The sequence below is a fragment of the Schistocerca piceifrons genome, chromosome 1 (genome assembly GCF_021461385.2).
Source record: "Schistocerca piceifrons isolate TAMUIC-IGC-003096 chromosome 1, iqSchPice1.1, whole genome shotgun sequence".
NCBI classification, from domain to species: domain Eukaryota; kingdom Metazoa; phylum Arthropoda; class Insecta; order Orthoptera; family Acrididae; genus Schistocerca; species Schistocerca piceifrons.
This window is the reverse complement of record NC_060138.1, coordinates 933,079,926-933,656,641: the sequence shown is the minus strand read 5'-3', so window position 1 is coordinate 933,656,641 and position 576,716 is coordinate 933,079,926. Positions and strand designations below refer to the sequence as shown.

Below are 576,716 nucleotides of genomic sequence, written 5' to 3'. Positions count from 1 at the left end.
AAAGTTAGAGAAGCGGTTGAAACTTTAAGAACGAATGTAAGTTCCTTCTCTAGATTGTCACACAGATGACAAAATGGTAGATATCGAAATAGACGACAGAGGGATATAGAAACAATTAAAGTCGCTCAAAAGAGGAGAGGCCGCTGGACCTGATGGGATACCAGTTCGATTTTGCACAGAGTACGCGAAGGAACTAGCGCCCCTTCTTGCAGCGGTGTACCGTAGGTCTCTAGAAGTGCGTAGCGTTCCAAAGGATTGTAGAAGGGCACAGGTCATCCCCGTTACAAGAAGGGACGTCGAACAGATGTGCAGAACTATAGACCTATATCTCCAACGTCGATCAGTTGTAGAATTTTGGAACACATATTATGTTCGAGTATAATGACTTTTCTGGAGACTAGAAATCTGCTCTGTAGGAATCAGCATGGGTTCCGAAAAAGACGATCGTTTGAAACCCAGCCCGCGCTATTCGTCCACGAGACTTCAAGGGCCATAGACACGGCTTCCCTGGTAGATGCCGTGTTTCTTGACTTCCGCAAGGCGTTCGATACATTTCATGAACAAAGTAAGAACATATGGACTATCAGACCAATTGTGTGATTGGATTGAAGAGTTCCTAGATAACAGAACGCAGCATGTCATTCTCAATGGAGAGAAGTCTTCCGAAGTAAGAGTGATTTCAGGTGTGTCGCAGGAGAGTGTCGTAGGACCGTTGCTATTCACAATATACATAAATGACCAATTGGATGACATCGGAAATTCACTGAGGCTTTTTGCGGGTGATGCTGTGGTATATCGAGAGGTTGTAACAATGGAAAATTGTACTGAAATGCAGGAGGATCTGCAGCGAATTGACGCATGGTGCAGGGAATGGCAATTGAATCTCAATGTAGACAAGTGTAATGTGCTGCGAATACAAAGAAAGAAAGATCCCTTATCATTTAGCTACAATATAGCAGGTCAGAAACTGGAAGCAGTTAATTCCATTAATTATCTGGTAGTACGTATTATGAGTGATTTAAAATGGAATGATCATTTAACGTTGATCTTCAGTAAAGCAGATGCCAGACTGAGATTCATTGGAAGAATCCTAAGGAAATGCAATCCGAAAACAAAGGAAGTAGGTTACAGTATGCTTGTTCGCCCACTGCTTGAGTACTGCTCAGCAGTGTGGGATCCGTACCACATAGGGTTCGTAGAAGAGGTAGAGAAGATCGAACGGAGAACAGCGCGCTTCGTTACAGGACCACTTAGTAATCGCGAAAGCGTTACGGAGATGGTAGATAAATTCCAGTGGAAGACTTTGTAGGAGAGACGCTCAGTAGCTCGGTACGGGCTTTTGTTGAAGTTTCGAGAACATACCTTCACCGAGGAGTCAAGCAGTATATTGCTCCCTCCCACGTATATCTCGCGAAGAGACTATGAGGATAAAATTAAAGAGATTAGAGCCCACACAGAGGCATACCGACAATTCTTCTTTCCACGAACAATACGAGACTGGAATAGAAGGGAGAACCGATAGAGGTACTCAAGGTACCCTCCGCCACACACCGTCAGGTGGTTTGCGGAGTATGGATGTAGATGTAGATGTAAATAGAGAAGATGGTTACAGCATCAAGGAATATAGATAATGCCCAGGAAGCCACCTCTACGGCACAACGGTATTATTTGATAAACTTTCTTACCCTCTTGCTCTGCCAGTTCTGCTTTCTAGTCAACACCTGCAGACTTACATGATCAAATTTGATTGATGTTCGGATAAAGGAAACTGTTAACTCTCTTTGTTCGTTTGATTTTTTTCCACTTCTGTGTGCGAACTAGACTCCCTTTACGACAGTACTGCTTACAATAACTCCACATAACTGCAAAAGTGTTATATGTGTAGTGTCTGTTCTTTCGGACACCAGGCATTCATATAATTGATCCGCCTGGATGGGCAATGGATCCACCAGCCTTCTTCAGTGGTTACGCACATGTACGTCCGACCTCCTGCGGGAATCTCAGAGGAGCGAGCGTGGAGGAAACGGACAGGGGCTACGGATAGGTGGCGCCCGGTGACAGTGTGGGTCGGCGAGAGGCGTACCGAGACAGTCTGAGCAGTTACAGTAACACTGTGTTGCGAATGGCGCAGTGGTTAATGCACGTGACTAGCAGGCAGGAGATAGGTTCGAATCTTCGTCCGGTGCTGATTTTCACTCGTCGCCGCTGATTCTGCGCAATGTTCCAGTGCACCTGACGTCGATAGTTCCTTTCCTTTCATTTCTCCCCGCTCAACCTTCAGTTTACATATGACTACAAAAGCCTGTGATATGAGATAGTCATCAAGTCAAGAAGGAAGATGCTTCTACTGATTAAGGTATTCGATGTTGAGAACAGGGTTTCATGTTGTCGTGTGTTTCTCCTCCTAAGAATGAAATGTGTCAACCGTTGGACTTGTCATATGTACAAGAACAGTTAAGGAAACATCTGTATATCCAAGACTAATCGTTGGCAGGATTCACACGACAAGTTTCGTATATTATTGTACGCATAAGACACTCGACGTATAACCCGTTGTGAAAAAGCTACTAAACATTTTGAAAACTCCAGTAAATATAGTTACATCATTATGAATCATGCAGTACAGAAACCGGTTGTTGCATTACTGACTTCATAAGTGCAGCATTTTAGCTGCATGTCACTTCTATACTAAAATTTAGGACACTTTAGGACAAACGTGGGACCATCTACAGACATTTGCATTCAATGAGAAAGATCATAATCTGAAAAACGTGTTCAATGATTGCAAAAGATTAACAATCACCATACGACAACAAACATTTCGTCACACAACCTGAGCTTACTTACGAGAGTATTAACTATAGGCCATGCCTTTATCAAAGATCACTTATATTGAAATTACTGTTATCAATTTGTTGTATCAAAACTGTAAAATGTGAGAAAGCTACGGAGCTATACATGAGGAAATGCGTTGTCATGACGAAGTGAAAGACTAGAATGAATCGTATCACGAACACAACCTCAAAGAATAGAGTAGACAATCCAAAGACGCTCCCTATGGATTAATAAACGACTATACAAATTGTTTTGTTGAGACTAGAAATACAGCTTGCATGAACATTGATCAAACAATGTTCATGTAGAAACTATGTCCCAAATCGACTGTCATGACCACAGAAACTAGTGGTTCTTTCAGATACGGTGTACAATGGACCATTGGTAATGTCAATACAGCATGTGAGCCATTGACAGATTGTTGTTTAAGATGAGAGCAGACCCCCCACGCCGTCAATGCTAAATTCTTTTAACTTTTAACCCACTATTTATAAAACTATTGAAGATATCACTCCCAGATTTTTACCAATTGATTATCGGAATGTATTTAATTCACTGATGTAGAATCGAAAAAGTACACACAGTGGAAATTGAGATACAATTTTTTTTTATAAATATGCATTTTTATTTGAACAATCTGGTGCAGGCGGGCACAAGCTATGTACAGGGTTTGTGTCTCTGGATAGCCTATGAAAGTATGTTGCCCACACTGCTCTTTTCATGCTTTCCAAATCATGTGTGTTTTCTCTTAAGTCTTTGCCATAGTATTGCTGAAATTCGTCAATAACATTACCAGGAAGCCTTCCAGCATATTCTGTACTTTTACCATCTGACAATTTGGTGTCGCCAAGTTTCTTTCTCAGCTGCGAAAGGCCTGCTCTCATCCTTTTATTTACATGGCCTACACAAACAGGTTTTGTAATAGGCTCATCATAGGGTTTGCTTTTTAAAGCAGTGTAGAAGGTTTAGAGTCTCCTTCTCCCAGATATTTCATATATGGAACACCTCATTCTGATTGTGATCGATGAAAAATAGCCATAGCTGCTTCAACCTCTATACTACGACATGATCCCTCATAGTTCTATGTACACAAAGGCCTATGGATACACTTTTTATCTTCATTATCACCAACTAAGGTGCAACCCTGGCGATATTTGGTAACAAATTCAAAGTCTAGAACCTTACCAGTATCAACACTTGTTGCAGTAGCAAATCCATTTTGGAAAGTGTGGCCCATATTTTGCCATGACCTATCAAATGCTACAGTAATGTCTGTTACACCATCATTCTCACTGACTGCTTCCACAGCCTCAGTTTTCATGGATTCTGTTGCAACAGAGTGTATGCAGCTGCAAATAATTTCTGTGTACTTCTCATATTGTATTGGAGGGTTTGGTAGATTCAGTAGAGCACAAAGTAGTCGACCACCGCTACTACGTTTCCCAATACACCAAAGCCCATATACTAAACTCACATTGGCTTCTTATAGTTCATTGTTTGAGCATTTGGCAGAAGTTAGAAATGATTTTTCAACACCACAATTTTTGTATACAATGTTAAGTTTACACACTATTCCATTCCTAGCAGTCACATCTTCTGAAAGCAATTTATCTCCACAACTTAACTTGCATGCTAAAGTCTCTTTCAGCACTGCTGTTAAAATATTCAAATCTATAATTATATTCACACCACTGCATTCATGGACAGGTAAAACATATCCTTCACACTGAGCTTGCAATTTCCTTTTCGATACATTAGGAAGAGTGCCAACAGTCTTCTCGCCCTTAGAGCTATTATTTTGCGTCAATTCACTATTATCCACAACTGGTGAAGTCCTGTAGTATCTATTGCCTTTGGTTTGGAGTCTCTTGAAGATACCTCTTGGTTTTGTCATTTTAATAAGAGCAACAACACACAACAGTTTCACTATAAACACAGCAGACTACCAAACATGTAAACATTTCCTTTGTTCTCAAAGATATACAACTGTATGGGCAAAGAATATAAATAATCAGCGCAGCCAACCCACGGTAAGCAATTCCAAAGAGAAAGTAGAAAACCCACAGCCTTCTAAAGCATCTAGTTTCTGAGATTTGAATACAAATCTGAGAGGATGACAAAATCAATGTAGACATCGCGATGTGTCAAGTACAAGTTCAAAAAGAACATTAAAAATACATTTAAAAGGAATTTTTTCGAAGATTATGCACCAACATGTCCAGGAAAGTCCCAATATTCATATAGCAGAAGAAAAAGAAATTTATTTCCTTCCTCTTTTTTTTTAAATTTGGGGTCTGATCTCATCTAAAAAGCTGTAAACCATCACCTTCTCAATATAATGCGCATTAATGGTTGTTATTTTAGTTTTCATTGCCTGTTCCTGAACTTATGATAGGTCTGAACCATAGCAAGCACTGTTCCAGGTTGATGGGCAGGGGAAGAGTGGCTTGAAGAGAGAACTTGAGAATTAAATTGAGTTGTCGCCAACGCGTGCCCCGAGCGTAAGAGTAATGCGAATGCTCCTGGTATTTAAAAATGATTCGAGACACCGAAACAAGGCAAATTGCAAAATATTTTACTGTATTTTGCAACAGACAACTTTTCTCCCCTTCAGATACATTTAGCGAAAGATTTGCTGGTTTACACGTGGTCGACAGCGTTTTATTTTTTTCGATGTACATAAAAATTTATCAGACAAATATACAATTTTATGAGACAATGTAGGCAAGACAACGTCATCCAGTTAGGACTTCTAACTAAAAATTAAATGAAATGGCTGGGACTACGTAATACTGTGCTCTTCGATAGACTTGAGCTTCAGATTTAAGACATGTACAGTTATTTCAGCAAAACATTCGCTGTAAATGCTAGAGAACGTACAGTGTCTTTCATACAGTGTCAGGTACGGTCTAAGTAAGAACTGAACGAAATAAACACTGTCATCTCGTTAGATAGAAAATATATGAGAAATTGAAGTAAAATATTGGCCCATTTTCATAAAATAGCTCGTAAAAAATCTTATTTCGATGCAGCATACCTCACAATTCCCTACGTGGTATATGCAGAGGTTTCTAAGTGTCATTATTATTCACTTCATTTCTCTTCACGAATATTGCGTGTGCCAAGTGCTTTCCGCAAAATATATGTCGGTGCGTTTCAACTGTTTTTACAGACGACCTAGACTAAGTCTTCAGGATTTATTAATCAACGTAACGTAAAAACTAACGTTTTTCGTACAGTAATTTTCAGTATCCCGTTGAAACCGAAATGAATGCCTCACAACTCTTTCACATTCTTTGAAAAAACTTGCTAAATACCCAAAAATCTTCTGCAGTGCGGAGCAGCACGTAAAATAAGAGAGCAGGAGGTGTTTCCCTTATTCTTTCAAATTATCCGTCCTTGGATTCGGTTTCCTATAAGTGAAAGTACTTGATCGTTTCGTTACATATCGTTTTTTTTATCTTCATTTGTAGAAGTTTACTGATTAATAGGATTCCATTGGTGCATTATTAATTACCAAACCATGTGCTATGTTGTCTTTCTCCTTTTTGTGTATAGTCATTAACTTGCGTTTTATGCAGAGTGATCTCCGATGCAGTGAACTCAGTGGAAGACAATGGTTTTTTTTTTTCTTTTGTACAGTCATGGGAGCGTTGTCAGTTCACACTTCAATGCCTAAATATTCTTATATTACGTGTGTGTGTGTGTGTGTGTGTGTGTGTGTGTGTGTGTGTGTGTGTGTGTATGTGTGTGTGTGTGTGTGTGTGTGTGTGTGTGTGCGTGCGCGTGCATCCGCCTACAGTCTTTTGTGGTACCAAGATTCATTCCGAACAAACTGTACTTTGAACAAGTCGGCTTCAGTGGCACGTACGGCTACCATGATTTAAAAGTCTCATTCTAGCATTATATCATATTTCTCGAAGTCCAGGGAAGTTTCTTCATATGACGATATGGGCCTGCTCGACTCCGTGAATCTGCAGCACACCCAGTTAGATTTTTCAGTTTTGTTTAGTTGAATGTCTGATCCTTCTCCAATAGCTTCGATGCGACATTACAGTAGTTTCCGCGCAGTAGGATGTCGTAAGATTGCGAAAAGTCGTAGAAGATTTCGATATCCGAACATTTACGGCATTGCGCAGTCGCTTGTGCTTTGTTTCGGGCTCTACAGGCCAGTGGTCAACCGACAGCCTGATATCTTCCCGCTACCACCTTAAGCCTAGAGGATTTCCTTAGGCTTACAAAGTTCAGAGCCCAGGAAGCAGTCTGTACGGGCTAAAGGTCGTCCTCTGTAAGCTGACCTATCTCATAGTGCCACTGGAGTCAATAACGTGTGCTGAACATTGCTTAGATGCTCTGAGACTAAAATTAATTTCTAAGTTTTTCGACACATGTCTTACGGGTTATGACCGAGTCACGCTAAGAGACTTCTGCAATCGTGCCCGAAATATGGAAACATAGTACACTAAAACACCGTCAATACTTTTTTCCATCAGTTAAATTGTGTTGCAGCAAGATTTTCACTATTTAGCCGTGTTACTTATACATCATATCTATTTGTGATCTCAGTGAAACAATGTAACAGAATTATGGTTTACAAAACTTATTTCCACTGTCTAGGATTCCTGCAGCTGGTAGAAACAATTACTGTACTTTGAGTACAAATCAGACACAGATCCGACAGTGGCACACATCGGCATCTACATCTACGAATAGCTATTACAAAAATTCTCTATTATTCTACTCTCGAATAGCGCGTGGAAAACACGAACACCTTTCCGTGAGAGCTCTGATTTCTATTATTTTATTATGATGATCGCTTCTCCCTTTGTATGTCGGCGTCCGCCTTTGTTGTACTGATGTCCGCCCCATATCCATTAACTGATCCATGTTATTCTCTCTCCTATTCCGCGATAATACAAAAGGTACTGCTCTTCTTTGACCATTCTCTATGTACTCCGTTAATCCTATCTCGCAAGGATCCCACACTACTCAGCAGTATTCCAAAAGCGGATGGACAACCGTAGTGTAGGCAACCTCTTTCGTAGATCTGTTGCATCCTCTAAGTATTTTGTCAATACATAGCAGTCTTTGGTTCGCCTTCCCCAAAAAATTTTCTATGTTTCCTTTCTGATTTAAATCGTTCGTAACTGTAATTCCTAAGTATTTAGTTGAATTTATGGCCTTTAGATTTCATTGATACATCATATAACCGAAGTTTAACGGAATCCTTTCAGCATTCATGCAGATGATCTGATATTTTTAATTATTTAGGACCAACGGCCAATTTTTGCACCATACAGATATTTTTTGGTACATTAGTTTACAATATATTCTGATCTTCTGATGACTTTGCTAGATGACAGACGAGAGCGTTATTGTCAATCAACTTAAGATGGCTGCTCAGATTGTCTCCCAAATCGTTTATATAGATGAGGAACAGCAGAGGGCCCATAACACTACCTTGGGGAACGTCAGAAATCACTTCTGTTTTACTCAATCACTTTCCGTCAATTACTACGAACTGTGACCTCTCTGACAGGAAATCACGAATCCAGTCGCATAACATAGACCATATTCTATAAGCATGCAATTTGATTACAAGCCGCTTGTGAGGTACAGTGTCGAAAGCCTGCTGGAAATTTAGAAATACCGAATATCTTTGAAATCTCTTCTTAATAACGCTCAACACTTACTGTAAATAAAGAAAAAGTTGTCTATCACAGAACGGTATTTTCTTAATCCGTGTTGACTGTCTATTAATTGACCGTCCTCTTCAGATGATTCATAATTTTCGAACACAATATACAAAGCGCGTTCAAAAAATTTTGCACAGTTGTCTCTAATTTTTTTATTTTTTGCAAGAGGAGAATGAAATTTTTTAAGACATACTTGGAACATTTAGCTATAAGTTGGTACATAAAATATTTTCTTTTATTTCCAGGTGAGCCATAACGGGCTGTGAAGCAGATGTCAGGTTGATCGGTGATGCAGTTCCTCTTCAAGACCGGCGATGACTCTGTCACATAGATTCACAGGAAGTTGCTCCCTGTTTATGAGGAGGACACAGTGGATCGCAGCAGTATCCAGAGGTGGTTGCAGAGGTTTAAAGACTTGTGGATTACCCACAATGGGGCAGACCATCGACGGCAGTGAGTGATGTGAATAAGGACACCATTGATCAAATTATCCAAAATGATGGATGTGTAGCGACACGACAGCTTGCTGACTCGTTTGTCATTGGGTGGTATGGTATCACTGGTACAGTTACTAGGGTACAGAAAAATCTATGCACGTTAGGTGCCTAGATTAATGACAAGAGAAATGGAAACGATGAGAAATAATGTGTGCAAGGGTCTCATAAAGACCTTTACTGAAGAGTGAAAACAGTGTTTTGACTGCGTCATTACCCAGGATGAAACATGGTTGCTTTCGTCCAAACCTGAGAGCAAAACCCAATCCATGGAGTGCCGTCATCCGGGTTCAAATGGTTCAAATGTCTCTGAGCACTATGCGACTTAACTTCTGACGTCATCAGTCGCGTAGAACTTAGAACTAATTAAACCTCACTAACCTAAGGACATCACACACATCCGTGCCCGAGGCAGGATTCGAACCTGCGACCGTAGCGGTCGCTCGGCTCCAGACTGTAGCGCCTATAACCGCACGGCCACTCCGGCCTGCCAACCGGGTTCCCCTCGCAAGAAGACACCAAGCCTTTGACGAACAACAGGCAGAAAGATGATGGCCTCGTTCTTTTGGGATCAGTGTGGTGTCATTTTCATTGACTATTTGGAACATGGCTCCACAATTAACCGAGACCTTTACTGTTTGTCACTGGACAAGCTGCGACGTGCCATCAAGACCCACACACCACGGCATCTGAGTCAGCTAATCAGACTACACCATGACAACGCCAATCCCCATACAGCCCTAATGACGCAGGAGAAAATCAGAACAATGGGTTGGAAAATTGTTCGTCATCCTCCCTATAGTCCGGACTTAACTCCGTCTGATTTTTACCTCTTTGCTCGTCTGAAGGCCCACCTGCGTGATAAAATACTTGCTAGTGAGAAAGACCTTATTTCCTGTATCAAGCGATGGTCTAAAAGTCAATCCCCAGAATTTCACCAAAGTGCATTTACATCATGGAAATAACGTTGGGCCAGATGCGTCACAGCTGATGGAGGCTATATTGAGTAGGTTCAATGTATAGCAAAATGTTCCAATATGTCCACAAAAATTTCATTCTCCTCCTGCAAAAAATGAAAAAAACCTAGAGACGACTGTGCAAAACTTTTTGAACGCTCTTTGTATGTTCCAAAATCCTACTGCATATCGAAGTTAACGATATGTACCCGTAGTTTAGTGGAGAAGGCATTGATTGTGTCTTGCCGCTAGCGCACTTCTGATACGACCAGAATCTCATTACATTTTATGCCATGTTTCGTGGCAGAGTTTCATGGTGGAAACTAATATAAGCATCTCACATTGAAATCCACCCTAAATTTCAAGCCTCTGTAAAGGATAGCAAATCTTGTGGATTTTACATTCGTTTAAATTTGGCATACTTTTTTCGTTGTTTTTGCAACAGTGTTCTGACCCGTTTTGTGTACCTGGGGTAATCATCTCCGTCGTTTGTTAATTTGTTTGGTATAAATCTCTCACCTGCTGTCGGCACCATTTCTTTGAATTCAAGCCGCATCTGGTCTACACTTACACTTTTAATTTGGAAGGAGTGGAGCTTGTCTCTCAGGAAGGCGTCAAGTGAATTTTTATTTGCTTTTTGAATAGGTATATTTTTCGTTTGTTTTGGGATGACAGCCCTGTGTTCACTAGTCCCTCTGTCCGTTTTGATGCTCATAATCACCTGAGGAGGATTTATTCCTATGCCTGTTTTCACAACCGTTTACTACTCGAGTGGGCTCATGTACTAAATGCTCGAAATACGTTTCAAAGAGTGCGTTTAGCACAACTTTGAATGGTGTTTTATACGTACCCCTGGATTTAAACACGTATTCTCGCCAACATATGGAGGGTAATCAAAGTCACCACCAACTATTATTGTAAGAGTCGATTACATGTATGAAATTTCACTCCTGCTTTATTTGAACCTTTCAGCTATCGTATCATCTGAGTTGGGAGATCGGTAAAAGAATCCAATTACCATTTTATTCTGGTTGTCAATAATGACCTCTATCTATATTAATTCAAAGGAACTATCTACTTCAATTTCGCAACGAGATAAACTACTACTAACAGCGGCAAACAAGCCACGCCAACGGTGTTTAGCCTATCCCTTGTGAACGCAATCAAGTCCTTCACAAAAATTTCAGATGAACTTGTATCCGGGTTTAGCCAGTTTTCAGTGCCTACAACGATTTGAGAATCAGTGATTTCTACTAGCGCTTGCAGCTCTGGCAATTTCCCAACGGAGCTACGACAATTTACAACTGTTATGCCGATGGTTCATAGATCTATCGACCAGCGCTCTTAGAGACTGAAGCCCTTTTTGTGTTTCTCCGAGACCTTTAACCTAAAAAACCGTCGAGCTCACGCCACATAGCCCCTACTACCCGTGTAGCCGTCTCCTGTATGTAATGGACTCCTGATCTATTTAGCGGAACCTGAAACCACACCGCTCTATGGCACAAGTCGAGGAATATGCAGCCTACACTCTCACAGAACAGTCTAAGCCTCTGATTCAGTTCTTGAACTCGGCTGTGTACCGGAGGTCTGCTATCGGTCCTGTAGACTATGCTACAAATGGTGAGCTTTGCTGTCATCTCTCCAGCAAGACAGGCAGGAGGATAATACTCTATGAATCAAATAAAAGTCAGCCGCATCATGACACGTCCTTTCTGCGTGCTCACTTTTTCGGTCTCGGAGATCCTGGACCTCCCTGTTCTGGGCTTTCGGGTTCTGTAAGTGGTTCGTACTGAAAACATCATGTTTCATCGCCTGTTATTATGCAATACATTAAGTCTGAGACCCTAGTGGCCGATGTTCTCACGGGTCTGCAATATTCTACTCTACACTACTTTTGATCGCCAGCGATCACAGATGGTCCTTTTGCCAAATTTTCAGTTTGAATGAGATGTACAGTTGTTTTAATGACCTCAGTGAGCTCCACGCAACGAACGTTTCGAAGGATTTTAGCCACTTTTTTAACATTCACTCCGACTCCAACTGTCGATATTCCTCCCGGATGTGGATCATCTTCCGTGCTCTCTCTGTCGACACGAAACCATGCATACGTTTCAAAACCGTGTTTATAACTCACTGATTCACCACCACAAATATTTTGTTTCATTTCAAAGCAATCTGTGGCACTTTTATCCAGTTTCAAACAAAACTTAATGTTGTGACACTTCAAGCTTTCCCGGCGAATATGTTGTAAGCCTGATCCGGCGACAAACCCGTGAAGACTATTTACAAAACTTAATATTGCTACATTGCTCCTTGCGCGACCAAAGTTCAAATCGTGATATTAAAGTTTCATTTTTTAGGGAAGTCTATCATGTCAGCGTTGTTAAATTTGAAAAGGAATGTAGTCGAAATACCACGAAAGTTAATTCGGGTATCCGTTCGCAGGTATTCGAACACAAAATGATTGGTATGTAAGAAGGAGGGTCGATACGCTCTACGTAAACCAGGCTCTCTCTAATTGTATTTCCGTGGTCATAAGGTGGTGTATGAGATTGTACTTTGTGATGCAATGTACTTTCGTAAATAAAGTTTCTCCCACTCCATTAAAAATCGGTCCCAATTTGAAAGTGACCCTCATATATTGTACAGGCGCTCGGTTTAGAAGGTCTCTCGGAATTTCTCAGTGAAATACGTCACTTTCAGTTGATCAACGCTTCTTTAAACATATTGAGATAGTTTGGCTCGATGAACAGTAAGTATAATATCTAATGTGGGCTTAGCACATGACCTCTTTTCCATGATTCTTCCAAGAAAGCTAACAGTAGCAATCGCTACAGGTAGATTTACTTCATTATTCCACCGTAATTCGCTCGAGAAAAGTAGGCGTGGACACGTGAAAGTTGGGACTGATTCCAAGTCAAATGAAACTGGATTAATTGTATTTACGTGCACTCTGTATTTCTAAACAAGTTGCTGACAATGTCTCCTTATGACTAGTGTTGCCTCTTACAACTACATGCGCTATACTCGTATGTAATATCATTTATACACACTGCCTGACAAAAACGTGGAGCACCCAGAAGCATGGTCAAGGTAACTGCGTACACTTACACTCCATCGTTGGGTACGCAGGTGGTCAGAAATGCAATTCTCTGAGACAGGTACAATGGCCTCCCAAGTGCATTACAGTTGTTCGTGATTAGTGTTGTTACCAGGCCTGGTAGGGTTCATAAGGGACGCGAATAACTTCAAATGTTAAGGACACGGAGATGACCCTTCCTAGTACGAGACAGCGCTATCAACAGAGTTTGAAAGAGCCTCGTAGTAAGTATCCATTTGGTCCGCTGGCCCAGTCATGAAGCATCCAGATTTGTGGCGTATTTGGATGTGACGGTATGCTGTTGTGACTGAATGCGCCGCAAATGTTCATTTGTGCTTTGTAATACATATATATTTTTGGCATTGTTTTTGTGTTTTCAGAAATACCGTTTTCATCATCTGTTACGATGATTTGAAAATGTGTCCCGGCCCGATACTAGTCATCGAGTAAATAAAAAATTGAAATTTGCAACTTTAGCCGGTTTTTCGTTGTACTGTCTAACAGACGTTCGTGATCTCCAATTATTTCAACATGCTGGAAGTCCGTACAAAGTTTAAATTTTTTCACTCGAGGCACCAACAGAGCCCAAATGCAGGCAGATACGTAAGTACTCACATTCTTGCACAGTTTTACGTACTGGATGGTTATTATTAAAGTAAAGTTACTCACGGAGGTCCAGTATCGGCTGGAATTATTGTATGGCAGCGAACCTTGGTAGATATGCTAATGTGTAAGCGATATATGCTGGAAAAAAGCAGTTCCGGTTGTGGCCACCATGTGCAGTTCTGGTAGTGACGGTATGACATCCACACAGCCTTTTGACAAGTCATGAAGTGAGTGAACAGTATACTAATCGAGAAGAGAGACTGGGCGTTGTTAGTGAAACTGTTTTATGTGAATGGCACTAGCTACAGTGCTGAATTTAGAGGGTATCGCCGACTGAAAGACCCGATGTCGTTAAATGATTTAAAGAAGATTATAGTGAGATTCGAATACATGGGTGAGCTTGGTGTGGTACCTGCAAGACCAAGGCGTCGTATCTGTGGGGCAGTTATTTGCAAGGTTGCTGTTGCTATAACTGTCCATGCAGCAAGTGTCCTGGGTAGTCCTATTGCTGATGCAGTGTCACGAGAAGTATCCATCCCATAGTCAACAGTATGGAAAATTTGGCTGTCTATTATAGTCTGGTAGCCATACATGATCCACATGGTGCAGCAACTGATACATCGTGATCCGCACCAAAGTTATGAATTTGCTTCTCGATTTCTGGCACAGACAAATTGATGACAAGTCGGTGGGCAATACTGTGTGAAGTAACGAGGTACAGTTTACACTACAGAGTGCAGTGAATACATAGAACTGCGGAATTTGGGGTACTGTTAAACCGCATGTGACACACGGTGAGCCATTCCATTCGCCTTATGCGAATGTGTGATGTTGGTTCACAAGCACCATTGTACTACTTCCCTTTTCTTGGAAGGGAATACACCCAAGGGGCCTGTCAGGTGTACCGCGAAATCTGCGCGTATTTTTTTTCCCTCAATGAGTACCTTTACAATATTGTAGCGACACATGTATGTATCTATCTCTCTCTCTCTCTCTCTCTCTCTCTCTCTCTCTCTCTGTGTGTGTGTGTGTGTGTGTGTGTGTGTGTGTGTGTGTGTGTGTGTGTGTGTGTGTGTACGTAAAATAGTATCTGTTATCGCTGGAGGTTGTAAAATTGTACTATACAACGCTGCCAACACGCCCAGTGATGCAGCCAATCTTACTGTCTCTCACTACAGGTCCCCTCAAGCACTCACTTTGGAGAGAGGCGTATAGCATCGACTCACGGCAAAGAAAAAGTTGTTACATTTATACTGCAAATCCAGGTTAACCTGAGCACTGAGCGTGACTCTTTCAACAAGGAGACTAGAAAATATCTCTTAACTATGCAGACATCGAACCCTACTAAAATAAGAACAAAACATAGAAAATATTGTCTAGTGAGGCTAGTAGTTAACATCTAGTCAAAACAAAAAGAAAGATTGTAATTAGTTAGCTGTGTTTCAGCAATATTTATAGTAAAAAGATAGAGCTCAGTAAATGAAAAGAACACTCCTTCAGTAATGTTATTGTCTTCTGATTTATCTACTCACAATTCTATGGAGAAACGTTAAACGCACTTACTTTTCGACACCTTCTTGGCATCGAGTTCGGCCAAACAACTCCACCAGGCTCCTTACTTTTTTACAGTTGTTCCTCAAAGTGTTCAGTGTAGCTCCACAGATGATTAAGAGATTGAAGAATTGCATGATGGGATTAAAGAGACTATAGACGTAATTGTAATTGTCATGCGGGACTGGAATTCGATAGAAGGAAAGCGAAGAGAAGGAAAAATTGTACGTGAATGTGGACTGGGGGAAAGAAAGCGCAAAACGATTAAGTACAAACGGCCTGGCGACAAATGTTAGGATTTATAATTTTACAAACAGCATACATTAATCATCGCTAACATTTGGTTTATGAATTAGACAAGAAGGTTATACACGTGGAAGAGACCTGAAGACACAGGAAGGTTTCAGATTTGTTATATAATAGTAAGGCAGAGCTTTCGGAAACAGATTTCAAATTATAAAACATTTTCAGGGGCTGATGTTGACCTAAAGCACAATTTATTGGTTATGAACGGTGATTAAAATAAAGACATTGCAAAAAGATAGGAAATTAAGAAGATGGGACCAGGATAAGGTGAAAGAACCGGAGGTTGTTGATAGTTTCAGAGGGAGCATTTGGCAGCGATTGGTAGAAGACGAATGGATAGCTTTAAGAGAAGAAATAGTGGAGACACCAGGGTATCAAAGACGTTAAGCGACAACGCCTAGCAGAAGTTCTTGGATACAAAAGAGATATTGAATTTAAAACATCGACTTTAAATGATGAGAGGAAAAAATATAAAAACGCAGAAAATGAAGCAGGGAAAAGAGAATACAAACAGCTTAAAAATGAAACCGTCAGGAAGTGCAAAACGGTTGAGTAGGAATGGCTATGCCACAAATGTTTGGATTAAAACATACTCTTATTTCACTATTGAAAGTTAATTGGAAAATTAAAGAGTTCATGATACGAAATAGAGGCAGCTGTATGAATATCAAGAGCTCAGATGGAAAACCAGTCCTAAAAGAAGAGGGAAAACTGAAAGTTGGAAGGAGTATACAGAGGATCTATACAAAGGAAGGTTAACTTAAAGACAATTTTATACGAATGGTAGTGGACATTTATGAAGATGAGATGGGAGATATGATACTGTGAGCGGATTTCACAGAGTACTGAAAGACGTAACTCGTAACAAGATTCCAGACGTAAACGAAATTCTATCATAACTGCTGATTGCTTTGGGAGAGCCAGCCATGACAGAACTCGTCCGTCTGCTCTGCAAGATGTACGAGACTCGCAAAACACCTTCAGATTTCCAGAAGAATATAGTAATTCTAATTTGAAAGAAAACAGTTGCTGACAGGTGTGGAAATTACCAAACTGTCAGTGTAATAAATCATGGTTGAAAAATATTCACAAGAAATCTTTACAAAAGAATGGAAAAACTGGTGGAAGCCGATGGCGGGGAAGATCAATTTGGATTTCTGAGAAGTGCAGGAACACTCCAGGCAACACTGACTCGACGACTTATCTTAGAAGATAGGCTAAGGAAAGGCAAACCTACGTTTATAGCATTTTTAGAGTCAGAGAAAGATTTTGACAATGTTGACTGAAATACCTTCTCTGAAATTCTGAAGGTAGCAGGGGTGAAAGACAAGCAGCGAAAGGCTATTTACAACTTGCACGGAATCCAGACGGCAGTAGTAACAGCCAATAGGCATGAAATGAGGGCAGTGGTTGACAAGGGAGTGAGACAGGGTTGTAATCTATCGCCAATGATTACCAATCTGTACACTGAACAAGCAGCAAAGGAAACAAAAGACAAATTTGGAGTAGGAAATGAAGTCCAGGGAGAAGAAATAAAAATTGTGAGGTTTGTCGATGACATTGTAATTGTGTCAGGGACATCAAAGGACTTCGAAGAGCAGTTTAATCTAATGACCAGTGTATTGAAAGGAGGATATAGATGAACATCACCGACAGAAAAACAAGGATAATGGAATGAAGTCGAATTATATCAGATGATGCTATGGGAATCGGATCAGTAAAAGAGACATTTAAAGTAGTAGATGAGTTTTGAAATTTGGGCAGCAAAATAACTGACGATGGACGAAGTCGAAAGGATGTAAAATATAGACTAGCAGTGGCTAGAAAGCGTTTCTGAAGAAGGAAAATTTGTTAAAATGGAATATATAGTTACGTGTTTCGAAGTGTTTTCGAGAGGTACTTGGTTTGCAGATATGCACGGAAGTCAAACAAGAACGATGCACAGGTTAGATAAGAAAACAATACAGGGTTTTGAAGTGAGGTGCTACAGACCAGTGCAGAGGATTAGATTGGTATATCACGTAATTAATGAGGAGCTACTGAATAGACAAGACGTTTGTGACACAACTTGACTGAAAGAAGAGATCTATCGATATGACACATCAAGGGATGATCAACTTAATATCGGAGGTAAGGGTGCAGCGGGAGTGCAGGGGGTTCGAGGGATACGCGTAGAGGGAGACCAAGGGATGAATACAGTAAGCAGATTCAGAAGTAGTTATTCAGAGATGAAGAGGCTTGCAAGGGGTAGACTAGCATGGACAGCTGCATCAAACCAGTATTCGAACTGAAGACCACAACAACAACAACAACAACAACAACACAAAAACCCCTCTCAGATTTAAAAATACTCTCTGGAATCTATCCACACTATCAACAATACCCTACATTTCCCCGTACTTGCCGGTTGAACGCTCCCACCTATCACACTTCTGGCTAATTAGATACTTACCCACACCAAAATACCATGTCTGATATCCTTCCTCTGTACATATACTACATCGTTTTAATTTAAAATTATATTCAAGCCTAACATCCACCTGACAGATGCCTACACCATAATCACCCCGTTGATTACAGAACCATGTCATCAACACCATGAGTGGCACTTCATGAGAATCATCACATAACGAAAATGCTAGTGTATATCTAAAAACTGACATTGTTCGTGAGGTGCAGAAAAGCCACTATCACCGCAATTCCCAAAAATATAAGTTTAAACAACTGAAGATAACGATTCCTCCTAGTAGGAAGTCAAGTTAGCGACATTTGTTTATTTGGGAACTGTAATGAAGACGGCCAGCTCATTAAGTACTACCACCCCGCATGTGCTTCGGAAAATACACCGCTGTCGGAATGTCGTACTGGTAGCGTCATGAAGAAGAAGTTGCAGCGTAGGATGGTATTCGGGTATCTGTGTCTATCATTGGCTTGCTTGCTTTCTCAATGTGCTGCAGCGCTTGCGCAGAGACTCGACGGCGTACGATGAAATCTCTTGAGAGCTGTTGGCTGAATAGAGACATACAGCGGACCACATGATTGATCGGTCCGCGCTCGCCAAGCATGCATCTTCATAACGACGTGGTGGCTAGCATCGAGGCCCTAGTGGAGCTTAAGATAAAGTGCTGCCTGCGACCTACACAGTCACACATATAAACGTATTGCAGTTGTGAACATATACTCACATATCCTCCAGCTAGAATATCAATTTCCTCCTTGTACCCCTTTAATACAGATGTGCTACCATAATTTTTTTTATATTTGGATTCAATAAGTAGTAACATTATTTTGTTCTGTAAATTTTAAAATGCCGTATGTTAATGACAATGGAATCCGTTTTTTTTTCCATTGATGCAAATTTTGTCGAACCTTTGTAATACACTGTATTTTATACTGGGACCATGCCTATAGGAAACTTGTAATGAATGTTAGGGAAGCCTCTTATCGTTTGACAAAGACTGGCGTCGTCTCAGGATGTAGTTGTGTGAGCTCAGAGCGAGTGCAAGAGCTGCGTACAGAGTGGAAAGTTTGCTCCATTTGAGATTAAATCGTTAATTGCGAGGCACAATGGGCATGGCAAGTGCTGCCAGATGTATTAGGCTCCAGGAACATCACAATCCTACGCTAGACTTGGTCATGGATAATTAAAGTGACCCCGCAATATATGGAGTAAAATAAGCACTCTCAAAGTCTCCGACGAAGTGTCAGACTGTTCATTTTCGTTCGCATTAGGATTATTATGAGGCATGGTTTAGTGAACTGTATTTAGAAATAATTATTATTATATGCCAAGACTTTAGCTGCCGATCATTCTTCTACGCCACTGTCATTTTAACTAAGACCCAATTTCGATTTCCTGTTGAAGATATGATTGAAAGTAATTACTAATGAGGCTTCAGTGAGTAAGTAATTATGTTCCATAATAGATACAGATCATTAAGTCTTGGTTGAAGTAAAAGAAAAGTAAATTTAACTGACGTACTACTGACACATTAATATTCAAGTCAAGGCTATAAATTTTCTACATTTCGTTCTATGGTGTTTTTCAGAATGTAATTTTGTGTTGGCTTGCATAGTTCTTGTTCCGGCGCTCCAGATGTGGTGAGCGTTAGTTGTTATCTATACATTAAAGCGCTTTCCGAGTTATTCATGACAGGGAATTACAAACAGTTTCCTTTGCTAATTTTATGAGTACTGTACAAATAAATAAACGTCACTGATCGGCTACGGAATACTTGCTATAATAGAAGGTTTCCACTTGTAAATCGCTTCAGTACTGAGGAATTACTTACTACTCTAAATTATTTCTTTTGATTTTGTTAAAGATTTAAAGCAGTTGCCAACAATTTCTCACCGTTGTTTTCTAACGTGTTTTTGTGTTGGTTACGTGTATCTGACCCTTCTGCTGCCGCAAATTTATTTAAGACATATGTAACTACTGCTGTTCTGATTATCTGTTACTCAGCGAAAAGATCTTTTCCAGTAGGACTGGTAGAAGTTTAATTTTACAGACTAATACATTTCATTTTGCTGTAGGCTATTCGAAATTTTGTTGTTCCGTTTTCCGTTTCGTACTTCATCGTATTTAACTACACTGCTTCACTTATTCAAACTTCAAGTAAGCGGAGAGAATACGACGTTGTTTCTAAAGAATAACATGCTGTATACTTTTCCTCATCACTTGCTTATCAAAATCGGAAAAGAATACCTTAAATACTAGCTTGTAACGATTAGACTCACGCAATCACCGTTAATAAACTCTCATCAACCGATTAGAGGGGGAGAGTTACATTACCCTCTCTAAAATTGGGCCCTCAAGTCGAAATTTATTGAATGCCTAGCATCCTAATTAAGTTAGAGTTAAAACGATTACGGTAATGCATATACTAAGAACGACGTTTAGGAATCTTGCCTTTATGTTCTAATCCTGATGATTATATGGTCGACAAGACTATTTAGGTGCACGAAGTCTTTGAAATCCAAGAAAATGTTGCATAAGACCAAATTGAGGGCAAACATATTCTGCACTTTAAATAAAACGCTTGTCCTGACCACGATACCGGTAGTATTTTGTTCCTTTGAAAGTGGCGTAATACCGAAAGGCGTAAGTATAAACAAAATGAAATAAATGTTGTGGTTAAGACGCGAGTTTTATCACAACACTAAGAGAATCCTAATCAGATGGTTAACAAATAAAACGTATGAAAATATATGTCCTTTGAAATTGTGGTCAGTACACCAAGTCTATTTAGCTTCATACGTATGGTTAGAGGTCAATAAATAAGTATTACATTTAAAGAAAGTTTCTCTGGAATTAACACTGTGACAAATTGTGAGATTCTCTCATGATTTTATTTAATATAACATTAATAAATGCTAGTATCCGAACTAACCTAACTTCATGAGGTTTAAGGTCAGCTATTAACTGTCACCAGAGCACTCTAACATCTGTCATCTTATATTACTCTGTTGTTGTTGTGGTCTTCAGTGCTGAGACTGGTTTGATGCAGCTCTCGATGCTACTCTGCCCTGTGCAAGTTTCTTCATCTCACAGTACCTACTGCAACCTACACCCTTCTGAATCTGTTTAGTGTATTCATTTCTTGGTCTCCCTCTACGATTTTTACTCTCCACGCTCCCCTCCAACACTAAATTGGTGATCCCTTGATGCCTCAGAATATGTCCTACCAACCGATCCCTTCTTCTGGTCAAGTAGTGCCACAAATTTCTCTTCTCCCCAATTCTATTCAATACCTCCTCATTAGTTATGTGATCTACCCATCTAATCTTCAGCATTCTTCTGCAGCACCACATTTCGAAAGCTTCTATTCTCTTCTTGTCTAAACTATTTATCGTCCATGTTTCACTTCCATACACGGCTACACTCCATACAAATACCTTCAGAAATGACTTCCTGACACTTAAATCTATACTCGATGTTAACAAATTTCTCTTCTTCAGAAACGCTTTCCTTGCCATTGCCAGTCTACATTTTATATCCTCTCTACTTCGACCATCATCAGTTATTTTGCTCCCCAAATAGCAAAACTCATTTACTACTTTGAGCGTCTCATTTCCTAATCTAATTCCCGCAGCATCACCAGATTTAACTCGACTACATTCCATTATCCTCGTTTTGCTTTTGTTGATGTTCATCTTATATCCTCCTTTCAAGACACTGTCCACACCGTTCAGCTGCTCTTCCAGGTCCTTTGCTGTCTCTGACAGAATTACAATGCCATCGGCGAATATCGAAGTTTTTATTTCTTCTCCATGGATTTTAATACCTACTCCGAATTTTTCTTTTGTTTCCTTTACTGCTTGCTCAATATACAGATTGAATAACATCAGGGAGAGGCAACAACCCTGTCTCACTCCCTTCCCAACCACTGCTTCCCTTTCGTGCCCCTCGACTCTTATAACTACCATCTGGTTTCTGTCCGCCCCGGTAGCTGAGTGGTCAGCGTGACAGACAGTCAATCCAAAGGGCCCGGGTTCGATTCCCGGCTGGGTCGGAGATTTTCTCCGCTCAGGTACTGGGTGTTGTGTTGTCCTAATCATCGTCATTTCATCCCCATCGACGCACAGGTCGCCGAAGTGGCGTCAAATCGAAAGACCTGCACCAGGCGAACGGTCTACCCGACCACACGACATTTCATTTCGTTTCATCTGGTTTCTGCACAAATTGTAAATAGCCTTTCGCTCACTGTATTTTACCCCTGCCACCTTCAGAATTTGAAAGAGAGTATTCCAGTCAACATTGCTAAAAGCTTTCTCTAAGTCTACAAATGCTAGAAATGTAAGTTTGCCTTTCCTTAATCTTTCTTCTAAGATAAGTCGTATGGTCAGTATGTCTTCACGTGTTACAACATTTCTACAGAAACCAAACTGATCTTCCCCAACGTCGGCTTCTACCATGTTTTCCATTCGTCTGTAAAGAATTCGTGTTAGTATTTTGCAGCCGTGGCTTAGTAAGTTCGGTTCGGTAATTTTTACATCTGTCAGCACCTGCTTTCTTTTGTATTGGAATTACTATATTCTTCTTGAAGTCTGAGAATATTTCGCCTGTCTCATACATCTTGCTCACCAGATGGTAGTGTTTTGTCAGCGCTGGCTCTCCCAAGGCTATTAGTAATTCTAACGGAATGTTGTCTACTCCCGGGGCCTTGTTTCGTCCTAGGTCTTCAGCGCTCTGTCAAACTCTTCACGCAGTATCATATCCCCCATTTCATCTTCTTCTACCTCCTCTTCCATTTCCATAATATTGTCCTCAAGAACTTCGTCCTTGTATAGACCCTCTATATACTCCTTCCACCTTTCTGCTTTCCCTTCTTTGCTCCGAACTGGATTTCCATCTGAGCTCTTGATATTCATGCAAGTGGTTCTTTTTTCTCCAAAGGTCTCTTTAATTTTCCTTTAGGCAGTATCTGTCTTGCCCCCAATGATACATGCTTCTACATCCTTACATTTGTTCTCTAGCCACCCCTGCTTAGTCATTTTGCACTTCCTGTCAATCTCATTTTTGAGGCGTTTGTATTCCTTTTTGCCTGCTTCATTTACTGCATTTGAGTATTTTCTCCTTTCATCAATTTAATTCAATATCTCTTCTGTTACCCAAGGATTTCTATTAGCCCTCGTCTTTTTACCTACTTGATCCTCTGCGCCGGCCGTAGTGGCCAAGCAGTTCTAGCGCTTCAGTCTGGAACCGCGTGACCGCTTCGGTCACAGGTTGGAATCCTGCATAGGGCATGGATGTTTGTAAAGTCCTTAGGTTAGTTAGGTTTAAGTAGTTTTAAGTTCTAGGGGAGTGATGACCTCAGATGTTAAGTCCCATAGTACTCAGAGCGAGTTGAACCATTTTTCTGATCCTCTGCTGCTTTCACTATTTCATCTCATAAAGCTACCCATTCTTCTTCTACTGTATTTCTTCCCCCAAACTTGTCAATCGTTCCCCAATGCCCTCCCTGAAACTCTCTACTGCCTCTGGTTCTTTCAATTTATCCAGGTCCCATCTCCTTAAATTCCAACCATTTTGCAGTTTCCTCAGTTTTAGTCTACAGTTCATAACGAACAGATTGTGGTCAGAGTCCACATCTGCCCCTGGAAATGTCTTACAATTTAAAACCTGATTCCTGAATCTCTGTCTTACCATTATACAGGGTGATTCAAAAAGAATACCACAACTTTAGGAATTTAAAACTCTGCAACGACAAAAGGCAGAGCTAAGCACTATCCGTCGGCGAATTAAGGGAGCTGTAAAGTTTCATTTAGTTGTACATTTGTTCGCTTGAGGCGCTGTCCGTAACTACCTGAACGTCAACTACCCGAGGCGATGGATCGGCCGCCAGGCAGCCCGTGACAGAGCACTTCATCACTGGCCTCCAAGAAGCCCTGATCTTACCCCCTGCGATATTTTCTTATGGGGGTATGTTAAGGATATGGTGTTTCGGCCACCTCTCCCAGCCACCATTGATGATTTGAAACGAGAAATAACAGCAGCTATCCAAACTGTTACGCCTGATATACTACAGAGAGTGTGGAACGAGTTGGAGTATCGGGTTGATATTGCTCGTGTGTCTGGAGGGGGCCATATTGAACATCTCTGAACTTGTTTTTGAGTGAAAAAAAACCTTTTTAAATACTCTTTGTAATGATGTACAACAGAAGGTTATATTATGTTTCTTTCATTAAATACACATTTTTAAAGTTGTGGTATTCTTTTTCAAACACCCTGTATAATCTATCTGACACCTACCAGTATCTCCAGGCTTCTTCCATGTATACAACCTTCTTTTATGATTCTTGAACCAGGTGTTATTACTCTGATGAATACGGAAATATTGATATAGGACCTCTCTCCTTTCCTTATCGTGACATACATCTGATGATGAAAAGCTTGAGAATTTAACAACAAAAGTGAAACATCTTTTGAATTCTGTAGATTAGGTTAGTGTCGCGATACATTTTATTACTGTTTCACTATATTCTATTAAGTTTATCGTGTGGGAAGTGTTTCAGGACTGCTGTGAGTCGTCCTTCATATCCTTAAGTATGTTTGGTGGCGCTACAAACAGTCCACCCTCGAAGTGTTGGCTTACGGAGCGCTTCAGGTAGTTAGTTGGCCTGTTGCTTCGCCGCAGTATTTGCTGTGTTCGTCGCTTAACTAGCGCAACGTAGGAATTCCTTTGCACATTTGAGAATGTAGTATAAGTCTACGTAATGCAGTTCTCCTGTGAACTAAGACCACGGCTCCTTAACGTCGGTACTGTAATGTAGACACTCGTCACACGTACAAAGTTGTTATACTTAACGTTTGAAACAAAACCTGGAGCACTAATGGTGAGACGGTAGTTGCAACAGCACCATCTATTTCTCATTGACAATCATTTAAAATAATTAAGTGTAATTTATGTTTTTTGAGGAAATATTAATGTCCTCAAGTGTGTGGGGAGCGGATGCGATTTTGAAGTTACAGACGACAGTTTGTACCGTTACTCCAGCGTATTCGGCGATGGAAGTGCTTGTTGCTTCCGCACTACACTTACTATTACGGAGTACTGAGGTAAGATGATAGAGCTCAATTCACGTCGTTTTGACACTGGATATCAGAAGAAAGTAAGTCGAACTGATATAAGACGAACGGGTACAACTTTGACAAAACTATATCTGGACAAAGTAAGTCGAGCTGATATGAGACGAGTGGGTGCAATACTCGTTGCTTTGAAAAAATAATAAGTTGTCTTTGTAGAACGCCACAGGACAAACTGTAGGACACGTTTAACGATCTTGCAATCTAAATAAAGACTGAGACTAACATTTATTGATCTGCTCTAATAACTGAAATATGTCACAATGAGATTAACAAAGAGCAAATTTCTGTATAATTCAAATTAAATAACAGAATAATGTTGTCACTGTGGAACTTTCCTAAATCTGCGGCAATCTGTATGGAGATAACACAACAAGATATGGTTTTCTGGGTGGCTAACGTTATCAAAGTGAAAGTCATAACAAATATAACCAAATTAAGCAACTCAAGTGGCGTGGAAATGTAAGCGAGTGACGATTTGCAGACAATATGGATCGAACTGCCACGATTGTGCTACTCCCATTTCCTTAAACAGCTAGCGTGCGTCGACCAACACCATGGCGTTGAGGGACGACACCCTCACTGTCGGACCGGAGCAGAACACTCTGAAGACGACGTCCCGGAACAGAATGCCCAGACTCTAAGTTCACGGTCACTAACTCTTTACTCTCTAATACAAACTCTGCGTGGAGGGGATGCTGTCGCCAATGTGGCGGGCGAGAAATATTAGTCCGTTCACGAAAAAGCAGAGGAAGCAGCAAGTAACTTCTCAGCTTTTGGGTACGAGATGCACATTTTTGAACACTTCGCCAACGCATTGTTTTCATGATTGGTCAACATTGTACGCCAATAATTCTGTCCATAGCGAGGCAATTCCGTTTGCCGAACCAAATTTTTATGACCAACGCATTATACTCTGCCATGCAGGTAAGAATGTGATCCACCAGGTTAGCCGAGAGCGCTAATGCGCAGCTTCCTGGACTCGAGTAGGCGCGCCGGCCCCGGATAGAATGCGCCCGGCGGATTAACGACGTAGACCGGTGTGTCGGCCAGCCTGGACGTGGTTTTTAGGCGGTTTTACACATCCCGCATAGGTGAGTACCGGGCTGGCCCCCACATCCCGCCTCAGTTACACGACCACGCAGACATCTGTAACGCTTCCGCACTATTTCATGGTTTACACTAGACGCAGACAGCTGGCAGCTGGGGTACACTGATTCCGCCCTGGGGGGTATAGGGTGGCGGCAGGAAGGTCATCTGGCCACCCCTTTCAATCAACCTTGCCAATTCCGTTGTAACCACACCGACCCTGCGACCATTGCGGGACAAAGGCGCAAGTGAAAGTGAAAGAAAGTGAATGCAGGTAAGATTGTGCCACGGCATCTGATCCTTCGAGTTGCGCGGAAAGGAAGTGTCACCCAAATGTTCTCCTCGTGCTGTGGGGCAGCCGTGACATAAGATGACGCGGTGAGGAATAGCTGCAGAAAAATGAAATAATATCTGGAAATAGATACGAAACAGTAACGTCAGACTGTGACATTAACTTTTAGATTAAACTGCAAATATATTGTACTCGTAAGTTTCACGTTGAAACACACAATGCTGCTGTACCTAGAATCATGAAATTGGTTTTAGAACCGGTAGTACTCCTTATCCTTCATTCAGTTATCTGTAATAGTAACGGATATACCAGTTTATGATTCATGGTTAACAGTCCCAGTTGCAGGTTGACTCTTACTATAATTGAGTAGGCGTATGTTGATCCTTGATGATTACAGTGGGCTGGGTGTGACAGCTTCTCAGGCCTACCTCGAACGAAAACCTAAAGCTTTTTTGTAAACGCTCCACTTTTGTCACAGCTCCGTAGATGATTAGTGCTTTCGCCTGCAGCCGTTAGCGTTTAGCAACTTTGATTGCTGGCAACGACAATGCGAGCTGTCAGGGATCCTCTTGCGCCTTCTCGACAATAGGCCGTCGATAGACCCATGTACCTCTGTGTAGGTAGGAGACGGTGAGTCCGTCAAAGAAGTTTGGTCGTCTTGTGCGGCGTTTTGTCCATGACGAAGCGTTAGCTCTACAATACTGAAGATGATTGTTGACATCAGGAACAGACCTTCTTTAATCTATGCGGTCTCCGTAGACTGTTAACCAAAATTCAAAGTCTCTTAGCTCATGCTGCCATGTACACTGAGTCTGTTCTGGCAGCTAAGTAATAAAACGCGTACCTGGAAACTGAGACAAATCACATTTTTGCTACACTAGGCCCCCAGTCGTCTCTACTAACGTCGTCATCGAGGTGAACGGCGGCTGGAAACGTGGCAGTAGGTCACGGGCGCAGGCTGGTGGGAGCAATATAATGCTGCGGGAGACATTTTCCTGCACTTGCATAGAACCTGTGGTAGTATTCGAAGATACTCTGACGGCTGCGAACCATCTGCACCCCTTCATGCTTGATGCATTCCCCGACGGCTGCGTCATCTTTCAGCAGCATAGTTGTCTGCGTCTCTGAGCCATACCCTGGCTGCAGCGATTTCAGGAGCATTGTAGTGAACTCATGTTGACGACTCGGTCACCATATTCGCCTAATGTAAACCCTACAGAACCCATCTGTGTCGCTATTGGGCGCCATCACAGCGTACGAAAATCAGCGGCCCCTTATTTAATCGAATTACATGACCTGTGCGTAGGTATCTAATACCACATACTTCTACAAACCTCCCAACAAACTGTCGGATCTCTGATACGCAAAATCCATGACGTATGTCGTTCCATGAACGAACAACCATTCTATTAAGCAGCTGATTATAATGTTTTGGCTTATCAGTGAATGTTTACTGCTAAGCACTGCTCAGATAGCCGGCCGGAGTGGCCGAGCGGTTCTAGGCGCTACAGTCTGGAACCGCGTGACCGCTACGGTCGCAGGTTCGAATCCTGCCTCGGGCATGGATGTGTGTGATGTCCTTAGGTTAGTTACGTTTAAGTAGTTCTAAGTTCTAGGGGACGTATGACCTCAGCAGTTGAGTCCCATAGTGCTCAGAGCCATTTGAACCATTTGAACCACTGCTCAGATATCGTGTCTACACCCTGACCACACGCTGAATTTAGCTGCAGCACTCCGGTGACATACAGGATACTTCAAACAAAACATTCCTTCCCGTGACTATTCGCTGCTTACTTTATAATATCACTGTGGTGTAAGGGAAGAATGACAATTACAACGTGTGATTACTTATGGTTCACCTTTGTTTTTTGAACTATAATTAAAAGTGCCTTTAAACCAGCAAAATTAATTCAGCAGCTGAGACCGATGAGCTATACTGAGGTTAAGAAGCAATACAGAGATGTGCAATAGAATCAAACCAAGAGTCATTAATTAGTGCTGGAGGACTGGTGTACATGTACAATCACAAATCTCCCAATTACATATTTAGTCGTCTCATGGGCAGAAAGTCTTAGTGAAAAACTTAAATAAACCAGATGTAACAAATTTTGCAAGCTCTAAGAAAATTAAAGAAATAGATAGAAGTAAAATTTACCACGTAAAGGTTTAAGACATTTTCCTTTCTACATCGACATCTACATACTACGCGATCCGTTGAATGGTGAGTGGCGTAGAGTACCTACTACCATTACTCGTCATTTCCTTCCTGTTCCACTGGCAACCAGAACGCTAGAAATATATGTTGGCGGCCGTAGCATCGTTATGCAGTCAGCCTAAATTCTCTCAATAGTGCGCCTCGAAAAGAACGCCGCCTTTCCAACAGTGATTCCCATCTTGCTGGAGTAGCTTGTGTCAGCAATTTCTGTTAATCAATAGAACGTAAAACCAGTCCAAATTTGCTAATTTTTACTTTTTACTCGATCGATGACTAGTTCATTGCACATTTTTGACGTAGGTAGAAATGACATTTTCGACTATGTTATGATGATTTGAAAACAACTCATCGAATCAATAGAAAGTAAAAATTTGCAGCTTGGCCCAGTTTTTCGTTCTACTGATTACCATTTGAGTTCCCGAAGTATTTCGGTAATACTTGCATGTTGCGCGAACCTATCGGTGACAGATCCAGCAGACCCCCTCCGTACTTCTTCGATGTCTTACTTTAATCCGACCTGGGTAGATACCAAACACACGAACTGTGCTCAACAATAGGTCGCACTAGTGTCCTTCACGGATAAACTAGAAGTTCGTAAAATTCTCCCGATTAACCAAAGTTGATCGTCCACCTTCCCTGCTAAAAAGCTTACAGGTTCATTCTATTTCATTTTTCTCTGCAACATTACGCCTAGATTTTTAAACGACGTGATTGTGTCAAACAGCACACTACTAATGATGTATTCGAACACTGGTGTATCTTTTCCCTACTCCTCTGCATTAACATACATTTTCCTACATTTAGAGTCATCTGCAGTTCATAAAACCAACTAGAAATTTTGTCTCAGTCATCTTGTATACTCCTACAATCACTCAATGAAGACACCTTCCCTGCTTACCCGTGCCCCAGCGGAGCAGCAGACTCGGCACTCACCGTCTGGCGGTCTCCCGACAGCGGCTCGCCGTCGCTGGACCAGGAGATGCGGGCCGGCGGGCGAGACCCGAGGCTCTCGCAGGCCACCTCGTACGTCTGGCCGGCGCTCAGAGGCCGGTTCTTGCCCAGCAGCCGCGTCGTCACTGGAGCCACTGCGGGCAAACAACAGTACCCGCGGCCAGTCTTGCAGGTTAATATGTTTGAAGAAATTGAGCTCTCTGGACAAAATATTAGCCATACACTCAAAAGATAACACTGGTCGCTGTTGAGCGCTAGAGATGAGGTGGAACTGTGTGCCAATGGTCAGATGACTTAAGTCGTGGGAATGTGAAATGGTGTGTATGTGCCTGTCTGTTATGATTAGATTAGTACTTGTTCCATAGATCATGAATACGATACTTCGTAATGATGTGGAACGTGTCAGGTTCATAAAACGTGTCTATACATTACACAGAATATTACATGACACTCAATATTTTTAATTTTTTTTGTGGGGTTAGGGAAATTACCCACTTACTATATCCAAAACTTCATCTAATGAGTAGGAGTTTCCATTAAGAAATTCTTTTAGTTTCCCTTTCAATGCTATATGGCTATCTGTCAGAATTTTGATGCTATTAGGTAAGTCACCAAAGACATTTGTGGCAGCATAATTTACCCCCTTCTGAGCCAAAGTTAGATTTAACCTTGTGTAGTGAAGATCATCCTTTCTCCTAGTGTTGTAGCCATGTACATTGCTAATACTTTTGAATTCGTTCGGATTGTTAATAACAAATTTCGTAAGTGAATATATATATTGTGAGGCTACAGTGAAGATCTCTAGCTCTTTAAATAAGTGTCTGCTGGATGATCTTGGATGAGCTCCAGCAATTATTCTGATTGCACGCTTTTGTGCAATGAACACTCTTTTACTCAATGATGAGTTGCAACAGAATATGAAGCCATACGAAAGCAGAGAATGAAAATAGGCGTGGTAAGCTAATTTACTGAGATGTATATCGCCCAAATTTGCAATGACCCTAAGAGCATAAGTAGCTGAACTCAAACGTTTCAGCAGACCTTCAGTTTGTTTTTTCCAGTTCAACCCCTCCTCAATGCATACACCTAGAAATTTTTAATATTCTACCTTAGCTACTGATTTCTGATCGAAGTATGTATTTATTAATGTTGTCATTCCATTTACTGCGCGGAACTGTATGTACTGTGTTTTGTCAAAGTTTAATGAGAGCCCATGCGGGATCACTTTAATAAGGATAGGTCGCTGTTTGAAAGAACCCGTGACCAAACCGTGAATGAGATTGCCGATTTGTTGGGTTTGTCAGCTTGGATTTTCCAATCTGTCTATAAGAAATAGTACACTACTCCCAGGCATGTTACACAAAGTACGAACAGTGGACGTAAACAAGTCCTAACAATCAAGAATTGCTACTACCAGCGACTGCAGGTCGGTCCCATCCAGTATCCAAGCGAGTAATCCACGAGATCTACGTGTGGTGGGCCTGTGGAGAAGGGTTAGTCGCAAAAGGTCACTGCAGACAGACGCACATAATGCTGCAAGTTTTCAGTGGGCTGTCATGGTGCCGGTGCGAGAGCCGGTTTGCAGAGCTAATGAAGAAGGTGTGTGGCTTTGAGCAATCGCGGAGGAGTAATATGTCAGAACTTTTGTTGCGACGAACACGCTGTAACCGGTTCTTTAATTTCCTCAGATTCTCAGAATTGACTTCGGAGTTCATGGTCTGACTATGATGGAGGACATGGAACACAATACCGTTTTAGTGTCTCAGAAGACTCTAACAATGGCTTTAACTGCTGAGGTTACTGTCTTAAATTTCTTCGAGGAAGATGATGTTATAAGGTGCCACTTCATTGACTGCTATTTCGTCCCAGGCTCAAATTTGTGATTGCATATTTGATGACCTGTGATAAGGTTTGATACGAAATCGTACCGTCAGCCCCATAACGGAAAAACCAAGACGGCACGGAATTTCCTTCATCCCTCCCTATCCTCTTCAGTTAGGCTTCGAGGAACTTAGCGCGCACAAAACTTTTTATACCCTAACTGGTGGACATGTGTGTTAGCACCAGCAACAAAGATGTCAAGTTGGGCACTGAGTTGCATAATGTTCACTGTCGATCACCCTGGATAAGAGTGTCAGCACATCGCAACACTGGAGTCGTCACAGATGTGCTCGGCCGCCTGCTCAATGGAAGTCATACAGATTTCCTTCTCTTTGTTCTTTAGATGACAGACTCTTCACCCAGCGACTTATCGAGCCTTTAGCCACTGTCCGGAGACCGTAGACATTGTGTGAACTCTTAAGAATATTTTTCGTGGTCTTATTTTACCTGAAACGAAATTCAATATCTGTTCGTTGGATAGAAAGCACCTCATTTGCAGAAGCTGTTTTGAAGACTGGCTGACCGCTGCTATCGACCAGGACTCACTAGAAAGATACGAGAAGACGCGGGAGTGCTTAAGGACGTCACGAAAAAATTACGTATCTCTGGCAGAAAGTTAATGTCAAGCGCATGAAAGCTTGTTGACGCTACGTTTCTTGTGCGTGGCACATTACTTTCCAAGATTTACCTACACAGATGTCCGCCACCATAGCGCATTGGTAGAGTTACCGCGCGGGTTCGATTCCCGGCGGGGGACTGGGTGTTGTGTGTCCATCATCACTCTCATCATCATTGACACGCAATCGCTGAAGTGGCGTCAACTAAAAACTCTTGCAATACGGCAGCCGAACCCCAAAGGGGATATCCAGGCCAATAAATGCCACACGATCATTTCATTTTTTACCTATACAGATGAGTAATTAACTGAATCTTGGTGGAATTCTGGTAACTACTGACGCTAATTCTCCGTCAAAACCTAATTTTGAAACAAATTTTTAACACGTTATCCTGGTTTCCAAAAAACTATATTCTGTATTAGTCAAGTAAAGATATGTGTTTCACAGCATTTTTCAGTTTTATATTCGTGGTAGAAAATTATTACTAGGTATGCAATGCAGCTACGTGGTGACTCGAGTGGCTTTGGAAGGGAAACGCAGGAACAGTGGGGGATATAAAGAGAATCAGTTAAGTGGTCTGGACTTTGACGAAACAGCAGCCGCAGAGATGATTGCATGAAATGTTCGCGACGTTAACGCTAATTAAGTCGAATGAGTTAGTGTGCAAGCCACCAATCTACACGCAGTTGGGGCACATCTGTCCCGTCATAGACGAACAACACACTGGAGTACGAAAGTTCCCCGTGCTGTAGGGCACATTCCGTATTAAACCAGGGACGTAAAGCAAAAACTCTATATACGATAAATCTTCTGACAATACACGGTAGTCGAGCTATATGGTGGATACTCTGGCGATGAGTAAATTGCTCGGAGTACAGAGATAAGCGAGACATGAATATGAACCGAGTCCTGAGTACTGTAACCGTTTGTACCGTAGTACTTCTAGATTACTCAAGTGACTATACTAATTTAACTTCAGTGAACCGCCAAGCATACCATTAACCACTAGAAGCACGCACGAACATCCTCCGACGTGCAAAATAACAGTGTTTGCTGTGTACAGTTCATTGATGTAAGAGATTCCTGGCCATTTGAAGATGTAGTAGCTGCACTGACCGATGCCTTTCATTACTTCTCATGCTGTTATCTATATGTTCAGATCTCGTTATAATTTTTGCGAACCTAAACATTTATTTAAACTAGCATCATCGCAGTTGTTTAACCTCATTGCAAATCAATTACGATTCTCATGTAGATAAGGATAATAGTTATCCGTCTTTTGACTCTAAATAAAACCGAACACGTTTCTTCTATGTGTGTTAGCGTCATCAGAGATCTACAAAGTAAAAGATAATTGTTTGGTTATGCATTTTTTTAATAATGAAACCAGTAGTGTTCCCTGACGGGACATTTAGATTATCTTACTATTTACAAGTACGAGATTGTATTTTTTCAGTTACGTTTATGCAGCCTCTTCTTTTAGTGTTTTCTTGTGTAGACACTAGATAAACACAATATAAGTTTCCAACAGATTGTATGTCAGAACTGGGTGTTCAACATATGTCTTCAAAGCAGCCAGTGGCCACACGAGAAAAACAGGGAAGTGATAAACCAGAGTAACAAAGTTAAGATATCCTTAATGTGCTGCAACTAAATACTGAATGTACCATAACGAAGAACGAAAGGTTAATTTTCTTTTAATTTATAGATCACGGATAAGTCCTAAAATGAATAGTGAAAAATGTTTTGTTCAAAATAAAATAAATATTCACTTCCAAAAGATGGATAATAATTATTCTTTTCTATATGAATTGAAGTAGCAACCGAGGAAGAATGGTAGCAATTACTTGTTTGCCTCTAGAATTATTCCTCTCCATTCCTGTTCTAGCACGAAATTTACAAATATTATTTTACTTTGAACAGATGCCGATATCCTAATCCTCCTTTGGAAAAGAGTTTTCACCTATTTTTGCCCCCGCCTACTCATTCTAGCACCTCTTCATTTCGTAAGTGGTGTCTCCATTTAATTTAGTCATTTATTGAAAAGCCTCATACGAGATGCTTTTCCTAAAATATAAATCTTTGCTGTTCTCCATAACACTGATTTTCTTTCTGTTGGTACAGCTACAATTATTTTGGCTGTTAATTAAAATGAAAACTCTGCTACCAGCTCTAGAAGTCGTCTGCCCTTGACGAAACAGGTCTTGAATGCCTTGCAAAATCATAACGACATGTCCCACTGTCAATAGAAATGACATGCATTTTAATCCTGCTCCCGAGAAATGACCACTTCGTGAAATTTTATAAGCTCATGCGAGTTTTATTTTTTACCAGATCAGGCGTTTTAAAGCCTGCTACCGAGAAACGATCATTTCGTGACATTTTACGAGCTCATGCGAGTTTTATTTTTTATCACGTCATGATAGTACTTAGTATACCACATATAGCGTCATTCGACATAAGGTTCTTAAAGCTATTCCACTCCTATTTTACAATGGGCGTTCAGTAAGTAAGACAATACATTTTTTGCACGTCAAATTTCGGTTCAAACATGCGGAATTTGCTGTGGGACCTCGTGGAATAATCCTACTTCATCCCCTATAGGCTGGATCTCGCACCTCCCTGTTTCCAGCTGTTTGGTTCAATGAAGGACTCACTCCGCAGGAAACAGTACGTGGATGATGGGGAGGTTATTGGTGCAGCAAAACGTTGGCTCCGACGCCGGCCAGTAGAGAGTCGTACCGTGCGGGCATACAGACTCTCCCAGTAAGGCTGTGCAACACCGTTGCGTCGAACGGAGATTATTTTGAAAAACAGGGTTTTGTATCGAAAAGAGTGGAGAGTAAAATGGTGTATAGGAACTCTGGATAAAACCAACCTGCCTTCAGAAAAAATAAAATGTTGTATCACTTATTGAATGCCCGTCGAATGTTACGGAATAGCAAATATAAATTTCACTAGCGTACAACAGCTATGTAACCCGTGTAATAGTGAGTGAATTGTTGTTGCGAATTTATGAATTAATTTACAAAGATAAAATATAAAAACTCGTTTTAAAAAGGCTGATATAGAGAATATTATTAAATACGGAATAAAAGAGGGATACCTTAGAATCACTACGTATAATCAGGGCAAATGTCGCTTATCTGTACTTTCACCCAGTCAGATAACAATAGGATCAACTAAGAGAGTTCTTGTGTAGCCGTACACCCTACAGACATAGCTTCTCCAAAGGTGGCGGTGGGGGAGGGGAGGTAGGGCAGGAGGAGGTTCGCTAGCGCGCTTGCACCGTCCTGCAGTTTACGGCACAGTTTTCTCAATTATTTAAGAAATCTCAAGCTTTTCCTGCAACGATTGTTTACGATGTTACCTAACTGCAGATATAGTTTTGCAGAAAGCAACTGGAGACACTGTAGTTTTAGCCAGCAATGCAGAATTGGTTCATTTATTTCTCAACTAATGGTTTCGGCACAGTTTTACAATCATTGTGGGTTGATATCTTTACAGAATTTTGCGTATGTAAAGTCTCCAATATTTTCTCTGTCGCTTCATCGTACACCAGTTATCGAGCTCCAGAGAGCAACCCTTACAACACTGAGCACGCTGTAAATATTAATGCAATTACCTGCCCGACACCCCTCAACAATCCCCAATATGAATCCCTTCCACCTGTTGTACAACTTAAAACGGAATAACTGTTTAACTGGAAAAAAAGTCGTAAGAGTGCGAAAGAAATTCCACTTTTGAAAGCAGAGGAGAGGGTGGAGTGACGGGTGGACAGAGAAAATTGAGAACTTCTGTGAGAGGAGGGAATATCTGATACAAGACAGAAGAACAAATTGTTGTTGATCTGTATAGGAGAACCAGTTTTAAAGTCAGACTGTGGCAGAGCTTTGGAAGACTTATGATGGAACAAGGCAAAAGTTAGGAGTAACATTTCTTCGGAATTTCTAAAACCTTTAGCGGAAATTGGTACCGAATGATTATTCAGTTTTGTATGTGGATTGTATGGGACCGGAGACATACCATCATGCTTTCAGAAATATCATCCACACCACCCCCTAGACAGCAAAGCATTTAAATGCAAGAACTATCGCAGCTTATTCATCAAAGTTACTGACAGGGATAATTCACAAAAGAACAAAAAAAAATCAGTTTGCATTTAGGAAAGGTAAAGAAACCAAAGAAGTAGGTCATATACTGTGCTTAATAATACAAACTTACACACTACATGGGAAGACTAGAAACATACAGTATGTTCAAGAAACAAGTAGGCACAGTAACACTCCAACACCTGTAGCGAAACGCTTTGTTTAAAAACGGCGAAAGGCGAAGAAAGTCTTTCCTCCCTACTATTGAGGGTGTAAATCGAAGAAACGATAAGGACAGTAAATGAAAGTTTCAAGAGAGCCGTCGAAATTTAGGGTGACAAGATACAGTTGATAAGATTCCTTGATGCTCCAGCTATCTTTAATGACACCGAGAAAGAATTAGAGGACGTACTGAGTGAAGTGAGCAGTCTACTGAGCACAGGATATGGAGTGAAAGAAAACAAAACAGAGGAAAAAGTAATTACGGGCAGCAGGAACATCATAACTGGGAACCACGTTGAAGACGAACAGAAGGAATTCTGCTACCTTGGAATAAACAACGCATGGTGGACAAAGCAAGGGGACATAACAAGGACACTAGCACAGTAAAAAACAGTAACTAAAGGTAAAACGATGCTACTAGTGTCAAATAACGCCCTTAACTTAAGGAATAAATTTGAGGGAAAGTATTTTTGTTGCAGAAAATTGCACTGAAGTGAATCATGGAATGTGGGAAAATCGAAAAAGTGGAAAAAGTATCTTTACAAATATAGGGTTCAAAAAAATGTGAGTGAATTCCTATGGGACCAACCTGCTGAGGTTATCGGTCCCTAGACTTACACACTGCTTAAACTAACTTATGCTAAGAACAGCGCACACACACACATGACCAAGGGAGGACTCGAACCTCCGGCGGAAGGGGCAGCGCAATCAGTGACATGGCGCCTCTAACCGCGCGACCACTCCGCGCGGCCAATTGTAGTGTTACAGAAACATTTTAAAAATTTAGGTGAAGAGACAAGATAATAAATTAGGAGGTTCTTCGTAGAGCCGTCAAGGAAAGGAAGATGTACAAATCACTGGCTAGATGGAGCGTCAGGGAAAATGGTTTTAATGGAGATTTTCTCCGCTGTTGATTACCAACACGTATTTCAATGAAACTTGTACCAAGTTAATTTGTTTTTGTTTTTCTATGCTTATAAACGTGTGCACACAAATGTAAAGAAACAGTAACATATATACGAGGGACAGTCAATGAGTAATACGACACATTTGTTTTTGAAAGCAGGTTGGTTTTATTCAGGATTACAATATACCATATTATTCCCCAATCTTTTGGTTACAGAACCCTATTTTTCAACATAATCTTCGTTCAATGCGACGACATTACGGCACATTACTGGGAGGGCGTGTCTACCTGCAGGTTACCACTATATTGGTCGACGTGGAATCCAACGTCTTGCTTCATCAGAAAACTCCCATCGTCCACCTACTGTTTGCCGCGGAGTGATCCCTGAACTGGGCCAAACAGATGGAAGTCGAAATGACTGCCATCCGGTCTGTTGGATGGATGAAGAAGAACCATCCAATGGCATTTTTTGAGCTCCTCTCGCGTGCGCAGACTTTTTTGAGGCCTTGCGTTGTCTCGGAGAAAGAGAAGTTCGTTTGCATTTATGCGGCGACGAGCACGTCGATGTAGTTTCTTCAGTTTCCCGAGTGTATCACAATACACTTCAGAGTTCATTTTTGCACCATGAGGGAGGACATTATGCAGAATAACACCTTCAGAGTCCAAGGAGACAGTCTCCATGACTTTACCGGCTGAGGGTGTAGCTTTGAATTTTCCTTCGCAGGGGAGGTGGTAAGGTGCCCCTCCATGGATTGTCGTTTTGTTTCCGGTTCGAAGTCATGACCCAATGTTTCATCACCTGTGACAATTAAATATATATAATTAAAAACATTCTTGATCGTAACTTTATTTTAATTAGAGTGACCGGTTTCAGTCCTTAAGGATCATCTTTAGACTCTGAAACAACATACGTACAGACAGAGGGATCCTTACAGTATCGTATATACACTGAAATACAATTACAAACTTCATATACCCAGAACGGCAGGTGGACTTCCATGAAGCAAGTTGCGCCGACCCACGGCGCTGAACTGACTGCTAAATGGATAGGCAGGGAGTGGACTTAAATAGCACGAGTCTCGCTCACTGTTCTGTATATGACGTCAGTGCTAACCAATCAGAGGTATAGTGTGTACTATTAGCATATAATGTATTACAATAGTCTACATTACTAAGGTTTGGAGAAGACTTATAGTTAAAATACATTTTAAAGTTGCGATGAAATAGCTATTCGTCAAAAATATAAACTGTAGTAAATAATTAGCTTAAAATAAACTAGTCTAGGCTGCCCTATGTTATCCGTTCCTTAAAATACGTCCTGTTGGCAAAGATATATGGAGTAGCTGCCAAAGGTTGCTATAGCGATAGAGAGAAGCTACTAGCAAGGGATATGGAGCGAAAGTAAACAAAACAGAGACAAAAGTAATGACCAGCAGCAGTAACATCATAACTGGGAACCACGTTGAAGATTAAGATGAGGAATTCTACTACCTTGGAATAAAACAACGCATGGCGTACAAAGCAAGGGGGACATAACAGACATTGAGGGTTGGCAATAAACGGCGTCCTCTTTCGATGCGACATTCTAAAAACCAGGCACAAAGTGCTGTAACGACAGTAAAGACGATCTATGTCGACGTTAAGGGTTACCGTAAAGACGGCGTCCTCCATCGATGTGACACGTCAAAAGTAAATAGAAAATATAGTAGTGAATATAATAGTCGTTAAAGATTATTCATAGAAATATGAATGGCAGAATAGCGAAATTTAACAAGCAATCTTGCCTAGTACGTGTATGTAAGAAGGAAACACACATACAAAGGGCAGCATAAGGTTTTAGATGTAGAGGGCTCCGTTACATCTTGTGTTAAACACGATATGGTTATAAATTCATATAATAGATGATATTATGTAAAGTAATGGTAATGAGGAAATAACCCATGCAACATTAAAGGATACAAAATCCGTTAAAAGGAGACTGTTAGTGGAAAAACAGTTTGTGATGAATAAAGGGAGGGGGGGGGGGGGGCAGTTGGGGGACAGAACATTAAGAATGCTATGAATAAACTGTAGCGCCATTAATCGTAGAAAAAATGCTATTGATAAAATCACGAGCCAGCATTATTTGTATCAAAAGAAGGTAAACTAAAACATAGACTACAGCAAAAAACGAAAGAGCAGTCAAAATTATAACAAGTCTTCGAAAAGATCAAAGCAATATTTTTCCTTAAAATAAAGAAGCTCGTTCAACAACGCTAGGGGCTCGTTTTTGTGATGTGGTAAATTTCTATTTCTTCTAGCGAATTTAATAAAGATCCTTCAGGGGCAATGTGGAGAATTTTTAAATTATTTTGGATTGACCCTTCAGAGTAATCACAGTCTTTTAAATGTAGGTCCAATAAAGATTTAGTTTGACTAGTAGGACCTGTCTGCCCAATATATTGTTTTTCACAATCGTTACATAAGATTTTTTATGTCATTTAGACCAATGGTACGTCGAAGTCTATTCTGAAGCAAGTTATTGGTGGTAAAATCTATTGTCTATTCAGTATTTTTAAATAATTTATTTATTTAGTCAGAAATATTCCCCATATATATCATTTGGGAGAATTTTCGATTACCAGCCTCAGAACGTTGTAGCTTATTAAACAAACAATCTGTTTCGTTGGGATTATAATCATTTGCATTAGCAATCTGCTTTAGTACTGACATCCCTTTGTGGATTTCATCTGAACTTTATAATTCTATGGATCATTGACTGAAAAAAAATGCTTTTTTATATTTGGGTGGATGATTAGAAGCAGCGTTAATGATGAGATCTACTGCTGTTCTATAGATTGCAAAATGATGTTTATTGTCCCTGTTTGTGATAGAGAGATCTAAAACATACATACTTCCTTGATTTTCGCCATCAACTGTGAAAAATCAGTTTGGGATGTGTATTATTCAAACAGTCTTTAAATATGTCTATTTCGTCTTTAGTCCCATTATAAATAATTAATTATATATATTTAATTACATTATATAAGATCACTGATAATGTTTCCAAAAATTTTACCTGTGACGATGTTCACTGAAAAATTGCTACGATCAGCCCCGTAACGAGAAAGGCATTTCCGCACAGATGATCCTTCGTTGTTCTTTATGATCTTGTGTTAAGCGATGAGAAACTAACCTATCAAACACTTTTTAGTAGTTAAACTGGTGACGAAGTGTTTAAATTAGTGAAGAAGTGTGTCAGTACCACCAATAAAGACTTCAAGATGTGCAAGGAGGTGTTTCACCCGTCTGTCCATTCAAATGAGAGTATGCAAATGTTCCAGCATTGCAAGAGTAATAGGTGTGTGCTGCCATCCGGCAGTAAGGAGATAGGAAGGACAGATTTGTGTGGTCTTCTTGCGTTGATGACAGATGCCTCGCCCAACGGCTCACCGTAGGTGCTTTTTTTTCCTGCCAGGCTTGTGTAGATACTCTGTAAGAGCGTATGAATATCTGGGATGCACTGATGTTCTGCCATAATAAATGTATACTCAATGGCAGGCCTTGCCTAGAAGTGACTCCATTACAGACGCCATTTTGAGAGGTACGTATAGCGCCGTCATCTATTCGAACTTCATGAATTCGTTAGGGCAGAAGCAGAAAAATTCCACGATGTCCCACAAAAAATTATGCGTTTTCTACCAAAACTGTCCGAGGAAAAACTGTTTTGCCTTATTTATTGAAGGCCTCTCGTAAGTAGTTGCACAAATGTTACTGCGATTTTATATTCGCACCAATTTCATGTAAGTGCGACTCTGTCTGCTCGTGAGTGGAATTCTGTCACTTATCACTGGCAAGAACGGAAGAGAAATTTAGTCATCTATAGCCCTAGCGAAGGCAGTTTGTTTAGTAATGACACATTTAAACGGACAATAGCAGATTGGGGGTAGCATTTTGCATGTTGTTATTGACAGTGACAGCTACTAATCCATCAGGCATTCCTTCATAGCTGTACCAGAGGAAAAGCAGTATTCAAGCATACTTCAGTGTTATCCCCTCAGTCAGTCAGTCAGTCAGTCAGGCTCGTATCGCTTGTACGACCGTTTTAAGATCATGTAACCCTCAAAGGGCAAGTACTGTATGGGAAGACAAAGACTTGAATGTTGAAAATTGAGAGCTACGGACGTTGTTTGTAGCTGCTGCTCTTAGATTAAGAGATTGGTTAAGCTGAGGAAGACAGACGGAGGAAGAAATAAAAAACAACTCTCACAGCTTTGTCAGACTGTACTTAGTTTTATATAAGAAACTTATAGATTCTGAAGAATACAGCCGTTATTACTGTGCATATAATTATATTTCATCTGTGAATACAAACACAAAGAAGTGATACAAAAAATGGTTCAAATGACTCTGAGCACTTCGCGACTTAACATCTGAGATCATCAGTCCCCTAGAACTTAGAACTACTTAAACCTAAGTAACCTAAGGACATCACACACATCCATGCCCGAGGCAGGATTCGAACCTGTGACCGCAGTGGTTGCAAGGTTCCAGACTGAAGCGCCTAGAAGTGATACAGTTTTCTGCGATAGAAGAGAGGAGAAATTGTGGAAAACAAATAAATGGATAACCACCAGTCATTTCAGATGAACAAGTTTTGGTGGTATTACTTCTCAAATTACGTTCTTAAGGCACGTTATCAAACTTCCCGAATCGGTTATATAAAAAATTGCAATTGTAATATCTTTCCCCCTGGCGTAAATTACTGCAGACACCATTGAGTGCAGAAGAGGCCGAAGATATGTAAAAGGGCAATCCCAAAAGTAAGGTCTCCTAGTTTTTATAGGTACAGAACTCTGTTTGTGTGGCAGTTGGGCACACTGTCTTGACTTGGCGCTCAGTCTTGGCTTGGGAGCCGTTGAGAATGGAGCTCCCGTTGGATGTCACCGCCAAGTGCGAACTGCGCGCAGATATTCGGTTTCTGAACGCAAAGGGCACTGCGCCGTTTGAAATCCATCGCCAATTTACGGAAGTATGGTGAGTCGTGCATGGATGTCAGAAATGTTCGTAAGTTGTAGAGAGTTTGTAGCTGGTCGGACCGAAATTCACGGCGAACAAAGGAGCGGGAAACCGTCAATTTCTGAGGAGGCAGTGTTGAAGGTTCAGCAAAGCATTAATTAACGCTGACAGGTACTGTGAGACTCTGAAAAAACTCAAACGGACAATTCAGAACCGGAGAAGAGGAATGTTGAGCAAGGGCGTACACATTCTCCATGGCAACGCTCGCCCACGCATCACTCGGCAAACCGTTGCTCTCCTGCAGCAGTTTCAGTGGAACATAATCACCCACCCACCCTATACTCCTGACTTGGCGCCCAGTGACTGTCACCTGATCCCTAGGTTAAAAGAACATTTGACCGGGAAACGATTCAGCTCCGACTACGAGGTGAAAGAAGAGGTTCATAACTTTCTGAACAGCATGGCGGCGAGCTGGTATGACATGGACATACAGAAACTGCCACAGCGTCTACAAAAATGCATCGACAGAAATCGTGATTAAGTCGAACAATAGCTAAATGTTCAAGCTGTCAACTGATGTAAACCATTGTAGAAATAAACTGGTCGATGTACTTATAAAAAAGTTGGAGACCTTACTTTTGGGATTACACTCGTAATATCAGACACTGAAAACACTTACATTCATCTGAATATTCGAACAGAGATCGACGGAATCAAACAAAATACTATCCAAAAGGATTTAGATAGCAAGGAGTCCTCCGCAGACAGAATCCGCCGGTACCCTGGTGCAGGTGGCCTCTATGAAAGAAATCTGTCACAGATGAGATAAATTAAACCTGCCGATATGATTTTTCTGAATTTACTTGTCATAAAAACTTCCGGAGAAATACGCTCATCAAATTCTAGTATCATGCCGTGCAAAAATAAAAAATATGTAGGTTTTCGCATGACATCTCAACCGGTGGCTTCGCCAACTATCATTTACCTTTCAAGCTAACATATAATTCGGGCTGCCTTAAAGATCAGTATGTCATCACAACTAAGATTTCGTACCCACAGTCCTTAAAGTAGATTGGAAACTCAATTAACAAAGCCACAGTTCTGCACTATCGTGAAAATGCTGCTGGAAACTCCTGTTATCGTTCTTTCCATGTTTGCAAATTACATTGGGGTTTATAAACTCTGCCTTCTGCAGAACGCAATATATGCCTTTCTACAATTTACCGAAACATGTTTCAAAACTTATGTGTCGTCTTTCGTGGGCCTCGTTTCATTTCTGTAAAAGTATAATACGAAGTTCATTAATGCTTTTCTATTTTAAGCATAAAAATGAAAACATGTGAATTTTTTTGTAATTACTCGCCTGAAATTAATTCAGATGTGAAAGTGGATTTCTGCAAGTCACCTTGCATTTATAATTTTTCATTATTTTACAGAATGTCGTCTGCAAAGTATTCGGGACAATTTGCTTATTAATTTTGAGATACTTTTCGAGAGTAGCAATGGTGTATGTCTTGTACTTAACTTTTCCGCAATGTTGTGCATCATACGTGTGCTTGTTAATATGACTGGAATGGCTTCTTTCACATCTTTTAGACTCCACCATACAATGTTATAACCTGTTTTCATACACAGACCGAAATTGGGGATAAACTTATGTCACCGTATACCAGCTGGCTATAATTAGACGGGCTAGTTTCCGAGTGCTGCAGTGTGAGTCGTATACGACGCTGTAAAAAATAATACACCAAATGATGATATAGCTCTATAAGCAATTAGTATGAGGTGTGATAACGTTCTACGAGTCGGGGTGTGGAATGTCAGAAGCTTGAACGTGGTAGGGAAACTAGAAAATCTGAAAAGGGAAATGCAAAGGCTCAATCTAGATATAGTAGGGGTCAGTGAAGTGAAGTGGAAGGAAGACAAGGATTTCTGGCCAGATGAGTATCGGGTAATATCAACAGCAGCAGAAAATGGTATAACAGGTGTAGGATTCGTTATGAATAGAAAGGTAGGGCAGAGGGTGTGTTACTGTGAACTGTGCAGTGACCGGGTTGTTCTAATCAGAATCGACAGCAGACCAACACCGACAACGATAGTTCAGGTATACATGCCGACGTCGCAAGCTGAAGATGAACAGATAGAGAAAGTGTATGAGGATATTGAAAGGGTAATGCAGTATGTAAAGGGGGACGAAAATCTAATAGTCATGGGCGACTGGAATGCAGTTGTAGGGGAAGGAGTAGAATAAAATGTTACAGGAGAATATGGGCTTGGGACAAGGAATGAAAGAGGAGAAACACTAATTGAGTTCTGTAACAAGTTTCAGCTAGTAATAGCGAATATCCTGTTCAAGAATCACAAGAGCAGGAGGTATCCTTGGAAAAGGCCGGGAGATACGGGAAGATTTCAATTAGATTACTTCATGGTCAGACAGAGATTCCGAAATCAGATACTAGATTGTAAGGCGTACCCAGGAGCAGATATAGACTCAGATCACAATATAGTAGTGATGAAGAGTAGGCAGAAGTTCAAGACATTAGTCAGGAAGAACCAATACGCAAAGAAGTGGGATACGGAAGTACTAAGGATTACGAGATACGTTTGAAGTTCTCTAACGCTATAGATACAGCAATAAGGAATAGCGCAGTAGGCAGTACAGTTGAAGAGGAATGGACATCTCTAAAAAGGGCCATCACAGAAGTTGGGAAGGAAAACATAGGTACAAAGAAGGTAGCTGCGAAGAAACCATGGGTAACAGAAGAAATACTTCAGTTGATTGATGAAAGGAGGAAGTACAAACATGTTACGGGAAAATCAGGAATACAGAAATACAAGTCGCTGAGGAATGAAACACATAGGAAGTGCAGGGAAGCTAAGACGAAATGGTTGCAGGAAAAATGTGAAGACATCGAAAAAGATATGATTGTCGGAAGGACAGACTCAGCATACAGGAAAGTCAAAACAACCTTTGGTGACATTAAAAGCAACGGTGGTAACATTAAGAGTGCAACGGGAATTCCACTGTTAAATGCAGAGGAGAGAGCAGATAGGTGGAAAGAACACGAAAGCCTCGTTGAGGGTGAGGATTTGTCTGATGTGAAGAAACAGGAGTCGATTTAGAAGAGATAGGGGATCCAGTATTAGAATCGGAATTTAAAAGAGCTTTGGAGGACTTACGGACAAACAAGTCAGAAGGGGTAGATAACATTCCATCAGAATTTCTAAAATCATTGGGGGAAGTGGCAACAAAACGACTATTCACGTTGGTGTGTAGAATATATGAGTCTGGCGATATACCATCTGGCTTTCGGAAAAGCATCATCCACACAATTCCGAAGACGGCAAGAGCTGACAAGTGCGAGAAGTATCGCACAATCAGCTTAACGGCTCATGCATCGAAGCTTCTTACAAGAATAATATACAGAAGAATGGAAAAGAAAATTGAGAATGCGCTAGGTGACGATCAGTTTGGCTTTAGGAAAAGTAAAGGGACGAGAGAGGCAATTCTTACGTAACGGCTAATAATGGAAGCAAGGCTAAAGTAAAATCAAGACACTTTCATAGGATTTGTCGACCTGAAAAAGCGTTCGACAATATAAAATGGTGAAAACTGTTCGAGATTCTGAAAAAAGTAGGGGTAAGCTATAGGGAGAGACGGGTCATATACAATATGTACAACGACCAAGAGGGAATAATAAGAGTGGACGATCAAGAACGAAGTGCTCGCATTAAGAAGGGTGTAACACAAGGCTGTACATCGAGGAAGCAATGATAGAAATAAAAGAAAGGTTCAGGAGTGGAATAAAAATACAAGGTGAAAGGATATCAATGATACGATTCGCTGATGACATTGCTATCCTGAGTGAAAGTCAAGAAGAATTAAATGATCTGCTGAACTGAATGAACAGTCTAATGAGTACACAGTATGGTTTGAGAGTAAATCGGAGAAAGACGAAGGTAATGAGAAGTAGTAGAAATGAGAACAGCGAGAAATTTAACATCAGGATTGATCGTCACGGAGTCAGTGAAGTTAAGGAATTGTGCTACCTAGGCAGTAAAATAACCAATGACGGACGGAACAAGGAGGACATCAAAAGCAGACTCTCTATGGCAAAAAAGGCATTTCTGGCCAAGAGAAGTCTCCTAATATCAAATACCAGCCTTAATTTGAGGAAGAAATTTCTGAGGATGTACGTCTGGAGTACAGCATTGTATGGTAGTGAAACATGGACTGTGGGAAAACTGGAACAGAAGAGAATCGAAGCATTTGAGATGTGGTGCTATAGACGAATGTTGAAAATTAGGTGGACTGATAAGATAAGGAGTGAGGAGGTTCTACGCAGAATTGGAGAGGAAAGGAATATGTGGAAAACACTGATAAGGAGAAAGGACAGGATGATATAACATCTGCTAAGACATGAGGGAATGACTTCCATGGTATTAGAGGGAGCTGTAAAGGGCAAAATCTGTAGAGGAAGACAGAGATTGGAATACGTCAAGCAAATAATTGAGGACGTAGGTTGCAAGTGCTACTCTGAGATGAAGAGGTTAGCACATGAAAGGAATTCGTGGCGGGCCGCATCAAACCAGTCAGTAGACTGATGACAAAAAAAAATGAGGTGTGGGTGCAGGAAAAGGGGAGGAATGATCAAATACATGATAATAGCGGTTCTGGAACGTTATTAGGATGTGGTCGCAAGTTACAACGTGTTTTCAGTATGGTCTTCCGACTCGGCAACATTCTGCATCAGTAACACGGCATGGTCGACAGTTGCTAGCAGCATATTGGGTGTATCTCATCACATGCAATGCTTTAGATCAGGAAGAGTCAGGATACATGTCTGATAAACAAGATCTTTCAGATACCCCAAAACCAGAAGTCACATGCATTTAGGTCGGAGGATGTGAAAGGAAACACACCTTGAAATTGCCTAGAGATGATGTATTTGTTACCGAAGGTTTCTTGTAGCAAATCTTTCGCCTGGCACGCAACACGTATCGTCGCATCATCTTGCATGAAAACAGTGGTGTGGACACAGTTGCGTACTAGCAAAGCTGAAATCACATGTTGCACAAGAAGGTCCTTATAACGTTGCAGATGTCACTGTACACCCAACAGGGCTTCGAGGAGTCATCTCCTCGAAGATAAACGGACCGAGAATGAAGCAGCCTGTAGAACCACACCACACAGTCACGTAAGCTGAATGCAGGGAATGTTCCCGTACAGCATGTAGCGGTGTAGAGCCCCACATGCGATAGTTCTGGCGTTCACTGCATTGTGCCCAGTAAAATGTGCCTCGTCCGCCCAGAGAATATTCCACAGCCCCATGTCATCAATTCCTATGCGTGCCAAATGCGAAGGGCAAAGACACGGCGTTGAAGCCTACCTTGGGGTTTCATTTGGTGCACAATCTGAATGCTGTAAGGATAACAGCGTAAGATGCGCTGAAAATTTTTTTTGAGCAATTGACGAGTGGAGAGAGTTTTCATGACACAGCTCGAGCACCGGCTGCCGAATCTGAGGCATGTGCTGCACGATCGGCTATAGCTACAGGAACTTCATCAGCAACTGCCATGGGAATGGGCCGCCTCCCTCTCCCAATGGCCTCAAATCTGTTGAACATTCTCTTTAGCCCACTGACTGACAATTGGCCTCTTCACAGCTGTTTCTGTTACACGGTATTCCAGCAATGCAGAGCTGACATTGCTGCAGTTCAGATAAAACAATTTTACCACAAGTGCACTGTCTAGCTTTTCTATAGTCATTATGTCTCATACTGGTAACATCAACTTCCTTAAGCCTTTACACCGACAGGCACTTCACAAATCAACACGCGTCATCACGCTACAAACAGGCTACTGACGCCAAAGCTGGGAACACCTCACATTCTGACCGCTTACAGCGCCGCCCATTTTCATCCGGTGGTACAAAGTGGACTATTGTTTTTTCAGCATCCTCCGTAAGCAAACTGATTAATGAACATATCAAGACGTTTCAGCGTCTTTCGGTGTGTACAGCCCAGACCACACTGCAGCACTCCAAACACCATCAGTTTAGTTACAACCACCTAGTATATAGTTACACCAGTTTTTTCTCGTTATGTTTTTATCTATTATGGCGTCAATTTTGAATGTTTCGTGCGAACACTCTGCTACGGACGAATCATTTGATTTTTGTATGTGAGTTTGAGAGGGAGAGAGAGAAAGAGAGAGACAGAGAGAGAGGGAGAGGGAGACAGAGAGAGAGATGAGGTCAGGAGTGAGCAAACGAGGAGCAAGTGAGCCACGGCAGTAACGTAGTATGTCTCAACGAATATGGCGACGTAAATTTCCTCCCAAATCTCGTTCTTTGTATGAAAACGTGGCTAACAGGTGAGGATGGAGTGTGAAAGGTGTACGAGAAACGTATGTAATTACAAACGAAACTACAAGATACAGCTGTGAAGTACACCAGCACGGGAAACCACTATCACTGTTCTCGAGAAGTGTCTCAAAATCAGAAACTCCCTAAGTAAATACTTCCGATTCCTTCATCTACGTATACGTCTACATGACTACTCTGTCATTCAAAATGTAGTGCCTAGCAGAAGGTTCACTGAACCAACTTCAAGCTGTTTCTCTTCCGCTCCACTTTCGAACAGCGTACGGGAAAAACGAATAATAAAATTTTTCCGTGCGAACTCTCATTTCACTTACTTTATTACTATGATCTTTTATCTCTACGTAGATGGATGTCAACAAAATTTTTTTCACATTTGTAGGAGAAAGTTGGTGACTGAAATTTCATGAGAAGATGTTGCCACTACGAAAATAACTTTTGTTGGATGTAAGGTCCGCCAGTTAAGGAAAACACCGTTTTTTCAAAGTTTCCAAGCATGTTTCAACACATCTGTGCAATCATCAGTGGGTTTCTGTTTTATTTAATCTTCACACTCTGTTTGAATGTTTTTTCAGGACCACTTGTGTGTTATTTATTACAGGTACCTTGTTTTTGTGTGGCAAGTTCCGTGATATCTGAAGAACGCTGGAGCCCTCTAAGAGGTTACAGACAATATTTCCGTCATCTTTAAAGTGCTCATTTCGCCTTTCCTATCTAAAGACCTCGGTGTGGTTGGAATCTAAATCTTAGTGCTTTTCTCGACAAACACGCCACAACATCGCTGCTTCATTCGGGTGGTCTTTCTCTTGGTGCACTCAGATTTCTTTGTCCTTCCGCTTCCGTGTTTAACAACGGTTACCAAGAGATGTGAAGTTGACTGCTTATCGTCGAGATATGCGCAAAACCTTGGAACACATTCCATTCTGCAAGTTCCAGCTAGACCACTACTTGTGAAAGGACTCTATCTCGTTCTGCAGAAGACAGAAGGGTTCCCAGAGCTTCATGCTGTCAGATAAATAGAGAGTAATTCTTCTCTCTCTCTCTCTCTCTCTCTCTCTCTCTCTCTCTCTCTCTCTCTTACTCTCTGTCCCCAATCACTGACTTCTGTTTTAAGAGCTGCATCTGCACATCACATTCTATACCGCTTTGTCTCCCAGGACTTTAGTTTAAACTTGACACATCTTCCCACCCAAGACAGGTACGACAGAAGCTTAAAACCTTAGAAGAATTGTAGATATTTATAGAAGACTAATTTCGGATACGAGTCAATGTCTAAAATCAAATGTTGCTACATACCGTTGAAAATAACTAATCAGTTTCCGACAGAAGGCAAGAATTCAACTCAGCTCACTGCGATAATTATCGCTGTGTTCACCAATGCCTATAGCTGCTACGTTTAGCGTAAAAGAAATAAATAGAAATAGAAATAAGCAAACCACAAAATACACTCTGTACTCAGTAAGCACACACAAAAAACTCTCTAAACAAGTAAGTCTTATATTTAAGCTGACTCTAGAATAAAGCAAACGTAACAACCATCGCTGCTAGGAGTTCTTGTCTCTAACATTGCTGATTATTTGATACATTTATAAAGTCGACTCATTCAAATGTTCGTGACATATAGTGAATAAGTCTATACTGTTATACATACTTCCGACCTAAAACTTTCTCCGAATAAAAATGGTGTCACACTCCACATATTTGGTCCTTAGATCTCGTTATTAATACAGGGTCTTCGGAAATTCCCTTTACGAATTTGTAAGACTTGTAGAATAGAGTGAGTACGTAATATGTGAACAGGAATCCATGTTTTCGTTGTACGGCGGTTTCATTTCAGACGTTTCACGCCTCCACGCCGAGGGAAAGAGAAAAGTCTCAGACTTGGTACACCAGATATGGAGTAGGGTAGGTGGATGACGTGTACAACGTTTGCAGGAACGTTGATGGTTGCCATTTCGAGCTGCTATTTTAATGTATCAGTAATGTTTCGACCGTACAGTGTGCTGGGTTCTTTCTTGTTTTGGAATAATGTAAACCCATACTATTTGTGTGAACGCAAACAAATGTGCTTAAGTGATAAGTGGATGTTTCGTTATGTTTCCTTTCTGATTTCTGCCTAATAACTGTACTGTGTCACGACTAATTCAATTCGTCAACAGAAGTGGATAAGTTAAACATATGAACTGAAACGGTCACAGAACGGAAACCACCGGTTTCAGTCAGGTTACGTACTATCTTTACACTGAACTTCCAGTCAGAAAACCGATCAGCTTAAGGTGTATTTAGTCAACCCAAAAATAGCCTGTAATCTGGGTGAAACTGGCTATATTAGTAGTCATTACTAAGGTACAGCTATGTGGAGAGTGAAACCATCATTTAGTTTCATGTATCACAAAATTATAGATCGGTGCTTCTTGAAAAAAAAATTTCATAAATCAACTAACTCAGAAGCCATCGGGAAAAGAGATCTAATCCGTTTCAGTGAAACAATAAATGCTAATTGGCTACAGGGTCATATCTCCCTGGTAATTGGTTGTATGTTCGGTACTCTGTAATTCATAGGAAGAGGTTTCGTATCGTCATACTGCAGGTTCCTTCGGAAATATCTAGAATATTTTAGGTATCGCATGCTGTTTTTATGCTTCGTATGTGAATCTTGAGCGTATAAATTTGTATAGTCAGAAATACAGAACAGCCTGGGAAACGCAAAGCAACTCTCTTTTACAAACATTTTAAATTAGAAGGTGTGTCTTTCTCCTGGGAACGTGCTGCAGCAATTCATGTGGTAATTTATTGGCAGTTTTTGATGATGGCTCTAAAGGAAAGGTAACTAAGTGCTTCAAATAATAAGGCAATTGTATATCAGATACATTGACCGTAACCAAATTGGACGATACAGCGAGGCGCACGGCGCAGACAATAGAGACGCGTAATGGATTTACAGACGTCCTACCTGTTTGCCGTCGTTTCGTTGCCGACAAACGAGTTCCAGGACGTTCATTGTCCAAGCACCAAAAGGAAGCCGTACTACGCCAGTGGGGAAAGAATAAGCGGAAAAAGAGTCTGAGACGAGGAAGGTTAAAAGGAGCGTGGAAGCTCCCTTGTGAGAATAGAGGATCTCACCTGAAGGACATCGTTAAAACGTGAGGTTCCACATTTTTCTTGTAACAATCAGTTGCAGTAAAATCGTGCAAGTGTGTAACTCGATAATTTTAAATGTGTACAACCAGTTTATATGATTTATAGGTAGCCAGTGGGACAGAAATCATAAGCACATAAATTCTGAAGTCCTTATATCAGAAAAAGGAAATATTTCACTTCAGTACCTATTGTTGTTGTTGTGGCCTTCAGTCCTGGGACTGGTTTGATGCAGCTCTCCATGCTACTCTGTCCTGTGCAAGCTTCTTAATCTCCCAGTACCTACTGCAACCTACATCCTTATGAATCTGCTTTGTGTATTCATCTCTTGGTCTCCCTTTACGATTTTTACCCTCCACGCAGCCCTCCAACACTAAATTGGTGATCCCTTGATGCCTCAGAACACGTCCTACAAACCGATCCCTTCTTCTAGCCAAGTTGTGCCACACACTTCTCTTCTCCCCAATCCTATTCAGTACCTCCTCATTAGTTATGTGATCTACTCATCTAATCTTCAGCATTCTTCTGTAGCACCACATTTCGAAAGCTTCTATTCTCTTCTTGTCTAAACTATTTATCGTCCATGTTTCACTTCCATACATGGCTACATTCCGTACAAATACTTTCAGAAACGACTTCCTGACACTTAAATCTATACTCGATTTTAACAAATTTTGCTTCTTCAGAAACGCTTTCCTTGCCATTGCCAGTCTAGATTTTATATCCTCTCTACTTCGACCATCATCAGTTATTTTGTTCCCCAAATAGAAAAACTCCTTTACTACTTTAAGTGTCTCATTGCATTATTATGCATGGTAAATTCATACTGAACGACCGTATCTGTTACACGTCAGATACCAAGGCTCATAATCAAAATCATTAGCGACAAGTGAATAACAGTGCATAATATTGCCAGGGAATCGACTGGTAGGAAAGCAGTATAAAAGTGAATCAGATCAAAATTTCTTCCTCATGTGTACACGTAGCAAAGCGCAGAACAGCGCTCCTCACTGTGACATTAAATGCAGTTGTTTTCTAGCATTGAAACGATGTGGAAGATTACATTCTCCGAACTGCCAAATAGTCTGTGTAATTTCTGGGTCAAAATAACAAACTGGAACTTTCTGGTAGATTAAAATTGCTTTACCTGGTCTCCACTCCGCTTGAGAGTTAAAGATTCATTCTGGAAACAAGGTGATTGACAGCTAAATGTTGACACAACAGCTGCCATAGCAACGCCGAATCATAGTACGAGCCTGCTTTTCCTACCGTGTCTGCCATATCGTTACTCCAGGTGCCGATTACCAGTTTGCGGCAGATGCTGTTTGTGAGTTATAATCTAACTTATGGTACGGTATTGTCATATCTTCCTGCGGCGTTTTCAATTTACGCCACAGAATGTTTGAAATTACTAGCGAAAGTGTACAGAAACGTGATAATTCTTTTATGATATTACAAAGAATTCAGTTATGTAAGTTAACAGAGGATTATGTGAATATATTCAGAAAAAACAACAGAAATATATCTTCCACAACCATATTATCAGGTGTATTACGGAGAACGGTGAACATATCCTCCTTCCACGCTAAATTGTGCTCAGCTGTCAATTACTTTTTCTGATCTAGACATAAATATTGATTTCTATGCTGCACAGTTTTGATGAAACTCATTTTTTATACATACCATCATGAAAGCCTACTAAAATCTCTATACTGTTATTGCTTTCGACTATTTATGCCACCATCTGGCAGACTTTAGTCTAACCTAACAGAAGTTTTAAACAACCTCTTCTGTAAAACCGTGATTTTTCTTATGTGACTTAGAGTTTACTTGCTTTAACACAAATCCCGCAGATAGGAACGGAAAATACTGATTAATTTAAATAAATTTTTTTTAACGTTGGCAGAAGCTTGTGAATTCTGTAAGGGAAAGAGAAAATATTTTTTGAAGTTGCTACGTTTTTATCGGCTTAAACATAACTTCGATTGTCTAGCATAAGAAATGAGAGCACCCTATATTCACTGTCAACCAAACAGATTAAATGCATTCACTATAGATGTTGAGAAGAGGAACGAAATCAATAAGCGATAAGAAGACAGAGACAACTCAAATAAATGCTAAAAAATGTTCGCTTCATCCTCCTTCCCCTAACGCACCATTTAGAGCCTACTCCCCTCCCTGCTCCACAGCTAATACACTTAAGTGCCACGTCATGGCACGCACCTGTAGTTCGGGCGTACATCACTTGATTGCGCCTCTGACGACAAAGTAAACCAGGTGGAAGTCGAGACCGCTTGCGAAAATGAGGCAAGTTTGGCGCTGCTACGTACTAAGTGCAACTTGATGGAAACCAACAAAGCCCTTGTTACACTGAGGCCACTATGAATCGCGGTTGGCAGTTTGCAATCCCTACCGTGTAAGCATCACTGTCAGCCTACAGCTACACCTAGCCTCTAATGTACAAAAGCAGAGTTTCCCTAGGTTGGATCAGGGTCATATTAATGTAGGGCATCATTCATCTTAATTCTTAAAGTACACTTTTGCTGAATAGGAATTTGCGCTTGATGGTATCTGCGGTATTCATGTGTCTGAATGTATCTGCGAGTAAACAGTATTACCATTTTATAGAGTGTACATAGGAAGAAATGATCATCACGATAAAATAAGAGAAATGTGGGCTCGCACAGAAAAATTTAAGTGCTCGTTTTTCCCGCGCACCGGTCGAGAGTGGAACGGTAGAGAGACAGCTTCAAGGTGGTTCATTGAACCCTCTGCCAGGCAATTAATTGTGAATAGCAGAGTAATTTCGTAGATGTAGATGCAAATTATGCTCTTTTAGTCTAACGCGTAACGGTATACGGTTTTGGAATGACCTTCGTAGTAAGATTTATCTGCTGCTGGTCTTTGGCCGAATTTATGTTCTTTGTATCTGAAGCACCTAATGAGAAATGACGGAAAAATTAAGCCCATAATATAAATACGTCTTGATGTCTATAATATTTATTTGTATTGACGCATCATAGCGAAGGGTTTTCATTTCTACAATCAGATAAATTAAATGAATTATCATACAGAATAAAGTGTTAATAAATTACATAACTGCAGCAGAATTGAAATCAGTTGCCTAAATATCTCTGTTGCGAGTATGTTATACCACTTGAAGATACTTATACACGAAGTAATTACACAAATATTAATTAGTGACAACTGAACATAGCACTGTTATTAACAAATCAGCTGCGACCTCGTGGTCCGGAGAACAGATTTTTCCTATATGTAAGCTGTCGCTACAAACCACGGAAACAGTTACATTTAACAAATAATTAAGTGCATCCAAGCAAGTCGTTCATGAGTGATGGCCCCCGAGCGGAAGAGCTCTTAGTCAAGAGCCAAAACCAAGTCTTTTAATCAATGAAATAAATATGTTTCGTTAATAGGCTGATGAACGTTTCAAAAGATTTAAAGAACTCCTTAACACACCTATCGGTGACGTTAACCTTTCACAGAGAGTGGCAGCGAAATGAAGACTGTCTTGCTCGACAGAGCAGTTATCCCTTCACTGCTACGCGAACACTGCATATTGCAGTGAAAACATGTCCTCTCCTCGGAACGAGAGGCCGGAAATGTCACCAATCTCATTACTAAGATTAAATTTAAATACGTTAAACGATTTCCCGTTACAATAGTACATACGACGAACATTCACAAGAAATGCCGAGTAGTTATTTAGTGCGCCCACAATCAAGCTTGCTTCGGCTGGTGACGTCTACAAACATTCTCCTAGGTTAAAACGTTATGCTAGCCAGAACTCAGATCAGCACACTTATCAGTAGTGAATAATATTCTTGCCAGATGGATAGACTTTGTTAACCACTCACCCTAGCTTCAAAATATTAGTTAACTGTGGTTACATGTCTACATAAAACGACTTGTCCAAAACATGGAGCCACATTATTTTCAATTCAAAGTTCAGTATTGTAGCATCGAACTTCCTACAGTTCACTGTTGAGATCTCTTTCAGTTGTGAGGTAGTTTACAATTACTGCACAATCCATGCCTGGCGCTACGAAAACTCCTGTAGAGACTCGTCATAGATCACTAGCAACGGTGTTTTATCAAGTTTTGGATGTGAACTTCACTAGATCACCTAACATTAACCTCCCATTGACCATTAAAAAATAAAAAATTAAAAAAACAATAGTCCAAAATGTTTTCTATATAATTTGCGCTTAGAAGTACATATTACTTTTCCACATAGTCGCCACCCAAATTCGACCATTTGCCACATCGTGAGACAGGTTGTTTATCCCATTATCTGAGAATGGTGCCAATTGCTGCATCAGCCGGTTGTTGACAACATCGCTGAACTCATCCCCGAATGTGAAGCGCTGAGCAACCATCCACGCCTTCGCCTAGGACATGAGTGACGAAGACTTCGCCTCGCAGCCGTGTCCCGGTCCTTGTGCCATAGAGCTCAACGAGATTGAACATTTCCCCCAACGCCGCGCCACGCTGTCTGATTGTGGACGGAAAGTGGGGAAAGACGAGTATTTAAATGGTAATGCCGTCGTACGGCATACGACTTGGTTTCATATTTCGCAATAGCACAGATCACAAGCGAAACAAATTTTCAGTATTGCTTAATTACTTTTTGCTTGGTCAAGATATATAATTTTGATCTGGTACAATCTGTCACCATAGAGACAGAAGGAGACAATTTCACAGATTTTCGTACTCGTTTGCCACATAATCATGACTTATTTAGTATGATAATCGAAAAAAGGCATTCACTCACATATTCAGATAGAAATATTTTATCATGTTTGAAAATTCATTATGGAGAGGTGGAGACTAATAATGGTTGAAATGGCTCTGAGCACTATGGGACTTAACATCTAAGGTCATCAGTCCCCTAGAACTTAGAACTACTTAAACCTAACTAACCTAAGGACATGACACAACACCCAGTCATCACGAGGCATAGAAAATCCCTGACCCCGCTGGGAATCGAAACCGGGAACCCGTGCGCGGGAAGCGAGAACGCTATCGCACGACCACGAGCTGCGGACTGGTGGAGACTCTCCCTAATGACAACAGTGTTGATGTCTTGAACAGTTTTAACGTTAAAGAACGTTTCTTTAAAACGGAAATTACATTTCAGATCAACCTGTTACATTTGTGTATGCACAGGGGCAGACAGTATCGAAAATAATTCGAAAACAGGTTGATAGTGTCCTCAAAAGACGTTTAGAGACAATCCATGAAATTTTTTTTTTTTTCAAGAACACAATGAATTCTTCATACATAATATTTCATGTAATCCTATGACCTTAGGGAACTAGAATTTATTTTGTGAGGTTTTTTTTATTTCTACAATGTGATTTTCTTTTTAAATGCATCCCCACCAAATCACAAATAAGTTGCTTCTGAACCTACAGTGTCTTACTGTGGGTGATGTGTCCACTTAAAATGCAAGGTCTCCAGTCCATTCCAGGTGCTCTAATTTTCGTTTCTGCATTCTCTTTCTTTCATAATTCAACAATAGCAGACTTTAAATCAAAGAATATCTCGAGGTATGCCCCTTGACTTAACTAACATACTTCGCAGTAATGTTCAGTTCCATCAAAAACTGTTGCATCCGTCAGTGTAATATTGCGTGCGACTTCAGAAACTGAATTCAGTTTCTTCACTTGGTAAACGCCTGCAGATTTAAAACAAAATGCTTCTTGATGAACGGAACAGTGAACTCTGTCCGTTGATCGATGACCTTTTTTGTTTTTTCAGTGTGAAATATGTCTTTTAGATTCTTTCTGCATGGTCTTGTAATATCGTTCCACAAAAAAACTTGCAGTACATGTCGATTATACAACTGTATATTCAATATTGAGATTTCTCATCTCTCTCTTCTGTCATTTCGATTCATTTTTAAAGTTTTATGACTATAGATTGCTAGCCTGCCACTTTCTGTGCAAGCGCCCACTGAACCTGTGAAAGAATGTCATACCACCAACAAATAGCAAAGTGTAGACAGCGCTGATACCACGATCCTGCGGAACTGAAGAAAGTCGTGCGAGCCGAAAAATGCCGCACCGCATCGCTAAATGAAAAGTGGCGTTGTACCGAGTTCCTGGGGAAGGAATGAGTAAAGCCGAGAAATTGGGAGCCAGCAGTCCACACACCACGCCCAGGTGCCGTTTGGCAGCTGTGGTCGGCCCTGATCTAGTGAAAGAGGTGAAAGGCTTGCGCCGTGTTCGTACGTTAGGAAGGATACTGAAACACTCCCCAGCCAAAAGTTCTTAGTTTTTCCTTTGTTAGACTGTCAGTATGAGACCGCACACAGTCGTGAAAGAGAATTATTTGTTCCGTAATTGTTTGTTTTTATTGACCTTTCTTGGGGTCTCACAATTAATCTGTCATGTCACAGTATTCTCACCGGTTACTTTTATGAATTCTGTTGTCAAAGTTCTCTGGTGATTCCAAAAAGCTGTAAATAGTATTTTGCAGTTAGACATCATCTGCTTTAATTTCTTGGCCTGTTGTGATCATGAGTATGTAGCCACCTTTTCGACTTTTCCTTAGTTTCAGAGTTCACATACAGCACCCATGTCTCATCTGCAATCATGATTCTGTTCATAAATTCCTCCCGCTTTTCGTGATAGCGCTGAATGAATGTCATGGTCAGTAACGACTGGACCACTGGACCATATGGTACGGTGGTGACTCAACAAAGAGAAACATTAGCCTTGAGAAAGGATCTTGCCACATTATAGAAACAATGGGTTATGAACATGAAATATCCTATTTGTGTTCCCATCGTATTAGTACGGCGCAAAAATGTGATCTTACTTCATTAAGCATTTAACTCCGCTTTTGGCATAACTGGTACAGCTTCACTACAATAATAACGCTGTTCAGTAAACCAGTAAGCACAGAGAAAGAACAATATTGTCAACTTATGAAAAATGTAAGAAATGTTACAAAGTTTTACGATGCAAGCAAGAGATTTAGGCTGAGCGCCAATCTCGCCACTTGGCATGATAGGACATACTCAAAGTTTGTTCTTATGTGATAGTCGGATCTACTACGTTCTCGCAATTGATTAACTTTTTCAGATAAGTCGTTTCATAATGCTAAACTGTCACTATTTTATGGTGTTTGCAAACAAATCTATCCTAATGGCATCCCGGAACTTATTTCATACAAACTATTTGAACGAGCACTTAAAATCATCTGCTTTAATTTCTTGGCCTGTTGTGATCATGAGTATGTAGCCACCTTTTCGACTTTTCCTTAGTTTCAGAGTTCACATACAGCACCCATGTCTCATCTGCAATCATGATTCTGTTCATAAATTCCTCCCGCTTTTCGTGATAGCGCTGAATGAATGTCATGGTCAGTAACGACTGGACCACTGGACCATATGGTACGGTGGTGACTCAACAAAGAGAAACATTAGCCTTGAGAAAGGATCTTGCCACATTATAGAAACAATGGGTTATGAACATGAAATATCCTATTTGTGTTCCCATCGTATTAGTACGGCGCAAAAATGTGATCTTACTTCATTAAGCATTTAACTCCGCTTTTGGCATAACTGGTACAGCTTCACTACAATAATAACGCTGTTCAGTAAACCAGTAAGCACAGAGAAAGAACAATATTGTCAACTTATGAAAAATGTAAGAAATGTTACAAAGTTTTACGATGCAAGCAAGAGATTTAGGCTGAGCGCCAATCTCGCCACTTGGCATGATAGGACATACTCAAAGTTTGTTCTTATGTGATAGTCGGATCTACTACGTTCTCGCAATTGATTAACTTTTTCAGATAAGTCGTTTCATAATGCTAAACTGTCACTATTTTATGGTGTTTGCAAACAAATCTATCCTAATGGCATCCCGGAACTTATTTCATACAAACTATTTGAACGAGCACTTAAAATCATCTGCTTTAATTTCTTGGCCTGTTGTGATCATGAGTATGTAGCCACCTTTTCGACTTTTCCTTAGTTTCAGAGTTCACATACAGCACCCATGTCTCATCTGCAATCATGATTCTGTTCATAAATTCCTCCCGCTTTTCGTGATAGCGCTGAATGAATGTCATGGTCAGTAACGACTGGACCACTGGACCATATGGTACGGTGGTGACTCAACAAAGAGAAACATTAGCCTTGAGAAAGGATCTTGGCACATTATAGAAACAATGGGTTATGAACATGAAATATCCTATTTGTGTTCCCATCGTATTAGTACGGCGCAAAAATGTGATCTTACTTCATTAAGCATTTAACTCCGCTTTTGGCATAACTGGTACAGCTTCACTACAATAATAACGCTGTTCAGTAAACCAGTAAGCACAGAGAAAGAACAATATTGTCAACTTATGAAAAATGTAAGAAATGTTACAAGGTTTTACGATGCAAGCAAGAGATTTAGGCTGAGCGCCAATCTCGCCACTTGGCATGATAGGACATACTCAAAGTTTGTTCTTATGTGATAGTCGGATCTACTACGTTCTCGCAATTGATTAACTTTTTCAGATAAGTCGTTTCATAATGCTAAACTGTCACTATTTTATGGTGTTTGCAAACAAATCTATCCTAATGGCATCCCGGAACTTATTTCATACAAACTATTTGAACGACAACTTAAAATCACAGGTCGTATGCTTAAATCCGCTGAAGAAGCCAATGCGCTGCAAGAGCTGCTTCGATGAATAAAATCTCCGAGAGCTTTGTGTGCATAAAGATTCTGACAAAGGTTGCACGCAATAGAGGGTTTTACATTATTATGTTTGGAGCAAAAATGCCTGTACATCAGCATCCTCGATACACATAATGATGTCAGAAAGGCGTCTATGTTCTTGTAATACATAATTTAATAGTTTTTAAACGAGTCTTGAAATTTAAATATCGTAACTTCCGCCATACACACATTAAACGCAGCGACTAGTATATGTTTCTGATGAAGTTATAAGCTGTTTACCACCAACTGCCTCACACTCTTCGCTCATTCCAAACGTCTTGCAGCCTTTAATATTCAGTTCGGCTCATCCGAAGATACACTTAGCATCGGTTGTCATGTCTATCACTATGTGTTATTTTCAAAACGTTTCCAGGATTCCGTTTCTCTTTCGAATTTTATGAACATCACAGTGAAAAAATTATGGACGAGATAGATAAATTAGCTTTAGCGCAAATGGAACTGGTCCCACAACGCGAGAAATGAGAAAGAACTGTGTATCCAACAGCGAGCAGTTGCGGTGCACTGTGGTGGTTTTCTTGGTCACAACATGGCCCGAAGACAGTATCGAGGGGGCTTCACACAGGGATGAATCAATGGGAAACTGCAAGAAGGACGAAATGTGCTTTCATTTTTATGATGCGCAACAGCATCGAAGAGCACAAGAGGATCATCCCTTGAAACGAGATAATATTCGGTGAATGGACTGGGCAGCCCAGCTTCCAGACTTAAATCCCATCGAACAAATATGGGATGTGGTGGGGAGACGTTTTGCAGCACATCGACGTCCACTAACGGCTCTTAGACAGCTGTCAATCACGCTTGTGCAGGAACGGTACGCCCTCCCACAGGACCACCTTAATCCTTGCGGCCAGTATATAAGCACCTTGCGGAATATGAATTGCTATTTATAGTAATTAGTGAAGTCCAGGGGATCACCATAAATCGCTGCGAAATCGGTTTCATTATTGAATAGAATTGTCATCTCTGTTCGTTTCACTGCGTATTTCTTTCAGTTGCCTGCTATACTATACTACACTATTGCAATTCTTTGTGTGTATGGTCCAAATTTCATCGAGCTATGTTACTTGACAATGACACATCATACAAAAACCACATTCACCTATAACTTTTCCACACTGGCTAATTAATACTCTCTTTTCCTACTCATCAGTTTGACTGGTTTGATGAGCTGTGCCACGAATTCCCCTCCTGTGTTAAGCTCTTCATCTTAGATTATTATTTGTTGCGTGATTCATATCTTTCTCTTCTCGTTACATATTTTATCCTATACAACTCCACCTAGCCCCATCCTTCTGTAGCACCTCATCTCGAATACTTCGAGTCTCTTCTTTTCCAGTTTCTTCACAGTCCACATTAGTAAACTTCTCCTGGCCAGATATGTCCTCTTTTCCTGTGCTAGTCTGATATTTACGTCCCGCATGCTTCGTCCGTCATATATTATTTTTCTTCCAAGGTTGCAGATACCTTAACTTCGTCTACAACGTGGACACACCAATATAGATACTAAGTTTTTCGACGACCTCATTTCTGCTGCATTTCATTATCTTCCTCTTTCTTCGGTTTGCTCTCAATCTTATGTCTGTTCTCGTCAGAATGTACATTCCATTCAACAGGTCCCGCAATTCTTCTTCACAGTCAGTGGCCAACGTCAGCAGTGAATCTTATCCAGATTCTGAAAATTCTTTTTGTTTTCACCGTTGTTTCATTCAATTTTTATAGTGAACATCAGTGGTGAAAACTCTTTGGCTACAAACACTGCATATTGCCCGCCTTACCCTACAACTTACTCTCATTTTCTCAGTGTTACGATCGCCTTGTACCATTTTCATTGTAGAATTAATTCTGTAGGTCGACTGATCCCATGAGCGTTCCTTGATTTTTTTTGCTTCGGTAATCCCCTGCAACGACAGAGGTATCTCTCTGACGTCTTTGCCTATTCCTAAATCCAAATTGATCACCATCCAACAGCAAAGTATCCGCCGAAGAGGGCCGTACATGTAAGGCCCAGGCATAAAATGAACAAAAGTTAATTTGAAATAAGTAAATACAGTTTTCCTTCCTGACAATCAAAAATACGTTGAGTCTTCTGGTTGAACACAGACAGTATTTCAGGACGAAGGCCTAGAAGTAAAGAAAACAAGTTCTGACGTAGAAGTTCTTTGCACAGTTATGACGCAAGTCCCCTCGGAATGCCTTAACACTGTAAGGCCAGTTAATTTAAACTTGTAGTCCAATCATAAACAGTAAATCAAGCAGAAAGCCTGGTAAAGGAGAAAACCTAAGTTCTTAGTTGAAGTTCTTAACGCTTGTGGGATAGAAGCAAAATCGGATCAAAGTTCTTGGCACACCGACTATAGAAACCAAGTCCAACTAAACGCTTTAACACTCATAACAAAGAACGGAGTGTCCTTAAAGTTTTGCACGACTCGTTTAGAAACAATATCTGAGAGAGAACAGAGTTTAAGTTCCTTTAGTGAAAGTTGGTGTCTGGCGAATCCGAATTAAACATAATAAGAGAAATATTACAAGTGCTGTGGTCGATAACCATATCGGATCCTCATCTTCTTCCGGGTAGTCACATTGCACGGACCGAAGTGAGCTGATTGAATAAATGCATAAGCATACGGCGCCTGGCCCAAGAAGACCGTTCAGAGTTAACCGCCTCCCATGGCCCGAGTGCCGGCCTAAGTACGGCCCCCAGCGCCAGCATACAGTCAGATTTGCTTCCTGCCACGTGACCGTCGTAGGAATGAGGTCCGTGGGGCTAATGGTCTCTGCTGGCGCCTCGGTCGCCAACTGGTTGGCCGAATGTAGTGAGACAGCCCTTGAGTATCTGTCGTAGGGAATCTGGCTGACTGCATAGCTTTCATGTAGTGTGGCTTGCAGGGATAGCATGCGAAAGTCCACGAAATTGAGTCAACTTCTCGATGATCTTTTCCGTTTTTCTGTATATTGTTCTTGTCAACAACTTGTACACGTGAGTAGTTAGGCTTACTGTACGATAACTGACGCTCTCATCTGCCTTTGCTTTCATTAGGACGTGTGTATGACATTTTTCCGAATGTTTGATTGTATGCCTCCCGTGTGATTGAGCCTACGCACGAAATTCTATAGTCGTTGGCTTGCCACTTCCCCATTGTTTTTAGTAATTCCCAAGGAATGTAATGTGTACTTCCTGCCGTATTTGGGCGCCAGTCTTCCGAAGATCTATTGGACTCTGATTCTCCCACACCCAAATCTTTTGATCAGTCTACCCAACAAGTTCTCCCTCCCCCTGTTAAAACATTCAATGTACTTTTTTCATCCATCCGTTCTCTCTTCTGCGCTTCACAGCAAAAATCCCATTGAACTCTTAATTTTGATGCCCTTGTCTTTAATTTCACTGAATGTTGTTTTGATTTTTCTATTTGTTCAAGCTGCCCTTCCAACACCGACAGCCACCTAATTTTCTATTTCCTCGCATTTTTCCTGCAGCTATTTCGCTTTGGTTTCCTGCAACTCCTGTTTATTTCATTTGTAAGTGAAGTATTCATGTCTTTCCACGAATAGTTTTGTAGTCCCTTCTTTCCTCACTGAGTGGTAGTATTTCTTCTGTTCCCAAAGATTTTCGCAGATAACTTCCTTGAATCTATGTCATTATTTCTGACTTCAGTGATTTCGCCTTTTGAGATGTCAGTTCATTTCCGACAGAAATGCTTACTACGGTATTCGTTATCAAAGTATGTCACGTGCATCTCATCATGCGTCAATACTTTAGTATCTCGCTTCTTTAGACACTGATTCTTGCGGACGATTTTCTGAAACTTCCAACAATTCATCATCGTTACTAATTTTCGATCCGAGTCAATACTCGTATCATGTCCTGCGTACCCTTTATAATCCAATATCTGATTTGGGCAACTCTGTCTCATCTGGATCTAATCAAGCTGAAATCTTCCCGAGTCTCTTTCTCAACTGTACCTCCTCCTCTTGTGATGTTTTGAATAGTGTATTGGCAATTACTGACTGAAATTTATAGTAGAACTCAGTTCTTCTTTCTCCTCCCTCATTCCTATCACCGAGTCCATATTCTCCCGTATCCCTCTCTCTCTTGCATACCTTCCTCTACTACCACGTTCTGATCTCCCATGGTTATTAGATTATCATCTTCTTTACATAGTGTATTAACCGTTCTAAATATTGACAAGAGTACAGTGAGGCACCTGGGGAGGGGGTGGGGGGTGGGGGTTAATCTGATTTACACAGGTGACTAACATACTAACCTATAATGAGGATAAACACCACGGTGGACCGAGACAGGCGAAATCAAAGAAATCTTATTAGTTCAAAAACTGGTTCAAATGGCTCTGAGAGCTATGGGACCTAACTTCTGAGGTCATCAGTCCCCTAGAACTTAGAACTACTTAAACCTAACTAACCTAAGGACATCACACACATCCATGCCCGAGGCAGGATTCGAAGCTGCGACCGTAGCGGTCGCGCGGTTCCAGATTGTAGCGCCTAGAACCGCTCGGACACTACGGCCGGCCGTTCAATATCCTGATATACTTTATCTTCAACCTCCGCTCGTGATGCTGGCATGGACACCTGAATATTGTCATTGGTGTTGACTCACTGTCTATTCTGACAGTAATAATCCTATCACTTAACTGTTCACAATGTCAGTCTTCCCTTCCTTTCTAATTCATAAGGACTCTTACCAACATTACACCATTTTGTGCTTCTGTCGATATTTCCCCAGGTTCCATTGCACTTCATTGTTGTCCAGTACATCTAGAGTGAGGCCTTGCATTTCCCTTTTCGGATTATCTGGGTTCCTTACCATGTTCAAACACTTGACATTTCACATTCCGAGTTGTAGAATGTCACCCTTTCGTTGAAGTGTTACTGTCTTTTTCTTGTGGTTGCCTCCCTCTTGGCAGTCCCCTCCCTGATATCCGAAGGGGTGCTAAACCGGAATCGTTTGCCCCTGGGAAGATCATCATCACACTTGTTTCAGTTATAAGCTACATTGGTATGTGAGGCAGTGGTTTCCGTTGCCTTCTGCGTTTTCACGCAGCTCATGTTGGTTGATTCTTCCGCATTTTAGGGGCAGTTTCGCACCTCAAGGACAAGACGATGCCCTGAAACTATGTCCGCTTCTCCGCCCTCTTTGGCAAGGCCGTTGGCAGAACGAGGATGACTTCTTATTACTTGGTCCGCTTTAGCTGACGACCGGTATTCAATTAGAGGAGCGTCTAGGATCGAATCCGAGCTCCGAGACGTTCTCGTTAGCAGTGAAAGACGCTCTCCCTAATGCTTGGTCCACATTCGTCCTTCCAGAAAGGAAGTTATCAATGTCAGCGTGCTGTTGGAGATGATTAACAAACATGATGACACATAACGATGCTTGAGCAAAATTTTATGAAAAGACTAAACTCCCTACGAACAAGCCTCGGAGGGCCCAACGGTACAAACCGATTGTGTGTCATCCCCTTAACTGAGAGGTGTCACTGGTGTGGATCGGTGGGTAATGTGTTCAGCACATCGCTCTCCCGGCCTTTGTCAGCTTTCGTGACGGGGCTGCTACTTCTCAATCAAGGAGCCCCTCAATTGGTGTCACAAGGGCTGTGTGCACCCCACTTGCCAACAGCGCTTGGTAGACCCGGACGGTGACCCATCCAAGTGCTAGCCAAACCCAACGGCGCTTAACTTGGGTGAGATGAAGGGAATCGGTGTTACCACTACGGCAAGGCCGTTGCCAAAATTTTATCAGCACGACAAAAATAGCTCACTTTAAGTAGAAATTAGAACGATTTACGATATCAAAGATTAGTTAAAGGAATCATTGCAGGAACATTAACAGACCTATGCTGTGGCACAGGACTGTCCGTTGTAGAAGCTTCAACTATGACAAGGTGTTCCAACACAGTAAGCGCGCTTGCTCTTTGTTCTGCGGTTCATGCGTCACGAAGTTCACTATCGTGTAGATTCAATACACTCAAAACATACCGTCTTAATTTTTTTGCTCTGAAATTAAGAGATACAACGCTGCTGGGCAATGAAACTGCAACAACACGAAGATATCAAATAGCGAGACTTTAGTTGTGCGCATACATTACAGTGGGTAGAATGCACGATTCTTTTTGTAGATATTTTGGAGGTTCGCAAGGTGAGGAATTTAGTACAGTACAGGGAGCCTACATTTCTGGAAGTGACAACGCTTCAAACCGCGCTAGGCATGAGTAGAAATGCAATTGGATGAAAGACACGGGTACGTCATTAAATGCTGCAGCGTCTCTGTGCCAGAACCAGAGTTCACCATTCGTTGTGCCAACCGGTCGCCAACCCATGACTACATATTTTGCTTGGGTTAGATATCTTCCAGACCAACAGCAGGGCTGTATCGAAGTACCTCAAGAGAGTAGGGGCTGCTTCTGTCCATATACGGTTTATGTGAACCAGGAGTGATCTTGTTGTGTACCCAGTGTCACTCCAGACCATCAAGGTAGTTTTTTTTTGAGTCTTCAGTTTTCTTACTGGTCTGATACAATCCGCCACGAATTCCTCTTCTGTGCCAACCTTACCATCTCGGAGTAGCACTTGCAACCTACGTCCTCAATTACTTGCTGGCTGTATTCCTGTCTCTGCCTTCTTCTATAGTTTTCACCCTCTGAAGTTCTCTGTAATATCATGGAAGTTATTACTCATGTCTTATGTCCTATCATCCTGTCACTACTTCTAGTCAATGTTTTATCACATATTCCTTTCATTCTCGATTGTGCGGAGAATATCCTTGTTTCATTCCTTACCAATTCACCTAATTTTCAACATTCTTCTGTGACACCATTTATCAAACGCTTATATTCTACTCTGTGCCGCTTTTCCAACGGCCGATGTAAATTTATTCCTGAGTTTAAGGCCTATGTTTGATACCAGTAGACTTCTCTCGATCAGCAATGTCCCTCTTGCCAGTGCTAGTATGTTACTGATGTCCTCCATACTCCGTCCATCAAACATTATTTTGCTACCTAGTTAACAGAATTCTTTAACTTCATCTACATTCTTGATTCTTAATTCGCATGTTGAGTTTCTCGCTCTACTCATTTCTGCCATTTCCCGTCACTTTCGTTTTCTTCGATTTACTCTCAGTCAGTATTCTGCACTTATTAGACTGTTCATTCCACTCAACACATCCTGTAATACTTCTCCACTTTCATGAAGGATATCAGTGTCATCATTTATCTTATAATTGATATCTTTTCACCTTGAAATTTAATCCCGCTCGTGATCCTTTCATTTATTTCCGTCATTGTATCTGCGATGTATGGACCGAATAATATAGGAGAAAGACAGTATCCCTGCCTTACATCCTTTTTAATACGAGCACTTCGTTCTTGGTCTTCTAGTCTTACTGTTCTCTCTTGGTTCTTGTACATATGGTATGTTCCTCGTCCTTCCCTATAGCTTACCCCCATTTGCCTCAAAATTTCGAACGTGTTGCACCATATTACATTGTCGATTTCTTTTCCTAGATTGTCAAATGCTTTGAATGTCTCTTGATATTTCTTCAGTCTTGTTTCCATTTTCAATCGCAACGTCAGAACTGTCTCTCTGGTGTCTTTATCTCTCCTAAAGCAACACCGATCGTCATCTAACAGATCCTCAATTTTCTTTTTCGTTCTTCTGTATATTATTCATGCCAGCAACTTGGATGCATGAGCCGCTACGCTGATTATGCGATAATAACCGCAATGTTGGCTTTTGCCGTCATCTGAACTGTCAATATGTCGTTTTTATCAGAAAGTCTGATGAAATATCGCTAGTGTGATACCCTCTACACACCAGCGTGAATAGTCGCTTTGTTACCACCTCCCCCAATTATTTTCAAAATTCCGATGGAATGTTGTATTCCTCTTCTTATTTAATCTTAAGTCGACCAAAGCTCTTTTAAATTCTGATTCTAATATTGGATCCCCTATTTTTTCCTTGTCGTCTCTCGTTTCTCCTATCACGTCATCGGGCGGGGTGGCGCCGCGGTATAAAGCGCCTTGCCGTGGGTCGCCGGGCTGCCCCCGTCGGAGGTTCGATTCCTCCCTCGGGCTTTGGTGTGTGTGTTGTCCTTAGCATAAGTTAGATTAAGTAGTGTGTAAGCCTAGGGATCGATGACCTCAAGAGTTTGAACCCATAGGAACTTACCACCATAGCCACCACCATCACAGCATCAGGTAAGTGGTCGCCCTCACAAAGGCCTTCAGTGTACTCTTTCAACCTATTCGCTCTCTCCTCGCATTCAACAGTGGAGTTTCCATTGCACTCTTAATGTTAAAGCGCTTGCTTTTAATTTCATCGAAGGTTGTTGTGCCTTGTCTATATTCTGAGCCAGTCTTTCCGATTACAATGTCCTTTTTGATTTCTTCAGATTTTTCGTGTAGCCATTTCGTCTTTGCTTCTTATACTTCCTACTTATTTCATTCCTTCTTAATACTTATTTCATTCATTTCTTCTGGTGCCCATGCATCTGCGCGATTATCATCTTTGTACGTAGCTTTCTGTTCCACCTACAGTGACTGCACTTCTTAGAGACGTCCGTTCACCTTCAACTGAGCTGCCTACTGAGCTATTCACTACAGCAGTATCTTTAGCCTCAGATAACTTCAAGCACATCTCTTCATGCCTTAGTGGTTCTGTATCTCACTTTTTTGCTCATCGGTCCTTCCTTAGTACTCTCTTATACTTCAACCTATTCTTAATCCTCACTGTACATCTGCTCCTGGGTACGCCCAGCATTCTAACATCTGATTTTGGAATCTCTGCGTGCCCATGACGTAATCTAACTGGAATCTTCCCGTATCTCCCAGCCTTTTCGAAGTATACCTCCTCTTCTTGCGAGTCTTAAATACAGCATTCGCTATTACTAGCTGAAATTTATTGCAGAATGCGATTCGTCTTTCTCCTCTCTAATTCTTACTACCAAGTTCATATCCTCCCATAACCCTTTCCCTTCTCATTTTACAACCGCACTCCAAACCTTCATGACTATTAGATTTTCATCTCCCAGTATGTACTGAATTGCTTGCTCAGTATCCTCAGTTACTTTCCCTATCTCTTCATGTTCTGTTTGCGACTTCGGCCCATATACTTAACTTTTTTTTCGGTCTTGGTTTGGTGTCGATTCTCTTGTCTACGTCTGGGACCCATGACCGCTCTCCCGTGCAAAGACTGCTTTTTTATCCCTCTGTTTTCCCAGTTTTTAGATCTGGCTTACACTTTCATGTCTTCTACTGCGTGTATTTTAATATCCGAGCTTAATTGTTTGACCCCTCTGACTAGATCCACCCACTTTTAGTGGACCCTCTATCTCAGTCACGTAACTTTTGCATCTCTGGACTGATGGCTTCTACGTATATTCCCATAATCCCAATTAATCAATCAATCAACTACTGTCGATTCTGATTCCCTAGTACCCTATGCTCATCTCATCAGAAATCCTTCTCTTCCTTCAATTTCACTTCTGTGAAGCCCACCATATCTAGATTCTTAGCACTCCCCTTTTCAGATTTTTATAACCACCTTGAAATCTGTGGCTCTCCAAGGCCCGATTCGTAGCACCTTACCCTTTCAGTTTTTGTTCAAGATTTTTCTCATGGTCACCTCCACTTCGCAGTCCACTCCAGGAGATCCTAATACGGACTAATACGGGTTCTCTTGCCAATGGAGAGTTCACCATGATACTTTTTCAATTACAGGCCATATGTCGTAGTGAAACACATTATGTGTATTTAATACAGTTGTTTCCATTACCTTCTGCATCTTCATGCCATTGACCATTGCTGATTCTAAAGCCTTTTAGGGGCAGTTCCCACCTCAAGGGCAAGAGAACCTCTGTTAGGCTTTCCACCCTGTTTGACAAGGTTGTTGGTAGAACGAGGGTAACCTCTTTCCGCGGAGGAAGTTGTACTTCACCAGTTATGGAGTTGCTACTCCGGCGTTGGTCTGTGGTGTAAAGACCCACTGCGTGCTCGGCACCCCGCAACTGTGGTTGGGTAGTATTCGTATCGCGGAGTACTTTCGAGTGTGTCGTGGACATAGTGCGGTGATAGAGAGAGACACACAGTGGATTGGTTGGTTGGTTGATTTGGGGAAGGGGACCAAGACCAAGCAGCGAGGTCATCGATCCCATCGGATTAAGAAAGGTTGGGGAAAGAAGTTGGCAGTGCTCTTTCACGGAACCATCCCTGCATTTGCCTGAAACGATTTAGGAAAATCACGGAAAATCAGGATGGCTGGACGTGGGTTTCAAACGTCGTCCTCCCGAATGCGAATCCAGAGTGGTAATCACTTGCGCCACTTCGCTCGGTCACACAGTGGACATGCCTTTAAACCATGTCATTGTGTTATGTTTGACGGCTGGGAGGCGAGAGTGCGCTGGATAGAGAAGCATCTGTGGTTTGACAACTGAGATAAAACTCCGGAGCTGAGGGGGTCGATCAGTGGAGGCGGAGGCGGAGCGTCGTCGCAGATTTGAGGATGACAAGCGGTACCACAATGCCCTGACTGTGGCAGGAACAAAGTGTATTTGGATCGATCACCGCACTATTGGCTATCGAACTACTGGTTACTTGGCTTTTATGAAATTATGAGGAACATGTCACAATAGCAATTCCGAAAATTCCTTCAGTCTTAGTGATCGTGCGGTCGGAAGTCCAGCACATACATAGGTGTACTCTACGATGAAGTCGGTTGTATGAGACAGACAGGGTGCAACATGTGCAACCGTCACCAGTGACGAAGTGGAGGCTGGCATGAGGATTTCTAGGAGACTGTGCATGAGGGTCGTGTGGTGTCTTCTCCTTAGTTTCATCACTGTGATCTTGTATAAGGCAATCGCCCTCACCTGCATATTGATCAGGTCCAGTACACCCTCACGGGGAGGGGGGATATGGATGTCGTGGCGGACCTTGGATATAAGGCCGCACAAATGTTATATCCAAAAATCGCCTGAAATTGGCGCCTCAGCACCACTGTCATAGGGAAGACTTATGCTGCGTGAACCAATTCCGATGCAACATGAGTGTCTGTGAGTTACACGAGCTGGAGGAGGTCAAGGCTGCGTAGGAGGTGCTGGCGAATGTCTGTCCAGGCTGATTATAACAATATTCTGTTGTTCAAGGTCACCATATGACGCACATTGTTATTAAAGGTAAATTCCGACTATCAAAGTTCATCAACCCGAGGCAAGGGCAACTCACCATCATGATGAAGGCCACGTCAGGAGTTCGTGACTGATGGATTGGCAACGGTCGGAAGACTGCCTATGGCATTCCCGTCTTGTATGACCCACTCCAGCGCAACACAAATTTCAGCACCCGATTGTACAAGTAGGAGACAGTCGTCGGCATATACTCGACAGTGAAAGGTGTGAATATGTAGTTTGAGACCTGAAACGTGGGCTGTTTGACTTCGTGTGGGTGGATCCAAGGTAATCACGTTTAGCATCGTGCAGAGGGGGTTTCTTGGCGTACAGAACACCAAATAGGCACCGTTTCCGCCACCCTACCACTGATCCGCGTTTTTGGAGACCACGCTATTAAACAGTCGTCGTAGAACTTCGATGAAAGGCATTGGGGGGATCTAGAGGGTCACTACCGACTGGAGACACTGAATTCGCTTTTGGCCATTTGTAGATTGATTTCGCCCCGTTGTGACATCTGCTCTGGGAAAACTATCAGCGGTAGCACGACCTGTACACGTTCTGCCAGAAGTCTAACGTAGATCTTATAGTTGGTGTTTAATACGGCAAGTGGATGGTACGCAGCAATCGCCTATCCTCGAGAGGACTTGTGGTTCGGTTCTAGTAGACCTGTGCCGAAGCTAGGTGCTACACCAAGGCCGGGGGGGGGGGGGGGGGTCTTCAATTCACGTTACATACCCACGCCATTGAGCCGCAAAGATTTCGCTTAAATTCAATTGGCAGATCGTCAGGGGTATAGAGTTCACGCAATACGGTGGAATCGTGATGTGTCGGTGCCACTCGTCCACTTCTTTCCCATACTGGACCGGCAAACGTTGGATCGTCATTCTGGCGCAACCTGACCAACACCTGAAGAAACACCGTTCACTGGTTGTCAATGCTGCGGCTACGCGCTGACCGCAATCTTGATCTTGTAGATGATACGTTGTTTCTCCAGGCCTCTCTATTAGGTCGCAGTCTCTCGTCACTTTTCCAGAAAACTTTCCGTCACTTAATCTCATTAAATAAATCCTCCAGGGATACTATGGAGATTGTTTTGAGGTGAGACCATCGACTGTTACGGGGTCACGAATAATAATTAATTCAAACACTCAGTAAACATTAAAACTGTTGATAACAATCAGCATTTCAATCTACATGCCACAATTTGATTGTTTCCACACTGAAACTTAAGCAACGACCGATAGCGGAACGGACACGCTATAAGAGCATTAACACGACTGCCGAGCACTGCTGACGAATGCACTATCCAACAAGCTCGGCTCAGTCGCACCACAACAATATCTGGTTTCCAGCGTATTGTCAACAAGGAAAGATTAACCTATATTGATAACCAAGGCTACAACACGATCAATGGAAAACTTCATCGATGGGTGAAAAGCCGAAGAAACTGCCTAATACCGCGTAGGGTTCCCGCGAGCATGCAGAAGCGCTGCAAAACGACGTAGCATGGACTCCCTAATGTCGGAAGTAGTGCTGGAGGGCGCTGACTCCATGAATCCTGCAGGGATTTCCATAAATCCGTAAGAGTACGAGGGGATGGAGATCTCTTCTGAATAGCACGTTGCAAGGGATTACAGATATGCTCAATAATGTTCATGTCTGGGGAGTTTGGTGGCCAGTGGAAGTGTTTCAACTGAGAAGAGTCTTTCTGGAGCAACCTTGTAGCAATTCTGGACGTAATGCACAATGGACATGAATGGATGCTGGTGATCAGACAGGATGCTTACGTACGTGTTACTTGTCAGAGTCGTATCTAAAAGTATCACTGGTCCCATATCACTCCACCTGCAGACGCCCCACACCATTACAGAGGTTCCACCAGCTTGAGAAGTCTCCTGGTAACATAGAGGGAGCATGGATTCATGCGGTTGTCTCCACACGTCCATCCGCTCGATAAAATTTGAAACGAGACTCGTCCGGCCAGGCAACATGTTTCCAGTCAACAGTCGAACGTCGGTGTTGACGGGCCCAGTCAAGGCATAAAGCTTTGTGTCATCCTGTCATCAAGGGTACAGGAGTGGGCCTTCGGCTCCTAAAGCCTATATCTATGATGTTTCGTTGAATGGTTCGCATGCTGGAATGGTTCTCATGCTGGCATTTTTTGATGGCCCCCCATTGACATCTGCAGCAATTTGCGGAAGGGTTGCATTTCTGTCCGTTGAAAGATTCTCTTCAGTCGTCGTTGGTCCTGTTCTTTTTCCGGCGGCAGGGATGTCGGAAATTTGATGTTTTACCAGATTCCTGATAGTCACGGTACACTCGTAAAATGGTCGTACGAGAAAATCCCCACTTCATTTCTACCTCGGACACGTGTCCCATTCCTCGAATTCCGACTATAACACCACGTTCAAACTCACTTACATCTTGATAACCTGCCATTTCAGCAACAGTAATCGATCCAACAACTGCGCCAGAGAATTATTGTTTTATACTGGCGTCGCCGACCGCAACGCTGTATATATAATATATATTCGCGACATGATCATCTTCCACGGTCTACAGCTACACCAGGACATCACATGCGGGGGAAGCACTGATCAGATCATAGCGCTGTCATCCAAGCAAAAAGGATGGACACCGCTCGGCATCCTACAAACGCGGCCGGAGTTTAGAGGACACATTCAATATCTCGTACATCCGAGGGAGACAGCTGGGTGAGTGGTTGGTGAGGAAGGTGTGACCGGGAGTATCACCATGTTTCTCACGTATCAGTGAGATGTAGGTCGCGCACCACCATACAAATCTCTTAACACTGAATAGTCTTTGGGATGTAGCACACACCCGAGGATGCAGTTGTACCTCCCAAGAAATAGTGGTTGAATGGATTCAGATTAAAATCTGGATTGCTCGCAGCGCCGAGTTGTCCCCGGCGTGAAGTATGCATTTACTATTCACGTTCCCTTAGTTGAGAGAGACATTCCCCTCGAAAGGCGTATTTTTATAGGACTTTTTCTGGTTCTGAATGTCTGAAATCGCGCTTCTAAGGTTAGAATTGCTTACACATACGCGCAGCCTCAGCAGATATGCTGCAGAGTACAGAGATGAGTCATAGATGATCTTTGCTGTGCGGAGATGCGCGTCAGGTTTATCTGTTGATCGCGACGAGAGTGGAGGAGACAGTTACTTGAACTATGGTGTTAGGCCTGAACAGTCGAGTTTTGGTTTAGTAGCAGCATGGCAAAACAATGGAGATGTTTGGAATTATATTATGAAGACTGAATCTGTACAGAAAATGGATTGATTTTTACTTTGGTACGATTATATTTTGAAGCATGGTTTACAAGTACTGATTAAATTTGTTTTATTTTTAGCGGAAGTTTGATAATCCAGTATTCCTGTTTCGTCAGACATCCGGTTCAAATGGCTCTGAGCACTATGCGACTTAACTTCTGAGGTCATCAGTCACCTAGAACTTAAAACTAATTAAACCTATCTAACCTAAGGACATCACACACATCCATGCCCGAGGCAGGATTCGAACCTGCGACCGTAGCGGTCGCTCGACTCCAGACTGTAGCGCCTAGAACCGCACGGCCACTGCGGCCGGCCAGACATCCGGGTCAGGAATCTTTTTGCTTTCGATATTTTACTAGAATTTATCGATCATTGAGAGAGAAATGGATTTAAGAACTAGTTTTGTATTTTGGTTAAGGAATGATTGGACATGTGAAGTTCAGATTTTGTAATTCCTGTATTACTGTTACGTGATTCAGAGAAAGCTTAAGTATTTTTGAAGTTTCACTAAATATTTTTAACTCTAAGGAAATGAAATTGGAATAGAGTTCATTTAAACCAGAAGCATTGACCACATCCCAAGAGTCAATTGATTTTCAATTATTTAAAAACAATTATAAAGAATTATGAACCAAGAATACTTGTCTCTGCTTGTCTCTGTAGCTACACTTTGAAGTTGTAGAGTAGTTTCCAACCAGGCAAGACAAATTGTGTAGAAAACAGAATCTTTCTTTAATTAAATTTCACAGGACCAACTGAACTTTGAAAGCGATCAGTTTTCTTTTATCATAGTTCATAGTTAGATTTTGTGATTACAATAAGTTTCAGACGTGGGTGGGTTTTCTTAAGATTTTCGCATCTAGTTTTATCTACGATTTCTCATGGTTGAATGTTGTCATCAACAGTTATCGTTAAAAAACCTATAGATTCAGTTCCTCTTTCTGATGCGTTTTCACTTTCATTCACAAAACTAAAAGAAACAGATGACTTTCAGCTTTGCAGAGGGGTATAGAGACACGTGGGATGCGGGAAGACCGTCAGCAAGACAGATGGTCACTCTGCAAACGACGGGATCACATGTGGATTTATAGGTGGCGAGGAGCGTGTCTAGCTTCACCTACTGCGACAAAGCGATGTTGACATCCTAAGCCCGGATCATCCCATTTAGTAGTTGGATCGTCGTCCGTGCACCAGTCGTATTGGTGTTAATCTTTTCAACCCTGTGTGTTTGTTTTCTGAGCACAGGGTGTGAGGGAGGAGGAGGGGGGAGGAGCGGGAGTCAACCACGTACACTAATGGTCATTGAAATTGCTGCACCACGAGGACGACGTGCTACAAACGCGAAATTTAACAAACAGGAAGAAGATGCTGTGATTTGCAAATGGTTAGCTTTTCAGAGCATTCACACAAGGCTGGCTCCGGTGGCGACACCTACGACGTGCTGACATGAGGAAAGTTTTCAACCAATTTCTCATACACAAACAGCAGTTGACCGGCGTTGCCTGTTGTGTTGCCTCGTGTAAGGAGGAGAAATGCGTACCATCACGTTTCCGACTTGGATAAAGGTCGGATTGTAGCCTATCGCGATTGCGGTTTATCGTATTGCGACATTGCTGCTCGCGTTGGTCGAGATCCAATGACTGTTAGCAGAATATGGAATCGGTGGGTTCAGGAGGTAATACGGAACGCCGTGCTGGATCCCATCGGCCTCGTATCACTAGCAGTCGAGATGACAGGCATCTTATCCGCACGGCTCTAACGGATTGTGCAGCCACGTCTCGAACCCTGAGTCAACAGATGAGGACGGGGACGTTTGCAAGACAACAACCATCTGCACGAACAGTCGACGACGTTTGCAGCAGCATGGACTATCAGCTCGGAGACCATGGCTGCGGTTACCGTTGACGCTGCATCACAGTCAGAAGCGCCTGCGATGGTGCACTCAACGACGAACCTGGGTGCACGAATGGCAAAACGTCATTTTTTCGGATGAATCCAGGTTCTGTTTACAGCATCATGATGGTCGCATTCGTGTTTGGCGACATCGCGGTGAACGCACATTGGAAGCGTGTATTCGTCATCGCCATACTGGCATGGTTACACGTCTCGATCATCTATTGTTCGCATTGACAGCACTTTGAACAGTGGACGTTACATTTCATATGTGCTACGACCTGTGGCTCTACCCTTCATTCGATCCCTGCGAAACCCTACATTTCAGCAGGACAATGCACGACCGCTTTTTCCAGGTCCTTTACGGGCCTTTCTGGATACAGAAAATGTTCGACTGCTGCCCTGGCCTGCCCATTTTCCACATCTCCCACCAATTGAAAAAGTCTGATCAATGGTGTTCGAGCAGCTGGCCCGTCACAATACGCCAGTCACTACTCTTGGTGAACTGTGGTATAGTGTTGAAGTTGCATGGGCAGCTGTACCTGTACACGCCATCCAAGCTCTGTTTGAGTCAATGCCCAGGCGTATCAAGGCCGTTATTACGGCCATAGGTGGTTGTTCTGGGTACTGATTTCTCAGTGTCTATGCACCCAAATTGCGTGAAAACGTAATCACACGTCAGTTCTAGTATAATAAATTTGTCCAATGAATACCCGTTTATCATCTGCATTTCTTCTTGGTGAAGCAATTTTAATGGCCGGTAGTATAGTTTTACAAGTATACAACCCATCATAGCACATCGCCACCCTTTTTTTTACGTAATAGGTCCCAGTATGGAACATATTTAGGGGGCTGGCGCTGTCTGCGGCGTTTCTAGTATCGGGTCATGTGTGTCGTTTGCATTGTCGCCCCACGTCGTCGTTGCGGATGCTTTCTCGTCTTCCAGGTGTTCCTCCGCCCATGGGAGGGACGCATGGGGTGCCAGGAAGGAGGTGCCTTTTTCATCCTGAATGACAACCGTCATACGATTAGCCAGAGTGACGCGCTGGGACACCTCTGTCGGCTGTGGCGGTCCGTCACTATGGCCTCCGCTGTCGTGTTCTGATGTGCGGCGTCCGGACGGGCATTTTTGTCGTCTTCTACTGACTGTAGATCTCATTGTTCCGACGCCGTCCTGGGTCTCTGCTTGTAGCGTCTTGGGGTACGCTGTTTCCGAATGTGAGTCACTACGTAGTACGATGGTGAGAAGCCGCGACATTCCGGCTCAGAAGCCTCGGTAAGCAACCTGAGTGACTCGAATTGTATCTTTTAGTCATCGGCCGCTTAGCCAATAGTCTGCTGAATCGTTTGCAGGGTGAGATCGGCGTCCGGTGCCTTGAGCCAGTCTGAGACGTAAGGCTCGCCGACATAATGGTCTGTGTCGATGATATCAATGTGGCTGCAGGTGCGAAGCGCGTAATTCTGCGTTATACGCATTCGAAATCGGTATGTCCCTCTTTGCCGCACCTGGAACACGTCCTGGGTTGTCCGTAGTACGTAATAACGGCGCGGAATCCACAGATTTGGAGATATGGTGGAACGTGGCTGTGTAGGTCGACCCGGACTTCCCGGACTCCCTGCAGGACAGGAAGTGCTGAATTGCGTCAATTCCTCCTCAGTGTGGCTGTACGCCGTGCCATATGGACGGAGCGCGTCTACGACTTCCTCGGTCAGTAATGAAATAGGTAAACCGAATATACTGTTGACTCTCGTGCCCAGTCCGGCGTAGTTCACGCTAACATTACCCACGTTGCCATCAGCGTGAAAAAATCGGAGTCCCCGATTCTTTTCTCAGATGACTCAGTCACACGTAGCGTCGTTAACGACCTTGACGTAGACCGTGCTACTCACTAAAATAGACCGTGCTACTCACTATCGAGAGACAGATGCCTGTACTCTTGATTGCCGGAATCTTCGTGTTTTCGCGTTGAAATCGTTCCACCTCGAGGGCTTTGAGTCGTGTGCAGTACGACTGTGCAGAATGCAGTCTGGCAGTGTTCGCTCTTCTTGGAGCTTACATACACGTACATGTTCCTGAACACAGAATCGGAACTCGTCTGTAATGGCAAATTTCTACATCCAGTGTTGTCGGTACGGCTCCTTCTTCTGCTGAGTCAAGGAGGTCACAAAAAGGTTCAGTATGCTGGCAGCGCGTGGTGCTCCAGACGCCGCCACCCCTGGTTTCTTCACCTCAATTAAACTTACTTCCTCCCTCAAGTTAAGTGCGCTATCAAGCAGGGCTAATATAACAATCTGGCTGTCCTCCCAAGCACTAGACGTGCGGGGCCGCTGAGATCGTTCATGGCGTTTAAAATGGTCACCCTAAACCCACCGATAACGCATCCGCATGCCAGTCATGGATTTTCGACCAACGCGAACAGTACTTTCGAGAATCGATATCGCACATTGTGGACAGGGCACGATCCTGCAGCCGACGAATTTTGACACGCGCAGGTAGATGATTTACCTACTTACACGCGGCGTAAAACTATCTACTCACTAACAACGGATAGTCTAATATCGTTTAAAAGTGAAAAAACTGCTGCGTAATCGATACGTACCATGTATGTTCCATATCTCTTCGTAAACCACTGGAGCGATTTGAACCAAAATTTGCGCACATATCATGTACTGTCTGCACAGAATCGGCGTGGCGGTAGTAGCCACCTAACTATCAAAGGGATGGGAGTGGAGCTAGAAAAGTGGCGTACCTCATGACGCTCATATAGCCAGACTTTATTCATCTAGTATTTGAGAATAAGAGCACTTAGTGGCTTCTAACCAATTTCATACAAAATTTAACAGCTTTACGACGCTTTCTCTCGCTGACACCCCCCGCCCCCACCCTCCCACAACACACAGAATGTTCACGCTGTATAACTGTTGCATCACGTATGACGAATTAATTTATTACTACTTTACTGCTAACTCTGTTCACAACGGATTTGGCAGAAGACTGTATTCAGATATACCATTGACCGTATCTGAAGAATTATATCATAATATGACACATATTTCAGGATACATGATGTCATAAACTTTGCGATGCGTGAAAAACTGCCACACCATGCACGACGCTCTAATTTATTACTTCTTTCCTACTGACTCAATTCACAACATGTTTCGTAGACAGTATCTACGTACTAAAGGAACGTACAAAATTATGTCATTGTACAACGCACAGTGCAGGAGATGGAACCAAAGTGCAGGGCGAAATTCGTTAGGGATACAGGTAAAATATGTGTTTAAATACGTGTGAAATACATTAACTACATGTGAAATAAATGTGACATTTGCGTACATGGCCAAAGCCGCCGCTAAAAATATCCTTCCAAAGATGGACGCAGACATGGCGGAGGAGGGGGGAGGGGTATTGACAGAGAGAGAGAGAGAGAGAGAGAGAGAGAGAGAGAGAGGAGGGGGAGGGGGAAATCGAGGGATACAGGGGAGAGGATGAGATGAAAAGAGTGAAGGGGAGGAGAAGATGGATTGAGAAACGAGGAGGACGACATGGAAGAGGAGACGGTCAAAGTGTGAGGAGGAGATGGAGAGAGAGAAGGGGATCAAGAGACGGGCAGAAAGAAGTTGTGGAGGAGGTGGACGCAGAGAGGGAGGGAGAAATACATATGGAATTAATACATATACGCGTCACGCCAGGTACTCAGCTAGTCTTTCCTTATATACAGACGGTACATGGCGTTACGTACTTTCTTTGTCTGGTTGCCCTGTAATGATTGACATTTTTATATCCAACCTTGTAGTACACTTCATACCAGCTCGAAGTTTGTTACATGCGGCCTCTCAGTATTACAACTTTATCGGCCAGCGGAGTAGCGTATTGGCATTGCTATAAAAAAAGTAAGACGCTTGAAATCTTAAAAATCGAAGGCGACGGAGCTCAAGGAAGCAGTCTACAGAGAGAACGTTGCTTGTTGGAAGCGAGTCCCTTGCAAAATCCTGCTGTGCAAGCCACCGCCATCCGGCGCACACCTCAAAGTTGCCAACTTTCGCTGTTGCCGCTCAGAGCATTAGATCAGGGGCACCCGCTCCGGAACGAACTTCGTGACCTCCATCCCCATAGTTTCACGGGAATATCCTGCGGAACTGGTGGGGATATTAGGTGCGTGAACTGTGACTCGGCACACACAGCGGGTCCGCTTTTTTCTGGCTACATTGTTGGCCGTCGACAATCACGTTACCGGAGATGGATGAAGATAAATTACATGTAACTGATATGAAGCGGAGGACAGGCATTTCGCTGAACACTTTACCTAAAATTTAAATCTAATTGAAACACCGCCTGTGAAATATGACCTCAAATTAGTAGCGTGAAGAACATAGTTCCATGATTGATAGAAAATACTTTCTCCAGAGAAATCTGTGCCATACCACATTTAATTAACAATTTTGAAATGTGGCTGCATTTTGCATCAACTGATTTTATTCGTGCAAACCTTATTACTCCTCTGTCCTCTCCAAAGAGAGACGTGGTGTGAAGCGGAAGGCAGTCAGGTGCTGAATTTTCTTCTTTTCGGACGTGGATACTTGTTGTAGTTGAATTGAGTGAAATCGCTACATCCTCTTAGCTTAATCAAACACTTTGCAAACGTATTCAGTGTAGTTCGTATAGGGCAAGTTGGTTTTCGAACTCATAGTTAGGACAGGTATATTATTCAGGCTCGGTACATTGTCCAGTTAGAACGGAAGATGGCTTATCTCTTTGATAAGTTCCAAATTCCGCATCCACGTCGCAGGCAATAAACATGCGTCCTTTGCACATATTGAGCATTTCCTCACCCATTCAATGTAAGCACACCGCTTCGGTAATATTATTTTGCGAATACTTTAAAATTAGTTATGCATAATGGTACTGTACGAAATGCCTAGGATTGTTTCTGGGTGTCTATAAACGACTGCTAATCTGTATCTAAAATCACAACAGTTCTTTTATATTTGCAACAGGAATCCACATTCGCCTGCTAGTGATATTGAAACTTCCTTTGTTTTTACTGGGTGTCATATGGCTATGCTTGTCCACTACCTGCACTGGTCACAGTATAATTCCTTATAATATTAAACGGCTCCGCTTAAACCATTATTGCATGGCGTATGTTAGTCTCCTATATTATGTAGCCTTTCAGCTTTACCGTAAGTACGATTTCTCAAGTTGATGCTGAATGAAAAAAATGGTTCAAATGGCTCTGAGCACTATGGGACTCAACTGCTGAGGTCATTAGTCCCCTAGAACTTAGAACTAGTTAAACCCAACTAACCTAAGGACATCACAAACATCCATGCCCGAGGCAGGATTCGAACCTGCGACCGTAGCGGTCTTGCGGTTCCAGACTGCAGCGCCTTTAACCGCACGGCCACTTCGGCCGGCGATGCTGAATGAAGTTAAACCGTTTTCAGATCAGATCTCCCAGAAGTTTATTTCAACTTCTCCAGTATTCAGAAGTTAATTTTTCTGTGTAATTCAGACTTCAGTGTTCAAATGGTTCAAATGGCTCTGAGCATTATGGGACTCAACATCTTAGGTCATAAGTCCCCTAGAACTTAGAACTACTTAAACCTAACTAACCTAAGGACATCACACACACCCATGCCCGAGGCAGGATTCGAACCTGCGACCGTAGCAGCCCCGCGGTTCCGGACTGCAGCGCCAGAACCGCTAGACCACCGCGGCCGGCACTTCAGTGTTACTTCAGGTTCTGTGGAGCTGGGAATAAAGTAATTCTTCGTTTATTCCTGGCTCGATGTTAGGGTAATCTTCAGGTATTACATAATTATTAATGTGGGTTGGGTTTTATTTTACTCGACACCACAGACTGAACGTTCCATTTAGACTGTTATAAATAATTTTATGATTTCCGAAGATCGAAACCAGTAATGTCTAAGGAATTTGTGTAACAGACGCTCGTGGAGGTTTGAAATACGACCTTTCAAATAATTAGGTGCCATAGCGCACCTCCCGCACAAAATGTTTTTAGTGCCAGAGGCAAAAGAACACGGTCACCTGCAGAGAAACAAGGACATTGTCAGGTGACCCTGTACAGTTACTCTTAAAATACTTAATAATCAGTGGAAGGCTATGCAGCGACGGAAGGTGCCACAAGGAAGCGTTATACGACAACCTCTGCCTTGCGTCAGCCGCCACAATTGCCAGTACCAGAGGTACGTACCACGGTTCAGCCGAAGGCCAGAAGTCTACTTCGTTACAACGATAACGCACGAATACGCCAGTGGACGGATTATCGACGACGACTTCGCTTCTCTCCGGGATTCTGACGAGATGGATACCTGGATTCATTGTGCGTTTGTGGACCCTTGTCGCGGACTGGGCGTGAATCCTTAGAGCGGGCGTCACGTATCTTGGCGGGTGGTGGGGGAGTTCTGCGCAGCCAGCAGTTAGTGGTGGTGGTGGCTGTGGCAGTGTGGCCGGGGGGGGGGGGGGGGGGGAGCCAGCAGCCAGCCGTGGCAGTGTAGCCACACTATGTTACCTCTCCATTCGACTGTTGGCTACTGACCGCTGTGCATTGCAGTACTCCTACGCGCTCATACAGGAAAGGCGACGAGCGCAGTAATACCTACCGTATACGTCTTTGTGAGAAAGGCGTTGTCATCGAATCATCTGCCTTTAAAATATGTAGTTACATAAAATGTGTAAAAATAAAAAAGCTATCAACACTGACAAGAATAATAGACTGACTTGCATTGTTTATTGTGTCTGTGGAACAACGCAAGAATACCGTGTTGAGTAACTGGGAAAACTGTTGCGCATTTATTTATCTTTCCTACTGTAACTCAGGAAATACAATCTTCTTGTGCTGCCTTTAAAAATTAAATTTGAAAAGTAGAAGAAACCTCGCGAAAAGATGTATACCTACCGATAATCAAACGATTTTTTAATACACATAAAACGTTTTGCAATACGTGTGAGTACTGGGAAAAATCGCGGCTCAATCAGTATCTCCCTTTCGAACCCAGAGAATACGTTCACCCTGTGATGGTTTACCATCTGTAGTCATAATTATTTATTTGGATTGCAGGGGAAATATTCGCACATGTCAAATTTTTACATGTCAGTTTATTTAAGTGACCTAAGCATACGTCTGAGCAGTCTATAGGTAGAGCATCTTTACGGCGCACAGCTGAAATAATCATATTTCAGAAAATGTATAAAGAGCCTGTCATGCATTAAATAGTTATAATTACAAGAACCAAAGGTACTTTCTGTTTCTAGACACCTTACTTACAACAAATAATCTATAGTTGTTGATATTGTGTTTCTCGTACATAGTTATTGTCATACATAATATAAAACAAGTTTCCACGTGCTGTTTGTTGGGACTAATTTTCGGGAAAGCAAGAACAATTACTTTTTCAGAAATGAAGACAGCAGTCCGACTAGCATAAATACAAACGAAATTTTACATATTTTGACGGATAATTCAAGAATAAAATCGAAGAGTGTAATCGCTGAAGACAAGTTTTAAACAAAGTCCACAACGAAATTGCGTAAGAAACTAAAATATTTTTATAATTACTTTACCAGCCAGGCAAACCTAGACTCAAGTTATATAATATAGGCTTAAGATTTACGATATATGTTTAAATTCTTACTGCACCATTGCAGTACTGTCACAGGTATCCCAAAACATCGTCTTCATCCTCGATGTCTAACAAAGACGAATCCGAATCGTAAAGATTAATTATGAAAGGCTCCATCACCGAGTCTCTGTCGATTTCTTTTTTAAAATCATCTTCCTGGAGTGTTTCCGAATCTCTGACGCTGTTTGCCCATGCAGATATGCTTACGTTGTCCACTGCTTCATATGTGAGTCTTTCCACGTCAGCAATTCGGAACGTGATGTTTCTTTCTGAGATACGGGCTTTAACTTGCGCCCATACCAGCTCAATAGGATTGTAGTGGCAGTGATATGGTGGTAAACTGATCACTCGGTGACCATGCTGTCTTGCCGGTTCATCTATCTCGTAAGTGCGGTATTTTGGCTTGTATGCATTTACAAGTATGAGTAACTCTGCCCTGGTCTGTGACGTTGTGTGAGGAATTCCATTAGACGACAACCATGAAATAATTTCATCCTTCCTGGTATTTGAAGTAGAAGCCTTATTCACTTGTACAGAGTGCACGCTTGCGTTGTCCATGACAATAACGGAATTCTCTGCCATGTAAGGAAGTAGCTGTTGCACAAACCACCGTTTGAATACAGCATAGGTCATTTCTGGGTGATAGTCATCTGATTCCTTCGCCTTCGGTACTTTAAATATTAATTTACTCTCTGGTATGAAGCCTGCCTCTGCAGAACCAGCGTGAAGAACAATAAGGCGTCTCCCTTTTCCCACAGCAACCTTCAGGTCACCAACATCGTCACATGTCTTCCAGCACATTGGTCTTGATGTTTCATCGAAATAATAAATACGTGCTTTTCCGGCTTGTTTTATCTCGTGCATTTCTCTCAAGAACACAGTTCTTCCTGCTAGAATGTCACTTCTCTCTAAGAGCAGTTTTCTTCCGTCATTGCTCTTTCTATATTTAAATCCTATCTCCTTTAATATTCTGAGCATGGTAGATTTGCTGCCGTTGAAACTTTCAGCTTCTTTCATGTAGGAACATAATTTATCTGCCGTAGGATATTCACCTTGGCTATATATGTCGCATATTTTGCGCCGTAACGCATTCTTGCAGATATAGTCGAACTCACTTCCGAATTTCTTTCGACTTCGGCACTAACCAGGCGACGTAAAACATAGGTGATTCGTTCTCTTCAGTAGATTCCTTGGCTTCGCTGACGATCCGTTGCACAGTTCTCAAACCGATACCACACGCCTAAGCTGTTCGTTCTTGGCATTTGGCAAGACTGGGCGACGCCGTTTTGTCAGCTGTGTTTGCCGCTTCCACTTCCCGTCTAAAGAACTGATACACGCAAAATATTATTTCTCTCGCCTGCCTGTGTAATAACGGGTGAGATTTGCTCTTGTCACTCATATTACCACAATGCCTTGCAATAACTTCCGACCAAGCGCCACACACAACGCTAAAACCAGTCGCAAACTTGCTCCGCATAGGAACGACTTTAAATCGGGCGCTCGCTACGGATGACTGACTCCTATTGGTCGGCAGGTCACGTGACTCCCTCGCTACTACGCACCCAGTCCTCACCCGCCAAGTGATATGACGCCCGCTCTAATACTGAAAGCCCAATCAGCACTTGTTAATCGACAACATTTGTAACTGTGGGTTTCTCTAATAAAACTGCAATTGTAGAAGCAGAAAGTTGGTCATGGAGTACATCATACATCATTTTCCAACGCCTAAGTTTAGCGGTTTCGGAAAGAATCACCACGGATCCATAGCCTTTACGAGCTACAGGGACATTGTCCGTAGGAAATCGCAATCATGCAAAATCGGCACCAGCAGCAACTGTACCTGTTTCTGGCACCCCTGCAACAGCCCCAGCAGACACAAGTGGTGCTTGCAAGCCTGTCCGCCCAGCCCACAGTGCCGCCACCGTCAGGAGCAAATAAATTTAGTACGTGAGAACACACGGAATATAACAAAGAAATGTGGACGACTCCGTATAAAGGAATTGGTACAACCAGGTGAACAGGAGCTACCGAAATGATCTTCTGACACTGCTAGAAGTGATCCCAGCGTGAAGCTCTATGAAAAGTGACAAAGGCGAATTATGTGACACTCGTACAGCAGAGCTCACTGTGATTCGAATGCTGTGAAAACCAGAGTCTTATATATCCATAATATGTGATGGAGCAGAACGCAGAATATATCTCCACTGTTGCCCATTCTTAGGCTTAAGAATGGACAACAGTGGAGATATATTCGTTTTCCAGAAATACTACTGGAGAAACTCCTGCTCCCTCCGGCGTTAAAGACAAGCGCCACGACTACGGTCAGGAACGTTAGAGCGGAGAGATAGTTCGCTGACCGATACCTGTATGGGACGACACCGTAACAGCAGCGGCCTCTAGGCGAAGAGAACTTAAGCGCCGCGCCGCCTGCCCGCCTCCCATCCGTTCTACGCGCTCTGCAGCAGCGACTTAGGAACTGTATTGTTTCGCTTGTATTAGGAGTTGTGTATACTGAAGAGATTTTCTTATTTTGTTTGTTGCCCATTGCTTGTGACACACCATTGTAAATTTTCAAAGTATTGGCATTTATTCAACTGTAATAAAAATTGATTAATACGATTTGCTTCAATTGTTGTCTAGTGATTCGAGAAAGTAGGATTCCTAGACGCCCATGTTCGACGAGCTGACAGGACACAACAGCTCTACTTATTACAGGCGCACAGGTCTATTAACAAAATCATTCTATAAAAAAAGGACAAAGAAAGGCGTTTATAAAAAGACCGTACTGAGACAATTAACCATCATACGCGACAATTCAACCTACAAACAACGTTGGCTACACAAAAGCATTTGACAAGTTGCCCAGCTGCAACATTCGGGAAATGATGAAGCAGAAATGCTACACATGTCATTTAATACGTCATGAGAAGGGCAGCTGCAACACGTCCAACTAGATATTTTAGTATTTAATAATTTTCGGTATTTTAAAAGGTTACATGGTAGTACAACCACAAATACACTCGCAAAAAAAGAGAAGTACCTCGAAGGAATTACGGATTATCCGAAACGGAAGGAAATCGGTTGATGTGACATGCATGTACAGACCAACAAATGACAAGAATTTAAGAGAAATTGGATGATTTATTCAACAGAAAGAGCTTCACAAATTGATCCACCTCTGGCCCTTATGCATGCGCGTTATTCGGCTTGGCTTGATTGACGGAGTTAGTGGATATCGTCCTGAAGTGTATCATGCCTAATTCTGTCCAATTTGAGCGCTAGATCCAGAGCTGGTTGGATGTCGCTGCCCACAATACACCAAACGTCCTAATTTTCCAGAGACCTCACCACCATACTGGTCGCGGTAGGGGTTGGCAAGCACCAAGAAAAGCTGTAGGAACTCTTACCGTGTCCTGTTAGACATTGTCCTACTGAAATGTAAGCTCAGGTTGGCCTGCAATGAAGGGCATCAAAACGGGGTGTAGAATATAGTCGACTTACCGCTGTGCTGCAGGGGTACCACAGACGACAACCACTGTGTACCGGTATGAAATGAAACGATATTGCAGATCATCACTCTTGGTTGTCCGGCTTTTTTGCGGGCGACGTCAGGTTCGTATCCGATCGCTGACCGGGAAGTTGCCATTCACGTCTTCGCTGGACACTGGGGCTCAGTTCGAAGCGAGACTCATCCCCGAAGGCAGTTATGCTCCACTAGTGGAATACCAGGTATCAATGGCCAGCGAAGACGTGTGTGGAGCTGCCCCGGGAGCTGCGACCTGTCGCCTGCCATTCGATCTGGCAGCCAGGACTGATGGTGCGGGATGCCATTTCATTACATAGCTGGACCCCTTTAGTTGCCATCGGTGGTACACTTACACCACAGCGGTACGTCGACGATATTCTACGCTCCGTTTTATTGCCATTCATGCCAATCCACACTGGGCTTACATTTAAGGTAGATAATACCCATCCGCACACGGTAAGATTTTCTGCTGCTTTTCTTCGTGTTTGACAAACTTTGATCTGGCCCTAAGATTGCTAGATCTCTTCTCAGATGAGAAGGTTTGGAGTGTTATGGCAAAGTCCTGCTACCAACTTGAGATTTTGACCCTCTAACACTCCAGTTGGTTAGAATTTGGCACGATATCCTCAGGAGGACATCCAACAGCTTTACCACTCAATGTCAAACCGGATAACTGCTTGCGTAAGGGCCAAAGGTGGACCAACGCGTTATTAAGTTTCTAAGTTTGTGAAGCTCTTTTTCCTGAATAAATCATCAATTTTTTCTGAAACTGTAAGTATTTATTTGTCTGTACATGTACGTCACATTAACGATTTTCATCTCATTTGCATAATTCCTTCATGGTGCGTCTATTCTTTTTCCTTTCTTTCTTTTTTTTTTACTTGTAATGTATTTTAATGAATGTAATAGAGGTCATTGGGATACATCCATCTGTTTTCAGAATAGGAGTAGAAGATTCACGGCTGAAACTATAAACCGAAAAGTGAGATAAGCGTTCTCATTACCTAACGGTTGTAAATGTACAGTATGTTAATGCAGCTATAAAATATTAGGGCACCGTTTGATACAAATAAATATTGCCACAGTAGAATTTTATTTGCTCATGTTCAGGTCTTCTGCGTACACCATGCGACCGACCTACAGTACATCAGGAAACAAGATAGAGCTCTGACAAATAAATTGAACTCCAGCTGATGTATGTCCGCAGATATATTACGAACGAAAAAATGATGCAAATAAAATTTTGTAAAACTAGTGCAGTGCATACGGTGTTATATGGTTTCGATCATTGGGTTCTGAACAGAAGTGACAAGAATTAAAACAGTAAAAAGGGAGCTGTTGAGGAGAACGGTTTGAAATAGCTAGAGCTGGAATAAGGAACGACAGTCCCAGGCAAAGGCTATAAGTATTTACTATAGGTGCAACGACAGAACAGAAATGCTACTGCTACGAACAGGTCTTACAAATCGAAGACAAAAGACCAATGAAAATATCAAATTGTCGAGGGAGATGGTGGACAGCCGAGGTAGTGTTGGTTGGATGAGCGAATTCCTGTATGAACAAAACGTATCGTACGATCCACCATAAAGCATATAATTGTTGTTAGGAGGCATCGTAAAACCGTGAAATGCTCAAGAAACCAAGAACATAGAATGACGTACTCCTACATCTATAATATTAGAAACAAATACTGTAGTGTGTAGAAGATCACACATTTGGCATTGGACTGTTCATTAATTTCCTTTTGGACAATAGCACAATTTCAGCTCGGTACCCATTTTCAAGAAATTCGTTGTCATCCTATGACAGTTAGCCACATTGAATCTTATAGCATATTATGCCAAGAAAATCATATGCAGCATCAAATCATGAAGCGAACGCCGTGTCAACATCACTTCTTTGGTATGTCATACCAGCATTAGTTCCCAATTGAACAACTGTCCATGTCGCGAATATGGCACAGCTGTAGACATATGTGATCGCTAACAATACACTGCGAGCAGAACTGGTGTTGAGTTGCAAACTAATGTTGGTATGGGATTCCACATCAGCGGCGTTGATATAATATTTGTTTTATGGTCAGATGATGCATGTAACGTTCTTCACATGAAATGTGACTAACTGCCATAGGACAACAACCAGTCAGTTGAAAACAGTTGTTGTTGCTGGGATCTTCAGTCCAAAGACTGTTTACTTACTGAGCCTGTATAGTTAGCTAGCTGACATTGCAATAGCCTCAAAAAGGGAAGTAAAAAACCACTCAAATGGTGAAAGTGTCACCTTTTAGACCACTGAACAAGACATAGGCTCCTCAATAAGGAAGATTATCGAAAAACACAGTATTTAAACATTGTAATTATCTGTAAACTGTTTAAAAGACATACTCTCGTAACATGCCACAGAACACAACACATCTCTCAGTACCATACGATTCTGAAAAATGAAACTGCATATCACAAGACTACCAACTTCCTAAGCTAATTGCAACATATTCCAAGTAAAAGTATTAGCCGTCGTATATTAATAATAGTCCATACTGTGAGAGTAATTCCTCCGACACGAAAAAGTTAGGAAAGTTGAAGTAGGTGTAACTCGTAAAATCGTAAGCACTGTGCTCTTGTTTCAAGCCTGATCACACCGCAATAATCCGATGCATCTCACGATGCAAATTATTCTATATGTATTTCCTCCACATTTTTCTCGAAAGAAGGATTCATAGGTAAAACAGGAAGTCTTATTGCTTTTGTGACAAAGTATGACACTTACTGAAGTTATCACCCCACAAACACAACAGTTTTTCCGTGTGTAGGAGACATTACAAGTATATTAAAGATCCAGAGATGAACCTGTATCATTTCTGGAATTTCGTGATATTACAATAATCCAGCAGACGAACTGCGCTTTCGGTTTCAGTAAGACCGCAAATGTTGAGTCAGCGCCACGAATCGTTAGCAACAAAAGACGGCGGACAGCAGACCAGCTAAGGCTTCCTAAACAAGGGGTCAGCAACAGGACGAGGAATGCGGCGAGCTTAGCGAACACGCGACCCGGCCCTGGCGACTTCAATTAGGCTCAGCGCCAGCGGAAAGGGGAGGCGGGATTAGCGGCGGCCGCCGCCGCTGTCTCTTCCCCTGCTGGCGACAACTGCGCCGCCACTGCGGCAGCTACAATTCTCCACTAATAATACGCCGCTGGCGTCAGCAGAAACCACCGCAAGTCTGTACTGAACAAGTTGCTGCAGTGGTCAGTGCCTTGTATTTCGTACCCGTGACGCCTAAATCACCATCTGGCTATCATGAGAAGAATTTTCTGTTGTTTCCGTTGACTTTTTTTCCCCCCTAAGTTATTACGGATGAGTATCGAGATGGTTTCACTCATCTTTCACAAGTTGCGTACCATTTCCTTTTCTAATGCTCCCAATGTTGTGAGGGCGCAAAATTCCAACCGTCTTTCTTCTCGGAAGCACTGTGACGCATAACAACTATTCTTTGTCCATACTTTCCTCATAACCTGTGAGCTGTGTAGCGTGTATGGGATGTTCCGATATTGTATACAGGGTGGTCCACTGATCGTGACCGGGCCAAATATCTCACGAAATAAGCGTCAAACGCAAAAACTACAAAGAACGAAACTTGTCTAGCTTGAAGGGGGAAACCAGATGGTGCTATGGTCGGCCCGCTACATGGAGCTGTCATAGATTAAACGGATATCAACAGCGTTTTTTTTAAAATAGGAACCTCCATTTTTGTTACATATTCGTGTAGTACGTAAAGAAATACGAATGTTTTAGTTGGACCACTTTTCTCGCTTTGTGATAGATGGCGCTGTAATAGTCACAAACGAATGGTTCACAATTTTAGAGGAACAGTTGGTAACAGGTAGGTTTTTTAAATTAAAATACAGAACGTAGGTACGTTTGAATATTTTATTTCGGTTGTTCTAATGTGATACATGTACCTTTGTGAACTTATCATTTCCGAGAACGCATACAGTTACAGCGTGATTACCTGTGCCGGCCGGTGTGGCCGTGCGGTTCTAGGCGCTTTAGTCTGGAACCGTGTGACCGCTACGGTCGCAGGGTCGAATCCTGCCTCAGGCATGGATGTGTGTGATGTCCTTAGGTTGGATAGGTTTAAGTAATTCTAAGTTCTAGGGGACTGATGACCACAAATGTGAAGTCCCATAGTGATTAGAGCCATTTGAACCATTTTTGATTACCTGTAAATACCACATTAATGAAATAAATGCTGAAAATGATGTCCGTCAACTTCAATGCATTTGGCAATACGTGTAACGACATTCCTCTCAACAGCTGGTAGTTCACCTTCCGTAATGTTCACACATGCATTGACAATGCGCTGACGCATGTTGTCAGGCATTGTCAGCGGATCATGAAAGCAAATATCTTTCAACTTTCCCTACAGAAAGAAATCCGGGGACGTCAGATCCCGTGAACGTGCGGGCCATGGTACGGTGCTTCGACAACCAACCCACCTGTCATGAAATATGCTATTCAGTACCGCATCAACCGCACGCGAGCTATGTGCCGGACATCCATCATGTTGGAAGTACATAGCCATTCTGTCAAGCAGTGAAACATCTTGTAGTCACATCGGTAGAACATTACGTAGGAAATCAGCATACATTGCTCCATTTAGATACACATCGAGAAAATGGGGGCCAATTATCCTTCCTCCCATAATGCCGCACCATACATTAAGCCGCCAAGGTCGCTCATGTTCTACTTGTCGCTGCCATCGTGGATTTTCCGTTGCCCAATAGTGCATATTATGCCGGTTTACGTTACCGCTGTTGGTGAATGACAATAGAATAAAATGGTTCAAATGGCTCTGAGCACTATGGGACTCAACATCTGTGGTCATCAGTCCCCTAGAACTTGGAACTACTTAAACCTAACTAACCTAAGGACATCACACACATCCATGCCCGAGGCAGGATTCGAACCTGCGACCGTAGCGGTCACGCGGTTCCAGACTAACGCGCCTAGAACCGCATGGCCTCACCGGACAGCCAATGACAATAGAACGGTGCAAAAAATCTGTCATCGTCCCGTAATTTCTCCTGTGCCCAGTGGCAGAACTGTACACGACGTTCAAAGTCGTCGCCGCCATGCAATTCCTGGTGCATAGAAATATGGTACGGGTGCAATCGATGTTGATACACCATTGTCAACACCGAATCTCGCGCAATTTGTCTGCTTCTTATGTGCGGATTAGCCTCGACAGCAGCTAAAACACCTACTTGGGCATCATCATTTGTTGCAGGTCGTGGTTGATGTTTCACATGGGGATGAACACTTCCTGTTTCCTTAAATAACGTAACTATCCGACGAACGGTCCGGACACTTGGATGATGTCGTCCAGGATACCGAGCAGAATACATAGCACACGCCCGTTGAGCATTTTGATCACAATAGCCATACATCAACACGATATCGACGTTTACCGCAATTGGTAAACGGTCCATTTTAACACGGGTAACGTACCACAAAGCAAATACCGTCCGCACTTGCGGAATGTTACGTGATACCACGGACTTATACATTTGTGATTATTACAGCGCCATCTATCACAAACAGAAAAAATTGGTCCAAGTAAAATATTCATATTTCTTTACATACCACACGAATATGTAAAAAAATGGGGGTTCCTATTTTAAAAAAACGCAGTTGATATCCGTTTGATCTATGGCAGCGCCATCTAGCGGGCCAACCATAGCACCATCTGGTTTTCCCCTTTAAGCAAGACGGGTTTCGTTCTTTGTAGTTTCTTCGTTTGATCCTTATTTCGTGAGATATTTGACCCAGTCCCTATCAATGGACCACCCTGTGTATGCAGTGCTTGAGATTTCGATGTTGCGTTCTCAATTTGGAATCTAAATACACTATGTACTCACTTCTCACTATCACTTTTGGCATGAGTGATGACGGTTTTTAAAGACTGCTTATTCTTCAGGACTAGGAATAAATATTGTCTTGTGAGTCGGGTATGAAAGTCGCCAAAAATTTGGGAACTTCGAGACGAGCAATACTTGAGAGCCAAGGGATCCGCACAAACTTAAATATATATGTAAATATTTCATCCGTCCCGGGAATCGGAAATATGGACGATATTTGCCTTTTGTCGATAACGATACTGGCAAGATATCACGTATGTGTCACAAATGGTCGTTTATTTGACTGGGTTGACGTACAAGCTTGAACTTTGTACATCACAAAATGGCTGTTTACTTCAGTATGTCACATATATTTCACCTTGACACGTCTACCCGTTCCTGAGAAAAATCTGTCTTAATAGACTGACGGATGGATGGGCGGACGGACAGATAGGCACACAGCAAGATTACAAATGACAAAAAAATATTTTTCTCGTGTGATACAATTACTAATTCACAGTTTTCGGATTTTTCCCTCACTTGTACTGTGAAACCTTGCTTCTGGGTAAATTTCACGACTCTAGGCCAACGGGGAGAACCCTGTAGATTTTGATAACTCAGTTCGCTTGTATCAAAATATGTGACATGCATGGACGTATCTTTTGTTTGCATTGTCTTAGAAAATAACGTTACACCGCCAAGGGACCATAGACCTGAGTATTTGACATAAATTTCTCAACAAGTTTACCCGTCTTAATAGATGGACGATGAGGTAGTCGGACAGCAAATGACGAAAGCGTTTTCTCTTCGGTTGATATAATCATAAGATCACAGCTTTCGGGTTTTACCTTTACATTTACAGTGAATCGTCGTTTGCTGCCAAATTTCATGATTGTAGGCAAAAGGGAAAGAACGCTGTAGGCTTTTATGAATCATTTTGCCTGTATCAAAGAATGTCACATTAGTGGACATACGTTTTGATTACATTGACTCAGAAGCTAACATTTATTACACCTCCAAGCGGTCATAGTGATAAGTATTTGACATAAATTTCAACTTGATTCGTTTACCAGTTCCCGAGAATAAGGGGTGTTAACAGATGGAAGGAGAGACAGTCGGATAACAAACGACTAGAAATGACAAAAAACTCTTCACAGGGTACAAACACTGCATATTTTGTGGTAACATTGGATGTGTGATACTTCGGATTGTGAGAAGCGAAAACTATGACCCATGATTCGATAGGACACTTCCCTCCATTCCTGGTACGGCTATAGTCTTTTTCAATGTGATACTGGTGCGCAGTAAACAAGATTTTGTAACTTCCAAGTGCTATATTATCCACGTCAACCGCACAAACAACGTACAAAAAGAGGTGACTTCTCGTGCTTCATTTTAGTAATACTGTATTTATCCCAGTGGCAGCGCTTAAGAACTCTGGGGATGTTGGCTGGATAAATTTTATTGTAGGGAAGAGCACATTCAGGTCTTCGTTGTAACAAAATGTTATTCTGGCACTAAATTGCGCATTGCGCGGAAACGTTTTTAGGAGGCAGAAATCCTAGGACGCTAGCCAGACAGACGCGCTGATACCGTTGTTACCGTCTTAGCAACTGAAATGAAACGTTGGAATTTTCTGTAACTGTACATGAAAATATGCATTTAAGTTACGGAAGAAACCTCAGTTCGTTAACTGCTCTCTGGCGACCTCGCTGTTGTGACTCGACATAACATTTTTTTTTTCCAAACTATGGCAGACGGAAGATACTAAAGACAAAGAATTAAGTGTTATGTTGGAAAAGAGGACTGCTGTACTCTTATCAAAAAATACTGTCATGTAACGGAAAGAAATGGTTCAAATGGCTCTGAGCACTATGGGACTTAACTTCTGAGATCATCAGTCCCCTAGAACTTAGAACTACTTAAACCTAACTAACCTAAGGACATCACAAACATCCATGCCCGAGGCACGATTCGAACCTGCGACCGTAGCGGTCGCGCGGTTCCAGACTGTAGCGCCTAGAACCGCTTTTTTTTAATTAAATCTCATTTTGTTCTATATTGTTCGTTGACTTTGTTCGTTGCGGACATCCGATGACACACGTTCTGGTTGCTCGTTGATCCGTTCACTCAGTTTTTTTATTACAGAAGGTAGCTAAACCCTCTGACCGAACACGCTGAGCTACCGTGCCGGCGGAACCGCTTGGCCATTCCGGCCGGCAACGAAATGAGATAAAACTGTCTTTCACATGTCCTTCCGGTAGTAGGAGGTCAGCGACAACTGAAATACACATAAAATGCTTCCTACGATAGATCTTATATCGATGAGGCGAGTTTTCGTCACGGAGGGCGCTCGTAGCAGCGCAGAGACCTGCAGGAGACGGGCAAGCGCTCTAGCAGCGCATGCGCAGTGACAACTGGGTACACAGCACATGCAAAGGCAGGGTTTTATGCAGTAGAGCTCAAATGACTTTCGCCAGTTAACGCCTCAAAATGACAAGAAGACTCTACGTCGAAATATCGTGGCAGCAAGTTGTTGAGCGAAGTTTCATGGAGCACTGAACCAGGATTGTGCACCAATGACAAAGTTCATACGATACCTCCGAATATCGCGTCGGACCTCCTTTTGCCTGGTTCACTCGATGTGGCATGCACTCATCGACTCAACAAGTCATTGGAAGTCCCCTGCAGAGTTATTGAGCCACGCTGCGTCTATAGGCGCCCATAATTGCGAAAGTGTTGGTGGTGCAGGATTTTGAGTACAAACTGACCTCTCGATAATATCCCACAAACATTCGATGGGATTCATGTCGTTGGTTGCCGTTTGGTTGGCAAATGCATTTACTCGAACCGTCCAAAATGCTTTTACAACCAATCGCGTACAATTTTGGCCTAGTCTCATGTTGCATTGTTTTTTGGAACATAAAGTCTATGAATGGTTATAAATGGTCCATTTTTAGTCAATTTTCGGTTACTCTGGATAAGAGGACGCCTTCTATTCCATGTCAGCAGAGCTCACAACGTCACAGAGCCACCAGCAGTTTGCACAGTGCCTTATTGTCAGCACTGGTCCATGACTTTGTGGGGTCTGCGCCACATTCGAGCCGTGCCATCAGCTCTTACCAAACGAAATTAGGACTTATCTGCACAGGCCTCGATTTTGCAGTCGTTATTGTCCAACCGATATGGTCACGAACCCTGTCCGGGGCTATTATGCGATTATTTCACACAATGTTGTTTGCCTGTTAGCACTGCCAACTCTACGCAAACGCCGCTACTCTCGTTCGTCAGGTAAGGCCGTCGGGTTCTGCATTGTTCATGGTGAGAGGTAATGCCTGAAATTTGGTACTCGCGGTGCGCTCTTGGCATTGTGGATTTCGGAATATGCAATTCCCTAACGATTTCCGATATGGTATGTCCCATGCATTTAACTCCAGCTACCATTCCGCGATCAAATCTGCTTAATTCCCTTCGTGCGGCCATAATCACGTCTGAGTATAAAAGACAGGCCTGCAATGCACTGCTCTTTTATCACGTACCTTGTGTACGTGATACTACCGCCATCTGTATATGTGCGTATCGCTACTCCACAACTTCTGCCACGTCAGTGTATTTCAGCGTCCTCGGCGACATAGTGTTGCTCCTTCCTCTACATCTTCGTAATACGCCTTTCGAGATGACAACAACTGCTTTAGTCAGTTGCATCAAACGAACACTCAGTCACTCGACTGTACCATAAATGTTCCACTAAATAACCCACAAAAAAAATAAAAAATAAAAAATGTTGGAGTATTTGCAACAGCGTGTAAGACGTAGAAATCAACGTTCCGGCAGTTCCGCAATTAGGTTTCGCTACGACGTATAAAGGAGGCTTCACCTGGGTAGGCACACTTGAAAACAACTTGTGGAATCTTCCTATCTGAAATGAGGCCATGCTACACTGTATTAATGTCATCCGAGACTCCTGCATTTTAGTTTAGTGCCCGCCGAGCGGTACTCACGTAGCATGTCGATGGTGACGACGGCGGTGAGCGGCTGCTGGTGGTTGGAGGCGCGGCAGAGCAGCTGCTGCAGCAGGTGGTGCCTGCCCAGGGGCGGCAGCCGCACCACGCTGGAGACGCGCCGGCCGGACGCCTGCTGCTGGCGGGACTGCAGGGACTGCCCGCCCAGCCACCAAGTCACACGCGGCCGCGGCCGACCTGCACACCACCACCACACTGATCAGCTGCCGTAGACTGCACCAGCAACAGGTCCTTGCTGTACCAGTCGTCATCACTTAGTTATAACGAAATCACTTAAATTCACTTCTTGACTGAATAATGACGGCATTGTGAGAAGCATAGATTGATATTCACCACATTGTGGAAAAGTCGGAGACAGTCACAACATAACGACTATTAAACAAGTAACCTTTCGGTCAAACCCGAGTCAGAGACATTAGGCATGTGTGTGTGAGCAGCATTGCGTGAATGTGTGTGTGTGTGTGTGTGTGTGTGTGTGTGTGTTAATATTCTCTAATTCAGAACACGGCATTTTGGCAGAAAGCTTACTTGCTTAGCATTCAGAAATGGTCCAAAAATGGTTCAAATGGCTCTGAGCACTATACGACTTAACATGTGAGGTCATCAGTCGCCTAGAACTTAGAACTACTTAAACTTAACTAACCTAAGGACATCACACACATCCATGCCCGAGGCAGGATTCGAACGTGAGACCGCTGTGGTCGCACGGTTCCAGAGTGAAGCGCCTAGAACCGCTCGGCCACGCCGGCCGGCCTTAGCACTCATTTTGTTGTGCCTGTCTAAGACTCAACTTCTCCACTATATAGTGAGTAGCGATCTATCATTTCAATAATATTGTCATTACTCCATCCCGGATTTTCCGTTGTTTGAACTCGTCTTGATCGCTCACGCATCATCTTTTGGGAAATTAAATGATCGTGTGGCACTGAGGGCCAAGAAGCCTCATCCGGGGAAGTTCGGCCACCGGGTCGCAAGTCTTGTTTCAGGTTACGCGACAATGGGCGACTTGCACGTCGGTGATCACATGATGGTGAGGGCCACATAACACCCAGTGCACAAGCGTAGAAAATCGCCAATCCGGCCAGGGATCGAGCCCAGGCCCACTGCATGATAGGCAAACACGTTACTCATCAGCTAAGCAAGCGGACATCACCTTTTGGGGTCAACCAGTGATAGGTAGAGCGGGGAAGCCAAGGCGAAATGGCTACAGGAAAAACGTAAGGAAGTCAGGAAAGAAATATTGGTCAAAAGAACTGACTCAGCACATACAGGGCGAGTCCGCGATAATTTTACAAACTTGCAGGGATGATAGAGAAGAGTAAATGTACGACTTTTAGATAAATGCTCGGGTAAAACCAAAAATCGTTCTGATACCTCTGGCTGTGGAATACACGTACCGATGCTGTTGTTGCTAAGATTACACAGCAAGCAGCTTTCAGAGAAACGCAAAAGTTAAGAACTACGAGCACTGGTTGATCTTCACTGTTGTGAAACACATCTTCTACTGAACAGGTGCCCATAGCTCTTACGGCCGGCCGAAGTGGCCGTGCGGTTAAAGACGCTGCAGTCTGGAACCGCAAGACCGCTACGGTCGCAGGTTCGAATCCTGCCTCGGGCATGGATGTTTGTGATGTCCTTAGGTTAGTTAGGTTTAACTAGTTCTAAGTTCTAGGGGACTAATGACCTCAGCAGTTGAGTCCCATAGTGCTCAGAGCCATTTGAACCATAGCTCTTACTGTATGCAGTTTAGAGCTCAAAAAGCGGGAAATGTTTTCACGTTTTGACCTACACTAGCACCTCTGACAGCAAGATATTGCAATGCCTGTGTTTTTCGGAATACGATGCAGTACATGCATGTCCCAAGGAACATTGCGTCGTTATTCTGAACAACACAGGCTGTGCCGTATCGTATTCAACCTCCGACACCGGGAAAGCATCTTTTAATTAAAATTTCTCCCCTGTACAGCATTATACATAATGGATGTACGAGAACAGACTATAAACACATGCTTGACGACGTATGGAAGTTTGGATGTGGCCACGGGGCGCGCTGGGATAGGCTAAGCGGGAAATCCGGGTTCCAGTCCCGGTCCGGCACAATTTTCCACTTTCGTCATTCCATTATACAGCTGCGAATATATTTTATGTATCTGAGGGAAAGTTGTCTACCTTAAAAGCTTAGCAGCTAAGTACTAGTACATGTATTCCACTCTCAGAGCTACCACTATGACTTCTCGATTCGGTCCTTTTCGGACCAGAGTTTCTTATCTCATATTGATACATTTGCCCTTCTCCACCATCCCTGAAAGTCTGTAACACCAATACTGAATCACACTGTTGAAAATCAATAAAACCTTTGCTAAAATTAAGAGAAAATGCGTCAACGTCAAGAGTACACGAGTAATTTCACTGTTAAACACAGAGGTGAGCTCGGATAGGTGGAAAGAACAGAATGGTGGCCTCTACAAGGGTGATGAACTGTCTGATGACGTGGTGAATGAAAAATGGAACCTAATACTGAAGGTACAATGATCTAGTATTAGAGGCAGAGTTTAACACAGGTCTGAAAGGAATGCCCTTTAAGAAGGCGTGAACAGAATTGATTCGGAACTTCTGAAATCGTTGGGGCAAGCGACAATCAAATGAATTTTAAGGTTTTTGAAACGGTGAGACTGGAGATATACCATCAGGCTTTCGGAATAGTATCTTTCCATCCCGAAGATATCAAGGACAGGTAATGCGAGAAGTAACACACAAGAACTGAACAGATTATGTATAAAACATTCTGACCAGAGTAATATGTGGTACAATGAAAAAAAAAACTGGGCAATCTGTTAAATCACGAACATGTTGTCATTAGGAAAGGTAAAGTCAATCAAAATTTCTGGCAAGATTAATATATGGTACAACGGAAAACAAACTTGGGGTTCTGTTAAATGGCGATAAGGTTTCCATGAAAGGTAAACGCACCGTAGACACAGTTCTGACGCTACGGCAGATAATGAACACAAGTCTATAAAAAAACAAGGCACGTGGATAGGATTTTTGGAACTAAAAAAGGCGTTCGACAACGTGAAAACGTGCTACATCTTCGTCATTCTCAGAACAATAATAAACACATAAAAAAAAGTTGTCCATCACCTCGGTTCCGAGAGTTTCGGAACCTGTACAGACAATTGGAATAGAGATCAACATAAACATCATTTCCGACCTTTTTATTGAACGTGAATACCACAGGTTGCATGTTGTACCGCCATACAGCGAGACCTCCAGAGGTGGTGGTCCAGATTGCTGTACACAGCGGTACGTTTAACACCTAGTAGCACGTCCACTTGCATTGATGCATGCCTGTATTCATCGTGGCATACTATTGACAAGTTCATCGAGGCACTGTGGCTCCAGATTGTCCCACTCCTCAACGGTGATTCGGCGTAGATCCCTCATAGTGTTTGCTGGGCCACGCCGTCCATAAAGAGCCCTTTTCAATCTATCCCAGGCATGTTCGATATGGTTCATGTCTGGAGAACATACTGGACACTCTAGTCGAGCGATGTCGTTATCCTGAAGGTAGTCATTCACAAGGTGTGCACGATGGGGGCGCTAATTGTCGTCGATGAAGGCGAATGCCTGAACAATATGATGCCGATACGGTTGCACATCGGTCGGAGGATGGCATTCACGTATCGTACAGCCGTTACGGCGGCTTCCATGACCACCAGCGGCATACATCGGCCCCACATAATGCCACCACAAAACAGCAGGAAACTCCACCTTGCTGCACTCGCTGGACAGTGTGTCTAAGGCGTTCAGCCTGACCGGGTTTCCTCCAAACACGTCTCCGACGATTGTCTGGTTGAAGGTATATGCGATACTCATCGGTGAAGAGAACGTGATGCCAATCCTGAGCGGTGCATTCGGCATGATGTTGGGCCAATTAGTACCGCACTGCATGGTGGTTGCAAAGATGGACCTCGCCATGGATATTGGGGGGGGGGGGGGTGAAGTTGCGTATCATGCAGCCTACTGCGCACAGTTTGAGTCGTAACAGAACGTCCTGTGGCTGCATGAGAAGCATTATTCCACATGGTGGCACTGGTGTCAGGTTTCTCCGAGCCATAATCCGTAGGTAGCGGTCATCCATTTCAATAGTAGCCCTTGGGCGGCCTGAGCGAGGCATGTCATCGACAGTTTATAAAATTAATAAAATAAATTAAATAAAATAAAATATTAATTATTTTATCTGTATGATTGTCTCTCCTATGAGTCGTCAGGTTTTTTTCGTAAAAGCAATGTTATTCGTAGTTGACCGTGAAATAAAACTGAAATAATCGGACTTCGTAATCAAATCGTTTCCAAAGACTGCTGCGGTAGGTGCGGACTCATAATCTAAATCTCAATATTACAATAATTTGCCAGCCATGCCAAACGTCGTACAGAGGTGATTGTTTTTATAAATATAAATTCTTTTCAGAATCGAGTGCCTAGTATGGTTGCAACTCGCAGTAATTTCCTATAACATGAAATATGGCGGTGTGCCAGACAATAAACTAAAATACGTGCTTCTCGCACCACTTCAACCAGAGCTCTCCTCTCTTAATCAAACATACGAGTAACGTAATTGTGCTTTTGTTTTATCAGCGACACAGCGCTGCAGTTGTGTGCCATAGGCTTATTTATTTGTCACTGATTATTTATTTAATTAATATCTCGCGTTTCCGAGGAAACTCACGCTCGGCATGCAAATGTGCCTTTATATTGCCCCCTGAATTGCGAGGCGAAAGGACACACCTGCAGGCGAGCAATTCACCTAAAGGCACAAGAAAATCTAAGTTATCTACAACTATTTACATGACCTACATTATACACATTATACACATTATATACAAACTTTGAATGACGCGGGTGCGCCGTAAAAGTTCTTATGTTGGCAGATAGAGTGCGCGCATGCGCAGAAGCGTCTGTGTGACTGCCGTTATGTCGTACAGTTAGATAACGCGGCACAGTATTGCAGTTCATATTGTTCGTGTGCGCGCGTTTCTCAGTCGTTGCACAAAGAAAATATTCAACCAAGATTACATATGAAGACTACATTCTATGACAGGTAACTTAGTTTTAAATTTACAATATTCGTTATAACACAATACAACTTAGATTGTTGAATGTTCTTAGTTACATAGTATTGTTTTGAAATACTTCAAAGAAAAATGTCCGTTTTTTTCAGGTGCGTTGACCTATACACATCGTGTCGTTATTACAGTTCATATTCATCTGCTGCACAATAATTTTTTTTTTTTTTTTTACAGGTTCGTATCGTCGTGGTAAAGTTTTTTGATCACAGTAACATCGTTGTATAACAACGTGATTAATACATAAGCGTGTCCATTTCCCATTTCCATTATAGTCGTTGTGATGCAGTTCGTTGTAAGTAAAAGCATTGCTTATTACAGATCAGACGTGACCCGTCGAGTAATTGGTCCACGTGCAGTTCGTTTTCTACATTCCGTGGAAGCTTGGTTGCAGAACCTCGGACGGCACATAGCTGGCGTCGATCCTTGGACAGTCCAGGTAAGAGTGTCCGTCACATTTCGAGAACATTTCATTCCCTGAAGTTCCAACCAAAATTCTTCCACCCGTCGTGTTGTTTTCTGGTCAGGCACTTTGTGTTCATTTAATCCAGTTAACATCTTGAAGTTAGGTACTGTAGTAATGTCACTAGACGATGCACGAATTATGGACTTCACATTTTCAGTTTTTTGCTGAATATAGCTCACCTAAATGTTCGTAGTTATTAATCGAGGAAATCGTTCATCGCGTTTACATAGGTACGATGCATAATGAATGGCATTAACCGTTTCCTTCACATAGGTTTCTGCGTAGTTGCAGAGTTAGTAATGTTCGTTAATGTCCGTGAACAGAGGTTCACTATGCAATGTCTTTTTGGCACTCGTTTCGTTCAAATTTTTACATGATACATCAGTTAAAAAAAAAAAAGTAATTATACATACACACGTCACATATTTTCTTAGTATAAACATAATACAGTTGCACATAAACATGTTTACATCATCTTTACATCGCTATAGGTTATTACATTGTGTCACATTTGATTACATGAATTGCAGATATTTACATCCTCTTTAGCGGTTTTGCTGGGATATTATCGATGTTTTTTGTGATGTCATCTGAAATTAAGATAGGTTAGACACAACATTCATTACATCAGTAGGCAAGACCAGGCGTTTTCACTACTCAATAAATATTCAAAATAGTAAGAGAGAGAAAATGTTCGATTCCTCGCGTTTTGTGCATGTGTGTAGAGGGTCTGTGTGGCCTTGACTACTGATAGATGCTTTTCGTGTTGAGAGATGTGCGTCTAATCTATTTCTCAAAGTAAAAGATCGCTTCACAGATGACGTCTGTCGTTCGTCAGGTGTCATACCAAGTCAGTGGTACCTACAATAACAAATGTTCCGTGAAAAATTAACATGTCATTCACTGCTACGTAATCATAAATTTTACTTTAATATTCAGTCTTCTCGGTGGAGCCGCGGCGTTGAAAGAAAAGTTCTTCTGTCTTCAACTGCGACTCTGGAACGCTGAAATGAAAATTTCTATACTACTTATTATCTGTGTTGTAGCAATAGAGTTTTTCGAGTTGCTTAGCAATATTTTGATGGGTATGACTTTGACATTATTCAGCATGAAATGCTCTACGATCTCGGTGTGCGTATAGCCCAATAATTTTGTTAGTTCTACGATGTTGTAACAGATACGCACCAGGGTGCGGTATGTTAACAATTATATAAGGTCCTTCATATAGCAGACGCCACTTAGCGTTGCGTCGTTTGAGTGCAACAGATTTATGATGAGTACGAAGTAGTACAAGCATTCCTACCTCGAATTTTTGTTTTCTTTTTATTATGTTTCTGTGATGTTTGTTTCGTATTTGTGCGTGATGTGTCAATGTAGTCAATACTTCTTTTATTTTCTGTTCAGGTGTGATTTCCTTGTCTGACAACTTAGGTAATGGTTCTATCCACTGATCGTTCTGTTTGCAATTGAACATGATCTCGTTAGGTGTGTAATTTGTATCGTAAATATTTAAGTTATTGTGTACGTCTTCGAAAAGACTTAGGTAGGACACCCAATTAGTATGTTTCGATGAAATATAGGTCCTCATGAAACGATTTAATTCTCGGAAAAGTCTCTCAGTCGCGTTACATTGTGGACTAAACCTCGAAATAAATATACTTTTAATGTTATTTTCCTTCAAGAAATTTCTCCATTTGTACCCAGAGTAGTATGCTGCATTATCTGATAGAATTGCTTTAGGTTTTCCCACGTGCGTCAGGTAATCACTTGAGAATCTTCGTATTATAGCACTTGCAGTGGCGGATTTTAAAGCATAAAGTTTAACATGTTTAGAAAATATATCGTAAAAAGCTAAGATATATTTGACGCCTCCAGAGCTTGCTGGATGCGGTCCACTGATGTCAGTACACAGAATTTCCAGGGGTTTACTAGGTAAAATAGAATGTAAATCTGTTTTTGTGGATAAATTCTGAGGTTTTGATTTTTGACATATGACACATGTTTTCAGTTCCCTGTAAATTTTTCTTCTCATATTGCTAAAATAACAGTATGTACTGAGCTTCGCTAAACACTTTTTTGTCCCGTAATGACCCCAAACTAAGTGTGTGTGCCAAATTAAATTACGTTCAGACTCCTTGGGAATGCATACACACCAGTTAGTAGCATTTGGATGTCGGCGGTAAAATAACACATCATTGTGTAACTTGTAATACTTAGTCGAAGGATGATTGTGTTTTTCTACCAGTAATGTTATTATCTTATACCAGTGAGGGTCAGATTTTTGTAATTTAGCCATGTCTCTGCACATATCAATATAATATTGGTGATACTGCTTGTCTTGCATTAAGAGAATCCTGTAGTCATTTATATTTTCTAAGTCACTGTTGGTATCATTCATACCTTGTGGAAGTCTAGACAAAATGTCTGCAATGGTGTTGTCCTTACCTCTTATGTACTTAATTTCAAAAGAGTAGTTCTGAAGTGTAACTGCCCATCGTGATAGTCTAGGATGTACAAGTTTACAAGTTAACAAAAATGTCAGGGCCTGGTGATCGGTGTAAATTACTGTATGTTTTCCAAATAAATAATAATTGAATTTCTTGAATGCCCATACTATGGAAAGTGTTTCTAACTCAGTAGTGGAGTATGTACGCTCACATTCAGTTAGAGTGCGACTCGCAAACCCAATAATTCTTATCTGTTCCTGCTCTTTATTCTTTACAACTTGAAATAAGCAACAGCCCAAGCCAGTACGTGAAGCGTCACAAGTCATACAAAAATCTAAATTGAAATCTGGATGGCTCAATATGTTAGCATTCACTAAAGCATGTTTAATTGTATTAAAGTCATTCTGGCACTGTTCCGACCAGATCCAAACTTGATTCTTTCTGAGTAGATTTAGCAGATGTTTACTGTTCAAAAGTGGTTGTGGCAAAAAACGTCTGAAAAATGAACATAGCCCAAGGAATGATTTTAACTGCTTTTTAGTTCGAGGGCTAGGAAAGTTTCTGATAGCATCTAATTTACTGGGATCCGAACGTATGCCCTGTGAATTAATGATATGTCCTAAATACTTTATCTCACTGCAACCAAACTTTGATTTTCTAAGATTGGCTGTGACTCCAGCTTGTGCAAATTTTTCTAAAATTCCTTGAAGTGTGTCAACGTGTTCATTCCAAGATTGTGTAGCTATCAGTATATCATCTACATAGTGTGTGACTGTCTCAACTAAATCGTCGCCAAGCACGGTATCCAGGGCTGTAATGAATACCCCAGAGCTGACATTCAGTCCGAAGGGTAGAACACAAAACTGATAGGTTCGCCCCCCGAACATAAATGCAGTATATTTCCGAGAATCAGGAGTGATACCCACCTGCCAAAACGAATTAGCGAGATCTATTGTGGAAAAATATTTTGCATCTAGAAATTTCTGTAATTGCTCTTCTAAATTTTCAGGTTTTGTGTGAACCGGTAAAATTATTTCATTAATAGCTCGTGCGTCTAACACTAACCTAATGCTTCCATTTGATTTTTTGACAACAAGTAGAGGACTACAGTAAGGTGAGGTGGATGGTTCAATGACCTTCCAGTCTAACATTTGTTTTAATTCTTGCCACACAGCAGGTCGTTGAGATAACGGTACGTTATATGTCTTATGGTAGAAGATCTTGTGAGGCTTAACTTCAATCTTGTACACATACGTGTTGATAACACCTAATCGTTTGGTAAAAACTTGTAAATATTTGGATAACACTTCCTGTAGTTTTATACGTTCATGTACACTGAGAGCTGTAGCTTCACTTATCTTATGATCAAGCAATGTTTTCAAGTCCATTAGCTCTGCGTCAGATGAGCGTGTTTGCATGTCTTGAATGTCTTTGTCAAGTACTAACTGAACCTTGTACCCTGTACAGTGTTTGTCATGCTTTAGAGTTCTCCTGTCCAAATCAATAATAATTACCCTGCTTTTATCATTTAAAATACATTTACCTTTGGAGAAGTCTATAATGCAGTCCTTCTCGCTCATAATATCTATTCCTAATATGCAATTAGTCACAAGGTTTTGTACAACCAGGAATGGCCATTGTACGGTTCCATTACCTATTTTAACGTTTACAAAAACTTGCTTCGTAACCCTACATGACTTATTACCTAGTGCAGTAGTTATTTTACAGTTTTGGGCAGGAAACTCAGGCACAGGTTCCAATTCACACATCTTTTTATAAAAATTAAAAGATAAAACGCTCACAGCTGCACCTGTATCTAGGATAATAGTAGTTGGAATCCCACCTACTACACCAGTAGTGGATGCTAAAACAATTTCATTTGTGTTTAAACGACATTGTGTACTGTCTTGTAAATGTTCATCTGATATATTGTTATTGTGGTTGTATCTTATAAATAAAACAGGTAGTTTTTGTTTAGAATTACTCGGCATATCATTATTCTGCTGTTGAAGTGTGGTGTCAAATAACTGATTAACATTGAAGCCGCCCCCCAAGGATTCTTCAGCCACGACCTGGGGCAAAGTAGTGACTGTTTCTAGTTTGTTGGATTAGCATTTGTATTAGGTACTGACACAGATTGAGGTTGTGCATCAGATGTCATTTCTATTATATTCACATTCGGATATTGCCTATTATGATCTCTAAACTTTTGCGGTTGTTGTTGCTGTTGCGCATTATAACTTACCTGTCGGTCGTAAGGTATGCTCCAATTTTGACCTGGTGGCTGCTGTGGTAAAGCAGAGTTTGAATGAAAGTACTGATCGTTACGAGTCCAACCTTGATGCTGTCTTGGCTCGTAGTTATTATTATTTCTATTTCTGTTTGTGTTTTTGTTATTACCTTTGTATCCGTTGTTACCGTTGTAGTTATTACCGCGGTGCCTTTTGTATGGATTGCCGCATGAAATGTTATTACTGTTGTAACTATTGTTTGTATTGGAATACGCGTGTTGATTTTGATTTCCGTACTGAGACGGCATGTGAGTTTGCTGTTTTTGTTGTACCGCGTATCCAACTGTGGGCGCGCCAGAATTGTGTTGGCAAGCCTGCATGTTTTGCATACCACTAGTGTAAACATTGCAGCTGCTGTTTTGCCGCGCGAAGCGCTGATCTTCAAGTAACATGTCAACCGAATCTAAAGCTGTTAAAAAATAATCTGAATCGTCATCCGGGATATGTAGGAATTTTTCTTTAATGTTGAAAGGCAATTTGGCCTTCAACGCACGGAGTATATCTCGCGTTGCGACTGGTTCGTCTAAAAAGTGTCCCATGTTCAAGTATTTTTCAAAATATCTGCGTAAGTTACCATTTTTACTGTTAAAAGTTTCAGGTTCTAAAATTTGTCTTCTGAGTCGCTCCTGAACGGATTGCGACCAGAATTTGTTCAGAAAAGCACGCTCAAACTCACTGTACGTGGTACATACGTCAGCTTGACTGTATGCCCAGACAGCTGCATCGCCTTGGATGTAACCGACAATATATGAAATCTTTTTCCGGTCACTCCAAGTGCGTGGAAATGCGTTACTAAAAGATTTGAGAAAAATCACCGGATGAATGGTTCGTTTTTCTGGGATAAAAATCTGAAATTGCCTGTGTTTCATTAAGCTTTCGTCTTCCTTTGCATTATGATATGGATTTGTCCCACTGTAATTACTGCTATGTCCAGCTGGCGAGTAATTACGATAATGTTGCTGTGGTTTACCATGATAATAGCTTGTGTTTGTGTTTCCACATCGTGGTATGTGTTGTAGTCGTGGTGTGTTTTGTTCTTGTGTATTTGTCGTGTGCGGTATGTGTGTGTCATACTCGAATGTATATTGGTTCCTGAACTGTGCATTTTGACTGATATTTTCGTTACATTCAGACTGTGGTCGATCGGTGAATTGTCTCATGGGTGCAGTGACGGATTGTATTGCGTCACTGATCAGCTGTTTGTTATTAGTAATGTATTGCGCTACGGAGTCGTGCACAATTGTTGGTAAATTTTCACGTAAGCATCTATCAAAATGTTTGTCTTTGTTCACTACCCAATCATGAAATTCTTTATTAATATTTTGAAAATGAGCTGTGGCATCAGATTGTAAGATGTCAGTCAGGTGTTGTTCAACATTGTCAAATTTATTCTGTACGTCAGTAATTCGTTTTTCAAGGTTGTCATGTACTGAAGGATATGTTTGAATTTGTTCAGTAAGAACTTCACACGTGACATTAAGGTTTTTTATTTGTGTCTGTAAAAGTGCTACGTCAGTTGTAGTCTTTTCTTGTCTCGTATTAAGCTGGGAAAATTTAGCACTGAGTTCAGTCATCTGTTTGGTCAGTGTGGCGTCTATAAGTTCCACACGCTTACATAAAGTGTCATTACCTGTCTTGAGTGCTATGAGATCAGATTTGATTCCGTCATTTTGTGTCTTTAACTGTTCATTTTGCGTCTGTAAGGTTGCCATATTTTCTGCGTTTTGTTTCATTAGCATTTGTAACATGTCGGCAATGTTTACCGTTTGCAAGGTCTCTGCCCCCGCCGCGTCATTAGACGTGACGTCATGCATTAACATGGGCTCTGATTGAGACTTTGAAATTTTTGTGGTGGAAGGCCTATTGTCAAAATTTTCGTCAACACTTGGTTCAATGTTTGATGAATCGTCACTACCGGTTGCTGTCGTAAAGTCATTTTCTAACATTTGTCTCTCGTCCGAGTAGGATTGCGTCTGAATAGTACGTCTTTGATGTTCCATTTTTGCGTATTGTTTTCTAGTTATTACCATGCCACACGTGATATATGTTTCAAGAAAATATTTGACACTGATTTTAAAATAAAATGCAGTTGAGCATGAATCGGTCGTAGCAACAATGGCTGTCTGTTAATTTAAAAATATACTCTGAATTTGAGATTATTGGTAATGGCTGCTGGCCATGTTACATGATATCGTACAGAAGTCGGCCATATTGTACACTCGTGTATTGGTATTGTTGCATACGTTATTGTTTAAGGAAAAATACTGAGAATGGAATTTATCACTGAAACTGTTATGCGGAAAAGAAACACTACAGAATTTTAATGAAAAGCTAATACACTGAATTATACGTCTGGTCAAGCCTGCTAATGCAAAGATGCTGCGTCTTACCTTATTTTGCTGGAAGCTTCTTTGCGTCTTCCAGCAAAATGTTATAATTGGCAAATATCTTCTGATTTTTGTTATTTCTCATATAGTCAAGTCCAGGTCCAGAAAGTTGATTTTTCACATGAAACAAAGAGAACAATGTAACAAATGACAAAATAACAAGTCCGACACGCAGTCGCCAATATAAAATTAATAAAATAAATTAAATTAAATTAAATATTAATTATTTTATCTGTATGATTGTCTCTCCTATGAGTCGTCAGGTTGTAATTATTCGGTATCAGACGCTTGACAATGGCTTTTTCGTAAAGGCAATGTTACTCGTAGTTGACCGTGAAATAAAACTGAAATAATCGGACTTCGTAATCAAATCGTTTCCAAAGACTGCTGCGGTAGGTGCGGACTCATAATCTAAATCTCAATATTACAATAATTTGCCAGCCATGCCAAAACGTCGTACAGAGGTGATTGTTTTTATAAATATAAATTCTTTTCAGAATCGAGTGCCTAGTATGGTTGCAACTCGCAGTAATTTCCTATAACATGAAATATGGCGGTGTGCCAGACAATAAACTAAAATACGTGCTTCTCGCACCACTTCAACCAGAGCTCTCCTCTCTTAATCAAACATACGAGTAACGTAATTGTGCTTTTGTTTTATCAGCGACACAGCGCTGCAGTTGTGTGCCATAGGCTTTATTTATTTGTCACTGATTATTTATTTAATTAATATCTCGCGTTTCCGAGGAAACTCACGCTCGGCATGCAAATGTGCCTTTATAAGTTCCTGTCCCTCTGTGTGTCTTCCATGTCCGAACAACATCGCTTTGGTTCACTCCGGGACGGCTGGACACTTCCCTTGTTGAAAGCCCTTCCTGGCACAAAGTAACAATGCGCACGCGATCGAACCGTGTTATTCACCCTCTAGGCATGGTTGAACTACAGACAACACGAGCCGTGTACCTCGTTCCTGGTGGAATGACAAACTGATCGGCTGTCGGACCACGTCCGTCTAATAGTTGCTGCTCTTGCCTGGTTGTTTACATGTTTGGGCGGGTTTAGTGACATCTCTGGACAGTCAAAGGGACTGTGTCTGTGGTACAATATCCACAGTCAGCTTCTATCTCCAGGAGTTCTGGGAACCGAGGTGTTCCAAAACTTTTTGATATGTGTAGTAACCTGTAGAGAAAAACGAGTAATGTAAGATATGCACAAGAACAAACAGGTAAAATAAGAATGGAAGGCCAAAAATAAAAAAGGCTCTACCATGGGGGTACAATCATTCGCCCCTCATCTTCAACATATGCTATTACACCGAAGAAGCAGTGACGGGTATATAAGAAAGGCAAAAATTTTGTGTGGAAGAATATCAACGATATGACTCGCTAATGTCACTGCTGTTCCCAGTCAAAGTGAGGAGGATCTACAGAAACATTTGGGTGGAACTAACTGTCTAATGAAAACGCACTGTGGACCTGATGTAAACCGAAAAATGCGAAGTTCATGTGGTGCATCAGAACCCTGGGGCCCAATAATTAACAAAATGAAGTAATTGTCCTATTTTGGGGGCAAAAAAAACATATTATGGGCGAAACAATGAGGCCATATAAAGTAGAATAGAGAGGCAAAGAGAGAAGTCCTGGAATAAGCACGTCTTCTTATATCAAATACGGGCCTGAATTTGAATGAATCATGGACTGTGGGGAAACGGGAAGAGTATCGAAGTGTTTGACATACGGTGCTACAGAATTATTTTGACAATTAGGTAGGCTGACAAGAAATCAAGAGGCTACCGGTGGAGTAGGTGAGGAGAGTAACGTATGGAAAGAGCTAACAATCAGAAGGGATAGGATGACAGGATGTACGTGAAGACATGAATGAACAGCTTCCTTGGTATTATAGGGAGCTGTAAACGGTGGAAGCTGTTGGGGAAGATAGAGATTGAAGTGTTTGTGATGAAAACGAAAACTTACAAAAGAAATGCCTCCGAATTTTCTTATGTGAAACTCTAAAGCTTTTTAAATGAAACGAAAAATTATTTTCATTGTAGGAGAGAGATGGGTAAAGTGGCCAGCCTAAGGTATTCCTATTATTTAAGCTGAATAGCAGTAGACGGAAATGTGTGGAAATAAGTGATTATAATCTACAGCTATTGTAACATAATATGGAATTGGTTTCTCAACCTAGGATCAAATTAAGTGCTTAAAAGAATGAAAATTTTACAATCTGGAAACACTGCCACTTTTGCCTATATGAGCGACAAAGCGGTCACTTAGCTTTAAACTTGAAAATAATGGATGAAAAAAACTCTTTTAATAAAGACTTCAATGTATTTTATTGTGAAACATTATTAAAATTACACTTTTCACAGACGAAAGCCAAACTGTGTGCCTCAGCCGCAGTACAGAGTTCGTGGACGCAGAAGGAGCACAGCTGACACTTAAACCGCTGCTCTTCTGGTCTTCAGTTTGAGAATTTATCTCTGCAGTACAAGCAGTCTCCGTCTTCGTCGTTGTCGTCAAAGAGAGCTCTACTGTGGTTGAGTTTCCTGCTCTCCGCACTCTTCATTTTACTGCCTTTCTTCTTTTCGGCTGTGTTGTTTCGTTTTACTTCTTTTTTCCTCTCTTTTTTTATTTTCCGCTTCTAGGATAGTCTTATCAGGAGCCCTTCCTTCGGCCGCTGCTTTTACGTTTTGCTCTTACACAGAGTGGCCAGGAGCCACCGCCGATATGTCCACGTTGCCTTCATTGACGCATTACCACAAAATCTTTATATCCTCTAACATAATGAACGAAGTTTTAATAATTAAAGTGGAATTCTGGACTCAAGATAAGGCTCTGTTAACACAGCTTCATTAAAAAGGCGTGTCACATTCCCTCTCCATAATAAAAACAGATACAGACCACTTAGCTTACAACAGGGTCACTAAAATCCACAAAAATTATCTCCAAGGAGCGACATGGCAAACAATTTAGACTTCATAAGGTGGCTGATCCCTCCAGGGACAATAAGTTAAGTCATAACCCCAATAATCACTTTGACCGCCCTGTCCACTTTTCCCGGCTCTCCCTTACATCTTTATTCTTCTTGTCTATATATTTCCACCATCTGCCACTAGACGGGTCCGAATTGCATCGTGTAACATGGCGGTAAATAAGATAAATACATCGGTGCTTGAGAGACAGCTTGCTGAAATCGAGTTCCAAATGCAAAGATATCGTCCACAAATGGAGCACCCTCAACTTCAGTATGATAATGCCAGCCCACACGCGAGCGAAGCGACATCTTGCAGCGATCCGACCTCTTGGATTCCCTGTCATCGATCATCCTCCATAAAGTCTCTACTTGACCCCATCCGATTTAGATCTGTTTCCAGAACTTAAAGAACATCTTGGAGGACTTGATTTTGATAGTGATGAACCGGTGCAAGCATAGGTGAGTTGCGGCTCCGTCAACAGTGTCAAACATTCTGTAGTGACGGTATCAACAAACTGGTCTCTCGTTGGGTGCAATTTGTTCGTCGCCAGGGTGACTATGTACAGCAGTAAATACGTAGATATGAAGAACGAATATTTGAAGTGTTGATGACGCTTCTTTCATTTAAAATGTTTAGGAGTTTTCAGATAAAAATTGGGAGGCATTTCTTTTCAGCACGCCGTCGTAATTAAAGTCGTTGGGTGCAGAGGCTCCTCTCAGATGGGAGGTTACCGTACCATCGACGACGAGGGAGTTGAAAAGGATGGGGAAAGAAATCGGTCGAGCCCTTATCAAAGGAACTATCCAGGTATTTGCTCTAAGTGATTTAGGGAAATTACGTAAAACCTAGATTTGGACGGCCGAACGGGAATCTGAGCCATCGTCCCCTCGAATGCGAGTCTAGAGTGTTGACAATTGCTCCACTTCGCCCGGTAAATCGTGGCGGGCTGTGACGAACCGTTCGGAAGACAGAGAAATACTACGCCTATATGCCGTGCTGTGAGAAGGACTTGGATTTCACTAAGCGGTACTAATTGGCGGTGGCGTAACTGGCGCCCGATGCAGTCTTAGATTTTGCGCCCTCTCCTAGCCTCTCCCACCCTTCCACCTCCCAACTCCTCCGCCTCCCCGACGCTGCCAGCCTTCCAACATTTCTTGTCCAGTCCTCATTCCACCCCTCCTTCCATTCGCCCTAGTTATGTTAGTGCTTTTGAATGTATCAATGCAGCAAAATCGCAGTGTACGCGGTTTTCATTAACTGTCGAGAACCTTAGGTCACAGCAACTCTATTTGTAACTCGCTAGTTACCTGGTCAATAAGAAGTCTTAAACCTTCCAATCCCAAACTCCAAACTCACCAAATCATCTAAACATGCAATCTGTCAACTACAATGAACCACGTTTTAAATAAATACAAAGTATTAAGTAGAAGGGACACCTAGTTAATTCTTATTTAGTATGATTAGTTCAAACCATTGATCAACACTGTGTTGAAAGTCGAAATGCTTGCAGCAGTAACATGATTCCTTTATCATTGATTATTTGTGAAAAAATTTAAAGCGTATATATACGGTAGCTCAGAATAACAGTATTTAACAATCATTTTCTGAGCATTGCTGGTGAATTAAATAAAAAATTAGTTTCTACATGGAATTATGTAACTCTCTAGGAAAATGCATTTCCGAGATTCATGTCTGAAATACTCCTCTGTGATACAGACAGCCAGCCTGGTGGCCGAGCGGTTCTAGGCGCTACATTCTGAAACCGCTGGACCGCTACGGTCGCTGGTACGAATCCTGCCTCGGGCATAAATGTGTGGGGTGTCCTTAGGTTAGTCAGGTTTAAGTAGTTCTAAGTTCTAGGGGACTGATGCCTCATGAGTTAAGACCCATAGTTCTCAGAGCCATTTGAATCATTTTTTTTTTTTTTTTTTTTTTTGTGATACAGACTAGTGGGAGATTGAGTCAATAATTAAATCACTGAAGACTAAGGATTCTCATGGTTATGATGGAGTGTCTAGCAGAATATTAAAGTACTGTGCTGTGCATGTCAGCCCTGTATTAATGCATATTTGTAATTTTTCCATTAGGAATAGTCAACTTCCAGCGAGATTAAAGAACTCAGAAATAAAGCGGCTTAATACTGTACTGGCCATCAAAATTGCTAGGCCAAGAAGAAATGCAGATGATAAACGGGCATTCATTGGAAAAATATATCTGACTAGAACTGATATGTGATTACATTTTCACGCAATTTGGGCACATAGATCCTCAGAAATCAATACCCAGAACAACAACCTCTGGCCGTAATAACGGCCTTCATACGCCTGGGCATTGAGTCAAACAGAGTTTGGGTGGCGTGTACAGGTACAGATGCCCATGCAGCTTCAACACGATACCACAGTTCATCAAGAGTAGTGACGCCTATTGTGACGAGCCAGTTGCTCGGCCACCGTTGACCAGACGTTTTCAATTGGTGAGACATCTGGAGAATGTGCTGGCCAGGGCAGCAGTCGAACATTTTCTGTATCCAGAAAGGCCGTACAGGACCTTCAACATGCGGTCGTGCATTATCCTGCTGAAATGTAGAGTTTCGCAGGGATCGAATGAAAGGTAGAGCCACGGGTCGTAACACATCTGAAATGTAACGTCCACTGTTCAAAGTGCCTTCAATGCGAACAAGAGGTGACCGAGACGTGTAACCAATGGCACCCCATACCATCACGCCGGGTGATACGCCAGTATGGCGATGACGAATACACGCTTCCAATGTGCGTTCACCGAGATGTCGCCGAACACGGATGCGACCATCATGATGCTGTAAGTAGAACCTGGATTCATCCGAAAAAATGACGTTTTGCCATTCGTGCACCCAGGTTCGTCGTTGAGTACACCATCGCAGGCGCTCCTGTCTGTGATGCAGCGTCAAGGGTTACCGCAGCCATGGGCTTCGAGCTGATAGTCCATGCAGCTGCAAACGTCGTCGAACTGTTCGGGCAGATGGTTGTTTTCTTGCAAACGTCCCCATCTGTTGACTCAGGGATCGAGGCGTGGCTGCACGGTCCGTTACAGCCACGCGGATAAGATGCCTGTCATCTCGACTGCTACTGATACGAGGCCGTTGGGATCCCGCACGGCGTTCCGTATTACCCTCCTGAACCCACGGATTCCATATTCTGCTAACAGTCATTGGATCTCGACCAACGCGAGCAGCAATGTCGCAATACGATAAACCGCAATCGCGATAGGCTACAATCCGACCTTTATCAACGTCGGAAATGTGATGGTACACATTTCTCCTCCTTACACGAGGCCTCACAACAACGTTTCACCAGGCAATGCCTGTCAACTACTGTTTGTGTATAAGAAATCGATTGGAAACTTTCCTCGTGTTAGCACGTTGTAGGTGTCGCCACCGACGCCAACCTTGTGTTAATGCTCTGAAAAGCTAATCATTTGCATATCACAGCATCTTCTTCCTGTCGGTTAAATGTCGCGTCTGTAGCACGTCTACTGCTTGTCTTCGTGCTTCTCCAACTCTACCTTGGCCAGCAAGATCATCATTTGTCTCAAAAATTGAGGGCGTTAGGAGCATTAAGGGCAGGGCCCTCCTACCAGCTCGGGATTCTGACGATCAAAGGCGGCAATCAGATTTGTCACGACATCCATCAGGAGGACATCCAACAAGTCTATCAATCAATGCCAATCCGAATAACTTTTTACATAAGTGCCAGAGGTAGATCAACGCGTTACTGACTGTCTTAGAATGTATTTTATTGACACCGAGTTTAGTAAGAAATTTCCTTCAACCTGAGCTGCACAGAGACTTACGCGCATATACACGTGTAATGATATGGCGAGTAGCAAGTGTCGTAATTTACATATCAGCTTTTCAACGATTAAACATGCGTGTAAGCTATTTGCAGATTTGTCGTTGACTGCGAGTACTACCAGATTCTCCATGGTTTACATTTTATTCGAAAAATATAGAGGCTCTTACATATTTAATACAAGAACAAATAAATTGTTTCCAAAAAGTAACTTCGAAAAACAACTTCAAACGTGTCTTTATCTTGGCGTATAAGGGAACAGTATTAATGGAAGCAACCGAATTTTTATCACATTCCAATGACTGACGGAAGCCAAAAATTTCCATTACGGACGGGTCTGCAGGTCAGAGCTAAGGAAGAAAGAGCTAGATATCACGGTGCAATTTCTGACGAAATCTGCTTGAATCCAAGGAACGTGTAAGGGGAAGGCACCTTATTACCTTTAACCGTTTAACCATTTACGTGAATGTACTGTCCTCCAGGACTCGCTCAGTATACAGGACAAAAGCAGCCAAGGCAAAATCTCCCTTTATCTTCAAAAAGTTATGCGCACCACTTATGTCTCACGTATTCCGTCCTAGGCTTCCCCACAAACTGCTTCAGCACAGTTTACAGCGACAAAAGAGATTGAGCAGCTTCCAGAAACTGCTTTCAGTGTTACGTGTCAGGTCGCGAAACCAAGAGTAACGGAAATACGTTAGGTGGCTGCGGGTCGTCGCTGGAGGAATAAGGGCGACAGTTACTGCGGCGGCAGGCACTCTTACGACGCCTGAGTGTCGGCAAACAGTGGCGCAACTTTGTAGGAAAGTGGTACCAGTAGATTCACTAAACTTCGTTACTTCCTCCGGAGGCGTGAAGGGGACTTTGCGTCCTTCTAGAGCTTTAGATTCTAGTACGATCAGAAAATTATATGTTTTCGTTTCCAATGCTACACATTACCTCGAAAAAATCGCCTTATACTCTAGTTTGTATTTTCGCCAACTGCTTCTTAGTCAACTACCTGTGACTGCTCAGAGGCATAGTGAGTTAAACGTACAGCAGCCAAAATGTAGCACGGCTGTCCTTTCTCGAATTTTCCAAGTCCCTTCTAACAGGCTTCAGGGGCATGATGCTCACGGCGACAGCTCTCCAGACCTATATTTAACTTCTGCAAGATTTAAAGTTACTATATGTACAGTGAGTGAGAGTGGAAACTGGTGTTAAATTAATTTTCGAGAGCCTCTAAGCATTGGCTCATGTCCAAAGCATCAGTCGTTCCTGGTGCTGAGTGGTATCACATGAAAGGTAATAGGCCTACACTCGATCAGAATGCAATATCATATTTGCATTTGTCAATGTTTATTCCACAAAATCTTCGGTACACTTTATCCCTACCGCCTGGCGTATGGTTTGCAGTTTTAGTGGAAGTGTGGGATTCAATGAAAGGAATTAGCGAACTGTTCAGTTTACGATGCTCTCCACATAGAACATGATCGAGAGTGAAAAAACTATTTGACATATGTCAAGACATTCTGGTTGCATGGCTAGCACTCAGGACAGGCATGGCCGCTGTATTTTTCGCGATAGAAAGAGAGAGACAGACCGACAGAGAGAGACAGATCCTGTCTCTATAAGGTATGAAACATTTCGATGTGTCTCGCGACAGGGGCTCTGTGCTCGTGTTGGCTGTCTGCGGCAGTTCGAGGACAAGATGAATAACACATGCGATATCAGCGAGTGTGGTCGGTGTCAGGTTGGTTCCCGACTGAAGTGACAAGGAATCTTTAAGATCTTCCGTGTACTTTCAATGATCACTAAGAGGCAATTAGAAAATACTGGCGATCTACATCCTGAATTTTAAAGACATAGGATGAGAGCCAAAAATGAAGGAAATTTCTTGTGTTTCTGTCCAGATGTCTGGGTTGAGATAACGCGACTCCTCAATGAGTGTCATACTCGTGATATTGTGGCCAGAAGAAGATGAGTATGATAATCGTTAAAATGTCATGGTATTTTAACACAGCCACTCAAAACCCGAGGACTTATAATCAGTGGTACACGCTAAAGAAGTCTACATGCACACAATCTAAAGTAATTTTTCCAGTATTACAAGCGAATGTTCAATGTGTTTAAGCTTTTGTCGTCCAATCTTCAGCTACAGATTGTAAGGTACAGTGATGCTCCAAGTGGACTACATTGGATGATGGAGTACAAACGTTGATGAGCTTCACCTAGGAGGAGTGGTCGATGATACGGTAACTTGTTCTGCCGACAGTCCTCGCCGCAAAGCCGCTTGCATGGCTGCCTCTGTGACAAGTTGCAGGCGCAGGCGCACACAGCGGGTAAAGCCCACATTCCCCGGCGTACGGGTTGTGTTTATACGTCTGAGAGCCTGTTTGCTCGCATCTGTTGGCATGCAAGACGGCGCTGATGGTAGAAGCTGAGTCTCAACTGTTTCAGAGTCCGTCTGCTTCCGGGCTAGATAAATTTGAGCTGTTGTACACGGATCGGTATGCAGCGGAGCGCCCACCGGTAGTTGTAATTGCTGCGGTAACGTTGCTTGAAGTAAACATTTTTAGTACACTGTGCATATATTCCGAGATCAACCACACTTCACAAAAGAGAAATCATCAAATGGGTGAAGATGTTTCGATGATGTGTCAGTGCACCGGAATGTTACACAAAATATATACTCTTTTAGTATCTGAAACGCATCTTTTGATGAACGAGATGGTATAGCTCAGTGCAGTGCACTAAAAACCAGCGTCTAGAGCAACAATTACAGAACTGAGGTCATCATAATACTTGATGTACGGCACCGACTGATACAACGCACTGGATATTGTGAACATTAGGATTGAAATCCGCAACCGATCCCGATACAGTTCCGATATACCACTTCAGCTGAACTACATCGAAGTTTCTCTGAAGTGAGCGTCACCCAATTCCTGCATCATCCATACACAACGCAATATTTCTTCCATTTCTAATGACTTCGAGACCTACGGAACTTGAAACAATAATATACCTCACACACTTTACATGACACCAGTCCGCGGTGTAAAATGTTAACAACTCTTATTTTGTCACCGTCATTTGTGTCTAAACAATTGCAGGTCATAAGACAGATTAAACCTGGGTGTCCGCCAGGAACACGAACCGTGGGTCTTTGCCATTCGCAGTAAGTGCTCTATCCGAATACCACTTATGTTCCCACTCTTCACTTCACCCAGTTTGTCATCTCCTGCCTTCCAAATTAAATCTCAGGGAACTTTCAAATGGACGCACACTCCGCTGCAGAGTGAACTAAAAAATTGTTCAAATGGCTCTGAGCACTATGGGACTTAAGTTCTGAGGTCATCAGTCCCCTAGAACTTAGAGCTACTTAAATCTAACTAACCTAAGGACATCACACACACCAATACCCGAGGCAGGATTCGAACCTGCGACCGTAGTGGTCGCGCGATTCCAGACTGTAGCGCCTAGAACCGCTAGTCCACCCCGGACGGCGCAGAGTGAAAAGTTATTCTACATACAATGTAGTAAATCTTGACAAGACGGTAGTTTTCTGTTTGCGTATTAAGTGGAACGCTGACATATTTAAGATGCCCCCAAACAGAAAAAAAATTAGAGGTTTCGGGTCAGATTGTCTTGCACAACAAAGTAAATGCTCTGCTAGACCTGTAGAGCACATTGATGCGTCAGATGTCGTCTTACATTAGCAACAAAATTTTTTGGTACTCTAATATGCATCTACCACATTTTAGCATAATTAAATTGGAATACAATGGAAAAGTAAACTTCTAAAATATATTTGTATCAAGTAAGACATTTTTCCATAGTGAAGTCAGATACGACACTCACATCAGCAAATTCCCAAACGGCTTGTTTGCAAAACCATGTTTAAAGAACCTTTTTTATTTTTCTTTTGAGGTATACTATCACCTGTGTTCGTTTTCGCTACAAATTGTGATGTACTCTGTACAAAATCAATCCAACATATTAAATGCAACAGTACGTTATATCAGTCAATTGTAATCACACCACAGTGCAGTCTTGTTTATCGTAAACCTGTGCCGTAACACCGAATACTATTTCACTCTAGATTTCAGCGTGGCGTTCTGTCAAGGTAAGTTTCACCTGTCCAGAGGCTAAATCAGTCGTTCCCAACATGAGGGTTTTCACTATTATGGTAGACTCTAAATATCTTCCTGGCTGCTGTCCAAACCTTCCCCAATTCTTTTCGTCTCTACCAGAGTTACGTCATCCACTCTACTCTGTTCCCTAATCCTTGTACTTGTTCTTCTGTTTCCCCCAGTAATTTGAAATGTACGTCCCTCCATTGGTCGTTTAGCGGCCCTCGAATACTGAATGCTTCTCGTGATGAAAGGTTACTTTTCACTGTCACGACTAAAAATTCGGAAACACGAACTGTTTGTAAACAGTTTTATGCGCTATAAAAGCATCATTTTGAAATATTTACTTTATCAAGAGCACTCGAGACCTCTTCTGCTCTTCAATTTATTTATTTTGCTGTCAATCCATGGTAGTATTTAGAACTCGTCGTCGTAAATACATTATAACGGCAACTGTTTTTCTGGTATGGAAAAGTGGTCACTTTCTGTGAATGAAGAAAAATTGTCAGACAGTGAAATTCTTACGAAAACATAATGTCTTCTATCCTGAAAAGCCAACAGCCTGCCAAGAGATTTCGTTGATACATAACTGATACTATTCTAGAGAAAGGTCGGTGACTAGTAGCTATCATTAGACGAAAACCTCTTAAGAATATTGTTTACATTCTCCAAAATTAATTAAATTGAAAGTAGACCATTCACCAAAACGAAGAACTGAAGGAACTACACTACTGGCCATTAAAATTGCTACACCAAGAAGAAATGCAGATGACACATTGGTATTCATTGAACAAATATATTATACTCGAACTGACATGTGATTACCTTTTTCACGCAATTTGGCTTCATACATCCTGAGAAATCAGCACCCAGTACAACTACCTCTGGCAGTAATAACGGCCGTGATAAGCCTGGACATTGAGTCAAACAGAGCTTGGATGGCGTGTACAGGTACAGCTGCCCATCCAGTTTCAACACGATGCCACAGTTCATCAGGAGTAGTGACTGGCCTATTGTGACGAGCCAGTTGCTCGGCCACCATTGACCAGACGTTCTCAATTGGAGAGAGATCTGGAGAATGTGCTGGCCAGGGCAGCAGTCGAACATTTTCTGTATCCAGAAAGGCCCGTACAGGACCTGCAACATGCGGTCGTGCATTATCCTGCTGAAATGTAGAGTTTCGCAGGGATCGAATGAAGGGTAGAGCCACATCTGAAATGTAACGTCCACTGTTCAAAGTGTCGTCAATGCAAACAAGAGGTGACAGAGGCGTGTAACCAATGACACCCCATACCATCAAGCCAGGTGATACGCCAGTATCGCGATGACGAATACACGCTTCCAATATGCGTTCACCGCAATGTCGCCAAACACAGATGCGACCATCATGATGCTCCAAACAGAAAAAATGACGTTTTGCCATTCGTGCACCCAGGTTCGTCGTTCAGTGCACCATCGCAAGCGCTCATGTCTCTGATGCAGCGTCAAGGGTAACCGCAGCCATGGTGTCCGAGCTGATAGTCCATGCAGCTGCAAACGTCGTCGAACTGTTCGTGCAGATGGTTGTTGTCTTGAAAACGTCCCCATCTGTTGACTCAGGGATCGAGACGTGGCTGCTCGACCCGTTACAGCCATGCGGATAAGATGCCTGTCCTCTCGACTGCTAGTGATACGTGCTAACAATCATTGGATATCGACCAACGCGAGCAGCAATGTCGCGATACGATAAACAGAAATCGCGATAGGCTACAATATGACCTTTATCAAAGTAGGAAACGTGATGGTACGCATTTCTCCTCCTTACACGAGGCATCACAACAATGTTTCACCAGGCAACGCCGGTCAGCTGCTGCTTGTGTATGAGAAATCGGTTGGAAACATTCCTCATGTCAGCACGTTGTAGGTGTTGCCACCGGCGCCAACCTTGTGTGAATGCTCTGAAAAGCTAATCATTTGCGTATCACAGCATCTTCTTCCTGTCGGTTAAATTTCGCGTCTGTAGCACGTAATCTTCGTGGTGTACCAATGTTAATAGCCAGTAGTGTAGGTTCTTGATTTCCGTCCTGGGTAGGTGGACACCCAACCAAATGTGAAATATTGTTAGAAATAAGAAGACCGAAAACCATCTCCTTGACTCATTATTTCTTGTTGTAGTTAAATACAGAGAAAACGCGACAGTTCCAGTTTTCTGATCAATAACTGAGTATTGTAAATGGCTACATCTGATACCAGCGTAGACATTGTGTGTGGCACTTTACTGCCCATCGCCTGATTCGAATGTGGGTTCTCTGCTGGGAGTAAGGAAGAGGATGGTGAGGGTGTGTCCACGGATGGCTCCTGGTGACAGAATAACAACGTATATTGATCAACTGCAATACGTTGGTTGTGGGCTCAATGGGCGAGATTTGCTTCCACTCGTAATATTCTTGGCGGCGATGGAGGTGACCGGTGGACGCTCACATGTGAGCCGCTGCTGCTTCTCAAGCTGTGCTGACGTAACTCGAATCGCTCCGGCCTTGCAGGACTTACTGCGGCGGCTGTGACCACGCGCCACTGGCCTCTGATGTGCTCGAGGCTTGAGAGTGGTAGGGGGGGAGGGGAAGGCGGGCCAGAAGGACAGGTCTGTGCCCTGTCACAGCCGACATCCCCGGCGGCGGCTGCCTGGCATTGGCGGGCCAGAGTCTGCGGTTCCTGCTCCGATCACGGCGTTCCAGGACGGCCTGTTGACGGCGTCCGACGCTAGTTTGGACGGCGGCGTCATTCTGGCGCTTCCTGGGTGACGACCTGCATCATGACGATGATTGCGATGGCAGTGACGAGCCAGAACTTGTGGCGGCGCTTAGTGACACAGGCTCTGTGTTGTTCCATCATCTCACGATGGACGATGTGGACGAAGGCTGCTGGTCCTAAAATGTGGTTTTCTGCCACTGAAGTCTACAGTTCCTCTTCTCCAGTTGGTCGGTGGAATAACCGGGTATTACTCGGCTGGCGTAACTGACCTGATTACCGGCCTCGATGTTGACACCCTAGTGTGCGGCCATCTGCTTCTTGTCACGTCTTCTGATGTGCAACGAGCCGGCCCTTGACACAGCCTTCTCCTTCGTGTTGCTGAACTCGGCGCTATGCCAACCCCATTACGCCACAATATCGTAGCACTGAACTGTGCAATCGAATGTAACACACATACGACTCCCGATATTCTTTATTCTTCACATTTTAATTAGCTTTATTACTGCAAAACCCCTACCTTTAAATATCTTAATCACTGTCACCTTTCGACCCTCTACAGTATTACAAATTATTTGTCACTTTAAAAGAGGACTGTTGATTGTTTATAATATAATGTTTAATTGGGCACCAAACTTTGTACGCGGAATTGGGTGTCAGCTGTTATCGTTCAGTTGTAACGGTCTCAGAAAGGTTGTGAACTAGTGGTCTACACGCTACACTGTCACACATGTTTGCTCATGCCTGCAGCAAGCTGTTAAGCAGATGAAGGAATCTGATCACATGGGTAAATGTTGGACTACAAATTAAATCGTTTTGCATTCAATCTCAGATGTATATACCAAATCATCTGTTACTCATCGCTTCCGTCATCTCCGAAAATAGTGATTTTTACGTTAACTGCCAAAATTAGTTGCCCCATAAGCTGGAGTAAGCCAATACCATACCACAGGACCACACTGTCTACACGACCGTGGTGTATTAAGCACATGGTGATATGGTTCTAGGATATTCGGAGAGCAGGTATTGACAATAATACATTTTGTATTTTTCATATTTTTGCTAAAGTACCGAATGGTCAGATTTTTATGTTTACTTGCCATTGCATCAGACAAGCTGCGAGACTGCACTACGGACATCTGGAATCATTGTATCTACAGTGATTGACACAAATGCTGAAAGATGCATCTTAATGGGATCTTAAAGTGAAGTACACAGTCGAGTTGGACACGAACTTTTTACACGGGCGTAAAGCTTTTCTGTTGTCTCTCATCTAAGGTTACGTCGATTTTAGGGTCTGTAAAGGATGACATTCGTTTGGGCAAGGCGGATGTGTACTACATCCCCTGCAGTTGTAGTATGTCATACACTGACCACGCCACCAGGAGGTTTGAAGGCCGGTGTTTTGAGCGTTTACAACAACCGAGCACATCTGCTATTGCCGATCATTGCTTGTCACCGTCATCCTATGAAATACAGCAAGACACAAGACAGAGACTGTGGCGTATACTTACTGCCATTGTGACAGTGTTATTAACGAAGCAGTTGTGATTAAATTCGCAGGTGACCTTATAAATAGAGAACGGAGGTCTTTGCTTATATTGTGCTTGGGATCCTGCTCTTTTTATGCTCTAACAGCAGAAGGTGAGAGGTAACACTCCTTGCTCGATCCATTGGTTAATTTTCAGTGTCCAGAACGTCCTGTATTTGTCATCTTTCCATAGCTTGGTCATCTTTCGTTGCATGGGGCCGCTAGTTGTTCAATATATATATATATATATATATATATATATATATATATATATATATATATATATATATGTGTGTGTGTGTGTGTGTGTGTGTGTGTGTGTGTGTGTGTGTTTTGAGGTACTCTGCAAAAGTTGTCTTAAACTAACTCTCGCCCCCTTTGTAAAGTAGGTGCTCACTAAAGCAGGTTTTAAGTGCCTTCCCTGTCTCTCCTATATAAAAACTCGGACACATATTACATTGTATTTTTTCTACTCCCGATTCGAGAAAACTATCAGTTCAAGATTTCTCATTATGCAAAAAGAGCAACTTGTTGGCATTACTGGTGGTAAAGGACATAGTAATGTCACATGTTTTTAAATAAATTAGGTACACGATACGAAATGTCGCTTATAAATGGGATTTCAGTGTATTTCTCAACAGTAAAGACGTTTTATTATCGTTGGGGAATTTTTATCCGCGTAGGTTCCGTTATTATAAAGTTTTTTTGTACAAGGTTTGCTTGATACCTCTTTTTGCCTGCAACATATTTTAAGTTATTTAGTTCTGTAGCAATAGCCAAATGGGTTAGGAGAACTCCAATTATATAGTCGATCATAGCGTGAAAGAATGCCAGTTTGTGCTTCAAGGGGAGACAAGAAGTGGCACGAATTATGTTATCTGTTGTGGTGGGTTTAGTATAAAACTCAAAGTTAATTTTACCATCTAGTAAATATAGTTTCAGGTCCAGAAAACTCAACTTAATATGCTGACTTTGTATTTCATATGTAAATTTAATTTTGGAGTGGAAGCAGTTCAGTGGCTCGCTAAGTGATCTGATATCCTTCACATCTCAGTTTAATACAGTTGTTCTATTGTCCACTTATCGTCTGTAGAAAGAACTGGTATTCGCTAGAGTTTGGTGGGAATTAATAATAATTATTTCAAATTATTAATGAAGATGTCTGCTAAAACTCCAGCAAGGCAGTTCCCCTCAGCAAGCCCTTCATCTTGTTGATATCGCTTACTATTGAACTTGAAGAAGCTGAATGTCAGAATGATTCTCAAAAATCTTATAAGTTCTTTAATTTTATTTTAATTTAGTTTCTTGTACTTAGTGAAAGTGTAATATGGGTCGTTTCGTCTAGAGGACCGTTAGGATAGAGATTTGTAATGTTAAAAGACGCATGTATATGGACAGTAAGAAAAGTGACGTTCTTTAGAGTGTTGATAACCTCTTTTCAGTTCTTCGCAGAGAATGACGTTCTATATGTATAGTATTTCTTGAAAAGAACTAGTAATTTCTTGGACTGGAAATACCTGGGGCTACAAATTTCATTAACTACTGGACGAATAACTTGTGAACATAAAGATGGTTATATATCTTGATTATAGTTTTTCTATATGTTCCTTGCTGTTAACACACCAGATACACGGATCTGATTGAGTTAACGTAAATTTTGGATCAACATTTAAAATAATCACGCACAATATGTTCATTTCTCCGAAAAATATATTGACATCAAAAATGGTTCAAATGGCTCTGAGCACTATGGAACTTAACTTCTGTGGTCATCAGTTCCCTAGAACTTAGAACTACTTAAACCTAACTAACCTAAGGACATCACACACATTCAGGCCCGACGCAGGATTCCAACCTGCGACCGTAGCGGTCGCGCGGTTCCAGACTGTAGCGCCTAGAACCGCTCGGCCATCCCGGCCGGCTATATTGACATCTGCTAAACCAATATTTAGTAAGTTTCTGTAATATACATTTTATACTTCACGTAAATATATAGCCAAGGTCTAAATATCTATAATATCCCTAGTTCTGTCAGCTTCTGAAGACGACGAATTAATTGGTCGGAACTGGTAAAGCATAATAAAAAATTATTTGCAACTTATAACTGCCTATTATCCTGACAAATTAAGACAAGTATTAAAGTTTGAAACAGGTGCTAGTCTTGAGGCAGTATATCTTACAGTGCACAAATCATCAGCATTTTATTCAGCCAATATTTGAGAATGAAAGCACTTAGCATTTCCAACAAATTCTATACACATTTTCAAACTTTTTTTATAGTTTTTTACAGCTGATACTCCTCACAAGATAATGAAAGAATAAGACTTTGTCGCCAACTACATTTTCACCGATCACACACTTGTATAGGTGGGAGCTCGAATATTGAAAGCAACAGGGGAGGGCGGGAAGGGGGGTTTCCGGGTTAATACTAAATGGTGTATAAGAAGCATCATAGGGAAACCTAAATTGGGCTTAAAATACAGCTACAACTGACGATAAGACATTGAAATCCCTTCACACTCGTCAAAAACATTAAAACATCTTCCTTTCAGAAGAGAGAAAAATGTTTATAGAACTACTTGTCTATCGATATTTATTATGGTGATGGTCTCCGGCAACGAATTTCTCGGAGATAAACTTGGTGCTAGTGATAAACGCCTAAGTGTAATATGTAACACTCGTAATTTTTATCACACCTCATGATCTTACAGCTACCCCGCTACGTGAAGACATGCCTAGAAAATTTCATACGTATATCATGTTTTACCATGTGATTGACGTACCGGTATGTAGTTCCCCATATATCTTCTCGATCAAATACTCCTACCTAAACAGCTGAGCAAAAATATTAGTTCCCGCCATAGCAAAATCCTTCCTGCCATATTCCATCACACACTGTCTACTTCAAACCCTTTCTGGTAGTACAGTTCATCACATCATCAGAAAACTGTCACACCTTCAGTTACAAAACACAGTTAATTATCAATCGTTTAAGACAATAATTAGGTCCTGTCTTGGTTTACTTTTCATAGGATACCCTTTGTCCCATTACAATTGAGTAACTGCTTTTCCCACAATGCTTTTCTAATTTCCCAAAGCCACTCTCTGGGGCAATTTTCCTGAACTTCTCGGTAAGTTATCGTATTTCATTTTTGTATATTCATGAATACATCGGCATGTCCTGCTCGCACAGCAATAACAATAACAATTTTATTATTATTATTATTATTGGTATTAGTAGTAGTAGTTGTTGTAGCTGTAGTAGCAACAGTAGTAACTCTTTTGTATTGCTATTGTGGTCATTACATTTCCTTTACTTCGCGTCTATGGTCACATATTTTTTATATCATCTTACTAACGGTTTCGGTCTATAGTGACCATCTTCAGATTTGTTTTATAAAAACATGTCCTAATAGTCCTAATATACTGGAGCCATAGTGGCATCATCAAATACTAAATACAAAATCTCAGCGCCAGCATCGTCAAATATATATCAATAATAGTATACACAAGAGTTATCTTGTCAGCAGTACTACCATTAAAAACGAACAAAAATTGTGGTCATTAGTTCCTTGTCAGTATGGTTACTTAAAATGACCTATATACCTTATATCTGACTATGGTTTAAAGTAACTTTTCAGTTGTATTGCTAGCGTTATTACTTTGATTTATAATTATTGTTACCAATGTTCTGTCCTCTCGGAATACATAGCGTAACAACGGACAGGTCTGAATTTGCTTCTAATCATTCTTTCTGGCAACATTACCTTCATTCTCCCTAAATGATCCTTTCTGAAGAATATGAGTTCCTATCTCATTAGGTTTTTCTGCAATACGAACGTTCATTCATATTTATGTCAAGAATGATCCTTCCTCCTTTCAGCTCTTGTTTTCCTACTGCAATCCATGTTATTCTTTCAATTTTAGCTTTATCAGTAATTTTGAGGAATTCAACAAACTTTCCAGTTAATTACGTCAAATCCATTGTTTGAAACAACCTATAGAATTTAAACCGGCATTTTTTCATATCAGAATAAACGTGCCATTACTCGTATATTTCTTCCATAGTGCATATTCGAGCTAAAATGTTCCTTTTTACTTTCGTTTATCTCTTTCTGATTTCTTTGATGTCTCTTTCTGGGTTTAAAACGAGTACTTCACCTTCGAAAGGATACTCTGCTTTGATAACTGAGTTAAATACCTGAGTTTAGCGTGTATAATATTTTGTGTATGATTGTTTTTACCATGATTTGTGATGCAAATTGTTTTTATGTGTAACACCCTGACTCCATACAATACCCAAAGTATCGGACCAGTTGAAACAATTAATTAAATAAATTAATAGAGGAGAAATAAATAATGCACATAAGAAGACGAAGTGATCTCATGACTTGTGAGTGCGAGTGCAGAATGACCGGACCTGTATGAAGAGAATGCCATGAATACGTAGCTCCCACCATAATGTTACTTCTACCGACTCTTTTCCGGCAACAGTTGCAGAGTGATGGTTCTCCGATATTTCTCTGATGACACGCCAACAGAAAGAAGCTGGAAACGTGAAACGCTATCAGCGACGATCTATTCTCGGCAAAGCCTAGAAAACATGTGTCGATGTATCATAGTCGACACTGGTAAAAATATTTCCCGTCTCATAAAGGGAAACATTGTCCGTTGTAAGCTGTATCTCAATATCGTTTATTTGTTATGCGATTGGCCGGTTTCGACTACCATATCATTGTCAAGAACATACACATTAACAGAATGAACTATGTCGCACGCGATGCGGCATACAAATTAAAATATCAATCCACATGTGAAGCATCAAATGAAGTAGTCTATATACAATATAACTTACGGACGAAAACGACATCATTAAGTTATACTGTAAACTATTTCATGTGTGGCTTCATATGTGGATTGATAATTTAATTTGTATGCCACATTGCATGCGACATAGTGCATTCTGTTAATGTATGTATACTTGATAATGACATAGTAGTCAAAATTGGCCAATCGCAAGACAAATGATTGATATAAAGATATCGCCTATATTTGACAATGTTTTCTTTTACGAAGTTCTTGGAGACTGTGAACGAGCATGTAAACAACACTTCCCAGTTGCCTATAAGTAATTTATGCGGCACGATTCGTTGATTTGTTACGGCAGGCAATAGTGTGCGAGCCCCGCTGCTATATTTTCGCCGTGAGTAGTTCAACTACATAACATATTTACCCACGACGGTCATTCCCAATGGTATGTCTACTCTACTCGCAACACACTTTCGACAAGTATACGGAAAATTAAAAAAAATTGCACTGTTTAAGAAAAGTTACTCCACTTTGTCCACTTCGACACAGTTTAATCGATTAACTAATCCACAGAAGAGGGAAACTAAATGGAATCACATAGTCAGTCTGCTTCATGCATAACCTGGCAGGGCACATTGCAGTACACCCATCACTTGTAAACTCGGCGCCACACGTGTCCTGCACGCGAAAACGATGTTCGTGTGTTTGTTCCGAGTGACGTTGGGACGCGTTTTACTTCAGCCACGAACAGTACGTCGTTAAGCTCAAGACGCCCTCAGTCACAATAACTACACTATACGACAGTTCATGTACAATACTCTGATTATAAGGGAGAAATGAAGCGGTATCAGTCGAGTTATAGCAAAATGTTCACCGTGGTCAGGTCACCTCGGACTGCCGAGCACGAGTCACGGACCGACTCGCTATAATGAATGTCTTGAGACCAGTTAAATAAAGGAGTTGGACCGTCCCAAAGATCCATCTTCTCGATTTAACTGGTCTCAACACAATCTTCACTGTGAATAACCGGTTAAAGAGTAAACATATAGCATATCAACAGGATTAATTCTTGACTCCAGCACAGTTTATTTATTTATTTGTGTGAAGTTTTCTATTCTGGAAAAGTATATTTACAATTAGTATATTTACAATAGAGGGTATTTGCACTAACTACTAATACACATGCCTATACATCGAGCAATATCAATAACATGTTAGTGCCTCTAAAACTGAATTTGTATGGAAAACCTAGCAGAGCCTCCAGTGCTCGGCGATTCATCTGATCACCTCATTCATCTCGTCATTAATACGAGGGGAGTTAAGTAAGGAAGGAAATTGTTTCCTGAGAGCAGTGTGCTTTTATTCAAGACTTAAAATACACGATATTATTCCCCACTCTTTTCACAACAAAAAACTTTTTGACATAATCTCCATTCAATTCGATGACCAGTGAGGTCCTGTATGCCCGCATGGTGCTATTCTACTGGTTATTGTCGGAGCCAATATCTTAATGTATGAATAACCTCTCCATCAGAAACAACTTCCCACGGAGTGCATACGTCATTGGGCTAAGCAGATCGAAGACGAAAGTTCTGAGAGCCGGGTTATAGAGTGGATGAGGAAGAACAGTCCAATGAGTTTTTGTGAGCTTGTATCGCTCTTGTGTGTAGCCTTGCGTTGTCGTGGAGAAGAAGTTCGTTTGAATTTTTGTGACAACGATCATGTGGTAGTAGTTTCTTTTATTTCCTGAGGGTGGCACAATGCACTTTCAATTTCTCGTTGCACCATGAGGCAGAACATCAAACAGAATAACGCGTTCAGAGCCCCAGAAGACCATGACTGTCGGCTGATGGTGCGGCTTCGACATTTTTTTGTGAAGGGAGGTGGTGTGGTGCCACTCTATGGATTGCCGTTTTTTTCCTGTTCGAAATGATGTACCCATGTTTCACCGCATTGAGGATATTGGATAAAAAGTTGTCACGATCAGCCTCGTAACGCTCAAAGAATTTCGCACAGACGGTCCTTCCTTGCTCTTTTTGGTCTTTTGTTACGCGGCGAGGAACCCGGCGGGCAGACACCTTTGAGTACCCCAACTATGGACGAGAGTGTCAGCACTACCAACAGAGACGTGCAGTAGTGCAGCCGAGTCTTTGACTATGATCCACCGATCAACCTGAATGAGGGTGTCCGCATTTTGCAGGAGTCATAGCTATGTGTGGCCAACCCTCATCGCGGGAGATAATTTTTTTTTTTTTTTTAATGTGTGAAATCTTATGAGGCTTAACTGCTAAGGTCATCAGTTCCTAAGCTTACACTCTACTTAAACTTTATTATCCTAAGGAGAAACACACACACACATGCCCGAGGAAGGATTCGAACCTCCGCCGGGACCAGCCGCACAGTAAATGACTGCTACGCCTGAGACCGCTCGGCTAATCCGGCGCAGTCATCGCGGGAGATGTGACAGCTTTGCGCGACAGTGATGCGATGATGACAGACTCCTTGGCCAACGACTGACGGTGCTTTTGCCTCCGTAGAAATTCTGCAAACGCCTATGATTATCTGCGATTGGGTTTCGCCAAAAGCAACTCCACGCCAGCCGTCTGCTTGGTATGCCCCTCCGTTGCAGGCGCCTATCGGAATTTCATGAACCTACATGGACAGAAACAAGAATATTCCATGTTGTGCCACCACAGGTTCCGCAATTTTTCAGCCGAAATTGGTGAAGGAAAAAAATGTGTTGCATTACTTACTGAACGCCTCTTGTACTTGTGTGACGTATGTGCCATTTGATCATATGCTGCCTGAAAACGGTCAAGGCACGAAACCACAAGAGTGACATAAAGAAGTGGGGTAGATATATTAAACTTATTACAGAAATGGAAGGACTTCAAACTATCACCGAAGACACAAATCCTACTCCTTTTGAAAAGCTATACAGGTTTAAAGATCTGATCTGATAGACGAATGGCTCCGAACATTATCTTATGCTCATACGTAATGACACAGGGGTGTTGAACGAAGTCGGACATGGAAGTGGCGCAAACTTAATCACCGTCTTTTAACTCCTTTTATGACAATGTTTTGTAAATGAAAATGCCGTGGATGACTTAGATACAATGTAGAAAGTTGAGCACTGGATCCACTGATGCACCCCAGAAATATAAATAATATTACTGCTTTTGTAAAACCAAGGTATAAACGACTGCACTCCTCAGCGTATTGTGTAGTGTGTGCTGGGGAGTCTGCAGTGCTGGAGGCAGCGTTTGGAACTGTTTGCTGTAGTCGTTTTGTTCGTTTACTTCCTCAGTTTTTGGGTCGTTTCACTAGTTCCTGTTTGCACAGATTTGTTGCTTCAAATGTTCTATCGATCTGAATGGTGGTGTTGAATAATTATTCCTAATGAGTTCCTTTGTGTATAATATTGAAACTTGTAATATACAGAAGAGGATACTAGAGATCCGGCGCAAAATTTGGCGTGTGCACTGGCTTACATGTGTGTGTGCGTGTGGGGGGGGGGGGGGGGGGGAGGCGTGTGTGGCTGTGAAGTGATAGTGAGAAGATCTTTACATACAGTGTAATGTTGTGCACAAAATACAGTGCAACTCTGAACCTCCTAATCAGAAGTGTAGATAAGCGAGTGAACATTATGAATATGAAAGCGATACACTCAGCTGTGTCATATGACGTTAAAAAGATGATAATTAACAAGCTCCAAATAATGAACATGTTCTATGTAATGGAAACGGACAGCCTTTCCGTTTCGTTAATGTTATTCCGAATCCATACATTTTCAAGCAGACGGGAAAAACAGAGCTGCGCTGCGTTATTACTGTAACGCTGGATACAATGACGCGCCTCTGTGTTCGAACTCGCCGTACAGCGAAATAACACACTGCGTTTTAAATAGAAGGATGGTAAATTTAATGCGGTCTGCTGATACACACAAATGTCGTTGCAGTGTATATTTCCTGATGATACGTTAGTGACTCTGTCCCTTATAATTCCCAGTTATTATCTATACATTCAACACGTTGAACACTATCGAAAGATTTTTTTTCTATTTGGTGAATAGTTTATGACCGTAGTCACGTCTGATACATTTCAGAAGATTTATTCTTTGGCTTTCATTTCATAGAGTGTGTAAAAACAAGGGTCTGATCTCACCATTTTGTTCTTATCTACAGCATAAATCCATCTCTTTCTCCGAGACTGCTAATGAACACTTGCTTGCCGGACGGCAGTCGATCGAACAGTTCGTTGTTGGAATCTTGGTAACGGAACGAGTTTCGTGAGTAGTATTTGCTCGTTAAGGAGAGAGGAGATGGTTATTTGATCAACACTGATGCCTTAAGTTTGTAATGCTTATCTCCCTTGTAATTCCTGTTTTGAAGTATTTTCCGCCTAAATGCAAAATATGTCAGAGTCTCTGATTTACTGTCTATGATTACTTTTTCTTTTTTTTTTTAATGTGTAACATTACTCGTACATCGTATTACGATACTCTATATCAAAACTGTTTAAACGTAGTTGGTAGCCTACTTGGTATTCGCTCTGATACTAGAAGGCAATGTATGTGGTATTTTATATAGTTAGAAGGGTTTTCTAAAAAGAGAGCGAGCTGTTGTGAACGGCTGTTGGCTATACATCCTATTGCTCATGTAAGTTTGGACAACGGAGGAGCTGCTCTCGCGGGTAGAGGCAAAGTGCTTATTGATGTCTTTCAGCGCTACGATATTCGCGTGAGTAGCACTTTGTGGGATACGGTTACCTTGCAGGGCACTGTATACTCTAGCACGAAATCAGCGAGGTGCCATAAGTTAAATGTTTGTTGACAGTAAACAAAATTCCGATAGTATTAACAAACAGATTCGTCGAGTGTTTTCCCTAGAGTGCCGTTTTATACGAAAACGTCATAGAGAGCCGAAAATAAGTGGAAATATACTCAGGAAGTCTCGTCATGTAGCTATGGGTAAAAAATTACTGAATAGGACATGAAAGGAAACTAATGCAGAGGATAAGAGTTAAGGAAGGTATTGACCACGGAGAACTGACCTCCAACGAACTGCCATCAAAAGATGGATTACAGGAGTGAAGGGGAGAGATACAAGAGGACACTTAGTGATCAGTTGCGTCAAAAATGAAAAAAATGAAGCTACCAGTAGGTTAATGAGAGGTACAGCACAGAAAAACGAGGAAAGAGTCCAGTCGATACTTCTCGTAAGACAGGTATAGCAGAAGAGAAAATTGATATGATTGAAAATCATTTATTTGAATGAAATATCAGAAGAACAATACCGTGAACAAAGAATTAGCTTTTCTTAAAGTTAAAATTCACTGAAATACAGTTAATCTATGACTTAGATTTAAAAAGCAACGGGCCTTCAGGTGGTGTCCTCTCTCTGTCTTTCTCTCTCTCTCTCTCTCTCTCTCTCTCTCTCTCTCTCTCTCTCTCTCTCTCTCTCTCTCTCAGCCGGCTGGGGTGGCCGTGCGGTTCTAGGCGCTACTGTCGCAGGTTCGAATCCTGCCTCGGGCATGGATGTGTGTGATGTCCTTAGGTTAGTTAGTCCCATAGTGCTCAGAGCCATTTGAACCATTTTCTATCTCTCTTTCTCTCTCTCACTCACTCTCTCTCTCTCTTTGAGGAGAGCAAATCGGGACCTACTGACCGCTGTGCAGTCCTGTGCCAATGGTGTCATTTGAATACGGTTATGGAGGGCGTGGGGTCAGCACGCGGTTCTTCCGGCCGCTGTCAGTTTCGCAGACCTATGAGTGGCTACTTCACATAATAGTAGGTCCTCACATGGCATCACGAGGCTGAGTGGAACCAGTTCCAGTCCTTCCACCAAGGAAAAGTCCCTAGCAACACCGGGAATTGAACCCGTGTCCTCCACCTGCCAGTCAGCTACACTGACCACTCAGTTACGAAGGCCGACGCCTTCAGTACAGTGTGCCGTAAACTAAGAAGTGTCTGTACCAGAAACGAAGAAAGGCTTAACACAATTTTATTTCTTAAGCTTAGCGCTGCCAGAATTTATCATTAATTTTCATGTACTTTATATCTTTGTTCTACACGCTGCCCTGTAGAATGAGTCTCATTTGGTGTGCAGGATTACAGCGTTGTTTCATCACAACTATGCAGTCAAGAGCTTTTAAATAAGCATCTGGAAAGAAAACTAAAATTCTTAATGAGATTAAATCTATGAAGTTGTGCGCTACATTGTATTATCGTTTGTAAGTTCATTAAATGTTCACCAATAACAGTACACACTGTAATATTGAGAGGGTCATTAGGCAAACTGATTTCATTACCAGCGACCAAATTTATGCCGCATTACGCAAGTTGTGAAATTACGTAATCGCGTGGCACATGCGAGTACGGAATACGCACGTCACTGCTACGACCAATTAGTTTCTGAATGATATACGTCCAACAGGTCTAATGACTACATTGTTTCAAACATTATCGTATACCTTTGAGCTAGCATATTTTTGTGGCTAGCATTTCCCCCTCTTTAACTCTGCCCATGATGAACACTACATTTAACCAATAAATTAAAAAAAAAAGACACAGAACAATCGTACATGAATTCATGGCAGCGAGCTACACACATTCCCTGTTTGGATACGACTGTACCCGGAGCCGATTACCTTTGTTCCCGAAATATATCGGTGCCGTAACACATGAGTGTTTAATCGATGAGATTACAGTGACGTGACAAGGTAAATTTCAGACATGTTGCTATTGCCACCGGAAGTGCGAGCATGCGACAATATTGAAGCGAATCCATCCGTGGAATACTGGGAAGTCAATATCTGCGCCCCCTTTGTTTTGTTTGAGGTAAATATGCAGGACGTCTCTACTGGGATTCCCCCTCTCCCCTCGTCGTGACTGACGGAAATGTGAAATTATGCTACATTTGAGTTTGTGTATAGTCACCTACAGTAAACAGTTGCACTTAAAACGGACGACAGCGTCACTTAGGAAGGATTGCATCAACAGGTTAATCACACGAACTTCACTAAATCGTTAGAACACAGTTTGAGACATTCGATACTATCATCAGGAAAGGAATTAAGAGTCGTGTCACTGCTGCCATACGTAGAAGGAGAAATTTCATATAAATTTAACAATTAGAAACATTCCCGCAAAACTATTAACCAAACAACGGTTAAGTTGATTACGCGAAGCAGGAAAAAGCGCAAGTAGCTTATTTTCCAAGTAAAAAAATTATGGTAGGGACTAAATACGAGGAATCGAGATTTTTAAGAGAAGTTATTGAGGTATGGTTAAAAATTGAATCAAATATTATATCTTTAGCACCTAGAAAAAAAGTCAGCGCTGTTGAATAAAGGTGCGTGATAAATTATTCCTTAACATGCAATGACCGATAAGTCACTGCTGTGATTCAAATCTATATCGCTCAATGAACATACGGTACGAAATACGAACGTAGTAAATTGGTCTCTGAAATGTTGTAAGCGTGCAGTAATATTTAGCATAGCGTCAGGTATGCACAGAAGAATATAGTTATATTTAATACTGTAATATTCTGTGAAAAATATGTAGATATAATATGGGAATAGATTTTCTGACGGCCGAATCCTCGAAAGTCAGTCGTTGGTGAAGAAGTCGATGGAGACTATCGTCGAAAGAGTAAGATTTTATTCTACACTGAAAGGAATGGAAAGTGACATAGAACCAGTGTGATATTTAACAAATTTTGTGGAGACATTCGTCGTGTAATGGACATTGAATGATTAACTTTTGTTCCATTTGGAACTGGTATCTATCATCGGCATGAAGGACAAGAATATGCTCTTGCGTTCGATGAGGAAAGAAATTGCCTCCAAATGTGACGCTAAGGAACTTCTTGGTATCCCCGAAACGCATGGTGTGTCATTCGTGAGGACAACTAGCTGGAGGTTGGTATGAAAGTACACCTCTTCCCGTCACATAGCAGACATGTGGCATGGGTGGAATATCAGGGGACCGGGAAGGCCAGACAACGATCCTTGTACTATTCACAGCGTTTGTGCCGTAGGCAGCTTCTTTACGGCTTCCATAATTCTACTGGAATATGCCAGCGGTACCGTGGCTATGAAGGTTATGGCAAAAGGTCATTGTTCCTAACACTCACTGGCAAGCATTCGACCTCTCTATAAAATTAAAAAATCAAACCTGTAATCATACACACGGCTAATCCCACTAAATGTTTTCAGGGGTTGTTGAGGGTTTAGAAACTTGCTGCTACCTATACCTGGTTGGCTACAGAATGCGTTTTACTCGATCTGACTGCCAAACTTTAAGTGATACTCACTTCTGAACATCACAGAACGCCACTCAATGTCCCACCTGGCTCTGGCTGCATAACATGCAAGTCTCTGTTGTTAGTCGTATGACATCAGCGGTAAACGATTCTAAATCTGAACCCAGCTGACCGTTCTCTGTTCCCAACTGTTCTTGGGAACCATTGGCTGCATATTGGCTGTGGTCACCAGACGATTCACCAGAGCCAGTCGAAAGTAATATCAACTATTTTCATCTTCTTCCGTTACTGTACTACAAGCCAATTGACTGTATGATATGTTGGTATAAAGCTCCGTCGCCCGTCATACCAATGATTATACCACTATCAATCCAAAGAAAATAATAATCTGTACCTGCATGTCCTGTGGCAATACTGTGCTGCTCTATATACCTGAAAAGTTCCAGTAACGTTATACACTCCTAACAGCCACCATAACCTCACATCATTCTATGAATAGGAATGGCTGGTTTTATGTACCGAAAATTCGCAAAAGGATGAAATTTTAATCAACATATCCCACAAGCATGAAGAGCCAACATTACCACTTGGAAAGGCCTCCGTGAATGTGTTCATAATAGAACGTTTTCCATCTCCGTCAGTATGACTTGCCACAGCAAGAATTTAGAGAATTTTTATGCAAAGAGAATTTGAACGTCAACTGTGTAAGCGTACTGTCATATCGCTGGCTTGGTTGCGGAATATCTTTGCGGGCAGCCGCGTCTGTTGAGTCGAGCGCGGAACACGGAACTGTTATGCCGTGTAGTGTGTAGCTCTGCATGTAAGAAGCATTGTTAGTATTCAGGTTGAAGTATTGCTACAAGAGCTACTACAGTAAAGTGATTAAATACGGAAGTAATCCAGAGGAAAGTGCGTCAAGATGTAATTAAAAATGAGCAGTGCCGCCGATAACGTATTTGTGTCTCCTCTCGTTGCGTGTCTCATAGTATCGATCATCCGCGCCATGTTCGGTCTCCCAGAATGAACTGATGTGAATCAGTAGAAATTAGTTATCACAAAAGAGTGCAGTGTCTTGTAGCGAGCGTGAGGACGTGCGTTCGATCATCGCGTTTCCGCATTACCAACAACAGGCCGCGCCGCGACGGTTACGCGCACGCTCGTGCAAGTGAGAACTGAGAACCAAAAAATTAGCTTTACGAACAGTGTTATATCATTAGTAGTGACAAGGAGAACTATTACCAGATATTTGTATGTGTCACGAGCGTAAGAACTTTCGTTCGATCATTCGGCTTCCGCATCATCAACAATCACCCGCGTCGTGTCGGTTACGCGTACGCTCGTCCGAATAATATTTTGTGACCGTTAATCATCAAGATTGTTCATTGGGATAAACATTTACGATCTAGAGTGTAAACAGTGCAACCTGTGGTTTCCATATAGTCTCAGAATATAGATGGTCATACCAGAAATAGGGCAGTGTTGTGTTTTAACGTTGAGTGGCTCCCCTAAACCCGCTTGCATATTTCGATAGATAATTTCAAGCCACCCAACACGAGTGTGAAGCAGGACAATACGACCGCCGCGGGATTATCAGGTACGTGGTGTGGACAGGGCGCACGGTCACGAAAGGAGAAGTCAGTTTAAGGTACTACCCCACCCATTCGTGCTCCCGGGCGTGTAACAACTGTAGTTTGAGCTGTTGCACTGAATTAATGTGGGTGCAGTTGTAAGTAAATAAAAGTGATCATGACAACGCCCTCTTAATGTTCGTATTTATTTATTTATTGTTTACTTAGCATGACCATACAGTATTATGACTTTAAAACTGTCTCTTCTAATGGACAAGGAACTACATATATTAAATAGTATTACAAGACATTGTCAACATCTATGAGTATTTCTGGTCCAGTTGAGTACACCTCTGAATATAGTATGAGAACATTTATCATTACCAACTTCTTTGCAAAAGAAGGAAAACTTGTGTCTGTACCATTTAGGAAGAAGGTTGGAAGAGAGTCCTTCAACTGATAAATAACAGGACTTACGTGAGCACTACGTTTAGTTACTTGCTTACGTTATGCGCCTAGTTTGGTAAGACAGTTCAGTCAGCATTTACATTCTGGGCAACTTGGCACAGGTTTGTTCGACTTGAAAGCTGTTAGTGTTTAAGTGATATTTGCAATAGGACAGAATGGTCGACACATCACTAACATATAATGAGAAAATTAATAGGCCAAAACTCAACCTTACGGGAATCTTCACACTACATCTCCCACTTGACTTGTGAGTTTAGCAAGTAGGATGTCAAAGTTGATAATATTTAAAGCTTTTCTTATGTCCTAAAAGCACTTAATAGTCCTCTGTATAAGGAATCATTGTGTTGGCAATGTCAGCGATCCTCTCATTTTCAGTATATAGCAGAAATTATATCTGTGAAATTAAATACATCTATGTTCAATTATTGTCCATGTTATATTATGTAAAACAACGAAAAGAGTATTCTTGTCTTTACCTTTTTTCTCCTGACCACTGGACTGAACTTTCTCTGTAACTTTTTATCTGTAATTTGGTGTTACTAATAAACGTAATGATCTTAGACCTGTTTTTAGTTATTGATAAAGTGGTGCATTCCTTCCACTAATATTTTTTGGAGTTTGTTGGAAGTGGACAGTTCGGTGACGTGATAATCCTACGCCAACAGAGCGCTATGTAATGTACATTTACCTCGAAACTGCTGTCTAATTTTTTTCTTCCTACTATTACCATAGCTATTGTCATGCAGATCATTTATCGCATTGCAGTTTAATAACATCGCGGTTACTTTTCACGCAGATTTTCCGCTCTTCAACGACGAACCGGTTATGGATTTAGAAGAGAATATGGCAATAACCATAATTCACCCAGGAACGCAACAACTATTACAGAGGGAATAACGACAACTGGAACGGGTACTGGAGAACCAATAGTCCAACAAATTATCAACAAAGAAACCACTATCAACAAGCTGAACAAGAAAAGAGAATACAGATAGAAGAGGTGGAGGTAAGACTTTCAACATTGTTACACTAACAAATAAGAATTATTTCCAAGAATTGCTTTGACAAAGAAATGTACATACACAAGTATTGAGATATTATCCTAACAAATGGTACAAATGTTAAAAAAAAGGGAAAACATCCAACAAGATAATTTTTTATTCTTTGTTTTTATATGGAGAAAATAAGTAAAATATAGTTATTCTTTTATTTTTATTAGAAGAAAATAAGTGGCATATAGTTTTAGTGTTTTTTATACCTTACTTTTGTTCTTTATGTACTGTCCATTTCAGAACTAATGACTCATTTTAATCGATAGTATATTTTTTACTTAAGTCCATAGTCAATGACTTATTTTGTAGTTTATGAGCTGTCTGGTGTGCTCAACTTATTCAGTTTTTCACACATTTCTTTTGCACAAAAATTCCTACATCACATAATTTGATTTTACACATTCACACAATCCTATGAATGTTTAAGCATGAGGTTGGCGAATGTTTTTGCACGAAGGTGATGGACTTGAGTGAGATGGATGTGGGCAAGTATTTGATGTACGGCTTCGTTCGTCGTTCCTTGTTGGCTTTGCAAGTGTGTGTTGCTGTTGTGGAGGTCCCATAATGGAATGGAGCTGTGAGTGCAGAATCTCATGGATTATTGGCTTTGTATGCGTGAAAGTCATCATTATGTGTCACTGAAAGCGGTCGTTTTTCGTTGTAATATTTCGCAGACGACTAGTTTACAATAGGATAGGGATTTGGGAAGGTATGTCGTCTATTCTTCACCCATCTTCTTTCTTGGTTTCAATCTTGCAAATATTCAACTTCTGTTCTTCCTGCTTTTTCTCTGCTTCTTACTTCATTCTTGGTTCTTCTCTGGGCAGGATATGGAAATATTTATTGATAACTAGTCACTTTGAAGTTCTCCTCCTAGTAACAGTTTGATAAATTGTTTGGGCATGTCAATTTTACTTTGTGGAAGTTTTCTTCAGTTTCGTGCACCAGCGTGCTGTTTAATAGCAGTAGTGTGACTTCTACACATATTTTTTTTCCAGTGGTGGCTTGCTCAAGCGGTCATCTCATCAAGCCGTTTTTTGCTCACTCCGCTGAGTGGGGGCATTCGGAGACCCTTCTGGTATTCGGTGTCCTGTCATGTCTCTGCAGGGTTCCGCCACTGTGTGGTTCTGTGTTCTGTCCCAGCAGGGTTCCGCATAGTGGGCAGATTTACGGCCAACTTCCGATGCAAAGTCCTTCTGTTGGTCTCGCTGTCCTTTCCTTTCACTCGACGCTTCTGCCTTGTGGGAATTGTGTCTTGCTAATTACGTCCTTTTCTTTCTTGGTACTTCTCTCCTTGCAACTAGTGGGTCGTTGCATCTTGTCCTTGCTGGAGTTTTTACAATGGTTCTTACAAAAAGTTTTACTTATAATCATCTAACATATATCTAGTCCCTACATTGTTTTACGCCTTCTTAAAAAGCTTTACAAATTTCGGTGCCCTTTCCATGTTACAATTCTAAGATTTTTGAGTCTTAACATCTAAAAGAATCCTCAAATTCGTTTTTTATTTTTTGTGTAGTGTCGTCGTGTATAGCATTTTAGTATTTCATGCTGTTAGACAATCTACACTTTATCCCTTCACCTTAATCTATGGTACTATTGCTGTTATTATTGAAACTACTTTCTTTTTCCCACCTTCCTCTCTCTTCATTCTTCTTTCTCCTGACGATCTTATCTGCAACATAATCTTGAAATATTGTGCTGATTATTTACCAGTAATAAAATTAATTTACAAACTTGTACTGAAAGTGTTTAATACTGCCAGTCTTAGGTAAAAATATCTCTGCTTTATCTCGTAAAATACCCTCTAATTCTCTTTTACTGTGTTCCAAAATACCTTGAACTTCTTGCAATTTCTTTGTCAATTTCTTTATGGACTTCTAACTTGAGTTGAGGCGATTCCCCCTTTTGTGCATACCATTCTTATTCTTCATCCTCTTTATCTCACATCATTCTTAATTGTTTTTTATAACTGGTATTTCTTCTAATTTTAGCTTTTGCTCGAAGAGAAGTGTGACATTCTCGAATGTTACGCTACCTTTCCCCATATCTATTATCGCTCGTCTCTCATTTAAAAAATCTGCACCTATAATCGAATATACAGTTAGTTTAGGTATAATCATGCAGTTGGCTTCGATCTTTCGACCTTGACACGAAAGAGTTATCCTTGTTTGGTCGTAACTTTCGCAGCACTGTTTCTAATAGGACCTCTTACTTTAACCTTACGTGTTTTCAGAACTGGCAATTCCTCATTGACATTACACCACATGAATAAATTTTCTGAGATCGCAGTCAGTTCACTTGCACTATCAATTACAATATTGACTGGGATATGCTTTACCATGGCCTACACAGTTGGTTGAATTTGAGAGGGTTGGTTCAGTTCTTCTTCTTCTTGCATGAACGAATCCTCCACTGAATCATACATGAGTGTTTTTAGGAATTTCCTTTGGGAATTCGAACTTTCTATAAGATAAGCTTCAACTGCTACTTCTCTCCCTTTTATTTCCTCTTCTCTATTTCTTCCTTCATTTACACTTTCTTCAACATCCTTTACTTTTTCCTCATCCTCGTCTATCTTCTCCTTCTTCGTCGCTACTTCCACATAATCGCATCTAAATGCTCTAGTTATTGCTTCATAACTTCCTTCATTATATACGTTGGGTTGTGTGCCCACTCGTAACTTATTTTCAACTTCTGTCGACTGCGCATTATCCTCATTGAATTCGCTTTCCCTGGTTTCCATCTCAAATAGCTCTGCAATACTCATTACTTCGTCCTTTCCTCCTACATTCGTTGTGCGTGCGTCTGGAAATTCATCTTCCTCGACATAATTCTCCCAATTAATTTCGTCCCAACACGATATTGTTATTTTCTTGTCTTCGTTTTCATCTGGTCCCTGCGGATTTGTTTCTTCCTTCTTCTCTTCCCGTGATAAGATTTTTACTTCTCTGTTCGAGGTGCTGCAATTGTCCTGGGTCGTTGCGCCATTCTCTTTGCCATGGGCGCTTGGCTGTCAATTCGAACGTTTATCGGGGTTTGGTGGTCTTACCTACACCTCTTCTATCTGTATTCTCTTTTCTTGTTCAGCTTGTTGACAGTGGTTTCTTTTTTGATAATTTGTCGGTCTATTGGTTCTCCAGTACCCGTTCCAGTTGTCGTTATTCCCTCTCTAACAGTTGTTGCTGTTCCTGGGTGAATTATAGTTATTGCCATATTCTCTTCTAAATCCAGAATCGTTTCTTTGTTGAAATCTATTGCCGTTTCTTGGTGCGAAGTTATCACATGGTTCTTAATTGTTGTTTCTTCGTACTGTGTCTTGTGGATTCCACTGCTTTTTGCTTTCGTTGTCACGTGCGCTTCGTCTTTTTCTTGCGTCATCTTCCGAAAATATCAACTCTAGTTCCCTTAGAATACCTTTTAATGCTTCGACATCATTGCCTCCGCGACCTACTAATGATTGCTGGTATTTCAATTGTAGCTTCATCGCGCATAATTTAATCAACTCTCCGTCATTGTATGGTACATCTAAACATTGATTTTTCTTTGCCATTAATTCGAAAAATTTCACGGGACTCTTCTCTCCTGAATTTTCAAAATATGGGTTCTGTAATAATTCGTACTTCACTCTGTTCTGTGCTTCGTTGGACCAATATCGTGAGAGAAACTTCTCTCTGAAATCTTCGTACGATCAGCATGTCGCTGCAACATTCTGCATGGTTTCTGCGACTGTTCCTGACATGTGTGCACATATAGAGTCTAATTTGTATGCTAACGTCCAGTGTTCTGGTTATCCTTCTCGGAATTGATCAATAAAAGTTCGTGGATGTAATGAGTTTCCTTCTCGAAAGTGTTGAAATTTTCTGACTGTGAGGAAATGATCGTTGTCGTACTTCATCATAGTTCCATACGAAATTCGCGATTCTTCGCCACTTTTGTTTCTGATCATTTCTACCGTCGTTCTTTCAGGTTGTGGTAGATCCATTGGATATTGTCCACTGTAACTTTCGCCTACCCTTGCGTAGTATCGTTGGAGTGATACGCAATAATTCTCTTCCATCGGTTGTGAACGTGTAACTGAATGCATTGCACTGTACTCTTCGCGACCTGGCTTTCCATTGTCAGGTATGTTACTTTCCGCCTGTGACTGGAATCGAAATGCATGATAATTGCTTGTTTTTCCGGTGCTGTTACAGATACGGATGTGGTTGCAGACTCTGTGCTTGTTCGATCCTGTTCACTACGCTCTTCAATGATTTGCAACAACTCTGTTGGCAATTTCTGAAATTGTCGCTTCGTTTGCGCTTCTATTTTGACTATGCGGTTATCATACCTTTTCAGCCCTGCTTTTGTGATACGTTTGTGTAGCACACTGTTTTCAACAACTTCACGCGCTGTACCTGCTGCTTGTCTAGTAATTTCGTTTATCTGTTTCTCTAGTTTCTTGACTTCTCCCTGGGTGTTGTTACGTAAGGTTTTGATCTCGTCCTGAATGTAACTACGCAATGCTTGTACGTCCGCTTGTACCTTGTCAATGTCTGTTCTGAATTGATTGTGAGCTGTCATTAAGTTTCCTATCACTTCTCGAGACTCTTTTGCCTCGTCTTCAATATGACTTAGGTGTAACTGAATTTTTTTGTTTTGTTCTTTAATCTCTCGCATTTGTCTCGTGGTTCATGCATTCTGAATTTTAATTTGGTTCGCAATTTCTTTATTTTGTCTTGTCATGGTTTCCGTCAATTGTTGTAATAATTCTGCCAGATTGGTGTGTCCTATTGCGTTTTCTTCCGACGTCGTACGCTCTGTGTTTTCGCCCAAGTGTTGGTTCGCAACCGATTGCATTGAACTGTGCTGTGACACGTTTCTGCTCGCATTCCTTGTACTCTGTGGTGAGGGAGCTCTGATTACTTGTACTATGGGTTCTACGTATTCAAGACGCAAGTTAGAATCCTCATCGACTGTCTCTCTACTTTCCTGCTCCTCTGTCGTATGCTGACTTACGTTTTCTATGCCTTGACGTACATTATCCTCGTTATGGTGCGTTATATGTCCTATTTCTCACGATACTGCATCGTCTGTTGTAGTGTCCTCTATTCTCCGTCCATTTTCGTGCTGGGTCTCTACCTCAATTCGGTCAAGGTCTCGATCTGACATTGCTAATCTTTCCGAATCCCTTATTTTCTGTTTTAAAAGCAATTCACGCGCCCTACTTCGAGTCAACCTGCGCTCATACGATCTCACGAGTTTCATAAACTTTTTGTTCACACGACTTGACAATCAATTCACTTACTTGTTTGCTCAGAACCAACTTGTCAACGATGTATCCGCCACCTGTGCGCTTGCATTGAGGAGAAAACTTAATTCTAACAATTTTTGAAATTCATAACTTAATTATGCTATTGTCTCTGCTAGAATGTCTCACTATCTATCGCTGCAGCTACTGTTTTCAACTATTAATGCCTTTCAAATTTTTTTTCCGAAATTTTTTTAACAGGATATTTTTCTGACCTAGTTAGGCATGTGGTCGACCTTCAATCATGGTATTTTACCATCGTGGCAGGGTCGCCATTTTCTAACAATCTGCGTAGTGTCTGTTTGTTCTAAGTCGTGTCTCCCTACCACTTTCGCGCAACGACGCGCTGAGCGTGTTTTTTAGGGAATTGACTAGTTTGAACCTGGGACCTGTTGCTGGTAAGGAGACGCCAGACCACACATGATATGTAGAATTCAGAAGAGTTCAGTGAGACTAGCGATAATATAGCCAAATACTTAATGATTTCAGCGTCATCTCCACTGCACTCCCTGTAAAAGAATCTTAATACTAACTAAAATTAGTGGAAGGGGTTCAAGGCTTTCCTATTTTTAGTTAGCTGGTAAAATAACGTCGAAAAAGCAGTTACGTTTACCATTGGAAATTTTATTCTACTCACAAAACATTGTTTATAAATTGCACTATTGATAAAAGGAAATGTTTTAATACAGGATGGTAAAAACCAACTGCGTTCAACAAAAATGTGAACGAATATTCCTGAATGGGTTTCCAAGTTCCACAATGGAACGAAGGATGACCTATGCCATATCACATCTATACTCTAGGTTTAAATTAAGTTTCACAAAAGAGAAAACTATCAAAATGGTCTACCGTGACCCTCAATTATTTTTAATTACTTATCTAACCTGTCATAAATTACAGTGGCTGATGTGGCTTCTCAATAACTATATAAGAGAAAAATCATCGCTTTTCAGATTTTTACTTCAAGTGGCAAATGTGAACACCATGAGCTTGACGATCGACACTAGTATTATGCAAAAAGGGGGTGTAAGAGATTAGACTTCTGCAGTTCTGAGTGAAGCTTTATGCGCTGTTATGCGGCATCGCGTGCGTTCATTACCTTGTCGGTATTCGTCAGGGGGCGGCGGGCAGCACAGCTCCGCTCACCTCGCCGTCTCGGAAGCAACTCCCGCCTAACTTATCCTTACTACAGTTTACCGAAGTCGGTTTAAAAAAATATCTGGCTGTGTTTTCATCTGACCAATCAGGGTCTCAATGTTAACCTTAAGCTCTGCCTACAAAAATTCTGTCTATCCAATGAGAAATGTTATACTTTTCGTGGTGGGGCAATGTTTTTAAAGTTAGCAACGTAACAGAGACGCGAAAAAGTCTCACGCAAAAACTTGCAGCTGGTGTGGTCCTTTTCGTGTTATCGTAAGATCTATACTGTTCTTCTGGAGGGCTCTATCTTTTAACATGGGCTGGGGGGTGGTCCTGACGTAACAGAGACGTGAAAAAGTCTCACGCTAAAACTTGTGGCTCAGGTGGTCCTAGCGGTTAGCTGGCGACGTGGGTGTTCGTCCCTTATCGTCGGGCCTTGCAGCTTAACATGGTTCTGCTCTCGGCTTCTGTTCTCGTTTCTCCCCTCGGAACTGCATCTGTCTCACGGTGGGAAGGTATGACATTCATTTAGGCATTCTTGTGTTAGTCTGTGGTATTCCATTTGCTCACTCGTTACTCGTATTACTTTGGTTAATTTAATGTCACGATTTATTCGGAGCTATGTGACATACTACTGGATTTGCTTATCATGTCAGCGTTTTCATGGAAGGTGTTGGATTTGCCTGACATCTTACAAATGTAACGCAAATGAAGTGTTAATTAAGGCAGGTGTTAATCCACATAAATCAGAAAAATCTCCCTTTGACGACTCTCGACGTGTTAACACATGTCACTCTTACTGACTCTGGTTACTCTAGACACGTTTGCACACGCCTTTAATCCATTCGGCAGGTGCTCTAAACCTGTATATGGGTGCTCCCTTGCCATCGTGTTTGTGCTTCTGAGTTGTTAAAGAGAGCTGACTCCTCAGGTCCCTTAAGCGTTCCGGACGTGCAAATGCGTGAGGAATTAGTAGCCAAATGGAGTGCCCAGATAGCCATATTTTCGCCCTGAGCCCCCAGAAACCTTTCATCGCGTGATTACTGCTATGATCCTTATTATGCTGTGCCGGCCGCAGTGGCCGAGCGGTTCTAGGCGCTTCAGCCTGGAACCGCGTGACCGCTACGGTCGCAGGTTCGAATTCTGCCTTGGGCATGGATGTGTGTGATGTCCTTAGGTTAGTTAGGTTTAAGTAGTTCTAAGTTCTAGGGGACTGAGGACCTCAGATGTTAAGTCCCATAGTGCTCAGAGCCATTTGAACTATTTTTATTATGCTGTGTTTTCATCATCGTTTGTAATTGCGAAAATATCACACCGTGGTAGCTGCACAGAGGAAGAAAGCATGAAGACGGTGAAAGGAAATTATATCAGATGTAAACTTATTGTCATATTGCTGGCTTGGTTGCGGAGTATCTTTGCGAGCGGCTGCATTGCAGAGTCAAGCATGGGACACGGACCTGCTATATTGTGTTGTGAGTAGCTCTGCTTGGGATAGGCATTATTATGGAAGGTCAAGTGTGCTTGCGAGTACTATTATTGTGAAGTGACGAGATTTGGAAGTGGATTCAGTGAAAAGTGTGTACGGAAGTAATTAAATATGAGCAGTGCCGCCGAAAACGTGTTTGAGTATCCGCCCGTTTGCGTGCTGTACCGTATCGTACAACATCAATCGCCGGCGTCGTGTTCGGCCTCCCAGAATGAAACTAATGTGAATCAGTAAAATAGTTTACCACAGAGGAGAGCAATCAATTGCCAGTGTCTTGTAACTAGCGTGAGAACGTGCGTTCAGTCATTGTCTTACCGAATCATTAATAATCAGTCTCGTCGCGACGGTTACGCGCACGCTCGCACGAGTGAGAACTGTGAACTGTAAATTAACTTTTATGAACAGTGTTATATTATTACAAATCTCAAGGAGGACTGATACCAGATATCTAGGTGTACGTGACGATCGTAAAATCTTCGGCATCATCAACAATCACCCGCGTGGTGTCGGTTACGTGTACGGTCGTCCAAGTGATAATTGTGGACAGATAATCATCATCATTGCATGTGTATCTATTACCGAAGGTTCGGCCAGAGTAAGCTCGTGAAATACGTGTGAAAGCGTGTTGCACAATAAACACAGACATTAACATCGTCAAGAATACTGTACAGTAACAGGGGAATGATAATTATGACCTCTCATCAAATCAGCAAGAATGTTTATTGGCATCAACACTTACGACGTAGTGTGTAAACAGTGCAACCGGCGATTTTCTTATCGTCTCAGAATATATTTGTCCATACCAGACGAATAACAGTTGGGTTTAGTGTTGAATGGCTCCCTTATACACGCTTGCATATTTCTGTAGATAATTTCAGGCAAGCCAGCAGCAGTGTGGGGCACAAATAATACGAACGCCGCGGGAGTATCAGGTATGTGGCGCACGGCACAGGGCTCGCTGTCGAAGCGAGAACGGTGTAGGGGTTCCCCACCAGTTGTACACCGGACGTGTTACATAGGTACTAGGCATCACCAGATAAATGAAACTGAAGTAGAATATCAGATGTCTCCACATTAAGAGCACTGCAACAATGTTGCTCGGGGGACTAGCTGGTAAGCTGAAATGATAACATGTAACAGCAATCTAAAGTTTGTAAATAAATTTAATGTCTCGACAAAAAATAAATTAATAAAAATTTAATTGCTTAGCGATAACATCTTGTGACGTAACAACAAACAATTTTCGATTAAAGCTAAGTATCTCTCACAGAATATCTTAAATATTAATGTATGCAACGCTATAGTATTTTTCTGTAAAGAGATTTGAAACGCATGAAATGTATTCGAATTTGGGAATGTGGAGAACCATCAGCTGTATAACGGAATGACAACAATGAAAACTTGTGTCAGACCAGAATTCGAACGTGGTTTTCTCACTTATCACGAGCGGTCGCCTTACCATTGGGTTATGCGAGCGAGACTCATGGCCAGGCCCAAACTTCCATACATCTCAACCATGTGTCTGCAACCTGTAATTCCCGTTCAGGAGAGTCATTTTAATTGAAATTCGCTTGCCTGGTGTCAGCGAATAAGTACGATATTGCAGTGCCTGTGTTGTTACGAAGTACGATGCAGTATTCCTTCGGGAATGTACAATTGTTTCTTGTGACCTAGAAATGCTGATTCCTCTGAAGTAAACCTAAGATGCAACAATAACTATTTGGGAACCTCCCACAGATATTTTTCCAGTCGAAGACCGTTCTGTCCGAAATCTTGTAGGTAAGTAAGGTCCCACCGTAGCCGACAATACAAAACTGTTATTTTATTCTTGTGTCTATCACAACCGGTCATCGACCATAGAAACGTGAGACCATTCCTTCAAACCAGCATCTCATGAACTTTAATGCCTACTGTTATAAAAACGGAGATACACGTAACCTTCGCTCTACTGCAACCATCTTGCGTGTTATAACATGAAGAGTTTATACTACTTACAGAAACAACACAACTAAGAATTACTCACTCTGAGTAAAATTGTACGAAACATTTGTCATGAACGACGAATTAAATACCACAGTTTAAGTGGCTAAAGCATGAACTGTAAGAAAAATAAAAAGTTTCATAAATCTTAGTAAATCGCACATTATGAAGAACTGTCAATCAATGTACTGAACCGGTACGCAGAAATCTTTGAACCTGTAAAGTCTAGGAAGTTTGTCTTTTTTTTTTTTGGAATGAATAACACACACTACCACTTGTAAAGGATTAACGTCTGAAGACCCCATCGCAGTTTTTGCACGTTTCCTGTCGAGTAAGCCCAGATGGGTGGTGATGGGGAGGAGGGGCGCAGATGTTTGTCTAAATAAATCTAAACTCAGTTATAATTTCAGAGATTAACACTAGAGTACCACTTTTAATGTTTTGTTATCAAAATGTTAGGTTATGTATTTTGATTTCCGGTTTGCTTAAACTACCGTAATAAAAAAGAGCACTTTTGCTAAACACTCAGTATGACAAAAACTACCTTTTGAGAAACATTAACTGGATTACGCTGTGTTCGTATTGTATTTGATACTAAATTCATATGTCAATGCTCTGTCGTGTTTGAGTCTAGATTTCACGCAAATTCTCAGCCCATACATGCTTTACAGTTTAATAGTGAAAACAAATTATCAACTTTTTGTATACCATTTAAGGGGCTTATAAAGAGTAAAATGTCAAAGTGGACGATATCGTAAGCTTTTCTTAAGTACAAAAAGGACTTAATAGTACCCTCTATAACGAATCATCCTGTTCGTAATGTCGACGTTCTGATCATTGTGGGTTTACAGCAGAGCATACGTCTGTTAAATCAAATACATCTCTGTTCTACTACGGTTCATATTATGAAACAATTTTCGTGCAGTAAGATTTTCGCCTCTACTATCTGATTGCGTGGACGATTTTCTACATGTTATAATTTTGTCTCATTTTTGATGCTGTTCCTCTTCTTATAATTGCCTCTTGGGGCTTTTGTTTTCCACATTTCATAGCACTAGGAACTGAAACCTGGTTTTAATGCAAATTTGGTTTCATTCAATTGCAGTTAGACGGTCCAAAAGTAAAATTTGGCAATATACCGTAATTTTTCAACTAATTATGCCGTTTGTTGTGGACGGTTTGTTGATGTGATATTCGCGCGCCATCAGTGCGCTGTTGAATGTATATGTATGTCTTTCACAAGCAGAATCTGCAGTGTAATTTTTGTACTGACATTATCATTGCTATGCATATCATTCATCGAACTGAGATTTAATAAAATCCTGGTCGTTCGTCACCAAGCTTTTCCGCTATCCAACGACTACCTCTACGCCTGACGTCCACCAAAATACGAAATTTCAGTATAGTCCTTCAGCTGACACAGCAGAAAGATCATTTCTCTAAAAAGTCTCTTACTTCATGTTATTCTTCTCATACTATTGTTGTCGCCAATGTGATGTGTCCCTCCCCTCGAACAATTACGTTCAAAAATTTCACTTTTCTCATTTTCTTCTCTTTAAGGGATACATTACACCTCTTGTCTGTCCATAGCTTGTTTTAAGTCTTCAGTCATTTATATGTGAGCTGCGATGTGTTGCCACTTTTTCGGAAACTTGATTGGTATACATCTAAGAGTTTATTTGGGGTTAAGTTATTAGTAATCTGATCGTGGACTCTATATTCTAAAGACTTAGATAATGCTAGCAGAATGTAAATAAGCCAGAAGTCTGAGGGTTCTTTTGCAGATTTCTTTTCGTGTGATTATTTTATAAGTTCCTACTTCCAGGCTGTCGGATAGTTATTGGGGGTCGGAAATTGATTACAAATGTCTGTTACTCTGAGCTGTTGTGAATCGCCGAAGAAACTGATCTTTTAACTGTGTCCTGCATTTTCCGAACGCATTACCAGGCAAAAAATTAAAATAATAATAAAGTGAAAAGTAAACATACCAGAATGAAATGATGGAACGCTGTAAATTTGTGACGCTTTTTAAGTAACACAAATTTCTGTTCCTTTGCTTTATTTTTAAGGGTTACTTAAAGAGGTGTCAATGGCGCGATCTCTATGAAATATACATGTATGCAGAATCATAAGTATGACGGTAATCCCTGTTGGTACACAGCTATAGGCCTATTAACAAAAAAACTGATAATTTACAATATATGCAGATTAGAGAATCTTTCTTCTCTGCGATGGTTAAGACAGTAACTTACTATGGAGTGTCAAAACCTATCCACAACACATTACAAAAAATGTTGGTTCGATGTGTGAATTATTTTTCGACATATTCTCTTTCCTTTTCAATTCACTTGGTTCTGGCCGTACATGAGTTTGCCTTTTCCTGCTTAGAAGTTTCTTGGTTGGCCGCGAAGCCACTGTCTTCACTTCAACATCTGAGGAACATCGATGACCACACAAAGCATCTATGAGTTGCCCAAGCTAAGGAAAGTCTGAGGGAGCAATATCTGGGCTGTGTCCCGGCATCGCAGTACCCAATTTCTTCTATGTTTTACTGCTCCGTGATCTACGATGAATTCAGCTCGTTTCACAGATTTCGACCACACAAATCGAGAAACTGTTAGTAGTTCCATCTTGGGAAAAGCTGCTGGTGAAACGGACAAATTTGCGTTGTCACTGACAGATTGCAGGCGAAGTGCGCGGGTCGAATGCTTTGTACATGCGTGCGGTGATACCAACAGCGACAACTTTGTCTTAACCGACAACTATTGCAGCAGTTGTTTTTACTGTAGAAAAACGTTAATTTTTTGAAAGACCTGAGTATCATTTTAAACATTATTTTGTTTCTGAATGTGTTGTGCACAGCACATCTACGTAAGTCAACGGCCGTGCCGAAGTGGATACACCGCTTCCCGTCAGATCACCGAAGTTAAGCGCCTCAGGCCAGTAATTGGATGGGTGACCGTCTTCGTACGCTGCTGTGCTGTTGACGATTTTTCCCTTTGACTTTACGTAGGAGGAACAGGAGCTGTGGTGACGTGGAGTTCCTGATCACCAGTCTTTACACAAATGTCTTGAATTAAATTCCAAATCGCCACTTTGAAAAATTATGGTGTCGTGACTCAATTTTTGTGTAGCTTTCTTTCAGATAGTACTACATTATAAATAACTGTGTTATCTGTAGAAATCAGAGGATCATATTAATATTGTCTGTCAGGTCATCAACCAATATGAACAACAATCGTCCCATCAAACCTTGTGGTTCACAACCGAAGTTCCTTCTACTTTCGACGATTACTCTCCATCCACCATAATATCCTGCTTGGTTCCTACCCTGTCTCCAAGATTTCCAGGCACAAATGAATTGAAGCAGCATAATCATCATTTTCTTCGTGCACACATGAAGTCTAACTTGGTTTTCCTCTTTCTATATTGTACTACAGCACAGGTAGATGAAATTATAGAATAAGCGCAAACTATTTTCAACAAGAAGATAGTAATTTGGAGTTTTACCGAGACAGCCATTGATAGCGTATTTTACTTGCAGTTCATTTTGAACTTTGAAGATCTCCAGTAACTCAAATTTTATGATCTTTTATAACACATTTAACTTCATTTTCCATCCTTACTCCAGCGTAAACCACGACATAGCCAAATAGCATCTATGGCCACAGTTCCCATTACATGCGCTGCCATCACTGATCGATACCTTCCTGTAATTGTCGGACTTGCTATTCGTTCCTTTACTGTTGTTGTTGTCTTTATTTTCTCTCACGTTTCAGTCTCTATCAAGTTAACTGATGTTCATCCTAGTTATTTCTAGTGTATTCCTATCTGCAACAATGCTTAGTATTGTACACCATAACGTTTTACGTTTTTATTACTTCACAATCCTGTATTCAGATTCTTAGGTCAGCTTTTATTACTTGGTTTTCTTTTATTTCTTGGCTTTCTTTCACCTATAAAAACTGCAGCGCTCATCTACAGCTTTGCAGGTTCTCAAAGCTCAGTTATATTAACCGCGCCAAATTTCTTACGGCTTCCATCGCCGAAGATAATATCTAATAACGAATTACTGCAGCAGTTTTTTGCGGTAATAGAAAGGGAGCGACAGGATTATATACTGGGTGCTGTGGGACACACCTGCTCAGGAAGTGTGCAGTGCCCCACAGGCTGGTAGCTGCGGAGAGTGGCGTGGCGTTTAATTCGCTATTATCATGAAAGACCTGTGGCCAGGCAAGGGCCGCGATAACATCGGGCGCCGTTCCTTCAGGCGAACAGCCACTCGCACGAAGGCTTAGGGCTCGCCCCTCGCCCCCTGGGACTACAATAGCAGTTTAAAGAGCCGTTCAGGAGCGCCTCAGTGTACTACCGGGCGGACCCAGTTAGGGAACGTCAGCGGCGCCCTATCTTCGATCGGCACTCCTGGTGCCCGTGCGATATCGCCGTAAGTGCCGAATACTGTGTATTGTTCGAATTATGTAGAATGGACGGTTTTTGGTCATAAAAAAGCTGGCTGCAATAAACTGAGATTATTTAGCTTCAGATGCATTAGATCTGCTTCACCGAGGCGTGTTTGTTGCACTCATTTAATTAGACTATACAGCGTGATTCAGCTGTTCCTACCGCTGTCGTTTTATGAAACCCGCAATGTTATAGCCGACCTTCATAAATCACTCGCGACATTTCCATATTCTCTCGCACGCTACATGCAAACTTTTAGATCTGCAGAAAAAAAACTGGACAATTTTGAAGGAAATGTAATGTTAAACTTCATACTTGGTATGTTTTCGCCAGAGCCCGTAGTTATCGAGTCACTCAACGTAAACGTATGAAAGGAACATTCAAAGCACCCACACTCATTCCACATGACAGCGGTAGGGGAAGCTTGATCATCCTGTACAATAATATATCTTTACCTTAAGATTCACCTGTAAAATCATTTATACACCCACACGCATAAATGCAATTTAGAACGCTGGATAACATTTTAAGTACTGGGTGAAAACTTGGTTCATGGTGTGGGTTCCTGTAGTCATGTCCTAGTTCATGAACCACGGGCAACGTATGAGTGGCCAAGTAAGTGGTCCCGACAGTCGGGATACCAGTTACTTTGGAATAAGGCTGGGCATCTCGGACATATTCTGAGTCGTGGTCACCTTTGTGCTCATACGGCAAAGACTACCAAATCCACCGGTTAGTCCCTCAGCCGTTAGGGGTAAAACCCGATGGGACTCGGGGCAAGTAAGGCTAGCAACCTGCTTCCCTGCTACTTTAAATATGATGCTGGCAACAATCAGAGCAAAATGCCTCGGACCTTTGGAGGTGACGGAGTCCCACCTCTAACTGACAAACCAGGGACTCCTAAGATACGACTTGGCAAACAAATGGTAATGGGATTGGGTGCTATTAATATCAATGCAAGCTACTCTTGGAAGAAGGTAGAGATGGCAGAGGCTGCAAGTAAGATGGGGCTGGACGTTTTAGCTGTTAATGACACTCGGGTAAGGGGTAAGAAAGAAGAAGAAGTGGGAGAATACAAGGTCTACTTGTCAGGAGTCAAAGCAGGAATAGCACAATGGGGTGTAGGGCTTTACATCAGGAAAGAAACGGAACCCAGCCTAGTTGCAATAAGGTATGTAAACGAACGACTGATGTGGATAGATTTGACAGTGTCTAGCAAGAAAATTAGGATTGTGTCAGTACATTCGCATTGTGACGGGACTGATCAAGATAAAATGGATAGTTTTTATGAGGCACTCAGTGATGTAGTTGTTAGAGTAAAGGACAAGGACAGTGTTCTGCTCATGGGTGATTTTTAACGCCAGGATTGGATATCGAACAGAAGGGTATGAAAAGGTTATGGGTAAATTTGGAGAGGATATGAAGGCCAACGGGAACGGGCAGCAACTCTTGGATTTCTGTGCCAGTATGGGCTTAGTAATCACAAACTCCTTTTTTAAACATAAGAACATTCACCGGTATACTTGGGAAAGCAGGGGAACCAAATCTGTCATTGACTATATAATAACAGATCAGGAATTCAGGAAGGCTGTGAGGGACACACATGTATTCAGGGGATTCTTTGATGACACTGATCATTATTTAATCTGCAGTGAAATTGGGATTGCGAGGCCGAAAGTGCAGGAGGTCAGGTCCATATGTAGGAGAATAAGAGTGGAGAAACTTCACGATAAGGAAATCAGGCACAAGTACATAACAGCGATCTCGGAAAGGTACCAGTTAGTTCAATGTTGCCAATTACAGTCATTGGAAAAGGAATGGACAAGGTACAGGGACACAGTACTAGAAGTGGCTAAAGAATGTCTTGGAACAGTAGTGTGTAAAAGTAGGAGGAAGCAAACAGCTTGGTGGAATGACACAGTCAAGGCAGCCTGTAAAAGGAAAAAGAAGGCGTATAAAAAATGGCTACATACTGGAACTCAGGTAGACGGAGAAAGTTATGTTGAAGAAAGAAACAAAGCCAAACAGATAATTGCAGCATCCAAGAAAAAATCTTGGGAAGACTTTGGAAACAGGTTGGAGACATTGGGTCAAGCTGCTGGAAAACCATTCTGGAGTGTAATTAGCAGTCTTCGAAAGGGAGGTAAGAAGGAAATGACAAGCATTTTCGACAGGTCAGGAAAACTGCTGGTGAATCCTGTGGATGCCTTGGGCAGATGGAGGGAATATTTTGAAGAGTTGCTCAATGTAGGTGAAAATACGATCAGTAATGTTTCAGATTTCGAGGTAGAATGGGATAGGAATGATGATGGAAACAGGATCACGTTTGAGGAAGTGGAGAAAATGGTCAATAGATTGCAGTGCAATAAAGCAGCTGGGGTGGATGAAATTAAGTCGGGACTCATCAAGTACAGTGGAATGTCAGGTCTTAAATGGCTGCACAGGATAATTGAAATGGCCTGGGAGTCGGGACAGGTTCCCTCAGACTGGAAAAAAGCAGTAATCATACCAATCTTTAAACATGGAAACAGAAAAGATTGTAACAACTACAGAGGTATCTCTTTAATCAGCGTTGTGGGTAAAATCTTCTCAGGTATTGTTGAAAGGAAAGTGCGAGTATTAGTTGAGGACCAATTGGATGAAAATCAGTGTGGGTTTAGGCCTCTTAGAGGTTGTCAGGACCAGATCTTTAGCTTACGACAAATAATGGAGAAGTGTTATGAGTGAAACAGGGAATTGTATCTATGCTTTATAGATCTAGAAAAGGCATATAAACGGGTTCCTAGGAGGAAGTTATTGTCTGTTCTACGAGATTATGGAATAGGAGGCAAACTTTTGCAAGCAATTAAAGGTCTTTACATGGATAGTCAGGCAGCAGTTAGAGTTGACGGTAAACTGAGTTCATGGTTCAGAGTAGTTTCAGGGGTAAGACAAGGCTGCAACCTGTCTCCACTGTTGTTCATATTATTTATGGATCATATGTTGAAAACAATAGTCTGGCTGGGTGAGATTAAGATATGTGAATACAAAATAAGCAGTCTTGCATATGCGGATGACTTAGTTGTGATGGCAGATTCGATTGAAAGTTTGCAGAGTAATATTTCAGAGCTAGATCAGAAATGTAAGGACTATGGTATGAAGATTAGCATTCCCAAAACGAAAGTAATGTCAGTGGGAAAGAAATATAAACGGATTGAGTGCCAAATAGGAGGAACAAAGCTAGAACAGGTGGACAGTTTCAAGTACTTAGGATGCATATTCTCACAGGATGGCAACATAGTGAAAGAACTGGAAGCGAGGTGTAGCAAGGCTAATGCAGTGAGCGTTCAGCTACGATCTACTCTCTTCTGCAAGAAGGAAGTCAGTACCAAGACTAAGTTATCTGTGCACCGTTCAATCTTTCGACCAACTTTGTTGTATGGGAGCGAAAGCTGGGTGGATTCAGGTAATCTTATCAACAAGGTTGAAGTTACGGATATGAAAGTAGCTAGGATGATTGCAGGTACTAGTAGATGGGAACAATGGCAGGAGGGTGTCCACAATGAGGAGATCAAAGAAAAACTGGGAATGAACTCTATATATGTAGCAGTCAGGGTGAACAGGCTTAGATGGTGGGGTCATGTTACACGCATGGGAGAAGCAAGGTTACCCAAGAGACTCATGGGTTCAGCAGTAGAGGGTAGGAGGAGTCGGGGCAGACCAAGGAGAAGGTACCTGGATTCGGTTAAGAATGATTTTCAAGTAATAGGTTTAACATCAGAAGAGGCACCAATGTTATCACTGAATAGGGGATCATGGAGGAATTTTATAAGGGGGCTATGCTCCAGACTGAACGCTGAAAGGCATAATCAGTCTTAAATGGTGAAGATGATGATGATGATGATGATGGTGAAAACTTGAAAAATATCTTAGTGCAAGGTTAATATGATCAGGAAACATATGTGGATTGTCGGCCTATATTGTATGAAAACAGTAGCGCAGAAAGGATAGAAGAGGAAAGTGAATACTATGAGCCTCTAACGTTGACTGTAAGAAAAAAAAAATTTGCTTGCTGATAGTGTTTGGAGTCCTTAGTGAGGCCTAGAACATTACGCTGTCGTTCACTGCCACTTGTGTTTTCACCACCACCTGTGTGGCACACTTGCAAGCTGCCAACACGATCTCTGCTGGATGCTGGAGCAGACTACAAAACCATTTGAGAGAGGAGCATAGCGTCGACTGAGAGTACACTGACAGTGACGTCATCCGTATGAGTGATCGGAATGAGGGACACGGCGACCTAGTACTAGTTTGTGTGTTCTTGCCTCTCTTCCATATTAGGCAGTGTGTAGGATACCTAGTTAGATGTTACACGGGACTTGATAGCCCAGATTTTAGTCGGTTAAATGAATCAATAAATTTGAAGAAACTATAAGGTGGGTACACCTTTTCGGAGCAGCTCACACATTTTCGTTCTTTTTTCCACATCACTTGAAGCGAATGGATCAGATGAACCTCTAAACAAGAGCTCCATTCCAGTGTACTACTGCAAAATCTCTCTCACCAATGTTCAAGCCATCGACGAAATATTAAACTTCAGCTTTTCTTCGTCCCTTAGAAAAAGAGTCCCAGCACCAGAGACTACCTTGTAGATTTGATTGCATTGTCATCTATCGATTAAATAACCTAACTATCGCTAGTCATTTCCTTATTGTAACACAGGCACACAGTTATTACAATGTTTGATACACCCACGCAATAGGTACCACGCACACATCTAGAAAGACATCAACTTTACTCCATTATGCGTGTAAACAGTGATACACTCTCTAGCCCCACATATGTTCATCGGGAACTATTATCCTGTAAATAGGTGTGAAGTTGCTCCCATCCGAAAAAGATTCCAGGAAGTTTCTCGCAGTCTTTTTTTTTAAAAAAAAAAAAAAAACAGAAGTGGCCCCGTCTAGGAGCAGAGTCTCTGACTAGTAATCAAAACTTCATACGTTAACTTCGCATAATTTCGAATATAAGTCATTAACAATGACGTCCGAAATAAGAAGTCGCCTTCCTTCTGCCAACGAGATTGTCAAACCGGGTGAAGGACAATACCCAGTTTCAGGACACTCTTTCACTAACGATCAACGCCAGAAGGATGCGTAAGGCTGTGGAACCACTGCACTGAAGACAAAAAAAGATGTACGCACTGGACATGGGACCTACAATTGAAAAAGTGTTATTATGCTCCTTGCATTGGCAAAAGATTTTGGATGAATCCTCCTTTCGCAGCTTCGGAAAAGGGCTACCAAGATGGAGGACATCATGGGAAAAAGATGAAGTAAGCAACGGAAAGGGTAACATTCTACGAGTTTGGGCGTGGAAAGTCAGAGGTTTGAACGTGATTAGTTAGAAGGGAAATTCCAAGACTCAATCTGTTATAGCGGGGACCAGCGAAGTGAAACGGTAATAGTTCAAGGATTTCTGGTCAGACGAATATAGGTAACGTCAACAGTAGCAGAAAATGCGATAAGGGTAGCAGGATTAGTTATGAATAGGAAGGCAGGGCAGAGAGTAAGTTACTGTGAACCAGTCAGTGATAGGGTTGTTCTCATCAGAATCGACAGAAACAATAGTCAGGTACACATCTCGACTTCCGAAGCAGAAGACGGATAGAAAGAGAGAAAATATGAGGATATTGAACGAGTAATTCAATGTGCACTGAGAGACGAAAATTTAATAATCGTGGGGACTTTGAATGCCGTTGCAGCGGAGGGAATAGAGGAAAGAGTTACAGGAAAATATGAGTTTGTTGGTAGGAATGAGAGAAGGCGGGGAAAGTGGGTTTTGCAATAAAATCAGAAAAGAAATGTACGTTGAAAAGATTGACTCAGCACATTGAGAAGTCAAAGCTACCTTCGGTGAAATTAAAAGCAAGGGCAGCAAGATTAAGAGTCCAGTGAGAATTCCACTGTTAAACGCAGAGGAGAGAGCGGATAGGTGGAAAGACTACTTTGATGGCCTATATGAGAGACAGGACTTGTCTGATGACGTAATAGAAGAAGAAATTGGAATTGACATTGAAGAAATAGTGGTTCCCGTAAGAGTCAGAATTTGAAAGAGCTTTAGAATACTTGAAAATAAAGAAGTCAGAAGGTGTAAATAACATACAATTGGAATTTTTAAAATCATTGTAGGAAATGACAAACAACCGACTAATCAACTTGATGTGTAGAAGCTACGAAATAGACGACATACTATCAGATATTCGAAGAAATACTATCCCTTCAATTCCGAAGATGATAAATGCGAGAACTGTCAGACATTAAGCTTAATAGCTCATGCTTCAAACTTGCTAACAGAATAATGGAAAAGAAAATTGAGAATCTACTAGATCAAGATTAATTTGGCTTTAGGAAAGGTATAGGCACCAGACAGGCAGTTCTGACGTTGCGATTCATAACGCAAGCAAAACTGGAGCAAATTCGGTACACGACCAGCAAAAAGCTTTCGACAATGCAAAATGTTCTAAATACTGTGAAAGTGAGGTTTAAGCTATAGGGAATGAAGGGTGACACAAATTGCACAAGAACCAGAAGAGAACGACAAGAATGGAAGACCAAGACAGTCGGTAGACAGTGATGCAGTCATTCGCCTCTAGTTCCTCGATGTAATGGCGGAAATAAAGGAAACGTTCAAGAATGAGTTTAAATTTCAGGGTGAAAGGATATCAACGGTAATATTCGCTAAAGATATTCCTATCCTCAGTGAAGGTGAAGAACAGTTGCTAGATATGTTGAAAGGAATGATTAGTCTAATGAATCTAGAATATGGATTGAGAATAAACTAAAGAAAGACTAAAGTAATAAGTAGCAGAAGTGAGGACAGCGAGAAACCTATCATCAAATTTAGTGATCACAAAGCAGATCAAGTTAAGGGATTCTCTTACCTTGGAAGTAAAATAATAGTTGACGGACGAAGCAAGGATAACGCGAAAAGTGGACTATCACACGCAGAAGAATTCTACTGGTATCAAACATAGGCGTTATTTTGAGGAAGAAAAGTTTGAGAATGTTCGTTTGGAGCACCAGCATTGTATGGCAGTGAATCATGACTCTAAGACAACTGGAACGAAAGAGAATCGAAGCTTTTGAGGTGTGATACTCAAGAAGAATGCTGAAAGTTAGATGGACTGATAAGAAACGAATTCAGGAGGTTCTCCTCAGAACCGGCGAAGAAGGGGACCGTATGGAAAGGACTGATAAGAAGTCAGGACAACATGATAGTATATCTGTTAAGTCATCACGCAATAACTTCCATAGTACTAGAGGGAGCTGTAGAGAGTAAAACCTGTAGAGAATGACAGAGATTGGTATATATCAAACAAATAATTGAGCACGTAAGGTGCTAGTACTACTCTGAGATGGGAAGGTTGGCTCAAGCGAGGAATTCGTAGCAAAGGCAAATGCTGGAAACGGAGGTTCGCTCCTAAATAATCTCAGTCGGGCCACCTTATGTCACACAACACGTCTGGTATTTAGTTGAAAAGATCCTGAATCGACAGTACGTCGGATCTCCAGCAGCCCGTTCCTGCTTACTAATGGAGAATGTAACGTAAAAAGATTAGATTCACTTTGAAATTGATTTTCAGTCCACTTTTAATTTCAAAATGGAAATCATGTAGTCTTATTCAACATTTGGCCTCCCTTTAGCTGCTGCTTTAGATTTTCTTGCTCGCACTGTTCCTTTTCCGCCGTGAAATTGGAGCTGATACGTCGCCTTATGCAATACACTACTACATTATGTTTCTGTCACCCATTCCAGATTTTGCTCATTACACGTTATCTTAAAATGCTATTAATTTATGCTACTTTCTTATGACATTGGTCTAATTTTACTGACAGGCGTATTTCACGCCCATGACTTCACTCTGGATTCGGAAGGAAGCAAGTGTTCTGATTATGTATTTAATCCTATGCTTCCTCATTTCTACAAGAAGTCGAAAACTACTGACTAAGTACTTCACCTAAGCGTCGCAAGTCTTTTCCTTAAACAAAACATCACGGTTCACCCTATCACACACAAATTTTATATATGTCATTTGTCTTATTGATAAAAATCAGCTATGTATCATGTCAGTTCTTCAGGCACAATAACAGTTTTCGAAAAATACACAAAAAATCATTTTAATAGGAACACATGATAATGTTGAATTTTCTGTTAAAGCAACAATGTAAAACTGCTCTGAAACAAACTGATGGCAGTATTTACGATCTGTCAGGTTCTTAGATGTCATGGTTTCATCACCTTTCCCTTCACGATGAAATGAGAAACATTTAATCCAGGTGCATCTGGAACCTTCAAAAACTCCCGCGATAATTCTTGCATGTGTGGCAGCCGATCAGATCAACGTATTGCATGTCACACCATAGAAAAACTACTTTTTTCTCACGTCTGCTTTATTTCGTGCCGTGGGCGGAACACTATACTTCCGACGCTCTAGTCAAGTGCAGCATGAGAAATATTTATCACATACACCCCATTATTACTCTAATTTATGGTAATGAAACTGTTAAAGTGGCTTATTAATGCATATTTTTTCACTCATTAGCCGATTGGTTTCCATTGTAGACGTGAATATCAGGGAACAAAGTAAGGGTTATAACTTTATAAATGATAGCCTAGGAAACGAAGTAGGAAAAATACTCCCTGATCATGTTATAATGTTCCTCGTATCCTCGTAGACAACTCGCAAAGGGATTCCTAGACAAAATAGTTCGCAGAAAGTATTTAACGATGTAGCTGACTTAGAATTTTTGGTAAAGGGTCAAGGGCAATTTGTCTCTTATTTATGCTGTCCAGTGTGTCAAACGTGTCGTGAGAACGAGCACTATAAGGAACAAATAACTTCAGTACACATACCTTGGAAGAAATTCTGTAGGGGCTAAAGCCACGAAACTCCTATTCGGGTGGGTGTGATAATGTGATGATGGACTCATAACGCAGGGTGAGGGTGGGTTACAGGAGGTTGGAGGTAAAGATGGACATGGTGGTTCAAGAGATCGACACATTCAGCGGCAGAAGGAGGTCGACAGAGCGTGGGGGTGGGGAGAGGACCAAAAGCAGATGGACAAAGAGAGAATCGTGTTTGAATGCTCAACCGATAAAGCACGTGTCCGTGAAAGGCAAAGGTCCCAGGTTAGAAGACCTAATTGTCCGCGAAGGAAAAAATTCCCAGGTGCGATTGCCTGTCCGGCACGTAGTTTTAATCAGAGCATACTTAATCAGAGCATACTATGCTACAGGAGAAAGTTTAATCTGGAAACCACAACCCCGCCCCATCGGCGGTTATTAAGCCATGCCTCCGCATTATATTTTCTTCCATGTGTACTAGTACACCAAGGTATGAAGATCTTCTCTGAAGTTCCTTCAGAGTGATTGCTCGACATCTAACATCAGGTGCAATTATATCCATTTACAAAACCACCGATGGTACGTACGTATATAAACTGACATCCGGCCATGTCTTCTTGATGCTTAACTGCTTTTGTCAAGCAGTATGTACATTGAATTTTAATTTTTGTCAGTAAAATTCAACATATTTCTCCCATAAATAAATTGAAGCAATCCCAATGTGACGATCCCTATCAAGATTTTCTGCAGGCTTCTCCTTCATTATCAGACGACTGCTGGCAGTGGAAATTCGCTTCCCAAAATTTCGCCAATTGGGACTTTTCCCGTCCCATTCCAAGGGTGCGGAGACGTTTATCTAATATGAGCCCCGACCTTTCAATAGGCTGGGTTTCAAACAGCATGCTTTGCTCCTTGGAATACAGAACGAAAGTTAAAACACACACACACACACACACACACACACACACACACACACACACACACACACACACACACACACAAAGACTTTCGTTCTTCCTCACTCGTAGCTAATCCACTTCTGAACGCAGTTCCTACTGTACACACACACACACACACACACACACACACACACACACACACACACACACACACACACACAAGACTTTCGTCCTTCCTCACTCGTAGCTAATCCACTTCTGAACGCAGTTCCTACTGTAGTCACATAGTGTTCGCCATCCAGAAAATTTCTTTTAACTACTCAGCCAATTCCAGTGACTCAGCACAACATTAAGTCCCTGACATTGATACTGTGACTACTGTACACACGTTTAAAATTATTTTAAATGTTTCGGGTAATACTCCATGTATAACAAACTCATTACTCAATAATTACGCACTATTCAAACTGATCATACATTACAAAAAATACAAAAAAATATTTGAAAAATCACGTTAGTATAACAGAATAAAATAAAATATTTCAAATAGTAACGCTGTGTTATGGTGTAACATAATGTGTTGTATCCCACAGGAAGGTGCTATCAACGTCAAGGAAGACATTAAGCATGGAGGGATGCAAATGATCCACATTAATGTCGACATATCGTACAGCTGCACAGGTCCCATGAAATCCCGTGTGAATGTCCCAACATGGTATGTCACTGAACCGGCCGGAGTGGCAGAGCGGTTCTAAGCGCTACAGTCTGGAACCGCGCGACCGCTACGGTCGCAGGTTCGAATCCTGCCTCGGGCATGGATGTGTGTGATGTCCTCAGGTTAGTTAGTTTTAAGTAGTTCTAAGTTCTAGGGGACTGATGACCTCAGAAGTTGAGCCCCATAGTGCTCAGAGCCATTTGAACCATTTTTTATGTCACTGCCTGCTTCAACTTGAGTCCGTGGCGCAGTGCATGATCCGACCAGCTGCTCATCCAGATAATGGGTATCTGGACACAAATACCGATCTGGTCTGACAAGATACGTGATTCATCTGACAGCGAAACGTTTCAATTCACGTACGGTCCAATCTCGATGACCGTGTGTAGACTGCAGTCGTTACTGATTATTTCGTTGGCTCATTGTGGGTCGTCTACTGTAGAGCCATGTCTCCAACGAAATGCACTGAACAGTGTGCTCCGAAATATTTGTGCCTACACCAGTGTTGTACTCTGTCGTCGGATCTTCCATAGATCGACACCTATCAAGTTTTGTAGATGGTTTTATAGAGCACGCCAGGCTCCGAACCCTATATTGTATAAAGATGCATGGACGTCCGACTGGATACGGTCTTACTCTCGTTCAACTAAATTCGATCACGACAGTAGCACGTGAACAGCCGAACAGCTTTGAAGTGTTCGACATTACCTTCCGAGAAGGCTGGGCGTGGCATTCTGTCCTCCGTCAAAATCTTTTTGCTGTGGGCACGCCTTGCTCGTGCCAAGTCAGCAATCAACATTACATACGCGGGTAGCGGTTACCTAACTCATAGGGGTCAGCCTTCCCGGAGACAGTTGCAACTCGGCGACGTCCTGCGCGGCCACCAAACGAACTAACGGACTAATTTCCTCCACAGGGCCACGTGACTGCGAGAAATGCCTATGGTATCCTCGCACCCGGACCGTAGTTACGATAGTATTCGATTCACGGTGGGGAGTTCGAGTGGATTTCGTGGGCCAGGTGCCAAATGAAGTCGCGATCCATCAGTGAGCCACTCACTTCGGAGCTGCCGCAATGAATACGCCGTCTTTCATGTCAGTGATCAGACAGTGGACTTATAAGATTTACTTTTTTTCCTAGCCCAGACTTGGCTGTGGTTCTTCATACTTTAACTTCGAAAATGTACTGTATTTCTGAGACTTCACCTCGCACTGCGCCCAAGCGTACAAAAGTCTAACTTTGAAGTGTACCTTCAGGACTTTAACTTCGGCTAGCGTAGTGCATCGCCGGTTTGCTTGTTGGTGATAATATTCACAAACGAATATTTATGGTTACGAAGCAAGGTACAAGCATACGGAATCGATTCCCAGGTATGTGAGTGGCTCCAAGACCTCTTAAGTAACAGAACCCAGAATGTTGTCCTCGACGGAGAGTATTCATCAGAGGCAAAGATATCGTCAGAAGTGACCCATGGAAGTGTGACAGGACCGTTCTTGTTTCCTCTATACACACTGTAAATGATATCGCGGACATGGTAAGCAGCAGTCCGCAGTTGTTTGCTGACAATACTGTGGTGTATGGAAAGATATCGTTGTTGAGTGACTGTAGGAGGATATAAGATGACTTAAACAAAATTTCTAGTTGTTGGCAGTAACTCTAAATGTATAAAAATGTAAGTTAATGTAGATGTGTCGGAAAAAGAAACCCATAATGTTCGAACACAGTATTAGTACTGCAACGTTTGACACAGTCACGTCGGTTAAATATCTAGGTGTAACTTCGATAAGCAGTAAGAAATGCTATGAACATATAGTACAAAATACGAATGGTCGAATTCGGTGCATTAGGAGAATTTTTGGAAAGCATGGTTTATGTTTATAGGAGATTACATATAGGGCACTAGAGCGACCCATTATTAAGCACTGTTGGAGTGTTTAGGATCCGCACCAAGTCTGATTAAAAGAACACGTCGAAGATTTCTTACCAGTAGATTCGAACAACACGCAAGTATGACGGAGGTATTTCGGGAGCTCAAGTGGGAACCCTGGGGGGAAGGCGACGCTCTTATCGATGAGCATTATTGAGAATACTTAGAGAACCAACATTGAGGCTGACTGCAGAGCGATTCTACTACCGCCAACGTACATTCCGCTTAGGGACCGTGAAGATAAAAGTAGAGAAAGTAGTGCTCGTACGGAGTTATATAGACAGTCGGTTTTTCTTCAGACTTTTTGCGAGTGAAACGGAAAGGGAAACTAGTATTACTGGTACACCATGCACCAGTGGCTTGTTGAGTACGTATGTACATGTAGATGCAGACGTTTATTCGTTCTTGCATTAAGTGACTGTTTTCGTTCAGGCCGTTCGGCGCCATAATAACATTAATGTTAGTTCATTACTTGATAAGAGACTTTCCTTTCAGGAAGTAATTGTTTTCGTCAAGTGATTGATTCTTATTTTTGTACTACAACGTACGTCAGAGAAGACATATTCTCTCTTACTAAAAAAATACTGTTCTATCAAACCTACATGAACAGTCTTGTCCGCGACATGTTTATGCAGTTTATATCCTTATTTGCCCCCCCCCCCCTCATATCACCGCTACAAAGATTCCCCAGTCTGTTCTCCGTTTATGTTCTCCCCTTGCCGCGTCACGTAATCGCAACGGCGCCAAGTTTTGCTTAATCAGTGTATGTTGCGCCCCCAATATTACGGAACTCTGAAGTGAACTTATTCTCAGTCCATGGACAACAGATTGTGTATGGCGTGACCGTCGGTTTTATGCGGTCAGACACCATGTGAATATTTACTTTCTGGGAGCTGCAGGTTACAAAGCAATTGTAATCGAGAAAGAGGACGGAAGCGACTAGCTACCGAGTGAGACAGAGCTTTGTTAAGACATTGGACTAGCATTCCGAAAGACTGCGATGGAACTTCTCGTCTGATCATCTAGACTTAAGTTTTCCGTACTTTCCCTAAGTAGCATTATGTAAAATGTGGCTTCTTCGGAAAGGACAAGGCCGATTTCCTTCTATACGCTTCTCTAATGACGCCACCGTAGACGAGACTTTAAATCCCCTCCCGTCAATAACCAAATGTTATTGATGGTTCGTGGTGAATGGTGCTCATATTGTAAGACAAATCTCATTTTCTCCAGAATTTAACAATGGGAGTCTCATAATATATACTGCAGGCCTTTAAAACTCATCATATTCCTTTTGAAACATTTAATGTAACAGAGAGGCATTAGTCAACTCTATTAATCCTCACAGAGATTTATTACAGGCAAATAAGCATTTGGAAGTTTTGTTACCTTTTTCGCCATCGTTTCTGGGAAAACAGATTAACTATATTTGGAGGGCGAATATAAGGACATTGTATGGACTACAGTCACAAAAAGGCTAGTTTTCGATCAGCGTTTCGTATTTGTGATTAAAATCTTTCTCATTGTACGAAATAACGAAGAGGATGAAAATTAATGCATACGCCGAGAGCTTTTCTCTATTTTCCCAAAGCAATGTACCCAGAGTGACTGAAATCTTCGTTCACCCTTAAGACACAACGTATTACCAAGCCTAATGCGGTAAAGGAAATCCGTTGACACTGAATATGGCTTCGAGTCGTCTCGGAATGGATAAATAGAGGTCCCATATGGTTATCAAGGTAACCTTACACCATTCTTTCTGCAGAATTCTGGCAAGTAACGGAGACGGAAGTGGATAGCGATCACGGACCCTCCTCTCCAAAGTAGACCACAGAGGCTCAATAATACTGAGATCTTGTGACTGTGGTGGCCAGGGAAGATAAGACACTTCATTTTCGTGCTCACAAAACCAGACCTGGAGATTGCGAGCTGTGTGAACAGGGTCCCTGTTCTTCTCGGCACGTCGCATCGCAATTCGGGGATGACAATCGTACCGTAGGATGTACCTGATGAACCGAAATGGTCACACAGCCCTTGGCAGTAAGACGACTTTGCAGAGTACTCATAGTGTGGTATCACGTATTGGTATTTTCCATACGGCGTCACTGCAACGGAATTGCAAGGTTTTGTAAAACGTGACAGCGGTCACACAGGATCTGGTGAACCCGATGGTGCTCGCCCACTGAGCTACACCTCCAGCAGCTCGCTACATCGAGCGGAGTCTGGCAACCAAATATAGGACAACTGGCGGCAGGCGATTGTCGTATTCACTCTTGCAGCCACTACAGTAACTTCGTCTCTGCTTACTTCGGGGAGCCACATAGTTGCTGCTGCTATATGAGCTGGACTATTTCTTATTGCATCATTTGTATTCAGTGTTCGTACATTTGGAGAAATACAAGTTGAGGTAGTTTTATGTTTGCTGTGTTACTTGTTCACTAATCATTTCTGCTCCTGTCCAGCTTTTCTACGACGACAATTGCCAAACCAGTCTGTAGTCCAGAACGAGATTTTCACTCTACAGCAGAGTGTGCGCTGATATGAAACTTCCTGGCAGACACAACGTAAGTAGCAGTGTGCTCTCTGTAAGGGGTGCTCGTGGAGGGAAAAGAATGAGATGATTCACACAGTTCACACACTGGAGTTGAATTCGGGATGACAGCACTTCAAATCTTCGCACAACGAGACTTTGGTTTCCAGTGGGTTCTGTCAGTCACTTACGAAAAATTGCCGGATGGTCCCTTTGAAATGGACGTCCCTAATTTCCTTACCTATCCTTCGTCCAAGGCAGCATTTGCTCAGGTTACAGCTATCTCGTTGTCGATGAGATGTTAAACCTTAATCCTCCTTCCTTTCCCTGAAGGGGAACCGGTAGGCCTTCGATTTGATTCATCCTTTCCTCGTGATCCGTAGAATCGAGCAGTGAAGGGTTGCGTTGGTATTACGGGAGGCAGGGCTAGGTGGGAAAGGGGGCGGGTGCGGGGGCGATGGCGAGGAGGCGGCAGCCGGCGGCGCCACTCACCGCCGTAGACGACGCACGTGACCTCGGGAGTGGCGCCCTCCGGGTAAGGGCCGATGACGTCACGCGCTGGCGCGCCGCGCTCTTCCACGATGGTCACGTTGCTCGGCGGCACTGAAACACACGAGGGCTGACGTCAGAGCCACGCAGGCTGCCTTACCATTACACACACATTGTTTAGGATTCTAAGTAATCGCATCTATATAGTGCTCAATTTTTTTAAAAAATAATGTGCATTATAAGACTGAATATAAGTTAATTAGTATTTAGGCATGTTGTACTTCTCCAAAAAGAAGAGCCGATAAATAGGTCCTCAGCTGTACAACAATATTCAATAGCACTCGAACAACATGAAGCATTACAACAACTTTTATGAAAACAGTCTTAGGTTGCACAGGAAGAACATTTGTTTGTTGATGACAAGCTTCCGATTGGTTGTTCATTATGTAATCAGCCAGAAATGTAAATCTTGCGTTGCACCAGTCACACAAGCAGAAAATTAACCATGAAATCAATAAGTGTGACTCTAGATAATGTGGCCTCTACACTGCTCGTTGCTATCAGAGCGATCAGTTAGCGATGAGCACATGTGGAGGCCACGTTATCTATTATCACACGTATTGATTTAATAGCCAGTTTTCCATTTATATGACTGGTGTAACGGAAGACTTACATTTATGGCTGACTTGATAATGGCCAAGCAGTCCAGGACCTCACATCAATCAGTAGATGTTTTTTGTGCAACTTCAACCGGTCGCCATGACGGTTACCGTAATCGTGAAAAAATGTGCGGATCCGTTCTAATGGGACCATGAAGTATTCACTAGGTTTAGCACTTTTAACGCTGAAAGCTTTCATTAACAACTTCGTTGTGAGAACTACTTCCAGCAGTATTAAAAAATATTACATGGCCTCTTTTTAGGCGTCGTGTGAAGGGAACGATCAACAACATTCCAATATCTACAGCGGTTGTAGGAAATGTCAAGAGCATCTACTATAGAACTGGGCCAGCAAAGGAATCCTCAAAGACTGTTTCATATTTGAGTTCTAAACGTATACAACTTAACACTCCACAAAGGGGTAACTGTTTTGAATCATTCACAGGTGTGAGACAGCTAGATGAAGGAATCGAATTGCTTACAAACATCTAAATTTAACCAACGGTAACTACATAACAGCGAAATTCGGTTATCGTGAAGGCTAAGAGAATGTTATTTCATTCTTCTCCTCCCCCTCCTCCTCCTCCGCCTCCTCATCGTTAATATTTCCAGCACTTTGTGTGGCAGTGTGCAAGATTTCTTGAGCAATTACTGCTCATTTCAGTCAATGTAATCACTTGCTACACTTTAGTAGACTGTATCTTTTAGTTTAGCCCTAGAAACAACCGGCAGCCACAATGTGACAGCCACAAACAGGACAGAATCTTCACCAAGCTTTCCATTTGGAAGTAGATTTCCTAATCATGTTTCCCACTGGTCAGTAGCAGACGTTCGATATTCAACTCGCTAATGACATTTCTAATCTTCTTACTGTAGGAAACAGAAGTGTATGATGATCTGTTGTCTCTATCGGTTTGTTTAACTTTGTTATCCGCTATCATGTTAAGTAGTTCACGTTTTGATGTCGACTCTGCCGCTAGAAGTAGTTGCCACAAAAAATGGCTGTGTGCACTATGGGACTTAACTTCTAAGGTCATCAGTCCCCTAGAACTTAGAACTACTTAAACCTAAATAACCTAAGGACATCACACACATCCATGCCCGAGGCAGGATTCGAACCTGCGACCGTAGCGGTCACGCGGTTCCAGACTGTATCGCCTTTAACCGCTTGGCCATACCGGCCGGCGTAGTTGCTACAAACAGTAGCTGTAGAGGCCGTTGGTGACATCACAGATGCGTGGACGGAGAGTACACCAGTAAATAATTAATACTTTTTGGTAGAGCGTAGGTTGCTCTGACGGTAAGTTATTACAACAGCTCGACGACCATAAATGTAATACTTGGTCACAAATCCACCTTAGAAATGACGCCATTGCAGAAAGCAAAGTCGGTAAGAGAGTGCATTACGGTTAAGTAAGATATCAGGTTCTGGAAATGTACAAATAGCCTTTTGTACAAATTTCATAGTTCAGTACCCATCAGAGAGCGACTGTAGCGTTATGATCATTTTTAAGAGTTATAATTGTTTTCTGTTACCATATGGAAAACTAAAATTATCTTGTTAAGGATCATTTCAAATATTTACTGATGCACTACCGTTTTAAACAAACGTTCATCAAAAATACATGTCTAATAGAAATCGGTGATTAATATATTTTTCCACTTTGTTCTAGCTGAACAGTATGCACACGTATAATGCTCCATCTACATGCACCATTTCACTACGATCACCATCTTTATTACATAGAGCACCGAAGCAAAACGTCCCTACTGTGACTGAAGTGTTCCTGATTGATACAATTTAGAAGTTATTTCTTAGCTACTGCTTTAAGTATCTTCAAACTCCTTTCTATTCTACTAAATCATGTCCTCGATGCTTACGGCGGATTACTTGTCCTCAGCATTTCACAAATCGTCTGTTTTCAGAGGTGCTTCAGTCTAGTAGGTATAATAAAATTTTATCTGATAGAAATTCTCTTCTATTGTATCCGTAAGCCTGAGTATTTATTTGTGGCCGCCGATTTGCTATATGCAGGGTAAGAGAGCTAAGACAGGTGAGGTTTCCGCCAAGTTGTAGTGAGTAATACGGCAAATTTCCTGACACTCGCCAAAAACTTTTGTTGTCATTTATAGACACCGAATTGCGACACTGACTTTCTTTCTAATGAAACTGTACATTATTTTCTGTCGCATCTGAAGGAAGCTTCTAAGAGAACTCAACGATATAATATGTACGGGACTCGATCAAATAGTATCAAAATGACAACGCCGCAAACCAATGTCGTGCCGTCAGTGCAAGAGGTTCCACAAACGTCTGCCCTGTTGCACCAACACGGAACTCAAACACGGTTCGTGTGTTTATCATCACAACTGCCATACCAAATGCGCGAAATGTTGACATTGAGAACTGCTACACTCCAAACGTGATTCTGGAGAAACAATACTGCACGTTGAATTTCATCTAGAGTTAACGGCGTCACAGACCCGTGTTACAAGGCTTTTCATATATACGGAAGAAGTCGATTTTACCTAATAGAATCCTTATTTTAACCTTCGCAACAGATAAAAGTATAAAAATGGTGAGATTAGTGTAGACCATTTAGCGTTTGCCCAATGACCGTTCCAGTGTTCCCGAAATGACCTCTTAAGAGGGACTGTCGTTACATGTGCGGAAAGAGAGGTACATCCGTCATGTTGATACCACACTGCTTGGCTTATGTCCAGTGGCATTTCTTCCAATATCTGCGGCCGCAGCATGTCTTATGAACTAGAGATACTTCACTGTATATAGATTCCTGTCACTGAAACAAGGACCAAAGATGCGAGTGTTGAAAAATACACATCAAAAGTTGATAGACTAACTGCATTGTTTTATCCACTTCTTCGAGTAAGCTTAAATTCTGAACCGAAGATTAGTGCATACTTCGAAGGTTGACGGGATGGTTTGTAAACCATGCTTCTACTTTAAAGAAAATTTTGCACTGGTATGCCACGTAACTTTACAATTATTGCAGCTAACATTCGGAGAACATCAATCAATTTTTGAAATCATTGCCATGAGGCTGTTGATGTAGCCAAATCTGAAGAGGATGAAATGCAATGGAATGCCTAGTTCGCAGTAAACTCGTCTGGTTTATCCCTCTCGTCCTAGATGCCGCTTACTGACATTTGCATCGTGTGTTACTGGTGCTAAAACGTTAGTTTCGTTTCTGCTACTCTTCTTTTTCCTTGGAGGGTTTTGCTATCCCCACTTGCAGATTCAAGAACTTTTTTAAAATGCATGAAGGCACAATCTCGCCGCGATATGAATCAATAAAATCTTCTCGGGCTTCCAGCCGCGTCAGATGCTTAAAATCCCACGAGCTTTCGACCGATCTCTCCTCGACCCTTCTCAAGCGGTAAACGACTGGCGTGCCGCCGGATCATCGCCGCTATACAGTCGTGCAGCTGGCTGTCACGGCACTGGTGCTCTCTTTCTTGCCAAATGCGGTGATGTATTCGACCCGCGTCGGTCGCGCCCGCCTCAGCATGTGTGCTGGTATTTTGTAGACGCTGTGGCCGAGGTACCCATTGGTTTTCGGGCGAACGAAGACTTTAAGGAAGAACAATGCACTAACTATCTCCACTCCCATCGTCAACCTAATGTGGTCGAGAATGCTGTTCAGGTATTCTAATATTTTCCCCGTCTTTCGTGCCCATGGGGCCAGATGATTAAAGTGACTTCGACGTGAAGATAAAAGCAGCTTGGCTTAGCTGGAGCAGCGTCCAAAGGGATGTCTTCAAATTTCTCCATAAAAAGTTTGGCTTAGGGATAAAACTAACGAACTCCCCGCGCCGTCCAGCTGGTCGAAATGTTGCCTGCCATATAGAAAATACGATCTCAACGTGTGTTTAAACAGCTCCATTGTTTTACTGTCAAATAATTGAGAGAGGAGATGTATACAATTTGGACAGGAACACGAGTAAATAGGGATACCTCCTCAAAACTGTCCATTGTATCATCTTGCCCAAGATGTACACAAATCGGCTGGTAAAATCGTCGGTATCCTTGATGTGATGGACACAGCGACCCACATGCGATGTAAGATGGTTTTCCAGCTATTTTTCCAGTCATAAGTTGGTGATCGAATTTTGTTACAATGGGGCGAAGATCTTTGGCAGTTCATACGGCGTAGGAGGTCCTCGTGCCTAAGGGATGAGATTATTAATAACTGTCTTTTCCAATTACTACTGCTTCAGGAGCTCTGATGTCTTCCTCATTATTCATGACGTCGGGTCTCGTGGCACTTTCCAGTAGGTATCCTCCTGGAGAAGCAACTGAATTTTAGCGTCCTAGTCGCTCTTTTCAGAATGACAGATGCACTGTAATCGTCAGCTCGCAGAACCCCTTGAGGAGGGGGGGGGGGGGAGGGAGGGATTCGTTGCGGAGTGCTGAAGACTGTTAAGTTCAGCTGTAGTCAAGTTAGACGTTGGAAAATTTTGAAATAATCCAGCATGCTTCGCAACGAGTTTCGTCTGCACTCTAATTAGGCATTTTGCGGACTGCTTCTTCAGACCCACTTGTAAGGTCACAGACAGGGATACTCCGAGGCACTGGTGCGAAGTTAGGACCTTTCTTAAGCGCCCAAATGCTACCCGCGAGGATTTCTCTCTGCCACTACACCTAAGCCACCTCCGAAAAATCTTCCGGGGAGATGGCTACAATCACCGCCAGGTATCACATTTTGTTTCTGGTGAGATGTGCAATAGGAACACCACCGAAGAAGACAGCAAGAAACAAGTGTTTTTGTCTTTCTGTGGCTCAGTGTCGAGAAAGATTAGCCGGCTCCTGAAAAGACACATTTCATCAGCGTTCAGGCCACCATAAAAAACTCATGAGGCCTGTGAGGGACGATCTAAGGCCTAAAACTGCTGTAGTGTACAAGATACCAGGTCAATGTGACTGCTACTACGTTGGCGAGACTGTACGCACTGTGGAGCAACTCCGGACGGAGCACGACACTTGCTTACGGCTACAATTAGAAAAAAAATCTGAAAACACTATCAACGACGACGGCGGTCTGCAGCTGAGCACAGCGTGAGACGCGGCCATCGCGAGGCTGAAGCGGGCGCGACGTACGCGGGACGAAAACATTACCATATTTGGCGAGGAAGAGAACACCAGTAACGTTACAGCCAGCAACGCACTTATAAAACAGTGAGGCCACGGCTACACGGCAGTCATTTGCCACTTCACAACGTCCGAGGAGAGCTGGGTCGATAGCTCTTGGAACTTTCACCATCAGACGTGGCTGGAAGCCAGAGTAGATTATGTTAACTCATTTTATTATGTTTGCAAAGACAGATCGAGAGTGGTTGGCACGGGATACTCTTCAGCATCCAACAGCACCGCTGCTGTAATAGTTTGGCGACATTCGCCATTAACGATACTCTCTACTTCGACTGTCGTATATATTGTGAATGTCCCCGAAAGCGTTACGAACAACTTATCTGATTTCTACAACAGCAGAACACTGATTGATAAGCTTCAAGTGCACCAGTAAACATAAGACCCATACCTGCGTTATTGTTTTTTTTCTTTTTTGATTCGCAAGCCTTGCGACTGGTTCGATGCGGCCCACCAAGTATTATTTTCCTGAGCCAACCTTTCCATCTCAGAGTAATGATTGTAACCTACATACTAAAGTATTTCCTGGATGTATTCAACTCTGTTTTCCTCAACAATTTTTACCATCTACAGCTCCCTCTAGTACCACAGAAGTTATTCCCAGATAGCTTAACGGATGCCATATCATTCTCTCCCTTCTTCCTCTTCTCAGTGCTTTCCACACACTCCTTTCTTTGTCATTTTTCGAAGAACCTCCTCATTTGTGATCCTATCCATCGACCTGATGTTCAACATCCTTCCGTAGTTTTACATCTCAAATGCCTCGATTCTCTCTCTCTTTTTTTCTTTTTTACATTTGGTATAGCAGGGCAGACGTTTGTGGAACATCTTCTAATGACGACGGGACAGTGGTTTGCGGCGCTGTTATCTTGGTACTATTTGATGAATTCCCATGCATATTATGTTGTTCAAGTTCTTTTAATGTCATACGGAAAAACGTATAACTCCATAAGAAAAAGAAGTAAAGTCGGTGTCGCATTTAAACGACTATAAACGATTAAAATCGCTTGTGAACGTCAAGAAATTCGCCATATTGTCCGCTAGAAACCGCAATTCAGTATTTTTTTCATTCTTGATGTATTTGAGGTGGCCTATCTGAGTTTTCTCACCGTGTATATTATTAAGTCGACTTAGCGCTGATAAATAACTGCATCGTAGTTTAGAATGTGTATAGAGTAGATCCCTCGTGTCAGACGACTTTTCATTAGAAAATCGGGCCCATCCATGCAATTTAACTGTATCTGGTGAATGTCAGTACTCTCGAGACCACTTGCGGTACGCCGGCCGCGGTGGTCTAGCGGTTCTAGGCGCGCAGTCCGGAACCGCGCGACTGCTACGGTCGCAGGTTCGAATCCTGCCTCGGGCATGGATGTTTGTGCTGTCCTTAGGTTAGTTAGGTTTAAGTATTTCTAAGTTCTAGGGGACTGATGACCACAGATGTTAAGTCCCATAGTGCTCAGAGCCATTTGAACCATTTGAACCACTTGCGGTACACCTGTTGCTCGCTGTCGTCATTCTGTGTGTGATGGCGATTCCGAAAACAATATCCCAATGTGCTTGTTTTCGATTACAGACAGAAACTAATTCCAAACAAACCATTTGAAAAAGAGAATAGTAGCAAGGTATGTGAAGTGAGTTTCATGTTCCGTTTTCCACAAAAGCGTTTTCAAGTTTTTTACGTCCTCTCTCACGTAAAAACATGACATCAATACTGTGGTTCTCTTCAGGACGTCGTCATTATTTATGTGTCATACGCCTAATTACTGTTCCTCCTATCCGTTACTCACAATAAACCTCATAAGAAATTACTCCTCAGACTTCAACGATAGTACCCGTGACTGCCAATTTCTTACATGTTATGGAATTTCCATTAACAAATTTCGTGGAGTTTCTCCTAACATACGGAAAAAAACTCCATGGACTTTTTTTAAGGACATCATCTGTCCGCCAGGGACTGTTATAAGTTTTTATTACACTATTGCAATTTCGGCCTTAGGCCATTACCAAGTGCTGATATTATGGCTTTAAGCCATGTCAACGTAATGTAAGCTGACACATTTGTATGTCGTTGTCAGTAATGTTAAATACATTCGTGACGTTGTTACACAGTGCGAGCACATGTATTGAAACATCATAAATCAAAATAATCTGTACTTGATAATGGCCTAAGGCCGAAATAGCAATAGTGTAATAAAAACTTATAACAGAAATATTATGTCCTTCAAAAAATTTTTATGACTGTGAATCCCAGCTACATGTTTAACCATGGACTTTCTTCCGGAGACATGGAAGTTCTATAACGCCTTCCTCATGAAAGAATGGTTGAAATGCCAGTCTATGAAGCACAAGGTTAACTGAATGATAACTGAAGTCAAACGCCCTAGTAGGCAGTTACGTTGTTGTTTCAGTCTCTTAATCGCTTTCGAATGAAGTAATCAGGAGCAGATGAATGAAGAATATTCGCTCCGTGTTCATGGACGTGCTACCCAATTACTACAGAGTACGCTAAATTATCCAGATTCACTGCAAAGTTTACTGACATTTTGGACGGATATTTTGCCTAACATTGGTTGGTTTGAGAATGGGCACAGCCCGAAAGCGGTCACCCACCAAATAAATATCAATTTTAGCTGAAAATCTGGCTCTCTCTTTTAGCACCATAATTTTTGATTCTTAGTCTGGCTGAGACATCACATTGAGAAAGTATACTATAACACATATTTTTAACACAAGTCAAGTCAGTTAATGAGATGGTATAGCTATCTGTCAACGAGAACATTTCTGCAAGCACTTCAGTGCCAAGTGGTTCAAGTTAACTATCTGTAGGTTGCAGTGTCTATGAAAGATGATCTGTAAGTAATGTCTCTTCTACTTTCCTGTATTTTTCATGTATTGCTCTAGGCTTTCTCTGAAACATTGTAAGAGAGACTTTGCTACTCATTTTATCTATCTGCTGTATTTATTGACATGGAGAGTGTCTTACATGATGTTGTCACACAGTATCCACTACCCAGACGGACAGAGTCTTACATGATGTTGTCGCACAGTATCCGCTACTCAGACCTTAATGCTACCTCTCTTCATAAAGATAATGGGAGTCCAAAGTGGTAACTGAAGGTAACCAGAAAGAAATATCAAATCCTGAAACCACACGAACCAATAAGACCATTACATTTCCAAGTCAAAGTGAGAGTATTAGTGTTCAATTTGATGCTTAGCAGCTGCAGCGTAATCCAAACATGGAGTGTGTTTGCCCTGGTTCGTGTTCAGTTAAATCGTCTAGGACCGTTTCCGTCCACATCACAGAGAGCTGCATGCATTGCCACGACACCGCATGGGTACTCGTAATATCGGCCGTGCCCTGAATTTTGTGGTCTCACGCACCAGAAACATTAGTGACAACCTATAAAAACTGTCACAAAACCTTAGACGCTTTCGCCTAGGCATCTTTTTTTTTTATTTTCTGCCTCAGAACACACCTTTTTTCTACTCCCTGTCATACCACTCAACTCGTGTACGGCAAATCTTAAATATAGAACTTCTTTCATAACATCGTTTGCTCATCGCATCTCTAATGACCTCGATGCCGATGAGACATTAAGGCCTAATGTGTCTTCCTTCCTTTTGTTCATCATCTCATGTACGACAACGTAAATTAACAATTGCTGGTACCGTTTCGTGAAAATACCTGCGCTGTTGCATTGCCCTCAAGTCCACACTACCGTACCTGCGTTTCTAGATATGAAAACACTGACCCCTGAAATACGATTAACTTATATTACTTTTATTACTCTGCGGTCACCTAATATGAGATCCTTCTGTCTGTTTCAAGCCACTAAACGGTAGTGTATCTACCACCCATACACCCTATGTTCAAGTGCTCGCTCTTCAGCTCAAATTTTAAACATCAGTTATCGACACTCAGATTCATAGAAGCTTTATTCGTCCTTCTCCTGACACACCTTCTGCGAACATTCATCGTATGAGCTCAATCTTAGTGTACTAGTAGATCTTTCTGCAAAAATCCTAAGACAATAACCCAGTGAAGACACCCTTTTGCCTTTAATGGAATGCGCTCTAACTGCCCTCTACAGGCGTTTCCTTTTCACAGTTCCTTCATTCAAAGGAAGTTATTAATGGATAACAGAGATATGATAAACGCTTTCGTCTGATGTAGAACAATGAAGAATTCCATTGCCCCTCACATGCTGACGGGCCCCTGCTACCTACAGTAATACTGTGCAGCTTCTGTTTTCGCAGTCACTCTACCAGTCTTGGTAAAAAATATAAAAAATGTCATTAATTTTTTCTAATAATTGTTTTTGCCTTTCATTTCGTCAGGGGTTGTCAAAGAAAACCAAAACTGAGGAGTAATCCATTCCAGGGAATATGTGCTGTATTTTTAGCAATTACGTGGTGAAACACCCGACAGCAGAGTACGCTTTACAAGCATTCTAGCATCTCCACGTCATTTAGCAATCTAAAAAAAAATCATTCAGGTTTCGGTGATAATGTGAAAGACATTCACCGGGAAGCAATCTGAGTGCCCAGAGTAACGGTGAGGTACTGCTATTTGGAGTTCCATGAGACTCTTTCACAGAACTCCCTACGACCGTGTTGCGTTTTGCCGTAAGTACTAAGCTAAGATCTGTGAGATAATTTTTGCTTTCGGTACATCAATAAACCGTTTTTCAGCTAACGCAATAGGTGGATATTCAATTTCTACTTTTCATTTGAATGATGTTAGATTTTCTTCAGTTCAGTGAACCGTTGTGTTTCAAAGACTTTACGGAAGAACAAGGCCACGTGTTTGTCCTTGTATCTGAGCGACGTTTCTGCATGAAGGTAGGACTTAACATGCATGTACACTCAATAATCATTTTGAAGCCAGGGCCCACAGTAGAGTGTCAAAGTTGGGGGCATTTCGATAGCAAAAAATTAATAAAACAGCTATCATCACCTGTAGAGCGATATTCCCGTAGCAAACGAATAATGCGATTAGGGGAAGGCCAGGAAGATCACGTCAGTGAATTTTAGTTTTTTGTCAGCATGGGGTACGTGCGAGAGCAGCATGGAAGGGGAGGCAGAAGGTCAGTGTATAAATGCCACAGACTGGTTGGGTGGTACAAAAGAACAGCCTATGTAATGCTACATAAATAACCTGAGGCGTCTCTTGCAGCTGTTCAAATGTGTATGAAATCTTATGGGACTTAACTGCTAAGGTCATCAGTCCCTAAGCTTACACACTACTTAACCTAAATTATCCTAAGGACAAACACACACACCCATGCCCGAGGGAGGACTCGAACCTCCGCCGGAACCAGCCGCACAGTCCATGACTGCAGCGCCCCAGACCGCTCGGCTAACCCCGTGCGGCTCTTGCTGCTGTTACAAATGACCAAATGTTCCGAATGGATAAAATTTCAGTATATACAAATATAGCTTTAACAAAACTGTTCAAGGCACTCCAGCCACTAACTTTGATTACAAAAGTTAAATGAAAGCGAAGAATTTTAGGGAAAATAAGTAAAAATGTTATTGCGTCGTTACAAAAGACCACGCTGAAGTCAGGGTAAATTTGAGTAAATGTAAGTGAGACGCACACTGGCAAGTAGACTCATTAGAAGTTAGAGACAATGAGATAGTTACCACAAATGCAGCAGATTAGAATAAGACCAGGTGGTCAAGATTTTAACGCTGATGGCACTCGTAGAAATGGTGAAGACATCTAATGTTGATTTTGTGTTGCTGATTTTGTGTTTCTACAGGAAGAATTTGTCATGACTGCTTCATTTCGGCTGCTAGATTTTGTTCGTCCTTGAATTGCTATTTCATTCTCCTCATCCCACACGAGTAACAGTTACGCATGGCCTACACGCAAAGGCTTTTCAGACATAAGCGAAGTGTTGTAAAACATTAGAGAAATGTTATATTAGGTTGCTTTGCAATGTGAAATAAATGCGACTCTTTTTTAAGCTTTCTTCGCAATAAAATGGAAGCAGATAACTTTACTTTCTAAACCTCGCGCATACACTACGGATTGGCTAGGTATGTAACCCGGGAAAATTTTATTGCAGTACCGATTTATTTGACGGTTTATAAAATACAAGTAGTTAAATCTATTGACATTTACTAACTTCATCGTTTTGGATAATGGCATGTGGTTTATGTGGTTGCCAGGTAGATGGAACCGTTGAAGAACACGAGTCTTCATGGTGATTTCGGTGAAAGGAGGTTGGTGTGAGGATTTTATATCGGTAAGAGTTTGCGAGTAAATGGGAGGGGTACGCGGACGACTGACGCTATCCGACTTACATATACCCTAACAAGTAAATAACAACAGGAAATGTGGAAGACCTACTAGGTGGACCTCTGCGACAATCAGTGTGGCGCACTATTTGAATAATGTGGTAATGATCTATATTTTTCCTGCATTATTTCATCAGGTCTATGTAAAATTGATTTGTGTCATTAAATTTTCGTACGTGAGATATAAGTTACCGTCGTATAATACTGTGGCCATGTGTTAGCGGTGTAATTAAGATCCAGACCAATGTTACCTTTCCAAACGAATTCTACATCAGTTCCAGAAGCAAGAAACATTATCTGGCGGGGACAGAAGTAGTAATTCTCACAGTAAACTGATCAGTAGAGTCAGTCTACGTTTGCCCGTGACTATTTTACAGGAAAGTGGACAGCTGGGCTCGAGGATTTAATGGTAATGTGCACACTGATTCCCTTTTCTTCATCAGTTCCCATTTTAACAGTTTTGGTACATTTACAAAAACATTGGAACGCACATTGCGCTAAAGGAATGGCCTATATGGTCTTCAGTCCCAAATCCCACGTAAAATACGTGGGACGCTCACCGACAAAAGGTTGGGATTTAACGTTCCTCCTACGATGAGACAATTAGCCAAGGACACTGTCGAAACCTGAAAACCGTATTAACAAATGATCGAAATCACGTACTGTAATCTGTTGGAACGCGTGATCCAAAGTAAATTCTTGTTGTCTCACTGCACTGCTCAGAGGGTTATTTTCGGATTTTGTTGCTCTTCAGCAATTTTTGACGTGGATTTCCTGTCGTATCAAACAAATAATGTCGATACACCCTTCAGATGTTCATATTCTCTTTTTCATAGCAATACGCTTGTTATCTGTTCATCACCACGATGCAGCCAGGACACGATCTTCGTATACCGGACATTTTTGGGGATTGGTCCTCTGGAAATGCTATCTTTGTTTCCGTTTACAAACAGCTGGTCAGAATTACAGTTCACATCTTAATTTTCTATCAGTTGTTCTAAAGTAAGCAGGGAATATTTTTCAACTGTTATTGATCTCTTCCTCTTAGTTGTTAAAACGAGAACTAGGGGGCAGTTCTACAGTTACCGCAGACGGCGCGCGGGTTTTACTGCAGCATTCCATTCACAGAGATTACATTACGTATGCAAAAAGTGAAATATGAGGGGCCGTCCTCAGGATTTCATCGTGTAAATGAGAATAAGCCATATCAGCGTAGTCGAAGTGTCTGTCTGGTGTAGTGAACTGCAGCTGTGTGAGCAATTCGAGCTAATGTGCCATACCTGGCGTGATTTCACTATTAGGGGAAATGTTGCAAAGAGAAATATGCCGTAAATAACAGGCCAAAGAAGTTGCGAGGAAAATAAATTATATGTTGTAATTTATTAGGAAGATTCTAGGAAATATGTAGCACATGTGCAAAACGCAGGCCTGTTCTTCATTGTTCCCCGAGAGTTTTGAGATTTTTCTGAATCCTGTCTGAAGGTAGAGGTCCAGGATACTTGAAACTAGACGGCGCGATACAAACGCTTCTATTATGTGGATGCCGTATATTTCGGCCATAATAGCAAGATAAGAGACACTGGTGGTCTTTGTCAATAAGGGTACATCATTTTCTTCGTCTGTTCATTACTGGAAAAGGAAACGGAACAACCAGGTAGAAGTGCCTTCCATCGGCAACAGACTGTAAATTTAGTTGCAATTAGTCTAACAAACATTCTGAGGTCGAACAATATGTAAAGAACTCTAGTGGGGAAATTAAGTTGATGTCCCTAGTAGATTCGCTGACATTTATCGCAACAGACTCCTAATTTGGAAGCACTGATAGGTTGACACCAGCGGCAGTTGTAAGGAATCATTGCATAAGAAATCATTAACACATGAATAGTGGCACCTCCGTTTGAGAACGAAAAGTCAGTTTTGGTGCAATATTTTTGAGTGCGCAAGTTATAGCCAGGTGCGGGCCTGTTTACAGTGAGTTACGCTCACCACCAGTTGTGAAGTAAATTAGAGGCCACAGGGCATAGAACTGCCAGGAAAAGTACATGCAGCAGTTTGCATGGCGCAAGTCACAGGCATAAGGTGCCCACTGGCCAACCTAAATGTTATGAGTATGTGAGGCGAAACGACGCATTTAGTAAAACAGCGGCGCACAGCCACATATAAATAGGTGCCCGTTCCTAACTAAGCATTCAATTGTCACAGCTCTCCTGGATGGTGGGGTGTGTCACACCACCGGCTACACACAGCAGCGGATGGGTTACCAGCGTTCCAGTCCATGGAAGTTCACTGGTTCGACCCTCTGAGGTCAATGCAGGGTCCGCAGGCAGCCAGCGGCCCTCCACGCCACAGCTCGCTACTGCAGGCATGCTTGTTGGCTCCCAACACACGCCAGAGGCATCCCGAGGCGAGGGCTGCAGATTCGGACACCGGATTGCGGGCAACAGCTGTCACCACGATCTTAGCCATGCCGGCAAGGAAGCACGCTACAGCCGCCTTGGAGCCGGCCAGCAGGCAGCGCTGAAGTGACAGAGATGAAGACCGTTGACTTGACTGCATATGCATCCTAACGTCGTCACAACTCTGCGGCCATACAAGGCCAACACACAGCGGGATGTTGTATGGGTGGCTGAGGCAGCCATTCCATGCCAAGCCATTTCGCAAACACCGAAGTGGTGTTCTCAGCATTCCCGGACCTGCTGATGCAGACCAAGAGGAACGGCGGCACTGTAGTTGGAAACAATAAATCACTTGTAAAGCTTGGAAGAGTCTTAATATGGTTCCTTCTACTCTTCCCATTACATTTCGTGTTGCTGTTACATTAGGTGTCAGAAATTGCTACTACATTTGGTGTCAGAATAGCGGACGTCGTCTATGCAATACGATGTTCAAGCCCACAGCCTGCATTACAGTCACATATGTGGTGGGTTTTGACCAGTTTTCTTTTGAGCGTTGGACGTTTTCTTTTTTGTACTTTGAGTATGGCTCCTGGCAGGCCATTTTAGATGTTTTGCATAGGCACACTACTTTTTTTTCTCGGAATAAGTGTGAGTGTGTTTGCGGCAGTAAGGTGTAATTTTTCATGGCATTTAATTACTTTTGTATTGGTTTGAGTGTGATGATACTGAGGTGTAGGGAGTTGCGTTATTTTTGTACTTAATTGTTTTGTTTTGGGATTAACGGGGAATGAAAGCAACACAATGGCAGAGTCAGGAACCAGAAGTGGTGTGGGTTTTGTTGGACAAGGTAGCACAGTTGACAGCGCACAATATGCAGTTGAGGAGTGAATTAACATCTAGAGGAGAGCGGGAAATCCCATCGGATCAGTCGTTGTTGCCTAGGATGTCTCCGCATAGATTCATTCAGCTGCCGTGAGTTTGATTATTCCATTTTCTGGCCAGGTATCTGAGGATGTCTGTTCGTTCGTGGAGGACTTGGAAACTTCAGCTGTGATGAATGGTTGATCGTATGAACCGTTGTTACATGTAGCCAACATTAGATTAACTGGTGAAGCGCAGATATATGTAAGGCATTCTGAGGTCTTAAGGAAGGCAGGACAGTTTAAGCAGTTGAAGGAGGGATTTTTACAAAGGTTGAGGTTGAGAAAAACGATGAAAATACAGGGGGAGATGGTAGAGAAATTTGCGGACAGAATAAGAGAAATTAACAAGTTGAGTCAGAGCGATGAAGCGAATGGTGTTCTGTTGCAGGAGACCGAGCAAATGGCTCTTGACGTATTTTTGAGCGGGTTACCTGCGCATATATCACGGAGAGTGCGTGAAGGGACTCGGCCATTCAGCTGGCAATCCAATATGAGGAAACAGACGTGGCAACGGGGGTACGTGATAGACAAACAGTGTTTACAGCTGGTATAAAATGTTATAAGTGTGGTGGTACGGGACATTTGCAGAGGCAATGGACCCGGTCACTGTGGAATGAAGGAAGGGGGTGGTAATCAACAGCGTGGAGGATGGAGAAGTGGAGTTAGTAGAGGTGGACAATCGTTAAACGGCAGAGGGGGCCCAAGACCCATCTAAAGGAGCTCCCGTTTGATCTCTATGCCACAAATACGTATGCAGAGGTGGAATGTTGAATGGTAGGTTCCATAGGAACTAAATAGTTTAAGATTTTGTTGGACACAAGGGCGCAAGTATCAGTAGCTACTAAGAGTTTAATGGGACGAAGGAAGTTAGACCCACCACGTTATAGGCAGCGTGGAGTGGGGGATAAGGAGGTCACATCTCCACATCTTTGGGGTCAGTGACAGTTGACTTTCTCATAGGGAAAGTCCGATTTGATACAGGCATGGAGGTAGTACCATGGGTAAGCGAGGGCTATGACATGGTCCTAGGAGTAGATTTCTTGCATCAACATCATGTCAAAATTGACCTTGGACAACGAACTGTGGAATGTTATTTAAGCTAGGGAAACCTGTTGGCAATGGAGAGCTGTCGCGAGGGGTGCTACAAGTAATGAACAAACCAACTGAACTGCTTACATTAACATTAAGGGTTAATTCGCATGAGTGTGTGTCTGGTGGCACCAGGAAATCGCTTTGGGTAAGTGTGGAGTCGAATCTACCTTTGGGTACAGTATGTGTTATTGAACCTTTGGAGGATAATGAAGTTTTGGGTCCATTGGGTTGTTTTGTGAAATGTAGTATTGTACGTGTACAGGAGTTGAATGACGGGTGAGTAGTTCCCGTGAACGTAGATAATTTTAGCGTTGTAATTTGACAAAAGGAGTTTTAGTAGCAAATTTGGATGTGCCAGATGACAAAGACTGGTGTTCGAGAGGTAGGCAAAGCGATCAGCCACTAACTGCTGATAGAACTGCATTGCGTGACAAAATTAAACATTTGAAAGGAGGAGAAAGAGGGCATATAGAAGAATTATTGTGGGAATTTAAAGATTTGTTTTTTCCACAAGGGCTGTTACCAGCAACTCCATAAGTTCAACATAGGATACCAACAGGGAATGAAGCACCTGTTTACCATAAACCATACAGAATACCGAGGTATTTTCAGCCGATTGTGGAGGATTTCATCGATCAGAAGATTGTGGACAGTATTATAGGGTATAGTAATAGTTGCTGGGAGCGGGCATTTTCATTGTGCCAAAAGGTCTAAGGGTAGAACTCAGAAATACAGGTTATGTTGTGACTGCCGATACCTCAATAATAAGACAGTAACGCACACATACCCCATTCCAAACATATCGGGGACTTTGGATCACTTAGTACAGTGCCAGTACTTTTCTACAATTGATTTGACAAGTGGTTACCATCAGTTAGAGGTGGCTCCAGAGGATCATCAAAAAACTGCTTTCTCTACATTGGGAGGCCATCACCAGTACATCAGAATGCCATTCGGCTTGAAAAACCCTCCGCCAACGTTTCAAAGGTTGCTAGACAGTGTCTTGATGGGTTTGAAACCATGGCAGTGTCTTGTGTATTTGGATGACATTATAGTGATTTAAAGTAGTATGGAGCAACATAGACAGCAGTTAAGGGAAATCTTTATGAGGTTAAGAGTAGCTCGTTTAACGTTGAGCCTGAAGAAGTGTCATTCTGGATTTGAAGAAGTAAAATATTTGGGTCATATTATCAGTAAGGACAGAGTGCGAACGAATCCGAGATTGGTACAGGCTGTGAGGGATTTTCGGGAACTGAAAGCAGTTAAGGAAGTGCCGTTATTCATCGTAATTTATAATTTCTGTCGAAAGTTCGTGAAGGGTTTTGCAGATTTAGCACAGCCGTTGACATGATTGCTACACAAGGGTGTGAAATTTGAATGGACAGAAGAGTGTCGGAAAGTGTTTGACAAACTGAAAGAAGTGTTAACATCAAGTCCGGTCCTTGTGATTCCCGATTTAGAAAAGGAGTTTATATCAGCATGTGATGAATCGAATGAAGCATCAGGGTGTGTTCTTAGTCAGGAAGTTGATGGGAATGAACATCCTGTAGCCTATGCATCTAGGCAGTTGAATTCAGCAGAGAGGAGTAACTCAACAATGAGATTCTTAGCACAATCTATGGATTCACATACTTTAAATGTTATTTATATGGGAGAAGATTTTGGGTAGTGACATATCATGCTGCATTGAACTGGTTGTTGGAGTTGGAGGATCCGTCCACTAGACTAGCTAGATGGGTTGTGAGGCTTAGTGAATCCGACTACAAGGTGGTGTACAAGCCTCGGAAAAAGCACAGTTATGAAGACGCACTAAGTATGAAGGTGGTGAAAGTAGAAGTCATAGGTTATGAACTAGTGGTATGGCAAGAATTACAGGATGTGGACAACGATTGTATCGGTCCCAGCCACAATTTAATATGTACGACGGTCTTCTGTGCAGGGAAACGAAGTTAGGACCAAGGGTAGTAGTGGCAGGGAAGCTGAGGGATGAGGTTTTAGAGGAAGCACATGACCACATGTTGTCTGGTCATGGAGGGTGTAGGAAAGTAGATGTGGATCAGTATGTCAAGAATTGTATACGATGTGAACAGAGAGCAGATTTGAGTCGGATACAGCTACAACGATTGCCAGAAGCAACATGTCCATTCTCTATGTTGGGGACTGATGTCTTAAGACCTTTCTGGCGAACACCATCAGGGGACAGATTCGGTCTGACAATAATAGACCATTTTTAGAGGTATATGGAGATGGTGGCTATACCAAATCAACAGGTGGCAATGGTCGCGCAAGTGTTAGTAAACAACCGGATTTTGAAGTTAGGTGTACCGGAGACAATAATTACTGACCAAGGGACCAACTTCATGTCAGATTTAATGAAGGAACTGTGTAAATTGTTGAACGTAAAGAAGTTGAGGATGAGTGCGTTGCATCCACAGGCGAGCGGAAGGACGGAATGGGAAGATGCTGAGTTTTTATCTGGATTCTCATCACCATCAGTGGGACGAGTATTTTAGGCATATTGTATGCTCTTATAATGCAAAAATCCATACAAATACCGGTTTGTCTGCATATGAGGTAGTGTACAGGCGAAAAATGCCGTCACCGTTTGATTTAGTGAAGCTACAGAAAGGAAGGACGAGTGAAACTGTGCATCAATTCGCGGGAACAATTTGGGATGTTTGGAAATGGGTACAAAAGGCGTATACAAAGACTTTGAAAAAGCAGGAAGGTGCTGTGAAGGGGAAAGGAAGTTTAATACAGTATACAGTGGGGCAATGGGTATTACTGTCCAGCCCCTATAAACAAAAAGGGACCCCAAAGAATTTCCTCATGAGGTCTCAAGGGCCATACCAAGTTGTTGAAACTACATTCCCTGTTAATGTTAAGCTTCATCTGCCAACTAGAACAACAGTAGTACACATTGGGTCGTCTCGTCCATTTAAGGGTTGCCGAGATGTGACTCCAGTCGTGTCTCAGGAAGCAAAGAGGAAGACAGGGAGAGTGGAGAGGTGTTAAGCGCAGGGAAAAAAAATGTCAAATGTGTGTGAAATGTTATGGGACTTAACTGCTATGGTGATCACTCCCTAAGCTTACACACTACCTAATCTAAATTATCCTAAGGACAAACACACACACCCATGCCCGAGGGAGGACTTGAACCTCCACTGGGACCAGCCGCACAGCAGCGCAGGGAAAACCAGGAAGATACAGCATGAAGTACCATATGCTTTGCGATCCAGAAAGCAGCTTTTTTGTTTTCTTGTTTTATATCATTGGGTTTGTGTAGATTAATTAGGCATTGTATTTTCAGATGTTGTATGTGTTTTCGAGTATTGTAAGCCTGCTAGGGATAGCAGGCTTTTTGAAGAGGAAGGAAGGGTGATGGTGATCACTGTCCTCAGGTCAATGAAAAGGGGAGCATTGAACAAGTTGGTAGAAGTAAACAACTGAGGAGGTATTGCTGATCTCAGCAGTTAACAGCCAGTATGCCAAGGTGACAAGGGAGGAATTACGGAGCTGCCATAGAGGGAAGGAAACGGTATGTCCAGCCGGGGTGATACGCACCAATCCGGACACAGGCACAGTGCAGATATTTTTAGGCAGGAGGGAAGGAATAGACTGTCCAAGGAACATCGTGGAGCCACAATTGAGCTTGCAACGGTTTGGGATGCATTGGATCTTCTCCACCTACGAGAAATTGGTAGTAGTAGCAAGTTGTTTTGAGCAGGGAGTATTTGAAGAAGTGAAATGGATACAGCTCGAGGGGAGTGTAATTTTATTCAGCGGAACTGCGTGTAACATAAGAGGACCAACATTCCACCTGCTAGTGTCAATTTCAGGAGTCACGCTATTGAATGTTATGCAGCCACAGCTGTACTGGCCAGAAGCAACTTTGGAGTTTTTGTCAAGGCAGAATCTGACTTGGTTAAATCAGACTCTGGAGCCAGGTCTGTTGAGATCTGAAAACCAGTTCATTTTAGAGCAAGAGAGGGGCATATCAGCTGAACAGCTTGTGCAACATGTCGCTCAGTATAGGGAAAAGGCAACGGCAAATATCGATCATTTTGAGCACCTCTGTGCCAAGTGTCTTCAAAGCCTTAACTTTGTTATGTGTTGTTTTCATTATGATCAGGTGGAGAGCCATTTCCAAGAGGGAACCAAGGGTAGTCCAAGTCCCAGTGGATTGGATACCGAGAGGGTGAGATGAGTAGGTAAGGGGTTGATCGTGCAGTGGTCGTCCACGGAATTTTTAGTTTTTGTTTCATGTCATCTGTTTTAAGGGGCACTAGACCAAACTTAAGTTTTCTAAAAGTAAGGAAATATGTCATAGGTGCCGACCCAAACAAGTTAAAGCACTACCATTTGGGATAGCAAAAGTCAGTTTTGGTGCAATATTTATGAGGGCGCTGGTTACAGCCAGGTGCAGGGCTGTTTACAGTGAGTTATGCTCACCAGCAGTTGTAAAGTAAAAGTGTGTCCACAGGGGCGTAGAACCACCGGGAGAAGTACACGCAGCAGTTTGCATGGCTTGCATGGCACACGTCACAGGTAGAATGGGCCCGCTGGTCAACCTAAGTGTTACGAGTATGTGACGCAGAGTGGTGCGTTTAGTAAACCAGAGGCGCACAGCTGCACATAAACAGGTGCCGGTTCACTAACAAAGCATTGAACTGTGATAACTCTCCTGGACGGCGAGGCATGTCTCACCACCGGCTACACGCAGCAGCAGAACGGGTGCCAGCATTCCCGCCCACATCAGGTCACTGGTTCGATCCTCTGAGGCCAACGCAGGGTCCGCAGCCAGCCAGCGGTGGGGCCACGCCACAGTTCGCTACTGCGGGCAGTCCTGTTGGCTCCCAACACACGCCGGAGGCATCCCGAGGCGACGGTTGCAGATTCGGACGCTGGACTGCGGATACGGCCGCCTTGCAGCCGGCCAGCAGGCGGCCGTACTAGGCCGACACACAGCAGGGTGTTGCACGGGTCGCTCAGGCAGCCATTCCACGCCAAGCCGTTTTGCAGACAGTGAAGTGGGGTCCTTAGCATTGTGGGACCCGGTGACACAGATCAAGAGGAACTGCACCACTGAAGTTGGAAGCAATAAATCACTTGGAAGGCTCGGACGAGTCTTACTGTAGTGCCTTTTACCTCTTTCCACTACATTTCGTGTTGCTGCTACATTCAGTGTCAGAAGTTGCTACTGCACATGTGACACTCATTTATGCTAGTGGTGTGTGGAATAGAGTGTGCAGGAATAACTGCTGCCGTATCTTTAAGGATGAAACCTATAGTACTAGCATGAATGAGGACAGTTACTCATCATGGTCGGAAGTCAGATCAGTTTCTCATTAGCACCCAACTCAGAGGTGCAGAACATAAATAAAATACAGAAACACGCTTCTAGGCGCTGATGACACTGCGCTTTTTAAGTGCTGCCACAACGTAAATTGTATTTTCAGGAACCTCCAGAAACATCTAGGCAAGATCATTCAGCGATGAGCTAAGAAGAAACTAAATACTAACAAGAACTAAGCATTTCTCTTACTACTAAGCACAAGTTTCCCAACCCCCAACTCACATGTGGTGACATGATCTTGACTTGGTGTGACATTGGACTTCATCCTCATAACCATTGTGGTCGCCAAGCGTTGTGGACTGTCTAATTAGTTTAAATCAGGTCATTTCCGATAAAGTCTTCTTACTGAGTTCAACAGAGGAGTGACAGCAATGGAGGCAGCCAGAAACATATGCGCAGTGTATGGGGATAATGTCACTGAATAGAGTACAGCAAGAAAATAGCTTCCTAATTTTAACGAGGATCCTTTTGTCATTAGTGACACACAACGTTCAGGAAGAACTTCAGGATTTGATCAAAATCTTTTAAATGCATTAATCCACACGCAGTCCAAGAAAAACGACCGAGAAGACTGCATGAAATGACGCTAGTTAACGGTAACATTCGCCGGCTTTCTCCTAGACTGACAAAAGACACTCTACAGGACTTGGGTCGAGGAGTCATTCCGTACCCACCTTTTTCACCTTCCCTTGCTCCCACAGATTTTCACCTCTCCCGCTCTCTATCGAACTACCTTCAAGGAACTTTCTTTCCGGATGGAAATGTCCTCCGAACATGGCTCGACGATTTGTTCGACTCAAAGCCAAGTAATTTCTACAGTCGTGGAATAGAAACGTTACTCCAGTTTTTTCAGACCTGTAAATATTGAAGACCAAAGTCTCTGTTGAGTGTTTCTGTTGTATTTACTAAACTTACGAGAAAACGTTACGAACTATTGCACCAGGCCAACAGGATCAGCTCATTATACGTTCACTCCATTCAAAAATTCCTGTAATTCTTTCTCAGTTTTATTTCACGCGAAAACAATATTTTAACCCATAATCTCATTATTTCGCGGCCAAGAACCCCTAAATTCATTTCATAAAAGACCGAAAACGAACCTCACGCGACACTTTAGAGACTTACACACAATTATAGAGTACACAAATAATAACGTTATACACAAACCATATATCTAATTTTTCTGCTCACCTGCAGGGTTGTCAGAAACAGTCTGAAAAGCGAACAAGGACGTTGCGGGATATAGTATGCTGAGAGTTAACTGTTAAGAAAAAAAGTCAGTACGATACGTCGCTTCCTTGTTAATTATCAGTAAGGTTGGGCAATAAGGCCGTTTTCCGCGTGTCAATTCAAACGGCCAGTCAGAGATGGTGCCGCCAAACGCGTGGTACCTTTTGTTTCCTGAAACCAAACAAGAGAACGATACAAAAGTTTAACGTGGGACCGTAGTAAGGATCCAACCCGAACCAAAGGCTGACCTGTCTTTGGGAGTTATCATCTACGCTTTACGCTTTGAGAAAAACTGACACTAATTGCACTAATTGTATGTGGTGGACTGCTTGATTTTTGTCTAACCAATGGCCTGATTGGTTAATTTCAATGCTAATTAACTCGGAAACGGCTTAACTCATCGAATTTCAATTTTGGAAATTATTTCTCAGCACAACCTACACAATACCCTTATATGCTTTTCAGACTGTTTTTGCCCACGCTGCATAGTACAGTCAAAAGTCAGTCTTGTGCAATGGCCTACGGTAAGTGTCAAAGTATGAATGTTACACACTTTCTCTTGCTTCGGCAAACGGAGAAAATGGGTTGGTTCTTTTTGCAGCCGAGTATTCCAAGACGGCTATGTACAGCAAATGGCTGAAATTTTTACGATACATTCCAAAGATACCGATCTCTAAAAACCTTACAGATTTCCTTGATATCTTTACCCGTTTTAAAAATATAGATGTTCAAACTTATCTTACTTCTACACGTACAAGCCAGTATGAGACGAAATTTAAATAGCCAATTACAGCGTAAAATGGCTCAAATTTTAATGGTATCTTATTTGGGCATTTATCTGGAACATCCATCCCTCCGTTTTCAAAACTCCTTCTCCATTATCGAGAAACACCCCAGAAACTTGTTTTTTGGGTACCAAAACTCAGCCGTAAGTTCCGAGACGGCTGTGCATAAAAAATGGCAGTAATTTTTGCGATTTATTCTTAAAACAACGATCTGGAACAATCTTGAAAATTTTCTTCATATCTTCATCGGTTTCCGAGATAGAGATTAAGAACTATCCTATTTGCACACGTAAAATAAGCATGTACACGTACAATACGAACTTAAACTCAAGTGTGAGGCGAAAACGTAGTTTATAAAGTAACATATGACGGATAAATATGCGATAAAGTGTCTCCGTTATCATCTGGGAACTCCATGTTGTAGTACAGAAGGACATGAAAAATGTTTTTGCACGTAAAATTCAGTATGAGATGTAACATATGTTTTGCGTTGTTTCAATTTCACTTAGTGTACTGTCTAAATTCTACTGACCAATACATATCTTTCCACATGTTGTGCTGCAGCAGGAAAAATAAGGGAGCCAGTGGAAAATTCTCCTATCGGAACGCAAAATATGCGAATATGTTCCTCTTTATTTAAAAGATTCTTACTGAAAATTGGGGTACCAGCAGCCTCATTCTCCCTTCAAAAGCCCCTTTAAAAAATTTCCTAAAATTTTGGGCACGCGAACATATCCGTGCTTTTTTTATACTGAGTCGGTTTATGTTACAGAAAGAGAGAAGGAGACAATGGCAGTGTGACAGAGAGAGGAACACACTGGCAGTGGAAAACGTTGACAGTGACAGAACAGTTCTACCTAAATAGTGAAGCACACAGTGTCAGAGGGGAGGAATAAAGAGAAAAAGAATGTGGAAGTTTGTGAGAGCCGGTAATAATGAGAGAGAGAGAGTATATGACAATTACAACCTGGAAGTGAGAGATACTGACTGTGAAAACAGACAGCAGCAGTAGGGAAGAAGGAATCAGATATTAACATTAAGAGAGAGGAAGATGGAGACAATGACAGTGTCTTAGTAACAGGACACAACGATGGGGCTGTGGCTATGACACAGGAGGCACAGTCAAAGAGAAACAAAGAGATAATTTATGAAGGAGATGGGTGAATTGAGGGAGTCAGAAAGGGCAATTAGAAGTGGGTGAGTATAACCGACTTACAGCGATGGATTAGTGAGTGTGAGTGGGTTAAATTTATGGGAGCTTGTGGGAACTATAGGTGAGTTGCATGCTAAAAATGCACAAATACGGTCGCGTGCCTAAATGCGTGGGAAAATTTTTAAATGTGCTGAGAAAGGTAGAATGAGGCAGCTGGTATCGCACTTTTCAGTCAGTGTTTTAAATAAACTGAAGATATTCTCATTTCTTGTTCTCCGGCAGAAGTACTTTTCGCTGGTCAATTCATAATAAAACTTAGCACACGTTTTATATGGAGATTTGAGGTTAGTGTAGCACACCTAACGCCGATATGGAGCATAATTATCCACAACAACGAATAACTGCAAATGATTCTATTGATAATGATGTCTGTGAGCATCATAGGAATCAGTTAACATCTCTTTGGTAATATAAAACTATCACTTTTGAGCCAGAAGCAGGGCTAACGCTCCGTGCACATTAGCAACCTAGTTCTTGGTGAGCGCTTAAAGTAAGCCACGCTGCACAAACTCTACTGCACACGACTGCATCATTATACGAACTTTCGTTAAATAGTTACATGCCTGTTGTCACATTGCAAGCAACATTTAGAAGCATAGCTGGGGCCTTCACAAACACGTTATTTGACGAAGAATTCCGTGTGTATTACTCGATGATACAAGCCTACAGTTCCCTTCACCACGGGAAAACTGCATTAAGGACGGGATCGCGATCCACTCCTGGATGGTCACGGGAACGCGTAACAAGACTAAGCCATCCTCGGCCGAAAATTCTGGAACCATGCCATGTATCTGTAATAAAATTACGACGAACATTAAACCACTTGTGCATCACCTCTGGATTTCACATACTTCCTATTCACGAAAGACTCTTCAGTGGGGTTTTGTTGTAGATGTTGCATTGTCACCAGTCAAACAAGTAGAGGCACTCATCAACCACAAGCGCAGTTGGGTCGCGTTTTGGATAAGACCTTGGACTCACATTCGATACTGACGGGTTCAAATTATCTTTTCTCACCTTCGAACTTCATTGGTCTTATTCGCGAAAGTGAAATGGTGTTCTATGTCTAGATAAAACCAGATTCCAGTGCCGCTTGTTTCCATGTGGTCCTTGGCAGGTGCCCTTTCTGAAAACAACACAATTTTCCAGCCCACTGCTTTATGCTTTCACTAGCTGTTGCCCTGTTTGTCATTTTTTCCCCTAAAATAAGGGGGTGAGTACGCTGAAGAGAAAACGAAGATTTGTGTCTCCAAAATTAACAATGATGTAAGAAGTGTATATCATTTAAATAACCGATGTACAGGAAACAGTACTTCAGTAATGCCTATGTGATTGACGTTTCACGATATTTCTGTTCTTTCCGTTATCGTATTATTAATGGTGACATATATTTTCTTTAATAGTGGTTGATAAAGTCTAAAACATACGGAGAAACATAGCACGTAGAAACAAGCCCTTCTTATCAGTGCGATGCATAGCTGGAACTTGGCTCTGCAAATAGCCACACACAGTCTGACCACCAAATACAAATAAGCCTGTTACTGTACCTTGAGAGTCAATCAAATTCTTCATTTCAGCGAGTCAGTTTTTCAACTATTCGTATCTCGATTTTTCTGGTACATGTGGGCTCAACATTTTCCTTTGTGATGTCTACATATAACGCCATATTTGACATCTGACAGGTTATTGCACCACACAGTATCACCTCAGCCACAGTCTCAACGCTTATTTTACAACTTTTTTCTGTTTGGGATACAATGCTTACCATGCACAAATAACTTCCTCGACAACCGCCGATATTTCGACAGGTGAATATGCCGTCGTTTTCATGTCAGAAATTGGTCGAAATTCGGCGATTATCGAGAACATTACACAGCTCCATTCCCATAAGTAATTCTAACATTCTATTCTCTTGGAATAGATCAAGTTTCACAATGTTTACCATTTACCAGACCGATGGAACTTTAAAATTTACTACTGTATTTTAAAATGTTAGAAATAATTGTCCTTGCTTTTTGTCCTGTCTACAGGCTTCGTCCAAGATTTAGGTTCGCTTTCTGTCATGAGCGTAACATTGATGGCATGAGAATACGTTGCAATTTCTGTCATGGCGTTGTCTGTTTGAATGTAAAATCAGCTTCTATAGAAGCTGTAAAACTGCATAACAGTGCACTAACAAAATGACGTATTACAGGCTCGCACACACACACACAAGCACCAGGAAATTGCTCTGGAAAAGAAAATTTCTAGTCTTCACCGTTTCCGTTTGGAAGACGTCTTTTGAAACATAACTTTCATGGGCCGTAAAAAACGTTAAGGGCGTAAAATAAGCAATATTTGGAAAGTATGATATCATTAATCATATGATCCTAAAGTAATCCTCAATAAGAGTGCCACGAAAATAGATCTCCAGATTGTATCTCGAGCGTTTGCGATTACCAGCCGTAATATCCTGATGTGGTTTCAGTAAGCGAAGATCACCAAACTAACTCCAGATGGAACGTTTTGTTTCTTCGAGAAGTTCAGATATTCATTGTGGAAAGTATGATGTGGAATTATGCTGTAGGAAGATTTCGTTACATTTTATTATAATCCGCTACCGCCGACGTAACTCAGCGAGAATGTGTATCCGCTATGAGCAAGAGAGATGGCTCGGTGAATTACTTTCTAAACTCCTAGCAGTGACCTATCCTCACTTCCGTACTAATACAGGGAATTTCGAAAAGAATATACGTATTACAAAGAATTATTTTGTCCAACCTATCGATCGCTGCGCCTCAGCTCGACTATTGGAGAAACGAATACAAAGTCTAGTTTATATTAATAGGCACTAGGTGTCATTTGTCTTCTGTTTTGCTTGGTAACCGTCATATGTTTAAAATGTCTACTCCGAAGGGGAAATCATTTTGTGTTCTCGAGTTTGAGAAGTGCAGTTCCATGATTGCAGTGCGAAGACTTTTCAGGTCGAGGCACTAAATTGATCCTCAGAATAGGTCGAACATTCGCAGATGGTATCGACAGTTTCTAGATACAGGATGTGTATGTAAAGGAAAGAGTCCTGGCCGCCCTCGTGTTCCTGAAGAAAATGTTTTACGAATTCAAACTGCTTTCCAACGTAGTCCTTCAAAATCTACTCGTAGTGCCAGTCGGGAGTTACAACTGCCTACGACAACAATTTGACGTGTTTTGAGACAGTGGTTGGTTATGAGGTCGTACAAGTTACGGCTGTTAAAAGCTCTGCGTCCTGATGACAAACGGAAACGTGTGGCATTTTATAACGATATTCTTGATGTTATTGACAATGATAACACTTTCGCACAATGCATCGTGTTCACTGATGAAGCCCCTTTCCAAGTTAGTGGTCAGGTAAACAATTTGGGGCCTGCAGAATCCACATGCAGCGATTGAACATGTACGAGATTTGCCCAAAGTCAATGTGTTTTGTGCGATATCCCGATCCTCTGTTAACTCCCCATTCTTCTTTGATGGAAACACGGTTAACGGTCAGCAGTATCTCGCTATGTTTCAAAACTGGTTGTTTCCGAAGCTGCACAAAGACACCTTCATTTTTTCAACAAGACGGGGCACCCCTTCACTGGAGTCGCCAAGTGCGTGAATATCTGAATGAAACCCTACCAAACCGTTGTATAGGTCGTACACCCTCTGACTTCTCCCTGAGGGGTTTCGTTAAAGACAACTTTTATGTACCACCACTCCCACAGAACCTGGAAGAGCTGAAGAACCGGACCCGTACTGCCATAACATCAGTGACGAAGGACATGCTTGCCCAAGTATGGGAGGGATTTGAGTATCGATGTGATATTGTTCGTGTCGCTGATGAAGGACATATTGAAAATCGGTAATCTGAACTTGAGAGGTTCGTAAATATGTGTATAAGGTTTCATATTCGTATGTCTTAAAATTTAATAAATATATGCATTCGAAATTCGTATATTCTTTTTGAAACACCATGCATTATAACTGGTGAAGTAACTATGTCTGTTACACTTTCAGCCGGCCGGCGTGGCCGAGCGGTTCTAGGCACTACAGTCTGGAAGCGCGCGATCGCTACGGTCCCAGGTTCGAATCCTGCCTCGGGCATGGATATGTGTGATGCCCTTAGGTTAGTTAGGTTTCAGTAGTTCTAAGTTCTAGGGGACTGATGACCACAGAAGTCCCATAGTGCTCAGAGCCATTTTTTGTTACACTTTCACAACTAAATGGATGAACCGATTTTGATAAATTTGGTATGGAGATAGCTTGAATGCTGAGGAATAACAGAGGCTACTTTACAAAGTTATATATTTTTGTGTGTTATTATCATTTCTGAATAAGGTGTATGTGAGTAGCATGCAAAAGACGGTGGTGCGATAAGTGTCTCGTAGTATCTATAGATTATTTCGCGACAGCACAAACCGAATGTTGCTGTGTCATTGAATTATGATATTGATTTCCTACACCACCTGGCCTACCTGCAGAGTTTTGGTGGAGATACAGCAATACAATCGAACGGTAAGCCCAAGAACCATATATAAAACTATTTGCTATAAACCTCGCAAACGTAGGTCTGATTTAGCGCATAGTTCTATCAGAGCTCAAGCTGCGAAGGTTATTCGAATTCACCAAACCTCAGAGCAATCCCATGTCGCCCAAACTTGGATGCAGCTTCAGGGACGCTTGAACAATCACATTTAAAGGCTGTACGACAAACAGAGAGGAGTGCCTTTACGTGTGGAAAGGGGGATGCTTTTGGTGAGGTTGTATTTGATTATGATCTATTAACTGTCTATGTTAATCATACTGTAACATTATGTGATTGCCTTATCATTTTAAATCATTCACTAATCGAGTAGTCGCTCGGCAACAGCTACAATTAGCAAATAATGTTACGAGAATGTAAAAGGTGAACGACCTGTGACGTAACTTCTTTATTGTCGAAGCGCCGTCAGAGATGCAGTGAGTTATCGACTTTGAAAACCGCGGGACGAAAAACGGGCAGAAGAAGAACACTTTTACACTTTTTTTTTATGTACGAGATATTCTCGATGAACAGTTACTCATTCTTCTCTTGTCTCTTGTAACTTGTGTCAGACGCGCATGTCTTGCAGCCGTATTATTATCGTTAAAAATAATATTATTTTAGTGTAAAGTAAAAGTGCAATACTAAAAGTGCAATACTAAAAGTGCAATACTAAAAGTGCAATACTAAAAGTGCAATACTAAAAGTGCAATACTAAAAGTGCAATACTAAAAGTGCAATACTAAAAGTGCAATACTAAAAGTGCAATACTAAAAGTGCAATACTAAAAGTGCAATACTAAAAGTGCAATACTAAAAGTGCAATACTGCATAGCAGTAAATTTATTGTGCGACGTGTATGTGAAAACGTCAAAGGAATTATTTTCATTAGGAGAAGAGAAGTGCCAGTCAAAACGGCATCCATGTTAAATCCTTCATTGCAGTGTAAGTTAATCTATTAATTGCCATAAATTCAGCGTTAAATGGAACTGGTGTATGGACTATTTATTTAATATAGAAACTATGTCTCACTCCCTCATGAAGTTATTTAATTTTCTTTGTGTTTCTGCCAAATAGAGAGTCCACAGTCACGAATTCTTTCGTCGAAATCGGCTGGAAGTTGTATGCAGCGAAATATTTTCTCCGCGCCATATTCTACTGGTAAATGCATGATAAACTACGGTCCCTTAGGAAATTCATGTTGAGCTATCCAAAAATAATTATATTTTGAATACGCATTTACTTTCCTCTGCAATGCAACTTCCGACTGATCAGACAATCCAACAAGAAACAGCCGCACACGGGCGGCGTTCGCAAATATATTTCCACCGCTCACAAAAGTAAACATATTGTTATAATTAGCGACTACGAACGGGGACGTTTATAACAGTATGTTTATGTATACACATTACGTAAACATATCGTTATAATTGGCGCCCTAACAGGGACGCAAATTAAAAAAAAAAAACTCAAATGAATAAAAATTTATATAAGATACGCATTGTGGGAATATTCATAAAGAATTGTAGCTTATCTTGTGCTTTTTATTTGTTACATGGAATCAAAAACCATCCAATAAAATTTCCATTGAGCGAAAGAAACGAGATATTCAGAGTAAATTACGGAAGAGAATTTTTTTTTTTTTTAACCCAATTCGTGCGAAAATCTAGTTGCAACGCCGAAGGCAGTCATCAGCAACGTAAGTTAAAATTTCGTTAGCCGTAGCCAAGCTTCCTTAATTTCAGCTGACATTAATTAATTTGTGACTATCTTTACTAGTTGCAGTAAAAATTTGCTTTGAATTCAGTAGATTGCATTTAGTAGATTGGTAATTTCTTCAAGTATTGTTTAAATTCCATTGTTGTGTATTGCATATCATTTGTTTTTAAATGTCCGCTGCCTGTTCACGGAGCTGACCAGCCTTAGTTTTCATTTATTTTGAACAGTGTGCAGTGGTGCAGTGTGCAGTGGTTCATGGTGTGGGTTCCTGTAGTCATGTCCTAGTTCATGAACCACGGGCAACGTATGAGTGCCCAAGTAAGTGGTCCCGACAGTCGGGATGCCAGTTACTTTGGAATAAGGCTGGGCATCTCGGACATACTCTGAGTCGTGGTCACCTTTGTGCTCATACGGCAAAGACTACCAAATCCACTGGTTAGTCCCTCAACCGTTAGGGGTAAAACCCAATGGGACTCGGGGCAAGTAAGGCTAGCAACCTGCTTCCCTGGTACTTTAAATATGATGCTGGCAACAATGAGAGCAAAATGCCTCGGACCTTTGGAGGTGACGGAGTCCTACCTCTAACTGACAAACCAGGGACTCCTAAGATACGACTTAGCAAACAAATGGTAATGAGATGGGGAGCTATTAATATCAATGGGCGCAAATCTGGGAAGAAGGTAGAGCTGGCAGAGGCTGCAAGTAAGATGAGGCTGGACGTTTTAGCTGTTAGTGACAGTCGGGTAAGGGGTGAGAAAGAAGAAGAAGTGGGAGAATACAAGGTCTACCTGTCAGGAGTCAAAGCAGGAATAGCACAATGGGGTGTAGGGCTTTACATCAGGAAAGAAATGGGACCCAGCCTAGTTGCAATAAGGTATGTAAACGAACGACTGATGTGGATAGATTTGACAGTGTCCAGCAAGAATATTAGGATTGTGTCAGTATATTCGCATTGTGAAGGGACAGATCAAGGTAAGATGGATAGTTTTTATGAGGCACTCAGTGATGTAGTTGTTAGAGTAAAGGACAAGGACAGTGTTCTGCTCATGGGTGATTTTAACGCCAGGATTGGAAATCGTACAGAAGGGTATGAAAAGATTATGGGTAAATTTGGAGAGGATATGGAGGCCAACAGGAACGGGAAACAACTCTTGGATTTCTATGCCAGTATGGGCTTAGTAATCATAAACTCCTTTTTTAAACATAAGAACATTCACCGGTATACTTGGGAAAGCAGGGGAACCAGATCTGTCATTGACTATATAATAACAGATCAGGAATTCAGGAAGGCTGTGAGGGACACACGTGTATTTAGGGGATTCTTTGATGACACTGATGACACTGACACTGATCATTATTTAATCTGCAGTGAAATTGGGATTGTGAGGCCGAAAGTGCAGGAGGTCAGGTCCATATGTAGGAGGATAAGAGTGGAGAAACTTCAGGATAAGGAAATCAGGCACAAGTACATAACAGCGGTCTCAGAATGTAGTCAATTACAATCATTGGAAAAGGAATGGACAAGGTACAGGGACGCAGTACTAGAAGTGGCTAAAGAATGTCTTGGAACAGTAGTGCGTAAAAGTAGGATGAAGCGAACAGCTTGGTGGAATGACACAGTCAAGGCAGCCTGTAAAAGTAAAAAGAAGGAGTATCAAAAATGGCTACATACTAGAACTCAGGTAGACAGAGAAGGTTATGTTGAAGAAAGAAACAAAGTCAAACAGATAACTGCAGCATCCAAGAAGAAATCTTAGGAAGACTTTGGGTCAATCTTCTGGAAAACCATTCTGGAGCGTAATTAGCAGTCTTCGAAAGGGAGGTAAGAAGGAAATGACAAGTATTTTGGACAGGTCAGGAAAACTGCTGGTGAATCCTGTGGATGCCTTGGGCAGATGGAGGGAATATTTTGAAGAGTTGCTCAATGTAGGTGAAAATACGATCAGTAATGTTTCACATATCGAGGTAGAATGGCATAGGAATGATGATGGAAATAGGATCACATTTGAGAAAGTGGAGAAAATAGTCAATAGATTGCAGTGTAATAAAGCAGCTGGGGTGGATGAAATTAAGTCGGAACTCATCAAATACAGTGGAATGTCAGGTCTTAAATGGCTACACAGGATAATTGAAATGGCCTGGGAGTGGGGACAGGTTCCATCAGACTGGACAAAAGCAGTAATCACACCAATCTTCGAACATGGAAACAGAAAAGATTGTAACAACTACAGAGGTATCTCTTTAATCAGCGTTGTGGGTAAAATCTTCTCAGGTATTGTTGAAAGGAAAGTGCGAGTATTAGTTGAGGACCAATTGGATGAAAATCAGTGTGGGTTTAGACCTCTTAGAGGTTGTCAGGACCAGATCTTTTGCTTACGGCGAATAATGGAGAAGTGTTATGAGTGGAACAGGGAATTGTATCTATGCTTTATAGATCTAGAAAAGGCATAAGACCGGGTTCCTAGGAGGAAGTTATAGTCTGTTCTACGAGATTATGGAATAGGAGGCAAACTTTTGCAAGCAATTAAAGGTATTTACATGGATAGTCAGGCAGCAGTTAGAGTTGACGGTAAACTGAGTTCATGGTTCAGAGTAGTTTCAGGGGTAAGACAAGGCTGCAACCTGTCTCCACTGTTGTTCATATTATTTATGGATCATATGTTGAAAACAATAGACTGTCTGGGTGAGATTAAGATATGTGAACACGAAATAAGCCGTCTTGCATATGCGGATGACTTAGCTGTGATGGCAGATTCGATTGAAAGTTTGCAAAGTAATTTTTCAGAGCTAGATCAGAAATGTAAGGACTATGGTATGAAGATTAGCATCTCCAAAACGAAAGTAATGTCAGTGGGAAAGAAATATAAACGGATTGAGTGCCAAATAGGAGGAACAAAGAACAGGTGGACGGTTTCAAGTACTTAGGATGCATATTCTCACAGGATGGCAACATAGTGAAAGAACTGGAAGCGAGGTGTAGCAAAGCTAATGCAGTGAGCGCTCAGCTACGATCTACTCTCTTCTGCAAGAACGAAGTCAGTACCAAGACTAAGTTATCTGGGCACCGTTCAATCTTTCGACCAACTTTGTTGTATGGGAGCGAAAGCTGGGTGGATTCAGGTTACCTTATCAACAAGGTTGAGGTAACGGATATGAAAGTAGCTAGGATTATTACAGGTACTAGTAGATGGGAACAATGGCAGGAGGGTGTCCACAATGAGGAAATCAAAGAAAAACTGGGAATGAACTCTATAGATGTAGCAGTCAGGGCGAAGAGGCTTAGATGGTAGGGTCATGCTACACGCATGGGAGAAGCAAGGTTACTCAAGAGACACATGGGTTCAGCAGTAGAGGGTAGGAGGAGTCGGGGCAGACCAAGGAGGAGGTACCTGGATTCGGTTAAGAATGATTTTCAAGTAATAGGTTTAACATCAGAAGAGGCACCAATGTTAGCACTGAATAGGGGATCATGGAGGAATTTTATAAGGGGGCTATGCTCCAGACTGAACGCTGAAAGGCATAATCAGTCTTAAATGATGATGATGATGAGTGTGCAGCCATACTTTCTTTACGGTCCAGAATAGTCTCTTGTTCTCGTGACGTGCAACTCCCGACATTCCGATCTTGTGACGTAGCAGTGACAACCGACTCGCAACCGATAAATTACATCTCTGTCGACAGCTGACGGCCGTAGCTCAAACGAACTTCATTGACTTACTGTTTGTAAATAAGTGAGCTATGGCAGACGATAAAATGTCATCACTAGATTCAAATGAACCGAATGAAACGAGTGAAGTGTCGCGTCGCTTACGGTCCTGCACGATAATTAGTAGGGCTGAGACACCAATCGAAACAATTGTAGAAAGTGAAGTGGGAAATCTTCCGGACTTTAGTGCCTCACACCATACTGTTACTGGTACTGAACTAGACAATGCCAACATAGTCTCTACCACTAGTACTCGTAGCCATATACCCGTTACAAGGGAGGCAGGTGAAAGCAATTCAGGGGTAGTGACAGACGATGTATTCAAACAGCTACTGAGTCAAATAAGTCAAATGATGCAGGACGGAAGTCGCCAATTGAAAGAGGAAAATCGACAAATGGTGAATTTCATTAACAATGATTTGAAAGACGAAAATCGTCAAATGAAGGACGAAAGTAGACGAATGTTAGCCTCGCTTGAACATAAACTTTCTACAGTAATTGAAGATAAACTTTCTACAGTAAGCGAAGAAATAAAAAGTGTTAGAGAAAACGTAGCCAAAAAAGTAGCAAAGCAAGTTAAGGATGCTGTTTCTCAAATGCGAAGTGGAAAAATTTTCGAACTGAATGTCGCTTTAGCTACCATGCAAAGCGAGACAGCTGACATCCGAAACGCAACCAAGAATCTTGACTCCACCGTAACCACGGTTAATCACAGATTAGACAGAGCAACTACGCAGGTAAAAGAACTAACCGAGGGAATGTCAAATTTGACTCTGGAAACTGAATCGAAAGTAAAGCAGAGGCTAGATAGTCATGAGAAAGAATTTAGAGAAAAGTATGAGAACTGGATTGATGGAAAGGACAAATTTGTCGAAGATAAAATTAACAAAGACCTACTAGAGTATGTGAAAGCAACCACTCTTGGTATCTTGTCGGCTCCTGGAAGCTCCGGAGGTACCGTGATGTCTGAACTCGTTAGCATTAGGCGTACCCTTCAGCAAGAATTACCAAATTGGAAGCAAGAGGTAACGGAACAGCTAAATAACATGAAGGCACAAGTGAGTGGTAGTTCCCGAATACAGAGACCGAATTATCCTAACTCGTTGGCCTCAGAGGAGGAAGGTGAATTATTTCGGCAATTCCGAATACCTGTTGTATCTAATGAACACACTTCACCACCACATATTCCAGGTAGTCACCGAAACCACGAATCTGACTCAGTAGTAAAAATGATGAAGGAAGAAAGCATGATAAAGCATCGAGTTTTTCAATCCTTTAACCCGGAAAAAGGAAATTTCCACCCAATTGTTTTTCTTCGTGGATTCTCTGGCATTTTTCCAAGTTCGTGGACTGATAGACAGCGTATCCAATTTGTTACCGGATATATAAGTGGCGAATCGGCAATATCGGGGAACCGAAATGGTTGATAAGTGTTGAACGTATGAGGAGTTTGAGCACTGTTTCCTCAGCAAATTTTGGAGCGAAGTTGTTCAGAAGCGCCTTCGTAAAGAAGTCTATAATGCAGAACAATTTGACCCCAGAAATAGTAGCCTCAGAAAGTACTTCGAAAAATATCTTGGCAATATCAGGTATTGGGATACTCCTATTAATAGTAAAGATGTAATTATGATTCTCAAGTCCAAATTACCCATATCGATTCGTGAAAAGCTGATAGCCATACCAGATGATGATCCAGATACCTTTCTGTCGATATTAGATTACCTAGACCTGATCTATGAGGACATGAGAGCTAACAAAAAGCGGAATACTCCGCACAATTCTTGGCCAAAACATTACGAGAGTAACGGCTATGAAAAGCCAGGGATCGGTTACAAAAATAGTAACGATTGGCAAAACGGAAATAAAGGTAATGGGGATCCGCACAAAAGGAATAGACATAATCAACACAACCGATTCAATCCCGTGTATAACATGACTGGTAACCAGTACGGCAATCAACCGTACAAGCAGAAGTTTGGAAACGGTTTCAGTCAAAAAGGCTGGCAACAGCAGAGCGGATCGCAATGGAATGCACCGCACTCACGCAGCCAACACTTAGATTACGGGCAGCAACAAACAGATGATAACGCCCACACGTACCAACACAACTCCGCGCCAAGTAAAATTCCATGTGTGAGAATTGTGTGTGTATAAAAAGATGAATCCTATGTGTTTTCTATCAGGAGCAAAGAGCCTATGAGCTCTGGACAATAACTTGAGGCCACAAAGATGATCATTATGAACTCTGTAAAAAAAGAATGTAATGAGTATAATGTATAATCTCCATTGTAAACTTTGTAGATTTACTGTCTTAGTTTTTAAATTTTTTGTGTATCTTTACCTTAAGAACTCTCTTTGTCTATGAATGAGATATCACCATATTTGTGTAATCCTAATAATCAGATAACAGGAATACTGTGTTTGATCAATGTAAATATGTAAAGTACTCAATCCCATAATGTTAACGGCGACATGTGAATCTTGGTAATCTCCTTGATTTCCAAGATTCACATGGAAGGCAATGTAACATTATGTGATTGCCTTATCATTTTAAATCATTCACTAATCGAGTAGTCGCTCGGCAACAGCTACAGTTAGCAAATAATGTTGCGAGAATGTAAAAGGTGAACGGCCTGTGACGTAACTTCTTTATTGTCGAAGCGCCGTCAGAGATGCAGTGAGTTATTGACTTTGAAAACCGCGGCACGAAAAACGGGCAGAAGAAGAACACTTTTACACTTTTTTTTTATGTACGAGATATTCTCGATGAACAGTTACTCATTCTTCTCTTGTCTCTTGTAACTTGTGTCCGACGCGCATGTCTTGCCGCAGTATTATTATCGTTAAAAATAATATTATTTTAGTGTAAAGTAAAAGTGCAATACTAAAAGTGCAATACTGCATAGCAGTAAATTTATTGTGCGACGTGTATGTGAAAACGTCGAAGGAATTATTTTCATTAGGAGAAGAGAAGTGCCAGTCGAAACGGCATCCATGTTAAATCCTTCATTGCAGTGTAAGTTAATCTATTAATTGCCATAAATTCAGAGTTAAATGGAACTGATGTATAGACTATTTATTTAATGTAGAATCTATGTCTCACTCCTTCATGAAATTATTTAATTTTCTTTATGTTTCTACCAAATACAGAGTTCACAGTCACGAATTCTTTCGTCGAAATCGGCCGGAAATTGTATGCGGCGAAATATTTTCTCCGCGCCGTATTCTACTGGTAAATGCATGATAAACTACGGTCCCTTAGGAAATTCATGTTGAGCTATCCAAAAATAATTGTATTTTGAATAGGCATTTACTCTCCCCTGCAATGCAACTTCCGACTGATCAGACGATCCAACAAGAAACAACCGCACACGGTCGGCGCTCGCAAATATATTTCCACCGCTGATTATAGCTATATGTTACAGCACAAAAGTAAACACATTGTTATAATTAGCGAAAACGAATGAGTACATCTATAACTGTTTCTTCATGTATACACATTACGTAAACATATCGTTATAATACACGGTGACAGTTTTTGAACTATATGAAATAAAATCGTCATTGCGTCCTAACGGCTTGTGTTAGGCCGTTCAAACTGCGCGGTTGTCCACGGGAGATGATTGGAATTAGTATGCCCATGCATGGTTTGGTTTAGCGACGAAGCTCACTTTCGTTTGGATGGCTTCGTCAATAATCAAAATGGGCGCATGTGGGGACTGAGAATCCTCATGGCGCGATCGAGAAGTCTGATCACCTCAATGGGTGAAACTGTGCTGTGCAATGTCCAGTCACGGAATAATCGGTGCGATATCCCTTGGTGGCACAGTGACTACCGAACGGTACGTGAAGGTTTTGGAAGATGATTTCATCCCCATTATCCAAAGTGATCCTGATTTCGACAAGACGTAGTTCCTACAAGACGGATCTCGACCCCATCGAAGCAGGAGGTGTTTAATTTTCTGCAGGAGCACTCTGGGGACCGCATTCTGTCTCTGGGGTGCCCAGACACTACTGGCATAGGCCTCGATTGGTCGCCATATTCCCCGGATCTGAGCACATGCGACTTATTTTTGTGAGCTATAGACAAGGTGTACAGCAACAACCCGAAAACCACTGCTGAGCTGAGAACAGCCATTCAGGTCATTGACGGCATCGATATTCCGACACTTCAGTGAGTCATCAGAATTTCGATATTAGTCTGCGTCACAACATCGGCAATGATGGCAGGCATGTCGAATATGTCATAATCTAAATCCGAATATCTGTAGTGATATTTAAATGTTCAATAAAGTGTGTGCACACCGTATTTTGTAACTGATTTAGTTTTCTTTTCTCATATAGTTCAATAACTGCCATCCGGCAAGTCAGTCATCAAAAGGGGTGGATCAGAAATGTATGCACCATAACGCATTAAAATGAAACGTGGTGCTCCCTGCCGCCGTTGGATAAGCAGCTGAACAGCAAGTCGTATACTCCTAGCTCACTCATTTGTTACATAGTTTAATTCTTAATTTCTTTGCGTGTTTTTGGTACTTGCATTGTTTAATTCATAAATTTCGGGCGTATTATAGTATTTGAGAGTGTAGCATCGCGTTTTAGTACCTGAATAGTGTAAATTCGCGTAGTCTCCTTCCGCCGCCGAGCAGTGTCAGCAGTGCGCAAGTAGCAGCATTACTGCATTTACTAGGCAATCTTGTATTTTAATAACCGTTTAAATTTTGTTGATTTGTTTGCGCTCTCTGTAGATTAGTTCAGACGTTCTTTGCAAAACAGTTTTTAGCATGGATGGGGACTGCAACTGCTGTGTTCGGATGCAGGCTGAGTTGGCATCCCTTCGCTCCCAGCTTCAGGCAGTGTTGGCTTCGGTCACACAGCTTGAGGCTGTTGCCAATGGGCATCACTGTGGGGGTCCGGATGGGGGTTTGTCGGGGACGGCCAGCTCGTCCCACGCATCCCCTGATCGGACTACGACTGTGGTTGCCCGGGATACTGCCCGCATTGAGGCTGATCCCTCACCTGTGGTAGAGTTAGGGTCGTCTCAAGGTGTGGCAGGGAGCGAAAGACATTCCGGAGGGCTGAACGGAAAGCCTCTCCAGTTTGTCTGACGAACCGGTTTCAGGTTCTGTCTCAGGCTGATACTGATCTTCGGCCTGACATGGCTGCTTGTCCTGTTCCAGAGGTTGCCCCTCAGTCTGCAAGATCCGGGCGGTCACAGAGGGTGGGCTTACTGGTAATTGGGAGCTCCAACGTCAGGCGCGTAATGGAGCCCCTTAGGGATATGGCAGCAAGAGAGGGGAAGAAAACTAATGTGCACTCCGTGTGCATACCGGGGGAAGTCATTCCAGATGTGGAAAGGGTCCTTCCAGATGCCATGAAGGGTACAGGGTGCACCCATCTGCAGGTGGTCGCTCATGTCGGCACCAATGATGTGTGTCGCTATGGATCGGAGGAAATCCTCTCTGGCTTCCGGCGGCTATCTGATTTGGTGAAGACTGCCAGTCTCGCTAGCGGGATGAAAGCAGAGCTCACCATCTGCAGCATCGTCGACAGGACTGACTGCGGACCTTTGGTACAGAGCCGAGTGGAGGGTCTGAATCAGAGGCTGAGACGGTTCTGCGACCGTGTGGGCTGCAGATTCCTCGACTTGCGCCATAGGGTGGTGGGGTTTCGGGTTCCGCTGGATAGGTCAGGAGTCCACTACACGCAACAAGCGGCTACATGGGTAGCAGGGGTTGTGTGGCGTGGGCTGGGCGGTTTTTTAGGTTAGATGGCCTTGGGCAAGTACAGAAAGGGCAACAGCCTCAACGGGTGCGGGGCAAAGTCAGGACATGCGGGGACCAAGCAGCAATCGGTATTGTAATTGTCAACTGTCGAAGCTGCGTTGGTAAAGTACCAGAACTTCAAGCGCTGATAGAATGCACCGAAGCTGAAATCGTTTAGGCACAGAAAGCTGGTTTAAGCCAGAGATCAATTCTGCCGAAATTTTTACAAAGGTACAGACGGTGTTTAGAAAGGATAGATTGCATGCAACCGGTGGTGGAGTGTTCGTCGCTGTTAGTAGTAGTTTATCCTGTAGTGAAGTAGAAGTGGATAGTTCCTGTGAATTATTATGGGTGGAGGTTACACTCAACAACCGAACTAGGTTAATAATTGGCTCCTTTTACCGACCTCCCGACTCAGCAGCATTAGTGGCAGAACAACTGAGAGAAAATTTGGAATACATTTCACATAAATTTTCTCAGCATGTTATAGTCTTAGGTGGAGATTTCAATTTACCAGATATAGACTGGGACACTCAGATGTTTAGGACGGGTGGTAGGGACAGAGCATCGAGTGACATTATACTGGGTGCACTATCCGAAAATTACCTCGAGCAATTAAACAGAGAACCGACTCGTGGAGATAACATCTTGGACCTACTGATAACAAACAGACCCGAACATTTCGACTCTGTATGTACAGAACAGGGAATCAGTGATCATAAGGCCGTTGCAGCATCCCTGAATATGAAAGTTAATAGGAATATAAAAAAAGGGAGGAAGGTTTATCTGTTTAGCAACAGTAATAGAAGGCAGATTTCAGACTACCTAACAGATCAAAACGAAAATTTCTGTTCCGACACTGACAATGTTGAGTGTTTATGGAAAAAGTTCAAGGCAATCCTAAAATGCGTTTTAGACAGGTACGTGCCGAGTAAAACTGTGAGGGACGGGAAAAACCCACCATGGTACAACAACAAAGTTAGGAAACTACTGCGAAAGCAAAGAGAGCTCCACTCCAAGTTTAAACGCAGCCAAAACCTCTCAGACAAACAGAAGCTAAACGATGTCAAAGATAGCGTAAGGAGGGCTATGCGTGAAGCGTTCAGTGAATTCGAAAGTAAAATTCTATGTACCGACTTGACAGAAAATCCTAGGAAGTTCTGGTCTTACGTTAAATCAGTAAGTGGCTCGAAACAGCATATCCAGACACTACGGGATGATGATGGCATTGAAACAGAGGATGACACGCGTAAAGCTGAAATACTAAACACCTTTTTCCAAAGTTGTTTCACAGAGGAAGACCGCACTGCAGTTCCTTCTCTAAATCCTCGCACAAACGAAAAAATGGCTGACATCGAAATAAGTGTCCAAGGAACAGAAAAGCAACTGGAATCACTCAATAGAGGAAAGTCCACTGGACCTGACGGGATACCAATTCGATTCTACACAGAGTACGCGAAAGAACTTGCCCCCCTTCTAACAGCCGTGTACCGCAAGTCTCTAGAGGAACGGAGGGTTCCAAATGATTGGAAAAGAGCACAGATAGTCCCAGTCTTCAAGAAGGGTCGTCGAGCAGATGCGCAAAACTATAGACCTATATCTCTGACGTCGATCTGTTGTAGAATTTTAGAACATGTTTTTTGCTCGAGTATCATGTCGTTTTTGGAAACCCAGAATCTACTATGTAGGAATCAACATGGATTCAGGAAACAGCGATCGTGTGAGACCCAACTCGCTTTATTTGTTCATGAGACCCAGAAAATATTAGATACAGGCTCCCAGGTAGATGCTATTTTTCTTGACTTCCGGAAGGCGTTCGATACAGTTCCGCACTGTCGCCTGATAAACAAAGTAAGAGCCTACTGAATATCAGACCAGCTATGTGGCTGGATTGAAGAGTTTTTAACAAATAGAACAAAGCATGTTGTTATCAATGGAGAGACGTCTACAGACGTTAAAGTAACCTCTGGCGTGCCACAGGGGAGTGTTATGGGACCATTGCTTTTCACAATATATATAAATGACCTAGTAGATAGTGTCGGAAGTTCCATGCGGCTTTTCGCGGATGATGCTGTAGTATACAGAGAAGTTGCAGCATTAGAAAATTGTAGCGAAATGCAGGAAGATCTGCAGCGGATAGGCACTTGGTGTAGGGAGTGGCAACTGACCCTTAACATAGACAAATGTAATGTATTGCGAATACATAGAAAGAAGGATCCTTTATTGTATGATTATATGATAGCAGAACAAACACTGGTAGCAGTTACTTCTGTAAAATATCTGGGAATATGCGTGCGGAACGATTTGAAGTGGAATGATCACATAAAATTGTTGGTAAGGCGGGTACCAGATTGAGATTCATTGGGAGAGTGCTTAGAAAATGTAGTCCATCAACAAAGGAGGTGGCTTACAAAACACTCGTTCGACCTATACTTGAGTATTGGTCATCAGTGTAGGATCCGTACCAGATCGGTCTGACGGAGGAGATAGAGAAGATCCAACGAAAAGAGCGGCGCGTTTCGTCACAGGGTTATTTCGTAACCGTGCTAGTGTTACGGAGATGTTTAACGAACTCAAGTGGCAGACTCTGCAAGAGAGGCGCTCTGCATCGCGGTGTAGCTTGCTCGCCAGGTTTCGAGAGGGTGCGTTTCTGGATGAGGTATCGAATATATTGCTTCCACCTACTTATACCTCCCGAGGAGATCACGAATGTAAAATTAGAGAGATTAGAGCGCGCACGGAGGCTTTCAGACAGTCGTTCTTCCCGCGAACCATACGCGACTGGAACAGGAAAGGGAGGTAATGACAGTGGCACGTAAAGTGCCCTCCGCCACACACCGTTTGGTGGCTTGCGGAGTATAAATGTAGATGTAGATGTAGATGTAGAACTGTTGGTCCGTGTTCCTCTGATGGCAACATTTCACATCCACTACTAGATGAGCCAGAGAAACCTCTAAATCTACTTTTGGACGAATGTAATTAATTGAGGCGTTTTTTTTAATGTTATTAGAAAATATAAAGCGTGCTTTCAGATTCAACATACAAAAAAGTAATAGAGACAGATTCTTTATATACCTACATACTGGTACTGCATACATTTTTATACAAATGTGTCTACGCCACTATATACTGAGACATCTCGTAAAATTACTGACTCACCAAAACTCCTCGTGACAAAACCACTGATAGCGAAGCGGCGGGTAGTAGATTAACGTTTTCCCTAATTTACCTAAATTACTATGATGAGATCCAGAATTGTCTCTTCATTTACACGAAGACTCATCTTCCTCAAGCACGCGTTAAGTTATGATACCAACAGGAGCTTAACTTTGCTCTACTATAAATGATCCCGCGTATTCTTAGTACATCACTGTTCCTATTACCTCCTCAAAAGGTATTAGTTTTGCTGCTAGAGTCTTTTCCCTGAGTCTTAGTCTGCTCCAGTGCTATGTTTCATTAATCTTTCTACATTATATTTAAATGGAAAATCTGCTTGAATAGCAGCTGAAAAATGTCACTTTAGATAACAGCGTCATCAGAGGAAACTGGGTCGCTTGTTTACGTAGATATTTACAACTGCCAGAAGCTTTCAAATTTATCAAGTTTGTGTAGATTTTTAGATTTTCTCGGGATATCGGCGGGAGATGTATCGTTGTGACACGTAGAAAATGCTCACAGCTAGTAGGTTAGCTGCCGGTAACTTGTAGGCATCGTCTCGGACAAAAAATCCTTTGAGCGTCGGGAGGTCTACGGCTTCTAGCAGTACCACCTACCTAATGCAGTGATCGCCACTGTTTCGAAACTGTTACTTAGAAAGAGAAGAAATCTACCAGTATCCCAAACGTAGGTTGCCAGAAAACTAAACTTTAGATTAAAAGACGTAAAGGCTGATATTTACAAATGGACAAAAGCTAGATGATTATAATAAATAACAGTCGAACATATCACTGGACGAAATAAACACACATATTTAAAAAATTACAAACGGTAAATAATAACGACAGAAGAAAAAAGTTGACGGTTTTTGCAGGTATTTTACTAAATCACCAAATAAATAGTCAACTATCTGGTGGATTCAGCTTATTGCTGGTAATCTTTCTTTATACAGGGTGCTCAGAAACAGTCTAAAAAGCTTGTATGGGTGTTGTATGGTAGGCTGTGCTGAGAATTAATTGTTAAGAAACAAATTCGGTACATTGCGCCGTGTCTGAATTAATCAGCATCGAACTTAGACAACCAGACCATTGTGCTCACCAGTTCGCGGTCTGTCTGAGTCGGTATGGCCAAACTTGCGCTTCGTTTGGTTTCCTAAAACCGGACTTAGAGAAATACAAAAATTGCACATGGTACGACACTAATTATCGAACTAGAGTCAAAAGCTGAGCTGAAAATTATCGTGCGCTATCATCTACTATGAGATCAACTGACACTAATTGTATCTGGCGGGCCACTTCAATATGTGCGAGCAACCGCATGATTGGCTAAATTCAACGCTAATTACCTCGGAAATGGCGCAACGTATGTAATTTGTTTCCTAACAATGAATTATCAGCACAGCCTAGTATGCAAATCCCTTACAAATTTTTCAGACTGTTTCTGACCACCCAGTACAAATGGTATGGTGTCGGCCATTGCAAATAATTCATACTCCAAGTTCATTCTGTTCCTCGGTCTTGGCGCCATTGCTGTCACAATCCATAATTCATTTTTTTTCGTAATTTGTAGTGAATTTTATTTATTTTCCAATAATAATGGAGAACTCGTCGTCAACGTTCCGCAAAAATGTTGCCATTTCCTTGTTACATGGACCCACCATCCCTGTGGCGGTGGAGTAAGGACTCACTCTGTATATTGCGAGGATTGAACTTCACATCCCCGTTAAGTCATCTAGACTGTTTTTGTGTTTGGTTTTAGTTGATCAGTTCAAGTGAAAACCTTTCAAAAGGAGATCTGATTTTCTGCCCGATCCTTCATCTTTCAGAATTTGTGCTTCATCTAACGACGACGATACTGACCGTACGTTAGATAGTAATCTTCGCCCACTCCTTTCTTCCTTGCTTCCTTCCTTACTTCGAATTCTCTCACCCCAAGTGGCCTTATGGCGAAAGCGTCGTCTATATAAGAGAGCGATCACTCGGGTTAACAGCGTGCTTCACATAGGAATTACTGCTCAAGAGCTTCTATAAAAATAACTGCAGCAACGGCTGAGAACGGCGAGCGCTTAACGGCATCATCTGTCTGCTCATAAAATTTTCCTTACCAAGTGAGGTATTTGGACTGCAAAAGCGCTTAACCATGCTCTCCAATAAAATATAAATCTAGGCTTTATCCACGACGAATAAATAATACACATAAATGACGTTGGTAACTCAATGCTTTCGACTACCTCGGGACAGTTCGTAGATACTTCGGCGGCATATCAACAGACGGCATAAGACCGGTGATTTCACGTGCAGCTATGACTTCGCACGTCAACAGATATGACACTGTACACACTAAAGTCTGTACTTATGCCTGTGCGGAGAATAATTATTTCACCCTAGATGACGGAAGCTCACGATGTATGTAGTGGATGAATACGTTTTAGGACCAAATAATTCATTGTCTGCATGGCGGGAGAATCAAGCTGGAAATACGACAGTCAAATTGGTCCTATACATTTAAAACTTGGTTCAGTCATAATTGTACCCCTCCAGCTACTGCGTACAATTTTTGCTGAATTATCCGGTCCTTCCCAGGAAGTCCAGGTTGAACTTGATGTCCGAGGAGGGATTCGTAATGAGCAATGTGCTAGATGAGAATCACTTTGGCTTTAGGAAAGATGAAGGCACGAGACAGGCAATTCTGAAGTTGTGGTTATACCGGAAGCAAGACTAAAGAAATATAAATACTGGTTCATAGGATTTGTCGACCTGGAAAAAGCGTTCTACAATGCAAAATGCTACGAGACGATCGAAATTCTGAGAAAAATAGGGGTAAGCTATAGGGAGAGACGGATAACAGACAATATGTACAAGAGCCAAGAGGGAATAGTAAGAGTGAACAACCAAGAAGTAGTGCTCGGATTAAAAAGGGTGTAGGACAGGAATATAATCTTTCGCCGCTACTGTTCAATCTGCACATCGAAGAAGCAATGATGGAAGTAAAAGAAAGGTTCATGTGTGAAATTAAGATTCAAGGTAAAAGGATATCAATGATACGATTCGCTGACGGCATTGTTATCCTGAGAGAAAGTGAAGAAGAATTACATGATCTGCTGAATGGAATGAGCAGTCTACTAAGTACAGAATATGGATTGAGAAGAAATCGAAGAAAGACGAAAGTAATGACAAGTAGCAGAAATGGGAACAGCGAGAAACTTAACATCAGCATTGACAGGCACTAAGTAGATGAAGTTAAGGAATTCTACTACCTAGGCAGCAAAATGACAAATGACGGACGGAGCGCGGAGGACATCAAAAGCAGACAAGCACTGGCATAAGGACGTTCCTGGCCAAGAGAAGTTTACTATTATCTAACATAGGCCTCAATTTGTGGAAGAAAATTCTGAGAATGTACGTTTGGAGCACAGCATTGTATGGCTACATTATCATAAATATCTAGAGTGTTCCACATATCCACGTTGACGTGCATTTGGAACAGATGCTGGATACGTGGCGAACGAACCTCCAACCACATGGCGATTTTTTACAGACTCAAGAACTTGCAGTTCAACAACGCTTTACCAAGATTTCGTCACACAACATGTTATACAAATGACGAATCACCTGAAAGCCAACAGTAAAAACCAAAGTCTCGTCTAAATATTATTCCAGCGCAATATGAAACAACATAAAACACCAAAAAAAGTAAAATAATGTAACAACCCCAGTGACAGACAAAAGCATGGTTGCTCGCTAATTGATACAGGCAGTGAACTCTTTTTTCTTCTTTCAATTCGGATTGTCTTAAGCGCTGGCAGCTACAATGTAGGATGCTGGTATGCTTTGGGCCTCTGTTGTTAGAGGGATGGTGTTTGCAATTATGCGGTTCGCTTCCGTAGCTACAGAGCTACTGCTTGCCTTGTCCCAAAACTATTTCTTTGATCTCAGTGAAATCGTGTCCGTTGTTGAATCTAGCAGTGAGTGAAACATTCAGGGCGATTGAGTGAGTCTCCTCATCCGGCCTCTTAATCGGTGTCGACACCGGCAGGTACTGTTAACTATTTTCCGGATTTGTCTTTCCATCTGATTTGTCTGATAAGTAGCTGAGTGCCAACTCATGATCCACACGTCGCCTGTATCGATACATTCTACACTCACATACAGTCAGGAAGGAGCAAGATTCCAGAGGAACATTCTAACTCTCTTTGTTTCGTTGTCGCGTCGCTGATGATGTTCTGTAGAGCCGCTTTCGCAGCATGTAAACGATATTTTCCTATGAATATATAGGCATACAACTTCTCTACGATTAAAACAATTTCATTTGGGTGTTTTAATTGCAACATGTGATAGTTTGACAATGTAATGGATTCCAAACGTCAGGAGCAGAGTGCGTTTTGGAAAGCCTATTAATTTTTATATATTAAATTCGTAGCGTAAAATTCTTCTAATCACCAATGACCTTTTTGGTGTTGCAGATTTCATAAAAGTTACCATAGATATGTTCTCCACAGCAAGTTGTTGACTGGCTCAATCAAATACATGATTATTCTGTAGCCTTGACTTGGACGAGCCAAACTTTTACGGTATTACAAATTGATTTTCTGGAGATATATGATTCTCTCCTACTGGAACTCATAAACGAAGAAGGGGCTACACCTCGTCGAATCCAGTTGTTGAATATCAGAATGTTCACTTTTCCATTGCGTCTTGTGGACCGTTAACGAATGTAGCTGAGATCGCTATAACGCGACTGTGTTGCTGGCGGGCGGAGCGGGCTACAATTCTACTGATGAACAAAATTTTCAGCGAGTGAACATGGCTGGCAAAGTGAGGACTGTAAACCTCCTGATCACCTTGCCCCCCAATCCTTTGGATTAAGCGCGAAAATGCATCCACTCTGATTGATCGAGTGATGATGTGCAACACGTAACGATGATACGTTCGTCGGATAGTGACACCAAGCTCAGTGGTTCTTAGGTGCTATGGCTTTTGACTGTAACCAACGATATAAATTCTACAACTTATAACACTCCCTGTCTGCTACTGTTACACCATAACCCCAAAGTAGGAGTTAATTTGTAAAACAGAATTATTTTGTTACAGCAGTTATGGTATAAAGCAACAGAGCAGTGTTACCCTCTGAGAGGAATTTTGTTAAGTTGACCGTATTGTTCCTAATGGAAGTGGCTTATCGGAAATGAAAGTCAGAATTACGTTAATATTGGAATAGTGACAAACAAAATTTTGCCTAGCTATATTGTTTACAGAATAAGGGAAACGGTCGCCAGCCTAATTAGGCAAGAGAAAGATTAACATTCTCGTTTATGAAAGTAGGTATAAGTAACTATAACGGACAACACAACAGACAAAACCTAGACTTAGCAACACGCGAGTGCAATGAACTCTACCACACATATGTTTTAAGATTGAAGCTAACAGTTAGCGCAGCAGGAACAATTTTCAAAATTATAACAGGTACAGAAAAACACTATCACTTTCAGGGTTTACACAAACTGAGTGGTCTTTATACTGTTAATATGCACACAAGAGAGACAAACACTTGGCATACATGAGAATGTAACGTTTCACAACTGCAGCTTTCTCACTTTTACTACAACGAAACACAATGTTGACAAAATTGCAAGAAACTGACTCTCCTTTTTAGAATTTACTACAGACAACAACGTGATCATTTACTTTATAAGACTCAGCCTAAAGTTTGAAGTTGGTGACAGCACTTTAAATAACAGTTTCAATAGGAAAATTATTATTGGACAAATAACATTTGCTTTAACTCACTCTGTTACCACATTAGCTTTAACTATCTTTCTAATAAGTTCAAGAGGCACTGTTTAACAAAGCTCTAGGCTTCAACGTACTTTCAGTAAGGACACTCGGTAATCACTTTACTTCAAACGGAGAGGACCCTGATAGGTGTTATGATGAGGAGTAAAATCAAGGTAGGTAAATAAATTCCGATATGAATTACCTTATATTTCAGCACACTAACACATCCATTAGGCTGATCCTTCACTGTACAACAATATAGTATTACGTTACAGTGATTGCGCAATGTGGTGGCAACTGCATGTTGGTAGGTGGAATTACAGGTAGAATTGCCGGACTTTATCGTATCTTCATGGCGATGATTCATACAAATTCCAGAATAGATCCAGCTATTTATCCACCCATCCGAGGCATTGGAAAGAAGCAGCAAAAGCCTCTCTCTGAATCAGCATGATATGCACCTTTACATTGACAGTGCACAGACTGGTAGCTCCTTTCCGACTGGTGGCTCGTCTCCGACTCGCAGCTCGCCTCCGACTGCTGGCTCGTCCCCGACTGACTATATGTTCCACCTTTTCCACCTAGGCCAACCACAATTTGCGCGCGCTACACAGTTCCGTTCCCGAGGGGAACCACACTACCTCTTACATACAGAATAACTAAGAGCCCTAAGTGAGGATCAGCAGTTTACATAATAGCAACCAAATGTATTAAATAAAACAGAACATTTTCACATATTGACACTTCTACAAAAATTATTCACACAAAATTACAATCATATACACTAAGTTTTGTTCCCTCCAAATGGGACAAAGAATTTAAATTACAGATACATTACTTTGCATAGAATCAAATCACGACATCAAAGGTTTGGCAAAGAAAAGAGTACACAATTTTATGTTATCAATTCAAACACATTTACAAAAGATCAACAATGTGACATTAAATAAAGCAAAAGCAAAAAAATAAATAAATCCATACAGCATAAGAGCTGTGGTGTTACAAACTCCAAATGGAGCCGTCACACTTACGAAACTCAATAGATACGCTTCTTCGACTCTTTGCTTGGTTTGAAGGGCAGAATCTATGATTCGCTATGTGCTCGATATGCCGGCAGTTACGTTTATCTGTTAAAAATGCCGGAATATGGCAGTCGGTAACATGGTATTTGCTGGCATGGGGATTCGTTGCAGTATATGGCCGTTGCTGGATTATTCAGCAGAAAATAAGGGAGCATCTGGATAGTGGGTTCCACAAACATAGTAAGAAAATACACATATAGAAAAATAACACAGCTGTCTCGTTTAAGAACGGCGGGAGCTACACAGATAGAAAGTCATTCACAAACAGTAATACTGCCCACTGCACGGAACAGGAACTGCCTCCTAATGACTACCGCGAACCTTCCAAAGAAAGTTTGAGTTCGCAGTTAATAATACGGTCTAACTCTCGCAGGATCCAACAAACACGGCTTCTGACACTAGTCTGCTACTAACTTGAAGGACACAGCTTAGCGCACTGTAAGAGTAATATACATAGCCGATGGATTAAGAAAATATTGGAAAGAGGTTTGCGTGGTTGAGTACTGTGGAGACCTGAACGTCCGGCGTATATTCTTAACTGGCTTCGCTGAGAATTTTTGAGTGAAAGAAGCGCAGTCAGACTTGCAGCAGCGATGGCAGCGATAGATTGCGAATAAGACTGCGGTGTGGTTGCTAAAATTTAATGTTCTGCTCCACTTTACTTATTGCATCGAGAAATACTTGATTACCTCAATTCGTCGTCACTTGCTAACTATCTCTTCATAAAACAGACAGAGATGGACGCCCTATGCTAAGAATATCGGCCTAGGGTCCATCTCGTGTTCCTGTACAGAAGGACTCATCTTTTTCACGATCTGATCTATGCAAGATGAAGGCAGCAAGTGAGGATTAGGCAGCGTGTGCTCGGAGTTTTACCATCTCAGTTCGAGAAAATAAAACGTGACACTGCATTAAGTAGAATTTTATGAACTTTCTAGCGACCACGGTTCCACCCCTAGCCGCGTGAGGGGTCATTAAGAAGGCACCAAGTCGGCAGGCACTGTGCCTGGGTGGAAAGGAGCTTTCAACAAACTAGCTCTGTTCAAACTTTACAAGTCCGTATGAGGGGAGGGGATCGTGAGACTAAGCCAAATGGCCGCTTTCGTATGGGCAACATCAATTACTCCTGTACCTGAGGAATCTATTTATGCCATTTCTTCCTCTTTCCACCGTAACAGAGGGTAAAAAAAAAAAGAAAAAAATCAGTAATCACCTTCTGATAAATCTATACTTGTTATAATTGTTGTTTTTGTGGTCATCAGTCCAGAGACTGGTTTGATGCAGTCTCTTTAATTTTCATGTAGGCAGTATCTATCTTACCCTTAGTGATACGTGCCTCTACATTTTTTACATTTGTCCTCTAGTCATCCCTGCTTAGTCATTTTGCACTTCCTATCGATCTCATTATTGAGGCGTTTGTATTCCATTTTGCCTGCTTCATTTCCTGAATTTTTATATTTTCTCCTTTCATCAATTTAATTCAGTATCTCTTCTGTTACCCAAGGATTTCTATTATCCCTCGTCTCTTTACCTACTAGATCCTCTGCTGCCTTCAATACTTCATCCCTCAAAGCTACCCATTCTTCTTCTGTTGTATTTCTTTCCCCCATTCTTGTCAATTCTTCCCTTATGCTCTCCCTGAATCTCTGCACAACCTCTAGTTTAGTCAGTTTATCCAGGTCCCATCTCCTTAAATTGCCACCTTTATGCAGTTTCTTCAGTTTTAATCTACAGTTCATAACCAATAGATTGTGGTCATAGTCCACATTTGCCCTGGAAATGTCTTACAACTTAAAACCTGGTTCCTGAATCTCTTTCTTACCATTATATAATCTATCTGATACCTTCCAGTATCTCAAGGTTTCTTGCATGTATACAATCTTCTTTTATGATTCTTGAAACAAATGTTAGATATGATTAAGCTATGATCTGTGCAAAATTCTACCAGGCGGCTTCCTCTTTCATTCCTTATTCCCATTCCATATTCACCTACTACGTTTCCTTCTCTTCCTTTTCCTACTGTCCGAGTTCCAGTCACCCATGACTATTAAATTTTCGTCTCCCTTCACTACCTAAATAATTTCTTTTACCTCATCATACATTTCATCAATCTCTTCGTCATCTGCGGAGCTAGTTGGCATATAAACTTGTACTATTGTGGTAGATGTGGGCTTCGGATCTATCTTGGCCAGAATAATGCGTTTACTGTGCTGTTTGTAGTAGCTTACCCGCATTCCTATTTTCCTTTTCATTATTAAACCTACTCCTGCATTACCCCTATTTGACTTTGTATTTATAACCCTGTATTCACCTGACCAGAAGTCTTGTTCCTCCTGCCACCTAAGTTCACTAATTCCCACTATATCTAACTTTAACCTATCCATTTCCCTTTTTAAATTTTCTAACCTACCTGCCCGATTAAGGGATCTGACATTCCACGCTCCGATCCGTAGAACACCAGTTTTCTTTCTCCTGATAATGACATCCTCTTGAGTAGTCCCCGCCCGGAGATCCGAATGGGGGACTATTTTACCTCCGGAATATTTTACCAAAGAGGACGCCGTCATCACTTATCCATACAGTAAAGCTGCATGCCCTCGGGAAAAAATTAATGTTATAATTAAAAAATAAAATAACATAGTTGTTTTAGGATAAATTTTACTGAGTAACTGATATTGTTGCTTACAAGATGTTCTCGCTGTCTGTGGTGCTACACCCTCAAGACACAGCCCTTACACTTCTCGAGCGAAGTGCATCATCTGGGTCTAATTTGACATTTGACAGAGTCGCACAGGAGAATATCACGCTTGGCCTACCAATACGATAACTGCGCTGCCTGTAATGCCGGTACACCGTTACACGTGTCTTCTGAGCTTGGTTTTAGTCCAAGGTTTTTTTTTCTGTATGATTTAATTTATTAAGTGACTGAACATGGTACAGAGGACAGATGTGGGAAGCGCACTCACCGATGACGGCGAGGTTGATGATGGAGTTGCGGGTGGGCGAGCGGCGGAAGTCGACGCGGCAGCGGTAGGAGCCGGCGTCGTCCTCGCGGACGCGCTGCAGCGTCAGGTGGGAGGCGTTGCCGGCGCTGCGGAAGTAGGCGCGCGCGCCCAGCACCTTGTCGTCGGCCCAGTGCTGCGCCGGCACCGGGCTGCGCGCGTCCATGCTGCAACAAGCGGCTCGTTAGCTGGCGGGCCGGGCTGGGGTGCCCGGGCGGGGCGCGCTCTGCTAAACACAGCGGCGACGAGAGTTTGTACGCTAGAGGGCCCCGCAAATGGCCCTACGTGTACTGAAGTGCAATAACTCATCATCCAAAAATACGATTTCAAGCTAATGTAAGGTCATACAGTGTGAAACATTATGCTCGAAATGTCGACAAGAGTACAGTGGGCACTTGGGAGCGGCGAGGGGGGGGGGGGGGGGGGGGGGGGGAATCTTATGTACATAGGTTACTAACCTATAATGTGGATAAAAACCACGGTGGACTGAGACAAGCGAAATCAAAGAAATCTTACTAGTATGAAGAGGAAAAGATGCAGACCTCGCAGACCTCCATATCACCACTCTTGTTCAACACAGAATGTACAAGGTGCACCTAGAAGTTCGGTGAACATTACTGCACCCCGCAACACTATGGCGCACGAACTGTAGTTTTTTTTTTTTTTTAAGTTTTATTCCGGTCACTACCAAGCAATAGTGGCCAGCTCGGCCCGAAGTGATAATCAAGTTGGCCAATGGCAGTACTGCTGACATTACGTCAAACACTCCGGCAGGGCCGGCCGCTGTGACCGAGTCGTTCTAGGTGCTTCAGTCCGGTACTGCCCTGCTGCTACGGTCGCAGGTTCGAATCCTGCCTCGGGCATGGAAGTGTGTGATGTCCTTAGGTTAGTTAGGTTTAAGTAGTTCTAAGTTCTAGGGGACTGATGACCTCAGTGCCAGGATCCAATAGTGCTTAGAGCCATTTCAACCATTTTTTTGAACTCTGGCAGGACGGGTTTACGACACAGCTGAAGTGCGCAGAACAGATAACGCTGTGACCAAGAATGAAGCAACATCTTGTAAACGAGAGCACTCGCGTAATGCCGACAACTCAGACGTTGCAAATATCACAGCACATAGCAACCAGCAACCAGGAATAACCTCACGGGATAAGTAATGTGGAACAAAACCAGTCGTATTACCCTCTCTCTCCCCCCCTCCCACCCCCCCGCCGTCGCCAGTACTATGTCAGAAGCTTAGCTATAACTGCATAAATAATCGAGCCTAAAGGATCGAGATATTTTGTTGTGCCACCATTACGTCTGTGTCGTGAACTGGAGAAAAACCGTAGTTGACAATTTGATGTCTTCATGCCGATCAACTCGTCACAGTCCAGACCAAGGCACACCACCCTCCTGGTGTAGCAGCTGCTGGACTTTGAAATTTCGCCAATACGTGACGCTGGCGTGAGGCCAAGATCCGCCCTCTGAGGGACTTCGGCTGGCAGACTGCAAGCTGTTCACATTCCGCCTAGGGGAGGCGCTCCCTTACGGCTCGTAGCCCCCTAAATATCATCGACACCGCCATGGTGTACTCCTAGTCGGTGACTGAGGCCACTGCTGCTCATCACGGAATATCCAGTGTCAGCTATCGCACTGAAGTGCAGTACATGGGGAACACGACGATGCGCATGGGTGCATAGACAATCAAACTGCGGAGGCCCTCAGCAGGCTACGACTGTTTCTTCGCCTTCTTGCAGGCTATATGGGACTGCGCTAGAAGCTACCCACGATCCAGGGCAACAGATGTCACCGGCTCCGTCTGGGCGTCAGCTGGATCCGCAACCGACTGTGCTGGCACGCGCGTTGAGCGGCCTAGAGGACGGCCGTCGCGCTGTACATTGCTGCTGGAAATAAACACTTCTTAATGCTACTAATGTTTCACTGTAGACTACGTCTTATACCGGCCCTCTCCCACTCCATTTCTCTCACTCATCCTAACGTGTAGCAGCCCTGGATAGGCCTCGTCGCTACGATACGCAGGATGAGTCAGTAAGATGTAACACCCCTTTTAGTTCGTGAACGGCTCCAGATAGTCACAATTGACAGTATACTGAGAAGAACGTGATATTTTGTACGGGCAACGCTCTTATCTGTAGTATCAACAGAGATATTAAAAGCCGGCCGAAGTAGCCGTGCGGTTAAAGGCGCTGCAGTCTGGAACCGCAAGACCGCTACGGTCGCAGGTTCGAATCCTGCCTCGGGCATGGATGTTTGTGATGTCCTTAGGTTAGTTAGGTTTAACTAGTTCTAAGTTCTAGGGGACTAATGACCTCAGCAGTTGAGTCCCATAGTGCTCAGAGCCATTTGAACCATTTTGAGATATTAAAACAAGTACGGCTTTTTAATGGAACCGTACACTTTTCGTATCTTCATTCAGCAGCTCTTGCAAAGACAATAAGCGATATAGCATCTTGAACATTTCGCAAAATAATCCAGGAAATGTACAAAAATTGGAAAGCAATATGGCGAGATTCGGCTATTCTGGTGTAAACACGACCAAGCAGAGCTCATTCGCTAAATGCAACAAGGCAGACCTATGCTATAAAATAAAACCTTATTTCTTATACGTCATAGATATAGTGTCAACTACAATTCTTGTATATGGACCTATGACGTATGCTAGCTTCCGGTGCATCAGGTGGGGCTTAGAAAAACTACTGCAAATGTGTGTACGTTTCCAGGCTTTTCTTGAAACAACTGGAGTTTCGTAAGGTAGTTTTCCATTTTAACACTCCCTGTCACTGCTTATTTGTCAAAGCCTCAATAATGTTTCCGAAAAGGTCGATACCTTAGCTACTCTATTGCTTTCCATGATCGTGTTCCCAAGCTTTGTTCACCTCCAGACGTCATTGTCTTCGATGCTAAATTATCCGCGATATTGAGAGCACTGGAGCAGATGTCATGTGCCGTGACTGCTAAATTACTCGTTTGCTCCAGCTCCCTGACTACCATTCAATTTCTGCGACGCATGTATCCAGACGATATCCAGGTCGTCGTACTACACTTACGAAGGCAGGGGAAGAGGTATCTTTCTGCTGGATGCCTCGGCAAATGGGTATTGCAGGGAACGTAAGGGTGAATGTAGCAGCCAAGAGCTATGTCGTAATACTCAGTTAGTTTAGTGTACCATCATTCTGCATACTGTACCTCGCTGTTGTACAGTGTTATGCATAAACAGGAAGAAGACTGGCTGGAAGTAGTAGCATCACCCTTATCCTGTTACTTTTTCTCTTTTAGATCAAATGTTTACTCGTAACTGCGCAAGTAATCTATAGTGATCAAAGACTCATTACGACAGGAAGAGAGAGAGAGAGATTATCTCTGTCTCGTTATATAAAAACTCTGTGGATCTAATGTGGAAAATTACATACACTAGGAACTTTATTCTGATTTAGCAATTGCGGGGAGGGTAAAAACTGTAGAGGAAGACAGAGACTGGCAAAGACGAATAAGGATGACCTCATCCCTTGTGCGTGGCTGGAAGGAGGTACGCCACGACTGTGTTAAGGGCTTTACTAGCCGCAACGTATTGTCTATCAAACTTCTCTATCCATTAAAGTGAAGTTGAATTATTATGACTGATTAATAAGTAGTTACTTAAATGGAAAATTTCGGTCAAGAGAAGTCGCTTCCCAAATATTTTTAACAGAATTATCGCCTACACTCTCAGTTACAAATTTAATCTCTATACAAATTCTCAAGTCAATAAAGCAAAGTGATTAGGCAGTTACAGTTCGTAATCATACTCTGTCTGGCTCTCGATGTCCAAGTCAGCACCTGGAATAAAATTTCCGTGGCTCTGTGGAATTCCGGCGATCGTCGACTGAAAATTCTTAAAATAGTCAGTCACAATCATTCGCCGTGGAGAAGCCGTCTTGGGTTCTATTAGGAATCAGTGTCCAGGTTTTGTAACAATTTAGACAAAAGCCCAGAAACTAATCTCTCAAATTAGAGCATAAACGACCGTGGAGAAGGCTTTACTGACGTTCTGGGACACGAAGTTAGTCACGAGTTACGACATACCAGCCGGCCGGGGTGACCGAGCGGTTCTAGGCGCTACAGTCTGGAACAGAGCGACCGCTACGGTCGCAGGTTCGAATCCTGCCTCGGGCATGGATGTGTGTAATGTCCCTAGGCCAGTTAGGTTTAATTAGTTCTAAGTTCTTGGCAACTCATGACCTCAGAAGGTAAGTCGCATAGTGCTCAGAGCTATTTGAACCATTTGAACCCTGAAGGCGAATAAATATATTTCTTGCTGTCTTCTGTATTCTTCAGTTTATTATACCATTAACTATTATTTTAGATACACATTGCATTCTAAGAACCAATTAAGAAAGGAAAAGAACTTTCAATACAGCTATAAAATTGCAGGGAAAAGATTCTGATACTTCGTCTCACAAATGGTTTGACTCTTATGGTTCAAAGTGAAGGAGAGAAGGTATGTAGGTACAAGTAAGTATAAACACAAGACCAAACTCATAAATATCCGAAAGGAAAACGGTTCTTACAAAACAACAAATTTAGGCTAAACGCAATAACGTAACAAACTTTTTTCAACGGAACACCTCTGCCGGTAAGAAATGTTCTTCGACTTTATCAGGATTAATACAGTGTCGAATGGACGTGTTATGTGGATAACGAACAGTTATTGAACGGGAAACTTCTGCAAAAGAAGCATGTCGGAAATCAGAATTAATCATGGATGGAATAAAACACATATCAACAAATTCATCTGTGTTTAATCGTTGCGGGAGAAAGTACAAATAAGTGGTATATCGTTTATGTGAAAACGTTTAGTAAAACCTAACGCAAAAAGCTGAAAAGCAATAATAATGAGAAAACCTTCACTAACAGACGGAGATAAAGAGTATACAAAATTACATGTGATGCTGCACGTAAATGTTATTGAGAAATGAAATGGCAAAGGAAGAGAAGGCATCAAAGCAAGTATCTCTTTAATGAAATAATTATTGACTGTGACTGTACCTGAATAAATAAATAGCGAAAATATTGTAATTCAAAAGGTTTAACGGTAGAAGCCCAATATGATACTGAAGGACTAAATTTCTATGACGGTTTGTGTTTGAACTTTTCAGGTAATTGTAATACAGGAAAAATTCTTGCAGCACATGTCCAGGTTCAAATTAAAATTTGTATTGTATCCGGTGGACTGAATCTTTCGAAACGTCTAACACTGAACGCCTCTGACTGATACATATAAAGTTTAAGATTGTTTAAATTTGTACAATTGTTAATTGGAATTTGTACATGTTGTGCACAAGAATGAGTAAATTACAGGTTGCATAGAAATGGGTTTCACACCTGGCGATATTTTAGTTTGTACGGAGTTGCACCCCTTGCATACAGCAGCACTTAGTCTAATTTTACCACTTGTTTTGGCTGCTCTGCCTTGATTCCAAGTACGCTATCTTTCGGAAAATGTAATTTCATATTATTTGGACACATTATATACAAACCGGGGCATCAAAATTGCAACACCACTGAGACGACATCATACGAAAGTCAAACTGGCATGATGTTTACTACATGTTTGAATATGTACATGATTACCATTTCAGTGCAACCGTACGAAGTAGATAAGAATATCGCCATTTCGATTCTATATGCAATGAAATATTATGCAGTGTGTTTGTCGTTCAGAAATCGCATTTATGTGTTGGTTGTTTGTGTGAACGTTGTCTTACACCTCGTGTAATAGCGGGAAACGCTCTCACCACGTGTCGGTATACGACACCAGTAGGATCTCAGCCTATTGAGATTGTGTTTTTCGTTCCGCAGTACCAGTGGTCGCGTTGATCGTGATGTAATGTATGTTTTGAGAATGAGGAATCGATAGATTCAGAAGAGGCATATTAAACGCCATGTTCATGGCCCCATGCAACTACCGCCTGAGAGGACAGGCTCACACTAACACGTCATCTACCTTGAATCAGGGAAAGGTCTCATTAGCAGGAAGAAAAGTATCCACACGAACAGTAGGAGGACATCTGGAGAACCATGGACGTCTATGGTCATACGCGCTCAGCAGTTTGCGTGATGATAGGGCGTGCCATTGCATACGCAAGACATCACCCCCTGTTCGTATAGCCGATAATTTGGAAATCGCCACTCTAAACATGAGGTCGTGGGTAGCCCAGAGACTGGCACATCGCCATACGTCAGCCACTATGATTCACAAACGCTGGCGTAGAAATGAAGCTGCTTGGAATGATGTACTTGCATCTGTCATCCAGGCTCAGTTTCACTTGATAGCTGGAGTAGAGAGTTTGTTACCACCAGAGACCGCAGTTCTGTGTACTAGATTTCACGCATGCTAGATATCACAACCTGAATAGCCTTAAATCACTTGCAAAATTTAATCATACAATCTTCGTACTGTACTGTATACACACAATAAGTAATATTTCGTTACTTGCTAGCCTTCCAGGCACTGTTATTTTAATATATATCGGTGTGTAATCCCAGATTGCAAACGTTATTCATTTATTCTGCAAGTTAATACTGCAGTGTTCTGCAAAATAAGATTTATTCTGAAATGAAAAGCGGGTATACCAACACATGAATAAATATGTTATCAAGGATTTTTTTCAGTGTCATTCTTTTAAGTGACAATCTAGAGTTGATAATATTAATTTAGTTCCTTATTTCTCTTCACTTAGTACATTACACATAAACAATAATTTGTTAAGTGATTTACGTGAACTTCCTTCCCTCAACACAGTTTAACATTAGTATTTACTCAACATACTTCACAATAGTTGTCGCCTACACAGTGAGTATTCACTTACGTCCTCTACAGCTTACATTAATAATTATGTCTGTCACATACCTACAATTAATGTAGCATGCCACTATTGTTGTAATGGGCCTGATCTAAGCCTTTTGAGTATACTAAGAAAAGAAAGATTGTTCTAATGTTCGCAGAAAATGAACGAAGAAAGGCTAGACTTCAGTGAGCTGTCGACAGTGTCGGATCTAGGAACACCTATTAAGCAATATTTCTGTAACAAAGTAGATTCTTAATGCTATAATATACGGGTAATGTAACAAAGAAATTTAAGAACTAATAACTTTAAGTAAGTAGCTTTCTTTGCGTTTCTCACAATTGATAACTGAGTCATCTGATTTTATTCCTTTTTATTTACTTATTTATTTTATTTTTATTTTATACCTTTTTTTTAACATTGGACGACGAAGAGCATAGCTGCATTGAAGAATTACACCAGAAATTCAGGGTGTCCATTCGGCCGCACGTGTTCGTTGGAGCCACTGAAGTAGATACACCTGATATAGATGCACTGCTCACGAAAGCGCATGCAAAGGACGTTCAGTGATAGCAGGTTTACGAAGAAATATCAAGTAATAAATAAATAACCTAATTTACTTGGCTAATTACACAGCTCACGTGCTAAGACATCAGAGAATAACTTAAATGCTACTAGAGGTGCCTGAAAAGAGTAAAAAACTATAGGGGAAGGAAGAGATTTGAATACGTACACCAATAAATTGAGACAGTAGGGTAAAAGTGCTACTCTGAGATGAACAGATTGGCACATGAGAAGAATCCGGGGCAAGCCACATCACACTATTCAGACGACTCACAAAAAAAAAAAAAAAAAAAAAAAAAAAAAAAAAAAAAAAAAAGTAGAAAGAAGAGAGAAAGGGAGAGAATGCGCTGAAAATGTATGTTTGGAGCACAGCATTACATATTTGTGGAACTTGCACTATGGGAAACCCGGAAAAGAAGAGAATCGAAAAAATTAAGATATGGTGCTACGGAAGAATCAGGTGAACTGATAAGGTAAGGAATGAAGAAGCCCTACGCAGAATCGGTGAGGAAAGAAATATATGGAAAGCACTGACAAGAAGAAGGGACAGGATGATAGGCATGTGTTGAGGCATCTGAAATAATTTCTGTGGTACTTGAGGAAGACGTATATGGTCAAAACTGTAGAGGAAGGAATAAACTGGAGTGCAACCAGAAAATATTTGAGGACTTGGGATCCAACTGCTAGTCTGAGTCGTAAAGGTCTGCGTAAGAGAGAGAGAGAGAGAGAAAAAAAAAAAACATGTTTAACATCGCTATTTCGTTTTTAGCATATTGGAGATATTAGCTGAGAATTGTAAGGTATGACCGTTGCTTTTTCAGTTTTAGGCTATAGTTAGAACTTACAATCTTTAGACTCGGACATCACGAACAAGCAATTACTGCTTACAATATTAAAAGTTATTCATTCCCTTGTTAGCTGTCAGTTTGACATGCAAACCTATGTGAGCAATTTGCATAAAACATCGCCAACCACGAGCAAAGGATATTAATGACACAGAAGCTAATACAGTGAGATGTTTTTACTAAAATAAGTCCAAAATATTTTCCTGTGACTTTTGCACGACACACACAAATATCGATGAGAATTCTGTCGGTTTTTAAAACTCTACAGACAAGTCGTTAGAGAAGACACCAAAATATATCACAAGTAGAAGGATGTAATGTAAACTAAAAATGGAAAAAGTTACGTCTGGACAACTTAAAATATATCGAAACTGATAGCACACTCGTTCTATCACCAGCCAAAACAAACGCGAGGTTTTTTCTATGTTTAATTCTTCACTTTCGTCAGGACATATAGTCTGCTCCGTTGTTGTGTGTAATACTCAAGCTTGTATGCCTCAGGCAACAGGAACTGGTGGGTCTTCTAACAGGAGTAAAGTAAACAGGGCCGCCAGAAAAATTCCTGAAATGTTGGAGTGTTGAAGAGTAGATTGTCCCATAGGTAGAAAAAAACTTATTGCGCCGTTTCCGAGTTAACTGCAATTGAAGTCAGCCAGACAGGCCGTTGACAACGGACACTCAAGTAGCCCACCAGATACAACTAGTGTCAGTTGTACTCGTAACATAGTTCATAGCGCACAAGATTGCTCGGCTTCGGTCCTTACTGCCGTTCCCCGTCCAATTTTTGTATCGCTCTCTTGTCAGGCGACACCATCTCTGGCGGGCCTCTTGAGTATCTGCGCGCAGCAGCCGGCTTGGCTAATTCGGAAATGGCGCAATGAATCAAATGTCTTTCATAACAATTATTTCTGAGTATAATCTACCTTGCAACACCCTCACAAGTTTTCAGATCGTTTCTGAGCAGCCTGCATAGATCCCTGCATTGCAAGACAATGTCATATTGGGAGACGGTTTGTCGTAGGTGTGTATGTACCAGAAATGAACATCTCAGCAGAAGCTTAAATTTCGTCCCTCATGGTACAAGATACACAGGGTGAAGCGAAATTCGTGCACTTGGGCTTCGCAGCGCAACTCCTCAGATGCCCGCCATAAAAAAGTGTCTCTCACAAAATTTCGTCCTGCGAGTACATCCGGCAGAAAAAGGACGTTAAAGAGTGGTCATCTGGCAACACTGTAACCACATGTATGATAACTGCCTTTGTCAGCAGATGTTAGTCGTGTTGTACAGTTGGCGCAGTGGGTCTAGTTTTGGGTTAGCATGCAGGAGGTCGATGGTTCGGTCCTGGGTTGAGGCATATGTTTTTTATTTGGTAAGTGTAGTCCAGGTGATACAGTATCTGGCATCTTAATCGTCAACACCGATTGCAGCGGGTCCTCTACAAAACATTTGCACTCTAACTACAATCGTAGAAATGGAAGATGGGTCAGCTTTGAAAGAAGCCCCTTCCACATCTACTAGATGTGAAATCCTTTTTCTTTGTATCCTCCTCCAATGGTCCCATAGATTAGTACCAACTATGTATATTATTCTTGCCTCGTTCAGGCCTATTACATTTTGTTAGAGCCACACGTTACCAGTAGGACTAGCAACGTGCTTTGCAAATATTATCCAAACTTGGTTACTATTTGTATGTGTTATAACCGTGGTTCCACTAATAATGCCTTTCAACACTGATCTGGTAACAACATGCTGTTTAGTATGTATCTCAATGCATTATTATTATTATTATTATTATTATTATTATTATTATTATTATTATTATTATTCTATCGATGGGATTGTAGAAACATCACGTCTATTACCGTTAGGGAAACAGTGTAATTCGAAACTGAACATTTCACAATTACCGGTACTGGGATGAATCATGCAGAACGATACCTGTCAGAGAGGTAACGCGCGTCAGGTGGAACAGCGCGCAGGACTGACTCCGTGCTTATATTGTATGCACTGTCCACCAGACAGGGACTAGTTGCGACCAAAGTAACGCGCCCTTGACGGACTCCAATGTACATGCATACACGTATCGAATTTTCTCATTATAAACCTCTAAACCAGTGTGATAGACGTATGGTACACCAAACGATGAATATGTGGATATGATTCTGGTCCTTGGTGCATCTGATAACTAGGCTGCTGTTGCTGCTCGTGAATATGCTTCTAGATATCCTTGTCGACGCCATCCAGATAATAATGTGTTTCGTCATCTGGAGCAGCGCCTTCAGGAGTCAGGTTCTCTCCTTCCACCATCGTGTGACAGAGGTTGTCTTCGGACTCGCCATACTCCAGCTACTGACGAAGCTATTCTGGACGTCATACACCAAGAACCTCAGCGAAGTACACGTAGCGTAGCAAGACAGCTGCGTGTCTCGCAACACACGCTCGTTAACATGCTGCACAGCCATCGGCTACACCCCTATCATTATACTTTCACGCAACACTTGCATCCTGCAGATCACCATCAGTGGATTCCATTCTGTGAATGGTTCCAACAACAACAGGAAGCCCACGATGACCTTGTGAACATCGAAATATAGTCAGATGAAGCAGCCTTCACTCACGAGGATGTCTTCAATATGCACAGTGCCCACCATTGGTGTGGGGTTAACTCACACGTTACCCGAGACCTTGAATATAAAGTTCGCTTTGGTATCAACGTTTGGGACAGAATATTGGGCGACAAGTGTTTGGGCCCCTACATGTTGCCTGATCGGTTCACTGCATGAAGGTATCATGCAATCCTCTAAAACCATATTGCCTGATGTGTGGGAAGATGTTCCACTACATGTTCAGCAGAGGAAATGCTTTCATTACGATGGTGTACCTCCACACTCTGGAATTAATGTGAGACAGTATTTGGACAAAACATTTCCGAGGAAATGGCTTGGACATGAAGATCCAGTTGTATCGCCATCGCTTTCATCTGACCTAAATCCCCTGGACTTCTTTCTGTGGGGACACCTGAAGAAACACGGATACTCTACACCGCCGACGAACGTGGACAAATTCGTAGAGCGTGTTCATGCTGCTCTTGTTACTGAGGACGCAGGTTTGCTGTGAAGGGTCAAGAGCTGTATGATCCGGCGGGTTGCGCAATGGTGGGACATGCAGGGATGTCACTGTGAGCATCTGTTGCTCTGACGACAAAGTCCGCCCCCCGGTAGCTGAGTGGTCTTCGTGACAGATTGTCAATACAAAGGGCCCGGGTTCGATTCCCGGCTGGGTCGGAGATTTTCTCCGCTGAGGGACTGGGTGTTGTGATGTCCTAATCATCATCATTTCATCCCCATCGACGCGCAGGTCGCCGAAGTGGCGTCAAATCGAAAGACCTGCACCAGGCGAACGGTCTACCCGACGGAAGGTCCTACCCACACGACATTTCATTTCATTTCTGACGAGAAAGTATTCTCTTCAGAAGGTCGTGACATTAATATGGACATTTTTACTGTCACTGGTTGCTAATATGCGACATCTGAACGCCATATTGCATTTAGTATAAATGACAAGTAGATGTTGTGTTACCGTACTCTTCATGTTATAACACGCAAGATGGTTGCAGTAGAGCGAAGGTTACGGGTACCTCCGTTTTTATAACAGTAAACATTAAAGTTCATGAAATGCTGGTTTGAAGGAATGGTCTCACGTTTCTATGGTCGATGACCGGTTGTGATTTTTTTTTGGTCATCAGTCTACTGACTGGTTTGGTGCGACCCGCCACGAATTCCTCTCCTGTGCTAACCACTTCATCTCAGAGTAGCACTTGCAACCTACGTTCTCAATTATTTGCATGACGTATTCCAATCTCTGTCTTCCTCTTCAGTTTTTACCCCTACAGCTCCCCCTAGTACCATGGAAGTCATTCCCTCATGTCTTAGCAGATGTCCTATCATCCTGTCCCTTCTCTTCATCAGTGTCTTCCACATATTCCTTTCCTCTCCGATTCTGCGTAGAACCTCCTCATTCCTTACCTTCTCAGTCCACCTAATTTTCAACATTCTTCTATAGCACCACATCTCAAATGCTTCGATTCTCTTCTGTTCCGGTTTTCCCAATGTCCATGTTTCACGCCGGCCGCGGTGGTCTAGCGGTTCAGGCGCTCAGTCCGGAACCGCACGACTGCTACGGTCGCAGGTTCGAATCCTGCCTCGGGCATGGATGTGTGTGATGTCCTTAGGTTGGTTAGGTTTAAGTAGTTCAAAGTTCTAGGGGACTGATGACCACAGATGTTAAGTCCCATAGTGCTCAGAGCCATTTGAACAATTTTTTTTTCAATGTTTCACTACCATACAATGCGGTACTCCAGACGTACCTCCTCAGAAAGTTCTTCCTCAAATTAAGGCCAGTATTTGATATTAGTAGACTTCTCTTGGCCAGAAATGCCTTTTTTTGTCATAGCGAGTCTGCTTTTGATGTCCTCCTTGCTCCGTCCGTCATTGGTTATTTTACTGCCTAGGTAGCAGATACCTTAACTTCATTGACTTCGTGACCATCAATCCTGATGTTAAGTTTCTCACTGTTCTCATTTCTACTACTCCTCATTTAATTCTTCTTCACTTTCACTCAGGATAGCAATGTCATCAGCGAATCGTGTCATTGATATCCTTTCACCTTGTATTTTAATTCCACTCCTGAACCTTTCTTTTATTTCCATCACTGCTTCCTCGATGTACAGATTGAAGAGTAGGGGCGAAAGGCTACAGCCTTGTCTTACACCCTTCTTAATACGAGCACATCGTTCTTGATCGTGCACTCTTATTATTCCCTCTTGGTTGTTGTACATGTTGTATATGACCGGTCTCTCCCTATAGCTTACCCCTACTTTTTTCAGAATCTCGAACAGCTTGCACCATTTAACATTGTCGAACGCTTTTTCCAGGTCGACAAATCCTATGAAAGTGTCTTGATTTTTCTTTAGCCTTGCTTCCATTATTAGCTGTAACGTCAGAATTGCCTCTCTCGTCCCTTTACTTTTCCTAAAGTCAAACTGATCGTCACCTAGCGCATTCTCAATTTTCTTTTCCATTCTTCTGTATATCATTCTTGTAAGCAGCTTCGATGCATGAGCTGTTAAGCTGATTGTGCGATAATTCTCGCACTTGTCAGCTCTTGCCGTATTCGGCATTGTGTGGATGATGCTTTTCCGAAAGTCAGATGGTATATCGCCAGACTCATATATTCTATACACCAACGTGAATAGTCGTTCTGTTGCCAGTTCCCCCAATGATTTTAGAAATTCTGATGGAATGTTATCTATCCCTTCTGCCTTATTTGACCATAAGTCCTCCAAAGCTCTTTTAAATTCCGATTCTAATACCGGATCCCCTATCTCTTCTAAATCGACTCCTGTTTCTTCTTCTATCACATCAGACAATTATTCACCCTCATAGAGGCTTTCAGTGTATTCTTTCCATCTATCTGCTCTCTCCTCTGCGTTTAACAGTGGAATTCCCGTTGCACTCTTAATGTTACCACCTTTGCTTTTAATATCACCAAAGGTTGTTTTGACTTTCCTGTATGCTGAGTCTGTCCTTCCGGCAATCATATCTTTTTCGATGTCTTCACATTTTTCCTGCAGCCATTTCGTCTTAGCTTCCCTGCACTTCCTATTTATTTCATTCCTCATCGACTTGTATTTCTGTATTTCAGATCTTCCCGGAACATGTTTGTACTTCCTCCTTTCATCAATCAACTGAAATATTTATTCTGTTACCCATGGTTTCTTCGCAGCTACCTTCTTTGTACCTATGTTTTCCTTCCGAACTTCTGTGATGGCCCCTTTTAGAGATGTCCATTCCTCCTCAACTGTACTGCCTACTGCGCTATTCCTTATTGCTGTATCAATAGCGTTAGAGAACTTCAAACGTATCTCGTCATTCCTTAGAACTTCCGTATCCCACTTCTTTGCGTATTGACTAATGTCTTGAACTTCAGCCTACTCTTCATCACTACTATATTGTGATCTGAGTCTATATCTGCTCCTGGGTACGCCTTACTATCCAGTATCTGATTCCGGAATCTCTGTCTGACCATGATGTAATCTAATTGAAATCTTCCCGTATCTGCCGGCCTTTTCCAAGTATACCTCCTCCTCTTGTTATTCTTTAACAGGCTATTCGCTATTACTAGCTGAAACTTGTTACAGAACTCAATTAGTCTTTCTCCTCTTTCATTCCTTGTCCCAAGCCCATATTCTCCTGTAACCTTTTCTTCTACTCCTTCCCCTACAACTGCATTCCAGTCGCCCAAGAGTACTAGATTTTCGTCCCCCTTTACATACTGCATTACCCTTTCAATATCCTCATACACTTTCTCTATCTGTTCATCTTCAGCTTGCGACGTCGGCATGTATATCTGAACTATCGTTGTCGGCGTTGGTCTGCTGTCGATTCTGATTAGAACAAGCCGGTCACTGAACTGTTCACAGTAACACACCCTCTGCCCTACCTTCCTATTCATAACGAATCCTACACCTGTTATACCATTTTCTGCTGCTGTTGATATTACCCGATACTCATTTGACCAGAAATCCTTGTCTTCCTTCCACTTCACTTCACTGACCCCTACTATATCTAAATTGAGCCTTCGCATTTCCCTTTTCAGGTTTTCTAGTTTCCCTACCACGCTCAAGCTTCTGACATTCCACGCTGCGACTCGTAGAACGCTATCCTTTCGTTGATTATTCAATCTTTTTCTCATGGTAAACTCCCCCTTGGCAGTCGCCTCCCGGAGATCCGAATGGGGGACTATTCCGGAATCTTTTGCCAATGGAGAGAACATCATGTCCTGTGGATACACGTTACGTGTCTTTAATGCAGTGGTTTCCATTGCCTTCTGCATTCTCATGTCGTTGATCATTGCTGATTCTTCCGCCTTTAGGGGCAATTTCCCACCCCTAGGACAAGAGAGTGCCCTGAACTTGTATCCACTCCTCCGCCCTCTTTGACAAGGCCGTTGGCAGAATGAGACTGACTTCTTATGCCGGAAGTCTTCGGCCGCCAATGCTGATTATTTATCAAAATTTATGCAGTGGTGGGGATCGAACCCGGGACCGAAGACGTTTTGATTCCGAATCAAAGACGCTACCCTTCTTTTTTTTTGTACTCATTTTGTTCGATATAGTTCATTGCGTTTGGTCGGGGCGGCCGTCATAAGACATCCGTTCAAATTGATCGCTAGTTCCTTGACTCAGTTTTTTTATTACAGAGAGCACGCAACCCTCTGACCGAACACGCTGAGCTACCGTGCCGGCTGTTCATCTTATGCACCTCGAAATTGATATTGTTTTTGTAGTTATTCTGTACTATGCCAGGTCATTTGCTTCAACTGTCTATTTCTTACGTCACCTAAGATACGGTATATATTACAGTATGAAATGACAGAATGAAATTAGCAAATAAAAAAAAGCGCCCCATCCCAGGATCGAATCCTCGACATGCTAACCCAAAACGGTATCCACTGTACTAACTGTACAGCATAGCAAATAGGTGCTAACAGAGGTAGTTACCACAAATGTGATTACAGTGCTGCTAGATTGCCACTCTTTAACGTCCTTTTCCTGCCGGATGTACTCTCTGAACGAAATTTTGTGAGAGACATTTTTTTATCGCTGGCATGTGAGGAGTTGCGGCATGAAGCTCGAGTGCGGGAACTTCACTTCACCGTGTATGTGCACGTCTGGACCACGAATTTTGGTGTTATTGGCAGCATTCAGTATGTATTGTTCGTGAATTTTGGTCTTTCTCAGTTCATGCATTTCTTAGTACACTGGCATCTTGCAAGGAGTTTCTGATTATTCATCATTTTTCTTTCGTTCATACAGTCGTTTGCGAAAGATTTAAACTGAAAGACAATAACAAAACTCTTCTTTAGGACACTATCGTTCACCTCACTTGGTAACTGAAGACAAGGTAAATTACGGAAAGGCGACTCCCGTTATTCCTGAATTAGCTATAGTGGAACTACTTATGAAAGGTGTTCTTTTACAGCTTTAGCTACTCGGAAGAAGTTTTGCGAACTTTAACTTGTTCAGATATAAACTAGAGTGAACTGCTGTCTTACAGCCTGCGTATATTTGGTATGCACCACTGTGCATCCGTTATCGCTTATTGCAGGGCATTCGGTTCCATTAGAATTCCTTAGTGATGATTCTTTTATGGTGTCTGTAAATAACATTCTAATTGCGTAAGTAGGTATTTAATCTTCCATTTAATGCTGAAGCGTTTTGTTGACTATTAAAATTTTATCTTACCATGGTGCTGCTATAATCTACACTGATCAGCCAGAATATTATGACCACCGACGTACAATCGATAGCAGCGACACCTGGGGAGGTATGACTGCAAGTCAGAAACACGCACGGTACGTGTAGTATCAGTACGTCTGCTGTCCTTGTATAGAATAGGAAGGGCGCGAGATCAATCTGAGTTTGACCGAGGGCAGATAGCAATGGCTTGGAGGCTCGGCACGAACATTCCGGAAACTGCACGGCTTGTCGGCTGATCGGGAGTGCTGCTGTGAGTGTCTTGAACACTTGGCGAAATGAAGGTAAAACCACTGCCACACGTCGTAGATTTGCGCGGCCACCCCTCATTATTGATGGCGGACGCCGTAGGCTGGCCAGATTGGTAAAACAGGACAGGCAGCAAACTGTGACGGAACTAACATCAGACTTTAATTCTGGGCAGAGTACAAGTGTGTCTGGACATACTGTGTACCGAACACTCCTAGCGATGTTCCTTCGCAGCCGACGACCCATGCATGTGCCAATGTTAACACTACGACATCAGTAGCTAAGGCTGAAGTGGGCACGTGACATTCGGCACTGGACGTTGTACAGGGGCAAAGCGTAACATGGTCTGATGAATCCCGACTCTTCTTCATCGTTTCGAAGGGATGGCACGATTCCGTAGTCCTCCAGGGGAACAGCTCCTTGACACCTGTGCTGGGGGACGGAGACGAGCTAGCGGCGGCTCCAAGTGCTCTGTGGAACATTCGCGTGGGCATCCATAGGTGCAGTGGAGCACGTGCAAGGCACCATGACGGCCAAGGAGTATCGTGCACTAGTTGCAGACCACGTACAACCCTTTATGACGATCATTTTACCAGACAGCAGTGGCATTTTTCAATAAGATAATGCTCGATGCCACAAGACCAGGAGTGTGATGGAATGATTCGACGAACACAGTGGTGAGTTCAAATTGATCTGATGGCCGCCAGACTCGCCAGATCTGAACCCGATTGCACACGTCTGGGTCGTGACTGAAGGTAGTGTGAGAGCTCATCGTCCCTCTTCCAGGAATTTACTGGAATTAGGTGACTTGTTTGTGCAGATGTGGTGTCAATTCACTCTATCGACCTATCAAGGCGTCATTGCTTCCATACCACGACGCGTCGCCGCTGTTATTCATTCCAAAACTGGACATATCGGCTATTATATAGGTGGCTATAAAGTCCTGGCTGATCGGTGTACCTTCATTATCTTCCATTTTATGAATAATATATAAGAGGGTGAGTCAAATGAAAACCTCAAATTTGTAATAACAAATCGAAATTTCGCGCCGTTATCCCGTAAGTTGGTAAGCGTGCTACAAACAGCGTGCAGAATGACCTGTAGGTGGCAGCATAGTGCAGATGCACACATACCGTTGCAATATCAGTATAAAGATGGCCGCCCCACTTGTGACTTGTACCAGGGAAGAACAGCGTTCCGTTATTCGGTTTTTGCGTAGTGAAGGTGTGAAACCTATTGAAATTCATCGACGAATGAAGGTTCAGTACGGTGGTGCATGTTTGTCACAGCAGCAGTTTTAAGAATGGAGTAGGAAGCTCGCAAATGGTGTGACTTCAATGTAAGATGCTCCTCGTCCAGGTCAGGCACAACGAGTTTTGACTCCACCGAATATTGCAGCAGTTGAAGCCATAGTGAAGAAAAACCGCCGAGCGACACTGAATGACATTACAGCATGTTTACAGATTAGTCATGGGTCTGCACACCTAGTGTGCATGATGTGCTCCACATTCACAAAGAGTCTGCAAGATGGGTGCCACGGCAGCTGACTCCTGAAATGAGAGAACGACGTGTTGATGCTTGTGAAGAACTTCTTCGGCACTTTGAACGAGAAGGTGACGGCTTCCTTGCAAGAATAGTTACTGGGGACGAAACCTGGGTTCACTTCCACCAAACGGAAACGAAGAGAGCGAGCAAGGAATGGCGCCATTCCTCATCACCGAAACCAAGGAAGTTTCGAACAGAACCATCACCAGGGAAGGTTACGCTGACTCTCTCTTGGGACGAAAAAGGCGTCATTTTGGAGCATTACATGCTTAGGGGACCATTGTCACCAGTGCACCATATACAGATCTTCTAAAAAATCATCTGCGGCCTGCAACCAAATCAAAGCGACGTGGATTGCTGTTAGCAGGTGTCCTTTTGGAACATGACAATGCAACGCCCCACACTGACCGTACAGCTGTTGCAACATTCACAGACCTGCATTTTGAGTGTCTTCCTCATCCACCATACTCACCAGACCTTGTCTCAAGTGATTTCAATATGTTTTGACCACTCAAAGACGCAATGGGAGGGAAGAAGTTCCGTTATGATGAAGCGGTACGCCACGCGGTGCATGAGTGGTTGCGCGGACTACCGAAAGAATTTTTTTCTAAAGGTATTTATGCACTTTGTAGGCGCTAGAGGACTTGCATTGAGCGTGGGAGAGATTATGTTGAAATGTTATAGAGCTTTGTACCACTTCTGCACAATAAACAATATTTTAAAAAATATTTAAGGTTTTCATTTGACTCACCCTCGTACGTATTGTTTAGTGTTTAAATTATAGGACAACTCTTATTAACGTATTTACCATTCGTAGTAGCGTGTAACATTCGCATATTATTATTTTCGCTCAATAACAACAACTATAAATGTGGTTTTACAGACACATAAAGTGCAACAGCCGTCAGTGTCGTTATCAGGGTTGGCTGGGAAGACAGTTCAGTTCGTTTCACTCTACATCACAACAAGGGGTGAACAAATTGTCACATCTAGTGATGAAAGCATGGAATGGTTTGGCTCTATATCAGAGAAACTAAAAGTGAATGCTGTGAGCACCGAAAACTGTACGTGGTTCACACGTAGCAGAAACGCGGAAAACTATCCGGCCCAGTCACATTAACGTGAGCACCGCCTCTAATTGACGTCAAAGTGCGATAACCGTTCACAGATGGCAAGTGATACAACTAGCACTGAAGGGCATATAAAGCGTCTCGGGGAGACTGGAGCTGGGGATAGGGGACGGAAATCAGCGCAGTCGTTTTCGTTATGCAGAAACGGAGCGATTTACGTGTCGTCCAACATAACATGATCACTGGCTTCCTGGCGAAGAGTGGAAGCAATTCCGAAAGGGCTCAGTATGTAAACTGTTTGCCTGCCGCCGTGGTTAAAGTACACCGTGCATTGAAAAACAGGCGCTATCCAAAACCGGCGCTGAGGCAACTGTGGTCCACCACGGGGCCTAGATGACAAGGATGAGCGCCAGCTAAAGAGATGTGTACAGGCGAATAGACAAGCAGCTGTAGAGCAACTGACCACCCAGATGAACCAAGGGGCCACCAAAAGTGTCTTCTCAACAAACGTTCAACAAACAATGCTGCATATGGGCATCTGTAGTAGGCGCGTCGTTCAGGAACACTGCTGTTAATCGATGACGAAGTCTGGAATCCTCATGCCGGTATCACAACTGGAAGTCCACTGAGCAGCGACAGGCGATCTTTTCAGATGAATCACGTTTTATGCTCCACTACAAGATGGCCGCTGGCGTGCACGACGTGAAGCGTCTAAAAGCAAACACTGCATGCGGTATGGTCCGGGGAATGTTTTCGTGGTATTCACTGAGTGATTTCCTCATTTTGGAAAGAATAGTGGAGCAACACAAGCATGAATTTATCCTTATGGAGCACGTCCACCCGTTCATCGAGTTTGTTTCTCCCCGGCGCGATGCCATCTACCGTCAAGCCAGTGCAACGCGTCACGCAGCTTGCAGTATGTGTGCTTGCCTCGAAGAGCTCCGTGATGGGTTTACCTTACTGCCCTAGATACCAAACTCTCTGGATTAAACCCCAATTCAGAGTCCGTGAAATCACTTCGATGGGCTGTTAGCGCCATGGATTCTCAAAAGACAAACCTTGCGCAGAGACCAATAAACCCTGTGGGTATCTTCCACAACCTTACTGACATTCTTCCTGCACGTCCCACAGCCGTCCGCCCATCAGAAGTTGGTTATCTATGCATTTGACAGGGCGTGACATTAAAGTGACTGTACAGTATATTTAATCGGTTTTTGTCACACATTGACAGACAGACAGACACAGACACACACACACACACACACACACACACACACACACACACACACACACACACACACACACACACTTCTCCGTAATCTATTGTGATAACAGATACACAGCAAGAGAAACAGACGTAATGCATGGCAGGGAGATGAAAGAGGTGTGAAAACTGGAAATAGGAAAAATACAAGCAGAGACATCTCTGTTAACAACTAGCCCAACCGTTTTAACTTCGCAAGGTACAATAGTGTGTAAAACTGAAGGACGAAAATAACTTTCACGCGATGTGTCACTGACAAGTAACATAGTTCGATGAAACTTAGAAACTTAGGTCATACATAGAAACAACGGTTAAGGATAATGCTTGACGTACCCTCATATGGCGATAGGAGAGAACACGTGATGACTCAGGAACATTGGCGAATATGATCGTTTTGATTGTACAGGTGTTACAGTGTTCGGTGGCGTAATGTTGCATGGGCGTACTGACTTCCAAATCTTTGAACACGACACACTCACTGGTCAGCGTTATAGCGACAGTTGTGTCATATCGACAGTTAGCGATTGCCGATTAAAGGGTAATGGTGTGTCTTCGGACTGGAAGGCTCTCTGGCGCTGTGGTCCGCTGCGAGAGAGGTGGTTGTTGAGTGGAGTGAGCCAAGCCGGAGCGCGTCTTGCTTGGTGTGGTTAGCGGCCCGAACGACTTGCCCTGGAACAGGTAGTGTGTTCATGAATTACTGCTCAAACAGTGATGTTACAGAAGTATCAGTGCTTGATAGGAAAACGTGATAACTGCATCTGAGGCGTTTGCGGCGATGTAAGCACGTACGATGATGATGATGATGTTTGGTATGTGGGGCGTTCAACTGCCTCAACAGCGCGGTTATCAGCACCGGTACAAATTCCCAACCTTTGCTCAGTCCAACCTCGCCACTTGCATGAATGATGATGAAATGATATGGACAATACAAACACCCAGTCGTCTCGAGGCAGGTGAAAATCCCTGAACCCGCCGGGAATCGAACCTGGAAGGACGTAAGAAGCCACGTTTGGTTTAAGGTATGATTGTACTGTGCCTCTGCTGAAAGTTTACTAAAGAAGCCTCTTGGAACAGTTCACTGCTGTTATCACGCTGTATCTCTTGTGAAATACCGAGTGCTATTTGTGGTTCGGAGACCATGTGCTGAATTTAATAATGATCAGTCCTTTGCAATATGTCAATGGTGTTTTGAAAGGATCTTTAAAGGTATCCTTGCTGGGCGGCAGATCAATAGACTGGTATTTCTCTAATAGTTTTGGTAACAGTCTGACGGTACCGGCCTCATTGTGGCTGCTCGAATATTATTTGTTAAGGCAATGAAATATTATTGTTTCCAGTGTGTAACATATATTTGTTGCAGGTTAATGAAATCAGTGTCTAAGTCATATGTATTTGAGGGCACTGTATGTACCCATGAATTCCATGTAATACTGCTTTGTAAAAGGAAAGCACGCTGCACAGACGTTCTATGCTGCTTAATTACTGTACAGGATAGTGGCAGCGGTTTTGGAGTGCTGCACAGAAGGGAAGTATCATTTTGTGCTCATTATAGATGTATTTATCTCTGTGAAGGATGTTCATTTACGAGGTTCTAACCTGGACCCAAAAATCTCTCATTAGTGATTAGGTGGTTCAATGGCTCTAAGCACTATGGTACTTAACATCTAAGGTCATCAGTCCCCTAGATTTATAACTAATTAAGCCTAACTAACCTGAGGACATCACACATATCCATGTCCTAGGCAGGATTCGAACCTGCGACCGTAGAAGCAGCGCGGTTCAGGACTGAAGCCCCTAGAACCGCTCGGCTACAGCGGCCGGCCATTATTGATTATTTTGTCAATATTTTTAAGGTAGCTTCAATTTATGTAAGTCGTAAAATTGTAGATTTACTGGAATGTGGATTCCATGATAATGGTTTACTCGATAAATGAAAATAATTGTGTTACGGTTCTATAAAAGTAATAATTTTGATTTTTATATTTGTTACTATTAAAGATTCTTGTCTTAACATCCTGTTGCCTTCGATTATCAGAAAGTGTATAATGAAAGTTAAGGGTTGAAAACTGGTTTTTAATAATATTTTGCTACAGCAATTTAGGTTTTAGTAGCTTTCTCCTGTTAGTTATTCTCGTATTAACTTGCAGTCTGTACGTTGTACTAAGTATGCTATTATGTCAGCCGTTACACCAGGGTGCTGAAATGTTGCTGCTGTGAGCAAATTACAGTAAATTTGTCACAGTGCACTGGCCACAACCCAACTACTTCGGTGCGGAACAGCTGCGGAATGTGAGGAATCCGCGTGACGTCATAGCGCATTAGCAAACACGCTGCTTCGCAACTAGTTCCAGAAACTTGCTCTGGTACTACAAAAAGAGACTATATTGGGCATAACTGCCGCTCGCAGCGCTCTATTGAAGTCTACCAGTTCAACAACGTTTAGGAACCCTATTTGTGCCAAATGATACAACAGTATAATTTTAATTTTTTTTCAATTGAAGTAAAAGGATCAATTATCAAACTTTTATTATTCATAAAGGAGATTTTTTTTATTTTTTTTGTGGGGGGGGGGGGAGAGGGAATCAACCGAATGTTTCTGTGTGATAGCGTCCTGTGCAGCTGGTACTGGAGTGAAAACTGGATGCCCACAGGAAGCACGGGAGAAAACAGTGATTACTCATGAGACGCAACTGGAAAAATTTAGACAATCTATTAACAGACTGAAAACTTTTTATTTTTTTATTCTATCGAATGAGTTTGCAGAAAATGACCACAATTAGTAGGTAAGACAAATGAAAACGCATACGGGAGCATACAATCACCTTTTCTTTGTACTATTCACGAGGGAGTCCCGTAAGCAAGGCATAAATAGAAGTAGGGCCCTGTTAGTTAATCGTTCGCCTCTCTTACCTCGTAGGATTCAAATGGTTCAAATGGCTCTGAGCACTATGGGACTTAACTTCTAAGGTCATCAGTCCCCTAGAACTTAGAACTACTTAAACCTAACTAACCTAAGGACATCACACACAACCATGCCCCAGGCAGGATTCGAACCTGTGACCGTAGCAGTCGCGCGGTTCCAGACTGTAGCGCCTAGAACCGCTCGGCCATTACCTCGTGGGAGACGAGTATCTCTCCTTTCTCTTTCACTGGTCAGAAATAACATGTTATTCCAAAGATGATGATGGCTATTACTATTCTGTGACATTTCTTACATCCGCCTAGCGTTCCCCTTCTTCTTCTTCGTCTTCTTCTTCAAACATTCCTATATCATCATCAGAACATCTAAAAACCATTCATGCGGATTTTGTTCGTTCCCAGGCATCAAATATGTCGGCGCTTGATTATTAGCTTTGATGTTTCTGCTTGTCAGTTATCACTGACTCCTTAGGAAACTATGGTTTCTCCATCGTTTCTGTGGCAAAAACCTCCCCCATTTTGTGGGGAACAATTCTATCACTGTGCAGGACTCATTCACTTGCAGCACCCTGGTGTGAAACATTGTGTCCTTCGAGTGCGTCAGTCATCAGCATTGCCTGGTTTTTGGCTCAAATGGCCCTGAGCACTATGGGACTTAACTTCTGAGGTCATCAGTCCCCTAGAACTTAGAACTACTTAAACCTAACTAACCTAAGGACATCACACACAACCATGCCCCAGGCAGGATTCGAACCTGTGACCGTAGCAGTCGCGCGGTTCCGGACTGTAGCGCCTAGAACCGCTCGGCCACTCCGGCCAGCGCCTGGTTTTTCTCACTTACCTTTAATTTATACAGAAAAACTGGAGAATCAGTGATCTTATTCAGGTTACTTCCAATGAGACTCGAAAGGTAAAGACACAGCATCCTGCTACACCATGCTGCCTAATTCATCTTTTCATCTGCGTAGGATGCTATCGCATCACTGATTCGCCCAATGTAAAGAATCGATCCAGCAGAAGGACATCACCAAGGGGAGGTACATATAGGCTCGATAACTGGGTACCAAGGCGCAAAAGCGCTTATTCAGTACCCAAGAACACGTATTCAGTACACTGACGATGTGGAAGGCGACAGACACTCTAAAAGCTGAAGATGCGTCACGATAAAGCACCGAAAGGGCTTCTGGAGGACCTGACCAGACTGGAAAACCAAGGCTAATGAGATAATAGCTGTCCAACGGTGACGCCCAACTGCGCCAGTTCATTGCGACTTACAGGGCAGGTGAGCTGTTATTGGGAAAACGCTAGCCAGCCTGGCTTATATACATACCAACTAATTCAGACCCTGAGTCTCAGTAGAGGTCAATTTATACAGAATGTCCAGTTATGCAACAGATGCCACCTTGAAGTAGGTGGCCGCCATTGTTCAACATCGCTATGAATAGCTGAAGGCCTCTGTCTAAGTCCGTATACTGTCATCCTGGCGCATTCGCGCCGTAACATCGCCCACTGGGTGGCTAACATCTGCTGACAGCCGCCTCCTTGGTGAGCCATTGATTTGAGCCTGGCCTTCCAGCTGCACAGCCACCACTGTCGTACCCCGCCCCATGCGAGCCTACACTCTTCCTGCTCAGTGCCCACAGTGAGCACCCAGCATCGTCATCAGCCGTGCTGGACCCCGCTGTCTGACCTCAGTTGAACCTGTGTGTCCTCTGCCGCCACTACGGGAGTGGACTGGCAGCCAGAGCCGCTTCTGCTGTCTATTGCCAGAAGCCGCCACTACCTTGCGTAGGCACTGAGCTCTTGAGCTAACTGCTGCACGAAGCCACCATCACCACGCACTGCCTTCATGGCAGACAGTTGCTGACGCGAGTATTCTGCTGCCACGGTGGCCGACTGCATCACAGATAACAACGACCGATCCAACAGCTTCGATTCAGTCACTGTAACTGTTGTGATTAAAAGGATCCATGGATGTATTTCTTACAAACCACCCATTCCAACCACCATCACAATGCCACAATTGAGACGATTCACTGCTCCGTGATCAGCTACAATTAGCCGCTTCACTTTCTCCTATTGTCTGACTTTAAGACTTTAGAGTTTCTTACCCGCCTGTTTTTTGCCCTGAACTACTTTATTCATGAATTCACAAAGTGGCATAGAGGTGTTCTCCCACACCATGCGACCCTTTAGTGTCAATGACTCTTAAACTTCCAAAACTTCCTGACTGGTTTCATATTTCACACTAAAAATCCGTCTGTATAATGCTGAATTTCTTCAGACTTCCCCAGAACATATCAATTTTACCTCTATATTCTTAAGAAGTATTGCTGGTTGTTCCTTCCTATTATTACAAGCAAAACTGGTGTTCATCTTGTTAGTCAGGAAACTAGACAAGCGTAGAATGCCCTAGTTTGCATCACGTCCCACAGTGGCTGTTATGTTGGAACCCGTAATCACGAATTGATCCTACAAATCTGCTCTGCTCACGTTTTCTGACCTTAATATCCTATATTTAATTAATGAAACACCAACTAACTAAGGTATTTAACAACTATCATCGAGAAATCAGATTTCTGATAACGTGTAAAGTCGTTCAACAAAAGCATGAACCACGTAAAAAATAACGCATTCAATAAAGAATACATTGACAGATCAGACACATATTACACAAATACAAATTGCAGTCAGGAATTCTCATTAACACTTCCCTTGTGACAATTGTATTACGGATGACACAGACAAACATGATAACAAAAATAAGCACACGTAAAACAAGTTGTGCCAGACAAAGGCAGCATGGATAGTTGAAACACAAGGTGAATGTCTCTCACATTGAATTTATGCATGTTATGGCAGGAACAACGTGCTTTCGTTGGAGGGAGTAGGATTAAGCAATGGAAGTCTGGCCAAGTTACTCCGGGACCCTCCTGTCGTAACAGTCGTTTTCACTGGTTGTTGGGAGCAGGACAAATTTAGACAAACAAATTACGCTGAAATGTATGGACCTGAGAAAGATTTGCATTAATACAAAGTGACTAATAGTGAAACACACACTTTAATACAAGTACAGATACAGTAATTAGAAGGAAATAAAAGAACTAACCATCACATGTTAATTTAGACCTCGGTGAGATGTTAAATTACACATTACGCATGAGACATTGATTGTTTAAAGCAACTCGATTAATATGTCACAAAGGTACATAGAACAGCTGTGAGGGGCAGACAACAGAGCAAAGAGAGATTTACCCTTCCCTACTGCTGCAAAGCTTTCATTATCTTGGGCCTCGCAAAAGCTAGTTGGCATGTCGTTTAGGTTTTTCACCTAGAGTTGAGTGTTTTGTTGTGGCGCATGCCTCGAAACCACGGCAGTGAGTCAGCCAGTGACTATCAGCTCTTAGAGATGCTTATTATACCACGTGAGAAATGACAACTCGTAAAGAATCTGATCCGAAAAGTCTTCTACTACTTAGATGATCAGCCCTATTTTAATAGTTGAAGCTCCATTCCTCTGGACCTTGTAACACACTAGTTTCTTCCACTTTGGCGCAACTGGACAAGAATGTGTATCACTGAACGGCTAACGAAGTTCGTGGTGCACGTTCCAAGTACCAGGTAAAAAAAATTTGATTTTCAAAATTCTATATAATTGTCGAGCGAATTTAGAAATTTAAAATGCTGTCATAATTCGTCATAATCCTCCCAATCTACTCATTAAGAGGTACCATCTAATGATAAACGCTTAACACAGTAAGATGAGTAGGTATTACAGTAAGAACCTGTATAGGCCTTGAAACAGAATAACTCAGTGCGCGCTAATTACCCTCTTTGTATTCATCCACTACTTCGCAATAAGAGCGCTTAGCGACTTCCATAAAACTTTATACATAATCGTAAACCTTTAAGAAATTGTTCTTACAAATTATGAAAGAAAGAATATATCCCGCTGATATTTTAATTTATTACTTTTTAACTACTAACACTGTTCGCAATACCATACATACCATCAAATGTACCTGGAAAATTATGTGTCATTGTAAATACATAGTTCAGAAGATATGATGTCATAAACATTGAGATGCTTGAAAATCTAGCGCTTGCTAAAAACTGAGCGCAAATTACGCAGATGTATTTATCCAGGGTTTGATCATGTGAGCACTCAGCGACTTTTAACATAATTTAGTAAAGTTCCTAAGAATTTTCTCGCTCACAAATATTTAAAACATTAGCTCATTTGTAGAAGGATCAGGCGTTTGAAGCCGGGGGGGGGGGGGGGGGGTGGCGACGACGGGGGGCGCTGGTAAGATGCTGTTCCGCCATTTGCAAACGCTACGCTCTTGCTTGCTTTTTTCTGCATTTCCTGTTTCCACAGCGTCTGGAAACTGCCACAGGCAAATTGTATCAGTTTAAGGGGCTCATACTGTGAACATTGCCTGCGTTCACTGTATCTTGTCTTTAATTGCGCCACCTGCCGGGTGTTATCGCGGAAACCTCACGAAATATGATGCTGTGGAGTAGAATTAAATACCAGCAGATGTGAGCAATATTGGAGCACGACCGTGTTTACAGTAAGAGAAGACGTATGGCGCCAAGAACTCACGTTCTAAAAGGACGAGACAGCAGGTATTTGCGTCAGTACTTCACTCGAAAAGGTCGCAACGTAGTGGAAGTATCAATAAACGTAAACGGATGACTATGGCTGTCTTATAGGGAGGAAGAACTCTGATATCTTCTCACACCGAAATCATATCAGAGACGATGAGCTACATGACAAACATTAACGAAGTGCTTGATTCCACGAAGTCGTGCGATTCACGTGTTTCAAGGAAGAAACGGTGGCAATGATTTTTTGGCTAACTTGGACGAGTTGTTGGAAGAGATTTATGGCGGTTCTATTAGTGCAGTAATCATGGTAGGCATCATAAGTCTGTTTTCCCAGTTTCTACTAAAAGAGTTGAGATATGGACGCTTAGTGTCGAAAACGTTAAAACTAATGTTTACTAAGCAAGCGATCATGATATGCATATTGGTAATTAACAAACAGGAAAACAAAAAAATGTATCAGAGCACACACTACAATGGAAGATAAATTATGATCGTAATGAAAAGGAAGCTGACATGTGAGGAACAAGTAACAAGGCGAAGAATGATACATGAAGCAATCTGATACTCGCCTGCATTTAAAGAAAAAGGAAGAACCGGAAAACGATCCAGTGTAAGTTGGGTACAAGTCATTACAAAACGTGCAGAAGCGACGTGATCGTGTAATGGATGTCTTTTTCCAAAGCTGTTTCACAGAGGAGGACTGCACTGTAGTTCCTTCTCTAGATTGTCGCACAGATGACAAAATGGTAGATATCGAAATAGACGACAGAGGGATAGAGAAACAATTAAAATCGCTCAAAAGAGGAAAGGCTGCTGGACCTGATGGGATACCAGCTCGATTTTACACAGAGTACGCGAAGGAACTTGTCCCCCATCTTGCAGCGGTGTACCGTAGGTCTCTAGACGAGCGTAGCGTTCCAAAGGATTGGAAAAGGGCACAGGTCATCCCCGTTTTCAAGAAGGGACGTCCAACAGATGTGCAGAACTATAGACCTATATCTCTAACGTCGATCAGTTGTAGAATTTTGGAACACGTATTATGTTCGAGTATAATGACTTTCCTGGAAACTAGAAATCTACTCTGTAGGAATCAGCATGGGTTTCGAAAAAGACAGTCGTGTGAAACCCAGATCGCGCTATTCGTCCACTTGACTCAGAGGGCCATAGACACGGGTTCCCTGGTGGATGCCGTGTTTCTTGACTTCCGAAAGGCGTTCGATACAGTTCCCCACAGTCGTTTAATGAACAAAGTAAGAGCATATGGACTATCAGATCAATTGTGTGATTGAATTGAAGAGTTCCTAGATAACTGAACGCAGCATGTCATTCTCAATGGAGAGAAGTCTTCCGAAGTAAGAGTGATTTCAGATGTGCCGCAGGGGAGTATCGTAGGACCGTTGCTATTCACAATATACATAAATGAACTTTCCATGGGGGCTTAATTAAATATTATTGAAAATGATTTTTTTTTTTTAGTTTTAGTAGCTGTATGTCCGATTACGCTGTGTCTCGTAATCGGTTGGCCCTGACTAGTATTATTACGCAATCTGACTGCAACAAACAATGTAAGAAAATTTTCGTAAAAACATTTAATTAATTAAGTCCCCAGCAACCATAAAACCTACAAAACCAATAAGCACAAGAGTAACTGTTCTGTATGTGGGAGTGTGACTCAACGTCCACATCTGGCACGGTTCTTCTCCAACAAGACAAGAATTTTTAAATACCAACTATACTGACGTGAAAAAAGAAAATTTAGAAAAACTATAATTACGCAAGAAAACCAGAATTACACTCTAATGCAAGAACACAAGCCAGATGCTTTGTTGACTGAACCTGTAGTGACGCATTATTTCAGACACACAAATAATAAAGAACAATGTGGTTTTTACCTTCTTATATATTGACGAAATGCACTCATTACAATAACATCTGCTATCTCTCCCATCAAATAACTGGATAAAACATGGAACAAACACTCCTTACTACAACATCTCGACAAGCCTTGCCCACTAGCACATCTCAACACGAGCTGTCTTCTACGAGCTCTCAACAGGCACTGACTGCTATGAACTCTCGACAATCACTGTGAAGGCGGCTTAATAGTACTCTTTGGCGCAATCTCTGGCGCAGTGGCACAGTGTAGCCACCTTTCATATGCCCCTCCTCCACAGGCCAGAATTTGATGGTATTTTTGCCAGCATTGGTGGTGAAAATACCACCAAATTCGTCCAGAAAAATACAGACAAAAATAAAAGATAATATTAATACCTAAATATCACATAATTAGTTAAAAATTTTGGCTTTGCACTGACCTTTTACTAACCTAATATATAAAATACAGTAGGCAATACAACTTCTCTTCATGCATGTGGCTTTACATAATAGTTTACACAATATACAAAAAATCAGTTTATACAAATGTTCACATAAAATGCTTTCAATGATTAGTTTATACAACAAAAAAAAGATACTAACAGGTGACATCTTTTCAGTAGAAGCAGTCCATCAGTTGCACCCAGTAAAGTTTAGCAGGTACACCCAGCAACAAGTCACATTAGTTCAGTAGAAGCAATCCATCAGAGGTACCCAGCAATGTTGAGCAGGTGCAGACACCAACAAGTGACATCATATCAGTAGAAGCAGTCCATCAGTTGCACCCAGCAAAGTTGAGAGCAGGTGCAGACACCAACAAGTGACACCATTTCAGTAGAAGCAGTCCATCAGTTGCACCCAGCAATGTTGAGCAGGTGCAGACACCAACAAGTGACATCATTTCAGTAGAAGCAGTCCATCAGTTGCACCCAGCAATGTTGAGCAGGTGCACACAGCAACAAGTCACATTAGTTCAGTAGAAGCAGTTCATCAGTGGCACCCAGCAATGTTGAGCAGGTGCACACAGCAACAAGTCACATTAGTTCAGTAGAAGCAGTTCATCAGTGGCACCCAGCAATGTTGAGCAGGTGCAGACACCAACAAGTGACACCATTTCAGTAGAAGCAGTCCATCAGTTGCACCCAGCAATGTTGAGCAGGTGCTCACAGCAATAGGGGACATCTTTTCAGTAGAAGCAGTCCATCAGTGGCACCCAGCAATGTTGAGTAGGTGCAGACAGCAACAAGTGACATTTCAGTAGAAACAGTTCATCAGTTGCACACAGGAATGTTGAGTGCAGGTGCAGACACCAAAAAGTCACATTTCTCAGCAGAAGCAGTTCCACAAAATTCACTAACACTGATCACACTGTTCATCAGAGTTTATGAGCAGAAATTAAACATGTCCTAGTGGCACCAATCATGAAGAAAAGGTACAAGTAACAGTCCATAATTTTTTTTTACAATCACTGATCACACAGTTCATCAGCAGAAATTAAACACGACCAAATGTCACACATCATGTTGAAAAGTGCAGGTAACAGTTCAGAATATTTATCTTCACTAATCAGACAGTTCAGGCATGAACAATAGTTTGAATACACATACAAATGCTTTTACAGTAACATACAAATCATAACAAACACACAAATGATGTCAGATAATTGTCCTATTAACTATTACAAATACTCAAATACCAGTAAACCTATAATATTTATGGGTGTCAGTGCAAGCAACTACAAACAAATAAAATAATATTTAGGAGATAGGTGGGTAGGATTAGTAAAGGAAAACACACAAAACACACTCACTCATCTCTCATCCACATTAAATACTACTGTGTAATTGAATAGTGTTAATTGTGTAAATGTAATTCTGTCAAAATCAGATATTCATCATGTGTATCAAGTAGTACTGCCAGCAATGTATAACAGTCAATAATAGTTAGTCAACGTCATAGTCATCATGTCAAGACCAATGTTTGCCAAGCCAGATCAAAATGTACTGTTGTTGAACAACTGTCAGTGAGCCAGGATATGCAATTACTTCCTCTCTCCAAAAAAAAGTATATACTGCTTAGTGATTTAACAAAGTGTGTGTATAGACTACCTTCCTTCTACTTTAGTGTTCTAGTCTGCTATCTTCATCCTCCTTGTTCCATAAGACCAACAAAAAAAATATGCATTTCACTTACTTTACCTCTTATCCACCAAAACTCCAATAATCATCAACTTCACACAATCTCAATAATACCTCAATAATACCTCTTCAATACGTCTTATCACCAATATCATTTACCTTACCTCTTGTCCACAACAACTCCAATAATCAACTTCATATAATCTCTATACCTCAATAATACGTCGATAAATATAAACCTCAGCACCAATATCATCTCACTTCCATAACAACTCTTTCCTCTAGTCAGTCTCCTCGAACAAGTACAGATAAAATCCTAATGCAACTTCAATTCAGCATCCCATACAATCCGACGACACAGTGTCCACACACAACCTCTGTGTAATCCATCTGACCCAAATTTTCTACTCATTATAAATTATAAAATACATTTTGGTTCCTTGTCCATCATTAAATAAAAGAAATGCATACCTGACCTCTAACAGACTTAGTTCGAATAACTCTCAGTAATTAAGTACGATTACGGAGTGTGAATGATCATAATATTTCACAGTGTGTACACCACTTCAAGAATCATAGCAGAAGCAAACATGTGGAGTATTTTTTTTGTGTCAAGTGTCACTTCCTATTTCAATTGCTCACGAAAAATGCAGTGTAATAATTGTTAATGGTCTAAACCTAGTTTTGGTCTGTCATGTCGTTAGCCTCCTTCCCATTAGCATAAATCTACACAGCTTCCATAAAACCTCAGCTCATGTGACTTCTATGACTCTCTTGTACTAATGTCGTTCGTCGAATTATAGCAGTTCATTTTCTTATCTTAAAAATATAAGGCACTGAGCGTAAGCAAAACATGCAATAGCGATTAAATATACCAGTAGAGAACAGAATGTCAACAAGTGGATGCAGCACAATTCCTACAACGAGGCTCTGCCAAGCGAACAATCTATAATTAATACAGTAGTGTGACCTAAACTCTATGTTCGTACACTGTACATCAGCATTGCTATATTCTAAATTGAAGAGTAGTTATGACAACAAAACAGAAATGTGTAAATATGCAATCCATACAAAAAGCAGCAAACATATATCTTACGTAATAAACAAGTCATTAGCATCATATCAGCCTAAGCAAATAAATGTTCATATGTCATCTTAGCAAGTAAACATGGAGCCGCAGGCAGATAAATCACAAAGTATAACTTACATACATATCAGCACAACTAATCAGGTGACAATTATAATTTAAATAAATAAGCACAGCAGGCACATAATTAAAAAAAAATATGACATCAGTGAAATAGCAGTGCAGCCAAGCGATGCATAATATACACAAGTAACAACCCAGTTCATTAATAAACATTGTCAAATTCAGTTAACGTACGCAAGCGCGTCGCTTCACACGTAAATTCATAGAACATGAAATTAGCACAAAGTATGAATCACGTAATCGCGAGCAGCAAATTACGTCTAAAGTACGTACCTAAGTGGAAATATGTTACCTGAAAAATGAACTCAATTAATAGTTACCTTTTTTTTGGTTTATTACTTTCTTCTTCGAAATTACATTCTTCCTGAAATTTTCTCGATAGCAAGTCGTCTTAACGTCGGACACGCACAGAATTTACCTGAAGTTCTTAAATATTTTATAGAACCGTATCCTGAAAAATACTGAATGTTAATAACAGAATTCATCAAGTCACTATAGCTTTATACTGAATTTAGTCGGAGAAATTAGACTGTGTGTTTGTTTACGGCTGTCAGTGCATTCGCACTGAGCGCTCGATCAGCTGTAGCCGCGTGACGTAGGAAGCAATTGTTTGCGGTCAACGACTGCCTTGTGCGGCGCGCAGACTTGACTGTTGCTTTGAGTATGTGCCGCCGCCAAAACACAGCGCGGTATCCTTGTACTCTCCGCATGTTTACATCTAGCTGTTGGTTTCTCAAAAGTATGTCATTCCACAAAAATTTTTACGTTAGATATATGGTGTATTCCTTTAGAGCGTCGAGATTTAAGAGTTTCTACTTCAACAGTGTTATCATGTATAATTTTACGAATTCTATATGGACCGTTATAAAGCAGAAAAAATTTGCGACACAAGCCTTTTCCTTTGTGAGACAAACGGTGGGACTTAATTAATACCTTTTGACCAACTGACAAGATTTTTGAACGACCAGGACGTCTAGCTGATTTCTCTCTTCTAGCAGCCGCAGATGCAATATTTTGTAGAGCCAGGTTAACAACTTCAGAATGCCGCAGTTTCCGTGAAGGTGGAAAAGGAACGATTTCAGATATGCGATTTGTTGGTACTTTATTTTTTAATATCAATATAGGCGGTAAAGAAGTTGAATCATTAGGAAGTTCATTCAGAATGTTTTGAAAAATATGAAGATACTGATCCCAAGTTCTGTGATTCTGATGACAATAAAGACGGCACAATTTATTGATTTCCTTCATCCATCTCTCTGAAGCGTTAGATTGAGGGTGAAAAAGTGAGATGAAAATTGGTTTAATTTTACGATGCTGTAGAGTACGAAGCCAAATTTTAGAACGAAACTGTGATCCATTATCTGATATAACCTTATCAACATGACCAACTTCTTTAAGAAAATGTTTGATGAAAGCGTTAGATACTGAACGAGCTGTTGCTTTGCGTAACGGTGTAAAACACACATATTTTGATGTCAGTTCCACTGCTACGAAAATGTACGCAAAACCATTAGTAGATCGAACCACTGGACCGAACAAATCGACTGCAGCCATCTCCTTTAATTTCGCTGGAATGACAGGAAACAACGGTGCTCTGTGAGAAATCGTTGGAGGCTTAGCCATTTGACATAATTTGCATTTGGCAAGAACAGATCGAATACGTTTTTCCATATTACTGAAGTAACAATTTTCTCGTAATTTGTGAAAGCATTTTCTGGGACCAAAGTGTGCATAACTGAAATGCGTATACCAAATCAGCTTATTAAGCCACTCATCAGGAATACAAACTAACCAAACAGAGTTGTCGACCGATTTTCGTTTAAAAAGAATGTCATTGCGAACTGAATAGCATCTAATTTTTCTGGATCAGGAAGAATACCTTCTCTAGCAATAATGTGACCGAGAAATTTCTCCTGAGAACGACCAAATTCAGATTTTTCTAAGTTCACTGTAATATCAACTCGTGCAAAAATACGTAATAATGAATCCAAAATTTTGTTGTGCTCACTCCAAGAACGTTTAGCAATAATAATGTCGTCAACATACGAAGTAATGTTGTCACGAAGATAAACAGATAAAATTTCGTTTAAACTACAATGAATGCTGCAATAGGTACAGTAAGTCCAATCGGTAATTTCCAAAGTCACTTTTGGGTAAAACAGTCATATCCAGTTATTGTTCACTTACTCACTAGATAGATTGATAGTCGAAGAGTTGTTTTGACAGATGCAAAGAATAGTAAAAGAGTAGGCAGCGGTACAGAAAACTAAAAGAGAAATAGCACCACTACAGCTCGGGGCCCTATGCTCGCTACGGCACATATTCACTTAGAGTAGTGAATCCCCTGAGGACATTAATAACTGCACATAATTTCTAGTTTGTGCCTTAGTGGCAAATCTGGCGGAAGTGCGTACGTAAATTGATCTAATCATGCACATGGATGTATGTCATTCTTAGAGTTGCGGAAGATCTTAAATTTCCGAACAGTCAAAAAGTGTTTATAATCAAAGTTTTCGCCTCGTGGCGACAAAGACCTACCGCGTCTGTCCCGGTCCGAATGTCGATTATTGTAAAGTTCGCGCGCCTGGCGCTCTCTTGTTGCATCCCGTAAATGAAACAAATTATTTTCTTCAAACCCCTCTGCTACCTGTGATTCTAAGTTCCTTCTGCTATCTTTTCCTACAATTTCGCCTTCGATCTGCTTGACTTGCTTTCGTAATGCCTCAAATTCCCTTTTCACGCGTTCATTAAATTTTCCCTGATTTTCAACATGCTTATTTATGTTCTGATACTCTTCGGTTTCTGCAAATGGTAATGGAGCTGTATCATCCGAATCTCTGTCCCCATGTAAACTAAGATTTGTCAATTTATCTGAAATTTCCTCAACTCTTTCCGATAAGTCACCTAATTGTTCTTTCTGTTTATTTACGTCTTCTGTAAGTGTCGCGACTCGGGTTTCAGTATTGTCACATTTGGTAGTTAACTGTTCATATTGTCGTGTTAGATTATTTATTCTATCATTTGGTACGGATTCCTCGATTCTTTCAAATACTTCTTTCTTATCGTTTGCACGTTGTAAATTTAACTCTGAAAATTTTTGTACTATCACGCGATCTCTTTCTTCCTGTTCTCTATCCTGTTCCCTTTGTCTGATTTCTACTGCAATTTATTATTGTGAGAATTCAGAATCGGTTGTACTTCTTCCCTGATTTCTTTCTTTAATTCATCTTTCATATTTTTGAAACATGTCCCTATTCGTGAATCTATCCGTGTTTCCAAAGTTCCCATCTCTGTTTTAAATTCAGATCCTAACCGAGTTTCCATTGTTCCCATCTCAGTTTTAATTGTTCCAATCTCTGTTTTTAATTCAGATCGAAACTGCTCCATTATTCCCCTATCTGTTTTTATTTCAGATCCCAAAGTTTCCATTCGTGTTTCCATTTTTAATATAGCACTCATCAACTGCCCCATAGTAACTGTTTCAAAATTATTTTCGCCCCTAACATTTCCCGCAAAACCAGTTTCCTTCGTCATAGCTGTAAAGCTATCTGTGTTCGATACTATTCCAGAATCTTCTATCGTTACCCTCGTATTCTGTGAATTTTCTGATTGAGAAAAACCTTGAACTGGTTCCGGACTGTCTTCCCGACTTATTAAATTGTTTTCCACTTCATTATCCATCATACTGTTTTCCTCTGTTGGCGAGTTCGCCATGTTAACAATTTCGTTCTCACTATTCATCATTTTTGCCTTTTTCATTGATCGCGTAATCATTTACAAAATATACAAAAGATTCGTCACTGTACGAAAATTACACACAATGACTCTTTATCTCCAACAATACTATTCACACGAGATGTTTCCTTCAAACACGATTAACGAACAATTGAAATAATTGCACAAAATTGTCAAACGCGTATACAAGGCAATAAAAATACAACCAAAAAACTAAATTTTAAAAAATACCATTAGAAGAATGCCAATTACCAAATCTACACACTCAATACAGACTGCAATTACTAACTACAAATTACTACAACAGTACTACCATCTACTATTTTTACAATCAGAAGAATCCAAGGGACGATCCGAAGCAGCGGTCGCCACGTGCATGGGGGCTTTATTAAATGCAAGATTGAAAATGATTTTTCTTTTTAGTAGCTGTATGTCCGATTACGCTGTGTCTCGTAATCGGTTGGCCCTGACTAGTATTATTACGCAATCTGACTGCAACAAACAATGTAAGAAAATTTTCGTAAACACAGTTAATTAATTAAGTCCCCAGCAACCATAAAACCTACAAAACCAATAAGCACAAGAGTAACTGTTCTGTATGTGGGAGTGTGACTCAACGTCCACATCTGGCACGGTTCTTCTCCAACAAGACAAGAATTTTTAAATACCAACTATACTGACGTGATAAAAGAAAATTTAGAAAAACTATAATTACGCAAGAAAACCAGAATTACACTCTAATGCAAGAACACAAGCCAGATGCTTTGTTGACTGAACCTGTAGTGACGCATTATTTCAGACACACAAATAATAAAGAACAATGTGGTTTTTACCTTCTTATATATTGACGAAATGCACTCATTACAATAACATCTGCTATCTCTCCCATCAAATAACTGGATAAAACATGGAACAAACACTCCTTACTACAACATCTCGACAAGCCTTGCCCACTAGCACATCTCAACACGAGCTGTCTTCTACGAGCTCTCAACAGGCACTGACTGCTATGAACTCTCGACAATCACTGTGAAGGCGGCTTAATAGTACTCTTTGGCGCAATCTCTGGCGCAGTGGCACAGTGTAGCCACCTTTCAACTTGTGGATGACATCGGAAGACCACTGAGGCTTTTTGCGGATGATGCTGTGGTATATCGAGAAGTCGTAACAACGGAAAATTGTACTGAAATGCAGGAGGATCTGCAACGAATTGACGCGTGGTGCAGGGAATGGCAATTGAATCTCAATGTAGGCAATTGTAATGTGCTGCGAATACATAGAAAGATAGATCCCTTATCATTTAGCTACAATATAGCAGGTCAGCAACTGGAAGCAGTCAATTCCATAAATTATCTGGGAGTACGCGTTAGGAGTGATTTAAAATGAAATGATCGTATAAAGTTGATCGTCGGTAAAGCAGATTCATTGGAAGAATCCTAAGGGAATGCAATCCGAAAACAAAGGAAGTATGTTACAGTACGCTTGTTCGCCCACTGCTTGAATACTGCTCAGCAGTGTGGGATCCGTACCAGATAGCGTTGATAGAGGAGAGAGAGAAGATCCAACGGAGAGCAGCGCGCTTCGTTACAGGATGATTTAGTAATCGCGAAAGCGTTACAGAGATGATAGATAAACTCCAGTGGAAGACTCTGCAGGAGACACGCTCAGTAGCTCGGTACGGGCTTTTGTTGAAGTTTCGAGAACATACCTTCACCGAAGAGTCAAGCAGTATATTGCTCCCTCCTACGTATATCTCGCGAAGAGACCATGAGTATAAAATCAGATGCCTATGCCTATGCCCACACAGAGGCATACCGACAATCTTTCTTTCCACGAACAATACGAGACCGGAATAGAAGGGAGAACCGATAGAGGTACTCAAGGTACCCTCGGCCACACACCGTCAGGTGGCTTGCAGAGTATGGATGTAAATGTAGACAGATGTAGAATAGGATCAGAGGATGCCAACCACTACCCAAGAGTGGATGTCAAATGGCTGATGAAGCGCTGTGTAAATGTACAGGTACATTTAAGTATCCAGCGAATGCATCGCGTAACATACGTGTTTCGTAGACAAGTATGTCGACAGACTTTTTCTTTTTACAGCAGTCGATGTCTGCATGTTTATTTTTGTCACGAATATATGTCCACTGATGGAGTTAACGTGTTCTCCGAGAAGAGCAAAAATTCTTCTCCCTGTGGCCCGTAAATCACGTTTGAGTAACCTATACCTTCAGATACAAAATTACTATTTTCCCTAACATATTCTTTTCCGACATCACAGTCCTAATTTGAAATGCAGATGCAAGACAGCTGCCTTACCGTTAGCATGTTTCATAAACACTCACTCGCGCACCGCACGTAAGCCACTTGTTAATTCAAAGACGATGTGGCCCTAGCCCACTCTGTTGGAGCGGTGCATCCTTAAAATAGGAACAGGCAGGTGTTTATCAGGGAGACGCGAAAACTCTGACCGTTGCCGGCCCATCAGTGTGCTGGACACGAGTTTTTCAATTGGCCGTCACGTACAGTTTGAGCACAAAGCACTCTGATTCCTGGCACCACTCCGAGCGGACGTGATTTAGACACTTGTGCTTTCGAGTTGAGTCCGTTCGGCTGACAACTTTCGCAATACATTGATTTTTTAGCAAGCGCCGAACATTCGAGTTTTAGTTATGCGACTGGAATTCACTCGAGCTTTGGCATTCATCTAGAATTGCGTCCTTTTAGCGTTGCCTTTTGCATTCTAACATGGTGTGAGAAACTTCATGTCATTGTCCCGCCTTCGATCTTATCAGAACACGCTGTGATCGGCAACTGTTTCTGAGGTAAGCCTCTGTAACTTCAAATGACTTTCAAGCAGAGTCTCAAACTCGTAAGCTCATGCATCAGAAGTTTGCAAGGTAATTTTTTGGATATGCTTCTGCCACGATACTAGGAGGGGATCTTAACCGGTTTAATTCAATACTTGTTTTCTTTGCATGACCAGAAACCTAATGTTTGTTGTTTTCCGACAGCATACAGAAATTATCATACTTTGCTATTCGTTAATTTATTAGCTGGCACCCATTCTACAATTGACTAATTCCACTGCGTGCCTCGTACCTACACATGGCACTAGATAAAAAGTGACATTTCAATTACAATCAACTCAGGGTCAACGTTGTATCCAAAAGCAGCATTTGTGGTTATATTCCGTAAAAACTTTGCATCGAAACCTCCTACTTCCACCACACAAGACCTTGTAACTTTTTTTATTCAAGTTATTAGGAAGCGTAGACCACAAATAACAAGCACAGTTTTCCTGCACAGACTGATCCTACATGGCGCAATTTATTAAACTCCGAGGCAGTATAGTGTGGCGTTTTCAGTCCATGCTCCAATTCAAATCCCGGCTGTCTTATTTCCGAGTAACGCCGAACCCTCCCACACTCCTAATTTTCGTTGCACTTTCTGACATTTTTTCCGTCTCCTGATCTTCATATTTGTGGACAAATAGTATTATTACTGAATCGTGTTTTATGTCGGTTGGTATTTCAGAGCAGGAAAAAGCAGGTTCATAATCTTATAAAGTCTGAAGTTTAGTTTTGAAGGAAGTGGGCAGGCTTTCTCAAATTATGCGCACAAATTGGAGCAATAGGTTTACGCAGCACTGCTGTCAGATATATAACACGCTCACTATATTGTGATCATTAAGGGTGTTGTAAGGTGTCAGGCAAATCCAACACCTTCCATGAAAACCCTGACATGATAAGCAAATCCAGTAGTATGTCACACAGTTCCAAATAAATCGTGACATTAAATTAACCAAAGTAATACGAGTAACGAGTGAGCAAATGGAATACCACAGACTAACACAAGAATGCCTAAATGCATGTCATACCTTCCCACCGTGAGACAGACGCAGTTCCGAGGGGAGAAACAAGAACAGAAGCCGAGAGCAGAACCGTGTTAAGCTAGAAGGCCCTACGATAAAGGACGGACACCCACGTGGCCAGCTAACCGCTAGGACCACCCCCCAGCCTATGTCAAAGGCTAGAGCCCTCCAGAAGAACAGTATAGATCTTACGATAACACTAAAAGGACCACACAAGCTGCAAGTTTTAGCGTGAGACTTTTTCGAGTCTATGTTACGTTGCAAACTTTAAAAACATTGCCCCACCACGAAGGGTATAACGTTTCTCATTGGATAGGCAGAATTTTTCTAGGCGGAGCTTAAGGTTAACATTGAGACCCTGATTGGTCAGATGAAAACAAAGCCAGATAGTTTTTTTTTAAACCAACTTCGGTAAATTGTAGTAAGGAGAAGTTAGGAGGAAAGTTGCTTCCGAGACGGCGAGGTGAGCGGAGCTATGCTGCCCGCCACCCCCTGACGAACATCAACAAGGTAATGAATGCACGCGATGCCACATAACAGCGCATAAAGCTTCACTCAGAACTGCAGAAGTCTAATCTCTTACACCCCCTTTTTGCATAATACTAGTGTCGATCGTCAATTACAGCTCATGGTGTTCAAATTTGCCACTTGAAGTAAAAATCTGAAACGCGATGATTTTTCTGTTATATAGTTATTTAGAAGCCACATCAGAAACTGTAATTTATGACAAGTTAGCTAAGTAATTAAAGATAATTGAGGGTCACTGTAGACTATTTTGATAGTTTTATCTCTTGTGAAACTTAATTTAAGCCTAGATTATAGATTTTATATGGCATAGGTCATCCTTCGATCCATTGTAGAACTTGGAAACCCACTCAGGGAATATTCGTTCACATTTTTGTTGAATGCATGTGGTTTTTATCATCCTGTATTAAAACATTTCCTTTTATCAATACTGCAACTTATAAACAATGTTTTGTGAGTAGAATAAAATTTCCAATGGTAAACTTAACTGCTTTTTCGACGTTATTTTACCAGCTAACTAAAAATAGGAAAGCCTTGAACCCCTTCCACTAAATTTAGTTAGTATTAAGATTCTTATACTGGGAGTGCAGTGGAGCTGATGCTGAAATCATTAAGTATTTGGTTATATCATCGCTAGTCTCACTGAACTCTTCTGAACTCTACATGTCATGTGTGGTATGGCGTCTCCTTACCAGCAACAGGTCCCAGGTTCAAACTAGTCAATTCCCTAAAATACACGCTCAGAGTGTCGTTGTGCGAAAGTGGTAGGGAGACACAATATAGAACAAACAGACACCACGCAGAATGTTAGAAAATGGCGACCCTGCCAGGATGGTAAAATACCATGATTGAAGGTCGACCACATGCCTAACTAGGTCAGAAAAATATCCTGTTAAAAAATTATCATAATAAAAAAAATTTTTTTTTGAAAGGGATAAATAGTTGAAAACAGTAGCTGCAGCGATAGATAGTAATAAAGTATTCAACAAAAAGTGCGACATTCTAGCAGAGACAATAGCATAATTAAGTTATGAATTTTAAAAATTGTTAGAATTAAGTTTTCTCTCCAATGCAAGCGCACAGGTGGCGGATACATCGTTGTGAAGTTGGTTCTGACCCATCAAGTACGTGAATGGATTGTCAGTCTTGGGTATAATAAGTGTCAAGTTGTGTGAACAAAAAGTTTATGAAATGCGTGAGATCGTATGAACGCATGTTGACTCGAAGAAGAGAGCGTGAATTGCTTTTCAAACAGAAAATAAGGGATTCGGAAAGGTTAGAAATGGCAAATCGAGACCTTTACCGAATTGAGGTAGACACACAGCATGAAAATGGACAGAGAATAGAGGACAGTACAACAGACGATGCAGTATCGCGAGAAATAGGACATATAACGCACCATAACGAGGATAATGTACGTCAAGGCATAGAAAACGTAAGTCAGCATACGACAGAGGAGTAGGAAAGTAGAGAGACAGTCAATGAGGATTCTAACTTGCGTCTTGAATACGTACAACCCATAGTACAAGTAATCAGAGCTCCCTCACCACAGAGTACAAGGAATGCGAGCAGAAACGTGTTACAGCACAGTTCAATGAAATCAGTCGCGAACCAACACTTGGGCGAAAACACAGAGCGTAGGACGTCGGAAGAAAACGCAATAGGACACACCAATCTGGCAGAATTATTACAACAAATTACGGAAACCATGACAAGGCAAAATAAAGACATAGCGAACCAAATTCAAATTCAGAATGCAGAAACCACGAGACAAATGCGTGCGATTAAAGAACAAAACAAAAATAAAAACAGTTACACCTAAGTCGTATTGAAGACGAGGCAAAAGAATCTCGAGAGGTGACAGGAATCTTATTATCAGGTCACAATCAATTGAGAACAGACATTTACAAGGTACAAGCGGACGTACAAACATTGCGTAATGACATTCAGGACGAGATCAAAACATTACGTAACAACACCCACGGAGACATCAAGAAACTAGAGAAACAAATAAACGAAATTACTAGACAAGCAGCAGGTACAGCACGTGAAGTTGTTGAAAACAGTGTGTTATACAAACGTATCACAAAATCACCGCTGAAAAGATATGATAACCGCATAGTCAAAATAGAAGCGCAAACGAAGCGACAATTTCAGAAATTGCGAACAGAGTTGTTGCAAATCATTGAAGAGCGTAGTGAACAGAATCGAACAAGCACAGAGTCTGCAACCACATCCGTATCTGTAACAGCACTGGAAAAAATAGCAATTAACGAAGATATCATGCATTTGCGATTCCAATCACAAGCGGAAAGTAACATACCTGGCAATGGAAAGCCAGGTCGCGAAGAGTACAGTGCAGTGCATTATGCTACACGTTCACAACCGATGGAAGAAAATTATTGCGTACCACTCCAACGATATTACGCAAGGGTAGGCGAAAGTTACAGTGGAAAATATCCAATGGATCTACCACAACCGGAAAGAACGACGGGAGAAATGATCAGAAACAAAAGTGGCGAAGAATCGCGAATTTCATATGGAACTATGATGAAGTACGACAACGATCATTTCCTCACAGTCAGAAAATTTCAACATTTTCGAGAAGGAAACTCATTACATCCACGAACTTTTATTGATCAATTCCGAGTAGGATTACCAGAACACTGGACGCTAGCACACAAATTAGACTTTATATGTGCACACATGTCAGGAACAGTCGCAGAAACCATGCAGAATGTTGCAGCGACATGCCGATCGTACGAAGATTTCAGAGAGAAGTTTCTCTCACGATATTGGTCCAACGAAGCACAGAAAAGAGTGAAGTAGAATTATTACAGAACCCATATTTTGAAAATTCAGGATGGAAGAGTCCCGTGAAATTTTTCGAATTAATGGCAAAGAAAAATCAATGCTTAGACGTACCATACAGTGACGGAGAGTTGATTAAATTATGCGCGATGAAGCTACCATTGAAATACCACCAATCATTAGTAGGTCGCGGAGGCAATGACGTCGAAGCATTTAAAGGTATTCTAAGGGAACAGTAGTTCATATTTTCGGAAGATGACGCAAGAAAAAGACTAAGCGCACTTGAAAACGAAAGCAAAAAGCAGTGGAATCCACAAGACACAGTACGAAGAAACAATAATTACGAACCATGTGATAACTTCGCACCAAGAGACGACAATAGATTTCAACAAAGAACCAGTTATGGATTTAGAAGAGAATATGGTAATAACTATAATTCACCCAGGAACGGAAACGACTATTACAGAGGGAATAACGACAACCGGCAATTGCAGCACCTTGAACAGAGAAGTAAAAATCTTATCACGAGAAGAGAAGATGGAAGAAACAAATCCGCAGGGACCAAATGAAAACGAAGACAAGAAAATAACAATATCGTGTTGGGACGAAATTAATTGTGAGAATACTGACGAGGAAGATGAATTACCAGAGGCATGCACAACGAATGTAGGAGGAAAGGACGAAGTAATGAGTATTGCAGAGCTATTTGAGATGGAAACCAGGGAAAGCGAATTCAATGAGGGTAACGCGCAGTCGACAGAAGTTGAAAATAAGTTACGAGTGGGCACACAACCCAACGTATATAATGAAGGAAGTTATGAAGCGATAATTAGAGCATTTAGATGCGATTATGTGGAAGTAGCGACGAAGAAGGAGAAGATAGACAAGGATGAGGAAAAAGTAGAGGATGTTGAAGAAGGCGTAAATGAAGGAAGAAATAGAGAAGAGGAAATAAAAGAGAGAGCAGTAGCAGTCGAAGCTTATCCTACAGAAAGTTCGAATTCACAAGGGAAATTCCTAAAAAGACTCATGTACGATTCAGTGGAGGATTCGTTGATGCAAGAAGAAGAAGAACGGAACCAACCCTTTCAAATTCAACCAATTGTGAAGGCCATGGTAAAGCACATCCCAGTCAAAATTGTATTTGATAGCGGAAGTGAACTGACTGCGATCTCAGAAAATTTATTCATGCAGTGTAATGCCAATCAGGAATTGCCTGTTCTGAAAACACGTAAGATTAAAATAAGAGGTCCTATCAGAAACAATGCTGCGGAAGTTACGAGACAAACAAGGATAACTCTTTCGTGCCAAGATCACAAGATCGAAGCCAACTTCGTGATTATACCTAAACTAACTGTAGATTTGATTATAGGTGCAGATTTTTTAAATGAGAGGCGAGCGATAATAGATATGGGAAAAGGTAGCGTACCATTCGGGAATGTCACACTTCTCTTTGAGCAAAAGCTAAAATTAGAAGAAATACCAGTTATAAACAAACAATTAAGAATGACTCGAGATAAATAGGATGAAGAATTAGAATGGTATGTCCAAAAGGGGGAATCGCCTCAACTCACGTTAGAAGTCCATAAAGAAATCGACGAAAAATTGCAAGAAATCCAAGGTATTACGGAACACAGTAAAAGACAATTAGAGGGTATTTTACGAGATAAAGCAGAGGTATTTTTACCTAATACTGGCAGTATTAAACACTTTCAGCACAAGTTTGAAGTAAAACAGCACAAACAATTTAGATTGCCACCCTATACAATCCCATTAAGCTACAGGAATATAGTATTCCAGGAGATATCTACACTCCTGGAAATGGAAAAAAGAACACATTGACACCGGTGTGTCAGACCCACCATACTTGCTCCGGACACTGCGAGAGGGCTGTACAAGCAATGATCACAGCGGACACACCAGGAACCGCGGTGTTGGCCGTCGAATGGCGCTAGCTGCGCAGCATTTGTGCACCGCCGCCGTCAGTGTCAGCCAGTTTGCCGTGGCATACGAAGCTCCATCGCAGTCTTTAACACTAGTAGCATGCCGCGACAGCGTGGACGTGAACCGTATGTGCAGTTGACGGACTTGGAGCGAGGGCGTATAGTGGGCATGCGGGAGGCCGGGTGGACGTACCGCCGAATTGCTCAACACGTGGGGCGTGAGGTCTCCACAGTACATCGATGTTGTCGCCAGTGGTCGGCGGAAGGTGCACGTGCCCGTCGACCTGGGACCGGACCGCAGCGACGCACGGATGCACGCCAAGACCGTAGGATCCTACGCAGTGCCGTAGGGGACCGCACCGCCACTTCCCAGCAAATTAGGGACACTGTTGCTCCTGGGGTATCGGCGAGGACCATTCGCAACCGTCTCCATGAAGCTGGTCTACGGTCCCGCACACCGTTAGGCCGTCTTCCGCTCACGCCCCAACATCGTGCAGCCCGCCTCCAGTGGTGTCGCGACAGGCGTGAATGGAGGGACGAATGGAGACGGGTCGTCTTCAGCGATGAGAGTCGCTTCTGCCTTGGTGCCAATGATGGTCGTATGCGTGTTTGGCGCCGTGCAGGTAAGCGCCACAATCAGGACTGCATACGACCGAGGCACACAGGGCCAACACCCGGCATCATGGTGTGGGGAGCGATCTCCTACACTGGCCGTACACCACTGGTGATCGTCGAGGGGACACTGAATAGTGCACGGTACATCCAAACCGTCATCGAACCCATCGTTCTACCATTCCTAGACCGGCAAGGGAACTTGCTGTTCCAACAGGACAATGCACGTCCGCATGTATCCCGTGCCACCCAACGTGCTCTAGAAGGTGTAAGTCAACTACCCTGGCCAGCAAGATCTCCGGATCTGTCCCCCATTGAGCATGTTTGGGACTGGATGAAGCGTCGTCTCACGCGGTCTGCACGTCCAGCACAAACGCTGGTCCAACTGAGGCGCCAGGTGGAAATGGCATGGCAAGCCGTTCCACAGGACTACATCCAGCATCTCTACGATCGTCTCCATGGGAGAATAGCAGCCTGCATTGCTGCGAAAGGTGGATATACACTGTACTAGTGCCGACATTGTGCATGCTCTGTTGCCTGTGTCTATGTGCCTGTGGTTCTGTCAGTGTGATCATGTGATGTATCTGACCCCAGGAATGTGTCAATAAAGTTTCCCCTTCCTGGGACAATGAATTCACGGTGTTCTTAATTCAATTTCCAGGAGTGTATAATTTAAGATGACGATATTATTGAACCAACTACCTCCACATATAACAGCCCGCTCCATATTGTACAAAAACGAGATGGGAGCATCAGGTTAGTGCTTGATTCCAGACAGATCAACACAATCATAATCACTGAGACAGATCGCCCAGGAATTGGTACAAAACGTCCACGGTGCTAAGATATTTTCATCAATTGATTTACCGAGTAGTTTCTGGCAAATAGAATTGGCCCCATAATGTAGAATATTTACAGCATTTATCGTATTCGGTAGATGTTACCAGTTTAAACGATTGCCATTTGGTTTAAACATATCATCAGCAGCGTTTATTAGGGGATTTAATACTATACTCAGTCCTGAAATTTTACAGAAAATTACTTGTTATGTTGATGATGTGATTTTAGCAGAACCCTCTTGGGAACATCACAACGACACATTAAATCAGTTTTTACAGATCATGAGAGCATGGGGTCACAGTAAATATAACAAAATCCAAATTTGGAAAGCGAGAGGTGAAATTTCTAGGACACACAATTTCAGAGAAAGGGGTAATGCCCGACCCAGAAAAACTAACGGCAATCAAAGAATTCTGTACTCCATATAATAAGAAAACTCTCAGAGGATTTCTAGGTCTCACCGGATTCTATAAAAAATTTATTTGGATCGACTCTCTCGCAACACCACGCCTATGTGCATTGACTGGAAAAAACACGCCATGGATATGGGATCAACAAGCCAATGAAGAATTTTTAAAAGTGAAAAACGCACTAACAACAGCACCGATTTTAGCACATCCTGATCTAACACAAAATTTTTGTATGGCCACTGATAGCGGGAAAACAGGTTTAGGAGTTGTTTTATCCCAAGAATACGAACAGGCAGGGCTAAGATCATATAGAACAATTGCATTTGCCAGTCGGGTACTCACAAAAAGCGAGAAAAACTATTCAGTCACGGAGCTGGAAGCATTGGCCATTGTATGGGGCTTCCAACGTTTTCTATACTTCCTATTCGGAAGAAAAACAAAAGTATACGCTGACCACAAAGCATTAGAATTTCTGTTATCCGCCAAACTAACTCATGGGAGGTTAGCCAGATGGATGTTAATACTACAAGAATTTGACTTCACTATTACACACATACCAGGATCAGTGATTGCATTAGCAGATGCTTTATCACGATGTCCACAGGGTGCATCCAATTTCATAGGTTTGGAAGCAGCAGAAGACCAGTTTACAATGTACTATATGAAACAAGTACCTTTCGAAAACTACATTACGACAGCATTGAAAAACATGGGCAAAGAACAGGACAAGGATCTCGAAATACTAGGAATCAAACACAAGTGGAGAAGTAAGGATTTTACATACATTCGACAGCATTGTTGTTGTTGTTGTTGTGGTCTTCAGTCCTGAGACTGGTTTGATGCAGCTCTCCATGCTACTCTATCCTGTGCAAGCTTTTTCATCTCCCAGTACCTACTGTAACCTACATCCTTCTGAATCTGCTTAGTGTATTCATCTCTTGGTCTCCCCCTACGATTTTTACCCTCCACGCTGCCCTCCAATACTAAATTGGTGATCCCTTGATGCCTCAGAACATGTCCTACCAACCGATCCCTTCTTCTGGTCAAGTTGTGCCACAAACTTCTCTTCTCCCCAATCCTATTCAATACTTCCTCGTTAGTTATGTGATCTGCCCATCTAATCTTCAGCATTCTTCTGTAGCACCACATTTCGAAAGCTTCTATTCTCTTCTTGTCCAAACTATTTATCGTCCATGTTTCACTTCCATACATGGCTACACTCCATACGAATACATTCAGAAATGACTTCCTGACACATAAATCAATACTGGATGTTAACAAATTTCTCTTCTTCAGAAACGCTTTCCTTGCCATTGCCAGCCTACATTTTATATCCTCTCTACTTCGACCATCATCAGTTATCAAATAGCAAAACTCCTTTACTACTTTAAGTGCCTCATTTCCTAATCTAATTCCCTCAGCATCACCCGACTTACTTAGACTACATTCCATTATCCTTGTTTTGCTTTTGTTGATGTTCATCTTATATCCTCCTTTCAAGACACTGTACATTCCATTCAACTGCTCTTCCAAGTCCTTTGCTGTCTCTGACAGAATTACAATGTCATCGGCGAACCTCAAAGTTTTTATTTCTTCTCCATGAATTTTAATACCTACTCCGAATTTTTCTTTTGTTTCCTTTACTGCTTGCTCAATATACAGATTGAACAACATCGGGGAGAGGCTACAACCCTGTCTTACTCCCTTCCCAACCACTGCTTCCCTTTCATGCTCCTCGACTCTTATAACTCCCATCTGGTTTCTGTACAAATTGTAAATAGCCTTTCGCTCCCAGTATTTTACCCCTGCCACCTTTAGAATTTGAAAGAGAGTATTCCAGTCAACATTGTCAAAAGCTTTCTCTAAGTCTACAAATGCTAGAAACGTAGGTTTGCCTTTCCTTAATCTTTCTTCTAAGATAAGTCGTAATGTCAGTATTGCCTCACGTGCTCCAGTGTTTCTACGGAATCCAAACTGATCTTCCCCGAGGTTGGCTTCTACTAGTTTTTCCATTCGTCTGTAAAGAATTCGTGTTAGTATTTTGCAGCTGTGACTTATTAAGCTGATAGTTCGGTAATTTTCACATCGGTCAACACCTGCTTTCTTTGGGACTGGAATTATTATATTCTTCTTGAAGTCTGAGAGTATTTTGTCCGTCTCATACATCTTGCTCACCAGATGGTAGAGTTTTGTCAGGCTTGGCTCTCCCAAGGTCGTCAGTAGTTCTAATGGAATGTTATCTACTCCCGGGGCCTTGGTTCGACTCAGGTCTTTCAGTGCTCTGTCAAACTCTTCACGCAGTATCGTATCTCCCATTTCATCTTCATCTACATCCTCTTCCATTTCCATAATATTGTCCTCAAGTACATCGCCCTTGTATAGACCCTCTATATACTCCCTCCACCTTTCTGCTTTCCCTTCTTTGCTTAGAACTGGGTTTCCATCTGAGCTCTTGATATTCATACAAGTGGTTCTCTTCTCTCCAAAGGTCTCTTTAATTTTCCTGTAGGCGGTATCTATCTTACCCCTAGTGAGATAGGCCTCTACATCCTTACATTTATCCTCTAGCCATCCCTGCTTAGCCATTTTGCACTTCCTGTCGATCTCAATTTTGAGACGTTTGTATTCCTTTTTGCCCGTTTCACTTACTGCATTTTTATATTTTCTCCTTTCATCAATTAAATTCAATATTTCTTCTGTTACCCAAGGATTTCTACTAGCCCTCGTCTTTATACCTACTTGATCCTCTGCTGCCTTCACTACTTCATCCCTCAAAGCCACCCATTCTTCTTCTACTGTATTTATTTCCCCCATTCCTGTCAATTGCTCCCTTATGCTCTCCCTGAATCTCTGTACAACCTCTGGTTCTTTTAGTTTATCCAGGTCCCATCTCCTTAAATTCCCACCTTTTTGCAGTTTCTTCAGTTTTAATCTACAGGTCATAACCAATAGATTGTGGTCAGAGTCCACATCTGCCCCTGGAAATGTCTTACAATTTAAAACCTGGTTCCTAAATCTCTGTCTTACCATTATATAATTTATCTGATACCTTTTAGTATCTCCAGGGTTCTTCCATGTATACAACCTTCTTTCATGATTCTTAAACCAAGTGTTAGTTATGATTATGTTGTGCTCTGTGCAAAATTCTACCAGGCGGCTTCCTCTTTCATTTCTGTCCCCCAATCCATATTCACCTACTATGTTTCCTTCTCTCCCTTTTCCTACACTCGAATTCCAGTCACCCATGACTATTAAATTTTCGTCTCCCTTCACAATCTGAATAATTTCTTTTATTTCATCATACATTTCTTCAATTTCTTCGTCATCTGCAGAGCTAGTTGGCATATAAACTTGTACTACTGTAGTAGGTGTGGACTTCGTATCTATCTTGGCCACAATAATGCGTTCACTATGCTGTTTGTAGTAGCTTACCCGCATTCCTATTTTCCTATTCATTATTAAACCTACTCCTGCATTACCCCTATTTGATTTTGTGTTTATAACCGTGTAGTCACCTGACCAGAAGTCTTGTTCCTCCTGCCACCGAACTTCACTAATTCCTACTATATCTAACTTCACCCTATCCATCTCCCTTTTTAAATTTTCTAACCTACCTGCCCGATTAAGGGATCTGACATTCCACGCTCCAATCCGTAGAACGCCAGTTTTCTTTCTCCTGATAACGACATCCTCCTGAGTAGTCCCCGCCCAGAGATCCGAATGGGGGACTATTTTACCTCCGGAATATTTTACCCAAGAGGACGCCATCATCATTCAATCATACAGTAAAGCTGCATGCCCTCGGGAAAAATTACGGCTGTAGTTTCCTCTTGCTTTCAGCCGTTCGCAATACCAGCACAGCAAGGCCGTTTTGGTTATTGTTACAAGGCCAGATCAGTCAATCATCCAGACTGTTGCCCTTGCAACTACTGAAAAGGCTGCTGCCCCTCTTCAGGAACCACACGTGACTGCAGGGTTATAAACACAAAATCAAATAGGGGTAATGCAGGAGTAGTTTTAATAATGAATAGGAAAATAGGAATGCGGGTAAGCTACTACAAACAGCATAGTGAACGCATTATTGTGGCCAAGATAGATACGAAGCCCACACCTACTACAGTAGTACAAGTTTATATGCCAACTAGCTCTGCAGATGACGAAGAAATTGAAGAAATGTATGATGAAATAAAAGAAATTATTCAGATTGTGAAGGGAGACGAAAATTTAATAGTCATGGGTGACTGGAATTCGAGTGTAGGAAAAGGGAGAGAAGGAAACATAGTAGGTGAATATGGATTGGGGGACAGAAATGAAAGAGGAAGCCGCCTGGTAGAATTTTGCACAGAGCACAACATAATCATAACTGACACTTGGATTAAGTATCATGAAAGAAGGTTGTATACATGGAAGAACCCTGGAGATACTAAAAGGTATCTCGTAAAAAAACAATGTTTTATTTTTTAGACGAAATGTTGCAACGAATGAATGGTTAATTTATATCCCGGATGAACTAATTAATAAGTACATATGGTATACACATTTAAGTAATGGCCACTTTGGACCAAAGAAATGCTTTTTAAAAATAAAACAAACAAGCCATTTTCCTAATGTGGAAAGATGAATTAGAACAGTATTAGTCAAATGCAAAAAATGTATGAGGGCTAAACACGTCTCTTTCCAAACCAAGCCACCTATGTTTCCAATAATCCCTAAAAGATTAAAACAAACAGCTGCAACAGATTTGATGGGGCCCCTCCCACGCACAAAAAATGGATATATTTTCATATTTGTCGTTTTGGAACTTACTTCTAAATATGTTACCTTGACCCCATTAAAACGGGCAACAGGTCTTACTATAAGTAAAGCATTTAGACAAGATTTTCTCAGACAAGTAGGTCGAGTGGAACGAATAATTTCGGATAATGGCCCACAATACAAATCAGTGCAGTGGCAGAACACGTTAAAACAATACAAAATAAAACCCATCTACATATGTAAGTACAAACCTATCGTAAATCCAGCAGGACGATCTATGAAGGACATAGGCACTTTATGCCGATTATATGCAGGCAAAAGACACAAAACTTGGGATATATACCTTAAAGATTTTCAAAAAGCAATAAATGAAATGCCACATAGCACTACACTACTACCTCCAGTTACTGTACTTAAAACATTGAACCCCTAAACATAACCACAGAAAATGTTAGATTTCCTATTGTACCACGTAGACAGCACAAACAAGTCATAGCACCAGCACTCTCCAACATCAGAAAGACACCCATTAAAACAAAAGAAAGAGGAGATAGAACAGCAATTAAAAGAACATTGTCAGTAGGCCATAAAGTATTTGTAAAAACACACCATTTCTCCAGCAAACAGAAGCACAAAATAACATAAGATTTACACTGCATACAAAGGACCTCTCATAATTAGCCAAATTGCTCATGATAATGCTGTGGAACTAATGAACCCAAAAACAGGCAAATCCTTATGACTTCACCATGTGAGCCATATCAAAAAGTTGAAGATTAATTTTATTAGTGGTAAATAATCAGCACAATATTTCAAGATTATGTCGCAGATAAGATCGTCAGGTGAAAGAAGAATGAAGAGAGAGAAAGGTGGGAAAAAGAAAGTAGTTTCAATAAAAACAAAAATAACACCAATAGTACCATAGATTAAGGTGAAGGGATAAAGCATGGATAGTCTAACAGCATGAAATACTAAAATGCTATACACCACGACACTACACAAAAATAAAAAACGAATTTGAGGATTCTTGTAGACGTTAAGACTCAAAATATCTTAAAATTGTAACATGGAAATGGCGCCGAAATTTGTAAAGCTTTTAAGAAGGCATAACACAATGTCGGTAATAGACATATGTTAGATGATTATAAGTAAAACTTTTTGTAAGAACCATTGTAAAAACTCCAGCAAGGATGAGATGCAACGACCGACAAGTTTCAATGTGAGAAGTATCAAGAAAGGAAAGGACGTAATCAGCAAGACACGATTCCTACAAGGCAGAAGTGTCAAGAGAAGGGAAAGGACAGTGAGACCAACAGAAGGCCCTTGTAGCCGAAGTGGGCAGTAAATAAATCTGCTGCCAAGCTGAACCACAGGGTGGCGGAACCCTGCTGGGACAGAACATAGAACCACACAGTGACGGAACCCTGCAGAGACACGACAGGACACCGAACGCCAGAAGGGTCCCCGAACGGCCTGACTCATCGGAGCGAGCAAAAAACGGCCCGACGAGAAGACCGCTTGGGCAAGCCACCACCGGCAAAAAAATATGTGTAAAAGTCACACTATTAAACAGCACGCTGATGCATGAAACTGAAGAAAACTTCCACAAAGTAAAAATGACACGCGAAAACAATTTATCAAAATGTTACTAAAAGGAGAACTTCAAAGCGACTAGTTATTAATAAATATTTCCATATCCTGCCCAGAGAAGAACCAAGAAGCAAGTAAGAAGCAGAGAAAAAGCAGGAAGAACAGAAGTTGAAGATTCACAAGATTGAGACCAAGAAAGAAAATGGGTGAAGAATAGACGACATACCTTCCCAAATCCCTATCCTATTGTAAACTAGTCGTCTGCGAAGTATTAAAACGAAAAACGACCGCTTTCAGCGACAGATAACGATGACTTTCACGCATACAAAGCCTGTAAACCACGAGATTCTTCACTCACAGCTTCATTCCATTATGGGACCTCCACAACAGCAACACACACTTGCAAAGCCAACAAGGAACGACAAACGAAGCCGTACATCAAATACTTGCCCACATCCATCTCGCTCAAGTCCATCACCTTCGTGTAAAAAACATTCGCCAACCTCATGCTTAAACATTCATAGGATTATGTGAATGTGTGAAATCAAATTATGTGATGTAGGAATTGTGCAAAAGAAACATGTGAAAAACTAAATAAGTTAAGCACACCAGACAGCTAATAAAATACAAAATAACAGTCATTGACTATGGACTTAAGTAAAAAATAGACTATCGATAAAAATAAGTCATTAGTTCTGAAATCGACAGTATATAAAGAACAAATGTAAGGCATAATAAACACTAAAACTATATGCCACTTATTTTCTCCTCATACAAATAAAAGAATAACCATATTTTACTTATTTTCTCCTTATGTTGGATGTTTTCCCTTTTTTTTAACATTTGTACCATTTGTTAGGATAATATCTCAATACTTCTGTGTGTATATTTCTTTGTCAAAGCAACTCTTGGAAATAATTCTTATTTGTTAGTGTAAGAATGTTGAAATGAGTGTCTAGAAACAAAAACATTTTACTTGTACATGATATTTAGAAAATGTGTTAGGAATAGATTTTACTTAATTATCTTATTTATAAAAACTATATTTCTAAGAAAATCGATGTGAAAGACTCCTCACTTTCGATAACAAACTTCTTAAAAAACAAACTTCATGATTAAATAAAGAAAGAAAATAATTAAAAAATAATAATTATAATAGAATAAAAATATTCTTCCCTTGTCAATATAAACATATTTTTGATAATAATGTGGAAGAATATAAAAATATAAATTACTAATACAAACTAGCATAGAACAGAATAAAGTGGCAGAACAGTAGGCAACAAAATTTAGATAACGGAATAATTCATGACTGGCTTGGACAACGATTCAATCATTGCCTAACTTCAGTACAAAAATTAAGTTCGAAGGGTGGTGATATGTAAGGTGTTAGGCAAATCCAACACCTTCCATGACAATCCTGACATGTTAAGCAAATCCAATAGTATCTCACATAGCTTCAAATAAATCGTGACATTAAATTAACCAAAGTAATACGAGTAACGAGTGAGCAAATGGAATACCACAGACTAACACAAGAATGCCTAAATGCATGTCATACCTTCCCACCGTGAGACAGACGGAGTTCCGAGGGGAGAAACGAGAACAGAAGCTGAGAGCAGAACCATGTTAAGCTAGAAGGCCCTACGATAAAGGACAGACACCCAAGTACCAGCTAACCGCTAGGACCACCCCCCAGCCCATGTTAAAAGCTAGAGCCCTCCAGAAGAACAGTATTGATCTTATGATAACACTAAAAGGGCCACTCCAGCCGCAAGTTTTAGCGTGAGACTTTTTCGAGTCTCTGTTACGTTGCAAACTTTAAAAACATTGCCCCACCACGAGAAGTATAACGTTTCTCATTGGATAGACAGAATTTTTGTAGGCAGAGCTTAAGGTTAACGTTGAGACCCTGATTGGTCAGATGAAAACACAGCCAGATATTTTTTTAGACCAACTTCGGTAAATTGTAGTAAGGAGAAGTTAGGAGGAGAGTTGCTTCCGAGACGGCGAGGTGAGCGGAGCTATGCTGCCCGCCGCCCCCTGACGAACACTGACAAGGTAATGAACACGCGTGATGCTGCATAACAGCGGATAAAGCTTCACTCAGAACTGCAGAAGGCTCATCTCTTACACCTCCTTTTTGCGTAATACTAGTGTCGATCGTCAATTACAGCTCATGGTGTTCACATTTGCCACTTGAAAAAAATCTGAAACGCGATGATTTTTCTGTTATATAGTTATTGAGAAGCCACATCAGCCACTGTAATTTATGACAAGTTAGCTAAGTAATTAAAGATAATTGAGGGTCACTGTAGACCATTTTGATAGTTTTCTCTCTTGTGAAACTTAATTTAAACCTAGATTATAGATTTTATATGGCATAGGTCATCCTTCGATCCATTGTAGAACTTGGAAAACCATTCAGGGAATATTCGTTCACACTTTTGTTGAACGCATTTGGTTTTTATCATCCTGTATTAAAACATTTCCTTTTATCAATGCTGCAATTTATAAACAATGTTTTGTGAGTAGAATAAAATTTCCAATGGTAAACTTAACTGCTTTTTCGACGTTATTTTATCAGCTAACTAAAAATAGGAAAGCCTTGAACCCCTTCCACTAAATTTAGTTAGTATTAAGATTCTTTTACAGGGAGTGCAGTGGAGCTGACGCTGAAATCATTAAGTATTTGGTTGTATCATCGCTAGTCTCGATGAACTCTTCTGAACTCTACATGTCATGTGTGGTCTGGCGTCTCCTTACCAGTAACAGGTCCCAGGTTCAAACTAGTCAATTCCCTAAAAAACACGCTCAGAGCGTCGTTGCACGAAAGTGGTAGGGAGACACGATATACAACAAACAGACACCACGCAGAATGTTAATGTGTGTCCTCTGAGCACAGCAGGGGAGCAACGGACGAGCTCTGTATCTCAACCACCAGACATTTGTAACTACACTACTGGCCATTAAAATTGCTACACCAAGAAGAATTGCAGATGATAAACGGGTATTCATTGGACAAATATATTATACTAGAACTGACATGTGATTACATTTTCAAGCAATTTGGGTGCATAGAAGCTGAGATATCAGTACCCAGAACAACCACCTCTGGCCGTAACAACGGCCGTGATACACCTGGGCATTGAGTCAAACAGAGCTTGGATGGCGTGTACAGGTACAGCTGCCCATGCAGCTTCAACACGATACCACAGTTCATCAAGAGTAGTGACTGGCGTAATGTGACGAGCCAGTTGCCCGGCCACCACTGACTGGATGTTTTCAATTGGAGAGAGATCTGGAGAATGTGCTGGCCAGGGGCAGCAATCGAACATTTTCTGTATCCAGAAAGGCCTGTAAAGAACCTGCGACATGCGGTCGTGCATTATCCTGCTGAAATGTAGGGTTTCGCCGGGATCGAATGAAGGGTAGAGCCACGGGTAGTAACACATCTGAAATGTAACTACCACTGTTGAAAGTGCCGTCAATGCGAACAAGAGGTGACCGAGACGAGTAGCCAATGGCACCCCATACCATCAGGCTGGGTGATACGTCAGTATGGCGATGACGAATACACGCTTCCAGTGTGCGTTCATTGCGATGTCGCCCAACACGGATGCGACCACATAGATGCTGTAAACAGAACCTGGGTTCATCCGAAAAAATGACGTTTTGCCATTCGTGCACCCAGGATCGTCGTTGAGTACACCATCGCAGGCGCTCTTGTCTGTGATGCAGCGTCAAGGGTAACCGCAGCCATGGCCACCTAGGTGATAGTCCATGCTGCTGCAAACGTCGTCGAACTGTTCATGCAGATAGTTGTTTTCTTGCAAACGTCCCCATCTGTTGTCTCAGGGATCGAGATGTGGCTGCACGATCCGTTACAGCCATGCGGATAGGACGTCTGTCATCTCGACTGAAAGTGACACGAGGCCGTTGGGATCCACCACGGCGTTCCGTATTACCCTCCTGAACCCACCTATTCTATGTTCTGCTAACAGTCATTGGATCTCGAACAACGCGAGCAGCAATGTCGCGATTCGATAAACCGCAATCGCAATAGGCTACTATCCGACCTTTATCAAAGTCAATAACGTGATGGTACGCATTTCTCCTCCTTACACGAGGCATCACAACAACGTTTCACCAGGCAACGCCGGTCAACTGCTGTTTGTGTACGAGAAATCGGTTGCAAACTTTCCTCATGTCAGTACGTTGTAGGTGTCGCCACCGGCGCCAACCTGCTCTGAAAAGCTAATCATTTGCATATCACAACTTCTTCCTGTCGGTTAAATTTCGCGTCTGTACCACGTCATCTTCGTGGTGTAGCAATTTTAATGGTCAGTATTGTATCTTGGACGTATCTCCGTATCTCTTCTGCTCAGCAAAACAACCCCTGAAATTTCTGGTCACTATTCGACTTCAAAGGAGGAACTCTTCACGTAATTTGCTCTTATGATAAGGCCACAATCAGATACTTTCTGATATCATCTTCCGCATATCTTCTCCGCCACAATCGCGTAGACGGCATGTTCCTATGTATTCACTCAAGGATACAGTGCCTCGTACACGGTGACACTCTTACTAGCGTGATCTGCAGTATCACTAGCGTGCTGCCACTGCTACGTGCACTGGGCGCACCGACCTGTAGATAGGGGAGTCGGCGCCGTCCTTGAACCACAGCACCAGCTCCACGACGTCGCCGTGCTCCGGCTGCAGCACGCACGGCAGGTGCGCCACCGCCTCCTGCAGCACCGTCACCTCCGACACCGACACTGTAACACAGCAAACACGCCCTCAGAAGACAGGTAGACAGACGTGTTTCTATGTGCCTTCGTGGTTGGAACTGAACTCTTACCGAGGACTTGATGTGCAATGATAAATGAATAATTTAATAACAAGAGTTCTATCGTCTGTGATTGTTATAGACTACAAAGAATTATGTTGAATAACGTTTACTCAAGAAAGGTCATTTCAGATAATTGGGAAGTGGTCCTACGATATCCAGTTAAAATACAGACAGAGAATACCCCTATCAAATGCAGTAAAGTTGCGTTGAGAGCGTTACGAGACTGTTAGCAAAATCCCCAAATGAAATATTCATCGAAGATACACGAAGACGAAGTCCATTTCGTGATTACAATACACGAAATATTCACCGGCTCAAGCCAGTTCAGAGTGCAGCATGATGAGTCACAAAGTAACGCTTGCACTACAAAGAATAGTAATTCACACTCTATCAGCTGTTCCTTAAGGGGGAGTAGGACGACAAACGGGCCGACTTGGAGCAGGACAGGCACCACAGGACACTGTAATTTCCACTGTCTACACATTAACAAATAAATTCATAAAACTTTGTCAGCATGACCAGGAAAGATTCTGGATTCACACTCATGGCAGTGCGAGTTCAAAAACGTAACAAAATAAATTTTTTTTACATGTGAAATTTCATCATTTTTTCACTTACTACTGGCTGCATTTGTTGCTATAGGTACACTTTTCTTCATAAGCAGGAGAGATTATTCGATGAATTTTGCTCAGCATACAAACCATACTTACAGGTGTATGAAACTCTAGAATTTTCCAAATCTATTAAAAACTGTGGTAAAAATTGAAATAATTAACTATAAAATATGAATACTTTCTAAACATGGAGTTTAAAATGTAACAGCGCATTCATATTTTTCATAAATTAAATAAATTGTACACCTCTAATTATCATTTATATGCTGTGCAAAATTCATCGAAGAAAGTGTTCGTACAGCAACAAACGCAGCTAACAGTACGTGAAAAAATGATGAAATTTCACATGTAAAAAAATATTTTGTTATGTTTTGAATTTCCACTGCTATGACTGAATCCTGAATCCTTCCTCGTCATGCTCACAAAGTTTCATGAATTTATTTGTAAAAGTATAGACAGTGGAAATTAAAATGTCCTGTGGTGCCTCTCGTGCTCCAAGTCTACCCATTTGACGTCCTGCCCTCCCCCCCCCCCCCCTTTAATATTCGTAGAAAGGGAAAAAGTGAAGAGTTATACCGTGGTGCATATTGAGACCTCTTCAAATATGAAGTCCCTTCAGACGTTTAAGTATGGCAGCAGCTGTTCATTACCCAGAATCAATCAGCTATGTGAGTGAATCACACATATTGCCATAGGGAGGTCTGTCTTCCTCCAGCACTCAACATAATGTGTTCAGAATCGTTGTCTTGAGCCCGTTGCTAGAAATGTCCGTCTCCACTTGACTTCCATAGTGTGTTACTACTGTCTGCTTTTCCATTGGCTGAAGGCTGTCCCCACCAAAATACATCGTTTTGAGGCTCTCATACATGATTTGATTCAATATGACCTCTTTCATGAATTTATCAATACATTTAAATAAAGAAATGCTGTAAAAATTATGTCACAGTCAAATAATTTATAACAGTTATAAATGAAGGTTTGTCAATAAACAAGTAAACCAATGTTCTTGCAAAAGTGTACTTATGATAGATTTTCCATTATCGTAAGTGCATATTGATTAAACAATTATGTAGGCCTGCTTGATAGAAAAGTCTTTCGGTTCTTGTTTCAGTTGTTGTGTCCGCTCACTTACGTGACTGGCCACTTTTCAATTAGCACCGGTTTTTGTTAGTAGTGGGTGCAATAATAAAGTTACCGACAAAACAGTAAACTGTTCATTAAAAAACACAAGTATGAGAACTATGAAGAATTCATACTGTATTCATTCTGAAACTGTTTATTCTCTGTGAAATAGCAACTTCTGTAGCTTTAAAGATATTAGAATATTGTTGTGCCACTGGATGTGCCTCATAGCTAGTGGGAGCTATGAAATTGTCGTCAATACAAATAAAAAATTCTTGAATTTTTAATGTAACACGATTTTAGAATGAACCAAATGTCTTAAAATTTCTCCTAGTCCTATGCAGATTCCTAACACCATGTATGGGGTCAACATTAACAAAACCAACAAACTGCAGCACAGACAGATTCCTGATTCGAAATGGAGCAAGGAAGGTCCAATGAATATATGTCTGGATATGCATATTGCCACGGCAGATGGTGCTGACGAATGAAAGTTCCTCTGATCACGTATCGTGTGTTCCTTCAGTGTTGCAGACTGTGTGGTTGACGCAACCCACTGTAAGCAGCAGATTTGTCCGGTATTCATGTCTGGAACAATCCGAGATATTGTCTGTGTATGGCCAAGCAGATGGGAACGGTCGAGAGGCGGCATGGCTATACCAAAACAGGTACCCTCACATACATCAACCACATCACACAACATTTCTAACTCTTTATGCATGTTTTCGTGATCATGGGTCTTTCAGGTAGAAGAAAGTGCAGGGAGGTGGCAGACTGGATGTACAGCAGATCTGGAGGACCGGGTTCTACAGGATATTGAGATGAACCCTAGTACAAGCTCCATACATGTGGTCCGTCAACGGTATATAAGCCAAAGTACGATTTTGTGTATCCTGCATGACAATTGCTACCATACCTATCACCTGCAACGAGAGGAAGGATAATCTGCAGCGGATTTCCCTCCATGGCACGGCTTTTTGTCGATGGTTTTTGCACCAGATAGTCACAGTTAAGGAATTTCTGCCACCTATCCTCTTTACCGATGAAGCAATCTGTATCAACTGGCATCATCTACCTGCATATCGTCGTCTGTACTCTACAGACAACCCTGGAGGAATGGTTGAGACGTTTCATCAGCATCGGCTCAGCATCAATGTACAGGCATGGATTCTTGGCGACCACGTACTTGGACTAGTTATTATTTCACAACTACATAGGCAACAGCTCCGTGTTGCGCTATGAAATTGAGCTGTGAGTCACAGAGATGCACAGGGGTGCCTCACACAAAGAGAGCATCCCAGATCGCCCCTGAGAGCTTCTCGGCTTTAGGCAAGACCATTGTGCCGGTTTTTTTTTTTAAAAAAAAGAAAAAGAAAATCAGGGTTTTTTATTTATGATAATATATATAAAATCACTAACAAGTCTTGCAGTTTCACAAACCTGGACATCCTGCAGAATACTTTGCCTGGACTCATTGATAATACACTGACGATATGACAAGTTATGTGGTTTCTTGATGGCGGAGCACCGCCTCAATTCCGCATTACAGTTCTTCGGATAGGACGCAGAGGTCCTGTAGCACAGCATGCTAAATCGCCGGACTTAAGACTCCTGGATGTTTACCTCTGGTGGCACCTGAAAAGCATTGTGTATGCTGAACCGATTCCTGATATGCAGACCCTTCAACAGCGTGTCCACAATGCGTACGGCGCTTTTCTGAGAGGTTGGAAGTGCGAAAGAGTGCGGCAATCTACCATGCGACACGTGAAAGCGTGTATTTCGTCCCATGGAGGTCACTTTTAACGTCTGTTGCGACGTGGATGCGTTGCAGCTGTGTATTGTGTTCCGGGACGATTTGTTGCCGTTGCCCGCATTTTCGAACACATATTCACAGGATTCTTTTTACTCCATTTCCAGTCAGAAATTGGCTCCTGCAGTTTGCCGATTTCTTAATTTTCACCTTGTATATAGTTCTGAAAATTTCTCTTTCTGAACTTTTAATGCTACGAAAATATTTTTAAGATTTATAATGAAAAACCTGGGACGCATGCAACAGATAATAGTTACGAGGTGAAATATTCATGGATGAATTATTTACTGTATGCGTCCCATGCGTTTCAGTACAGAACCTAGAAGTACTTTCATAGCTATTAAAAATTTACAATCACAAATTTTGTCGACTTTTTTGTATCGGGCTAGGAGAAATAACTATTTTAATTTCAAACTAAAAATATTTTTATTTGAATGATTATTTTCTGTTTATCAGACTTGTGTGTGTGAAATTTTCCAGTGGTTGTAAAAGTTTTGATGAAATTAGATGGGAGACGTGTTATATTTAAGGCTTGTTTCAGTGTCTCTTCACCTGATCATATTTGAAAAAGAATAGTGCTACATTTATCTATTAATAAGACATCAAACTGATAAAGCGATATTTTCCTAAAAAATAAAATAAGGAAGCAAAGTGAAAAACAAAGTACCCTGCACTACACATCAGAATAAAAGTGAGTTAATATTGCATTGTCATACATTTCAAAGTTATGTAGAAACTTTCAAGTCTCTAGCTCATTCGGAAGTCAGTTTGAAATAAATTATAAAATTCGTACCGAACATGCAGACAGAAGAACGAAGTAGTAGTCTCCAAAATGTTGAAAGGAGGAACACTGGAAAATATCCAAGTATTGAAATACCTGGTTAATAGCTGTGGCATGTTCCACATGTGAGGTGACAGTGCAATTTCTAACCTATGACCAAATACGAGGAAACGCAGATTTTGGTCGGAAAAACGACTAACTGTAAGGAATGTTTTATTCATGTAAAATGTGAAATGTTTTCTAATCTTCAAGTATGGCATTCAAAAACAAAACTGTTATTCTAGATTAAATCCCTTTCCTTTCTGTTTCTCAGTAACCTGCAGAAAAGGCTAATTGTCATAGATTTAAAGCGCTTGACTCAATTCGCCATTGTGAATGCAAGGACGATGAGAAACTCATGTTACTGTGTGACTGATTTATAAAACGTAATTGTCTGTAAAATTGTCCGTAAGTGAATACGGAACGAAAAACAGACGTTAACGCCAGGTAAAAAATAGTTACCTGAAACAAAAAATTGAATTTTTTTTCCTATTTAACAAGAACTCTTCATAACTATAGCAAAAAAATTCTCATAGCTAGCTTCTTGAAACTAAAAAGCGACATGATATTGAAGAGCATATCTTCCCTTAACGTGACACGGCTTCTATCCACAAAGACTCCGTAATTGTGTTTCTTTTATAATCTGTTACACACTGCCTAATATTACCTGAAGGAGAAGTCAACTTTCGTAACACTCGACGCATATTCACACGTTTATGATTCCTACCACGTGACAACAATAAGATAATTTACATGTAGTTGTTTTTTAGTCTGCAAGAGTTACTCTGTTTTGGAGGTCTTTTAAAGAGAACTGGAACGGAACTGCTTCTCTGTCCCCAGGAGAGGGGTGTGGCAAATCAGTGAGAAGGGGCGCAGCTGCAGATGAGTCCTGAGTCGTTATAACCACAGATTACGGACACCTCTGATTCTGAGAGACCGCAGTGTTACAATCTTCCCATGTTTCTGATCTGCAGCCACAAACACTGCCCTTTCTTCTCAATAACGAAACGTCACAGGAGTTTCCAAACATTTATTGCCTGTGGCAAGTGTGATGGATGGCGTTTGTCGAAATTATTTGTGAAAACTTTACTAATGTAAGACGTTCATACCGCCGTGAATAACTTTTACCCACAGTAAGGCGGTGGTATATTTGACTGTATACTTTTACTTTTATTTTACACATAAAATAATCCCTGTGTGAATCTAAAAGTACCGATAACAGCGCAATATAGTTTTCACTGAAATATGCAGAGATGCAGGACATTTATTAAATTAGTGCAAACATTTATTTCCAAGACGGTCGCAATTTTTCGCTAGCTGATGGTAGTTCACGTGAGCTAGTATTCTTGACAGTGATGCACGTGAGCACACGGCCGTATCCATTTACAAAGGCGTTAATTGATAAACAACCCTCGCATTTCCACTGAATGCTGAACAATCTGTTTTCATTATTTTCTGTTAGTAATAGAGAGTAATCCAATTTTAAAGGTCGTTGCCATCTGTTGCAGATAAGCCATGGTTTCAAGAGCGGGTAAAACATTTACCAACGAAAATTTTTGCAGCTAGCAAATCTGAAAGACACGTATTTTCTACATTATACTGCAAAATATACATGACAATGATAGAAATGGTTTTGAGTGATTTATCTTGGGATTCGGTATATTCGGTACATGTGAAATAAATTGTGTGTGTACTCCGGACACCCCCCCCCCCCCCGCCCCCCATGAACCATGGACATTGCCGTAGGTGGGGAGGCTTGCTTGCCTCAGCGATACAGATAGACGTACAGTAGGTGCAATCACAACGGAGGGGTATCTGTCGAGAGGCCAGAAAAACGTGTGGTTCCTGAAGAGGGGCAGCACCTTTCCAGTAGTTGCAGGGGCAACAGACTGGATAAATGACTGATCCGGCCTTGTAACATTAACCAAAACGGCCTTGCTGTGCTGGCACTGCGAACGGCTGAAAGCAAGGGGAAACTACAGCCGTAATTTTTCCCGAGGGCATGCAGCTTTACTGTATGGTTGAATGATGATGACGTCCCCTTGGGTAAAATCTTACGGAGGCAAAATAGCCAACCATTCGGATATTCGGATATTCGGATCTCCGAATGGGGACTACTCAGGAGGACGTTGTTATCAGGAGAAATAAAACCGGCGTTCTACGGGTATGAGCGTGGAATTTCAGATCCCTTAATCGGGCAGGTAGGTCAGAAAATTTAAAACGGGTAATGGATAGGTTAAAGTAAGATATAGTGGGAATAAGTGAAGTTCGGTTGCAGGAGGAACAAGACTTCTGGTCAGTCGAATACAGGATTATAAATACAAAATCAAATAGGGGTAATGCAGGAGTAGGTTTAATAATTAATAAAAAAATAGGAATGCGGGTAAGCTACTACAAACAGCATAGTGAAATCATTATTGTGGCCAAGGCAGATACGAAGCCGACGTTTAGCACAGTAGTACAAGTTTAAATGCCTACTAGCTCCGCAGATAACGAAGAGATTGATGAAATGTATGATGAGATAAAATAAATTATTCAGATAGTGAAGGGAGACGAAAATTAATAGTGATGGGTGACTGGAATTTGATAGTAGGAAAAGGAAGAGAAGGAAACGTAGTAGGTGAACATGGAATGGGGCTAAGGAATGAAAGAGGAAGCCGCCTGGTAGAATTTTGCACAGAGCATAACTTAATCACAGTTAACATTTGGATCAAGCATCGTGATAGAAGGTTGTCTACATGGAAGAAGCCGGGAGATACTAAAAGGTATCAGATTATATAATGGTACGACAGAGGTTTAGGAGCCAGGTTTTAAATTGTAAGACATTTCCAGGGGCAGGTGTGGACTCTGACCACCATCTATCGGTTATGGACTGTAGATTAAAACAGAAGAAACTGCGGGAAGATGGGAATTTAAGGAGATGGGACCTGGATAAACTGATAGAACCAGAGTATGTAGAGAGTTTTAAGGGGAGCATTAGAGAACGAATGACAAGAATGGGGGAAAGAAATACAGTAGAAGAAGAATAGGTAGCTTTGAGAGATGAAATAGTGAAGGCAGCAGAGGATCGATCAACTAGGTAAAAAAAGAGAGGGCTAATAGAAATCCTTGGGTAAATGAAGAGATATTGAATTTAATTGATGAAAGGAGAAAATATAAAAACGCGGCAAATGAAGCAGGCAAAAAGGAATACAAACGTCTCAAAAATGAGATCGACAGGAAGTGCAAAATGGCTAAGCAGGGATGGCTAGAGGACAAATGTAAAAAATGTAGAGGCGTATATCACTAGGGGTAAGATAGATACTGCCTACAGGAAAATTAGAGAGACCTTTGGCGAAAAGAGAACCACTTGTATGAATATCAAGAGCTCACATGGAAACACAGTTCTAAGCAAAGAAGGGAAAGCAGAGAGGTGGAAGGAGTATATAGAGGGTCTATATAAGGGCGATATTCTTGAGGACAATATTATGGAAATGCAAGAGAATGTAGATGAAGATGAAATAGGCGAGATGATACTGCGCGAAGTGTTTGCCAGAGCACTGAAAGACCTAAGTGGAAACAAGGCCCCGGGAGTAGACAACATTCCACTAGAACTACTGATAGGCTTGGGAGAGCCAGCCTTGACAAAACTCTAGCATCTGGTGAGCAAGATGTATGAGACAGGCGAAATACCCTCAGACTTGAAGAAGAATATAATAATTCTAATCCCAAAGAAACAGGTGCTGACAGATGTGAAAATTACCGAACTATCAGTTTACTACGCCACGGCTGCAAATACTAACACGAATTCTTTACAGACGAATGGAAAAACTGATAGAAGCCGATCTCGGTGAAGATCAGTTTCGATTCCGTCGAAATGTTGGAACACGTGAGGCAATACTGACCCTACGACTTATTTTATAAGCTAGATTAAGAAAACGCAAACCTACGTTTCTAGCATTTGTAGAGTTAAAGAAAGCTTTTGACAATGTTGACCGAAATACTCTCTTTCAAATTCTGAAGGCGGTAGGTGTAAAATACAGGGAGCTTGTACAGAAACAAGATGGCAGTTATAAGGGTCGAGGGGCATGAAAGGGAAGCAGTGGTTGGGAAGGGAGTAAGACAGGATTGTAGCTTATCCCTGATGTTATTCAATCTGTATATTGAGCAAGCAGTAAAGGAAACAAAAGAAAAATTCGGAGTAGGAATTAAAATCCATGGAGAAGAAATAAAAACATTGAGTTTCTCCGATGACACTGTAATTCTGTCAGAGGCAGCAAAGGACCTGGAAGAGCAGCTGAACGGAATGGACAATGTCTTGAAGGGAGGGTATAAGATGAACATCAACAAAAGCAAAACGAGGATAATGGAATGTATTCGAATTAAGTCGGGTGATGCTGATGGAATTAGATTAGGAAATGAGACACTTGAAGTAGTAAATGAGTTTTGCTATTTGGAGAGCAAAGTAACTGATGATGGTCGAAGTAGAGAGGATATAAAATGTAGACTGGCAATGGCTAGGAAAGCGTTTCAGAAGAACAGAAATTTGTTAACATCGAGTATAGATTTAAGTGTCAGGAAGTCGTTTCTGAAAGCATTTGAATGGAGTGTAGCTATGTATGCAAGTGAAACGTGGACGATAAATAGTTTAGACAAGAAGAGAATTGAAGCTTTCGAAATGTGGTGCTAAAGAAGAATGCTGAAAAGCAGATGTTGTAGATCCCATAACTAGTGAGGAGGTATTGAATAGATTTGGGGAGAAGAGAAATTTGTAGCACAACTTGGCTAGAAGAAGGGATCGGTAGGTAGGACATATTCTAAGGCATCAAAGGATCAACAGTTTTGGTATTGGAAGGCAGTGTGGAGGGTAAAAATCGTAGAGGGAGACCAAGAGCTGAATACACTAAACAGATTCAGAAGGATGTAGGATGCAATAGGTACTGGGAGATGATGAAGCTTGCACAGGGTAGAGTAGCATGGAGAGCTGCATCAAACCAGTCTCAGGACTGAAGACCACTACTACTACTACTACTACTACTACTCTGGAATACATGCTAGTATCCCCTACAAACCTTAGCTTGGCGTGTTATACAAATCTTCCTTGTATCGTGATGTCTTCCACATCTGATTCATGATTTTGCTGTTCAATATGCGCTACCATATTTGGGAATGATAACATGACTTCATACTCCGAATAGTTTCACAATAGATAAGCAGCTGTGAGAAAGAAATTATTTTTTCCAATGTTCTTTAATCGGTTTACTTATCAAACGTAAGTATTTACGTTTGCTGTGTGCTTTTCCTTTCCTTCCTCAGTCATCAGTCTTCTTACCAGTTGTATGTGGCCTGTCACGAATTCCTATTTTGTTGAGGGGTGACATGACCACCTACAATATTGCAGCGATCCGGTATTTAAGAATTCGTAGAAACTGAAAAAGTCTCTGATCCCCAAGTTCCGCTCTCGACGATCCATAGGCACAAACTACCAGTATGCTCGGTCACTCAAGCAGACCTCAATATTTTAGTGGGTACGATCAGCATATCTCATTGAAAATCGTAGTATTAGTTTTCCTTTACGTTACTATTCTGGAAGAAAAGAAAAAAAACGAAGCTTTTCATCGTACCCATTTGGCACTATGAAGGTTTGCTTCTTGATATGTAAGTGAAGTGACCGCTTTCTAAGAAATCCGATTAATAAAGGAATGCGGCTTGGTAAATCAATAACGTAAACTTAAGCCGGCAACCTTTAATTATTATTATTGCATTAAATAACTAGAAATGATGCAGGTTGGGTACGATACAGTGAAAACGTTTATACTAAGAAGTGCGATTTAATTAGCGGTTTCTTTTAGAGGCTTCTTTTAAGATACCCTTTTGACACAACCATATATATTACCAGTACCCCACCCCTTCTAGATAAAACATTCAGTAAATGGACAGTACTCTTAACAACTTGAAGTTCTTTGTGCTTTAATTTGCAGCTCTTCAAGAGTCACTAAACGCAACAGCCAGCGAGAGGTTTTTCGTCGTGAAACCTTGTAGAATATAGTGTAACTTTCACTCAGTTTGAATTTACAGAACTCAAAAACTGAACGAACAACGAAGAAGTCAAAAGTTGTAGACCGCTAGACATTGTTTTGTGTTCTGTTTGACCTGTGTCACCTGTGCTTGAAATTATAGTATTTCTTCATGTCTTGCGTGTCAAAATAGTTAAAATCTTTAATTATGTAGTGAAATAAAAAGGACTCGTCTGATGATGGTGATGGTGATGTCGAAACGACAGCGCATAGCAATAAATGTGATTTAGCTTCGGTTGTTGGTGACAATGAAAGCCCTGTTACTATTTCTGGTAATTTCACGAAAAATAATACCGGAACTGAGAGTGGCAGTCGCAGGGGCCGGACTTTTCAAAAACATTACGTAAAAACATACATATATATATTTAGTATGACGAAAAAGATGACAGAGTTTATGGATTTTTGCATAGGTCTAGTGTGAAAACAAGAAGTTGCTTCCAAAAACTATCTACATGTACATCTATATACATACTCTACCATCCACCATACGGTGCGTGGCGGAGGGTACCTCGTACCACAACTAGCATCTTCTCTCCCTGTTCCACTCCCAAACAGAACGAGGGAAAAGTGACTGCCTATATGCCTCTGTACGAGCCCTAATCTCTCTTATCTTATCTTTGTCGTCTTTCCGCGAAATGTAAGTTGTACTGCAGTCAGCATCAAATGCTGGTTCTCTAAATCAAACCTACCAGTAACAAATCTAGCAGCTCACCTCTGAATTGCTTCTTTGTCTTCCCTCAATCCGACCTCATAGGATCCCAAACGTTCGAGCAGTACTCAAGAATAGGTTGTATTAGTGTTTTATAAGCGGTCTCCTTTACAGATGAACCACATCTTCCCAAAATTCTACCAATGAACCGAAGAAGACGACTATCCGCCTTCCCCATAACTGTCATTACATGCTTGTCCCACTTCATATCGCTCTGCAGTGTTACGCCCAAATATGTAATCGACGTGTCTGTGTCAAGCGTTACACTACTAATGGAGTATTCAAACAATATGGGATTCTTTTTCCTATTCATCTGCATTAATTTACATTTATCTATAGAGTTAGCTGTCATTCTTTACACCAATCACAAATCCTGTCCAAGTCATCTTGTATCCTCGTACTGTCACTCAACAACGACACCTTCCCGTACACCACAGCATCATCAGCAAACAGCCGCACATTGCTATCCACCCTATCCAAAAGATCATTTATGTAGATTGAAAACAACAGCGAACCTACCACACTTCCCTGGGGCACTCCAGATGATACCCTCACCTCCGATGAACACTCACCATCGAGGACAACGTACTGGGTTCTATTACTTAAGAAGCCTTCGAGCCACTCACATACTTGGGAACCAATCCCATATGCTCGTACCTTAATTAGATGTCTGCAGTGGGGTACCGAGTCAAACGCTTTCTGGAAGTCAAGGAATATGGCATCCGTCTGATACCCTTCATCCATCGTTCGCAAGATTTCATGTGAAAAAAGGGCGAGTTGCGTTTCGCAGGAGTGATGCTTTCTAAAGCCGTGCTGATGCATGGACAGCAACTTCTCTGTCTCAAGGAAATTCATTATATTCGAACTGAGAATATGTTCGAGAATCCTGCAACGAACCGATGTTAAGGCTATTGGTCTGTAATTTTGAGGATCCGTGCTTCTACCCTTCTTATATACAGGCGTCACCTGCGCTTTTTTCCAGTACCCCAGAACTTTACGTTAGACAAGAGATTCGCGATAAATGCAAGCTAAGTAAGGAGCCAATGCAGTTGAGTACTCTCTGTAAAATCGAATTGGAATCCCATCAGGACCTGGCGATTTATTTATTTTCAACCCATTCAGCTGCTTCACAACCCAAGGGATGTCTACCAGTATGTTCTCCATATGGGAATCTGCACCAGACTCAAACGGCAGTATGTTTGTACAATCCTCCTGCTTGAAAGATTTCTCAAATGATAAATTTAAAATTTCAACTTTCGTTTTGCTGTCTTCCATTGGCAGGCCAGACTAATCAGTGAGTGACTGGATGGAAGCCTTAGACCCACTTACCGATTTTACGTAAGACCAGAATTTCCTTGCGTTTTCAGCAAGATCTTTTGCTAAGGTATGACGGTGGTAGTGGTTGAATGCTTCAAGCATCGCTCTTTTTACAGCAGCACGAATCTCTACTAACTTTTGCCTGTCCTCATTCTCCCAATCTTTCTTGTACCGCGAGTGCAACTGTCTTTGCTTCCTGAGCATTCTCCGAATTGCGCTGTTAAACCACGGTGGGTCTTTTCCGTCCGTAACCCACTTTTTCGGCACGTAATTGTCCAATGCGTGATTCACAAAGTGTTTAAAATTTGCCCATAATTCTTGCATGTCCGTCGTACCGGAAGTAAATGAAATCGATTTATTTGCTAAGTGGGTTGCTAACAACTGCTTATCTGCTCTTTCTAGTAAGAATACTATACTAGACTTCTTGGCCGACTTTTTAACTTTCGTAACCATAGTCGTAATGACAACATCATGATCACTAATTCCTGTCTCAACACTGACACCGTCGATGAGGTCTGGTCTGTTCGTGGCTACCAGATCTAAAATATTTCCATTACGCGTTGGCTGTCGATTTAGCTGCTGAAGACCGTTTTCGGATAATGTGTTCAAAAGTAATTCACACGACGGCTTGTCTGTACCACCTGTAATGAATCCATAGACATCCCAGTCTATACTAGGTAGGCTGAAGTCGCCTCCGACTGATATAGCATGATCCGGGTACTTCTGCGATACAGAATGTAGATTCCCTTTGAATGATTCTAGAACTGTCATGGTGGAACCTGGTGGCCGGTAATAACACCCCACAATTAACTTTATTTCCCCTAGCCCTGTTAAACGTGTCCAGATAACTTCACAATCACACTCTACTTCGACCTCAGTAGACACAATATTTTTGTCAACTGCAACGAAGACACCACCTCCTACGGTGTCCAATCTGTCTTTCCGATACACGTTCCAACCCTCACTAAATATTTCCTATCTGAGGGTTCGGCTAGGTCTCAGTCCCCTCAGTCCCGAGATTAATTTGGGCGCCACACGCTTCCTGGAGGGCAGTAAATTCAGGAACTTTATTCCGAACACTCTGAAAATTTACTGCTAATATCTTGATAGCTGAAGTGTCTTTACACTGAGCGCGTCCTGATTTCCCTGCCTGCACGTCGACTGGTGAGTGTTCATCAGGACACCTCGCACTACTGCCTAGCCCAAAAATCACCATGTGCACGCCACAAATACTCTGCTACCCGAGTAGCAGCTTCCTTTGTGTAGTGCACCCCTGACCTATCTAGGGGCATCCTACAATTTCCCACCCAATAGTACAGCCAAGACCGTCACAGAGTCGACGAAGCCTCTGGTTGAGACCTTCCACTCGCCTTCAAACCAAAGGACACCGATCCACTCTGGGAACGATGCTGCAAATAGAGAGCTCTGTTTGCACCCCGCGTGCGAGGCCAGCGGTCTTCACCATATCCGCCAGCCGCCCGTACAAACTGAGGATCGCCTCAGAACCCAAGCGACAGGCATCATTGGTGCCGACGTGAGCAACTACTTGCAGACGGCTGCACCCCGTACGCTCGATACCCGCAGGCAAGGCCGCCTCCACATCTTGGATGAGGCCCTCCGGCAGACAAACCGATTGCACGTTGGATTTCTTTCGAGCCCTGAAGACTATTTCCCTAAGGCGCTCCATCACCCACCTAACGACGGAGCTCCCAATAACCAGCAAGCCTTTGCCCCCGTGTGCCTGCTCGGGGCCTGCTGAAGGAGCAGGACAGGACAGGATGAACGGGCGAGGGCAGCCGGCCAGCCTTCACATTGGCCCTCCGCCTCGAGCGACGCGAACGCGTTGCAGTCCGCCACTCACCCTGAGGTGAGGGCGGCCCCAACGCGCCGGGTACACTAGAAGGTGCTTCGGTGGCTGAGTCAGCGGACGCAGCAAGCGACACCTGGGGTGTCTCAAGCGACGCGCCAGACCCTCCGCCGTCGCTGCACCTCGAGGCAGCAGCCTGAAGGCGGCTGACCGTGGCCAACAGCACACTCAGCTGCTCGCGAACCGCTGCCAGTTCCTCCTGCGCCCGCACGCAGCACGCACACACCCTATCCATCCTACTGCTAATATCGAACGACTCCGCGAATTTATACTCTACGGCTATCAATAGGCAATATTACTCCTCTCAAATACGAGAATACGCAAAGATTTTACGTAATTAAATATGCAATCGCGCAAACACTCGGAAAGAAATTAAGACTCAAACTACAAAACAAGTATGAAAGCTAAATACGCAATTTGCTACTGCACTGATACTTCACCAGCGGCTGCTCAAGGCTCACTGAGCTGTGTCAAAAGCGCACTGGCTGTCCCAAACAAACAAAATTACTGAAAACAAGGATTCCTGTAATTCATTCGTTAAGTATGGCCTTAAGAACTTGTCCGTTTGTCTAAACCGATTAAAATCTCAGTTAGTACAAATAATTCTATAAACAAAGGAATAAATATTCTGTTATCAGTCATTCTAAAGCAAAACAAATGCAGGCCGCTACTGTTTGAGGAAAATTTGTGTTTCAACATTGTTCTCCGTTTTCCTAGGATTGGTCTTGCGTGGTCATGTTGATGAGTGTTATAATTTTGTCAATCTTCTGAAATTACGTTCCGAGAATGTTCTCGAACTGAAACTATAATTTAATCAGACTAGTTACAGGAGGGTGCCTCATGACATAATTAATGAAATTATAACATTCGTAAGCACGTCTATTCAGAGAATTTTTATTCATCTAATAAAAGAATATGATTTATATGCATTAATGTTGGACGAGACATCCAATATATCAATTGAGAGCAGACGTATGTTTGTTTTCGTACTGTTGACCAAACTCTTGCTGGTTATGAGTTGTTCTGTGGTTTTAATGAACTGCTGACGTTAATTGAAGGATATATTATTAAGATATTCTATTTCTGTGATCAGCTGTCACGGACAACAAAAGTTAGCGGTAGTTTGCAAGTATTACATTCACCGATAACACAAATTAAACTCAGGGCTGTTTACATCCACTGCTTCACTCATTCCCTAAATTCAGTTGTTCAAGACTCATTTAATAACATACCAGTATTAAGAGATATTCTGTCAATTCCCAAAGATTTTATTTCATTAATTCGTCGTTCTCCCAAGAGACCACGAAATTGCGGAAATCTTAAACAATTGCTTTAAGTGCTTTCAGATTCTTATCACACTGAAGCAGGTCAAGATTTAAGACCGTTCCGTCCAACGAGTTAGTGCATGCGTGTTGTGTCTCTGCTGTGTATAGATAATAATTATGATTTTCTGTAGCAATTTCTTAATGATACTTAAGATGAATGAAATGACGATGGTGCAAAAGATAAAGTACTTCTAAAATATCTGGAAAAAATTTAAACTCTATTCATTTCAAGATGCTAGCTTTTGTATTCCATAGAATAGGCAAGATTAATGCAGTGCTTCAAAAACTTTCACTGAATTTCCGCCATGCTCATAATTCAGTTGATGTTGCTTTGTCTTCAATAGAAGGAGCCAGAAATACAGATACATTTTTATCACTTTCGGAACAGCTAAATGGTTCAAATGGCTCTGAGCACTATGCGACTTAACTTCTGAGGTCATCAGTCGCCTAGAACTTTGAACTAATTAAACCTAACTAACCTAAGGACATCACACACATCCATGCCCGTGGCAGGACTCGAACCTGCGACCCTAGCGGTCGCGCGGTTCCAGACTGAAGCGCCTAGAACTGCTCGGCCACTCTGGCCGGCGCTAAATTTGGAAATTTGTGGTAAGGTATTATGGGACCAAACTGGTGATGTCATCGGTCCCTAAGCTTACGCACTACTTAATGTAACTTAAAGTACCTTACGCTAAGGACAACACACACACCCAAGCCCGAGGGAGGATTCGAACCTCCGACGGAGGGAGCCGCGCGGACCGTGATAAGACGCATTAGACCGCGCGGCGGAACAGCTAAAGAAATGTATGATGCATTGCAATTAAGTCTAGGTTAGGTAGTGATGACAAGCATAATTCATCAGATATTCAAGAAAAGCTGCGAATTTTATGTTTAGAGATAGTGGATGAAACAGTAAGCAGCTTTAAATGCAGATTTCCGGCCGGAACAATGACACATCTTGTCAAAATAGAGCTGTTTTTATTAGGCATAGAAGATAATAGTTACATTACTTCCTTTTACAGTGACGATTTCGACTGTGTAAGAATAACTCTTCATAGAGATATTTTGTTGCATGTGGTAAAACCGAATAATGTTACACTAGATAGTTTTGAAAGTGTTGTGCAATACTTGAGTAGGACAAAGGATGAGAAGTATGTAGCTCTGAAGCACATGATACCAGAATATGTAAAATTACTGCAGCTTCTTTTAACGATACTTGTAACCACGTATGGTGCAGAATGTTCTTTTTCTCCACTTCCAAAACTGTAAACTTACATCAGACCCACCATGAACCAAGACCGGTTAAATCATGTAACATTATTGAATATCCATTGCGATCTCGCAAGGGAACTGAAACTGCAACCTCTAATCAACGAATTCATCAGCAAAACAACTGTCAGGAGGAGTACGTTTAGAAGAGTGATAATGTATTTTAAGTTACTTTTCTAACATTTACATTTACTATAATTATATAGGGGGTAATTATGAGTGTTAAAATGTAACATGACGAGCATACCCGAAGATTTTCAGAAGTCGGCTACTATGCTACGATCATCTCCAGATAGCATTTAAAAAGTACGTAGACCGGCGAAAGGCTGCCTATTGAATCTCCTAGAAGAAACAGAAATCTAAGGGTACAAGAAAGACCAACCCGCTAAAATTCTGATGAACAAAACGAACTCAAATCTAAGGCCTAATTTTCACTGTATGAGAGGCTCTTGTAGTCCTCGCACATCCTGGATTTCCTGCCCTGTCCTTTTGATTCCTGTTCCTGTGCCTCCGGCATCGACGTCTCACTCACATGTGAGCAAGTCCTTCGTCTTTTAGGTTTTTCCTGTCATCTTGGCGCTTGTTTCCATGCGCTCTTCGTATGTATAGCTTCTCTCGTGTCTCGTTACGCTGCTTTCAGCTAATTTCATAAAGTACAATATAGGTCGAGGATACGAACACTGTTGGAAAAACAATTAGTATTACAACCTGTTATAAGTTTGAAGTTTTCTCAAGATTTATAATTACAACATTGCATATGGAGCAAATGGTTCAAATGGCTCTGAGCACTATGGGACTTAACTTCTGAGGTCATCAGTCCCCTAGAACTTAGAACTACTTGAATCTAACTAACCTAAGGACATCACACACATCCATGCCCGAGGCAGGATTCGAACCTGCGACCGTAGCAGTCGCGAGGTTCCAGACTGTAGCGCCTAGAACCGCTCGGCCACTCCGGCGAGCCATATGGAGCACATGGAATGATTATGTTTACAGATCTTCAGGAAATGCGTTTCTGATGTACCAGGTATAGACACGTGCTGAAACACCCATATCAGTACGTGGTGTAGCCTCCACCTGGGGCAATGCCGGAACTGACTCTGGCATCCAGTCGATCGTACAGATAGCGAATACCGTCCTGGGATACGTTACACCACGCCTGCTCGACCTGTTCACGTAGGTCCGTAGGGCTTGTTGGTTGGCACGTTGCGCGAGTCACTTCTTGTCCCATCATATCCTACACGTCCTCGACTGGGGACAAGTCGGGAGAAAGTGCTGGCCAGTGACCGTGCTGTACATCTTGCAGAGCATGTTGAGTTTCTACCAAGAATTACCGTACCGACCGCTGGTTAGCGTCTCCTCCAGGAATCCCAAAGGTGAACAGGAATTGTAACTTATGGCATACCATATTATAAAGCAAGTGTGTCTCGGAGGAATACACTCTACGAGACAGCGACCACTGGGTTTACGTCGTACGCTCCAACGATCATCGTTTGGTATGGGCAGAATATCCCTCCATCGCTGAAGAACATGGCCCGTTATTCCGTCTTCCAAGTGATCCTCTGTTTGCACCCGTCAAGCCGTGTTCATCGATGCTGTGGCGTAAGTGGAAGACGGGCTAGAGATGTGCATGCCCTTAGTAGTCGCGCGAATAATCGGTTCGAAACACTTTGTGTAGACACGTTTGCGCTCACAAGCCTTCTTTATCTGCGCTGTGGTAGTTGTATGATCTGCCACTGCTGCCCTCACGATACGACGATCCTGGCGGGTGTTTCTACCGCGTGGGCGTCCATAACCTCGCTTACGGGTTTGGGAATGTTCACCTGACCACTGATACCTGCTTCGTTGCACAGCTGACTCAGCACGTTCTCCCGGAGTGACATTTCTCCGGCAGAACCATCCCCCCCCCCCTCCACCCACCCACACACACACACACACACACACACACACACACACACACACACACACACACACACTAGGAAGGCCACAATTCGACCGATTTCAGAGTCGCTCATTTGGTTGTAGAACTGAGCCTTCTATGCCGTCATCGGATCAAAATCGACGTCGTCGTTCCTGGTGAACTAATCACTTTTTTCCGACAGTGTATTTGAGAGCTGTCATTTATAATTTTAACTGATGTTTTATTGTGGATACAGTTATCTTTCGATTAGGAATGCACACTGTGCCCTTGCTAGTCTACCTTGTGTGTCATTTTTGATGTACCCTTCACGTTTTGTTTTGCTTAGGGTATAGCAGAGTCAGCTTCGTCTGGTTCGTGGTAAACAATTTTGATGTTACGTTTCTTCCGATACAGCTTTCGTCAATCCTTATTTTTCTCGTCTTTCTTAGGTTTACTCTCAAGTCAAGCTCTCTACTCATTAGACCGTTCATTCCATTTAATGGATCCTACATTCATTGTTCACTTTCACTAAGGACGGCTATGTCCTCAGTGAATATCTTTGCTATATTTTCACATTGTATTTTTAATACCGCTCTTGCACCTTTCTTTTACGTCCGTAATGTTTCTGTCGATAGACTACATTCCTATCTTACACCCTTTCTAATATCAGCACTTCCTTCCTGGTTGTCATTGTTATGGTAGCCCCTTGATTCTTGTATATATTGTGTATTGTCCGTCTTTCGTCCTATTTTTTCATAATTTCAAAGATATTTTCTATTTCTTCTCCTTTTTTTCTTAGAATTTCCAACGTCTTGCGCCATTTGAAATAGCCGATCGGTTTTTCCTCGTCGACAAGTCATATCCTTGATTTTTCTTAAGTTTTGCTAGCATTATCAATCGCAACGCCAAACCAGCCTCTCAGGTGTCCTTGCCTTTCCCAGAGCGACAGTGATCGTCATCTAGCAGACTGTCAATTTTCTATAGCATTCTTATGTCTGTCATTCCTGTCACTCACTTGAACGCATGAGCCGTTAAGCAGTAAGCGCAATACTTTTCACACCTACATTGTCCTTGCTATTTTCGGGATTGTTTTGATAGTACTCTTCTGAAACTTTGATTGCTTGTCGCCAGTCTCACAGACTCTACACATCATGTTGAATAGACGCGTGGTTGTAACTTCTCCTAGTGACTTCAGAAATTCTGAAGAAATCTTGTGTAACCCTCTGCCTCATTTCATTGCAAGTCTTCCAAAGGTCTGTTGAACTATAACACTGGACGCCTGTCTTCCATATCAACTCCCACCTCATCCTTAATTCTGTCGCCAGTGAAGTTCTTCCTCTCATAGGGGCCTTCAGTATTCCATATCCAGCTATCCAACCCCTACTTTGTGCTTAACAATGGAATTTCCATTGCACTCTTAATGTTTATGCCTCTGCCTTTAATATCACAGAAGGTAACGAACTGATATTCATCTCATTTCAAAGCAAACATGTGCCTCATTACGCAAAGCGATAACGAAATCCTGAAGTTTTATCTCATCATTGCTTCAGTGGGAATTCACTGTTTACGATTAATTCCAGTGCTAATGATAATATTCTGTGTCCATAAGCGTGGTTCCAAAGCGACCCTGTAGTGGGCATATAACGAAATTCGACTGGGCATTCGGCTCTGTACGCTTCTGTTACACACGAACGGTATCAACACGGGCTTGTCATGCTCTGAAAGGACGCGTGTCACACAAGATCTGAAACTGACCGGTCCACGTAGAGAGATTACCTGCTCTGCCGACGAGATAATGCCAGCGCGGTGAAGCTTCATCTCTCTCTCTCTCTCTCTCTCTCTCTCTCTCTCTCTCTCTCTGTCTCTCTGTCTCTCTGTCTCTGCATCCTCGATCAGTGCTCAATATATATTCATGAAACCAGGAACACATACACGGAAATTCTGCCACACGCCGTACCGTTTTCAGCGGACCACACGCACCTACGGTTACCACCGAAAAAGGCAACGAAAATACAGAAGCCGGATAGCAGCTTATGAATACAAAGTTACACATCATCGCTGCACTCCAGTAACATTCATTGCAAATGACATTTTATTCTGTATTGAGCTACTCCATTGCAAAAGTGAGTGACACTTTGTGTGTAAGCAACAGTGTTCAGGAACAAATTCCATTTCTGAATTGGTAAGGTCCATCGGACAGCGGTTGGGAAAAACGGATGGTACAAATTATAAAGAAGTAAACTGTCTATGAATTCATTTATACGCATTCACCCACCCACCCACACAATATTCGTTCTCATTCTCCCCCCCCCCCTCTCTCTGTTTCTGTGTGTGTGTGTGTGTGTGTGTGTGTGTGTGTGTGTGTGTGTGTGTGTTTGTTTTCCAGCATCACTCTGGAATGGCTCCACCAATTTCATGCAGACATTTACATATAAAATAGTACCAGGAAACAATTATCGTGGCAGTAAAACACTGTGAAAAAGCTACACTTCGCGAATGAACCCAGAGGGCAGCTCGATGTTGTCCGGCAGCGTCTGCCAAAATGAATCATTTGAACGCGGACAGAAGCACATGGTCAGGCACATCGATCTCTAGGCCACTGTTGACTATCCAGACGTTGGAGCCAGTTCTTTCATTCAAGTAGTTCTTCACCTGGATTTGCGAGGCTAAGTGGTTTCCGTTCCAGTACTGCCACCAAGGAACAATTTGTTAAAGTGCCGGAAACTGACACCGTATCGTTCGCATGGCAGACTGACGCGCTCGTCATTCAGCTACAAAGGCTGACAGCAGTACACTTTAAGACTCCTATTTCTTCGGATAGGGGTGGGAAAGTGGTGTTATCTAAGCTGAACTCTGAACAGCTACCGAGCGAGGTAGCGCAGTGGTTAGCACACTGGACTCGCATTCGGGAGGACGACGGTTCAATCCCGTCTCCGGCCATCCTGATTTAGGTTTTCCGTGATTTCCCTAAATCGTTTCAGGCAAATGCCGGGATGGTTCCTTTGAAAGGGCACGGCCGATATCCTTCCCACACCCGAACTTGCGCTCCGTCTCTAATGACCTCGTTGTCGACGGGACGTTAAACACTAATCTCCTCCTCCTCCTCCAAACAGCTGCAGCAATCTCAGGAAAACTTGTTACATACCGTGTGGTTATAATTAAAGTGCAATACTCACAAAGGTTCAGTGTAGGCTGTAATTATCGCATGGCAGCGAAACTTGGTAGGTACGTTAATGCTTTAATGAGAAACCAGTTTCCTAGAGAGAAAAAAAATTATTTCTGATTTTGGCCACCAGATGCGAATACAGCGCTGTACTGCATCTCGTCAACGTCTCCGGAGCTGTTAGTGAATAAACTGTGTAAGTGGCAGTCAATAATAAAATCAGCATTATATCTTTCTCATTTGTTTGACGTTAATGCCACATCCCACTCTTAATACATTACATTTGAAAACATTTCTATACGTCTTTTTGCCGGCCGCAGTGGCCGAGCGGTTCTAGGCTCTTCAGTCTGGAATCACGTGACCGCTAGGTCGCAGGTTCGAATCCTGCCTAGGGCATGGATGTGTGTGATGTCCTTAGGTTAGTTAGGTTTAAGTAGTTCTAAGTTCTACGGGACTGATGAGCTCAGATGTTAAGTTCCATAGTGCTCAGAGCCATTTACACGTCTTTCTTGCTTTCACAGCGCCAGATTTCCACCTGGAGGCCAAAACTGGAACTAACTTTTTCCAATGTAAATCCGTTCCGCATTAACTCATTAGAATATCTACCAAGTTTCGCTGCCATACGATAATTAGAGCCCACACTTAAGTTCTGTGAGTAGCTGCACTTTAATTATAGCCACCACGTACATGAATTACTATCTGGAATTAATAGGTTTCAATATGGGATCCCTAGAGCAACTTGGCAGTGCGCTGGAGGAGTAAGATGGGCTCAGATGTAAAAATAATGGAAATCTAATGATATTAGTGCAGAATTCAGAGCCTTAGGTTTCTCTGTGCTGATAACATTAAACCCCTTGGAATGAGAGTGGGTAGCAGTGACATTCAGAGCCTAAGTGGAAAATCTTTGAAACCTACTTGATACGCATATTTACATCTGCGAAAAAATGATCAGTGGTGCCAGACACTTCTTGGTAGGGGAGGAGGTGGATGGATGGGTGGGGGTGGGGGGAATACGCAAACAAAGCATGACTCTAGAATGCCTGGAGAAATTTCAGTCAAATTCCTCGTTGTCGTGCAGTGGAAATGGGAATGAAGTGACATGTATATGTAATAACAAATCCAGGTATTAGTGTGCAACACATTTTTTTTGTGTTGCTAAGCTCATTAGTAAGAGCTGTGATGACATTTCATCCCTAGGCGTGTGGAAGGGTAGCAGTCAGTATGAAGTGACCACGTTGCTTGCAAGAGCGGGTTCTTACGCTTTGAGAGGAAAGTAAAATTATTGAATACAATTATGTTTTGTTTCAAATTTATATTATAATGAAGTTATAAAAAGTTTAAATTTTTATAATACGTGTATCGGTACCGTACTTATATCTTTGTAAACATGTAAATAAACGAAGTATCGATATATTTCATTTTTCTTCCTATCCAGTACAAAACTGGAGGAAGTAAGTAATCGGGTATTCCTAGGAATCTTCTAGTACTCTATGTTTCGTTTGCGGAAGTACAGTTTGAATTTATCGTATAACTAGTACAGAGATTCGGGTGTGTATGAAAGTACAAAGACAATTTATTCTTTGCTTCATACATTAACTGAGCAAATAGGGATGGCTAGTATCGATACGACGTAACCCCCACCAAGATCCGTTTACAGGTTTCGAAAACAATATGTGGATCTAGGTATCTTTCGTCCGCAGCTCGTGATGTCACGGTAGCGTTCTCGCTTCCCGAAGAAGGGGCCCCGGGTTTGATGTCCGGCGGGGTCAGGGATTTTCACCTGCCTCGAGATGACTGGGTGTTGTCTTCATCATCTTCATTCATCCCCTTTACGGTCGGATGAAGGCAATGGCAAACCACCTCCACTAGAACCTTGCCTAGTACAGCGGCGCGGGTCTCCCGCGTCGTTCCCCTACACTCTGTCAAGGAGTAAGGGACTTCATCATCATCACCACCATCATCATCATAAGGTATGTTTCACAAAAACAAAGAAAACAAAAAAACAAGTTTACACAATAAAATTCACTTTATAGTGGACGAATGTTTAACTAATACGTGTATCTGGTGCAAGACCGCTTAGAAACTGATCTACGTAACCTCTGGATGTGATAATGATAGGGTAGAGTTAACGTGATCATAAGCTTTTCGTTGGTTCCAGACGGGTACCCATATGGGACAGCGTTGTTTATGAAATACAGATATGCAGGATCAAATACCCATTCGCTTTAATGTTATACCCAGTGCTGAATAATTTTATCGTATAGAAATAACAAATGCTGAATTCAAAAGCTCTCTTTAATGGTTCTGAGCACTATGGGACTTAATATCTGAAGTCATCAGTCCCCTAGAACTTAGAACTAGTTAAACCTAACTAACCTAAGGACATCACACATATCCATGCCCGAGACAGGATTCTAACCTGCGACCGTAGCAGTCGCGCGGTTCCGGACTGAAGCGCCTAGAACCTCTCGGCCACCGCGGCCGGCAGCTCTCTATAAGCGCAGTAGTAAACAATACTAGTGTGATCTGTGGGAACGATGTATACATTTCGCCTCATACATTTTTACAACACACGTCGTGAGTCTGCTTAAATTTCTAGTAAATTCACAGTCCGAAAGAGAACTAAATTTTGATTCGGCAGATAGGACGACAACAGTACGGTGAAAAGTACATTAAAGTTTACGGAATTATTTTTATCGTTAGTAGCTGCTGATCCTTTAGTTAATCTATTTTGGTATCAGTAGTATCAGTAACTTACTTTGATAATGCGACAACCACATATTATGATAGAGTATTGCGATTTCTGTATATGGAGTGTCACCTAACGTCGATTGTTGCACCTGTTTTGTTTCAGAATCGTTTTGACGGCTCACGCAAGGAGATATGTCTTCAAAATGGATTAGCATTGACATAAGAGGAGTTTCCTTTGCTTAGACCCATAGAGCGATGTGGTGCAACGGTTAGCACACTGGTCTCGCGTTCGGGAAGACGACGCTTCAAACCCGTGACTGGGCACCCTGAAATCAGGTTTTCCGTGATTTCCCTAAATCGCTCCAGGCAGATGCTGAGGTGGTTCCTTTGAAAGGACTGATTTCCTTCCACCTCCTTGACACAACCTGAGGTCGTGCTCCGTCTCTAATGACCTCGGTGTCAATGGAACGTTAAACCCAATCTTCCTTTTACATCCATATTGGCTCTGAGCACTATGGGACTCAACATCTGAGGTCATCAGTCCCCTAGAACTTAGAACTACTTAAACCTAACTGACCTAAGGACGTCCACACATCCATGCCCCATGCAGGATTCGTACCTGCGACCGTAGCAGTCGCGCGGTTCCGGACTGAGGCGCCTAGAACCGCTCGGCCTCCGCGGCCAGCCATCCATATTGTTTCACCATGTATGAGCTCCTACACATTTTACCCTTCACATACCACATCATCCTAATCAACAAAAACATAAGGATCTAAGTTTTGGACTGTACTCAATTACTATCTGTGGGATTGACGGAAAGCGAAGTGTATGTAGGTAAAGTGTGCACAGGAGACACATTAGTCAGTTTCATTATGTTGAGTTGTGGAACTGTTAATATATGTCAATGACGCCCCGAGTGCGGTTATGGATTACATTACAAAAATAACTGAGAAGAGTTTCAAAGTAAGAGAATTTTCTACAGGGTGCTATAAATTATCGCATTCTTTTACATTTACATATTTCTCTTCACAATTTTTGTTTTCTTTTATTCCCGTTTCAAACACATGTAATTCTACCTCAATGAACATAGAACGCCCCGTTGTAACAATTTTTCAGTCCCCAATTACTTGAAATTTCACACAAATTCTAGAAAGTATGTCCAACACAAGTGCTACTGCTCTTATAAAAAAATTTGGAGGTCATTGTACACAGGTATAATTGACACAAAGCCTAATAATTTTGAGGCAATGAGAATGAACTGCTCGTCAAATGGGTCCTAGTTAACTATGTTATATGTTTATAGTTCATGAGGAATCGAGGAGACATTTCAAATTGACTCAGTGGACTGGAGAACACTCAGATCAGCATGGAACGTAAGTGTTGTCTGCCTCTCAGACTTAGGCTGTATAATACAATTATCATATCTTGAGCAAGTATATTTTGTTGAACACGTTCTGATCATTGAACATCTTCAAAGCACATAAACTTGAATCAAGACAAAATAGTTTGTCACAGTTACTGATAGGAAGCATAAACACGATCTGATTCGCTATGGTGCCCCGTGTACTGAGGACAATTAACTCATCGAGATTTCCTTGTCTCTGCTTCGAACTAACTGATGTTAGTATTTTAACTGTGGTTTACAGGAACTGCAATGAGCTTTCGGCATCAGAGGTTGTCTATGAGATACAAACCTGAATTGGCGACGACCCAAAGGGTTTATCAGTAGCAGAAGATGACAATAATCGGAAAAGCGTACTTATCACCATAAATGAAGACAAATATCGTTGACTCCTATAAAAACCGGTTATAATCCTGCTATACTTGTTCTGCATGTTGAGAAAAACGTATCAATTTGCAAGGGTAGAACGATAAGGACGAGAACTGATCCTTAATATAGCTCAATTTGAGCGTCGTCTAGAAATCAGCCCAGGAAGCTGGTGGATATCTCACTCAGTCACCACCAGTCACGGTGTAGAAGCACTTACATAGGGGCAAAGCAGAAGTTGATCTATAGAATATGGCAGCCTCTGTCGTTGCTGCGTATTGTGAATTACTGTGCAGCGCAAAACAACGTTCACTAAGGTTCTGAATTGCACGTCTGGTCACTAAAACGAAGAACGGTAGAAAATAACGAAAGTTTATTCAACTAACAGAAAAATTTTTCTCGCTTGTTTCACAGTTTTGTTTCTAATGTTACTGCATAACCTAGGTTTCGGGTAATAAGCCCATTTTCAAGTACATTACAGTTTTCCACAGATGATAATGTTCAAATAAACACGACGGCAAGGCAAAGATAATCATCTCAACTTCTGAAGCTAATGACGCACAGCTTAATGTAAAATTACGTCAATCGCTATTTTTTACAAATTACATGCATCATTATACAATTCAGCAATTACACTAACATGACAGAACTGAAGTTGTGCATCAGACAAGAATTTTTTAACTATGATGGACTAGGACCCAAAATTTTGTTTCTGTCCTGTGGTTGTGATCTCATCTAAAAGAGATGAATAGATGAACTGGGTCTGCTCGTTTAATAATAGACGTTGGGATGTAAATATCTGTGTTTTAATTTCTAAAATTTCTAATTGGTTGAGTTTAGCCCCGTTTTCCTCTGTGTATAAGACTTGTACATCTATTATGTTACACGTATTATGCATTTGCGGTTATTGTTGGGGCAGTGTTCTGGAAAGGCTGAATCAGACTCCTTCAGTTTCCAACTTCTGTGGTGTCCTTTAAGTCTGGTGCAGACTGACCTCCCCGTCTGTCCAATGTAGCGAGACTGACGCTTGCGGCATGTAATTTTATAAACCCTACTTTTTGTGATGGCTGGTTGTTTCTCTTTTGCATTGAACAAGCAACTACTTACTGTCCAAGGAACATACAAAAACACAGAGAAAGCCATAGCCTTCAAAATGTTACTTATGTTATTTGATGGTTTCCCTATAAAAGGTAATCTGCCCCATTTTTCATTGGTGACAGTAGGGACCTGGATTGCTTCTTGATCTTTTTATCTAAATTTTTATTAGCCATGTTAAGGCTGAATTCATTGTTTGTGACTATTGCTTTTATTGGGTTAACTTCCTGGTCAAAGTCTTCGTGGGACATAGGGATGGATAGGAGACGGTGGATCATGCAATGGAATGGTGGAATGGTACATGTTTGTAGGTTATAGGATGTTTGGAGGAAGATGGGATGAATGTGACAGTGAAGGAATCTTTTTGGTAAATTATACTGTATGGTTACTGTGTTCTATCTTTAAGCTAATGTCCAGGAAATTTATGTTGGATCCACCCCACTCCATGCTCACCTTTATGCTAGTGTGTCACTGGTTCACATTTTCCACAAATTTGTTTAGTTGTCTACTGTAATGTTTCCACATACAAAGATCATCATCTACGTATCTGTACCATACACAACGTGTTTAGCCAGTGCTTCTCTCTTAAGAAAAACAGTCCCGACTTGTCCATGAGCGTTTCTGCTAATAAGGGGGATAATGGTGAGCCCACTGAAAGACCATCTGCTGTGCACAGCTTGTTCACATGTATTCCAGTGAAAGATTGCGTAGATATTGTGTCACAATCATTGTATTCACGCAACATTAATCCAGGAGAGCAGTTGAGCATTGTTAATACTGTGGAATGTTGTTTAAATCAAAATTATTTCTGTTTGCAAGTGAGCTATTATCAGCAAGCAGATGGTCTGGTAATGGCATCACCTTTATCCCCCTTACTAGCAGAACTGATCATGGACAAGTGGGAGACTGATTTTCTTAAGAGCGAACCACTGACAAAACTTCTTTTGTGTTGGTACGGAGACGAAGATAATATTCTTTTTGTGTGTAAAGGTTCCAGTAGACGTTCTCTGTCTGTCATATCTGGCAAGCATCCCACACGGCACAGCAGTGCTCTAGTACAGGACGAACAAGCGTACTGTAGGCTGTGACCTTTGTAGACCTGTTGCATCTTCTAAGTGTTCTGCCTGTGAAACGTAGTCTTTGGTTTGCCTTCCCCACAACATTACCTACGGGATCGTTCCAAAACAAATTGTTCCTAATTGTAACTCCTAGGTATTTAGTAGGACTGACTGCCATTAGATTTTTGTGATGTATCATGTAATCGAAATTTAATGGCTGTCTTTTTGTGCTCGTGTGACTTATCTCGCATTTTTCTTATTGAGATCATTTCCACTTTTCACACTATTCGAAAATCGTGTCTAAGTCGTTTTGAAATTGCATTTGTACTTATGAAGACTTTACTGGACGGCAAATGACAGCACCATCTGCAAACAATCTATGAGGGCTGCTCATATTCTCTCTTAAATCATTTATGCAGATTAGGAACAGCAGATGGCCTACTACACTTTCTTGGGAAATTACCATGTACTGCAGCCTCTCTAAGTCGAAATAACGTATCCATTCGCCCAACTAAAGCGCTACTTCATACACGCAATTTCATTAGAAGACACTTGTGAGGACCGGTTTCAAAAGCCTTTAGGAAAACTAGAAATATGGAACCAATCTGAGATCAACTGTCGATAGCACTTATTAATGTATGCGTATAAAGAACTAGTTGTGTTCCTGATTTTGTGTTAATATACCGTTACCTCTGAGGTAATTCACATCGTACGTGTTCCAATATCACACTGGAAATCGACTTTAGTATGTAATACAGACTGTATTGGTATGATCTTTCAACTTTACAGTCTTTCGGTACGGATCTTCGGTCGAGAGAGCGGTTGTATATGACTTAAGTGTGGGTCTATTGCATCAGCATACTCAGCGAGAAAGCTTATTGGTATGCTATCTGGACGGGAAGACTTACCTTTATTAGGTGCTTTAAGCTGATTCGCAACACCGAAGGTATTTAGCATTTGTTCTCGACTCGAATTCTGGAATATTTACTGTCTATTATTTGGTGAAGCAATTTCTGAAAAATCTTTTCAATAACTCCTTTTTCGTGACGCTGTCATCGGTCATATTACCACTGATATCGCGCAGTGAAGGTATTGAGTGTGTCTTGCCGCTGGTGTTCTTTACATACGACCAGAGTATCTTCGGATTTTTGAGATAGATATTCGTTTTCGAGGCTATTAAAGTCTCTCGCATTGAACTCCGTTCTAAGCTTCGAACCTCACTGAAACTTCGCCAGTCTTGGAGGTTTCCTGTTCTTTTAAATTTGGCAAGATTTTTTCGTGTCTTCTGCAACAGTGTTCTCACGTGTTTTGTTCATCGAGGCTGATGTGTGGAGGCATGCTAGAGACTCGGCAAACCATGACCAAATATATTCAGTGAGTGAGAAACTGAAAACCTTGCTGGCCAGTGCAACAGTCGAATACACTCCGTATCGAGGTACGATAGGACGTCGCTGGCGTTATCTTATTGAAAGACACCGAGACTTTAACGATAATGCACAGCCACATTACTCGCTATGCGAAACGGGGGCGATAGTAATGACTGGTACACGGTGGCACCTGAGATCATCACGCCGGATGCTTGACGCATTGTGACGATGAATGAATCCAGTCTCCTCTGACCCTTGACGTGTAAGTATTTCTACCGTTTTGCTGCACGCAAATCCGGAACTACTTAACACGACGGAGTGGTGCTACTTCCGTGTTCAGTGTTGTCGTTGACGGACCACTGTCTTGTCTGAGGAAGCCGCAGTAATTGCATTCTAGTTGCTGCAGACATTGCCTTAATGTATGTGTAGATACTTGTTTTTTCAGGGTAGATACTGCACAGCCGAGCGCACCGTTTGTCTCATCTCACGGTCTCCAGTCCGCAAGGTTACTGAGTTACTCCGCGGCGTTGAGTATGGGCCTTCTGAACCCATCCATTCCCTATTCGTGTTACAATTGTGGGGTTCAGGCCTAATCGAGTAGTAGTAAAGGAGTAGTAATAGTACAGAATTTATAATATCTCCAGCTTTAGAAGACAGTTGATGAAATACCTACTAAAGCAAACAATAACGATAACCATTGTCGTTGTGTGTACTTGTTATCTTTGTACATCCTTCTTTAAAACAGATCTTCCTCATTTCCGAGGATTCTTAGCTGGTGCTGTTTCCTTAAGATTCTTTTGCCAGAACTCGTTATATCGGAATACAATGATTTTGTACACATAGAAATACTTTTTATATCTTCCTCTAGCATTACTATTATTATCGTTATTATTGTCATTATTAATGTGATCATTATTATTATTATTATTATTATTATTATTATTATTATTATTATTATTATTATTATTATTATTATTATTATTATTTTCACTATTAGTCACAGCAGCAGCAGTAGTAAAAGTACTGCCGGTCCGCTACTGATTCATTAGTTCACAGTCAGTATTGTTTATTCACGTTGTCACTGCAGACATTCAAACCTCTTTAATATTATTTGTCATATTAAAATTATTTCTTAGGTAACTGTCACGCAAGAAAGGTACTGTATATGTGCAGATCCGGTCATCTGTAAGAAATGGCCTGATGGCTCCAGTCAGATTAGTTTACATAAATAATTGAAAATAATCGTGAAACACTAAACCGACATGCGTTTGGAGACGTTTCTGATAATTATACGAAGTATAACACAATTTTTTCACAAAGAAGCAGCATTCAATTTCAATTTGTATTGAGGAACCTGCCGCTTAAACTTTTCTTATGATGGGGTTTCTCCTAGGCACTTCGTGTTGTTGCGCTGAAATGCTAATGATTTTCCTTATCAAGCATATTGTACACACCATGCTAATTTGTAACGTGCCCACTTCCTGTAGTGAAGTTGCTTATACTGCACTGAAAAGAAATATGGCAAGAGGTACTGCCATCAAAGATTGTTGAAGTATGAAAGTACTCAACTCTGCTCTGCCTCTTATCGGGGAACGGTGAACCTGGTGTGTCTTTTTTTAAAAAATTTCTTAGAGAATACGGGAAGAAAAGTAATCAGAGGCAGTTCTTAAAAATAGAGACTTTTTTGCTGTGAGTGGCGGTATCTGCAGTACCGCAGCGATATTTGGTTAGGTGAGCATAAACCGTCGAACGACTCATTATTGTTTTCCGTAAGAACTTTTAAAAGTTTTGAAAATAAACGTCTTACACTCTAGCCGCATTTACATACAATTTCTATTTTATTAGCCAGCGCATTCTTTACTGCGTCACTATTTTTTAGCAAGCTTAATAACGTTTTCGGATTGTAAAGAGACAGTCTGAATAAATAGTACTCCTGAAGTTGCTACTGCCGTAATGAAAACTTTTAACTTGTTGCTAAAAAGGGACTGTGGCCACTTGGTCTGTAAGGACTGACATTTATCCAAGAAGGTACTGATTATGTTCGGTATGCAAGTTCATTTATTAAAACACAAATTAAAAGTTTGAAGAGAAAGACATTTCCCAGTTTTAATAAGTAGAAAAGACTTTACAGGGTCTTTTCTTTGAATGGTATACCAACATCACAGATTTTGCACTCCCTAAGATATTTATAATTTACAACTGAAACATAAACCTCTTAAAGAAAAGTATCTCCCTTAGCTGATGATAATATTTTCTTAACCCTTCTGAAGAATTTCAGTCCTCCGTGATAATAGTGTTTGTTTCCTTCCATGAACTATTAATGTCGGCGTGGCGCCGTCCACAAAGAATGATTCGCAGTCTGATAAACACGCTTTTCACTTTTCGCTGGGAAACACCACTATTCTGTCATTCGGTCCTTGTTATCATCTGCAAGCAAAAAGTTGCTACCATCATTCACAAGTAAATTATTTTTTAGGAAGAATTTTCTGACAGAATCGCTGGAATCTTGTGTACTTGCCCTATATTTTTGCCTAATGCGACGTAAAGATACTTCCGTTTGACAGTAACTATGTTACTAAGTCGTAGCCTCGATTGAAGGGCTGCCCTATTTCTTCACTGTAAACTGATGAAACTGTAGCTTCTATTTCTTTTTCGGCTCCTTTGCGATGACAAAATGTTTTGCTGCGTCAGCTTGAATGCAGACGTAGCTAATTTCCCCTAAAACGGTGTTATTTTTTGTGGGCAGTCTTCTTTCCCATTTATTCTTTTTAAAGACTGCAGGACAGTAAGTCACTTATTGGTCGTTAGCACTGTTCGCTATGTATTAATGCCCGCTGAAACTCAGTACAGGCTTCTCTTTGATGGTCTCGGTGATGAGCTCCATTATCTCATCACTAAAACACGGAAACTTCTTGCCAGTCGGCGGTCAACCGCAGCACTGAACTCTGGGAGAAAACTAGGCACGCTACGAACTGGTACAGATACAGGTAACTTTGAGCAATAAATGAGCTTTGGCCTTCCTCAGAATAAGAGGCAGATAGCGGGGCACAGGCCGGTGTATCCTACTTCTGGAACTCCATGTCCATTATCTACATTGTCCTGGGCTCCTTACAAATGTCAACACATTCTCTCTCCATACAAGCGTTACTCTGCGCAAGTGGCACAAACTCTAGTGAGGGTGTGCGCCAAACCAGAACCTTATCATCAGCTCTTACCAACTGAAATTGGAACTCATCTCACCGGACCACGGATTTTCAGTCGTCTAGGGACCAACTGCAATGGTCACTAACGCAGGAAAGGCGCTGAAGGCTATGCCGTGCTGTTAGAAACGGACTTGCGTCGGTCGTCTGCTCCCATTACCCATTAGCGCCAAATTTGCCGCACTGTCCCGATGGATATGTTCATCGTACGTTCCACATTGATTTCTGCCGTCATTTCACGCACTGTGGCTTGTCTGTTAGCTGTGACATCTCTACGCAACGCTGCTCTGGGTAGTAATGTTAAGGCCGTCGGCCAACACGTTGTCTGTCGTGACAGGAATGCCTGAAATTTGGTATTCTCAGCACACTCTTGACACTGTGAATCTCGGAATACTGAATTCCGTAACGATTTTCAAAATGGAATTTCACATCCGTCTAGCTCCAACTACCATTCCGCGTTCAAAGTCTGTTAATTCCCGTCGTGTGAGCGTAACTTGCATGTACGGAGCTCAGATGTTGCAAAAACTCTCAGAGACCGTCCTGATCATGAGGTTAAACTATAAAAGTGCCATCAACGTACCGCCAAAGTGCAGTTGGTTTTAAAATAGCTGAGGCGCGGGGTAGCCGCGCGGTCTTAGTCGTCTCGTCACGGTCCGCGTGGCTCCCCCCATCGGCGGTTCGATTCCTACGTCGGGCATTGGTGTGTGTGTTGTCCTTAGCGTAAGTTAGTTTAGGTTAGATTAATTAGTGCGTAAGCTTGGTCCCATAGGACCCTATCACAAATTTCCAAATTTCAAAATCTTCCATAAAATGATTGTCCACCAGGGGAGACAAAGGGCTTCCCATGACGCCACAACAAAAAACTCGTTAAATAAAAAGTACGTCGAGGAGAGAGTGTGTTCAAACAGAGCTATAGTGTCATCCTCAAGCCTATTGCCGATGAGATGCAATGAGTCTACCTGAAGGACATTTGTAAAAAGCGAAGAGACGTCGAAACTGCCCAACAAGTCGTCGCTTTCCAGCTTAAGCGACTGAAGTCTGCTGATAAAATCACCAGAATTTCTTATATGATGTGGACACTTGCTACAGTGGGTTTCAGGAAAGATGCCAAGTATTATTAGGCCAAATCATTGGTGGCTGTTCCTTAATCCACCGACCTCATACCATCTCGGATGCCCATAATAATCTGTAGACGGAACTGAAACACCTGCGAACTGTGTTCCAGAACAATGGTTGCCGGCCGGCGTGGCCAAGTGGTTCTAGGCGCTTTAGTCTGGAACCGCGCGACCGCTACTGTCGCAGGTTCGAATCCTGCCTCGTGCATGGATGTCTGTGATGTCCTTAGGTAAGTTAGGTTTAAGTAGTTATAAGTTCAAAGGGACTGATGACCTCAGAAGTTAAGTCCCATAGTGCTCAGATCCATTTGAGCCATTTTTGAGAACAATGGTTATTCGTCCCAGGAAGTGCACAGAGCGCTACAGACGCACAAATGACAAGACAAACAGGAGGATGAGGATTTCAACACGACTGCTTATTTACCATATATTGGAAATATTTCAGTCAAAACAGGCAGGATATTAAGAAGACAAAATCAAAGTAGTTTTTCGTCCTCCACCTAAAAAGTCTGTGCTGTTGGGAAATGTTCAAGACTACTTAGAGTTGTGAAGGCAGATTTTTACACGCTGCCGTGCGAATGCGGCAAATCTTACGTTGGAAAAACGTCGCGCACAGTGTAGGATCACGCCAAAAAACAACAGCGGCATACTCGAATCCTCCAAACCAATATGTCCGCTATCACCGAACGTTGCATTTCCATTGGTCACTTGATGAAATACGACCAAACGTAACAGTGGCCCAGAAGTCAAACTGTAGGATCTCCATCATCAACGATTGTCTGAGACCTTCATTAATCGAGACCATGGTTTCCAGTTAAATCCTGGATGGAATCCCGTCATAGAAAAACCTTCGTGCTCTGCGTATCCGGCATCGTTTACCATGCGAAGATAATCGATCGGATATCGATGAAGGCAGCTAGCTGTCACCACGGAGTGCTCACGGGCAGCGTACATACGTGCAGACAGCGCATGTGCAACGTCAACTGAACACACCAAGCATGTGCCGGCGGAGTCTTAAATACGTGAGCTCAGTGCCTTTCCTGATAGTCTTGGGTATTAATAATCGCTTCAGCTGCATTTTGGTCGTTCATTATTGTACCACTACCCGTTTCAAGGGGTTAAAGTCACATCTTCAGGTGACATATAATTAAAACATTAGAGCGGAAGGGCTCAGAATCTTTTTTTTAATATTTATTCCAACACAGTACAATAATTATACATCATAACCCACTTCCTAAACTAGTTAGTGGGCCTTATAATTAATACAGCAACAGTTGCAGCTGCATACATTCATTAGTGGCTATTACTATGGGCAAGGATAGTATGTTTACTGTTGTACTCTACAAAAATACAGTAAGTTACAATTTCTGCAGCGGAATCTTTTTTCCCAACATTCGTTTTTTGTCAAATACAAAACACCGCTAAAAGACGGTATGTCATCCAATCTATATGGAACTGTGTACAGGGGACGCGGCCCCGTGCTCTGTACGCGGTTCCATATAGATTGGAGAAGCAATCATTATGATACGATTTGTTTTGCACCCATCCACTATATTGGAGTTTGGCAGTTTTTCGTTAGTGACATACCGCTTTTTAGCAGTGTTTTGTATTTGACAAACGACGAATGTTGCGAAAAAATATTCCGAGCTTTTCCGTTCTAATGTTTTAATCATATATAACGTGAAGCCACGAAACCGGTAGTGATACAGTAATAAAGGACCAAAATACAGCTGAAGCGATTATTAATACCCAAGGTGAACGTTCACGGCTGTGGTTGCCCCACTTACAAGCTTTCCTGTTAGCATTCACATAAGATGGCCAGGAGCCTCTGCGCCCAAATACCGTGGCAGCACGTTGCAGACATCCAGCAGTTCGCCCGAAATTTTTTGTAAGAATTGTTGTCTTCTATGTAATTGTTCTGAAGCCCGACCGTCGCGAAGGCTGTTGTTTATAGCCTGTTACGCACTGTTTGCGATCCGGTATGTGCAAGTTTTTCTTATTCGCTACATGGTGAAAAGATTAGCGGTTCCATTGCAGTCATATTTCGAATGAAAGTCAGCGAGAGCACAAAATTACACATCGTCAGGTCCGAGGAGTTTCTGCGTCAAAATTAATAGACTCATGCCTTATGGAATAACAGATTTTATACTGTGATCACTAGCAAAAAATATTCACCCTTCGTTATCTCGTACGGGTTTCCCCACACGCCCTTTTTTTGGAAAATTCGCATTCCTCGGCCCATCTACGACAATGGAAGAAACTTCATACAATTAAGTGAGATAACAACCTTGTACACAGGGAAACCACAGCTATAAGTAATCGTCTTTGGTGTTAATAAACAGCTTCAGCTGTCAGCCGTCATTTAGTGCTTTTTTATGAGTAGTATTAGTCTAAGCCTTGTTCACGCATTTCTCGTTAGCGGCTCTGTATTGCTGACAAGGCGGAATTCTCGTGAGATAAGCAAGGAACTGATTGAATTAACTGGAAGATCACTTCCCTAAAAAGATAGAAGTCTGCGTTTGACTTCCGAGCCGGCACACATTCTTAACGAATTGCAAACTTTCAACGCAGAACGAATTACATCCGAAATCGATACACCAATTATATTTTTATTTCTCGGGTTTCAAAACCGGCACTTTGTCAATAACGGTAAAATTAGAGAATTATGCGGAGATGAATTTCCTTCCAGTAAAAATGGAAGCACTCGTCCGAATGAAACGTGACCTAGATTCAGTGACTGAAGCCGTCTTCCATTACAACTCGGGAAACTCGAGCTTTCCCTATGACCCCGCGCGCGCGCATTTTCGACGAGTAACGTACCAGACGACGTAGGACGCCGACGTCGGGGTAAGTGGTCGATGACGTTCACCGAATCGTGATGAACGACCGCCGATTAACTTTGACAGAGATAGCGCGCGAGCTCCTGCCGTTTCGGGACGACGGAGGAGCGACATTTCGGCGGTATGAACGCGCCGCGGAGAACGAGGCCGCTACCTGCCGGCCGCGTTTGCTCTGCAGGTCATAAAGAGAACCTCAGGTTAGTCGTTTCGTGACCGGTTCTTGAGAAATTTAAACAGCGCAACTAAACTGATCGTATATATCGATTTCGTAGAACTTACATAACGTGGTCTAGGGGTAGCGTCTTTGATTCATAATCAAAACGTCTTCGGTCCCGCGTTCGAATCCCGCCGCTCCTTAAATTATGATTAATAATGAGCATTGGTGGCAAAGGACTTCCGGCATAAGAAGTCATCCTCATCCTGCCAACGGCCTTGTCAAAGAGGGCCGAGGAGCGGACAGAGGTTCAGGAAGGGTGGGGAAACTGCCCCTAAAGGTGAAAGAATCAGCAATGATCAGCGGCATGAGGATGCAGAAGGTAATGGGAACCACTGCATTAAAGACACGTAACGTGTATTCACAGGATATGTGGTCTGTAATTGAAGAAGTTTCATGATGATCTCTCCACTGGCAAAAGATTCCGGAACAGTCCCCCATTCGGATCTCCTGGGGGGAGGGGAGGTGGGGGTCTGCCAAGGTGGAAGTTACCTTGAGAAAAAGATTGAATGATCAACGGAAGCATAAAGTTCTACGAGTCTGGGCGTGGAATGTCAGAAGTTTGAACATGGCAAGGAAACTAGAAAATCTGAAAAGGGAAATGCAAAGGCTCAATCTAGATATAGTAGGGGTCGGTGGTGTGAAATGGAAAGAAGACTAGGCTTTCTGATCAGATGAGTATAGGTTAATATCAACAGCAGCAGAAAATTGTACAACGGGAGTACGATTCGTTATGAATAGGAAGGTAGGACAGATCGTGTGTTACTGTGAACAGCTCAGCGATACGGTTATTCTTATCAGAATCGACAGCACCCCAACACCGACAACGGTAGTTCAGGTATACATGCCGACGTTGCAAGCTGAAGATGAACAGATAGAGAAAGTGTATGAGGATATTGAAAGGGTAATGCAGTATGTAAAGGGGGACGAAAATCTAATGGTCATGGGCGACTGGAATGCAGTTGTAGGGGAAGGAGTAGAAGAAAAGGTTACAGGAGAATATGGGCTTGGGACAAGGACTGAAAGAGGAGAAAGACTAATTGAGTTCTGTAACAAGTTTCAGCTAGTAATAGCGAATACCCTGCTCAAGAATCACAAGAGGAGGAGGTATACTTGGATAAGGCCGGGAGATACGGGAAGATTTCAATTAGATTACATCATGGTCAGACAGAGATTCCGAAATCAGGTACTGGATTGTAAGGCGTACCCAGGAGCAGGTATAGACTCAGATCACAAATAGTAGTGATGAAGAGTAGGCTGAAGTTCAAGACATTAGTCAGGAAGAATCAATATGCAACGAAGTGGGATACGGAAGTACTAAGGAATGAGGAGATACGTTTGAAGTTCTCTGACGCTATAGATACAGCAATAAAGAATAGCGCAGTAGGCAGTACAGTTGAAGAGGAATGGACATCTCTAAAAAGGGCCATCACGGAAGTTGGGAAGGAAAACATAGGTACAAAGAAGGTAGCTGCGAAGAAACCATGGGTAACAGTGAGTAACAGAAGAAATACTTCAGTTGATTGATGAAAGGAGGAAGTGCAAACATGTTCCGGGAAAATCAGGAATACAGAAATACAAGTCGCTGAGGAATGAAATAAATAGGAAGTGCAGGGAAGCTAAGACGATATGGATGCAGGAAAAATGTGAAGACATCGAAAAAGATATGATTGTCGGAAGGACAGACTCAGCATACAGGAAAGTCAAAACAACCTTTGGTGACATTAAAAGCAACGGTGGTCACATTAAGAGTGCAACGGGAATTCCACTGTTAAATGCAGAGGAGAGAGCAGATAGGTGGAAAGAATATATTGAAACCATCTATGAGGGGGAACATTTGTCTGATGTGATAGAAGAAGAAACAGGAGTCGATTTACAAGAGCTAGGGGATAAAGTATTAGAATCAGAATTTATAAGAGCCTTGGAGGACTGACGATCCAATAAGGCAGAAGGGATAAATAACATTCCATCAGAACTTCTAAAATCATTGAGGGAAGTGGCAACAAAACGTCTATTCACGTTGGTGTGTAGAATGTATGATTCTGACGACGAACCATGTGGCTTTCGGAAAACCATCATCCACACAATTCCGAAGACGACAAGAGTTGACAAGTGCGACAATTACCGCACAATCAGCTTAACAGTTCATGCATTCAAGTTGCTTACAAGAATAATATACAGAAGAATGGAAAAGAAAATTGAGGATGCGCTAGATGACGATTGGTATCGCTTTAGGAAAGGTAGAGGCACGAGAGAGGCAATTCTAACGTTACGGTTAATAATGGAAGTAAGACTAAAGAAAAAACAAGAAACGATCGTAGGATTTGTCGATCTGGAAAAAGCGTTCGACAATATAATATGGTGCAAGATGTTCGAAATTCTGAGAAAAGTAGGGGTAGGCTATACATACATATACAATGTGTACAACCGCCAAGAGGGATTAATAAGAGTGGACGATCGAGCACGAATTGCTCGTATTAAAAAGGTTATAAGACAAGGATGTAGCCTTTCGCCCCTACTGTTCAACCTGTACATCGAGGAAGCAATGATAGAAATAAGAGAAAGGTTCTGGAGTGGAAATAAAATTCAAGGTGAAAGGATATCAATGATACGACTCACTATCCTATCCTGGAGAAAGTGATGAGGAATTACATGATCTGCTGAACGGAATGGACAGTCTAATGATTACGGAGTATGGATTGAGAGTAAATTGCAGAAAGTCGAAGGTAATGAGAAGTAGTAGAAATGAGAACAGCGAGAAACTTAATGTCAGGATCGATGGTCACGAAGCAAATGAATTTGAGGAATTCTGCTACTTAGGCAGTAAACTAATCAATGGTGGACAGAGCAAGGAGGACATAAAAAGCAGACTAGCAACGGCTAAAAGGGCATTCCTGGCTAAGAGAAGTCCACTAATATCAAATATTGGCCTTAATGTCAGGAAATGTCTGAGAATGTACGTCTGGAGTACAGCATTGTATGGTAGTGAAACATGGACTGTGGGAAACCGGAACAGAAGAGGATCGAAGCATTTGAGATGTGGTCCAACAGACGAATGTTGAAAATTAGGTAGACCGGTAAAGAATGAGGAGATTCTGTGCAGAGTCGAAGAGGAAAGGAATATGTGGAAAACACGGATAAGGTGAAGGGACAGAATAGTAGGACATCTATTAAGACATGAGGGAATGACTTCCATGGTATTAGAGGGAGCTGTAGAGGACAAAAACTGTAGAGGAGGACCGAGATTGGAATACAGCCAGCAAATAATTGAGGACGTAGGTTGAAAGTGCTACGCTGGGATGAAGAGGTTAATACAGGAGAGGAATTCGTGACGGGCTGCATCAAAGCAGTCGGAAGACTGATGAACAAATAAAAAGTGAGTTTAGCATTAGGAAAGCAATGTCTGTTAGCACGTATGTAGAGTCAGATTGAAACTTGTAGCCACTGCGGTTTCGCTACATTGTCAAAAAATGGTGAAATAATGCAAAGAAAAATTTCATAGAACGCTACTAAAAGTAGTACAATTATTTCTTATAAGTGACAGTGGATTAAGGGTATTTAGCTCAAGTAAAGAGAAGGGTTTGGGGACGACCTAAATTTAAGATGGGACATCACAAAACGTGGAAATATTCTGTTACCTAAGAATCAGAATTCCATATCATATCCGAAAAAGGGAGATATGCGATAGAGAGTGATACTGAACCTTTTTGCAAAGCAAAGGGGAATTTAAATAGAGTTGACTGCACATAGATAAAAATGAGATTTCATTTAACGACTGATCACTGCGTGGACTTTGAAGGATGGTCTTCACAAGCCTAGTAAACAAAAAATCAAGTAATTATGTAAACTGATGGTGGAGGGTGGAGAAAACAAAGAAATGGAAAAGGATGGAACTAATGATGTCACCTGCATCAGGACTTTATACGAGCACAGCGGCGACGAGAGGAAATGTGTGCCAGGCCGGGACCCGAACCCCAGATCTGCTTACTAGGCAGTTGTAGTGTTTCTCGGTACACACCCCAGCCGACTCAAGTTTCGTACATGTACGACAGAACAGACTACACGCATTCATATCATCGCTTTGCCTCGATGGATAGTGAATCTAGAACCTTCAGTGCGGATGCACGTTATATCTCCAGCAGTATCTAAAAATTAGTAAGCAAGAAGGGCAAAGACGGGAACTGCGGATTGGTGGCGCTAGTTGGGAGTGGACGTCGGCTGAGAGGCGTAGCGAGATAGTCCGTGCATTTCCTATAAACACTGTGTCCGGGTGGCTCAGTGGTTACCCCGACTGCCTCCTAAGCAGGAGATTCCGTGCTCCGATCCCTGTCCGGTACTCATTTTCACCCATCACCGCTGATTTCGCACAAAGCCGCGATGCAGCTGGTATCATTAGTTCCTTCACTTTCCTTTCTCTCCTCTCCGCGTCTAATTTACGTAGTACGAATCACAACTGCGGCTTTCACGTCGTTCTGCTCTTTCGAACAAGTCCGAACAGTGTCTGTCCTAAGAAACTGAGGGATAGTACTTACAGGCGCCAAGGTAGAAGTCGCGTTCCGTGACTTCCGGAAGGCCTTCGATACAGTTCCGCACTGCCACCTAATGAACAAAAGACGAGCGTACGAAATACCAGACCAGCAGTGCTACTGAACTGACGGGTTTCTAGGAAACAGAACATATTTTGTCGTTCTGAGCGAAGAGAAGCCTTCAGACGTAAAAGTAAATTCGGATGTGCCCCAAGAGAGTGTTTTAGTATCATTATTTCTCAGAATATATGTAAATGAGGTAGTAGGTAATTTGGAAGTCCGGATGATGTTGCTGTAAACAGTGAAGCCACAACACTAGAAAACTATAGCGAAATGGAGGAAGATCTGTAGAGGAGTGGCAATTGACGCTCAACGTAAACAAATGTAACTTGCTGCCAATACGTTGACACAAATACTCTCTATTACATGATTACACTAATATAGAACAAACACAGGAAACTTGTAATTCCATAAAACATCTAGTAGTCCGTCCAAGTAGAGATCTGAAGTGGAACGACCACATAAAGTTAATCGCGAATAAGGCAGATGACAGACTGAGCCTCACAGAAAGAAAAGAAAGGTAATCCACAACAAAGGAAGTAGCTTACAAAACGCTTGTTTGACCAATATTTGCCACTGATTTCACACAAAGCTCCGATGCAGCTGGATCCGTGTCAGGCAGTGCTGATAGTGGAAATAGAGAAAATTCAAAGAAGAGCAGCACGTTTCGCCACAGATTCATTTAGTAAGCGCGAAAGCATCACGGAGATGCTCAACCAACTCCAGTAGCAGACGCTGCAAAAGCGGCATTCTGCATAACGATGTCAACTGCTTAAGTTCCGAAAGCGTTCGTTCCCAGAAAATATACTGCTTCCTCCTCCGTATATCTCACGAAAAGACCATCAAGATAAAACAAGAGAGATTCGCGCCCAGACGGAGGTTTGAGTGGTTGGTTGCTTGGCTTGGGGGGAGGGGACCAAACAGCGAGGTCATCGGCCCCATAGGTGTAGCCTGAAAAGATTTTTGTTACTTTTCTTCACCCTGTGCCGAGAGTCGGTTATTACTGACTCGAGCGTGTGATGTATGCATTAGCAGCCTAGTTCCAACCTAGTTTGAGTTATGGTAGAGACTTCTCGTTCTCAAAGACGAACAAAACAAAGTTTTTCCTTGGATCGCTAATTGATGATTGGAACAGATGTTTGGGTTCGTCAACTTTTTAACAGAGTCTGTCATCCTCCACCATTGGTCGGAGAGCAGCAGCAGGCGGACTAACGAATTACCGTCCCAAGCATGAGCTGCTGTTAACTCCACAACGAGAACTACTACGCCTGGAATACTGCAGCAATCAGGAAGAACGGACTGTTGGTTAGTAGTGTCGCATTGTGAATGTCTATAAGCCGCGGTTTGCACTAAACCGGATGTCCTTTGCCGCCGAGTATAGCGGCGATCTGTGGAGATGTCCCATTCCTCAAACTTTTAGAGAGGCACAGCCGCGTTACTTCTGGCATCATTGTTTGGTAAGCCGTCGGCCATGAGTTCAGGCCATGGCTGGTCACGACAGAGGGAACTCTGATGGCACGCTTATACGTCACCGGCATCCTGCGTCCTCAAGTGTTTCCTCTCAGGCAACATTATCGTGGCGCCATTTTTCTAGGAACTGTCTTCGTGGAATTGAGATACTCGTGGAGTCAGAAAGTTTCACAAATCTGTCCCCGAAAGAACCTGTGTAGGACCAGATCGGATATCAGCTCCGCTAGTTAGCCTCAGGAGAGGATGCAACGGCTTTTTCGCAACCTTCTCAACCGAAGTTCCATTTCACTTCATCTTCTCCTTTTAGGTGCTTAACTATTTTGTTAGGTCTGTATAAAAAACCAACTCGTGGACAAACTACGAATATTTCATGCATGCACATCTTGTATCACGAGTACTGCATTTACCATTTAATGTTTGAGGAGAAGATGTTGCACGAATACTTATTTTCATTCGGCGTCAACGTTCAGGGGATGACTAAAAATAACATTCCTGATTATAATAAAATTTATCAGGGTTTTTAGCTATACAAGGCCGAAGCACCTCAGTAGAATTTTAACTTCAACATTTTTATTTCGACGATTTCTCATCACACGTTTGTTTACAAGGAGCTTGGTGCACAAAAACATAACATAAAGTTTTACGCAGATAAGAGAAAGATGTGCAACACCTTTTCCAAACAAAAGACGTTCTATGTGCGCAGTACAAGTTCTTATAGGTCACAGTATTGCAACAGAGTGCAGCCGGATCACAGACTAAATGCAGAATCACTGAGACTGGCAGCTATATTTATTTCGACGTATATAAAGAAGTATTGCTTCCAGATTCCGTAAATTGCTAATTTAATACACTGAAATTATTAGAACAATTTGCACGTTTAGGAACAGCGGCAAATTTAAGTGAAATTATATTTTTTGTAACTGCAAAATTCTCAGACGTGTAATTAAAACAAATTGTATCTATGTAGTTGCGAAAATAAATTTAGCAATACGCCACGTCAAAAGATTTGCATGTATTTACCTTTTTTATCAGAAATAGTTGTTTCTGAAGAAGTTAAGTGTGTTTTTGAAATATAATGACGATCCCTAGTTTGGTGAACAATGAAGTTTGTTTATAATTACATTAATTAAATTCGGAAAATAATCATGTCCAAGTTGCATTAATTACGAATAACATGGAAAAAAGATAATTATACTTTTTATGGAAAAAAAACGTAAAATCAGTTTATATTTTTCTTAGGTACATACTCTGTTTTGAATCTAGGTTATTGTAAAGTAAAATCTGTCGGAAGTCTAGTTTTTGCAGCATAACAGTGTCACGCAGAAACACCCTAAAATGTTGTTGGGCTATGGAATAAATTTGGAAAGTTGTAAACTTTCGTAGATGCATCATTATATTGCGTAATTACTTGAAAAACATGAAGCTTGTAGTTCACTGCTGAACATAGCAATAAACATTACCGAAAGGAAAGTGGAATCTTAACTTTCGTTTGACCTAGGAATTTTCCTTAAATCTTTGTTTGTTATACGGTGTAGATTATTTACAGGATCACTTTAATTATTTCTATATTTAGTGCTGCAGGCTCAGTGCAATGAGAGGAAGGTAGAACTGTAGCTCGAAATTTTTCTCTGAAACTCCTATGGAAGACAGGAACCATTATTATACAGGGTTGGGCAAAACAAAAGTGACGCGGATGAGTGGATACGGCTTGACGTGAAAATATGCATGTCACCGCACCTAGTGATGCGCACACCGCGTGTACTCCAGGCTCGTGATCCACGCCGTTTCGGAGCATAGTGCGGGCTGTGTCGGTGTGAGTGGAGCAGCAGCGAGCGTTCATTGTGGAAAGCTATGTGGCAACAGAGTCGTGGAAACCGTGTGGTCATTTGTTTGCTGAGAAGTTTAATGCTGTCAAAGTGCCAGCAGAAAATGCCATGCAACGGTTAGTCCGAAAAAGGCATCAGAGAGGATCTGTTTTGAACAAGGAAAAATATTCCCAAACGTGCCCGTACACCAGAAAATGTGTCAGCAGTTCCCAGAAAATTCTTAAGAGTCCTAGCAAATCAAACCGATCGGCATATCACATCGAACGTGCGCACCAGTACACTGCCTAGATGTGTTCTCCAGGCCACTTTTATTTACCCCACGCTGTACTTCGTCGAAAAGCCATTCCGATAGTTAGTCATCAAACTCACCTCAAGCAAGGAATAATTTCCATGTTGTTAATTCTGAAATTAAGTTTTCCATTTCGAATTCATCGAGAAACGCCACGTTGAAGTGGGGTCTACCCATTAATACTGAATGAATTTATCTGTCATTCACGTTGTTTCTAGAAGATAACTGCGTGTGACTTGCTGTCTTCCCGTTTCGGAAGAAGATACATTCATAGCATGATGAAGAGTACGGTTCACCAGCTCGTACAACCTATCGTGAAGCGTGCTAGCCTGCGAGACTAAGATGTTAGCCACACCTAAAATGAATCCTGACAGCGCATGGCAGGCTGGTCTCCAAACTCACGTCTCAGAAAATATCGTACACGTACAGTTGCAATTCGGTAACAAGCAGAACTAACTTCACTTAAGACTTCCGGGCTAGTAGGCCGTGCTCGATGCATAAGACATCTTCGGAGATAAGGCGGTAAATTGCAAACATAACTCGATGGAGCGCTGAATAAACAGGTAGTGTAGAGTGCACAACAGTCGACCATATGATTCCCGCTATGAGATTATTTGCGGTAATGTCAATATTCACGATTGAAAGTAATCGATCGTCATTCTTACGGTGCAACGTTGACATCCTAATTTTACTTTGTATTAAAATGGTTGAGGTTCTGATAAATCTCAATAGCCTCCCTATACATAGGGGCATGACACTCGCCTAACTGGATTTTATTTCGTGATCACCGTCTCCATAAATATATTTCGCCATGTCCCAGGCGGCAATTCCTCGTGTTTTCAACCAGACGGGCGTTAACACTTCTTTTCGTGGCTCCAATAAACACCAGTCGACAAGTACAACGAATTTTTTATACACCCAGTGTAGCCAAGGGAAGGAAGGAAGGAAGGAATATTAGCGTTGAACGTCCTGTCGACATCGAGATCATCAGAGACGGAGCACAGAATCGGATTGTTTCGGGGCTGGGGAAGGAAATCGGCCGTGCCCTTGCTAAGTAGCCATTCCAGCATTTGCCTGGAGTGATTTAGGGAAATCACAGAAAACGCAAGCCGGGATGGTTGGACGCTGGCTTCAGCCGTCGCCCTCCAGAATTCGAGTTCAGTGATTTTGTTGCCACATTATGCGGTATATCTTTAGCCGATCTTAAACGTTGTTTTGTCTTCCTGTTTGGTCTGAAGATAGTTTCCACACCATACTTGCTCAATATTTTCACTCTGCGATCTGTAATCTTATTAATGAACGGAAGTAAAGCATTCCACTTGGGTGGCAGCGTTCTTTGTTAATACCGATTCTCTCCCTAGGGCGAAGTGCTCGATTTATCTCCTCTTTGAATAACGATGCTTCTTGAATGTCGACAATAGATATTCAACCTCGTCTTTTAAATAAGTCGGTTCACAAATTTTGTACGCTCTGTGTACCAAGTTTTTAATCACTCCTCTTTGTCTGATATGGTTCCAGTGGTTATGAAGATAACGGGCATCAATCCAGAGGTTTTAAGTGAGTTCAGTTCCTGGCGTGAAAGCCTACATTGTATGATCAACGCAGAATGAAGTTTACACGATTCACGTGACATCCCTTCCTGAAGTTAAGAGACTGGGACAGGTGGGGCATCTGACGACAAAGTTAACGTTGAACAAATTTGTCAAGTCATGAACAACCGCAGATCCTGTACGGCTGGATAAACGCAAGAAGAGAGAGAAAAGGAGAGATAGAGATGAATACGTCGGACATTACTTCTCACAGTTCTAAAATCGTAAATACGACTGCTGAGAGAAACCACGAAGAAAAGAAAAACTATTTTCTGTAGAGCTATTAAGGTTCTTTTCCTGCCCATCCTATCTGTTAGTACAGTCAGTTGGTCCACTTCCACGTGAGGATAAGGATCGGCACGTTTAGGTCATCGCTGGCGATACCTGCAGTATTTCAGCTGAAGCATTTCGGATGGAAGACATTTACTGCCTGCAAGGCGGAGGTCGGCATTTTACGGCCTGAGAGGGTAGGAGGCTGTAGAGGGGCGCCTCCAACTCCTACGGCGTTCCTCTCGCCGGCACACTTCTTCCAGACGGGGGGGGGGGGCTGAGAAAGAAGCGTGGCCAACACGTGAGAGTAAATATGCAGTCCCCTGCGGTAATTGCCTCTCACCTTCAAGATGGGGCTAACTCCTCCGGCATAACGCTTAATCTGCTGCCGACGTGTTAATGGGAGCCAGTACTCCATTACTTCACCCTCCTCTTACACCTTTATGTTCTTGAGGCACTCTACGGCTACCCGAGCTGAGATGCCACAAATTTTTTGGACTTACCTAAGAACATTATGAAGAGAAACGTCCTCGCCGTGTAACCAACAATAAAAGAACGCTCTGCGCACGACTCTATGGAGGACTTTCGTATATTTCGTCTTGTACGTCGTGAAAAGTAATACTCTAATAAATTAAAGAAAAAATAAGGAAACTCAAGCGTCTCTTTGGCATGGCAGAGAACACTACTGACCGATGGTAATATCAGTTCGTTGTATTATTATCAAGAGTAGGAAAGTAAGGAGATTATTTCTGTTTCCAATCCACTTGTTTCGAATTTGTTTGTTTTTATATTACAGTAACCGCCATCGCACTGGATGAGACACAGAAGAACGCAAAACTGCGTCTCTGGTGCCTTTACCTATCATGGAGCTAAACTGATCGTCCTCTAACAGATCCTCAGTTTTCTATTTCATTCTTCTGCGTATTTTACAGTCAGTATCTTGGATGTATGAGGTGTTAAGTTCACTGTGCGACTTATCTGCACTTCATATCTTCGCAGTTATGTGGGTTACATGTTCCCGAAAGTCTCACTGATGGTACGTGCCCTGTCTAACAGACTCTACGCATCAACTTGGGTCGTGATTCGTTTACAAATTCCTTCCAAAGAATTTAGAATTTCCGAAGAATGGATATACATTACGTTTCTGACTAATTTGACCGTAAATCTTCCAAATCTTTGTCAAACTAATTAATACTGGAGCTCCTATTTCTCCTAAATCAATCGTAGAGCGATGTAGTTTTCCCATGTATCCTCTGCATTTTACAGTAAAATTCATTTTGAACTGTTAATACTGACGTCATTCTTTCTAATTTTATATAAGATTGTTTTGACTTTCCTGTATGTAGGATTTGTACTTCCGACAGCTGTTTTGTTCTCCATTCCCTCATATTTCTCTTGCAGGCATTTCCCTTTCACTTCCCCGCAATTACTATTGGTTACCGAGTGACACATATTGCGGTATTGCAGTCATTCCTAACATTTACATATTTACATCTGTATTCGATCAACTTTTACGCCAAATTTCTTGCAGCTATCGACCTTTTAGCTGTGTTTCTCTGAGCGTCCCCTTTAGAGATGTCTATTGCTTCTCGACTGAAGTGCCTACTGTGGAAATCGTTATCGCAGTATCTGCTGCTTCAAAACGTGCATCATCACTCCCATTTCTTTTTACAGTGTCTTCTATGCATCAATACAAATTTGTGATGTGTATATATCTGCTCTTGGCTTCGCCTTGCAATCCAGTAACCAAGTCTGGAACTCACTCTCACCATGATTTAATCCAGCTGTTATCATCCCGGGTCTGTACGCATTTTCCAAATATACATCATCGTAGATTGTTGAACAATATATGTGGTAGAATGATATTATGAACTGAAATTTACTGCTCTATCATTCTTACTACTGAATTGGCATTCTCTCCCCTCCAACTGCTTTCCATGATAAATGGTTTTTCATCTCCATTTACGTAGGAAGTAACCCGGTTAATATCCTCATATACTTTTATTACTTCTCCATATTGTGTTTATAGCATTGGGTTGTACACCTGAACTGTTGTTGTTGGTATTGTTGGGGTTGGTTTGCTTCCACCACTGAAGAGAATCACTGAACTGTTCACAACATCTCACTCTCTATCCTATCTTCTTATTCACCCGTTACAGCATTTCGCTACTGTTGATATGACCCTGTGCTCACGTAATCAGTAATCCTTATCTTGTTTGCATTTCACTCTATTCACTCCCACAATATTTAGATTGATCCTAATCTCATCGTGTTTCAGATATTCTATTTTCTCTACCATACTCAGATTTGACATTCCATTCTCCGTTTCGTAGAATGTTGCTGTTTTGCTGTTTCTTCGATTTCTTAGTCAGTCTTCTATTGGTAAACCGAATGAGAAACATAACCTGAACCTTTTGCCAATGGAGATGGTTCAAATGGCTCTGAGCACTACGCGACTCAACTTCTAAGGTCATCAGTCGCCTAGAACTAATTATACCTAACTAATCTAAGGACATCACACACATCCATGCCCGAGGCAGGATTCAAACCTGCGACCGTAGCGGTCGCTCGACTCCAAACTGTAGCGCCAAGAACCGCACGGCCACTCCGGCCGGCTGCCAATGGAGAGATCGTCATCAAACTTCCAATTATAGGGCACATGTCCTGTAGACACACGATATGAGTATTTTAATTCAACGGTTCCCATGGCCTTTGCATCCTCATGCCGTTGGTCGTTGTTGATTCTCCCGACTTTTAGAGCCACTTTCTCGAACAGAGGATGAGAGTTGCAGTGAATCTCTGTCAGCTTCTCTGTGTCCTTCATCATGGCCATTGGCAGAATAAGGATGACTCGTTATGCCGAAATTCTTCGGAGGCTACTTCTGACGATAGTCAAAATTTGAGCAATGGGTGCGATCTAGCTGGGGATTCTCGATTTCCTGATCGGCAGTGCATGACGACACACCTAGAAACTCAGGGAAACATATTTCACGCACAATTGAGGTTGCCTTCGTAATCATAATCAAACCACATTTTAATATTGTACCTCCCTCTGCAATCGTAACCAAGTTCAACGGAAAGAAAAGATGGGTTAAACTTGATCTGCGTACTTCGTCTAAGTTTTCCTTAAGCAGATCCAGACGGTGAACGGACTGCTGAACAAAGGAAGAAGTTCCCAATGGTTCAAATGGCTCTGAGCACCATGGGACTTAACATCTGAGATCATCAGTCCCCTAGAACTTAGAACTACTTAAACCTAACTAACCTAAGGACATCACACACATCCATGCCCGAGGCAGGATTCGTACCTGCGACCGGAGCGGTCACGTGGTTCCAGACTGAAGCGCCTAGACCGCACGGCCACACCGGCCGCCTAGAAGTTCCAAAGGAAGCACTGCGTGCCACGGAGATCCCGACTTTAAAAATCAAGAATAATATGTGCTCCAACTTATACTTCGCAGAACGGGCAAGAAAGTGATTTGTTCGGTGTCATACTAACAATCTGTTCCTAGAGCAACTCCAAATAGAACATGAAAGGAGGGTCGAGAGAAATTCAGATTCGCAGAGTACCTTCTGCGAGATACCGCATAATGGATTACAAGCTATAGACGCTGACGTTCATTCGAGGCGAGTACTAATATTTATCTATACGCGTGTTCGGCGACTACAGCGGCTACTGCGTAACGAAAACGCATAGCGAGGTGACATGCCTTTAACTGCAGGTTCGTACCACGCTATTCCAATCTATAACTTTCTCTACAGTGGACCGTGAGACAGAGATCAATAACTAGGATCGATCGGACACTAGGATCCAATAACGAAGCCTTATTCTCACTAATTTTTCTTTCATTAAGAGATATTCAACTAATGAAGTAAATGTTGCCGCAACTGCACAGCTGCGAATGGGTGTGGGTATCGAGTCAAGTGGAGCAGAAAACGAAAGACTAAGCCTAACTAAACTAACCGAATTATAACTTTCTGTGAAATGCCAGTAAAATAATAGCCAAAATAATGGCATATTTTTGTACACCTATGAAATGAAAATCTGGTGCTGGACAACGTTCATTACAGTGTTGATCCAATATGCGTATTGCGACATTTGTATCGTTCTTCAGTTGCTGCCCATAAATTGGTCTAAATGTTGTAGCTCAAGCCTGTCATAACATTCGACGACGAACCTAGTAATGTTCTTGCGACGACGCACTGTAACTTCCAACAGGCCTCATGCACGTTTAATCAGGTTCCTGTCGGCAGATTCTTGCTCCCTGGAGGAAGCTGTTTACGAGTTGGGCCTATCCGTGTACCGCAGTAAGACAAACCCATCGCCGGCGATGTCGTCCCAAAAAGGATACACGTTCCAGTTGAACGAACGCGTGTGAGTGCATTCCTGAGGCAAGCGGTTGTGTCTAACTGGTTCTGTTTCCTTTCGTGACGGCCATCCGACATCACAAAAATCCTGCACTAGTCCGTGACGAAAACACAATGACAAAGAGTCAGATTCCATTCCAAGTGATTCTTTACCCTCCCTCTCTTCACAGAGAAGGTTTGCGATGTTATTCGTAATGAAAATCTAGAGGCCTAATTAACCGTTTGCATACTGTTTAGGCCCACTTAGCGCTCCCATTTTCCTCCAAAGAGGTAGCTCGCAACTGTGTTGCGTTCTTCTGGTGGTGCCAATTAACCTCAATTATTGGCTGTTAGCGGTCATTAGCAAGTGCTATCGACCGCGGACGAGCACATTTGACGTCTCGCGACAGAGCTTGAATGTTCAAGGGAAGTCGCTTAGCTGTGTGTCAAATCGGCGGACAACTTCCTGTGCTGACAACCTTTCTTGCGCTCCCACGGTCTAATCTTGGAACTACTCTTCCAGTATGTTGACAGGGACGTGTACACAGGCCGCAGTGCCCCGTACACGGCTGGATATACTGTGCAGCCTGATGAATTACAATGCAGATTAACTTCCTTCTTAACACAGGCACCTCTAAGTAGCAATTCTAATTGTCTTACATTAATAGAAGTTAAACAAAGGTGTTTTCTATTTAAGAAATACAAACTGCAGAAGTCATGAGGAGCGGAGCAAACAGCTTTCTAGCAGTACGCAGGGTGTGGGCAAAAATATGTAAATTCCACAAACGCAACGTATTACCTACCATTTCCAACACTGTATGGGAAACCGTCGGCATTCAAAACTGATTCTGGTTGTCTGATAATGGACAAATACAGATACTGTACGGTTTTCAGGTGATGTTATACCAGTCGTCCTGCAGGTTACGATGATGGAGGTGGATGGCGATCACGCATCCTTTGCTCCAAACTAAACAGCGCAGGCCGAATGATACTGAGATCTAGTGACTGTGGTGGCTAGGGGGGATGCGGCCACTCCTCCTGGTGCTCACAAAACCAGTCCTGGACGATCAAAACTGTGTGAACAGAGTCCCTCTCGTCATGGAACACGGTATCATCAATGGGGAACAGGCACTGCAAAATGGGATGGACCTGAATAGCCAAAATTGCAAGGTCGCCATACTGCCAAGGATTATGTGACAGAGACCCATGTTGTCTTTGGAGTACCACGATGTGGACGCTGAAATAATCAGGAAACCCCCGCCTTCTTTCACACTTGGTACATAAGCTCGGTCAGAAGTTGTAAGTAGTGTGCAACAAAATTCAAGTGACCATATGATTTTCTTTCATCTCTCCATCGTCCAGGCTTAATGGCTTCGGCAACACATTTTCCTATTACGGGCATTTACCTCAGTGATATATGGTTTTGGGATTCCAGTTCGCCTTGCAATTCCGTGCGTATGTAGCTTCCTTCTTGTTGTATTGGTGCTGTTAGGGTTCGCTAGTCTTGCATTCAGTTCTGTAATGATTTTTGGTGCTGTCGTCCTTTTATTTTTAGTTACAATTCTTTTCCGTGAAAGCACGAAACGCTCACTCAACTCACATTATCGCCAACGTTCTCACTTAGTGGACAATGTTTTCCCGTTTTCCTTGTAAGCGATATAGATGCTTCGATACGGTGTCTCTTGAAACGCCAAACGCCGGCCGGAGTGGCCGAGCGGTTCTAGGCGCTACAGTCTGGAACCGCGCGACCACTACGGTCGCAGGTTCCGATCCTGCCTCGGGCATGGATGTGTGTGATGTCCTCAGCTTAGTTAGGTTTAAGTAGTTCTAAGTTCTAGGGCACTGATGACCTCAGAAGTTAAGTCCCATAGTGCTCACAGCCATTTGAAACGCCATACTTTTAACTACTTTGGTTACCCGAAGCTACCATCATACGAGCATCATCAATTCGAGCATGTTGGAATTCACTTAATTCCGACATAATGCAGGTCTACTCACAACTACACAGAAAGTTGTTCTGAACACGACTAATATTTGCAACGTATTGAGGTCACTGGAAAGTTGCTCTGAGTAGTCAGATACAGTTAGGTCAGCTCGCAGTTTTGGCCATCGTCTGCATGTTCAAACATGCCTTCGAAGTGCTGCTTCCATATATTTGTCCAACCCTGTGTAAGGTATTAATTTCCTCTCAAATATTGTTACATCGCTATAATATGATGCACTCATACCGGAAATCCGACACAGTGGTTTTCAACACAAACTAATTTACTTTTTAGCGGAGCTTAAAATGTAGTACCTTTAATTCTACATCTACATCTAGATTTATACTCCGCAAGCCACCCAGCGGTGTGTGACGGAGGGCACTTCACGTGCCACTTTCATTACCGCCCTTTCCTTTCCCAGTCGCGTATGGTTCGCGGGAAGAACGACTGCCGGAAAGCCTCCGTGCGCGCTCGAATCTGTCTAATTTTACATTCCTGATCTCCTCGGGAGGTATAAGTAGTGGGAAGCAATATATTCGATACCTCATCCAGAAACGCACCCTCTCGAAACCTGGACAGCAAGCTACACTGCGATGCAGAGCGCCTCTCTTGCAGAGTCCGCCACTTGAGTTTGCTGAACATCTCCGTAACGCTATAACGCTTACCAAATAACCCTGCGACGAAACGCGTCGCTCTTCTTTGGATCTTCTCTATCTCCTCTGTCAACCCGACCTGGTACGGATCCCACACTGATGAGCAATAAGTATAGGTCGAACGAGTGTTTTGTAAGCCACCTCCTTTGTTGATGGACTACATTTTCTAAGGATTCTCCCAATGAATCTCAACCTGGCACCCGCCTTACCAACAATTAATTTTATATGATCATTCAACTTCAAATCGTTCCGTTCGCATACTCCCAGATATTTTACAGAAGTAACTGATACCAGTGTTTGTTCTGCTATCATATAATCATACAATAAAGGATCCTTCTTTCTATGTATTCGCAATACATTACATTTGTCTATGTTAAGGGTCAGTCACCACTCCCTGCAACAAGTGCCTACCCGCTGCAGATCTTCCTGCATTACACTGCAATTTTCTAATGCTGCAACTTCTCTGTATACTACAGCGTTATCCGCGAAAAGCCGCATGGAACTTCCGACACTATCTACTAGGTCATTTACATATATTGTGAAAAGCAATGATCCCAAAACCATTGCTGTATAAGGAGCATAAGAAAGGACTGCAATTTGAAATACTTATTTCCCTACATCTTATCAGGTTCTCAACAGTCCACTTGAGAAGATTGCCTGTCTATTTACAGAGTATTAAGATTGTCTGAAAATAGCGTTGTTATATTGGAAAACAGACCGCTTATTTTAGAAACACGGGACACGGGACACGGTAGACGGTAGACTGGTGACGGTCGCCTCTGCAATTTGGCCTCATTCAGGTCGCCAGCTGCATGGCGATACGGTCCTTCAGGCATTGTGCGGGCCTGCTGCGTGACTGAGGGCCGTATCGACGCCGTCAGTACGATAGGTCGCCAGCATACCGCCCTGAACTAGAGGCACCGCGCAACGGCGGAATGCGCACGTCTTTACGATGTCAGTTACCCCAGTTCTAAGAAATATTTCCTATACCAGTTCACGACTCCTCCATTCTGAAAGACTTAAGCCCGTGTTAGAACTCCATTTTATATTCCACAAAAAGTAACGCCATAATATATTCTTCGGCAAAAAGGATACTTTCACCAGATCTGATTTAATATTTCGGTTTAAAATGTTCAGTTTGGTCAATGAGAATGCTACGCCGATCTCATTCTGCTGCGGCAGTTATGGTTATTATGGTTACCATCCTCATACGAAATCTAAAGTACGCCGGCCGTTTTGGGCGAGCGGTTCTAGCCGCTTCAGTCTGGAACCGCGAGACCGCTACGGTCGAAGGTTCGAATCCTGCCTCGGGCATAGATGTGTGTGATGTCCTTAGGTTAGTTAGGTTTAAGTAGTTCTAAGTTCTAGGGTACTGATGACCTCAGATGTTAAGTCCCATAGTGCCCAGGGACATTTGAACGATTTTTTTTCTTTTCTTTTTTTTTTTTTTTTTTTTTTTTTTTTTGAAACACGGAGCCATTGGAATAAGTGGAAAAGAGAAGAGTGGAACGACGAGAATGTTATCTACTACCACGTTTCAATGAATCATGATGCAAAATAGGATCGGAAACATATGGTACCTTTTCCTGAATAACGACAACGTATAAATACAAAAGACGTGGTAATTTGACGTTATTTACAATGGATTGCTCTAATTTTCGATCAGTGGTCTCCCGCATAGAGACAGATTTTCTGCCTCGTTGGACAGGTGAACATCATTATGCCCGGTGAGGTGGGAATCATCTTGATCTGCATATAATTCTTTGTTCGGGGGCAGGTTCTATCTGTGCGTGATAGTAACAGTTCTTGTCTGTGGGATTGGAGGCTGGTGCAGTGTTCACCCCGTAACACTATGAGCTATATGACTAGACGTACGCTCAACTAGCTGTAACAGCACAACAGAAAAATGCAGAATCTTAAACTATTCTAAAATTTATTGGTTGTCTCCCTCCTCCTTCCCACGTCCTTCAACAGTTGTGGGAATAATTAGGGCCGATATATCTCCCGATGACCATCTGAATCAGAACATAACAGAACTGCTTTCACTTCTACTAGCAGATCTGTATGCTGCAAACGATAACGGTAACTATTCATCATTGTGTTAGGAACATCGCTATGAATTTCGTCAAGACTTCATCACATACGCTACAAAAGTACAGTTCCCTCTTCGAATTGTATTGCAGAACCCTGTATCTGTACTGCGGTCCTCATCGACCTCTCGACCTTCCCTTCTACATGAAAACTTGCGCATCGGCCTAACATTGGGCCGACCCATTTTTGAACACGACATGTGTATTGAAACTTGCCTTTGCTTTAAAAGAACAACAAGAGACGAAAGTGGAGAAAGGACTGGTCTTTGTAAGTTGAAAAAAATGGTTCAAGTGGCTCTGAGCACTATGGGACTTAACTTCTGAGGTCATCAGTCCCTAGAACTTTAGGACTACTTAAACCTAACTAACCTAAGGACATCACACACACATATATGCCCGAGGCAGGATTCGAACCAGCGACCGTAGTGGTCGCGCGGTTCCAGACTGTTGCGCCTAGAACCGTTCGGCCATCCCGCCCGGCTGTGAGTTGAAGCAATGTTTTCCCCTACTCCTGCTATAGTAATGGTAGCAGTATTTATTTTACTCGGATATCAAACTTCCACAATCAGGCACAATGTTCAAAGAATATAAAGGGAACAATAAGATTGGAAGACAAGGAACGAAATGCTCGGATTAAGAAGTATGTAAGAAAGAGGTGTTTTCTTTCGCCCCTACTGTTCAGTCTATGCATCGAACAAGCAGTGACGGATATATGAATAGTGGGATTAAAACTCAGAGTGGAAAGATATCAGCGATAAGACTCTTTGAAGACCGATGATACAAATCTAAATCTTTGACCTTGTGGATATACACAGAAGTCTTTAGTCGCAGAGGTCAGATAGGTTTAGTAGGGGGTCTGATAGTGGATCACGTGTTTTGGAGAAACAGTTGGCTTTCAGCAGGAACGCTTGCCGGAGAGAAAGCGTCTCACTAGAGAAAATATGATCCGTACTTGCAGAGACTGGTAGAGCTCGTACTGGTCGGTTGATGCTGGTTCGGCTAATGGTGACTATTGGGTCATAGACTGTTGGTATCAAGAGATTAGTTTGATGTATACAACGTTTTTCCGTTTCTTCTTTGCTAAATTTGCTTCAGTTATGCTTCATCATCATTGCTGATATTCGCGAGTGCAATTTATTCTGTTTGAACGCAGCTTTCCCTGTGAGTTCGCAGATGTGTCACCAGGCACCCTCTTATATTTCTCGTAGTATTCTCCCAGGATTTCTTTTGTCTTAAGTTTTAGTGTTGCTCTCACATCACTTATATCTCGTGAGTGCAATTTCTTTTGAAGTTCAAATACGTGGTGCCAGTCAAACATTTTTCTGTCGAGTGATATCAAATAGCTTCCCGAAAATCGTTCCAAGGCAGGTTCAAACAATACCTCTTATCTCAAAATAACAAATCATTAATTTCGCTTCATATTTCTGACAAGTTAAATGTGTTCTGAACTTCTTCTACATCTTGAGTTTTGTACTTACCAGTGACCAAATCTTATAGTCTTTTGCAGAGATGGAACATACCAATGCTTTTACATAGAGAAGTACCTCTGCATGCATCAGATATGACAGAAAATAACAGTGTCCTAACGGGGATAAAAGGAAGCGATTTTCACAATGGTTCCCGTGTAACATGAGGTCTGTGTGTATGATGTGACTATAGAAAATTAACCACTCAAGATGTAACAGCATTCAAATCCGATAAACGAAATAGTTTAATTATTATCGATCGGGCTGACTATATAAATAATGTAATGATTTCTTTTCAAAATAATAACAGTACGCAAATACAACATAATCATCCGAACCAAAATGGCCATAAGAATTGTAATGTAATTCTCACTCACCAAGAAAAGAAGAATACATTATCATGAATCCACACAAACCTACCTACTACATGCTCAGCCAAAAATACATAAATACAAATCCCAATCTGTCCCATTACAACCTGCATAGATAGCCAAACCTACCTTTTAAGTAAAAAAACTCATTTACATTCAAGAAAAGTACATCATAAAGGACACAAACCTTAAACCATACAAATCCCAAAAACTGCGAAATTAGTCTCAGTCCTTATTACAAGCCTAAAAACCAAATTTCAGTTATGGAAAACACAGATATCATACAAATACATTCTTCATTAAAGAATAACATCTATCATAGTCATCCATGAATTCATAGACCTTCCAAACCTCATGCTCTCTCAAAATTATTTTGAATTTAATAAAACAAACTGCACTCAAGCAGATGGGGTTGCAATGGACAGCAGTGTATAAGGAACGACTGCAGACATATTCATAAATACAAGAAAATTTTTTTTTAGTTCATACAGTCAACTGGAAAAATCAGATGGTACTAAAGATCTATAGACGATACACTATTGCTAGTAAATGGTAAGTATGGTGACATCCAAGAAGTACACCAAAAATTTAGATACTTACATCCAAAAACAAACTGTACCATAGAAAATGAAACCATTGGCTCTATAAATTCTCTTGACTTGAAAATAAATTAAATAAACAACAAACGTAGATTAGAAGTACACGGAAAATCAGCCACTGCAGACCACATCATTAACAAAAATCACTATCGTCCTAATGCACTTAAATATGTACTTTTCAAAGCAATGATCAACAGAATTGAAATTTTGCGCCTAGAGCAACATGTAACACTAAAAAACAAACACTTCAGAACAGGTCACAGAAAAATAAATTCCACACAAATATAGAGCTCAGAATTTACAATCAACCAACAAACAAAACTTGCAATAGAAACGATATGTAAGATTATAATACCGAAAAAAGAACCTATAACTAAAACAAAAGTAACATACGTGTCAATGGATTATCTGGGCCAAGATCTAATAAAATCGGTAATTTTTATATAGAAGGCTGTGGATTACTGTGTTATAAAGGTCATGCCCAGAAGAGGATGGGCACCAGGCTGAGGAAGTTGAAACTAAGTTTGAGAGACAAGAACTTCCTGATAGTAAAACCATAAGAGACAGACAGAGAGAAAATGATTGATGAACTACAGCAGTATTATGGGATGTTATGTCCGCAGCTCGTGGTCGTGCGGTAGCGTTCTCCCTTCCCGCGCCCGGGTTCCCGGGTTCGATTCCCTGCGGGGTCAGGGATTTTCTCTGCCTCGTGATGACTGGCTGTTGTGTGATGTCCTTAGCTTAGTCAGGTTTAAGTAGTTCTAGGTTCTAGGGGACTGATGACCATAGATGTTAAGTCCCATAGCGCTCAGAGACAGTCATTATGGGATGGCCGTTGGAAATAATACTCAGGATTTGCTGAAAATGAAGCAGGCAGTTCAACTAATGAAAAACCAGAACACTACCTTTCCCCTCCTGGACCTGATTCATGGTGCAATTACCGCAATGCCTAGTACTCAAACAGTTCATACAGCCATAAACATTCCATCCCAGCAGTCATGTATATCATAAAACCTATTTAGAGAGACCTGGCAAATCCTGAATTACTGAAGAAGTGTCTGCATGGCCAGATTCATAATCCCAATGAGTCGTTCAATAATCTTATCTGGACTCGCTTACCAAAGAAAGTGTTATTATTGGAATGAAGGCACTAAATTTGGGGGGGGGGGGGGTCAGTGACGCTGTTATTGCTTTTAATGATGACGACATTGGTAGGGTGAAAGTGCTACAGCATATTGGAATTAATCCTGGAGCAAACTGCATTAGAGAACTTGAACAGATGGACAAGGTTCGCATTGATAAAGTAGAGTATGCAGCACAGTTGGCCACTAAGGAGTCCAGAAAGAAGAAAAGAAGAAAAAGCTTAGAAAAAGATCAAGAGGATGATATACAGTATGGTGCAGGGTGCTTCCGAGTGACTAAAAATAAAAAATGAAGCATATAGTAAGTGAGTTACAGTCTTTTGAAACTTTAAAAGCTGTTCCTGAAAATTTACATTGTCTGTTGCATTTTTCCATAAATCTAAAAAACCACTTGTAGTAGAGTATTGAAATTTTCAGGCAGTAATCCGCCCCGATAGCTGAGTTGTCAGCGCGACGGACTATCATGCCAAGCGGCCCAGGTTCGATTACCGGCTGGGTCGGAAATTTTCTCCGCTAAGGGACTGGGTGTTATGTTGTCCTAATCATTATCATCTCATCCTCATCGACACGCAAGTCGCCAAAGTGGCGTTGAAACAAAACAAGCGCTGTATCGTGTGCGAGATACAGAAGCGAGCGCCACGTCACCTTCACGCGTAGCCCACAAGTATTGCGCCACAATGAAGTATAAAATTAAAAGTTAAAATTTACATTTAAAACTTTATTAACACAAGATCCAAATAGAATTTTGTGTGTCATTTAAAAACCATACCAGCACATCATCGAAGCTTTAAGACATTTGTGGTTGTGATTGCTTTTTCTTAGAATGGGAGATATTTTACTTTCCTGTTTTCCAAGTTTATGTGCCGGTACAGCGTTTTTTTAGGAGTTTAATCAACACATTTGTAAAATCTTTTGCTTGTTGAACACATCGTAAAACTAACAGTTTAAGTTACTTATCAGTAGTATAATTTAGTATTACTGTGTTCATTATCCACTTTGACGTTAAAACAAACAGTATAATACATATTTTATGTTGACGAGCTATGACGGTCTTTGCTTAAAGAGCTCGATGTTTGCTGTAGAGCAGTATCGTCGGAAACGTCGGACGTCCAGGCAAGTAAGCTCTTTCTCTGTGTATCCTCAAAGGGCAACTGCAAGCACTACTGCCAAAGCGGTGAGATTTAAACCCACAGCGCGTCGGGCAGCGGCCGCACGGATCGTAAGAACACAAGGATACGTACGGTAACCAAATCCGGGATTAATACCGTCACCGCAGTTGGCAAATGTTATTCAGCCGAGATTACGCTATTTCTGCTCAACACTTCTGATGACCGCGGGGAATCTCAAGTAATATTAAAAGACGTATCTCTGTTCCACTAAAGCACCCACACAGCGTTAAATGTACTCTTATTTCATCCGCTTCTCTCGATACACCGTCGCTGCGGCTGGAAATGATGGCCAAAATTTCAAAATTTAAGGAATTTATCGCCTTTATGGAAGCACGATAACACTCTGTGACCAAAGTACAGGACATCTGATGTAGGTGAAAGCGCTGTCTTTGTCCGCTGTAACGGATTTTTACGGTACTGCTGGTCCGCTCGACAAAATTACGAGTAAAACCACAGTCACAGCTAGTGCCACAGGATTATAGAGGACTCTAGTATCTGAGAAAGAGAGAAATGAGTACCGTCTTTGGGCATGTTGCAGCTTCGTTTGGTCCATCCAGTTTCTCCACTGACAATTCAAACTTCACTGTTTCACAGTTATAGCGATTTGAACTGCGCTTTTGTTCTGGTTACTCTGCATTCATGATTGCGCTGTGGGCACTGCCGTCACTTATTACGAAATCACCCTATTTCTTCACCGATTTTATGGTCACCTAGTTCCCTTCTTATTCGTTCACTCCTCTTTGAACTCAAACTGCAAATAACCCGCTACGTTTTGTAAAACCTTCATTTTGTTGCTATCAAGTCTCATGAATGTAATTCCGGTTTTGATTTTCGTAGAGCGGTAACGGGATTTCAGTTATTTATTATTATTTCAATTATTTTAATTCTCACATATTGTGATCGAAGATATGTCGTGTTATTCTCAGAAATTTTTTAAGACTACCAAGTTTAATATGGTGGCTGTAGTGCAACAGAATTTTCGATCGCAGTGCTCTTTTTTCCGCCTGAATGATGTAAGATAAATACTTATTTTTGAAACATAATGGAAGATTTTTATCCATTTCAATTTTTTTATGGTTAATGAAGTAGCCGGGACCGGAGCAACATACCCGTGTGTATTTGAATGAAGCAAGTACGTTTCTTTCTTTAAACGGAGCCGTATACCTTTATAACTTTACTGGATAGCTCTAGAAAAGACAATTGCAGTGATATGGCGTTTCTTTAATGTTGTCGTTGAAACCTGTCGTAACAAAATTCGTGAAATGTCCTAGAATTTGAAAGGAACCGGCATTATCGGAGCGAACACCGCCAAGTAGAGCTCTCCTATTACGTTGTGTCAGAATGTCAACACATTTTCCTGTTTACATATCTGCATTGTTATTATTGTGTAGTATTCTGCCTAGTGGCAGGTCTGTGTCTTCGTACGGAGATTTTCTTATGGCATTTTTCACTGTCTTCAGCTTCTTAATTCAGTCTGCTGTATCTTTCATGTTGCCCAAAAGTTGAGTTCTTCTTCTTCCTTGTACTACGACTGCTTTAATTTCCCCTTCAGTGGCTTCGTGTATGAGCATTCCGTGTCTGTGTCCGATCCAGTTGGCCTTCCTCTGAAGAACTGCATTCAGAATGTCTCTCTTCCCTCCTACTCTTCTCAGTACATCGTTATTCGTCATCGGTCCACTTTATCTTCTCCATTCTCCTCCAGCACCACATTTCAAAACTTTGAAGGTATTTTTTTCCCGTTTTTCTCATGGTCCACGTCTCTGCTCCGTACAGAGCAATGCTCCAGGTGTAGCACTTCACCAATTTCTTCATTAACTCCAAGCTTAACTTGCTGGTCAGCAGATCCCTCTTTTAATTGAATGCAGTTTTGGCCATAGCGATTCTTGGTCAAATTTGACTGGTGCATTGGGCATCCTTTGTTACCAAATTTCCCAAGTACCTGAACTGTTTCACGTCCTCCAATTCTCGTGCAGGCCGCTTATTTCTGCTTCAAGATTAGTTGCTTGCAGACATGTACACCAATGAGGAGAAGCTGGATACACTAGTTTTATATCCTCTCTCCTTCCGAACGGGCCTTGGAAGGTCCAACGGTACCGACCGGCCGCCGTGTCATCTTCAGCCCACAGGCGTCATTGGACGCGGATACGAAGGGGCATGTGGTCAGCACACCGCTCTCCCGGCCATATGTCAGTTTACGAGACCGGAGCCGCTACTTCTCAATCAAGTAGCTCCTCCGTTTGCTTCACAAGGGCTGAGTGCGCCCCGCTTGACAACAGCGCTCGGCAGAACCGATGGTCACCCATCCAAGTGCTAGCCCAGTCCGACAGCGCTTAACTTCCGTGATGGGACGAGAACCGGTGTCACCACTGCGGCAAGGTCGTTGGCCTTATTTTTATATGGTGAAGGTAAAAGAAATGCCGTAAAAACAGTACAGCAGGTATGGGGCTATCTACCTGGTTCGCCAATGTCCCACGCGCCAGGCAAAAGACGCTAGTACAAACAGCCTGCTTGAACATCATAAAGAGGACAAGAAAGAAGATTGCACCTGACAAAGAACACGAAGAAGCTGTCCTCCCTAAGACGCTAATGAAGCCGCACTGTGGTACGAGACATATTGCCGAGATATGTGGAACCAGCCGGACGAGTATCATTTTCATCCTGCATCGACAGAATTTCCATACGTATTTTCTCTCACTACATCAGGGTTTCGACAACTGTGATTTCGAATGTCGTACAGAATTTTGTCGGTTTGCCCTTCTGCAACTGAGAGACGATCCTACGTTTTTGCATTTGCTCTTAACCGAATAAGCAACGTTAACTAATCACGGTAATGTAAATTTGTATAACATGCATTACCGGGCAGCCGAAAATCCACGCCGACTTCGTCAAGTGCAACATCAACGGCGGTGGAGCTGCATCACAAATTACATTGTGGGACCTTTACTCCATGTCAGGCATTCTAAATGGACGCTCGTAAGCACACTTTATGACGAACATTCTGCCCGTTCTTCTAGAAAAGGTACAACTGGCTATTCGACAGTGTATGTGGCTGCGATACGACAGTTGTCCAGTTCACTCATCCCGTGTTGCAACGCAAATACTGCATGAGAACTTTCCCGGGCGTAGGAAAGAAAGAAATTCTGTTGTCAAATGGCCTGCGAGGCCCCCGAGTAGACTCCTCTTGATTTATTTCTTTGGGGAACACTCAAAGATGCAGTCTACGACGAAGCGTCAACTACGCCAGACGATATGTACTGTCGAATCGCCTGAGCATGCTCTACCATATCATCCACTATAATTACAATGCTCATAATTCTTTCCAACGGCGATTGCACATGTGACTTTCAGTCAATGGTCAACAGTTTGACATCATGTTTAAATAAAGGACAAACTTATTTTTCTGGAAGACGTGTATTATGTGGTTTGGGTGACTACCTAATCATTGTTTACGTGTGTGCGAAATTGCATTGCAAGACAAATAATTCGACAGCGTATACTGCATGTAGCTGCTAACACTGTCATTACATGCTTATGTCCGGCATGAAACGACATTCCGTTAAGAAGAATATTTATTTTGCGGTGTAAACGTAGTCACCAAAGTATTTTTAATAAAGTGTTTAGTTCAACGAATGTATCCCACATGATATACTTAAGAGCAGAGTAGGTAGAGACAGTTGTCTGACAGCACGTATTTCATCTCTAAGAAGCACACAGCCACGTATGTCAAACGAGAGGTCAAATCTTCCTTCCAATATTTAGATATTTAATACAGCAGTTGATTTTTGCTGCCTATAAGACCTCTTCATATTTGAAGAATGAACAGTTATTTTTCTGTTTCAGCTAACGTAAATGTGGGAGAATATGGAATGGTTTTCCAAAGCCCTTTGTATACGCTAGATCGTAGCTATGTCGTATTTCTACATATAACATTCGTAGGTGAACCTACATCTAGGTCACAATTTGGCTCAAGGGGAAATAAAGCTTTATTCTCGTAGCGCATGTCTACCTTACGGTATACAACTACGCAGCCTGGTCCGAGACGCCTGCTTGGCAGTGTATACATCGCAAATGACGTTTCCAGCCACCGTACTCTCACATTCTATGACATTTCTCGGATATTTTTCAGGTTTCAGCGTCAACATTAACAAAGACTATATTACTTTAATTAAGAGCTATCGAATGCGGTTACAAAAAATGTAGGGTTACATTAAAAAAAGTACGTAATTCAATACTTCATTTGATACCAGCGCTAAAAACATTAACTAAAAGAGGCATACGTGCCCCTCGACGCTCTAACATATGCCGAAAACCGCGTTGCGATATGTGTCACCGTTCACGTAATGAAACGTGTGTTACGTCTTACGTGACAATGAAATGTCGTGTCGTGAGGGCCTCCCGGGGGAGGGGGTGGGGATTGGGGGGGGGGGGGAATAGACCTGATCGCCTGATCCTCGTCTTCTGAGGTGACCCCACTTCGGCGACTTGCGCGTCTGTATACATTCCTATCACGTTTAGTTTGGAAACTACAACCCCTCAAAGTTTCAGGGGCGGATACCGCTCGCTGTACCTAACGCATCGCGCCTTCTAAAGGTGCTATGGACAAGATGTTACGTCGCCGGCCGGGGTCACAGGGCGACAAGCTCCCTCGATGTGCTGTTAGACTGCCGACTGTAGCCGTACACGACCGTACATGCGACAGGTCGAACCACACGAACAAACGGGGTTTAGTGTTCCACGGGTACTGTGGTCGGATGAAGATGGCACACACATACAATGAGTACGTTGAAATGTTGCTGATGCTCGGCGAACGCTGCCACAATGCCACTGAAGCAGCCATGACGTATGCCGTGAGATATCCTAGCTGAAGAGCTCCACCAAACATTACGTTCTTACGTGCCGAAAACCGACTTCGGGAAACAGGCAGCTTGGGAAGGCCTCTTGAATGGCCCACACGACCGCCCGAGTTAACACAGGTAGATTTCTTTTTCTGGGAGATATTATTATTAACAACAAAACTATAGATATATATATTTATAAATGAGCACGTGCAATTGTAATTATTTACACTGTATGGACAATCAACGGCCCAGGCTGCAGAAGAATGTAGGAAGACTCACTCCACTGGTGCACCACGTCGGATGCTTCAGGCAGACTCCTGATACCACCAGGAAGCCGTCTGCTATGGCACGTATTTGCAATCTGACTCAGTGTCTCAATATTATCAAAGACGCATATACTGTCAGTGTAGAAGACGCACTTCGTGTATGTTGTATTTCCACCTACCTAATCCTGTCAAATATCAATTAAGCCTCCTAGGATGATGATAGGATACAACTTTAACACATGGGTTATAAATAGCTTCATAATCCGGGTTCTCGTGCCTTACCACTCACGTTTCCATTCAGCGTCGCCGATGAACCAAATGAAGAGCATCTGGATCCCTCTTTCATATACCGGTATTCTGGATTTGAGGCGTTTCCTGAGGAGCGAGAGTAAATCTTCGAGAAGAGGAACTGATTCATATTAGGAACTTACTGGTGAATGTTGCAGAAAGCCAGCTTTTGACAGTGGTGAATGGGACAGATTTTAAACAGCACTAGTGGCCAGCGTGTAGTTATAAATCTGACTTTGTGTTAATGTTTCTCATAGCTGCAATCAAATGAACATAAAGGTTTCAACCTATTGAAACATTACAGCTTGAGGAACAAGCGCTACGTCCTCCGCATGAATGAAAGAGTAAGTAGCATGGCCAGTGGACTGGCCACACCTCTGTATACGTTATACAGATGAGGCGTTAATGCGCTTACCTGAGGTAAGACGTTACGTTTTAATTTGCAGCTACCCTTACTTCCGCGAAACGCCACAAACAGTGCCCATTTCCAATGAATGTACCAGTAAACTCCATCATATGATAGTGTTGATGTTTTCGTTAGGTAAACTTTTTATTTATCGAAAACGCAAGGAAACATACAGTGTTACTTGTTTCAGTCAGTTACACGGCCATATGCAGTTATGAAAGGATACAGAAGGCTAATGAGGATCATAGACTAGGGGCACTAAATTGTGGATAAGAAGAGAATTTGGGTCCGACGGGAGGCATCCTTGGGTAGTCTGTGCAGTTGCCCAGGATTGAACCGGGGACCTTCTGCGTGTCAAGCAGACGTGATAACAGCTAAAAAAAAAAAAGGCTTAGTGACCAGAGCATCTGCCTAACAATCAGGAGACCCGGCTTCGAATCCCGGTCCGGCACAAATTTTCTACTTTTGCCACTGATTTCAGTCAATGCCAAACCGCAGCCAATGTCTATAAATCCTTTGTGTCTTTTACAAAACATTATAAATAATAAAAAATATGTAGTACTTTAAAAAGTAGATGTAAAGTACGTTCAATATTTTATACATGAAAATATGAAAGTTGCACAGACGGAGTCAGTGCATTGCGTAGTTGATGAAGACTGAGATAGTGCAACACGTCTACTATATGTAAATACTTTAACATGTAATGCCAGACGTTACATGATACAGTAATATCTTTAAAATTACCAAACTGGAATACAATGCACTTTTGGTAGTTGTAGGTGATGGTTGTGTACGAATTGCATAGTTTACGTAAGATCTTATGATGGTTGCCCATGTCATACGCTGTGGTTAGATCCACAAAAAGTAAGCTTTCCTCAAACCCATTCTCTGTGGGTATTTCTTGGTTAATAACCTGACACATGAGTGATTTTTCTGGTAGATAAACCGTTTCCTGATTGGACAGGTTAGGTTTTACTGTTGCTGATAATACTTTTAACAGTACTTTACAGGAATTATATACAGGTTAGAAACATTTATGGCTCATCAAGATTTTTTTCTATTGTAAGAAAAGCTATTAATCGAGTTTTTTCCATATTTTCATATTTTTCAGCGAAGTGAGAGAGTTGGAGAAAATATCGGTTAGGAAAGTTTTGTAACTGACCCGAAGTACTTCATCTGTTGGTGTGTAAGCAATTTCGATGACAAATTATTCCGTCAGACGAACAGAGTCATGAGTAATTTGAGCAGCTAGCACCTATCAGGTTGACTTTAACGATGGACACTGTAAACGTAGAGGTAATATCATCCAGCAAAGCTTAGGTTATATCCGATGAATATTTTTCGAGTATCTGCTGGCTCTCGCCTTTCCTCATCATATTGAAAAGAATATCGTTTCATTTTTTTAACAGGTAAATGTTCCATGTAGTGCTGCAGTTGCTTCTTCCTTCTTTCTTCATACCACATTTCACGGACGATTTTTAAGACTGCTAAATAATTTAAATTAATACTGAGATTTCTATTTTTCTTAGTTTATGTCATATATCCTATGCTGCCTTAAGCTATTTCATGACGCTATTATCAAATATCAGCCGTGAGTAGGGGAGAGCGTTGTACCTAGAGGACAGTGCCTCTAGGAGCACACGATGACATTTGGTTGGCTCTTCAGTCTGGTGTAAGTTTAGCATCACATGAAAGAAAGCACACTACAGACCCTCATAAGCACTATCCGCCACTTTTTACAGTTTTTTGTTGTTGTGCTTGAGACTCTGTTTTGTGCAGCATCTATAATTAATACATGTTCTACTTATTTCATTTCTATACAATATATTAAAGCTCTTTGGAACATATTGTTAATTTTTGAGGTACAGATTTTATGATGAGTAAACTGCTATATAATTTTAGAACTGTTACTTAAAAAGGGACTGAGTATCTTTAAGTCTAATCAATCTACATAAACTTGTTGTTTCAGTCGATGTCATTTGCAGTCTCGGTAAAGCTTAACTTAAAATGTTCACGTTTAAGGTCATTCGATGTTAAGTAACATAAGAATGTACGAACTAACGGAGCCGCTGGAGTTATTACTGTCCCACATTTAACTTATTTAATAACGAAATCTATATTCAGAACGGCGGTTTAGCAGTAGATGGTAGCTTTAGATGGCCTGCTTGCTGACTTCTATATTAATGATCTATAAACCAGATGTTTTAAAGCAAACTAAATACTAAAACACAAAATCTTCTTTAATAGTTATGTTGACGGCACCTTGATGACACTGAAATAGAAAGCTTATCTGAGAAAGTTAGCAGTATACATCGCAAAACACAGTTTACAATTGAACATCAAACACACGATTGAATTCATTTCCTTGACTTATACACTAAATGCCATAACTAATACTCCAAAATTACAGAAAAACTATCACATCACATGTCAAAAATAACACAGTGTGGCACCAAAATCAACACGAACTAGCTTTCTTGGGATCAGCAGCCAACTATGCAAACAAAATGGAAGCTGAACCAGGCATAAAATATAAATAAATATGTATCTTAAAAGAATGTATATGAACCATCCACAGTTAACAAAATCAAAACAAAAGTCCTCAGAGGCAAAATACACCAAATACATGTCTCTGCCTTTCCTCGGTAACATCTGGTATCAACTCGAAAAGCTGTTTAAAGCACACAAGATCATAGTAATTCTTCACACAAACTACAAAATTCAAAGGAAAATAACTGAGAGCTCTAAAATGGCTAATATCTCATTGCACACCTAGTACATACTAACCGTCCCACATTACAGACATAAAAAACTTCCATACCCTACACACAGTAGACAAAGAGATAAAGAGACCTTCTCAAACAATCAGAGAAATTCTCCCATAGCCATAAACCACAACACATCGTTTTACATTGACTCAGAAAACAACTTATTATTTTACAATTATAAATAATGCTTCACCATGCGAAACTAAACACTTATTAGCACAGCAAAAACGCAGACTAAAACAACACACACACACACACACACACACACACACACACACACACACACACACACACACAGAATACACACACACAAGACAAAACACACATGCAACACAAAACACACGCACACACCTAACCTCTTAAAACCCTTCAGCTCCCACAACCACCTCAAGAAGCCCACAAAACTTGGCATTTCAAGCAAAGGCGTCAGCATGCTCAGTTCTGCTGTATGGAAGTATCTAATAAGCATGTATAAACCTGCTAGATGTAATTTTAGCGCCAGAAAATAGACCGTAAATTTCATTTGGACCTCGGCTTAAACGACATAGTAAATAGTTTATGTTATTTTTGTAATAATGAAGGCACTTTTAAATCCATACATGCTTTCATTATCATCCAAGATCCATCGCAATGTTCGGAAACGGAAGTGTTGTCCAGTGTAAAGCTTTGTCCTAACGCAAAATCTCCAAACGTTATTTTAGCCACACACTCTGTTCACATTGTGTAAAACACGCGAGAACCGTTAAGTGTGGCGTAGTTTGTGTGGTCCTGCGTAATTACCATAACTAAAAAACAAACACTGTACTTTCCAAAGCGATCTCTACTTCAAGATTAGTCTCATGGATGCAAATGACTGTAAGTAGCATAATCAAGTCGACATTATAATGTAAAAATTCCAGATGCTTCGCCACATTTATTGCTTAACTATTTCGGTTTTTTTCTGTCTCGTCACAGCCACACATCGACCCCCACAATGTTACAAACTAACGTTGAGAACTGAGTAGCTTGGTGACTTGAAACTAGTAATGATAAATGAAAAAAAGTGTCTACCATTACAAAAGGTGACTGATTGCAGTAATTTCTAATATCCCTTATATATCGCTGTCGCAGATGTTCACCTAACACTGAAATTATCTTCCATAATGTGGTACCTCCTGTGAAGATTAGCTCTGTGCTTGTCCAAAGCTTGTCAGTGTAGATAATTTCGCAACTAACAGTAATGGAACCACAGTCTTGAATGTCTGTTTACTTCTTTCTAGCGAGTCCAAACCGGAAGGCAAGACGAATTTTCTCTTCTTTGTTCTGTCATAGAAGATAATTGCTGAAACTATAGATTATAGTGAGCAAATACTGTGGAAATAGAAAAGTGTATGATTCATCCTCTCAAACTGAACGGGATGTTTCCAACATCTACTGTTGAGGCATAAAGCAGAGCATGTGAGTGTCCTCTCCAAGTTAATTAGACAAGACGGTGAAGAAATTTTACGTGAGAAAGTAATAAGTCCAAAACCGTGGTATCATACTCCAAACGTGCCAACCACATATCTCCAAGAACAATATAGTTTCAGTTCCAGATTCTCCAGAACGTCGATTAGCGACTAAAGAGCATAATGGACCAGATACCGAAAACGTTTGGTCAGATGGATATCAACATGCGTGAATTGCAACAGAAGTAAGTAGAGACACCACTGTGAAGCTTTTGGGTTCATCAAACGGTTGTTACTGCCTTCTTGGTTCACCTACAGAATGCGAGAGGTCTGCAGTCATTCTCGCAATACTGTCTTGATACCAGCAAAAAGCTTAAGAACATTTGGAATCGTAACCACAAACTAATGTCTAACAATTCACTGATTTAAAGTATTTACTGCGCTAAAGTTTTACACCATTCAACAAAACAAAAAAATGGCTCTGAGCACTATGCGACTTAACATCTGAAGTCATCAGTCCCCTAGAACTTAGAACTACTTAAACCTAACTAACCTAAGGACATCACACACATCCATGCCCGAGGCAGGATTCGAACCTGCCACCGTAGCGGTCGCGAGTTTCCAGACTGTAGCGCCTAGAACCGCTTGGCCTCACAGGCCGGCTTCAACAAAACAGTACTCGCTCCTCTGAATAGTATCGTTAGATGTTTCACAGTTTGATATCTGTATCATGTGATGCTATTCTGCAGTCGATTATCGAAACGAAGTCGATCGCGACACCTAGCAAAAAACTCCTTGACACTAAGTTAAGTTTATATCATGCGGATTCCGTTTTTTGTATGTAATATGTATTTATAACAGCAGCGCAACATTGCCTTTGTTTGTTGATTCCATAGATACTATTCAGTCCTTCTGAAATTGTAATTGTGAATTCCTGTAAAAAATACACACACTGATCCACCAAGACCGAACGCAGCGTTGGATGCCGTCTGGTGAAGTTTCGGGCACGTGACGCGGTAATAAAGGTATGTAAGTGGAGCAGACACAGATGGTGGACTACCCTAGTGAATATAAGGCCTGCAAAGGGAAATCCATTGAGAAAAGCGACTCTGACAAAGGCCAGATTAGTATTACGCGGAGCCGAGGAACGAGTATCTCGAAAACGGCGAAGTTGGACGAATTTTCACGTCCTAATGTCATGAAGATCTATTGAAAGAGCTAGGAGGACAGTGAAACTACCACTAGGTGCTAAATGGTTGAACGTCGACAAATCAAACTCTTTCCATCACGTGAAGTTCGGAGGCTTGTCTGCTCTGTAACGTAGGATAGATGGTGATCTGTAGCATCTCTGTTGATAGAACACAATTCTGATGCATGCGCAAGTGTTTCGGAGCACACCGTTCATCGAATATTGTTGAATTTGGAGCTACGCAGCAGACCAACCCTACGAGTACACATGTTGACCCAACAACATCGTCAGTTATGATTGCAGTGGGCATGGAACTGTCGTGGTTTGATCATCGATTAATGGAAACATGTCAGCCCTTCGGCTTAATCACATTTTTGCGACACTACGTCCATGGCCGTCTAGAAAAACGCCGTCGCCGAGATGAACAGCGGCTCGAAAAGTGTAGCACGCCACGGACGCAGGATGGTGGGGGCAGTATTACGCCTTGGTAGACATTCTCCTGCGCTTGCATGGGGCCTGTGTTGGTAATCGAAGACACGCTGATAACTGCTAACCACCTGCATCCCTTCATGGATGATGTCTACCGCGATGGCGATGTCGTCTTTCAGCAGTACAACTGCCTGTGTCTCGGAGCAACAATCGACCTACAGTGGTTTGAGGAACATTATACTGAACTCACGTTGATGTCTGGGCGACCAAATTCACCTGATGTAAATCCTGTGGAACCATCTGGCTTGCCATCGGGCGTCATAACCGCGTACGTAAATCAGTGGCCCGTTATTTACGCGAATTACGTGACTTGTGTGTGGAGATGTAATGCCACATACTCCACAAACCTACCAACAAACTGTTAGATTCCTGATACGCGGAATCACTGATGTATTTCGTTCCAAAGACGGACAAACAAGCTATAAAGAAGGTAGTCATAATGTTCTGGATCATCAGTATGTGTCGAATACTGAAATCCGTTTACTTAATTGCTCCATATTTTGATACCATTATCTGAGGATTTGTAACATCGCTATGCGATAATAGGTTTCATGGAGGAACTACTCATTTGATTAATTCCAAAATGTTATCAGCGTCTCAACGAAGGATACTGTTGTGCAATATTCAGTTAGCAGGCTATTTTAAAGAATAACATTTATTCAACTGCTGCTGGAGTACAAAACATAATGTTTACATATGTGACTGTATCCGAAACCCATCAACTAAATTAATACTACTAAAATATGAATCATAATATTAATTTCTTCACATCTTCAGATATAGTACTGATTCACAAAATCTAAGAAATTTTCTAATCAGCACGGTTATTCCTTTAAGATGAGGCACTGTACTTATCAGTTCTTCGTCGTTCTACATTTTTTTTTAAAGTTTCATTTATTTTATTTTGCTAAGATTGCAGACAGGGTTGTGTAAATAATAGTGGACTCAAATATGGTTGTTACTACACCAAGAAAATTTAATATTCAACCAAGAAGTTGTGTACGTTAGTACTAATCTAAATTAAAATGACGGTAAAATTCGGGCAGTTTATTTGTGTTATTAAGTACATGTTTTCGTACCTCGCATCCCTTAAATTGGTGGGTAGAGGGATGTCTTTAAATGGAGTTAAGAGAGATGCCAAAAGGTAGTTAAAGGAGAGTAGATGTTTTGGCAGCTCCTGTAGACCTGCAGTAATTTAAATTTCTGTAAATGCCATCCAATTCTGTTTATGCCAATATTGCATTAACAGGTTTAATATCAGTTGTTACTGTGAAATCGTGCCGTACGGGCTAACACGCGGTCTGGGCGCCTTGTCATGATCCTTCGTGCGGCTTCCCCCCCCCCCCCCCCCCCCCCAGCAAGTCAGCGGTTTTCCAGTCCTCTCTCGGGCATGGGTGGGTGTGCTGTCCATAGCGTAGGTTAGTTTAAGTTAGATTAAGTAGTGTGGAAGCTTAGGGTCCGATGACCTAAGCAATTTGGTCTCAGAAGATCTTACCACAAATTTACAATTTTTTTGTGAAATCGTTTTTACGTTGATTAAATAATGAATATTGTGCTATGAGGACGTTTTGGTTGATCAATATTTGTATGGCATATAATTACTAAAACCTAAAGCACAAGTAAACTTATGAACCAGAAATCTAGAACTGACTTCAGACATTACAATTCATAACATGATATAGATTAAATCCACAAGTAGGACTTCTTGCGTGCTTAAGTGAGCGCTTATACTTTGTTTTCATCGACACCAAATATAGGAAACGTCTCAGTGAGGGGCTGCTGGGGATGCAGTACTGTGAAACGGTCGAAAAAGACGAAGACAAGATATATTTTTTCGCCAGTTGTCGTAGGTATAATTTCTGCACCAGACATCGTCATTGAACCGACAGAATTTCTGACAGAAGCTTCCTTTCAGCTTCAAACGTGAAGGCCGAACTCGGGCTTGAAGACGAGACTGGTTACCACATAATGGCCGCCGAACGGATTAGGGGCATCTGAACCCAGTTGACATTAGCTCGGATTGCTACCAGCTGAGACCAGTGCCTTCAGCAACATCCAGCAGAGCCTCCTCCACACGTCGCATGAAATACTTGGTAAGCATTAGCGGTTACACGCATGATCATACGGCCTGATGCATCTTTTCTAACTAAACTAATGTTTTCGTATGGTATCTTAACGCTGATGGAGAAATAGAAATGTTTCTTCAGAATATCGTTCCATTACTTGATAGAGCTTTCCAAGTACCACCTAAAGATGCCATACTGATTATCACATCTGTTGCACTAATAATTTTACCTACATAGTTCATTAGTCAAACAAGAATATTTAATAGCTAATTTTAAGACAGTGTTGTATACTTTTGTTCTACATGAAATTATCTATAAAGTAATGTCTGTACATCTCCACTGAAAATCATGTAATCGTGGGTTTATTTTATTACCAGTTTAGCGCCCGCAGATTCGCTCATGTAATCTGTATGGTTGCAGAGACTTTCTTTGTTTTCTTCTAATCAAATTTTTATGCCATTCACAAACTGCAACACCTTCTAAACTTTTCACGCTAAATAAGACCATTGTGAATGTACTTCTGACCAAAAAGCCATTCTGGTACCTGGAGTCCAAGGTTTTTGTTAATCATGTCTTTTCTGTTCTTCTGACGGTATTTCCATACGAACTCTCAGCCCCTAACACATATTACTTTATATCTAACTGAGAAGTGAAACACCAGTTTTATAGGTTAAGCTTGAAAAAATTTTTAATATAACAAAACTGTTACTTAAAATTTTTCTTCACCTATTGCGCTCCTTTAGGGGCTGAATTTCCAACAACAGTGGAACACCTATTTCTTTCCTCTCGAAAGAAGAAGCCAAATATCAATTTTAGTGGAAGTAACATTAAAAATTCTGTCACAATGAAATATTTTCCCGAAATATTTTATCCCCTACTCACCTCGTTAGGGGTTGAATTTCCAAAAACCACGAAATGTGTATTTTCTTTTAAATTTCTGACAAAGAACGGAATTAAAAATTTTCATTGATGTACCTTCAAAATGCTTGCATAATGAAATATTTCCACACAGAATTTCATCCCCTATTTCACCCCCATAAGGCCTGAATTTCCAAAACCAGTGACACACGCATTTTTTATTTCCAGCTTCGAAGCCAAATGCAAGCTTTCAAAGATTTAGCTTTGAAAATGGGTTCATGATGAAATATTTCACAAAACATTTCATCTCCTGTTTTGATTCCCTTAATTTCCCAGAACACTGAAACTCGTATTTTTTTATTTGTAACCCAGAGGTGAAATGCCTATTTTCATAGATCTAGCTTTAAAAATACTTTAGTACTTCTTTAATTACGATTGAATTAGAAAAAGAAGCTTCACCCACCATTGCACTCCAAAGGCGTTAAATTTCCAAAAGTGCCGAAAAATGTTTTTCTTAATTTTTGACAGAGAAACCAAATACCAATTTCCGTAGGTCCAGCTACAAAATTGCGTTAATACCGGTATATTTTCTAAAAACACTTCATCTCCTATTCCACTCCCTTAGGGATGGAATTTAAAAAAATCCATTCTTAAACGTCGCTTGCAATATAAGCTCAACACACTGTTCAGATTTCAAGCTCTTATCCTTAGCGGTTTGGTCTGTACGATGATGAGTCAGTGAATCGGGATATTACCTTCTAAACAAGAGAGATGAATGTCACGAACCAGAAACGTTTATTATTTGGGGGCGATGAAAAATTTTCCGTTCGGGGGCGTTGCTGCCGCGTTCATGCAACATAACGCCATTCAGATGTGGATATATAGACACCGACATGTAGGCAAGGTATCATGGTGGCATTCGTGTCTTTCCTATTTGTGTACGGTACTTGCGGAGACGTGAACTATGGCAAATTCCAAATCCTTCCAAATAGGAGGACTGTGGTGTTATACTTTATTGGCTGCCCAAGATCAAACAGCGGTAGACATCCATTGGAGAATGAAGAATATGTATGGGGCACCATGTCTATCGAAAACCACTGTTGTGATATGGTGGGTCAAGATCCCTGCTGCATACTGGTAACGCACGTCCCCACATCGCAAACGTTGCACCACAGAAATTACATCAAGTGGGAGGCACTTCAACACCCGCCCAAAGTCCTGATCTCCCCCCATGGGACTCTCCGCCTTCGGTCCCATAAAAAAGGCCTTGAAGTCCGCAGCTCGTGGTCGTGCGGTAGCGTTCTCGCTTCCCGCGCCCGGGTTCCCGGGTTCGATTCCCGGCGGGGTCAGAGATTTCCTCTGCCTCGTGATGACTGGGTGTTGTGTGATGTCCTTAGGTTAGCTAGGTTTAAGTAGTTCTAAGTTCTAGGGGACTGATGACTATAGATGTTAAGTCCCATAATGCTCAGAGACATTTAAACCTTTTAAAGGCCTTGAAGGGTCGATCATCGCTGTCGAATGAGGATGTATAGCGGACAGTTGCGTGTTTCTTCACGCAGCAGGACACTAACAGGTACCTTCAACCTGGTGCGTCGTTGGGATGATTGCCTCAGTGCATATGGCGATTTTGCCTGATTGGAAATACGGTTACTGACCTTACGGCCTTCGAACGGGAACTTTTTCATGGCCGCTTGTAATGTCAGTCACTATGACCACCTCAGGAATTTTCACTGAAATTAATAACCTGTTTGATAAAATGTTGTGGCCCGAGACTCGGTTTGTAATAAAGTAAACATATCCTGGATCACAGGAATAACTTACTCTGACTATGTCGATTTCATACTAACCTTATATATCGCTGTTTAGACAGTGTGCGAGAGTTGTTTGCCACTCGAGGAACAGCCACACCAGCAAATGGACTGGGCTCCTGTTACTGCATCTACTTCATCAATATATTCTAATACAAATTTAACATTCCAGCTCCAAATAATGAGCAACTGCTGCCTCTGTGTAAGTTCTGAACTATCAGGAAAAATGACCTCAGCCGCAACAAGTGAGGTAGCGGGCACTGACACAGTTGCACTTTCAGCAATGGACACTTGTTCATATCAGTTGTTGATGTGCACGAAGAGAGCAGTACGACCATTAGCCACATTCTGCCTGCACCTACAGGTTTATCTGAAACCACTCTCCTCCCTCGAATGAGGAAGAAGCTAGGTCGGCTGGATTCGACAATGGAATAACGTATTCCCAGTAACGTCGCTGGCGAAGGAGATACCGCAGTCGTTGGTGCAGGTGTCCGCTGACGCCACAGTCCAGGAAGCAGCCTGAGGCTTACCAATCACGGTCAACGCTTCTCCCAACTATCCTAGTACAGTGGCCACTAAACGTCTGGAACTTGCAAAAATGGCCCTGAGCACTCTATGGGACTTAACTTCTGAGGTAATCAGTCCCCTAGAACTTAGAACTAACCTAAGGACATCACACGAATCCATGCCCGAGGCAGGATTCGAACCTGCGACTGTAGCGGTCGCGTGGTTCCAGACTGTAGCGCCTAGAACCGCTCGGCGGAACTTGCACACGACTGGCGTAGAGTCCAAGCAGCTCTGACAACAAGACAGAGCAAACTACGCATGAGAAATAATTGAAGGATCTACATCAGTGTGGTCTGATCGGTTTCAGTGTCCTCACAACGGAATGACGAGAGCGCGCTGAAAAGTAATGCCTGCAAATTTTCATGTGAAAATTCTAAAAGATTTTTAAAGAAAACAAATGTTGTTGACATTCTACATCTTTATTCTTCATCTTTACATATTTGCAGCCATCTTCTGCTAGAGGGCTCCGAATTGTAGCGTGTTGAAGCATTGGGTCCACTGTCATCGATCATCCTCCATAAAGGCCCTGATTGACCTCATCCGACTTTTATTGTTTCCAAAAAACAAAGAACATCTACTACATCTACGTACATACACCGCAATCCACCACACGGTGCGTGGCGGAGGGTACCTCGTACCACAACTAGCATCTTCTCTCCCTGTTCCACTCCCAAACAGAACAAGGGAAAAATGTCTGCCTATATGCCGCTGTACGAGTCCTAATCTCTCTTATTTTATCTTTGTGGTCTTTCCGCGAAATATAAGTTGGCGGCAGTAAAATTTTACTGCAGCCAGCCTCAAATGCTGGTTCTCTAAATTTCCTCAGTAGCGATTCAAGAAAAGAACGCCTCCTTTCCTCCAGAGACTCCCACCCGAGTTCCTGAAGCATTTCCGTAACACTCGCGTGATGATCAAACCTACCAGTAACAAATCTAGCAGCCCGCCTCTGAATTGCTTCTATGTCCTCCCTCAATCTGACCTGATACGGATCCCAAACACTCGAGCAGTACTCAAGAATAGGTCGTATTAGTGTTTTATAAGCGGTCTCCTTTACAGATGAACCACATCTTCTCAAAATTCTACCAATGAACCGAAGACGACTATCCGGCTTCCCCACAACTGCCATTACATCTTGTCCCACTTCATATCGCTCTGCAATGTTACGCCCAAATATTTAATCGACGTGACTGTTTCAAGCGCTACACTACTAATGGAGTATTCAAACATTACAGGATTCTTTTTCCTATTCATCTGCATTAATTTACATTTATCTATATTTAGAGTTAGCTGCCATTCTTTACAGCAATCACAAATCCTGTCCAAAGTCATCTTGTGGCCTTCTACAGTCACTCAACGACGACACCTTCCCGTACACCACAGCATCATAAGCAAACAGCCGCACATTGCTATCCACCATATCCAAAAGATCACTTATGTAGATAGAAAACAACAGCGGACCTACCACACTTCCCTGCGGCACTCCAGATGATACCAAAACCTCCGATGAACACTCACCATCGAGGACAACGTACTGGGTTCGATTACATCTGCGAGGATGTCACTTCACTTTGATTGTGACGATGCGGTGCAGGCAGAGGTGAAGTTGTCGCTCCATAGAAAAAGTCAAAGCTTCTACAGTGATGGTATCAACAAATTGGTCTATCGTTGGGAGAAACGTGTTCGTCGCCAGGATGACTTTTCTGAGAAATAAATATGTAGACATGAAGAATAAAGATGTAGAATGTTAACGTTTGTTTTATTTAAAACGCATTCGCATAAGAAAAATTTGGAGGCAGTACGTTTTAGCATACACTCCTTGTTCGCCTCAGACGAGAGATTCGCTGGGCAAGCAAATTTTTGTGACAGATAAGGGAATAAATGGAGCCTCCGAATCTGCATAGTTCGTTTTATGTAGGTGATTCCATCTCAAAATATTGTAAAATTTCGCTTAAAATGGGGTACCAGAGTATGGCCGGGTTTTACTCCACTAAGTCAAAAATTATGTTTTATAAATCGAAGATAAAATAAGATTCTTTTCCTGAAAACAGATACAAAACTTCCTATCCATTGCTTACTCTTAAAAAAGGGAGGATAGGTATAAAAGAGTTACATCAGACGCCATGTGTCGTAGTCTACAAATAGCGAGCTGCGATTTAAGTGATTAAATGCTGGGCTGTGTTTGACGATATGCCGTCGCTGGAAGGCAGAGCGCGATTTGGAAGGGCCTTCCGGGAACCTCTGCGCGGAGCGTGTCGCCCTGACGAGGGGCAGCAAGGGACGTCAAAGGGTCGGCCAGCAGTGAGCGCACACACAGGCAACTTTGGTTGTGTCACCGAGGGCGGACGGCGGAGGGGGTTACGGGGTAGAGGAGTAATGCGGACAGCCCGGCTAGCCGAGGAGACGCGGTGGGTGGGCGGGCGGACGACGGTGAAGGGAGGGGTGGGGACAGGAGGGGAAGGCCGCTACAAGCGCAAACTTCGTCAACAGCTGCGACACGGGCCACTCTGATCTAATCAGCGATAATGGTAACGGTCTAGTAAACTAGCTGCACCATAGAATCACAAATTTAGCAACTGCACTTTCAGTATTAACGGAAGTGTGACGGTACAGGGTATCCAATGAAATTTGTAGTTGAGTTTAGGATTTCTTGGTAGCAAGACCGGTGCATCACGTTGTCTTGGGTGGAGAGTAGCCAACACAAGTCAAAGTTATTTCAGAAGTGCCCAATGAAAAAGTGTTCGGAGCCTTGCTGTTCATGTTCCACGTTAATAACATAGCAGTCCTTTCGTGGATGACATAATTATGTATAATAAAGTAGTCTTTGAAAGAAAAGTAATTAGATGCACAGCCAAATCTTGTCAGATTTCAAAGCAGTGCACAGATTGGCAACTTGGATTACATGTTCAAAAAACTGTACACCTCACAAAACGGAAAAACTTAGCACCATATGGCTACGCTGTCAGTGAATCACGATTGGAATCATTCAACTGAATCATATATGGGGGAGGAATCTTTAGTGGGATATGAAGTGGAATGATTACATAGATGGTTAACTTAGATATGTTGATAGGATACTGGAAAATTACAATCACTCTACAACGGAGTTCACATAGGAATCACAAGTGCTAACCGTCCCGTAATACTGCTGAAGAGTATGGAATCCACCCTAATAACGACTAACAGGGGATATAAACATGTTCATAGAAGGGCAGCACGAAAGTCCATAGGTTTGTTCGACCAGTTGTAGGGCTTGACGGAGATCATGAAATACCTGATCTCACAGACACCTGAAGGTAGACGCAAACCACCCCATATAAGTTTATTTACAAAGCTTCGAAAACCAGCTTTAAGTGAGTAATCTACAAATATACTAGGCCCCTCCCCAGTACGTACTGCTTCCGCAGGAACCAAATATACAACGATCTCAGAGGCGTTTGAGAAGACAGTCTTCCTGCGCTTTATATGTAAATGGAAAGAGAAGAAGCCCTAATAAGTAGTGCAATGGGAAGGACCATCTGCCATGTACTTCATAGCGTGTTTCCAAGTGTAGTTGTAGGTTCAAGGTGAAAGGATATCAATGACAAGATCTCCTGATAACATTACAATCCTTGGTGAAAATGAAGAGAGTTACGGGATGTATTGAATGGAACGAGCAGCCTAATGAATACTGAATATGAAATGAGAGTAAGTCGAGGAAAGACGAAAATAACTAAAAGCAGCAGAAATGAGAACAGCGAGAAATTTAACATCAGAATTAGGGATCACGAAGTAGGCGAAGTTACGGAATTCTGCTACCTAGGCTGCAAAGTAATCGTGATGGACAGAGAAAGGAGGAAATAAAACGCAGACTATCACGGGGAAGGGAGCACTCTTGGCCAAGAGAAATCCATTAATATCAAACATAGGCCTTAACTTGAGGAAGAAATTTCTAAGAGTGTACTTTTGGAGCACAGCATTGTATGGTAGGGACAACAGGAACAAAATGGAATCTAAGCATTTGAGATGCATGGCTACAGGCCGGCCAGAGTGGCCTTGCGGTTCTAGGCGCTACAGTCTGGAACCGCGCGACCGCTACGGTCGCAGGTTCGAATCCTGCCTCGGGCATGGATGTGTGTGATGTCCTTAGGTTAGTTAGGTTTAAGTAGCTCTACGTTCTAGGGGACTGATGACCTTAGAAATTAAGTCCCACAGTGCTCAGAGCCATTTGAGCCATTTGTATGGCTACAGAAGAAAATTGAAACTTATGTGGACTAGTAAGGTAAGAAATGAGGTTCTCCGCGGAATCGGCGGTGAAAGGAATATATGGAACACACACACGGGAAGAAGGGACAGGACCATAGGAGATATGTTAAGATGTCAGGATTAACTTCCGTGGTACTAGAGGGAACTGTAGAGGGGAAAAAACTGTGGAAGAAGAGAGAGATTATAATACATTCAGACAATAATTCAGGACACATGTTCCAATTGCTACTCTGAGATAAAAAGAAAAAGGACGATGTAGATTAACGCAGTGCCGCTAGTTAGTTCTGCCTTACTGTCGCGGATGTCCTGGATTTGTTGATCTGGTTTAACTGAAGCTGATAATTACTTTAGTAATTTATTATGTTATCCCTCATAAAGTGGTAGTTGAATGCTTTTAACTGTGAGACAAAACTTTTGGTTGCAAGATCAAAACAAATCATGTTTATAAAGTATTTATAAGTCAGATCCTTCAGAGGAAAGCGTATCATCGTGTGGGCTTACCATATGAGATTACCTTTCTGGAGGACGTTGGTTCCAATGCCCCACCAGCCGTCGAGATTTAGGTTTCTCGTGATTTATCTCAAGTTGTAAAGCAGTACGCAGAGAGGGTTCCTACTGATGCAGCCCGAGTTTCAGGCTGTCCTTCGCAACCAGCCAAGTGACATGCGGGCTAGTCAACAACGTTATTGTGCAACTGCTTGCTGGCGCTGCACCCTGCACTGTGATATTCTTCTCTCGATGGCTGGCTGAGTTGCTACACAGCGTAGAGCGACGCGGCGTTTCTACAACCAAGTATTTGGCGGGAGCTTACCACTCCTCCGAACGCATCTGCCCAAAAACAATATAAACGCTCTCGCCTCAGTCGGTAGCATCATCCCTTCATCGTTGTACATTCGACCGGTGCAGTTTCTGAGCCAGTCAACAGTCAAATATACGGCTACGTCACTCCACTACACCATGCAACGTCACCAACTAGGCAAAGTCGCTGATCTATGAGCCGTCAGCTAGCCCTGATGGCTCCGAGCTATGAACTGGGTTCTCTGAGCCGAGGCCACCAACTTAGTGTTATCACCTGATATTCCAGCTAGTCTCTGAAGGTCCTTGGTTTCACATGGGGCCAGCACACTTCCCGGCAGAGTCGTAGGGTTCCAGCAGTACATGAAGGCCACCTGGCTTGATCTTACGGCAGCAACCTGACACTGCGACTGCCATCAGCAAGATCACTGCCCACCAAACGTAAGTGTTAAAAAGAACGAAGGGGAACTAACAAAAAGTCTTCCACATACGCAAGGAATCACAAACGTACAACATTTAGAAAGCACCAAGAAAAAGTAATACAAGCTGTATCAAAAGCTGTAACAGAAAATGCACCAATAAAGATAACAAAACGAAACGTAAACAGGACCCCATAAACAATACTGAGAACAGCAAAAGAAAAAAAGACGAATCTTCAAATTATTCAACCAGCACATTGCGAAGGCAAAAGGGAAGGGAACAGACTGAGTAGAACGGTTAACCAGTACCACAGAGAATTCGTAACCGAACGATGGGCCGAAGGAAGCTAAAACCTTGACCACAAGCAAAGAAATAGAGAGTAAAAGCATAGCATTAGATTGCAAAATCTATCGTTTTCGTACGGCAGATCTATATTTCAACGATAACATTTTCATCTTCAGTGCACATAAACGTAACATTAATCCAAAGAGTCACGTAATAAACAATGCTAGTTACTGTTGAACATACAGGAATCTAACATGGAATTCATGTTGGATTGCTGCATGCTCTATAGCAACCAGTATTGTTTATTACATGACGCTGTGGACTAACATCTCCTATTGTTACGTGCACTGTAGAAGAAAATGTAGTCGTTTAAATCTAGGTGTGCGTAACAAAGCGATGGATTTCCCTACAAAAACAAGAAGATTCTGGCACACTTTTAGAAAAGTTACAGGTATCCATCATTACACCACGAAGGAAACACAGCAACAGACGACAAACTAAAGGCAAAAATCTCGATGGAAATGTTATAAAGCATTTACAGGTTACAAAAGGACCAAATCCTCGATGCAAAACATGAAGAACACTCTGACAAGAAATGAAAACCAGAGAAACAGAAGCAGTCCTTAGAAGTGAAATAACAAGCGTGAAGATAGAAGAAATCATATGGAAAAAAAATAAAAATAAAAAATTGTGCCAGGAGTAGACGACATAAAGCAAAACCTAATCCGATTAACACCAAGGCGCAAAATGATCACAAGACAAAAAACACTACACATGTCCATGAACTTAAATAAAATCCTAACATAGTAGAAGCATGCAAAAATTATTATTTTACCTAAACCATGCAAGCCAATTAACTATGCACCATCATATAGGCCGACTCATCTTCTCCCTGTACTAGGCAAATATTTGGAGACACTCATAAATGACACACTCAACACATCCGCCGAAAAGACTAACATTATATCAGACAGCCAAGTGGGATTCCGAAAGCTCCACTCTACCATCGATCCCATACTGCAATTGTGTAGTGGCGTGACAAGCGGTCTTAACATTCTGGAGTCTGTTTCTGCATAATTTTTAGACATAGAAATGACGTTCGACAGCGTGTGACATGAGGGACTATACTATAAACCTACGTCTTCAATACTTTCTAGGATGCATTCCAGTCTCTGTCTTCCTCCACAGCTGCTGCTCTCTGTAGCTCCCTCTCAAATGGTTCAAATGGCGCTGACCACTATGGGACTGAGCGTCTGAGGTCATCAGTCCCCTAGAACTTAGAACTACTTAGAACTACTTAAACCTAAGGACATCACACACATCCATGCCCGAGGCAGGATTCGAACTTACGACCGTAGCGGTCGCGCGGTTACAGACGGCAGCTCCTAGAACCGCTCGACCACATCGGCCGGCAGCTCCCTCTAGTACCATGGAAGTCAAGCCCTGATGTCTTAGCGGATGACCTACCATCTTGTTCCTTCTCCTTGACAGTGTCTTTCACATATTCCTTTCCTATACAATTCTGTGCAGAACTCCTCATTTCGTACCTTATCAGTACACCTAATTTTCAACATTCGTCTGTAGCACCATATCACAAAAGTTTCGATTTTCTCCTGTTCCGGTTCTCCCACAGTCCATTTTCACTACCACACAACGCTGGACTCCGAACGTACATTCGAAGAATTTTTTTCCGCAAATTAATATAAATGTTGCTTACTAGTAAACTTCTCTTGACCGGGAATGCCCTTTTTGCCTGTGCTAGATTGATTTTTGACCTCCTTGCTCCGTCCATCATAGGTTACTTTGCTGTCTAAGCCGCAGAATTCCTTAACTTCTCTACTTCGTGAACATCAATCCTCATATTAAGTTTCTCGCTGTTCTCATTTCTGCTACTTCTCATTACTTTCGTCTTTTTTCATTTACTCTCAATCCATATTCTTTACTAATTATATCGTTCATTCCATTCAGCAAATCATGTAATTCTTCTTCACTATCACCCAGGATAGCAATGTCATCAGCGAATCGTACCATTGCTATCCTTCCACCTTGAATTTTAATTCCACTCCTGGACCTTTCTTTCAATTCCATCATTGCTTCTTAGATGTAAAGATTGAACAGTAGGGGCGGAAGACTACATCCCGTCTTATATCATTTTTAATCCGAGCATTTCGCTCTTGGTCGTCCACTCTTATCATTTCCTCTTGGCTCTTGTACATATTGTACGTTACCCGCCTCTTCCTATGGCTTACCCCTATTTTTCTCAGGATTTCAAACATCTTGCACCATTCTTCATTGTCCAACTCTTTCTCTTGGTCGGCAAATCCTATGAATAAAGCTACCCATAACATTAAAAATAATACCAAACCGTACAATTAATCAGGAATATACAAACTTAACTGCAACTCATGTCCTAAAACATACATAGGCCAAACAGGTAGAAACTTTAACATACGGTTTCGAGAACACATGGATGCTCTTCGTTTAAGAACTTAAATAAATCCACATTTGCCCAACATGTAGCAGAAGAAGAACATCAAGTAACAGACATATCCCATAACCTCCAAGTTCTCCACTTAGCCAACAAAGGAAAAAGAATAAACCTGCTAGAAGAAATCGAAATTTATTCACATAAACATGCATCCCCTTCTGACATACTTAACGACCAAACAGAGTTACCAAACCGAACATTTCTGAAAAACTTCCACACTCTCAAACCACTTACTAAGCACAATCAAGAAATAACATAATGTATTGTTAACCCAACAAATGCATGTAATAATATACAACACAAAAATCTTAATTCTATCTTTGTTATTTGTAAATGTATCTATTACTCCTTTGTATAAATGTGTTATGTTAGTTTATTATCTTCAATACTGCCTAAGTAACCAAAAAAAACTTAGTATACATCGTACTTAGAATACTTCACCCAAGTCAATGTTTAGTAAACAGTAGCTTAGCTAGAACCTCAAAACTTTCGTAAAATATAACTCCGTCCATAGATAAACTGCTTGATGTAAAGAAAAAACTGTCAGTCGACAACATGGCGGATAACGCAGTGCGCCTGTGTAAAATACGTGACAAAAAGTGTTTGTGCTGTTACAAAAAAGAAGAAAGGCCAAGAAGAAACAAGGAGAGGAGAATGTAAATAAAATGAACAACTGATAGTGCGTAACTTTAAACTCGCGAAATTGAAGTAAATGATTGGAATCGTTGCTTCTGCACAGGCCAGCTGCAACATCCAAACTACTGTCGATATTTTACCACTGTAGAAACTGAAGATACATGTAATTTGCCAGCTGAAGATGGGTGCAAACCCGAAATGCATATTGGCATAAATAAAATGCTTTAAAAAATGTGGCTGGTCGCTGTATTTTTATAGTAAAAATACCTATGAACATGACTTGATTTTTCTTTAGTCTTGCTTCCATTATTAAACGCAACATCAGAATTGCCTCTCTGGTGTTAATAAGTATCAAATTTCGTAAAAGTTGTAACTAACCTGTTTCTACGGGTTATTTAGTTAAGAGTGGGAATGGAAATGCTTATTGATTGTGAAATTAACGTCAGAAGATTAGGGTCGCCACCGACTCTAACCATACAACTAATCAAAGGTTTGGCCGTGTCGGAAAATAAAATAATTTGATCACAGACCAAAAACTCATAAAAATACGTACGTCGTGGTATCGCTCATAGGGGATGCGATGTAATTAATAGTATTGCCCGTGCACTGTCCACGAGAAACAACCATTTAAAATAAAATAATACATGCATGAACACTGTGCAGAAGATCAGCTCCCAGCAAGACACCTGAAAATAAGACTTAATCTAAGGCATTTGTTTTAAAATAAAAGGGAAACTAATCACTGGACCTGTGCGTAAGGAAACGCGTTACATGTGCTAACAGGAAAGCTACGAGGTGAGTGGCTTAGGTGCAAAAACGTAGCCTCGGAATACAAGAGAATAATGTGTTTAAAATCATTTATTTGTAAGACATGGATGTGAGGCATGTACACAATTCCTGATAACATTAATTCCTAAAATATTGAAGAAAAGCGTCGATACGATCACCGCTATAATCTACACCTAAAATCATTGGTGTGAATCATTCATACAACTGCTGTTGCCTGATATCTGATCGCAATAACTCGTTAAACGGTACACGTTTCGCAGTACACCCGCGTGCCCACGTGGTTTGTGGAGACACAATTTCTAGGTATAGTGCCCAAATTGCAACAATATCACATCACACAATCATGAACAGTTAACATTATTTAAAACAAACATGAGATCGGACAGTTAGTGATGCCGGAAGCGCAACAAACTATAATGTTCTACCATGTGGTTGGCTCCCCACGGACGAAAGACAGTTAAACCAAGGAAAATATACGAAAAGGTAAAGCTATAAATATTTAGAAAGATGAAAGCTTATACAGGCACAGCTGAAGGCAAACAGACATTCATACAGAAGCGAGTGCTCACTTCTTATCGACACCTTTGTGTGGTGCTCTTCCGGTGGATCCAAGTAACAACGCGCCACGCGGTCAGTCTAACTCACCCTTCTTCGACTGGAGCACAGCTGTGGACGCTTCCCGTACCAGCGGCACACTGCCTCCCTTTTTCATCTCCAGCCTCCCCCACGCTCCGCGTGGCCCGGAAAACCCAAAGATGCCATTTCCACCACCAACCTAACGCAGGTGGATTTCTCACAAGTAGCGCAAACCTCTTTGCCTGCTTGACCACTACGAGAGTTGGCTATTCTGTACAACTGCTGCTGAATCTGTATGACTATCGCAGACTTTCTACAGCAGACTACGCCACCGTCAAGCAACGTGACACACAACCACATTCATTCAAACGCACCATTATGACGGTTATGAGGGAAGAGAAACAAGGAAAAGAAGGAGAAATGCTAGTGAAAATGGGCTACCGGACTAATGAAAGGTGGCTACAGGACCCTTTCAAAGTGTCTCTACTTCGTAGGCCTTGGGTCTAGAGTACGTTGTGTCAAACTGAAGGTTGATCGCGGCTTTCCGATAAGAAAGAGCCATCGGATGTCAGGAACGGAACTATAACACTCAAAACTAGCGTGGTGGCGCCGTAAACAAGACACGGAAATGCGACACAGACGTATCGCACTGCTCCACAGCCAAAGGGCAATTGCCCCTAGACCACAGCTGAATCATCCAGTAAAGTTATGGCAGTTTTCTCGATCGGCTGTGTAAGTCTGTCGTAGTATCCTCGCTAACCATGTGCGTGGCCTGGGTTCAATTCCCCGCCAATGCTTATATTTACGGAAAGGAGCATATTCTGTTAGTAGTTGTGTTAAGTGTAAAATGCACAAAGACAAAAAAGAAAAGAAAACGGTAGCGTTAGAGGCTGCTGGATAGCTGATTTGAACCTAGCTTCGGTTACATTTTATTTTATTCGTTCACTTCGAATACTATAACTTGTAACTGCTTCTAACTTCTTTAACTGGTGCCAATTGCTGTTAGCATTCGGTTAAGATAGTTCTATGAAAAGTTAATATTGCTGTATTCCAGCCATGTGTCCTATTCTGCAGGATCCTACAAGCAAGCAAACATCTCATTTCTGCATACATCGTCAACTCTTTTACGAGGTTGCAGACACACAAAACAATCACTACACACAAAATGAATAACTGTAAGTTATTCACTCAAGTAGATAAATTACATACTAATATTTGAGAGTAAGCGTTGATGCATTAATAAATATCCTTCGGAAAGGAAAGAAGTGTTCCGAAATATCAATAAAGTGAGGAAGCAGTCTACCACCAACAATTTTGTAAGAACCGTTCTTTATACAAAAGTTTTGTAACGTCCGCAGGGTAATAAAGTAGCAAAACTAATGTGTTCCATTTAACTCAATATGTCATCACACTTCGTTACGTGAAAAATTATTTAAAGTCCTTGCATTAAATTGGTCAGCTATAGCACATATGCAGTTTTAATCAGCTTACCTATTGGGAGAGAATTATAAAAGAGGTAATTCGGAAGCAGACATGAACTCAAGTGACACATTTTAAATATTTACACCCGACAGCCGCGCGGGATTAGCCGAGCGATCTCAGCCGCTGCAGTCATGGACTGTGCGGCTGGTCCTGGCGGGGATTCGAGTCCTCCCTCGGGCATGGTTGTCTGTGTTTGTCCTTAGGATGATTTAGGTTAAGTAGTGTGTAAGTTTAGGGACTAATGACCTTAGCAGGTAAGTCCCATACCATTCACACACATTTGAACATTTTACACTCGACAATTTTGTGTCGTCAAATTCCAGTGGGACTGCATAGATGTAGTTTTACCTGTTTCCTACCTGGGATAACTGCTGCAATATCTTTGGTGCCGTTGTCTCATTGATCGCTCGTGTGGAGGAAATACAGCAATGCTAAATTACGTAAACCATATGGAGCGAATTCAGAACCTAATAATACTGCGTCGTCTCGTCCCAAGGGTAACGCTGTCAAAACACACTAAAAATAAAAAGTATCATAACACCACTGCTCCACCGTAAAACGTGAGAAGACGCACCGACCGCTTATCGCAGAAAACACCACTCAGTATTAACCTTGGGCAGCTGAGTAAGATACCCTTTATTATACAGCTCGCCAATTTATTCTCAAATTTTCAACGTTAAACAGTATTTGGGGCTTAGCCCGTGGTCACAGTACCCAATATGAGTGCATTTATCATTGCAATACAGTTTACTGCACCAACGACAATAGTATACTTTATTTGTTTAGGATAACACAGCTCAGAGTCTTGTTTTCGAGCCGGCCGTGGTGGTCGAGCGGTTCTAGGCGCTACAGTATGGAACCCCGCGACCGCTACGGTCACAGGTTCGAATCCTGCCTCGGGCATGGATGTTCGTGATGTCCTTAGGTTAGTTAGGTTTAAGTAGTACTAAGTCCTAGGGGACTGATGACCTCAGAAGTTAAGTCCCATAGTACTCAGAGCCATTTGAACCATTTTTTGTTTTCGAAAGTAAATTGCGTTCGTATATCTGGTTCTGTACCATCCGGGGCGATTTGTGGCTCAATTTCCCAAGTTCTGAGGCTCTAGTATGTTCGAAGTATATTATGTCGTCTTATACGATGAATCATCCGCAATCTCTTCTCTCTCCCAAATCATCTCTCTCCTCTTTTTTTCTCGTCTTACGCTCTTCTTCTCTTGCGAATTCACCTTCCCCTACGAAATTTTAGTTATTAGAAGGCACAGAACAAATATGTCGAGAATACAATTGTCATTTTAACTCTGTGTAAACTGTCCTCATCTTACATCTTCAACAAATCACATTGATCGAAACTCTTTCTTCTTCTCTTACCGATAAACAGTTCCTTCTCAATAAAACCGGCATCCTTTTCTCGTAATATAATTTGGCCTTAGATCTTCGCTGAACTCCGTACACAGTCCTTTAACTGCCTCTCTTTCTCTCTGGGCTGTTAACATTATGCACTGATATTAATTCCCCGAGGTCTAGAATCACAATGAAATTACAGATACATGTAAAATACAGCGATATATATTACACAAAATTATCACAAGACAAAAACACTTAATGTAAAGAAAAGGTATACAGAAATGACATATAGGCAAACACAAAGCCTGGGTAAAATTAACCCCATCATTTAAATAAGAAATTCATCAAATGTTGGAAGGTAGCTCTTAAGCTCGTTTCCTTTAATCTTTGTTAATGAAGTAATCAGTTCAGAGACATTATCACCAACTGAGTTATTTAGTGACCCATCATGGCAATGAAATGAATGTATAACAGGGAATGGGAGAGTTTGTTTATTGCTAGGACTGATAAGTGGGGCAGCTCATAATCAGAGTTATGAATCTTTACTCGCATCGGCGAGTATACCTGGGTATGTTTCTATAGCACTGTGTGAAGAGACACACGACCGCGTTGAAAGCCGAGGGGCACGCTATTAGCAATTTCTCGGAAGGTACGTCCGGCTCTCCCAGAGAGACACACTGTACATCGAGGAGTCCGGCGCCTTTCATGTTCGACAGGCTTATCCCTTGGGATGGTTGGTGAGCGACCGTTTCACAGGCTTACCGCTTGGGACGCCAGGTGAGCGACCGGCAGGCCACAGGGCATCGTCCTGAGTGTTGCGTTAAGCATATCATCTGGCTCAGTAGGCGCTGGTCATTTATAAGTTCAGGATGTCACTTGCGACACTCTACACCAGCTCAAATTACTGCTCTGGGGAGAAGAGCATTATCTGCTGCGTGGAGAAAAAATGGTTCAAATGGCTCTGAGCACTATGGGACTTAACTTCTGAGGTCATCAGTACACTAGAACTTAGAACTACTTAAACCTAACTAACCTATGGACATCACACACATCCATGCCAGAGGCAGGATTCGAACCTGCGACCGTAGCGGTCGGGCGGTTCCAGACTGTAGCGCCTAGAATCGCTCGGCCACCCCGGCCGGCAGCTGCGGGGAGAAATTTCTGCGAGACTCCATGGTGCAAGACTAGTGTGGAGACGTAAGACACTCCAGAACGATTCTGGGGCGGGATGATCTGCGTGCGAGTGAGAAAATATTGCGGCAAAATAGGACTGCCGTTGGCGTCAGAACACGTTGTGTGGGCGTACATAGCTTTTTGACGGAAGGTTTCTCCACTGGGGAATGCTTTATGCCGCGTCTAGGAGGGAGCTCTAGCAAGGTGTGGTTATTTCATTAGCGCGACGTACGAGCACTTCTAGACCGTGGGAGCTGATAATATTCTGGCGACACTTTTCGTGGAGCGATGGTGTTGAGAAAGGAATCAGTGGAGAATTTTTCTGACATTTGGCACAGGTCGGCCAGATAGTATTGCCCTAGTTGTTGACGGACGTCAGCCGGGATTTCTCCACACAATCTGATGCTAGGGTGCACTGGTTGCGATTTTACCAGTTACACACCTACGAGCAGACTCCACATCACACGTTGAGCAGTAAGATGGTGAGCGTATCTGCCGCCATTGCATTTAGGGGTTTCTCCGTGAAGAGTTTAGTCTTCACTGCAGCGAATCCATCCGATCTACTGTACTTGTGTTTCAGCTGATAAATTTCGTACTAAACCAACTACTAGTGGTTCACAGCCTGTGTGTGCTCAGGGTATAACAGTTGATAGCGTTTACGATACGATTATGTTGTGGGAGGCGTTGTCCTAAAATGACCACCGCTTTCCCATTTAACAACTCTGACAACCGTAGATATCATCTGTGGCCGCAAATTTTTGATTCGTGTTTTTTAAACCAAATAGACTAATGTTTTTTTCTGTGGTTTTATACGTCTGACATCGCAATAAAATAAGACTGAAGAGAATAATTATTCATACCACTACCGGGTTCTCCCTCACTATTTATGAATTTATTAGTTTTTTTGTGAGTTGAGACGTTAAGAGGAGAGGAATCTTATACACTTAGGTGACAAAACTCATGGAACAGCGGTATGCACATATCAAAACAGCGATGGTATAGCGTACACAAAGCATAAAAGGGCAGTGCGTTGGCGTAACTGTAATTTGAACACAGATTATTCATCTGAAACAGTTTCCGAAGTAATTACAACGGCACGACGGGAAATAACATACTTTGAACGGGGAATGGTAGATGGAGATAGACGTACGGGACATTCTGTTTCGGAAATCGTTAAACAGTTCAATGTTCCGAGACCCACAGTGTCAAGTGAGTGCCGAGAATACTCAGTCTGAGGCACTACGACTCACCATGGACAACGCAGTGGTCGACGTCCTTTACTAGACGAAACGACCGAGTGCAGCGACGTTTGTGTAGATTTTTGAGTACTAATAAATAAGCAACACTGCTTGAGCTAACCGCAGATATCAATGTGGGACGAACGATGATCATATCCTTTAGGACAGAGTGGCTAAATTTGGCGTTAATGGACTATGGCAGCAGACAACCGACATGAGGGCCTTTGGGAACAGCACGACATTGCCTGCAGCGCCTCTCCGGGGGTCGTGACCATATCGGTTTGATCCTACACGACTGAAAAACCTTGGCCTGGCCAGATGAGTCAGAATTTCAGTTGGCAAGAGCTGATTATAGTTTTAGAGTGTGCCATGGAGCTAAGGTCTCAACAAGGTATTGTGTAAGCTGGTGGTGGTTCCACATTGGTGTGAGCTTTGTTCAAGTTGAATGGACTGGATCCTCTGTTCCAACTGAACCAATCATTGACTTAAAATTGTTATGTTCCGCTACTTGGAGACCAATTGCGGCCATTCATGGCGTTCATGTTCCCACACAACGATGTCATGTTGAAAGTTATCCCTGTGAGGCTATATAAATGATTGAGATCGTACGCAAAAGCTGTAGAGTTATTTTTTTTAAGGAAAAAATATGCTAAACAAATTATTGATTGAATACTGTAAACCCTTTACAGGTGGTTTAAGACCAAAATGGACAAGGATCCCCGGTGACAGAAGTGAGTCAAGTACTCTGGCCCTAAAAATGTGAATAATGCAATCTGAATTGATCTGACCCTGAGAAGACTGATTGTTCAAATCTACAGAAGTTTCTCTGAGAGCAAGTGGCGACTGAGATCTGTACGCCCTTACAATGCCGGAGCGTCAATACGTAACCCTGTTTGGTTTGCACGGCGATGTAACTTGACCTGGCGAGATGCGTGCGGCGGAGGCGAGACGTGAGGCCGCACCTGTGAATTGATCGCGGCCGCGAATGAAATCCAAAAATCTCACGATCTAGCAATCAGGCAGACAGATTGCAATTTACTCTCTACCAAAGCCTGAAATCAAGGTAGATTTCTGTGTGTGACACACCCATTTGCTGGTCGTACCAAGGACCAATTTTGATCACTTATACGACAGAGTGCACAAGGATACCAAACGTCAATACTGGTAAACCAAAAACGAATAAGTATGCCTTCAGCAAATGATAGTCCGAGACGTTTGAAGTCACATTGTCGGTACAGTAAGTACTTCACCACAGGACCCCCTGTCTAACTATTTGCAAGTGAAATCAGTCTTAGGAAGGTGCCAAGTACCAACTACACATGCCAGAGCTTCGACCAGAAGTGCTCTTATTAGACCAAAGTCTAGCATCCGAGTCCTTTGCACCTCTCCCGAAAAAGAAATCCGTTTTCCTGCAAAGTGCACGAACGACGCCACCTTCATGCCATCTTGAATCAATCACAGGGCTCTAGAGGCGCTAAATTCTCCCTCCCACAAGACAGCACAAACTCATTTTGAACCAGGGAAAAAGTAACTTGCATCTCTGGAAAAAAAAAGAAACCGCCAATTACTGGCTTTTTTATTTTTTTGATTTTTTCTGAAGTTTCGTTACCTCGCACATCAACAAGTGGACAGATACAATCTTAAAGATCTTGATCTAAATCGCCTGTTCCTTGGAGCTATTTAGTCCTAGCTATGAGGTGTAATGAAGATTCTATCTCCAAACGTTTCTCAGACGCCGGAGTTTCTTATACAACTGAGGCGGCCAATGATAGTGGTTCACATACCTATTTGCAGTAATGGCAAACACGAAGACTTGTGAATTTTTATTATGCATGGCTCTGCACACAATTCCTGGTTTAGGAGTCCACTGCGTAGATACGTTCCTTCAGACCGTCGTCCCCAGCCAAGCCTTCCTCTGGTGCCACTGCAGGTAGCTTGGCATTGTTCTGCTGGAGACCTATCTGAGGGAGGGGATGCCCTGTCTGCCCTATAGAACTGTGGGCCTGTCCGACAAAATTTACTGAGGGATGGGCTCGCCACCAATTGCTTTCAACACCAAACTTGCTGTTTCTACAAGCTAAGAACCATAAAAATACCTGATGCTTTAAGCACCCTACCAGGCTCCATCAACGTTTGCTCAAACCATTAACTTTCTAGTGTCTCGCTCAAGGTGCGTCAGGTTGTTACAAAACCTTTAATAATTTTCTGTATACGAAAAATAGGTGAGAGAGTAACTTGTCCTCTCTCAATGTCACCAAGCTATAACTGTGCACAGTTCATTTGAAGATCATTCTGGACAGTTAGGGCGGATGATTTGGCCATCCAAATCACCCATCGTGAATCCCACCGAAGATATATGGTACAAAATAGAGGGGTCAATTTGCGCACACAATCCTGCATGTGTCACACTTTCGGCATTATGGACTGCTATGAAGGTAGAAAGACTCATTATTTCTGCAAGGGACTTCCAGCAAGCTTTTGAGACCATGCCTCGTCGAGTTGATTTACTACTCCAGGCAAAAGCAAGTCCAATGCGATATTAGGAGGTATCCCATGATTGTTGTCATCTCCGTTTACTAAGATTTCCGAATTAAGGACACTGCTGGGGGGGGGGGGGGGTGCCTTGCGGTCACAATTTGATCGTTAGCTTAGTGAAGTCCGTTGCAGGAAAATTGCTAATGGTGAGCCGTAAGGGTGGTTGTGAAGTAAGGACGTGATTCCCAATCAGTATTGCAGTAATGTAAACGCTAATTAACATATAGGTAACCACCATTTTATTGAAAATGCATGTCTTCTTGTTTGTAATTACATATTGCACAAGCAATTTCAGTTTTCATTGGAAAGATAAATTCTCGATTAACCACTTTCTGAATAAGACTGTTAATGAAGATGGCTTAAATCGAAAGGCACTAAAAATTAAATTTTTGATGCAAAAGTGAAACATTAAATATGATTTATTTGCACAGTGTCCTTTGTTTTGTACCACTGCTGTAGTGTCAGAGGAGCCAGAGTGATAAGTTAAATACGAAAATAAGTAAAATATGAAAAAAATCATTTTCGTGTCATCGAGCACACCACACAAGTTCTGCATTTTTATTGCGTTTCCTCTCACTTCAATTCCAATTTACTTGAAAAATACTTCAATATATGTTAATTTGCATACACTTGATGAATTGTAAATTTAAAATAATGTAGGTATTCTATCTGGACAAAAAAAGAAACGAAAAATTACCGAAACCAAAACGGAACGGAACGCAACTAGCGAGTTATCGGTGTCGAGCGCTACTCATAGTTTTTGTCATCTTTATGTATTTTATGCTTCATGGAAATGCTGATAGAACAAGCTTCTTTGTTTAAAAAATGTGTTCCTTGCCTGTGCTTGTCTGCTTCTTATATCCCCCTTGCTCCGTCAGTCATACGTTATTTCACTTCAACCGAAGAACAATTCTGGCTATAAGTCTATACTTTGTCCCTAATCCTGATATTAATTTCATCACTAATGTCATTTCTGCTCTTCACAACATGTTACTCTTTCTTTGTTTTACTGTTGATCTAAATTCTATGCTCATAAGACTGTTCATTTACACATTACGTCCCGCGGTTTTTTCTTAGTAAAAGTGACCCGTTCAATTAAATCAACAGTCTAACATGCATGTAAACAAAAAAGACGAAAGTATAGAGGAGTATAGCAGAATCTATTTTATGAATCTTCTCAGTGAATCTTATTACTGATATCCTTTCTCCCTGAATTTTTATCACATGTCTTCACCTATTTTTAACTCCTTTACTGTTTCTTCAATTCACAGGCTGAACAATAGGAAACAAAGAGTGTATCCCTGCCTCAGGCACTTTTCAACCTAAGCATTTCTCTCTGTTTCCTATTTTTATTGTTTCCTCTTAATTATTTTACATTTTGTATATAACTGCTCTTCCCCCAGTATACAAGTATTTTTCTGAGAATTGTAAACATATTACAACACTTAAATTTAAGACTTTTTCTATCTCGACAAATTATTAACCCCATTTATCAAGCGGCACGTCAAAACTACTTCTCGGACAACTTTTTTTTCTGAACCAAAACTTGCTGACATTTAAGAGCTCTTTAACTTCCTTTTCTCCTTATTTGTATATTATCTTATCACCAACTGGGGTGTGTGAAGTGTTAATTTTATCCTGCAGTAGATCTTGCAGTTTCCTGCCCTAGCTATCTTCGGGATTGTGTAGACGATAATGATTCGAGAGTTTGATTTCTATCTACTTTCTCTTTAAGTGGTGAATTTTTTTACCTGGCTTCTGTACCGAGAATGTGTCTCCAGAATCACAGATTTGCTTAGTTCCCTATTCCCTAAACCAGAGTAGTAATTACGAAGGAATATTGTCTCCCAAAAGTCTGTCAAACTCTTATATTGTATCCCATATTTTTTCCGTATAAATCCTCATGTCTTCTTCTATCACGTTAGCAGAAAAACCCTCCCGCTATAGAGGACTGCAATGTACTCCCTCCACTTACCCGCTTTCTCTTCTACTTTTTACATTGGAATTTGTTTTACATTCATAATACGAATGCTTTTGCTTTGAATTACACCGAATATTTTTTTCAATTTTCTGTATACTAAATATGTCCTTCCGACGATCATTTGTAAAGGGCTCCTTCACATTCTATATGCAACCATTTTACTTTAGCTTCCATGCAGTTACTATTGATTTCATTTTCTGTTTGCAAACATTTTTCTGTTCCTTCTTTCGGCAACAAGATGACATAGGCCTTTTGTTAACTGACATTTCTTGGCAGCTACCTTCCTCGTATCAATATTTGTCTTCGCAACTTCTTCGATTGCCCTTTTCATGGACGTCGATTCCTCCTCAAGTGAATTGCCTACAGTCCTATTCACTATCGCAATGCCAAGATCACACTAAACAGTGCGAGGAAACCAAGTAAACTTTGAAATCACTTTGTGAGAGTAATTTCAGAGCACGACCACAGATAGTAAATATTTCTAACCCGAACTTTAGTGAAGTAGATTTCAAGAGGGAGCTTCATACTTCAAGGTTCGAAATTACTTTGTCAACTGGTAACATGCTACGTTTATTGTGAACTTCAGTCTTTAACCACCGCCGAATAGATCGCTAAAATAATTGTTCACTTTGCTGTTCAGAAGTGATTACTGACACTTTTCATTTTTTACCCATCACCAACAATATCAAAATTAAGAACAAAGTCTTCATGCTTATTTAACATCCGATATTGATGAATGATACACGTCACTTGTTACTCTGTATGAATATGTTCTTATTTTTTTATATTTCTGGCGACGGGCAGAAACCGAATAGCAAAGTGACTGGTTATTTTAGCGACCTATTCAGTAGTGGATAAAGATTAAAGGTTACATAATGGTCGCATACCTCCTAGACGACTTCATGTCTCACTTTAACTTGAGGATTACCATGGCTGCGTGGTAAAGAACAGAATCTGATCCAGGCGCGGCACGTGGATTCCACATTGGGGAAGGCTGCAACATTTGTCTATTGGAACTAGCCTAGACCTCGGGCTACGCTACACATCAGTCTGTCAGCCGAACAAAGATTTCTGGAGAGTTGGGGGGCAATATCACGCTTTATCCGAACATTTACATTCTGTACCTTCTTTCTGTTTTGTAATAAGCTGCTAAATAGCATCAAAAACTGATTCCAAAACAAAAGCTATAGGCAGCTTACGTATGTCGCAAAGTCCCATTTCCCGACAGTTTACCAAGACAAATCGTACTGACAGACGCCTTTTGCTGAGATCTGTAATGTGGTTATTTTCGCTTCGCTGCATCCTTCACATTTTTGCTATTTTCATTTCTAACCTTCAAATGTTTAGTGTTTTGAAATGCAGCGTTCATGAATTCGCACGATGAAACAGTGATTTTTCCATGATTTCACGGATGTTGTGTTGTGACTGGCTCATATAAGCAACCCGAACAACCGCCGTGGTAATTTTCAGGTAATATTTGTCGTTTTATACTGGTGGACCACAAAAAAATGCATTTTAAGTTACGAAGCGCACACAATCATTCAATTGGATTTGTACATTGCATTGTTAAAATTACGTTTGTACCCTTCCCTGGATTTACACAGATTTTTCTGTTGATAGATGTCCATGAACCATGGACCTTGCCGTTGATGGGGAGGCTTGCGTGCCTAAGCGATACAGATAGCAGTACCGTAGGTGCAACCCAGCGGAGGGGTATCTGTTGAGAGGCCAGACAAAAACGTGTGGTTCCTGAAGAGGGGCAGCAGTCTTTTCAGTAGTTGATGGGGCAACAGTCTGGATGATTGACTGATCTGGCCTAGTAACACTAACCTAAACAGCCTTGCTAAGCTGGTACTGGGGACGGCTGAAAGCAAGGGGAAACTACATCCGTCAGCTTTACTGTATGGTTAAATGATGATGGCGTCCTCTTGGGTAAAATAGTCCCCAATTCGGATCTCCCATATATAATACACTAACAAATCGAAACTTGTTAGTAACCCACGTTACCCGCAGTCAGCAAGCAAGGAAACTCGAATAAACGAAGATATTTCACTCACGAGGTGTATTTCGCGCACTTTCTCCTTTAATCATTCGTGAAACTCACGCTAGGTGGTGATACTAAAGTCACCGTACTATAGTGCACTCCGGCGAGACATTTGCAAACCTGCTCCAACCCAGTGTCACATCGATGCAAATGTTTGGATTTGGCCAATGACTGAATAAAATGGATGTGTTGTCGGTATGGAGATGTTGTGGTTAGCGTGTGGCCCCTTACTGCGCTTAAGAAACACTAAATGCGGTAGGATATAAACACGTAGTAGAGTAACAGTTCGACGACGATGATATTTTTTTTATCAGCATGGCAACGCACTCCGTCGTAAAATACAGGTATGAGGCAATGATTTGAGGATAATTACGTTCCTAAAACGGAGTGGCTTGTCCAGAGTTCCGACAGGATCTCAAAGGGTCACGTTTGGGATCAATTAGAATGTCAACTTCACTCCAAAACCCAACGTCCAACATCATTACCTTCTCTGATTTCGGCTCTGGAGGGTATTAGGTTGCCATTCTCCCACAGACATTCAGATACTACATTTAACACGGTAAATGATGACAACGAAAACAGTTGCAGGATAAAGATTTATTAAAATTCTTGACCACGGTTTCTGTATTAATTTCCATTGCAGGATGTAATTTTAGGTATTTTACTTCTGATGAAGGTATATTTAGATATACAGAAACCATGGTCAAGAATTTTAATAAATCTTTATCCGGCAACTGTTTTGGCTGTCATCATTTGCCGTGAAGAATTTCAACAGTTGCTGTTGCTGCCATGTTTAAAAACTTGTACTATATTTAAAGCATACCCAGCGAAGTTCAACCCGTCTTAAAGGCAAACATGTGGAAACACCTCAAATTTATGTTCAGTAGTAGTACGCTTTTTTATCAGATAGCATAGGTTGTGAAACAGACATAAAATCGATGGTATGTTTACATAATTTGTTCCTAGATACTTTCTTTTTGCAAGAAACCGTTCATTTTCAGATGTATGCAGACTATTAATTCAATCTAATTATTCATCTGAGGAAGACTGAATTGTTCTAAATCCGTAATGATAAGGAACACTAAATGATTTAAACATACTTGAATTTACTTGGCGTTAACTGTTTCCAACAAACCTTCTAGGTATTTTTGAACTACTGGATAATGTAAATGTTGAGACAAGGAAAAGTTGTTGGCAACTGAAATGTTTCATAGGAATGTGTGTTATTTTCCGATACTTTAAAGAAATATTTTTAGAAAAAAATGGTCCAGATCCAAGCAAGCTCATTTTAAGAGCTGGCAGCATAGTGTAGACACTAGAGTTAAGTAAATATTTGATGAGGGCATCAGATATTTAGATCACTCCCTCAGTGATAAGGTTATGAGACATCCTGCAGTGTTAATGAACAATTTCACACGCCTTTAGAGGTTGACGCACAGTTCTCTGTACTGCGTAAAGTAAACCTTACATTTTAATGACGTTGGTGCCTCGGTACAGTGTATCTACTCGGACTGGCTTGCAGTTTAATTTCATACAAATGTCCCGAAGAGGCATGTACGCCACTGTGTAAAGTAAAACTTTGAATAACATTTCATTTTTTATATATGTAAGTCCGAAAATGGTACAAAATGAATACGAAACTTCTGAATGAGGACGTGTATTCCGTAGACTGTTTTCTATATATGAAGGTCAGTGCCGAGCATTTATTATTCATCACAGTAATAAGATCGGTTATGCCAGTGCTCAGCCCATAAGAATTGAGTTAAAGGCTGGAGGATATTACGCGGCTTTTACGGGCCGATGTTTAAAGCTCCAGTTGGTGCTATACTGTAAATTTGAGCGTGCTTCTCATTAAGGCTTGGAGTGCGCTATGTAGAATGCGTGTAGGTCTCGTAAATATCTCGTCTCTTTTCAGTTTATACAGAATACAATCAAAGTAACTTGTTTCCTAGCATCAATTTTTTAATAATAAGTCCCCAACAATAAGTATGATATTCGAAGGGTATATAAATAGCGTGAATGAAATAGCAGAGCCACTTTTTAACAACACGATTCTACGTCTAGGCACCCATATTTGTAAAGAGAAAATGGATCAAGAGAACTACTTATTTTGTTAGATGAGACTCTGCTGTACCAGTTTCTTCAGCAAAGTAAAAGTACTATCTTTCTTTATTTTTTTATAGTATGATAGTAACAAGTAATAAACGTAAGGATATGCTATGTGGAGCTGTAAGCATTACTACGAGTAAAAATTACTGATCAATATGATCTTATGCTCTTCATTGCTTATTTGGTCTTCATTTTTGAAGCATCAGTACTTTCGTAGCACAAAACCGTTAAGGCTTTCATGGCCACTTGACAAACTGCTGTTCCCTTCTGTCTTAGGTTCTTCTCTGACATTTCGCCCAATTGTGAAAGCTTCGTCCTCCATTGCGAGCGGTGGACTGCAGCAGTGGAGGTTGAAGCTTTCACAATGCCAGACACTCGAGCTGGCGAAATGTCAGGATAGTTATCAAACAAACGTCGGCCGAAGAGCCCGGCACAGAAGCCAACAGCAGTTTGCCACTTTCGTAAGTCTTGGAAATGCCATTATATACGGATAAAGGCGCAGTATCTGCTACTTCTTACTTCTACTGCCTTTCTCTCTTGGTTTAGGCCGTAAGTATGTGGTTTTCCGTTTCTAACTGCAGTAATAATCTGTTGGTACAAGTCTAGTGCAAACGTTCTAACGTCTTAGCTATACGGGTTTGGTTCGTCTAAGGTTACATGTGAAAAAAGCAACGATTTATAAACAGTTGATAGACGATTTGTGTGAATAGTAATTCGGTTTATGAGCTCTTTGGCTGTAATGGGTACACATTCATCTTTAACCGTTGTCCATTAATCGGAATTACATGGACGATTACGTCATCGATTCGTGGGAACCTCCTCTAAGCTATAGCATTTTTGTGAAAACAAAAATTGCTGCTCCTTGCTGATGAGACACTGTTATCCAATGCTTCACCAGACAGTGCAACACCTGTTAAGAACAGTTGCCCCATTTTTATTAGCATGGCTACCGTAGGGCTGCGAGTATCATAGAGGCCAAGACACTAAGGGTCAAACCAAGATTCATTCTATCAAGTACAGTAGTATAATTCGTTCTTCGGAACAGTAGTACTGGATGAGACGGTGGGCTGCATGTTATTTGTATACATCAGTGAAAACTTTGGTGGTCAGCTAGACAATTTATCTTTTGAGTCATGTTCAGTAATATCATGAGTTTGATAAACTGGATTTTAAATGGCCCCTGTTTTAGGGGCAGCGTATTTCACCGATAATCAAAACGTCCTCGGTCCCAGGTTCGTATTCCACCACCGCTTAACATCTGACTAATAATCGGCATTGGCAGCCGAAGACTTTCCGCGTAAGGAGTCACTCTGATTCTGCCAACTGCCTTGTCATAAAGGGTGGCGGGGCGGACAGTAGCTCAGGGCACTCTCTTGCCCTTGGAGTGGGAGACTGTCACTAAAGTCGGAAGAATCAGCAGTGATCAGTGGCATGAGGATGCAGAAGGAAATGGAAAGCAGTGCGTTAGACAATGTACATCCACAGGACATGTGGCCTGTATTTGAAAAAGTGTCATGACGATCTCTCTAATGGCGAAACACACCGGAAACGTCCCGCATTCGGATCTGGTTGGCTCTGAGCACTATGGGACTTAACATCTTTGGTCATCAGTCCCCTAGAACTTAGAACTAATTAAACCTAACTAACCTAAGGACATCACACACATCCATGCCCGAGGCAGGATTCGAACCTGCGACCGTAGCAGTCGCGCGGTTCCGGACTGCGCGCCTAGAACCAAGAGACCACCGCGGCCGGTGCATTCGGATCTCCGGGAGGAGACTGCCAAGGGGGAGGTGACCATGAGAAAGAGATTTAGTGACCAACGAAAGGGTAACATTCTACCCTTTCGTTGGCCGGGGCGTGGAATGTCAGAATTTTGAACGTGATATGGAAGCTAGAAAATCTGAAAAGGGGAATGCCAAGTCTCAATATAGGTATAGTTTGGGATCAGTGAAGCGAAATGGAAAGAAGACAAGGATATCTGGTCAAATGAGTACAGGGTAATATCAACAGCAGCAGAAAATGTTACATCGGGAGTACGATTCCTTATGAATAGGAAGGTAGGGCAGAGAATGAGTTACTGTGAACAATTCAGCGATCAGAATCGACAGCACACCGATACCGACAACAATACATCAGGTATACTTGCCGAAGTCGCAAGCCGAAGATGAAGAGACAGAAAATATATGATGATATTGAACAGGTAATTCCGTATATAAAGGGAGATAAAAATCTAATAGTCACGGGGGACTGGATCCGGTTGTAAGGGAAGCAGTGGAAGAAAAGTTTACTGGACAATATTAGCTTGTTACCAGGAATGAGAGAGGAGAAAGATGAACTGAGTTCTGTAATAAATTTCAGCTAGTAATATTGAATAATCTGTTCAATAATTACAAGAGGACGAGATACACTTGGAAAATGTATGTCGCGAGATACGGGAAGATTTCAGTTAGATTACACCGTGATGAAACAGAAATTCTGGATTCAGATAAAGAATCGTAAGGCGTGCTCTGCAGCAGATATAGACTCAAACCGCAATGTAAGTTAAGAGATTAGTCAGGAAGAATCAATACGCAAAGAAGTGGAATACAGAAGTACTAAGAAATGAAGGGATACAGTTGGAGTTCTCTAATGCTGTAGATACTGCAATAAGGAATACATCAGTAGCCATCACAATTGAAGAGGAATGGGCATATCTGCAAAGGGCAATTACTGAAGCTGGAAAGAATAACATAGGTACACGAAAAGGTAACTGCGAAGAAATAGTGGATGACAGAGGAAATACTTCAGTTCATCGATGAAAGAAGGAAGTTCAAAATTGTTGAGGGAAATTTAGGAATATAGAAATACAAGTCGCTGAGAACAGAAATATATAGCAAGTGCAGGGAAGCTAAGACGGAATGGCTACGTGAAAAAATTTGAAGAAATCGAAAAAGAAAAGTTTAAAATAACTCATTATAGTGAACTGTATTAACTTCATTTTATTAGTACAACCGGTTTCGGCCGTATTCCATCATCTGGTACGAAAATCACTTAAAACATTTCATTTGTCATCAATACTGAAACACAGAGCATTGAATATTTTAATCCATATGGAACACGTGTCCCCCCCCCCCCCCCCCCCCCCCCATGAACCATGGACCTCACCGTTGGTGGGGAGGCTTGCATTCCTCAGAGATACAGATGGCCGTACCGTAGGTGCAACCCAACGGATGGGTATCTGTTGAGAGGCCAACAATCGTGTGGTTCCTGAAGAGGCACAGCAGCTTTTCAGTAGTTGCAGGGGCCACAGTCTGGATGATTGGCTGATCTGGCCTTGTAACACTAACCAAAACGGCCGTACTGTGCTGGTACTGCGAACGGCTGAAAGCAAGGGGGAACTACAGCCGTCATTTTTCACGAGGGCATGCAGCTTTACTGTATGGTTAAATGATGATGGCGTCCTCTTGGGTAAAATATTCTGGAGGTAAAATTGTCCCCCATTCGGATCTCCGGGCGGGGACTACTCAAGAGGACATCGTTATCAGGAGAAAGAAAACTGGCGTTCTACGGATCAGAGCGTGGAATATCAGGTAGGTTAGAAAATTTAAAAAGGGAAATGGATAGGTACAAGTTAGATATAGTGTGAATTAGTGAAGTTCGGTGGCAGGAGGAACAAGACTTTCGGTCAGGTGAATACAGAGTTATAGATACAAAATCTAATAGGGTTAATACAGGAGTAGGTTTAATAATGAATAAAAAAAATAGGAGTGTGGGTAAGCTACTACAAACAGTATAGTGAAAGGATTATTGTGGCCAAGATAGACACGAAGCCCACGCCTACTACAGTAGTGCAAGTTTATATGCCAACTAGCTCTGCAGATGATGAAGAAATTGATGAAATGTATGATGAGATAAAAGCAATTATTTCGGTAGTGAAGGGAGACGAATATTTAATAGTCATGAGTGACTGGAATTCGAGAGTAGGGAAAAGGAGAGAAGGAAACATAGTAGGTGAATATGGACTGGGGGTAAGAAATGAAAGAGGAAGCCATCTGGTAGAATTTTGCACAGAACATAACCAAATCATAGCTTGGGTCAAGAATCGTGAAAGAAGGTTGTATACATGGAAGAATCCTGGAGATACTACAAGGTATCAGATAGATTATACAATGGTAAGACAGAGATTTAGGAACCAGGTTTTAAATTGTAAGACATTTCCATGGGCAAATGTGGACTCTAACCACAATCTATTGGTTATGAACTGTAGATTAAAACTGAAGAAACTGCAAAAAGGTTGGAATTTAAGGACATGGGACCTGGATAAACTGAAAGAACCAGAGGTTGTACAGATTTTCAGGGAGAGCATTAGGGAACGATTGACAAGAATTGGGGAAAGAAACACAGTAGAAGAAGAATGGGTACCTTTGAGAGACGAAATAGTGAAGGTGGCAGAGGATAAAGTAGGTAAAAAGACGAGGGCTTATAGAAATCCTTGGGTAGCAGAGGAGATACTGAATTAAATTGATGAAAGGAGAAAATATAAAAATGCAGGAAATGAACCAGGCAAAATGGAATACAAACGTCTCAATAACGATATCGAAAGGAAGTGCAAAATGGCTATGCAGGGATGGCTAGAGGACAAATGTAAAGATGTAGAGGCACATATCACTAGGGGTAAGACAGATACTGCCTACAGGAAAATTAAAGAGACCTTTGGAGGAAAGAGAACCACTTGTATGAATATCAAGAGCTCAGATGGAAACCCAGTTCTAAGCAAAGAAGGGAAAGCAGGAAGGTGGAAGGAGTATACAGACTGTCTATACGTGGGCGATGTTCTTGAGGACAATATTATAGAAATGCAAGACAATGTAGATGAAGATGAAGTAGCAGATCTCATACTGCATGAAGAGTTTGACAGAGCACTGAAATACCTAAGTTGAAACATGGCCATAGGAGTAGAAAATATTTCATTAGAACTACTGACAGCCTTGGGAGAGCCAGCCCTAACAAAACTCTACCATCTAGTGAGCGAGATGTATGAGACAGGCGAAATACCCTCAGACTTCAAGAAGAATATAATAATTCCAATCCCAAAGAAAGCAGGTGTTGACAGATGTGAAAATTGCCGAACAATCAGTTTAATAAGCCATGGCTGTAAAATACTAACACGAATTCTTTACAGACGAATAGAAAAACTGATAGAAGCCGACCTCAGGGAAGATCAGTATGGATTCCGTAGAAATGTTGGAACACGTGTGGCAATACAGTCCCTAAGACTCATCTTAGAAAATAGATTAAGGAAAGGCAAACCTACGTTTCTAGCATTTGTAGAGATAGAAAAAGCTTTTGACAATGTTGACTGGAATACTCTCTTTCAAATTCTAAAGGTGGCAGGGGTAAAATATAGGGAGCGAAAGGCTAGTTACAATTTGCACAGAAAGGAGATGGCAGTTGTAAGAGTCGAGGGTCACGAAAGGGAAGCAGTGGTTGGGAAGGGAGTGAGACAGGGTTGTAGCCTATGTCCGATGATATTCGATCTGTATATTTAGCAAGCAGTAAAGGGAACAAAAAAAAAATTCGGAGTGGGAATGTAAATCCGTAGAGAAGAAATAAAAACTTTGAAGTTCGCCGAATACATTGTAATTCTGTCAGAGACAGCAAAGGACTTGGAAGAGCAGTTGAACAAAGTGGACAGTGTCTTGAAAGGAGGGTATAAGATGAACATTTACAAAAGCAAAATGAGGATAATGGAATGTAGTCGAATTAAGTCGGGTGATACTGAGGGAATTAGATTAGGAAATGAGACACTTAAAGTAGTAAAGGAGTTTTGCTACTTGGGGAGCAAAATAACTGATGATAATCGAAGTAGAGAGGATATAAAATGTAGACTGGCAATGGCAAGGAAGGCGTTTCTGAAGAAGAGAAATTTGTTAAAATCGAGTATAGATTTAAGTGTCAGGAAGTCGTTTTTGAAAGTATTTGTATGTTGTGTAGCCATGTATGGAAGTGAAACATGGATGATAAATAGTTAAGACAAGAAGAGAATAGAAGCTTTTGAAATGTGGTGTTACAGGAGAATGCTCAATATTTGATGGGTAGATCACATAACTAATGAGGAGGTACTGAATAGAATTGGGGAGAAGAGGAGTTTGTGGCACAACTTGAATAGAAGAAGGGATCGGTTGGTAGGACATGTTCTGAGGCATCAAGAGATCACCATTGTAGTACTGGAGGGCAGCGTGGTGGGTAAAAATAGTAGAAGGAGACTAAGAGGTGAATATACTAACCAGATTGAGAAGGATGTAGGCTGCAGTAGGTACTGGGAGATGATGAAGCTTGCACAGGATAGAGTAGCATGGAGAGCTGCATCAGACCAGTCTCAGGACTGAAGACCACAACAACAACAACATGGAACATGTAATAAAACAGTAATCATTTGCCATGTAATTAAAAAATTGGATTAAAACATTAGTCTCTGCTGAGACACACAGAAGCTACTTACGTTTCATGTCTTAATTCTGTTAATTGCAAGGATTTTATTTGTATGGTGGTCTTATAGCAATTCAATATCTCTCTCATTCTCGTTTCTCCCCATCAATATCTCACTCATGCAAATACTCTAATTTTCTTTAATACAAACATTTGGGACAGAACGTATCTTCTAATATGATGTCTCCGTTGATTGTGTTAGGAACATTTACTAGTGGAAGTGATAGCTAAACTCCCATAGCTACAAGTCATTGATTTGTTTCCAGCTAAACAAAGTACGTAACAACTAAACAATGTCCGAAAAACACACTTGTTCGTGTCCAGATTTGTTCATTTCTCATCAAAGCAAAACAACATTAAAAATTTTCTTTATTATCTCCACTATCAACCGCAACCTGATAAGTGCCTCACTGGTATCTTTACCTGGATCATCTAACACATTCTTAGTTTTCATTTCCATTCCAGTCACCAACTGTGATATATGAGATGCCAAACTGATTCTACGATAGTCCTTACAATTACTTGTCCTTGCCAGTTTTCAGGTGACAATCTACAAAATTCCAATGCTGTTAAAATTAAAGCACCCGAAAGGGAAGGAGGAAACGAAATGAAACTCCACAATTTGAGAGAGTATGTTATGTTACTTTAATGATTACAAAATCGAGTCAAATTTATAAAGAACTTGCCAATATTTTCTCACTTTCAGTACGACACTGCACCGCCTGTAGCCCGGATACACACGCTGAGTCTGTTGGGAAGGGTGTGACAAAGCCGCTTTTTCCACTACTGAGGAATATGACTCCAGTGTTGTAACTGGTCCTTGATATCTTGGGTACAGCACTGGCACGCTGTTGACGGCTGAGCTAGTCCAGCATAATCTATCAGGGACAGATGTGGGAACGCTGCTGGCCGCGCGAGTGCGCTCTAACGGTTCACAAAGGCACGAGCAATGTGTGGATGAGTATTGCCCTGTTCAAAGATGGCACCACAACAGTCTCGGATGAGGGATAACACTTGAGGATGCAGGATATCCTTGACCTGACGTTGTGGCGTCAGAGGTCCCTCATTCACATTGAGCTGTGGTCTGTAGTCATAGCCGGTGGCTGCACACATCGTGATGCCGGGGGTTATATCGCTGTGCCTCGCCAATACGTTTGAAAAATGGGACCTCTTCCCCGGGCGCCGCCATATTCATCGACGGTAGGCATCTGGAGTAGCACAGACTCATGAACTATCGATGAACACTATGTGACACCATTCATTACGGTCCGTGATTCCTGATCAAGACACCACCGCAAACGCAACCGTTTGTGTTGTGATAGAAGCCGACAGTTCATGGGACGATAATTCCCTAGTCTGGCTGTTGCTAGTCTCTGACCAGTGGTGCAGGATGACACCGAATATTGGAGAGAGTCTATTACTTATTCTAGTATGGCAGGAGGAAATATGAATGGGTTAGGATGCCCTTGGTACACAGTACGGCAATCCTCCCTCGCGGTGGTCAGCCTTGGTCAACTGGCACCTTAAAGACGAGTATGCCAGCCCTGACATTCCCGAGCAGTCAAACATCGGCCATTACACTTCTGAATGCCCCATAAATCTGGATATTGTGCTAGTCGACCAGCCGGCCAATGGAGACCCACAATGAGGCCCCTCTCAAACTCTGCCAGATTCTGATAATGCTGTCTCATGCGACTACGCGGCATCTCCGAGTCCTCCGCAGTCGTCACTCGATATCTTTCTCTCGAATTCATCTAGCGATTCGGCATCCTTTGCTGTCAGAACCCAGGTTTCAGAGGCGTTTGTAAGCACAGGTATGATCACTGTTTTATAGACTGTCAGTTTTGTGGTTCTAGTCAGGAGCCTTGAAGATTGAAGCTTTTGCTTTGAAAAGGTGAAATAAACTTCATTGGCTAAAATCAGTCTCTGCTTAGTTCCATAGGAGATATCAATTAGACTGGCAGGTACTTGAAATGATCGAATCTTTCAAAAGTATAACTACCCATTGGTCTTTTGGATAGCATGTTCTCCCCATGGCTTTACGACAGCTAGGTATCTTGTTTTCTGCTCACTGATATTTATTCCTATATTCCTACCGGTCTGTTCAAGTGCGGTGAATGTGTCATTCGTTGCTGTCAAAGTTCCTGCTACTATGTCGATGACGTCTGCAGAGGTCATTATCTGTACAGATTTATGAAAAATCGTTTCTGTGTTCAGGATATTTCCCTCTCTCATAACCTTCACCAAAGCGGCGTTGAATAGGAGGCGTGTCAGCGCATCACTTTGGCGTACTCTATTTTTAATTACCAAAGCACTGGATAACATACCTCCAGTTTTTATGCTACCTTGTGTTCCTCTCATTGCTATTCCTACTATACCTAACAGTCTTCGTCGGATATCCAATTCATCTACAGCTTGATACAGTTGCTCTGTGTCTTCAGGGTGGTCCATTGATTGTGACCGGGCCAAGTATCTCATGAAGTAAGCGCCAAGCGAAAAAACTACAAAGAACGAAACTTGTCTAGCTGTAACCTCCCCCTCACTTATCGACCTTAATGACAGTGAAAAATTAAACTGCGTGCACCTAATGGAAATCTGGGAAAAACAATCTTCACCGAAGTTAATTTGTCGTTAAAGAGGGAGGAAAGGGTTACATCTAAATGAAAGGAAAAATGCAAATGAAGTTGGTGAAAATTGGTTTTGAGAAAAGGGTAAAATTAATAAAGAAAGTAAATGTGCGGTCGTTACGTTTACAATTAACTGGCGTTAATTAGATATTTGAGATTAGGGAAAATTACGGTCGCCAGTCCTTTGGACAACTACTATAATAACTGAAAAAGAAAGATTAACGCACATATAATTAGCACTAAAAGCGTGGCAACTGAAGGTTGACACGTGTTGTGTGAAAACTGAATGTTTGTTAGAAGTAAAAAATTTCGCTACACTCTGACTCAATTTATCAAAAAAATTAATAAAACCGGAAAATTGAAAGTTAATTTAAGCTACTTGAACCTACGCAATTTAGAAATAAGAGATTTAACTTAGAACTTCAATTAAATGATTCTGAACAATTAACAATAGTAAAATTTAGTACGTACCAAGCTCAGCTGCAGTCACAGGTAAGCTAAAATATGGTAACAAAACTCGCACTCTTCATTTGTGCTAGTGTAATCTAAATATTGTAGCCAGCTATGAATACTTTAACTGAACTTTGAAATTAAAGCAGTGGAATGGAATGATATTACTTTATTGCTGGCGTATGAATTTCAACGACACTCGCGTTCATTCCAGAAAAGGAAGGGACCCTGGTTGGTAATGCAATTGGGACAATGAGCAACAAAGGTTCATGCTACGTTGCTGTATTTTTTGATGCAACAGTTTGAAAAGCTGAGGTCTGCCATACAGTTCTAAAACTCTATGTGCTTTTAGTTTTCCTTGTTGGTTGATTGAAGGTTTGAAGTCGTCGATCGAGGAGGTGGCGACAGTCACTCAATGTCGGCCGTCGCTGTTGCAGAAGCTGGATGTTGGCGCGCCTTCTTCTCGACACGGTCACCAGGCGCAATGGGCTCTTGATGTGCGGTCTGACGGAGGAGCTAGAGAAGATCCAAAGAAGAGCGGCGCGTTTCGTCACAGGGTTATTTGGTAACCGTGATAGCGTTACGGAGATGTTTAATAAACTCAAGTGGCAGACTCTGCAAGAGAGGCGCTCTGCATCGCGGTGTAGCTTACTCGCCAGATTTCGAGAGGGTGCGTTGCTGGATGAGGTATCGAATATATTGCTTCCCCCTACTTATACCTCCCGAGGAGATCACGAATGTAAAATTAGAGAGATTAGAGCGCGCACGGAGGCTTTCCGGCAGTCGTTCTTCCCGCGAACCATACGCGACTGGAACAGGAAAGGGAGGTAATGACAGTGGCACGTAAAGTGCCCTCCGCCACACACCGTTGGGTGGCTTGCGGAGTATCAATGTAGATGTAGATGTAGATGTAGCGCAATTACATGCTGCCAAACCCCAAAAGCGCGGCAACTCGCGGGAGCGTCACACAGCAAACCTGCTCCACCGCCCTACTCCAGCCAGGCCCCCTCTGCCCGCGCTCCATGCGGCAGAGTTAACACTACCAAAGATCTTAAACACTTTGGTTCTCCACACGACCTATCGATGTAGTCGTTCGATAGCATAGTTTTCCATAGGCCAGACCCAGCGTAAAAATACAAATAATATTTACAAAACAAACCAATTATACATCGATTATATATATATATAAAGACACAGAAATGTCGTATCTTCATGTAACAAATAAAGGAAAAGAATGTATAGTACAATAGATGGGAATAGGAAGATATGCATTTCCGGCATTACACGTGCCCCACATTGTTTGAGGATGTTCGTGTAACCTAAACAGACTCAGAAAATGCCCCAAAAAGATAAAAAAGCAGCGGAAACGCATTTGCTCAAAATATCAAGAAAATTTAGCATTAGGCTAATTAACCATAAACCAAATTTTAGACCATAATAATTGAATGGAGACACTCCTAACCTTATTCCAGTCTGTCATCTTAACAAAAGAACACAGGTTGACAACATATTAAAATTCATAGAAAACATAGAAAATGGTTCAGCTACTCTAAATCAGCAAAATTCCTAACAGTATCAAGAAATGGAATACTATTTACAAAATTAACCAGAGTACATGGTCATAAAAAACAGGTATATCAAAATACGCAAATTAATAATTAATTTCATAGAATATAATTAATATTCTCGTCATGAGAGTCCACTTTACGCTAAACAAGAAAATAATACACAGCAGATCGAAAAAAAATATTGACAGCAGAATTCTTTCACATCAGCTGTCCGAGAAGAAAAACAACTCCGCCTCCCGTATCCGCAAGTACAAACAATATCGAGAGCGGCACAAGAGCCGACAGCGGCTCCGCCTCGCCAGTATTGTTGCGCCCGCCTGTGCGGCACGCTTGATCTCACTCGCCTGTGTAACGGCATTTCCAGAACGTCCGTTTCACTGGATTCTTTCGGAAAAACTCACTCCCGAGTAATCTCAAGGAGTCCGTTAACACCATCACAGTGGATAACTCAACACTGTCCACCATCACACGCATGTACTAGCCTGAAACTTAAAACAGGGTCTAAGTACATCGGCAATGACTAGTGAATCACATATTTATGAAATCTTACAGCTAGTTACAAAATCATATTTACATTCCTTAATCTACTGTGACCCAGCTGAAAAAAAACTAGCAGCTTGGATTTTTTAATTGATTAATAATCAGTTACTCTTAAATCATTTAGTTAAAATTAATTACTTATTAATTACAACTTCTTTAATGTCCTCTTGGTCAGGCAAAAGCATGGCAACATGGCAAATCCCAAAATCTTACACCTATATTTACATACTGTACAATTTATCCATTCTGTGGTATTAATTAATCCTTGGTTGGTACAATTTCAAGTCTACAATGTTCCGTATACCTAATAGTTTTCCAGAGCTTGGATACCCTAAGCAATAAGCATTTGCGTGAGGTATACCAATGACTTTATATGGTCCATTATAAGCAAATTTAAAGTTAGAGATTTCATTGTCTATCTCGCTCTATTTCTCATGAGCTTTTTCAAGTACTAAGTCTCCGATTGCAAACTTAACAAAACGCGTTTTAGCGGCATGACGACGTATGCGAGCATCGGCTTTTAGCTTCATTATTTCTAGCAAACGATCTTTTTTTCACACCAATACTAATGTCAACCCGTGGAGGGAATTTGATTATCTCTTCCACTAAACTTTTACTTCTGTCATCTAACGGTATTTCCTCTGGAGAAAATCCCGTAGACTCATGTCTCAAGGTGTTCATTATTCTCTCAAATTCTGCTACATATTCGCCCCGTGTCCTATGGTTTGTGATGGCAATAGGTACGGGAAAGTCGGCCTCATCTTTGTTCGTGTGTTACGTTTGACACACCGTCTACAATACTTTCCAATTCACTTTCTACACTATTGTCAATGCCGATATTCCTCACGTTACAGTACTTCAAATTCATACCTACGTCAATGGCTTCCGGCCACTTAACAATGTGTATAGGCTGGTATTGCCTATGCACACCGTCTCCTGCCTCGTCAAAACTAACTACTATTGCTTTATCTTGTGACGTACATGTAAAAGTTTTGCTTTCGCAGTTAATCACTGCATGGTACTTTAATAGCCAATCTAACCCGATAATTACTTCCGTAGTTAAGTCCGGCACGACGGCAAACTCTTGTTCAAATCGTGCCCCACATATCTCGAAGTTGACAAAAATCTGTTTTGTGACCGGTTTACTGGCCTTCCCAGTAGCACCGATAATTTTCACTCCTGTTGCTGGCATAACTACGATACCAGGTCTGTCTTTCAGTAACTCAAATATTTTCCCAGATACAGCACTCAATTCTGCACCGGTGTCAATCAACACGTTTAGTTGTAGTTCGTACACATTAACAGACACTACTATCTGTCTACACTTGTCCTCGACTGTTTCTTTATTTTCCCACAATAAATCCTCGTCTATATCCAGGTCATTCCTGAAAAAACCATCCGGCTTTGATCCTAAACCCGGCTTATCTGGCGGCTTTTCAGCCTCTGTTCACATACAGTTTTAATTTCAACAGGTTTGTCCTGAGGCTTAGTCTGTAGCTTCGCCTCCAATACCGAAACCTTTTCCTGTAACTCGTCAACTAGTAAGTGTTGCTTTGCTATCACTTCACTAATTGTCACCTTCGTTGAGTCCTCTTTGGCCAGATTGATCTCATCTGCCAATCTACCTGGAGAAATGTGCCCAGTACTATCTGCAATTACTTCCTCTGGATCTCCGCAACCCACACTGCTACCGTCCGACCGTATAACGTCAGCTCTAACCTCATACACTCTGTAATCTACGTGCTTTTCTACAAATCGTGTCCGGCTATCACTAAAATTTTCGTAATCTTTCTCCTTAATACTCTCGCAATGTTTAAACTGGAGTTCTGCGTCGGATGGGTCGGCTACTTCTACCATTATAACTTTCGGTAAGGTCTGCCGGTTAGGGCCAGAACTTTCCGTTACTACTTCTACAACCAACTCCTGCGGGACGAAACACGACGATTCTTGCTCGTGCTCACCATTAACATCAACTATTTCTGGTAAAGTCTGCCGGTTAGGGCCAGAACTTTCTATCACTTCACAAACACTATCTTCCTGCGGGAAGAGACGCGGCAAATCCTGCCCGCGCTCCCCATAAACACTTCTCCCGTACAGGCCATTTAATCTCTTAGTTCGTCGTATAAGCGACCGAACTGCCTTAACCAGACCTCATCCCTCTCTGCATCCCCTCGCTCGATGATGGACGTGTTATCCGGCATCTGATCTTCTCTCAACAATTGTGAATCACTCTTAAACTCAATCTTCAGTTCCGCTGTGGGTGTTACAGCTGCCACTTTATAATCGATTTCCGGAACACTACTTAAATTGTTCTCACTGACAGTGAATGTATTTTCTACTGCAGTGTCTACAGCTAATCTACTACTTGTCGGCGCACTCCTTTCTCTTAACACTGGCACTCTCTCCCGCCGTTGATTATTCCATACGGAATTTTCATAACGACGAGCCGGCCGGTGTGGCCGAGCGGTTCTAGGCGCTTCAGTCTGGAACCGCGCGACTGCTAGGGTCGCAGGTTCGAATCCTGCGTCGGGCATGGATGTGTGTGATGTCCTTAGGTTGGTTAGGTTTAAGTAGTTCTAAGTTCTAGGGGACTGCTGACCACAGATGTTACATCCCGTAGTGCTCAGAGCCATTTGAACCATAACTGTCTCGTCCCAGCAGATCTGCTCCCCGGATGCTGCTGAGGCGGCTTATCACACCCTCTGGCGTTATTACTATTCTGTGAAGCCTATGTCACGTTAGTATGATAATTGTTTCCGTCATTCCTGTTATTATTTGCATTGTACCAATTGTTATTACGGTCCGAACCATTATTTTTATTGCTGCCATGGTTGCGGTATGCATTATTCCCATGGTTATCGTTGTTGTGGTTGTTGTGGTACCCGTTGTTGTTACCACGGCCTCTACCACTGTCGCGATTATTGCGCCAATTGTCCTCGTCCTCAACTCTTTCTAGGATATCATTGATTGTTTTGTAATTGCTTCCTGCGTAGTGTTTTGTATCATCTGGAAGCTTCTTGTAGAGTTCCCAGACTATTTCGGATTCCGTACGGCTATCACGCAAATATTCCAACTTGGGGATCCAGCCCTCACAAAACTCCTTCATCGAGCCACGCGAATCCGCATCGAAAGGCCTCGATACGACAAATTCGCGCTAGACACTTTGTTGTTTTTGCTCTGACCAGTATTAAGCCAGAAACAAATTTTTAAACTCGTCGAAAGTGATGTTCGTGATGTTGAGGTTTAAGCCCCAACGCTTGGCATCACCAGCCAACACGTCAATAACCGCATTAATTTTTCTCTCATTAGTCCATGATCTCGGTAAAACTTTCACAATTTTTAATGAAATCCGTCGCGTGTATACCGCCTTTTTTCAAGGGGTCGAACCGCTCCTCTTTCGTCAACAATTCCGAACTATGTGCACAGATTGGCACATAGCTCTGTTTTTCATCAAGTTTCTTTTCTAATTCCGACACTCTCGCAATTACTTGGCAAGTGGTTGTCGCAAGCATTTCCACTTCCCTCTTTTTCTCTTCGCAGGTATTAGCCTGCTTCCTCACTTTAGTATCTACTTCGGATACTAAAGCCTTTAAAGTTTCCACCTTCTGTTGATCCCCTTTTTTCACTAATTGAATTTGTTCCGTCACCTTATTCTCGATGATCGGAGCAACTGCTTTTCTTACACTTGTCTCGATTCTGCTAATTTCGGAATCAAAACGAGTATTTATGCTCGCAATTTCCGCCTGAACGCCTATCATTTCCTGTTTAAGATTACCGATTTCGGTATTAATTACAACATCATCTTTGATTTTATCAACTTTTGTGTTAACAACAACTTTGTTGTTAACAACATTTGAGTCTGGCTCTGGCATATAGTCTTAATGTACAGGAAGTTTCGTATCAGAGCAAACTTTTATTCGTGTTTACGTTTACTAAGTAGTTTTTCATGTTGTTGAAATAGGTCAGCTATAAATAGCAGGCATGCTCAGTCTGGTCACAAACTGTAAGGTGGTAAGGGTGAAAACTATGTTTTCATATATTATGCAGGTTCTCGGAAATAGCCAGCATACCTATAGAGGAAATGGGAATAATATCTTTTGTCTCAGGGGTGACGATGTCCTTTGCCCAGAACCATGTACAGGCGAGTGGTTGACCTTTCCGAGACGCTGCCCTTCTTCCCGGAACCAGCACCATACGCCATCTAGCAAATCCTTGAATTTTACACAAAGAGGACAATACACCACTTTTTTTCTTGTGTAATTTCCTGCCAATTTATACTTAGGACAACAGACCTACATCCTCAGCGATATCAAAGGTATGTGGGAGTACCTTGTAGCACAAGTGGTAGGTTTTTAATTTCTGGTCAAATTTATAATTTCAAGCAAAGTTTTGAATTTCTCATCATTTTATGCATACGGAAATTTCCCATCACAAAGTGTGGAGAGAGTGAGAGAAATGTGGCAACAAAGCAGGCTGTGCAAGAACGCACACACCTCTACCACTAGTTACTTTGCTGCATACGGCACGTCTGAAGACACTTGTGTACAATGTTCCTCGCCGGACAGAATCAAAACAAAGTAGACAGATACGTTATTAAAGCTACATATACTACAGTGAATAAGTGGTGAATATGATCTGTGGAGAAATGTTAGAAAATAATGGTACACACTAGCAGGGAATGTCTTTAAACAAGCCAGAGTAGTTTCCTCTGCACTGAAAGGAACAACTGAAAGAAGAACTCAAGCGCCCGATTTACGACGATGGATGTGGGTGATAAGTTTAGAACTGAAGAATAGAAGTACTTGAGGCGAAAGACTAATTCTGCTGGGTTTCACTCACTTTCATAGTAAATGACAAATTATAAAAATTTGTATCGACTAAAATCTCGTTACCAAGAGTGGCTACAAAATTTAGTTGCGTACACTTTTGAAGACTGACAAATTAACCGTAGTATTCTCACATATTTTAAGGACGATCTTTCCCAAATACACTCCTGGAAATTGAAATAAGAACACCGTGAATTCATTGTCCCAGGAAGGGGAAACTTTATTGACGCATTCCTGGGGTCAGATACATCACATGATCACACTGACAGAACCACAGGCACATAGACACATGCAACAGAGCATGCACAATGTCGGCACTAGTACAGTGTATATCCACCTTTCGCAGCAATGCAGGCTGCTATTCTCCCATGGAGACGATCGTAGAGATGCTGGATGTAGTCCTGTGGAACGGCTTGCCATGCCATTTCCACCTGGAGCCTCAGTTGGACCAGCGTTCGTGCTGGACGTGCAGTCCCAAACATGCTCAATGGGGGACAGATCCGGAGATCTTGCTGGCCAGGGTAGTTGACTTACACCTTCTAGAGCACGTTGGGTGGCACGGGATACATGCGGACGTGCATTGTCCTGTTGGAACAGCAAGTTCCCTTGGCGGTCTAGGAATGGTAGAACGATGGGTTCGATGACGGTTTGGATGTACCGTGCACTATTCAGTGTCCCCTCGACGATCACCAGTGGTGTACGGCCAGTGTAGGAGATCGCTCCCCACACCATGATGCCGGGTGTTGGCCCTGTGTGCCTCGGTCGTATGCAGTCCTGATTGTGGCGCTCACCTGCACGGCGCCAAACACGCATACGACCATCATTGGCACCAAGGCAGAAGCGACTCTCATCGCTGAAGACGACAGTCTCCATTCGTCCCTCCATTCACGCCTGTCGCGACACCACTGGAGGCGGGCTTCACGATGTTGGGGCGTGAGCGGAAGACGGCCTAACGGTGTGCGGGATCGTAGCCCAGCTTCATGGAGACGGTTGCGAATGGTCCTCGCCGATACCCCAGGAGCAACAGTGTCCCTAATTTGCTGGGAAGTGGCGGTGCGGTCCCCTACGGCACTGCGTAGGATCCTACGGTCTTGGCGTGCATCCGTGCGTCGCTGCGGTCCGGTCCCAGGTCGACGGGCACGTGCACCTTCCGCCGACCACTGGCGACAACATCGATGTACTGTGGAGACCTCACGCCCCACGTGTTGAGCAATTCGGCGGTACGTCCACCCGGCCTCCCGCATGCCCACTATACGCCCTCGCTCAAAGTCCGTCAACTGCACATACGGTTCACGTCCACGCTGTGCGGCATGCTACCAGTGTTAAAGACTGCGATGGAGCTCCGTATGCCACGGCAAACTGGCTGACACTGACGGCGGCGGTGCACAAATGCTGCGCAGCTAGCGCCATTCGACGGCTAACACCGCGGTTCCTGGTGTGTCCGCTGTGCCGTGCGTGTGATCATTGCTTGTACAGCCCCCTCGCAGTGTCCGGAGCAAGTATGGTGTGTCTGACACACCGGTGTCAATGTGTTCTTTTTTCCATTTCCAGGAGTGTAGATCAACCCCCATGAGACATACAGGAAACTGAAGAAAAATACATTCTTCACAGACTCTAAAATTTCTTCCATTTGTAATTACAATCTCTTTGACATAATGATGAAAGAATTGGGAAGGTGCTGATCCGTTTGCACCTTCGCAGTTCCTACACCACACACATTCCAGCTGCGCTACTGTGGACAACAAATCTATTAACGATGAAACAAACGCAATTAGTGCGATTAATGCCTTTTTATGCAAGGAATCTCCAGACACTCATGCGACAGCCAAGGAGATACGTTTCATTTAGTCTTAAGAGTGCCTTCTCGAAACGTTTATTGTGCCAAGTTGTTGAAAACTTTATACGAGAAATGTGTCGTTGAGCCATTCTCTCTGTGAGTTACGCTTCTAACTTGCAGAAGTTATTGTGCAAGTTCGCCCGATCAGCTGGTTTATGACCTCCCAAGTAACACGCGGCACATTCTTGCTCAATATTGCTTCTTTCGCTTACTGCTCCAGCAAAGACACTTTTTCGTCTGGCTCAGTTTCCTTTCCCGCAGTTTATTGAATTTTGTCATTGAGGTATAATATGAAGCACTATTCACACAAAATGGAATCGATATTTCATATAATTACATTTTTACGATACCCGTGGAATACAGTCAGAAGAAAGTGACACTCAGTTTGCCAAATTTACATCGGAAACATGTAACGAAGTTACTCATTTTAACTCTGGGTTACTTAGTGCTGTCGTAGTCGCCGTTATGTATTTCAAAGTAGGTTAATGTATTACATACTCAGTTTCGAAAGGTTAATTAAAAGATTTTTGACATAGTTGCATATGTCATCCGTTCATGTAAAGCATACCGATCTGATAGAAGTAGACTGTTCATTGAGGCTGCAGTATCCTGACGTTATAGATGTGCAAGTCAGAGTATGTCTATAGTATATCAGATGTATAATTATGTATTGTATATATACATACGAGATAGGCAGTTCCATTATATATTTAGTTCCAGGTTCCGCACACCTAATTCACGATAGACTTTCTGAACTAGAACGCATCAGTAAATATAATACCGCAGTGACAGATTGAAAAAATAAATAAACAGAATCAACATTAATCGAGAAACTTTAGGCACGGATTCCTGACTGGAAACGGAGGAAAAAAATGTCCTGTGAGCATATTTTCGGAAATGCAGAGTTACCACGGTAAATTGCGCTGACGAATGACAGTTATGTCCTAAATAATACATATCTTTTTCCAACAAACAGCTCAGTTCATGCATACAATACCAGGAACAAAAATGATCTGCACAAGGACTAAAAAGCACTTTAGTTGAAGAAGGCGTCCACTACTCAGGAATACTCATCTTCAATAATTTGCCAGCAAACATACAAAAATTTAGTTACAAATAAAGATCAGTTTAAAAGTAGCCTGAAAGACTTACTAGTGGCCAACTCCTACTTCTCCATTGACGAATTTTTTAATAGAAACAAATGAGTTATTGTATATATTCATACTATTAGTATTGTTATTTCAGCTTTTAAAAAATATTTACATGTTCCACATCCACGAGGATCTCCTGAGCACGGATCTATGGAACAAAACACTAATCTAATCTAGTTCCTCTGACCACGTGTGTTCCTGTGTGATGGACGCAGCGTACTGTAAGCAGCAGAATGGTCCGGTATTCATGTGGGTCACAAGCCGATATGGTGTTTGTGTATGGCCAAGCCTATAGGAAAGGGCATACCGAAACAAGTACTCTCACATACACCAACAGCGTCACACAACATTTCAAGCCTTTTTTAGTGCGTTTATGGTTTGTGTAATCTTTGGCCCTTTCAGATTGACAAACGTGGAAGGGGAGGGAGGGGGGCGGGTGGACTGTGCGTACACTACATTTGTGCGACTGAATTGTATAGGATACTGAGACGAACTCTAGCATAAGCTCCAGGCAAGTGAGCTGCCAACATGATGTAAACCGAAGTATGATTATGAGTATCGTGCATGACAACCAGTACCATCCCTATCGCCAGTAGCGAGTGAAAGAATTATCAGCAGCGGATTTCCCTCTACGGAAAGGATTTTGTCGGTGATTTTTGCACCAGATCATCACAAGTATACGATTTCTGTCATAAGTCCTCTTTCCACTACGCTGCTTCAATCATACAGCCTGCAGCACTCAAGAAACAAGGAATTGTCATTCGTCAGCGACATCTAACGCGGATACGATGCATTTCAGGACCCATGTTCATAGGATAGTTTTTGCCCCCATTTGCAGACAGGAATCCGTCCCAGCAGTTTGTCGGGTCTATTAATGTTTACCCCGTACGTTTTCTGGTTTGTAAATAACTACTTTTTTCTGTTTCTATGGTACAGAAGAAGTTTTTATTGAGAAACATCTTTAATCCACATTTATAAACATTTCTGTGGTCTGTGAGACGGACCAAGGTCACTTGGTGGTATCACTTTAATGCGACAGTCACTGCAGACTCCATCTGTAATTACGACGACTAAACTTCACCTGGACTTATTCACACAGTTCGGAAACTAATAGTGCGTGGTGTTAGCCCCGGACTGCCTTCAGTTACTTTACCTCAAAGTGGCCTTATCAGTGCTTCGAACATTGGTACTTAATGCATTCGTGTCTTGTACAATTGACTTCGTGTGTTCAATAAATAGGTCTACAACACTACAAAATCCATTATTGCATGGTACAAGAAGCGACTGTTAGTAACACAGGATAAAATAAGAATGCGAATGCTAGCTACCTGTCCAGTAAAAGGTGTCACTGTTACCAAACACCACAAGGTGGCGTAGAAATATGTGAGCAAGTTCCACTTGACAGAGAAAAAACCATGAGACAAGACGCATGTTGATCAAATACTCTTCTTTCTCACTATGTTGCTGCAATTGAAAGATGAGAATATATTAGACATGGCCTTAACCTGAATAGGAGAGGGAAAAATAGGTTGGCTTAGCTTCTTGCAGATAATATACGCAGAGCCATCATCACACATAGCAAGATTCCTGGTTACTTGTGTCAGAGGGGCATCTTTGTAGGCTAGATGCATGATTCAGGCACCCTGTTTTGAAGGAACTGAATAACCCCACAAAATGCTTAATATTGCATAGCAGAGTAAGGTTAGCTTATTTCATAAAAATGTTAGCGGACTAAGTAGTGACACAGAAGAGCTTTTTACGTGTATGGAAAATTTAGAGAGCGCTGAAAATATAGACATCCTGTACCTTTGTGAGAACAACATAACGACATAAGTTACATATAAAAGATTACACTATTGCAGCTTACTATTGCAGAAATAACATAGGAAAAGGAGGAACTGTTACATACATTACGACAGAATACGAGTTCAAAAACAATGAGTCTAATAGATTTTGTAGTGATCATCACAGAGAAGTACATGATTGTGAATTAATGTTGAAAAATAGTTCACTTTTAATTGTAACTGAATATAGATCCCCTGTGAAATTTTGAACTGTTTATGACGAATCTGGATTCGTTACTGTAGTATCTATCAGACAGCAATAAGCAATACAGATTTTCTAAAGGATTCTGACAGAAAAAATGGTTTTGATATTAAAATTTGGTTTCAGTAATTAACTTTCCAACATGGTTGGTCAAATACAATAGGACCCTAACTGATAATGTTTTCTTTCGTAAAACTCAAAGGAAGAAAACCACTGTTAGCCCAGTAGCAAATTCTCTCTCTGATCGCAATGCACAGTTCATTAGGATAAATAACACAGCGCCTTACAGTTGAGATACGCCTCAGTGGAAATCATTTAGAATAATTAACGTCTCCAGGACAAACGTTCTGAAGAATAGTTTGTAGCAGATGACATAGGATGTGAATTATAATGAACCAAATGCTAGCATAAAATTTAATCTAATACACGATAAACTGGTATCATTATTAGAAAATAGCTTTCTGCGTAAGCTTATCAGAAAGGACACTAAATAGCTAGGTAAAAAACCGTAGATCACTAAAGGGATTAAAGTATCATGTGAAAAGAAAAGGGAAATGTATCTTTTTGGCAAGAACAAATAGTAACATGCTGCAAAAACTACTTAATAGTACTAAGAAATGTTATTAAAAATCAAATAATATGCTCATAATGTCAGAAATCAGTACCTTCGACAACAGACTTTGGGCTACATGGAATGTAATGAAACAAGATATAGGTCAACCAGCCATAGAACAGGACAACAACACTACTGAAATTAATGGAAGGGCTGTAAATGATGAGTCTCAGGCAGAGATTGTTTTGAATAACCATTTCCTAAATATAGTAGAAAGCATAGGGACAAACTATACAGGATCAAATTCACAACAATATCTTGAAAATGTAGTTTCCATAAAATTCGATCATGTGAATGTAGCACCAACTTCTCCTTCTGAATTTAGGAAAGTTGTACATATTCTCAAAAGTAAAAGCTCATTTGGTTTTGATGGTCTTTCCAATACAGTAAACTAAATTTGTTATCATGTAACAAGCCCTGTCCTATCTGAAATATATGATGCATCTCTAACTCAAGGCATATTTCCAGGGAGACTGAAATATGCCAATGTTAATTCCCTCCTTAAGGCGAAAACCACTTTAGGAAGCTGTTTGACACTGGTGTTTTGAGACTTTTTGGGTGGAAATAGTTACTTAGAATTTAATCAAATTTTTACATTATTTCATTCATATTTATACCAGTTTTTATGAATTTTTTTGAATAATTTCAGCCAAATATAATAAAGTTACGCTGTGATGTCCGCTGAAGGTTGAGTGTATAGTTCTTCAATTGCGTACAGTGTAGCCATTCCGATTTTCATGTGGAATAAAAAAGGTTTCGATTTTTCGTTAATAACTTATTTTGTAAGAATGTGAACCTCAGTGCCGGTGAAAGTAATGAAAATTAAAACTTTTGCAGGCGTTGGAAGAATTTACTTCGTTTTTCACGTTTTTTTCTAATTATGCCAATGAAAATACCCTTACAATCATGACATATCTCATACGTTTATTCATGTTGTTGTTGTTGTTGTGGTCTTCAGTCCTGAGACTGGTTTGATGCAGCTCTCCATGCTACTCTATCCTGTGCAAGCTTTTTCATCTTCCAGTACCTACTGCAACCTACATCCTTCTGAATCTGCTTAGTGTATTCATCTCTTGGTCTCCCTCTACGATTTTTACCCTCCACGCTGCCCTCCAATACTAAATTGGTGATCCCTTGATGCCTCAGAACATGTCCTACCAACCGATCCCTTCTTCTGGTCAAGTTGTGCCACAAACTTCTCTTCTCCCCAATCCTATTCAATACTTCCTCATTAGTTATGTGATCTACCCATCTAATCTTCAGCATTCTTCTGTAGCACCACATTTCGAAAGCTTCTATTCTCTTCTTGTCTAAACTATTTATCGTCCATGTTTCACTTCCATACATGGCTACATTCCGTACAAATACTTTCAGAAACGACTTCCTGACACTTAAATCAATACTGGATGTTAACAAATTTCTCTTCTTCAGAAACGCTTTCCTTGCCATTGCCAGTCTACATTTTATATCCTCTCTACTTCGACCATCATCAGTTATTTTGCTCCCCAAATAGCAAAACTCCTTTACTACTTTAAGTGCCTCATTTCCTAATCTAATTCCCTCAGCATCACCCGACTTAATTAGACTACATTCCATTATCCTTGTTTTGCTTTTGTTGATGTTCATCTTATATCCTCCTTTCAAGACACTGTACATTCCATTCAACTGCTCTTCCAAGTCCTTTGCTGTCTCTGACTGAATTACAATGTCATCGGCGAACCTCAAAGTTTTTATTTCTTCTCCATGAATTTTGATACCTACTCCGAATTTTTCTTTTGTTTCCTTTACTGCTTGCTCAATATACAGATTGAACAACATCGGGGAGAGGCTACAACCCTGTCTTACTCCCTTCCCAACCACTGCTTCCCTTTCATGTCCCTCGACTCTTATAACTGCCATCTGGTTTCTGTACAAATTGTAAATAGCCTTTCGCTCCCTGTATTTTACCCCTGCCACCTTTAGAATTTGAAAGAGAGTATTCCAGTCAACATTGTCAAAAGCTTTCTCTAAGTCTACAAATGCTAGAAACGTAGGTTTGCCTTTCCTTAATCTTTCTTCTAAGATAAGTCGTAAGGTCAGTATTGCCTCACGTGTTCCAGTGTTTCTACGGAATCCAAACTGATCTTCCCCGAGGTCGGCTTCTACTAGTTTTTCCATTCGTCTGTAAAGAATTCGTGTTAGTATTTTGCAGCTGTGACTTATTAAGCTGATAGTTCGGTAATTTTCACATCTGTCAACACCCGCTTTCTTTGGGATTGGAATTATTATATTCTTCTTGAAGTCTGAGGGTATTTCGCCTGTCTCATACATCTTCCTCACCAGATGGTAGAGTTTTGTCAGGACTGGCTCTCCCACGGCCGTCAGCAGTTCCAATGGAATATTGTCTACTCCGGGGGCTTTGTTTCGACTCAGGTCTTTCAGTGCTCTGTCAAACTCTTCACGCAGTATCATATCTCCCATTTCATCTTCATCTACATCCTCTTACATTTCCATAATATTGTCCTCAAGTACATCGCCCTTGTATAGACCCTCTATATACTCCTTCCACCTTTCTGATTTCCCTTCTTTGCTTAGAACTGGGTTTCCATCTGAGCTCTTGATATTCATACAAGTCGTTCTCTTATCTCCAAAGGTTTCTTTAATTCTCCTGTAGGCGGTATCTATCTTACCCCTAGTGAGATAGGCCTCTACATCCTTACATTTGTCCTCTAGCCATCCCTGCTTAGCCATTTTGCACTTCCTGTCGATCTCATTTTTGAGACGTTTGTATTCCTTTTTGCCTGTTTCACTTACTGCATTTTTATATTTTCTCCTTTCATCAATTAAATTCAATATTTCTTCTGTTACCCAAGGATTTCTACTAGCCCTCGTCTTTTTACCTACTTGATCCTCTGCTGCCTTCACTACTTCATCCCTCAAAGCCACCCATTCTTCTTCTACAGTATTTCTTTGCCCCATTCCTGTCAATTGCTCCCTTATGCTCTCCCTGAATCTCTGTACAATCTCTGGTTCTTCTAGTTTATCCAGGTCCCATCTCCTTAAATTCCCACCTTTTTGCAGTTTCTTCAGTTTTAATCTACAGGTCATAACCAATAGATTGTGGTCAGAGTCCACATCTGCCCCTGGAAACGTCTTACAATTTAAAACCTGGTTCCTAAATCTCTGTCTTACCATTATATAATCTATCTGATACCTTTTAGTATCTCCAGGGTTCTTCCATGTATACAACCTTCTTTCATGATTCTTAAACCAAGTGTTAGTTATGATTATGTTGTGCTCTGTGCAAAATTCTGCCAGGCAGCTTCCTCTTTCATTTCTGTCCCCCAATCCATATTCACCCACTATGTTTCCTTCTCTCCCTTTTCCTACACTCGAATTCCAGTCACCCATGACTATTAAATTTTCGTCTCCCTTCACAATCTGAATAATTTCATTTATTTCATCATACATTTCTTCAATTTCTTCGTCATTTGCAGAGCTAGTTGGCATATAAACTTGTACTACTGTAGTAGGTGTGGGCTTCGTATCTATCTTGGCCACAATAATGCGTTCACTATGCTGTTTGTAGTAGCTTACCCGCATTCCTATTTTCCTACTCATTATTAAACCTACTCCTGCATTACCCCTATTTGATTTTGTGTTTATAACCCTGTAGTCACCTGACCAGAAGTCTTGTTCCTCCTGCCACCGAACTTCACTAATTCCCACTATATCTAACTTCAACCTATCCATTTCCCTTTTTAAATTTTCTAACCTACCTGCCCGATTAAGGGATCTGACATTCCACGCTCCGATCCGTAGAACGCCAGTTTTCTTTCTCCTGATAACGACATCCTCTTGAGTAGTCCCCGCCCCGAGATCCGAATGGGGGACTATTTTACCTCCGGAATATTTTACCCAAGAGGACGCCATCAACATGTAATCATACAGTAAAGCTGCATGCCCTCGGGAAAAATTACGGCTGTAGTTTCCCCTTGCTTTCAGCCGTTCGCAGTACCGGCACTGCAAGGCCGTTTTGGTTATTGTTACAAGGCCAGATCAGTCAATCATCCAGACTGTTGCCCTTGCAACTACTGAAAAGGCTGCTGCCCCTGTTCAGGAACCACACGTTTGTCTAGCCTCTCAACAGATACCCCTCCGTTGTGGTTGCACCTACGGTACGGCTATCCGTATCACTGAGGCACGCAAGCCTCCCCACCAACGACAAGGTCCATGGTTCATGGGGGGGACGTTTATTCATATAATTCGTAATTTTGTAAAGAATCTTACTATCAACTTTCGTAATTATCGGTTCTATACCGTTTTATGCAGTTACTCTGCACTAAAATGTGAAAAAAGCAATTTCGAGATAAACGCGATTGAAAAATAAATTCTCTGAACGCGTTTGAAAAATAAATTCTCGGAAACTAGAAATTCAAGGAAGTTAACAATAATTTAAAATGCTTATCGATTAATCTGCGAGTCCACCATCATAAAGTTATCCTCTTTCTTTCTCATAGCCTTCGTTTTGCGCTTGCAGCAGTGCTTTCCGAGCTTCCGACCTTCCTTCGATTCCAGTAAACAATGTCGATTCTACCGGGTCAAGCGCTGGTTATCCATTTGTTCTGCATAGCTGATGATCTGCTTGCCTGCTACAATTTCTGCCTCGTTCGTGACCATCAGAAGGGCTGAATTTCCTTCATTGAATAAGCCTGCTGTTAAATACGATGCCAATTCAACGACTTTTAGTCCGGAGTGCAAGTGTTTAGGAGCTAATCGCCAAATAGTGGAATTAAAACTTTCATTCGAATTTTGTGTGTGGCGACTTAAATATCTCTCCAGTAAATCATCCCTTGATAAATCTTCATATATTGGAAGAATTTCCTTCTGTACGTCGGGGTGCAATGGAGTAGAGTACGGATCATGTTCCATTCCAAGGGCTGTTCGATTCTGCCATTAGCACCACCTGTCTTCTCCCTCTGGGCAATACTCGTGTCCAAGAGTTTCATCCGTGGAAATCATATGATAGTATGTCGCCCTATCTGCGCTCGAACCTGTACCGATGTGAATCGTTTCTGTGCTCACAATAGCTACACGGATGCGAATTTCGTTAAGAAATTTGGCAGCGTATTCTTGGGTGGTTTAGGTAGTGATTTATGCAATTAAAGAAATCGGATACTTTGAACCTCCTAATGTGGTTTGCCTTCTTAAGAATGGTGATAAGAAATATGTCAATAACTACTGACCTGTTTCACTGCTGACATCATTCTCCAAAATTTTTGAATAGGTGGTGTATTGTAGAATAGTATCTCACCTTAGCATTAGCAGTTTCCTTAGAAAATCACGATTTTGGTTTCAAAAGGGTTTCTCTACTGAAAATGGCATTTACACGTTCACTAGACTGGTTTTACAAGCATCAAATAATAAAATAGCGCTGGCTGGTTGGTTCAAATTGCTCTGAGCACTATGGGACTTAACATCTGAGGTCATCAGTCCCCTAGAACTTACACTACTTAAACCTAACTAATCTAAGGACATCACACACATCCATGCTCGAGGCAGGATTCGAACCTGCGACCATAGCAGTCTCGCGGTTCCAGACTGTAGTGCCTAGAAACGCTCGTCCGCTCAGGCCGGTGCGCTGGCCTGTTTCTCTGTAATCTCTCGAAGGTATTTGACTGTCTGAATCACAGTAAAATTAACGTTTTATGGGATTAACAGCATAGTCAACCAATGAATCTTATATCTAAGCAAGAAAAAAAAATGAAGTAAGTTGTACTTAGTAATTCAAATAATATAGTCCAGGCGCATAATTGTAACTGGGGTAAAATCACTCATGTGGTACCCCAAGGTTCAATCTGAGGTCCTTTCCTGCTCCTCATATATGTAAACCATCTTCTGTCTAGTATACAACTATGGGAAATACTTCTTTTTGCAGATGACACTAGTATTGTGATCAATCCAAGCATACATACAGAAGTAATGGCACAAAAAGTTCTTAAAGGTATAATTAACTCTTTCTGCAAATGGTCTCACCGTCAGTTTTAAAAAGACTCAGCATATTCAGATCGGCACATCTAGAGGTTCTACACCAATGATAAGCGTAACATACGGTGAGGAAATAATAAATAATGTGAAAACTTTAAAATTCTTAAGGTCCATATTGAAAATACATTTTAGAACTCCTAAAACATCTTAGTTCAGTAACATTTGCGCTTAGGACCATCGAAAATCTTGGAGAGAGACAAATCAGTAAACCGACATTTTGCATATAACTCCTCTTCAAGAAAGGATGTCTACATTGCACAAAAACGTGCTGTAAGACAAATATGTGATGTTCACACACAATCATTATGTAGACATCTATTGAAGAAGTAGGCGTTGTTACTACTGCTGCACAGTATATTTATTCCATCAAGAAGTTTCTTGTAAATAATCCACTACACTTCAAAAGGAACAATGAGGTACATAATTATAATAACACAATATAAAATGGTGTTCATTACTCGACATTAAGGTTGGTTGGTTGGTTGTTTCGGGGAAGGAGACCAGACAGCGAGGTCATCGGTCTCATCGGATTAGGGAAGGACGGGGAAGGAAGACGGCCGTGCCCTTTGAAAGGAACCATCCCGTCATTTGCCTGGAGAGATTTAGGGAAATCACGGAAAACCTAAATCAGGATGGCCGGACGCGGGATTGAACCGTCGTCCTCCCGAATGCGAGTCTAGTGTCGAACCACTGCGCCACCTCGCTCGGTGACATTAAGGTTGGCTTTAGCACAAAAAGTGGTGCAAAATGCCCAGTGATATAAGGTGTCTGATAGACAGCAGCGCAAAATTTGATAGCAAACAGAGAAAGTTTCTCCTTGACATCTCCTCTTATTCTGTACAAGAATTTCTATTATTGTAATGCGTAAAAGGTGGTGGCTAGGAATTACTAACATCTGTGCATCTTTTCCCCGCTTTGCAAAAACAGAAAGAAACCCTTAGAAATGTTCTTAATGTAACAGTATGTACAAATTAATTTCCGATGTGAATGTAAAATGACTCATTAGACTTCATTACGATGTATCGTGCAAAATGATCCATGGAACATGTAAGTAACTACCTAAGTACCTACTACCTATCATTAACACGGAATAATAGCTTTCATCAACGAACTGTTAAAAGGACGGCCAGAATGCATGCAGACACAAATTTTATATTTAAATGCATTTGAGAAGTAAGGAAAAAAAAACAATCACTGACTCAAGGCTGTTTATTTTTCTCATATTTCGGTCGCTGTCTTTTATATTTTCCTTATTTTTTTCTCAAACCGACTTGCTGAATAGATGATGTCAAGTTCTAGTAGTGTTGAATCAGAGTTACTTTGTTTCGAGGAAGCTGCAGGAACATCAAGCGATAACAGTATCTTAAAAATTCTGTCGCCACAAGTAAAAAAAAAATATATATATAAAAGAGTATGTTAAAGAGCAATGATTACAAAGCCTCCGGATTAGAGAGCCTATCCATCACGAATGTGAACGGTGAAAGTCACCAGTTGCTTGACAATATTTGTTCCTCGTATTAAATTTGAATTATCACCGCAAGAAGAAAATGCAACTCATGATATTTGTATTTCCCTTGCCAGCATGTATGTCGAAGAGTGTTTCTCTGCCCTTCTTCCGCCAAAGCGCCGCATGTAGATTTCTGCATTCTTCCGAAGCTTAACAGATATCAGGTTGTTGATTATGATATCCCTGTTGTGGCTAAGAAAAAATCGATCAGTTACCAGAAATTATCAATAATCGTTCGCACTGCATGTAGTAGCCCCTGTTCGAAGTGAAGGCAGGCGAAATCGATTGCGAGACCACCACCCCTACGCACGACTCAATCATCTTTTATGAGCAGCAGTATAATATTGTTAGTTTTAGTTTTTTCAACTCCAAAACTTGATCGCCAACTTTGAATCATGTGCAAGAGGAAGAATTGTGGGAATGGTGGTTTGAAACACAAATGTGGCTACTGCTATAGCACCGTTTTTCGATTCTGTTTGATTAAAATCCCACAGAAAAGTGGTCAACTGTTTGGAAGTTGGAGCAGAATTTACAGCTCACGTGCGTTTCTTCTTTGATTGTTCAGAGGCAGTTTCCTTTTCCTATTGCGATTTAAATACAAGAACTATAATGAAATTATTCAGGATTAGTTGGTATTATATCTTAAGCATGCTAATTAAAAACTTTAGGCCCCATTTTAGGTTATTAAGCAGCACATTGATTAGATACATTATCAATACAACAGCAGCTTAATCTTCGTTCGATTTAAATATGCTCGATTCTTTAATAGTGTAGCGAAAAGTAGTCGGAACAGGAAACTTAATAGTTTGCAAGAACAGCAAAGTACAAGCAGCACAGGGCCAAAACAGTTTTCTTAGCGGTTAACCTCAACGATGAATTCTTTGCTGATAATAAAATATAGCTCTTGTACAGAAGTTTCACTTATTAATTTAAATGGATATGAAGATAAACTTCGGTTTGTGCTGTATGTATTGTACTTACCTACCCAACCACTTTACAAAAAGCCTCATGTTCGCTTCTCAAGACACACAAACACGAAACAGGCAACAGAAATACAGGAACCGAAAATTTAAAAATTATTGGACTGCTTCCGCTGTCACTGTTAGCGCGTGATCGGGATATGTCGATGGTCTTGATCAGAAATCAAAGTAATTATTACTAATCCGGCAGATTTCATCAGTCGTGGTGCCCCATCTCCAAACTTCTCTCGCAAAGAGTACTGAAGTATCTGAAGGATGGTCGGCGGTAAAACTGAAGTAAATAAAAAGATTTAGACATTCACTACTTTCGAGACTTTTGTCTCTTCGTCCAGGACATTTTTCTTCTAGCATTTAATCGCGTACTGTCCACGAAATCTGCGAAGTATAGCAATCCTAACTAAATTGGGCCTGAGTGAAAAGTTCTTAAGAGATATCCTTCATAGTGGCATGAAAATAATGGTTTCGTCGACGCTAAAAAGTAGCGAATAAACTGGAAGTAGCAAATAGTTTAGTAGATAGAGGCGCCATGTTCATGAACGTCTACAACAAATTATTTATCAAAAACTACAAACAGAGGCAATATGTCCTTCGGATTCTAACAGAGTATCCAAGTTTCCAAGACCAAAGCAACAGTCTTTATCAGAGGATTGGGATTTATAAGAGAAAATTTGATTTTCTCCTTTGATTTGCATCATAGACATTGTGTAAATTGATGATATAAATTGAATTATTAAAGTTAATACAACTCACTGAATAACTAATTTGGAATTAATTGGTTAATCATGTACTTCAATGCAATATTCTCGTGATAAAAAGTAAATGTGACTGTATGTGATTTTTCGTTCGATTTTTTCAAAATATAGGAGCCTATTGACGCGGCTTCCCATTTTCCCATGGAGCCAAAGTTATACAACTCATTACATATGGAACAAAACTAGGGTGCAGCACAAAGGGAAAAGCACTGGGTTGAAAAATAAGAGCCACAGTACTGTCATTATATTCCCTATATTTGTTCTCTATTTACCTTCAGTTTCATATACTGTGGTTTTCTGTTGAACTCAAGAGTGGAGACAGTGTTAATTTAATCATTTGAAGAACATGAGGTATCGTGTTAAGAAAGGTGCAAGTACGCTTTATTATATAATAACTACATCCGTTAACTTATGTCGTTGGTACTGTGTTCGAGGAAATAGCTGTTGGATCACGAAATTAATGTCTTACAGGTGAGTCATACATTTGAAAGGAACATGAGACACATCCTGGTAATGAATACCTTTTTGTAATTCTGTCTAACATTAGTTTTTGTGTCTTTAGTTGTAATTATTATTAACAGTAATAAAAATATGACAGTTCTCTGCTTGGGGACACAATACCACACACCAAGGGTTTGGTAATGGTGAAGATCTAAGACACACAGTCGCAGAGAATGGAATTAAAATTACAGCCAAATTGCCCTAATTTCATTTACCCAATTATATCCGTAAATGTTTCAGGTCAATATCAAGACTATTCCTTCGAAGCTTCCATGGTTGATGGCCTCATTATATCGTAGATTTAATTCTCAGGTTGAAATGTGAGAAGTCCTTTGGCTAGCCTCTTTTCATTTTTGGTCACCTTTAATTACACTACTTTTATGTGAGTCATTGAATCACAGCGATTTATGAGCAGATTTCACTTACTCTTCCTGACCTCCTGTAGTATAACGGGGTACATTAACTTGATTTATGGGCTAACTGTGGAAGTGAGGAGTGCTGTGAATATAAGACAGATGAAAAGTTGCGAGGCCCAGCAGAATGAGCCCAGGGTGGCCATAGGCAAGCGAACCCTTGCAGAAATAGAGGGAGAAGAAATAGCTTGTAGGACACCCACCTCCTTGTCAAGGGATGGAAGTTGCTTTGCTGAGCAGGGAACAGGTGGTCAGGCCATTGTACGTTTATAGGATGGTGTGGGTGGCTGAGATTATGAAACTTTCGTTCCATAAAATGGAACTCTGCGTACGGGTGGCTAGTGCTAGGAGCTTGTTGAGTGATATACGTGACTTTTCTAAAAACTTGATCGACCACTAGCCCTCTAGCGAGCTTTTCATCATTTCACAGGACCTGTAGATCTTTGCAGAATGAGCACCGATTGAATGTTTGATAGTGACATCATGAGGAAGCTTTTTAGAAAAGAGGAAAAGATATTCATGTCATTGGCCTGTTGATTTTTCGCTATGTTTCAGTGAGCAATATTGTCAAAGAAACAACTATGCCTTTGGTGGGCTGTAGCAACTTTTAAGGGGTTTGGTGATCACATTTTGTTAGGCAGAAGACACGAGATAGCTGCTGGGAGAAGACTGGAAAAATAGAGAGCAGTATATATTCTTAGAGGGTGAAGAGACATAGAAGATGGAGAGGACCACAGTAAAATCCAAGGACTGCTGACGTCGGCTAAGTTGTCATTAGACTCTCAAGTTGCTGAGGCATTCAGTCTCCACTCTGCTCAAAGTCGACTGGTGGTTATGGTAAGCATGACATACAACTCTGGCATATTAGGGGAGGCGACAGCATTGTAGTTCAACTGCATGATAGCTATCAGTGGATCATATTCGTCAGTGGTTCCTCAGATCTTTAGTGTTCTTGGGTATTGGTCCTAAGCAAGCGGTGTGATTGACATAGATTACTGAATTTATTGCACAGAATAATATCCAAGATTTCATGGAACTCCATGTATTTTAGTAACTTTGGCAACTCAGAATTTTGGTTTGCAGTTCGCAGAGTAAGGTACTTTTTTATAGTTCTTGTATATGTAAATAGGTTTTGTTCCATTACTATTCATGTGTATTATATAAAAAACAACAGTGGTACTTAAACCTTGAGTTTATTATCACAACCAGTTTCTTTAAATGATATATAATTATGTCAACTCTCCAACTGAAGCTTCATTGCTAGGTCCAATAAACAAACATTGGTAATTCCACTGCACACACTAAATTCAGCACTGGATCTCAATGGTGTGCTCAATTCTTGATTAATGTCAGATTGAGTTACATTCCACATTCTCACACAAAATGCGTTTTGTATAAACTGGCAACCATGTCAGGATCAGTATAAAAGAGTATATAATAGGAAGCAATCAGATAGGAAACATATTTTGTTTTAATGATTCATTAACACAGAACATTTAAAATCATAGCTGTCGATACAACATTTTGCTGGTGTGAAAAAATTATACTAGTATTTATTTCAGGTTTCTACCTATTCTTTTTGGATTCTTTTCAATGTCTGAGTGGTTATCTGCATTATAATACCAGTGTTGCTAAATTTTGGATGAGATTTATATTGATAAATAATTTATTATGAAGCTGGTTGAGAGATTGTCTTTAATGAGGTTTAATTCTCTTCATGTTAACAACAGAGTATGGTACACAATTTGAATGGCAACACAGAGTAAGTTTGCAAACAGAATATGAAAAAGTCAAGGATGAAACTACCAGTATCATTGAGCACAGTCAAGGTAGGGCAGGTGGTGATTTAGGAGATGAACAGCTGATCTTTTCTACAGTACTGTCAAGTACAAACAGCAGAGGTGAAGAGGTGATGTAATTTTTATTTAGATCACAGGCAGTCAGATGTTGGAGTTAATAACGCTCACTGTAAGGATAAACAGGAGGAAGATGAAGTTACTTCAACACACTTCAACATTATAGTGATTATATGAAATTACAAGTTAGAAGAGAGTGATAGGCTGGAAATTTCAGTGAGACAAAGTGCTCAAATGAGTTCACAAACTTTTTCTCCAAACAGACAGATGGTAAACATTGAAGATAATGTCGGAATTTTTAAATAAAATGAATGGGGATGCATAGTAGAGGATAGTCGAAATTAGGAAATACATAAAAGAAATTCAGAAATGGGCAGATGAAATACAGCAGGCATAAAAAAATGTGAAGATATACAGATGATATACAGAGAAGAATGGATAAAGTACAGAAAGAAGTAGAGAGATGAAGAAGAAAAAAAGAGGTGATTGGTAAGCCACACATTGAAAGAGGTACAAGGATCCAAGAAAACAGCACAACAGTCGATCTCCAAAACATGAAAACAGTCGAACCAATGACAGGAAAATGTGATGAAACTGACCAATAGAAATCAGTTTACAGGTCTGCAACAAGATCAAATAAAGTTGCACGACTGGTAAGAAAAAGTAGAGATGTATTTAAAAAAGCAGAAAAGCAAGTTGAAAGGGTAACAGCACAGTTTGTAAAACAGATAGACGAAGCCACAAGTCAACTACAAGTTCAAAACAGTGAGATAATCGGAGATGAAATTGGAAAATTGGGTGTAGGCTCATATATTACCATTCCAGTAACGGTATGAGACGGCCAGGAAGTACAGTTAGGTTAGACAATCTCGGGAAAGATCAAAAAGGGCTCCAGTCTCAAAGGGTACAGGACAAAGAAATGACTAGAATCGACAAAGCAACAATCGGTATTGTAGTTGTAAATTGTCGTAGCGGTGTTGGAAAAGTGCCAGAGCTTCAAGCGCTGATAGAAAGCACTGAAACTGAAATCGTTATGGGAACAGAAAGCTGGCTAAAGCCGGAGATAAATTCTGCCGAAATTTTTACACAGGCGCAAATCGTGTTCAGAAAGGATGGATTAAATAAAGTACGTGGTGGCGTGTTTGTGTCTGTTGGGAGTAGTATATCTTGTAGTGAATTTATAAAAGAAAGTTTCGGCGAAATAGTATGGGTATAGGTTATACTCAACAGACGTACCAAAATAATAATTGGCTCTTTCTACCGACATCCCGACTCGGATGATGTAACAGCTGCACGCTTCAAAGAAAACTTGAATCTCATTGCACATAAGTACCCAACTCACACAGTTCAATCTACCTCCGATTTTTTGGCGAAAATACATGTTCAAACCCGGTGGTACGCAGGAAACATCTTCCGAAATTGTACTAAATGCTTTCTCTGAGAATTAGTTTGAACAATTAGTTCATGATCCCACACGAATTTTAAATGGTTGCGAAAACACACTTGACCTCTTAGCCACAAATAAGCCTGATCTAACAGAGAGCATCATGACGGATACAGGGATTAGAGAACGCAAGGACATTGTAGCGAGGCTCAAAGCCATATCAACCAAAACCACTAAAAATAAATGCAAAATGTATCTATTTAAAACTGCAGATAAAAATTCGCTTGATGTCTTCCTAAGAGTGAGTGTCCATTCCGTCCAAGCTAATTATGTAAGTGTAGATCAGATATGGCTGAAATTCAAACATACATTATCGATAGCAATAGATAGATTCATACTGCATAAGTTAGTAAGATCCACCATGGTACGCAAAACACGTCAGAACACTGTTGCAGAAGCAACTAAAAATTCATGCATCATTCAGAAGAACGCAAAATCTGCAAGACTGTCTAAGTTTCACGGAAGCTCGAAATTTAGTGCGGACGTCAATGCGAGATGCTTTTTATAGTTTCCACAATGAAATAGTGTCTCAAAATATGGTAGAAAACCCAAAGAGATTCTGGTCGTATGTAAAGTACGCCAGTGGCAAAAAACAGTCATTACCGTCACTGCGAGATAGCGATGGAAATGTTACCGATGATGGTGCAACTAAAGCCGAGTTACTAAATACAGTTTTCCGTAATTCCTTCACGAAAGAAGACCAAGTAAATATTCCAGAAATCGAAACCAGAACAGCTGTTAGCATGAGTAACATAAAAGTAGATATCTTAGGTGTTGCGAAACAGCTCAAATCACTTAAGAAAGGCAAATCTTACGGTCCATATGGTATACCAATCAGTTTCCTTTCAGAGTACGCAGACACAACAGGACCTTTACTAGCAATCACATACAACCGCTCACATGACGAAAGGTCTGCTCCTAAATACTGGAAAGTAGCACAGATCACACCAATATTCAAGAAAGGAAACAGGAATAACTCATTGAATTAGAGACCCATATCACTGACCTCAATTTGCAGTAGTATTTTGGAGCATATACTGTACTCAAACATTATGAATTACCTTGAAGAAAATGACTTATTGATACATAACCAACATGGATTCAGAAAATATCGTTCTTGTACAACACAGCTAGCTTTTTATTCCCATAAAGTAATGAGTGTTGTCGACAAGGGATCTCAGATCGATTCCATACTTCTAGATTTCCAGAAGGCTTTTGATACCGTTCCTCACAAGAGACTATTAATCAAATTGCGTGCATATGGAGTATCATCTCAGTTGTGTGACTGGATTCGTGATTTCCTCTCAGAGAGGTCACAGTTCGAAGTGATAGACGATAAATCATCGAGTAGAGCAGAAGTGACATCTGGCATTCCACAAGGTAGTGTCATAGGCCCTATGCGGTTCCTGGTTTACATAAATGATCTACGTGATAATCTGAGCAGCCTCCTTAGATTGTTTGCAGATGACGCTGTAATTTACCGTCTAGTAAAATCATCAGACGATCAATTCCAATTACAAAATGATCTAAAGAGAATTTCTGTATGGGGCGAAAAGTGGCAATTGGCACTAAACAAAGAAAAGTGTGAGGTCATCAACATGGGTACTAAAAGAAATCTGATAAATTTTGGGTATACGATAAATCGCATAAGTCTAAGGGCTGTCAATTCGACTAAACACCTGGGAAACACAATTACGAGCAACTTAAATTGGAAATACCACATGGGGAAGGCAAAACGAAGACTACGCATTGTTGGCAGAACATTTAGAGGATGCGACAAACCCACTCAAGAGACAGCCCACATTTCACTTATCCATCCTCTGCTGGAACATTGCTGCGCGATATGGGATCCTTACCAGGTAGGATTGATGGAGGACATCGAAGAAATGCAAAGAAGGGCATCTCGTTTCGTATTATAGCGCAATAGGGGTGAGAGTGTCACTGATATGATACGCGGATTGGGGTGGCACTCACTGAAACAAAGGCGGTTTTCTTCGCGGCGAGGTCTATTTACGAAATTTCAATCACCAACTTTCTTTTCTGAATGAGTAAATATTTTGTTGACACCCACCTACGTAGGGAGGAATGATGATCATAATAAAATAAGAGAAATCAGAGCTCGAACGGAAAGATTTAGGTGTTCTTTTTCCTACGCGCCATTCAAGAGTGGAATTGTAGAGTAGTAGTACGAAAATGGTTCGATGAACCTTCTGCGAGCCACTTAAGTGTGAATTGCGGAGTAACCATATAGATGTAGATACAGACTCTTCTTGCATTCCAGAAAAAGCAGGGAAATATAAATGAAAGGCTGCAGAGATCATGCGAGAAAAATAGCTCACATCAGATTTGAAAGAATGGGTTTGTTAGAGGTAGGAGTAAAAACAATCACTACTGAAACCCATAACAGCATCCCACTGAACAAAAGTCGTACACTTGGCAGAAACGAATGAAATGCATCAACACCAAAAATTTTCATGTAGAGTCCCATCGAGAAGAGATAAGAAGAACATCAGAAACAGCTGTTAGGTCGTGTGTGAGACAGGAAACGTCCTTCAACTTCAAATACTTTATATCAGTCGATAAGCATTAGCATAAAACTTGCATTGCACGATTTGACTGTCATTATCACGTTCTTGGCCTCTGTTGCATAAATTAGAGTTTATCTGAACACACGTTGAGGAAAAACAGTGGAAGAATGAGTGGAGCAGTGACAGCTTGGCCCACATATCGTGACTTTAGAGATGCTTTCCTCACGAATTACAGATTGTGAGGAATGCAAGAATGTTCTAAGCAGGGGATGTTAATGTGCAGTGATTTTATGGCATCAGGATTCTTGGACATACCTGGTAGCCTAGGTGAAATCATTCGACACTATAATATCTAACAGCTGACAAATTGTCAACCAGTCCTAACAAGTCGATGCAATGACAATAATGAAGAATTAACAAGTACACTGCATGAACTTGAAGCCTCTTTTGCCAATCACAATGCCAAGGACCAACAGAGAGAGCATGAAATTAACTTCCACTGACCACCACACTGCAACGATAATTAGAGAAAAAAACTGAAATGGAGGATCCTGAGGTGGACATAATTCTAACGGTCTGTCAGCAGGAGAAAATCATTTTTGGAATCACCCACAACAAAGAGGTGGCTGGAAAAAGTACCAGAGATATAACAATGATCACTATTTGATATGGAATGGACCCTCCTCTCTATAAGGGAGAGAAGGACAAGAAATCATAAAAATCAGGCCACTAAATCCAAGAAATGAGGAATGGGGTAATAGCTTATCGAAGCACCGACTACATTTAATAGCAGGGGAAGCTGCCAAGAAACCCACAGAATAAGTCAGAATACACTAAGTAAATATACTAAAGAGTGGCGACAAAGCACAGTTGCTATTGGAGGAGCAGAATGTTGTCATGATCCGGTCATGAGCTGTACCCAGTAATTAACATCTCTGGAGGACATGTACAGGTCAAGGGAACACGTGATAGTGTAAGCCAAAGATCGGCAATAGGCGATTAACATTACAGAGATGTATCAAGGGATTTCATTGGCTGGTACTGTCATTAAAAAATTTAAAAATTAAAAAAAATTAAAAACCGCAGTGGTGCATAAATTCACAAAAGTAAGTAAGTCAATCAACAGGCTAGGAATCACATTAACAGGAGATTTTTCTTGATGTTACCTAAATTGGCCATCAATCTAATTATCAGAATAGACTTCTGGAACAGTAACTAAAGGATACTGAATCTTGTCAGAGGAGCAATCATTCTACAAAAAGGGAAGAAAATGAACTACTGTTTTGAGAAGCTGGTGATTCAAATGCAGATACCGTAGAACAGTCTGAAAGTACGCTACAAATACTGAGAGTATACAGAAGGTACATGGGAGGATAAGAAGGAAGTTCTCGCAAGGGAAACCCATCAGAAAATCAACGAGTGGATTGAAGGACTGGAAAATGTTAATTTGGAAGCAAAGGAGAAAATGTGAAATATGTTACTCGTCAGTGACAAGTTTTTCAACAAAATAACGAACAATAAAAACTTTTACAATACGAATTTGAAATAAAAGAGTACAAGAAATTTATGCAATAGATGCTTTGTCATAAATTCTGTTCGGTGCCTAGTGGTACACTGATGATAAGGAGAACTGCTCAAGCTAGTGCATTTGAGCTAGGAACTATTAAGCCGAAGAAATTAATTTGTGTGCAAGAAACCATGGCAAACAGAAGAAATAGGCGGAGAGAGGAAGTACAAAAATGTCTAGGGAAATTCAGAAATGTACAAATGTAAGTCACTTAGGGATGACATAAATAGGAAGCTAAGCCGAAATGGGTGCTTGAAAAATGTAAAGAAATCGATAGAGGAATGGTTGTCGGAAGGTCTGACTCAGTGTGAAATTAAAAGCCAGAATGGTAACATCAAGAGTGCAAAGGGTTTTCCACTGTTAAGTGCAGAGCAGAGAGGCGATAGGTGGAAAGATTCTATGAGGGGGAAGACTTGTCTGATGACGTGGCAGAAGAAGAAACAGGTGTCGACAGGGAAGAGATAGTACCACAATCGGAACTGAAAAGAGCTTTTGACGACTTAAGATCAAATAAGGCAGAAGGGATGGATAACATTTTATTGCAAATTCTAAAATTATTGGTGGATGTGACAACAAAACGATTATTCACGGCCGGCCGTGGTGGCCAAGCGATTTTAGGCGCTTCAGTCCGGAACCGCGCGGCTGCTATGGACGCGGGTTCGAACCTCGCCTCGGGCATGGATGTGTGTGATGTCCTTAGGTTAGTTAGGTATAAGTAGTTCTAAGTTCTAGGGGACTGATGAGCTTAGATGTTAAGTCCCATAGTGCTCAGAGCCATTTGTACCATTTGATTATTCACGTTGGTGTCTAGAATGTATGTGACTGGCGATATACCATTAAACCTTCGGAAAAGACATCATCCACACAATTCCGAAGATAGCAAGAGTCGATAAGTGTGCGAATTACCGCACAAATAGCTTCACTGCTCATGCATCCAAGTTTCTGACAAGCATGATATGAAACTTCCTGGCAGATTAAAACTGTGTGTCCGACCGAGACTCGAACTCGGGACCTCCCGAGTTCGAGTCTCGGTCGGGCACACAGTTTTAATCTGCTAGGAAGTTTCATATCAGCGCACACTCCGCTGCAGAGTGAAAATCTCATTCTGGAAGCATGATATACAGAAGAATGGTAAAGAAAGCTGACGATCAGTTAGATGCCGATCGGTTCGTCTTTAGGAAACGTAAAGGCACCATAGAGGCAATTCTGAAGTTGCGGTTGATAATGGAAGCAACACAATAAAAATTAAGATAGGCATTTGTCTAACTGGAAAAAGCGTTCGACAGTATAAAATGGTGCAAAATGTTCGAAATTTTGAGAAAAATGTGGGTAAGCTGTAGGGAAAGGCGAGTAATATATAATATGTACAAGAACCATGAGGGAACAGTAAGACTGGGAGATCAAGAACGAAGTGCTCGGATTCAGAAGGACGAAAAACAGGAAAGTAGCCTTCCGCCCCTACTATTCAATCTATACACCGAAGAAACAACGGCACAAATAAAAACAAGCATCACAAGTGGGATAAAAATTCAGGGTGAAAGGATATCAAGGACACAATACACTGATGTTGCTATCGTCAGTGAAAGCGAAGAAGAATTACCGGATGTGCTGAATCGAATAACTTTGCAATGAATACAGAATATGGATCGAGAGTAAGTCGAATGAAGAGAAAGTAATGATCAGACTAGCACTAATAAAAAGGCCGTTCCAAGCCAAGAGAAGTATAATAGTATCAAACATATGCCTTAATTTGAAAAAAAAATATTTCTGAGAATGTACGTTTGTATCACAACACTATGTGGCAGTGAATCACGGAATATGAAAAACCGGAAAAGATAAGAATCTTAGCATTTGAGATGTGGTGCTACAGACGAATGTTGAAAATTAAGAGGACCGATAAGGTAACGAGTGAGGAGGTTCTCCAGAGACTGAGCGACGAAAGAAATATGTGGAAAACGATAAAAAAAAGGACAGCATGTAAGGGCATATGTGAAGACATCTGGGATTAACTTTAGTGATACTTGCGGGAACTGCGGACGATAAAAACTTAAGAGGGAACATAGATTGGAATATGTACAGCATATAATTCGTGACATAGGTCTATTCAGAGAGGAAAAGGTTGGCACAGGGGAGGAATTCGTGGCGGGACGCATAACACCAGTGAGGTGTTCGACACGAAAATTAGTCTACTTTGCTTATTTTCATTGGCTTATGTCGTATGGTATTATATTGTGGGGTAAATTTTCCCGTTCTAAAAGGATATTTTCGGCTCAGAAAAGAGCGGTTCGCGCAATAAGTTCGCGAACCTCTTGTCGAACCCTGTTCATTAGTCTGGGTATTTTGATATTTGCCTCTCAATATATGTATTCTTTACTATCATTTCTTGTTAACAATATCAGCTTATTCCCTAGAATAAGCAGCTTTCACGTAGTTAATACTTGGCAGAAATAAAACCTGCATTAGGATCGGACTTCTTAACTCATGTGGATTTGGTGTGCAGTATACTGTTGTATCCATTTTCAATAAGCTACCACGAAAATTCAAAAATCTTAGCAGTAATCCATGCGCTTTCAAAGTGAAACTGAAGAGTTTCCTCATGGGTCACTCCGATTCTGCCGAGGAGTCCTTTGAAAAATTAAGCGGATTCTTGTGTTGTATTGTTGTTTACGTTTATTTAAATTTATGGCTTGACTTTTTTTGGGTTCATAAACATTGTATTTTCATTTGTCATCACTTTTACGTTGTAATTTCATGTACTAACACATTCCATGACTTTGGAGATTTGCTCCTCAATTTGGTCCTACGGAACTTGATGGGTAAATAAATAAGTATGAATGCACTTCGTTTTAATTTGACTGTTGCATGGAGTGATGGCACACAGAGACATGCTAGGTAGTACTGCTATTTCATGAGTTCTCCTTTCGTTCATAGGAAGTTTGTATAGTAGATCATGTGTATTTTCGTCCGTGAAAAACAACAGGATATAAATGTTGTATTGTGATCCTCACCAAAGTTGCGGTTGAACGAGATTTATTAAGAAGTGAGTTTGTTGAGAAATTCAACTTCAAGAGTAAGGTAGAACATAGTAACAGTGTTGAACTTAATACTATTTCGTTGGGTACTTTTATTTTTTAAGAGCACCAAAGTGCACGTCATTGTGCGGTAAGCAAGCTCACTTCTCCTATGAGGAATTTGAAGTGTAACATGACATCAAAAGAATCCTAGTGAGTAAAGTAAATACAGGCAGACAACCACTGACAGCATCTGACGGACGGCAATATAATGGTAAATGTAATAAGGTGAATTGGGGATGATATTCTTTTGCTTATTTTTGTTTAGAATTCAGCAGCTTGGAGACGTACGAGAGAAGTAGGGTTGTGAGATACTATCTAATCTCAAATGAGAAAGTGCCACACGTAAGGTTGATATGAATATGAGGAAGATCATAAAGAAATAATTAAGTACACTAAGTGAAAGATATGTAACTACCATGGATTACCTGAAGATTATGAGCACTACAGATTAACTTCGTCTACAATTTAAAATGCCCAATAAGTAAATGTTAGTATCGTAACTATATTGTGTATCGTGAAGTTATTATTCACTGGAGCCGAAAATGACTTGAAAACCACTAAGAAGGAAAACTAAGAGGATAAACAAATAAAAGAAAGTAATGTCAAACGAGGGATACACAAACCAGGGGAAAAGCAAATAATTATCAAAAATGGCCATCAGAACAGGAACCATACCATGATTATATAAATAACTGATGACAGTTCTTTTATTTTTACTTAATCATTTTTAATTGTAGTCTGAAAAGAATAATTAGTAGAACGTGAATTGCATGCAAATAATTTACTTTTCGTTGATCCTGTAAGGAAGTGTGATTAGAAGGGAATAGTTTATTACTTATATACTAATAATAAAAGACTATTCCTTGGCTAATCTTTATGTATGCTTTTAGCAGTCAGCAAAGATAAAGACAATAAGTTTGATATACCATAAAGGTGAATCCTAAGAAAGTGCTCCTACATGATAATTGTAAATACTGTTCTTAATAATTGAAAATGTTCATATATATGTATAAGTTTGATGTGTTTGTAAATTAAGAGAAATATGAGAATTATGCAACGGAGATTACATTCATGCTTTAACATCTCAGTTTTTTGATTAATAGGTAGAGAGGTTATGTTTGTTTCGATTCTCGTAGCATTAGTATAGAATTTTATAGATTTGCATGATTAATCTGCAGAATTATAATCATTGAACGGGGTCGTGACCGTGACCTGGTCGGTGGGTGAGCAGATACGGATCAGATGCTGTCTCCATAGCGACGCAGCGACTGGTTGAGGACCAGATGGGAACCGGCTGAAGCGGCCATTCACTTTCGCTGGCGCACGCTTGGAGGGAGGAGAAACCGCAGGAGACAGGTTCACCTGGCAGATCAGCCCTGGGACTGGAGCCAGTGGAGACAGTGGATGGAGGGGTAGCTCCCCATTAATAAACGTCAGTTCTATAACACAGGACGCAACAGGCGTTTAGTTGTGAAACTTCTCTGCTCAGAATAAGAAGGCCACTTGTAAAGGTGACGAGAAGCAATGTAGGATATGTACGTTTTCTCTACAGCTATTCATACATAGAGGTAGCAAATAATGTATCAAAAATCTTTATACTTTCGCTCCTTGTGAGAAACATACGCCATGGATCATCAAATGAGCTTCAGTCATAATCCATCAATAGCAAGGATCTAACTCTTTACTTCACTCCACGACAGCAACTAACTGAACAAACGTCAATATCAATTTCGATTATTCCATTACTGATACAATTTGTTAAACTGTCTTTGTAGTGTGAGTGTGTAATCTTTGTCAGTGGTAAATATCTGTGTTTTTTTGTCACATGTGTTATAGGAGTGTACTTCTTACACAGAAATTTAAATTTAAATTTAATTTAATTTAAATTTAAATTTAAATTTAATTTAAATTTAAATTTAAATTAGTCAAATGATAGATCAGATGAAGATGTATTCTGAGATTCTTGTAATGAAGAAGTAGTCTATTCCCCTTCCAAAAATTTTCTGTGGCACTTGTTCTTTGTAAAACTTTACAAAATTTATTTTAAATAATTGATTAAATATGAATGCCGTTAAAAAGTCATATCCATACAACTGGAAGATCTTTTATTATTTCAGATAAAATGTACTAAAAAATCTCAAGTCTAACAATATGTCGCATCTGCATTGCATATTGTTAGAATGCGAGAAACAAAAGAATCTGCAGCACACCAAATCCAGTCTTTTGTTACTGCTCCAGCACCTAAGGCATCGCAAAACAATTTTTACTTGTGATTCTTCAATTTCTCCATGAGTATTTCATGACGGAATAAATCTCGGGTCAACAGCCAGGTGTGAGTATACAAAGAACACAATATTTCGGCTATCGACCTTGTTGCCATCATCACATGACGATGGCAACAAGGTCGATTGCCGAAATATTGTGTCCATTGTACACTCACACTAGGCTGTTCACCCAAGATTTATTTCGTCAACTTTTACTTGGATGTGTGGGGTCCTTTTGTAGGAGCAGATATAACACATGAAAGTTATACATCAAAAGATTTCCCTGATCCATAATCCTATAAACAGGAGGGCATGGTAGTGAATTTGTCAAAATAAATAATTTTGTGTAAAAGTAAATGAAAACTATTTTTACACGCGTAAAGATACTTATGCTACGAAGGTATTGGACAAAATTCGTGAGGACATGGGAACTTCAAACATATGGACATAAAACAAGTGAGCCTAGTTGATAACCTAATAGTAGGAAAATTAACTGTGTGTGGGCCTGGTCAATCTCATCTAATGTACTGTGGAGTATTGGAACAAGAAAGGAACTCCAGAAATTGCTAGTTTCACTGAGAAAATGCTTCGTGTATTTTAGATTTTCTAAGGCCAAATACTTTACATAAGTACACATATCATTTGCCGTTAAGAAGTGCAGCTGTAAACATGCCGCAGGCCACAACGGCACATCAAATATTTTTCCCAAATGCATCACACATTACATGTCTTGGTCATGTACTCCAAAGTGTTGCAAGAACAATACTCCCAAATTATGACAATGTCAATAATTTGATACCTTCAACTGAAAAGGTACGTGTAACATTCAGGGATATCAGTTTTAGTGGTCCCAAAGGTGTAAAAATAAATTAATAATTTTAAAACGATATTTTCAAAGCCTCTGCAGATGCAGCAGCTTAGAAGCAGAGCCTACCAGGCCATTCTTACTAGGTTGGGTACTTGGGTGGATGGTGCATCTCTAACAATTTTGTTGTCATTAAATCGGTATGAAATAAAAGTGAAACACAGATAATTGCAATAAAATTAGTACTTTAGTATTGAATTCTAAAGGAAATGCGACTTTCATTAAGTAGTAAACAGATTCTCACCAGATGATACCGTATGTACCAGATATGGACAAGCAGCATTTGAGTGAAAAATGTTCAGTAGGGTTTAATTGACACTGAGACAAACTTCTCTAATTTGCCACCTACAATAACAAAGTTGAAAGTCATATGTCCGCCACTGATAGACTCAAAGTCAATTGTTGAGTAGTTCTAGAGATTCCTCAGTGATCTCAAAGGGAATTTTTGAGTAGATATAAAGAACAAACTGGTCACTGTCATAAACAGAATTCTTTCCTTCAGTGAATAGAGTATTTTGTGAAAGCATGAATGAAGAATTTCATCTGACACTGTCAGTTATACGTTCGTTCAGATTTGTGCCTATAACTTTCTGTGATATAAGAGGTTATTTTCCGTCTAGAAAAATATTTTGACTGACTAGAGCAGCAAACACACACAAAAAAATTTGAGATGTTGCTAGTTATGCAACAAGGGAAGTGAATTAATAAATTAGGAACAAAATCGATAATATAACTTGTAAATTATAGAGTGCAGTAATCAGTCATTCTTTTCTTAGACTTTAGTACCCCAATCCAGATTTCGGCTAGTGGCTAGCCATTATCAATGCACAATTGTTTATTCTCGCTGCATATAAGTCCCTGTTGTTCTGGCGTCAGTCACATTTTTTGGAATTCAAAGAAATGTGACAGACGCCCGAACAACATGGATTTCCATGCATCGAGAATAGAAAACACTGCATTGATAATGGCTAGCCACTAGCCGAAATCTTGATTAGCACACTGAAATCTGAAAAAGGACGACTGATTTCTGCACTCTACAATTAAAAGGCAAGTAATAGTCGCCGAGTGCATCCACTTTGCGAATGGAAGGTAACTGACGAAAATCGATAATGCATATTTTAATCAATTTTTCACTTGATTGTGCATGTGTTTTAGTTTGCTAATGCATGAATCTATGCATATTTTGGTATTTTACAGTGCATAGAATTCTGTCCTTTATTATGCGGAAAGTTGTGTTCAGTGTAAGAAAGAGCACTGAAAAAATAAGTCACTAGTATATATCGTGGAATGCAAGAAATCCTCGCACTCACCGGCATTAATTCAGGTGAGTACTGCTCCGCAGTTGCTTGACGGGCACCTCGGCGATTTTCCGGTAAGCAGTCTCTCTCATTTCCATGATTACTTACCTCATTGCAATGCTCGCCTCCACTCTGGTATTCAGAAAGGACGCCGTAACGATCTCCGAAATCCGCCGGTCACCAGGGACCGATGCCCACAGCACTCGTTTGCTGTAACCCGTGAATCCCCTGCAGTGCTGTGGCCGCCCATGTTTAACGAGCCGTTTCTCTCTCTGACCCTACAGCCCCGCCAGGGAAAATCCGCACGTCCCCAGGCGGCAATGAACTTTCTGGACAAAACGTCCTTTCAGAACGGCATGCTTTTAACCGGAAAGCTTGTGAGGGATATGTAAAATGTGTAGCTACAGCGAAAGAGCAGTCTCACGAACGCGACTGCGTTAGTATTTTCCATATGGCTTGTTACACGTTGCACAGGAGAAATCCCAGTAACAGCTCCGTAGCACCGTGATTATGGGACAGGGACACCTCGGTCCCTGAAGTGCAATGATTTTTTTTATCAAGTAACCGCTTGCTGCGGAATTCATGAACTCATAACAATGGCGTGTAGAAAATTTCGTTTAATTTTCCGATTCTGTTGTTCGCAGCCGTTGATCACCGTTCAATCCAATACAGGTAGCGAGTCAATACCCTGCGTTCTGTAAATAACAAAATTAAATCGGAAATATTAAACTCGCTGTTTTTGTGATTCTACACAATGGAATTTGATATACAGAGATTTCATTTAATCATCGCTAAGGCACAAAGTAAACGATGCAGCAACTGTGTCAACAAACTGCTTGATTCAGAAGAAGAAACATGCGCATTAAAATACTTGTCAACCAACCGGAGCAGGAATTTAATTTGATGTAAAATACAAAACTTAACAAGATTTTTTACCACTTTCAGTAATTGAGCTCCTTTCGATAAACGGATACTACAGTAAATTCTTTGAGTTACTTTTTTAATTTTAAGAAATACAGCGCCCAGCAACTACTAAAAATTATTTTTATTTATGCAAATACGCGTTTCAGCCGTTAGATCTTCCTCAGATAGCGTACAACATATTTAATCTTCAGTTCGCACAAACATTTTTTCATTTATATATTGCACAAAAACAAAATACGCTTGTGCTACGATCGCAATTGTGAAAAATGAAACAAAACAAGCAGAATAGAAAGGCAGCTGCAGCATCCAGTTTGCACCAAAAGTTTTGAACGATGTTTTAGCTGAATGTTAAATATCTTTTGGACCAACTGCAGATGGACGAAACTTCACTACTCCTGTTGGCATAGCTCAACAAAGTGGCTGGTTGCTATATTTCTTAAAACAATGTAATCCAGCTCAGCATTCAGAAAATGGATAAATTAATATTAAATTATTTGAGAAAGTATAGCATCTTTTATTTTCAAGGTAATGTGATAGTGCAATGAGTCTACCACTTAGGCGTTTATAACGGTTTTTCTGGATATTTGAGATATCACAGTAACATGGAAGCATCTAAGTTTCATCGTATGCTAGAAGCTGTGGAAAATTTTTCTGTAACCAATGAAATTCAGAAGATCTGGTAGTTTGCCATATGGTTATTACATTAAACTTTATTAGCTACTGAGATACTAAATGAATAACGAACATTTTAGTGACTGTATATTTGTAAGACAGATACCACGGATATCATATATAATACAATTTGTTGTTATATTTGCCCCGTAAACGTGGTAAGTCATTACTTACTGTCTTCCTCTTTTAAAAATCTCTCAAACGTCGTTAAAAGTAGTACACAATTCTACTCAAAGATGAATCTAGTTGCTTCAGTAACTCTTTAGATCATATTAACTCTCTTCTCTGTGAATTTATCTATGAGCCAGTTACTTGGCTCACCTTGTATATTCAAGAGATACTTGAAATATGGGATTCGAACTGTGTTTAAATACACTCCTGGCAAAAAAATGTGAAGAGAACACAAGATATTGTCGGATGTCAATGTAACTTTGTACACGTAGACACCATGGGTGGGTGTGTAAATAAGGAGAGTTGCAAGAGCCTGTCGCAAGTAGAACGATCACCAGAGTGGATTGGTATGATTCGTGTTTAGCGTTTCTACCAGGCCTGGTAGGGTATACGAACACAGTCAGATGTTTTGTGATCACTCTGAAGGACGTGGAGAAGCTGCGCACTCGTGTGAGACAGTGCTTGAAAGAGGCCTCATTCTGGACCACTAATTGGCTGGCTGTTCGAATTGTGAAATATCCAAATTTGTAGAGCGTTTGGATGTGAAAATGGGCCGATGTAAGACTACACTTGACTGTGAGGGCAGGATCACTCGTCCTCAGGATTCCATCCACCTCACACTTATGACCAATGGACAATCGTCGTATTGTGCAGCACACACATTGTAACCCCTTCAAATCTGTGCCTGCTAAGAACAAGTGACGGAGTGCCTGTAATATTGTATCATCCGTAGGATTGTTTATCGATTAGCAACAGCCGGACCTAGGAATTATCATCTCATGTGTAAGCTATGATTAACACCCAAACGCAAATTGTTGTGTCTGCTGTGGGCCTGTTGCCGGGAACCATGAATTGTTGATGAACGGCGTCGCATTGAGTTCAGCGATAAATGGCGTTTCTGACTTACCACAGACGATCCCTGTCGTCGAGTATGACGGCGACCTGGGCAAATGTCACATTCTTACAAAGTTCTGGAAAGGCACAGCCCGCCTACTCCTTGCGTCATCGCGTGGGGTGCCATAGCATAAGAAATCAAGTCACGGCTGTTGGGTATTGAAGAAACTGGGATGGCACAAAACTAAGTCACAAACATCCTGCGTCCTCTTGTGTTACCTCTCATTTAACAGTATCATGGTGCAATTTTTCAACAGTACGATGCTCTTCAATGCAAGGATTTTGTGCTCATAAACAGTCTGCGTGATGCTGACGTACTCCTGTGGACACCCAGATCCCCCAATAGAACATGTGTGGGACCAGCTCGCACGTTGACTACAGCAATACGACACAATACTGCAGTACCTGTGTTGTTCATAATTACGATGCAATGTTCCTTGAACCATCAGTTGTATAACTGAAAGACAGCAATGGCTGACGACATGTGGAAGTTTCGGTGTGGCAGTAGAGTGTGCTCGGATAGCCTAAGAGTTAGGCGATCGGTAGTGATAAGCGGGAAATCCGGGTTCGAGTCCCAGTCAGGCACAAATTTCCGTTGTCGTTACTCTATCGTAGAGCTCATGATTGTACATATTCGCAACTGCGACTGCGTTTCATGTATAGCTACAACATTTGTGGGCCAGTTTGCCTTAGGAGAGGATTCAAGGGCTTTATGAAACCCTTCCCAACCAAATCAGTACATGCATCCATGCCAGAAGGAGTGAAACATAATACTGATAAATTTGCACATACTCTTCTAAGATCTTTATATACTGACTCGGTTTTGTAATCGCTGCAGTAACATTGCATACCCTCTCAACCCGTGAAGTTTCATTTCTTTTCCTCTTCTGAGTGCACCACTTCCTTCGTGCGGTGATATATATCTACCCTCTGGTAATATTATAAAGCAGTACTGCGGAAGGTTTCAGAGTTATTGCTACGATAGAGTGGTTATGTTGACGTTACATTAAGGATGTAATTTCAAGATTATTGAACAGTTCCTGTAGCACTTTAATTTGGAATTTTTTTCATTTATGAGGATTTCTGTCAGAAGTTGGGTCCAAAACGCAGGTTAAACACATTTAGTTTCCCTGTGACTCCCTAAAATATCTTAGGCGCATGCTTGCACAGGTCCTATAAAATGTCCATTTGAGAGACTGCCACATCTAGGATGATGATAAAATTTTTGTGTAAGTGCAAGTAATATATGTCGAAATTAGCGACATGGCATACAGATTTCTTGTTATATTTTGCACCTACGTTGACTTGAAGCCGATGTACCAAGTTAGTTGTTGTTCTATAAAAAAGAGATACATACAGAATTCACTAGCCTCAGAATACCTCTGTCTTTACTAGCGTATATCAGTATTCTGTTAAAACTCCAAGCACACGGGACACAAAAATTGTGAACTGCAGGAGAAATCAGGCTGACACAGAGTAACACCTTCTCTAATCTTGATAAAGGCCTAAGTTCGGTGAGGAAGATAGTATCTAGAGATACCACATGGCTTGGATGTAGTTCGCTGTGCATCACAGACTGTTCTAAATAGTCCTAGACGTTTTCTATGGGATTAGAATGGGGCGATGATCTTGGCTGGTTGGGTGCGATGGAATACTTCCATGTTCTTCAAACGATTGACAGTTACCAAGAATTTTGGAACAAACAACTTGCTTTATTTTTAACACATACACACGGACCAAATCGACGAATGAAAATTTATAGCAAAACTGGGATTCGACCCCATGTCTCCTATTCGTTAAGCAGATGCGATAACCAATACGCCACCATGGCATAGTGGTTTTGCACAACTGCATGGATTACCCTAGTCCGACTCTCTCCTCAGTATAATTTTCCTTTCAGGCCCCATCCCACTTGGTACTCCCAGTACATTCGAACAGCGTTGCAGAGGCTCTCCAACTTTATTGGAATAGCACCTCTGTATCGAACGAATCGGGGAATACTGCGTGAAATCCAGGCATAGGCGCTTTGATCAAACGGAACCGTATGATTCCAGAGACCTTTTCATGCCTCATGCATTAAGTAGAATAAAAAGCGGGCTGGTTCACGAATGGGACTAAGGAGGGAAATATGCTAGGTTAGTGGTTAGCGCATCTGCCTAGTTGGCAGAGGACCCGGGTTCGCATGGCTGCCATGGTACAAGTTTTCATTTGTCGCTTCGGTCTGCAGACTTTTTAAGGTCTCTATCATAGAGCTCATGGTTGTCCATATTCGCAACTGCGACTGCGTTTCATGTATAGCTACAACATTTGTGGGCCAGTTTGCCTCAGGAGTGTGTGTGTGTGTGTGTGTGTGTGTGTGTGTGTGTGTCCATACGTTCAAGCTACCTTGAAAATGAAACAGTCAAAAGAGATCTTAAAAAGTCTCTGGAACTATATAGTTTCTTTTGACTGTTTCGTTTTCATGGTAGCTTTGTAAGCGTATTGTCATATCGCTGGCTTAGTTGTGGAGTATCTTTGCGGGCAGTCGCATCTGTAGTGAGTCGAGCACGGGACACGAAACTGTTATGTTGTGTAGTGTGTAGCTCTGCATGTAGAAGGATTGTTAGTATTCAGGTTGAAGTGTTGGTACAAATGCTATTACAGTAAAGTGATGACATATGGAAATGGTTCAGAGGAAAGTTCGTCAAGAAGTAATTGAAAATGAGCAGTGGCGTTAATAACGTATTTATGTATCCTCTCGTTGCGTGTCGCATAGCATCGATCATCTGCGCCGTGTCCGGTCTCCAAGAATGAACAAATGTGAATCAGTAATACTATTTACCACAAAAGAGTGTAATCAAGTGCCAGCGATTTGTAGCGAGCGTGAGAACGTGCGTGCGTTCGATCATCGCGTTCCGCATCATCAACAAACAGCCGCGCCGCGACGGTTACGCGCACGCTCGTACAAGTGAGGACTGAGAACTGAAAAATTAACTTTACGAACAGTGTTATATCATTACTAGTGACAAGGAGGACTATTACCAGATATCCATATGTGTAACGAGCGCAAGATCTTTCGTTAGATCATTCGGCTTCCGCATCATCAACAGTCACCCGCGTCGTGTCGGTTACGCGTACGCTCGTCTGAATTATATTTTGGACTGTTAATCATCAAGATTGTTAATTGGGATAAACATTTACGATTTAGAGTGTAAACAGTGCAACCTGTGGTTTCGATATGAATATAGATGTTCATACCAGACATAGGACAGTGTTGTGTTTAAACGTTGAGTGGCTCCACTAAACCCGCTTGCATTTTTTCGATAGATAACTTCAGGCAAACCAGGAGCAGTGTGGAGCAGAACAATACAACCGCCGTGGGATTACTAGGTACGTGGTGTGGACAGGGCACACGGTCACGAAACGACAACCAGTTAAAGGTCCCACACCCCCATTAGTACTCCCGGGCATGTTACAGTGTGAACGTAAGGATCCAGATCATGGTAGGAGAAACATCTCCATAACATCAAAGAAGCACATCCGGCCTGAAATACACCGTCGAAAAACTACGGGTTAGATGCCTCACTGGACTACTGTCGATGCACTCTACGTCTTGAATCATTGGCAAGGAGGCGAAACTTTGATTCGTGGGACAAAACTATATGCTTGCAGGGAGCTATTGTCCAACTTAAGTTCAACAGAACGACACTCGTCCACGCATGGACTGGGTGCCCAAGAACACTGTGCGTGATGCTGAGGTACTCCGATGGCCAACCATATCAGTTCTATGTACCCTGTGATCAGTAAACTGTTACTGGGTACGCTGCTTCAAATTTCCACCGCATGTAGTTTCCCTCGCAATATTCGCTCGGAAACTGGTTGATATGGACCGCAATCTAGTACGGCAGCAATTCCTCGTTGGACATTCGCGTGACAGTAGTTCTCGGTCGCTCCTGATCATAATCTCTTTACGACCAGTGCTCTTACGCCGTGTTACACAGCTGTGAGTATTGCACCATCCCTCGTAGACACGTTGATACACCAAGCAGTCCGGCAGTTTCTTCCATAGTCTACTCATGAGCACATCTAAATACGTCAGGTCCTTTCTCTATGTCGAACTACGCAGATCCAAACAACACAATGGAACACATGATTTCACAAAGACTGCCGCAGCTACCATACTTCAAGTCAGCGGTGGTGGGTCTCATGACCAGCTGTTCGAAATCTACAGCGATCAGTGTGTTATCTATAGGGTTTCACGATTACACACTAACACAGAATCAAACGACGCACTACAAAGGAATTATCTGAACGGGAAAGAAATCGGTTGACATGACTTACATGTGCAGATAAACAATTGATTGCAGTTTCGCAAGAATTGGATGATTCATCCAAGAGAAAAATTTCACGAACTTTGCAAGTCAAATAACAAGTTGGTTCATCTTTGGTCCTTATGGAGACAGTTATTCGCCTTACCACCGATTGACAGAGTTGTTGGATATCCTTCTGAGGGATTTCGTACCAGATTCTATCCCACTGGCGAGTTATATCGTCAATATTCCTAGCTGGTTTGAGGACTCTTCTCATAAGGCTCCAGACCTTCTCTATTGGGAAGATTTCTGGTGACCTCAGTGGCCAAGGTACGGTTTGACAAGCTCGGAGACTAGCAGTAGAGACTCTCGTCGTGTGTGGACGGATATTATCTTGCTGAAACGTAAAACCGCGATGTCTTGCCATGAAAAGCAACAAATTGGGGTGTAGAATATCGTCACTGAGCTGTAGCGGTGCCTCGGATGACAACCAAATGGGTCCCATTATGAAAAGAAATGGCACCCGGATCTTCACTCTCGGTTGTCGGGCCGTATGGCGGACGACAGGCAGGTTGGTATCCCACTGGGGCGTACCAAATACTTCTTCGCTGGTCGTCGGGGCTTATTTAAAAGTGAGAATGATCACTGAAGACAAATCTACACCACTGAATGAGATTACTGACCGCAGACGTTTCTGGAGACGTCCTTGTCAGCAGTGGGATATCAATCTGAATATTACCTGCCGTAAGGCCCAACAACGAGGGGTGATGGTCGAGGGTGCCGTTGCTTTTCGTAGGAGGACCCCTTGGTTGTCATTCCCGATATTCTTCCAGCACAGGAGTATGTCGAGGATATTATACGCCCACACGTGTTGCCCTTCATGACAACTCATCGTGGGCTCACATTTCAGCAAGGCAACTCCTGCCCCGACACAGAGTTTCTAGTATTTGTCATCGTGCTCACCAAACAATATCTTGGCCAGCAAGGTGGCCAGATCTCTCCCAAAGTATTTTATGCTGGTCCCTAGAAAAGTCTCGAAATTGGGCAAATTGGGCAATATATCCCTCAGGATGAGATCCAACAATAGTATCAATCAATGCCAAGCCGCATAACTGCTTGCATGAGGGCCGGGAGAGGATCAACTCGTTTTTAACTTGCTCAGTTTGTGATGCTCTTTCTCTTCAATGCAACACCAAATTTTTTCTGAAATTTTTTTTTTTTTTTTGTGGTTTTAGGGCGCACAACTTCAATGGTCATTAGCGCCCTGACTACTCTAAGAATGCACCGCGAGGCACAAGTTGACCACAACAACTAAAAGGGAAAACACGATAAAAGACAGACTGACAGGCATAGGATTAAAAAACAGCATCATCAAATGTCCTTAGCGAGGTTTGTCAAATTGATAAAACGAAGAACACGAGCAGCTGCTCGTGGGTCATCCGCTAAAATGGCATCGAAAGTATTTGGCAGGTTAAGATCGAGGCGCAGTGTGTTAAGATCTGGACAGGACATTAAAATGTGTCTAACCGTCAGCAAGTGCCCACATGGGCAGAACGGCGCCGGCGCAGCCGTCAGCAGATGGCGATGGCTGAACCGGCAGTGTCCAATTCTTAACCGGGCTAAAACGACCTCCTCCCGCCGAGAAGGGCGTGAGGAGGACGTCCAAGCCACGGGAAGAGGTTTTAAGGCCCGAAGCTTGTTGTCGGTAAGTGCAGCCCAATCGGCATGCCACAGCGATAAGATGCGCCGACAAATGACCCTGCTAAAATCGGACGAAGGGACACAACAAGAAGCTGTCCGAGGCTGGAGGACCGCAGCCTTGGCCGCGGCATCTGCAGCTTCGTTCCCAGGGATACCGACATGGCCAGGAACCCACATAAAGCTAACTGGAGAACCGACGTCCACAAGCTGCTGAAGAGAGCGTTGGATCCGGTGTACGAAAGGGTGAACCGGGTACGGATCACTGAGGCTCTGGATGGCGCTCAGGGAATCTGAGCAGATGACATAAGCAGAATGTCGGTGGCGGCAGATGTAAAGAACAGCCTGGTAGAGGGCAAAGAGCTCAGCTGTGAAGACCGAACAATGGCCATGGAGCCGGTATTTGAAACTTTGTGCCTCGACAATAAAGGAACACCCGACCCCGTCATTGGTCTTAGAGCCATCTGTATAAATGAAAGTCATGTTGATGAACTTCGAACGAAGTTCCAAAAAACGGGAGTGGTAGACCGAACTGGGGGTGACCTCTTTTGGGAGCGAGCTGAGGTCAAGGTGAACGCGGACCTGAGCCTGGAGCCAAGGTGGCGTGCGGCTCTCGCCCACTCGAAAGGTTGCAGGGAGTGAAAAATTAAGGCGTTGAAGGAGGCGACGAAAGCGAACTCCAGGGGGTAGGAGGGCAGAGACATACAACCCGTATTGACGGTCAAGAGAGTCGTCAAAAAAGGAACGATAAGACGGATGGTCGGGCATTGACAGTAGCCGACAGGCATACCGACAAAGCAGTATATCGCGCCGGTAGTTGAGTGGCAATTCGCCAGCGTCAGCATGAAGACTCTCTACGGGACTGGTATAAAATGCTCCGATCGCAAGTCGTAAACCCCGATGTTGTATGGAGTTGAGGCGGCGTAAGATGGATGGCCGTGCAGAGGAGTATACGAAGCTCCCATAATCCAGCTTGGAGCGGACGATCGACCGATATAGACGAAGTAGGACGGTTCGATCCGCTCCCCACGACATACCACTGAGAACACGGAGGACATTTAAAGAACGGGTACAACGGGCGGCCAAATATGACACATGTGGAGACCAGCTAAGTTTCCTGTCAAATGTAAGGCCTAAAAATTTGGTTGTCTCCACGATTGGGAGAGCAACGGGACCGAGTCGTAAGGACGGTGGGAGAAACTCTTTGTAGCGCCAGAAGTTAATACAGACCGTCTTCTCGGCAGAAAAACGGAAGCCATTGGCGACACTCCAGGAGTAAAGACGGTCAAGAGAACGCTGAAGACAGCGCTCCAGGACTCGTGTACACTGCGCGCTGCAATAGATGGTAAAATCGTCCACGAAAAGGGAGCCTGATACATCAGCTGGGAGGCAATCCATTATTGGATTGATCGCGATGGCGAAGAGAGTGACGCTCAAAACTGAGCCCTGTGGCACCCCATTCTCCTGGCGAAAGGTGTCGGACAGGACAGAACCCACACGTACCCTGAACTGTCGATCCATTAAAAAGGAACGAATAAAAAGAGGGAGGCGACCGCGAAGGCCCCACGTATGCATGGTGCGGAGAATGCCCGCCCTCCAACAGGTGTCGTAAGCCTTCTCCAAATCAAAGAACAATGCCGCGGTCGGGCGCTTCCGCAAGAAGTTATTCATAATGAAGGTCGACAAGGTAACCAGATGGTCAACAGCAGAGCGGCGCCTACGAAATACACACTGTACATTGGTAAGTAGGCGTCGAGACTCGAGCAGCCAAACCAATCGAGAGTTAACCATTCGCTCCATCACTTTACAGACACAGCTGGTAAGCGAGATAGGTCGATAACTGGAAGGCAAGTGCTTGTCCTTCCCCGGCTTAGGAATCGGGACAACAATAGACTCGCGCCAGCATGCGGGAACATGTCCCTCAATCCAGATGCGATTGTATGTACGAAGAAGAAAACCTTTACCCGCAGGAGAAAGGTTCTTCAGCATCTGAATATGAATAGAATCTGGCCCTGGAGCGGAGGACCGTGATCGGCCAAGTGCGTTTTCGAGTTCCCGCATGGTGAATGGGGCATTATAACTTTCACAATTCGAGGAGCGGAAGTTAGGTGGCCTAGCCTCCTCTGCCTGTTTGCGGGGGAGGAAGGCAGGGTGGTAATGAGCGGAGCTCGAAACCTCTGCGAAAAAGCGGCCGAAGGCATTGGAGACAGCCTCAGGGGCCACAAGGACGTCATTCGCGACCTTCAAGCCAGAAACTGGTGAGTGGACCTTAGTGCCAGATAGCCGGCGCAGGCTACCCCAGACAACAGAAGAAGGAGTAAAACTGTTGAAGGTGCTTGTGAAAGCAGCCCAGCTGGCTTTCTTGCTTTCTTTGATAATACGACGACACTGAGCACTTAATCGTTTATAATTGATACAATTCGCCACTGTAGGGTGGCGTTTAAATGTGCGTAAAGCACGTCGACGAGCACGTAAAGCGTCTCTACATGCTGCGGTCCACCAGGGGACCGGTACGCGACGTGGAGAAGAAGGAGGGTGAGGGATGGAATATTCAGCAGCAGCGAGAATGACTTCCGTGAGGTGTGCGACCTGACGATCGCAGCTTGTAAAGGTTTGATCCTGAAAGGTCGCCCTGGAAGAGAAGAGCCCCCAGTCTGCCTTGGAGATGGTCCAATTAGAGAAGCACGGAGAGGGGGTATGCTGCAGGAGATGGATAACACACGGGAAGTGGTCGCTCGAATATGTATCAGAAAGTGCATACCACTCAAACCGGCGTGCAAGTTGGGGAGTACATATAGAGAGGTCTAAATGGGAATAGGTGTGAGATGTGTCCGAAAGAAAAGTAGGGGCGCCAGTATTGAGGCAGACAAGATCGAGCTGGTTGAAAAGGTCTGCTAACAAGGAGCCCCTCGGGCAGGATGCTGGAGAGCCCCAAAGGGGATGGTGGGCATTGAAGTCTCCAGTTAACAAAAATGGTGCAGGTAGCTGAGCAATAAGTTGCATCACGTCTGCCCTGGTAACGGCAGATGACGATAGAGTGTAAACGGTACAAAAGGAAAACGTAAAAGTGGGGAGAGTAATGCGGATGGCAACTGCCTGCAGGCCGGTGTGCAACGTGATGGGATCGTAGTAAATATCATCCCGGACCAGCAACATAACCCCTCCATGAGCTGGGATACCTACCACAGGGGGTAGGTCAAAACGCACAGAGGTGTAGTGTGCCAAGGCAATTTGATCGCATGGGCGTAGCTTCGTTTCCTGGAGGGCTACGACGAGCGGACGGTGCAAGCGGAGCAGCAACTTCAAGTTCTCTCGGTTGGAGCGAATGCTGCGAATATTCCAGTGAATAAGTGCCATCGTAAGAAAAGGAAGATGAGAGAAGTGGTCACCTCGAAGGCCGCTTAGGGCCTGGCTTCGAGCGAGCACTGCCGCCGCTATCAGTAGGCGGACAGTCATCGTCCATTGGGTCTATAGGGTCATCGGCCATCTCGGGAGGATGGCCGGGAGGGGGAGCTTCCTCCGCCGGTGAACGGCCAGATGTACGGCTACCAGCGGTGCGGCCAGGCGAAACGGATGACGGCCTGGGGCGGCAACCGCTGGGTGGCGCAGGAGAAGAAATGCGGCGTGGCGGAGAAGGAGAACTGTGCTTCCTATGCGCCTTTTTGGAAGGACGTTGAGTGGAAGTACCGGTCGAAGGCTGGGAGGTCGAGGTACGGAGGAAGTCTGCACGGGATGGTTCCTTCTTGAAGGCCCGTGCATCTGACTTCGATGTCTTCGTCTTAGCAGAAGCTGAGGAAGAGGCTGGTGTCTGTGGGGTGATGGGAGGAAGAGGAGACGTCGACCGCGCGATCTTAGCACTGGCCGAACGGACGACAGTGGTGCTGAAGGTCAGAACGCATGTCTGGATTGCTACCTCCCGGGTAGTCCGAGGAGAGGCGAGGACAGTACTGTATTTCCCCGCTGGGAGCAGCGTGGGCTTCCTACTAGCCAATAGCTTGCGAGCAGCCGAGGTGGACACTTTCTCTTTGACCCGAATTTCTTGGATACAGCGTTCTTCCTTATAGACAGGACAGTCGCGGGAGGATGCGGCATGGTCACCCTGACATTTCACACAACGAGGAGACGGAGGTGGACAGGCACCCTCATGGGCATCCCTGCCACAAGTGACACATTTAGCCGCATTGGAACAAGACTGTCGAGTGTGATTGAAACGCTGACACTGGTAGCAGCGCGTAGGTGTCGGGACATAGGGGCGAACAGAAATAACCTCGTAGCCCGCCTTGATGCGCGATGGCAGCTTAACACTATCGAAGGTCAAGAAAAGTGGCCGGGTCGGTACAAGGTCATTGTTGACCTTTTTCATGACCCTATGGACAGCCGTCACGCCCTGCTCAGCGAGGAAAGATTGAAGCTCCTCGTCAGTCAATCCGTCGAGGGAGCTAGTATAGACTACACCACGAGACGAATTCAAAGTTCGGTGGGCCTCCACCCGGACAGGGAACGTGTACAGGAGGGTGGCCCGAAGCAGTTTCTAGTAATAAGGTGCCGTTACGCAACCTGGTACAAGATTTGACAGATCCGGCTATGGCATCTACGCCCTTCTGAATAACGAAAGGGTTGACAGAGGAAAAATCCTTTCCGTCCTCAGATCGAGAAACTACGAGGAACTGTGGGGCAGGCGGTAGTACTTTTGTCACTGTTGGCTGGTCACGTTTCCGTTTTTGGGACGAAGTCGAGAGAGATGGAGTAGAATCCATTGCGGAGGAATCCCCCATGACTGCCAGCGTCTCCGATGGCGCGCTCCTTCCTTGTGGGGACCCTCTCAGAGGGCACTCCCGCCTTAGGTGAATGTTTACACCTCAGGTCACACCTCCCGAGAAACAGACGGAGGGACCAATCGGCATGGTCAGAAGGTATCAGCTCAGGCAATCACCCCTCCCCGGGCCTGGCCTTTACCAGGGGGTACGCGCGTGCCTTACATGTCTACCCAGGGCGGGGACTTACGCGTTACCCCGTCACCGGCTACGCGTGCGAACGCGTGGGTCGGCCTTCAGGCACGCACAGGGAGGAAGGAAGAAGAGGAAAAGGAGGAGAGAGAGGGAGAGAGAGGACAGACTGTCTCAAACGCCGAGGCGGAGACCAGAGAAGGCAAGGAGAAGAAAGCAATGAGAAGGCAAGGAGAAAAAGGCAATGAGAAGGCAAGGAGAAAAAGGCAATGAGAAGGCAAGGAGAAAAAGGCAATGAGAAGGCAAGGAGAAAAAGGCAATGAGAAGGCAAGGAGAAAAAGGCAATGAGAAGGCAAGGAGAAAAAGGCAATGAGAAGGCAAGGAGAAAAAGGCAATGAGAAGGCAAGGAGAAGTCAAGGGAAAGAGTAAGGAAGACAGTGAGGTGGAGAAGAGCAAAGAAAGGAACCAACAAAAGGAAGGAAGAAACGAGAAGTGAAAAACCAAAAAGACCACGATTATAGGTCGTGGAACCGTCCGTCTCCGGACGCAGGCGCTAACTACACCCGTGAGGGGGATGGACTCCTTTTAGTCGCCTCTTACGACAGGCAGGAATACCGCGGGCCTATTCTAATCCCCGGACCCGCAGGGGGATTTCTGAAATTGTAATCATTTTTTTTTTTTTGTCCGTCCATGTAAAACCTATCTGCCGATTTCCAACGTTTTGCGATAGTTATATCGTGTTGGGTAGTTATTAATTTCCTTTTGTCTTAAAGTCTATTTTTGTCCGGTACGCTACTGATCACTAACTTATCGATAGTACAGAAGTCTATAGAATTCGTAAAGGTTAAAAGAAATAATCTAAGTTCTGAACAAACGTTGTTGTTGTGGTCTTCAGTCCTGAGACTGGTTCGATGCAGCTCTCCATGCTACTCTATCCTGTGCAAGCTGCTTCATCTCCCAGTACTTACTGCAACCTACGTCCTTCTGAATCCGCTTAGTGTATTCATCTCTTGGTCTCCCTCTACGGTTTTTACCCTCCACGCTGCCCTCCAATACTAAATTGGTGATCCCTTGAGGCCTCAGAACATGTCCTACAAATCGATCCCTTCTTCCAGTCTAGTTGTGCCACAAACTCCTCCCCAATCCTATTCAGTACCTCCTCATTAGTTATGTGATCTACCCATCTAATCTTCAGCAATCTTCTGTAGCACCACATTTCAAAAGATTCTATTCTGTTCTTGTCTAAACTATTTATCATCCATGTTTCACTTCCACACATGGCTACACTCCATACAAACGACTTCCTGGCACATAAATCTATACCCGATGTTAACAAATTTCTCTTCTTCAGAAACGCTTTCCTTGCCATTGCCAGTATACATTTCATATCCTCTCTACTTCGATCATCATTAGTCATTTTGCTCCCCAAATAGCAAAACTCCTTTACTACTTTAAGTGTCTCATTTCCTAATCTAATACCCTCAGCATCACCCGACTTAGTTCCACTACATTCCATTATCGTCGTTTTGCTTTTGTTGATGTTCATCTTATATCCTCCTTTCAAGACACTGTCCATTCCGTTCAACTGCTCTTCCAAGCCCTTTGCTGTCTCTGACAGAATTACAATGTCATCGGCGAACCTCAAAGTTTTTATTTCTTCTCCATGGATCTTAATAATTACTCCGAATTTTTCTTTTGTATCCTTCATTTCTTGCTCAATATACAGATTGAATAACATCGGTGATAGGTTACAACCCTGTCTCACTCCCTTCCCAACCACTGCTTCCCTTTCATGCCCCTCGACTCTCATAACTGCCATTTGGTTTCTATACAAATTGTAAATAGCTTTTCGCTCCCTGTATTTTACCCCTGCCACCTTCAGGATTTGAAAGAGAGTATTCCAGTCAACATTGTCAAAAGCTTTCTCTAAATCTACAAATGCTAGAAACGTAGGTTTGCCTTTCCTTAATCTAGCTTCTAAGATAAGTCGTAGGGTCAGTATTGCCACATGTGTTCCAATATTTCTACGGAATCCAAACTGATCTTCCCCCAGGTCGGCTTCTACTAGTTTTTCCATTCGTCTGTAAAGAATTCGCGTTAGTATTTTGCAGCCGAGACTTATTAAACTGATATTTCCATAATTTTCACATCTGTCAACACCTGCTTTCTTTGGGATTGGACGTAGTTTTTCGGCACTGTTATTCAGTTCGAAGAAGCAATGACGGAAATAAAAGAAAGGTCCAAGAGTAGAATTGAAATTAAGAGTCAAAGGTTGTCAACGATAAGATTTTCAGTGAAAGTGAAGGATTACAAAATCTGCTGACTGGAATGAACAGTCTTATGAATACAGATTAGGACTATGAGTAAATCGAAAAAAAGAAGAAAGTAATTAGAAGTAGCAGAAATGAGAGCAGCGACGCCCTTTACAATCATGATTCGTTACCACGAAGTAGATGAAGTTAAGGAACTCTCCTACCTAGGCGACAAAATAACCCATGACGGACGGAGCAAGGAGGACGTAAAAGGCAGACAAGCACTGGCAAGAATGGTATTGTCAGCTCACAGAACTCTACTAATATGAAACATATTACTCAATTTGTGAAGAAATTTCTGAGAAAATACGTTTAGAACACAGCACCGTATGGTGGTAAAATATGGACTGTGGGAAATTCGGAAAAGAAAGTAAGTAAGTACGTGAAGAGCTGTGCTACAGATGAATATAGAAAATTAGATGGGCTGATAAGGTAAGGTATGAGAAGATATCGGCTAGGAAAGGAATGTACGTAAAACACTGAGAAAAAGAAGAAGGGCAAGATCGTAGGACACCTGTTAAGACGTTATGGAATAACTTCCAATGTTACTAGATGGAGGTATAGAGGGTAAAACCTGTAGAGAAAGACAGAGGTTAGAATACATCCAGTAAATAACTGAGGAGGGGCGTAGCAAGTGCTACTCTGAGATGAAGAGGTTGGCACAGGAGAGGAATTCGTGGCAGGCCGCAGCAGATCAGCCAGAAGACCGATGATTTAAAAAAGGAAAGGCAGCATCGAATTGTACCCTTTCCTTTCATCGTAAACTGCGTTAACACAACACCATTCTGTATAAGCGTTCATTGTGACCTACACAAGGCAGTTACAGTCAATACACGGAACACTCAGACTGCCTAAGTATCGCCAGCTGGGAAGGCTAGAATAAGGTGAGTGCAGTAAGAGTACAGAAAAATTCGAGAAACTTCCAAGAAGATAACACCAGGTTGCCGTAGGGCTGTAGTGACAGCTATGTCTGGAGGATCGTTATAGTAGGTCGTTTTGACTTCGTGTATTTAGTAACAGGTTCTCTTCTTGTTGCTTTCAGTTATGGACAGTTTATTTTCTTATTTAATGTTGTCTAAAATCATGATTTTCACACCTCCATTTTCCCAATAGCCGCCTTAAAGCCCTTTTTAAAACTCGCGATTGCTCAAAAATATTTATGGCTATAAATTAACGCCTCCCTACAATAATGAGTCATTTGCTACGATCTAGCGACCTCACGACATCAAGCATACTACAGTTCGCTGTAATTTGAACAATATCGGTCTCTCACGCATGGGTATTTACAGTATGTTGAAGAGGACCCCAGCAACAGTAACGTAACGTCGTAGAAAATGTACCGTTCTCAACGTTATTAAAGTGAGAATAAATTCACTGAAACTGGCCTCGGTGACAACCCTCACCCCGTACATTTTCCTATGTTCCTAAACGGATAGTCGCTTTACGTACCTCGTGTGGCGGTCACTCAGATGTAACACCAGTGCAGGGATTCGTTTACCACAATACACTACTATCAGACCCTCACGCTAGCCTATTTTTTACAGCAGCGGTCTTCCTTCCTGTCCTTCATTTCCTCCACCCAGTAAAAACCCCTACGGAATTAGTCGGTTTCTGTTGTTTTTGCTTGTTGTACTGTCAGTCTCATATGCTTTTTAATCTTTCTATAGGTTTGAAAAACGTTGTCATGCCGCGCATTTTACACTACTGCCCATTAAAACTGCTACACCAAGAAGAAATGCAGATGATAAACGGGTATTCATTGGACAAATATATTATCCTAGAACTGACATGTGATTACATTTTCACGCAATTTGGGCACACAGAAAACAGTACACAGAACAACCACCTCTGCCCGTAATAACGGCCTCGATACGCCTCGGCATTGTCAAACAGAGCTTGGAAGGCGTGTACAGGTACAGCTGCCCATGCAGCTTCAACAAGATACCACAGTTCATCAAGAGTAGTGACTGGCGTATTGTGACGAGACAATTGCTCGGCCACCATTGACCAGACGTTTCCAATTGGTGAGAGATCTGGAGAATGTGCTGGCCATGGCAGCAGTCGAACATTTTCTGTATCCAGAAATGCCCGTACAGGACCTGCAACATGCAGTAGTGCATTATCCTGCTGAAATGTAGGGTTTCGCAGGGATCGAATGAAGGGTAGAGCCACGGGTCGTAACACATCTGAAATGTAACGTCCACTGTTCAAAATGCCGTCAATGCGAACAAGAGGTGACCGAGACGTGTAACCAATGGCACCCCATACCATCACGCCGGGTGATACACCAGTATGGCGATGACGAATACACGCTTCCAATGTGCGTTCACAGCGATGTCGCCGAACACGAATGCGACCATCATGATGCTGTAAACAGAACCTGGATTCATCCGAAAAAATGACGTTTTGCCATTCGTGCACCCAGGTTCGTCGTTGAGTACACCATCGCAGTCGCTTCTGTCTGTGATGCAGCGTCAAGGGTAACCGCAGTCATGAACTCCGAGCTGATAGTCCATGCTGCTGCAAACGTCGTCAAACTGTTCGTGCAGATGGTTGTTGTCTTGCAAACTGCCCCATCTGTTGACTCAGGGATCGAGACGTGTCTGCACGATCCGTTACAGCCATGCGGATAAGATGCCTGTCATCTCGACTGCTAGTGATACGAGGCCGTTGGGATCCAGCACGGCGTTCCGTATTACCCTCCTGAACACAACGATTCCATATTCTGCTAACTGTCACTGGATCTCGACCAACGCGAGCAGCAATGTCACGATGCGATAAACAGCAATTGCGATAGGCTACAATCTGACCTTCATCGCCGGCCGGTGTGGCCGTGCGGTTCTAAGCGCTTCAGTTCGGAACGGCGTGACCGCTACGGTCGCAGGTTCGAATCCTGCATCGAGCATGGATGTGTGTGATGTCCTTCGGTTAGTTAGGTTTAAGTAGTTCTAAGTTCTAGGGGACTAATGACCTCAGAAGTTAAGTCCCATAGTGGTCAGAGCCATTGGAACCATTGGAAACGACCTTCATCAAAGTCGGAAACGTGATGGTCCGCATTTCTCCTCCTTACAGGAGGCATCACAACAACGTTTCTCCAGGCAACGCCGGTCAACTGCTGTTTGTGTATGAGAAATCGGTTGGAAACTCTCCTCATGTCAGCACGTTGTAGGTGTCGGCACCGGCGTCAACCTTGTGTGAATGCTCTGAAAAGCTAATCATTTGCATATCACAGCATCGTCTTCCTGTCGGTTAAATTTGACGTCTCTAGCACGTCATCTCCGTGGTGTAGCAATTTTAATAGCCAGTAGTGTATATTAACTGCATTGACTCCATACATAGTTTAGGTTGTTTTAAAAATCTTTCAAACATAGTGACCCACTGCATTATCTAGGAGTTCGTCCTTCCGGCACCAACAAACTTAAATTAATATGTTTTCACACATATTCAGTTAAAATAGTTCAGATCTATATCAAAACATATGTTAGATTGTAGGGAGTTGAATATTGGGCTGTGTTTGAGAAACAGAAACCAAATGCGAAATTTCAACCTCACTCCTAATGGTTAAACTGTTTGGTGGTCAAAGTGGAGGGAGCGGTTGGTAGTCCACCCTTTCCTTTCTTGCCCTCGAACAGAGTAGTTTTATTTAGTTACACTGTGAATTCTGTAAAAACCGATATTGTGCTCTTTTCGACTTTCTGCGCACCCCATTATCACTAATCCAAGGAAAAGAGACATCACAATAAGGGAACTTTAGGAATAGGAGTAGTGGGAAAATTGAATGATCATGGCACTAGATTCGTAATCGATAGATGTTTAGTAGTCCTGATACAGATTTTCCTCGCATTAGCCATATCATTTATAGTGAAGTCGGAGACCACGACGGTTAATTAACTTTTTTATCGTTTCACAAATGCAACCGATCTGTCCCCAATGGCATCGATGAAGATGGAACGTCAAACTCCTACCTTCTTTCTCCTCTTCCAGTAGACAAAATGTAAATATATTTTTAAATGGATTTAGCACATTTTTTCTAGTGTTTGAGATTATACATTTACATTTCTCGTACAAAAGCAATAGAAGATGTATTTCATCATTTTTATGTACGAAGTCAAAAGGCTGATTATAATAATTCATATTGTATATAGCCAATTCCACCTCGCTGTTTTCTGGCAGTTAACTTGGGCCTAACTTTCCAAACCAGTTCTGTTAGCATAGAAACTGGGAAGTTGTTTGTCGGTTACAAGTTAATAACTTACACTGACAAGCCAAATCATTATGACCATTGTCCATCACGACGTTGAATGCTGCCTGGTGGCGCTGCGGACAAGTGAGACGGAGAAACGAAAGTATATACGCGGAGTTAACACGGACGGGGGATCACCCTAGCAAACATATAGTCTGCAAACGGGAAAATCCACCAAGGTAAGCGACCTTGACAAGGGGCAGATTATTATTACGCAGAGCCTGTGAACGAGTATCTCGAAAACGGCAAAACTTGCCAAATGTTCACGCGCTACTGTCGTGGGCTCTACGGAAAGAGTGAAACTACCACTAGGCGCTAAATAATTGGACGACCGTGACCCTTCATACAACGTGGGATTCGGAGGTTTGTATGCTCTGTCAAGTACGACAGATGGTGAGCTATGGCATCTCTGCCAAAAGAACACAACGGTGGTGCACGCACAAGTGTTTCTGAGCACACCGTTCACCGTACATTGTTGAACATGGAGCTCCGCAGCAGACCACCCCTACATGTTCACACGTTGCCCCAACGACATCGTCAATTACCATTGCAATGGGCACAGGACTAGCGGGATTCGACCGTCAATCAGTGGAAACGTGTCGCCTCTTCAACTCAATCACATTTTTCCTACACTAGGGCGTTACAGTGATCTCACGTTGCTGCCTCTGCGACCAAATTCGCCTGATGTAAATCCTGTCGCACCGACCTGGGTCGTTATCGGGCCCCATCACCACGTACGCAAATCAGCAGGCCATTATTTACGCGCATTACATGACCTGTGCGTAGACATCTAATGCCACACGTCTCCACAAACTGCCGGATCCCTGATACGCAGAATCAGTGATGTATTTTGTTCCAAAGACAGACATATAACCTATGAAGCAGGCGGTCATAATGTTTTGGCTCATCAGTGTACATTCCACCACACGTGACTGTCCATCAGAGGTATCAGGAAAGAAAGGGCCTTTAGTTTCCCTAAAGAGCAAAGTGGCACATAAATCAAGGTTTCAATTAATTGTTATTCACTACGTTTTTGAGTGGAGTCATATTTCAACAAGTGTAAAACATCTATGTGCCGTACCCAGAATTCATCAAGTTCCTATGGATAACATGAATTCTTCGGCTTAGTTGGCTGCTCCTTTTTATCATTAACAAAGCAGCATGGTTGAAGAGGTGTCATATTTCCACTGATACGAAAGTTCAGAGAATAATCTGTCAGTGTGTAATCACAGGTATTAACCAAATTAATCGTTATACTAGCAAGCGTGATCTATGAATTCGCTCCCTCTCGCTTTTCCTTAATTAAAAACAGTACTATGAATTACAGCTGTTATTTTAAACGTGTAGCTTAGAATAACTATCGCCACATTTAACCCTGACTAGGCGAATTTAAGATAATTTTATAGCTACCTGACGCGCTCCTAAAGACGTTAATGACAATTATTAAAATCCTTTGAAATCCACGATTAGTCACCGCTTTCATAGAACATAATTTACAAAGCTATTTCCGGTGCAGCCATGTTCGCAGTTTCGTACGAGAGAAAAGCAATAGTTATGCCAGTCTCTAGCGACCAAATAATACCCTTCTCTCTGCTGTAAGGGTTGAACTATGAAGATGAGGAACGAGGAAGATTACTTCTCGCAAATTCCTACAGCAGTACGTAGTAGCCGACAACACATAACACTTCGCAAGCGCCATTTCCCAAACAGTCATTTTACGTTTCCTCAGGGACATTCTACAGCTCTGGGACAGTGATTAGAGTACTTGCATTTCTGGAGCGGGATTTCGGGTAGAATGTACGATTGTATGTAATTCGGACTAAAAGCTGTCACTACACCGAAAGCTTAGATCTTTTAGGTATCACACTACAGCAGCAAGCCACCTACCAATAATGTGAACATTTCCCCAACCCGCAACAATAGTGAGAGCATCTGCACGAAGGTCTATCACATCTTTTGGGTAGCCCGTCGCCAGTTTTGTATAGTATAAATTCACTTACGAAGTGCTAAGCAAAGAAGTTCAAGCTTGTAGCGAAGGTGAAGTCAGACAATGGTGATGGAGTCCATCGGATTCCGAACAATTGGCACATCTAACAATAAAGTATTTTGTATTTCATGGGATCGAGCATGCAATGAAAGCTTATGTCAGTTAATCAACATCCATTTTCTAGGAAAGAAAGTTCATACTTTAGACGATCTGCCACCAAAGATTGGAGGTGCGGATGGAAACATCCGATCTTCGGTCGACTCCCTTATTTTGAAGAGTCATGTGGCGCATACAGCGGGAGCAGTAAGCCAAACCAGCAGTGTACCTTAGCAATGAACCGCAAACCTCCTGATAAAGGCCACCCTGTCTTATCGCATTTAATCGCCGTCGTGACAGCGAGCTATCAACAGAAATAGCGAACACTACTACTTAATGAAAAGGGTCACCTTTACGAAACGGCCTAGATCATTACTCCCCGCCTCCGAAACCAAGCGAACGGAAACACCAAGTCAAAATGAGCTAAATACATTCAAAATAATGTGTGTGCAAAATACTGAACGTTCTTAGTAAATGAATGTAAGTAATTACATCTGAGTGCTACGCCGGGGCTCGAGATCCCTTCCTCATGTGGCACTGCACTACCTGTCGCCGTATGCGTGCGTGTTTCACGGAGCTACGAAAAGTTTCAACGTATCCCTGTTTCCCCTCCACATTTTCCAACTCCGCACTGGGCGGTAGTTGTTTCTTTGCTCACTATTGCTTGAGTAATCTAGAAGCTAACGCTCGGTGCACGTACACTCATGGACAGTTTAGTTAGCCAACTTCTTAGAGAGAGAGAGAGAGAGAGAGAGAGAGAGAGAGAGAGAGAGAGAGAGGGAGCATGAGTGCTTACATTCTCACAGTTAATGGGCTAGTTTGTTGGATTTTTTCTGACACACTCGCATGTGCATTTCACAATGTTGTAACCAGTTTAGAACAGAATGTGGTCTTCTTCAATGATGGCATTGTGAAATAATTACGTAAATGTGTCGAAAAAATAAAAGAACGCAAGTCAATCAGTGTCTCCAAGACGACGTACCACTTTTTTCCTTGTTCTGATTCAGATCTTTTACGATTAGCACGACATGAGCGGGCAAAGTGGCCCCTTAGCTCTAAACTGAAAACCAAGGCATGAAAAACTGTTTTAACAAAGAACTAGACATATTTTAGTGTGAAATATGATTCGAAATATGTTTTACCGAAATAAAAGTCAAATGGTGTTTCTCAACTGTTGTACAGAATTCATGAACCCAGGTGAAGTACAATTGGTACATAATTCGCTGATCATCTGGACTTGAAATGGAAAATTCTTCTTCGCAGTACATACCCTCTGTGTCTTCATCGCTGTCGTCAGCAGCTCTTCCAGGGTTGGGTTTCCTGCTGTTCGCAAAAAGCCTTTGTTCTCTTCTGCCGCCTTTCGTTTCTCCTTATTTTTAGTTCTTTTATCTTCTCTTCTTTATTTGGTGATTCTAGGCTACTCTCAGGACTTCCTGTAAGTATCGCTACGAAGATCATCTTTCGGACGCTGCTTTTACGTTTTCCTCCTACACAATGTGGCCGGAAGCCACGGTCGAGATGGTCACTTAGCTGCATTGACGCCATTACACAAAAGCTGTGTACGTCGTAATAGCCTGACCGAACCTACAATACACAAAGTAGGATTACGGAGGTAGGACATGACACTTTCAACGCAATTTCATTAGAAACACATAGATTACATTACCGCTGAATAATAAATACAGAAAGTAACCACTTACTTTACATTAGGATAAATAACATACACAAAAATCTTTATAACTCCGTAGAGTGGCACAGCGGACAGGGTAGGCTTCACGGGGTAACGCGGCCCTCTAGCGAGAATGAGTTGAGGCATTTGCGATGCCGTCATCTCACAGCTCTCGGAACCATAACAGCCGCTTTGTCGGCCATCGCTCCTTTGGCCGACTCTCCCGGGCATGTAGAGTAACGCTCCAGATAACTGTGCATTTTATCGTGGTTAGGTAATGGATGCCAAATTATAGGGACAATAATTCTTGGAGATAAATGCAAGTTAGACCGTTCCGAGGCTGTAGCGTGGCTACGTCGATTCTGGGGCACCTCTGACAGAATCAACAGCGTGTCGCTCACTAGTCTCGGTGTCGACTGTTATCATTGGATAGACGGGCAACCATGGAGCATATAACTCGCCCGCACGACGCTGACTAACAATACGCATTAGAAGCCACTCCTTTCGCAGCCACGACCTCTTCGCGCACAATAGAAAATACCGTCCCACAATGTAATTCTGTAACCGAGCGACCGCTACGGTCGCAGGTTCGAATCCTGCCTCGGGCATGGGTGTGTGTGATGTCCTTAGGTTGGTTAGGTTTGATTAGTTGTAAGTTCTAGGCGAATGATGATCTCAGAAGTTAAGTCCCATAGTGCTCAGAGCCATTTGAACCATTTGAGCCACAATGTAATTCTGCCCACTGTACGACTCAGACAACGATGTTGACGGAGCATAAACTCCTATCCGGGAAGGATGAGAAAGAGAATGTCCATGCCCTTTCAGTTAAATCATCCCGGTATTTAGGGAAACAAGGAAAACGAGAACGTTGATAGCCGCACGAGGATGAGAACCGCCGCCCTACCGGTTAGAGTCCACTTTGTTGCCATTGCGTCACTTCGCTCAGTTGCACGACCCGTACCACAGTGGTAATTATGGGCGCAGGAACGCTCCAAGAAGTAAACACGTCACCTGTAATTGTGAGAGGCAGAACACAATTTTACGTACAGCGCCAGCACAAAACCGCGTCCGGCTTGCAGACAGCACAATTCTTATGGGTGACGGCCGTATTCTCAAGTGGAGGCTTGAAGATAATACGGTAGTTGGACATAAATATGGAAACAGGAAATATGCAACACATTACCAGTCCTAATACGGTGCAGGAAACAAGCTGGTACTGAAAACAGCTTCCAGTCATCTCGGAATGGACTAATACCAGTCCGTAATGGTTCTCAGGTGAGTTTTATGCCATTCTGCCAACAAAATGGAAGCACATTCAGGTAACGTGATAGAGGCGGATGGAGATCACACACCTCTCTCCCGAAAGTAGACCACATAGGGTTGATAGTACTGAGATACGGTAAGTGTAGTGGCCAAGGAAAGTGCGACAATTCATCTTCGTGTTCACAAATCCAGTCCTGGTCGATGTGAGCTGTGTGAAGTAGCGTCTTTTCTTCGAAGGATAGAATCTGAGGTGACGAATCAAAATTTCTCCCGCAGCTGGGACTTGAACCCGTCTCTCTTGCTTACGAGGGAATATATGAAACACTACACCTGCTTGCAAAATGGCTCGAATTGCTCTGAGAACTATGAGACTTAACTTCTGAGGTCATCAGTCCCCTAGAACTTAAAACTATTTAAACCTAACTAACCTGAGGACATCATACACATCCATGCACGAGGCAAGATTCGAACCTGCGACCGTAGCGGTAGCGCGGTTCCAGACTGTAGCGCCTAGAACCGCTCGGCCACTCCGGCGGCGGAATAGCACCCAAGGTTGGAAAAACTCGGCAATACTGACGATTTAACAAGAGGAAAATGGGCTTAAGCCGTGAATTGAAGCTTGTGTTAGGGAGGTCATTGGACTAGGTTAGTCTGCCTTCTAAGCAAGAGACCTGGGTACAAGACCCGGCTGAGGCACAAAATTTAATTCATTGCTTCAGCATCTGTGCTTATCGAAGATGAAGTGTAGGTTCATACGTCTCCAGAAAAGTTTAATTCCATCAGATCGGAGCCTTGTCGTCTTGAAACACAGCATCAACATTCGGGAACAAACATTGTACCATGGGATGGACAAGATCAGCCAAAATGGTCCCATAATCCTTGACAGTAACGCGATCTTTCAGAATAATCATGGGGCCCATGGAGTGCCACGATACGACTGCCAAAACCATACCGAGCCCCCGTCGTTTTTAACTCTCCAGACGTAAATTCAGCCAGAAGTTGGAAACAGTGTGAAACAATACTCATAAGCCCAAATGGATTTCATCTGTAGCCCACAGTCTAGATTTTATGGCTTTGGTATCACGTTTTCCTGTTAAGGGGATTTGCAACACTGATGAGTGTTTTGGAATTCAAGACCGCTCTTCAATTCCCTGCTTATAGAGCTGCCTCGTGTTGTTTTGGTGCGGACAGAGTTCATGAGTGCGATATTCGGTTCTGCAGTGACTTCTGTAGCTATCGTCCTCTTATGTTTCGTCTCAATCATCTTCAACGACCGTCTATCACTATCATTCAACTCACACTTTTGTCCGCGTCGTGACTTAGCGGATGTTTTCAGCTTTCCCTGTATGAGTTATAAATCTTCAATACAGTGCCTCTTGGGACATGAAGCGCTTTGTCGCCCATGTTTACGGAAGCACACACGGTGCCAGTTCCAATAATTTGTCCATGTTTGAATTTACTTTAGCTCTTACATAATGCACTGACAACTATACAGAACACAGTTCCGACCACGAGTAACACTTGAAACGTATTGAGGACATTGGACAAGTGCCGCTCATGGTCCGATACAACAGCACAACGTGCAGCCTTGGCTAGCACCTGCATTTATGTTCAAGCTGCATTTGTCATGATGTTTCCTCATTTTCGTCAACCCCCACACCTATGCTATCGTGTCGAACAATACATGAACTCGTTGTCCGAACGTCTGCGTCCGTTGACACACCTACTGTAAGCTGTAGGCGATACGCACCTTCAGCAAGAGACGTCGCTCCCAATCTTAGTCCGAATGATTTCAGGAAATCTCTACCGACATGAGGGTGCTTCTGCCTGCCACCGCTCTCTCACTTATATCTTTCTGATCGTCTCGCATAATTTCTATTCTGCTTCTCTACGATGTCTTTCAGGGTTATGTGCTCGCCTTGGACTACACTCGTCCTATATTTATGATTTGTGGAAAACTGCTGAAATTTCTTTCACCAGTATAGCTCCAAAATGCGCCACAACTCTTCGCCACCATCTGGGCGAAAGGGGTTGCTAAGTGGTAAATGATACTGATTTCGTTGCTGATGATTCTTTATGTATATTCATTACTTCAGTTTCCTTGGCAATGATGCATCGGTGATTCTATGAATCTGCCAGAATATACTTTCCAGCTTTTAGTACAGCTGTGCTTACATGGTTGTTAAGCATTCTGCACCCACCGCTAGACCCGCATTATCTCAGAGGGAAGAGGGGTGGGCGTTCACTCACCAGCATCAACAGCGCTGCACGCTAGCGTGGGGGAAAGTTGTGACCTTTCCAGTGGACAGTGTAAAGCTGACCATGACAGCCGATCTTCTGCTACAGAAGAAATTATCGATGCTTGCATGTTCCTTGGTGGAGACAAAAAGGAGAAGAAAAGATGAAATCAAAGATTTTGGCTGCAGAACAACTACATCAAAAGGTATGATCATGAAGAGTTACATACCGTATCTTCGGACCTTCTAGAAGGTAACGTTTCTATATTTGATTACGGTATCATATAATAACTGAAGAAATGTTTTCGTCTATTCTCGACTGCGTGAACTTACTGGACAAATACCTCACTTAAAGGGGCTGTTGAACGAATGTATAATTTCAGGTGCACTCATTTAACTAAGCAATGATACAGAGTATCCTACATAAAACCAGTACGCCTTGGATTCAAGTAACAACGAACTAACTAAAGAAGAATAGATAATATTAACGTTCAAAAACAGATGCTGGAAGTAGTACCCACGGGAAAACAGGCATCACTGACTTTGTGCGACGACGTTACCAGCAGCACGCTGTAATTCTGCAGGCGTGATGATGTTAATTTCTCTAGTAATGTTCCGTTTAACATCGTCTATTGGGCGAGGATTTCCAGCGTACAATTTGTTTTTTAGTGTGCATCATGAATAAAAGTCACACGACGTAGATTCCGGGGACCCTGCGGGCCAGAGTCATCTGCTGAAAAGACTGTCTTCATGGTATACGTTGGTGACGTGGGCAGTACTTTGGTTGGGAGTGTGAGCTTTTGTTCCATCATGTTGGAATACCGCATATAGTTTCTCTGCATCTGTTAATGTGCGTAGAAAGAGTCAAAACTCTCTAGATATCTAGCACTGTTTAAGGCGTAATTGAAAAATGTGGGGCCCAACAATGCGTATGTCGGACAATGCTCACCAAAGACCTATTTTCCTGAGAGGAGACGTTCTTCATGCAGAATATGTGGATTATCCTGCGACCAGTATCTGCAGTTCTGGGAGTTTACATTACGTGACAAATGAAACGAGACCTCCTCTGACATGAAATAAAGCAAGGGGTCGTAGTAAACTTAGCAAATGATATTACCAGCCAATTACAATAATTAATTCTTTTTTCTTGATCCTCAAATTTTCACTCTTGCACCACACACACGATCGGTTTTTAATTTCATATCCTTTAGTACACCATGAGAAGACGTACGAGTCACACCTGCCTGATGCGATAACCTCCTTACCGACTTGCACGAACTGCTCGTAATGTGAATTCTACCTACAGTTTCTGGGTTCCTCACTGTCGGTTACCTATTCCCCTGCATATTACGAACGGATCCTATATACCTCCTTTTCTTGTGCAGATCCTGAATAGTGAAGGTCGTGGGGTGTTTTATACCAGGAAACTCCACTTGGAACATTTCTTTACGTTGCTTGATAGAGCCTGTCTTAATGTAATTCTCCAAAATATCAGTTCGCCGTTCTAATGCAAACTGCCCTATTTCTGTAACACATCAACAGTTCAACTCAACTTCAATTTGTAAAACATATTGCAAGTTTAAATGAAGTCCCTTTCAACGTATACGATTCACTGCAACTAGTTTTTACCTTAAATGATTAAAGACAGGGATACTGCTATAGAAACTGCTGTCTTTTCTTTAAGTCTCCTGTTTTCTCAGCTGTTACATCCACTAAAAGGAGTCTCGAATTCCCGATCCGCATTTCTGTTGCAGTTAGCGTGTCAAGTGCTTTATTTTTTTATTCCTGTATGGTGTCGCAATGGAAACCTTCTGGCCGTTTCTGCCATACTGATGAAGAAATTTTTTAGGTATTGTCAATTTTTTTCTGTCTGTTACTTTCTTTTTAGTTCCCAAATATTCTCGAAGAACATAAAGTGTGGATTCGTTTTCATCTCTATCTATTAAGGTTCCCCAGTAGTGCTGGTGGTTTAGTTGCAAATAGCCCGACTGTAACCTAGAGATCGCGGGATCGAATCCCGACCGGACCGCGAAAATTTTCATCTAACCTTCATCCCACAACGGACTCGCCCGGTACGACACGTGGTTCGGATTCCAGGTTAAATTATACGTATCCTTTCCCCGGTTGTATAACTCTGGTGGGTTGGAGACATGCAGGTCGCCCACGTCCAATTACAAGACTTGAAGGCGGCACAAAATCGTGCCACAGGCTTTTGTACTTCCTAGAGAATTATAACTTATTGTTTGGACATTATTATTATACTCGTCATCATTGGACAGAGTATTAGTTTCTTTCTGCAGTAATCGAAATTATCTTGTGCGAAGGTTAAAGGTGAACGTGTGGTTGAATAATTTGCGCAATTGTCTTGCCAGAAACGAGACGAAGATGATAGTTCTTTTCGAATTCACAGCTGCTAGTAGTGTTATCAAACGCTTAATATTCGCTCAAATGTTTCCTTACGATATTTTCTCAAAAATGGTTCAAATGGCTCTGAGTGCTATGGGACTTAACATCTGAGGTCATCAGTCCCCTAGAACTTAGAACTACTTAAACCTAACTAACCTAAGGACATCACACACATCCATGCCCGAGGCAGGATTCGAACCTGCGACCGTAGCAGTCGCGCGGTTCCGGACTGCGCGCCTAGAACCGCTAGACCACCGCGGCCGGCGATATTTTCTCTTGTGTGACTGAAGTACCTTTCTTTGTAATCTTCCACTAGGGCGCTGAGTGTTCCGCCATTCATTGCTCATTCTGATGTTCGATTTTTCTGTCATTCACTGCGTAGAATTTGACTGTGACGTCACCCGCATCAGCCGCAGGCGCCGAATACGTTGTCCCTCGACAGCAAGGGCCGCGTTTCTCGCTGGTTGGCTCGTGCGGCGCGCTGTAGTGCACGCACCCCCATTATTAACGCTGCGGAGAACAGTGCGGTGTAGCTCTTCCGGCGGGTGGAGCGCTCATAAGTAAATGCACTTCACTTAAATACTCTGTAAACCGCTACGTTGTGCACAGCACCGGGTATTTACGACGGTACAACACGTTAAAGTATCTTCCTTTTCCGACGGGATATGGAGAGCGAAAAGAGTGAATCTTTCAATACGTCTGCGCATGCAGAAAAAGTTGCATATATCGTCAACGGTCTGCTCATATTGTGTCTGTCAGCGTTTTCGCAGTGGCCTGCCAATGAATCGTATCTACCACCTGTCTATGTGATCTCTTGTCTATGTGATCATTCCATTCCATACTTCTAGAGACTGTTGAATCCTAGTATATGTATAAGTTGAATGATTCTAGTAGTTCATTACCGGTATAGCAGTCACACAGTGCATAATGTTACATATCTGCACGTTTAAAGCAAATCGCCAATTTTAGCTCCAATACGAAATATTTTCAAGAATTTACTGAATATCTCTCCAGGTTTTTCAGACATTATTTCATTTTACGTAACCGCATCATCTGCGAAAGGCCTCAGACTGCTCTTAATACCGAGCGAGGTGGCGCAGTGGTTAGCACACTCGACTTGCATTCGGGAGGACGACGGTTCAATCCCGTCTCCAGCCATCCTGATTTAGGTTTTCCGTGATTTCCCTAAATCGTTTCAGGCAAATGCTGGGATGGTTCCTTTGAAAGGGCACGGCCGATTTCCTTCCCAATCCTTCCCTAACCCGAGCTTGCGCTCCGCCTCTAATGACCTCGTTGTCGACGGGACGTTAAACACTAACCACCACCACCACTGCTATTAATATTGTTTGCCAAGTCGTTAACACAGAATATGGACAAAAATGACCCTTTGACATTTCTCTGGTATATACTTGAAGTCACTTCTACTTCTGTCGATTGCTATCCATCCCACACGACAGTATGTGGCCTGTTACCAAGAAATTGTCTCATATACTTGCTCTTTTTTTAATAAACAGCACTGTACAGCACAGAGTCTAATGCTTTACGTAAGTCAAGGAATTTACTGGGGTCCTTGACCCATGGCTTTCAAGATGTCATGTGAGAATCCTGATTTATATGTCTCCGATATGACTCTTTTCTCTGTGTCTAAAAACGTCGTGAAATTTCTACCTAGCCTTTCTGTATCACCTTATCTGTGGCACAATTATTTTCCCTCCCATGGGTTCCCTTATCCCTCTTTGCTCCTTGGATCTACAGATTGCACATCCCCAGCAGAGACATACCCTCCACTCCAATCTCCATATTTGTCCATGTCTTCCACACTTATAGCCGCCGTTCATATTCGACAGGTTTTATGCTCCCATTTTCCAGCACTCCTTTCTGCCCTCGATACTCCGTTCACTGTTTTTTCAAAAACTCCCAACGGCACAACCACCCGCGGCAGACGATCCTTACATTTTCGTTTCCAAGGGCCTTCATGCCACATGCACACAGCAACCAGATGGCGGTCTAAGCGCCGACAGATCTCGCTGTCTCCAAGTATCTCTTTCTTATTTTGCCCATGTGACTGAAGCAAGATCATCTCTCATCATGGTGCATTACATCTATCAGGAAGTAACTCACTCGAAGCAAGCGCTGAACCGTCACCACAGTCCGTCTCAATCTACACAACCCAGAGTTTCCAACATGGTCGGCCCAGGGGTATATGTGGACACCATCACTGTCACCAGCCATCAGGGTCCATAATATTTTCTCTTGCTAACCACTGGCGACAGCTGGACTTGCACTTACACCTTATCTTCTGAACATTGACGGTGGCTCATGCTGTCTGATGCTTAATCGAGTGTGTTTCTACCTGACCAAACTAGTTTGAAATCCTTGCACACCTAGTTCACAATGAGAAATTTCCTACTATATTGTGGCAGTACTATTCACAATAACCTTATTTGTTGTGTTCTTTAGTTATATAAGAAGTCTTTTTGATTTCATACGTGTTTCACCACAAACTTACATGAAGATAGTTACTGACCCTCAGCGTTATGTTCTTTTTTTAAGATACACAATTAACTTGAAGTCAGTTCGTTCATTAAAAATTCAAATTTGGCCCCCTCGCACTGTAACCATTTTTAGTTATTTGAAGTTGAAAAACACTCTGGGTTGCAATGCTATTTAATTTGAATAAGACGTTTTGCAATTTTGGAACATCAACAGATTGTCTTAAAAACAAGAAAACAATCCATTAAGAACAAATCTTGTACAGCTATGGGAGTAAACTAAATCATAGATTAAAACTCACACAAAAGTTTTCAGTTTAGTTCAAAGTCCCATACTCCTTGACAGAGCGTAGGGAGACCCGCACCGCTGTACTAGACAAGGTCCTAGCCTTCCTCCAACCGTAATGGGGATGAATGATGATGATGAAGACGACACAACAACACCCAGTCATCTCAAGGCAGGTGAAAATCCCTGACCCCGCCGGGAATCGAACCCGGGACCCCGTGCCCGGGAAGCGAGAACGCTACCGTGAGACCACGAGCTGCAGACAAAAATTAAGTGGGTATAAAACCCATCTACAGTAGAGTCATAAAGTACGAGAAGTGGATGTATTGAAAAGAAAGAAATTGCGACAACAAGCCACTCTAAGTGCGAGGGACATGAGAAAATTTCAAAGAAATTTTAAAAAACATTGTGTCACCTTAGGTTATACTAGCACAGCGTATGACCACACAAAAGTATATACATGGTATCAACTGAGCACAGCAAAACAGATCTATTTAGCGCTCACACAAATATGGCTACGACAGGTTAGAAAGTACACACTGGGCTAGTGTGGCAAATAATAACCAGAGGGCGCCAAAACCTAGGCATAAGATGCCTATATGCAAGCAAAACTGCGTAAAACACATAAAAATCGGTGTGTGGAAAATATAAGCAGTCTTACAAATTATGTAAAACGAAATATAGTGCCTGAGTCAAAAAGGGGTTTACAACTTTACAATGATACAGATATTTATTGAGATAACTTACAGAATCAATGGAATTATCATTTTGTAGTATGATACTGCGCTATGGTTGCTCAATTATACAAAGGGGGAGATGGGAAGGGGTGGAAAGGGGGAGAGGTATTTTTTAGTTTCCCACTAATACAACCGAATTAGTTGCATCAGCCTGGATTTATTCATGCTGCACTGTGATTGGCTTCGGATAAGGGGAGGTGGTATGGGAATGGCGTAAAATACAACTTTGCTGGTTCGTTTTTTCTTTAATTTACTTTATTTTGATTGGATTCCTTCCTTTAGTACTTCGTTATGACTGGTTGGATATGGATGGGGACTTGGGGCACAAGGCACCACTGAGGGTTTTGTTTCTTTTTTTTTTTCACCACCAATGTCATCTTTAGTTTTCCTGAATTTCCCATCACTTTTTGTTAATTTCCCGTCACCCTCCCTCTTTGATTTTGAAATTTCTCACCAGTTATTTTAAATTTCTTGCCATTTTAAGGGCAGGACTACTGGCTTGTTTTGAATTTCCCGCCGGCCGGAGTGGCGGAGCGGTTCTAGGCGCTACAGTCTGGAACCGCGCGACTGCTACGGTCGCCGGTTCGAATCCTACTGAACGTGCCGGCACGTATCTCTTGATCGATCGGGTCGGCATGGTGTGATCTTTGGGCTCGGCCGTTTGACGTGGCTTTTGGCTGCGACGGAGCGTGGAGGCTAGAAAGGGGACAGCTGGAGTGCCGCGGTGCGCGTGAGAATCGGAGGCGAGCGTGGTTGAGCAGGCCGGGGTACGACGCAGAGGTTGTGGTGTGTTTGACACGTTTGCAAGACCGAGCCTGGCTTGTAGTGTGGGAACTGGACTCGGCCACATTACCCGAATCGACTCGTGCGGCCCTGATTTGGATCTGTAAAGGATTTTATAAAGGATTTGGTGAGAATTGCTTGTCATGTTTTTGGTGTGCATATTATACTGATCCTTGCTTCCCAAGTATCGGCACCATGACTGGAAACTGTTGTCTTGCCAACCAAAATGTCCCCTCTATTTAGTGCTGTTTAAGTAAACACGTGATATTGTGTTTGGTTAAAGGTTTATCTGGAGTATGTGATGTGATACAGTCCGAGTAAGCGAGGTGTGTTAATTGATACTATTGCTGTTCGGAGTCACGGACGGCATAAGCCAGTATGGTGAAACTGTAATATTTTTCCTGGTACAGTGATCCGTGTGGACGTTGTTATAGTTGGTTCAAAGCACAGGCTTAACATTGAATCTGTACGTTCTGTGTTGTCTAATTGCATTACTTGTCCGCTCGTAAACTGTGAAATGGTAGCCTTACTTGACTGTTTATCAGTATCCTGTTAAGGGGTAATTTAAATGAGCTCCCCAGTTTCAGTGAGCATATATTAACCTACTAGTGTAGTTTATATTTCTAAGCTGACTTGGTATTATGCTATTCGCCCTCGTCCTTTAAGGTTACGTCAAGGGCATTAGTTACCGATTCACCCTTGACTATTTTATTTCATTGTCCTGAAATAGGCTGTTATTTAATTAATGTTTGTCGTTTTCTCCCCCTCCCACCCCCTTTCTCTCAAATTGTATAGTAGCACGTGCTCTAAGACATTTCTTTCCAGTGTGTTATGGTGTACTGTGTGCGGCACCCTGTCCAGCTCGCCGCTTGCTGAGGGTTCTGGGTCTAGCCGTCTCTGGTCTGGGTCCAGTGGGCCCCCCTTCTGCTACTTGAATTTGCCCGTGCCTATGTGACGTCACCTGTTTTCAGAATGTCACGAAGGGGTGTACCTGTTGGTAATTTCTTTTGTGGTAAAAAAATAAATTTGTGATATCCATTATTGGTTAAACTTTATCTCATTATTGTAGTCTCCTTTTGAGAGACTTACTACGTATAGAATTTAATTAACTTGCAAATCACTTAATGATTGGTTAAAGATTAATGTTGTTGTTGTTTGAATAGGGCGGCTGCCCATGCTTGTAAGGATTTTGAATTTTAAAGATAATATTTTATTTGGCCAAAGAAAAGTTAATAAGTGGTGTTGTTACAAACTGTAAATGTTGCTTATGTGACTCGGCCCTCCGGCTCAACAGCAATTGGCTGATTAGGGTGGATTAACCACCACACCTGCCTTGGGCATGGATGTGTGTGATGTCCTTAGGTTAGCTAGGTTTAAGTAGTCCTATGTTCAAGGGGACTGATGACCTCAGATGTTTAGTCCCATAGTGCTCAGAGCCATTTTTGAATTTCCTGCCAATTCTTCCAATTTACTTCCCTCCGACATCTTGAACTGTTTTTAATTTCGCATCGAAAGTGATTTCAGTGCCACGAATGTGGTGTCACTTAGTGACAGTAAGTGGAACTGTTTGCGAGGCAGTTGGTACACATACTAGTGCCAATAACACCTCATTAGGCCCCTTCTAAGTTGTATAAGGAAGGCATCTGGACTGTCATAAAGGTACAACATTTTCATGACATGGTATGGGCATCTGTATTTACCATAACTGCATTTCGACATCACGTATTCTATAATGTCTCTGTAAGTGACATTGCAAGTGGTCTCATGTCAGCATGTTAGAAGAACGGCCAAGAACACAGGCTACGGGAGTGTGGAAATATTAACCATAGCGGGAAACTTAGTATGCGAACTGAGTCCAAGCCTTTGCACTTTTATGTGGCAATACAGCGGAAGTATCGTTTGGAAATTCTGTCTTTGTGACGCTTGTCTTTTTAGAAAATGCCTCCCGACAACTTTGCCACTAATCTGCGCTGTGTTGTCACAATCCTCCGCATCTGTGTGTCTTATATGGCGGATGCCCAATGCGTTTACTTGCGATGAATTTGGTTTCATTCATAAGAGCATCGTGCTTACCACAACACCTACCAAAACAGTTTTATTCATCTGAATTTTCCTGATGATCTAGGATGGTCTTTTATGAACATTACCTGATATTAGCCTCCTAAAAACGTCAATTGTGATTGGCGTGTTAATTGCAGGAGACGGATGTACAAGCAGTTACTTGTGCAAAGTCTCACCGAGAGAGCTGGTGCGTTTGTAGGGCGTGGAACTCCTATTAAGGAGGGCAGAATAACAAACCCGCTTTCGGCCACACAGATATTTGATTTTTGTGATTTTCCTAAGTTGCTTCAGGTGAATGCCAGGATAATTATTTTGAAAGGATATGGCCAATTTACTTCGATAACCATAGCTTGCACTTGGTCTCTAATAATCTCATTTCCGAAAGGACTTTAAACCCTAATCTTCAATTATATGCATTTTCTTGGCCAATGATGATTTTGTTATGGAGTTCCGCATATCATTACGATTTAGAGGCATTTATCATGATCCAGCAACTCGAGTTAAGGACGTTTATCTCCGAACGAATGTATGAAAACTCGGCGACTACACCGTCGAGTTCATAAGCACCTCCTAGCCTACAGGTAGACACTATGTACAGAATGTAGCTGTCAGACTGTCTATGCTCATTTTTCTCATTGATGTCATGAGAATAGTGTCATTGCTTCGAGTTAAGAAAACGGAAGATGGTCGACTATTGTCCTGAAAGAATCCATGCATTTGATAAGCTGATGTCTGAGTTGTTGGTGTCTGTAGCGAAATTTTTTAATAGGAGTCTTTTTTTTAAATAATGTGTATCACTATCAGGCCAAAGGCCTTGCCGCAGTGGTAACAGCGGTTCCCGTCAGACCACCGAAGTTAAGCACTGTCGGGCTGGGCTAGCACTTGGATGGGTAACCATCCGGTCTGCCGAGCGCTGTTGGCATTCGGGGTGCGCTCAGCCCTCATGAGGCAAACTGAGGAGCTGCTTGACTGAGAAGTAGCGTCTCCGGTCTCGTAAACTGACATACGGCCGGGAGAGCGGTGTGCTGACCACATATCCCTCCTTATCTGCATCCAGTGACGGCTGTGGGCTGAGGATGACACGGCGGTCGGTCGGTACCGTTGGACCTTCCAAGGCCCGTTCGGACAAAGTTTAGTTTAGTTTAAGGATCATTATCATGTAAGCTGCGTATGATTGATATCCGAGGAGAAAAGTGCAGCGCAGGAACTCTGGACTTTGAAACGTCCCCTTTTTTGAACAATTATACAAGACTGTGCTTTAACTGACACACAATATTTTTAGCGCAACGCAATCTGACTTTCAAAAAATCCCTACGAAAAAATGGCCCTGACTAAAATTAACCTATGCGTTTCACAAATCGCTTACCTCACAAAAATCTTGGTTACTCGAACTACTGCAATACAGCAGGCGCCACTACTGCCAGCTAAATAAAAGATTCAAACTATGGAAGGCACTAACTACTGATAGGGATAGTTAGCAAATGAAAGATATTAATAGAGAACAAACACTGTATTTACCTTAATAGTCATAATATATATAGCAGTTCATGACAAATTACAAAACTCCGCCATCTCTCTCCCCACATCCACCACTGCTGGCGGCTCACCTCCAACTGCGCAACGCTACGCGCTGTTCACATCCAGCTGCCGCTGCCCAACACTACAATGGCAGACAACAATGCAAACTACCCACAGACTGCACACAGCAAAGCCAGTGATTTTTATACAGAGCGCTATGTAACGTAGCCAATTAGAAAACTTAAACAGCCTACTTACATAGCCCCCATACTCCCCACAAAAATTTTACAAATTGCTTTGGGCACTGGTCAATACAGATTTGAAAAAATTTTTCATAATTACGGTAAGAAAGATATCAAATGCACACACTTATTAATACAATGTTGGTCAAAAGCTAAAATTATCTGACAGTACATAAAGACAGTCCTGATCATTCATCACAGTAAAATTGCAGTGTTTTTCTCAAAGTCTGAGCAGTAAAAGACAATGCACACGGAAGTAGTGGATTTCCATGCAGTCTTGAAGAAGTAGTGTTGTCCTTCCAACGGAAAGATAGTGCTGACTCTTGACATGCAGACCGGTAATGCACCACAACAGAGCAAACCCACAGCAGAGTCAGTCGAAGTTTTGAAGAGTATTGGTAGGTTATCACAGAGCAGACCCACTGTAGTCCTGGTAGAGATTACGGTATTGGTGGGCCACCAGAGGCGCAATGTAAGTAGGCTGTTTAAGTTTTCTTATTGGCTACGTTACATAGCGCTCTGTATAAAAATCACTGGCTGTGCTGTGTGCAGTCTGTGGGTAGTTTGCATTGTTGTCTGCCATTGTAGTGTTGGGCAGCGGCAGCTGGATGTGAACAGCGCGTAGCGTTGCGCAGTTGGAGGTGAGCCGCCAGCAGTGGTGGATGTGGGGAGAGAGATGGCGGAGTTTAGTAATTTGTCATGAACTGCTATATATATTATGACTATTAAGGTAAGTACAGTGTTTGTTCTCTATTAATATCTTTCATTTGCTAACTATCCCTATCAGTAGTTAGTGCCTTCCATAGTTTGAATCTTTTATTTAGCTGGCAGCAGTGGCGCCTGCTGTATTGCAGTAGTTCGAGTAACCCAGATTTTTGTGAGGTAAGCGATTTGTGAAACGCATAGGTTAATGTTAGTCAGGGCCATTCTTTCGTAGGGATTTTTTGAAAGTCAGATTGTGTTGCGCTAAAAATATTGTGTGTCAGTTAAAGTACAGTCTTGTATAATTGTTCAAAAAAGGGGACGTTTCAACTTTATTGGATAATGCGGAAACCAAACTCGTAACGTTGATAAAGGTGAAGCGTATCATCCTGCACCGAGGTACACGGATGTGTTTCCACCCGCATTATCTGTAGTTAACACACAAGACAGGAGTTTACGCCATAACATCGAAACTAGGCCGTTACTAATCAGAAGCTATTCTCATGTCATATTTTCTGCTTCAAACGTTGCTGCGTCCGACAGCATTCGATAGAAACAACTTTTCCACTGCAGATGTCTCAGAAACAGACCGTCAGAGAATCTTTAGCTTTGCTTTACAGTTTTCAGCACCATTGATCAGTGTGATGGATAAACTCATTTAACTACGAATCACATCCTCGACTATTGCGTTTCCACGTGGAAGGTACTGGATTTTTCAGATAGATACGGTTCCTTGCTAGATGCCTAAAAAGCACGAAAGTAGTAGAAAACATTCGAAATTCTTCCCTGGCTGAGAAATGTCTCGGATTTTTACTGAGATGAATATTTCTGAAACCAAAGCTATAAACACGTTCGGTGCTATGACTTAGGTCTGAGTCACTTCCATTTCGTTTGCTAACTGTATGGGTACTACCAGACTGTCATGACTTTAATCCTACAGCTTAGCTGTGTGCTTTCTAACTGCCGAGCTTGGTATCAAACCATCCGTTACATCTTGATAGAAGAGGCTCATCACGTATCAAGTATTTTAGCATCCCCGTCAGCAGATGTTGCGATGGAGGCATACCATCTGATGTGGGAAGCGCAGCGATCTAGTGCGGACAACTGCCATTGAATGTGGGGGGGGGGGGGGGGGGGAGGGGGGAGGGGAGCGAGGGCGGCGGCTCACGAAGCACTGTACAGCGGCAGACCTGCTGACAGAAGTTTTTAGTTGCGGCTGACTGAAAGCCTGGCCTTGTCTCTCCTACCGTGTGCCATTCCAATGTGCTCAGCCATCAGCCGCCCGCATCTGCCGTGTGTTCTGTTCATACCGGTGCGCTTCAGTACGCGGTTTCCGACATTCTGTTTCCCCGTAGATTGACTCGCACGGTGACTTTCCATTTCCTCCTGCGGTATTCTGTTTCCCGGTTTGTTGCCGAGCCACTGTCGGCCCGTAGACTACCTGGTGCCGACAGTTTTGTGCTGTGCAGTAGCTTTGTAATGCCTGTGCAGATGCTCAGTGTACTCCTATAGTCGTGACAATGATAAATGCTGCGTTAAATTCAGTTGGTTTAGACATTTTTCTTCAACAATTCTTACTATCAGTTTTTAAATGTTGCCAAAGTAAATCATGTCAGCATACAGAAACAATTGGAAATGAGAATTACTCTGTCACACACTGATCATGCATTCCTATCAGATCGTGAATAAAAGCAAGTTATTAGCATTTCGTCTTTGGGGAAGAGACAGTGGGAGCTTAAATTTTCGATCACTAAATTAAGATCAGTTTACAAGTTACACTATTGCCCATTAACATTCCAACACCAGGAAGGAGATCAGATAAAAAGATTTGTGTATGTAGTGTACTTTCCATGCGGGAAGGCGTGCCGGTCCCCGGCACGAATCTGCTCGGCGTATAAATGTCGAGGTCCGTTCTGCCGGCCAGTCTGTGGATGGTTTTTAAGGCGGTTTCCCATCTGGCCCGGTGAATGCGGGCTGGTTCCTCGTATTCCGCCTCACTTACACTATGTCAGCGATTGTTGCGCAAACACTTTCTCCACGTACGCGTACGCCATAATCACTCTACCATGCGAACATTCGGGTTACACTAGTCTGGTGTCAGACGTCCACGGGGGGCCGAGCCGCTTAATAACCCTGGGTTCTGTGTGGGGAGGCGGTGGGGTGAGTGGACTGCTGTAGCCTGTTGTGGCTTTGTGTACCACTGTGGGCTACGGGGGGGACAAAGCCTCTCCATCGTTTTTAGATCCCCAGTTCCGTACAACACAATGCAGTATATTAGGAAGTATACAGGGTGATTTTTCCACCGTGTACAAACTCCAGAGTTGATCGATGAGAGAATACGGAACAAAAACTGTCTAATGAACTTATTTCCGTAAATGCATGGTTTCCATGCTAGAGGCCATTGACTTAATCATACTTTGTCACAGAGACTGCGGTCCAATACGTACTGTACCACGTTCGCTGGCCCGAAAGGGAGGTACGAAGTGTGGGGATTGGCGGTAGCGTCGCGACAAGATGTGGTCACGAGATCCGAGCGGCCGAAGGCATGAGCTTCGCAAGTAGGGTTTGCGCAGAGGGAAGATACGGGTGTACTTCACGGGGATCAGTGTCGACTACAAGCAGCAGGCCACGAAACAAGAGGGAGGTCACGTAATTTGTAGGGATGGCTAATTATTTCTAAAGATTTGTCCCAAACATGCGCAACTTGCAGCTCCGTTAAATTTTTTACGCAGAAATATTGAGAAATTCATTTGGCCTGAAAGCAGGCAGCCTTTGAAGGAATTAAAACTGCAATTGCCAACCCACCGGTTTTAGCCGTACCTGACTTAAAGAAAAGATTTGCGGTCCAGACTGAAGCTTGCAATTCTGGTGTGGCAGCAATTCTTTTACAAGATCAATGTATCAGGCTCCCGTTAGCATTTGCTTCCCGACGCCTGGAGGGGCCTGAGCTCAATAATCCAGTATATGAGTGTGAAGCTTTAGCTGTGTTATTTGCCCTGGAAAAATTTCGGTTCTATCTCGAACATCGTGAACTTGACCTAGAGACGGATAATCAGGCCCTTAGTTGGTTCCTAGATCGTCCTAGGAAGGCAGGGCGTATCGCGAGATGGACGATCCGCATTTCGGCTTTCCATTATAAGGTTCGACACGTTAAGGGATCTGATAATCAGGTTGCTCACACCCTTAGCAGGATGTTCCAACAGCATGAACTTGTTGAGGAAACACCAGACAGTCACGTAGTTGTACGATCATTACCGATGTACCCCAACTGATTAATAATTTGAAAACTGAACAAAAACAAGACCAAGTCTGGGTGGGGGGGGGGGCGATGGAAGCAAATACTAGATGGACAGGAGTCCAGTGACTATTTTCTGCAGAACGGCATTCTGTGTAACGGCAGGGGTAGGTCTGGGGAAGCTACAATTTGTCTCCCAAACCTTAGGTATTCCGGTCTTCTAGTACTTCCATGACTCTCCGGCATTTAGGTTTTTATAAAACTTTAGAGAAGGTCAAGGAGCAGCTGACCTGGCTGACACTTGATAAAGACATTAGCGGTTTAGTCAAAGAATACCAAGATTGTAAGAAAGGAAAACCAAGTAACTCCCTGGCGAGGGGACTGCTTCAGTCGGAATGGGAAGAGCATCTATTGGACAAATGGTTTGTTGATTATGTGGGTCCGCTTCCCCGGACAAAAATTTGTATATTCTCGTAGTGGTGGACGCCTACTCTAGGTTTGTTTGGTTGATTCCTAGCCGGGGCGTGACCGCTCGTATCACCATCACTCATCTTACTAGTATGTTTAGGTGGTTCAGGCCACGATGGGCATTGGCTACTGATAACGCACCTGGCTTTCTGGCAAAGTCGTTTAGACAAATCTGTTTTGGTAATTGGATAAAACATATTACCACTACATCTTATTAATCTGAGGCTTCCTTTCCCGAAAGAATTAACCACAACTTGAAGTCAGTGTTGATTATTTACCACCAAAAATCAACTAAGAAGGGGGGGGGGGGTACCACCTTGCCCTGGTTAAACAAAGCGTTTAACTCAGCGCAGCATGAAGCATTCCGGGCCACCCCAGCTAGCCAAATGCTCGTATATTCCATGAATTCCCCGCTCTCCAGTTTATGGGAGATAAATGATTTTTCACTTCCATCCATCACTCCGGAGGTTCGTCAGACTTCCCGGGATAAACGCTTAGGGAAGCTCTCTCAGCGTTTCCTTAGCCCATATTCCATTGTCAAAATTTTAAGAACAGTCAGTCTTTTGGTCAGGAACATGGGAAAGGGGAAGCTCATAAGGGTTCATCTCAGTCAGATTAAACTTTCCAGCGGAATGAGGGTTCTTAGCCCCAGGGTAGTCTTGTTCAGTTGTGAGAGGGGGAGATTAAGCTGTGGCGCTATTCAGTTAGTAGACTGTTCTGTCTGGAGCCACTGGCTCAAGTGTAGTATCGATTATCCCTCTTGCGGCCCCATTGCCAATATCTATGGGCAAGAGTTCGTCTCTGTGGGTTGTGCCCTTAGAAAGTCTTAGCTTGTCGGTATATACGGGGCTCGCTGACCCAAGAGGGAGGCACGAAGCTTGGGGATTGGCGGTAGCGTCGAAACAAGAGGTGGTCACGAGATCGGAGCGGCCGCAGCAACGAGCTGCGCACGGAGGGCCAGCGCAGAGCGAAGATACGGGTGCACTTCACGGGAGTCAGCGTCGACTACAAGCAGCAGGCCGACATCCCGTCGGTTGGTTGGCAACATTCGTGTCGGACGACCGCTCGTGGCCTGGCTGCCCTCTCCCACCTGGCTTTCATCGGCACCACTCAATAACCGCTGCGATGCACCTTGGATCCATGGAACTGCTTGCTGCTGGTAAAGGGGAGTAACATTCTGTTATCCTCGTGGTGGTTTGTTTCATTGTCTACCTGCCCTCCTTAATATTTTCTGGTTTGTACCCGACCCTCAGAGTTTTACTCGGTCTTCTCTTGGGTCGTAAATATAGGCAGTAGTATTGTACTAAGACAATAGTTATCATTTGAAAAATGGTCCCGCAATTATATTACCTTTCCTTTCTGGTGTGTACCCGATCATTAATGTTCTAATTAATCAGCTCTTGCTCGTAAATACAGCAGGAACAATTGTACTTAGGCACAGGCTACCGTTAAACAAGAGGGGCCTTGTGGTTAGATTTAGCTGATAAGTGGTTCAATTCTTTGATTGTAATTGTATTTCTCAGTCATTAGTTACAATCTGAACAACCTGTTGTACTAAGCTGGTCGTTTCTGTGTTTGTTTATTGGTGTATTTTAGCTGGAGCTTGTGGTTCCGCCGAGTGAGTTCTCTTGTAATAAGTGTTCACAGGTAATCTTTTAAGACGGTACTTACTTCGGTATATTGATAATTTTCACTTATGGACCGTCTGACAGCAACAGAATAAAACACAATTTTAGTGTCATACGCGTTTCGCCTTTATTTTCTGCAAGGCATCATCAGTGGCAGGTTGCGTAGAGTGTTTCTTACATATTACGCTCCTGTAGCATTTTTGGTGTTGTTCTTCTTCCTATGAGCGCCAATTTGCTGTTTTCTCCGCATTCCACAGCACTATGCACTGAACGCTTGTTTTAATGCCAATGGCATTAAAACAGGGACGCGGGGATGACTGAAACCCTCAAAGATAACCTTGGCTAAGCGCCAGGTGTCTTTGGGTCACTTGGTGTCACAGTACGGAATTAGCATTGATCAGGAACGCACAAAGGCGTTGAGGAATTTTTCGCAGCCACGAAACGAGGAGGAGGTTGCCCAATATGTAGGGATGGCTAATTATTTCCGCAGATTTGTCCCAAACTTTGCGCAACTTGCAGTTCGGTTGAATTTGTTACGCAGAAATATTGAGAAATTCGCTTGGGCTGAAAGTCAGCAGGCAGCCTTTGGAGGAATTAAAATTGCGATTCACAATCCACTGGTTTTAGCCGCACATGATTTTAAGAAACGATTTGTGGCCCAGACTGAAGCTTGCAATCCTGGTGTGTCAGCAGTTCTTTTACACGAAGATCAAGATATCAGGGGCCCGTTAGCATTTGCTTCCCAACGTCTGGAGGGGCCTAAGCTCAATTAGTATATGAGTGCGAACCAGCAGCTGTGTTATTTGCCCTGGAAAAATTTCAGTTCTATCTCGATCATCGTGAACTTGACCTAGAGACGGATAATCAAGCCCTTAGTTGGGTCCTAGCTCGGCCTAGGGAGACAGAGCGTATCGCGAGATGGGTGGCCTCACTGCAGCTTTCCATTTTAAGGTTCGGCACGTTAAGGGACCTGATAATCAGGTTGCTGACGCCCTTAGCAGGATGTTCCAACAGCATGAGCTTGATGAGGAAACACCAATCACCTAGTATGTACGATCCTTACCGAGGTACCCCAACTGTTTATAATTTGAAAACTGAACAAGAACAGGACCGATTGGTGGGGGGAGGGGGGGGGGGGTCTCAGGAAGCAACTACTAGATGGGCAGGAATCCAGTGACCATTTTCTGCAGACCAGAATTCTGTGTAAACGCAGGGGTAGGTCTCCCACGAATCTTAATTATTCCGGTCTTCTGGTAATTCCATGACTCTCCAGCATTTAGGTCTTTATAAAACCTTATAGAAGGTCAAGGAGCAACTGACCTGGCCGACACTTTATAAAGACATTAAAGGTGTAGAGAATGCCGAGATTGTAAGAAGGGAAAATCAAGTAACTCTCTGGCGATGGCATTGTTGCAGTCGGAATGGGAAGAACATCTGTTGGACAAATGGTTTGTTTATTATTTGTGTCTGCTTACCCGTACAAAAAAAGGCAATTCGTATTTTCTCGTAGTGGTGGACGCCTACTGCAGGTTCATTTGGTTGATACCTAGCCGGGGTGTGACCGCTCTTATCACCACCTCTCATATTACTAATATATTTTGGTGGATCGGGCCACTGTGGAAGTTGGTTACGGATAACGCTCCTAGCATTCTGGCAAGGTCGTTTAGACAACCCTGTTTTGGCAATGGCATAAAACATGTTACCACAACACCTTATTATCCTGAGGCTTCCTTACCCGAAAGAATTAACCGCAACTTGAAGTGAGCGTTGATTATTTACCACCAAAAATCGCCCAAGAAGTGGAATACCACCTTGCCCTGGTTAAACTTAGCGTTTAACTCCGCACGGCATGAAGCATCCCAGGCCACCACAGCTAGCCAAATACTCTATCACATGAATTCACCGCTGTCCAATTTATGGGAGATAAATGATTTTTTTACCTCCATCTACCACTCCGGAGGTTCTTCGGACTTCCCTGTATAAACGCTTACGAAAGCTCACCCAGCGTTTCCTTAGTCCATATTCCACTGTCAAAATTTTAAGCCCAGGGAATCCTTTGGTCCGGAACCTGGGAAAGGTGAAGCTCATAAGGGTTCATCTCAGCCAGATTAAACATTCCAGCGGAGTGAAGGATTCTTAGCCCCGGGGGAGTCTTGTTCAGATTTGAGAGGGGGAGGTTGAGCTGTGGCGCCATTCAGTTAGTAGACTGTTCTGTCTGGCGCCACTGGCTCAAGTGTAGTATCGACTATCCCCCTTGTGGCCCCATTGCCAATATCTATGAGCAAGAGTTGGTATCTGTAGGTTGTTCCCTTAGAAATTCTTCGCTTGTCGATGTATATATACGGCGTTCGCTGGCCCAAGAGGAAGGAACGAAGTTTGGAGATTGGCGGTAGCGTCGCGAGAAGAGGGAGTCACGAGAGCCGAGTGGCCCAAGCCACGAGCTGGCGCAAGGAGGCCCTGCGCAGAGCCAAGATACGGGAGTTCTTCACCGGGGTCAGTGTCGACTACAAGCAGCAGGCCGACATTCCGTCGATTGGCTGGCAGCATTCGTGTCGGAAGACCGCTCATGGCCTGGCTGCCCTCTTCTACCTGGCGTTCATTGGCACCACTCAGTGAGTTCTCTTGTAGTAAACGTTCACAGGTAATCTTTCAAGACGTTCCTTCAGAGTGGTGTTAATAACGACAATCAGTTTAACATTGAAAATATTAACAGCCAACTATCACCAGGGCTTTAGTCAATTGTTGGAAGGGACAGGTTGGGTCCAGTCGCAGCTTGGTTGCTGATTGAAATTAAGAGATTGGTTGCTTTGAAGTAAGCATTATCATTGTCATATTGTCTGCTAATCTGTTTAACGTTCAAGCACAGGTGTGCATCTTAACCCCGAATTAAAAGCTACGTCATTTGTTTTCAATAATTGAATCACTGTTGCCATCGATGATGCTTGTATAGTTTTCATGAGTTGCAGGAGGGCAGTTAATAATACAGACTGTGTCCAGCGCGGTAGTAAACACTGCTGTTTCACCCGATAACGGGTGGGCTGCAGGTCCGCCCATCTTTTAATCATTGTTACATTGTTTGCTGTTTTACAATACAGCACTTATGATTTCTTTTGCAAAGATTAAAAACTTATTCAACATAAGGTTTAAGGTCAAAAGAATTTTGGAAATTTTTTAATTTTGTTAAAGAAAATATTATGGTTAAACGCTTCGACTATCTGTAAAACACAGCTTATATATCGTTAAATAGGTTGTGTGAAAAGTAAGTTACATTGGTGGGTCCTCCCTTCCACGTTTTCCTTAATTCCAGTAACTACCCCGTATCACTGTATGTGGTTTCTACGTGATTTGGTAGAACATGATCAATTTAGTACTCAGAGCTGCCACTTACGGCAGCAAGAATGGATCTGCTCGTGCTGGACATCCAGTCGAACTCGATCAGTGTACGTAATTCCATCCTGATTCTTCCTTGAGGCAAAGTTTATCAGTCGTAGAGGCTAGCGTGTGCTGGCGTTCTAGCCTCTCGATAATCCCTGTCCAGACGCTATCAATATATTAGAGACCTAGACAACATGCTAACCAGGGAAAAACTTGAACATCCTTTGTGCCGAGGGAGCTGCGGGCAGTACCATCTCGCGTTATCTTGCTGAAAGATCACATCACGTAGAACTCTAAGATACAGCCGACGGCCTGGAGACGTCAAGTATGTAACGCCTGCTGTACAAGACGCCTACGATGTGAACCTAAAGTGATCGTGCTGTGCACCCCATCTCACCGCACACCAGGCGCTGCGCCCGTATGACTGTCAAATGCAGTACGACGATTTTCGTTCTTCTCGGAACCTTTACATATGGGTACGTTCGTCGCAATGCTGCACATAGAACAGGAACTCGTCTGAAGAGACGCTGTTGTACCATTATTGTATGCACTTGTCACTGGGCGCACCACTGCCGGCCGTCTCTCTCTTCTATCACGTCAAGGCAAGCAATAACAGAGGTCGCAGTACTGACAGCCAATAGCGCTCTAATTGTGGTCGCACTGTCCCTGTGGATACTTATATAGCTGCAAAAAGCTTATCTCCTGACTCAAAGAAATACGCTTTAAGCTGCTGCACAGCCAAGAGAAGAACATGCTTGCCTTCTCGAGCTCTAATACTGTGGAGCCGCTGAGACCCTGCTGGCCGAAGAGTACGGCCATCCAGAACCTATAGATTCCAAATTCATGGGAACACGAACAACGTTTGTTGGACGCCGTCTTCACGGTGGTGCAGTTTTAATGGTCAGCAGCGTATTTCACGTCTTTTGTCACGTTCTACGTACTGAACAACCCTGGAAGGCTTTATTAGGAGACATTATTAAGCTGTGTCGTTATATAAGAGCTTACATTTTAATCTCTTATAGCGTTTGTACAGTACACGTGATGCTGTTTCTAACAACACCAGTAACTACCAATCCTTAAAGTCTCAAACTCCGATATTTGTAACTGCTTCCAATTAATCATCACACATTATTTAATGTGTTAAATATCTAAAGTGAAGCCTGTAACCGAGAAAAAAAATTGAAAAGGTTTGAAATTGGATTTAAAGCGTGTTGGAAATCGCTAAGTGCACAGGTTATCAAACGCCGGGTAAATAATAGTGCAGGGAATTTGCGCTCAGTTTTAAGCAAAAGATGGTTTTTCTATAATAGTTTTTCCACGAATCTCAATGTCTATCGCGTCAGATCTCCTCACGTATGTGTCTTACAATCCTGTAACTATACAAGTAGGTTCAGTGGGGTTAAGTGAATACTCTCTACAAAATGTATTGCGAATACAGTGATAAATTAAAAACGTCGAGTCTGATGAGGCATTTTTACTGCATGAACAGCGAAAATGTAGTAAGCGATAAACAGTTTTCCTTTCCTCATTTTTTGGGAGGTATCAGCGAGAAAAAGTTTCATAAAGGTTTGAAATAATGTGTAAGGTTTGTTGCAAGTCATCAAGTGCCCTCATTTTCAAATACTGGATGAATTGTAATTGCGCGTGATGAATTACTCAGCCTCAAGATATTTACACAGTATTTAACACTGTAATAAAGTCTTACTGTGTTAAACCTTTAACGTAAGATTATAGCTCTTGAGTCGATTATAACAGCATTTTAAATTTTTAAACTCTGTAAATAATTATCTCATTATGAAACAAATTTCTTTTGGTCCTGGAAGCGGTTAGTTAGTCAATTTGAAGGTGGGTAGGGGTGCTATGAACCGTGTTAACCATTTAGTAGTAACATAGATTATTTCCACTCACTTGAAAAATTCCTTAGCCTGGCAGTTGCTGTAGCATCACTCTCATGTTCAACCATTTTTGAAGTCTTATAACTACTAATAGTATGTAGTCAAGTTTACTGACGAACGACGTTTACTGACGAACGACCATAACATATAAATTACTAGTAAATCAATGTCTCATAGTCCGCGGGATAAATATCGGACACTAGACCACAACCGTTTGATACAGCACTGAGAAACTGCATGTCGCTGATTATAATTGTTGTTCAGCTGCTATCTAGCTTACGAGGTGCTGCACCTTTAGTTCCCTAAACAGACAAATCTTTGCTCCTGCGCCCTGGACGTTAGCCTTGCCATCCAAGCCCCTATACATAGCCAGATGGTCCCTGTCAAGAACCTTGGCGTGTGTTTCACAAAGAAAGTCCACGCATCCAGGGCCACGGAAGCAGCCTTACCTACCTACTATCGGGCAGTTCCCCAAGTGGTTTACTGGGAAGGCCTCCGCATAGAAGAGGAAGGTGACGCCCGAATAAGATGCATCGGACCATAAGAATCGGTAGTCTCACTAGTTTTGAACTACTGAAAGCGATCCTGGGTCTCCCTGCGTAGGGTTGATGATACGTTTCCCTACTTGTGGTTGAAGCGATAGGGTCGAGGGACAGAGTTTGAGAATGAAGGCTCATGTTATCCCCCACTACTAAAGTCCTCCTGCAATGGGAGGCATCTCGCAATAGAAAAACGGTTCAAATGGCTCTGAGCACTATGGGACTTAACATTTGTGGTCATCAGTCCCCTAGAACTTAGAAGTACTTAAACCTAATCAACCTAAGGACATCACACACATCCATGCCCGAGGCAGGATTCGAACCTGCGACCGTAGCGGTCACGCGGTTCCAGACAAAAGCGCCTAGAACCGGACGGCCACACTGGCCGGCTCGGAATAGAAAGATGGCGAATATAAGTTCATCATTATGTTCCCTGCTTCTACTCCACGCAGGCTAACATCCGTGAGACAGCGATCGTAACTTTAGCTCTGCAGTAGGTTGGGTCTGGTTCCCTCGGGCAGAGTCAGATGCTTTGGCGGTGATGCCTCACCGTGTTTCCTCGCAGGCACCAGTCGTATTATTACTTCTGCCTGGTGGCAAAAGGTGCTTCTCTTCAGAGGTACTGATGTTAGTTTGTGAATCTGGGTCATGGATTGACCAGGTAGGACTGTCTCTGAACGAAACGCAGTTGTTGGTCAATTCAAAGTATCACTAGTCATTAAACGAGGAAACAACTAATTTCTTGTTCGCCTAACATCATTGCTGAAAGTAAGCACACTTTCTTAAGTGGAGAGAGATTTCACATCGAAATGTGAAAGTAAATTGAACATCCCGAGAATATTCCGTGGCTTTCACTACAGTAGCGCCTCTATTGAAAAATAAAGGTATCTGTCGTAGTCCTAGCTATTCAGCGAAAAATTAGCAAAATTAGGGAGTAACGCACCCTCGGCATCGAAATCGTTAGAAATGGAGGTTGCAGTAGATTTTTAATTCTCTGATGCTATGTGTTTTTATCGATATCGAGTCACGCTGTACTGACTACTAGTGCTTGCAAATGTTTTCGATATGCATAGTAAAATCCCATAGCTTGCAAGTCTGTGGATTACGATAATCTTCTGTATTTTATGTGCTATAGAGCTCAATTTCCTCCTTGTTCCTGAATTGCTGGAAGTTTCTTACTCCATGTACGTGGCGCTACACAGTATTTCCTTCTGGCAGCACTACAGTAAGATCCAGTCTGAGTCTGAATGTGGGGTAGCAGAACACAACATAATGGGACAATAAAGGAACGAATTATCTTGTGTACATAATATATATATAACTACGAATGTATGGTCTAAGGTGATATGTACTGATAACATTCTCTCGAGCTATTGACAAAGATACCAATTGACAAAAGTCGCCTAGTACTGTTTCTAACCAACTGACGCGCCTGGAGGCTCGAGAGGAATTTATCGTAACATATAGACGTGGCTTATCCGAGAAATGTGTGGTACTCTCATGAAAGTGATATTGTACTGAGATGACTTTTTTTAAATGGTAAAAAGTTAACGTGTGTCACTGAGAGAATTTTTTTCCTTCATTTCCAGTTAATGCTTCTCAGAGCTAAGGAATTCTAAGGACGTACACTATTGTGGTGGCCTCAAAAGTGTGCAACTGCATATAAGAGCCAACTATGAAACTACCAAGAGAACTCATAACTAACAGTCAGTCATTGTTTAGCTCTTCCACTCTGACCCAAACAAAAAGGGCTATCAGCACCTAACGACCGACCGCCGTGTCATCCCCAGCCACTGGCATCATATTGGCATCACGAGGCTGAGTCCATTCCGTTCCAGACCTCCCACTATGGAAAAATCCCCGGCAGTATCGGGAACTGAACCCGGGTCTTCTCCAAATAACCGTTCAGTTATGGAGGCGAACATGTCATGGTTTAGTAATTGCTACTGCGCGGAAGCGCTGGCATGAATGTCTGAAAAGACTGAGCACAGAATCGCGGTTGAGTGGGTAGTGGGGGGGGGGGGGGGGGGTCTGGTTTGGTGCTCGGTTCCTAGTTGAGTTAGGGATATGGGGTGAAAAGCTGTTGGTTTGGCCCGGATCAGCGGCCACTTGTATAGGCTATCGAAGATCTGTCTTAAAAATGGTTCAAATGGCTCTGAGCACTATGGGACTTAACATCTATGGTCATCGGTCCCCTAGAACTTAGAACTACTTAAACCTAACTAACCTAAGGACAGCACACAACACCCAGTCATCCCGAGGCAGAGAAAATCCCTGACCCCACCGGGAATCGAACCCGTCTTAGTGTGGCTATGTTATAAGATATTATGTTACAGTATATAACCACGTTAGATGTTACAGTATTTTAAGCAAAGAGCTGGCGACGAGGCAAATTGTGTAAATCCATTAATATCTTTTGGAAAAGATTTTAATTGGGCTGAAATTCATAACTCAGTTAATGGCACGGTTTCAATGTGCACCCTAAGGGTTTTAGGTGCAAAATATCCCCCTTAAATAACTCCAGCCTGGAGCTAGACTGATGGTCCAAATTTGGTCCATCGGTGTATTAGACTTAAATGTGATTTAACCGTTTGAAAAAAAATTGCTTAGTTTGCATATTACTTGCAAAAAATACTTTTTCTGTGAGGCTTCTGAAGCGCGTCACTCCTATACTTGTACGAATCTGTTCGAATTTTGAGCGAACATAACACAGGTAAATGGATAAAGTCAAATCTAAATCTCTTTACCCATTAGTCTTGACTCGTTGTCGAGATACGATGGTTTAACGTCGAGCTAAATGTGGCAACTAAATTTCGTACTTACGTGAACTCTGAATGCTCTAAAATAGTTTAAAAGGAATCAAATTTTTAAAAAATCCATTATTACGATACAATTGGAAACTCGCTTTCAAAAACTTTGCTTCATTTGTAGCGTACGTGCAAAAAAATACCCTTTTTTATTGTGATTACTCGCCACTTCTATGTTTCAGACTTGCGCGAATCGGTTCCAATTTTCTCTTAAGTTAGACAAATACATGAAATTAATGGTCATACTGTTATTTTGCGAAAACTTTATCCCATTCCACGATACAGGCAACAAGATTCGAAAGATAATAAAAAAACCTTTACCGGATCAGTCGTCGCCTGAGTCAACAAAAAATCTACATCGGTTGCCAAGGTACGGAGATCCAGTGTCAAAATTATTACAGAGTAAGAGTTGGAAATCAGAATGAAAAAGGCTCGTTCCATAGCACAAAACAGGCGAATATGTCCTGGATAGAGTCAGAGTTACGAAAGCAGGGAACAGCTTCAGACACATTTAAAACAAACGTCTTACCGTATTTACCTTTTTTTACATCTCTACTTTTACAGCGCAGTGACATGTCTTAGACACACGCCTGTTACATGTATGGTGAGGCGTGAAAGAACAAAGAGACACAAACTGCGTGATTCTAGAGAGTCAGATGTATCTGCAAAAGAAATTATACGAGAGTGTTGATGCGTCTACAATAGAAGGTATCCCAAAGTGTGGATGCATGCATGCTAAACTTAAACGACACGTTGCGTCATAGGGCACGACATGACACATGCCATGATGGATGAGTTGTTGACATGTCATGTTATGTTATACGACATGACATCACGTGTTATGTTATTTTCATTGACACGATGCATAATATTATATCACATGCGTACTAATACTAACAAGTAAAAAACTGCGCATATGCCAATATGTTTTTATGTCCTTGTAGTTCCCAGATACGTCGAAAAGCTAGTTCCCTTCTTTTACGTTCATGTCTCTCCCAAGACATACTCAACATTTTGTGCTGCTATAGGAACAGTTTTCATTCTGTTACAGTTAACTGTCACACGTATAACTACAGATTTTTCCAGTTACATCGAATACAAGATTCTTTGTAATTAGCAGCATGTTTGCACCTCAACTAATTCTCACGCAAAGATGGTTCCAGATGCTTGCTGTGACGGATGACTGAATAAAGATGGCCAAATACCAATGAAGAAAAAGAAAAAGCTATCTGGTATTGCTTCAACACGGACTGATACACTATTCTGAATATTTAGTCCAGAAGCTAGTGCACGGAGGAGGTTAAGTGCAAAAATTTTCGCACGGTCAACTATTGTGGTTCTGTGATAACGAAACCAAAATTGAATACTCACAGTTGAGATAGACGTGCAGTACAAGTAGTTCATATTTTCTCATTACTGCGAAAAATGATTATTCTCTCAATGAAGCCTCTGCATGTTAGTTATTAACATAAAACTTGGAATTTACTGACAGAGAATGAATGCATACTGAACAAGTGAAATATTTGTAGTAGCGTTTGCTTGGCAATCTGCGCTTCTATAGCCGAGAGATCAGTGCGGTTGATTGCCATGAGGAGGACCCGGGTTCAGTTCCCAGTACTGCAAAGATTTTTTCTTAGTGGGAAGACTGTTGAGGGATGTTCTCGGCCTCGTGAGGTCAACTGAGAAGCTGCTCAACCGATTAATAGCGGCTCCAGGGTCAAGAAACACGAAAACGGGCGGGAGATGTGTGTGCTGATCACATGCACCTCCATACCGCGTCCGCATAACGCCATCGACTGGTGATGACACTGCGGTCGATCGGACACCACAGCCCGCCAGCTTCATGACGCGGGACTTACCTTTTTACCATGGTGACACGCACAAAGAAAGGACCGTTGGACCACTTATCGTTACACTCCAACAACATGTATCCACCTCTGCTAGAAATGGTGACTTTTGCCTTCGTCTTAGCGACAAAAAAAACTTTTTAGCGACAAAAATTATTTAGCGACTTCTCTGGCGACTTTTGGAGTACTGACGACTTTTGAAGTACAAATCAAAACTATTTTGGGCCAGTATTTTTATTAACAAAACTAAGATTTTAACTATAGAATGGGTACTACACTGACTGTTTTAGATTTACTAAGTTAAATTAAGTTTTTAGCAGATCATGTAGCATTGTTCAGCATTTAGTAAACCTGAATGTGGGAATTGCCTACACAGTAAGAAAACCTTGACTATATAACAATTCACTATTCATTCACTCACTAGCCTGTTATCGTCGATAGCGTATCGATCTATAATTCTTCAACTTTTGAACTCCTTTTATTTTTCGAATTGACAAAAAACATACGTAAAAGTATAATAAAATACATTTCTCTCCAGCAACCTCTAATTTTTCGAAATGTTAACTCGCAGTCAAATTATTAACACATGCACAGTGGTAACGCAAGAACAATTCGGTGGGAGTATCTCAAACATTATTACGTTTTAAACAATGAACAATAGGACTGATATCGAGTTACGAAGTGAGTAGATTGTTTCATGACCTCTAGTTCGCCTGAGTTTTAATGTATTTTCAGTGGTATAAATTGGTGAAACTTATGCTGTGGTGGCTTACATAATGGATTTACCGCAGAAGAAGAAGCAGTACGCTAAAAAATATCAGGATGCGTGGGAAGCAGAACCTGAATTCAATGGGTGGTTGAAACCAGTCGTTGGAGACTTAAAACAAGGCAAGATGTCAAGTATGTGCAACAGAGTTTTATGCTAAATTCTGTGATATTAGAAAGCATTCGAAAACTACTAAGCATAAACAAAAATTGATTAAAAAAAAAGAAAACACAAACCACCTTACCTGTGAAAATTGTTCCGAAAACTACAGTTAGAATAGCAAGCAGAGAGGAAGGCGCCCTTTCTTTATTTTCCGGTGATGAGGGCGCTAAAAACATGCAATTACATCGTACAAAGTGCACTAACATTATAACTGAAGTTTTGGCTCAATATTTTACACAATAATTGGTTGAAGATATAGGTAACCAAAAATACAGTGTACTAATAGATGAATCCACAAATGTATCAATATCCAAAATGCTAGGTGTCGATATACGGTACTATGGTGTAAACAACCAAACCATTAGATCAGCATTTCCCAAACTCGCTGTAGTAGAAACTGCAGATGCAAGAAATCTGACTGCTGTTCTTGTGAATTCTTTGAAAGATCTGAAACTTCCAATCGCTAATATGGTAGGAATTGGTACAGATAATGCTTCTGCAATAGTTGGAATAAACAATGGGCTTTTCGAACAACTCGAGAGAGAATATGGTTTGAAGCATTTTGTAGCGATCCGTTGCATTTGTCACTCTCTTCAGCTTGCAGTTTCGCACGCCTCAGTGAATACCAACTACAGTTCTGTCAAAGCATGAAACAGAAGAGTTATTCGATCTTCTGAGTGACTACGATGAATAGCTCACATTCCGGTATGTATGTATTTTATAACCTAATTTCAGTTCTTGCTTTCTTTTGTTACAAATATAGTTGTATATTTTTAGTATATTTGACTACTGTGATTGAAACAACAATCTATGTGTTGCGTCAATTATGATAACATGTTTAATTATACGTTAGCGTATTTTACATGTATGTTGTTGCAAGCGATGCGTCATTTAATTAAGACAATATAGCAATTAGGTATGAGACAATTTTTATTAATATTTTATTAACCCCCCTCACCCCCACTGGCTTATTGCACCATTCACTGCACGAAATTTTCAGTACACCCCCAAGTAAAATAAGTTTTAGCGACTTTTGATATTGAATCTAGCGACTTGGCGCGTAGCGTTGCGTAGTTGGAGGTGAGCCGCCAGCAGTGGTGGATGTGGGGAGTGAGATGGAGTTTTGGACAGAGAAAGTACATTTGTAAGACTGGATGTCATGAAGTGATATATATATATATATATATATATTATGACTTTTGAACAATATTAAGGTAAATACATTGTTTGTTCTGTATCAAAATCTTTCATTTGCTAACTATCCCTATCAGTAGTTAGTGTCTTCAGTAGTTTGAATCTTTTATTTAGCTGGCAGTAGTGGCACTCGCTGTATTGCAGTAGTTAGAGTAACGAAGATTTTTGTGAGGTAAGTGCTTTGTGAAAGGTATAGGTTAATGTTAGTCAGGGCCATTCTTTTGAAGAGATTATTGAAAGTCAGATTGCGAACCTCAAAGTTTTTACTTCTTCTCCATGAATTTTAATACCTACTCCGAATTTTTCTTTTGTTTCCTTTACTGCTTGCTCAATATACAGATTGAATAACATCGGGAAGAGACTACAACCCTGTCTCACTCCTTTCCCAACCACTGCTTCCCTTTCATGCCCCTCGACTCCTATAACTCCCATCTGGTTTCTGTACAAATTGTAAATAGCCTTTCGCTCCCTGTATTTTACCCCTGTCAACTTCAGAATTTGAAAGGGAGTATTCCAGTTAACGTTGTCAAAAGCTTTCTGTAAGTCTACAAATGCTAGAAACGTAGGTTTGCCTTTTCTTAATCTTTCTTCTAAGATAAGTCGTAAGGTTAGTATTGCCTCACGTGTTCCAACATTTCTACGGAATCCAAACTGATCTTCCCCGAGGTCCGCTTCTACCAGTTTTTCCATTCGTCTGTAAAGAATTCGCGTTAGTATTTTGCAGCTGTGACTTATTAAACTGATAGTTCGATAATTTTCACATCTGTCAACAACTGCTTTCTTTGGGATTGGAATTATTATATTCTGCTTGAAGTCTGTCGGTATTTCGCCTGTTTCATACATCTTGCTCACCAAATAGTAGAGTTTTGTCATGACTGGCTCTCCCAAGGCCATCAGTAGTTCTAATGGAATGTTGTCTACTCCCAGGGCCTTGTTTCGACTCAGATCTTTCAGTGCTCTGTAAAACTCTTCACGCAGTATCTTATCTCGCATTTCATCTTCATCTACATCCTCTTCCATTTCCATAATATTGTCTTCAAGTACATCGCCCTTGTATAAACCCTCTATATACTCCTTCCACCTTTCTGCCTTCCCTTCTTTGCTTAGAACTGGGTTGCCATCTGAGCTCTTGATATTCATACAAGTGGTTCTCTTCTCTCCAAAGGTCTCTTTAATTTTCCTGTAGGCAATATCTATCTTACCCCTAGTGAGACAAGCCTCTACATCCTTACATTTGTCCTCTAGCCATCCCTGCTTAGCCATTTTGCACTTCCTGTCGATCTCATTTTTGAGACGTTTGTATTCTTTTTTGCCTGCTTCATTTACTGCATTTTTATATTTTCTCCTTTCATCAATTAAATTCAATATTTCTTCTGTTACCCAAGGATATCTATTAGCCCTCGTCGTTTTACCTACTTGATCCTCTGCTGCCTTCACTACTTCATCCCTCAGAGCTACCCATTCTTCTTCTACTGTATTTCTTTCCCCCATTCCTGTCAATTGTTCCCTTATGCGCTCCCTGAAACTCTCTACAACCTCTCGTTCTTTCAGTTTATCCAGGTCCCATCTCCTTAAATTCCCACCTTTTTGCAGCTTCTTCAGTTTTAATCTACAGTTCATAACCAATAGATTGTGGTCAGAGTCCACATCTGCCCCTGGAAATGTCTTACAATTTAAAACCTGGTTCCTAAATCTCTGTCTTACCATTATATAATCTATCTGATACCTTTTAGTATCTCCAGGATTCTTCCAGGTATACAACTTTCTTATATGATTCTTGAACCAAGTGTTAGCTATGATTAAGTTATGCTCTGTGCAAAATTCTACAAGGCGGCTTCCTCTTTCATTTCTTCCCCCCAATCCATATTCACCTACTATGTTTCCTTCTCTCCCTTTTCCTACTGACGAATTCCAGTCACCCATGACTATTAAATTTTCGTCTCCCTTCACTACCTGAATAATTTCTTTTATCTCGTCATACATTTCATCAATTTCTTCATCATCTGCAGAGCTAGTTGGCATATAAACTTGTACTACTGTAGTAGGCATGGGCTTTGTGTCTATCTTGGCCACAATAATGCGTTCACTCTGCTGTTTGTAGTAGCTAACCCGCACTCCAATTTTTTATTCATTATTAAACCTACTTCTGCATTACCCCTATTTGATTTTGTATTTATAACCCTGTAATCACCTGACCAAAAGTCTTGTTCCTCCTGCCACCGAACTTCACTAATTCCCACTATATCTAACTTCAACCTATCCATTTCCCTTTTTAAATTTTCTAACCTACCTGCCCGATTAAGGGATCTGACATTCCACGCTCCGATCCGTTGAACGCCAGTTTTCTTTCTCCTGATAACGACGTCCTCTTGAGTAGTCCCCGCCCGGAGATCCGAATGGGGGAGTACTTTACCTCCGGCATATTTTACCCAAGAGGACGCCATCATCATTTAATCATACAGTAAAGCTGGATGTCCTCTGGAAAAATTACGGCTGTAGTTTCCCCTTGCTTTCAGCCGTTTGCAGTACCAGCACAGCAAGGCCGTTTTGGTTAATGTTACAAGGTCAGATCAGTCAATCATCCAGACTGTTGCCCCTGCAACTACTGAAAAGGCTGCTGCCTCTCTTCAGGAACTACATGTTTATCTGGCCTCTCAACAGATACCCCTCCGTTGTGGTTGCACCTACGGTACGGCCATCTGTATCGCTGAGGCACTAGACAATTTAAAATGAATGGTAGCGAATGAAAACTGTATGCTGTTTACAGAAAGCGAACCCATTATGTCCCGTCGTACCCCACATTGAAGCATTTCAGAGTGACATTTTTACCCAGACGATTTGGAAAAAACATGAGATCATAAGTCGGACATTATTGTACCACTTACACTAACAGATAACAAAGGAGATTTATTCATGAAATTGCTATAAATTTTGCAAGATAGTAGATTTCAGCCAGTCCCATTGTGCCTGTAAATTTAAGAGAGTGTTCTGATGCGGTACAGCTCGAAACACTGAGTTCTGACTGCGTATAGAACATCACAAGTATTCCCTTTAAGTGATTCCAAACATTGAAGAACATCAACACTTTCCGCGTAGGAAGTAAGCAAATCGTTTAACGAGATTAGCCGAATTTTCTGAGAAAAACTTCTGTGTACGAACATCGTAAGTTTTCTTATTTGTTTTGAATGTTTCTTCTGAGAACCGTGACTGTTTTCTGGACAGTAAACCGTCTCTAATGAATTCTTTGTCGAAAGGACGTTAAACGTTAAGCTTCTTTCCTTATTACTTTGTACGGTACAAATGTTATAATGTTACTATAACCAAAGTAGTAAATAGTTCGTTTTGGCTCTAAAATATTCTCAGGTTTCCAGCTACCTTCAGAGGTTAAATTGCCGCTTTTATCGCTTTTAAACACTGTTAATAAGGGTACAACATTATATACAGGTTACTGGAAGATTTCGAACTAAGGTCACTGTTAAACGAAGCTTCTATAAATATTCAACAATGCTCGACGAAATCGCCGTTCTCTCTTTCCCCTTTTAAAGTAGCCGATCCATTTCCATTTTCTCGACTGACATTTGCCACCGTCATTTGCACATTTCTAACAGAAAGGATTGTACGACTCTTTCTCCTTCTCCCCGACTCTCTCTCTCTCTCTCTCTCTCTCTCTCTCTCTCTCTCTTTCTCTCTTTCTCCCTCTCTCTAGCTCTCTGTGTATCTTGTCGGTTTTAATTCCCTTTAATTCCGTTTCCTATTATTATTCTTTGTAACAGTTTAGTCGACGTTATTTACATACCAAACACCACTAATAAAGGGTAAACACCTGTACACCAATAAAAGCTTCGTGCGTTACAGAAAGCGCTACTTGAAAACATCCCGCAACCTACAACCATCGGAAAATGAGTAATTTTAAATATTCGGATAAGTCTAGAATAAAATATAAAATATGCGTTTATTCACATCCATTTCTGTTTACCCAAAGCGCAGTTTATAATCAAATGAAAGGCTGCCGCTTGCCATACTGTGACATGCTAGGATTAGCCTATACTCATTTGCACATGCTAATAGAACTCCCTGTATGATGTTCCAAGGTAGAACAAATGTGTTACAGATTTTGACCATTCCATGTAAGACCAGAAATCCGTAAGATTTTGAGAAAGAAAAGGGAAAAATTAGTTTTCCTCACTAATTGCATCCCTAACGCGGCGCTGATTAACAACTGGAAGACCGTCAGACTGTTGATGCAAACCGGAAGAAATTGTCAAGTATTATCAAAGGGTCTATTGAACGTTGTATATGATTGAAAGTGCTATAGTTAAAAGCATCCGGTACTGTCCGACTGTAATACAGGGCGTTACAAAAAGGTACGGCCAAACTTTCAGGAAGCATTCCTTACACACAAAGAAAGAAAAAATGTTATGTGGACATGTGTCCGGAATGGCTTACTTTCCATGTTAGAGCTCATTTTATTACTTCACTTCAAATCACATTAATCATGGAATGGAAACACACAGCAACAGAACGTACCAGTGTGACTTCAAACACTTTGTTACAGGAAATGTTCAAAATGTCCTTCGTTAGCGAGGATACATCCATCCTCCCTCCGTCGCATGGAATTCCTGATGCGCTGATGCAGCGCTGGAGAATGGCGTATTGTATGACAGCCGTCCACAATACGATCAAGAAGAGTCTCTACATTTGGTACCGGGGTTGTGTAGACAAGAGCTTTCAAATGCCCCCATAAATGAAAGCCAAGAGGGTTGAGGTCAGGAGAGCGTGGAGGCCATGGAATTGGTCCGCCTCTACCAATCCATCGGTCACCGAATCTGTTGTTGAGAAGCGTACGAACACTGACTGAAATGTGCAGGAACTCCATCGTGCATGAACCACATGTTGTGTCGTACTTGTAAAGGCACATGTTCTAGCAGCACAGGTAGAGTATCCCGTATGAAATCATGATAACGTGCTCCATTGAGCGTAGGTGGAAGAACATGGGGCCCAATCAAGACATCACCAACAATGCTAGTACTGTAGAGCAATGAGTCGTATGTCAACACAAGCACCAAAGTCAACATTACCTTCCTTCAATTGGGCCAACTGGCGGTGAATCGAGGAAGTACAGTACATACTGACGAAACTAAAATGAGCTCTAACATGGAAATTAAGCGTTTCCGGACACATGTCCACATAACATCTTTTCTTTATTTGTGTATGAGGAGTGTCTCCTGAAACTTTGGCCGTGCCTTTTTGTAACACCCTGTATATGTGTGAAATATCTTAAGTGTGGCGCATTTTTCAGGTATATTGAGGGTGATATTATGAAGCGATATGCAATGGAACGAACAAATGAAATCAGCAGTAAGGCAGGTGAACAGAAATATTGCGTTTACTCGGGGTATTCTTGCACTCGTTACGGTACCTGTATACAAGACGTTACTACTTCATATTATACAATAGTTTCTGTGTTTCGTGTCCTAATCAAGCAAGAGAGCAAACATCGGCGGATTTCAGACACACACTGATACGAACGTAGTAGATTCGACTAACACGTGCGCGAAAGGGTGATGAAGGTGCTTACTGAACTCACAGGATTATCTCTGGAAGGAGGTGATGTTACTCGCAGAATCCTACAAAAACAGTGTAGAGGCAATACGTTCAACAACTCAGCTATTTCTAACGTATTTTATTTGCTCACGTATCTGACGCTCAGAAATATAGTCTAAAGCATGACAACGATCGCCTTTTGCCTACTGGTAGATCACAACATTTTAAGTTAGACGAAAATATCAAAGTGTCGGGCAGAATTCTTTATGGTGGTAGTACGGAACACCAGATTCGAAAGGATCACATGCTTGCCCCTTCTTCTGTATTCTAGTGCGGTTGTTTACTATTCCGTGAATCACAACGTTCGCCACCAAAGAGATTGAATGCCGGAGGACATGCTACAGGTTTAAGTTATAACCTGAGTACCGTACAGGTGTGTCCCCAGCCTTAAATCTATTTAATACAAACGGATCTCAGCTGAAGTACGCAGTGTAGATGGGCCAGAACCTCTCACGTCCGTACTGATATACAGACTGCTATTTTCCAACAGCTACATAATGTTCTCAAGGAACTCACATGTATCCCAACTGATTCATGTCACGACTGATGCACAAAGTAAATACAGAGCACTTATTTCGTATATTGTACGTTGTCCATAAGGATATAACGATAAGTGTAATACAAGTGTATATTAAAAAAGTCTTTATAAAACTTGTGATTTAGTGGATGATTCCTTAATTAATTTGACAGTGTAGACACACAAACATATTTATACATTGCAACTACAAAGCATACAGTACGATTAATAAAGACAGACCTATCAGTATCCCCTCTTGTTCTCTTCCTCCCTCGTCTCCTTCCCCTTTAATGTGCTTAGTATAGATTTATGGAAATATTAACTGCTGGTATTTGGTAGAACACGGCATAAGAAAAATGTGGCTGTATATGGAAGTTTCTGGGTACTCGAGACTATCGAGCAATCTGGCGGGCGTTCTACTATATTGGACTCGTATTCTGAAGGATGCTGAATCGAATTTCCATCCGGTCATTCAGACTTGGGTTTTCCGTAATCTCTCTAAATTATATAAGACACATGATTCCTTTTAAATGGCACGACCAACTTCTCTCCCCTTACCTCTCCAATACGAGCTAGTGTTCCCTCTCTAATGATCTCGCCATCAGCGGGATATTAAACCCTAATCTCGCTTCCTGAAAATATTCTCAAATAAATTCCAACCGCTATCATCTTCTTACCATTCATATGCATTTCCCGTAAATGGAGCGATATTAATTCAAAAACGTGTAATTGCATTTTCCATATGATTCACACTGATTACTACATACAGCTTAGGTGCAAATCACTGCTTCCACACAAAGTAGTAAATCTGGCAGTAGCGAAACAAATGTTAGCCTACCTGTGAATATGAGTACAACATTATGTAATAATTAATATTACTGGAGATTAATTCCATAGCTGTCTTAAAAATTCACGTATAAATTAACGTTATATTGCTGGTTTTCAGTCTTTTGTAGCAATATATCATGGCAGCTGTGTCGGACACAGCGAAATTGTACCATACTTTACTATCCGTAGGTTAAGTTGATCAGAAGTTTGGCACCCATACCGGTTCAGGCCACAACTGAGCGTGAACCACACAGAAAGTAGCTGTAACTTTTACATGTGGTTCCAATATACATGTGGGCACACTTCATTCCTCCACGAGTAATACTTTTACTAAGTACGACTTCCACTATGTGTCCAAACACTTACGAATAACCGTATTCCCCGCATTTTGTGCTATGTTCTCCATTAACAAACATTAAAGAACGGAAAAAGCTCGATAAAAACGTAGAAATGTGAACCAACAGTTAACACCAGACACTTTAATGTATTACTCCGTGGCATCATTAATAAATTAATTCACCTGGTAAAAATAGATCTGTCATAATGTGATAGCAAATTCAGCATGTCGAAATAAATTATGCCTGCAAGACAGTCTGACAAGGCAATAAGAAGAGATAAACGGTTCTTACATTAAGAGATATTCACAATGAACAGATGATGGAAATGCGGTGTTTCATCAGGCCGATGGCATTAACAAAATTTCCTGTAACTGAAACACAGTCATTCGTGAATATTATTCGTTACCTTTCCTTTCTAACAGGCACACACTTTTTGTTGTTGTACAGTAATTATCTTCGCAGAGAATGCTAACTAAGTATTTTGTTCGGTTTATAGCTTGATTGCCGCGGCTCTTCTAATTACAAGGAGATTGCAGTATCGTTAATACTATATTACTCTATAACGTTTCTTTATCTCGTTATGAATTCTGATCCCCTAATCTGATGGATGATGCAACAATTGGTTTCAGTGAAACGGGTAATCCATATCGCCTTCATACAGTTGAAATACACATGTAATGCGAAGTGCATGACCCAAAGTTCAAAATGATACCATTAAGCAGTACACACAAAAGTCACACCTCTAAAACAAAGACTTTAATGTGACAGCGCGAAGGACACTTAGATGATATGTTCATTTGAAACCGTATAGTGTACCAGCCAGTTGAAAATGGAGCGCATACCCCAGACTGGTCGTGGAATTATGTACGTACGAGTACAGAATTCGGCTAAGATGATGGTGATAAAAATGAGGTTCCTTACGCTGTATTATTATCGATCTGTAACTCTTCTCCTTACCTCAATAGAAAGACTACGAGGGATAACGTTTGGCCAATAAATCAATAACCATAGAGTAAAATTTACTTTCATCTGCGATAACTGTAGTGCCAAAATTAATGAAGTAACTTTAAGAATAATCACCTTCATAAAATTAAATCGAAATGTGTGAACATCTCATGGGGCTCGAACTGATGACCTACTAAATCACGTACGTTAGTAAATATTATTTCACTTCCGCAGAATCATACGAAAAACTCTCAATGTCAGTTTATATGTACAAGATAGTGTCACAAGCTGTGGCGACTACATCAAAACGCCAACGCATATGTTTCCACTATATAAAACACTAGCATCTCTACTGTAACGAACACTTAAAATATGCAGTTCTAAAAACAGCGAATTAAATTGGTAATTTGGAATAAACACAAAATGTCGGAAACAACAAATTTATATTTCTTAAAGCAGTCTTCGGCCCAATGCTTAAATGGAGTAAAAGGATAAACTGTAAACTGCACTATGTGGATAGAGTTAGAAGTAGAGCGGGAATTATGGTGTGAATGGAGGATAGAACACTCTTTCACTGCTCATCAATTATGATACGGGCTAAAGTTGAAGCAGAAACAGGAGGAAAGAAATAGTGGTTCCTGGTTTATAATAATTCGTGGAGGCTTACAAGGGGATGAACTACGCTTGTTTTAATCATAAATCGGATTTTATAAGGAAATATTATTCATCTTTATGAGGTAAATACTACAGCGTTTACCTGGAAAATGTATGAAAGGCCCATGTAAGTGACTGAAAAGTTTTGAAATACAACACGTCATATTAGCTTTTTATGCAGAAATTACGTCTTCGTTTTGTGTATGAATAAATATAAATCTCAGCTTCCTTGTTGATGGCAGCCTTTTATGACACAACGAGTGAGGATGTGTTAGCAATCTGTAACATGTAGAATTCTTAGTGTACGCTTTACGCTTGTGGCAAATTGAACCGCTTTGTCATAGTGATACGTGAACCCACATACCTATCTTTCACGAAATGGTGTGTAAGTTTCCCAAGGGCTGGCGAGAAGTTTTAAAATGTTCCCATTGATTAAGGTGATATGTTGTTTGCTAATGACTAGAAACAAGTCAACATAAGTTTATTTTCATATATTTTAAGGCTAATTATACGTAAGGTTGAATGACTAATCCGCTCCATATAAATGGAAAAAAATGTAAAGAACTCTGTATCAGTCGTGAGCCATTTTGCTTTAACTACTTAAAGTCAAAAAAACAAAAAAAGAAAACAAAAATTCATCACTATATAAATGAAATTACTAATACGTTCACAGTAGGTACAGCTAATGGAAACGAGTCAGCATAATTAGAAGTTGCGACTCCTACCTCGGAAAGAATTCAATCTTTTCCTTTTCTTAAATATACGTGTCACTAGTAACATCCAATTGCTGAGCATTACTGCTTTCTCTGCGCCATAGCCAGTTAGTATTTCATTGATCGCACTAACCCATTGTCGTAGAAATATTTGTGCTAAGAGATCGTTCAGTTCTAATGCATCACCATTCTGCATAAGTCTTTATCTTCAATAAATGTGGTAATTGTTTTCTCTTAAACACCTCAGGCTCTCTGTATGTCATAGACAGTTCATAAGTTATGGCGCCAAGTCTGATATTCAACTACATCTTCAATCGACGGGCACAGTATTTAAGGAACGAACGAGTTTTAAGGAAATTCATAAGTTCAAACGTGGACTTGCCACATATAAATAATGTTGCGGATGTGACAGAGTCAATATCGAGAAGCAGGTCACAGTGTAAGTTATTGATGCATAAATCCTTATGGCGTATTGTCAGCGGGACCCGTATTCGGTCTGATGTACGTCCTCTCCCTTTTTTCTTCTATATTCTCTGACCTTTATCCGCTGCTCAGTTATATGTGCCAAACAGCACAAGCGCAGATAAGAACACAAGTATAAACACATCATCTCCGCTGTAAATAGGCAGTGACGTACAGCTAAACATGAATGAAGGCCATAACATCCGCTTCAAACACATAGTGTGATTAATACTAATGCAAAAACAGTGTGAGTTAGGTTTGGATGATTCCTTCAGGAAAATGAACAATAGTCTCACCCGGCCCTTATTCAGAGATGATAAATTTCAGTTCTGTGTGATCCGCATTAAGAGATTAACATTTGCTGTTTGCCCTTAACTGTCTTGATCGCTATTGCCGAATTTTGAACAGATGACCGGTTTAGACTCTCAGTCATCATCTTGTTACGAAAGTCGCACGTTATGTCCATCTTTAGTGCATATCGGTGCCACTTCAGTTAATTTTAAATGATCAAGGTGACTATTAGATTATTTGAAGTGTTACAAGCTATTTGTTCCCACGATGAGTCATTAGAGTCGAAACCGATCATCTGCCATAAATCCAGAAAATGTGATCAAGACACTCACGAATAGAAAACTATTTTTCTAAGCGATCGGAGTCTCTGATTTAATAACGTTTCATTGGCCGACGCATTACTCTTCACTGATCTCCGTACCTCACTACCATCATACTTTGTACAAAAACAGAATAAATATTCTACCGAGATTTAACTGTGTCATGCAGAAATGTTATGACAGGACACTTAATATCTACACGCACCACAACGTCCTGGGTAATTGTTAGTTCCATAATAATGTGAAGAATTCTCTTGAAAGTAAAAAAAAGCGTGGCAAAAATTTTTAATGGTTAGCGTAATACACAGGAGGCTTCCTGCGTGTGCAATAAATCTAATTAACTCGCACTTCCCGTAAAATTCCTGGCGGCTGTAAACGACATAGAAAAATGCTGCCAAACGAATAATACCGTCCTGCCACCATAAAAGATGTTATGTTACCAAGAACTATAAACAGGTGCGAAGTAAGTACGGCCGTTGTTTAATTGCTACTGTTGTCTCGGCTTATAGGTAAGTCATTCGAGAAAATTACAAGAAGGCAAATGCACTGGGGAAAGAATAAAGAATAGCAGTGTTACGTCGTGCAGATCATAGGGTCGTCTCATTGAAGAAGGGTCGTGATGGAAAATGCCTCTCTCGTCTTCAAAGCAACCAAATCGGCCTCTGCCTGAAGCGGGCAGGAGAATCAACCGAGCAACTAAGGCTGTATAACTATAAGGGGTTTTGAACCCAGTCCCCCCAGGATGTGTAAATTTGCTTTGTCTTGTCATTACAGAGGCCCTCGTAGACTCGGTAGATATTCAAATACTATACAATAAATATTAGATGTAGGCGTGGCAGGCCGGTGTTTCGACCAGATGTGTGTTACATATAAATTTTTACATACCAACGTCGAAGTCGAAAAACATCCAGTACACCACATATTTAACCAGGGAAAATTTTTGACACATGATATTAATTTGGAGTTCTACAACTCTCTGAAGTAAGGAAAAGGAGTGCCAGTATCTGTGTGGAAGCAACTACCCGTTCCGTGACATCGTAGGAACAACTTTATTGGTAAACTATAGCCTCCTTACATTGTTTCAATTGCTTGTGACGATACGTGAGTCGCTATAAGGTTTCATGGGCCTATACGTGTGCACAATGATGGTATCATCCGGTTACGCTGAAGAGAATTATTTTTCACGTTTAGTCATGCTCAGTTATGTAATTAAGTTGCTTTTTAACCCTAATAGTACACGTATGTGAAAATGAAAACTCGAGACTTTAATTTACCAATTTAATCCAGAAGTTGTTTACTTTTCCATTAATGCTCTGAGTATATGTTTTGCCGGAGCAGGGGGCGTGGAAGGGAGGCATAACCACTCACCAAGCTCTCCCTGGTACAGCTGGGGCACAGTCACGCCCCCGCAGAAGACGATCAGCAGCAGGTAGCAGAGCAGCCACGGGCAGTACGCGACGGCGGCTCCCATCACGGACGGCGACCTGCTAGCGCCTTGCCGGGCCTCGCCAGGAGCGGACCCTGTCAACCGCAGCCGCGGGAGGCGCGCGCGCAACTACCGACGCTCCGAAGCGGGCTCCGGCCCGCCGAGTGCGGCGGCGCGGCGCGCGAGAAGCGCGGAACCACCGCCTGAGCGCGCTGCTGGCCGGCGGAGGCGGCGGCGGTGGCGGAGCCGCACAGTGGAGGCAAAGAGGCCGCGTCTGCTGCCCGCTATCACTAAAGGCTTACGCCACTATACCTTGGTTTGCAATTATTCGCAAATACACTGACAGAACTGGAAAAGTGTCATGTAATGAGGGTGTTTCTCACACAACGAGTGTTTAACAATGAGCTGTGAACCTCATGAGCATGAAGATACTCTATTATATATATATATATATATATATATATATATATATATATATATAAACGAATGATGGACGGAAATCGGTAGATGTGTTGTACATGTGGACAAACAAATGATTACAATTGCAGAAAAAAATATGAATTTTTCAAAAGAAAGCGCTTCAGAAATTGAGCAAGTCAGTAACGTATTAGACCACCTATAGCCATTATGGAAGCAGCCATTCGTCTTGGCATTGATTCATAGTTAGGTGCCCTTCCTGAGGGATTTCGTTCCGTTGTTGTTGTTGTTGTGGTCTTCAGTCCTGAGACTGGTTTGATGCAGCTCTCCATGCTACTCTATCCTGTGCAAGCTGTTTCATCTCCCAGTACCTACTACAACCTACATCCTTCTGAATCTGCTTAGTGTATTCATCTCTTGGTCTCCCTCTACGATTTTTACCCTCCACGCTGCCCTCCAATACTAAATTGGTGATCCCTTGATGCCTCAGAACATTTCCTACCAACCGATCCCTTCTTCTGGTCAAGTTGTGCCACAAACTTCTCTTCTCCCCAATCCTATTCAATACTTCCTCATTAGTTATGTGATCTACCCATCTAATCTTCAGCATTCTTCTGTAGCACCACATTTCGAAAGCTTCTATTCTCTTCTTGTCCAAACTATTTATCGTCCATGTTTCACTTCCATACATGGCTACACTCCATACGAATACTTTCAGAAATGACTTCCTGACACTTAAATCAATACTGGATGTTAACAAATTTCTCTTCTTCAGAACCGCTTTCCTTGCCATTGCCAGCCTACATTTTATATCCTCTCTACTTCGACCATCATCAGTTATTTTGCTCCCCAAATAGCAAAACTCCTTTACTACTTTAAGTGCCTCATTTCCTAATCTAATTCCCTCAGCATCACCCGACTTAATTAGACTACATTCCATTATCCTTGTTTTGCTTTTGTTGATGTTCATCTTATATCCTCCTTTCAAGACACTGTCCATTCCATTCAACTGCTCTTCCAAGTCCTTTGCTGTCTCTGACAGAATTACAATGTCATCGGCGAAACTCAAAGTTTTTATTTCTTCTCCCTGAATTTTAATACCTACTCCGAATTTTTCTTTTGTTTCCTTTACTGCTTGCTCAATATACAGATTGAACAACATCGGGGAGAGGCTACAACCCTCTCCCTTCCCAACCACTGCTTCCCTTTCATGTCCCTCGACTCTTATAACTGCCATCTGGTTTCTGTACAAATTGTAAATAGCCTTTTGCTCCCTGTGTTCGTTCCGTATTCTGTCCAATTGGCGCATTAGATTATCAACATCCGGAGGTGTTTCGATTGCCCTGCCCTTAATGCTTCACAAGTTCTCAATGGTTGAAACGGCTCTAAGCACTATGGGACTTAACTTCTGAGGTCATCAGTCCCCTAGAACTTAGAACTTCTTAAACCTAACTAACGTAAGGACATCACACACATCCATGCCCGAGGCAGGATTCGAACCTGCGACCGTAGTGATCGCGCGGTTCCAGACTGTAGCGCCTAGAACCGCTCGGCCACTCCGGCCGGCTACAAGTTCTCAATTGGAGACCTTGCTGGCCAAGGTAGAGTTTGGCAAGCACATAAATAAGCAATAAAAACAGACGCCGTGTGCAGGAGGGCATTATCTACCAGAAATGTAAGTTCAGGATCACTTGCCATAAAGGGCTACTAAACTGGGTGTAGAATATCATTGAAGCACCACTGGGATGCAACGTTGCCGCGGATGACAGCCAGAGGGGACATACTAAGAAAAGGAATGACACTCCAGAGCAGGTTGTGGACTGAATAGCTAGCGACAGTCAGGTTGGTATCGCACTGCTGTCTGTGGCGTCTGGAATACCGTTGACTGGAGTAGAACTGTCTTCAGTGATAAGTCTCGCTTTGAACTGAGAACCGATGACCAAAGAATTTGGCATGTTATCACAGAGGAAGACACCCAACAATTCTATCAACCAAAGCCAAACCGGATTCCTCCTTACATGAGAGCCAGGTTGGTGTTGCACTGCTGTCTGGGGCGTCTCCAGACACGTCTTCGACCTGGAATATCGTTGACTGGAGTAGAACAGACTTCAGTGAAGAGTCTCCTTTCGAACTGTGACCTGAAGAATTTGGCACGATATCCCAGAGGATGACATCCAACAATTCTATCAACCAAAACCAAACCGGATTCCTCCTTGCATGAGGGTCAGGTTGGTATCGGACTGCTGTCTGGGAGTCTCTAGACACGTCTTCGACCTGGAATATCTTTGACTGAAGTAGAACTGTCTTCAGTGATGAGTCTCACTTCGAAGTGAGACCCAATGACCAAAGAATTTGGCACGATATCCCAGAGGAGGACATCCAACAATTTTATGAACTAAAGCCAAGCCAGATTCCTCCTTCCATGAGGGCCAGAGGTGGACCAATGTGTTACTGACTTGCTCTATTTGTCAAGCTCTTTCTCTTGAATAAATCATGACGGGTGTGACCTCAAATGACCGAGCTCTGCTTCTCAAGAACACAATAAAATTTCTAATTGTGATGTGGAATAGTCATGCCATACAAACATATTAATGATAATCAGTTTATAACACAGTCTTACACTTTAACGACTTTTCTGAGAAGTTTTCTTTGGCTGTCTCAATTACCCGTACCGACAGAGCCACAGTTCTGCGACCACCACGTGTGGCAGGCTGGGCTCAGAGGCATGCTGAAATATCGCATGCAGCTGGACTCTAACTACCCCATCAGCTCTCTGATAACAGCACAGTGGTTCATCAGAGTCGCATGGAAAATTACACACATGCTTCTGTTGGCATCATTCTGAGCGTTGCAGTATCTCATTACACCCAACGTTAGCATTCACATGACATCCAAAGAGCTGAAGACTTTCTTTTTGTGAGGAATTATTGACCATGTTTATGGAACACAAAAGAATTCGTTCAAATGGCTCTGATTGGTTGGTTGGTTGTTTTGTGGAAGGAGACCAGACAGTGAGGTCATTGGTCTCATCGGATTAGGGAAGGACGGGGAAGGAAGTTGGCCGTGCACTTTGAAAGGAACCATCCCGGCATTTGCCTGGAGCGATTTAAGGAAATCACGGAAAACCTAAATCAGGATGGCCGGACGCGGGATTGAATCATCGTCCACCCGAATGCGAGTCCAGTGTCTAACCACTGCGCCACCTCGCTTGGTAAATGGCTCTGAGCACTATAGGACTTAGTCATCAGCCACCTAGACTTAGAACTACTTAAACCTAAGTAACCTAAGGGCATCACATACATCCAACCCGAGGCAGGATTCGAACGTGCGCCCGTAGCGGCAGCGCGCTTCGAGACTGAAGCGCCTAGAACCGCTTGGCCACAGCGGCCCGCCAATGAGCACACATCACACATTTGCGACATAACGCAGAACCAATTTTACAGCCATGGACACATAAGGAGATCGAAGACGTGAGACACCAATAATCAAGTGGAGTTATACACTCCCCCCCCCCTTTCACTGAACATTCCTCCAATGAAACTGAGCCAGATGTTTGCTTGCCACCCCCCCCCCCCCACCCCGCAACTGCCCCCTCCCCTTCCAATGGCAACCTGCACATACAACGATGAACAGCTTTCTTGTTCAGTGACTTACTTTTCTGCGGCTTAGGGCTTAGCGACGTTGGTGTAATAAATAACATCAGATTTCTCCGCAAAATGTCTGAAACAGCGAACTTTTTCATGGCACATTTCCATGGCACATCACTCTCCACTAACGTAACAGTATTAATATAACTTATGTGAGAGACCAGGACTTAATACGAACACCACCACTCCTCTTCTACATCGAACATGTACATCTTACTGTCAGAAATAGTAAATACCCCACTTTTTATAAGTACCACATATATGAAGGCAGTGAAGCCACATTACCTCCTTTAGATGGTCCTTTTCAATAAAAAATGTGCGTGAGATGAAATTCTCCAAGACACTTTTGTACGTTTTGTATATATGGATAACAGCTGTGGCGTTAGAGTTTCCGAATTTTGATAGACCACGAAGGCTCAATAATATTGAAACTGCTGACTATGGTGGCTTCATGTTCACAAAACCAGTCCTGGACGATACGACCTGGGTGAACATGGGCCCTGTCGCCTTGGAAGACAGCATCACCAATGGAAAACAAACATTGTACCGTGGAACGAACGTGATCAGTCAACAAGGTTACATAATCCTTGGAATTAATACGACCTTGAAGAGTAACCGTGAGGTTCATGAAATACAACGATATGACTGCCCAAGTTATCACGGAACCCGCACCATGTTTCACTCTTGGGATGTAAACTCGGACAGAAATTGTAAACAGTCTGAAACGAGACCCAACCGACCGAATTATTTTTCTCCCATTACTCCATAGTGTAGGTTTTATAGCTTCAGCAGTACATATTTCTGCTACGGGCATTTGAATCACCGATGTATGGTTCTGGAATTCCAGCTCACTCTCAAGTTCCTTGTTTCTTGAGCTCCTTTCGTGTCGTTTAAGTGCTGACAGGGTTTGTGAGCACGGCATTCAGTTCTGCAGAGACTTTTGCAGTTATTGACCTCTTATTTTTTTTGGTCAGAATACTCTTTAATGGTGATCCGTCACAATCACTCAACAAACATTTTTGTCCATGTTGTGACTTAGCAGATTATGTTTCTCCGCCTTCCCTGTATGTGATACAAAACTACAATATATTGCCTCTTGAAACATCAAACACTTCGGCTACCTTGGTTACGGAAGCACCCAACACACGAACTTAAGCAATTGTTCCGATTCAATTAGATTCCATATAATGCACTCTCAACTAGACAGAACATTGTTCCGACCATGCCTGGCACTTGCAGCGCATTGAGGATACTGCACAGGTGGCGTTCATGGTCAAATACAACAGTAAAATCTACAGGCTTTGCTTATGTTCAAGCACACATTTCTCGTAGTGCATTTATCGTAGTGTTTCCATATTTTTGTCCAACACCTGTATGTAGCTCGAAAAGTCCCATTTCCTTTTGTATGTAAGGCAGTCCTGTTGCATCATATGACGACCCTTACATAATGGAGAAAGACACTCAATTTTTTCCAGCTGATATGAAGGGATTTTATATATATGTTATCATATTTTCTGCTTGCTCATATCCTACACACACGCAGATGACATCTTTTATACATTTATATGCATTAAAACTCTCTTTTACAATTTGTTCTAAGTTTAAAATGACGGGATTGCCCGCTTAATGTGACTAATAACTGTTATGGCAACAGAAAAATGGCAGAAATAAAAAAATGATGGCGGAAAAAAATTGCTGATTATAACGTTTCTAGACCGATTGGGCAGTGAGAAGGATGCAGCTGCTATTCATCCACCACCATGTGTGCTCCGTACACCGTAGGTGAAGATCCATACAGGATAATAAGGCACTTGAGGCATTATTACCACACAACTGTTATGTTTAATAAGCTTCACTGAGTCCAGTTCACCAGATATGCTGACCCTGAAAATATTGTTCCTTTAATCATATGGAAGATAGTTTGAATCGAGAAACGGTGGTATTGTACATACTCCTGTCAAACAATTCTACGTTTCTGACAGTAAAATCATGGTTCTTTAATGATGGTCGGTATATTATAAGGAATTTTTAAGATCACGATGCAATCATAGCTGTTGTAGGAAGAGCTGACCGTACTAATAAGTGGGCAGTGTTGTCGCTATGTCAGAGCGTTGTGTGTACATAACAAATCAGATGAAACTAAAAGAAAATAATAAATTCATATTTTTACATGTATTACAGTATGTGTTTAAGTCAGTCATGCATCAATTAATGATGAAGTGAGGACTTGTCGAAGATCCCAAGTGCGACTGTGGAATGGAACAGTCCATAGACCACATTTTAAGCTGTGATGTATATGCAGATGTGATGTGTATGGTTTTCTGACAGACAACGCCAGAGATTGAATACAAATTTCCATGTTTATATTTTTAATGAATTATATTTGTGTGCCATGATGCTTTTTGTGTAGTTTAAAATTTATTTTCTGTAGTCTGGGCATCTAACGCAAAAAAGTGAATAAATAAGTCATACATATTATTACTACGATTTCATGGGAATAGCACTTAATACCATATTCTTCAGTGAGAACGATATGTCTTCCTTCTTCTTTTGCTTTTGCCTTTATCCTGTACACCAAGTCCTTTAATCCATACATGTATTTTCTCATCATTACTAACTTTTCTACAGGAGCGGGTATACAGAGTAAAAGGCATATTACTATACACAAAACTTGGTCTACTTAGGGGTCTTCGGATCGATTCCACAATGCCATGTCTTGTAAGCGATGACATCTTGGTCGGCGAAAGATTCTAGTCCAGGTAGCGAAGCGTTTTCTCAGCGGACAATAGCGAGTGTAAATCACCCACTGCCAGTTGCTCCAGTTGCGACATCAAGTGAGAAATTAACTCGACAACCACGAAAGCATATAGGTCCATTCAGAGTAACAGATTGTGCAGTGCCATTTGTGCCAAGTTTATTTTCGAGGGTAATTATGTGTTTGTAGACTGGCTTGCGGTGGCGGCGGTGACGGTACACACGTCGACGAAGCATAGTGCTTCAATGCGGTTGCAGATAGAGCTCACAACGGAATGATTCCGCTGGCGTGCACTGCCCGCTTATATAGAGAACGGGTGACCTTGGTTACATTCGGCGCAGATAACGGACTTAGACTCTGCGCGCATCAGCGAGAGAGTGCAATCCCGTACGAACGCTGTAGTCTCATTGACAGCGCGTGTCTGCTGGTGCGCCGGCCTAGCGCGGAGCCAGGCGGGTTGCGTCGGAACCGCTAGATGTGCATCTGGTAATCGGGGGCTCAAGGATGCAACAGTTTGAAAAAAATTTACTAAGCATAGTGCCGCACTGCCCTCTGGGCGCCTAGCCGGCTGCTGATGCAACCCGCCTGGCTCGGCGCTAGGCCTATATGCTTTCGTGGTTATCCAGTTAATTTCTCACTTGATGTCGCAACTGCAGCAGCTGGCAGTGGGTCGGCGTATTAATTAATGGATTTTGCATTGTTAGTGTTAGAGGGAGACTTGCTCTTCCAGTGAGGAAGATGTGTGTCACAGTAGTTTTTCTCTTATAAGATGTCTACGTAATCTTAAATCTCCTCCACATGTCTGAAGTATCATGCAACCTATGTAACCTAGACAGTTTTGTCATATGTCGCAGTACCAACGGAACACTTAGAATAAGAGATATGAAACGTGGAAACAAGAGGCTACATACGCTATGTCTGCCATTGTCATTCGCTACCTCAGTGGTGCCACATATATTTTTTTTCCACTGCTACAGCGCAATCAAGTTAAATATTCAGTGTTACACATCTGGAAAATAATTCTCCTGCCTTAGTATAGCACTTCCGTATCACTAGCAATTAATACACTTAGAGAGCCCTCAGCAAGGTCAAACTCGAACAGTCCATTCCACAGTTACAACCTTGTTCTTTGGCGGATGAAAATTAAAAGCTTCTACTAGACACGTCTCAGGGCACATTAGAAAATGGCTACTGATAACTTTGTTCATATCCAGCCATATAATATTTGTTACATATTTTTACAAAATTGGAGCTAGCCCGCAATAAAATACCTTATCCGTATCTACAATAACATTTCTATAACCCTGGCAGTCATCTTCTTCTTGCACATATAGACGCTGTGGTTAAATGTAAAGCAGCCACACACGCCCATTTTAACATCAGCCCAGTCTGATTTACATAGATTTCTTATATTTACACTGTCTCCACATCAATTTCTCCTAACATGCCTCTTGATACCGCAGTATTCTCCCTGTGTATGGGAAATGGTTGTTTCTGAATGGCACTATGTATCTAGAATGCCTAGTGTTCCCACTACTAAAGTGCAGACATATCTCCTCCATTTGGTGGTTAGTTTAAAACCCAGCACCTTCTATTGCAAATTCCGATTCCCTCCACCGTGTAACGCTTTGTACGAAAGTATAATCATATACGGCTGTAGGCAGTACTTTCATATTGATATAATGCGGATGTTCTGTGCGGTGACAGAATCAGATAGGTTCTCCATGCAATACTACCCAGTACAAATTCGAGTCGCTACTAGCTTAGTGGATTGTACATTTCACCTCTGGAGTGGTACTCCCCCCATCCCCACCGCTCCCACATCCGCAAAGCCCGTCCTACCGGATGATATGGAACTGCGCGTCACAGGTCATAACAGTAGTACGCTGCCGGGGATAAAACTGCATACCATGGTAAGTAACGGTTTTGCCTGTAATTTCTAAGTCTCGACACAAAAATTCACGATTATTTAATGCAGGTCATTGTTTTGTTCGAAAGGAATGTTAAGATCATGGTGTGATCATAGTTACGTGCTAAGAGCAGACCTAAGTTTGATGTGGAAAGAAAGGATGTACTCGTATTTTAACGTATTGCTTTACTTTCCACAGGATCGTGGAAATGCATTAACGATGCATAAGATAATTAATAAAATAATACTGTTGCCTATAGAATAGTTGTTTCATAAAAAAATTCTGTTAAAGTAGCTGAAAAAGTCCACATTTAACGCAAGCAGCAATTTGTCTGCGAGGGAGGAACAGCACTTCCATTTCTTCTCAAAAGCGGATATTATAGAGGCAGGCAATGTCAGACACTCTTACAGTAAACTTGCGTTCTGGTGGCGTTTTCATGATAACACCTTTGTCAGCTTTCAGAAGATTTGATGAAGGGATTAAAATTAGCTGCATCCCTTGCAATAATTATTCCATCTCTGTTCCGCGAAATATTATCAAAAAATCTTTACCCTTCGCAAGAAACGCAAACAAACACATGGAAAACCACACAATATTTTCAGTTCATGGATTGTGCATGTCTTCACAAAATTTCAACGTTCCATCAGAATGGGAACACGTGGTTTCATCTCGGGTAGTAGTATAACAGAATCCAGTTTCACTTTAATTGTCGGGATGTTGCTTAACAGCTAACGAGCAACCATTGAAGGAGGTGAGGCTCCCATCATCTGTTCTACATTGAGGATTAGCTAAAGCAGTGTCTCACACATCACACATTAAACCGAACAACAATGTTGATACAGAAGACGAGTGCAGACATATCTCCATTCTGTTCTGGTTACAAGTTTCATACAAAAAGCATTTCGAAGCGTAACATTCGACCTATCAAAGATACACTTTCACACATACACATACACTTCCACAACACCCCAGACATCAGCTACCTTAAAGAGAAACCTATACAGAGTGGTCCATTGATAGTGCCGGGCCAAATATCTCACGAAATAAGCGTCAAACGAAAAAACTACACAGAACGAAGCTCTTTAGCTTGAAGGGGGAAACCAGATGGCGCTATGGTTGGCCCACTAAGTGGCGCTGCCATAGGTCAAATGCATATCATCTGTGTTTTTTTAAATACGAACCCCGATTTTTTATTACATTTTCGTGTAGTACATAAATAAATATGAATGTTTTAGTTGGACCACTTTTTTCGCTTTGTAATAGATGGCGCTGTAATACTCAAACGTACATGTACGTGGTATCACGTAACATTTCGCCAGTGCGGACGGTATTTTCTTCGTGATACGTTAACCGTGTTAAAATGGACCGTTTACCAATTGCGGAAATGGTCGATATCGTGTTGATGTGTGGCTATTGTGATCAAAATGCCCAACGGGAGTGTGCTATGTATGCTGCTCGGTACCCTGGACGACATCATCCAATTTCCGGACCGTTCGTCGGATAGTTACGTTAGTTAAGGAAACAGGAAGTGTTCAGCCACATATGAAACGTCAAACACGACCTGCAACAAATGATGATGCCCAAGTATGTGTTTTAGCTGCTTTCGTGGCTAATCCACACATCATTAGCAGACAAATTACACGATAATCAGGAATCTCAAAAACGTCGCGGTTGAGAATGCTACATCAACATCGATAGCACCCGTACCATATTTCTATGCACCAGGAATTGCATGGCGACGACTTTGGACGTCGTGTACAGTTCAGCCACTGGGCACAAGAGAAATTACGGGACAATGACAGATTTTCTGCACGCATTTAGCGACGAAGCGTCATTCACCAACAGCGGTAACGTAAACCGGCATAATATTCACTACTGGGCAACGGAAAATCCACGATGACTGCGACAAGTGGAACATCAGTGACCCTGGCGGGTTAATGTATGGTGCAGCATTATGGGAGGAAGGATAATGGCCCCCATTTTATCGATGGAAATCTAAATCGTGCGATGTACCTGATTTCCTGCGTAATTTTCTACCGACGTTACTACACGATGTTTCACTGCATGACAGAATGGCGATGTACTTACAACATGATGGATGTTCGGCACATAGCTCGCGTGCGGTTGAAGCGGTACTGAATAGCATATTTGATGAGAGGTGGATTGGTCGTCGAAGCACCATGTTCACCGGATCTGACATCCCCGGTTTTCTTTCTGTGGGGAAAGTTGAAGGATATTTGATATCGTGATCCACCAACAACACCTGACAACATGAGTCAGTGCATTGTCAATGCATGTGCTAACATTACGGAAGGCGACCTACTCGCTGTTGAGAGGAATGTCGTTACACGTGTTGCCAAATGCATTGAGGTTGACGGACATCATTTTGAGCATTTATTGCATGAATGTGGTATTTACAGGTAGTCACGCTGTAAGAGCATGCGTTCTCAGAAATGATAAGTTCACAAAGGTACATGTATCACATTGGAACAACCGAAATGAAATGTTCAAACGTACCTACGTTCTGTATTTCAATTTATAAAACCTACCTGTTACCAACTGTTCGTCTAAAATTGTGAGCCGTATGTTTGTGACTATTACAGCGCCATCTATCACAAAGCGAAAAAAATGGTCCAACTAAAATATTCATATTTCTTTACGTACTACACGAATATGTAATAAAAATGGGGGTTCCTATTTAAAAAAAACGCAGTTGATATCCGTCTGACCCATGGCAGTGCCATCTAGTGGGCCAACCATAGCGTCATCTGGTCTCCCCCTTTAAGCTTAACAAGTTTCGTTCTTTGAAGTTTTTTTCATTTGACGCCTTTTTCATGAGATATTTGGGCCGGTCACGATCAATGGACCACCCTGCCTATGCTCTAAAGATCCAAGATGCTGGCACTTTCAACCGTGTGATGATGACGTCACTTCTAGTCACATATTTTATATTTGCTTGTAGTTGCAATCCAGCTGTAGACACCTAACCCAGTTGAATTTTTTGTATGTTTGAGTGGTTTTTGTCACACCCCCACGATCTAGAGTAGTTCCGGGATAGTGTTCGAAGGTATCTCCACCACATTACAACAAATCTTTTCATAAAGACTAAAGCTAAACTTTTGTACCTGATTGAACGTTCCGTAAGGGACGCGATAATAATAACGTCAAGTAACATTCACGCTTACGGACAGACCCGTAACAAAATACGATACTAGACTGACCCTTCTTCAATTCTGGCACTGGCATAATAAGGTTGTACGTGTACTCTATGTGTCATTTAGCGAATAATCATTGGATCATTAATTTAAAAACTTGTTTTCAATTTGTAAAACGACACACCTCTCAATACTTCTGTTTAGTTATATACTGCAGTTGATTTCTGAACATTTAAAATGATTTGGAACGACTTGCTTGGTGATGCAACGATCAAGCGTTGTAAGCTCTCTATTGTTTGCCATAATATTAATAGCAAATCGAACACGCACCTTATTTGAAGTTCGATTAACATTTCACTTAGAAATTTCTTTTGTATGAAACTTAATTACATACACGGCCATTTTTCACTAAGTGCAGCATTAACCAACAATGACTTCTTGGCCTGCAGCTCACATTTGTTCAATTAAAGTCAACGAATTTAGTTTCATTTAAAAAACACTCAGTATTTATAACATCAATTATAAATGAAAATAGTCACTCCTCCCTTTTAACGTTTTTGGAGTCGATCCTTTCGTTTGAAACTTTATGAATTTATAATCAGGAAAATTAATAACTTTTTAGAAAAGGAACTACATCGAGGCGTTAAATCTAGGATAGGGCTCAGATATGGCTCCACCACACACAACGTTCGGGATAGGGTTTGAAAGTGTATCCGCAAGCGATACTTAGTGAACCGTGTTCAGAGACGGATCTACCAAAGGTATGTGCGAAGTAGTGTTCAAAGGTGGATCCACAAGCAGTAGGTTCGAGGGTTGGGTGTCGATTTGATGGTGGATTCACCAGCAGTTGGTTTGGGGTAGAGTCTGAGGATCCCTCCACGGCAAACCAACATGAAGACTTACCGAGAGTAACGCATTGTGGCTAGGTGTTTACAGTTGGTTTGAATCTAGAAGAAAATATAGAGTACTTGACCAGAGTGATGTCATGATCATGCAACTAGAAGTGTTTCCATCTTCGATCTGTAAAGTAGTTATAAAAAGCTTGATAACACACGTGTGCTCTATAGATAGCGCCTTAGGTTAGTAATCTAACCGTCCTTAGCCCCTTCACTTAAATTATCAATACAAATCATCAGCCATGACAGCCGAAGAGGTTCTACGTAAGGAGCCAACCTCATTCTGCCAACGACCTTGTCAAAGAGGGCGGAGGTGCGAATAGAGGTTCAGGGCACGCTCTTCCCCTGGGTGTAGGAAACTGCCGCTGAAGGGGGCAAAATCAGCAATGATCAACGGCATGAGGAAACAGAAGGCAATGGAAGCCAACGCTTTATAGACACTTAATGTGTATCCACAGAACATGTGGCCTGAAACTGAAAATGTGTCATGATGGTCTCGCCATTGATAAAAGATTCTACAGCAGTGCCTCATTCGGATATCCGAGAGGGGACTGCCAAGGGGAAGGTGAGCTTGAGAAAAAGATTGAACAACCAACGAAAGGATAACGTTCTACCAGTCGGGGCGTGAAATGTCAGAAGTCTGAAAGTGGTAGAAGATATAAAAAGGGAAATGCAGAGGCTCACTCTACATATAGTGGGGGTCAGTGATGTGAAATGGAAAGAAGATAATGATCTCTGGTCAGATGAGTGTAGGGTAATATCAGAAGCAGCATAAAATGGCATAACGGTAGTAGGATTAGTTATTAATAGGAAGGTAGGGCAGAGAGTGTGTTACTGTGAACAGTTCACTGATAGAGTTGTTCTCTTCAGCATCGACAGCAGAGCGACACCGACAACGATAGTTCAGGTAAGCATGCCGACATAACAAGCTGAAGATGAAGAGGTGGAGAAAGTATATGAGGCTATTGAAAGGGTAATACAGTACGTAAAGGTGATGAAAATCTAACGGTCATGGGGGAATGGAGTGTCAAGGTGGGGGAATGAGTAGAAGAACGTGTTACGGGAGAATATGGGCTTTGTACTAGAAATGATAGAAGTGAAAAACTAATTGAGTTCTACAATAAATTTCAGCTACTTATAGGGAATACTATGTTCAAGAATCACAACAGGGGGAGGTATACTTGGAAAATGCCGGGAGATACGGAAAGATTTCAGTTAGATTATATTACGGTCCGGAAGAGAATCCCAAATCAGATACTGGATTCTAAGGTCACAGTTTAGTAGCGATGAAGAGTAGACTAAAGTTTAAGAGATTTGGCAGGAAGAGCCAGTACACATAGAAATGGAATACGAAAGTACTAAAGAATGGAGAGATATATTTGAAGTTCTCTAAGGCGATAAGGAATAGCTCAGTAGGGAGTTACCTGGAGAGAAATGGGTATCTCTAAAAAGGGCAATTACGTACGTTAGAAAGAAAAACATAGGTACACAGAAGGTAACTGCAAAGAAACCTTGGGTTGGTTATTTGGTTGATTTTGAGGGAGGATCCATCCCGGCATTTGCCTTTAGCGGTTTAGGGAAATCACAGAAAACCTAAATCAGGAGGTGGGACGAGGGTTTTAACCTTCGTCCTCCCGAATGGGAGTCCAGCGTGCTGACCACTGCGCCATCTCATATGGTAAACTTTCGGTAACTGAATAAATACTTCAGCTGGTCGACAACGTAAAAAATATTCAGGAAAATTTAGGAATACGTTAATACAAGTCGATTAAGAATCAAATAAATAGTAATTGCAGGGAAGCTAAGGCGAAACGGCTGCAAGACAACAGTGAAGAAATTAATGTTGGAACGACTGGCTCAACATATAAAAAAGAATCAAAACAGCCTTCGATGAAATTAAAGGGACAGGTGGTAATACCAAGAGAGCAGTGGGAAATTCACTACTAAACACAGAGGAGAGAACGGATAGGTGGAAAGAATACATTCAAGACCTCTATGCGGGGGAGGGCTTGTCTGATGACGTAACAGAAGAAGAAAATGGCGTCGATGTAGAGGATATAAGGGACATAAGGGACTGAGTATTAGATTCAGAATTTAAAAGAGCTTGGGAAGTCTTAATATCAAATAAGGTAGTACGGACACATTCGGAATTACTAAAATCACTGGGGGAAGTGGCCACAGAATGACCATTCACGTTGGTGTGTAGAATGTATGAGTCCGGCAAAATACTATCATACTTTCGGAAAAATATCGTCCACACAATTCCGAAGACTGCAAGAGCTCACAAGTGCGAGAACTATCACACAACCAGCTTAACAGCTCGTGCATCCTAGTTGCTGACAAGAGTTATATGCAGAAGAATGGAAATGCAAATTGAGGGTGTGTTAGATGACGATTACTTTGACGTTAGGAAACATGAAGGAGCCAGAGAGGCTGTTCTGACATTACGGCTGATAATGGTAGCAATATTAAAGAAAACTGAAGACTTGTTCCTAGGATTTGTCGACCTGGAAAAAGCGTTCAACAATCTAAAATGCAGCAAGACGTTCGAAATTCTGATGAAAATAAAAGTAATATACAACATATACAAGAACCAAGACGGAGTAATAACAATCGAAGATCAAGAACGAAGAGCTCGGATTAAAAAGAGTGTACTATTGTTGAATCTAAACACCGAAAGAGCAATGATGGAAATAAAAGAAAGGTTCAAGAGTGGAATTAAAATTCAAGGTGAGAGGATATCAATGTTACGATTCGCTGATGGCATTGCTATTCTCTGTGAAAGTGAAGAAAAATTACAGGATCTGCTGAATGGAATGAACAGTCTGATGAGTACAGAATACGGATTGAGAGTAAACCGAAAAAAGATTAAATTAATGAGAAAAAGCAGAGATGACAAGAGCGAGAAACTTAACATCAGGACTGACGCTCACGAAGTAGATGAAGGAATTCTGTTACCTAGGCAGCAAAATAATCCCTGACAGACTGAGCAGGAGGACGTCAAAAGTAGAATGGCACTAGCAAATAGGGCATTTATGGTAAGAGAAGTCTACTAATATCAAACATAGGCCTTCATTCGAGGAAGAAAGTTCTGAAAATGTACGTATGGAGCACGGCATCGTATGATGGTGAAACATGCACTGGAGTAAACTCAGCAAGTAATTGAGGAGGTACGTTGCAAGTGCTACCAAACCAGTCAGAAGACTGATGACTCAAAAAATAAAAAAAAAAAAATAAAAAAATAAGAGGACATGTCTGGGGTTGCGGAGGATGATAGGATACCTGCGTTATTTTTTTACGTTACCTGCAAACTGGCAACCTGCACAGAATTTAAAAAAAAATTGAAATGATCGTATGGCTTGGCTGGCCGGGAGGCCCCATCGGGGAAGTTCGGCCGTCGAGAGCAAATCTTATTTCAGTCAACATTCAGTCATTCTTCTGTATATTATTCTTGTCAGGAACTTGAATGAATAAGCTGTTAAGCCGATTGTGCAATAATCCTCACACTTGTCACCTGTTGCAGTCTTCGAAATTGTATGGATGATGTTTTTCCGAAAGTCAGATGGTATGTTGCCAGACTCATACGTTCTACAAACCAATGATTTTAGAAATTCGGATGGAATGTTATCTATCCCTTCTGCTTTATTTGATCGTAAGTTCTCCAAAGCTCTTTTAAAATCTGATTCTAATACTGGATCAACTATCTCTTCTAAATGGACTCCTGTTTATTCTTCTATCATATCAGACAAATCTTCCTCTCATAAAGGTTTTCAATGTATTTTTTCACCTGTCCGCTCTCTCCTCTGCTTTTAACAGTGGATTCCCGTTGCACTCTTAATGTTACCACTCTTGCTTTTAATGTCACTGAAGGTCGTTTTGATTTTCCTGTACACTGAGTCTGTCCTTTTGACAGTCATTTCTTTTTCGATTGCTTCACATTTTCATGCAGCCATTTAGTCTTAGCTTCCTGCACTTCCTATTTGTTTGTTTGTGTGTGTGAAATCTTAGGGGACTTAACTGCTAAGGTCATCAGTCCCTAAGCTTACACACTACTTAATCTAAATTATCCTAAGGACAAACACAAACACCCATGCCCGAGGAAGGACTCGAACCTCCGCCGGGACCAGCCGCACAGCCCATGACTGCAGCGCCCTAGACCGCTCGACTAATCCCGCACGGACCTATTTGTTTAATTCCTCAGCGACCTGTGTTTCTGTATTCCAGAGTTTCCGAAACATTTTTGTACTTCCTCCTTTTATCGATCAAATGAAGTTTTTCTTCTGTCACCCATGGTTTCTTCGCAGTTATCTTCTATGTTCTTACGTTTTTCTGTCCAACTTGTGTGATGGCCCTTTCTAGAGATATTCATTCCTCTTCAACTGTACTGCCTACTGAGCTATTCCTTATTGCTGTATCTACAGTATTAGAGAACTTGAAGCACATCTCATCATTCCTTAGTACTACCGTATCCCATTTCTTGATTCTTTCTGACTACTGTCTTGAACTTCAGCCTAATCTTCATCACTACTAAATTGTTATCTGAGTCTATATCTGTTCCTGGGTACGCCTTACAATTTAGTACCTGATATCGGAATCTGTCTGACAACGATGTAATATAACTGAAATCTTCCGGTATAACCTGGCCTTTTCCAAGTATACCTCCGCCTCTTGTGATTCTTGAACAGAGTGTTCGATATTACTAGTTGAAATTTATTGTTGTTGTTGTGGTCTTCAGTGCAGAGACTAGTCTGATGCAGCTCTCCAGGCTACTCAATCCTGTGCTAGTCTCTTCATCTCCGAGTAACTACAGCAACCTACATCCTTCTGAATCTGCTTAGTGTATTCATCTCTTAGTTACCATCTATGACTTTTACCCTCTGCACTTCCCTCTAACAGTAAATTGATGATCCCTTGATGCCTCAGAACGTGTCCTACCAATCGATCCCTTCTTCTAGTCAAGTTATGCCAGAAATTCCTCTTCTCCTCAATTCTACTCAGTACCTTCTCATTAGTTACGTCATCTACTCATCTAATCTTGAGCATTCGTCTGTAGCACCACATTTAGGCAGCTTATATTCTCTTCATGTCTAAACTAGTTATTGTCCATGTTTCACTTCCCTACATGGATACACTCCATACAAATGCTTTCAGAAAAAACTTCTGACAATTAAATCTATACTCGATGTTAATAAATTTCTCTTCTTCAGAATCGCTTTCGTTGCCGTAGCCATTCTACTTTTTATATCCTCCCTACTTTGACAATCATCAGTTATTTTGATTCCCAAATAGCAAACCACTTTTACTACTTTAATTGTCTCATTTCCTACTCTAATTCCCTCAGCGGCACGTAATTTAATTCGACTACATTCCATTATTTATGTTTTGCTATGTTCATGTTATATCCTTCTTTCAAGACACTGTTCATTCCGTACTGCTGCTCTTCCAGTTCATTTGTTGTTTCTGATAAAATTAGTCTCGTCGGCAAACCCCAAAGTTTTTATTTCTTCTGTATGGATCTTAATTCTTACTCCAAAATTTATTAAAGACCTCATTCTTTCTCCTCTCTCATTCTTTGTTCCAAGCCCATATTCCCCTGTAACCTCTTCTTCTACTCCTTACCGTACAACTGCATTCCAGTCCCCCATGACTATTAGATTTTCATCTCCCTTTACGTACTGTATTACATTTTCGCTATCTCCATATTCTTTCTCTATCTCTTGATCTTCAGGTTGCGACGTCAACACGTATACCTGAACTGTCGTTGTCGGTGTTGGTTTGCTGCCGATTCTGACGATAAAAACCCTATCACTGAACTGTTCACAGTAACAAACTCGTCCGCAGTTCGTGGTTTAGCGGATAATGTTGCTACCTCTGAGTCCCGGGGTCCCGGGTTCGATTCCCTGCCGTGCCGGTGATTTTCTCTGCCCAGGGATTGGATGATTGTGTTGTCCTCATTATCTCATCATCATCTCCACATCATTCGGGTTGTGACGAGACTGGAAATGGAAAGATTGGAACTTTTACGGCTGCTGATGACACGATGTTGAGCGCCTCACAAACCCACATCCTCATCATCATCAGTAACAAACTCTCTGCCCTACCATCCTACTCATAACGAATCCTACTCCCATTATACCATTGTCTGCTGCTGTTGATATTACTCCATACTCATCTGAGCAGAAATCCTTGCTTCTTTCCATTTCACTTCACTCACCCCTACTATATCTAGCTTGAGCCTTTGCATTGCCCTTTTTCAGATTTTCTAGTTTCCCTGCAAAGCTCAAGCTTCTGGCGTTCCACGCCCCTACTCGTAGAACGTTACACTCTTGTTGATTATTCAATCTTTTTGTCATGGTCACCTCCCCCTTGGCATTCCCCTCTCGGAGATCCGAAAGAGGAACTATTTCGGAATATTTCGCCAATGGAGAGATCATCACGACACTTTTTCAATTACAGGGCAACATGTCCTGTGGATACACGTTATGTGGCTTTAGTGCAGTGGTTTCCATTGCGTTCTGCGTCCTCATGCCGTTGATCATTGCCGATTCTTCCGCCTTTAGCTGCTGGAACTATCAACTACTTGTTTTTTGAATTATTGAAAGCATTTTATGTGAACATTTGTATAAACTGATTTTTTGTGTATTGTGTAAACTATTATGTAAAGTCACATGTATGAAAGAATTTGTATTGCTTACTGTATTTTATATATTAGGTTATTGAAAGGTCAGTGCAAAGCCAAAATTTTATCTAATTATGTGATATTTACGTATTAATATTATCTTTTGTCTGTATTTTTGCGGACGAATTTGGTGGTATTTCCACCACCAATGCTGGCAAAAATACCATCAAATTCTGGCCCGTGGAGGAAAGGCATATGAAAGGTGGCTACACTGAGCGACAGCACCAGAGATTACGCCAAAGAGTTTTATTCGGCCACCTCCACTAGCAGTGCTTGTCGAGATGTGGCAGTAGTCAGTGCTTATCGAGATGTGGTAGTAGTGAGTCGGTGTTGAGATGTTGTAGCAGGGAGTGCTTGTTCCGTGTTTTATGCAGTTGTTTGATGGGCTAGACAGCAGATGTTGTTCGAATGGAGATATTGTAATGATCAGAGTGCTTTTCGTCAATATATATGAAGGTAAAAAAATTCCCTTTTCTTTTTATTATTTCAATGTCTTAAATAATGTGTCATTACAGGTTCAGTCAACAAAGCATCTAGCTTGTGTTCTTGTATTAGAGTGTAATTCTGGTTTTCTTGCACAATTATAGTATTTCTATTTTTTTAATAACTTCAGTATAAATGGTATTTAAAATTTCTTGTCTTATTGACGAAGAACCGTGCAAGATGTGTATGTTGAATCACACTTCCACACACAGAACAATGACACTTGTGTTTTGGTTTCGTAGGTTTTATAGTTGCTCGGGACTTTATTAATTAATTGTGTTAACGGAAATTTTCTTTCATTCTTTGTTGTTATTCTATGCAGTCAGATTGCGTACTAAAACTAGTCAGGGCCAACCGTTTACGAGACCTCGTAATCGGACAGACAACTACTAAAAAATTAAAAAGTATTTGCATTATGTATAATTAAGCCCCCATGCACATGGCGACCCTGCCAGGATCGTCCCTTGGAATTCTTCTGATTGTATAAATAGCAGACAGTAGTATTGTTGTAGTAATTCGTAGTTTAGTACTTGTAGTCTATATTGCATGTGTAGTTTTGGTAATTGTCATTCTTCTAATGGTTTCTTTTGCAGAATTTAATTTTTGTTGTCTAGTATACGGGTTTAACAATTTTGTGCAAATATGAAGATTTCAATTGTTCGTTAATCATGTTTGAGGGAAGCATTTCGTGTGAATGGTATTGTTGGAGATAAAGTCTCATTGTGTGTAATTTTCGTATAGTGATGAATTTTGTATGTTTTGTACATGATTACGTGATCGATGAAAATGTCAAAAATGATGGATAGTCAGAATGACGAAATTGTTGACATGGCGAACCCACCAACACAGGACAATAGTATGATGAATAATGGAGTTGAAAACAATTTAATAAGCAGGGAAAATAGTCAGGAAACAGTTCAAAATTTTTCACAATCAAAAAATTTTCAGAATACGAGATTAACGATAGAAGATATGGAGCAGTTAATGAGTGCAATATTAAATTTGGGATCACAAATGGAAGCAATGGAAACACGGTTAAGATCACGAATAGGGACATGTTTCAAAAACATGAAAGATGAATCAAAGAAAGAAATTAGAGAAGAAGTACAACCGATTTTGAATGCTCACAATAATAGCTTAATTTCAACAGAAATTAGACAAGAGGAACAGGACAGAGAACAGGAAGAAAAAGATCGCATGATAGTACAGAAATTTTCAGAGTTAAATTTACAACGTGCACACGATAAGGAAGAAATACTTGAAAGAATCGAGGAATCCGTACCAAATGACAAAATAAATAACCTAACACAACAATATGAACAGTTAACTACTAAATGTGACAATACCGAAACCCGAGTCGCGACACTTACGGAAGATGTAAATAAACGGAAAGAAAAAATAGGTGACTTATCGGAAAGAGTTGAGGAGATTTCAGATAAATTGACAAGTCTTAGCTTAAATGGGGACAGAGATTCAGATGATACAGCTCCATTACCATTTGCAGAAACCGAAGAGTACCAGAACATAAATAAGCATGTTGAAAATCAGGGAAAATTTAATGAACGCGTTAAAAGGGAATTTGAAGCATTACAAAAGCAAGAAAAACAAATTGAAGGCGAAATAGTAGGAAAAGACAGCAAAAGAAATTTGGAATCACAGATAACAGAGGGGTTTGAAGACAGTAATTTGTTTCATTTACGGGATGCAACAAGAGAGTGCCAGGCGCGCGAACTTGACAATAATCGACATTGGGACTGGGACAGACGTGGTAGGTCTTTGTCGCCACGAGGCGAAAACTTTGACTATAAACACTTTTTGACTGTTCGGAAATTTAAGATCTTTCGCAATTCTAAGAATGACATACATCCATGTTCATGGATAGATCAATTTACGTACGCACTTCCACGAAACTGGCCACTAAGTCACAAACTGGATATTATGTGCGGCTATTAACGTCCTCGGGGATTCACTACACTAAGTGAATATGTGCCGTAGCGTCCACAGGGCCCCGAGCTGTAGTGGTGCTATTTCCCTTTTAGTTTTCTGCACCGCTGCCTACTCTTTTACTATTCTTTGCATCTATCAGAATAACTCTTCAACTATCAATCTATCTATAGAGTCGGTAAAGAGTAACCGGATATGACTATTTTACCCAAAAGTGATTTCGGAAATTACCGTTTGGACTTTCTGTATCTTCAGTAGCATTCATTCGTAGTTTAAACGAAATTTTACCTGTTTATCTTCGTGACAATATTACTCGTACTTCATATGTTGCCGATATTCTTATTGCTAAACATTCTTGGAGTGAGCATAACAAAATTTTGGATTCATTATTACGTATCTTTGCAAGAGTTGGCATTACTGTGAACTTGGAAAAATCTGAATTTGGTCGTTCTCAGGTGAAATTTCTTGGTCACAATATTTCTACAGAAGGTATTCTTCCTGATCCAGAGAAATTAGACGCTATTCGTAATTATGCTGTTCCTACCACAAAACGTGAAGTTCGTAGTTTCCTTTGTGTCTGTAATTTTCTTAGACGCTTTGTTAGATTGGACATTTTGGCCACACCTCGTTTATGTGAACTATCTGGAAAGAATTCTAATTGGTGTTGGGATGAGGAAGCTCAATCAGAATTTGAACAACTTCGTGATGCTTTAGTTGCTGCTCCACTTCTTTCACATACGGATTTATCTAAAGATTTTTGTTTGGCGACGGACTCATCATGCAAAGGCCTAGGTGCACACTTATTTCAAGAGATAGAGGAAAACGGCGTTGTAGTACAGAAAACTATTGCATTTGGAAGTCGTGTTCTCTCTAAATCAGAAAAGAATTATTCGATTACGGAACTTGAAGCTTTGGCTGTTGTATGGGCTTTCACAAAATTTCGCATCTTTTTGTATGGCAGACATACGAAGGTTTACACCGATCACCGAGCTCTGGAATTTCTTATGTCAACAAAATTAACTCATGGAAGATTGTCACGATGGGCGCTGTATCTACAGGAATTTGATTTTAGTATTGTTTACATACAGGGTTCTTCAGATATTATTACTGATGCTTTATCACGTGCACCTATGGGTTTGAAACAAAGTGCTGAGGAGGACTGCAAAGAAGACAATTATTGTTTGATGTATATTCAAGGTGTTGCGTTTGAGAGTTTTATTGCGTCTTCGCTCCAGGACATCGCTAAGGAGCAAAATAAGGATCCAATCTGGAAGGACATTAAGGAGAAGTGGAGGAGAAAGGAAAGTGTAGCGATTAGACAGCATTATTTAGTTCGCAACGATATTCTTTTTAAACGAAAATCGGTCGACAACTCTGTTTGGTTAGTTTGTATTCCTGATGAGTGGGTTAATAAATTGATTTGGTACACACATTTCAGTTATGCACACTTTTGTCCCAGAAAATGCTTTCATAAATTACGGGAAAATTGCTACTTCAGTAATATGGAAATACGTATTTGATCTGTTCTTGCCAAATGCAAATTATGTCAAAAGGCTAAGCCGCCAACTATTTCTCATAGAGCACCGTTGTTTCCTATCATTCCAGCGAAATTAAAGGACATGGCTGCAGTCGATTTGTTCGGTCCAGTGGTTCGTTCTACTAATGGTTTTGCGTACATTTTCGTAGCATTGGAATTGACATCAAAATATGTGTGTTTTACACCTTTACGCAAAGCAACAGCTCTTTCAGTATCTAACGCTTTCATCAAACATTTTCTTAAAGAAGTGGGTCATGTTGATAAGGTTATATCAGATAATGGATCACAGTTTCGTTCTAAAATTTGGCTTCATACTCTACGGCGTCGTAAGATTAAACTAATTTTCATTTCACTTTTTCACCCTCAATCTAACGCTTCAGAGAGATGGATGAAGGAAATCAATAAATTGTGTCGACTTTATTGTCATAAGAATCACAGAACTTGGGATCAGTATCTTCATATTTTTCAAAACATTCTGAATGAACTCCCTAATGATTCAACTTCTTTACCGCCTATACTGATATTAAAAAACAAAGCACCGACAAATCGCATTTCTGAAATCGTTCCTTTTCCGCCTACACGGAAACTGCAGCATTCTGAAGTTGTCAACCTGGCTCTACGAAATATTGCATCTGCGGCTGCTAGAAGAGAGAAATCAGTTAAACGTCCTGGTCGTTTAAAAACTTTTTCAGTTGGTCAAAAGGTGTTAATTAAGTCTCATCGTTTGTCTCACAAAAGAAAGGGCTTGTGTCGCAAATTTTTTCTGCTTTATAACGGTCCATATAGAATTCGCAAAATTATTCATGATAACACTGTCGAAGTAGAAACTCTTAAATCTCGGCGCTCTAAGGGAATACATCACATATCGAACGTTAAAATTTTTGTGGAATGACATACTTGTGAGAAACTAACAGCTACATGTAAACATGCAGAGAATACAAGGATACCACGCTGTGTTTTGGCGGCAGCACATACTCAAAGCAACAGTCAAGTCTGCGCACCGCACAAGGCAGTCGTTGACCGCAAACAATCACTTCCTACCTCACGCGCCTACAGCTGATCGAGCGCTCAGTGCGAATGCACTGACAGCCGTAAACAAATACACAGTCTAATTTCTCCGATTAAATTCAGTATAAAGCTATAGTGACTTGATGAATTATGTTATTAACGTTCAGTATTTTTCAGGATACGGTTGTATAAAATATTTAAGAACTTCAGGTAAATTCTGTGCGTGTCCGACGTTAAGACGACTTGCTATGGAGAAAATTTCAGGAAGAATGTAATTTCGAAGAAAAAAGTACTAAACTAAAAAGGATAACTATTAATTGAGTTTATTTTTCAGGTAACATAATTCCACTTAGGTACGTACTTTAGACGTAATTTCCTGCTCGCGATTACGTGATTCATACTTTGTGCTAATTTCATGTTCTATGAATTTACTTGTGAAGCGACGTGCTTGCGTACGTTAACTGATTTTGACAATGATTGATTAATGAACAGGGTTGTTATTTGTATATATTATGCATCGCTTGGCTGCACTGCTTTTTCACTGATGTCATATTTTTTTATTATGTGCCAACTGTGCTTATTTATTTAAATTATAATTGTCACCTGATTAGTGGTGCTGATATGGTTATGTATGTAAGTTATACTTTGTGATTTATCTGCTTGCGCCTTCATGTTTACTTATTAAGATTACGTATGAACATTTATTTTCTTATGCTGATATGATGCTAATGACCTGTTTATTATGTGAGATATATATTTGCTGCTTTGTGCATGGATTGCATATTTACACATATCTGTTTTGTTGTCATAACTACTCTTCAATTTAGAATATAGCAATGCTGATGTACAGTGTACGAACATAGAGTTTAGGTTACGCTATGGTATTAATTATTGTTCGCTTGGCAGAGCCTCGTGGTAGGAATTGTGCTGCATCCACTTGTTGACATTGTGTTCTCTACTTGTATATTTACCCGCTATTGCATGTTTTGCTTACGCTCAGTGCCTTATATTTTTAAGATAAGAAAATGAACTGCTATAATTCGACGAACGACATTGGTACAAGAAACTTCATTGAAGTCACAAGAGCTGGAGGTTTTATGGAAGCTGTATAAATTTATGCTAATAGGATGGAAGCTAACGACATGACATACCATCACTATGTTTAAACCATTGACAGCTATTACACTGCGTTCTTCGTGAGCAATTGAAATAGCAAGTGACACTTGACACAAGAAATGGCTTATATTTTGCCATGATCCTTGAAGTGGTGTACATACTGAAATATTTTGATCATTCACTCTCCGTACTCGTACTTACTTACTGAAAGTTATTCAAACTAAAGGCTGTTAGAGGTCATGTATGCATTTCTTTTATTTAATGGTGGACAAGGTAACCAAAATGTATTTTATAATTCATAATGAGTAGAAGATTTGGGTCAGATGGATTACACAGAGGATGTGTGTGGACACTGTGTCTTCGGATTGCATGGGATGATGAATTGAAGTTTGCACTAGGATTTTATCTGTACTTGTTCGAGGAGACTGACTAGAGGAAAGAGTTGTAATGGAAGTGAAATGATATTGGTAATAAGGTTTATATGTATCGACGTATTGAAGAGGTATTATTGAGGTATTGAGATTATGTGAAGTTGATGATTATTGGAGTTTTGGTGGACAAGAGGTAAGGTAAATGATATTGATGATAAGATTTATATGTATCGACGTAAGAGGTATTATTGAAGTATTGAGATTATGTGATGCTGATGATTATTGGAGTTTTCTTGGATAAGAGGTAAAGAAAGTGAGGAGCATATTTTTTTTTTGTTGGTTTATATGGAAAAAGGAGGATGAAGATGGCAGACTAGAACACTCAAGTAGAAGGAAGATTGTCTACACACACACTTTGTTAAATCACTAAGCAGTATATACGTTTTTTTTGGAGAGAGGAAGTATTTGCATATCTTGGCACACTGACAGTTGTTCAGCAACAGTACATTTGATTTGACTTGGCAGACATTGCTCTTGACATGATGACTACGACGTTGACTAACTATTATTGACTGTTATACATTGCTGCCACTATTACTTGATACACATGATGAACATCAAATTTTGACAGAATTGCATTTACACAGTTAACACTATTCAATTACACAGTAGCACTAATGTGGACGAAAGATGAGTGAGTGTGTTTTGTGTGTTTTCCCTTCCTAATCCCAGATAGTTGGTACCGACCTAGCTCCTAAATATTATTTTACTTGTTTGTTGTGGGTTGCACTGACACCCATAAATATTATAGGTTTACTGATATTTGTGTATTTGTAATAGTTAATATGACAATTATCTGATATCATTTGTGTGTTTATTATAATTTGTATGTTTAGTGTAAGAGCATTGATAATAATTTTGTAAAAGCAATTGTGTGTGCATTCAAACTGTTGTTCACACCTGCACCTGTTCAACATTGATGTGTGACACTTAGAAATGTTTAATTTCTGCTGATGAACTGTGTGATTAGTGATAGTGAATATTATGGACTGTTACTTGCACTTTTTCTACATGATTGGTGCCACTAGGACATGTTTAATTTCTGCTGATAAACTCTGATGAACAGTGTGATTAGTGATAGTGAATATTATGGACTGCTATCTGGACCTGTTCAACTTTGCTAGGTGCCACTGATGAACTGCTTCTACTGACATAATGTCACTTGTTGGTGTCTGCACCTGTTCAACATTGCTAGGTGCCACTGATGGACTGCTCCTATTGAAATAATGTCACTTGTTGGTGTCTGCGCCTGCTCAACATTGCTGGGTGCTACTGAAGGAACTGATTCTACTGAAATAATGTCACTTGTTGCTGTCTGCACTGTTCAACATTACTGGCTGCAACTGATGGAACTGCTTCTATTGAAATAATGTCACTTGTTGGTGTCTGCACCTGTCAACGTTACTGGGTGCCACTGATGGAACTGCTTCTACTAAAATAATGTCATGTGTTGGTGTCTGCACCTGTTCAACATTGCTGGGTGCCAGTGATGGAACTGCTTCTGCTGAATGATGTCACTTGTTGGTGTCTGCACCTGTTCAACATTGCTGGGTGCCACTGATGGAGCTGCTTCTACTGACATAATGTCACTTGTTGGTGTCTGCACCTGTTTGACATTGCTGGGTGCAACTGATGGAACTGCTTCTATTGAAATGATGTCACTTCTTGGTGTCTGCACCTGTCAACATTACTGGGTGCCACTGATGGAACTGTTTCTACTGAAATAATGTCACTTGTTGGTATTTGCACCTGTTGACCATTGCTGGGTGCTACTGCTGGAACTATCAACTACTGGTTTTTTGAATCATTGAAAGCATTTTATGTGAACATTTGTATAAACTGGTTTTTTGTGTATTGTGTAAACTAATATGTAAAGTCACATGTATGAAAGAATTTGTATTGCTTACTGTATTTTATATATTAGGTTATTGAAAGGTCAGTGCAAAGCCAAAATTTTATCTAATTATGTGATATTTACGTATTAATATTATCTTTTGTCTGTATTTTTGTGGACGAATTTGGTGGTATTTTCACCACCAATGCTGGCAAAAATACCATCAAATTCTGGCCCGTGGAGGAAGGGCATATGAAAGGTGGCTACACTGAGCCACAGCGCCAGAAATTGCGCCAAAGAGTTTTATTCGGCCGTCTCCACTAGCAGTACTTGTCGGGATGTGGCAGTAGTCAGTGCTTATCGAGATGTGGTAGTAGTGAGTGCTTGTTCCATGTTTTATGCAGTTGTTTGATGGGCTACACAGCAGATGTTGTTCGAATGGAGATATTGTAATGATCAGAGTGCTTTTCGTCAATATATATGAAGGTAAAAAAATTCCCTTTTCTTTTTATTATTTCAATGTCTTAAATAATGTGTCATTACAGGTTCAGTCAACAAAGCATCTAGCTTGTGTTCTTGTATTAGAGTGTAATTCTGGTTTTCTTGCACAATTATAGTATTTCTATTTTTTTTAATTACTTCAGTATAAATGGTATTTAAAATTTCTTGTCTTATTGACGAAGAACCGTGCCAGATGTGTACGTTGAATCACACTTCCACACACAGAACAATGACACTTGTGTTTTGGTTTCGTAGGTTTTGTAGTTGCTGGGGACTTTATTAATTAATTGTGTTAACGGAAATTTTCTTTCATTCTTTGTTGTTATTCTTTGCAGTCAGATTGCGTACTAAAACTAGTCAGGGCCAACCGTTTACGAGACCTCGTAATCGGACAGACAACTACTAAAAAATTAAAAAGTATTTGCATTATGTATAATTAAGCCCCCATGCACATGGCGACCCTGCCAGGATCGTCCCTTGGAATTCTTCTGATTGTATAAATAGCAGACAGTAGTATTGTTGTAGTAATTCGTAGTTTAGTACTTGTAGTCTATATTGCATGTGTAGTTTTGGTAATTGTCATTCTTCTAATGGTTTCTTTTGCAGAATTTAATTTTTGTTGTCTAGTATACGGGTTTAACAATTTTGTGCAAATATGAAGATTTCAATTGTTCGTTAATCATGTTTGAGGGAAGCATTTCGTGTGAATGGTATTGTTGGAGATAAAGTCTCATTGTGTGTAATTTTCGTATAGTGATGAATTTTGTATGTTTTGTACATGATTACGTGATCGATGAAAATGTCAAAAATGATGGATAGTCAGAATGACGAAATTGTTGACATGGCGAACCCGCCAACACAGGACAATAGTATGATGAATAATGGAGTTGAAAACAATTTAATAAGCAGGGAAAATAGTCAGGAAACAGTTCAAAATTTTTCACAATCAAAAAATTTTCAGAATACGAGATTAACGATAGAAGATATGGAGCAGTTAATGAGTGCAATATTAAATTTGGGATCACAAATGGAAGCAATGGAAACACGGTTAAGATCACGAATAGGGACATGTTTCAAAAACATGAAAGATGAATCAAAGAAAGAAATTAGAGAAGAAGTACAACCGATTTTGAATGCTCACAATAATAGCTTAATTTCAACAGAAATTAGACAAGAGGAACAGGACAGAGAACAGGAAGAAAAAGATCGCATGATAGTACAGAAATTTTCAGAGTTAAATTTACAACGTGCACATGATAAGGAAGAAATACTTGAAAGAATCGAGGAATCCGTACCAAATGACAAAATAAATAACCTAACACAACAATATGAACAGTTAACTACTAAATGTGACAATACCGAAACCCGAGTCGCGACACTTACGGAAGATGTAAATAAACGGAAAGAAAAAATAGGTGACTTATCGGAAAGAGTTGAGGAGATTTCAGATAAATTGACAAGTCTTAGCTTAAATGGGGACAGAGATTCAGATGATACAGCTCCATTACCATTTGCAGAAACCGAAGAGTACCAGAACATAAATAAGCATGTGGAAAATCAGGGAAAATTTAATGAACGCGTTAAAAGGGAATTTGAAGCATTACAAAAGCAAGAAAAACAAATTGAAGGCGAAATAGTAGGAAAAGACAGCAAAAGAAATTTGGAATCACAGATAACAGAGGGGTTTGAAGACAGTAATTTGTTTCATTTACGGGATGCAACAAGAGAGTGCCAGGCGCGCGAACTTGACAATAATCGACATTGGGACTGGGACAGACGTGGTAGGTCTTTGTCGCCACGAGGCGAAAACTTTGACTATAAACACTTTTTGACTGTTCGGAAATTTAAGATCTTTCGCAATTCTAAGAATGACATACATCCATGTTCATGGATAGATCAATTTACGTACGCACTTCCACGAAACTGGCCACTAAGTCACAAACTGGATATTATGTGCGGCTATTAACGTCCTCGGGGATTCACTACACTAAGTGAATATGTGCCGTAGCGTCCACAGGGCCCCGAGCTGTAGTGGTGCTATTTCCCTTTTAGTTTTCTGCACCGCTGCCTACTCTTTTACTATTCTTTGCATCTATCAGAATAACTCTTCAACTATCAATCTATCTATAGAGTCGGTAAAGAGTAACCGGATATGACTATTTTACCCAAAAGTGATTTCGGAAATTACCGTTTGGACTTTCTGTATCTTCAGTAGCATTCATTCGTAGTTTAAACGAAATTTTACCTGTTTATCTTCGTGACAATATTACTCGTACTTCATATGTTGCCGATATTCTTATTGCTAAACATTCTTGGAGTGAGCATAACAAAATTTTGGATTCATTATTACGTATCTTTGCAAGAGTTGGCATTACTGTGAACTTGGAAAAATCTGAATTTGGTCGTTCTCAGGTGAAATTTCTTGGTCACAATATTTCTACAGAAGGTATTCTTCCTGATCCAGAGAAATTAGACGCTATTCGTAATTATGCTGTTCCTACCACAAAACGTGAAGTTCGTAGTTTCCTTTGTGTCTGTAATTTTCTTAGACGCTTTGTTAGATTGGACATTTTGGCCACACCTCGTTTATGTGAACTATCTGGAAAGAATTCTAATTGGTGTTGGGATGAGGAAGCTCAATCAGAATTTGAACAACTTCGTGATGCTTTAGTTGCTGCTCCACTTCTTTCACATACGGATTTATCTAAAGATTTTTGTTTGGCGACGGACTCATCATGCAAAGGCCTAGGTGCACACTTATTTCAAGAGATAGAGGAAAACGGCGTTGTAGTACAGAAAACTATTGCATTTGGAAGTCGTGTTCTCTCTAAATCAGAAAAGAATTATTCGATTACGGAACTTGAAGCTTTGGCTGTTGTATGGGCTTTCACAAAATTTCGCATCTTTTTGTATGGCAGACATACGAAGGTTTACACCGATCACCGAGCTCTGGAATTTCTTATGTCAACAAAATTAACTCATGGAAGATTGTCACGATGGGCGCTGTATCTACAGGAATTTGATTTTAGTATTGTTTACATACAGGGTTCTTCAGATATTATTACTGATGCTTTATCACGTGCACCTATGGGTTTGAAACAAAGTGCTGAGGAGGACTGCAAAGAAGACAATTATTGTTTGATGTATATTCAAGGTGTTGCGTTTGAGAGTTTTATTGCGTCTTCGCTCCAGGACATCGCTAAGGAGCAAAATAAGGATCCAATCTGGAAGGACATTAAGGAGAAGTGGAGGAGAAAGGAAAGTGTAGCGATTAGACAGCATTATTTAGTTCGCAACGATATTCTTTTTAAACGAAAATCGGTCGACAACTCTGTTTGGTTAGTTTGTATTCCTGATGAGTGGGTTAATAAATTGATTTGGTACACACATTTCAGTTATGCACACTTTTGTCCCAGAAAATGCTTTCATAAATTACGGGAAAATTGCTACTTCAGTAATATGGAAATACGTATTTGATCTGTTCTTGCCAAATGCAAATTATGTCAAAAGGCTAAGCCGCCAACTATTTCTCATAGAGCACCGTTGTTTCCTATCATTCCAGCGAAATTAAAGGACATGGCTGCAGTCGATTTGTTCGGTCCAGTGGTTCGTTCTACTAATGGTTTTGCGTACATTTTCGTAGCATTGGAATTGACATCAAAATATGTGTGTTTTACACCTTTACGCAAAGCAACAGCTCTTTCAGTATCTAACGCTTTCATCAAACATTTTCTTAAAGAAGTGGGTCATGTTGATAAGGTTATATCAGATAATGGATCACAGTTTCGTTCTAAAATTTGGCTTCATACTCTACGGCGTCGTAAGATTAAACTAATTTTCATTTCACTTTTTCACCCTCAATCTAACGCTTCAGAGAGATGGATGAAGGAAATCAATAAATTGTGTCGACTTTATTGTCATCAGAATCACAGAACTTGGGATCAGTATCTTCATATTTTTCAAAACATTCTGAATGAACTCCCTAATGATTCAACTTCTTTACCGCCTATACTGATATTAAAAAACAAAGCACCGACAAATCGCATTTCTGAAATCGTTCCTTTTCCGCCTACACGGAAACTGCGGCATTCTGAAGTTATCAACCTGGCTCTACGAAATATTGCATCTGCGGCTGCTAGAAGAGAGAAATCAGTTAAACGTCCTGGTCGTTTAAAAACTTTTTCAGTTGGTCAAAAGGTGTTAATTAAGTCTCATCGTTTGTCTCACAAAGGAAAGGGCTTGTGTCGCAAATTTTTTCTGCTTTATAACGGTCCATATAGAATTCGCAAAATTATTCATGATAACACTGTCGAAGTAGAAACTCTTAAATCTCGGCGCTCTAAGGGAATACATCACATATCGAACGTTAAAATTTTTGTGGAATGACATACTTGTGAGAAACTAACAGCTACATGTAAACATGCAGAGAATACAAGGATACCACGCTGTGTTTTGGCGGCAGCACATACTCAAAGCAACAGTCAAGTCTGCGCACCGCACAAGGCAGTCGTTGACCGCAAACAATCACTTCCTACCTCACGCGCCTACAGCTGATCGAGCGCTCAGTGCGATTGCACTGACAGCCGTAAACAAATACACAGTCTAATTTCTCCGATTAAATTCAGTATAAAGCTATAGTGACTTGATGAATTATGTTATTAACGTTCAGTGTTTTTCAGGATACGGTTGTATAAAATATTTAAGAACTTCAGGTAAATTCTGTGCGTGTCCGACGTTAAGACGACTTGCTATGGAGAAAATTTCAGGAAGAATGTAATTTCGAAGAAAAAAGTACTAAACTAAAAAGGATAACTATTAATTGAGTTTATTTTTCAGGTAACATAATTCCACTTAGGTACGTACTTTAGACGTAATTTCCTGCTCGCGATTACGTGATTCATACTTTGTGCTAATTTCATGTTCTATGAATTTACTTGTGAAGCGACGTGCTTGCGTACGTTAACTGATTTTGACAATGATTGATTAATGAACAGGGTTGTTATTTGTATATATTATGCATCGCTTGGCTGCACTGCTTTTTCACTGATGTCATATTTTTTTATTATGTGCCAACTGTGCTTATTTATTTAAATTATAATTGTCACCTGATTAGTGGTGCTGATATGGTTATGTATGTAAGTTATACTTTGTGATTTATCTGCTTGCGCCTTCATGTTTACTTATTAAGATTACGTATGAACATTTATTTTCTTATGCTGATATGATGCTGATGACCTGTTTATTATGTGAGATATATATTTGCTGCTTTGTGCATGGATTGCATATTTACACATATCTGTTTTGTTGTCATAACTACTCTTCAATTTAGAATATAGCAATGCTGATGTACAGTGTACGAACATAGAGTTTAGGTTACGCTATGGTATTAATTATTGTTCACTTGGCAGAGCCTCGTGGTAGGAATTGTGCTGCATCCACTTGTTGACATTGTGTTCTCTACTTGTATATTTACCCGCTATTGCATGTTTTGCTTACGCTCAGTGCCTTATATTTTTAAGATAAGAAAATGAACTGCTATAATTCGACGAACGACATTGGTACAAGGAACTTCATTGAAGTCACAAGAGCTGGAGGTTTTATGGAAGCTATATAAATTTATGCTAATAGGATGGAAGCTAACAACATGACATACCATCACTATGTTTAAACCATTGACAGCTATTACACTGCGTTCTTCGTGAGCAATTGAAATAGCAAGTGACACTTGACACAAGAAATGGCTTATATTTTGCCATGATCCTTGAAGTGGTGTACATACTGAAATATTTTGATCATTCACTCTCCGTACTCGTACTTACTTACTGAAAGTTATTCAAACTAAAGGCTGTTAGAGGTCATGTATGCATTTCTTTTATTTAATGGTGGACAAGGTAACCAAAATGTATTTTATAATTCATAATGAGTAGAAGATTTGGGTCAGATGGATTACACAGAGGATGTGTGTGGACACTGTGTCTTCGGATTGCATGGGATGATGAATTGAAGTTTGCACTAGGATTTTATCTGTACTTGTTCGAGGAGACTGACTAGAGGAAAGAGTTGTAATGGAAGTGAAATGATATTGGTAATAAGGTTTATATGTATCGACGTATTGAAGAGGTATTATTGAGGTATTGAGATTATGTGAAGTTGATGATTATTGGAGTTTTGGTGGACAAGAGGTAAGGTAAATGATATTGATGATAAGATTTATATGTATCGACGTAAGAGGTATTATTGAAGTATTGAGATTATGTGATGCTGATGATTATTGGAGTTTTCTTGGATAAGAGGTAAAGTAAGTGAGGAGCATATTTTTTTTTTGTTGGTTTATATGGAAAAAGGAGGATGAAGATGGCAGACTAGAACACTCAAGTAGAAGGAAGATTGTCTACACACACACTTTGTTAAATCACTAAGCAGTATATACTTTTTTTTTGGAGAGAGGAAGTATTTGCATATCTTGGCACACTGACAGTTGTTCAGCAACAGTACATTTGATTTGACTTGGCAGACATTGCTCTTGACATGATGACTACGACGTTGACTAACTATTATTGACTGTTATACATTGCTGCCACTATTACTTGATACACATGATGAACATCAAATTTTGACAGAATTGCATTTACACAGTTAACACTATTCAATTACACAGTAGCACTAATGTGGACGAAAGATGAGTGAGTGTGTTTTGTGTGTTTTCCCTTCCTAATCCCAGATAGTTGGTACCGACCTAGCTCCTAAATATTATTTTACTTGTTTGTTGTGGGTTGCACTGACACCCATAAATATTATAGGTTTACTGATATTTGTGTATTTGTAATAGTTAATATGACAATTATCTGATATCATTTGTGTGTTTATTATAATTTGTATGTTTAGTGTAAGAGCATTGATAATAATTTTGTAAAAGCAATTGTGTGTGCATTCAAACTGTTGTTCACACCTGCACCTGTTCAACATTGATGTGTGACACTTAGAAATGTTTAATTTCTGCTGATGAACTGTGTGATTAGTGATAGTGAATATTATGGACTGTTACTTGCACTTTTTCTACATGATTGGTGCCACTAGGACATGTTTAATTTCTGTTGATAAACTCTGATGAACAGCGTGATTAGTGATAGTGAATATTATGGACTGCTGTCTGGACCTGTTCAACTTTGCTAGGTGCCACTGATGAACTGCTTCTACTGACATAATGTCACTTGTTGGTGTCTGCACCTGTTCAACATTGCTAGGTGCCACTGATGGACTGCTCCTATTGAAATAATGTCACTTGTTGGTGTCTGCGCCTGCTCAACATTGCTGGGTGCTACTGAAGGAACTGATTCTACTGAAATAATGTCACTTGTTGCTGTCTGCACTGTTCAACATTACTGGCTGCAACTGATGGAACTGCTTCTATTGAAATAATGTCACTTGTTGGTGTCTGCACCTGTCAACGTTACTGGGTGCCACTGATGGAACTGCTTCTACTGAAATAATGTCATGTGTTGGTGTCTGCACCTGTTCAACATTGCTGGGTGCCAGTGATGGAACTGCTTCTGCTGAATGATGTCACTTGTTGGTGTCTGCACCTGTTCAACATTGCTGGGTGCCACTGATGGAGCTGCTTCTACTGACATAATGTCACTTGTTGGTGTCTGCACCTGTTTGACATTGCTGGGTGCAACTGATGGAACTGCTTCTATTGAAATGATGTCACTTCTTGGTGTCTGCACCTGTCAACATTACTGGGTGCCACTGATGGAACTGTTTCTACTGAAATAATGTCACTTGTTGGTATTTGCACCTGTTGACCATTGCTGGGTGCTACTGCTGGAACTATCAACTACTGGTTTTTTGAATCATTGAAAGCATTTTATGTGAACATTTGTATAAACTGGTTTTTTGTGTATTGTGTAAACTAATATGTAAAGTCACATGTATGAAAGAATTTGTATTGCTTACTGTATTTTATATATTAGGTTATTGAAAGGTCAGTGCAAAGCCAAAATTTTATCTAATTATGTGATATTTACGTATTAATATTATCTTTTGTCTGTATTTTTGTGGACGAATTTGGTGGTATTTTCACCACCAATGCTGGCAAAAATACCATCAAATTCTGGCCCGTGGAGGAAGGGCATATGAAAGGTGGCTACACTGAGCCACAGCGCCAGAAATTGCGCCAAAGAGTTTTATTCGGCCGTCTCCACTAGCAGTACTTGTCGGGATGTGGCAGTAGTCAGTGCTTATCGAGATGTGGTAGTAGTGAGTGCTTGTTCCATGTTTTATGCAGTTGTTTGATGGGCTACACAGCAGATGTTGTTCGAACGGAGATATTGTAATGATCAGAGTGCTTTTCGTCAATATATATGAAGGTAAAAAAATTCCCTTTTCTTTTTATTATTTCAATGTCTTAAATAATGTGTCATTACAGGTTCAGTCAACAAAGCATCTAGCTTGTGTTCTTGTATTAGAGTGTAATTCTGGTTTTCTTGCACAATTATAGTATTTCTATTTTTTTTAATTACTTCAGTATAAATGGTATTTAAAATTTCTTGTCTTATTGACGAAGAACCGTGCCAGATGTGTATGTTGAATCACACTTCCACACACAGAACAATGACACTTGTGTTTTGGTTTCGTAGGTTTTGTAGTTGCTGGGGACTTTATTAATTAATTGTGTTAACGGAAATTTTCTTTCATTCTTTGTTGTTATTCTTTGCAGTCAGATTGCGTACTAAAACTAGTCAGGGCCAACCGTTTACGAGACCTCGTAATCGGACAGACAACTACTAAAAAATTAAAAAGTATTTGCATTATGTATAATTAAGCCCCCATGCACATGGCGACCCTGCCAGGATCGTCCCTTGGAATTCTTCTGATTGTATAAATAGCAGACAGTAGTATTGTTGTAGTAATTCGTAGTTTAGTACTTGTAGTCTATATTGCATGTGTAGTTTTGGTAATTGTCATTCTTCTAATGGTTTCTTTTGCAGAATTTAATTTTTGTTGTCTAGTATACGGGTTTAACAATTTTGTGCAAATATGAAGATTTCAATTGTTCGTTAATCATGTTTGAGGGAAGCATTTCGTGTGAATGGTATTGTTGGAGATAAAGTCTCATTGTGTGTAATTTTCGTATAGTGATGAATTTTGTATGTTTTGTACATGATTACGTGATCGATGAAAATGTCAAAAATGATGGATAGTCAGAATGACGAAATTGTTGACATGGCGAACCCGCCAACACAGGACAATAGTATGATGAATAATGGAGTTGAAAACAATTTAATAAGCAGGGAAAATAGTCAGGAAACAGTTCAAAATTTTTCACAATCAAAAAATTTTCAGAATACGAGATTAACGATAGAAGATATGGAGCAGTTAATGAGTGCAATATTAAATTTGGGATCACAAATGGAAGCAATGGAAACACGGTTAAGATCACGAATAGGGACATGTTTCAAAAACATGAAAGATGAATCAAAGAAAGAAATTAGAGAAGAAGTACAACCGATTTTGAATGCTCACAATAATAGCTTAATTTCAACAGAAATTAGACAAGAGGAACAGGACAGAGAACAGGAAGAAAAAGATCGCATGATAGTACAGAAATTTTCAGAGTTAAATTTACAACGTGCACACGATAAGGAAGAAATACTTGAAAGAATCGAGGAATCCGTACCAAATGACAAAATAAATAACCTAACACAACAATATGAACAGTTAACTACTAAATGTGACAATACCGAAACCCGAGTCGCGACACTTACGGAAGATGTAAATAAACGGAAAGAAAAAATAGGTGACTTATCGGAAAGAGTTGAGGAGATTTCAGATAAATTGACAAGTCTTAGCTTAAATGGGGACAGAGATTCAGATGATACAGCTCCATTACCATTTGCAGAAACCGAAGAGTACCAGAACATAAATAAGCATGTTGAAAATCAGGGAAAATTTAATGAACGCGTTAAAAGGGAATTTGAAGCATTACAAAAGCAAGAAAAACAAATTGAAGGCGAAATAGTAGGAAAAGACAGCAAAAGAAATTTGGAATCACAGATAACAGAGGGGTTTGAAGACAGTAATTTGTTTCATTTACGGGATGCAACAAGAGAGTGCCAGGCGCGCGAACTTGACAATAATCGACATTGGGACTGGGACAGACGTGGTAGGTCTTTGTCGCCACGAGGCGAAAACTTTGACTATAAACACTTTTTGACTGTTCGGAAATTTAAGATCTTTCGCAATTCTAAGAATGACATACATCCATGTTCATGGATAGATCAATTTACGTACGCACTTCCACGAAACTGGCCACTAAGTCACAAACTGGATATTATGTGCGGCTATTAACGTCCTCGGGGATTCACTACACTAAGTGAATATGTGCCGTAGCGTCCACAGGGCCCCGAGCTGTAGTGGTGCTATTTCCCTTTTAGTTTTCTGCACCGCTGCCTACTCTTTTACTATTCTTTGCATCTATCAGAATAACTCTTCAACTATCAATCTATCTATAGAGTCGGTAAAGAGTAACCGGATATGACTATTTTACCCAAAAGTGATTTCGGAAATTACCGTTTGGACTTTCTGTATCTTCAGTAGCATTCATTCGTAGTTTAAACGAAATTTTACCTGTTTATCTTCGTGACAATATTACTCGTACTTCATATGTTGCCGATATTCTTATTGCTAAACATTCTTGGAGTGAGCATAACAAAATTTTGGATTCATTATTACGTATCTTTGCAAGAGTTGGCATTACTGTGAACTTGGAAAAATCTGAATTTGGTCGTTCTCAGGTGAAATTTCTTGGTCACAATATTTCTACAGAAGGTATTCTTCCTGATCCAGAGAAATTAGACGCTATTCGTAATTATGCTGTTCCTACCACAAAACGTGAAGTTCGTAGTTTCCTTTGTGTCTGTAATTTTCTTAGACGCTTTGTTAGATTGGACATTTTGGCCACACCTCGTTTATGTGAACTATCTGGAAAGAATTCTAATTGGTGTTGGGATGAGGAAGCTCAATCAGAATTTGAACAACTTCGTGATGCTTTAGTTGCTGCTCCACTTCTTTCACATACGGATTTATCTAAAGATTTTTGTTTGGCGACGGACTCATCATGCAAAGGCCTAGGTGCACACTTATTTCAAGAGATAGAGGAAAACGGCGTTGTAGTACAGAAAACTATTGCATTTGGAAGTCGTGTTCTCTCTAAATCAGAAAAGAATTATTCGATTACGGAACTTGAAGCTTTGGCTGTTGTATGGGCTTTCACAAAATTTCGCATCTTTTTGTATGGCAGACATACGAAGGTTTACACCGATCACCGAGCTCTGGAATTTCTTATGTCAACAAAATTAACTCATGGAAGATTGTCACGATGGGCGCTGTATCTACAGGAATTTGATTTTAGTATTGTTTACATACAGGGTTCTTCAGATATTATTACTGATGCTTTATCACGTGCACCTATGGGTTTGAAACAAAGTGCTGAGGAGGACTGCAAAGAAGACAATTATTGTTTGATGTATATTCAAGGTGTTGCGTTTGAGAGTTTTATTGCGTCTTCGCTCCAGGACATCGCTAAGGAGCAAAATAAGGATCCAATCTGGAAGGACATTAAGGAGAAGTGGAGGAGAAAGGAAAGTGTAGCGATTAGACAGCATTATTTAGTTCGCAACGATATTCTTTTTAAACGAAAATCGGTCGACAACTCTGTTTGGTTAGTTTGTATTCCTGATGAGTGGGTTAATAAATTGATTTGGTACACACATTTCAGTTATGCACACTTTTGTCCCAGAAAATGCTTTCATAAATTACGGGAAAATTGCTACTTCAGTAATATGGAAATACGTATTTGATCTGTTCTTGCCAAATGCAAATTATGTCAAAAGGCTAAGCCGCCAACTATTTCTCATAGAGCACCGTTGTTTCCTATCATTCCAGCGAAATTAAAGGACATGGCTGCAGTCGATTTGTTCGGTCCAGTGGTTCGTTCTACTAATGGTTTTGCGTACATTTTCGTAGCATTGGAATTGACATCAAAATATGTGTGTTTTACACCTTTACGCAAAGCAACAGCTCTTTCAGTATCTAACACTTTCATCAAACATTTTCTTAAAGAAGTGGGTCATGTTGATAAGGTTATATCAGATAATGGATCACAGTTTCGTTCTAAAATTTGGCTTCATACTCTACGGCGTCGTAAGATTAAACTAATTTTCATTTCACTTTTTCACCCTCAATCTAACGCTTCAGAGAGATGGATGAAGGAAATCAATAAATTGTGTCGACTTTATTGTCATCAGAATCACAGAACTTGGGATCAGTATCTTCATATTTTTCAAAACATTCTGAATGAACTCCCTAATGATTCAACTTCTTTACCGCCAATACTGATATTAAAAAACAAAGCACCGACAAATCGCATTTCTGAAATCGTTCCTTTTCCGCCTACACGGAAACTGCGGCATTCTGAAGTTGTCAACCTGGCTCTACGAAATATTGCATCTGCGGCTGCTAGAAGAGAGAAATCAGTTAAACGTCCTGGTCGTTTAAAAACTTTTTCAGTTGGTCAAAAGGTGTTAATTAAGTCTCATCGTTTGTCTCACAAAGGAAAGGGCTTGTGTCGCAAATTTTTTCTGCTTTATAACGGTCCATATAGAATTCGCAAAATTATTCATGATAACACTGTCGAAGTAGAAACTCTTAAATCTCGGCGCTCTAAGGGAATACATCACATATCGAACGTTAAAATTTTTGTGGAATGACATACTTGTGAGAAACTAACAGCTACATGTAAACATGCAGAGAATACAAGGATACCACGCTGTGTTTTGGCGGCAGCACATACTCAAAGCAACAGTCAAGTCTGCACACCGCACAAGGCAGTCGTTGACCGCAAACAATCACTTCCTACCTCACGCGCCTACAGCTGATCGAGCGCTCAGTGCGAATGCACTGACAGCCGTAAACAAATACACAGTCTAATTTCTCCGATTAAATTCAGTATAAAGCTATAGTGACTTGATGAATTATGTTATTAACGTTCAGTATTTTTCAGGATACGGTTGTATAAAATATTTAAGAACTTCAGGTAAATTCTGTGCGTGTCCGACGTTAAGACGACTTGCTATGGAGAAAATTTCAGGAAGAATGTAATTTCGAAGAAAAAAGTACTAAACTAAAAAGGATAACTATTAATTGAGTTTATTTTTCAGGTAACATAATTCCACTTAGGTACGTACTTTAGACGTAATTTCCTGCTCGCGATTATGTGATTCATACTTTGTGCTAATTTCATGTTCTATGAATTTACTTGTGAAGCGACGTGCTTGCGTACGTTAACTGATTTTGACAATGATTGATTAATGAACAGGGTTGTTATTTGTATATATTATGCATCGCTTGGCTGCACTGCTTTTTCACTGATGTCATATTTTTTTATTATGTGCCAACTGTGCTTATTTATTTAAATTATAATTGTCACCTGATTAGTGGTGCTGATATGGTTATGTATGTAAGTTATACTTTGTGATTTATCTGCTTGCGCCTTCATGTTTACTTATTAAGATTACGTATGAACATTTATTTTCTTATGCTGATATGATGCTAATGACCTGTTTATTATGTGAGATATATATTTGCTGCTTTGTGCATGGATTGCATATTTACACATATCTGTTTTGTTGTCATAACTACTCTTCAATTTAGAATATAGCAATGCTGATGTACAGTGTACGAACATAGAGTTTAGGTTACGCTATGGTATTAATTATTGTTCGCTTGGCAGAGCCTCGTGGTAGGAATTGTGCTGCATCCACTTGTTGACATTGTGTTCTCTACTTGTATATTTACCCGCTATTGCATGTTTTGCTTACGCTCAGTGCCTTATATTTTTAAGATAAGAAAATGAACTGCTATAATTCGACGAACGACATTGGTACAAGGAACTTCATTGAAGTCACAAGAGCTGGAGGTTTTATGGAAGCTGTATAAATTTATGCTAATAGGATGGAAGCTAACAACATGACATACCATCACTATGTTTAAACCATTGACAGCTATTACACTGCGTTCTTCGTGAGCAATTGAAATAGCAAGTGACACTTGACACAAGAAATGGCTTATATTTTGCCATGATCCTTGAAGTGGTGTACATACTGAAATATTTTGATCATTCACTCTCCGTACTCGTACTTACTTACTGAAAGTTATTCAAACTAAAGGCTGTTAGAGGTCATGTATGCATTTCTTTTATTTAATGGTGGACAAGGTAACCAAAATGTATTTTATAATTCATAATGAGTAGAAGATTTGGGTCAGATGGATTACACAGAGGATGTGTGTGGACACTGTGTCTTCGGATTGCATGGGATGATGAATTGAAGTTTGCACTAGGATTTTATCTGTACTTGTTCGAGGAGACTGACTAGAGGAAAGAGTTGTAATGGAAGTGAAATGATATTGGTAATAAGGTTTATATGTATCGACGTATTGAAGAGGTATTATTGAGGTATTGAGATTATGTGAAGTTGATGATTATTGGAGTTTTGGTGGACAAGAGGTAAGGTAAATGATATTGATGATAAGATTTATATGTATCGACGTAAGAGGTATTATTGAAGTATTGAGATTATGTGATGCTGATGATTATTGGAGTTTTCTTGGATAAGAGGTAAAGTAAGTGAGGAGCATATTTTTTTTTTGTTGGTTTATATGGAAAAAGGAGGATGAAGATGGCAGACTAGAACACTCAAGTAGAAGGAAGATTGTCTACACACACACTTTGTTAAATCACTAAGCAGTATATACTTTTTTTTTGGAGAGAGGAAGTATTTGCATATCTTGGCACACTGACAGTTGTTCAGCAACAGTACATTTGATTTGACTTGGCAGACATTGCTCTTGACATGATGACTACGACGTTGACTAACTATTATTGACTGTTATACATTGCTGCCACTATTACTTGATACACATGATGAACATCAAATTTTGACAGAATTGCATTTACACAGTTAACACTATTCAATTACACAGTAGCACTAATGTGGACGAAAGATGAGTGAGTGTGTTTTGTGTGTTTTCCCTTCCTAATCCCAGATAGTTGGTACCGACCTAGCTCCTAAATATTATTTTACTTGTTTGTTGTGGGTTGCACTGACACCCATAAATATTATAGGTTTACTGATATTTGTGTATTTGTAATAGTTAATATGACAATTATCTGATATCATTTGTGTGTTTATTATAATTTGTATGTTTAGTGTAAGAGCATTGATAATAATTTTGTAAAAGCAATTGTGTGTGCATTCAAACTGTTGTTCACACCTGCACCTGTTCAACATTGATGTGTGACACTTAGAAATGTTTAATTTCTGCTGATGAACTGTGTGATTAGTGATAGTGAATATTATGGACTGTTACTTGCACTTTTTCTACATGATTGGTGCCACTAGGACATGTTTAATTTCTGTTGATAAACTCTGATGAACAGCGTGATTAGTGATAGTGAATATTATGGACTGCTGTCTGGACCTGTTCAACTTTGCTAGGTGCCACTGATGAACTGCTTCTACTGACATAATGTCACTTGTTGGTGTCTGCACCTGTTCAACATTGCTAGGTGCCACTGATGGACTGCTCCTATTGAAATAATGTCACTTGTTGGTGTCTGCGCCTGCTCAACATTGCTGGGTGCTACTGAAGGAACTGATTCTACTGAAATAATGTCACTTGTTGCTGTCTGCACTGTTCAACATTACTGGCTGCAACTGGTGGAACTGCTTCTATTGAAGTAATGTCACTTGTTGGTGTCTGCACCTGTCAACGTTACTGGGTTCCACTGATGGAACTGCTTCTACTGAAATAATGTCATGTGTTGGTGTCTGCACCTGTTCAACATTGCTGGGTGCCAGTGATGGAACTGCTTCTGCTGAATGATGTCACTTGTTGGTGTCTGCACCTGTTCAACATTGCTGGGTGCCACTGATGGAGCTGCTTCTACTGACATAATGTCACTTGTTGGTGTCTGCACCTGTTTGACATTGCTGGGTGCTACTGATGGAACTGCTTCTATTGAAATGATGTCACTTCTTGGTGTCTGCACCTGTCAACATTACTGGGTGCCACTGATGGAACTGTTTCTACTGAAATAATGTCACTTGTTGGTATTTGCACCTGTTGACCATTGCTGGGTGCTACTGCTGGAACTATCAACTACTGGTTTTTTGAATCATTGAAAGCATTTTATGTGAACATTTGTATAAACTGGTTTTTTGTGTATTGTGTAAACTAATATGTAAAGTCACATGTATGAAAGAATTTGTATTGCTTACTGTATTTTATATATTAGGTTATTGAAAGGTCAGTGCAAAGCCAAAATTTTATCTAATTATGTGATATTTACGTATTAATATTATCTTTTGTCTGTATTTTTGTGGACGAATTTGGTGGTATTTTCACCACCAATGCTGGCAAAAATACCATCAAATTCTGGCCCGTGGAGGAAGGGCATATGAAAGGTGGCTACACTGAGCCACAGCGCCAGAAATTGCGCCAAAGAGTTTTATTCGGCCGTCTCCACTAGCAGTACTTGTCGGGATGTGGCAGTAGTCAGTGCTTATCGAGATGTGGTAGTAGTGAGTGCTTGTTCCATGTTTTATGCAGTTGTTTGATGGGCTACACAGCAGATGTTGTTCGAATGGAGATATTGTAATGATCAGAGTGCTTTTCGTCAATATATATATGAAGGTAAAAAAATTCACTTTTCTTTTTATTATTTCAATGTCTTAAATAATGCGTCATTACAGGTTCAGTCAACAAAGCATCTGGCTTGTGTTCTTGTATTAGAGTGTAATTCTGGTTTTCTTGCGCAATTATAGTATTTCTATTTTTTTAATTACTTCAGTATAAATGGTATTTAAAATTTCTTGTCTTATTGACGAAGAACCGTGCCAGATGTGTACGTTGAATCACACTTCCACACACAGAACAATGACACTTGTGTTTTGGTTTCGTAGGTTTTGTAGTTGCTGGGGACTTAATTAATTAATTGTGTTAACGGAAATTTTCTTTCATTCTTTGTTGTTATTCTATGCAGTCAGATTGCGTACTAAAACTAGTCAGGGCCAACCGTTTACGAGACCTCGTAATCGGACAGACAACTACTAAAAAATTAAAAAATATTTGCATTATATATAATTAAGCCCCCATGCAAGCTGTTTTCATAATACCAAATGGAAATTCTGTTTAAGCCTGCCTGTATCTTGTTATGGTCACTCAGCGACGACATTTTTTCGTATACTACAGCGTCATCTGCAAACAATTGCGGATTGTAGCTCACCCTATCCGTCAGATACATTATGTATATAGAGAATTAGCTGTGAGGCACGGCTTCATACATGTAGCTTCAGGTATCTATGGCAAGACGATTTGGATGGAGTAGCGTATTTTCTTTGCAGGCCACTGCGTAGGTTTAGGGATAGATATCACAGAACAACGTTAAGTAACTAAATATTATCACTTTCATATAACGTAAGCGATGTAAACAGTGTATAAGAGGAGTTGTCTGGAGGCATGAATGTTATTTGTTCAATAATGAAATTGCCTCATATATTTACAGTCAGTGTAAATATCGTATGCGAATCGTAGGTGTACGTATGTGTGTGTGTGAGCGATTCGATATGTATCGGTGGCCAGCTGAGGTGGCGTCAAACAAAATTAAAAAAAAAAGAACAGAAAACTCATGATACACACTCAGTCACATTATACATCGCTTGTACACTGAACAGCCAAGGAAACTGGTACACTTTCCTAATATCGTGTACGCCCCCGCGAGCACGAGAAGTGCCACAACACGACGTGGCATGGCTCGACTAATATCTGAAGTAGTGCTGGAGGGAATTGACACCATGAATCCTGTACGGCTGTCCATAAATCCGTAAGAGTACGAGGGGGTGGAGATCTCTCTTGAACAGCACGTTCAAGGAACCCCAGATATGCTCAGTGATTCTCATGTCATGGGAGTGTGAGGGCCAGCACAAGTGTTTTAACACAGAAGAGTGTTCCTGAAGCCACTCTGCAGCAATTCTGGACGTGTGGGGAGTATTGCATTGTCCTGCTGGAATTGCCCAATTCTGTCGGAATGCACAATGGACATGAATGGATGTTTACGTGTGTGTCACTTGTCAGAGTCGTACGTAGACTCTCAGGGATCCCATGTCACTCCAACTGCACACGCCTTACACCATTACAGAGCCTACACCAGCTTGTAAAGTCCCCTGCTAACATTCAGGAGCCATGGATTCATGAGGTTGTCACCATACCAGTACACGACCACCCGCTCGATATAACTTGAAACGAGACTCGTCCGATGAGGCGACATGTTTCCAGGCAATTAATTGCCCAATGTCGCTGTTGACGGGCCCAGGGTGGGAATAAAGCTTTGTGTTGTGTGGTCTTCAAGGGTAAACGAGTGGGCCTTCGGCTCTGAAGCCCCATATCGATGATCATTGAAATCAGCAGCAATTTTGTGAAGGGTTGCCCTTCTGTCACGTTCAGTTATTCTCTTCAGTCGTCGTTAGTCTCTTTGTTGCAAGATCTTGTTCCTGCCGCAGCTATCGGAGATTTGATGTTTTACTGGATTCCTGATATTCACAGCACACTCGTGAAATGGTCGTACGGGAAAATCCCTACTTCATCGCTACCTCCGAGATGCTGTGCCCCATCCCTGATGTGCCGACTATAACACTACGTTCAAACTCATTTAAATCTTGATAACCTGCCACTGCAGCAGCAGTAACCAATATAATAGATGCGCCAGACACTGGTTATCTTATATAGAAGTTGAAGACCGCAGCGCCGTATTCTACCTGTTTACATATGTCTGTATTTAAATACTCATGACTATAACAGTTTCTTCAGGGCTTCATTGTACATCTACATAGATACTCCGCAAGCCACAGTACAGTTTGTGGGAGAGGGTACCCTGTACCACTACTAGTTATTTCCCTTGCTCTTCCACTTTCAAATACAGCGAGGAAAAAAGCCAACAGATGGCGCTGATTATTTATTTCACACTGTTGTCATTCATTTGGCTTCTTTACCTATTTATTTTATCACTTTTGTATTATTCTGTGTACCCTGGAAGCTTCCTCCTATTTATGTTACTACATTTTCATCTTAAATTCGCCACAAGAGTGTCTCAGAATTATTGCGATTTATCTAGTATTTCTTTTTTAACAATCTAACTTTGGTCGTGTTTTAATTTATTGCATTTTATTACTGAAATGTCATGTATACCAGGTAAGCCCGCTACAGACTTTACCAATTGTATTCTTCTTTTTTATTTCATATCGTATAATTGAGTCACAGAAGAATATGTGTACACCTGCAGTAAGTATATCTGGCAAGCAGGCGACACAAACAATTTGTGGCTACCGTACCGCAGTTTATTTCAAACAGTAGTGCTGTTAACAACAAGTGTGATGACGCTGGCGCTGAATTGGTATTTATCATTTGACGATTCCTCTGTGGCTCCATTAGATTATGAAAAGCATTTGAAACAGGTATGCCTTATCATTTTAGAGTTGTTAATTTTGAGATGTATGTCAGTAATGCTTTTCATATGGCCTATTTTATTGAGCAATCCACTCCTTGCACATGTGCGTTTCCCGTGTTTTGCTGCAAATCTGAAGATGGTCATTGCTGACGGAAAACGTAGTCTGAGGACCTAACAAATGTATCACCATAGACGTGAAATAAAGAAATTTATTCTACTTTCTGGCTCACTGTTCCACTGGTGACCACGTCGCATCTTGTGTTCAGTGCACGTTGCTGCGCATGGGCCTCCACAGCAAGCGGCTGGTTCACGCTCCTATGATGACTATGTGTTCATCAGCGACGATGACTAGAATGTGCACGTCAGTACCATAAGTGGACGTTCACTGACAAGCGTCAGGCAGCCTTTTCAGGTGAATGACGTTTTATGATTCATCGAACAGATGACCGTTGGCGTACGTGGTCCTGCAACAATCGTCGTAAGAGTGTAGGCCAGAGGAAGAAGCGCTATGATCTAGGGAATACTTTCGTGATATTTCCTGGATGATCCCGTCATTCTATAAGGTGCAATCGATCAACACAAGTATGCATGTGTCCTTGAGGACCACGTCCACCCATATATGTAGTTCGTTTATTTCCTCGGGACGATGGCATCTACCAGCAGGACAATGCAAGGTGTCACAGAGCTCGCAGTGTACGTAAGTGGTTCGAAGAGCATTAGAAAGAGTTTTCTGTACTCCCCTCCAAATTTAAAGTGAATCGAGAGTCCGTAGGACCACCTCAGTTAGGCTGTTCGCGCCGTGGATTCCCAAACGAGAATCCTAGCGCAACTGGCCGCGGTGCTGACGTCGCCATGGCTCCACACACCTATCGGTACTTTCACGAACGTCACTGACTGTGTTCTTGTGCGTTCGCACACCAAACTGTGGTAATTCAGGCTTGTGCCAGATAGTCACATTAATGTAATCGGACCGTGTATTCGCTTTCCGTAATAGCAATGAAATTGTCAGCATTCCAAGTCTGAGTGATATTTAAGCCAGCATGTGGGCTGGGACACATAACAAACCACAATCACACTGTGTTCTGGTGTAGTGAAAAAGTGTTTTACTACGTTATTTGTGGGAAATACTTGTTATAGTTACGTATGCATCACAACATCTCAGCATGATGTGGAGAATGGGAGTGCTTGCCACACGAAAACGTAAGTAAATACGAAAATAGAAGCGAAAACATCGCGAACAACTAAATTACATTCTAGAAGATAGGTTAATTGCCAGAAAAAAACTTTCTCATCATCATCGTTTGGTTGCAGATGACAAGCTACTTGTAGTAATCAACACAAAAGTGATCCAGAAAATTCATGCACAGCAAACGTAAAGGTAATTACAAAAAAAAAATGATCTGTTGTTTGAACTAAAAATGCACATGATTGTATAATCGTTTAACAAAAATGTTCACATTGCAGAATAAAATAAAAACGAAAACCCCACTGATGATGGCACAGTGGTGCCTAAACATGTCTGGGTACCGAGAAAAACGGTGTTTTGCATAACTGACGGACGTCACACCCAAAAATTCTAGCATGTAACAGTAATGTCTTCATGTTTTATCCGACAATAACAACGTACACCTTTCCCCAAAGATGATATAATGGTAAATAATAGTATCATATCCCTGTCAGTATTGGTGAAGATAAATAATGGTAATACTGCCGAAGACCTTGTAACATGAAGGAATTTTCAGGGAACATATCAGCTTATATGTCAGGTTACACGAAGCCGTTGTTTAAGAGAATCCAGTACATTTGTAGGTCTTCCAAAGGGAGACATCAAATGGAATAGACAGTAGCGTGCTAATTTAACCCAGACTAATCCCTGACGGCGTTCTAAAAATGAACTAGACTGAGAAGCAGAATCAGCTCAACAGCGGGATTGTGAGCGTGGTCTGCAGCAGTCCGCGGTGCGCGGCATTAGACGGCACAATCAGAGCCACCCAGGCCTGCTACGCCCAGCCGCGGGTTCTGCGGCTGAGAGGAAGCGGTGGGGAGGAACAGCCAGGCGCCGCTGCCGCTGCTGTATGCATTCGCCGAGCACGCGTCCGCTTCTCCCTTTGTTTCTGGCCGCGCAGCTGTGTGCGGAACAAGAAAAATGCGATCGTCGCTGCCGTTCCTTACTTGCGTGGGTGGGCGTAGCCGCCATGTGAAAGTGAAAAAGAGAAAGAGCGCCCTACATCTGGAACGGCAGGCGGCGAGAGGGTATATCTGTGCGTTTCCTTTAGCGTCCCAGTAACCTCAGACACATTTCATTCTTCGACACAACTCACAAAAACATACACACACACACACACACACACACACACACACACACACACAGACAATACGTAATTCTCTCATTTCTTTCACTGTTCCACGTATCGGTATTACATTTCATTAAAAAGAGAAGCATTCTTCCCTTGCATCATAAAAGCTTGCAAGTGGTATTTTCATCTTTCTGAAGTATAAAAAAAATACCGTGCTGACACTGTGTAGGTCGACTTTATAAAGTCCTTGTGAAACTCTTGAACAGTGACAAGACACGGATTTAGAGATGTGGAATTTACTGAGGGTTTACTCAATGTCAAGAGAAACTTTTAAAAACATTCTTTTCACCCCAGTAGCTCAAACAAGAATCCAAATCCGTTCCACAGTTGTATTGCAATCTCTTGTACTACTTACATCTTAGGAAAAAGATTGCAGGTGTCCTCGTCGTTCTAGGTCTTCCCCAGTCGCGAGTCATGGGCTGGAATGTTCCGTGCTCCCTAAGACGCCGATCAATTGCTTCGAACGCCTCCCTTCGGGACACCTTCGTTCTGGAAATCTGTCTCGATACAAACGTACCGCGCCACGGCTATTGCCCCGTGCTAATCCATACATCAAATTGGCATCTGCCAACTCCGCATTTGTAAATATTGCACTGACTGCAAAACCACGTTCGTGATGGACACTAACCTGTTGATGCTACGTACTGATGTGCTTGATGCTTAGAGCAATGAGTCGCATGTCAACACAAGCACCGAAGTCAACATTACCTTCCTTCAATTGGGCCAAGTGGCGGTGAATCGAGGAAGTACAGTACATACTGACGAAACTAAAATGAGCTCTAACAATGAAATTAAGCGTTTCCGGACACATGTCCACATAACATCTTTTCTTTATTTGTGTGTGGGGAATGTTTCCTGAAAGTTTGGCCGTACCTTTTCGTAACACCCAGTATAGGGGTCCTAAATCTGTTGGAGGCTACGTTACATACTGGAACTCATAATTTTAATAGCAGAAATATCTTAAATACAGTTAACTAAGGGTCACACAAACTTTCACTGTACAATACGTGACAGGCTGACTCCTGCATAGGGGAGCCAAAAACTGTTCTGTTTCACAACAATCTTTCTTGCTAACAGTTTCCACATAAACATTAGCAACAAAGACACATAAATATAAATACACGAATGCACTATAATTAATCTTTTACACAAGTAAAAATGCTGTAGGCCTTTAATCTGTTGCAGCCTAGTTTCTAGTTTGTAATCACATTTTTTTGTAGGAAATTTCATATTATGAGAAATGATATTATTAATTCTTGGAAGTTATCAACCTTCAACGAAATTTCATTTAAACTTTCTTTCACTACGCTTTGAACTTCTTTACCTTAACTATCACGTGGAGCACTTTACAGAAAAGGCTACTTGCAACTCCAAAACCTACTGCTCCATGAAACTTAACACTCCTTTCAATTTGTGCAGTCATTCAGTTCGAGGCTTTCCCTTTGTTTGAAGACTCGGAATATTCTTGTAACAAGATTACGTTCCTCTCAAGGTGAGTGACTTCGGATAAATCTAGGTTCGTGACTCAAATTTGAGATTAAGCACTTACAGTAGTAAAACTTGAACCAACCATTGATCCATCCAAGATGACACAAAACTAAATATTATTTTGCCTGAAGGTGGGTGTAGAGGCGGTCTTCTACTGTGAAAGAACAATCCCGTGTCAAGGCTCTTGACTTATTCAACTGTGAATATTCATTCTCCGCTTCGGAAATGCAAATTCCAGAGCAATCCAAAATGGTAAGATACAGCGGCTAATACCAGTTCATATCCGAGGCATACATTTTATCAATAAGTTCCGTGTCTATATTTGGCAGTGTCTGTAAAGTTGGATGCAATGTTTCTTCAGACATCCGTGTTTATCTGAAGGAACACTGCATGAATTTTAAGAGATACTGTCAAATACATACACCCCACTAATGTACTTCGTGCCAAATAAAAGATCACCTGAGGCCGGCCGGTGTGGCCTTGCGGTTCTAGGCGCTTCAGTCTGGAACCGCGTGACCGCTACGGTCGCAGGTTCGAATCCTGCCTCGGGCATGGATGTATGTGATGTCCTTAGGTTAGTTAGATTTAATTAGTTCTATGTTCTAGGCGACTGATGACCTCAGAAGTTAAGTGGCATAGTGCTCAGAGCCATTTGAACCATTTGAACCAAAAGACCACCTGACAACCAAACTAAATATTCTCCCCCCCCCCCCCATCCCCCCTGCCGGAATTGCATAATCGTGCGAGCCCTACGGGAAGAAGACACTGAGAATAACGAAAATTTGGCTAGCTGATGCTATTAAGCCGACTGCTAGCGTAGAGAGGGAAATCTGGTTTCGAGTCCTGACGAAGCTCAAATTTTCATTCGTTTCCAGTAAAATATATAGCTACGGTGGTACCGTATTCGCAAGTTTCGAATACATTTCACGGCATATTTAATCAACTTTTCCAGGAATCGTTGCCTCGGGGTGTTTAATATTCGAAGGCTAGCCACAGATCCCTTTCCGCACAGAGACTCGGCTCGCTAACTCATGCCAATCCACATTTTACGTCTCGCCTAAATCTTTCCGTTATGAAGGAACTTCACTACACCTTTTCTAATTTGCGCAATACTGTGTTCCCTCATCATGAACCAATTTAGTAGATGTTTAATAGAACACAATACAACTTTTAAAAAACATTTAAAGAATATTTCAAATTACATGAAGACACGCAGTGAGAAAAAAGATATCTACGTACACGCAAGTCAACTAAGTTGAAAAATACAGATAGCATACCCTCCAGTGGCGGCTTGGAAATGTACGCTGGGTCTCCTTGCTCTCTGTGGTGGAGATACTAATAACAGTAGTTATTATTTTCGCAATAAATCTTTACGCACTTTTATCAGCGAACACTAAAGACGTTATCTCTAAACTGCCAGCAACAGAAATGAAATCAATCAAAGTGCAAAAGATAAATCTCAACCTAAATCAAATGGAGGTGGGAAGATTACTCTATGTGGTGTGGATGCCACAAATATTCCAGACCGTCTGTACATGCTCGGTTGCTATGGTAACCATTACGTCACTTCTAAAAACAGAAGAGGAGGTACATGCTGTCTTAACCGTGTTCCATTGAGCCTCCGTGCTTTGGGGGGGGGGGGGGCAGTTGCTCTGGTGTCACCTCATTAGTCGCCCCGTGTTCGTGTGTGTGAGTCTGGTGAGTCTGTGTGTGTGTGTGTGTGTGTGTGTGTGTGTGTGTGTGTGTGTGTGTGTGTGAATTCCTAAGGGACCAAACTACTGAGGTCATCGGTCCCTAGACTTATACACTACTTAAATTACCATACGTTAAGAACAACACACACACCCATGCCCGAGGGAGGACTCGAACCTCCGGCGGGAGTGGTTGCGGAATCCATGACATGGTGCCTCAAACCATGCGGCTACTCGTCCCATGGGACGGGCTGTGTGTGGAGAGCAGTTCTATTGAGAGGAAAGACGGTTTTTCATTTTTTCGAATTTTCCGTTTAAATTGACTTTCAAACGACATACGGTAATGCCGTTTGGGTAAGACAGTGGCATAGCAACAGATTTTTCGTGTAACACCAGCGACAGTCCACGGTAGTATTGCCGAATAAGGCCGATATGTTGAGTACCACTGAGGGAGACACCCACTGAATCTGCCCACCAATAGGAGGACCGGGTTGGTGAGAATGCGCCTGCATAGAGAAAGCTCTCTTGCCCTTCCAGCTCAGTCCACGACCGGACGTATTCACTAGCTTCTCCCTTTGCGGCGCAATGCCTCTCACTTTGAATGCGGCAGCCGTCTGTTGCTGTAGCAAGTTTGAGTTTTGTTCACCCTTTAAGCGTAAGCTCTTGGAGAAACAAAACCTCCATTTGTGACAGAAAGTTTTCTCCTAACACCACTGAACGCCCTCTTGTTGCTCATCTCCACCTCCTCACCAAGACTAGCACGTACAAACTGGTGTCGGCTGAAGTGGGGTTAGCTCACTGTTAGGTTCGGCTGACACGCTTCCTTTGCGGATTTTTGCCGCTTTAATTTGGCCGACGCAAGCTGGCAATGCCTGTTACGCTGGTAGTTACAATGTAACCTGGACCGTGATAGAAAACATCGACGTCCTGTTTGCGCTTGGAAGCACGTATTGTGCGCCGCCGCGTGTCAACGTGTGCCGAGCGTACCGTCAACGCGTTAGGCTGCAGACAATCGCTTGCTGCGTGACGGATCGCAACACGCTGCTGCAATCTTCGCGTCACTGCGGGCGCAGTCTGGCGCCCTCGTAGCAGCGACTTATCGTGCATCGCCACCGCACGCGGATGCTGCCGCCCCGCCCTCGTCAACTCGAAGCCCGGCGCCACCGTACCGCTGGTTCATCGACACCGCTTTCTCGTCGCTGCCTCCGTCGATGCGGGGTGTTAACGTAAGTGTCACTGCAGTGTGTCCTTGCTTTTCTTCACCGTCTGAACCGCGAACTTCCACCGTGGGAACTCGTTGTTGCTTAATGTAGTTTAGGTTACTTTTGAGACCCCTCTTTCGTAACGTTGTTGGTCTACAGAGATCTTTGTACTACTATTGTAACCATTCCTCCCAAAATGAGAAGAAGAAGTGGAGTGCAAAACCTGTCTGAGAACCCACTGTTAAGCCCAGCCGAAGCGTTCCAAAGGCAGATAGAGACACTGTCAGCAAACCATCAAGAGAGAATAACTAAATCGCTAGAAGAAAATAAGGAACTGCCCAGTCAGAATGAACAGTTACGCTGTCAGCCCAGACAATTTCAGCGAGAACTTGGAGTTAAGCTTACAGACCGATTTACAGGAGGAGGACGAGTTCGTAAAAAGTAAAAGAGAATTGTAGAAGCAACTGGAGACACTGCAGCAGTAAATCCTTACCCCTCCAAGAGTAGACAAGGAAACGCAAATAGATCGTGGAGGAACCACCCCGTAAAAAGTAGATTTCAATGTGTAAGTGTCTGTTGAGGAGGGCAGGGAAGACAGGTGTGTCTCTCCCACTGCTTGTAAACCATCAAACGATGTCAGCAAGACAGACAGCGAAACAAGCAATTTAGGAACATTATTAGAGAGAGTTATGGACCTTTCAGTGGTGTAGAGAAAAGGAAGACATAAATCAACAACGCTGCCACCATATGAGTAGTGGACCAAAGAGAGAGCATGTCCATTTGTTAGTGAAGTTTGCCTACATAATGGGCAGGTATGCATGCAGGGGAAATCCTGTTGTTTTCCTTTTATTGACAGGTGCTTAACCTGTTGTTCTCTTTTGATTGACTGGTACTTAACCTATTGTTCTGCTACAAGGATCTTTCCCTTTGATTGACAGGCACTTAATCTATTGCTCCCCTGCACCCTCCCACTCCCCTTCCCCCTCAGGGAACCTCACCCCTCGCTGCTATAGGTACACTTTCAGATCTGAGTTATTGGATAGCCCCTCTCACTCTTATCAATTTGATTGACTATTTAATTAAATTGATCAATTAATTAACCACTCCCTCCCCCTCTGGTAGACCCACTCCCCTTGCACCTTCCCTCCTGGAAATTGGCAGGAAAAAGACTCAGTTGATCGGTCATTTGGAGGGAACATTGTTTAATTACTTTAGACAATGTATAGAATATTATTTAATTATTTATGACAGTGTATGGAGTAACTTCATTTATTAGTTTGAAGAATCAGTCCGGAAATCGATTTCTGTTCAAACAATTTAGACAGTGTTTGGAATATTGTTTATTTAAACAATTTAGGGGATTCAAGGCAATGTATGGAATATATGGAAATTGCTAGCTCTTTGGTGGAGGCAAGGATCTCATAACAGGAAATTCAAGGCTATATTCTTTATTTATAAAAAAAATCAGTTTGTGGGGGCTATATTTCTCTTGCTCATAATTCTCTGTTGTTTGGAAACATGTGGGTCTTATAAGAAGTAATTACCTGGGGCAAACATGTTGCATAATCTAATATTCAGCACTGTACTCTGGGTGTCTTAACCTAATGTTTGGCCCTTTGCCGGCACTTAACCTATTGTTCTGTGTAGTGGTTTCCCATATCATCCCCATTTCCTTAAACTATTGTACTGTGTTTGATACCAAATTAAGTAATTAGTTATGTCCTCTGATCATTTTCTATTACACTTTTCGAACTTAGCATGCTTTTGAATACCATTTCTGACCCATTCTTCTTCGTCACCCTCCACCTGAAACAATTGTACTGCATTTTAGATAAAATTATGCAAATTGACCTGGTGTTTGGTACTTAACTTGCTGTTCTGCTCCATGTCACCCACTCATGCACACCCTCCCCTTAATTATTGTACCGCTAACACCACGTTGGTTTAAAAAATTTATGCAAATCAATTTAATTCGATATTCTTCACATGTATGGGGCCATTTTTCTTTATTTGCAGCGTCCTATTTGTCTGTGAAATCAATGGTATATACACTCCTGGAAATTGAAATAAGAACACCGTGAATTCATTGTCCCAGGAAGGGGAAACTTTATTGACACATTCCTGGGGCCAGATACATCACATGATCACACTGACAGAACCACAGGCACATAGACACAGGCAACAGAGCATGCACAATGTCGGCACTAGTACAGTGTATATCCACCTTTCTCCCATGGAGACGATCGTAGAGATGCTGGATGTAGTCCTGTGGAACGGCTTGCCATGCCATTTTCACCTGGCGCCTCAGTTGGACCAGCGTTCGTGCTGGACGTGCAGACCGCGCTTCATCCAGTCCCAAACATGCTCAATGGGGGACAGATCCGGAGATCTTGCTGGCCAGGGTAGTTGACTTACACCTTCTAGAGCACGTTGGGTGGCACGGGATACATGCGGACGTGCATTGTCCTGTTGGAACAGCAAGTTCCCTTGCCGGTCTAGGAATGGTAGAACGATGGGTTCGATGACGGTTTGGATGTACCGTGCACTATTCAGTGTCCCCTCGACGATCACCAGTGGTGTACGGCCAGTGTAGGAGATCGCTCCCCACGCCATGATGCCGGGTGTTGGCCCTGTGTGCCTCGGTCGTATGCAGTCCTGATTGTGGCGCTCACCTGCACGGCGCCAAACACGCATACGACCATCATTGGCACCAAGGCAGAAGCGACTCTCATCGCTGAAGACGACACGTCTCCATTCGTCCCTTCATTCACGCCTGTCGCGACACCACTGGAGGCGGGCTGCACGATGTTGGGGCGTGAGCGGAAGACGGCCTAACGGTGTGCGGGACCGTAGCCCAGCTTCATGGAGACGGTTGCGAATGGTCCTCGCCGATACCCCAGGGGCAACAGTGTCCCTAATTTGCTGGGAAGTGGCGGTGTGGTCCCCTACGGCACTGCGTAGGATCCTACGGTCTTGGCGTACATCCGTGCGTCGCTGCGGTCCGGTCCCAGGTCGACGGGCACGTGCACCTTCCGCCGACCACTGGCGACAACATCGATGTACTGTGGAGACCTCACGCCCCACGTGTTGAGCAATTCGGCGGTACGTCCACCCGGCCTCCCGCATGCCCACTATACGCCCTCGCTCAAAGTCCGTCAACTGCACATACGGTTCACGTCCACGCTGTCGCGGCATGCTACCAGTGTTAAAGACTGCGATGGAGCTCCGTATGCCACGGCAAACTGGCTGACACTGACGGCGGCGGTGCACAAATGCTGCGCAGCTAGCGCCATTCGACGGCCAACACCGCGGTTCCTGGTGTGTCCGCTGTGCCGTGCGTGTGATCATTGCTTGTACAGCCCTCTTGCAGTGTCCGGAGCAAGTACGGTGGGTCTGACACACCAGTGTCAATGTGTTCTTTTTTCCATTTCCAGGAGTGTAGTTTAAACAAAAGATCACTAATAAAAAACGCATCGCGCCATTCGACACCCGATGACGACGACGCCGATTCTGCACATGCCCGCAGTAGTCAGGATGCACCGGCAGTCCTAATGAAGTGACGATGCAGCCATCAGCTGCCAAACCACGCGTAAGTGTCAGTTCGGGTCCCGCAAGGATGAGGCGGCGCCATCTCTTTCACACATGACATCCAAGTAATACCTGTCGAAACACCTGATCATCTACACACCTTTGCTGGTATGATGACACAGATCTGTGGGTCCAGCAGTATAGAAATCTGTACCTATGTTTCCCAGAATTGCTCAGGGTGCATTGTTCCTAGTGTTCCTAATGGAACACGGGAGATGTATCGGCTGCATGCATATGTTTACCTGCCCAGGAAGGCTAGCACATCACCATGATATGCACAGTGTGGCTGGAATTTTCGGTGTCCTACAGTTACCGGTCTGCAGATGCCCTAATACCATAATGTCAGATGAGGGACAGCATCATGCCAGAGGTGGATGATCTGCTTCAATTTGTCTTTGAACACATGAACAAAGAACATATCACCTTACACTTGGAACTTTCCGTAGATAAACCCCACAAAAGTTGTCTACAGATCATCACATACGTACAAGAGTCACAAGAACATTGGGAACCAGGAACATATTAAACAGTGTAACTACAATTAAATATTACGAATGCTGCTGCAGTCTGACACTGATCGATGTACAGATAATGTCTCCTCTTGATGGCTGTGGTTGTGGAATGAATCTCAGCATATATAGTGCACATTATTTTCCACATCGAAATGTCTATCATACGCTTGCAGTTATTGATGTGATGAATCTAGACATCCCTCACGATAGAACATACACTTATTTTCTCTGATTATCCCACAGCATAAGCCACATTACACTGCAATATATAAACATTTTACACAAACAGTGCAGTTATCTTTTATATCTGTACAGCACCTAAAAAATAATGGTATGCCTACATTCACACCAGCTACATGTCTCGATTCTCCTGAATCCTAGGAAATTATCTGACAAAGTCTTCGAATCAGCAATTCTGAAATGTGCAGCCTCCTGCCAAGAATCTCTCAAACAAGTGTTATGAAGGACAGGCATCCGGCACTGTGTGATAATGAATGCCGCACCCATGGACCTAATGCTTGGAAAGACATCACCGACAAGGTTTGGTCTACTGTAATCAACATCACGATCGATAGAACAACAAGGAAAATGTGAGGGTCACTTAGGCGTGTTGATGAGGGGATGTATTGTTACAGCCGTATTGCCCATCCTGTCTGTACACTGTAGCAGTTCCAGTTGAACACTTGCATTGCTATACTGTGCAGCTGTTTACGAGATGAATCTATCACTACTTACATTTGCATATACTCCTCAGTGCGTTGAAATCACAATTCACCATGTCCAATCTTTTCTTCCATTACGACTAGACATATGTAATTTTTTGGTTTGATTACTTCCCATAAACATATGTCGGAACGTAAGCCGTGGTACCTTTATGTTCAAGCAGCAGCATAACATTTCTGACTCTCAATTATAGGTGTATAAAAAATTTACTTGCGCCAGCTGGGTGTCGTTTTTGCACTGCAAAAAAGCGACACATGCAATTTGCATATGATCAGTGCATTTGCGCTACGTGTTAGCAGCTGTACTACATTTATAAGGAATTTCAGAACACTGAATGAAAGGTGATGTCATGATGACATGGGTCTAACTGACACAAAAAAAGATAGAATTGTGAAAAATGACGGAAAGTATGTTTAAATTGATAGAAAATACACTGAAATGTGGAGAAATTGAGGAACCACTTGTGTGTCTTCTGGTTGGCGCAAAAGAATTCTTATACCTGGTATGTGACAGCAAGAGGAATACAAGAAAACATCGACAAAAAAGCATCGGGAAACAGTCACTTTCTTTTTTCGTCGAGGCAGCATTCTGCTATATGTCTATTGAAGTAATATTGATACACATGAGTTGACTGTTGCCTTTGATGCTTTCCTGGCAAAACAGAGAACCGTGTGCCTCTAAACTTACTTGCATCTACATTGAAGGATGAGATAGAGTGGATGGGGTGGTAGGTTGAGATGGAGCTGTAATGAGGTACGATTTAATGAAAAACTGATTACGCATTCTAGAGAGGGAGAAGTTACTGTAGGTCAATTTTTCCGCTGTTCTGTCAGGATGAAACCGTCACGTGACATAGCCTGTGTTCGACTCGTATACAACTGCATGTTCTGTGTAGGTCTTAGAGCAGTGTCCACTTGCGATCGTTAACAGTAAGCCCCTCGGTCGTCAGAGGACATTCATCCCATACGTGATGAAACGTGGCATATTCCTATAAACAAACGAAGATTTATGCAATATATTTCATTCTCCTATCACAATGCCATACGATCATTTCCGTTTTCCATCTTGGTTATAAAATCAAGACTTCAGTTTCATAACTAAGATGATTTCAAGTTAGCGAGAGGTGAGGCACTGCAATCCCCGTGTATACATCTGCCTGACAGATGTCCTGTTTACAGAGTTAGTGGCGGCATGACGTGTAATTTCACATGTCAGGCGCTGCTGCTATGCGTTTATCTGTTTCGTTCTAAGAGGTATTCTCCGTTACTGACGATCATTTTATACAGGACTGATGCAGGCATAGTATAATTTCTGAACCGTGATCGGATGTGAATAGTAGACGCTATACATCTCTGGAAAACTATATTGTGCATGTATCACACGAAATCGATATTTTAAGGAAGTAGTTTTTTTTCATTTTGCTGTTTGTTACCGTAGTATATCACAGAGAAACCAGCAAGGAGGCTGTATATCATGCGCTGGAAATATATTTCTTACGCTGGAATATTTACTACGTTACATTCCATATGACTAATAAGTCGGAAACTGGAGCGATCTAACGTTATAGCCTATTTTAAGTGCGAAACCTTGTAGCCTTAGGAGTGCATTTGCTTAGGTTCTTCCTTAGCAATATCTTTTAGGTACTGATCACTGACTGTAGAAGAATACTTTAGAGTTGACAGCATGTTTGATTTGCATAAAAATGCTTCGAACTCCAACTGCCTGGAGCTCCAACATGCACAAAAACTTGCCATTTCTTGTTCTTCTTAACCATCTGCTACTACATCACAACACTTTCAGATCAGTTACTATACACCGATAAGGGGTGCTAACCTCCTTGACATAGAAATCTTGTGCACTTGGATGGGCAAAGATTCGGCTAGTTCCATCCATTTACAAGACGTGGAATGTAGCTGTCTACTTCTCGTCAACTGCAGATTAAATCGGTAATAGTGCTGAAGAGTGGGCTGGTCAAACACAGTGCGAGGGGGTCTTTTATGATACACAAATTGGGAAACATGCTGTCACATCATTGGTCGGTGTTGCAATTACTGTAAAACTGCTAAAACTGTTCGCACTATTAACTGTGATGCTTAGTATTACAGTACATCGACAGTGCCTTTCCCATCCCATCCATCCACGGGTACGCTGTTGGCTCCCACATAATGTTTGACTGAAACAGATTTTGGGGATGGATAGCACTGAAACAGTGATCGCATACATGACTGCAATATGAGGAATCAGTCGAAACAGGATGCATAGCCATCAGATATTCTGTCACTATGACAGATGAGTTTAAATGTAGACGTCATCAATCACCCTCAGACAGCAATTTGTAGACTTTCCACAATGTACTCAAACCCTTACAGTTTCCTTATGTTGTAACTGTCTTTTATTTAAAATCATCCAGTGTGTGTGGTGTGTTATGGTAGCAGTGGTAACAACGTGACTTATACCATGCGACGTCTAGTTTTCTGTGAGAGGCAATGGATCAAAACGTGTTAATGTCAGTTTAGAACCTGTCACAGACCTTGAAGTCGTGGTGGAGAAACAAAATGTATGGCTGTGTACAAAGCCTGTTATAGCAGAAAAATACAATGTTTCAAACAACGACACGGGGTCACAGGGCGGGTCTGTTAAACTTAAAGTATAGTTTGTGGGATACAGACATCCTCCGACAGTACAGGTGATGAAACTTTACACAGGTCCATGCAGTGGATCAATAGCGGTATATTTAATAGAATCGTCACATGTGCTCGATGCCGGCATGCAAACGTTATTTGTTTTTCATATATGGGAGGAGAGAGATGTAGAAATATCTAATTGAGTTCTCTATCGGATGAAGTTAGTGAAACTTTTATAGCTCGTAATTTTTCTCCATTGGATGTTACAGAATAATGAAGATAGCATGTTTGAGGTGATAGACGTGAATGTGCCCTGAGGGACACAGATCTGCTTCACACAGCCGTACTTGTATGTAGTTTGGGGCTGTGCCACAATGCAGTAGGAAAATCATGGCCTTCCCTCCAGTTCCCACACTGTCTTTTATACTACCTCATGTTGCAGGAGCAGGCTTTGTTTCCATCGAATGGTCAAAACACCGTTCTGTTGCAGTCACTCACCTTAACCCGTTTCTACACAGGTTGCATAAGGTAACAGACTTACATTGGAACGATCACATGGCAAAGTTTCAGGGATGGTAGCAAAGAGTCTGAGGGGCAGTTGTAAGATGCATAGGGAATACCTATGGCATCGAGACAGAATGTGTCACAAATACTGGAGAAATATCTAGTGGTGGCATGAGGGGGTTGCAAATACTGGTTTCATACCATGTTTCTTTGCCAAATGACTTCGTAAATTTGGTGATTTTATCACGAGGTTTCATTGTCGGTAACGTGTAACCGCATTGTTGGTTTGATAATATACACTCCGGCGAACACTGTCTATGTTAAGTGCTGCGGTATTTGTCTGGAAAACCCACTTCATTCGCAGATAATGCAATTTCTCGATTTATAAAGCCAGTATAGCTTTTAACATGGATACTTGTGAGCATCTGTAGAACCAAGACCCCTTGAGCCAGTAACATACAATAGTTATTGCGATCGTGTTTTTAACATGTGTTGGTTTGTAAGAGGATTACGCGTCTGTCTTCTAAGACACAGTGATACCACAAGCAGGAAAAACGTATCAGACATGCCCACTTATCGTTGATTTTCGGTCAGTATTGTTTCGTATCGCGAGCAATCAGTTACTGGCGAAGTTTTATACTTAATAGTAGGGGATGCGTGATACTTTCGCCTTGAGCATCAGACTTATAAAATATGTGAGTGTGTTGAGACATGTGTAAAGGAAATGACGATGTCCGGTAGTAAGGAAGGTATGGATTGATGTGGAATACTGTGATAGAATGGTACAGAAATTTCTATTTCCAGAGCCACAGCCGTCAGCAGGGTGTATTTCCAATACTTCGCTCATTGTTGAATATCGTCCAATTGAGACTGCGAATAACATTTAACTGTAAGTACAGTGATAAAATCTATATGTGGCCCGATTCCTAAGCTGATTCTGGGATACATGGCACGCAGCGCTAGTGGCCTGTAGCAGGAGTGATTCACGTTTCCGGCTAACGGCAGGAGCTGTCCAAATGGAAAGGCCTGTTGGAATGCAGGAATGTAGCTGACCTAACCGTGTCTTTCTCTAATTGGCCGATTAGCGAATTAATACTTAGTTTATGGTGGATAGCTTTCGTGATCGCGTGGAAATTTGAGGAGATTCATTATGGATGTGTGTTTGTGCTGGACCAATATTCCGCGCATGTAAATTGTCTGGTTGACTGCTTCTGCAAATTTCACGCCCTTATTTAGTTGAGAGAACATCGATTGTGGTGTGTGCATCTGACGAGTGGAAGACACGTTTGCTGGTTCTCTAGACACGAGAAACACCTTAGTTGTCTTTGTAAATTACAGGGATGATTTGGAATCTGTTATATCACCGACGTGAATATTCACAAGTGGAAATATCAGTATCCTCTATTATCACCTTACTGAAGTTTCGGGCTTCTAGAGAAATAATTTCCAGTCTATGCATTCAGAGTTATATTGTGGGAGCGATCGCTATCATACTGCTATGTAAATGTATCGCGTAAATGGTAAAATATTCTGGCAAACCACTGAAAATACATGTGTTCTTGTAATCCCAGAGACTGGAGATGTGTGTAGAAGACAACGAAGCAAATAGGTCGGGGCCAGAAACAGTGACGCCTTTGTGCCGAGGGGAACCAACCCGGCCTTTGTACAACATTCTTGTGTCTGGTGGTCGGTACTGCGTGTCCTAACATGACGGAGCTACTGATTGAGCACTTCAATAGCTGTAAGGGGAATGAAAGCATGGGCCTACCCAGCGATGGGCAGTTTTTCACTAGTTTACTGTTTTATTTAATAAGAAACGCTGCATGTTTTCTCGGATTGTACAAGTGCATTCTTGTATTTTATATGTTTATTAAAAGCAGTTTTTCACTGGTTTACTGTTTTAATAGATACTGAGATTCATTCCAGAGCCACGACCGTAAAGAGGACACATATCCAGTACATTGCTCGGTGTGAGACCGTGGCAGCAATCTTAATATTTAATTGTAGTTACACTGATAAATATGTGCCTGGTTCCCAATGTTCTTGTGTGTCTGGAGATGGCCGTAGGAAGCACAGCAGCAAGCAAGGAGGTCTGGGCGGGAAACATAATCTCAGCAGACGCCTTTGTTTCGAGCTGGGTCTTGAACACACTTTCTACACCAGTTCAAAGAGCCTTCCGGCTTATGACGATTTGGCTCGCCGTTCCCCCCTGGGTTGTGAATAGTGAACTAATACCCGGTTGCCTTCGAGACTGTGTCGCGTGTATAATCTGCGGAAATTTGAGATGATTCAAAAAATGGCTCTCAGCACTATGGGACTTAACATCTGAGGTCATCAGTCCCCTAGAACTTAGAACTACTTAAACCTAACTAACCTAAGGACATCACACACGTCCATGCCCGAGGCAGGATTCGAACCTGCAACCGTTGCGGTCGCGCGGTTCCAGACTGAAGCGCCTAGAACCGCTCGGCCACAAAGGGTCGGCAGATGATTCAATATGCTGAGTTTTTGCACTGGGAATATTGTTAGCGTTCAAACTCTTACCACTCAAGTCCTCCTAGGGTGTGGGGGTCGTCCACGGCCAGCTGGCCTATATCTGGCTTCCATGCGCTTTCGTAGCAGCAGTCAAGGGCCACGTTTACGGCGGCAGATTCCTCCGTCGGCACTGCACAGCAGCACAGGGAGTATGTGGGATGTATTTCACGATCTGTAGACCACTTTGACCACTTTTGCAGAGCTTAATTGTGAGTGCAATTTGGCGATCTGTACAAAATAGTTTTACCGCTGAAAGCCTCTTCCGTGGAAAGAAAAAGACAGACAGTGCTTCCACACCAGCAGCATTAGTAATTTGGTGGGTAAATTCAGTAAGAGCCAATCAGAAGACTCCAATCATTCGAAAGACATCCTTTGTGCTGGGACACAGAAGCCTCTACAAACTGATTCGAACAAGACGGATGCAAGATATCTACAGAAAAGTTCTGAGAAAGCAAGTATTCAAAGACAAGTTAAAGCAGACCATCCATGATCCCATCACTCATCCGCTACTGTGGCATTAGGACATCTCAGGACCAGTAGCTGTAGGACACTGAAAATTCCAGGCATTTTTCTCTTCTGCGGCACAGTGCTTCGAATTCTGTTTGTGTAATTCTTCTGATTTGCCTGCTGTGCTTAGACATTGCTCTCTTTCCAAACAACAAGAATGCTTATTGATAAACGGTGTTTTCACGAGTGAGCACAGACATGATGAAGACTTTTAGCGGTGAGAACGTGTACCATTTCTGAGTCATATGATGAAAGCAGGACGTCACGATTTGCAGGAAGGGAATACATGATGTCTCGTTAGGACCATCAGGATGAATTCATTCGGTGTTATTCTGGGCTATTTTTGTAAATGGGTCCTACCCGAGTTGCAGCTAAGGATTGCTGCACGGTACACCCTGTTATTGCTAACGAGGCTCTGACGACCGAGTGTTTCCCGGGATAAGGAAACGCCCCCTATCAAGTGCCAACGGTCTCAAGTGCCAACGGTCTCAAAGAGAGCGGATGAGCGGATAGAGGCAGGGCACTCTCTTGTCCTTGGAGTGAGAAATTGCTCCTAAAGGCGGAAGAACTTCACAGTCAACGGCATAGGATGGAGAAGGCAACGGGAAACCACTCCATTAAAGATCACTCAAGATATCCCAAGAATCAGTAGCGCACCATGCCAGAATCTTCTGTTAAACATAAATCCGGAGTAATAGTCCCCCAATCGGATCTCCGGGTGGGGACAATGGAAGGTCAGGCAAAGTTGAAGAATACACTAAAAATAGCAACATGGAATGTAAGAACACTCCTCCAATGCGGGAAATTAGAGAACCTCAAACTAGAGATGGACAGAATGGGAACAGACATAATAGGAATATCTGAGATGCGATGGCCTGAACCAGGAGACTTCAGATCAGGAAATTATCGTATCATTCATACAGGTACTAACCAAGGAACAACTGGAATCGGTGGAGTTGGAATAATTCTAAAAGGAAAACTCGGGAATCTAGTCACAGGATATGTGCAATTTAACTCTAGGATAATACTAGTCAAAATTGGAACCAAACCAAAGAACACGGTAATAGTACAAGTCTATATGCCGACATCGGCAGAAGAAGACGATGTAATAGAAACAGTGTATGAAGACATCAACAAAGTTATAAATTATGTTAAAGGTGAAGAGAACTTAATTATAATGGGAGATTGGAATGCTAGTGTTGGAGAAGAGAAAGTTGACGGAATTGTAGGGAAATATGGTCTAGGAGATAGAAACGAAAGAGGAAGCCGGCTAATTGAATTTTGTGCCAAAAACAAGTTGGTCATAGCGAACTCCCTTTTCAACCACCATAAAAGAAGAAGGTACACGTGGAAAGCCCCAGGAGATACTAGAAGACACCAAATCGACTATATATTAGTAAAATCGCGTTTTAAAAACCAAATCAAGGATTGCAGAAGCTACCCGTCTGCGGATATTAATAGTGATCACAACCTTGTAATGATGAAATGCTTACTCAAACTCAAGCGATTAGAGAGAAAAACGAACAAAGTATGGAACAGAGATAACCTAAAGTCTGAAGAACTAGTGATCCCTTATGCACGGAAAACTGATGAGATGGCATCAAACATTATTCCCGGGAGTACTAACGAGGAGTGGAAACAAATCAAAGAAGGCATACATAAAGCAGCAGAAGAATTTATTGGGAAAGCCAAACCTGTAAACAGGAAAGAGTGGATAACACCTGAAATAATTTGTCTAATGGAAGAAAGAAGACTATACAAAAATGCCTCTGACGAGCAAAGCGAAAACAAATATAGAAAGCTTAGAAACCAAATAAACAGAGAATCTAGGAAAGCAAAAGAAAATTACCTCAACAGCATTTGTAAAGAGGTGGAGGAAAACATGGTTAAAGGAAAAACTGACTTGGCCTACAGAACAATAAAACAAAACTTTGCTAAACGGAAAGTAAAATCTTCAGGAACTATAAAGAACAAAGAGGGCAAGGTACTATTTGGATATGACACGCTGAAGAGATGGCAAGAATACATTGAAGAGCTATATCAAGGAGACCCTCTAACAGATAATATGATAGAATTAAGCGAAGAAGTAGAGAAAGAAGAACTAGGGGACACAATTCTGAAAGATGAATTTGAAAAAGCACTAAAAGAACTACCAGATAAGAAAGCGGCAGGTGTTGATGATATACCTTCTGAACTAATTAAGAAATCAGGAGACAAAATGAAAGCTACATTACTGCAACTCATACAGAAAATATACAAAACAGGTGAAGTTCCTGAAGACTATCAGAAATGCATCATATTCCCCATACCTAAGAAAGCATCTACTATGGACTGTGAAAACCATCGAACACTCAGTCTTCTTTCACACGCATCAAAAATTCTAATAAGAATAATTTTGAAAAGAGTTGAAAACCAATTGAATAGCACTCTAAGTGAAGACCAATTCGGTTTTAGAAGCGGTGTAGGGACGAGGGAAGCAATCTTATCTTTAAGACTAATAATTGAGAAACAAATTTCCAAAAACAAACAAGTATTTATAGCCTTCGTAGACCTCGAAAAGGCATTTGACAATGTTGTATGGCCAGAAATGTTTAGAATTCTGAAGAAGGCTGGTCTGAAATATAATGATAGAAGGATAATCTTTAAAATATACCAAAATGAAACAGCCTTAGTTAAGAAGGAAAACAAAGAAGAAACAGCAAAAATAAGGAAAGGAGTGAGACAGGGATGCCCACTATCTCCAGTAATTTTCAACGCATATATCAAAGAAGCAATAGACAAAATAAGAGAGAATATTGAAGTAGGAATAAAACTTAACGGAATGAAAATAGATATGTTGCGATATGCAGATGATATCGCCATAATTACAGAAAGGAAAGAAGATTTAGAAGCCGCACTCAATGAAATGGAAAACACCTTAAAAGAACAGTATGGAATGAAAATAAATAAGAAAAAGACTAAAGTGATGGTGAGTGGCGCCCTGAACTACAATGAACCCATACGAATAACAATAAAGGGAGAGAAACTAGGGCAGGTTACAGAATTTAACTACTTAGGTAGCAAAATAACAGCAGATGGAAGGAGCAAAAGTGACATTAAAAACAGAATACAACTTGCCAAAATAGCATTCAATGGAAAAAGAAACTTACTGACGAGTAGAAATGTTAGTTTAGACGTAAGAAAGAGAGTCATGAAAACCTATGTGTGGAGTACAGCCCTTTACGGATGTGAAACTTGGACTAGTGGAAAAGAAGAAAAGAGAAGATTAGAGGCATTCGAAATGTGGTGCTACCGGAGAATGGAAAAAATCAGCTGGCGAGACAAGGCTACAAACGAAGATGTCCTCAGAAGAGTGAAAGAAAACAGATCTCTTTGGCGAAATATACAGAAAAGAAGAATAACCTTCATAGGTCACATTTTACGGCATAACAATTTCATTAAGAGAATATTAGAAGGAATCATTGAAGGAAGAACTCGCCGAGGACGACCTAGATTAAGCTACATTCAACAAGTAATAAATGACATCGGGTGCCAGACCTATGCAGATATGAAGAAGAAAGTTGACAAAAGAACGGAATGGCGTGCTGCTGCCAACCAACCTGTGCGTTGATAACCGAAGAAGAAGAAGAAGATGAAAGAATTTCCATCCAGGCAAGCTGAGACATCATGAAAGCTCCTACTCCAAGAAAAAAGCAACTGTTAACTGTTTCTGCAACACTTTACGATTTCTGGGAATGGACTGATATATTATGGATGGGCTGTCCCAATAGGATCCCTAGGAAGAATGCACCCTGTATTATTCTGGGGAGCATTGCAGAAGTTTGTATAGCACATCCGGAGGGAGATTTGGCTTTTATTTACAAAGACATGTGATGTCAGTATAGCACTGACCACTTTTAACTGTGCCTGCAAGGATGAGCCACTATGCAAACAACTCACTGAGAGTGATAAGGTATGGAAACATCTCACAGGACTGCAGGGACAAAGGCTATGTGTCATTGCACTAGCAACAGTGTCTAGGTAGACACGCATTTCGACAGGAGTTTCTCAGGTGCCATGTATGAAAGGGATGATGCCACCTCATACTTGTGGGACCCGAACTGAAACCTGTGCATTGTTCAGCAGCTGAACTCCTGGGAGTGTGTGTGGTGGCATTCTGTGTGGCCCAGTAGAGAGGGAACAGTGGGTGGTGTGTGCTTCACTATTGAAAGTTTTTTAAGTGTGTAATTACTTGTGGTGCGTGTTTCATTATGGTATTCCTTGCGTAATCGAAATCAAAAAGAAAAGTGATCGATGTAATTACTTCTTTCCCAAGAGTCAGCCGAAGTGGCCGCGCGGCTCTGGGCGCTACAGTCTGGAACCACGCGACCGCTACAGTCGCAGTTTCGAATCCTGCCTCAGGCATGGATGTGTGTGAGGTCTTTAGGTTAGTTAGGTTTAAGTAGTTCTGAGTTCTAGGGGACTGATGACCTCAGAAGTTAAGTCCCATAGTGCTCAGAGCCATTCGAACCATTTTTGAACCAAACAGCAGAGAATGATGAGCAAGAGAAATCAAAGACCTGAAAATTGCATTTTTATAAATAAACAATATGCCCTTGAATTTCCTGTCATGAGATCCTTCCTCTCCATCACAGAGCAGCCAATTTCCATGCAGGGGAGGGAGAGAAAGAACAGTGGGGGACCGGGGAGGGATGGGGCTTTACCAGGGGGGCAGGTTAATTAATTGATCAATTTAATTAAGTAGCCAATCAAAGTGAGATGAGTGAGAATGGCTATTCCAATAAGTCAGACCTAAAAGTGTACCTGTAGCAGCGAGGGGAGAGGGGTGGGTGGGTTGGAGGTTTTCTGAGGGGGTGAGTGGGACAGGGTCGAGGGATAATAGGTGAAGGACCTGTCAATCAAAATCAATGATCCTTTTACCAAAACAATAGATTAAGGATCTGCCAATCAAAGAAAAACAATAGGTTAATGACCTGTCAGTCAAAGGGGAACAATAGGTTAATGACCTGTCAGTCAAAGGGGAACAATAGGTTTACCCCTGACTGCATCCTGCCCCCGATGTAAGCAACCCACACTAACAACGGGCATTTGTGTTGGCTTTGCCCTACTACTGTCCACGACATCATCAATGAGGAAGTCCAAGAAGAACTAAAGCTACAGTGATAACATATCAAAACAGCAACGTGGATTGTGCATCTACTCACGACTCACAAAACGACCCATCAATAAATAAGTGTAATCTCGGATCACAGGGAAACCATAGACAAATTTCTTGCACGTCACTTCAGGACGCATTGCATACTACACAAAATTCAATCATCCCACACTATCTCCACAACCCACGCAATGCTAAACATCCAACAGTTTTCAGCACACCTCCGGCAACTGTCGCAACGAACGCAAACGCGGGAAATATAGCGGACCTCAACTATTCTTCACCTTCAAACGTGATTCAAAGAAGTAATAACCTAAATACAGCAAATGCAATGGTACTTACCTCACTACCGATCTAAATTCCACAGGAAGGCCAAAGCAACCCATCTGCGCCGACAGAACAAAGAAAATAAAATGTGTAGATGAACCATAACAACTGGTGCAGGAATGCTCACAAACTGAAAACTTTCTGCGTGCATTAACCACTGAACTAATCAAAATTCTTCTGGAACGTAGGTACCTCATTACTGAAACGATGAAAACAGTTTCCAGAAAGTTCCTTGGGCGGGATATGGATATTACGCACACCTGGAACAACACACACATTTACATCAGCAAGACAAGAGATTCATCAGCTCAAGTCTAACCTATTGCTGTACTCCACAGATTTGGTAATTTTTTCATATTCGAGTCCAGACAAAACATTGCAAACATATGCTTTGACATCACGAATGGCTTTAGTTCTAAAGCAGAGCTCCGAGAAAAATTGGTTAGAGAACAAAACATTGCGATTATTGTAATTGTCAAAATCTGTTGGTTCAGCCAAGCCATAAGCCTTCTGGATTATGTATGCCACAGACTACACAAACCCAAACCAGGAGGAGAAAGATGTTGACATGGAGGAGTCGCCACCTTTCATACAAAACAACTGGCTTTTATAATACTCGATTTATCAGAGAAACCTAACACCCGCAAGCTGCATATTATCCTAAAAATACTGGGAAAGTATATCGCCAGATCCACTGGTTTTGGTGATAAAACCGACAACAAAAACGGCGATTTCCCTATTGCAGGTCTTAGCGACAATCTGATCCACTTAGAAAATAACTCACCTACTATCATCAATCACACTGGAACCTCCACAGCTGATCACACTATTTGCACATTCCAAACTGCTAGTCACTGTGACGAAGTGGAAATAGGTGACAGCATCTCAAGCGATCACCTCCCTATTATCACAAAAACAACGGCTACTATCCACGTCAAAGACGACAGTTACAACAGAAAAACTTTCATTGATTCCACAAACATTTATACAAACAGAATTTGCAAAGAAAAGCCCATTACAATAGTCGTTAATACTATAGAGGACCTCAGGAACTACAATCATCTAATCGTGCAAACGATATAGTCTGCTGTCATTAACATTGCACCTAAAAACACCATTATAGATCATCAAGACAGACTTCCTACACATATCCTCAACCTAATTAAAGAAAAAAGAAAATTGTATAGACAAATCAAACGATAACCTAATGAAAGGGTTAAATGGAATGGCACCTTCTTAATAATCAAGTTAGATCTGAGATTCATCAATTCAGAGCAAATACACTGAGAGAAAAATAATCCCAATACGAAGAAGGAGTTGTGAGACATAAACAAAAGTTGTAGTGGTTTTTACACATCTGGTGTTTGTTGAGATTTCGCACCAGCCTCATAAGAGTGGCGCTAGTAGGGCCACTATGAGGATGCAAATTAGGTTTGCTTTAAACACACGCTGCAACGGTCATGACCGTTAGTTACCTTCGAGATTGAATGTAGGGAGTTGATGATAGTTAAGAATACCGTCAAGGTAACAACGACGTCATTAGCAACACCTCACTGATTATGAACGAAGTCGTGTAATAGGACTACGAGAAGCTGGACGTTCCTTGTGGCGGAATGTAGCCACTGTACATGATTTCTGGCAACTGTGGTCACAAGAATGTACGGTCGCGAGAAGGCCGGGCTCCAGACGGTCACGTGACACTACCGAGAGAGAAGACCTCGTATTCGGCGTATGCCTCTGGCGCATCGTACTACATTTGTAGCAGCAATCTGAGCTGCAGTTTGCACCACAATGACACACCAAACTGTTGCAAATAGGTTACTTTGAGGGCAGCTCTGAGCCAAACGCTCTGTAGGGCGCAATCCACCAACCCAAACCATCGCCATTTTCGACTTCAGTGATGTCAAACGAGAGCTCTTTGGAGGGCTGCATAGCTACTGTGTTTTCTGATTAAAGCTGCTTCTGCCTCATTTCCGGTGATGCTCTTGTGTTGGTTAGAAGGACGCGAGGTGAGCGCCGGTAAACAACTTGCTTACGTACTAGGTATATGGGACCTACACCCGGATTTATGGTCTTGAATGCGAGATCGTATGACAGCAGGAGTACTCTCGTCGTTATCCCACTCATCCTGATTGCAAAATTGTACGTCAGTCTGATGGTTCGACCTGTAGTGCTCCCACTTATGAGCACCATTCCAGGGGCTGTTTTGCAACGCTCGCCCATATACTGCTGTTGTCACCGAACATGCTCCACAGTATGTCGA

General features: G+C 41.7%; 1 protein-coding gene and 1 pseudogene across 1 annotated transcript; one reads left to right on the top strand and one right to left on the bottom strand.

The window, feature by feature from the left end:
• Positions 1-225,734: 225,734 nt before the first annotated feature.
• On the bottom strand, positions 225,735-503,415 carry LOC124776675. The gene is made up of 3 exons (XM_047251780.1): positions 503,306-503,415; positions 285,038-285,167; positions 225,735-226,023 (listed from the first exon to the last, which is right to left on the bottom strand). The coding sequence occupies exons 1-3, from the start codon at positions 503,406-503,408 to the stop codon at positions 225,735-225,737; spliced, it is 522 nt and encodes a 173-aa protein (XP_047107736.1). The 5' UTR covers positions 503,409-503,415.
• Positions 471,692-471,809, top strand: LOC124722888 (annotated as a pseudogene).
• Positions 503,416-576,716: the final 73,301 nt, after the last annotated feature.

Excerpts from the sequence above, each read along its gene's own strand:
- LOC124776675 (XM_047251780.1), bottom strand. The coding sequence starts at position 503,408 with ATGGGAGCCGCCGTCGCGTACTGCCCGTGGCTGCTCTGCTACCTGCTG. Across the intron at positions 285,168-503,305 it reads GCTGTACCAGGGAGAGCTTG|TGTCGGTGTCGGAGGTGACG; the intron begins GTGAGTGGTTAT and ends GCTGTGTTACAG. Across the intron at positions 226,024-285,037 it reads GCCGACTCCCCTATCTACAG|CATGGACGCGCGCAGCCCGG; the intron begins GTCGGTGCGCCC and ends CGCTTGTTGCAG.